General features: G+C 42.8%; 1 protein-coding gene across 1 annotated transcript; it reads left to right on the plus strand.

The window, feature by feature from the left end:
- Window positions 1–35787: 35787 nt before the first annotated feature.
- On the plus strand, window positions 35788–483080 carry ITGA9 (integrin subunit alpha 9). Its single transcript, XM_040433941.1, has 27 exons — window positions 35788–36184; window positions 69905–70032; window positions 73357–73463; window positions 103381–103504; window positions 109913–109980; window positions 125301–125430; window positions 128667–128752; window positions 132761–132829; window positions 145715–145852; window positions 150898–151003; window positions 152771–152865; window positions 154406–154496; window positions 159022–159067; window positions 166246–166400; window positions 184110–184270; window positions 266747–266896; window positions 289618–289694; window positions 313922–314072; window positions 380036–380122; window positions 398141–398220; window positions 406334–406423; window positions 410055–410163; window positions 413021–413128; window positions 431626–431751; window positions 451464–451583; window positions 462326–462427; window positions 482883–483080. Exons 1-27 carry the CDS (start codon window positions 36006–36008, stop codon window positions 483078–483080), a joined length of 3081 nt encoding a protein of 1026 aa, XP_040289875.1. The 5' UTR covers window positions 35788–36005.
- The last annotated feature ends 11426 nt before the right edge of the window (window positions 483081–494506 follow it).

Genomic DNA, 494506 nt, shown 5'->3' on the forward strand with positions numbered 1-494506 from the left:
CAAGACCCATAACTTTTTTATTTTTCTTTCTATGGAGTTGTGTGAGGGCTTGATTTTTGCATGACGATTTGTTCTTTTCATTGGTATCATTTTGGAGTAATCGTTGGTATCTTTTTGATTGCTTGTTAAGTTTTTTCGGTGGCAACTAAGAATATATTAGCAACTCTGTCTTTTTTCTAGCCAGAATCTGAATACTTTAGTAATTTTATTTCATTAAAAATTTTGTATAGCTACTGAGTTATTCATTAAAATGTATCTGTATAGCGCCACCTGCTGTTTCTTCTCTTCCTCATCTCTCTGTCCACCAGCTGGATCCACCAATTTTTATATTAACTATGGGATAAGCACTTTAACTTGTCATTAATCAGTCCTAGATCATAAACTAATTAAGAAGATCTTGTAACTGCAAAAGGCAGCACAGTCTACAAGCAGCATGTTATAGAGCAGAAGCTGAGCAGTTTTGTGAGAAAAAATCCAATAAAACTTTTCATTTTACACATTTGAAGGGGTTTTCCTTTTGGTAAATTTAAGGCATATCGCTAGAATAAATGTCCACCTCTGGGACCCACTCATATCCAGAATGCCATGAAGTGAAGGGAGACCAAGCCATGCATGTGTGACCACTCTCCATTTCCCGCTATGGGACTTCCGAATATAGCCGTTTTGCAGTCCATTTGATGGATTTCTGAAAATAGTCAAGTACACTTGCTCAGCGATTTTTTTGAAGTCCCACAGCAGTGAATCGACAAGACGCAACACTTAAGCTGTGTGCTCTTTGTTCACTTTGTGGTCCCATTTTTGAGATAGAAGTTTGATCCAGAGGGGATATATGCCATAAATGTCCCAGATGGGAAACCCCCCTTTAAATCTCTGTTCTTTCTTAGTTCAGTATCCAAGTGGGCAGTCTTAGCAGTGACTGACACCTAGGTGTAGACATTTTTACAGGGTAGTCGTTGGTAAAGCCGCTCACTCGGCTAATGAGCTCAGAAAGATATAAGTGTATAAATCACAAGTTTTACAGAGTATTTTCCCACAAAACTATATATCAGTCTGCTCAGCTCCTCCTGCTCTATTACATGCTGTCTACAGATTGTACTGCATTTTTATGGTGGCAGGTTCTCTTTAAAGTTGGAAAAAAACAATAATGTCAATACAGAAGAATAAAATTCCGATGTGTCACTGGGTCACATGACAAATATGGCATATTTGTAGCTAGTCATTGGCTGCAGCAACCATGTGACCCACGTCAAACAGGATATTGACATATGGAAACTGGAGCAGCTCTGAAGGAACCGAAATCCAACAGTGCAGAGCAGATATGTATGCTTTCTTTCGCAGGTCCAGCCAAGTTGGAGGGGACACCATGTCTGGCAGAAAGGCTCCCCTGAAGAAGATGAACAATCACTCTAAGCACATAAACATGCAAGTTCCAACATTATCAATGGAATGGATTTTACTTAAAAGTATCAACACCAGAAACCAGAAGTGTTGTGGAACAATGAGGAACGGTAGCTGTTCAGCTGGGAGGTGTTAGACCACACAAGGTCACAAACCAGCGCCACCTATTGTAGTAGCACAAGTCATCTATACCCTACTGCACACTTAGCAACTTCATCCCAAAAGCATGAAGGATTAGATTTCCATGCTGAGCAGCTGCACACAAGCCTGAAATCATGATGCACAATGCCAAGCGTTGGCTGGAGTGGTGTACAGCACATGGTGATGGGGCTCTGGAGCAGTTGAAACACATTCCCTAGACTGATGAATCTCACACTTCACACTTTATAATCCAGCAGTCTGATGGACAAATCTAGGTTTTGCCAGATTGTAAGAGAATGAATTAGTAGCAGCGTCTACTATTCTGGGAAGTGTTTCCACACTTTTAAACATGACTGAAGACATACAGTATAAGGTTATTGAGCCATAAGCACATTGGGGAGGTCTGGCACTGATTTAGGCAAGAAGACTTGACTTGTAGTATGCATTTCAATTAAAAAATGTGTTTTATAATATTGAGGTCAGGGCACTGTGCACGCCAATCAAGTTCTTCAGATCAATTTTTATGGGCCTCACTTGGTGCATAGGGACCTTTTTTATGTTAAATATGAAAAGGCCCTTCTTCAAACTTTTGACAAAGTTTAAACAAGATTTGCGAGAAGCCTGGCCCAAACCATAAGGCTAGGGCTACACATGTACCGCTGAAAACCTGTGTGGCAATTTTTATAAGGATAGTCAATGGTGTCTCACTGCGACTGCAACAAAACAGTCACAAAAAACATTAACATTAAAAACATTATAAAAAAATACCTATTCTTTAGGATGACAAAAATGTAAAAAAAAAGTATAAGAAAGGAATGCAATATATCCTCCATCACTGGGCCACTTATTGTCATGGTTTCTTTCGTTCTGCAAGAAAAATACAAGCCACATGGCTACAGACTAGGGGCTTTTATAGGTGTTGTTCACATCACAGGAATTTTACGACTCAGCACCCAATCGTTTCTTATCAAATAATATATGAATTGCAATACCTTGAATGTTGTTTATATGATCCTTTGCAGTAAAGGGGGGAGACAACTAAAGAGTTCAAGGTCATGGGCACTGAAAAAATAAAAAGACCATTCAGAGGAGGCAATGTACATGATACATTTCTCACAAATGAGAAACTTAATGGATATTTCAATGTAACACTATTGCACCTGCTAGTCTAAATATCAAAAAACAAGTTATGTTACATTATTTATATGTAACACATGCCGATTATTGTCCTTTTTCCAGCACAGCTTGGGTATAACGGGGTTCCGAAGGTGCACTCGGTCCCCCATTGCCCGCAGAACTGTTGCTTAGCTTTGGGAATGAGGATCTGTGTTTGACCTCATTCCCAGGGCGGCTTTACTGCTCGGTGACTCCCTGCTCCTAAGTCTGCCTTGAGCGCCGAGCTGATCACTCGGTGCTCAACTGGTTGGTCTGTCGGTCATGTGACGCTGGCCACATCACATGACCATCACTCCCCACTATAAATACAGGCAGCCTGCTAGCCACAGGTTGCCTGTTAATTTCTAGGTTCCTGGCTATTTGTTGGACTACTGAATACTCACCTGATTCCGTTCCCTGACGATCCTTTTGCCTGCTCCTCCTGTACTGCGCATCCGTCCTGGTATTGTGACCTCGGCTCCCACCTGACTACTCTCTTAGGACTCCTCTTGTACTTCTCTACTCTCCTGGTATTTGACCCCGGCTTCTCCTGACCATTCTTTGCTTAACCCTTTGTACTGCGTAGCTCTCTTGGTTCTGACCCGGTCCGTTCATGTTCCGTATTTTGTCTTGTCTGTCTTCCCTGCACGTATCCTAAGTTAGGGACTGTCGTCCAGTTGTACCCTGTCATCAGGACTCGTGAGGCAAGTAAGCAGGGCCAGGGGTGAGGGTGGAGCGCAGTGGTCACTATCCTTCCCCCTGTGTGTGTGTGTGGACGTGACCGTTACATTGGGTATATGCTTATTTAATATTTCTCCCGTTTGTATAGATTTATTCCATCCCACCCAGAGATTTCATCTTTTAGATGTTCTATTGTTTAGTCCTAAATGGATCTTATCCCAAGCTGAGCGGGAACAAGCTTGTTCAGCCTGGGATGTGAGATCAAGTGTGAACAGGAGCATATCCTGTTGGAGTCGATGACAAACAATGCTCATATAGCCTTTGTTAAAGGGTTTCTGTCACCCCGCAAAACTCATTATTTTTTTTTTGGATAGTTAGATTCCTCATAGTGCGATATAGGAGAATATAATGCTCTTACTTACTTTCATGCGGCCGATTCTTTATAAAACGAACTTTTATAATATGTAAATGAGGGCTCTACCAGCAAGTAGGGCGTCTACTTGCTGGTAGCTGCTGCAGAAATCCGCCCCCTCGCCGTGTTGATTGACAGGGCCAGCCGTGATCTCCTCCTCCGGCTGGCCCTGTCAGTAATTCAAAAATCGCGCGCCTCGCGTCATTCGGCGCAGGCGCTCTGAGATGAGGAGGCTCGTATCCTCAGCACTCCCTCAGTGCGCCTGCGCCGATGACATCACCGAAAGAGAAGACGTCATCGGCGCAGGCGCACTGAGGGAGTGCTGAGGAGACGAGCCTCCTCATCTCAGAGCGCCTGCGCCGAATGACGCGAGGCGCGCGATTTTTGAATTACTACACACCTGGCGTCCTCATGCATCATACATGCCATGATTAAGATCATTCTGATCAAAACACGGTGGTCTTGAATGTACACTGGATTTGTGGAGATGGATTTTTTATCATTTTTCCAATAAAGCATCAAAATTGTATTTTCCTGTGCTGGACATTTACCTTTTGTATCTGGGATCTATTACTTGTGGCATGTTCGTATGGATGCGGACAGCACACGGATGATGCATTCCGTTTCCGTATTTCCGTTTTTCCGTTCAAAGATAGAACATGTCCTATTATTGCCCGCAAATCACGTTCCATGGCTCCATTCAAGTCAATGGGGCTGTAAAAAAACGAAACTGATACAGAATGCATCCGTATGTCTTCCGTATCCATTCCATTTTTGCGGAACCATCTATTGAAAATGTTATGCCCAGCCCAATTTTTCTATGTAATTACTGTATACTGTATATGCCATGCTTCCGTTTCCGTTTGCGATCCGCAAAAAACGGAAACCAAACGGAATGGAATGGAATCACTACTGAAACAAAAAGCTGAAAAACAGATCCGTTTAAAATGGACCGCAAACCACTAAAAAAAGCCATACGGTCGTGTGCAAGAGGCCTAATGCAGTGGGTCCATGTCATAGGAGCAGCATTCATCACTGGAAATACCTTCACACGAAAAGTATTTCTCGCACTAAATACATTAGTGTGAAATTGACCCATTAGGTGATTGTCTCCCAAACCCGGCAATTTTGTTGAGACAGATCATCCATCTAATATGTATGGGGATCTCCCAAGTCTTCTCTGACGGCAGATGTTGAAGGGCGGAACTATTGGGCATTTTGGATTTCAATGCTTGATCCTTTGGACAGCTTATTCCCCTTTCTTCACTGAGAATATATGCTCAGTGTATGGACTCCTTTACACCATTAGGTTTCCTCCAAACTTTACAGTTGTCACTACTATTTCAGTAGGAAATGTTCTTTCATAATCCAGAAAACCCAGATCAGTCATTAGCACAGCCTGATGCTGAGGAGTGATTCATTATTCCAGGAAACTGCTTTTCAATGAGTGTGTGCTTTACGCTGGGTTCACACATGAGCGTACCTTGTTGTGCTCTGTATGCGCGAGTCTCACATACGCGGCTCTGGAAGTAATCAAACGCCCATTGTCGCGCGTTCCCGGAAGTCTATGTACGGGAACGCGCGACCATACGCCCCAAAGAAGCTCCTGTACTTCTTGGAGCGTAGGGCGTTTTACATCGCGTTCGTACGCGCTGTAGAACGCTCAGGTGAGAACCATTCCCATAGGGAATAATTGGTTCTTGCCTGTTGAGCGTTTTACAGCGCGTAGGAACGTGCTGTAAACCGCTCAGGTGTGAACCAAGCCTTAGGCTTCTTGCACACGAACGTTGTGTGCCCGTGGCCGTATCACAGATGCGGACCCATTCACTTGAATGGGTCCACAATCACGGAGATGTGGAACGGAAGCACGGATCGGAACCCCACAGAAGCACTATGGAGTGCTTCCGTGGTGTTTATGTCCATGCCTCCGCACCGCAAAAAAAAAGAACTTGTTCTATTTTTTTGCGGTGCAGACGGATCACGGACCCATTCAAGTTGAATGGGTCTCGATCCGTCCCAGCCGCCGCACGGGCGTTGCCCGTGCATTGAGGACCGCATATTGCGGTCCCTAATGCACAGAACGGATGCACAGCGTTCGTGTGAAAGAGGCCTAACACTGCTCCAGTCAATGGTTTAAAGAGCACCTGTCAGCAGGTCAGCAGCGCTATAAAAGCAGGCATGCCGCCTAGTGGGGTTAATCCTGCTGATTAAACTGATACCTGTCTTGTACAAATCTGTTACATTGTTCCCGAGAAGTGAACTTTTATTATTTATGAAAATGACGTCTTCAGTGGACTGAAAGGTTTAACCAGCAGTGGAAAACTGAGGAGCCAAGGTACACCAAGGTGCAGTTAGGTCCGTATATATTTGGACAGAGACAACATTTTTCTAATTTTTGTTCTGTACCACAATGGATTTTGAACAGAACAATTCAGATGCAGTTGAAGTTCAGACTTTCAGCTTTAATTCAGTGATTGCATAAAAATGTGAGAAACTAAAGCATTTTTTAAACTCAATTCCTTCATCTTGGGGGATCAAAATAATTGGACAAATTAAAGAATTGTAAATAAAATGTTAAATTCTAATACTTGGTTGAAAACCCTTTGTTGGCAATGTCTTGAACTCATGGACATCACCAGACGCTGTGTTTCCTCCTTTTTAATGCTCTCCCAGGCCTTTACTTCAGCGGTTTTCAGTTGCTGTTTGTTTGTGGGCCTTTCTGTCTGAAGTTTAGTCTTTAACAAGTAAAATGCTCTAATGGGATCAGATCAGGTGTCTGACTCGGCCATTCAAGAATATTCCACTGGGTTTGCTTTGGTTTTATGTTTTGAGTCATTGTCCATCTGTATTATTAAACGCTGACCAATCAGTTTGGCTCCATTTGGCTGGATTTGAGCACACAGTTTGTCTCTGAAAACCCCAGAATTCTCTTGGCTGCTTCTGTCCTCTGTCACATCATCAGTAAACACTAGGGACCCAGTGCCACTGGCAGCCATGAATGCCCAAGCCCTCACACTGACTCCGCCGTGTTTTACAGATGATGTGGTATGCTTTGGATCATGAGCTGTACCATGCCTTCGCTATACTTTTTTCTTTACATCATTCTGGTAGAGGTTGATCTTGGTTTCATTTGTCCAAAGAATATTCTTCCAGAAGTGTGCTGTTTTTTTAAGATTTTTTTTTAGCAAAGTCCAATCTAGCCTTCTTATTCTTGAGGCTTATGAGTGGCTTGCATCGTGCAGTGAACCCTTTGTATTTAATTTCATGTAGTCTTCTCTTTATGGTAGATTTGGATATTGATACGCCTACATCCTGGAGAGTGTTCTTCACTTGGTTGGCTGTTGTGAAGGGTTTTCTCTACCATGGTAATTATTCTGCCATCATCCACCACTGTTGTCTTCCGTGGGCATCCAGGTCTTTTTGCATTGTTGAGGTCACCAGTGCTTTCTTTCTTTCTCAGGATGTACCTGTCACGGCCTATGGTGTACGCTGTGACGGCCTGCTGGGTGATTGCCGTGACATGGTTGCCACGCATGCTGTTGCCGGTGGTTACGTGTTTGGTATGCTTGTGTGTGCACTTCCCCTTTAAGTTGTAGCCTCCCTCTGTCTGGTGCTGTAAGGGTTAACTCCCTGACTGGGTGTGGTCACTAGGGTTTTATCCCCTGTGTCTCCCTGGCTGGAGTCAGTTGTACTTCAGCTGTTGTTGGTGCTGGAGCTCTGCTCCAGTCCAGGGTGTTCCATCTGTCCAGTGAGGGCCACCCTTGTGGTTATCAATGTTATCCCGGCGCTTCCTTCCCCTCCTGGTGTGTCATTTATGGTGTGGGTTTGAGGTGGAGATTTGTTGTACGTCTTGTTTGTGGTTGCATGTCTGGGATGTTGTTGGTGTTTGTCCCTGCATAAGTGCAAGACGTCTCCCTTTTGTGTGTTACCTCCGAAAGGGGGTCCCATTGGTTTCCCGGAGGGGTAAACCTAAAGACATTAGCAGGCTTGCCTGGAGCCACCTTGCTTCGGTGTCCACATGGGGGTCCAGGTTGTTTTGGTGTGGTTATTCCATCTTTGCTGTGGCAGGTAAGTGTTTGATGTTCCGTTGTTACATTGTGTTCTTACCTGCCCTGCAGTTGCTGCATTGTCTTTCTCCCTGTCAGCTACTGGGCCGCTGGAGACGCCTTTCATCCGTGGTGGTGGATAAACAGGAGGTCTCTGCCCTGTCACGATTTTGAGGGCGATGCAGGGATTCCTAGACTTCTAGGTTCGTGGGTATGAGCCCCCTTACCATTGAAGGCGGCTCATACAGCCAGGAGACTAGGGCTATTTTAGGGAAGCTTTAGGAGGTGACCAGCTCCCTTTTCCCTGCCTATGGCTTAGTACATGGTGACATTGTACGGTGGGGAGTTTCCCCCACCCCCACCGTGACAGTACCAAACTGTAGATTTTGCCACTCCTAATCGTGTAGCAATTTCTCGGATGGGTTTTTTCTGTTTTTGCAGATGAAGGATGGCTTGTTTCACCTGCATGGAGAGCTCCTTTGACTGCATGTTTACTTCTCAGCAAAATCTTCAAAATGCACCACACCTCAAATCAACTCCAGGCCTGTTATGTGCTTAATTAAGAATGAAATCATGAAGGAATTGCCCACACCTGCCCATGAAACAGCTTTTGGTCTCTTTAAAGACAGGGTGCCACATGTAAAGGAGCTGAAACTCCTAAACCCTTCATCCACATTTAATGTGGATACCCTCAAATGAAAGCTAAAAGTCTGGACTTTATGTCCATGTCCATTATATAACTATAACTTGAATATGTTTTAGTAAACAGGTAAAAAAAATAAAAATTGTGCCAGTGTCCAAATATATTTTCACCTTACTGTGCTTGGCTTTGGCCCATGGTACACCAAAACTCAAATTTACATAAGGAATGAATAAAATAAATTCTTGTGAAAACCACAACCTATTTTCACAAGGCAGTTATCATTTTAATCAGCCGGATAAACCCTAATCAACAGTATGTTTGGTGTAATAGGATTGATCCTGCTGATCAGCTCTTGGAGAAGGCACCAGCGCTTGCAGTAGGGCCGCAGCTTTCTCTCTGCTCACTAAGCACAGTGCTCTACATTGGATAGCGGCTGTGCTTGGTATCGCAGTTCAGCTCCATTCTCTTCAATGGGGTTGAGCTGTGCTTTGGCCATGTGACAATGAACGTGCCATCACTGGCCTAGACAAAGCTGGAGAAGTCAGTAGCACTACTGCGAGCTTTGGTGCCTTCTCAAACAGCTGATTCGCGGGGGTCTTGTGTTTTGGACCACCACCCCAAGTGTAAAAAACGTTTGGAAAACGTCTTTACCATCACAATATCAACACTAAGGCGATGGCATAATAGGGAAGCAGAGTAATGTCACTCAAACACTCTTCTAAAGTACATGTAACTTCTCCACCGCCAAAATACAAAACCACAAACAAAAATCATATGCTAATCTCCTGCTGATTTTTCTGCTGCAGATTTTGCCATGTGAACGGGGGCTTAGGATTTACTAGTTCAGCTGTAGCAGGGCAGTCATTTTACAAATTAGCTTGCTGAAAAGGTGGCATCTCATGTTAAAAGTCACACATTTTTATTACATCACTCTCTACTATTGCCTGCCTGAATGTTTGAATTATAGCAATGACTGTGACTAAAATTGCCGAATCCACTACTTAGATGGGTGCCCACATACAATTGGCCGTGAGCATTATAATACAAGTGAATATATTAGCATATTTCTTACAAAATAACTATGCAGTCATGTAGTCTAGTCAATGCCTGACTAGGAATATACATGCGGGTATTAGCCAGCACCAAGAAGCATAAGGACCATAAAGGTGATGTATAACGTGATGAACCTTACCTGATCAGTTCTGTCCCTAAACACATTTCAGACTCCATTCAGATAAATTGGATTGGAAAGCTTTCAGTCTGATGATTCGTTTTGTGCTGGAAATCGTATTAGATGTTACGCTTGACAACATTGTGTTTCAGCATCACTGTATTTAACTCCATGGTGCCAGGTTTTTTGTGGATGATAAAAAAAAATGCATGGATTTTTAAAATACTGTAGGTATTTTATAGACCAAACTGCATAATAAATGATGATAAGGTGTATGAATTGCACATGACATTCATTATCTGTTAGGGTCTTCTTTACAGAGACTCTCCAGGAGTAAAGATTAAGGGGGTCATTTATCAAACTGGTGTAAAGAAGAACTGGCTTAGTTGCCCATAACAACCAATCAGATTTGTTCTTTCATTTTGGACAGCTCCTTTGGAAAATGAAAGGAGGAATCTTAATGGTTGCTATGGGCAACTAAGCCAGATCTACTTTACACCAGTTTGATAAATGACTTCCTAAATGTCCAAAAATGTCTGCCATAGGCACTACTAAGAAACCATGGCTCTGGGGAAGAAAGGGGATTTGTCGTCCTATTTATCACCAGTAGATGCCACTAAATGTGCAAGAACAAGTAAAACTTCCCCCTTCCTATCTCTAGACATCAGAGCATTGAGTCTTACCTACATGGGTGGATGTGCCTATGGTTGGCCCTAAAGTGATGAGTGCCTTCTCCTCAGGGATGCATTATAATTCTTGCAGTAGAATTTTAGCTCTGTTTGTAGATATTACTATAACAGTTATTTGATAATATAAATTAATTTTACATTAATCAAATTTCATAAGGGTCAGTGTTTTGGGAGGGAAGGGTTGGATGGTGGAAAACATTATAAAATGACAGGCTCCTGAGATGGAAATACAGTACTGCTTTTGCTCCAGTAGAAAGTGCAGTTTTTCTTTTGTCACTACATCCTTGTGATAACATTTTTTACTTCCGTTTCTGCATTTTTTATTTCCGTTTTCCGAAAAACAGCCTGAGTCAAGTATTAGGTAGCACTGCTGTAGACCCATTGAGATAAAGTACATGTGCCTACTTTCCTGGGAAGCTCTTGGGAAAAGGGAAGGCCAGGAACAGAGGGGATGACATTAATATAGAAGCTCCTGTGGCTGATACTAATAAAGTGGGCACTGTGGTTGTCACTATTTTAAGGGCACATTGGCTGTCACTCTAAGGCCCATTTCACACGGGCGAGTATTCCATGCGGATGCGATGCGGGAGTTGAACGCATTGCACCCGCACTGAATACTGACCCATTCATTTCTATGGGGCTGTTCACATGAGCGGTGATTTTCACGCATCACTTGTGCATTGCGTGAAAATTGCAGCATGCTCTATATTCTGCGTTTTTCACGCATGGTTGCTAGGAGACGATCGGGATGGAGACCCGATCATTATTATTTTCCCTTGACACTCCGGTCATCACATGGTCCATCACATGATCTTTTACCATGGTGATGGATCATGTGATGACGGAGTGACGTCACCACAGGTCCTGTTCAGCAAAGGAGACAGAAGGAGATGCCGGGCTGCACGAGCAAGTGGACTAAGGTGAGTTAAATTAGAATTTTTATTTTATTTTATTTGTATTCAGAATGCTATTATTTTCCCTTTATAACCATGTTATAAGGGGAAATAATACAATCTACACAACCCCGATCCCAAGCCGAACTTCTGTGAAGAAGTTCAGGTTTGCGTACCAAACATGCGCGATTTTTCTCACGCGCGTGCAAAACGCATTACAATCTTTTGCACTCGCGCGGAAAAATCGCGGGTGTTCCCGTAACGCACCCGCACCTTTTCCCGCAATGCCTGTCTGAAAGAGGCCTAAGGTCTTTTTCACACAGGCGAGTTTTCCGCTCGGGTGCAATGCGTGAGGTGAACGCATTGCACCCGCACTGAATCCGGACCCATTCATTTCTATGGGGCTGTGCACATGAGCGGTGATTTTCACGCATCACTTGTGCGTGTGAAAATCGCAGCATGCTCTATATTGTGTGTTTTCCACGCAACGCAGGCCCCATGAAAGTGAATGGGGCTGCGTGAAAATCGGAAATAATAGCATTCTTTAATACAGAATGCTTAGTAGGTCAATTGAGGGTTAAATAAAAAAAATTAACTCACCTCCTCCTCTTGATCGCGTAGTTGCCGATCTCTTCTTACTACTTTAACCACCTCCGGACCGCTGTACGCACAGACGCGTCCTGGAGGTGGTTGATTCATTCCGAGTGGACGCGCCGGCGCGTCCTCTCGCGAGACGCGAGATTTCCTGTGAACGCGCGCACACAGGCGCGCGCGCTCACAGGAACGGAAGGTAAGAGAGTTGATCTCCAGCCTGCCAGCGGCGATCGTTCGCTGGCAGGCTGGAGATGTGTTTTTTTTAACCCCTAACAGGTATATTAGACGCTGTTTTGATAACAGCGTCTAATATACCTGCTACCTGGTCCTCTGGTGGTCCCCTTTGTTTGGATCGACCACCAGAGGACACAGGTAGCTCAGTAAAGTAGCACCAAGCACCACTACACTACACTACACCCCCCCCCCCCGTCACTTATTAACCCCTTATTAGCCCCTGATCACCCCATATAGACTCCCTGATCACCCCCCTGTCATTGATTACCCCCCTGTCATTGATCAACCCCCTGTAAAGCTCCATTCAGACGTCCGCATGATTTTTACGGATCCACTGATAGATGGATCGGATCCGCAAAACTCATCCGGACGTCTGAATGAAGCCTTACAGGGGCGTGATCAATGACTGTGGTGATCACCCCATATAGACTCCCTGATCATTGATTACCCCCCTGTAAAGCTCCATTCAGACGTCCGCATGATTTTTACGGATCCACTGATAGATGGATCGGATCCGCAAAACGCATCCGGACGTCTGAATGAAGCCTTACAGGGGCATGATCAATGACTGTGGTGATCACCCCATATAGACTCCCTGATCACCCCCCTGTCATTGATTACCCCCCTGTAAAGCTCCATTCAGATGTCCGCATGATTTTTACGGATGCACTGATAGATGGATCGGATCCGCAAAACGCATCCGGACGTCTGAATGAAGCCTTACAGGGGCATGATCAATGACTGTGGTTATCACCCCATATAGACTCCCTGATCACCCCCCTGTCATTGATTACCCCCCTGTAAAGCTCCATTCAGATGTCCGCATGATTTTTACGGATGCACTGATAGATGGATCGGATCCGCAAAACGCATACGGACGTCTGAATGAAGCCTTACACGGGCGTGATCAATGACTGTGGTTATCACTCCATATAGACTCCCTGATCACCCCCCTGTCATTGATCACCCCCCTGTCATTGATCACCCCCCTGTCATTTATCACCCCCCTGTCATTGATCACACCCCTGTCATTGATCACCCCCCTGTCATTGATCACCCCTCTGTAAGGCTCCATTCAGACATTTTTTTGGCCCAAGTTAGCGGAATTATTTTTTTCTTTTCTTACAAAGTCTCATATTCCACTAACTTGTGTCAAAAAATAAAATCTCACATGAACTCACCATACCCCTCACGGAATCCAAATGCGTAAAATTTTTTAGACATTTATATTCCAGACTTCTTCTCACGCTTTAGGGCCCCTAGAATGCCAGGGCAGTATAAATACCCCACATGTGACCCCATTTCGGAAAGAAGACACCCCCAGGTATTCCGTGAGGGGCATATTGAGTCCATGAAAGATTGAAATTTTTGTCCCAAGTTAGCGGAACGGGAGACTTTGTGAGAAAAAAATTAAAAATATCAATTTCCGCTAACTTGTGCCAAAAAAAAAAAAATTTCTATGAACTCGCCATGCCCCTCATTGAATACCTTGGGGTGTCTTCTTTCCAAAATGGGGTCACATGTGGGGTATTTATACTGCCCTGGCATTCTAGGGGCCCCAAAGCGTGAGAAGAAGTCTGGTATCCAAATGTCTAAAAATGCCCTCCTAAAAGGAATTTGGGCACCTTTGCGCATCTAGGCTGCAAAAAAGTGTCACACATCTGGTATCGCCGTACTCAGGAGAAGTTGGGGAATGTGTTTTGGGGTGTCATTTTACATATACCCATGCTGGGTGAGAGAAATATCTTGGTCAAATGCCAACTTTCTATAAAAAAATTGGAAAAGTTGTCTTTTGTCAAGATATTTCTCTCACCCAGCAAGGGTATATGTAAAATGACACCCCAAAACACATTCCCCAACTTCTCCTGAATACGGCGATACCACATGTGTGACACTTTTTTGCAGCCTAGGTGGGCAAAGGGGCCCATATTCCAAAGAGCACCTTTAGGATTTCACAGGTCATTTACCTACTTACCACACATTAGGGCCCCTGGAAAATGCCAGGGCAGTATAACTACCCCACAAGTGACCCCATTTTGGAAAGAAGACACCCCAAGGTATTCCGTGAGGGGCATGGCGAGTTCCTAGAATTTTTTATTTTTTGTCACAAGTTAGTGGAAAATGCTGATTTTTTTTTTTTTTTTTTTCATACAAAGTCTCATATTCCACTAACTTGTGACAAAAAATAAAAACTTCCATGAACTCACTATGCCCATCAGCGAATACCTTGGGGTCTCTTCTTTCCAAAATGGGGTCACTTGTGGGGTAGTTATACTGCCCTGGCATTCTAGGGGCCCAAATGTGTGGTAAGGAGTTTGAAATCAAATTCTGTAAAAAATGACCTGTGAAATCCGAAAGGTGCTCTTTGGAATATGGGCCCCTTTGCCCACCTAGGCTGCAAAAAAGTGTCACACATCTGGTATCTCCGTACTCAGCAGAAGTTGGGGAATGTGTTTTGGGGTGTCATTTTACATATACCCATGCTGGGTGAGAGAAATATCTTGGCAAAAGACAACTTTCCCATTTTTTTTATACAAAGTTGGCATTTGACCAAGATATTTATCTCACCCAGCATGGGTATATGTAAAAAGACACCCCAAAACACATTCCTAAACTTCTCCTGAATACAGAGATACCAGATGTGTGACACTTTTTTGCAGCCTAGGTGGGCAAAGGGGCCCATATTCCAAAGAGCACCTTTCGGATTTCACAGGTCATTTTTTACAGAATTTGATTTCAAACTCCTTACCACACATTTGGGCCCCTAGAATGCCAGGGCAGTAGAACCACCCCACAAGTGACCCCATTTTGGAAAGAAGAGACCCCAAGGTATTTCGTGATGGGCATAGTGAGTTCATAGAAGTTTTTATTTTTTGTCACAAGTTAGTGGAATATGAGACTTTGTAAGAAAAAAAAAAAAGAAAAAAAAATCATCATTTTCCGCTAACTTGTGACAAAAAATAAAAAGTTCTATGAACTCACTATGCCCATCAGCGAATACCTTAGGGTGTGTACTTTCCGAAATGGGGTCATTTGTGGGGTGTTTGTACTGTCTGGGCATTGTAGAACCTCAGGAAACATGACAGGTGCTCAGAAAGTCAGAGCTGCTTCAAAAAGCGGAAATTCACATTTTTGTACCATAGTTTGTAAACGCTATAACTTTTACCCAAACCATTTTTTTTTTAGCCAAACATTTTTTTTTTATCAAAGACATGTAGAACAATAAATTTAGAGCAAAATTTATATATGGATGTCGTTTTTTTTGCCAAATTTTACAACTGAAAGTGAAAAATGTCATTTTTTTGCAAAAAAATCGTTAAATTTCGATTAATAACAAAAAAAGTAAAAATGTCAGCAGCAATGAAATACCACCAAATGAAAGCTCTATTAGTGAGAAGAAAAGGGGGTAAAATTCATTTGGGTGGTAAGTTGCATGACCGAGCAATAAACGGTGAAAGTAGTGTAGGTCAGAAGTGTAAAAAGTGGCCTGGTCTTTCAGGGTGTTTAAGCACTGGGGGCTGAGGTGGTTAATCATGAGCTGCCGGCTAAAGGACCTGTGGTGACATCACATCACATGGTCCATATGGTGATGGACCATGTGATTGGACCATGTGGTGAGCTCAGTGATGTCACCACAGGTCCTTTGACAGGTCCTGAAGAAATAACAGGAGACCGGCATCTACGCAATCAATTGGAGGAGGTGAGTTAATTTATATATATTTTTTTAACAACCCTCAATTGACCTTGTACTTAGCATTCTGTATTAAAGAATGCTATTATTTTCCCTTATAACCAGGTTATAAGGGAAAATAATTACATCTACACAACACCGAGCCCAAACCTGAACGTCAGTGAAGAAGTTCGGGTCTGTGTACCACATTTAGTTTTTTCACACGTGGGCAAAACACATTGCACCCTCGCGATAAAAACTGAACAGAACGCAATCGCGGTCAAAACTGACCGCAATTGCGTACCTACTCGCGCGGGTTTGCCGCAATGCACCCGGGACGCATCCGGACCTAATCTGGACACGCTCGTCTGCAAGGGGCCTCATCGTCACACGGGCGAGATTTCCGCGTGGGTGCAATGCGTGAGGTGAACGCATTGCACCCACACTGAATCCGGACCCATTCATTTCTATGGGGCTGTGCAGATGAGCAGTGATTTTCACGCATTACTTGTGCATTGCATGAAAATCGCAGCATGCTCCTCTTTGTACGTTTTCCATGCAACGCAGGCCCCATAGAAGTGAATGGGGCTGCATGAAAATCGCAAGCATCCGCAAGCAAGTGCGGATGCGGTGCGATTTTCACGCACGGTTGCTAGGAGACGATCGGGATGGAGACCCGATCATTATTATTTTCCCTTATAACATGGTTATAAGGGAAAATAATAGCATTCTTAATACAGAATGCATAGTACAATAGGGCTGGAGGGGTTAAAAAAAAATATAATAATTTAACTCGCCTTAATCCACTTGTTCGCGCAGCCCGGCTTCTCTTCTGTCTTCATCTTTGCTGTGGACAGGAAAAGGACCTGTGGTGACATCACTACGCTCAATACATGGTTCGTCACATGATCCATCACCATGGTAAAAGATCATGTGATGGACCATGTGAAGAGCGCAGTGACGTCACCACAGGTCCTTTACCCAGGTCCTGAAGAAAGAAGACAGAAGAGAAGCTGGGCTGCGCGAACAAGTGGATTAAGGTGAGTTAAATTATTTTTTTTTAACCCCTCCAGCCCTATTGTACTATGCATTCTGTATTAAGAATCCTATTATTTTCCCTTATAACCATGTTATAAGGGAAAATAATACAATCTACAGAACACCTAACCCAAACCCGAACTTCTGTGAAGAAGTTCGGGTTTGGGTACCAAACATGCCGATTTTTCTCACTTGCGTGCAAAACGCATTACAATGTTTTGCACTCACGCGGAAAAATTGCGCATTTTCCTGCGACGCACCCGCATCTTATCCGGGCCAAAAACATGACACCCGTGTGAAAGAGGCCTAATGGGGGCACTGTGGCTGGCTGGCTTCTAGGGGTCAGGAGTAATGTTCACCATTCATTGGGGCGTTATGGCCTATATATTATGGAAAGGAGCATATGCACTTACATTGTTTCTCTAAAGGATGAAAATATTAAAGTTGTGTCAATCAGGAGGACACATAAGTACCCCTTGGACTTGCAATTAGATGGGTTCTGCAGCAGTATTCTGCATAGTCTGCATCATAAGCACATGTTCTGAGCACCCAGAGAACAAACTGCTGAAATTAAGGTAAAGAAAAACACCTTGGAGGGAATAGATCACACCCTGCACTCCAGAAGTCTGGCTTCAAAAATCTCAAAGTAATGCCTCATTCACACATCAGTGTTTGGTCAGTGATTTCCATCAGTGATTGTGAGCCAAAACCAGGTGCGGCTCTAAACACAGAACAGGTGCAGATCGTTCCCTTAAACCTTATGTCTGTGGAGGCTCCAATCCTGGTTTTGGTTCACAATCACTGATGGAAATCACTGACTTAAACACTGATGTGTGAATGAAGCTTAAGGCTTCGTGATGTTTTGGGATTAGGCCTGTTTCACATTGCCATTAGGAGTTCCAGCAGAGAAAAGTCTGTGAGAGCTCTCTGGATCCGGCATTGCCGGATGTGACCGGAATGCCTGCCGGCCCTATTGACTATAATAGTGTGCAGCTGAGATCCAGCCACTACCCAGCAAATATATTATAGTCAATGGGGCCGGAAGACATTCCGGTAACATCCGGCAATGATGGATCCATATAGCACAGGCAGGCTGTTCTCTGCCTTACTTGTACAAAAGATTTACGACTTTTTGCATTGTTACCCCACTTACTCCAGTTTTGAAAAGTAGGCTGAAAAATGGTTGTGGTTAGGTATGTTTAGAAGTTTCACTCTAGATTTATCACTGGAATTTTTTTTTTAAAGTCACAAAAAAGTCACAAATTCACTCCAGTACATGAGTGGCATAACAAAACTGGAGTGCCATTTCTAGACAAAAATGTTAGGTTTAGCAACAACATCACATCTTCTAGAGACAGGCAGCCATTTTAAATCACATAGAGACACACCGCCATGAAAATACACACAGTGATGTAGTTACTGTAATGACCCGAATAACATTAACTATTACAACACTACTCCAATTTACTTATCACTTGAATGTGTACTGTGTGCAGACCCAGTTTGTCAAGCAACTCTGCTGCTTACTGAATGTCAAGGATTATATGATATAACGAGTGTCAAATGACTGATGCCATGTTTCAGATAGGTCATGGATATATTACAAAGAACTGATATGTCGGCTATAAGCATTCTACCACATATAAGGGTCAACTGCCTGATATAAGAATGGTATGTATGGCGAATTTTATATACATGTATTTTAGAAAAAATTATGATTTTCTATTATATGAACATGTAAGTTAAAGAAAATAAATCAAAATTAGAATATCCCATTAACAAACAACGTACGACAGTCTATAAATTTGACAGAAAGTACACCAACGCAGGGTCAAGTAAAACTGACTTCAAATATTCCCCTTATGATAAATTTTCCCCTTGTCTTCTATACCCTTCAACTGACACTCAGGGGAGGGGGTAGCTACGGGAATAAGACTTGATACTCCACAGGAAAGTTTCTTTAATTTAGTTTCAGTTAATACTGGAGCACTTTTTGGTACGGCCACATGGATTTGCATTTACATTAACAATCCTCAGAATAGGTCATTAGATCGGCACTGCCTTCTCTGCTCTGTTTACCTGCTGGTCTCAGCAATTGCAGTGGTGAGCAGGTGTAATTACAAGTATGGGGTCCCCATTCATTTCTATGGGACGGCTCTGTAGTATTCACTTGAATAGATGGAGCAGTTCCATAGAAGTGAATGGGGATGTCATAGTTGTAATTACACCTGCTCACCACTGCAATTGCTGCAGTGAGCAGGAAAACAGCAGCTCTCATATGGGTGCAGCTGATCGGCGGTGGTGCTGGGGGTCAGCCCCCACAGATCTGATATTGATGACCTATAGTAAAAAGAGGACAACCCCTTTAATAGTAGGACTGGAGGGAAGGGGTTAGGTGGAGAATTTGGCATCGGAGGGTGGCGTTTCAATTTTACCTCAGGCAGCAGAAAGGCTAGGTGCACCACTGCCCCTTTCCACAAAGCACTGAGGGAAGGGTGGCCAAGCTGAACTCTTGCACCAGGGTCCATGAGTCTTTAACTACGCCCCTGGTCGATCACTATTACTAAGTGAGGGGCCCCACCTTTATGAGATGCTGCACTGCCACACGGCTCCAGGAGAGGGCGCAGGACAACACACAGCTTTTGGCATCCCTATCTCCATGGTAACAGAGCAGGCAACAGCAGCTGCAGCTCTGAATGGACGAGCCATGATGTCAGGGTGGGTGTCGTGAGGAAAGTGGGAAATATGTGGGAGGTGGCTCAACCGGGACTGCATGCGGAATGTGGGAGTCTACGAGAAAGTGGAGGCCAGCCTGAGCCGGTAGGAGAGCTTCCTGTCAATCGGGGACCTGCTGATGTCTCAGGAGAAGCTGCTGGTCTGGCTTGAGAACTGCTTCCCGCCCCTGGGCTTCCTGGAGAATGGGGGAGACAGTGACCACATCCCTGAGGTGACCCCCCCACTGGTCGAGGGGTGGAGCCTGGGAGGGGCCACAGGGGAGTCCCACAAAACTTGCCTGTATGGTGCCCTTAAATTCCTGATAGCAGCCCTGTCTCATTTACACACTGCAGACCTTGAGATGCACGACATTTTATGCATTTCTGCCACAGATTTCACAGTTTGCAATGCAGAATGTGAATCTTGTGGCAATCCCACAGCATTTTTCCAACAAAATCCGTACCATTTGGTGTGGATTTTGCTACTGCAGAATTCTGGCAGATCTGCTGTGGATTTTCTACTGTTACAAATTCACAGCAAATGTACCACATGTGGTTGTACTGTCACGTTCCCACACCAGCAGACGCACTTCTCTACAATGGATGCTAGGGAGAAAGGCTGGGTTGGATAGGCGCGTTGACATCACTGGTGACACTGGGAACGTCATGTGACCCAGTAAGCGTGGCCTATTTAAGTTGGCCACAGGTTGCCTGTGAATGGTGTTATCTCCTGTTATAACTTGAGGTCTCTGACCCCTGGATCGGACCTTGACTCTGCTTCTGCCTGACGATTTTGACCCCGACGTGACTTCTTGGTATTGACCCGGCTTGGTATCATATTTCCCGAGTCTGCTGATTTTGGCTCTGATTGTCTCTCCTGGTTTTGACCCTGTTTATTTGTTACGGTTTTGCTCAACGCTTCTGGTATGTTTTTCCTTGCGCCTGTCACTACACTTGTTATTTTTGTCCTTTATTTTCTCCATGCTTAATTAAGTAGGGACTGCCGCCCAGTTGTGGGCCGTTGTTTAGAACGGATCGTGCAAGTAGGTAGGGACAGTGGTGCGGGTGGAGTTCAGGGCTTCACTGTGCCCTATCGTGAAATGTACCTTTTAAACATTTTAATATAATCTGATTAACATAGCAGCCAAGCAGTAGTGGTGTGGTCTTTACTGGTCAGCTAAATATTTGGTTTCATTGATAATCTTATTATCTTATCATAATCCAGACTGCTGTAAACAGGGACTATATTCTGCTAATGGCACCTACATAGAAACATAGAATGTGTCGGCAGATAAGAACCATTTGGCCCATCTAGTCTGCCCAATATACCTACAAAGCTAGATCACAGGGAACAGTTCTGATAATATCATTACATAAGAGAATTCCTGATAATACAATCCCTAATATGAAAATGAAAGGGAATCTGTGGCCAGGAAATTCACTGATAAAGGCCTTATGCACACGACCGTTGTGTGTTTTGCGGTCGTGTGCGGTCGTTTGCGGAACGGCACGGACAGCTATTAATATAACTGCCTATTCCGAAAAACGGACAAGAATAGGACAGGTTATATTTTTTTTTGCGGACCACGGAACAAAGCAATGGATGCGGAAAGCACACGTAGTTCTGTCCACATCTTTTGCAGCCCCATTGAAGTGAATGGGTCCGCATCCAAGCCGCAAAAACTGCGGCTCAGATGCGGACCAAAACAACGTTCGTGTGCATGAGGCCAAACTGTGTACATTGCTTTGTAGAGCTAGCTCAGCTGAATATAATGATACCTTTCACTTACTGATATGTTGCATCATTCTGGAGAAAAAGTATCTAATCCACATGTAACAGAGCAGTTAAAGAGGACCTTTCACCGATTATTACACTATGAACTAACTATACAGACATGTAGAGCGGCGCCCGGGGAACTCACTGCACTTACTATTATCCCCGGGCGCCGCTCCGTTCTCCCGTTATGCCCTCCGGTATCTCCGCTCACTAAGTTATAGTAGGCGGAGATTTCAGTCCCTAAGTTATGGTAGGCGGAGTCTGCCCTTGTTCTGCTCTAGTGCTGGCCAATCGCAGCGCAGAGCTCACAGCCTGGGAGGTTATTTTGGCCAGCACTACAGAAGAACAAGGGCAGACTCCGCCTACCATAACTTAGTGAACGGAGATACCGGAGGGCATAGCAGGAGAACGGAGCGGCGCCCAGGGATAATAGTAAGTGCAGTGAGATCCCCGGGCGCCGCTCTACATATCTGTATAGTTAGTTCATAGGGTAAGAATCGGTGAAAGGTCCTCTTTAAGTGCACTGATGGCAGACACTAGTCCCTCCTCCCTCTGCCAGCCCCTCCATCTCCTTGAAGTTACTGCATAGTCATCTCGCCTGGTCTAGTCCATCAAGAAGGAAAAGGACCGGCCAGCAGAGGAGTCAGAACGGCAGTGTACCACTGCTACAGCAGTGGTCCCCAGCCAATGGGTTTTATGTGCATTTCCTGCATGTACAGTGCTGCCCATAATTATTCATACCCCTGTCAAATTTTGACTTAAAGTTACTTTTATTTAACCAGCAAGTAATTTTTTGACGGGAAATGACATAGGTGTCTCCCAAAAGATAATAAGACGATGTATAAGAGGCATTGTTGTGGAAAAAAAAAACATTTCTCAGCTTTTTTTACATTTGAGCTAAAATTGTCCAGTCCAAAATTATTCATACCCTTCTCAATAATCAATAGAAAAGCCTTTATTGGCTATTACAGCAATCAAACGCTTCCTACAATTGCAGACCAGCTTTTTGCAGGTCTCCACAGGTATTTTTGCCCATTCATCTTTAGCAATGAGCTCCAAATCTTTCAGGTTGGAGGGTCTTCTTGCCATCACCCTGATCTTTAGCTCCCTCCACAGATTCTCAATTGGATTCAAGTCTGGACTCTGGCTGGGCCACTCCAAAACGTTAATGTTGTTGTCTGCTAACCATTTCTTCACCAGTTTTGCTGTGTGTTTTGGGTCATTGACATGCTGAAATGTCCACTAGTGCCCAAGACCAAGTTTCTCTGCAGACTGCCTGATGTTGTCGTTGAGAATCCTCATGTGTTGCTCTTTTTTCATGATGCCGTTTACTCTGATTAGGTTCCCTGGTCCATTGGCTGAAAAACACCCCCAAAGCATTAGGTTCCCACCACCATGTTTGACAGTGGGGATGGTGTTCTTTGGATTGAAGGCTTCTTCTTTTTTATGCCAAATGAAGGGAATTTCATTGTCACCAAACAATTCAATTTTTGTTTCATCTGACCATAACACAGAAGACCAGAAGTCGTCTTTGTCCAGATGAGCTTTTGCAAAGGCCAAGCGAGCTTTTGTGTGCCTTATCTGGAGAAGTGGCGTCCTCCTTGGTCTGTATCCATGGAACCCAGCAGTGTGCAGTGTCCGTTGGATTGTCTGCCTTGAGACATTGCCACCAGCAGAGCCCAGATTCACCAGGATGGCCTTGATGGTGATCCTTAGATTCTTTTTCACCTCTCTAACTATCCTCCTTGCCAGCACAGGTGTCACTTTTGGCTTCTGACCACGTCCTCTGAGATTTTCCACAGTGTGGAACATCTTGTATTTTTTGCTCAAATGTAATAATAATAGCTGAGAAATGTTTTTTTTTCCACAATAATGCCTCTTGTACATTGTCTTATTATCTTTTAGGAGACACCTATGTCATTTCCCGTCAAAAAAATACTTGCTGGTTGAATAAAAGTAACTTTAAGTCAAAATTTGCCAGGGGTATGAATAATTATGGGCAGCACTGTATTCTACAAAAGGGTTTTCTATGTAATGAGCAGTAACAGTTAACTGGTCATATCAACCAGTTGCTTGGTGGGGCTATGCTACCCTCCCCATAGGGAGGAACAGTTAGATCACAATGATTGGTGTCAGCCTATCGCTGGACAGTGGATGTCTACGCAGTGAACTTATAGAACAGGAGTGAAGACACAGCCTGGAAAGTAAACCAGCCAAAGAAAAGTGGAGAAATAGACTCCATAGCCAAGTTGTCTTGGAGAATAGAAACTTCAGGAGCATGGCCATGTATTAGAGACATGAGAGTCTGCATCCCACAGAGGAAAGTGCGGATTCATCCATGAGTACAAAATCCTACAAAAGCTGCTGAACTTGATTCGTCAGTAAAGAATCAGTAAAGACACACTGCACCAACACCATCAGCAACCAGCGTCTACCAGGGACCCTGCCTTGCACCCCTTAATTAACCCTTTGAGGACCATAAGATTACCGTCATCAATATAAAAATAATTATATTTTTTTCCCTTTAAGAATGTATTTGAACAATAAATAAAGCTAGATCCATTTGTTGATTAGAACTAATATTTTGACCAAAAAAAAAAGTATTTTAAAGTTCTTAATCAGATGATACAGGCAATTAAAAACATGGGACAAATACGTCCCTTGGTCGGTCCTCAAAGGGTTAACACCAAGGGCACCCAAAAACACTAACAGGCAAGAGAACTTGAACACCAGAGTGTGCGCTGAAGCGAAGAAGAGGTGTACCCTTCCCTTTACTGCATTGCCAGGAAGTGTCCATACCATGAGTACAACTACTCCCATCATCCACACTGCCCCTGCGGCTCGTTGCAGTGAAAAGCATCAGAATTCCATCCAGATGAGATAACCCTACAGAGCATTGTCCCTGGTTTACAACTAGATTTCCTGCTGACAGATTCCCTTTAACCACCTCAGCCCCCAGTGCTTAAACACCCTGAAAGACCAGGCCACTTTTTACACTTCTGACCTACACTACTTTCACCGTTTATTGCTCGGTCATGCAACTTACCACCCAAATGAATTTTACCTCCTTTTCTTCTCACTAATAGAGCTTTCATTTGGTGGTATTTCATTGCTGCTGACATTTTTACTTTTTTTGTTATTAATCGAAATTTAACGATTTTTTTGCAAAAAAATGACATTTTTCACTTTCAGTTGTAAAATTTTGCAAAAAAAACGACATCCATATAGAAATTTTGCTCTAAATTTATAGTTCTACATGTCTTTGATAAAAAAAAAATGTTTGGGTAAAAAAAAAATGGTTTGGGTAAAAGTTATAGCGTTTACAAACTATGGTACAAAAATGTGAATTTCCGCTTTTTGAAGCAGCTCTGACTTTCTGAGCACCTGTCATGTTTCCTGAGGTTCTACAATGCCCAGACAGTACAAACACCCCACAAATGACCCCATTTCTGAAAGTACACACCCTAAGGTATTCGCTGATGGGCATAGTGAGTTCATAGAACTTTTTATTTTTTGTCACAAGTTAGCGGAAAATGATGATTTTTTTTTTTTTTTTTTTTTTTCTTACAAAGTCTCATATTCCACTAACTTGTGACAAAAAATAAAAAGTTCTATGAACTCACTATGCCCATCAGCGAATACCTTGGGGTCTCTTCTTTCCAAAATGGGGTCACTTGTGGGGTAGTTATACTGCCCTGGCATTCTAGGGGCCCAAATGTGTGGTAAAGAGTTTGAAATCAAATTCAGTAAAAAATGACGAGTGAAATCCGAAAGGTGCTCTTTGGAATATGGGCCCCTTTGCCCACCTAGGCTGCAAAAAAGTGTCACACATCTGGTATCCCCGTACTCAGGAGAAGTTGAGGAATGTGTTTTGGGGTGTCTTTTTACATATACCCATGCTGGGTGAGATAAATATCTTGGTCAAATGACAACTTTGTATAAAAAAATGGGAAAAGTTGTCTTTTGCCAAGATATTTCTCTCACCCAGCATGGGTATATATAAAATGACACCCCAAAACACATTCCCCACCTTCTCCTGAGTACGGAGATACCAGATGTGTGACACTTTTTTGCAGCCTAGGTGGGCAAAGGGGCCCATATTCCAAAGAGCACCTTTCGGATTTCACTCATCATTTTTTACAGAATTTGATTTCTAACTCCTTACCACACATTTGGGCCCCTAGAATGCCAGGGCAGTATAACTACCCCACAAGTGACCCCATTTTGGAAAGAAGAGACCCCAAGGTATTCGCTGATGGGCATAGTGAGTTCATGGAAAATTTTTTTTTTTGTCACAAGTTAGTGGAATAGGAGACTTTGTATGAAAAAAAAAAAAAAAAAAAAAAAATCATCATTTTCCACTAACTTGTGACAAAAAATAAAAAATTCTAGGAACTTGCCATGCCCCTCACGGAATACCTTGGGGTGTCTTCTTTCCAAAATGGGGTCACTTGTGGGGCAGTTATACTGCCCTGGCATTTTCCAGGGGCCCTAATGTCTGGTAAGTAGGTAAATGACCTGTGAAATCTGAAAGGTGCTCTTTGGAATGTGGGCCCCTTTGCCCAGCTAGGCTGCAAAAAAGTGTCACACATCTGGTATCTCCGTACTCAGAAGAAGGTAAGGAATGTGTTTTGGGGTGTCATTTTACATATACCCATGCTGGGTGAGAGAAATATCTTGGCAAAAGACAACTTTTCCCATTTTTTTTATACAAAGTTGGCATTTGACCAAGATATTTATCTCACCCAGCATGGGTATATGTAAAATGACACCCCAAAACATATTCCCCAACTTCTGCTGAATACGGAGATACCACATGTGTGACACTTTTTTGCAGCCTAGGTGGGCAAAGGGGCCCAAATTCCTTTTAGGAGGGCATTTTTAGATATTTGGATACCAGACTTCTTCTCACGCTTTGGGGCCCCTAAAATGCCAGGGCAGTATAAATACCCCACATGTGACCCCATTTTGGAAAGAAGACACCCCAAGGTATTCAATGAGGGGCATGGCGAGTTCATTGAAAAAAAAAAATTTTGGCACAAGTTAGCGGAAATTGATTTTTTGGATTTTGTTCTCACAAAGTCTCCCTTTCCGCTAACTTGGGACAAAAATTTCAATCTTTCATGGACTCAATATGCCCCTCAGCAAATACCTTGGGGTGTCTTCTTTCCAAAATGGTGTTATTTGTGGGGTGTTTGTACTGCCCTGGCATTTGAGGGTCTCCGCAATCATTACATGTATGCCCAGCATTAGGAGTTTCTGCTATTCTCCTTATATTGAGCATACGGGTAATGAGATTTTTTTTTTCCGTTCAGCCTCTGGGCTGAAAGAAAAAAATGAACGGCACAGATTTCTTCATTCGCATCGATCAATGTGGATGAAAAAATCTCTGCCAAAAAAAGAAAAAGGAGGGGAAAGGCGTCTGCCAGGACATAGGAGCTCCGCCCAACATCCATACCCACTTCAGCTCGTATGCCCTGGCAAACCAGATTTCTCCATTCACATCAATCGATGTGGATGAATAAATCATTGCCGGGATTTTTTTTTTATATATACAAAGTGTTTGCCAAAGTATATGAACACCGCCACCTCCTCAGCTCATATGCCTCGGCAAACATATCTTTTACTGCAGAGGAGAAATCTCGTCTTGCAGCGCCGCATACACCGACTTGCGTGTAATCTGACAGCAGCACAATGCTTCTGTCCGAATGCACATCAGTGCTGCAGCTGGTCGATCGGTTGGTCCACCTGGAAGGTAAAAAAAACAAAACAAAAAAGAAAAAACCAGGCCGCAAAGCAATAACTTTATTAACTTTAGAACAGAACATATTAACTTTTTTTAACTTTTTTACTTACCGGTAATTTTTTTTTTGTTTAGTTTTTTTTACCTTTATAGAACAAACCTCTCCTTCCCCATGGGACAATGTGCAAAGCGCAAATCGCCCAAAGATGTGGCGAAGTACGTTATGCACTTTATCCCAGGTGAAAGGAGAGGTTTGCAGCAGCTGAGAGTAAAAGGGCCCTAATAGCCCTGTGTGCCTGTCCTGTGAGATGCAATCCCTATGCTAGGTGTACCTGTGTGTGGTACTTCCGGAAACACTCTCCATAGCATAGGGCAGGGTGGTCAGCACAGTCAGGACAGAAATAGCGGGTGTCACGCCTTATTCCACTCCTGCTACAGACACGACATCTTTTTCGGGGTGACGGTTGGGTTGAGGTACCAGGAACGACACTGGGGAAATGTCGCTCGTGTAGACGGCTAACTACACTGGGGGATGGGGCCACGGAACCTCCTGGGTAAAGGAGGTTCTCGATGATCTCTTCCTGGAATTTGAGGAAAGATCGTGTTCTCCCAGCCTTACTGTAGAGAACAAAACTATTGTACAGCGCCAATTGAATTAAATATACAGACACCTTCTTATACCAGCGTCTGGTTCTGCGGGAAACTAAATACGGAGACAACATCTGGTCATTGAAGTCCACCCCTCCCATGAGCGCATTATAGTCGTGGACACAGAGGGGCTTTTCAATGACACGGGTTGCTCGCTCAATTTGGATTGTCGTGTCTGCGTGAATGGAGGAGAGCATGTAAACGTCACGCTTGTCTCTCCATTTCACCGCGAGCAGTTCTTCGTTACACAAGGCAGCCCTCTGCCCCCTTGCAAGACGGGTGGTTACAAGCCGTTGGGGGAAGCCCACGCGACTAGTTCGCGCGGTGCCACAGGCGCAAATCCGTTCTAGAAACAAATGCCTAAAGAGGGCCACACTTGTGTAAAAATTGTCCACATAAAGATGGTACCCCTTGCCGAATAAGGGTGACACCAAGTCCCAGACTGTCTTCCCACTGCTCCCCAGGTAGTCAGGGCAACCGACCGGCTCCAGGGTCTGATCTTTTCCCTCATAGACACGAAATTTGTGGGTATAGCCTGTGGCCCTTTCACAGAGCTTATACAATTTGACCCCATACCGGGCACGCTTGCTTGGGATGTACTGTTTGAAGCCAAGGCGCCCGGTAAAATGTATTAGGGACTCGTCTACGCAGATGTTTTGCTCGGGGGTATACAAATCTGCAAATTTCTGGTTGAAATGGTCTATGAGGGGCCGAATTTTGTGGAGCCGGTCAAAAGCTGGGTGGCCTCTGGGACGGGAGGTGGTGTTGTCGCTAAAATGCAGGAAACGGAGGATGGCCTCAAATCGTGCCCTGGACATAGCAGCAGAGAACATGGGCATGTGATGAATCGGGTGCGTTGACCAATATGACCGCAATTCATGCTTTTTTGTCAGGCCCATGTTGAGGAGAAGGCCCAAAAAAATTTTAATTTCGGAAACTTGGACTGGTTTCCACCGGAAAGGCTGGGCATAAAAGCTTCCCGGGTTGGCGGATATAAATTGTGTGGCATACTGGTTGGTCTCTGCCACGACTAAGTCCAAGAGCTCCGCAGTCAAGAACAGCTCAAAAAATCCCAGGGCCGAACCGATTTGAGCCGTCTCAACCCGAACTCCAGACTGGGCGGTGAAAGGGGGAACTACAGGTGCGGCTGAAGTTGGTGACTGCCAATCAGGGTTTGCCAGCACCTCAGGGATTCTAGGGGCTCTACGGGCCTGTCTTTGCGGTGGCTGCGACGGGGTAACTAGTGCACGTGCCACCGTACCAGCTTCAACTGCCCTTCTGGTGCTCGCCACGTCACCATGTTGTACGGCAGTGCTGGTACTAGGTCCAGGGAGGGCTGCGCTGCTGGTGTATGCCTCACCACGTGATCCGGCAGCGACAGCCCCACTCTGCTGCTCTTGAAGCGGATCCTGCATAACCTGTGGTCTAGCGACATGGGGCCGGGTACGCCTGGTGCTGCCAGGGACCTCCACCTCCTCGTCCGAACTTTGGGTCAGAGAGCCACTGCTTTCCACAGGTTCATATTCTGACCCGCTAGATTCATCAGATGAGGGTTCCCACTCCTCATCCGACTGGGTCAGAATCCTGTAGGCCTCTTCAGAAGAATACCCCCTGTTTGACATTTTGGACTACTAAATTTAGGGGTATTCCCTGAGACTACCCAAGAAAAAAAGCAAACCTGTCTTACAAAGGGGAGGCTAGCGAAGTACCGGAGGCCGCTGCGGTTGATAAAAAATATCAAAACTGATTTTTTTATCGCCGCAGTGCGTGTAAAATGAATGTGCAGTGATCAAAAAATATATATTTTTTGTCACTGCGGTGGGGCGGGCGTGGGTGAACGCACGTGTGGGCGACCGATCAGGCCTGATCGGGCAAACACTGCGTTTTGGGTGGAGGGCGAACTAAAGTGACACTAATACTATTATAGATCTGACCGTGATCAGTTTTGATCACTTACAGATACTATAAAAGTACAAATGCTGATTAGCGATACGCTATTCAGCGAATAAAAGTGACTGCGGTGCGGTGGGGTGGGCGCTAACTGACGCTAACTACCTAACCAAGGGGCCTAAACTATCCCTAAAACCTAACAGCCAATACTAGTGAAAAAAAAAAAGTGACAGTTTACACTGATCACTTTTTTTCCTTTCACTGGTGATTGACAGGGGCGATCAAAGGGGTGATCAAAGGGTTAATTGGGGTGCAGGGGGGTGATCTGGGGCTAAGGTGTAGTGTTGGTGCTACTCACTGTGAAGTCTGCTCCTGTGCTGGATCCAACCGACGAAAAGGACCAGCACAGGAGCAGACAAGCCATATAACAGATCATATTTACTAATATGATCTGTTATATGGCTTGTGATTGGATTTTTTAAAAATCGCCAGCCTGCCAGCCAATGATCGTTGCTGGCAGGCTGGTGACTAACTTGTTCTTTAACTTTTGCCGGCCCGCGATGCGCATGCGCGGGCCGGCTTGGAGCGAAATCTCGCGTCTCGCGAGATGACGCGTATATGCGTGACTGTGCGCAGCGCTGCCACCTCCGGAACGCGAATCTGCGTTAGGCGGTCCGGAGGTGGTTAAAGTGGTTTCATACTTTCATTTTCTCCATTGTGCTCGAGAAAGGAGAGCTTATATTATTTGTTGCTATGGAAAGTATTTGCTTTTTTGTAAATGGATGTCCTTGATGAAATTGGAATCAGTATGTCAGTTTATGCTGATTGAGAGTCTTCCACAGCATTTGCGGTCAGGGTCATGATGTGACACCGGGTATATTTATAGTCTGATTCAAATTTTATTTTTTGGCCCAAACTATGTAGTAAAGTTTACACCTAAATCCTAGCTGTGTACGGGGGGCTGATTTATCTCTTCTTGCTCGTGTCCTTGGCAGCCACTTCATTTGCCTGCACTCTTTTATTTAGCTGTAGAGGGACACTTAGAAATGTAGCCAAGCTAGCCAGTATCAGCTTCATGTGAAACATCTGCCAACATCTAATTTACATGGCATTCATAATCTGTTATGGTTAAAAAAGTAGATTTTTTAAAAATATATAAACCATGGAACTGTCCCTGAGTGGCCCAATGAGTGCTCTATGACAGGCGCTGTATAATGTAACAGATTGCTTAATACTCAGAAGAACGAGTTCAAGAATCTACATCATGAAAACTGCCAAAGGGACACTGACGTCAAGAAGCGCAGTGTACTGAACTTGGATGTTCTGGCACAACAATCCTTAGGCTCCTCGTTGCCTAAAACTCTTTGGTTCCCAGCTGCAGGAGTCATTAGTCGTTCTGACTTTGACCCACTATTGAAAGGTACATGCACAGTGTGGCTCTCAATGAAAGACACTCTGGCACCCTTTCCATCTCCATTACTCCCCTCAAGCTTAATACCAATAGCCATTGCTAAAATTGACACTCCATACTCAGACTTTTGGGAGAAGTTCAAATCCATCACTATAGATGACCTCTTCCATCTAGACAAAGTACCATCACAAGAAGTACTATAAGAGCTACTACGTTCTGCACAAATCAACCCACTTCACCTTGCACATTTTCAAAGAGTGGCGGAGAAATTCGTACAGGCTTTTTCCTTTAAAAGACAACTCACCCCATTTGAAGTTGCTTTGTCAACAAATTTACCATTACCCAGGATGGTGGGAAGACTCTATTCTATACACCTTGCTCCCCAGACCCCCTCTAGACCCACTTTTATTTCTTACTGGGAAAGGGAGCTGAACATATCCCTTAGAGATGAAGAGGTTCAGGCAATCCAACGCACATTCCATGGCTTCTCCTCATGTGTAAGACTACAGGAGAATCATTACAAGCTATTAACCCGGTGGTACAAGACTCTGGAGTTTCTCTACACTCATAAACTCTCTCAATCTCAAAACTGCTGGAGATGTGGGACACATGTCGGCTCCCTTCCCATATATGGTATGAATGCCCCCTTATTACTACTTACTGGAAACAAGTAGAAGATACCATACAGAAAATCTGCTCCACCTCTTTTACTTTTCGGGCTGACCAAATCTTTTTAGCAAGAGCTAGCTCGAATTACACACCGTCCAGGAAAAATCTAATCACACATCTGCTGGCAGCAGCCAGAGCTCTAATTCCTCTGCATTGGCTTAGTCAATCCCCACCATCCTTTCAGGAATGGGTGTCAAAGGTGAACCAAATAGGCCAATTTGAGGAGCTAGCAGGACTAGAGACTCTTACTTGAAACTGTGGTCCCCCTGGCCAAGATACCAGCCACAAAGGGTTGAGGATACGTCGCGTACCTCCCATACTCTCATTACAAGTCCTGTATAACGCTGAATATTGAAAGGACCAGTTACCCACTTGGCAGTTCATCTTGCCTTACCCCCCCCAACCCCCTAGTCACCCCCCATTCCCCTTTACTTTAATTGCTTATATTTGCCTTGATGTTCTCCACAATACATGCTTCACTTGAACATACTTTGTAACTGATATAACTGTTTAATAGCAATAATATTATATTCATGTGAAAAAAACAAGAAAATATGATGTCTGTCATGGTGCATTGTTTAACTTTGTAAATAAAGAATTACAAAGAAAAAAAGAAGCGCAGTGTAAGCTTTTTCTTTTCAACATCTCATTGAAAAGAAATGCCATCTGACTGGTATTATGTGCACATTTTATAGAGGATTATGATGGGACTTGAGTAGTGGGCAGTGTGACATCAGAGGTGGGCAGATGATGACTAGATACACCAGATCCCTGCTTAGATACAAGAACAAGGATGAGGTGACCCTACAAGAATGAGATGAAGAGGAGGTGGAATATTTGTGGAGGCTTAAGAAGGTTCAAATGAAGTTACCTTCATACGTATCAGTCTGCATCCTGCATATTGACTTACACTTCACAGCATCACAGACAAGTTGGCACTTATTTCGATACTTATAAGGGTATAAATTCCTACAGACTTTCCCTCCAAAGATAGCATTATCATTTATTTCTGTTGCTTCCTTAGGTCCACCATATTCTTCCATGCTGTTCATAGATTGTCACCGTTCACACCAGTCTCTGTTGACAACAGAGCTCACAATCGAATTTCCCCCATATCAGACAAACACTGAGGCCTGTTTTACAGGAATCTAATTAACCTGTCAATTTGTTTTTGAAACACCTCAGGGAGAACATGCAGACTAAAATAATAATGCGCGAGATCTGTAATATGATGGTCCTCACAGACCCGCCAGGTCCTTTTAACATACAATAGTGTCCACCAGGTTCCACCACACTATTGACCATGAGAAGAATAATGTTGAATGCTGCCCTTTTCTTCTCATCCAGTATATGATAGAATATTTCATAACAGAAGTGTGAACAATGCCTTACACCAGCCAACTTCTGGTCAGGTCCATGCACAGGGCCACTAGCAGGACAGTATAAGTTGTACTGCTTGGGTCCATCAAGGACCAAGTAAGTAAATAAATAAAAAGTTCCCAACCCCACATGTCAGCTCTCACTTCTCACCTAGTAGTCATCCCAGAAGATCTGCTTAATGGACCTGTTATTATAAGGCCCATTAATTTCACTGCACAAGCCTCAATCTTCTACATACCTCCCTCTTCTACACACCTACCAACTTTTAAAAGCCTAAGGATGGACAAGATCACCAAACAGAAAACTTTTCTGACACTAATCCACACCTCTAACTCTGCCCAATGCCAATCTATACATGGCGAATCCTACCCATTCCCCACACAGCAGTTATGCCTCTTTGGTGCTCCCACACAGTAGGTATGCCTCCTTAGTGTCCCCACACAGTAAGTATGCCCACTTAGTGCTCCTAGACAGTAGGTTTGTCCTCTTAGTTCTCCCACACAGTTATTATGTCCCCTTAGTGCCTCCACACAGTAGTTAAGTACCCTCAGTGCCACCACACATTATTCAGACTCGTGCCCCATAAGTAGTGCTGTCCACTGTCCCCTTAATTCCCACCTTACAATAGTATAGCTCCCTTAGCTCCCACCTTAATAGTGAAGACTATATTGTAAATAAAATAAAAAAAGATAACAATCACCTAGCCCCGTCCCCCGGTGAATGTAGCTCATCCTGTTCTTTCCAGCAAAAGGCACGATGCAGTGATGGAATTGCACCTATTGGGCTGAACACAAGAGGACACAGGGTGGGGATTGATCATAATCCCCCTGCCTCCCCCTGTCCCCCTCAACTGTATCAAGATGCAGAGACAATTGAAAGCAGGACATATCTCAGCCCTCAGGACACAGAGACAGTTGAAAGTGGGAAATATCTCAGGACCACGGGAAAGCCGTCCTAATCCGGGACTATCCTGCCAGATCCAGGATGGCTGGGGTAGAAAGCCTAAAGGCCCTGACCATTCATGGGTATGGGGTCCACATATTAGTGATGGCTGCCCTGCCTGTTTGTGTCCTTTTGTTAAAACAGCGTAAAAGAAAAAAGTTTACACTACTGTCAATCAATAAAACTCACAAGTAAACTCTTACCTTGACATACACTATACTTATTGTATTCTCCAAGTCAACCCCCCCTTCAACAAAGCTAACCAAAAGCACTGCTATCTATATTATGCATGCAGCACCCCTCCCCCCCCCTTATCAAAATCAAGGGGATGTCTTTAGTGTTTGACCATTGGATGCTAGCTGTCTAAAATATTGTTCATTATAAATCCTCATATAAATCTGGAGTGAGGATTTTCTTTTATACTATACTGGTATAGAAGTGGGTATAAATACTGTGTAAAACACTGGCATATTAGTAAGGCAGGATCATGGGAGGACTGGCCATAGACCCTACAGGGAAATTTACCAGTAGGCAGATCACCAGAGGTTTGCCCAAGCCCGCCTCACGGCTGCCAGCCAGGTACATAAAGATCTGATGCTCTCAGCATTAATGTAGGATCATCAGGCACTTTTGCACCTGGCCAATGGCCGCAGATGCCCTCCTGAATTCAACTGTATCGACGTCCTCAGGACAATGATACAGTTAAATACTAGTTAAATACTGTAGGTGGGAGTATTTTGTGCTGCACTGTAGTATTTGGTTCTGCTGAGCCAGTATTTAGTGCTGCACTGCATACCTTCTAACTTTTTGGATAGTCAAAGAGGAACACTTATGGTTCACTGTGAAAGATCCATTATTCCTGCATATCTATACACCTCAATAGTTTTCTTTTACACAATAGCACAAAAAGTTTTCTGAAAAAGTCTAAAAATCCAAATTGCATCAAATAATGAAATAATATACAAGGCAGACTCTAATATAGAGATAGGAACCAGACAACGCACTTCCTGGGTCAATATTGTAAATGTTGTAATGCAAATCTATACCTCATATGAAAAAGAGGGACATTTAAGGAGCAAAGAGGGACAGAGGGTCTTGGGTCAAAAGTAGAGGCTGTCCCTCCAAAAGAGGGACACTTGGGATGTCTGGCACTGTGGAATCTGGTTCTGTTGGGGAAGTACATTGTGCTGCACTGTGGTCCCTGGTTCTGACAAGGCAGTATTTAGTGCTGCATTGTGGTATCTAGTTCTTCTGGTTCAGTATATTGTGCTACATTGTGGTATCTGGTTCTGCTGGGGCAGTATATTGTGCTGCACTGTGGTATCTGGTTCTGCTGGGGCAGTATATTGTGCTGCACTGTGGTATCTGGTTCTGCTGGGGTAGTATATTGTGCTGCACTGTGATATCTGGTTCTGCTGGGGCAGTATATTGTGCCGCACTGTGGTATCTGGTTCTGCTGGGGCAGTATATTGTGCCGCACAGTGGTATTTGGGTCTGCTGGGGTAGTATATTGTGCCGCACAGTGGTATTTGGGTCTGCTGGGGCAGTATATTGTGCCGCACAGTGGTATTTGGGTCTGCTGGGGCAGTATATTGTGCCGCACAGTGGTATTTGGGTCTGCTGGGGCAGTATATTGTGCTGCACTATGGTATTTGGTTCTGCCGTATTTTTGATCTGTTATCCCATCTTATGTCATTTTGGACCCGCCTACAACATGGGGCCACTTTAAGTTGTCAGATTCCCCCCTGGGCAGCATTGTCATAGAAATGTTCTTGCAGGGTCCCTGAGCCTCCGACCATGACTTATATCGGACTTTCCAATCTATCCATAAACAGAGGGCAGAAATATGCTGGTCCTGGTCCCTCCTGCACTACACCACACGGTACGGTAGAGGGCGCCCGCGCCGCAGCAGTGCCCGCTGAAGTGTTCTGGAGTTCTTCAGTCCTCCACTCCCTCACAGTGCCCTGCAGAACTGGTGAGAGGAGCCCGCGGAGAAGTCGCCCACTCCCACCACTTCACTTCACCCCTGGAGACTTTTCATAGCTGGCATCCCTGCCCTGGACCTGATGATGGCTGCAGGACCGCGGGTTCGCACGGGCGCCTGTGAAGTGCTGCTGGCGCTGCTGTCCCTCCGCCTGGCCGGGGCTTACAATATAGACCTGGATCACCCCGTGCTCTTCCGAGGTCCCACCGGCTCGTTCTTTGGCTATGCGGTTCTGGAGCATCACCATGATGACACGAGATGGTAAGAGGGTGGCACTGGGTCACTCTGGACACTTCCCATACTTCTGTAGTGCTGTGTGCCAGGTGACCCCCAGTCTGCCCAACCATGTGGCATTACCTGTCATACCCCTGCCTATGGTGACATTGAGAAATGTGGCGCACTTTATGGAATGACCCCCTATGGCTCTGCTCACCTGGCATGGCTGTTGTAGTGAATGCTTGTATCCCCCCTAAGTTACCAATGCTGGAGCATCCCTTCTGGGGCCAATTCATCTAGGATGCCGGCTGGAAAGCAAGACCGCATGGCAGTACCTAGAGGCGTTTTGTCCGGCAGAAGGACAGAATCCATAGCGGGAACCCAATGGACCCCCCATTATCGTCAGTGGGCTCCGTCATCTACTGGGCCAGCGCTTCCCTTTTCCATTTCTATGTTCTTATACCAAAATAGAAAACCAGAAAATGCTGTGACTATGTGAGACTGGCCTTGTAACGGCATGATGCAGGTCCTCTGTTATTCCTGCTAGAAATGGATGAACACATTGATCAGTTCCATCGCTGCTGACAGATCTGTGTTAGGGTGCAGCCTCGCGGCCAGGTTTCTGCATGCAGGTTCTGAAGCCGAAATGAAGAGTGGATCATAAAAGGAGAGAAAGTATAAAGGACGGATATCAATTCTCTCTTTTTTGGCTTCAAAAACTGCATACCGAAACATGACCGTGCGGCCGTACCTTTAGGGTCACTCCTTTGACAAGGGGAAGGGTAACACCCAATTGCCAGTTTATACATTTCTAGGAGGATTAACAGAAGAATGGTACAATGCAGAGTTCAGAAAGATGCTCCAGAATTGCAATTAGCTATTTGCTAAAAGCAGACATGTAAGGCTACTTTGGTGCGGATCCGTTCAGATAATACAACCGCATGCATCCGCTCAGAACGGATCCGTTTGTATTATCTTTAACATAGCCAAGATGGATCCGTTTTCTATTGTGCCAGATTGTGTCATAGAAAACTGATCCGTCCCCATTGACTTACATTGTGTGTCAGGACGGATCCGTTTGGCTCAGTTTCGTCAGACGGACACCAAAACGCTGCAAGCATCGTTTTAGTGTCTGCCTCCAGAGCGGAATGGAGACGGAACGGAGGCAAACTGATGCATTCTGAGCGGAACCTTTTCCATTCAGAATGCATTAGGGCAAAACTGATCCGTTTTGGACCGCTTCTGAGATCCCTGAACGGATCTCACAAACGGAAAGCCAAAACGCCAGTGTGAAAGTAGCCTTAGGAGAGCTGACAGGTTCTGTGTACATGAGGACTGTCCATTTCATATGGACATCGCCGATATTTATTCTTACTCCAGGACTGGATACTCAAATACTCCTCTTTAGTGATGGCCAGCGAACACATGCTGGCTGCCATCTTTAGTAAGGTAGACTCACCCATCTGGCAATGAACAGGTAAGCCCTTACCTGTGCCGGGAGCCGGTGTGAAATCAAATGCAGTTCCGAGAACAGCCCGATGAAGGCCCCCGGCTGCTGTTCTTGGAACTGCCTGCTCCCAGTGACTGCATTTGATTTCAGACCGGCTCCCGGCACAGGTAAGGGCTTACCTGTGCATCGCCGGACGGGTGAGTCTACCTTACTAAAGATGGCAGCCTGCATGTGTTCGCTGGCCATCACTGCTCCTCTTGTCAAGCTGAATTATCACATGCCAGGCTTGTCAATATTTTGGTATATTGTCAAAGGGATTTTATAAATAAAGTTAATTGAAATGAGCACCTGGTCCGCAGAGCCCCTTTAGGCTAAATGTACACAATCAGGATTGCGTGCAGATTTTCGGCACGGTAGGTCATGCACATTGTATTCTCTGATAATTTGAAATTCTCATGCACACGATGCAGATTTTGACCTGCGGTGCGGACTGTAGAATCCACAGCATGTCTATTTTATTTTTCCTGACCGGATTTTCTCCTTTCACAGCAGAGAGAGTCAAATCCGTATGCAGAAAATCTGCACCTAATCCGCATGTAAATCCGCACCTATTGATGCGAATTGTCCTTACGGATTTCCCTGCGTATTTCAGTGCAGATACTCCGCACATAAATCCTGAGCGCGTGCATTTACCCTTATGGTACGTGCATACAGTAGTGTCCTTTACGCGGATTTTCGTGTGAATTTCTGCACCAAATCCCGCATGTGTTACAAGGGGTGAAATCTGTGTGGAAAACCCGCACAAACAATTGACAGATTTCTAACGCCGCGCTGCGGGGGAATTCACATAGACAATCTCATCTGGCCAGCTTGCACTGAATTACGCTGCACAAAAATCCGCTTGGAAAATCGGCACGTCATACCGGTCACCCTGAGCATGTGGCCTTACAGAAGGTCTCGTGGACGTGTACACCATGATGGATTATAGACACTGGCATCCGCACCATCTGTGTGAAGCATTCGTGCTGCCCCATCTTGTGAGCACATGAGACTGAGGATGATAGGAGTTCATGTCCTTCCTCTGCCCGGAGGAGCTGTGGGAGTTTTACGCTTCCAGTTGGTCCTTGTCTCAGGGCTGAGATGGTTTCTGCAGAACGTTCTTTATCAGCGCTGGGTGTGAAAACCCATCTCATCTCCTACCAGTGTGCCATAGGCGCTGTATCAGTGCAGGGGCACATAGGTGAGGGGCTAACAACTCCCTCCTTTCACAGTTATAGTCAGGGATGCACCACTACCCAATTATTATCAATGCAGCCTATGGCAGCAGGGGGTGGCATCTCTATGCTGCCTGTGACTTCTGACTGGCAGAGGGAGACGCCAGTTATACTGCAAACCACATAGCCCAGAATCCCATAACTGGTAAAATTGCTGTATACAACCCCCTACCCATGAACGGTGCCAGCTGCCCTCCGACCTGACTTTACAGTAGCTCTCTGCTGTAGCATTGTACCTGTGAGAGCCGTGCATTATAGACCTCACACCAGCTAAGTACGCCATCATGTACCGCCACTGTATTACAGGTCAATTTCTGATCTGCCCTAATATAGCACCCATAGAAGTCTGGGGCCCAGACTGTACCTCCGCGTGGTCCTTGCAGATATACCCCCTACAGACATTGCTTTGAATGGTTTGGCCCATTTATCACCTACCTACAGTATAGCTGATGGTTCCCAGCCCCCTGTGTGAACAGAGTGAGACCACCGCTCCATTTACTACTATGGGAGCGCACTGTACGCAGGACTACCACAGAAGTGAATGGAGCAGTGGGCACATGTGCACTGTACGCAGGACTACCACAGAAGTGAATGGAGCAGTGGGCACATGTGCACAGTCTGCAGGACTACCACAGAAGTGAATGGAGCAGTGGGCACATGTGCACTGTACGCAGGACTACCACAGAAGTGAATGGAGCAGTGGGCACATGTGCACTGTACGCAGGACTACCACAGAAGTGAATGGAGCAGTGGGCACATGTGCACTGTTGCTCAGTTCACCCAGGTCCCCTGTTCTCATGATTGCTGGGACCCCAGTAATCTCACATTGGATAGGTGATCCATATTGTTTGAGCACCAACCCCTTTAAAGGAGTTCTACGGGAATGAAATATTGGAGAGGCCATCAATATCTGATTGGAGGGATCTGACTTCCGTCACGCCTGCCGATTGGCTGGTTAGAGGGGCCTGTGCGGTATACTAAGTACAGTGCTATACATCATGCAGTGGGTGTGCTTGGTATTGCAGCTCAATGCCATTCACCTGAATACGACTGAGCTGCACAAAGGCCCTGTCACCAATGGATCCGCCAAGTGCCGCAGCCCCTTCTAACAGCCGATTGGCGCTGAGTCAGACCCAGCAATCAGACATTGAATGCCTCTGTTAGAAGGCACCATATGTTCGGTACCACATTGTCTCTGCCATCACTGCTCAGTGCACCCAGTTTCTCTAAGTGCACCTAACCACAGCTATCATCTTATCTGACATCGGTAGCCTTTCCTATGTTTGCATTGGTTGCATTTACTGAGCAGGCAATTATCAGGAACGAATCGTTTGTCCCCGATAATTGCCTGCTGGTCAGAGGAGGTGAAAACTCCATCTGCAGTAGGACAAGCAATGGCTACTGCTGTCACTCGTCCCCATCGTTGTTCTGGGCAGCAGGTCGGTGTGGGTGAGAGTTGTGGCCACATCAACAGGCTTTATGCCGGGTGAAGTATAGGACATGTATTATCTTTTGTGGCGCGGGAGCCCTTCTAAGCGCTTCCACGTCCGTGCAGCTGCCCCACGAAAGATCTATGTCCTATATATCACACTGGGCAGATGTGATTTCTAACCAATTCCATGTGAATGGCATTGGCATGTCCATGGATTTCTGCAACAAATCTGCCACATGTGAACTTACCTTGTGGAGCTGCAGTTAACCCCTTCATGTCACACACAGGACACTGAGTGTCTCCTTCACAGCGGGCGATCTCCGTGTAAGAGCTTATAGATTATACTTCTGGTATTGTGGCATCTTGCCAGAGGAAAGCTGCAGTCATTGTGTGATGGAGAACCTGCATTCCCCCATCTAACGTGTCCCCATCATGACTGCAATTCAATCTGGACTGGTACGTGTTCACAGCTATATCACATGAATTAGTCATGTCTTGACTGCTTGCTTTGGACGCGGTTACTGAGCGGCAGAATGGCCAAAATTCATATATAAACGGCCTTGCCCTCCCTGAAATATAACATGGGCTGGCTGGACTTAGCGGCATGTAACAGGTCTCTATGGGATGTTCATTGCTTTACACTTTACACTTTCCATCCCTGAGGACTATAGGGGCATGGCCGTGTGTATGGTGAAATGCAGAATGTGGCACAGGCAGGCAGCGGGTAGAGCTTGGGTGTGCTTTTCATATGGCATATGTCAACCTCCCCCAAATCCTTGCATTGGCATTTCCTATGCCAGACTATGCACTGTGACAGCAGGTCCTGAAGGCTGTGCCGATGGCATGGTGTAGCCCGCTTGCAGCACTCCTGTACCCGGGATGACTGTCCTGGCTGCCAGTACCCCTCGCTGAACCCCTAGAGGTATTTTTACTGATGGGGCCTCCGTACTCACAGGTACATTGAGGAGAGTTGTGCCAGTGCTGCTGCCTGACTATTGCACGGCACAAGAAGCCTGGATTTAGTCTCGCCAAGCTTTTCCCTGACTTGTTTATATGGAGACAGTTCATGGCTTGGCAGGGCAACCCCAGTGTGGTTTATGAAAGCTTTGGGGTATGGCCCAGTTTCTTAGCCATTGGTTCAGAAGCTGAGAAAATCTAATGTTATAATTCTTACCTAAAAGACGGAGATGATGATAAAAATGGTGATAGTAGAATGAGGCAGTAATGTGGCATCTGATATCTGGTCAGATCCTGCCATCATTTCCATATAAAGGCGAGGCTGACCCTTTTTAGGGGGGTGGGGAAGGGGTGGGAATCAATGTCTCAGCAGTATCCAATTGATAAGAAGTGACCTCATGCTGTAGCTTTAGGGTCCATTCACACGTCCGTATGTGTCTTGATCCGCAATACACGGACATCGGCAATGTGCGTTCCGCATTTTGCGGACCGCAAATCGCTGGCACTCTCATAGAAAATGCCTTTTCTTGTCCGCAATTTCATACAAGAATAGGACATGTTCTATTTTTTTGCGGATTTGGCATTTCTGGGGCCACTGGCAGCTTTATGTCTGGGAGCACCTATTCCACTACTAAGCTTCCCATGGCACACTTTCGGGGGGGGGGGATTTGGAACATCCCCAGGGCACACCTGAGAAGGTAAGCATACTTAACTGCTTCCTGGCTCCTGCGCTTTCCGGCCTCTACTGCTCCACTCAGATCCCAAGATGTAAAATTTTGGTTTGACGCTGCTGCAGCCAATCACTGGCTACAGCGGTGACCTGCTTTCCTTGCATCATGTGACCATTTTTTTTATGACACAAGCGGGCAAATCACTGCTACAGCCAGTGACTGGCTGCAACGCTGTCAAAATGGAAGTTTACACACAGGGACCTGAGTGGAGCAGCGGAGGCCGGAAAGCGCAGTAGCTGGGAGCCAGCGTTGGAGAGCAGGTAAGTATGCTTCCCTTCGCGCCCATATACTTACCTTTTTTTAATTCTGCTCCATATTAGTATATACAGCAGGTAAGTGCTGCTACTAGTGACTGGCTGCGTGGTTATGTGCCTATTTACAGTTATATACTCTGCAGGAACGTATATAGAAATTGTGCTCTATAGATGAATGAGGGTGACTAAGACAGGGAGGCAACGCTATCTATAATGTGGGGTTTCGCTCTGGTAGATAGGATTAGCGGACGCAGTATAGAGGCAACAACAAGTTCTTTGGATCGAACAGTTCAGTGCTTTAGGCCTCATGCACATGACCGTTGTTTCATTCCGTGTCCGTTGTTCCGTTTTTCGTGATTTTCTGCGGACTCATTGACTTTAGATGGGTCCGTTGAAAACTCGGCTAATGCACCGTTTGTCATCCTCGTCCGTGATCCGTGGTTCCAGTCCGTCAAAAAAATATAACCTGTCCTATTTTTTTCACGGAAAACAGTTTGCGGACCCATTCAAGTCAATGGGACCGTGAAAAAACGCGGAGGCACACAAGATTGTCATCCGCGTCTGTTTTTTTCCTATCATTTGCATAGGACTTTTTTTTACTTTCCTTCATGTCTGGTGATCCTCCAAAAATAAAGGAAGACACACTGAATCAAAAATGGAAACGGATCACGGAACAACGGAACCCCATTTTGCGGACCGGAACACAACAACGGTCGTGTGCATGAGGCCTCATTCACACTTTAGGCAAGTGACAAAACAAGCAGTCATAAACAAGCAAAAAGTCACATTGCGGTGTTGGTGGTAATTCACACCATGCGGCAATTCTGCCTCAAAGAGTCCTTGAGCATTGCAGCACCAACCTGTTTTCATGCCAAACAGGTAGCAAGCCTTTATCCAGACACAAGGCTCCCAGATCCTAACACAGAGATCTCGCTTCTGAGCCCAGCTGCCTATTTCAGGACAGCCAGGTGCTGCCAAAACCCGGACCGGCACTTAAAATCCGATCCGGTATTTGACCTCACCTGGCTGTAAATCAGCCCGGCAGCACATATTGGGAGGAAAATACCTGTTTTCCCAGACCAAACCTCTCACTGTGTCACAATACCTATATAAAATGTATACAGTGCAGACAAAGTGACCTGCAGGAGAAACCTATTGAGGCTGTTTGGTAGTGCAGTCAGGAACATGGCATTGGTAATACCGGTAGGACTATTATTGTTCCCCTCCACTCCAATTATGGCTTGTGATTGTACCAGTTTACATGGCCAGATGACTTGCTGCTTCAATATCCAAGTCAGCCCCTTCTCTGCCATGGCCAAGGATGAGACAGAGATAGGGGCTGGCTTAGACTTTGATTTTGAAGTGGAGGTGCCAGGACCAGAGACCTTCACCTCTGATAATTGAAGTATATTAGTAAATTATATATGTATAATAATGGCGGAATTCTGTAGGCTTATATTTCAAATGCAATCAGATAAAATGAATACAAATAATATACAGTACAATACAAAATCAATAATGGCAACAAAAAAACATGCTGTGCACAATGGGTTAATACCAGTCCACACATTTGCTGCGGGGCCAGCAGCTAATATAAATAAGGATTAACAATTTAAGGCTCCATTCACACGTCCGCAATTTCGTTCTGCATTTTGCGGAATGGAATTGTGGACCCATTCATTCCTATGGGGCAGCCCGGACACGGAATTGCGGATCCGTACTTCCGGGTCCGCACTTCCGTTCCGCAAAAAAATAGAACATGTCCTATTCTTGTCCGCAATTGCGGACAAGAACAGGCATATTCTATTAGTGCCGGCAATGTGCGGTCCGCAAAATGCGAAACGCACATTGCCGCTTTCCGTGTTTTGCGGATCCGCGGCTCCGTGTATCCGCAAAACACATTGCGGACGTGTGAATGGAGCCTAAGGCCTCTTTCACACGAGCGTTATGGATTCTCTCAGGATCTGTTCAGGAAAAAACTGATGATTTTACACGCAAGTTCGGTCAGTTTTTTCCGCGTGGGTGCTATCAGTTTTGATGCGTTTTTCACGCATGTGAAAAAAAAACCTGAAGACTTACAAACAACATCCAGCAACCATCAGTGAAAAACGCATCGCATCCCGACTGCATCCAGGTGCAATTAGTTTTAGGCCGAATGCACACGGCGTGTTCCGCGGCTGAGAGCGGTCCGTGGTATGCCGGGCTGAATTCCTGTTCAGAGCAGGAGCGCATGGCGTCATTGGTTGCTATGACGCCGTGCGCTTCATGCTGCCGCTGCTGTACAGTAATACACTCGTATAGATCATACCAGTGTATTACTATAGTGCAGCGGCGGCATGAAGCGCACGGCGTCATAGCAACCAATGACGCCATGCGCTCCTGCTCTGAACAGGAATCCAGCCCGGCATACCACAGACCGCTCTCGGCCGCGAAACACGCCGTGTGCATTCGGCCTTACACTGACGTCCCATTCACTTGGGAGCAGGGCTACGTGAAAAACGCAGAATATAGAACGTGCTGCGATTATCACGCAGAACTGATGCGTAAAAAAAAAACGCTCATGTACACAGACCCATTTAAATGACTGGGTCAGGATTCAGTGCGGGTGGTATGCGTTCACGTCACACATTGCACCCGCGCGGAAAAATCGCTTGTGTGAAAGGGGCCTAAGGACCCATTTACACGTCCAAAATTTCGTTCCGCATTTTGAGGAACGGAATTGCGGACCCATTCATTTCTATGGGGCTGCACGACGTGCGGCCCTGCTCCGGAAATGCGGACCCGCACTTCCGGGTCCGCATTTCCGTTCCCGAAAAAAATAGAACATGTCCTATTCTTGTCCGCAATTACAGACAAGAATAGGCATATTCTATTAGTGCTGGCGATGTGCAATCTGCAAAATGCGGAACGCACATTGCCGGTGTCCGTGTTTTGCAGATCCGTGGATCTGCAAAACACTTTGTGGATGTGTGAATGGGGCCTAAGAGTGGCAAAAATCCGCCAGAAAAGATGACTGGGACCGTAGTAGAATCCTCCAAAAAGAAACAGAGTGGATATACAGGTTCCGGTCTAAATGAGAGACTTACCTTTTCCTGTTATATCTGAGGGTTTGCCCCTTCTCTGTGCATAATTAGCTTCACCTCCTTTACCAGACGGAAATAATTATTGACGCATGAAGCGTCATCCTTGTAATTATTTAAAAACAGTCCTTTATCTGACGGCTATTGCAGTACCATACTTGATATAATATTGTAGTCATGCGTTTTGTCAGGGGAGTGGTCTTTGCATATTCTATATTGCTCCTTTTTATTTTTCCTTTATTTATTTTTATTATCCAGTATCTTGTTATGTTTAGGGTTCATTCACACGTCCGCAAATGGGTCCGCATCCGTTCCTCAATATTGGGAATGGGTGCGGACCCATTAATTTTCTATGGGGCCGGAAGAGATGCGGAGAGCACACTATGTGCTCTCCGCATCCACATTTCCAGAGCGCGGCCCTGAACTTCCAGGCTTCGGCTCCGAACTTCCGGGCCGCGGCTCTGCAAAAAAATAGAACATGTCCTATTGTTGTCCGCAATTGCGGACAAGAATAGGCAGTTCTATGGGGGGTGCCGGCCGGGTGTATTGCGGATCCGCAATACACTACGGACGTGTGTATTTTTGTTACCCCCTGGTTTGTCCTAAGCAGAGTATTAACAAACAGCATATAATAAAAGTGGTGTCACTCCCCCCTATTTTACCCTGCGGCTCCACACATGTACTTGTGCAGTATATCACATGCTCCGAAACTAAGGGTACTTTCACACTAGCGTTTTTGTTTTCCGGTATTGAGTTCTGTCACAGGAGCTCAATACCGGAAAAAAACAGATCAGTTTTATCCTAATGCATTCTTAATGGAGAGCATTACGTTCAGGATGCATCAGTTCAGTCCCTCTTAAGTTTTTTGGACGGAGAAAATACCGCAGCATGCTGCAATTTTCTCTCCGGCCAAAAATACTGATCACTTGCCGGAATGCCAGATCCGGCATTAATTTACATTGAAGTGTATTAGTTCCTGATCCGACATTAAGGCCCACACAGGCGAGTTTTCCGTGCTGGTGCAATGCGTGAGGTGAACGCATTGCACCCGCACTGAATTCGGACCCATTCATTTTTATGGGGCTGTGCCCATGAGCGGTGATTTTCACGCATCACTTGTACGTTGCGTGAAAATCTCAGCATGCTCTATTTTGTGCATTTTTCACGCAACGCAGGTCCCATAGAAGTGAATGGGGCTGCGTGAAAATCGCAAGCAAGTGCGGATGCGGAGCGATTTTCACGCATGGTTTCTAGGTGATGATCTGGATGGGGACCCGATCATTATTATTTTCCCTTATAACATGGTTATAAGGGAAAATAATAGCATTCTTAATACAGAATGCTAAGTAAATTTCGGATGGAAGGGTTAAAAAATATAAAAAAATTATTAAACTCACCTCATCCACTTGTTCGCGCTTCCCGGCTCGTCTTCTTTCTTCTTCTTTGATGACCTGGGAGGAAAAGGACCTTTGGTGAAGTCACTGCGCTCATCACATGGTCCGTCACATGATCCATCACCATGGTCATCAAAGAAGAAGAAGAAAGAAGACGAGCCGGGCAGCGCGAACAAGTGGATGAGGTGAGTTAAATTTTTTATTTAATTTTTTTAACCCCTCCATCTGTAATTTACTTATTAAGAATGCTATTATTTTCCCTTATAACCATGTTATAAGGGAAAATATTAAAATCTACAGAACACCTAACCCAAACCCGAACTTCAGTGAAGAAGTCCGGGTTTGGGTCTGGTTACCACATTCAGTTTTTTCTCACGCGCGTGCAAAATGAATTGCACTCGCGTGGAAAAAACTGAAGAACGGCAAAATGGATCCGGATTTCCGTTCTGTGCATGCGCAGACCTTTAAAAATGCTAAAAAAAAATCTATACCGAGTCCGTTTTTCCCGATGAAACCAGAGAAACGGATCCGGTATTTCAATGCATTTGTCAGATGGATCCGCGTACAAATAGATATACCAAAAGAAACATTAGGGGGACATTTATTAAGACCAGCATTTTAGACATCGGTCTTAATAAAGGCCCTGCGCTAGTGAAGGATCTGCCAAAGTTATGAAGAAGCGCCGGCCTCTACGTAACTTTGGCACATCCAGCGCCAGTTCTAAATATAAGACAGCTTCCTTCTGTCTTACATTTAGACCTTGTTCTACGCCGCTGGACTAACCGTTGCTGCCTTAAATATGCCTAATATAGGCGTTTTTCAGTATAATAAATGACCCTCCACGTATATAAAGGAAAACAACATTGTCGCATAAAAGAACATCTATGGTTGAAACAAATACCATTTGCCCAGGAGGTCTAAGGGCTCATGCACACAAATATGTTTCTGTTACGCATCCAAGCTGCATTTTTTGCTGCTCGGATGCGGACCCATTCGCTTAAATGGGGCCGCAAAAGATGCAGACAGCACTCCATGTGCTGTCCCCATCCATTGCTCAGTTCCGGGGGCTGCAGAAAAAGTATAGCAAATTATGGAACGCACACTGGCAGCATCCGTGTTTTGCGGATCCGCAATTTGCCTATCATAGAGCTACATGTGCAGAGGACTGGAGTATGTCAGTGGACCACTCTGCAGACGTTGCCATAGTACAAGAGGAAAGAAATCTTCATGAACCCTGTTTCTGTCCTGGTTCTTTGCCCTTTACCCCATGCTATCAGAATTGAGAATGAGAAGAATAAAGCAATATTGGAAATTTCTAAACTCATCATTTCTGGCCAGTTCAGTTACGAAGCAAGTATGAAGTATCATACGTTATTCACAGTCCGTAGGGTACACTGGAATTTCACAGATATACAATCTTTAATGCAGCTTCTCTCATTACAATTTGTGTTACCCCCAAGAAGCCTGTCATGTCCATATGAAAATGATTTCTGTCCTCAGGGGTTCTGCGGAGCACGGCGGGGGGCTGGCCTGCCAGCATGCGCTACAAGTCTCCAGTCTGGAAGTCAAGACTGGGTTATGTGAGATGTACAGGGGATCATATCCAGTACCTGGGGTGTCTGATAATGGTAGACTGCTGTGTTGCTGCTCTGTGTATTCGATTTCCCGGCCAGATGAGGACAGGAATTCCTCTAATGCCCTCTCATTTAGAGTTCCTCGTATATTTGCTCGCTCTATGGCTGCATTGTTTGCCTTTTACGTCTGTCCATAAAAGGACTTTAGCATTTCAATGACCTTTTAGAACATTGCTGTATTCAGTGCTTCATTTGTTGATAACTTCAAGGATAAAGTTAGTCTGACCTTGATTGTAAACTCGCAACTGGACTTTAAAATTTATAAAAAAAAACGCTGGAAAAATTCACTGTTATATGCTCCCCACTTAAAGAAATCCAGTCAGCGCTGCCACGTGAACGAAAGTCATATATATGGAGTATCAGCGTAGACTTGCTGGCGCTGAGCCCAAACAGTCCATTAAAAACTGTGTCCATATTAAAAAGTAGCGGAACTCACCAATCTTAAAATATGCGGCACTTGGACATAAAGATGAACAGGTCGTAGAAGCAGGAGGAAGATAATGGTGTAGTAAAAAAAAATGATATAGTGACCGTAGGAATATTCATGGGTGGTCTGAAGTCCACTTTTAACCCTCACTTGCTGGCTGGGAGCAATCTTGACTTGTTTTACAAACAGATTTGAGTGTAGGTAAAAGAAGTCTAGGAATAAGTTAAAATATTGTAAAACCTGAAGCTGAAAGACAGGGGTCACATATGAGGTGTTACCATCTGATTCAACATTTAAACATCAGAGACAACTTCAGTCGTTGTTATGGAAATATGTGGAAAATGGTTTTCTGTCAAAAAAATTGGCGGAAAAAATGTATCTTATGTATCTTGTTAAGCCCAGTTGGTATTTTTTACCCTCCAGGAGACCCAATCATTACATGTATAGGTCCCATCATGGACTGGCTATTACGTCCTACACTTAGGGGCATTCTGTTTTATTGGAAAGACACTAATGAGATTTTGATGGCTCTTAATGAGTTTTATTAGTAGGAAGGGTACAAGTTGGCATCTGTAGGTGTAGATAGTCTTTATACCAGTATAACTCACTCATGGATTAGGGATCCAGTCAGTCCACCAGGATTTACAGAACATCGATAAGTGGTTGATATGAAAACAGGAACTGCTATGGGGACACCAGTTTCATGTACATTTACCAATTTATACCTGGCGGTTTTTGAAGATGAATATGTGTTTTCGGTAAATAATCCTTATGTGAGTTACATCAAACTGTTTCTGTATTTTCTAGTGTTGTCAGGTACAGAACTACATTTCCAAGAATTTGTGGAGTATTTGAATGACCAGAATTGAGGTCATATAAGACAGATGGAGGTTTTAGATGTGTCGGTGAAGGTAGAAGATGGAGTTTGGATTATGACTGGATTTAGGAAACCCAAGGCTACTAATTCTTTATCACGTTTCAGTACTTTCCACCCTAATCATGTAAAAGCAGCGGTCCCGTATGGGTAATTTGTAAGTGGGGACAGTAAGCATTGAAAAAGAGTCTTTTGGATAGGGTATTCCAATCATTTGTTGGATAAAGCCATGACTTACAATAGGAAGGATTGTTTAAAAAAGGAACAGGATATAAATAAAGGGGGAGTGATAATAATTTGTTACAGCCATAGCCATATGGAAGAGTAGATTCAGCTAATTCTTTGTCGCACTCTGTTAGGAGGGTTCCAACCCCGTCTTCAGTAAAGAATAAAACGACAGCTTATTCGGTTTGCAATTAGGTTGACTCAGGTTTTTATTTGACTTGCGGCAATATTCATATCGTATAACGTTTTGGCACGCAGGCCATCTTCAGATACTATGCCGCAGGATAAGAGGAGGTAGAATAGGTAGCAGGAAGACAGACGCAGCTGGAGACCATGTGTCTAGACCACACTGAAGTGAATGAATAAGGTGTCTCTCATATGTCATGGCTAAAATGTGGACAGGGCTCCATGTATATTTATGGCAATCAGTTCCCATGTATCTGGACAAGTGACAGCGTGCGAAAATGGAGAGTACATCTGTTTTTTGAAGATGTTCTGGAATGCAGATTTTGAAATCTGCGACAGATCTTCATGTACCCATATCTCATCCTAAGACTCCACAGCACACAGACCGTCCACAGATCCAACTCAACTCATACACTGCCCACAACTCCTGCACCGGTATCACCCACGTGTTCCTCTCTGTTGCTCATATGTCCTACCACAATACACAGTGTGCGCAATGGCTAGCGCTGCGAACGTGAGCAATTGTGGACATTACGAGAACAGGGGGATTGTCTCAGACTACCCAAGCACAATGTGCAGGTAGATAGAGAATGCAAATATTGTGGCTGTGTTTTACATGTAATTAAGTGATCTTATAGAAAATCGAATGCTGTTAATGACAGTTCAACACTCATTACTAATTTGCAAATAGTAAGGAAATAGTTAATGCAAGTGCAACAACAGGCAACACTATTTTCACTTATAGTAAGCCATTTTATAGACAACAAAACAGTTTTATCCGCGCACCGTTGTAGTAACATTTCCATGTGAATGGGTTTCAATGAGTAATGATGCTGTGGATCGTTAGCGTTTGGGTCATGTAAATAGTTGCCAATTGGCTGCCAAAGAGGTTTGGGCATCACGCCAGTCGCATGCATATTGAGAGCCAGTGGGGCAGATTTCCTAATATTTAGGCAATGTAGACAGTCTAAGATGCTGCAAATTTATTACAGCGCCTTCTGTTGGATGATAATTGTGGTGCATCTTTAGAAACTTTTGAGTAAGTTTATATCACCTATTGGTCTGGTTACTTTGTACACAATTATGCAATAAAATTTTGGCACAATTCTGAAACACGTCGGCACATCATAATCCATGCCCTTTCTTCATAATCTACACCTCTTACTAGGTCACCCTCCTTGTTGAGAGAGGCACAAAATGCATAATAAATGTGGTGCAAATCATGTATGCAATTTTTTTGGTGTAAATTAAACGGTTTCTATCACTTCGTATGACATAATTAGCTCTCAGACACTAGCGATCCGCTAGTGTCTGCTCTGGCCAACCATCCTAATATAACAGCTTTTGGGGCAGCCGTTTTGCTAAAAAAATAACTTTTATAAATATGCTAATGAGCCTCTAGGTGCTATGTGGGCGTCATTAGCACCTAGAGGCTCCGTCTACCTTCATACACAGCCACCGCCCTGCGCGTCCCTCCAGCCCGCCCATCTCCTGCTGAATGCGATCCTCCGTGTGACGCAGCGGACGAATTCTCGCGCATGCGCCGTGCGCGGCTGTATTCGGCGCATGCGCAGTGAATGTCTGACCGCTTCCCTGCTCAGACATCTCCACTGCGCCTGTTCCTTGGAGCACTATGACGTCATCGGCGCAGGCGCAGTGGAGATGTCTGAGCAGGGAAGCGGTCAGACATTCACTGCGCATGCGCCGAATACAGCCGCGCACGGCGCATGCGCGAGAATTCGTCCGTTGCGTCACACGGAGGATCGCATTCAGCAGGAGATGGGCGGGCTGGAGGGACGCGCTGGGCGGTGGCTGTGTATGAAGGTAGACGGAGCCTCTAGGTGCTAATGACGCCCACATAGCACCTAGAGGCTCATTAGCATATTTATAAAAGTTATTTTTTTAGCAAAACGGCTGCCCCAAAAGCTGTTATATTAGGATGGTTGGCCAAAGCAGACACTAGCGGATCGCTAGTGTCTGAGAGCTAATTATGTCATACGAAGTGATAGAAACCCTTTAAGACACAATTCTCGCAAATTTTGCTTACTAAGTCTCCCCCCAACGGGTAAATAGCAATCTTAGCAATTTATATACAGCTGGAAAAAGCTGTTTCCTGTTATGGCGCACTCCGTGCCTGACACCCCCCGATCTGACCTCTGCTTGATTACCGTATTGACTCTTTGCTCTTTGCCATGACCTCGGTCTGGCCCTGACTATGATTCTGCCTGACTTCGTGGTGCCACACACCAGTGTCTCTGACCCATGTGAGTCAGCTGTCAACCACACAAGGACTACTCCAGAAGGTAGCAGCCTGGCGGCTCCCCTGCAGCGAAGACCAGATACCTGTATAAGGGTTAAAGGGTGAAAATCAGGGACTGCCAAGATAGCGCCCTTAGGATTTGCTCAAAGTCAAATCTGTTGGTTGGTGTAGTGCAGGGATGGCCAACCTGAGGCTCTCCAGATGTTGCAAAACTACAACTCCCAGCATGCCCGGACTGCCAACAGCTATCAGCCTACAGCAGGGCATGGTGAGAATTGTAGTTTTACAACAGCTGGAGAGACACAGGTTGGCCATGCCTGGTGTAGTGGTTCCACACCCACTGCTCATAACATTTTCTGTTATTTTACACATATTGAGACTGGCTACAAATGCCCAGATTCGGAAGTTCATATTCCAGTGGTGTGTCCAGGACCAACTGCGGATTTAGTTACCGGAGCTCCCTACATAGATTCCTATGATGTAGTGAGTTCATGTAAACCTGCAGTCCTGTGAAGCCGACGTCTGGGTGTATTTACAGAAAACTAGTTTGTACTACCTAGGAATCATGGGCATAACTATAGCTATAGCAACCATTGTACTTATAGGGCCCAGAAGTTTGGGGGCCCAGTCAGGTGCCAGAATATTGTACCTTTTTGTGGGGCTCTATGAACTATAGTTACGCCCCTGCTAGGAATCTTTCATTGTTGTACAGTGGTGTCATGTAGAACATTGTACTGGCAAAATAGCGCGCTTCTAATCCTGATTAATAGGGTGTTACCCTATTAGCTGCCTTACTGTTTGTAAAGTGAATATTTAGGGCACTGTGGAGCAGCGGAGCATGCCTTACAGAGAAGGTCATCCCAGGATAGGATGCGAGTGATATGTGATCAAAGCAAGTCTCACTGCAGGCAAACCTAGCAATAAATAATTGTGTAGCTACAGGTTTATTAACCCCATAGGTTTTTCCATGATCACTCACAAACCTATAGATACAGTTGGTGAAGAAACTTTTTCTATGATTGTAATAAAATCTTAATCTTGTCATTTGTTGTCACTCCATTGTTAGACATTAAAAGAAAAGATTGAAGACCTTGCTCCATTTATGATGATCGCCTGCAGAATTTGTACACAGTTTTGTGTAACCGCACTGGGTTCAGTTTGTCTTTGATTTTGCGCAAATTGTAGAAATGGCAGATGTAATAGCAGTCCAAGTGATTGATTTATGACGTGTACAGTTGTGGTTTGTTGTGATGATGTAACTCAGTGAAAATGGGCAATATTTGGGTAGCGCCACATGGGGTGGCACTGATGTGGCTGAGATGAAGGTGGAACCACGGCAAATGCAGCTACTGTGGCTTTTAAATTGATAGTTATATGGCCGGATGATTTTACCCACAAAACTGCATGGTTAAATGTAATGGCACAGCTCTGCGTGGTCCTACTCTTACCCTCTAAATAGTGAAGAAATATCCGGCTTTGTCATGAGGAAGGACCGACATATCTAAGAGGTCTGAAACGCGTCGATTTACACTTGTATACGGATTTTATAACGCTGGAATAAAGTTACAATACTTCACCTGAACTGAGCCGGATATTTCTTCACTATTTTCTGGATTTTACCGCATCCAGGTGCGGCATCCGTGCACAACAGGTGATCTAACCACCGCAGGTGAGAGCTGCCTTACAATTCTACTACTCTTACCCTCTGTGTACACCTCTTTTATGAAGATGTTCGCGGTGTGTTAAGTTATGAAAAAGCTTTTGATGTGTCAGTGACATATCAAAGGCTTTGATCAGTGAGGGTCTGAGTGTGGAGACCCAGGCCAATTGCTACAAAGAGTAGAAAGAAGCACAAAAGCGCACATAACTCTTTTCTTGCTGCTGAAGACTGACCAGAGACAGGCTCATAGACAGAGAGTCTGTCTTCAGCAGCAAGGAGCTTCTTTCTCCTCGTTCTCGCCATCGGTTAGGGTCTCAGAACTTGGACCCCACAGATCAAAACTTTTAATGTGTGGCTATGGGTCCGTAGCTGTTTAGAATTGAGTTGGGGTAAGTTTTCACAGTGGAGGATGAAAAATTTAATGCAGCTCATTGAGAGGCCAAGAAAAGTAGGAAAAGGCTTAGGACACCATGTGGAAATCAAAATGATCATAAGCTTTACATGTTCTGACCTTGCATCCTGCAGAATGTAGCACAACTCAGTGGGCCGCATGGTTATTTAATATGCATCTGCAAGTGAGAAAAAGGTGAAAGCTGGACGGACGTGCACATAACAAGGGAAGCAATAACCTGGCCATATTACACCTATAAAATAGCATATGACCAATGTATAAAGTGGTTTAGAGATGATGACCTGTGGCACAGTCTATGTACAGTACCTGATGACACAGTAATAGTGGCGTTTATTAGTTGAGGCATTGTTTGAATATAATGCGACTGAAGGATCATGTTGGAGTCACGTCCACGACTGCATCCTGTGTATTTAAGCCCACATGAAAGTAATGCAGGATATCACAAGTAGAGAGACGAGCGGCAATAATAATGTCAGCTCACAAGTGATCCAGATAACGTCCAGCCGTGGATGTGTAGTAATAAGTACAATTCTCTGCATATCATTCACACCATCTGTAGCACTCATCACTTCATTGCAGACCCCTGGCGGTGCTTTTGAAGCTGGTTTTACTTAGATGACTTTTTTCACTGGGCCTGCGTTCACAGTGAAGTAGTTTCTATAATAGAACGGTCGTAGTGAAGCAATGTCAATGGAAATAGCACAGCTTGGCGTAGAAATAGAACGGTGTAAACTATATTTAATTGACCTGCCCCAATGTACACTTTGATAGCATATGTGGCCTGTCAGTTAATATATATATATATATTATTTTTTATTTATTATTCTATTATCCTCTTCACCTTTGACTCATGAGATCTTTTAAATAAATATATATATATATATAAATATATAGAGAGAGAGAGAGAGAGAGAGAGAGAGAAAAGAAAAAAGTGGCAGCACCGTCTAATGAAAAAACAGGAGGGTGCAACTGGCCCAATGGGGATAAGCAAACCCAGTATATAGAAATAGAAAAACGGGCAGCACTCCATGGAGTAAAAAATGCAAAAAAAGTTTATTCACCCATACAGGCAATGCGACGTTTCGCTCCAGTAGTGAGCCGAAACGTCGCCTTGTACACTGATGTTGAATAAGAGGGCTTGGCTGGCTCTAGTTCGTCATGAAGATGTTCAATTTGGTTGAGGTCAGGGCTTTGTGTGGGCCACTCAAGTTTTTCCACACCAAACTCATCCAGCCATGCCTTTATGGAACTTGCTTTGTGCACTGGGGTAAAGTCATGCTGGAACCTAAAAGGTACTTCCCCAAACTGTTCCCAAAATTTGGAGGCATATGATTGTCCAAAATATCTTGCTGAAGTATTAAGACTTCCCTTCACTGGAGGCCCAGGCCAGCCCCTTAAAAATGACCTCATAGCATTAGCTCTCCTCCACCAAACTTTTCAGTGCAGGCAGGCAAGTAACTTTCTCCTGACATTTGCCAAACTCATCCATGAGACTGCCAGATAGAGAAGTGGGATTTGTCACTTGTCAGAACATGTTTCCACTGTTCCAGAGTCCAATGGCTCCATCCAATGCTTGGCATTGTGTTTAGTGATGTAAGGCTTGCATGCAGATGCTCGGCCATGGAAACAGATGGCATGGAGCTTCTGGATCCAGTTTTTGTGCTGATGTTAATGTCAGAGATTTGAAGACCTATAGTAATTAAGTCAGCAATATGGGGGGAGGAGGTCATTTATCAAATTTGCTACGCCATCTTTATTGCATTTAAAAAACGCAAGTGATGCCTGCTTGTGACATTTGGTGCACACTTTCACGATATTTGGTTAGCCTCGCCACTTTTGGAGTGAAAGCGAGGTCAGGATTTCAGATTAGAGCACTTTTAAAGCGTTATTAAGCTTTCAACAAACTTTGCATTAATCAATAGTACAGTGTATGTGCATAAGGAATGACACTATCTCTGGCCATTATATGACTTGTATCTGTCATTTTTCTTTACATTTTTCCTCTAGTGATTGTCTAGTTTGCAGTTCTCTCAGACATGGTAGGTAGAGACTAGCTCCTATCCACTGCACACACAGTAAATAATGAAGAATCTCTTACACTTAAAAGCAGCCCCAGGATAATGGAGGACATTTCAGAGAAGTACTGACCTGTGTGCTTATGAATGAAGCACTGAGCTATAACGGACCTATGTAGCTGTACAGTCGACTTCTGTGTGTGTCTGTATCTCCTCAGATCCTGCTCAGTCCTCCTCCCTCCCCTCTCCATAAACATGTGTAATATGATCCTCCTGCAGAGTTGATCCGTCCTGGATGGGGAAAAGGCATTAGCAGGGGGAGGGGGAGCTGGTAATCAGCTGATAATAGGAACAAGACACTGAAATTTATTTTGTTTATTTTAGACTACTTTCACACTACCGTTCAGAGCGGATCCGTCTGGGGTCTGCCCAGACGGATCCGCTCATATAATGCAGACTTGGGATCTGTTCAGAACGGATCCGTCTGCATTATATTGTAGAAAAAATTCTAAGTCTGAAAGTAGCTTCAGACGAATCCGTCCAGACTTTACATTGAAAGTCAATGGGGGACGGATCCGTTTGAAAATTGAGCCATATAGTGTCAAATTCAATCGGATCTGTCCCCATTGACTTACATTGTAAGTCTGGACGGATCCGCTTGCCTCCGCACGGCCAGGCGGACACCCGAACGCTGCAAGCAGCTGCCAGACTGATGCATTCTGAGCGGATCCGCATCCACTCAGAATGCATTGGGGCAGTACGGATGCGTTCGGGGCCGCTTGTGAGAGCCTTCAAACGGAGCTCACAAGCGGAGCCCCGAACGCTAGTGTGAAAGTAGCCTAACTCACTTATATAGTGCTGACATATTCGGCAGTGCTTTACAGACATTATTGTCGCTTGCTGTCCCAAGGTGGGTTAACAATCTAAGTTCCCTATTAGTATGTCTTTGGAGTGTGGGATTAAACCAGAGGAAACCCACACAAACACAGGGAAAACATAAAAACTCCGTGCAGATGTTTTCCTTGGTCAGATTTTAACCTTTTTACAAATTCGCTAAAAAGTTGCACCTCTACACCAGGCACCCAATGGTTTACTTTTACATAGATAAGCATGTTGCAGTGGTGGCATCCTATTATAGTACCATACTCAAATTCAGTGAGCTCTTTAGAGTGATCCATTCTTTCGCAAATGTTTGTAAAGGTAGACTGCATTGCTAGATGCTGGATTTTATACACCTGTGGCAATGGGCCTGAATTAAACACCTGAATTCAATGATTAAAACGTGTGTCTCCATATGTTCTCTATATAGTGTGTATATACACTACTCAAAAAAATAAAGGGAACACTTAAACAACACAATGTAACTCCAAGTCAATCACACTTCTGTGAAATCAAACTGTCCACTTAGGAAGCAACACTGAGTGACAATCAATTTCACATGCTGTTGTGCAAATGGGATAGACAACAGGTGGAAATTATAGGCAATTAGCAAGACACCCCCAATAAAGGAGTGGTTCTGGAGGTGGTGACCACAGAACACTTCTCAGTTCCTATGCTTCCTGGCTGATGTTTTGGTCACTTTTGAATGCTGCCAGTGCTTTCACTCTAGTGGTAGCATGAGACGGAGTCTACAACCCACACAAGTGGCTCAGGTAGTGCAGCTTATCCAGGATGGCACATCAATGCGAGCTGTGGCAAGAAGGTTTGCTGTGTCTGTCAGCGTAGTGTCCAGAGCATGGAGGCGCTACCAAGAGACAGGCCAGTACATCAGGAGACGTGGAGGAGGCCGTAGGAGGGCAACAACCCAGCAGCAGGACCGCTACCTCCGCCTTTGTGCAAGGAGGAACAGGAGGGGCACTGCCAGAGCCCTGCAAAATGACCTCCAGCAGGCCACAAATGTGCATGTGTCTGCTCAAACGGTCAGAAACAGACTCCATGAAGGTGATATGAGGGCCCGATGTCCACAGGTGGGGGTTGTGCTTACAGCCCAACACCGTGCAGGACATTAGGCATTTGCCAGAGAACACCAAGATTGGCAAATTCGCCACTGGCACCCTGTGCTCTTCACAGAGGAAAGCAGGTTCACACTGAGCACATGTGACAGACTCGGGACACTCCGTGGAGAATGTTCTGCTGCCTGCAACATCCTCCAGCATGACCGGTTTGGCATTGGGTCAGTAATGGTGTGGGGTGGCATTTCTTTGGAGGGCCGCACAGCCCTCCATGTGCTCGCCAGAGGTAGCCTGACTGCCATTAGGTACCGAGATGAGATCCTCAGACCCCTTGTGAGACCATATGCTGGTGCGGTTAGCCCTGGGTTCCTCCTAATGCAAGACAATGCTAGACCTCATGTGGCTGGAGTGTGTCAGCAGTTCCTGCAAGACGAAGGCATTGATGCTATGGACTGGCCCGCCCGTTCCCCAGACCTGAATCCAATTGAGCACATCTGGGACATCATGTCTCGCTCTATCCACCAACGTCACGTTGCACCACAGACTGTCCAGGAGTTGGCAGATGCTTTAGTCCAGGTCTGGGAGGAGATCCCTCAGGAGACCGTCTGCCACCTCATCAGGAGCATGCACAGGCGTTGTAGGGAGGTCATACAGGCACGTGGAGGCCACACACACTACTGAGCCTCATTTTGACTTGTTTTAAGGACATTACATCAAAGTTGGATCAGCCTGTAGTGTGTTTTTCCACTTTAATTTTGAGTGTGACCCCAAATCCAGACCTCCATGGGTTGAAAAATTTGATTTCCATTTATTAATTTTTGTGTGATTTTGTTGTCAGCACATTCAACTATGTAAAGAACAAAGTATTTCAGAAGAATATTTAATTAACTCAGATCTGTGTTCCCTTTATTTTTTTGAGCAGTGTACTATGCCTACACTTGAAGCTGTAAAAGACAGCTATGCTGCTTCTGTTCACATTCATTTCGTTTCACTTTTTGTGATGGAGGCTCGTGGAGAAATGCAAATGTGACAGCAAAGCATGGACAGTGAATTTATACCTGCCGCTGCACAGTCGAGTGTCAATGAGCGTGGGGGAGATGGGCATTGATTGAAGCTAGACATAGTCCTCCTCATCAGCATTTTAGGTAGTTGTAATGTAAAGGAGCTGTGCCACCATTATGGTGCATGGTCCATGTAGTACTTAGCAGATGGGACTTTTATCATATGACAATTTCTATGTAGTCAGATTCAGGTCAGCCACTGTACAATGAACATGAACCGTTTTACAGTCAGTAACTCAATATAGGCCCAAACATACTTATCAGAGTTGGTTATCACAGTGTGTTTCAGACTATAAGGCGCACACAGGTTTTAGGAAAACACGATATTGTATGAAACACCTTCAGTGATCAGTTATATAGGCTGCATAGTTGGCAGTGCCAATAAAACAGACTTTTATCCTTTGATCCCTACCCGCCCTGCACTTATATGCGTGCTGTGCACCAGGTGGGCTACGTATTCTGAGCGACTTCCAGTTACTCTGTTCATTTTGTCACTGCTTGGTTGTGTGGTGAGGAGAGACAGACATTCGTTACAGCACTTGGCTTTTCTTGCATGGTGTGAAGGGAGCCGAACACTGTAATAAGTGCTTGCTGACCACATAGCTTACTAGAGGCTGATCAGGGAAGTGGAAATATTAGTAAGTGTCAAGCCACATTACTGCAAACCTCTGCCTCTTTCCCTGCTCAATACTGCTAGACTCTGGTGTCAAGAGTAGTGCGGCGCCATTCTTGACTGCAGTCCCCATTTAATCTAGGACTGACAGAGCAGAAACAAAGTATGTTACCTCCTCAGCTCACATGGTGGTGCCCTCTCGGGCATTGTGGTCTTTCTTGCTGCCCCATGGGTAGCATTGCACATACTTTACATAAAGCTTTCCAGGCCTTACATCATAAAAAAAACGGACACTAGCCTGTGGTTTGCTGGCAAGTTGGTGTGCCCTGATTTTTTTTCTGCCAGCCACATGCCTAACCATCCAAAATAACAGTCCCTTTCACCCATGTAGAATACTCATCTTCTTCAAGTTTCAATCTCTTTTTGAGCGGGAGGCACACAGATGCTGTATACGTATACATTGTTTTTGTGTGTAAACCTGTCCGTTGTTAGGGGTTTGAGGTGAAAATACTTGTTTGGATAAATTTATTAAATAATTCCTGTTTGTCACAAAGTTACATGAAGGTGGACATGGTTATCAGCTGCAATCATCCGGTTGCTTGCTTCAGGAAATAGAGAGGCTTTAGGGCCGCATTTACTTTTCATGGACTGTAATCTCAGTATTTTATAGGTTGGTACTTTTTTAAAATTTTCATCTAATTACTTTCACTCTTTCGTTCGGAGCGGATCCGTCTGGTGTCTGCACAGACGGATCCGCTCCTATAATGCAAACGATGGGATCCGTTTAGAACGGATCCGTCTGCATTATCTTTCAGAGACTTTGCATTGGAAGTCAATGGGGGACGGATCCGTTTGAAATTGCACCATATTGTGTCAACTTCCAACGGATCCGTCCCCATTGACTTACATTGTTAGGCTACTTTCACACTAGCGTTCGGAGCGGATCCGTCTGATGTTTCATCAGACGGATCCGCTCCGATAATGCAGACGTTCGCATCCGTTCAGAACGGATCCGTCTGCATTAAAACTTAGAAAATTTTCTAAGTGTGAAAGTAGCCTGAGCGGATCCGTTCAAACTTTACATTGAAAGTCAATGGGGAACGGATCCGCTTGAAGATTGAGCCACATTGTGTCATCTTCAAGCGGATCCGTCCCCATTGACTTACATTGTAAGTGTGGACGGATCCGCTCGCCTCCGCACGGCCAGGCGGACACCCGAACGCTGCAAGCAGCGTTCAGCTGTCCGCCTGGCCGTGCGGAGGCGAGCGGAGGCTGAACGCCGCCAGACTGATGCAGTCTGAGCGGATCCGCATCCATTCAGACTGCATCAGGGCTGGACGGAAGCGTTCTGCTCCGCTCGTGAGCCCCTTCAAACGGAGCTCACGAGCGGACAGCAGAACGCTAGTGTGAAAGTAGCCTAAGTCTGGACGGATCCGTTTGGCTCTGCACGGCCAGGCGGACACCAGAACGCTGCAAGCTGCGTTCGGGTTTCCGCCTGCTGAGCGGAACGGAGGTCAAATGGTGCCAGACTGATGCATTCTGAGCGGATCCGCATCCACTCAGAATGCATTGGGGCTGTACGGATCCGTTCGGGGCCGCTTGTGAGAGCCTTCAAACGGAACTCACAAGTGGAACCCCGAACGCTAGTGTGAAAGTAGCTAAAAACATATTTTTGGTCTTTTCAATTCTGGTGATTTTATGAAGATATGTGCATGTAGCTTTAAGCCTAAGTGGTTATATATGTTGAACTTTTATTGTTAGGATGTGTGGTCTATAAAGCTTTCTGCTTGGGTTACACAGTTACCCACTAATATCATCCTTTCTGTCATTTTTATAAAAAATTATATTTTTGATAAAATGCTGAGTGGCATGGATATGGAAGGGGGGTAGTATTATCTTTAATTTAGTAATATAGGTTTTATTCGTACGTATTAAAACTGCGGACATTATCCAAACAGCTCTGGAAGTGAAAGGGTTTAATCTTACCAAGGTAAGCCCTTTTAAAGAATAAGCTGGCTTCTCTATCATCTGGTACTGCTGTGGCCAGCCTTGTCTTGCTGCACATTGCGCCTACTACAGGATAAATGTAGAATGACATGCCAACCATTCAAATGAATAATTGTCTATGTAATGCATGGAGAAGCCGAGTCTTACAGAACAGCTTTTCATTGTGGCTGGGAGCAGGGTCCCTATAGGACTTACTGTATGGACGCAGTATGTTGTAGTGAGAACACCTTTAAGTCACCAGTGAAATAGAATAATACTTGTATTTCTTTATTGTAACAGACAAATTCTGGTTGTAATGTGCAAAGAATTGACTATTTGGGCCTAATAATTCTGACTTGCATGTAAATCATGAAGTAGCTTGTTGGGATGAGCGAATCGACCTTTTACCGAACTCTGGTTCGGTTTCAAGGTACCACTTGGAACCCAAACCGAGTTTGGTAAAAGGTTTTTAACAGTAGAAATTAATTTCAGAAGTTATTACCTGAAGTCCCGCGAGACTTCGCGAAGTAATAACTTCGGCTCATAGGAGCCAATACATTCTAATATGGAGCTCCCGCTCTGTACAGTATTCTAACAAGGTTTTATGCGAATCGACTTCGGATGTTTCATCCAAAGTCGATTCGCTCATCCCTAGTAGCTTGTATCATGTTCCATGTCCTGACTGAGCTTTGCAGTAAATGTAGCAGAACAGTTAATAGGGCACGTGAATTTAATGGAAGGCCCTCGGACATTAATGGCAGGCGGGTGGACTTTAACTACTGCAGAATAATGATTAGGTTTGTAAACTAAAACCAGTAATAAATTGCTGAGTTATAGGAAATGAATCTTTAAGTAAGAAATGAAAAGCTGATGGCTGCATTGATTTGTGAGAGTGGAGGAGTCTGCATTTCCATTCTGCCATAGATGGATCACTATTAGAAGCTTATCATGATGACAAGACATGTCAGCAATGCTTTGCCATCTGTAAATCGCTTTTGGGAACTGTATTGGCCGTCAGCAGTGAAATCTCCATATTGGTTCTCTGGGTCCGTACACGCTTTTTGCTTAGGTTTTCCTATTTTTGGGAAGGTCGGAAGGCCTCCTTGATGTATGCCTGGCTCATTTCCATTGTATGCTTTGTTTTACATTCCAAATGCATTAAGACTGTTACAGGAATCCCCTCCAGCACAGACCTTGAAGATGTGTTTTTCCTTTTTCCTAAAAAAGCTGTTGTGAACGATCTTCTGTCTAAAGCGAGTTTACGATTTGTAATTCAAGGGTGTCTGACATTATTCCACCACTGCAGTCGTTCTCATTACTATTATTCTCACCTCTCCTGACATGTCTGTCTCAGTAAATACTTGTATTCCTCATGAAATATCAGTTTTGGAGCATCTTTTATTAGAGCTCTGCATTGTGCCATGGAGAAGAGTCCGGGCTCAACGTGAAGAGTCCTCTGCTATGTGCATATAGGTCAATCAAGCCACATAGGGTGGAGAGAAGCTGTGCAGCGGACTCTTCTCCCAGTGCCCGGACTTTTCTTCCTGTGACCGGCTCATTTTTAAAATGATGTGTTCTCTGAAATCCTGCTCTGTGTTTCAGAGTCAAACAGCTCGCGGGGATGAGGGATCCTGTGTAGGGTTGCCATGCTTCCCAGCCAAAAATGCTGGCCAAGTTTACGTGGGTAAAAAGGGGGTTGTGCTTTGTGGTGTGGCTTAACAGCAGGTGTTATTTGACACCAATGGCTTGATCATATTTTGAGTTTTGCTGCATTTCATTTCAATTAAACAAACTTTGTTCCTGTCGTTTTTTATTTAAAATGCTGCCAAAATCATGCAAATACCCCCTGTGTGAACAGGTATAATTGAATGAGCGTTTATGGAGAAGCAAATAACCACAAAGCCAGGAAAAATCTATCCCCTGCACCTGTTTCACTGCTGCCCCTGAACCGTGCAGCCCTGTGCAGGAGCCCAGTTTGCCCTGGTTTATCTAAAACTATCATTTGTGGAATGCAAACCTTTTCTATCTGTCAGAAATATGTTAGCTATTCCTTCTCTAGTCATAGTCATTATTTGTAATACTGTAGCATGTAACAGGTATCGGTTGAGAAGTAGTCTGCATGTTTTGCACTAAAGATCCAGCATAAACAGGAGGGACAGAATGAGATGAAGCTTTACTGATGTTTGTGGTGCAGCTACGCTACTAGAAAATGAGAAAGAACGCCTGAAAACTTGGTGTGATTGGGCTGAGATTGACAAAGTCTGAGGTGCTAGTGATGCCTGGTTATTAATCACACAACCAAGGAGGAGCACCATTATTTTGGGCTCTGCAGCAGGGTATATGTTGAGGTAGGATCTCATGAACACTGGGTGGCATCTCCCCTTGCTGTAATACAGGCTGCCACTCTGACTTGGTACCAGTCATACAGATGCTGGATATCCTCCTGTGCTATGTCATTCCAAGCTCTTTCAACTTGGACCAAAGTGATTGTTGAGTTCTCGAGGGGGGAGAGATCTGGCAATCAAGTTGCCCAGGGGAGCTGCGGAATACCCCAAAGAGAATGTTGTGTAGAGTAAGCAGTGTTATCTTGTTGGAATGTCTGACTAAGGCAAAAAATGCACTAGGAATGCATCCACAGGATTGTTTGGTCAGTGATCATTCAACCAAGGCTGGGCACCCTATAAATTGAGTTCTGCGGCAGGGTATATGTTAAAGGGGTTATCCAATTTCTCAAACCCCTCCCCCCCCCACACACATGTGCCGGGCCGCTCATAGGTAATATACTCTCCCTGCTCCCGGCGCCGCTCGTGGTCCCTGCACCACCGCCGCCGCTTCTCCCTGTACACAAAACATCCGGTGTCGAGCGAGAGCAGCCAATTCCAGGCGGGGATGGGGACGAGCCTCCCTAGCATCGCGGGTGACGCTAGGGAGGCTCGTCCCTGTCTCCGCCTGCCATTGGCTGCTCCCTCCCCGACACCGGATGTTTTCATCCGTGTACAGGGAGAAGTGGTGGAAGTACTGGGACCAGGAGCGGGGTAAGTATATTACCTGTGAGGGGCCTGGCACATGTGTTTTTTTTTTTAAATTGGATAACCCCTTTAAGGCATTAATGCTGGGTGGCATCTCTAGGTGTGATACAGGCTGCCACTCTGGCATGGTAAGTGTCATACAGATGGTGTATATCCTCCAGTAGTATGTCCACGATGTCCTGGCCGTGACACCTGATGTTGGTCCTGTGTGTCTTTGCACTATGCTCGGTGGCAGTAGGTGCTCCCCAGTCCACCTTCAAACTCTGATGCAGCCATGAATGGCACAGAGTAGTGTTCAGTGATGAAAGCAGGATCTGCCTGGTCGTATCAGAGTTTGCAGGAGGGCTGCAGAGCACCTACTGCCATCGTGCATAATGGGCTCATTGATGCAGGCAATTGGTCTGTTCATGTTGCGTGCTGTGTTTTTAGGCGGGTCATATGGCTATTAGATTTTTTGTCACGTCGTTTGGAAACTAGTAATACTACATTTACATAAGTTGGATCCATCCGGCAGGCATTTTTTTAAGCAAGAGGGAGCTGATCCCCTTCCTTATAAATGTTAATTTATCACACAACCCGTCTATTTCACTGAAGGGATCCTCTCCTGTTTGGATGTGGATGCTACATAGCCTGACAATGCACCCATGTGAATAATCTGCCCTTATAGACAAGCATTTACTTTAATCTAGTAGACTGCTAAAACAGCACTAATGACACACTGATAGTGAGAGCACAGTGAAAACTATGGCTACATTCACACAATAGTAAAAAAAACGGCAGTTAAAAACAGTAAAATGGTCCGTTTTAATGGGCGTTTTTTCACTGATCACTTTTTGATAAACGCCATTAAATTGGACATGTCCTATTTTTTGGACGGCTGTTATTCACGGGCTGTAAAAAAAAACTGCTGTGCGAATAACCCCATACGCTGCCATTGTTACTGTACCATCGTGTGACGGCAGTGTGAATGTAGCCCACAACCTGTAGCGTAGAATTGAATATTAGTATACTATATGTTGTCGCCATGTTACAATAAGACTAGACATGAATACAGCTTATGTATGATCTGTGGGAATCACATATTAAAATGTACTACTATCTACTATGCGATATTTAAATGGGAAACGTCAAATTTACATTATGTATAACTGCCTACTTTTCCATAGTTGGAATTATGGAAGTATCTGAAGATCTACGGAGGAAAGCTGTAGTATAAACAGATACATACGTCTTCTCTCCTGGATCAGCTAACACTAGGGACTGATCTGCCTATTACATTGAGATTACAATACAGGAAGGAATGATAGGAGGGAAATGTCATATTAAGTGGGGCTGTTTTTCTTGTCTCCTCTGAAAAGTGGAATTGATAGCACAGATTAAGGCCTCATTCCTATGTCCTTTTGCCTGTGGAGCATCCCCCGGTGTTTTGTCTCTATAACAGGGTCCAGGGTTTGGAGGAACATCTCCAAATTTTCCTTAAGTCTTTGGAATTTCTGGATTTCTTTGAAGTCACTTTCTAGCGGGACAGGTATAACATTGCAAAACTTTGACACTTAGGATTTATAGAGATTTGACGTGGTCATTGTATCGAATGGTTTGTTCCAAGACAGAAATGGTTAAGAATATCCAACCTAATCTATTTTTGGCGAGATATAATCTGGTAACAAACTGGTATTCTTCTAATCTTTTACAATGATATTCTGCAGTACTCGGGTTTTCAGCATTTAATATCCAGTATGAGTTGAACCGCAAGTCCATAAAGGAGTAATTAGATGTAAATGGTCTGCAGGCTCCATAAGCTATGTAATACTATTAAACTAAAGGTTCGAATTAAGTTTGTATGTTCTCCACGTGCCCATTGTGGACAGTGTGATGCTAATGTCTGTAAAGTGCTGCGGAATATAGTAGTGCTATATAAGTACATACAATATACAAAGTAGCACCCCGACTGTCCTCAACATGCCGGATCCTTTGTTCCCACAAGAAGTAAGCCACTGCCCGCTGTTTATTTCCTTTGTTCCTTTGAAAGTCAGGAGAAATAGCTGTCAACCAAAGGAACATTCAGCTGAGAATTATTTCATAACCAGATCAACACCACCTCATTGCAGGACAATTAATTATTGAGAACCATAAAAAGGGTTTTCCGAGACTTTAGAACAGATGACCTACCCTCTGGATAGGTCATCAGTATCTGATTGGTGGGGGGGTCTGACACCCGGGACCCCCGCTGATCAGCTGTTTGAGAAGGTAGCGGTAATCACAGTAGTGCCAATGGCTTCTCACAGTTTCCCTAGGCCAGTGACGTCACGTTCATCCGCTATAAAATGTATGGCACTGTGCTTGGTGAGCACGGAGAAGGCCGCAACGCTCTCAGGAGCACCAGTGCCTTCTGAAACATCTGATCGGCAGGGATCCCCTGTGTCAGACCCCCACCAATCAGAGGATAGGTCATCAGTTCTAAAGCCTTGGAGAATCCTTTTAAATAAAGGTACTGTAAATCTGGCATGTGATAATTCAGAGATTTGGACAGTCCAGCATGTAGAACAGTGGAGAGAATCACTTGTTGGATTCTGCTGATAAAAAGTAATAGTTCCAGGTTTTTAGTAGCCTTTCATTGTGGGCTGCCTTTATTTGGCCTCTCTAGTAACAATTAAATGCTCTATACTTTTCTATAATCTCCAGTTATGTAGACTAGCTGATGAATTGTTAGTTCCAACATGAAGAGTTTAGTGCAGTTTTATGTGCAAGATGCAGAATTATTAGTCTTTCCTTTATGGTTTGCCTTCTTTTTGTTCTAATACCTTTATATCTGCACCAAAAACTGTATGTGCGACTTCTGCCTAAAACAGTTAAGGGGATACCACACATGGCACGCCAGGTGCAGATGAGGTTGAAGACCTCTGCTGTAAAAAACGCCAGGGATGGGCAGTTTTTTCTGTTGGCTTTACTGCCCAGATTGTGTGCCAGTGTTAAAAGCCACGGGTAAAATGTGTAGCATAAATTGACGCTGCGGATTGAAAACCTGTAGCACAAGTCAGTTTATGCTGCAGGTTTTCTCCGCAACAAGTGGTTGAGATTTCTTAAAATCTCATCTAATTTGCTGCTCCCGTACAATGCTAACCACTGAGGCCACTAGTTGGGGATAATTTTCTCCCTGGAAAACCCCTTTAAACTAAACTGTATACCGGTAATCATATTGTTATTGCAGTTTATTAATATACAACTTTGTTTGGCTTCACCTTAAAGGGAACCTGTCACCAGGATTTTGTGTATGGAGCTGAGGACATGGGTTGCTAGATGGCCGCTAGCACATCCGCAATACCCAGTCGCCATAGCTCTGTGTGCTTTTATTGTGTAAAAAAAACGATTTGATACATATGCAAATTAACCTAAGATGAGTCCTGTCCCTGAGAGAAGTCCAGCGTGAAGGAGCCCAGCACCGCGCATCCTCCGAATCTCCTCCTTGCTCCCCGACGTCAGAAACCTAGAGCACTGTAATCTCGCGATGCACGAGCCATCGCATGCGCAGTTCCTTCCCTGAGGCTGATGCCAGCACAGGGAAGGAACACTATGACGACACTGCACATGCGCTAGCTCGCGCATCGCGAGATTACGGCGCTCTAGCTTTCTGACGTCGGGGAGCAAGGAGGAGATTCGGAGGATGCGGGCGGTGCTGGGCTCCTTCACGCTGGACTTCTCTCAGGGACAGGACTCATCTCAGGTTAATTTGCATATGTATCAAATCGTTTTTTTTACACAATAAAAGCACACAGAGCTATGGGGACTGGGTATTGCGGATGTTCTAGCAGCCATCTAGCAACCCATGTCCTCAGCTCTATACCCAAAATCCAGGTGACAGGTTTCCTTTAAATCCTCTTTTATGTATTAGCTCTATGTTTCCCTCATATTAAGGCCTCATGCACACGGCCGTTGTGCGGCCGTTCCGTGCATTGGGGACCGCAATATAAAGTGAATAACTCCGCATCCATGATGAGGGGTGCACACGGCCGGTGGCCGTGGATTGCCGACACGCCGTTTGCGGGCCACACAACGGATGTTCATACACATGCATGTTTCTCTTCTGTAAAGGCTAATACTACTGGAAAGTTATGCATCATGTCCATAGGGCCATATAAAATGACCAGCAATGTAGTATCTGTACACATGTGCCCTATCAAGTAGAACATGTGCTCCAGACCAAGGAACGACAGACCTGTTTGGGACTGACTCCACCAGACTCACCACAGTCAAATGTGCAGCAGAGTCCAAGACATCAGAGCTTTATTTCAGGGCACAGATAAAACATCAGAGTTTCATCGCACAGGCCCCCATCCAGTCACTTCCATGCTTCAGACAAGACTTCATGTTGATGTTTCACAAATGCAAAAATTTAAGGGGTTGTCAGAGATCTTGATATTGATGACCTCTTTTTAGGATAGGTCATCAATATCAGATCGGTCCAACTCCTGGCACCCTGGCGATCAGCTCTTTGAAGAGAACGCAGAGCTCCAGTGAGTGCTATGGCCTCTTCTTGAGCCAGTGATGTTTCATTCATCAGTCACGTGGACTAGGTGCACCTCAGTCACATTCAAGTAAATGGGGTTGAGCTGTAATACCAACCACTACCACTATACAATGTACGGTGCTGCACTCGCTAAGCTGCACCGAATAGCCTTGGCCTCCTCAAACAGCTGATCGGCGAGGTTTTCGGGTGTTGGACCTGATATTGAGGACCTATCCTGATGAGAAGTCATTAACATCAGAATCTCGGAAAACCCTTTAAGTAATGAAGGAAATTTGATTTTTATATTTCTTTTAACCAAATCTGTATATTTACTTTTTTTTGCTTTCATTTTTAGGATACTTGTTGGAGCCCCAAAAGCAGATTCTAAATTTAGTTCAGTGTTAAAAGCTCCTGGTGCAGTTTTTAAATGTAGAGTTCACAGCAATCCAGACAAGACGTGTACAGAGCTGAATCTGGGAAGAGGTGAGTTACATGAAAGAACTTGCAGGTATTTTCACGTTGTCGGAGTGATTGTAGATTTTACATTTTCTTTTGAATGGATTCTGAATATAAAGGGGTTGTCCCATCTGGAACCTTCTCCTTAGATCGAAGCCACCCCAAGAATCAGTTGACTAGCCCTGCAGGGGACCTTCAGCTATGATGTTCATCTGTCCTAACATGACATATTAAAAAGGGATTTTCAAATGGGACAATCATGTTAAATGGATGGATAGATGGAAGTATACAGTAAATTGATATTTCAGAAATAGACATGTACAGTCATATACACAAAAGTAAGGGCACCATGTAAAGTATTTTATTTGGATACATTGATATTTGATTTTTCTTTCTATAATATATGTTAGCAGTAATGCAGCGAACAAACACATTCCTCATTCAGATCTATGGAAAAGATTTGCAACTATTCTCCACACTATCATTTCCATCATGGATACTGCAAAATCAGAAGCTGTGAACACAGCCTGTGCTTTGAATGGCACATGGTTCCATTTGTAAATGTCAAGGTTTTTAAAGGGAGTCTGTCAGATGATTTATTCCTACCAGACGCCTCCCAGCACTTGGTAGGGCCCAGTCTCACACCAGACGCCTCCCAGCACTTGGTAGGGCCCAGTCTCACACCAGACGCCTCCCAGCACTTGGTAGGGGCCAGTCTCACACCAGATGCCTCCCAGCACTTGGTAGGGCCCAGTCTCACACCAGACGCCTCCCAGCACTTGGTAGGGCCCAGTCTCACACCAGACGCCTCCCAGCATTTGGTAGGGCCCAGTCTCACACCAGACGCCTCCCAGCACCTGGTAGGGCCCAGTCTCACACCAGACGCCTCCCAGCACTTGGTAGGGCCCAGTCTCACACCAGACGCCTCCCAGCACTTGGTAGGGCCCAGTCTCACACCAGACGCCTCCCAGCACTTGGTAGGGCCCAGTCTCACACCAGACGCCTCCCAGCACTTGGTAGGGCCCAGTCTCACACCAGACGTCTCCCAGCACTTGGTAGGGCCCAGTCTCACACCAGACGCCTCCCAGCACTTGGTAGGGCCCAGTCTCACACCAGACGCCTCCCAGCACTTGGTAGGGCCCAGTCTCACACCAGACGCCTCCCAGCACTTGGTAGGGCCCAGTCTCACACCAGACGCCTCCCAGCACTTGGTAGGGCCCAGTCTCACACCAGACGCCTCCCAGCACTTGGTAGGGCCCAGTCTCACACCAGACGCCTCCCAGCACTTGGTAGGGCCCAGTCTCACACCAGACGCCTCCCAGCACTTGGTAGGGCCCAGTCTCACACCAGACGCCTCCCAGCACTTGGTAGGGCCCAGTCTCACACCAGACGCCTCCCAGCACTTGGTAGGGCCCAGTCTCACACCAGACGCCTCCCAGCACTTGGTAGGGCCCAGTCTCACACCAGACGCCTCCCAGCACTTGGTAGGGCCCAGTCTCACACCAGACGCCTCCCAGCACTTGGTAGGGCCCAGTCTCACACCAGACGCCTCCCAGCACTTGGTAGGGCCCAGTCTCACACCAGACGCCTCCCAGCACTTGGTAGGGCCCAGTCTCACACCAGACGCCTCCCAGCACTTGGTAGGGCCCAGTCTCACACCAGACGCCTCCCAGCACTTGGTAGGGCCCAGTCTCACACCAGACGCCTCCCAGCACTTGGTAGGGCCCAGTCTCACACCAGACGCCTCCCAGCACTTGGTAGGGCCCAGTCTCACACCAGACGCCTCCCAGCACTTGGTAGGGCCCAGTCTCACACCAGACGCCTCCCAGCACTTGGTAGGGCCCAGTCTCACACCAGACGCCTCCCAGCACTTGGTAGGGCCCAGTCTCACACCAGACGCCTCCCAGCACTTGGTAGGGCCCAGTCTCACACCAGACGCCTCCCAGCACTTGGTAGGGCCCAGTCTCACACCAGACGCCTCCCAGCACTTGGTAGGGCCCAGTCTCACACCAGACGCCTCCCAGCACTTGGTAGGGCCCAGTCTCACACCAGACGCCTCCCAGCACTTGGTAGGGCCCAGTCTCACACCAGACGCCTCCCAGCACTTGGTAGGGCCCAGTCTCACACCAGACGCCTCCCAGCACTTGGTAGGGCCCAGTCTCACACCAGACGCCTCCCAGCACTTGGTAGGGCCCAGTCTCACACCAGACGCCTCCCAGCACTTGGTAGGGCCCAGTCTCACACCAGACGCCTCCCAGCACTTGGTAGGGCCCAGTCTCACACCAGACGCCTCCCAGCACTTGGTAGGGCCCAGTCTCACACCAGACGCCTCCCAGCACTTGGTAGGGCCCAGTCTCACACCAGACGCCTCCCAGCACTTGGTAGGGCCCAGTCTCACACCAGACGCCTCCCAGCACTTGGTAGGGCCCAGTCTCACACCAGACGCCTCCCAGCACTTGGTAGGGCCCAGTCTCACACCAGACGCCTCCCAGCACTTGGTAGGGCCCAGTCTCACACCAGACGCCTCCCAGCACTTGGTAGGGCCCAGTCTCACACCAGACGCCTCCCAGCACTTGGTAGGGCCCAGTCTCACACCAGACGCCTCCCAGCACTTGGTAGGGCCCAGTCTCACACCAGACGCCTCCCAGCACTTGGTAGTGCCCAGTCTCACACCAGACTCCTCCCAGCACTTGGTAGGGCCCAGTCTCACACCAGACGCCTCCCAGCACTTGGTAGGGCCCAGTCTCACACCAGACGCCTCCCAGCACTTGGTAGGGCCCAGTCTCACACCAGACGCCTCCCAGCACTTGGTAGGGCCCAGTCTCACACCAGACGCCTCCCAGCACTTGGTAGGGCCCAGTCTCACACCAGACGCCTCCCAGCACTTAGTAAAGCCCAGTGTCACCATCATTTTTATTGAAATCTTACATATGCAACATTCATGCGTGCACTAGGCAGAAAACAAGCTGCACATATGCAGGATTTCAGTGAAGGCTACAATGACATTGGAAATACAACCACTGTCAATCGGGGGAGGTGATAGGCTTGAACTGAAATTGAGACCCGGAGCACTTGAGGGGAATAGAACCGGCCTCATGGCACTTCCAACTTAATTTGCCTAATGGATAAAAGTTGATTTTGTCGCAAATGCTATGAATGGCAAAAAATTTCCATATCCATGATGCTAAATTCCCTGCCAAGCACTAGGAGGTTTTAACATGAGGGGAGGACACTTGAAGTTACTCCTAAAAGCAAATCCTTAACACAAAGGTCGTCTTTGAAGATTTGGTTTTAGGGACCATGCTGTACCTTCCAGAGAGTGGATTCATCTCTCTCACCTTCTCCTTTCAGGAAACAGTCGAGGGATTTACTGTGGAAAGACATGTAAAGAGGACAGAGATGAAGAGTGGATGGGAGTTACATTGGCAAGGCAATCAAAGCCTGATGGCAGTGTTCTGGTAAATTCTCTCTCTCTATATATATATATATATATATATATATATATATATATCTATCTATATATATGACTATACATTGCAGTCTATGTGGTGTTGTTCATACTTCATGCCTTACTTCTTGTACTGAAGTAAATGATCATGGCATCTTGCATTGTGGGGGCAGCATGATGATGCTACACAGTGAGGTGCCACAGAGGTCAGGAGCACCATATTATAACTCTGCCTAGGGCCATGTGTTTTTTTCAGCCTGACCAGACCAGATCTTCAGTTACCTACATTTCACATGATAAAAAATAATCATGTCCGCATTTTCTTTAGGAAATGGAATGCGATTTGGTGAATGGCCTCTTTGTTACTGAATAGGAATATTGTGGCCCTGTTGGGTCATTGCAAAGTACAGACAGAAAAAGGTCTCAAGATGAACAAACTATTTTGTTGGATGGTAATTATAGGTCATCAAAGAAGAAAACTCTGGGTTAATAATTCATCTTTAAAGTAGACCTCGTATTTTAGCTCTCTTATAAAATCATAGAACTATGTCAACATTAATAAGGGGTCTGTGGGTGATTGCTAGAAGGAAGCCCCCCTCTTCCCCAATACCATGCCTATTTGGCTCTTAGCTTAGTACTGGATCTTTGAGTTAAGGTTGATGGTGCAGTAGGGATGCATGGGACTGTAATGTTAATGTGCTGCAAATCTACCTTTTTAAGATATAGTCCACTTTACTTCCATTTGGGTTAGAAACAGGAGGCTCTGCAACATCTCTTCACCCAGCAGCTGTCATTCGATATTGCCTGGTACAATTTCATCAGCATCTGCTATCAATCCACTTCCTGTGGAGGCTGCTAGATCCTTTGTTTTTCTCCTCCTTCCTTCCCCAGATAAGACATGCTAAAATTTTCTTACAGCTACAGTATGATTTTGTGAGTTTGGGTCAGTTAAACTCTGTCAGGCTGTGATACATGCCAGTAATATGGACATTGAAATGTCCAGAGTAGGCTCATGTAAATAGCCTGTTAGTTTTATGTGTACTATTATAGCAAAGTCTTTTATCCTCTTAAAGGGGTGATCCCTTGATTAATGTAAAAAATGAAATTCAGACATCAAATAGTAAATGACAACCACTTTCTTACAAAGTTTGATCCAGAGATTTTCCCATTCATTGCTACAGCTGGTGGCATTTAAAGGATGGAGCCGACCACGTGCGACCACCCCAGCAAGGTGGACAGAGAGATAAGCAAAAGAACAAACAGCAAGTGGCGCTATACAGATACATTTTATTGAATAACTAAGTGGCTACAATATATGTTTAATTTATTACATGCAGTTACAAAAACATTTCAGATCCAGGTGCTGATTTTAATTTTTTTTAAATATTTTTCATGGGAAAATCCCTTTAAATAACATTTTCAGATTAGTACTGCAGTTCAGATATTGAGGATGTTTTTCCACAATGAACGGACAAAGGGATTTTGAAAATAGATTTATACCATGCAGTGTGGTGCATTTAATAATTTTTCACATTTAGCATGTGTGCCAGAGAAGCTCCTGACGTACATGTTAAGCATGCCGAGAGTTCCCCATGCACCTGATGTATGTCAAATCAGTGTCTTTTTGGCATATGCTAGGCTGATATGTGCTGGATGGCAAAGGATACTCTACTAGCATTCCTTAGTATACATTCTTAAATAGGAGTCAATGAGCAACGTTTGCCACTGTATACCTGTATTAAACTATATTCCACCAGAGGTAACAAAGTAACATAGTTTAAAAGGCTGAAAAAAGACATCTTTCCATCCAGTTCAGCCTGTTATCCTGCAAGGTATTGTCGGAGAATATGGTACTCTCATCGAAAAGTTGGACGTGATTTATGAAAATGTCTCGATAACACTCTGTCCAATGGGATTGTATGTACCTACTTCTTTATCCTTTGATGGGGTCTTTTTTTTATTTCTGTATATTGAAAAATTGTTAATAAAAACTATCTGATTAAAAAAAAATTAGAATATGGTACTCTCAAAGTATACCTCCAATGTAGCCATGAAACGGATGTGTGAGAGGTTGCTTTTTTACAGCAAAAATAGTGCTGCAGATGACCCTAAAATACTGGAAAACCAGGAAGCAGACTGTTAGGCCTCTTTCACACGGGCGTCGCGTGTGAGTGCCGGATAAGATGCGGGTGCGTCGCAGGAAAATGCGTGTTTTTTCCACGCGAGTGCAAAGCGTTTTAATAATAAATGTCCAGCTGAGTCAATAAACAATTTATAGAGAGGTCATAAAGTGTAAAGAGTTCCAGCAGAGTTGACCCTTTAAAACATAACTTTTACAAAATTAGGCCTCTTTCACACGACCGTTGTGTGCACCCGTGGCCTTTGTGCCGTTTTCCGTTTTTTTTCGCGGACCCCATGACTTTCAATGGGTCCGTGGAAAAAACGGAAAATGCACCGTTTTGCAGCCGCATCCGAGATCCGTGTTTCCTGGCCGTGAAAAAAATATGACCTGTCCTATTTTTTTCACGGCCAACGGTTCACGGACCCATTCAAGTCAATGGGTCCGTGAAAGAACACGGATGCACACAAGATTGGCATCCGTGTCCGTGATCCGTGGCCGTAGGTTACTTTTTATACAGACGGATCCGAAGATCCGTCTGCATAAAAGCTTTTTCATAGCTGAGTTTTCACTTCGTGAAAACTCAGAACCGACAGTATATTCTAACACAGAAGCGTTCCCATGGTGATGGGGACGCTTCTAGTTAGAATACACTACAAACTGTGTACAAGACTGCCCCCTGCTGCCCCGTGCGGCACCTGAATGGGTTAATTGTACTATCATATCCCCCTGTAAGAGATCAGGGCTGCCAGGCAGCAGGGGGCAGACCCTCCCCCCCTCCCCAGTTTGAATATCATTGGTGGCCAGTGCGGCCCCCCCCCTCCCTCTATTGTAATTATTCGTTGGTGGCACAGTGTGCGCCCCCCCTCCCTCCCTCTATTGTAATAATTCGTTGGTGGCACAGTGTGCGCCCCCCATCGGCCCCCCCTCCCTCTATATCATTAACAACATTGTTGGCCAGTGTGCGGCCTCCCATCTCCCCCCCCCCCCATCATTGGTGGCAGCGGAGTTCCGATCGGAGTCCCAGTTTAATCGCTGGGGCTCCAATCGGTAACCATGGCAACCAGGACGCTACTACAGTCCTGGTTGCCATGGTTACTTAGCAATAGTACAATAGTAGAAGATTCATACTTACCTGCTGCTGGCTGCTGCTGCGATGTTCGTGTCCGGCCGGGAGCTCAACCTACTGGTAAGTGACAGGGTCTGTGCCGCGCATTGCTAAAGTAGGAGGAGCTCCCGGCCGGACACGAACATCGCAGCTCCCAGGTAAGTATGAATCTTTTACTATTGTACTATTGCTAGTAACCCGCTGCCACCAATGATCGGGGGGGGGGGGGGGGGGATGGGAGGCCGCACACTGGCCACCAATGTTGTTAATGCTATAGAGGGAGGGGGGGCCGATGGGGGGCGCACACTGTGCCACCGACGATTTATTACAATAGAGGGAGGAAGGGGGGGGGGCCGCACTGGCCACCAATGATATTCAAACTGGGGAGGGGGGGGGGGTCTGCCCCCTGCTGCCTGGCAGCCCTGATCTCTTACAGGGGGATATGATAGTACAGTTAACCCCTTCAGGTGCGGCACCTGAGGGGTTAATTGTGCTGATCACGGCCCCCTGTAAGAGATCGGATACTGCTAGGCAGCAGGGGGCAGTCATGTACACAGTTTGTAGTATATTCTAACTAGAAGCGTCCCCATCACCATGGGAACGCCTCTGTGTTAGAATATACTGTCGGAAATGAGGTTTCACGATCTAACTCATATCCGAGAGTATATTCTAACATAGAGGCGTTCCCATGGTGATGGGGACGCTTCAAGTTAAAATATACCATCGGATTGGAGAAAACTCCGATCCGATGGTATAAAAGGGACTCCAGACTTTACATTGAAAGTCAATGGGGACGGATCCGTTTGAAATGGCACCATATTGTGTCAACGTCAAACGGATCCGTCCCCATTGACTTGCATTGTAATTCAGGACAGATCCGTTTGGCTCCGCACGGCCAGGCGGACACCATAACGACTTTTTTTTCATGTCCGAGGATCCTCCAAAAATCAAGGAAGACCGACGGACGAAAAAACGGTCACGGATCACGGAAAAACGGGACCCCGTTTTGCGGACCGTGAAAATATACTGTCGTGTGCAATAAGCCTTATTCTGATAAAATTACACCACCTTCGTGATTCACCAGTGAACAAATTGTGAAACAAATAATATAGAATGCTAAAAACTGTTTACACGGGATAACTAACCAATGATATGGCTATAGAGGTTTGGTGTACACAGGGCAGTATTCGGGGGAGTGCTTAAAAATCTAGCCTGTCCCTGCACTCGCCCTGAATCAATTCTCAGCCCATCTGGAGGCATAGGAGGTTACCGGAACGCCAGAGAAATCCTTTTGGATACAGTATCTGCCTTTATCTAAATGGGCTTCTGACCAATTTGATTGTCCAGGACTTTAAGTGGGATATATCTAATGGTCCGCTTGGTCCCATTCACATATCAGCATCTGCGTGTCCGGTCCTATGTCCTCCATATGTATCATAAGTATATCTAAATTATCTCTTTATGTAACGGTTTACCCATGACTGTCTTCTGACCCCCTGATGAACCTAGTAGTAGGGGAAACGCGTCGGGGTATTGATGAGAATTAGCCTGGGAACGTATTGCCATCATGACGTTTCTTCTGGGCTTCTCGTAATGGTGTTGTAGGATTTATCCTTTCCTCTGCACCTATATATTTGTTTCAGTTTTCTATGGGCTGTGGTTTATACAGGTATCAATTAACTGTAACATAGTAACATAGTAACAAAGTACATAAGGCCGAAAAAAGACATTTGTCCATCCAGTTCGGCCTGTTATCCAGCAAGTTGATCCAGGGGAAGGCAAAAACCCTGTGAGGTAGAAGCCAATTTTCTCCACTTTAGGGGAATAAAAAATTCCTTCCCGACTCCAATCAGGCAATCAGAATAACTCCCTGGATCAACGACCCCTCTCTAGTAGCTATAGCCTGTAATATTATTACGCTCCAGAAATACATCCAGGCCCCTCTTGAATTCCTTTATTGTACTCACCATCACCACCTCCTCAGGCAGAGAGTTCCATAGTCTCACTGCTCTTACCGTAAAGAATCCTTTTCTATGTTTGTGTACAAACCTTCTTTCCTCCAGATGCAGAGGATGTCCCCTCGTCACAGTCACAGTCCTGGGGATAAATAGCTGATGGGATAGATCTCTGTACTGACCCCTGATATATTTATACATATTAATTAGATCTCCCCTCAGTCGTCTTTTTTCTAAAGTGAATAACCCTAATTTTGATAATCTTTCAAGGTACTGTAGTTGCCCCATTCCAGTTATTACTTTAGTTGCCCTCCTCTGGACCTTCTCCAGCTCTGCTATGTCTGCCTTGTTTACAGGAGCCCAGAACTGTACACAGTACTGCATGTGTGGTCTGACTAGCGATTTGTAAAGTGGTAGGACTATGTTCATATCACGGGCATCTATGCCCCTTCTGATGCAACCCATTATCTTGTTGGCCTTGGCAGCAGCTGCCTGACACTGGTTTTTGCTGCTTAGTTTGCTGTTTATTAAAATTCCTAGATCCTTTTCCATGTCAGTGTTACCGAGTGTTTTACCATTTAGTATGTACGGGTGACTTGCATTTTTCCTTCCCATGTGCATAACTTTACATTTATCAGTGTTAAACCTCATCTGCCACTTATCTGCCCAAGCCTCCAATCTATCCAGATCCCTCTGTAGTAGTATACTGTCCTCTTCTGTGTAAATTACGTTACACAGTTTAGTGTCATCTGCGAAAATTGATACTTTACTATGCAAGCCTTCTACAAGATCATTAATAAATATATTGAAGAGAATAGGGCCCAATACTGACCCCTGAGGTACTCCACTAGTGACAGTGACCCAATCTGAGTGTGTACCGTTAATAACCACCCTCTGTTTTCTATCACTCAGCCAGTTACTTACCCACATACAGACGTTTTCTCCCAGTCCGAGCATTCTCATTTTATATACTAACCTTTTATGTGGTACAGTGTCAAATGCTTTGGAGAAGTCCAGATATACGACATCCATTGATTCACCGCTGTCAAGTCTAGAACTTACCTCCTCATAGAAACTGATTAAATTAGTCTGACGTGACCGATCCCTTACGAAGCCATGCTCATATGGCGTTATTTGCTTATTTCCGTTGAGATGCTCTAATATAGCATCTCTCAGAAAACCTTCAAACAGTTTACCCACAACAGATGTTAAACTTACCGGCCTATAGTTTCCAGGCTCTGTTTTTGGCCCCTTTTTGAATATTGGCACCACATTGGCACTGTGACACAGTAAACATCCGTTGTTTATACGGGGCACCCAGGTATTGCTTACTGAGAGGAGGGTATACGTAGGGCAGTCAGTCCAGGAACGAGGACAGGGAGTCTCCACCATCAGGGGACGTCCCTGGGCTGAGGATTGATTCAGGGCGAGTGCAGGGACAGGCTAGATTTTTAAAGGGTTTCTGTCACCCCATTAAACCGTTTTTTTTTTTTCTTTACTAATAATCCCTATAGTGCGATCTCATGATACATAAGCAAATTAATCATTTTGGTTCAGTAGAATTTGCTAAAAATCGATTTTTAAAATATGCTAATTACCTTGCTACCAGCAAGTAGGGCGGCTACTTGCTGGTAGCAGCCGCATCCTCCGATGGTAATGACGCCCCCTCGGCATGCTGATTGACAGGGCCAGGGAAGGGAATCGTTCTCTGCTGGCGCTGTTAGAATTTGAAATCTCGCGCCTGCGCCGTACCTGTCTTCAATCGGCGCAGGCGCACTGAGAGGCGGCCGCTCTCTCGACCGCTCCATCCTCAATGCGCCTGCGTCGATGACGTCATCAAGTACACCCGGAAGAGATTTATTATTAATAATCGTTGGTGGTATAGTGTTAATAACTGTCATTTTAATAAAATTATTTATTCCCATTTCGTTGGTAGTTTTTGTGGCAGCATGCTTATTATGTACATACTTACCTGATTCGAGCATCCAGCGACGTCACCAGACTCTCCGCCTCCTTCCAGCGATGCCGGCGTCTTCTCTTCCGGGTGTACTTGATGACGTCATCGACGCAGGCGCATTGAGGATGGAGCGGTCGAGCGAGCGGCCGCCTCTCAGTGCGCCTGCGCCGATTGAAGACAGGTACGGCGCAGGCGCGAGATTTCAAATTCTAACAGCGCCAGCAGAGAACGATTCCCTTCCCTGGCCCTGTCAATCAGCATGCCGAGGGGGCGTCATTACCATCGGAGGATGCGGCTGCTACCAGCAAGTAGCCGCCCTACTTGCTGGTAGCAAGGTAATTAGCATATTTTAAAAATCGATTTTTAGCAAATTCTACTGAACCAAAATGATTAATTTGCTTATGTATCATGAGATCGCACTATAGGGATTATTAGTAAAGAAAAAAAAAAAAAACGGTTTAATGTGGTGACAGAAACCCTTTAAGCACTCCCCCGAATACTGCCCTGTGTACACCAAACCTCTGTAGCCTTATCATTGGTTAGTTATCCCGTGTAAACAGTTTTTATCGTTCTATATTATTTGTTTCAGAATTTGTTCACTGGTGAATCACGAACGTGGTGTAATTTTATCAGAATAATTTAGTAAAAGTTATGTTTTAAAGTGTCAACTCTGCTGGAACTCCCCAAAGCGTTTTAATGCGTTTTGTAGGCGCGTGAGAAAAATCGGCATGTTTGGTACCCAGACCCGAACCCGGACTTCTTCACAGAAGTTCGGGTTTGGGTTAGGTGTTGTGTAGATTTTATTATTTTCCCTTATAGCATGCTTATAAGGGAAAATAATAGCATTCTTAATACAGAATGCTTAGTAAAATAGGGATGGTGGAGTTAAAAAAAAAATTAAAATAATTTAACTCACCTCATCCACTTATTCGCGCACATGGATCATGTGACGGACCATGTGATGAGCACAGTGACGTCACCACAGGTCCTTTTCCTCCTGGTCATCAAAGAAGAAGACAGAAGAGAAGCTGGGCTGCGCGAACAAGTGGATGAGGTGAGTTTTATTATTATTATTATTTTTTTAACTCCTCCATCCCTATTGTACTATGCATTCTGTATTAAGAATGCTATTATTTTCCCTTATAACCATGTTATAAGGGAAAATAATAATCATCGGGTCCCCATCCCGATCATCTCCTAGCAACCATGCGTGAAAATCGCATCGCATCCGCACTTGCTTGCGGATGCTATGCGATTTTCACGCAGCCCTATTCACTTCTAAGGGGCCTGCGTTGCGTGAAAAACCCACAATATAGAGCATGCTGCGATTTTCACCTCACGCAAATCTAAATCTGCCACAACTGTCATGTTATGAATGGAGGTCGTGATGCCAGTGTTAAAATCGTTTGATTAATTATGAGTACTAAGTATATGATCTGGATAGCACATTTAAATTGTGTTTGCCAGTTGGATATTTAAAGAGCCTCTGTCAGCGTGATCAACCCTATTAGGCCAGGCATATTGCCTGGTAGGGTTGATCATGCTGATTATAGTGACACCTTATTTATCTTTGTAGGTTGCAGTGCTGTGGAGATATGAGGATTTTTATCTTTATGCAAATCAGGCAGTTAGAGCACCAAGAGTGAGGCTGTAGCACTTTGAGCACTGCTACAGCTATGCCCCTAGTGCTCATTTCATTCCCCCCTGCCTTTTGATTGACGGTGACTTCAGTCCACACAGAAGTGCTGTAGACCGTCCCTTGGTGTTCCAATTGCTTGAGTTGCATAAAGATAAAAATCCTCATATTCTTACAATGCTACAACCTACCAGGCAATATTCTTGGTTTAACAGGGTTGATTATGCTGACAGAGGCTCATTAACACAATAAATTGTGTTGACATGTTTTATGTTGCTAGTCTCTTCAGTTGCTGTTTTGCAACGGCAAGGAATATTTTTTACTTGCTCAACCTCAATACTTTTTACTATATTTGGGATCTGTACTCGCAGTGGGGTCGGCAATGACAGATTTTTACAGAGACATCGGGTTTCAAAGTTCAAACTGTGCTTTATTTGGTCACTTCAGCATAACAGATTAACATCTAAGTTATGGCGTCACTTGGTGAGGTGAAGTTATAACAACAGCATAACATAACAAAGAAAAAATAAATGCCTGTCTGGACTCTATCTAACACACAGGCGATTCCTGTCTCACCTATCGAGTCTTGTTCACACCAGGGGGGGGATCAGGCTTCACTCAGCCTCAGTCAGCCAGTCTCCAGGCTCTGACCACACAGTTCAGCTCTCCATGCTTCATTCCCCTCTTTTGGTCTAACAGCCCTCCTGGCTGTGACCACACAAAGCCTCTCAGGCTTCCTTCTCCCCCACACTGACATTCTGAGGCCTGCATTATTCCCCAGTGATGATCCCAGCAGGCCTCACCTGAGATCATCTCGGGCTAGCGGAAAAACCTTTGCTGGAAAAGTGTGGACTGGCAAATCTCTCTGCCAATCCTATCTTCCAGTCCAAAGAAATCCAGCCCATACAAACTTAAACAAAGAGCTCCAGTAGACTATGCTCTGCTGAAGCAAATGTATCTTTCTGGATTTTAGCTACCTCACCCAGCTGAGGAACCTGGGTGAGATATACACTCCCTCCACTACTTTACCATACATATCATCACACTATTTTAGCAGAGTGCGGTTTTTTGGTATCATCACTCAGCTTAAAAGTGTTCCATAGAAAAGGAATTATCTGTAAAGTATTCTAAATATTTGACTAATACACAGAACTTGTTTGTAGTGATAGAATAACATTTATAAGACTAGGTCACCAAGGCCCATGTATGAAGTGCCTTCAGAAAGTGAGAGATTTGCTAATGTCACATTGAATTCTACAATGCTTACAAATTATTATTTTATTACTTCATGAACTCCCAGATGACACCGTTACTTAAAGAGGACCTTTCACCCATTATGACAATGTGAACTAAGTATACATATATGGAGAGCGGCGCCCGGGGATCTTACTGCACTTACTATTATCCATGGGGGCCGCTCCTTTCTCCCGCTATGCCCTACGGTATCTTCGTTCACAAAGTTATGGTAGGCGGAGTCTGCCCTTGTTCTGCTGTAGCGCTGGCCAATTGCATTGCAGAGCTCACAGCCTGGGAGAAAAGAACCTCCCAGGCTGTGAGCTCTGCGCTGCGATTGGCCAGCGCTACAGTAGAACAAGGGCAGACTCCGCCTACCATAATTTAGTGACTGAAATCTCCGCCTACCATAACTTAGTGAGCGAAGATACCGGAGGGCATAACGGGAGAACAGAGCGGCGCCCGGGGATAATAGTAAGTGCAGTGAGATCCCCGGGCGCCGTTCTCCATGTCTGTATACTTAGTTCACATTGTCATAATGGGTGAAAGGTCCGCTTTAACAATGAAGGTTAAGTGAGGGTAAAAGGAGCCCTTCTAATTCCCCTTCCTATCACTTCCTAGGTACTTTTAATCCCCCCCCACAAAAAAAAAAAGCTTTGCTGTCCTCTCCTCAAATACATATATAAGAGATATTACTGTGTAATCAGTTGCCAGGTGCAATAATATGATTAGATAAGGGACAGAATGGTGTAAAAAATAAAGAGCATTACCCACCTTACTTCATATTCCAACACCTACTGGGTCCGTGCTGGTCTCAGCTGCCTGGTCCCGGCTTGACACGTAGGAGTATGCAGGAGAATCTCACTCAGCCAACTGGCTTAGGCAGGTCATGCTGTGAACTGTGATTGACTGCTATTCCCTGTGTGTTGAGCTTGGGCCAGGAATTGGACACCAGTGAGGACCTGTTAAGCGACAGAACAGCATCTACAAGGGTTCAGTAAGGTGAGTAATGCTTCTTTTATTTTGTACACCATTCTTCCTATTATCTAAAAAAAATATTCTGGGGGTCATTTATCAAACTGGTGTAAAGTAGAACTGGCTTAGTTGCCCATAGCAACCAATCAGATTCCTCATTTCCTTTTCCAAAGGAGCTGTCCAAAATGAAAGATAGAATCTGATTGGTTTCTATGGGCAACTAAGCCAGTTCTACTTTACACCAGTTTGATAAATGACCCCGTCTGTCTCTGTCAGACAGCCCCTTTAAGGGCAGCCACACACAAATTTAGTACTATATGACATCCATCTATCCGTTAGGATTCTGCTGTGGTTAAGGCTCCATGCACATGACCATATTTTCGGTCCGCATCTTATCCGCAATTTTTGCAGATCGAATGTGGACCCATTTGTTTCAAAAGATACGGACAGCACACCATGAACGGTTGGTATCCGTTTGTTCGTTCCGTTGGCCTTCTAAAAAGATAGAGCATCTCTTATTCTTGTCCGTTTTGTGGACAAGAATAGGACATTTCTACAAGGTTATAAAGAAAGGTGACACATGCACATGGCCGGGATCCTTGTTTTGCGGAACAGTGATTTGAGGACCACAAAATGGATACGGTCGTCTGCATAGGGCCTTATGAAAAGATAAGCTCCTCTTGAATGTCTTTATCCCCTAATCATAACAATTTTTTATTTTTTTTTGTAAAAAGGTTATTATTATCATTATTTCAGAACAGGTACACTACCATGTAAGATGGTGGAGGAGTGGTAGGCCTTGATATGTTGATACAGTGCATGCAAGTAGGAGACTGCTATTAATTTCCTCTGTGTTTTATTAAAAGCTGGATGCCATTTTCTAAACACTGCTTTAGGTCCCAGCTGACATCCATGCTCGTCTCCCATCTGCCTTGTGATTGCAGAAGGCAAGTCAATTAGAAAGTTCTCTTATGTGTTCTTCAATCATTTGTTTGTAGTAAAAAAACACAAATAGTAAAAATACTTTTAAGAAATAGCAATAAATAAAAATCTAGAATCTTCTAGGATTGAATGCATATGTCTTTTCAGCTCCTATCTGTCCCGGTTTTACTTTTTGTGAAATAATTCCACCTCTCTTTTGGATCCTGACTGAAGATCATGGGTCAACAACCTCCTCGACTCCAGCTGTTGTGAAACTATAATTCTCAGCTTGCACACTTTCATGGCTGTTCTAAAAACTCCCTCAAAAGTGAATGGTGCATGCTGGGACTTGTAGTTTGACAACAGCTGAAGTTCCGGAGGTTTCTGACCCCTTGCTGTAGATCCATGTTAAATCAGTCAAATGCTTATGTGTTTCATTAGGGTTAGGAGCTCACCTTTTATTTTAAGACGCCGTTTAACATCTACAGCATTGCACAGGTCATCCTTTTAGTCACAACATGCAGCCACTCCTGAGTAAAGTGTTGGGTGGCATTTTGAAAATGTACCAGGTGTGTAGTGTCAGAAAATATGAGGGTGTAACATGAATTTAGGCTAAGGGTACTTTCACACTAGCGACAGGACGGATCCGATAGGCTGTTCACCCTGTCGGATCCGTCCTGCCGCTCTATCACCGTGCCGCCGGACTATAGTCAATGGGGATGGAGCGGCAGTCCGGCGGCACGGTGAAATAGCGGCAGGACGGGCCAACAGGTTGACCAGCCTATCGGATCCATCCTGCCGCTAGTGTGAAAGTACCCTTAGTGTCCCACTAGCCTAAATTCATGTTACACCCTCATATATTTTCTGACACTAGACTCCTGGTACATTTTCAAAATGCCACCCAACACTTTACTCAGGAGTGGCTGCATGTTGTGACTAAAAGGATGACCTGTGCAATGCTGTAGATGTTAAACGGCTCCTTAAAATAAAAGGTGGGCAAGTTGTGTGAAGTTATTCCCTATCCAGAGGATAGGGGATAACTATTAGATCAGTGGGGTCCTACTGCTGAAAACCCCACCAATCATGAAAATGGGGACCACCTACCCCAGAATGGATGGAGCGCCTGTTCGGGAATGCGCATTGCCACTACATCCATTTCTAGAATAGCTGAGCGATATAAGGAAAAAATAACGGAAAACAATGCACTAACACAATAGATGCAAACATTATATATGGACTAAGCCGTCACTCTAATATGATAAAATCGGAGACTCTCAGCCAATATATTTTGATACTCCGCCTGCCTGCCTACCTGCGCCAAGGTGGTCTCAGTCAGGCAAATCCTTCGCTAAACCTGGGGGGGGCGCGAGGCTCCGTAAAGGGGGGCTCGTTTGACCTCGGCAAACACTGTCATATTGGATGTCCAGATCGGATTATCCGACTCACTCGCAAGCGGCGTCCCACACGGCGTGGGTTGCCTAGCAACTCTACGGCTGGAGAGAGGGAGCAGCGCGGCGCGATCACTGGAGATTGTCCCAGCGCAGCCCCACGCGGAGGACCACGTGACCGCCAACGCACGTGACACATGCAGAGGACCCGTGGAGACATACAGGAATCAATACGCCGGTTCCTAGTGCCACTCACAGAGGAGAAAGAGCAGGACGCCGGCATGTCATCAAGGCAGAGTCGCAAAGATACATCCGCAGCATCACCAGGTGGGAAAACAAGAGCTGAAGCACAGAAAGAACATAAAGAGCAGGGGTCAAGGAGAGGAGGTAGGACAAACACAAAATCTGATAATAAAACTGAAAAGGGGAAAAGAAATAGTAACCAGGGGATGGAGGAGGAAAAAGTATACGAACTAGAAGGCAGTACCCTGGATGATGCTCTATCCTGATTGGCCAAACCCGCCCGTGTGACTTTTAGACCCGGAAATCGGTCCTCTGTACAGAAAACGCCTGAAAGAAAGGAGTTGAACACACATAAAAGGGGACACCGCCGATTCAGCCAAAAAAGGTCAGTGTTCTGATGAAAAGGCTTTTATTATGCTTTGAAATGCGTCAACGCGACCTGTAGGGGGCATTCATCCATCTATGCCTTATTGCCATTGCTCCACAACTGGTGTAAGTGTGGCTCATTTTTATGCTTTTAATCTTTGTATTTTACAAACTTCTTTTTTTATTCTCTTATACGTTAATAAGGATACAGTGTTATGCAGAGGTGTACTTTTTACAATTTTATAGACAAATGATACTATTTACAGTCGCGCGGGGGGCGCAAAATGTTTTCTTCTTCCTAGGGGGGGCATGACAGAAAATAATTGAGAAGCACTGAATTAAGGTAACCTGGGGGATAGGTGGGGCAAAAGTGAACAAGAATGCTACTCCCCAGATTCTAGGAGCACATTCACACTTGAAGGTGCCACTCTTTCAAGCACATTAATTTATCAAAAATCAGAGCGAGTTGCAGCACACATGCCTCATTAGCCACTGTTCATTTCGGGTGGCATAATGGGGTAGGGGGTCGCCATTCTCATTATTGGTGGGGGTCCTAGCGGTAGGACCCTCACCAATCTAATAGTTACCCTCTATATTCTGGATAGGGGATAACTTCACATGCCTGGAATACCCATTTAAATCTTGCTATAGATTCTGAAAATCACCCAAACTGAAAAGACTAAAAATCTGGTTTTAAAGGGAGCCTGTCACCTGTACTATGCTACCCTCACTGAGCGTTTCTAAATGTTCATTGTGTTACCCTAAACATATAAATTACACTTTTAATTTTGTTTGCAGACGAATTCAATAAGTATTATGCATTTTTGTACTGCCTGCCTTTTATGCAAATTAACATAAAAGAGTCATATCTTACTTGTGTGAGCAGAGAAGAGTCATATTTTCAAGCTCTGACTCCTCTCAGGTTAATTTGCATAGGTATCAAATCGTTTTTTTTTTACACAATAAAAGCACACAGAGCTATGGGGACTGGGTATTGCGGATGTGCTAGCGGCCATCTAGCAACCTATGTCCTCAGCTCTATACCCAAAATCCCGATGACAGGTTCCCTTTAAGTGACAAATTAAAATGCTATCCTGTGATTGGACACCAAATTGATTTAGTTCGGAACTTGTCCCCATGAAAATGCAGTTCAATCTTCAGGCAGCATATAACAGAGCAGGGGGAGCTGAGCAGATTGGTATATGGTTTTGCAGAAAAATATTCAATGAAACTTGTAATTTACTCATTTAAATATCTTTTATTTCTATATTAGGAGTCATTTGGGATGGTCATACTACTGACAGCTATCTTTGTATACACAGTCATAGAAGGAAGATTGTCAATCACTCATAGGACTGCCCACGTGACTCCTTAGTCCAGAAAGAGCTGAGAATTAAATGAATAAATTACAAAAGTAACTTTTTTATATTTAGAATTGTCATATGATAGTCCTGAACTCGTGTATATTAACCCTCATACTGTGGTATATACAGTACACTGCCTGTCCCAAAAAAAAGGTCACACACTCTAATATTTCGTTGGATCGCCTTTAGCTTTGATTACGGCACGCATTCGCTGTGGCATTGTTTCGATAAGCTTCCGCAATGTCACAAGATTTATTTCCATCCAGTGTTGCATTAATTTTTCACCAACATCTTGCACTGATGATTGTAGAGTCTGACTGCTGCACAAAGCCTTCTCCAGCACATCCCAAAGATTCTCAATGGGGTTAAGGTCTGGACACTGTGGTGGCCAATCCATGTGTGAAAATGATGTCTCATGCTCCCTGAACCACTCTTTCACAATTTGAGCCCGATGAATCCTGGCATTGTCATCTTGGAATATTCCCGTGCCATCAGGGAAGAAAAAAACCATTGATGGAATAACCTGGTCATTCAGTATGTTCAGGTAGTCAGCTGACCTCATTCTTGGAGCACATACTGTTGCTGAACCTAGACCTGACCAACTGCAGCAACCCCAGATCATAGCACTGCCCCCACAGGCTTGTACAGTAGGCACTAGGCATGATGGGTGCATCACTTCATCTGCCTCTCTTCTTACCCTGATGCGCCCATCACTCTGGAACAGGGTAAATCTGGACTCGTCAGACCACATGACCTTCTTCCATTGCTCCAGAGTCCAATCTTTATGCTTCCTAGCAAATGAAAGCCTCTTTTTCTGGTTTGCCTCACTGATTAGTGGTTTTCTTACGGCTACACAGCTGTTCAGTCCCAATCCCTTGAGTTCCCTTCGCATTGTGCGTGTGGAAATGCTCTTACTTTCACTATTACACATAGCCCTGAGTTCTACTGTTGTTTTTCTTCGATTTGATTTCACGATCATTCAGGATTTTTTCCCGCCACATATCTTCCTCGAATACGATGGGTCCCTACTATCCTTCCAGTTTTTAATAATGCGTTGGATAGTTCTTAACCCAATTTTAGTAGTTTCTGCAATCTCCTTAGATGTTTTCTTTGCTTTATGCATGCCAATGATTTGACCCTTCTCAAACAGACTAACATCTTTTCCACGACCACGAGATGTGTCTTTGACATGGTTGTTTAAGAAATGAGAAGCAACTTATTGCACCAGTTGGGGTTAAATAACTTATTGCCAGCTGAAAGATAATCGCCCATGCAGTAATTATTGAATAGGAGGCTCATAACTATTTGCTTAGTTAAATCCAGGTGGCGACTTTTTTTTTTGGAGATAGTGGTAGTAGGTTGAGACTTAGGCAATAAAGTCTGAAACTAGTGCAGACACTGTCATGGGGATGTCACAGCCCTTAGGTAATTCAGAATGTCCCTGCATGTATATTTTATATACTGTATATCTTGATAATTCAGTTGAGATTTACTAAATTACGTGTAAATACAATAATTCAGTTGTACCCTATTTGGTTCAGTAAGTAGAAGACACTCCATGTCCCTCTTTACATTAGACAGTCCTGGGCGCTGACATTCCCGGGCACTCGCCTCTGTCCATGTATGTAAAGTAAACAATGATTTCAGCAGAAGAGGTCAACTGGTCCAGATGGGGTTGACCTTTTAAGTAATTGTGATCACATGAAGAGTAAGATGTCATCCATATGTAACCCTTTCTTAAGGTCACTGACAACCATTCCTATCCTCCCAGGATTTGCTGCACTTTTCCTTGAAGTCTGGTTAACACCTTCTTGGCCCCTGTAATGAGAACAGACTACGATATAAAATGTAACACATACCATCTCGCATAATTCAGGATGTTATTGTACAATGAGATGAAATGTTCAAGAGCAACTGACAAGAAAACAGAGCTGCATGCTAATGTGTGGCTGGAATGACGTGTGTGTCATGAATGTTCACCTTTTCTCAATGCAACAATTTGCCATGTGTTGTATGTGACCATCTTTCCTGGTCTGTTCTTAAAGGGATTGTGCCAAGTTTAAAAGTTGTTCCCTATCCACGGGATGGGGGATGAATATCTGAGTGCTTGGGGTCCCACCGCTGAGGCCTACACCAATCCTGATAACAGTATTCAGTACTAATTGACAGTACCATAGAGAATAAATGGAGCAGCATCTTTTATACTTGAACTACCACTCCAGACAGGGGAACGAGATCCCTGTACTTGGGATAGGTGTGGGTCCCACTGATCACTTAGTCTTCCTCTAGCCAGTGAAAAGGGAATGCCAATACAAAGCCTTAGGCTATTTTCACATCTGTGCTTTCCCTCGCTGCTATTGAGATCTGCCATAGGATCTCAATAGCAGGGGAGAACGCTTCTGTTTTGTCCCCATTCATTGTCAATGGGGACAAAACTGAACTGAAGGGAACAGAGTGCTCCCGAAAATGCATTCCGTTCTGTTTGGTTGCGTTCCCATCGCTGACAGATCCGTTTTCTCGGACACAATAAAAAATGGATCTGTCCCCCATTGACTTTCAGTGGTGTTCATGACGGACATATTCAACAATGTGGCACACTGCCTCTATTGGTCCTGGTGATCACATGACCCTGTTGTTAGCTCTAAATCAAGGGTTCACAACCTGCTGCAGTGGCTTACCCACCATGGAGTCAGATGACTGCTATGGTGGGGGAGTGAGGCCCGGGGCTGAACTCCCTCTTCTGATCCTGACATAAACCACAGTATTTTCCTGCAGTCACCACTAGGGGGAGCTCATAGAATTAGATTTTTACATGTGTCATTCAGTTCAATTGTAACTGTAAAAATTCTTTTGAAATGAGCTCCCCCTAGCAGTGGCTGCAAGCAGCCAGGTTCATCCTGTCCTGAAATGGATGTAGGAGATTTAGAGCTGTATGGAGGAAATGTATCAATGTATGTATATCAGTCCTGTGGTGTAAATATAAAGAAATATGGTCTTTAGAAAGAGCAGTATATTTGTGAAGCACATTTGCACTTTTTCCTAGATTGGTGAAGTAGGTGAGACGGAGTACATCTTTTTTATTATTAAAAACTTGCCATACAATTCTTTGGAGGTGGGGGCTCATACTATGTTTTGGGGCCCTATGAGATCTATGTAGGTTGTTGACCTGTGGTCTGAGAGGGTCATTCTGTGTAACCCGTAAGCCTGTATTAGACTGGCCTATTCTCAGCCAGTTCATAGTTAACTAGTGTTCGCAGGAACACTTGTTGGGGATGATCCTGCAGTCTAATACTGCAGCTAATTACCTGAACGATTTGCTCATTCATCGGGCAATTGTGATTTTTAAGTATGCTTAAAAATCATTGTTGGCTGGCTGTACACTGTGCTGTCTAATCATGATCCGCTGCCGGCAAACAACTAGGCAGCATGTGGATGAGTGATGGCACAACAATCGCTCCTCCCCATGTGGAGGAGATTGCAGCATGTAATAGCAGCAGTCTCCTCCGCTAACGAGCAAGCGATTGCTGGAAAGGACTGCTTCCTTCCCAACAATCAACTGCAGCATCGGGCTGTCTAATACATCCCTTAGCAATCTTTACACACTCATATTTGAGACTCCTGTCTCTGTAGTATCCCACTTACACTACTGTTCCTTGTTTGAACGCACTTAGCTACATAATTATTACGGTTGAAAAAAAAAAAGTCCATCAAGTTCAACCAAGGGATAGGTTGGGAATGTGAATTTTAGCAAAGGGGAGTGAGACCCAGGCTTCTACACATTTTCATGAGCATCAATGTAATTTACTTCTAAGCCCTTTTTAAAACTGTCCACTGTTCCTGCTGTGACCACGTCCTGTGGAAGTCTATTCCACAGATTCACAGTTTTTACAGTAAAGAAGCTTTGACGCTTCTGGAGACTGAACTTTTTCTTCTCCAGTCAGAGGCTTTGGAGGCTTGTCTTTTTAGGGGATTTTACATTGAACAGCTTTTAACCATATTTTTCATGTCCCCCTTTAGACGTCTCTTCTCAAGACTAAATAAATATAATTCTTTTACTCTTTGCTCATAACTAAGACCCCCCCGTGCCCCTTATCAGTTTAGCTGCTCTCCTTTGTACTTCTTCCAGCTCCATGGCATCCTTTCTATAGATGGGTGGCTAAAACTTGATGGACATACAGTATGTCTTTTTTTTTTGCTCTACTTTCTAACTGTATAGGAAGAGATGAGGTAGAGTGGTTCCCACAATCTACAGTAAAGATAGCTATTCTTATGCATAGCCATTTACGTGAACTTCCTCTGGAGAAACAAACAGGGGACCACCATTTTCCTGATAACTGGAAGTCCAAGAAGTAGAAGCCACACCTCTCAGATATTTATGGCATATACTATTGATCTGTCTCAGATGAGAATACTGTACTTCTTGGCTTTATTGCACTCCTTGGGAATGGTACAAGGAAAAGAGGTTACATAAATGGATAAGGCATGGTGTACCGGAGAAGTATAAGTGTCAATCCACTGCTTGTAGTCTCAGCATCAAGCTCAGTGTACATACGATGCAGATTACATGTAATATGTACACTGAACAAAAGTATAAACGCAACACTTTCGGTTTTGCTCCCATTCTGCATGAGCTGATCTCAAAGATCTGAAACATTTTCTACACACAAAAGACCCATTACTCTCAAATATTGTTCACAAATCTGTCTAAATCTGTGTTAGTGAGCACTTCTCCTTTGCCGAGATAATCCATCCCACCTCACAGGTGTGGCATATCAAGCAAAGGAGAAGTGCTCACAGATTTAGATGGATTTGTGAACAATATTTGAGAGTAATGGGTCTTTTGTGTATGTAGAAAATGTTTCAGATCTTTGAGTTCAGCTCATGCCAAATGGGAGCAAAACCGAAAGTGTTGTGTTTATATTTTTGTTCAGTGTATATATAAATATAGTTAGTAGTTATTATATTAGTAGCAGTATTAGGTTCACCTCGAGTCTGAGGCACCTGCTGAAAAGATTAATTTTATATTAAATACACTATACAAGTGGTCTGAGGAAGTGCCTGAATCACAAGATCATTGTTCCATTATTCCCTACTGAATGAAATAAACCTATGAGAATGACAATACCAGCAATATAGTGTAAGGTTACACAAACACCTACAGTATGTGTTTCTCAGACCAGGGAGCAGATGAGGACACCGCCTCTCCCTTAATTACAAGCTGGGTTTACTATTAGATTACTTGTAGTCTCTGCACAGTTACACATCTGTCTTCAGGAAGAAAGACAGTCCCTAAGTGTCACAAATGGGTCATCAATGTCAATGATAACTGAAGTCCATTCAGTCTTTTCACCACATTCTAGTTAACATACTGTACAACTGGAAAATTAGAGAAGTAGATATACAGATGTAGCGGAGTCAAGTTTCTCAGTGGTGTGGGGCTGAGTTCACAATGACGTTATGATATCATGAAGTGTTGTCCATTGGACTCATATTTCTTAATATACCTGCAAGTGCAGGATGATTTCCTTTATTGGTTTGACTTAGCTCACCTTTGGAGAATAGATGTATATCATAGGATTACATTTTAGAGGGACAACTAATGGATTTATTTTGAGGAAATATATATGTCATCATGAGAAATACATACTATAGTCACGGCGAACAGCTCACCCAAACCTCAGGTAATGCTGCTGTGCACTGGTTATATCCTGCCACCCTTAGGAAAAAAGCGAAATATGCCACAATGTGCCGAATCACCAGCTCTCTATGCATAAAGTAATACAGGGGTCAATTATGAACTGTAAATGTTTTGCTTCTAAATAAAACATAAAGCAATAATTATATACCACATAGGTAGATTAGAAGGACAAAGGTCAGTGAAAAAAACAAATCTGAAAATATCAAATAAATGTAGGTAATTAAAAATAAACTCTGCTTGGCCTTAGCCTCGTGAAATTCTATTTTACATACTAGCTGTTGATGAATCAGTAATCCATGCAGATTATTACATGTTGTATCAGTAACAACTGGGATGGACAATGTTGTCAGTATGTGCATGTGTAGCTGCACGCTCCTAATCTGGAGTATAGATTGTATCTTTAGAAATAGTTCATGGTACGACCACTGGGTCACGTTTCTGAATGCAGTTTTGGAAGCCAGATTCAGTAGTGGATCATAAAAGGAGAGAAAGTATAGAGGACGGATATCCTCTTTTTTGAATTCACTCCTGGTTTTGGTTTCCAAATCTGCATGCAGAAACCTTACCATGTGGCCGTACCCTAACTATTTGTAACTTCTGTTGTGTAACTAGTAACTTTTTAGCAACTTTTTTTGTCCTGTTAGCGCTAAGAAACAATACAATATTCAGTCACTGTAACATGTTGGATCACATAAAGTGCTAGCACCCTAAGGCTAGTGACTACAATGGGATCTGATGGGAATTGGGCTGTTCCCCTGCATAAATGCTGGGATTTGGCCACAAAAAAAGGAGTGCAGTCATTCTGGCTACCGTTAGGGGTTGTCATACTTCTTCACCCACATAAGGCTGAAAAAATAAAAGGGTTTATTCCCAGGTAATTTATTTATTCCAAGCCAATTGAGTAGAGCCCTACAAAACAACCACTATCACTTTCTGTATACCTAGTAGGTTATAGCATTTGTGGTTCTTTAAATAATAGCCCATTTATATCCCGACTTACTGACATAACTTTTTGGTAATCGTGCCACATATTAGTCAAAGTATATGCATAGAGTCCTAACTGAACTGGTTGGGCCTGGTCATTTATGAGACTAAAAGGAAGAAAAGTAGTTCTTTACTTCAGGTGTAGACAACTAGCCATCATATATCAGTTATCTGTAATTAAAGTGTGTATGTTAATCATTTTTTGGATGTAATCGGAATCACTTTCTGCTATAGTCCTTTGCAGACATGCAAGCCAAAGTAAGGTTTACTTTCAAACAAATGAGTCTGAAGGATTGGCTTGTGCCAGAAGTCTAAAGGCTGGAGCTTCCATGAGGGCTTTGATGCATGGCATAACTGTATGGATTACATATGAACAGAATATAATAGTACTCAATGACACGGTTAATGTATTTCTGCCGTATAACCTGACATATGCATTGTTCCTTTTCCTTTTATGGCTTGACCCTTCTGTTGCTCTACATGTACAATATTATCTTTGTTTCTAAAAATGCTTCCTTCCTGGTCAGTCTATATAACACATTTCCTCCCTGGAAAGTCTGTTTTTTATGTCCAATGTATACATTATACTTACAGTATATACAAAGCAGCATGAAATGTGTCCTGTAGGAACGCCAATGGCTTTACTTTCCACCTAAACATAAAAGTCAAAATACAGTGTAAGAAAATCAGATTTTCTGTCTGTAAAAAGTCAGAGAAAAGGAAACTGTGCTTGCTGTGGTGGTTATATGGTGATAAGGACAAATAGTGTGATGCCGTAGGCCTCATGCACACTACTGAATTCAAGAGTCGTACATACAGTTTCACTAAAATTCGATAGGCTCTTCTGTACCTCGCCAGGTTTAGGATTTTCTCACAAATCTGAAAGAATAGAGTGCGTTAAGAAGGTGCATGGAGGCGTTATATAGCGGCACATAGACTGCAATACATGTCCATACTGTGGAAATCATGTTTTCAACTCAACATTTGGAACATCTTTAGATGAACATTAGAAAGCATCAGAAGTCAGCATGTGTCCAGTCGGTATTAAAAGGCGTGACATTTGTACTTAGTAATTATGGCTCAGATATTATTTCACTCACTTAGTCCTATTTTCAGGACCATTCTTGTTTTTGTAATCACTAAGCTCCGTCTTCCTGTCATGTGCCTGGAAGGGTGGGCTTGACCTAACTCGTAATTGCTACAAGGGTTTACAATAGTCCTAGTGTTACAGTCATCTAAAGATGTTCCAAAAGTTGAGTGAAAAACACGTTTTCTGCAGCTCAGTTAATTTTTTAAACATGTGGATGACTGTGCATGTGGGATGTTCTGTGGTGGAGACTTGATCCAGGAGAACACATATTTTCTTTTATTACAAGTCATGTATGGTTCATGAATTCTCGTGCCCCCAGTGTCAGCAGGGAGTCTACAACAAGCTCTCATTTAAACTCATTAAGAATGGAAGTGTTGTGTAGTCTGGTTATTTCACCGTAATGTATGCATTTGTAGGCTCCTAACTTACAACAGGAAATCCACTCGTTTTACATGGCAGCTTTCCTAAACAATTTTATTATTTACGAATTCCCCATAGATTGGGCAAGTGACTGTCTCCGAGGGCAGCTAAATGTTTTTTTAACTCCTAGATCACTGGAGTCCATTATGGTATCAGACAGGATCCTGTGGTATTCTGGTTATTAGCCAGTCCGACCCTGGGTGTAAGGCAGGTGATATATGTCACACAGCATAGATGTCACGGCTGTATGTGAGCAACAATAGTATACACAGTAAAAGGGCTACTGACCGGACCCAAACTAGGGAGGATAAAGGGTGACCCCTGTCAGACCCTCAAAGCTCTCCCTATTCTGCACATGCCCGGATCCAAATGGCGGAACGAGGCATGCCCACGTACCTAAGACTGATGACCACTGTAACCCCTACAATAGTGGAAGGGGCACGGCCACCGGTGCCCTACTCAGTATATGGAGGGAACCGTGGCCACCTCAGATCCAGTCAGAAAATAATCAGGTACACAACAATGTCTGTACACTTAGCTGAAGGTGTTGCAGCCGCAGAGAAGACGGATCCAAGGACAGCTGGCAATATCCGGAGTGCTTGCTGCAGCAGAACACAGGTCCAGTGAACTGATAGCTACAAGTGAAGATACTAAAGCAAGAGCTACAACTGAAATGAGAACTATAATCCACGCCCTACAATAGGAGGAGGGGTGATATAAAGAGAGGGAAATCAAACGCATGAGGAACAGCTGGGAGGAAGGAAACCAAAAGTAAACAGAGCAGTGAGAACTCCTCCCAGCTCTAGTAGTGACATCATCACAGGGGTGGAGAAACAGAGCTGTGAGAACGTCCCAAAGCTCTGGTAGTGACAGTACCCCCCCCTCTACGGGTGGACTCCGGACACCCAGGACCCACCTTCTCAGGATGAGCCCTATGAAATGCCCTGATGAGGCGAGTGGCTTTAATGTCCGACACCGGAACCCACATCCTCTCCTCAGGACCATAACCCTTCCAATGAACGAGGTACTAATGAGAACCGCGGACAATGCGAGAGTCCACAATTCTGGAAACCTCAAACTCCAGATTGCCATCAACCAAAATCGGAGGAGGAGGCAAAGAGGAGGGTACCGTGGGCTGGACATATGGTTTTAGGAGAGATCTGTGAAATACATTATGTATCTTCCAAACCCGTGGAAGATCAAGACGGAAGGCAACAGGATTGATGACTGACAAGATTTTATAAGGCCCAATAAACTTGGGACCCAATTTCCAGGAGGGAACCTTCAGTTTAATATTTCTTGTAGACAACCACACCAGATCACCCACATTCAGGTCCGGACCAGGCACACGTCTCTTATCAGCCACACGCCTATACCTCTCACTCATCTTTTTAAGATTACTCTGAATCTTTTGCCAAATGGTAGACAAAGACGAGGAAAATCTCTCCTCCTCAGGTAAACCAGAAAGAGCCCCTCCCGAGAATGTCCCAAACTGCGGATGGAACCCATATGCACCAAAGAATGGTGACTTATCAGAAGATTCCTGACGACGGTTGTTCAGAGCAAACTACGCAAGAGGGAGAAATGAACACCAATCCTCCTGGTTCTCTGCCACAAAACAGGGCAAATATGTCTCCAGATTCTGATTGAGGCGCTCAGTCTGACCATTTGACTGCGGGTGAAAAGCAGAAGAGAAGGACAGCCGAACCCCCAGGCGAGAACAGAAAGCCTTCCAGAACCTGGACACAAACTGCGTGCCTCTATCGGAAACAATATCAGAGGGAATGCCGTGCAATTTAACAATATGGTCGACAAAAGCTTGCGCCAACGTTTTAGCATTGGGTAAACCAGGGAAAGGTACGAAATGAGCCATCTTGCTAAAACGGTCCACCACCACCAGGATCACCGACTTCCCCGAGGAACGAGGAAGATCCGTGATAAAGTCCATGGACAGGTGTGTCCAAGGACGGGAAGGTATGGGTAACGGGAGAAGGGAACCTGAAGGCCGTGAACGAGGGACCTTAGCGCGAGCGCACGTCTCACAAGCAGCCACAAAACCCTCCACCGACTTACGAAGAGCCGGCCACCAAAATCTCCGAGCAATGAGATCTACCGTGGCTCTACTCCCGGGGTGACCAGCAAGAACCGTATCATGATGCTCCTTAAAGAGTTTGTGACGTAGCTCAGGAGGCACGAACAACTTCCCAGAAGGACAACGGGCAGGTGCCTCAGTCTGGGCAGCCTGGACCTCGACCTCCAAATCGGAATATAGAGCAGAAACAACTACCCCCTCCGCCAAAATGGGACCCGGGTCCTCGGAGTTTCCTCCTCCCGGAAAACAGCGAGAGAGAGCATCAGCCTTCACATTTTTTATCCCAGGTCGGAATGTAACAACAAAATTGAATCTGGAGAAGAACAGAGACCATCTGGCCTGTCTCGGATTCATACGCCTGGCCGACTCCAAGTATGCCAGATTCTTATGGTCGGTAAAAACGGTGATAGGGTGCCTGGCCCCCTCCAACCAATGGCGCCATTCCTCGAAAGCCAACTTGATGGCCAACAACTCCCTATCTCCCACATCATAGTTTCTCTCTGCCGGGGAGAGTTTTTTAGAGAAAAAGGCACAGGGTCGCCATTTGGCAGGAGAAGGGCCCTGGGACAAAACCGCACCCACACCCACCTCGGAAGCATCAACCTCAACAATAAAAGGTAAGGAAACATCGGGATGCACCAAGACGGGAGCAGACGCAAAACTCTCTTTAATCTTAGAAAAGGCTGCAAGCGCCTCCTCCGACCAAGAGGAAAAATCCGCCCCCTTTTTTGTCATGTCAGTAAGGGGTTTGACAACAGAGGAATAATTCAAAATGAACTTTCTGTAATAGTTCGCAAAACCCAGAAAGCGCATCAATGCCTTCTGATTCTCAGGAAGCTCCCACTCAAGTACAGCACGGACCTTCTCCGGATCCATGCGAAAACCAGAAGCAGAGAGGAGAAAACCCAGAAATTGAATCTCCGATACCATAAAAAGACATTTCTCCAGCTTGGCGTACAATTTATTTTCCCGCAGAATCTGCAGAACCTGAAAAAGATGATCCTGATGGGTCTGAACATCAGGGGAAAAAATCAAAATATCATCAAGATACACCAATACAAATTTCCCCATTAAATGGTAGAAAATACTATTAACAAAATGCTGAAAGACGGCCGGAGCATTCATCAGGCCGAAAGGCATAACGAGATTCTCGAAATGCCCGTTAGGGGTATTAAAGGCCGTTTTCCATTCATCCCCCTCTCTGACCCTGACCAGGTTGTACGCGCCTCTCAAATCCAATTTGGAAAACACCTTGGCCCCAACAATTTGGTTGAAGAGGTCCGGGATCAGAGGAAGGGGATAGGGATCGCGAATCGTGATACGGTTCAGCTCCCTAAAATCTAGGCAAGGTCTCAGAGAGCCATCTTTTTTTTTAACAAAAAAAAACCCCGCGGCCACAGGTGACTTTGAGGGACGAATATGCCCCTTCTCGAGACTCTCGGAGATATAGGTTCGCATTGCGATTCTTTCTGGTTGTGAGAGATTGTAGAGGCGTGCTTTTGGCAGCTTGGCGCCGGGAATGAGGTTAATGGGACAGTCAAACTCCCGGTGAGGAGGTAGCTCCTGAACACCGCTCTCGGAAAACACGTCCGAGAAATCAGAGAGAAATGATGGCACCGTTTTAGTAGACACCTCTGCAAAAGTCGCTGTGAGACAATTCTCTCTACAAAAGTCACTCCACTCATTTATTTGCCTTCCTTGCCAATCAATAGTGGGGTTATGTCTAGTGAGCCAGGGTAACCCCAAAACTAGAGGAGAAGGCAATCCGTTAAGGACAAAACAAGATATATCCTCCACATGAGTGTCACCTACAGCTAGCCGGATATTGTGAACAATGCCCTTCAGAGATCTCTGTGAGAGTGGAGCAGAGTCAATAGCAAAAACAGGTATATCCTTTTCTAATGTGCAAACCTGAAAACCATGCATGGCTACAAATTGAGTGTCAATAAGATTGACGGCCGCTCCACTATCGACAAAAATCTCACAAGAAATGACTTTGCTCTCTAGCGCCACCCTGGCAGACAGGAGAAAACGGGAACTGCAGGTCAGAGGAAAAGCATCAATTCCTACATCAACTTTGCCCAAAGTAGCAGATGAAGCAGAATTTGATGATTTACCTTTTGAGGTTTTTCTCTTATTATCGCTCTTAGTACAGTTCAAGAATCTCCTAGACGGACAAACATTTGCCAAATGACCTATGCCCCCACAACAAAAACACACCATACTCTGAGGACTAAATCCTCTTTTATCAGGGGCAAGTCGACCTAGCTGCATGGGCTCCTCCTCAGAGGGGAGCGAGACAGGATGAGGCCCCTGCACACTGAATGAGTCCGCACCACTGCCCCTAGACTGACAATGGCTGGACAGAGAGGTCTTGTTTCTTTCTCTTAGACGCTTGTCAAGGCGTACCGCCAATGACATGGAAGACTCTAAGGACGTTGGTCTCTCATGGAAAGCAAACGCATCTTTCAATCTCTCTGAGAGACCATGACAGAACTGACTCCGGAGTGCAGCATCATTCCAACCCGAATCAGCTGCCCATCTCCGAAATTCAGAACAATAAAGCTCCGCAGACAGTTTGTTCTGGCATAAAACACGTAAGTTAGATTCGGCCAGAGCAACACGATCCGGGTCATCATAAATCTGCCCCAGGGCCACAAAAAATCTTTCCACGGATCGAAGGGAGGGATCCCCTGATGGCAGCGAAAAAGCCCAAGTCTGAGCATTACCCCTGAGCAGGGAGATGACAATCCTCACCCTCTGCTCCTCCTTACCAGAGGAGTGGTGACACAAGCAAAAATGGAGTTTGCATGCCTCTCTGAAGCGAACAAAATTCTCACTGCCCCCGGAGAACGTTTCCGGAAGTGAGACCTTTGGCTCGCAACAGACTCCATGAGCCGGAGCAGAGTCCAATGCTTGAAGCTGAGTCATAGATTGACGGAGATCCGCTACTTCCAAAGAAAGACCCTGCATGCGGTCAACCAGGCCAGAAAGCGGATCCATGTCAAAAAAGGACGGTTTTGGTGGATTATAATGTCACGGCTGTATGTGAGCAACAATAGTATACACAGTAAAAGGGCTACTGACCGGACCCAAACTAGGGAGAATAAAGGGTGACCCCTGTCAGACCCTCAAAGCTCTCCCTATTCTGCTAAAGCACATGCCCGGATCCAAATGGCGGAACGAGGCATGCCCACGTACCTAAGACTGATGACCACTGTAACCCCTACAATAGTGGAAGGGGCACGGCCACCGGTGCCCTACTCAGTATATGGAGGGAACCGTGGCCACCTCAGATCCAGTCAGAAAATAATCAGGTACACAACAATGTCTGTACACTTAGCTGAAGGTGTTGCAGCCGCAGAGAAGACGGATCCAAGGACAGCTGGCAATATCCGGAGTGCTTGCTGCAGCAGAACACAGGTCCAGTTAACTGATAGCTACAAGTGAAGATACTAAAGCAAGAGCTACAACTGAAATGAGAACTATAATCCACGCCCTACAATAGGAGGAGGGGTGATATAAAGAGAGGGAAATCAAACGCATGAGGAACAGCTGGGAGGAAGGAAACCAAAAGTAAACAGAGCAGTGAGAACTCCTCCCAGCTCTAGTAGTGACATCATCACAGGGGTGGAGAAACAGAGCTGTGAGAACGTCCCAAAGCTCTGGTAGTGACAATAGCATATCTATATCCCATTCTATTAACCAATGAATCTTGTTTTAGAGAAGGGATAATTGTGAGGATGTGATGCCCTCCAGGGACTGTTGTTCAAGGATAAGAAAAATGAGTTATGCAGTATACATTTCAATGAAAGCAGATCTGTTAGCGGACTATGCTGCCCCATGTAAGGACATTATTGCATGAGAGTATGTCTGCTTTCTTATTAACCAAAATGGCATAAAAAAAAATTGCCTTTGCATAAGGCTCTTTTCATATTGCATTCTTCATTGTCCATTGGAGTTGTACATAGGGAGGACACAGTGCCCATTGCCTATAGGCTTCCAGTGTAAAAAAAATAAAATAAAGTATACCGCACATGATGCGCTATTCTATGTAGCAAAAAAAAGGTATAATGCTATATATCAGCCCAACAAAAGCCCAAACTGAGGTGTTCCCATAAAATGCAACCTTGATGGAGGTTGTGTCAGTCCTCGCATGACAGATGCAGCCCCCTAGAATAATAGTCCCTGGTAAGTAGCAGAATATTACAGTACTGTAATGACAGAAGCTAAAGCTAGCATGACAGCTGTTCTTAGTTTATATTCATCGGTATTCAGATCTGCAAGCTCCCTACTGGCAGCGTAGATAGAACCATGTTTGTTTTCACTAGGGATTAGCTCCTCGTCTTTATTAACTATATCCATGATATCTATTTAGGCATGTGCTCATCGCTGGAAGAATATCTACTATGAAAGTGAGGTTATACTTCCGTATGGTTCCTGCATCATTCTCCCACCAAATCTGCAGGCCAGTGGGAAGAAGCTATTGCCTTGCTACGAGGGTAAGTGTTAAATCCAAAGAGATTTTTCTAAATGTGATCAATGTTATAGTTTGTCAGGCACAAAGCTGTTGTATGCTTTTCTTCTTTTTTTGGGGGGGATGTGGAGGCATTTAGTAATAGTTCTTTATCTTTTTTACTGTATGGGGAAAAAAAAGCACATATATGCGGCTGACCTGTTGCAATGAAATCTGCTTTGTTTGATAACAACAAATATAGATTGATGAAAAAATGTAATCGCTTTCCTGTGGAGGCAGGGGCGGACTGGCAATAGACCCTACTGGCTAGATTCCTGGTGGGCTGATGCGCAGGAGGCTGCCCGAGCCCTCCTTATGGCTTCTGGCTCTGTTCATAAAGATCTAATGCTCCCATTAGCACTCGGGAATGGAACAGGAAAACAGCTCTGTTTAGTGGAGGACATTTATCAAGACTGGCGTACCCATCCCTGCACTGGCTTAAGACGCGCTTAATTTATGAAGAGGCAGATGCCTATTAATAAATTAGATGCATCTCTGGCCCTCCATGCGCCAGCCAGAGGATGGAGTAGACTCCAGCTATGACTTTTGCCAGTTTATGGCATAATCTATAGTAAATCAGTTGTACCTTACAAGTCCCGGCCATTCTGCTAAGCCCCACCCCTTTCTCACAACTTTTCTAAAGTGATGAGAAGATAAAAAAAATTACACAAATGGTGCTGCACATATGGCATGCGCTATAATATGCAACATTTTTATGACACAATTGGCGTAAACACATTGATAAATACCCCTCAGTGTGTAGTGGCCATGCCGGGTTACAGTAGCTAAGGTCCTATTGAAGTGAATGGGAGCTGAAGTGCAGTAACCCGACATGGCCCCTACACTTTGCATGGAGCTGTGTTTCCTGCTTCACTCAAATTTCTAGCTCCAGCGCCAGAAGCTGCAGGGAACAGTTGATTGGCTGGTGAAAGTTCCATTCTGAATTCAGATGTATAACTGTCCTCAGAAGTTGTCATGGTAATATTTTGAGCAACACTTAGATATTGCTAGCCATGCTTACTTGTGTTTACCCCACCTACAACGTGGGGTTAATTTTAGTTTTATTTCCAGGCCCATTTTCAGTTCCCAGTCTGCCTTTTGTGGAGGTACACTGATGAGCAAAAGGGTAACAATGTTGTAAACTTTTGACTTTCAGGCTCCTTATCTTACCATCCACTACAGCTTTGTGAGACTACCTTAATTTTATAGACAATCATCTTGGCTCTCTCATACATAAACTGGACTTGCAATTATTTAGCATATGATTAGTTATTCAGATTCTTCTCATGTAACTCCATTGTTACTGTTCTGCTCCTGGTGGTGGAACAATCTTTTTCTTCTTGTATACTACAAATTACAACCTGTTCTCATATTCCCTAATAGCTCAGTATATTATTAGGTTGATTCCCAAGCGAAGGGTCACTGGTTCGAATCCAGGAGAAGCCATGAAAAAGATTTCCCAAAAAAAGAGAAACAGCATCATCCAGCTCATCAATAGCGGTATCTCAACCAAGAAAATTGCCAAACTGCATCATGTGAGTACCATGACAGTTTGAAGAATATGAAATGAAGTCCGTCCATCCATACCAAAGCAAAGAGGTAGACGTCTAAAATATCGAGTCGAGAAGTCGGTTCATCACTAGGGCCATCATTTCTGGCGCGGCAAACACGGCAGTGGAGGTGGCTTGTATGCTTCGTAATAGTGAGATCACAGACGTCCGTGCATGGATCGAGAAATTGAAGGAACTGTCAAGTTTGGTGGAGGAAGCCTGATAATATGGGGTTGTTTCACAGCCATAGGCATTGGATACTTGACCAGGAGCAATGATGGTCTCAATGCTGAGCTATATGTGAGTATCCTACAAGACAAGTTACTTTGTACACTTGAGTACTATGGATATCAAAAGGACGAAATAGTGTTCCAGCAGGACAACGACCCAAAGAATATGGTTTTATGACAATGATGTAAAGGTGCTGGATTGGCCCTTATAGTCCCTAGACCTCAACCCAAATGAACACTTGAGGGTAGAGTTGAAGATAAAGCTGTATTTGTACCCAAGTGAGTCCACCAGTATGCACCAACAGTGGGAGCGTGTAGAAGAGACATGGGAGCAGATTTCAGTTGAGACATGCTTGAATCTGATCGAGAGCATGCCCAGAAGGATTCAGGCAGCGTTGAAAACCAAAGGTGGATTTACAAAATGTTAAAAATTTTAATTTAGAATTTTAGGAGCAAAACAGTTACAATGCAGCTACCTGACAAGAATCTGCATAACTAATCATATGCTAAATAGTTGCAGGTCCAGTTTATGTATGAGAGAGCCAAGATGATTGTCTATAAAATGATGCTAGTCTCATGTTCAAAGCTGTAGTGGATGGTGAGATATGGAGCCTGAAAGTCAAAAGTTCAAAACATTGTTACCCTTTTGTTCGTCAGTGTAAGGCTACTTTCAAACTCACGTTCAAGGCTCTCAGAAGCGGTCCAAAACGGATCAGTTTTGCCCTAATGCATTCTGAATGGAAAAAAATCAGCTCAGAATGCATCAGTTTGCCTCCGTTCCGTCTCCATTCCGCTTTGGAGGCGGACACCTAAACGCTGCTTGCAGCGTTTTGGTGTCCGTCTGCCGAAACTGAGCCAAACGGATCTGTTCTGACACACAATGTAAGTCAATGGGGACGGATCCGTTTTCTATGACACAATAGAAAACGGATCTGTCCTCCATTGACTTTCAATGGTGTTCATGACGGATTTGTCTTGGCTATGTTAAAGATAATACAAACGGATCCGTTCTGAACGGATGCAGATGTTTGTATTATCTGAATGGATCAGTCTGTGCCGATCCATGACAGATCCGCACCAAATGCGAGTGTGAAAGTAGCCTTAGTGTACTGTCCCCACAAGCCAGGAGACCTCTGTGGGCTGTGCCATTCTTTGCAGCAGTGGTTCTGCTTGCAATGCCTGGTTTTATTACATGGAAGATGTGCTTGTGGAAGAAATCAATTTAATGCAATCTTTCCTCCTTATGGAAAAAAAACGGATCTGCAAAATATACGGATGACATCTGTGTGTATTCCGTATTTTACGGAACGGAACAGCTGGCCCCTAATAGAACAGTCCTATCCTTGTCCGTAATGCAGACAATAATAGGACATGTTCTATTTTTTTACGGAACGGAAATATGGACATACGGAAAAGGAATGCACATGGTGTAACTTCCTTTTTTTTGCGAAGCCATTGAAATGAATGGTTCCATATGCGTTCCGCAAAAAAACCCGGAACGGAAATGGATAGAAAATACGTTTGTGTGCTTGAGGCCTTACTGTGCCCCTCATTTTATATTGCGTAATGTTATGGACCACACACTAACATCTATAGCAATTCTAGTTGTAATCCACCTTCAAGATTCGTAGCAGAGAAACGATCACTCCTGGCACTTGTGACCAGGCTCTTTTTAGAGTTTTCGCTGGTTACATTGTAAAGAATAGTTACCGGCAGAAGTGTAACTTGAAGCTCCAGTACAGGGTCCACCTCCTGCCATGTGACATTTTTAATACTGCTGTCTTCCCATTGAATGAGGGGCCTTTGGGTCCCCTCTGGCACCAGGGTCTGGGGGCGACAGCTGCTTCTGCACCACCTATAGTTATGCCAATTAGGTTAAGAAACAGTGTGTCAGTGCAAAAATACTGTGTGCAAGCATTCTGTATCATTATACGGTATATTCACCTCTGGATTAAACATTAAAAAAACAATTCAGGCGTAAAGCTGTATTCCAAGTATATACCGTATTTCATAATTGGGATATATTATACATAGAAAAATACTACAGAAACACATCAGAAATATTCCTATAATATGATGTTATATAGATTTCTAGGATATGCCATAATATTCTGATCAGTGGTGGTCTGACAAGAGAATGGGCCAGTGTTGTAGATTCCTGCGCATGAGATAGCTACGGTGAACATTATTACTGGGGGGCACTTTGGGGGACATTATCACTGCTGGGGGCCACTTTGGGGGACATGAATACTGGGGGGCACCCATGGGGGACATTAATACTGGGGGGCACTTTGGGGGACATTATTACTGCTGGGGGCCACTATGGGAGAAATTATTACTGGGGGGCACTTTGGGGGACATTATTACTGCTGGGGGCCACTATGGAGGACATTATTACTGCTGGGGGCCACTTTGGGGGACATTAATACTGGGGGGCACTTTGTGGGACATTATTACTGCTGGCCACTATGGGGGACATTAATACTGGGGGGCACTTTGGGGGACATTATTACTGCTGGGGGCCACTATGGTAAACATTAATACGGGGGGGGGGCACTTTGGGGGACATTATTACTGCTGGGGGCCACTATGGGAGACATTATTACTGGGGGGCACTTTGGGGGACATTATCACTGCTGGGGGCCACTATGGGAGACATTATTACTGGGGGGCACTTTGGGGGACATTATCACTGCTGGGGGCCACTATGGGAGACATTATTACTGGGGGGCACTATCACTGCTGGGGGCCACTATGGGGGACATTAATACTTGGGGGCACTTTGGGGGACATTATTACTGCTGGGGACCACTATGGGGGACATTAATACTGGGGGGGCACTTTGGGGGACATTATTACTGCTGGGGGCCACTATGGGAGAAATTATTACTGGGGGGCACTTTGGGGGACATTATTACTGCTGGGGACCACTATGGGGGACATTAATACTGGGGGGGCACTGTGTGGGACATTATTACTGCTGGGGTCCACTATGGGGGACATTAATACTGGGGGTGGCACTTTGGGGGACATTATTACTGCTGGGGGCCACTATGGGAGACATTATTACTGGGGGGCACTTTGGGGAGACATTATTACTGCTGGAGGCCACTGTGGGGAAAATGGATGCAAAAGTAATAAAAAAAAATGGCCATGAAAAATGGACTGTGTATCAGTTTTTCATGGCCATTTTTTTCAGTGTTGTGTGAACATAGCCGAACTCTAGTACAACCTTTGTAATTATTCATTAAGAAGTATTTGCGCCTAAATGCATTAAAGGGGTTGTCTCACTTCAGCAAATAGCATTTATCGTGTAGGGGAAGTTAATACAAGCCACTTACTAATGTATTGTTATTATCCATATTGCTTCCTTGGCTGGCTTGATTCATTTTTCTATTGCATTATACACTGCTCGTTTCCATGGGTACGACCACCCTACAATCCATCAGCAGTGGCCATGCTTGCACACTGTAGGAAAAAGCGCCATCCTCTCTGGTGGCCGAGACAGTAGGAGCTCACATAGGCCGGTGCTTTTTCCTACAGTGTGCAAGCATGGCCACTGCTGATGGATTGCAGGGTGGTCGTAACCCGTGGATAAAGTGATGGAAGCAAAGGAGGAAATATGGACCATCACAATACATTAATAAGTGCCTTGTACTAACTTTCTCTACATAATAAATGCCATTTGCTGAAGTGAGACAACCCCTTTAAAATGGCTTCCTGGCAACAGGCTCCAAATCTATCTGACTCTTTTTTTTGCTACACAAATAATAGGTGAGAGGATAGATTGCAGGACGGAAGGCAGAGATGAAGCAGATAAAAGGGAGTATGACTGCAGGATAGACTCCATAGTCCTGCATAGGAACTGTGGAAACAGAACAGTAGGGGATTTGTAGTCAAGACCTGTTGCAAAGTTGCTTTATTTTTCATTTTAGATGCATTGAAACTAGAAAAGACAATTAATTTGAATGTTTATGTAGCTTTTAAATGTTTTTATTTTTAATCTGGAGCAAATCACTTTTCCTGAATACAGCTTCTATAGCCTCTGTCTTTTAAAACGTATTAAGGTTGTTTGCCCATCTGACGTATAAATCCTATTACATACTGTAATGCTTTTCTCCACAGAAATATTATTTGCTATTTGTATGATTTCTTAGAATAATGCATTCCTTAGTAATTCCTCTTCAGAGAATCACAGGAGTTTATAGTAAGTACAACTTGTAGAAGTGTGAAGCATTACTGCCCGTCTGAATAATAACATGTAAATCTATGGCGGTCCATCTTCAGCTTATTTAACATATCCCTTCCAGCTAGAGTTAGCTTTAGATTCTCCAGTCCCTTAAGTTCCTACGCTATAAATGTGATAATACTTCCCCAAATCTCCCAACTTAGAAGACAGTGTGTCTCTGAGACATAGAGCTGAGGTGGAATGCAGTCGTTTTCAGGCCTACATACTTGTGGCTCAGTCATTTCCCAAACTGGCGGAGGTTTAGGCTTTTGTGGTTGGGTGGTACATGTGGTAAGATATACTGTGTGTAACAATGTTAGGCCCCACGCAGCCAAAGTTAACTGTACAGACTGCTATAACCACGCTGTATTTTATATGCTTTCCAGAATACAAGAAGAAATATGGAGAGGAACACGGCTCATGCCAAGCGGGGATTGCAGGATCCTTCATGGAGGTCGGTGACGTTCTTTCCATGAAACGTTTCATTGTTAATATTGTTAATTGGTCTTTTTTAGGAGAAGTATAAAAAGGTGTTTAAGGGTTGTCCAAATATTTATTTAAATTAGTTTTAGAAGGAGCAGAAAATCACAAAAAAGTGGTTTTTAGACTAAAAATAGTTCCTGTTACTCAACTGTTACAGAATCCGAGTCCGATAACCCCATTACCTTTCCTGTAATTATCCTTTGGCAATGGAAATCTAGTGTTTATCATTCTCTAAAGTCGCTGGTGTGTCTTCTCAGTTTAATGAAACCCAGGCCTAAGAAGGAGGCCTGCACGTTCCTTCCATGCCTACAGCTGCTCTTTTAGTAGGTATAGTATTTCTACTAATATAGCCGTAGTGAAATCTGCACCCCTTTAATCCCACGTTTCACTCCTCACCCTCTTGTGTTTGGTAAGAATGTCCCGAAGAAAAATCAAAAGTAGCTGACATATTTTTGGATCTTCTATTCTGGCTGATTATCATTATTCTAAATGAGGGTTATTATATACTGAACTCCTTGTGCAGATTTAGCTGGATGTCATTTTGAAGGTGTTGTCCCGTGAAGCAGAAGTTTCACTAAAGTGCTCAGTGGCATGGCATCAGTGAGGGGGAGAATATATTTTTTTCTTTTACACAGTTCTAAGCACCTCTTTAAAGGTGGATTTTCACAGTGCAAAATTTGGGCACATTATTGGGAATGGGCATTCCTGCGAACACTCGTTCCCAATAATCTGCCCGTCTAATTGTGCCACCAATCTCCCTATGAACGACCAAAATGCTCATTCATCAGGTGATCCTGTCTAAAGAGCGATCTCCTGCCCAGAAACAATGCAGCTGTATGAGGATGAGCGATTGAATTAGCAGTCCCTCGTTCTCATACTGTGGAGGTGATCATGCAGTGCTTCACTTCCACTTAATAAGCGGCCGACTGACAAAACAAAGCAACGCACCAGTGGATTCTGGCAGGCAGTTCTGTCGCCGGAACTGCCTGCCGGATCTGGCAATCCGGACGCAACCGGATCCGTCTGACAAATGCATTGAAATACCAGATCTGTCTCTCCGGTGTCATCTAGAAAAACAGATCCGGTATTTTATTTTTTTCCCCACAGATTTAAAGGTCTGCGCATGCGCAGACCGGAAGAACGGATCCGTCAATGTGGCAATTTTAATGCCGGATCTGGCACTAATACATTTCAATGGAAATTAATGCCGGATCCGGCATTCCGGCTAGTGTTCAGGATTTTTGGCCGGAGAGAAAACTGCAGCATGCTGCAGTATTTTCTCCAGCCAAAAAAACGTAAGAGGGACTGAACTGAAGACATCCTGATGCATACTGAACGTAATGCTCTCCATGTAGAATGCATTAGGATAAAACGCTAGTGTGAAAGTACCCTTAACAGGACAGAAGTAAAATAATGGTGGCCAGACCTGTTATCATTAGGGATGAGCGAATTGAGTTTGGATGCTTTATCCGAGGTCGATTCGCTCATCCCTAGTTATCATATAATGTGTGAATCTTTGAACATACATGATGCTGGTTAGCTCGCCTATACAGCCAATGCTGATTTTGAGGAACACTAATAGCAGGGCTGCTGAATCCTGAAGATTTCCTTATAACCAATGTGTGTATCCTCAGCTACCATGAAAAACACAGGTGGACCTCACCAGTAAAGGCATGTGTGTCCTCTATGCCCAAAATGAGTACAATAGTGTATCACCTTAGCCAGTGTGTGCAATGTGTGCACTCAAAGTTAGAAAACAATCACCCCAGCAACATTTTCATTTGGAAAAAAATAGTTGTTTGTATTTTCAAGTGTACGTTCCCTATGGAATGTTATTGTGACACTAAAGGTGATGGTGGACTACACCAGCAGCATGCACCCCCAAAAAATGTAATGGATTCACACTGGTTAACCTCACAAGTCACATTCAAAATGGGTCTACTCTTTCTTTTGATAAATTGGCTCTTCACCCGAGTAACGGATGCGCACAGACCATGCAAACGGAATGCTGCATGTGAGTAATATACACGAGACATAAGAGCCATACACAGTGACATTCACAGTATGGACACACTGGTTGTAGAGAAATACTCTAGTTCTATATGTATACAACACAGGACAGCACGGTGGCTCAGTGGTTAGCACAGGTGCCTTGCAGCGCTGGGGTCCTAGATTTGAATCCGACCAAGGTCTCTATCTGCATGGAGTTTGTATGTTCGGGGAGATAGAGACCTTGGTCGGATTCAAATCTAGGACCCCAGCGCTGCACGGGGAGTGTTTGCATGAGTTTCCTCCCACACTCCACAGACATACTGATAGCTAACTTAGATGGTGACTCCTATTGGGGACAACGTGATGCTAATGTCTGTAAAGAGCTATATAAGTGAGTAAAATAAAAAAAATAAAAAAATGTAGTGTTAAAGTGCTGAAATAATATGCTGGTGAATTATCCTAGCAACCTGTTATAATATATTATATGTGCACACAACGTGAGAGGTATACACTGGCGAATCACCCCAGCATTTTGGAAGGACATCTGCAGTACGCACTGCTCGCAAGCATCTGTATAGTTAACAGGAATGGTTTAACACCTCATTAAAACCAACACAGCTTCCCTCACTCGGAGTCTTCAGGGGTATAGCACCACTAGCCCCTTGATCTTTTAGGGAAAACTCTTTCATTGATGGTCTTTCTGGAATGAAAAATCTTTTGTCCAGCTGTTGAAAAAAAAATTCAAACATGGCCGACTTCCTTTCAGATGATGACGGCCTGTTATTAGTAGGCTAAAACAATCATTTGTTGTTGAAACTTCACCAATCAATCAAGTTGGTTGAAATCATGTGTTGTCATCAACCTTAGACTAATGTGTATGGTCACCTTTAATTTAGTAAGTTTCAGGTCAGGATTTGCCAGGTAATTATCGTCTGTAGGAGGGGCCCGGGCATTGTAGGGGGTACTTGTACTATTGGATAACCCCTTTTAAGTAATGTATCCCTTGTAATTGTTTTGGAAACATATATGCCTTCCAGACAATATACAATCTGCATTTCCCTATAGTAGTGTATCAGCTTTACAGAGGCAGGGACTTCCTTCCTAGATTTTCTGTGACTTGCACTTTTATTGTTATCTTCTGTGTGGTGTTGAGTGCTGTGACGTGACATTAATACTGAAAAATACACAAGAAAAAGACATCAACATATTTTCCCAAGACAGGCTGTCTGGATGTACAAGCGGATATAACTGCGTCAGTATAATACATTGCCACACTATTGTAGAACGTCTGGTGACTAAATGAACTTATATCTGATAATAATGTTTTTTATCACTTACATTTTTTTAACATGATTGCCTTTGTCTGTTCCATACTTACGATGTATACGATGTACTATGAGGGCTTCCATGGTGTGCCCAGTTGCACTTAGTAATATGTTCCCTTCTCAGGTAAAGGCCGGTTGCATCATAGATGTGATGCGGTTTAGTGCAAACTTCCTATGGTATGTTTAGTGCAATTGTGCTCCTAATTCAATAATGCCATCACTTTTATCCATGGTGATCATTTCTTGCTTCCTGCCCTGCATGCATTCAGCGTCCAGATGTTTTCACCTGAATGCATAGACCAAAGCTGTCATTGACAGGTTGAAGCTCCATCTTATGGCCTATTGCACACGACCGTATGGCTTTTTCAGTGTTTTGCGATCCGTTTTAAACGGATCCGTTGTTCCGTTTTTTGTTTCCGTTGTGTTTCCGTTTCCGTTCCGTTTTTCCGTTCCGTTTTTCCGTATGGCAAATACAGTATACAGTTATTTCATAGAAAAAATTGGGCTGGGCATAACATTTTCAATAGATGGATCCGCAAAAAACGGAACGGATACGGAAGACATACGGATGCACTTCCGTATGCATTCCGTTTTTTTGCGGACCCATAGACTTTAATGGAGCCACGGAACGTGATTTGCGCCCAAATATAGGACATGTTCTATGTTAAAACGGAACGGAAAAACGGAAACGGAATGCATACGGAGTACATTCCGTTTTTTTTGCGGACCCATTGAAATCAATGGCTCCGTATACGGACCGTATACGGACCGCAAAAAACGGCCAGTAAACGGGGAAAAAAAAACGGCCATGTGAAAGAGGCCTATAGGTGGTTATTGATCACCCAGAACAAGAGGCTCACGTAGCCACATAAACCAGGCATATTTAGCTCCGGGCCAGTAGAGGGCACATCTAGAGGTATACTAGAAAATGAGAAAGTACCACTGTGATTACATGGGATGATAGGCACATGACCTTAAGGTGTCTTAGGAATGCGTAATTGCTGTCTTTTAAAGAGGACCTGTCACTTCTTCTGACATATCTGTTTTAGCGACTACTTCCGTCCCCCTTGTAATACAATTTCTAGACCATCTATTCTTATGTCATGCCATTCCTTTATTATTCCTGCTAGAAGTATAAACTAAATGAATGATTTGACAAGAAGTCTATAATGAAGGTCCAGCTAGGTGTTACCAGTTGGGGTGTGTCCCTGCACAGTCTGACACTATCCAATCAGTGCTGCCAGTGTCAATCTGTGCAGGGACACACCCCCAACTAGTAACACCCAGCACGGCTTTCTTTACAAACTTCTAGCAACTCATTCATAACTTCTAGCAGGAATAATAAAGGAATGGTACAACATAAGAATACATGCTCCAGAATTATTACATGGGGAATGCAAGTAGTCACTAAGACTAAGGAGAAGTTACAGATCCTCTTTAAGTTTTAAGAGCTGGCTGCTAAACCTAAGTGCTCCTCCTACGTGTTCCCAGTTTTGTGCCTTATGTTCCGTTTACGATTTTGATCGTACTTCAAGGGACAGTCCCTGTACTGTCTTAAAAGTCTGACAAAGTAGATAGAGTTCTACAAGGTATATTTAGATGGGGAACAGAAACCTTTACCATGATGATCATTACAGGAGTTCTCTGGGGCTTTGTTTTATCCTCATGTTAATAGACCATCATCTGGTGAACACACCACATTATCTGGGGTCAGATGCAGCCCTTGATTCCCTCTGGTGGCTGTACAACACAATTATTGCCCTGTGTACCCATTTTTCAGAGAGAAGTAGCCACATAGGCATGGTCACCCTTCAGTTAGGTCTGTGGTAGATGCAGAAACTGCTGTGACTGGGGATGACCACAGTCACCTCTCAGCTGCAAATGGGGGACACCGGACCCTGCTTTTGGGATTGGTAGACATCTTAGTACTTGGACTTACATTAATGAAACATAATAGATCCTGTCAATATTCCATAAATATGTTGATAAAACCCATTTAATAATACTAATAATACCCCCACAGCACTCACATACACACAGCACTGCTAGGTGGAAGCCTCTGCCTAGCAGTGTGAAAATATAAACAAACAAGCTCTTGCCCTGCGCGGTTCAGCGTAAGGGAGAGCATGAAATGCTCCAATGCTCATATTTGGGTCCATTCACACGTCCGCAATTGTTTTGCTGTCTGCAAATTGCAGATCCGCAAAACACGGACACCGGCCATGCGCGATCCACATTTTGCGGACCACACATGGCCGGCACTATAATAGAAATGCCTTTCTTGTCCGTGTCTGTGGACAAGAATAGGACATGTTCTATTTTTTGGCTGGGCCACGGAACAGAAGTGCGGATGCGGACAGCACACTGTGTGTTGTCCGCATCTTTTGCGGCCCCGGTAAAAATGAATGGGTCCGCACCCGTTGCACAAAATTGTGGAACGGATGCGGACCCATTTTGCGGACGTGTAAATGGACCCTTAGAGGGGCTGGAGGGATGAAAATGGGGATATGTCTGGGGTCACCTCTGAACCCGGACAACCCCTTTAAATCTAATATGTTGTCTCCTCCAAATCAAAGTCCAAAATAATCTTTGTATCTTAAAAAAGATCCTCTGCGGTATCCACACTGTGGAGTTGTGTGGGACATATCATTTTAAGAGAATGATAAATGTTACTACATGGAGATATACACTGTATAGCGGTGTGAGAGTTAGCAGCCACCATAGGCCTCCCTCTGACCCCCGGGCTTCCATTCACCATCATAGATTCTATGTAGAACATACAGGTCTCCATAGGGGTCAGACCTATGATGTTACCTGAGTTTAGATGGATAGTGCATTGGAATAAATAACCCTAGTTTGCAAATGTGACAACCCTTTTAAAATTGGTAATGTCATAGGCATAACTATAGCCATAGCACTTGCTATGGGCACAAGAGATTAGGGGGGGCCCAGTCAGGTGCAAGACCATTACACCCTTTTGTGGGGAATAACAGCTTGGTGGCTTCTTGCTGTAATGTGGCTTTTCTGGTATTTGGTGCTTTTATATATATCTTTAGATATTGCTTCTTATGCTGCTGTTTTAATTTTCTTAACACTAGGTGGTGGGATCCCTGACTTTTTTTTTTTTTTTTTTTTTTTTTACTATGGGGCCCTATGAATTATAGTCACACCTAGGGCAATGTCTAGTTAAAGGGTATTCCTATTTGAGAATCTTTGACATATGCAGCACCTTCATTAAAGTGAAGTCAACAGTGAAGAATTATAACTAGTGCTGCGGCCCTTCAGTCAAAGCTTTGGATAGTCCCCCCGGATGAAAAGGGTTACCCTTTTGATAATATTGGATGTTAGTCTTCTCAAATCTCTTTTAAACCATTTATCTTCTGAACTCCTTTTCATCCATTAGTTTCTACATGGCGGCACTAGTTTTCATCTCTCCAGTACATTCAGCATTTCAGGACAGGAAAGGAAACAGGTGTCAGAATGGAGAATAGTCCATGAGCAGAAATCACTCATGTGTCTGATAACAGTTACAGCTCTATCAGCTGCAGATGCTTCCTGGTGTGTCTGTGAACTGCATCCAGCAAACCTCCCTCACCACCCATGCTGAACCCATGCCTTCTTCTCATGTCCAATGGCACATTTACTGCCGATTGTATGGAAAGCTTCTATAAATACAGCATTTGGGTGTCAGCGGCAGCATGTAATGTTCTATATGTGTAGTATGTGAGAGAAATGTGTTTTCTCAGGGCGTTTCACCAGTATGATACATTGGGTTCCTTACAGAATGAAAGAGAATTTCCAGATACTACTGAAATGAATCATATGGTCAAACGTTATTTTATTCTAAGCGATCTCTGATGATGTCACCCTTTTTTATCTATAGGATTACTTGTGTTTAATAGTATATGAGTAGAATTTTAGTACTGAAACAAATACATATAGGGGGTTATTTACTATCCAGAAATACAAAGGTCATTGCTCAGCAATCTACAACTTTTCCCCGCTCACGCCAGGTCTAAAAAAGTGGGCGGGAAAGGGACGCGCGCAGAAAATGGTCTAAATGTAAGCCAGCAAGGAAGTTGTCTTACTTTTAGACCGGCGATGGATACGCTGAAGTTATGTAGAGGCCGGTGCCTCTTTATAACTTTGGAGGATCCACTGCCAGTTATAGGGGTTATCAAGACCAGCGTCTAATTAGATGACCCCCATAGCCTTTCCTCAAGTTACAATATTAATCTGTTCCGGGGTGACCATTGTAACTTATGACCATAACTGTATGGAAAACTGGTACTTAGTTCAGAAGTCCCAAAATGCCACCCCAAAAATTGATAGAAAAGTAAGCAGATAACAAACGCAGATAAAGCAAGTGCTAGATCTGTGCTAGGTAAACTTCATCTGACGCTGGTTTTGGATCTCCACTGGCTTATGCTTTCTCTCCACTTTTATTGAACTCAACCCTTAGATTCTGCTGACCTGTGTTCTTTTATATCTTTAGGTTTTCAATATGGTTGAATTCCGGTATGTTTATCAATGACTTGTTTTCACACAGATGCCATTCATGACATTGGTAGCAAGTTCACATATGTTGGCCTGCATTTTGCAGATTCTGGATTCATGTTACATTTTCGGAGAAGTGTTATATGTCAAAAGTCCAAAAGGTTACATCTTCGGTATCTCCCTTAGGAAGCCAGCTCCATATAGCTCATAGTTCAGTATGTGTAGTGTTCAGTTGTGTGTTGTTAGGGAAAATACTGATGTGTGAGCTTCAACATTCATGAGCACAGTCCATTACACAAATCTAATACACGGTAGGAATCTTTTTTTTACATTACCTGGCACAGAGATGCACATACGGTTCTAAGCAATGGACTAGCATTCTAATTGGTTTTTGTAATTGTTTTTACCAACTACTGTACATTGTAGATGCATCTGAGATCAGAGTTTGACTAAAGGGCCTACTCAGATTAGATGGTAGAGCAATGATGTATCAAGTACTAAATGAGCTTTACTGAACACACCATATTTAAAAGCAATTAAAAACACAAAAAAACAACAACCCCGGGGGTCTCTACTAAAATAGAAGACAGACCAACTACACATAGCAGTGCCCATAATGAGGCTGTCATACGATCACACTAGGAGCAAAATTGCAGCAGCATCCAACTGAATACAAGATAAATCCCAAGGAATGAATGCAAGGCTAACATGTTATAGATAGTGTCAAAACAGATATTCAAAAGTGACACTATAGGCCCCTTTACACGGGACAATTTAGCAGGTGATTGTCGGGAAGGAAGCGTTCCTTCCCGGGAACCACCTGCTCATCAGTGAAGGAGTCTGATTACATGCAGAGATCTCCTCCACAGTATGAGAAGGAGCAATCACTAATGCCGTTACTCATCCCTATACAGAAACATTGTTTGCCGGCAGCAGAGGCTGTTTAGATGGGACGATGATTTAGTTGATATTAAAGACGCGATTACCCAATGAACGAGTGTTTCGCTGGTTCATCGGGTAATTGGCGGCACGTTTACACCGCCAGATAATCGCTAATGAGCTTTCCTATGAATGCTTTTGATTATCTGGCCGTGAATCTGCCAGTTTAAAGGGGCCTTAAGGCCCAAGAAAATGAGCTATAGTACTTCAGTGCTTCAAAAATGTACTTGGTATCGCAGCTCAGCCCCATTCACTTGAATGGGACTGAGCGGTGCCTCGGCCATGTGACCAATGAATGGGATCTCACTGGCCTAGGGTAAACTGTGAGGAGACTGCAGCACTCACAGGTTCCTATTAGTGGAAGGTGGGGTCAGCAGTAGGGCTTTTATATCAGGAGTATCACTTATGCCTCATTCACACATCAGTGTTTGGTCAGTGATTTCCATCAGTGATTTTGAGCCAAAACCAGGTGCGACTCTAACCACAGAACAGGTGCAGATCTTTCCCTTATACCTTATGTCTGTGGAGGCTTCACTCCTGGTTTTGACTCAGTCACCGATGGGAAATCACTGACCAAAACGCTGACGTGTGAATAAGGCTTTAGGGCTCATGCACACTAACATATTTTCTTTCCATGTCCGTTCTGTTTTTTTTGCGAACCGTATGCGGAACCATTCATTTCAATGGGTCCGCAAAAAAACGGAAGGTACTCCGTGTGCATTCCGTTTTCGTATGTCCATTTTTCCATTCCGCAAAAAAATAGAACATGTCCTATTATTCTAGGACTTCTATTAGGGGCCAGCTGTTCTATTCCGCAAAATACGGAATGCACACAGATGTCGCCCATATGTTTTGCGGAATGCAAAATACATACGGTCGTGTACACGTGCCCTTGTCAGGAGTTTGTGCTGTGTAACTAGCGAGTAGAGCTATAACAATTTTTTTTTTCATCTTTTTTCACCACTTCTCTAACTTATGCTGTTTTTAAATGATTTTATTCTTGTTGGTGTTTGTTACATATATTAGATGTTCCAATAAAATTATTATTTCTATTTATTGACATTTGAGTTGTGCTCTACTGCTTCATGTGTAACTCTTCATGTGTAGCACCCAGATTCTACATTCTATTCTGTGGTGGCCACTTTGCATGTCATTTCAAATTTAGTTTAGTCACTCAGTTATTCAAATAAAATCTATTTGTGTAGTGCCACCTGCTGTTTATTTTCCTTCTTTTGTTCTCTGAGGTGGACACGCATGCTCAGTTCCATCCAGTTATGACAGGGAGAGAACTACAGTAGAAAGGACACACCTCCTGGGAAAAGACATGACCCTTGAGCTTCCAGCTTTTAAAAAACCGAGCAAAGCAATTGGAACAATGTATGAAGGGAGCTCTGGATCCATGTGAGGCACAGGGCTGGTTCTAGCTCCGTTAGGGAGAGTTCACTTCACCATTATTTTTCCGTCTTCTGATCAGTCAGAAGAATAGAAAAATAAAGAAGAAAAATGGGTCCTGTGCATCAGTTATTCATATTCACATTTGGGATGATCTGTTTGAGACATTTCTGTCCGAGATCCGTTATTTTAGATGGAAAAAGAGTACCTCATACAGGACTTTTTTCCTGTCTGAAATAACGGATCTCTGACGGATGCCAAATGTGCATAACTGATGCTCAGGATAAATTTTTTAGAGGATCCTTTTTTTTCTTTATTTTTCTGTTCTTCTGATGAATCAGTAGAACTGGAAAATAATTGTGATGTGAAAGACAATGCCATGAAGTATATGATTTCTTATTTTCAATTTTTACAATAATCATAGGATAACCCCTTTAATTTTCCCTTAAAAGCATTAAAGAATTTCCACCAAGTGATAGTTCCCATGAAAACTGTTTTATTCTCCCTGCTAACAGAATAATGATCTTTGGCTTTTACTATGCTGTCAGATATCTGTTTGACATTTCTGAATAGATCATTTTAGATCCAAAACAGATGTCCTAAACTTAATTTTATACAGACAAGGTGACCATGGAATGCCATAAAGATGTCATCAGATTCCAAATAATAAAGAGAGGAATGCAGGAATAACAGCACTTTTTATAGATCATATATTTTCTGTCATTGTGTCCATCATATTCTGTCCTTTGCTGCTAGTGCCTCCAAATAAAACATTAACCTGGTCAAACAGTATCACCTGATAAGCACTGGTTTTCCATGGAAAACTTGTCCTAAAATGAGGTAGAGCATAAACTTTGTTTTATGGGGGGCAGATTTGGCCCTTTGAGTCCTAATCCTTGCTGTATATACGTGTCCTATATCATAATAACAATATCATTTTGTTACAGTCATGTATTTATTTCGAGTTACTTATATAGCACCAACATATTCTGCAGTATTATCACATCAGTTTGTTGGGGGTCAGTAACAATTGTCCATGTCTCCTACATACACACAGGCAACATTTTTAGTAAAGTACCCTAAATGAGGCAATACTTACCCTTAAAGATCCCCTTCTGGTCAACGTTGATTTCCACTTCCTGGTCTGGGCTCAACATACAGGAAATTGCAGAGGAGCTGAGTGTGGACACCAGTGGGCACCCAGTAAACAGCAGGGTATCAGTGAGGGCGAGTATCAAATTATTTTATTTTTTACGCCATTCTGAGGACTTTGCTAAAGCTTTGCCCCTCTTGATGATCCCTTTAACCAATCAGTATGTTTGAGGAGTGTGATAGGAAAATGGAATTTTGAAACAATATACGCTAAATGCTTTTTAAAATGTTAAACATTCATACGTATTTTTCAACCATTAAATAAATTGAATGTTAGTATAGTGGGACCGCGCTGCTCCTTATTCACACACAAAGCGTTTTTCCAGGAAATTCAGGTATTCACTTTCTCTGACTCAAGACAGACAGCCTTCAGCTCAATCGCCTTGTGCCTCAACGCAGATTGAAAATCAGCAAATCTATGCTGGATCTTCGTAGGCTCCTCTGTAAGATGTCATAAACCGCACAATAGTGAGAGTAGCTCCGACACAGTTAAAAGATTCTGCTTTATTATACTCACAGAAATAAAATGGTTTTTCAGCATATCAGTATAGCAATGTAGCAATATTCTTTCTGCACAGCCAGACCCGGGTTTCACATATAGCTTCGTCAGGGGCGAGAATCTCGAAAGAATATTGCTACATTGCTATACTGATATGCTGAAAAACCATTTTATTTCTGTGAGTATAATAAAGCAGAATTTTTTAACTGTGTCGGAGCTACTCTCACTATTGTGCGGTTTCTGACATCTTACAGAGGAGCCTACGACGATCCAGCATAGATTTGCTGATTTTCAATCTGCGTTGAGGCACAAGGCGATTGAGCTGAAGGTTGTCTTGAGTCAGAGAAAGTGAATACCTGAATTTCCTGGAAAAACGCTTTGTGTGTGAATAAGGAGCAGCGCGGTCCCACTTTACTAACATTGTTCATTTGTGAAGAACCCACTTCATTTCGGGAGACCAGCAGCGCAAGTACCATTAAAACCTAGTGACTCATTTTATTTTTATTTTTATTTTATTTATTTTTTTATTTTATTGCATTAAATAAATTCAGAATAACTGTTAGTTTTTGTGGTTTTCCTGATCACTCTACCCTTTACATCTAAATCTGACATGTTTTAGTTAGTTTTAGGTTATAGATCACATTACATCACATGTTATATACAGTCGCGGCCAAAAGTTTTGAGACTGACACAAATTTTGGTTTTCACAAAGTTTGTTGCTTCAGTGTTTTTAGATCTTTTTGTCAGATGTTTCTATGGAATACTGAAGTACAATTATAAGCAATTCCTAAGTTTTTTTTTTCCTTTTATGACAAATATATCACATTTATGCAAAAACTTAATATTTCCATTGTGGACCCTTCTTTTTCAATTCCTCCTGACATGCTGGATATCAGCTTCTGGGCCAAATCTTGACTGATGGCAACCAATTCTTGCCTAATCAGTGCTTGGAGTTAATCACAATTTCTGTGTTTTTGTTTGTCTGCTTGCTTCTTGAGGATTGAGATCTTGGGAGTTTCCTGGCCATGCACCCAAAATGTCAATGGTTTTTCACCAAGCCACTTAGATATCACCTTTGCCATGTGACATGGCTCTCCATCATGGTGGAAAAAAACATTGTTGATCACCAAATCACTCCTGAATCTTTGGGAGAGGTTGCTCTTGAAGGATGTTTTGATATCTTTATTCATGGCAGTGTTCTTAGAGAAATTGTGAGTGAGCCCACACATGAATGATCTCAGGATGCTTTACTGTTGGCATGACACAGGACCCTTTGTAGCGCTTACCTTTTCTTCTCCAGACAATCATTTTTCCATATGTCCAAGCAGTCTGAATGGAATGTCATCAGTCATCAGAGAAAATAACTTTACCCCAATCCTCTTCAGTCCAATCCCTGTACTTCCTGCAGAATGTCAGTCTGTCCTTGATGTTTTTCTTGGAGAGAAGTGTCTTTGCTTCCCTTCTTCACACAAGGCCATTCCCTTCTTGACACCAGGCCACTCACAACTGCCTGCTGCCGTTCCTCAGCAAGCTCTGCACTAGTGTGGACCTGATCCCGTAGCTGAATCCTTATTAGGAGATAGACCTGGCACTTTCTGAACTTTCTTGGGCAAACTGAAGCCTTCTTCACAACATTTGAACCTCTATCCTTGAAATTCTTGATAATTAGACAAATGTTTGATTTAGGTGCTGTTATGGCAGTGGGTGTAGAACCACTGTGTTAATCAACCGTTTTTTTTTTTTGGGATGAACCTAAGGGGTTATCCTGACAGTCCCCTGGTATTTACCTGGTATTAACCCTTTAACCCCGGTATAGGAATCTGGGCTTAGCTGCAGGGAAGCCACCAGGCCACTGCCTCTTGGAGTAGTCCCTGTGTGTTTGATAGCTGACTCATGGGGGTCAGAGACATAGGTGCAGAGCACTGAAGGATCAGGAAAACTTGTAGTCATTAACAGGCTGAGGGCAGGCTGAGTTCATGCTATGTGGAACAGGTCCAAAGTCAGGGATGGGAGCAGCGGATCACTACATTAAACAGGCACAGTCAGTTCAGGCAGTGGAGGGTCAGAATGCAGAAAACAAGCAGAGGTTGGTACATGGGTAGACAACAGAGAACAACACCTCAGCAAGGAACTAGCAAGCTGGGAACCTAATTGTCGAGACAAGGAATGTGAGAAACAGAACAACATATATAGCATATATTAACCCTTGCAGTACTGCAGAAGGAGGTGAGGTTCAGCGAAGAGACACATTGTGAATGAAGTGGCACCCATGCCTGCCCAAAATGGCTTGGCAATGGTGGGAATGAGCTGCCAACATAAAAAGAGCAATGTTCTTGCCTGTAAGCCCTTTTGATGTAAAGCAATGATGACTGCACTTGTTTCCTTAGAGTTAACCAAGGTTAAAAGAAGACGACAATGATTTCAAGCACCACCCCCTTTTAAAGCAACTAGTCTGCTCTTCTAATGGTCCCTTTACATGGGACAACGACCTAGCAGATTTTTGGGAAGGAAGCTACAATCTGCTGAGGAGGAGAATGGTGCATGTACATGCAGCGATCTCCTCCAGCTCCTTCAGAGTATGGGTAGGAGCGATCACTAATGCCATCGCTCTACCCCATACTGTCTTGTTATTTCCCGGGAGCAGATTGTGTTTACACAGCACAGCCTGCCACTGGGAAATGATGGTCTTTTGTGCTGCACAAAAGATAGTTACCGGGTAATCGTGGTGCATTTACACCGTCAGATCATCGCTAACCGGCGTTACTAGTAATGCCGGTTAGCGATGGTCCTTTCAATTGTTGGCCCATGTAAAGGGCCGATAATTCAATCAGCATGACAGTGATATCAGCTGCCTTGTCCTTGTTAACACATTCTCCTGAACTAACGAGAGGATCACAGCAATTATGTTAGCAGTTCATTTTGTGGCAGAAATGGGGTTGATGGCAAGGAAAGACTTTGCAATGAAATGCAATTCATCTGATCATTCTTCATAAAAATCTAGAGTTAATGCAAATTGCCACCATCTAAACTAATGCAGCAAACTTTTAGCCACGGCTGTACCAATGAACCCGGCTTCCTGCCTGAACTTTCTTCACCAGTACCAAGTCAAAAAGTAGAGAATTAAGAGCATCAGCTTTGTTTTCTCGAAATCGAAAAAATATGTAGTGCATATCTATAGAATATAGCATAAAATATGATCTTATTCTTCAGGGCGTAAGTGATGTGGTTTTGCAACAGAACAACACAGGATTTCATTCTAATGGGAGTTTATAAACAATTATCATGGTTATCATTATAATAAAAGTAAGAATAACAGTGAATAATAATTATTTAGTTGAAATTTAAGAAGCAGGACATTACGAGAGAGTTGCCACAAAGAACATTTTCCCCTCACTTGACTCCCCAGCTACAAATGTGAAAGCCATTATTCTACATTGTCACTTTTGTTGCCATAAATACTGAAGTATATTTACGCTCTCATTTTTTCTTTCATAGGAGCTGGTTGTGATGGGAGCCCCAGGATCATATTACTGGACTGGCACAGTGAAAGTATTGAATCTTACTGACAACACATACTTCAAGCTGAGTAATGAAGCTGTCATTGCCAAAGGTTACACCTATTTAGGCAAGTGCCCCCTTCTTGGTTAAAGTGGATCTGTCAGCCCCTCATGAACAGTACTGGTATCTTGTCATGGTGTCGCTATAGAAACATAGTATTTCCTAAGTCATTTTTATTTATTACAGTCGCATATGAAAGGAACTGTTCACCTTGGGTGGGCCGTTCGGGCAGACTCCCCTCCTCCTGCCAATGGACCTACATACATAGGGAAGCATACCTACAGTGGGTCACTGGGTCACCTTATGCATGGGGGCACCTCTCTGCTGCAACCAGTCATTGGCTCTAAATGAAATAAGGGTTAAACTTTTATAAATAGACATTAAAATCTCATATATTTGCCAAAAGTTTTGACATGGGGTTCACATGCTTTAAAAATATAACAGAGCTTACACTCACCTCACAAGTTCCCTAATGCTGTCATTTAGACTGTGTACAGGGCTCCTTTTCTTTAGGGACCTGGGCACTGTTGGAATGGCAGCAGTGGGGTGTTGGTCAGTTAAATAGATCTGTTATTTTTTTTAAGCATTTGCAGTCCATAGCAAAAAGTTTTTCATTCCACTGGATAACCCCTTTAAAAGCACATTTAAGGAGGACCCACCCTATTAAACAACCATACTGGCCGATCTTGCTGATTAAAATATTGCATGTCTGGTGAAAACTCTCATTAGACTAAAGAATATGGGACTCATTTATTAAGACCAGTGTTTTAGACACAGGTCTTAATAAAGCCCCATAGCAAGATTTAAAATGGAAAAAATAAAACTAACAACCTAAACTAAAAAGTTCACCACTGCGTTTCCTGATGTTCAATCTGCTTCGCTGACCTCCGTGTGATGCAGGTAAAATCACAATAAACCAGTCTTTGTAAAAAAGGTGGTCGCGCTGCCAGGTATACGTCCCAGTTCACAAGCTCTAGAGAAGCGGCAATCTTCTTTGACACAACCAGCACACCTAGGTCCCGTGGGTAGTAGCCTTTCCTCAAAGCAACCTTCCTACGGAATCAAAGTTTCGGGTACATAGTGAAGGGCCGTACAGTTGAGTAAATGGAACTTTTTTTTATTATACTCACAATAAAATCGTGATAAAAATGCCTTATAAAATTATTATACAATCAGGTCCATCAAATCCAATGCCCGACCTAGGTTTCGCCAACAAGGCTTCCTCAGGGGCGATCGTGCCATCTTTCTCTAAACACTGCTTTTATATAGGGTTAATTTTCCTCCCCCTCCTCTTCCTTTGCAGGCGACACCCATCTTATACAAATACATTCTTTAAAACTTTAGCACATAATACATATTCTTCCTTAGGACCAATAGTTATAAAACATACATCAATAAATAAATAAACAACATCAGAACAGATCATATCCAATATCCCTTCTATATTCTTATAACTTCATTCATGACCGTTTCCCTAGTCACATGTTGTCTTTCCACCAATAGCTAACCACTATCGACTACACCCACTACACACCTCCTTTCTATTCAGCCCATAGGCAGGAATCCCTTACTATTCCACCAGGCAGGGCTTCAAATCAAAATCAATGTTAAAACCACAAGGTTGTAACGTCTTCATTCTGAATATCCATTCCACCTCTCGTCGATCTATCTGTCTCACGGGGTCACCTCCTCTCCAATCCAGCTTCACCTTTTCCACTGCTGCAAACCACAAACCTCTCGGGTCTTTACCATGCATTAAATGCATGGATACGCTGTGACTTTCCAGCCCTTTATTTATATTATTGAACCTTGCGCAAACTTAAGACGAGGATACAGGAGCACATATCAATAATATAAAGAAAGGGCTGGAAAGTCACAGCGTATCGATGCATTTAATGCATGGTAAAGACCCGAGAGGTTTGTGGTTTGCAGCAGTGGAAAAGGTGAAGCTGGATTGGAGAGGAGGTGACCCCGTGAGACAGATGGATCGACGAGAGGTGGAATGGATATTCAGAATGAAGACGTTACAACCTTGTGGTTTTAACATTGATTTTGATTTGAAGCCCTGCCTGGTGGAATAGTAAGGGATTCCTGCCTATGGGCTGAATAGAAAGGAGGTGTGTAGTGGGTGTAGTCGATAGTGGTTAGCTATTGGTGGAAAGACAACATGTGACTAGGGAAACGGTCATGAATGAAGTTATAAGAATATAGAAGGGATATTGGATATGATCTGTTCTGATGTTGTTTATTTATTTATTGATGTATGTTTTATAACTATTGGTCCTAAGGAAGAATATGTATTATGTGCTAAAGTTTTAAAGAATGTATTTGTATAAGAAGGGTGTCGCCTGCAAAGGAAGAGGAGGGGGATGAAAATTAACCCTATATAAAGCAGTGTTTAGAGAAAGATGGCACGATCGCCCCTAAGGAAGCCTTGTCGGCGAAACCTAGGTCGGGCATTGGATTTGATGGACCTGATTGTATAATAATTTTATAAGGCGTTTTTATCACGATTTTATTGTGAGTATAATAAAAAAAAAGTTCCATTTACTCAACTGTGCGGCCCTTCACTATGTACCCGAAACTTTGATTCCGTAGGAAGGTTGATTTGAGGAAAGGCTACTACCCACGGGACCTAGGTGTGCTGGTTGTGTCAAAGAAGATTGCCGCTTCTCTAGAGCTTGTGAACTGGGACGTATACCTGGCAGCGCGACCACCTTTTTTACAAAGATTAATAAAGCCCCATAGCTGGCAGTGGATCTGCTGGAATTATGAAGAGGCGTAGGTCTCTCCATAACTTCGGCGCATCCAGCGCCAGTTCTAAATGGAAGACAGCTTCCAAGCTGTCTTACATTTAAACCCTTTTATATGCCTTAAACAGGAGCCCACTCCACACCCACAATTTTAGAACTGGTGCTAGTGGGTCGAAGTCACAGATAGTGGCGCAACTAACCGTTCTAGCGCCATCAGTATCTGAAATACGCCTAATTTATGCATATTTTAGCTTAGTAAATGACTCCCTATGTCTTTTTTTTATTTCTCGGAAATGCCACAACTGGTTTTCACAAGACAGGTATACATTTTGCCAGCAGGATCAACCCCACCGGGTCATAAGTCTGGTTTAACGGTTGATCTTGCTGACAGGTGCTCTTTAATCATTTATTTAACAAAGCAAAGTATTTCAAGTGCTCTTAGCCTGATAGTGAAAGTAGGGTGTAGCGGTGGAGCAGCTCATTGTTTCAGACAGTTCTGCTTCATAATCTAATGTTCTCCATTAAATGTTCCCTGTTTTCTATTCTGCAGGATATGCGGTCACTGCTGGTCACTTTTCACAACCTACCACCATGGACATAGTTGGTGGAGCTCCCCGAGATAGTGGCATCGGAAAGGTGAGGCTTCCGTCACTACGCAACATGCATGTGACACACTTGTAACCTCCTGTCTCACTTCCACAAAAGCGATGAACTTTAGTTTCCGTCATAACTGCTGAGTTATAATTAGCACATTGTTTGGGAGGTATGGTGAATCTGGACTTCAGCGATTTTCTACAGAAGTGAACATGTAATTACCTAAATCTGCTAATTTTGCCATTTGGTTAAAATGACATGTTATTGTACTAACATCTTTTATTATTTTTATTGATATTTACACTCGTATAGTAGAACAAGCAGGTTACGGAGGATAGCAGTCAGTATACTTAACGGTGTCCTCCATGTTAATGAATACTTTCACAGGAGAAGTAAATTGACAAAACAATAAAGTTACTCACCTGGCTGCAGGGGTGACGTCCCATACACACCATGTCACCGCTGCAGACAATCACAGGCCTCAGCAGTCAGAGGAGAAAAGTGGTATAATATTGTCTGTGGTTTTTTTTTTTTTTTATATTATCAAATTTATTGCTTCTGGGAAAGGATTATTTTAACCAGACGTTCCCTTAAACCTTGAGAAACAGTTCTACCAAAACACGGGTCAGGCCCCTTAAAGAATGAAAGAATTAATTAGCAATTCTGAGCACAATATTCTGTGGACTCGGCAGAAATCTAGTAGAGCATGAGTTAAACATAGAAACACGATTACTGTTACCTCCTATCAGCATGGCATTTCTTCCTCTGAGCGGCATACTGGTGGGGCTGGGAGGGGGACAGGAGCATCACTGTATGATAACATGATGTCCTATCAGCCAGCTATGTGCAAGAACAATGGGGGTCATTTACTAATCTGAAATTGCCTAATACACCTATCTGCGACTTTTCCCCACTCATCCCAGGTCTAAAATTCTGGGCATAGCGTGGATGACGAAGGGAAAGGGTCAGCAGGCCCGTCTTATTCACCATTTTACGCCTGTTTTAGACATAGAAAATGGTCTGAATGTAAGGCAGCTAGGAAGCTGTTTTAAACTGACGCTGGATGTGCCGAAGTTATGGAGAGGCTGGCGCCTCTACATAACTTCGGCAGATCCACTGCTGGCTATGGGGCTTTATTAAAGACGCTGGTCTTGGTCTCAATAAATGTGCCCCATTGTACCTTTTTGTGGGGAATAACAGTATGGTGGCTTTTTGCTTAAATATGGGTTTTCTGATATGTGGTGCTATTATACATACCTTTAAATATTGCTACTTATGGTGCTATTTTAGGTGGTGGGGGCCCCCAAATTTTTGCTATGGTGCCCTAGGAATTTTAGCTACACCCCTGGAAATTACATAGATTGTATGGAAATGAGAGGAGCATAAACCTGCAGTGTGTATGATAAATGTTGTGAATGTGAACCTTGCTCAAAATGCAATATCGGGAGCTGTGCCAGAAATTTTGGAAAAACTGATTGATCCAGTCCACATCATTCACTGCTCTTCCTTAAACCTAACAAACCATATCCCATAAAAATAAAGCTTGGGAATACATACTGAGCACTGCAGACAAAGCAGTTGGTCCTGGATTGTTAAATGCTTGATTTATGATCATGTAATTGAAAATAATACTACAGGCTATATCATTTTAAGGATGTAGTCCATGTGTTCCTTATGAGATCAGGTGTAAGCGTGACCAGCTTCAGTACAATACAATGCAGTACATTGGCTGTGGTCTGGTCACAGTGCTCTGTGGAAATACGGACAGTCGTCTATACATAATAAAAAAAAAAAAAATAGCAGTATAAAGATGAACAAATTTCCCAAAATTCATTTTGGGTTCAATTCAGTCAAATCGGCTTTCAGTGGCAGATGCCTTCTTCTCTCTGTCTTCTGATCTGTAAAATGGTGGCCACCATTTTGAGTGATTCTAGCGGGACAAATCACAAAAGACATGGATTCATAACAAATTTGATTAATTTAGGATGAATTCGTTCATCTCATATTGGCAGCATTTTTTACACCATGTCGATGCATCTATACTTTTAGAGGCTCTGCTCTCTCTGCAACAGCCATGCTCTCTCCATTTTGATTGACTTGACCTGGCAGTGTAAACGTGATCACACCTGGTCCTGATCTCTCCTAAAGTCAATCAAAGTGCAGAGGGCACATCAGTTGCAAAGAGAGCAGAGTCTGTAGGTGTAATGGCAATGCCCCCACTGCTCCTAGAGGCACATTTGCATATATTAAAACTTCATTTTCCTCAGCAATGCGGGCACATATGAACATGGGACCAACACAGATGCCTTCAGCTGCCAAGCGCACATGTGACAGGTTAGCCAGTTTCATAGGGACAAATCTGCTGACAGATGCCTTTTAATGTGAGTTTCAAAAACCACTAAAAACATCATTGTCGATTTTTGTGCTTGCTGTAGATTTTGAAATCCGCATCCTGCTCTACTTGCTATTACAGTGGGTGAAATATATGTCAACTGAGACCTTCCTTTTTTGTATAAAGCCTTCTCTGCTGTGCCATATTCACTCTCCATGCATGTAGACTGAAAATGAAGTATATTATTGACTGCTGATGATAAAGGTTTGATCACTGGGTTTCTGACTGTTGGACCCTCTCATGGTCATGAGAATGGTTGTCTCTAAGTCTGTGTTGTTAATTGAGCATTATTGCACATGCTTAAAGGGGTTCTATGGGAATTGAGAAAATGAAAATACTTAAATATTACTTTATTATAAATATATTCCCAAATACCTTTCATTATCTATAGTGGCTCGTTTTGTCTAGGGAGCAATCATTAGGAGAAATAAAATAAAAACACAAAACCTGTCCTAATCGCACAGGACAAGTTACTTCACAACACTGAGCTAAAGAGCTGCCTCATCCTCCGCTCTACTCTGCTTGTCAGGGATTATGATCCGGAATACAGCTCATAAGAACTTCAGCTGAATCTCTGTAGGAATGTAGTTCACGGGGAGACATGAAGTACAGAGGACGGACAGGACATACAGTGGTTATGTGGGGCAGTGGTAATGAAGACCACATACAAGTGCTGCTACTCATTATCCACACAGTCCTCTCTGTACTTCATGTCTCCTCGTGATCTCCATTCCTACAGAGATTCAGTGGAAGATCTTATCAGCTGTATTCAGGATAATAATCCCTGACAAGCAGAGCAGAGAGGAGGATGAGGAAGCTCTTTAGCTCAGTGCTCTGAAGTAACTTGTCCTCCTGTGTGAGTAGGACAGGTTTTGTGTGTACTAATAGGATGGCGGCCATTTTATTTCTCCTAGTGATTGCTCCCTAGACAAAACAAACCATTATAACTAATGAAAAGTATTTGGGAATATATTTCTAATAAAATAATTAAGTATTTTCATTTTCTTAATTCCCAGAGAACCCCTTTAAGTCCAGATCCATTCACTGCTTATGGGACTGCTGAGCACAATGTTCAGATATCTCCATAGAAGTGAATGGAACAGTGGTCACACATGCACCCTAATACCCCATTCACACAGGGAGGCTTGAAAATCCATTCATGTGATCATGGGAGGGACCCAATGATGAGACCCTCGGCATTTATGTTGTTAGGTTATACATGTTGTTAGTGGGCCAACTTGAATAAAATTTGTCTATTTGTTTAGTAATAAGAGTCATATAATAAATGCCAGCATTCTGAAACGGGTTCTCCGGGCTTTTACTATTGATGAACTATCATCCTAGTCGCCATAGACACAGCAGCAGCAAGCAGGAAGAGAGAAGGGAGATGGCACTGCGCTCACCTTCCCTTCATACCGCTGATCGGCAAGGTTCCGGGTGTTGGACTCCCGCCAACTGATATTGATGACCTATAGGTCATCAATATTAAAAGCCTGGATAACCCTTTTAATAATGAGGCACACATCTGCAACATTGGACATGCTGCCCACAAAAATTAAAATGTTGGCGAAGGGTAGACAAGGGAAAAAAGAATGCATCCAAATGTTACATAGATATACTGTAGTATGAGTGTGCTTGACGTCATTTTTCTTTTTCAGGTCTATATCTTCAGATCAGACAAGGCATCTGGATCACTTGTTAGGATTTTTCAAGCTTTGGGAAAAAAGGTGAGTTTTCTTTGCGGTTGACTTCTGTGTTTCTTCTACAATCACTTATCTTCATTATATTTTCACTTTGATACCTGAATTATATTTCTGTGTGTGATACATCTAACCTGGACTGGATTTCTACAATAAATCTGGCCGTACACTTTAAATTGTAATATTCAGGGTTGGCCAATGATCTCAGTAGTCACCCACACAATGTTCTGCAGCTGCGTCTGCTCTGCTGGCTGACTGCATGACTCAGGAGTGGGAGCTTTTTGATGCATACTGATGCTCTCCAGAGTCCAGCCTCCAGGGACTCTCCAGGTCACTGTGGTGTTCTGTTCAGGATGTCAGAGTCAATGTGGCACTATTGGCGAATATGAAGGGCCCTCTTTCTCACAGTGCTTAGTCTCATTCTGTAATGGCGCTGGACTGAGTCACACGGGCAAGGCAGGGGAAGTTAGGCTACTTTAACACTAGCGTTTTTTGCGGAACTGTCATGGATCTGCAAAAACGCTTCCGTTACAATAATACAACCGCATGCATCCGTCATGAACGGATCCAGTTGTATTATGTCTTCTATAGCCATGACGGATCCGTCTTGAACTCCATTGAAAGTCAATGTGGGACGGATCCGTTTTCTATTGTGCCAGATTGTGTCAGAGAAAACTGATCCGTCCCCATTGACTTACATTGTGTGCCAGGACGTGACTTTCTGGAGGCAGAGTTTTGGTGTCTGCCTCCAGAGCGGAATGGTGACTGAACGGAGGCAAACTAATGCATTCTGAGCCATTCCTTTTCCATTCAGACCACTTTTGAGAGCCCTGAACGGATCTCACAAACGGAAAGGCAAAACGCTAGTGTGAAAGTAGCCTTAGGTGGAGGTGCCTAAAATTCCCATTCAACCTGGCCAGCCCCCCCCCCCAACCTCAAGGGCCCTACGGAATCAAGCACCCAGAATGTATGCCCTGTGAGTCCCCTCTACTTTCTGAAATTTCAGTCTAGTTTCTAAAACACCCAAGACAGACCAGATTCCTTGAATTGAATGAGTTATCCCAAGAGGCTTATATACAAAAGTATTGTTCTCTGATTACTATAGTTGCTGAATTACATTTTGTTATATGCACATGTGAGCCACACAAGCTACATCTATGTGTCTAATATTTATCTATCTGTCTATTTATCTATCTATCGTGGGGTTTCGCTCTGGTAGACAGAATTAGCGGACACAGTATAGAGGCAACAACAAGTTCTTTGGATCAAACAGTTCAGTGTTTTACTCACACTTTAGGCAAGTGACAAAACAAGCAGTCATAATCAAGGAAAAAGTCACCTTACGGTGTTGGTGGTAATGCACACCATGCAGCAATTCTGCCTCAAAGAGACCTTGATGATAGCAGCACCAACCTGTTTTCACGCCAAGCAGGTAGCAACCCTTCATCTAGACACAAGGATCCCAGATCCCAACACAGAGACATGGATTTTGAGCCCAGCTGCCTATTTAAGGACAGCCAGGTGCTGCCAAAACTCGGACCGGCACTTAAAATCCGTTATTTGACCTCACCTGGCTGTAAATCAGCCCAGCAGCACATGCTGGGAGGAAAATACCTGTTTTCCCAGACCAAACCCCTAACTGTGTTACATACCCCCCCTTTGTTCAACCCTGAGGTGGTGAACACACGCCAGACAGTGTACCCGGGACAGGCCATCCGCGTTTCCCTGTAACCGGCCTGCCCTGTGTTCCACCGAAAACTTTAGTTTTGTAGGGAGAGAAACCATCGGGTGACCCGGGCATTTCTGTTCTTGGCCTTGCTTATCCACTTGAGAGGGGATTGGTCAGTCACCAGGTGGAATTTTCTCTCCAATAAATAATAGCGGAGAGATTCTAGTGCCCACTTGATAGCCAGGCACTCTCTCTCCACTACGTTGACTTCCTGAGACAGTACAGCACCAAGGACTACTTCGGAGGCATTGGTCTGTACTATAAACTCCCTTTTGAAGTCGGGCGTCACCAAAACTGGGGTTCCGCACAGGGCCGACTTCAAAGTGGAGAAAGCCTCTTCTGCCCGATCATCCCAGCAAACCATTGTTGACTTGTGTCCCTTCAAGAGCCCTGTCAAGGGCGCGGCTAGAGTAGCAAAGTGGGGAATAAACCTCATGTAATAGCCCACCATTCCCAGGAATGAATTTATTTGCCTAGTGGTGACTGGCCGGGGCCAATTCCGTATCGCCTCTATTTTGTTAACTTGGGGTTTGATGACTCTGCGCCCAATGACATACCTCAATTACTTAGTCTCTTCTAACCCTATCGCACATTTTTTTGGGTTAGTGGTTAGGCCAGCTTCCCGAAGGGAGTCCACTACAGCCTGCACTTTGGGTAGGTGACTTTCCCAATCGGTACTGTGAATGACAATATCGTCCAGGTAAGCTGAAGCATACCGACTATGTGGACGAAGCACAATGTTCATTAGTCGCTGAAAAGTGGTGGGGGCGTCATGCAGGCCAAAGGGTAAGACCATATATTGATACAGCCCCTCAGGCGTGATGAAGGCAGTTTTCTCTTTGGCAGCCTCCATTAAGCGCGCCTGCCAGTACCCTTTCGTGAGGTCCAAAACAGAAAAATACCGGGCTTGTCCTGACCTCTCGATTTGCTCATCCACCCGAGGCATGGGATACGCATCGAATTTGGAAAGCTCGTTAAGTTTTCGAAAGTTGTTACAAAACTGCAACGTCCCATCCGGCTTGGGTATCAATACTATAGGACTGGCCCACTCACTTTTTGACTCCTCAATGACGTCTAGCTGCAACATTAGCTGCACCTCCTCCGATATGGCTTGTCACCAAGCCTCGGGTACCCGGTATGGTTTTAATCTGACTTTTGCCTGAGGCTCAGTGACAATGTCATGCTGGATTATGGAAGTGCGTCCAGGGAGGTCCGAGAACACATCTGTGTTCCGACTAACGAACTCCCTGGCCTCCTAAGTCAGGGAGAGGCTGTCAGCTATTTTTACTGTGGCAGCCGCCTGTCTTGCATCAGACAGAGGGGCCGGTACCTCTTTTCCTAGAAAACACGACCGCGGGCTGTCTTCTGTACGGGTTTCCCTATCTTTCCACGGTTTGAGTAAATTCACATGGTAAACCTGCTCTGACTTTCGCCTCCCTGGCTGGTGTACCTTGTAGTTTACATCTCCAATTTTCTTGTGTACCTCGTAGGGCCCCTGCCACCTAGCCAGGAACTTACTGTCCATGGTCGACACCAGAACCAAAACCGGATCACCCAGGTTAAAGATCCGGACCCAAGGCTGTCAATTATAGACCCGACTCTGGGCTCGCTGAGCTGCCTCCATATGCTCCCTAACAAGAGGCAACTCTGTCTCTATTTGATCTTGCATCTGGGTAACGTACTGAATGACTTTTTTATGTGGATTGGGTTGTTGTTTCCACGCCTCTTTGGCCATGTCCAGGAGACTGCGAGGGTGTCTCCATATAGCAGTTCGAAGAGCGAGAACCCAGTAGAGGCCTGGGGTACCTCTCGCACTGCGAACATCAGATAGGGCAGAAGGAGGTCCTAGTCCTTCCCATCTTTAGCCACCACTCTTTTCAACATATTTTTTAAAGTTTGATTAAACCTTTCTACCAGACCGTCCGTTTGCGGATGGTAAACGGACGTCCGTAGCTGTTTTATGTGCAACAACTTACAGAGTTCCCTCATCACCTTGGACATAAAAGGGGTCCCTTGGTCGGTTAGAACCTCTTTAGGTAGTTCTACTCGGGAAAACATCTACATTAACTCCTTAGCTATGAGTTTGGCCGAGGTATGTCGCAGTGGCACCGCCTTCGGGTTCCGAGTGGCGTAGTCTAGAATGACTAAGATGTGTTGATGCCCTCTGACAGACTTCGGTACTGGGCCTATGAGGTCCATAGCTATTCGGTCGAACTGTACTTCGATAATCGGGAGAGGTACTAGGGGACTACAGAAATGTGGCTAGGGGCTAGTTATCTGGCAGGTCGGGCAAGACTTACAAAACTCTTCCACTTCTTTGAATATACTGGGCCAGTAAAACCGCTGTAGAATACGATCCTGAGTTTTCTGCAGCCCAAGGTGACCCCCAAAAACGTGATGGTGGCCTAAATCTAACACAAGATTGTGATAAGCCTTAGGGACCACCAACTGTTCAATAGGCTCACCCCGTAGTTGGTTTACCCGATACAACATATCCTGGTGAACCACAAAACGGGGAAATACTGACTCTGCCCCAGGTTGTTGAGGTTCACCATCTACTATTAACACATTTTCCCAGGCGTGGGATAGGGTTGGGTCCCGATGTTGGGCGGTACCAAAATTATACCCGGAGACATTAAGGTCTGCCAATTCAGGACCCGGTGGCAAGTCCTCCACATCTCCCACCATCACACTTAGCGGGGTTATCTCCCCCTCTTCCACCGAAGTGGCGGTCACCCCTACCGCTGGCCCTTCGGTCTCAGGTTCCCAGGGTTCTGGTCTCCCCCCTGAGCTGGGCCACTCTGCTAGGGTTACCCCTGTCTCATGGGTACCAGTCACTCTCATAGCAGGCCACAGTGCCGGGAAGCACAGGAAGTTTCTCCCTATTATGAGTTCATAATGTAGATTTGTGGCGCCACCTCGTGGGTCCATCTACCAGCCACCGTAGTTAGAGACACCAGCGCGGTGGGGTAGTCTTTTAAATCTCTGTGGATGCACATCACCCAACTTTCCGGCCAGTATACTTAGTGGACCGCACCAGGGTAGCCCTTACTAGGGCCCTTAGAATCCCTGAGTCCAGCAGAGCCTCCGCTGGAGTGTCTCCTACTTCCACCTGGCACAAGTGATCTAGAGACTCTGGGGTACCTGTTGCACAAAGCCTCCTGGCATATAGCGACTGACGGTAGCCATAGTTAGTGTGCATGGGCTCAGCCCGATGGGGACAGTCAGCAGACTATCAGAGCCATGTCCGCCGTGGGTACATCCCGGGCGGGTTTTATCGGCTTAAATCTCCATTCCTGGGGTGGAGATTTCCGGGGTTTGCCGACCCCCCTCCCAACAGAACCCTCCTTTAGATTCCTGGTAGCTTCATAGCGGTCCACCAGGTCCACCATCTCAAGGGCATTGCCAGGAGACACCTGACCGATCCAGTGCTGGAGAGGGTATGGCAAAGCCCTCCAGAACATATCGGCTAACAGACTATCTAGCTTAGCAGTGGGACACAGCACGTCAGGCTGTAGCCATTTTTGCAAGAGGTGAAGTAGTGGGGTCTTGCAGGCTCACTTGGGTTGAACCCCCACTGATGCACCCGCTGGGCCCCGATCAACATTCACCCCCATTCTTGCCAGAATCTCACCCTTGACTTTCTGGTAGTCGGCCGCTTGATCGTCTGGCAAGTCGAAATACACCCACTAGAAATTGGATGCCAGGAACGGAGCAACGACTTCAGGGCACTGGTCACGGGGAACCTTTCCCTGATGGCCACTTTCTCGTACATCGCCAAGTAGGTTTCAATCTCTTCTGCGGGGGTCATCTTAGGAATCGCTGCACGGACTGCTTTCCGGGCATCGTGGACGCTCGGGGTTGCTCCTGCTGCCTGCAAAGCCATTACATGTTGTAGCAGCAACTGGTTAGTCTCCTGCTGCTTATTAGCCTCGCGTTGCTGCAGGTTTGTCTCTCGCTGCTGCAGATTAGCCTCCATGAGGGCCTTCACAACAGCCACCTCCACCAATTGTGGGGTTTCGCTCTGGTAGTCAGGATTAGCAGACGCAGTATAGAGGCAACAACAAGTTCTTTGGATCAAACAGTTCAGTGTTTTATTCACACTTTAGGCAAGTGACAAAACAAGCAGTCATAATCAAGCAAAAAAAAGCCACCTTGCGGTGTTGGTGGTAATTGACATCATGCGGCAATTTTACCTCAAAGAGTCCTTGATGATAGCAGCACCAACCTATTTTCACCCCAAATAGGTAGCAACCCTTTATTCAGACACAAGGTTTCCAGATCCCAACACAGAGTCATGGCTTCTGAGCCCAGCTGCCTATTTAAGAAAAGCCAAGTGCTGCCAAAACCTGGACCGGCACTTAAAATCCGATCCAGTATTTGACCTCACCTGGCCGTAACTCAGCCCGGCGAGGGCACATGCTGGGAGGAAAATACCTGTTTTCCCAGAGCAAACCCCTAACTGTGTGACACTATCTATCTGTCTATCTAAATCTACAGTCGTGGCCAAAAGTTTTGAGAATTACATAAATATTGGAAATTGGAAAAGTTGCTGCTTAAGTTTTTATAATAGCAATTTGCATATACTCCAGAATGTTATGAAGAGTGATCAGATGAATTGCATAGTCCTTCTTTGCCATGAAAATTAACAAAATCACAAAAAAACCTTTCCACTGCATTTCATTGCTGAGATCATTTCAGTAATCGTCTTGTTAACTCAGGTGAGAATGTTGACGAGCACAAGGCTGGAGATCATTATGTCAGGCTGATTGGGTTAAAATGTCAGACTTCACATGTTAAAAGGAGGGTGATGCTTGAAATCATTGTTGTTCCATTGTTAACCATGGTGACCTGCAAAGAAATGCGTGCAGCCATGTTTATGCAATGTTGCATAAAAATGGCTTCACAGGCAAGGATATTGTGGCTACTAAGATTGCACCTCAATCAACAATTTATAGGATCATCAAGAACTTCAAGGAAAGAGGTTCAATTCTTGTTAAGAAGGCTTCAGGGCATCCAAGAAAGTCCAGCAAGCGCCAGGATCGTCTCCTAAAGAGGATTCAGCTGCGGGATCGGAGTGCCACCAGTGCAGAGCTTTCTCAGGAATGGCAGCAGGCAGGTGTGAGCGCATCTGCACGCACAGTGAGGCGAAGACTTTTGGAAGATGGCCTGGTGTTAAGAAGGGCAGCAAACAAGCCACTTCTCTCCAAAAAAAACATCAGGGACAGATTGATCTTCTGCAGAAAGTATGGTGAATGGACTGCTGAGGTCTGGGGCAAAGTCATATTCTCAGATGAAGCCTCTTTCCGATTGTTTGGGGCATCTGGAAAAAGGCTTGTCCGGAGAAGAAAAGGTGAGCGCTACCATCAGTCCTGTGTCATGCCAACAGTAAAGCATCCTGAGACCATTCATGTGTGGGGTTGCTTCTCATCCAAGGGAGTGGGCTCACTCACAATTTTGCCCCAAAACACAGCCATGAATAAAGAATGGTACCAAAACACCCTCCAACAGCAACTTCTTCCAACAATCCAACAACAGTTTGGTGAATAACAATGCATTTTTCAGCACGATGGAGCACCGTGCCATAATGCAAAAGTGATAACTAAGTGGCTCGAGGACCAAAACGTTGACATTTTGGGTCCATGGCCTGGAAACTCCCCAGATCTTAATCCCATTGAGAACTTGTGGTCAATCCTCAAGAGGCGGGTGGACAAACAAAAACCCACTAATTCTGACAAACTCCAAGAAGTGATTATGAAAGAATGGGTTGCTGTCAGTCAGGAATTGGCCTAGAAGTTGATTGAGAGCATGCCCAGTCGAATTGCAGAGGTCCTGAAAAAGAAGGGCCAACACTGCAAATACTGACTCTTTGCATAAATGTCATGTAATTGCCGATAAAAGCCTTTGAAACGTATGAAGTGCGTGTAATTATATTTCACTACATCACAGAAACAACTGAAACAAAGATCTAAAAGCAGTTTAGCAGCAAACTTTGTGAAAACTAATATTTGTGTCATTCTCAAAACTTTTGGCCACGACTGTATGTGTCTAATATCTATCTACCTGTCTGTCTAATTTTTACCTGCAGAAGTAGATTATTTCAAACCTATACATCCAAATGTTACAGTGGCTTTAAATGCCTTATTTGTATTCCGCAAAAAAAAAAAAAAATAGCGTACATACTGTGTCTCACATTTATTATTTTTAGAAACTTTTTAGAAACTTTTTGTGTCTTGGTTGGCAAGATGTGTTGGCTTGCAGGTAAGGGTATTGCTTAGCTAAAAGGGGGTTTAGCTTGAGTTGCACCAAAAAGCTCCAAAATGAAAGAAAACCTTTTATTATGAAACACAGTGCAATCATGCAGCATGATAAAACGCAGAATGAAGTGAGCAGATTGCTATGTGTTGTTCTTTGTGACTTCAGTTGTAAAGGGGGCGATCTTTTCAGTGATGGATAGAATTCCCTGTATGTGTATACATAGTCACTGATAAGACAGCACCCATATACAACTGATGTTAGACAGAGCAGAGATTTAAAGGGACACTAAACCTGAAAAACAAGAAAAAAAGCATCAACTGCTGAGGAAAGTTTGTCTTTACCTCTTTCTTTTTAGGTATCTTCAGAAAGCAGTTTTAGCAGATTTCCTGCAGTTAGACAAGTCCGTCATTCCTACCTGCCTTACCATCTTCGGTTGGAGACAGGCTGTTATTAGTATATGTGCACTAATATGACCTCACAGTCACACAGGACGTTCAAGGGGTGGCGCTTAACTATAATACACTTCAATAGCCAGAGGACTGTGGAAGCACTGGAAACATCAGTTTTTTACAAGACCTCCTGTTTATGCAGTGATACTAGACAGTACCAGTGCACTGACACTACAAAAAGTGCTACCAGGTGCTATCAAGTTTGCCTATATAGGCAGGAGGATTTCTTACTTTCTGTCTAGGCAAATCTGACATTCATCATTCTGGGAAAGCTTGATTTTCAAGTGTTTTTGATCTGCACACATTATCTAGATAAGATTACCCTTACATTATGCAAGTAACCCAGCTTCCTCAGGATCCTGAAAGGCAAATCTGCCGAGCTATGGCAGTATTTAGGAGTGAGGGGAATATTTGTTTTGGTAGATTTAGTATTCTGCATTCTCTATCACAGTTCCACATGGATAGTATCCCAGCTTTCCCACGGCCCTGAAAAGTTGTGGCACTATTTAGGAATGGGATCAAGATTTATCTTAGTGATTTTAGTATTTAGTGGTCTATTTCAGTTCCACATGGTGGTAACCCAGCTTCCCCGGACCTTGAAAAGCGAATCTGCCTAGCTATGGCACCACTTAGGAATGGGGTGGGAATTATCTTGGTAGATTTGGTATTCTGCAGTCTATTTTCCATTCCATATAGTGATAACCCACCTTTCCTGTGACCCTGAAAGGCAAGTGTGCCAAGATATGGCACGGTACAAAATAGGAATGAGGAGGGGGATTTGTCTTGGCAGATTTAGTATTCTGCAGTTCCTATTGCTGTTCTACATGGTGGTAACCTAGCTTTCCAAGGATCCTGAAAAGCAAATTTACCCAGCTATGGCACTATTTAGGGGTGAGGAGGGGGGATTTGTCTTGGTAAATTTAGTACTCTGTGGTCTATTACAGTTCCACATAGTGGTACCCCAACTTTCCCAGGCTATGGCATGATTTAGGAATAGGGAGTAGGATTTATCTTGGTAGATTTTTCATTCTGCAGTCTATTACAGTTCCATATGGGGGAAATTCAGCTTTCCCAGGGCCCTGAAAAGCAAATCTGCCTAGCTATGGCACTATTTAGAAATGAGGAGGGCGATTTAATTAGGTAGACTTAGTATTTAACAGTCCCTATTACAGCTCCACATAATATGTTAGCCAGTTTTCCTAGTGCCCTGTATGACAAATCTGCTAGATATGCCTCAGTACAGAGAATTTGTCATTCAGATTCTTATTCAGCTTTTTCAGGCCCCTGGCTACCAATTCAGCTAGGTATTCTACAATACTGGGAATTTACTAATTCGTAAATAGGCTGATTTGGAATTCTGCAGTCTGGGAAAGCTGGTTAACAGCGTCTGCAGGACGGTGATGAGAGCATATTGGTCATGTAAAATACACAAAATGCTGCCCTGATACACTTTGTGAATATTTCATATGGTACCAGGGCAGCATACTCTGTTGTTACCAATGAAGCTCTACAGTCTTGTCACCCAGGCTTTCCAGGACGCTGAAGGGCAAGTTGTTCTAACTTTATTAAAGGATGTATTACTACATGACTAGGCAACTTTGTAACTCAGCAATATGTGAAAGCTGGGTATAATCTCTGCAGAGATGTAATGTATGGTAGGCAACAATTTGTACATACATTCTGTATACACTATATCCAAAAATATAATATCAGGACAACTGTGAGTATGTGCTGTACATGTAGTTTGGTCTCCAGCCTACCTCCACATGCTACCCAGCTTTCTAAAGCTGCTGAAAGGCAAATCTGCACAATTTTGCAGTGAACACAGGTCTATGCAAGTTAGCTATTGGTACTATGGCTGGTGCTGTTACTAAATCTATTTTCTACTATTGGTAACTAGATTATTTTCAATGAAATGGCCACACTCACTGTGTAGACAAAAATTATTCAGACTAAACACAGGGGGAGAAGACATGGCTGCAGCCTGTAGAAGCAGTGCACTGCTTTTCGAGTCTATTTTTCATAGTCTGACAAAACAAGAACAAAAAAACATAAGGACATTATATTTTGTTGTTCTTTCTTTGTTTGGATTCTGAGTTTGGTAGCCTATCAAATGTATAAAATACAAGTTTTACTAAATCCTTTCCCAAAAAATGATTTATCAATCTGCTGAGCTTCTTCCATTCTATAACATGCTGCCGGCAGATTTCTCTGCATTTTCTGGTGACAGATTTCCTTAAATTTTTACAACAAGGGCTGTACATGTACTGTACAGCGGAAGGTGAGTTCCCACATTACTCCTTACATATACGGCACAACAAAAGCCACTCACTGCGTGTAATCTGGGCTTATTCCTCCCCCCTGCTGCCCCGATCACTGCGATTGGCCGATGTAGTTTAGCAAATGTCACTTTTGGGGGGTTTACATTGTAGGTGTACCTCAGGGTCTTTTTAAATGCAATTTACTGCTCAAAAAACATTCCAGAAAAATCTGCCCTCCAAAGTGGTGCAAAAGGTCACAAAATGTTTGGGCAAGTGAGGTCAAAAAGTCACAAAAGCCTAATTTTGCGACTTTTTCAAGCCAGAATTCTGGAGTAAAGACATGATTAATCAGAGCCTAAATTTACCACTAACTTGAAGTATGACAACATTCTCAGAATTGCTTGGATAAGTAAAAGCATTCCAAAGTTATTACCACATGACAAATTTGCAAAAATAGGCTCAGTCAAGAAGGTAAAACTGGCTCTTTCTTGAAGGTGTTAATTGCCCCTTTAGGCTGCTTGATCGTGAGGCATATTATTGCTAACGAATGTTAAAAGGATGCTCATTAGCGATAATCTGCCTGTGTAAAGGTGACGCAGATTACCTGATCATCAGGTAATAGATTGTTGGTGCGGTCACCTAAATTGTTGTTTGCCAGCAGCAGATCGTGCCATCTAAACAGCCTGTGCTGCTGGCAAACAAGCCTGGCATTAGCAATTACTCCTCCCCATACATGTACATACAGCAGTCTCCTCCACTGACAAGCTAGCGATTGTCGAGAAGGAAGTGTTCTTTCCGACAATTGCTGCATTGGGCCATTATCATCCAGCATGAGCCACTTTGAAAAACTTGGCACAACTTTAGACTGCCTATCTGAATTTACACTGCCCAAATAAATTAGATTAAAATGGTAAATGTTCCCCATTATGTTATACTTTGCAATTATATCTTATATTTTTTATGGTTAATTATTGTTATCCAAAATTCTCATATTAAATGATGCGATAGATTTTGGCAATACATGTCTGAATATTTAATAGTATGCACAGTTCATCCATATGTATTTGCATTTAAATACATTTAATTCTACAGCTTTGCCCTGTGTTATCCATTTTAATACAGTCTGTTACACTTAACCTCTAGACCGTCAGGTTCTTGAATCGTGTTACAAGATCAATGTCACTAATACGTAATTGTGCTCATTGATCACTGTCAAGTGGACATTAACATGACTATGGACAGTTATTGAATATGCTAAAGCAACCATTAAATAGATTAGTGACGTGTTCTTGTGTAATTACTGAAGAATTTCTCTGGCGCGGACTGAATGGGACTTTTACGTACTGCTGGAATAAATCCTATAGTTGTTAATTGGTAATTTTACAAAATGCTGTCCCTTAGCTCACAAGCCAAATTGTAGCTGCCAAGTTTGGAACACTACATGTTTTATTCATATGGAAATAGTTATAAAAAAAAAAATGCATGTGACTCAATAAAGATTTCAGGACTATATACTGTACATGATGGCACTGGAAGGTAATTTTTTATTTCCCAATTGTTGCTGTTTTCAGAGTGGAGTTGGTAGAAGCAAGGGAAGAAGAAGAAAATAAGTCCTAGTGTAGGTAGCTCCTTTATATTACCTGTTTTGCAAGGCACCGGCCAGATGACTATATCAGGGATTCCGGTCTGTCTCCATTTACAGCACAGTTATATAAAGTAAGGTCCAAGGCTAAATAATACCTCCAACTCGGAGGTAAGTGGGAGCAGTAACCTCAGTTTTCCAAACTAGTCTAGCGTGCACCATTTTATTTAGTTAATATGATTTTCAAATTGGACAAGGACTCTATTTTTTTAGAAACCTTAAAGAATTTCCTGAGTTTGGGTAAAAGCATCAGGGAATTGGGGTGATTGCATTGATTAAACTCTTCCATTGCTTCTCGTGCCTTACCTCCAGTTACCCACTTCCAAATTAGTTGCACCTCTGTACTAAACTTAGTCACCTCTCTAACTATGTGAAAGCAGTGATCCAGCCATATATAATACAATTAAGACATGAAGAAAAGCAGCATAATAAATCTAATCTATAAGGTAAAAATAAATTTAAAAAAAGAAAGAAACAACCATGTTCTCTCCTTTCTGTTATCAGAACTTAATGCAGAAGTCTTTATGTGGGCAGAAATACTGAATGCTTTGTTATGACTCAACTTGGTTACAGATGGGCTCTTACTTTGGCTCCTCCTTATGTGCAGTTGATCTGAACGCTGACGGCCTATCAGACCTCTTGGTAGGGGCTCCCATGTACTCCGAGGTTAGAGATGAAGGACAAGTTACTGTGTACATCAACAGAGGAAATGTAAGTAATTGTTTTTATGCTAAAACATTGGGATGTTAAAGGGAATTTGTTTCTACAATTACACTGGAAAAAGCATCACCACGTACAGTTTGCATTTCCGTCTGTGAATGCTAAGAGGAAAGCAAAAAAATGTCTGTGTTAAATTTGTATGAATAGAAGATTTTTAAATGTTAGAGGAAATATACACAAAGGGGGAGATTTATCATGAGGAGAATTTTTAAAGTCATTTTTTTGCTGAAGTCTGCATTACTGTAATTTGCACCAAATTTATCAAATGTTACACATTGTTTGATAAATTTGGTGCATCTTTAAGTTTAACACTGCTATCTTGAGATGTTGCGCTTTTAACAGCATCCAAAGGTGGATTGGCCATAGACGGGGAGATTTCCCAGTGGGCCACCCTAGCTACCAGCCGGGTACATAGCAATCTGATCCTCTCAGCATTAGTTAATGCTAGGACCATCAGATATTTGAGCACCTGGCGTGCGGCAGCAGGGTGGTGATACAGTTGAATACTGTGGCAGGTTTTCTGTATTTTGTGCTGCACTGTAGTATTTGGTTCTGCTGGGGAGGAATTTTGTGCTGCACTAGGGTATTGCTGCCCCTGTCTACTTGTGTTGTCCCTGCTGCTTGTGTTAGTCCTGCCTACAGCATGGGGCCACTTTTATTTTATTTTTTTCCAGAGGCTTTTTTAAGTGCTCAGTCCTCCCCTGACAGTATCCATTTACTGAAGAAAGATTTGGACAATTTTCATAACTTTTTTTTTTTTAAAAATTTAGCTCAACAGGCTAACCACATCTAATTTATCACCCACTTTTCAAAATTGAAGTGAATGGTATAAAATGCAAATGTCACAAAATTAGTTTCTCCAAAAAGCTCAAAAAGACACAAAAGCCCTATTTTGCGACCTTTTGAAGTCTTCTGAATTTTGGAGTGCAGCACGTGATAAATTCCCCCCAAAGTGTTTTTAAACTCGATCATTTCTCCTCCAGCTACATCCTACTTTTAAAAAGGAAACGACAGGAAAAATTCATCAATACTGCTCTGTGCGAATAATGTCTTAAATGTTTGTTCAAGGCATAGAGATACGTTAGCAGTGTACTGCATGGTGCAATTCATTTATGGTTATAGACAAGAAACTGTTACATAGTTACATAGTTAATACGGTTGAAAAAAGACATAAGTCCATCAAGTTCAACCAAGGGATAGGTGGGGACGTGAATCGCAGAAGGAAGTGAGACTCAGATTTCTACACATTTTCATAAGCATTAATGTCATTTACTTTTAAGAATTCATCTAAACCCTTTTTAAAACTGTCCACTGTCCCTGCTGTGACCACGTCCTGAGGAAGTCTATTCCACAGATTCACAGTTCTTTCAGTAAAGAAGTTTTGATGCTGTTGTATTCTTAATGGGAAATGTCTTCATGGCTTTACTGTCACTTTAAAAGTTCACTACTGTACTTTCTTTGGGATTATATTAAGGGGAGCACAGATGCTTCTCTAGGGCCTCCGCTTTGTGATTTCCCTTAGACATCAATCTATTTTACTTGCAGACGTATAGTCATTTCCTAGAATTTACAGACTTTGTAACCCAACATTACATTTGGCAGCGTTTCAACAACTGTGGGTCTTTCCTTCTTCTGAGTGTTTCTTACAACATGAAAAGACAAATCATGGATGTACAGCTTTGCCAGCTGGAAATGGAAGATATTCAGTTTACTGCCTCTCTAGTAAGCCCATTACGTTAATCAGGTTTCTATTGTCTCTGACCTAAAATTGGTTTGGTTATTGCTTGATGTTGTTTCAGCTCCCTCGAGCTCACAGACTTCATTAGTCCGGATTTTATTTCCCCTTTAATAGAAATGTATTGCTGTGCCTTCCAGTATTTGGAATTTTTTAAACTTTTTTTCCCGATAGTTTTATATTTTTTAATCAAATATTTTTTGAATTGCTGAAAAAATTGTATTGTTACCATGTCTGCTGGGATTGTGTTTCAGAATGGTTGTATGTGAAATTACCATAGTATTTCTAACGTCTCTCCACTCTACTCTCCAGATCACATCTCACCACCTGTGCACTTGACCCAATCCCATCCCACCTCATCCCTAACCTCACCACAGTGTTTATCCCAACCCTAACTAATTTCTTCAACCTATCACTAACCTGTGGTGTCTTCCACTCTGGTTTTAAACATGCTACCATTACACCCATCCTCAAAAAGCCTTCACTTGACCCATCTTCTTTATCCAGTTATCGCCCCATATCACTTCTTCTGTATGCCTCAAAGCTACTTGAGCAACATGTCCATTCTGAACTGTCCTCTCGCCTCTCCTTCTGCTCCCTCTTTGACCAGCTACAATCTGGCTTCCAACCCCACCACTCGACTGAGACTGTCCTTACCAAAGTCACCAATGACCTACTAACAGCCAAAACCAAAAAAACATTACTCTGTCCTCCTTCTCCTTGACCTGTTCTCTGCCTTTGACACTGTCGACCACTCCCTTCTGTTGCAAACTCTCTCATCTCTAGGCATCACTGACCTGGCCCTCTCCTGGATCACATCATACCTCACAGACCGGACGTTTAGCGTCTCCCACTCTCACACCACCTCCCCGTCTCATTCCCTCTCTGTTGGTGCCCCACAAGGCTCTGTCCTAGGACCCCTGCTCTTCTTTATCTACACTTTTGGCCTTGGACATCTCATAGAGTCCCATGGCTTTCGGTATCACTTTTATGCTGACGACACACAAATCTACCTCTCTGGTCCAGACATCACCACCTTATTATCCAGAATCCCACAATGCTTATCTTCCATATCATCCTTCTCCTCTCGCTTTCTAAAACTTAACATGGGTAAAACAGAATTCATTATCTTTCCTCCATCTTGCTCAACCCCCCAAACAGACCTATCTTTCACGATCAATAGCTGCACACTCTCCCCGATCAACCAAGTCCGCTGCCTTGGAGTGACCTTGGATTCTGCCCTCTCCTTGTGACCGCACATCTAAACCCTTTCCACCGCCTGCCGGCTTCAACTCCAAAAATCTCCCGCATCCACGCTTTACTCAACTTTAAATCTGCGAAAATGCATGTACATGCCCTCATCATCTCCCGTCTAGACTACTGCAACATTCTCCTTTGTGGCCTTCCATCTAGCACTCTCGCATCCCTCCAATATATCCTCCACTCTGCTGCCTGACTAATCCACCTCTCACCCTGTTACTCCTCTGCCTCTCCCCTATGCCAATCCCTTCACTGGCTCCCCATTGCCCGGCGACTTCAGTTCAAAATACTAACAAATACATACAAGGCCGTCCTTAACCTGTCACCTCCTTACATCTTTGAGCTACTTTCCCGATACATCCCCACACGCAATCTCCGATCCTCACAAGATCTCCTTCTCTCCTCTTATAACCTCTTTCCACAGTCGCTTCCAAGATTTCTCCCGTGCTTCCCCCACACTCTGGAACTCGCTACCCCAACATATCAGACTCTCACCTACAGTGGAATCCTTCAAAAGAAACCTAAAAACCCACCTCTTCAGACAAGCCTGCAACCAGTAACCCTGCTGCCTCTATACCGCCATGACCAGCTTCACCCTCACCTACTGTGTCCTTCTCCTATACCATGTAGATTGTAAGCCCTCACAGGCAGGCCCCTCTCTCCTTCTGTACCAGTCTGTATCTCGTCTTGTTCATGCTTCGTGCAATTGTCTGTATTATGTATCTATACCCCTTTTCATTTGTACAGCGCTATGGAATGAATGGCGCTTTAATAATAAATAATAATAATAACGTCTGGTACAGACACATACACCACTTGTGTGCTCCATGTTTTTCAATATAGCACGTGCCTTTTGGCTAATATGAAAACTAGCTAGCAACACCAGATTATACCTAGCATTGTTCATTAACATAGTATGGTGGAAAACGTGAGTAAATCAACATAGAAAGGGATTCTTTACGGTAAGAGCAGTGACACTATGGAACTCTCTGCCTGAGGAGGTGGTGATGGTGAACTCAGTAACAGTTGAGGAGCTTGGATTTATTTTTTGGAGTGTAATAATATAACATTATAGCTACGAGATTTTTAGAGATGGGTCATTGGGTCTAGGGAAATATTGTGATGGCCAGATTTGGATTTTTTTTTTCCTAAGAAAATTGGCCTTTACCTCATGGGAATTTTTGCCTTCCTCTGGATCTACTTTTCAAGATAATAGTATGAACTGGATGGACATATCCCTACTATTTTACAAAATAATTTGCACTCCCTTCCATTCTGATTGTCTTTAGTGTCAGAATATGCATTGGTGACTTAGACATGAGTAAATCAATTTGTCACAAATCTAATTCATTAAGAATTTCCCCCAAATATTCGTATATACAGATAGATTTCTGTGAATAGCTCAGTGGCTATACTACAGTTTTAATTACTTACAATTACACAAGTATTCAGATCCCGTTGCTGGTTTGAAAAACGTAGAATATTTTTAGTTGGAAAAACCCCTTCAACACTGGCTACCATCCGTTTACCCATAGCCATATATGTTGCTGTCTCTTTGAAATTACTGTCTTGATGTTAAAGATCTTCAAAGAGGTTGGGCCCTTTCGATTCAGATTGAATTTATTTATACCAAATCAAATCTGCTGATTTATTCGTTCAGATTAGACCCGAAACATTTTGGAGGGAAATTCACTCATCTCTATTGGTAACCATACTTTCTTCTAACATAATTGGGTCTGTAAATAGACCCTTTTTGAAAAATCTCTTCCACTTTGGTGCCACTCTATTTGCTGTGAATTCTCAGCACACCATTCCCTAGGAAGCATTTCTTTTGTGCAGTTTACTGTTAACACTGTCTAGTTTTTACTTACTGTTTATTGTTTGTTTTTGCAGTTTATAGAAATCATACTCCTCAATGTTATTTAGAAAGCTAATTCGCCTCTCAGGTGCTTCCTGTCTGTGAAAAAAGCTACTGTCCATTGGGATAGGATTCTGTTAATGTGTAGTTTTCATGATCCCTCTTTTGTTTCCTGTTTGCTAGGGAGTAATGGATGAACAAACTTCATTGAATGGAGACAATGCATATAATGCACAGTTTGGGGAAAGCATGGCTAACCTGGGCGATATTGATGATGATGGGTATCCAGGTCAGTATTCACTAATGCCAATGAACAATTTGAAAGCTTATACATATTTCATGTTATCTTTTTCATCAAGGCTGGTGTTCCCATACTGCAGTCTTGATCCCACTGCATTGGAATGAGATGCGCCTAATATAAAATCCAATGCAAATGCCTCTCAATACATTAGTCTCATCTTTAGCCCTCTGTGCTCCAGGAACTCAAGTCTACAGCAGCCAGAAGCTGGCATAAACTTGAGCTATTAACTTATGCCAGTTTCTGGCGCCAGTTTTAGTAAATCTGTCAGGCAGCGGGAAGCACCATCCCTAGCACTAAACCTGTGTGGCAGGTGGTCAGCAGCCTGCACAGGGCAGTGATCAGTAATGAGCGTTGTTTGGTCCTGATCATCAGCCTGTGTAAAATGGCCTAGTTTTAGTGATACAATCATGGCATAACCACATTATGTATAGACATTTAAAAATTGCAGGTTTCACTGAATCTTTTCCCTCAAAACGAGTTATCTATCTGCTCAGATCCTTCTCCTATAACCTGCAGATGGCACTGAATTTTGTGGTGACATGTTTTTATTAAAGGGGTTATCCCATGATTAATATAAAAAGTGAAAATCAATCAAATACAATCTCTATCTACCAAAGCTAGAACCAGTGTTTTACCTCTCCCCATTCGTTCCAATACTCTTCTAGATTTATTTCAAGCTGGCAGTTTAGGGGTGTCCTTCCTGCTCTCTCCCTGTAATTGTTATAGTTTCTTATAGTAGATATGTCTGGTAGCATTTGAAGGATGGAACTGAGCATGTGCGTCCCCCTTAGTGATGTTATTGTGGAGAAATAAGTAAAAGAACAAATAGAAAGTTGGTGCTGTACAGATAGATTTTATTAAGTAACTCAGTGGTTATACTGAATATTTAAATACAGCAGTATTCTGATCCAGGTGCTAGAAACATGGAGAAGATTTTTTGTGGCCTTTCATTTTGCATCTTAAGATCTACATGAAATAAAATCAAAGCTCACTCTGGTATCATTTCCTAATAGCATCTAAGTAGATGTTCAGCACAAAGGCTCCAAGGCCTTGCTTATCAGTGTTTTTGGCTGCTTTCATGGCTATATGTAACGGTTTCACATGCAGATATCATTGTGTCAAGAGAGTGATGATGTCTTTATCTTAGCACAACATACATTTAGACTTTTCAGCCATGTTTTATGCTGCATTTCTTACACGCTGTGTATAATCTGCTGAATGAAATCACATTTTTAGCGTATTGCCTGCATTAGTTTGTTGCATTCACTGGTAAAATATGGATTTATGATCGAAATGTAGATTAAAGCTCTACTTTTGGGGATGCTATAAAGAGCTTTTGCAGGTATTTCTACAAATATATTCAGTAGTACGGCATTAAGATATATAGACATTATCTCAAGCCTACTAAGCCACCTTTACACTCCTTCCCTCTCGGCCACTTCACACAGACAGTACTTGATCATGTTTGTGGTTTTGGCTTACAGAAGCTGAAGAAAAACACTGACCACACACTGAAGATGTGAAAGTGGCCTAAGTTTAGCGACAATTCTGAAGTGACCTGAGACAGATTGGTTGCTAGGGGGCATTTTGCGTAACAACCCCATTGAAAATGCTGTGGTTGTTCAGCAATGTATCCATATAAACCGGACTGTGAGACGTGATGTCCAGCAGAAAGCTGTAAGATCTGTAAGCATTGTTCCCATCAGTCGGCATTATCTAGCATTGATTTGTTCATTTATTATCTCTTTTAAACAGATGTTGCAATTGGAGCTCCAAAAGAAGATGATTATTTAGGAGCTGTCTACATATATCATGGTGATGCAGATGGCATTGTTCCTCAGTACTCAATGGTTGGTATATCGTTGAAAGATATGATGCAGGGAAGCTCTTGAGTCTTATCTGTGCATATCTAATATTCATTTTCACTATTATGCAGTAGAGATTATATATTGTGTTTACTGCACACATAACCGCATAAATGCACATAAAACCGCGTTAATCTGTCTAGATGTTTTTTGTTTTTTTTAAACTCATGATGTTCCCTGTTTTTTAGTTAAGTAGAATTAATAGTCTATATTCGGAATATTCTTAGTTAAATCGAATGTCCAGCATGGACTATGCATTTTCAGCTGTGTTGTCATGTTATTTACTGTATATGGATCAGCCTGAGAATTGTATCCTGAAATGAATAGGCTTGGAGTGTTGTATGGCAAATAAAAACTTCTTTGCTTGTTTTGCAGAAGTTAAAACTATTTATAAAAGTGTCAGAATGTTAAAAGACCTTACTGATCCTTTGCTGCTCTTGTTGTGGTGCTTTCTGGTCCACCGATGGTCTCCACGTGCCTTTCGATGTTTGACTGCTCTGCCAATCACTGGCAGAGGCGGGTCACTGCTGTGTCCAGTGATTGGCTTAGTGGTCATTTCCTGTGTGTTGAGTGGCACCAGGAAGCAGAGAGCGGCTGGGGATCAGGACATGACTGTTTGTTTTGTTTTTTTGTTTTTTTTACAGCATTCTGAGCCTTTCCTAAATAATTTTTGGGCTGGACAACCACTTTAATAATCTGAGTGATGCTATAATTCTAATAACTGCACAGATAACCCAATTTTAGACCCCCTCTCTTGGTTCCGGAAGTGTAGCTTCTGCTGTCATTTCTGCACAGGTGGAGAGCTTCTTCCTTATCCCTGTTGGTGATATAAATGTGGCTTGCTGTCTGGCTTAGAACATTAGCTAAGCCATTTCCCTTTTCCAGTACAGCTAATTCAAAAACTCTGAAGGGGTGCCTTGGCTAATAAACTGAGCCACACAGTTAGCCCCCTTCCAGCACCTCTGTGACAGAGGGGGAGGAAGAGTTTGCCTGTTTTGGAGAGATTTGTGAGAACATGTGAGTGGGTCTGTAGTTGGGCCATTAGTGCAGTATTCAGAATGAAAGCTTATATCACATTTGGAAAACAAGCAAAGAATTTTTTTTATGTTGCAGGACAATCCCTTTAATGCTCATACTGTACAGTATGAAAGTTAAAGTACTGTAATTTCTCCTGACATGTCTACATGCATTCCCTATAAAATTTTGGATCCTCTTTTCTTAGAATGGAAATGTATGAAAACATTGACAAGTGGGCATTACCATTCTTCTTGTTAGTAGTGTGCTTCCCAATACAATCTGATGGTTAGCTACGATTGGTTGGCAATGGCAACACCCAGTTATCAATTTACTCACACATTTCCAAGAGAATTATTAAAGGAATGGGACAGTTACCAAACTGTCCTCCAGTATTGCTAGTGTATGGGGACTGCACGTGTCTTTGTAAAATAGACATGTCAGCATAGCTGATGGGTCCATAATTCAATTTTATCATTACTTTTACTCTTACTCTAATATTTTCATTTAGCGGATTTCTGGAAGAAAAATTAACCCAGCTCTAAGGATGTTTGGCCAGTCAATTTCTGGAGGTATTGATATGGATAAGAATGGCTATGTAGGTAAGTTAAAAAAACAGCAGTTTTTATTTAGACATGGGTTATTTATGATGCTAAAGTTTTATGAAACAGTCCAAAGCCACATTATAAAAATCATCTACACAAAGTGTTGTCATAAGCCACTGCTATGCAAAGGATGGACAATTCACATTGTCTATTGTGTGTTCTTTCCTTTAGCTTAGGTATGGTTTTCGGAGCACAGTTCAGCTAATAGATGAATATGCTGAATTCCTAGCTGACATGCTCTTTGTCTTTCATTTAAAAGCATTTTTCCTTTGACAGTCTTAAAACACCCATCAGTTTAATCACTGCATTTACAGGCAGTTAACCTTTTAACGTCTGAGTGTACTTAGTGTACCAGTTTTCAGTTGATTCTGGGGTAAACACAGAGCTTTTGCCATTTTATCTCTATTTATGGTGTTAATAGCTGCCCTATAACTGGATAGTTATACAATTGTTTCTACGTTTCTGTAGAAGTAAGGATTAATTTTGGACATTAGATGACAGGGAGCATGTTTTCCAGTAGTTCCTCATACCATGATCACTTTATGGAGCGACTTTTCATCCATCGTTGCTGTGCAGCTGCTTAACGTTCCATTAGTTTGACCTGGGGTGATGTACCATATACACATGTCACAAAGGTATCCATACTCAGCTATTAGAAGAGCCTGGAAACTTTCCATTGCTCCTTGTTATTTATAAGCTGTGCCATGCAAGAATTTTTCTGCTAACATAATGAAGACAATGGATTACTCAGCAGCAAGAATATAAGCTGAGATAATTTAAAAGGAGTCTCCACTGCATGTGCAGTGAGTGCTTGAAGCTGAAACATATACACCACCGCTCACTGTGCATGTCCGTAACGCGGCAGTGCATGGAAGTCTTCTGCATCGGCGAGAGATTTGCCCTGCCAGCGCTGATGTCAGGAAACACAGGGGCAGTGTGGGAGAGACACAGGGGAACGAGATGGGAGTGAGAACGGGGAGATGAGTCGTGACTCCCCTCAGTCAGAACAGCCACTCAGTGACTCCATGAGGTACCTTCTCATGACGTCTGAGACATTTTCAAAGTTGTTTTTTACTTAAATAGAATACTTTTCAGTATAAACACAGAAGACAGTTCAGGAATGCTTGGAGGATGCACAGGTTCCCTATAACTGGATCAGCGTAAAAGTTGAGTCAAAGTAAACATTTTATAAAATTCCACAGTTGAAGTCTACAATAGATGATGAGCATTTTTATAACTCTTTTTCTTTATGTGCTATAGTACTGTATATAATGGAGGAGATTTGTTTATACCACTAAAAATGTGGCTCTCTGTCTTAATGCCATATTTATAATTTTACTATGGCACTTTTTTTTACTTTGACATTAATATAGTGGACAGGACTTGATTTTCACAGTTAGAGCAACCGATTTACTAATGATCATCCCATATTTATTAGAGAAGTGTCTTGATGTCTGGTGATTTCTGCACAGAGGAGGAATGTGTTTTGGGTGCTCACATGGTTGATAGCTGACCTGTCTAACAAGGGAGACAACTAATGGATATCTATTCTTTATGAATGGAGAAAACACTATTAAGTAGCGCATAAACTGTATAAAGTGTACGTTTTTACAGAATTGCTCATTATTTTCTGTTGATGTGAACTATAGCGTATTGTTAAAAGGAGAATTATGCTTTAAGAGAACGAAATGCCCCCTGAACTACAGTCGTGGCCAAAAGTTTTGAGAATGACACAAATATTAGTTTTAACAAAGTTTGCTGCTAAACTACTTTTAGATCTTTGTTTCAGTTGTTTCTGTGATGTAGTGAAATATAATTACACGCACTTCATACGTTTCAAAGGCTTTTATCGACAATTACATGACATTTATGCAAAGAGTCAGTATTTGCAGTGTTGGCCCTTCTTTCTCAGGACCTCTGCAATTCGACTGGGCATGCTCTCAATCAACTTCTGGGCCAATTCCTGACTGATAGCAACCCATTCTTTCATAATCACTTCTTGTAGTTTGTCAGAATTAGTGGGTTTTTGTTTGTCCACCCGCCTCTTGAGGATTGACCACAAGTTCTCAATGGGATTAAGATCTGGGGAGTTTCCAGGCCATGGACCCAAAATGTCAATGTTTTGGTCCCCGAGCCACTTAGCTATCACTTTTGCATTATGGCACGGTGCTCCATCGTGCTGGAAAATGCATTGTTCTTCACCAAACTGTTGTTGGATTGTTGGAAGAAGTTGCTGTTGGAGGGTGTTTTGGTACCATTCTTTATTCATGGCTGTGTTTTTGGGCAAAATTGTGAGTGAGCCCACTCACTTGTATGAGAAGCAACCCCACACATGAATGGTCTCAGGATGCTTTACTGTTGGCATGACACAGGATTGATAGTAGCGCTCACCTTTTCTTCTCCGGACAAGCCTTTTTCCAGATGCCCCAAACAATCGGAAAGAGGCTTCATCGGAGAATATGACTTTGCCCCAGTCCTCAGCAGTCCATTCACCATATTTTCTGCAGAAGATCAATCTGTCCCTGATGTTTTTTTTGGAGAGAAGTGGCTTCTTTGCTGCCCTTCTTGACACCAGGCCATCTTCCAAAAGTCTTCGCCTCACTGTGCGTGCAGATGCGCTCACAGCTGCCCGCTGCCATTCCTCAGCAAGCTCTGCACTGGTGGCACTCCGATCCCGCAGCTGAATCCTCTTTAGGAGACGATCCTGGCGCTTGCTGGACTTTCTTGGACGCCCTGAAGCCTTCTTAACAAGAATTTAACCTCTTTCCTTGAAGTTCTTGATGATCCTATAAATTGTTGATTGAGGTGCAATCTTAGTAGCCACAATATCCTTGCCTGTGAAGCCATTTTTATGCAACGCAATGATGGCTGCACGCGTTTCTTTGCAGGTCACCATGGTTAACAATGGAAGAACAATGATTTCAAGCATCACCCTCCTTTTAACATGTCAAGTCTGCCATTTTAACCCAATCAGCCTGACATAATGATCTCCAGCCTTGTGCTCGTCAACATTCGCACCTGAAATGATCTCAGCAGGTCCTTTAATTACAGCAATGAAATGCAGTGGAAAGGTTTTTTTGGGATTAAGTTAATTTTCATAGCAAAGAAGGTCTATGCAATTCATCTGATCACTCTTTATAACATTCTGGAGTATATGCAAATTGCTATTATAAAAACTTAAGCAGCAACTTTTCCGATTTCCAATATTTATGTAATTCTTAAAACTTTTGGCCACGACTGTACAGTAAGGTGTGTAGAGATGAAAGCACACTGTATATTCCATTGATTTGTGCTCACTTGCATTATGCCCACAAACACTATGTGCTGTGTATGTTAATGCTTCTTTCAGACCCACGGTATAGTTCCGGCAAAGAACAGCCTGCTGGAGCTCTCTGGATCCAGCATTGCTGCAATGTCACATTAACTATAACGGGGTCTGGCAGAAATCCGTCCACTGCCCGGCAAATATACCAGGATTCGGTTGGACAAAAATCGCTGCATGCTGTGCTGTACGATGAGGAATATAGGTAAAAATTTGATTGTACTCGTAGAATTTATTATGAAGCCTACTAAACAACCAATGGGTATGTTAGGGCAATGCTCTTTAGTTATGTGTAGAAAAAACTGTAGCCATTTAACACTGTGTGCACAATTGTTAGGCAAATGAGTATTTTGACCATATCATAATTTTTATGCAAATTTTCCAACTCCAAGCTGTATAAACTTGAATGCTTATTGGATTTTGTTGCAAATAATCCACATGGTCTTAAAAAACATTTTAAGAAAAAAAGATGCAAATTAACTGCCAAAGATTTGAGAAGAATAAAACATGAAGCGACCAGGAACCCATTATCCTCCAGTACTGTCAAACTTCATCTTCCCTGGAGTGCCCAGGAGTACAGACTCCGGGCAGGCTTATGACTTATTGAAAATTTGGGGGACCTATATTGGTCACTGATTTTTTGGGGTAAAGTCAGAAACGTTTATTTGTAAATGTTAAGTTTGTTTATTATTCTCACTTTAACAGATGGAAATAAATAAGTGAGATGGGAACAGTTTCCTTTTTCATTTAGTTACATAATAATTCTGCATACTAATAGTTGTCCAATAATTATGCACACATAGACATTCTTCTAAAGAAGCCAAAACTTCACTTTTATTTTCTTAAATATTCAGGTTTGAGGCTTATTAATCTTTCGAATTGACTGACAGCACCGTAGTTCTTCAATAATAAAATTAATCTTCAATACTACAACTTGCCTAATAATTGTGCACACAGTCTATTGTGCACACATGTCTATGACTTTACTGTCTTATGCTTACTGTATAACACCATTTAGATTAGCACAGATTGTGGAGGCGACTAGTGAGCTACTTAGCATCAGCTTTTGAACTGGGCGCTGATAACAAGCTGTTTGTACCCTCTCCTCTTGAGTCCGTAGTCAAAGAATTTGAAATTTAAGTGACTTTAATCTCCTTACACTGCCCATTATTTATAAGGGATCATTTCTTTTTTTTTCAGATGTGACCATTGGGGCTTTTATGTCGGATAGAGTGGTTCTACTAAGGTGAGAAGCAATTTTTTATACAAAGACATGCAGACTTGCATTCATGAGACAGGGATGTCCTGCATTTAGCTCATGCACATTAAATTGCATTATCAGATATGCAATTTAAACCTCAATTTTGATAAATTGACTAACTGTATTGAAATGAATGGTCAATATGGTTACATATCAAACATAGCTAAGGGAGACTAGTCCATATGATTCAGGGGCGTAGCTAAAGGCTCATGGGCCCTGGTGCAAGAGTTCAGCTTGCCCCCCCCCCCTCCCCTTTCACTCAGAGCTGGTGCACCTAGCTTTTCTGCTGCCAAAGGCAAATATTGAAATGCCCCCCCCCCCCCTTCCCTCCAGTCCTACTGTTAAAGGGGTTGTCCTCTTTTTACTACTTATGACCTTTCCTTAGGATAGATCATCAATATTAGATTAGCCGTGGTCCTCCGGCACCCCCGACTATTAGCTATTTGAAGAGAGGGCAGCATTCATATGAGAGCTGCTTTCTCTGTTCTGTTCACCTGCTCGCCGTAGCATTTGCAGTGATGAGCAGGTAAACAGAGCAGAGAAGGCAGCGCTCATACACAAAACAAAAAAGCGGACAACCCCTTTAAAGACTTACTTGGAAAACATTACATATAGCGCTACAGAACATACAGGGTAATACAGCACCACATACCTCTTACATCCAGTGAGTTCTCTTCTCTGATGTAGATATTCTCTTTCCTCTTCTTCTCCTGTCAGACCAGACCGCCATGGTGACTTCTTTCAGCCGCATCTCGTCTTCGCAGAGTTTAACAAACAGACATCTTACTTTCCTATTTTTCCATTCTCCTCTTCACCTTCTCAACTCCCCATCCTGCCACCCCCAATACTGTGCCCACTGTGCTCCCAAATACTTTCCTGCAGAAACAGTCCCCCTGAAAATACTGGTACCACACAGATAGTGCATCAGTACAAAAACACCCCTTTATATTGTGCGCTAGTACAAAAAAATCCCCCCTTTCTTTTCAGATCAGACCCCCATATAAAACCCTAAATGAGATCCCCCCCATCTCAGACCAAACCCCCTTTGAACCTCTATGTCAGACCACATATAAGACCCCAGTTTTAGACCTCAGCTCAGACCCCCATTAGACCTCCATGTAAGACCCCGACCCAATATCAGACCTCAGATAAGACCCCCATTAGACCTCCAGTCTATAGTCCGGCCCTCTAACAGTCTGAGGGACAGTGAACTGGCCAGTTCAGCACCCAGACTCTTATTCTGTGATGCATGCTGTTGTGATGGATGCAGTTTGTGGTTTAGCATTGTCTTGTTGAAATTTTCAAGACCTTCCCTGAATGAGATGCTGCCTGGAAGGGATCTTATATTGTCCTAAAGTCTCTGTATACTGGTCAGCATTGATAGTGCCTTTCCAGATGTGTAAGCTGCCCATGGCTTTTGCACTTATTTAAGCCCATACCATCAGAGATGCAGGCTTTTTAACTGTGCACTGATTACAAGCTGGTCCCTCTCTTGAGTCCGCAGAACACGGCATCTGTGGCTTTCTAAAAGAATTTTGATTCATCTGATCACAGAACAGTTTTCCATTTTGCCTCGGTCCATTTTAAATGAGCTTTGTCCCAGAGAAGATGGCAGTGTTTCTGGATTGTGTTGAGATATGGATTCTTCTTTGAATGATACAGCTTTAACTTGCATTTTCAGAGTTCACAGTGTTCAGACAGTGTTTTCTGAAAGCGTTTTTGAGCCTTTGCAGGAATTTCCAGTACAAAACCATGCCTCTTTTTAATGCAGTGCCATCTAAGGGCCCATAGATAACGAGTTTTCAATATTGACCATCAGCCTTATCCCTTGTGCACATGGATTTCTCCAGATTCTCAGAATCTTTTGATGATATTATGTACTGTGATGGTGGGATATTCAAAGTCTTCGCAATTTTACGTTGAGGAACATGTTTCTGAAATTGTTCCACAATTTGTAGACACAGTTCTTTGCAGATTGGTGAACCTCTGTCCATCGTTGCGTCTGGGAGATTCTGCCTCGCTAACATGCTCTATTTATATATACCCAGTGATGTTGTCCCAACTTTTTTTAAATGCATTGCTGTCATCAAGTTCTAAATGAGTTAAGTTTTAAATCATGAAATGGTACATTGTCTCACTTTCAACATGGGATATGTGTTCTATGTTCTATTGTGAATAAAATACTCTCTATGAGATTTTCAAATCATTGCATTCAGTTTTTATTTCCATTTATCTACATTTTACACAGTAATTGAGTGGAATGGGCTTGTCTTTTACATCTATTGTTTTATTGTAGTTCTTGTAGTTTTTTTCTCCAGTGCCATTGCCTGTGGTCTACATCATTCAGAGAGCAACAAGTCCATGTAGACAAGGTTTCCGATCCATGGGTATATACACTACTCACAAAAAGGGATATTTGGCTTTTAGGTGAAGTTTATGGAAAATATAAAAAGTTCACACCACAGTGATATTATATAATGAAAATAGAGCATTTACTGTAAGTAGAAGCATGCAGTGGTGATTTCCTCATCTCAAGCAATTGAAACAAAAGCCAACAACAGTGGTGGATATACCCCCACAAAAAATTTCAATGTCTCAATAACTTGTCATGTGGCCTTGAGCATCAATTACAGCTTGACGACGACATCTCATGCTGTTCACAAGTTGACTTATTGCTTGCTGAGGCATGGCATCCCACACTTCTTGAATGGCGGCCCACAGGTCATTGAGGTTCTGGGCTACAGAGTCACGAGCCTCTACACAGCGACTCAGCTGATCCCATAGGTTTTCAATGGCATTCAGGTCTGGATAAAGTGCAGGAAACTCCATTTGAGCCACCCCAGTCTCCAGCAGCCATTCCCTCATGATGCGACCTTGATGAAGATGAAATTAGGCCTGTGTTGTTCATGAAGAGGCAAAATGACTGGATTTATAATGTTATTCAAGTAGTATAGACTTGCCAATGTACCATTCACAAAGTGTAGGGAAGTTCTGTATTGACTAGACACACCTGCCCACACTGTAACACCACCACCAAAGGCAAACAGTTGCTGATCCATAGTGCCCTCCTTGACATCTCCAACATCGTTGGCGGCCATCTTTTCTGCTCATCGTGAATCGACATTCATCAGTGAACAGCACTGGTCATTCGTCTAACGTAGATGCTCCCTAGCCCATGCAAGACGAGGACGCCTGTAGTCAGGTACCCTTGCATTTCATCTAGCACGCAGAGCACGCTGATGTAAACAGTTTCCAATGATCTGACCTCTCTTAAAGGGGTATTATCAACACGCCGTTTCATACTTACCTGCTCCTGGCGCGCTGTCCACTTCCTGGTTTCGGCACTCGGCAGAGGGCGGGCTCTATCTTTATTGAAGTCTTCTCCCGGCCGGGCCATGCGCTGGACTGAACGCGCACGCCGAGGCCGCGCATGCGCCCTGGTGACTTCTTCCTGGCAATTATACTATACTGGCCAGGAAGAAATTACCATAGCGCATGCGCAACCTCGGCGTGTGTTTTCGGGACTGCGCGCGGCCGGCCGGGAGAAGAGAAGAAGTCATCTGCGCAAGCGCGGCCACCGCGATTCCTGAGAAGAGCGGTGGCCGTAACCAGGGGAGACGGAAGACAACAGTCAGGTAAGTATATGTTTATTTTCTTCTAAGGGGTGGGAATTAGTTAATTAAATATATTTAGAAAAATGATCACTGTTAAATCATTAACAGATTTAACAGTGCTCATTAAGATGAGAATACCCCTTTAAATGTGCCTGGAGTTGTGTGGCATTCATCACCCGTTTCTTCAGGGCATTGTTCATAATGAAGCGGTCATCAGTGGGGGATGTGGCCAAAGGACATCCACTTCTATGCCTTTCTGTGACTCTTCAAATCTCTCTGTATCTCTGTTGAAACCTGCTGATGACACTCTGTGACACTCTCTAAGCTTAGTGGCCACTTCCGTCTGAGAACATCCTGCTTGAAGCCTCACAGTGGCGAGGTACTGTTGATTAATTGTTAGGTGTCGTCTTGGTCTCAAAATGTCAAATCAGCAGCATGATGATGAGGACTGTTTAAATACCAATTCTAATTGAACGAGGAAATTTATTGGGCGATTCATGGATTAAACACCTGTTGTAAATTTTGCCGTTAAGCTTCTTGTTAGAGAACAGCAAGTTGTGCAAAAAGTACTCAGACATTGAACAGTTGGACATGTGCATTCAAAAGTTTAGAGAAGGTCCAGGAAGAGCACTTTTATTCTGATGGAAACAGCTCCCAAGTGCCCAACTGGGCAGGGTTTGCTTTGCTTTGGGCACTTGGATCAGCAAGCACTTTTCCTGGACCTTGAATAAAGATACAAGGTACACATAGGTATGTCTAGAATGGGTTTACAGTCTTCTGCAGGGCAATGTGTTAGTTATATTGGTAAAAATGACGTGACAGACTCCCTTTAAAGTCCGGATCCCTTGTGCTGAAACCTGAATGTCTCAGATTGCCATTTACTACTTCTTTGAACTATCCTTTGAGCTTTGGCTGTCAGGCATGCTGAATTTGATTTTCCTTCCTCCAAAGGAGTAAAATGTTTGTAGAGAATCCATGAATTGCATTAGCCCCACTCTTGAGATTACTGTACAGAATCTGACTTTTGTAATTTGTGCAGCTTTCCTGCCTGGTTCATACAAGCAAACAATTACGTAAATTGAGTTTCATTAAGCAGCTTTATCCTCTTGGGGTGAGAACACTTGGATAGCCGCCAAGTTCTTTGTCATTCAATGCTGACCTTTCCCCTTCCTGGTGATATGGATGATGCACGATGATGTTGACAACAATATTTGATGGGAAATTTAACTAAAAGTGGGGATGTTGGAAACCTTCCTGTAGTGACTTATTTATTATAATGTACTAGATTCCATTTAGTAATGCATTCTCCTTTACTGCATATAATTTTTTGCATAGTCATTACAGTCTTTTTTCAAAAATCCCAAACATCACTTTTTTTTCAGTTGTGCTACTATTTCTTGCTCATTTTGTCATTTCATTTGGCTGTGAGATGTGCTTGATGTAACGGTCGCGTACACACACACACAGGTGGGAGGGAAGTGACCACTGCGCTCCACCCTTACCCCTGGCCCTGCCTACTTGCCTCGCGAGTCCTAATGACAGGGGACAACTGGACGGCAATCCCTAACTTGGAATAAGTGCAGGGATGACAGAGAGACAAACAACAGGACGTGAACGGACTGAGTCAATACCAGGAAAGCTACAAAGTACAAATGGAGCAAGCAGAGAATTGTCAGGAGAAGCCGGGGTCATAAATACCAGGAGAGACGTGAAGTACCAAAGGAGTCAGCAGAGGATCGTCAGGAGGAGGCTGGGGTCAGAATACCAGGAGAGCAGCAAAGTACACAAGGAGCAGGCAGAGGATCGTCAGGAATTCAGCAGGAGGCAAGTACGCCAGGAAAGACCAAATCACAGGTGGAACCTAAATTAACAGGCAACCTGTGGCCAGCAGGCTGCCTGTATTTATAGTGGGGAGTGAGGGTCATGTGACGTGGCCAGTGTCACATGACCAACAAACCAACCAGTCGAGCACCGAGTGATCAGCTCGGCGCTCAAGGCAGACTTAGGAGCAGGGAGCCACCCAGCTAGTAAAGCCGCCCTGGGAACGAGGTAAAACACAGATCCTAAGCAGCTGGTCTGCGGCTAATGGGGGACCGAGTGTACCTTCGGAACCCTGTTACACTTGATGTGCTTAGTTATGGTAGTACATCAGCAGGGACTAAAAAGCTCAAGATTTTGAAATGCAATCTTCACTAGTAAATTATGCCAGTACTCCCACACTAGTGTTGACACATCAGTGTGCTCTGACTTGATTGCATGTTTCTCATGTTATTTTCCTAGAATAAATTAAATAAGGTAGCTGACTTTATGTAAACTTTTATATTATTATATAGTAGATTATAATATATGATGTACATCTGTAGCATTGTGAAATGTAGGATTTTATTTTAGCACGTCAGCGTTGTGAGACACCACATCTATGGACTTTAGGGTTAGGGTTGGAGTCTGGTAGATTTAGCCCATCACACTCTTCTTGACAGGACACCACTACAAAATCATGGCAGCATTGACAAATTATAAGATATGGACAATATAACATCTATATCAACATAACATGTAGATGTCCTGGCAGGAGTGATCTCCTATACCTATTTAAGTTTCTCCTATCAGGAAGAGGATTTACCATGTGAACGATCTCTTATTTACCTTGATAACCACAAGATGGTTTTCAGATTTGGATGAAATTTTCCTTTAAAGGGGTTTTTCAGTTACACAAAAAAAAATATATAAATAACACCAGCATTGATCCTTACTGCATCAAATAAGTCAGTTGATGAAGTTCTGAATACATTTTGACTCCTCCAGTATAATTGCGATCTGTACACCCCGGCATAAGGCTTATGGGCAGTGTCTGTAGCATCAGGTCTCTTCTTCTCTTTCCCCTCCCAGCTCGAACATCACAGATCCAAGCCTGCTTGAAGCCCTTCTAGAAAACCCTGCCCTAAGACACATCGTCATTGCTGACATCACATCTGCAGGGCATGGTCCTGGAGAATGTGAACACTGCCTTTAGAGGCAAGGTCACTGATGATGTTGTGTCTACAGGGCGGAATTTTAAAAGCTTTACCACACCTCAGATGTAGACGTGATGTCATCGGGATAGGGAGCCAAAACAGCAGAAGATCTCATGTGATTGAATGCAGGAAAACGGGACATTACTGATAAACAATCACTATTAGGGTCCATTCACACGTCCGTTGTTTCTTTCCTGATCTGTTCCGTTTTTTGCGGAACAGATCTGGACCAGTTCTGTACCCATTCATTTTCAATGGGTCCTGAAAAAAAATCTGACATTGAGCTGTCCGATTTTTTTCAGGACCCATTGAAAATGAATGGGTACAGAACTGGTCCAGATCTGTTCCGCAAAAAAGGGAACAGATCAGGAAAGAAACAACGGACGTGTGAATGGACCCTTAGTAAGTGATAGTTTCCTGTAAAATGATGCTGAAAATTGCAAAATCGAAATACCCCTTTAAGTTTTGTTGGTATGTGATATTATTAATGAGGTTCTTAAATATAGACACATACCTGTTTATTTTCTTTTATCAGAACAAGACCAGTTATTACTGTGGATGCTTTAATAATCCTGCCAACTGCCATTAACATCACTGCTCCTCAGTGCCACGATGGGACGCAAAATGTGAACTGTGTCAATGTCACCGTCTGTTTCCGGTTTAGTGGCAAACAAGTTCCTGGTGAAATAGGTAAGTAATGTTTTTATTCAGTGTTGATATTGTTTCTTCTAAGCAGTAAGAAAAAAAGTAGCGCTTTTCTATTAGGTTTCTTAAAGTGACTCTGACATGGAAAGCTGTCAATCACTGTGTGTGGGCGGGGTGATCAGGACTCTTGCTGTCTCTTCTAAGAGTCCTGTCAGGATTTACTCTGCCTTTTACTTCTGCTCCAAATCATATAAAACTATATATCACAGAGCTCAGCTTGTATCCTGGTGTCTCAACCTGCACTCACATAGGGCAACATGAAACCCCTGACTGATTGGATTTCAGATCCATAAATTTATTGCACATGGTATCGGTGACATGAATTGTATATTGCACACAGTAAGACATTTCTAATGAAGTATTAAACAAATTGGGACATTTTATTAGGTTCATTTGCATCAGATTATGTCAGATTTTGAACAGATTGCAATAAAATCATCTTTACTGGCTTTACACAATATTTTTTTCTGATTAATGCAGACAGATCATCTGTATTTGTATCCTTAGTTTGGATACAGTAAGTGATTCTAGCTGAAAGCCCTCAATATACATGAACCAGGCAATATCATAAATGGATTGATATTGTATGTAAGGCATTTTATGTGCCACCTTACATAGTTGAAGATGGAAGAGGATAATAAGATTTTGTTTTGTAAATGAAAGTGTAACTGTTGCTTAAAATTATTTATTTTTTTTGGTGTAGAGCGTGATTTAAATAGTTTGATATTCTTTATTAGGGAGATGTATTTATTTTTGTCTCCTTAGGAACCCTCTACAAGAAGCCTGGTTCTTTTCTCTGAAGCCCAGCCCCTGCCTCTCTCCATAAGTGTAAATGTGTCCCTGCCTATCTGGCTGATCGCTGGCAGCCTTGCTAATTACTATTCCTACGTTTCTATCCTGTTTCTGAAGGGTCCCTGACTAACTGACTCTGTAAATTTTACTCTTCCCCGTGCTTCTCTAATAGTTAGTAATCAAAAAGAAAGAAGAACGGGACTGATGCGATCAGCACTGACAGTAGGTGTACTTTGTCCACATACATTTACTGTCAGAGCTGATCGCATCAGTCTCGTTTTTCTCTCTCTTTCCCGCGCTCACTAACAGAGAAGCACAGGGAAGAGATAAATGTGCAGAGCGGCCAGTGATCGGCGCTGGCAGCAAGTCAGTCATTTAGGGACACTTCAGAAATAGGGTAGAAGTGCAGGAATAGTAATTAGCATAGCTGCCAGTGATCACTGCTGGCAGCAATTCAATAAGGTAGAGACATCTTACATATACTGTATGTACAGAGAAAGAGGCTGGGATTGGAGAAAAGAGGCAAAGCTAAAAGGCTGCCTCAGTATTTACACATAGCCGTCTCCTGCATTCAGTAGACACTGAACACGGGCTCTCCTTAGCTACACTTAGGGGGAGATTTATCCAAACTGGTGTAAAGGAAATGGCCCAGAGTAACCAATTATATACCACCTTTCATTTTTCAGAGCTCCTTTGGAAATGAAAGGTCAATATGGTTGCCATAGTTTTTATTGACACTTTCCACCAGTTCCAATAAGGCCTTATGCACACAACCATATCTGTTTTGCGATCCCCATATCATGGATCCGCAAAATATTAATGCAACCTGTCTGATGCCCGCATTTTATTTGCGGACCCATTGTTTTCAATAGATCCTTGGTTTGCATTCTGCAGACGTATTCTATCTTTTTTTGCAAAAAAATAAAACCATGCCGTATACTTGTCTGCAAAATGTGGACAGCTGACCCATTATAGTCTGCATTTTGCTGATCTGTTGTTTTTGGACTGAGAAACATACGGTCGATGAGGCCTCAATGTCCAACTTATTGTGTTGCTAAGGAGACACTTTACATGCAGTTTTCAAGTAAAAATAAACACATTTCCCTAATGACATTTGTCACAAAGATAAATACAATCACTGTCCCTACATACCGGTAATATAAAAAAAAAATTAAAAAAAATTAAGCTTTGAAGCGGCACTGTACTTTAAACAAACTTTTGATAAGTTTAAGCTTTTAAGCTCACCATATCTTACTCCCCTGAATATTTATTCAGGTAAAATAATATTTATATGGTTCTTTTTTTATTATTCTCCCTCTGCTTACTTAATACACAGTGTGACTGTTTTACCTGCAGTTTTCTTTGTTGTATGGTTTTCTTTTAGTTATCTGAGGCTGACTGAATGTTTCTGTTTTTGAGTGTATTCAGGTTACCAGAAAGGGTCAGATTTCAATGTAAATATTTTGTCCGAAGTCAAAGTTTATGAACTGTTTATCTTGGAGGCTTACATTACCATAGCCTGACTGTGACCTTTAAAAGCATTTTTATTGATTGGAACTGTCCAGCTAATGGTAGAGGTGCTGGTGCTGGGCTTTTTCTGGAGTATGTGTTCATCATATAATTGTTGAAAAACTAAAAGGTATGCATTTAGGATATGAAAAAAGGAAAATAGAATGAAAAAATTGTGCAAAGTGATGACCACATATTTCCATGGATGGGCACCATTTTTTCAGAAATTTGCTTACCTAACAGCAGTCACCATTTTTGCACTAATTGTTTTCCAATAAGGCTTCATATGTTGAAACATAGAATATACTGTTTTAGCCTAGTAAACTTGTTTCTAGGTAAGCACTTTTTGGAAAAACAAAACAGATTTTGTGTTAGTTTTATGCAATTTTTGAGCCAAAGCCAGGAGTGGAGTCAAAGGCAATAGAACTATAAAGGAAGAAGTAAGCTTTCCTTCCTGCTGCATCCACTTCTGGCGTGGGCTCAAAACGCAGCATAAAACACTGCAGTGGTGAATTTCCAAAAGGTGCTGTGTTTGAAACTACCCTAAGGCTATTCATTACTTAAGCAAAAAAAAAAACACCTAAGGAGGCATCGGAAAAATTCAAATATAAAGAGTTCAATAACCAAAGGCTATAGGGTTCCTGTTTATGGCCAATTTAAGAAAACATATCCTTTATTAATATAATCTTAAAATAATGTTTGGCCAGTTTTAAAAACTAGTTGTGTATACCTCTGTATTCTATCTCTTATTATTTCACCCTTTAATTCATTTCAGAGTGCCTGGTAAGGAAGACCTATGGGGATATTGTCTTCCTATCCCCCAATAGGTTAAGTAGCTTTCTTTATTTCCTTATAACATTCTACAGGTGAAACTCGAAAAATTAGAATATCGTGCAAAAGTCCATTTATTTCAGTAATGCAAATTAAAAGGAATTGCATTAATGCAGCTTAAAATTAGAATTTTGTGAAAAGGTTCAATATTCTAGGCTCAAAGTGTCACACTCTAGTCAGCTAATTAATCCATATACCCTGAGCAAAGGGTACCTTAAAATTGGGACTTTGGGGTTTCATAAGCAGTAAGCCATAATCATCCAAATTATACCAAATAAAGGCTTGAAATATCTCGCTTTGCATGTAATGAGTCTATCTCATATGTTAGCTTCACCTTTTTAGTTGCATTACTGAAATAAATGAACTTTGCACGATATTCTAATTTTTCGAGTTTCACCTGTAGATGTCAGTATGTTATTTAGTTGCCACTTGTAATCTTGGTAGGAGATACACCTATCACAGCTGGCTGATTAAATATACACTCTCGCTGTGTACCATTTATTGTATCATTCATTCACAGCTATTTCGCTTTCTATCATTCAGAACGCCACCTGGTATATCTCCTATAAATTTCTAACTCCCTTACTAAGGTCTTATCTCTTTTTAAATCATTACCACTGAGTGCCTGCAGGTCACCCTGCTAACAGAACTAACTAGAACGGCTATTTTATCTAAAAGCTAATTGCAGCTGACCCATTTCGCCGCAGAGCAGCATCCTCAGGGGTTAAGGAGCTACTGTCAACACAAGCGATTGATCAGTCGATGATTTAACTAGGTAAGGCGGGTTCCCTTACAATTCTAACTTATACCATTTATCGCTTGTGTGATTGATAGGTGGGACTCACATTCTCCTCCCTCCTCCCATTGTATGTGTGACTTCATGCTGGAGGTAACCTGGGACCTATATCTGCTTCCCTCCTCCCATTGAATGTGTGATTTCATGCTGGAGGTAACTAGGAGTCAATTGCTGTGTGTCGGACCTTATGCTCCTGCAATAGCCCATACGGCCCCTGTATTTGCCCATACGGCGCAGGTAGGTTAGTGTTAGGTCCGTGCCACTATGAGATACTTTGATGAGGTGCGCGGGTTCCGGTATGTTTTTGATATAAGAATATATTGGTGAACTAGCTAAGGCGGGTTCCCTTACATTTCTAACATATACCATTTATCGCTCGTGTGATTGATAGGAGGAGACACCCATTAAACTGTTACCTGGATAGATGTCAAAATTTGATTGTGGGATCGCAATTGGTCATTGCAAACAGATCTTCTACACTTGCGCATTAACTTCTCTTTTACTTCGTCCCATTGGGATCAGAGCGCATGTCAAGGGACTTAGTGAGATTTTGATCCTTCCTCAGAAGGTCTGCACTTGTCTGTGGACTTAGATATCTGTATAGATTCTCTCTGGATCCATGATAGACTAGACTGATCTTATTTGTTGTTATTATAGATTACATACAAAGAACTCACTACTTCTTAGTAACCTAGACTGTTCTTATTTATATCTTGACCATAAATTGAGTCACCACTTTATGAGCCTTTGTGACGGCAACCTACACTACACACAGGGGGGAGGATAGTGATCACTGCGCTCCACCCTCACCCCTGGCCCTGCCTACTTGCCTCGCAAGTCCTAATGACAGGGGACAACTAGACGGCAGTCCCTAACTTAGGATACGTGCTGGGAAGACAGACAAGACAAATAACGGAACGTGAACGGACCGGGTCAATACCCAGAGAGCTACGCAGTACTAAGGAATGAGCAGAGAATCGTCAGGTGGAAGCCGGGGTCAGGATACCAGGAGAGATGCGCAGTACAGGAGGAGCAGGCAGAGAATCGTCAGGGAACACAGGATCAGGAACAAAACAATCACCAGATACCTAAAATTAACAGGCAACCTGTGGCCAGCAGGCTGCCCGTATTTATAGTGGGGAGTGAGGGTCATGTGACGTGGCCAGCATCACATGACCGACAGACTGACCAGTCGAGCACCGAGTGATCAGCTCGGCGCTCCAGGCAGACCTAGGAGCAGGGAGCCTCCCAGCTAGCAAAGCTGCCCTGGAAACAAGGTCAAACACAGATCCTTGCTCTCGAAGCTAAGCAGCAGGTCTGCGGCTGATGGGAGACCGAGTGCATCTTCGGCACCCCGTTACAGTACCCCTCCTTTTACGAGGGGCCACCGGACTCAAGACTTCAGGCGATGGCCTTTCAGGGTGTTCTAAATGAAATTTTCGAACAAGTCTAGGAGCATGAACCTCCCTGGCAGGTACCCAAGATCTCTTTTCAGGTCCATACCCCTTCCAGTGAATCAGGTACTGCAAGGAATTACGCACCTTCCTGACATCCACTATTTTAGACACCACCTACTTAACAGCATCATTAACAAGAACTGGCAGAGGCGAGGCTTTTAATGGTACTACTGGTTCAACATATCTTTTAAGTAGAGATTTATGGAACACATTATGAATGTGCAATGACTCGGGCAGCTCCAACCTAAATGATACTGGGTTAATCACCTCCATGATCTTATATGGTCCAATAAAACGAGGAGCAAATTTTTTTGAATCTACCTTGAGAGAGAGAGATTCTTGGAGGATAACCACACCTTATCCCCAACCAGAAAATACGCGCCCCTTGAACGTTTCCTATTGGCTTTGAGTCTTTGAGAACTTTGAGCCTTTTCTAGGTTCATTTGAACCTGGGCCCAAACTGTGCACAGTTCAGAAGAGAGCCTATCCGCCTCAGGGTTAGAGGAGGAGACGGATGACCCAGAATGAAAACGGGGATGAAAACCATGGTTGCAAAAGACAGCAGAAGAATTAACACGATTATTCAAAGCAAATTCAGCCAACGGAAGGTATTTAACCCATAATTGCTGGTCATCAGCAACATACGACCTCAGGAATTGTTCCACAGACTGATTAAGGCGTTCAGTCTGCCCATTACTCTCAGGGTGGTAGGCGGAGGAAAAAGACAACGAAATCTGACATCTTTGACATAAAGCCCTCCAAAATTTGGACACAAACTGCACACCCCTGTCAGATACAATATTTTCCGGTATACCATGTAACCGTACAATTTCTTTCACAAAAATAGATGCCAGGGTCTTGGCATTCGGGAGTTTAGACAGAGGAATGAAATGAACCATCTTGCTAAACCTATCGACCACTACCCAAACCACAGTCTTACCCTCCGCCGGCGGCAGGTCAGTAATAAAGTCCATTGAGATATGGGACCAGGGTCTACTGGGAATGGGTAGGGGTCGTAGGTTACCAGCAGGGCGAGTCCTAGGTGTCTTAGACCTAGCACAAACCTCACAGGCTGACACGTACAGTACAGACCAAAAGTTTGGACACACCTTCTCATTCAAAGAGTTTTCTTTATTTTCATGACTATGAAAATTGTAGATTCACACTGAAGGCATCAAAACTATGAATTAACACATGTGGAATTATATACATAACAAACAAGTGAAAATATGTAATATTCTAGGTTCTTCAAAGTAGCCACCTTTTGCTTTGATTACTGCTTTGCACACTCTTGGCATTCTCTTGATGAGCTTCAAGAGGTAGTCCCCTGAAATGGTTTTCACTTCACAGGTGTGCCCTGTCAGGTTTAATAAGTGGGATTTCTTGCCTTATAAATGGGGTTGGGACCATCAGTTGCGTTGAGGAGAAGTCAGGTGGATAGACAGCTGATAGTCCTACTGAATAGACTGTTAGAATTTGTATTATGGCAAGAAAAAAGCAGCTAAATAAAGAAAAACGAGTGGCCATCATTACTTTAAGAAATGAAGGTCAGTCAGTCAGCCAAAAAATTGGGAAAACTTTGAAAGTAAGGGCTATTTGACCATGAAGGAGAGTGATGGGGTGCTGCGCCAGATGACCTGGCCTCCACAGTCACCGGACCTGAACCCAATCGAGATGGTTTGGGGTGAGCTGGACCGCAGAGTGAAGGCAAAAGGGCCAACAAGTGCTAAGCATCTCTGGGAACTCCTTCAAGACTGTTGGAAGACCATTTCAGGTGACTACCTCTTGAAGCTCATCAAGAGAATGCCAAAAGTGTGCAAAGCAGTAATCAAAACAAAAGGTGGCTACTTTGAAGAACCTAGAATATGACATATTTTCAGTTGTTTCACACTTGTTTGTTATGTATATAATTCCACATGTGTTAATTCATAGTTTTGATGCCTTCATAGTCATGAAAATAAAGAAAACTCTATGAATGAGAAGGTGTGTCCAAACTTTTGGTCTGTACTGTAGGACTTGACATCCCTAAATAAAGTGGGCCACCAATAGGATCTAGAAACCAGCTCTCTAGTGCCCTCAAAACCAGGATGTCCACAAAAGGCAGAATCATGACACTCACCCAACAGCTGGAGACGAAATTGTATGGGAACAAACAACTTATCTGTTGGGGTGGTTGCCGGTGCCAGATGTTGTTCAGCCTTAATGAGAGCCGAGATATCTTGGATTAAGGCTGCTACGAAAATATTTGCTGGTAGGATGGATTCAGGCGGTGCCTCTGTAGGCTGAAAAGCATGGAAGCTCCGAGATAATGCATCAGCCTTCACGTTTTTACTTCCAGGCCTGAAAGTAATGGAGAATTCAAAACGAGTAAAAAACAGTGCCCATCTAGCCTGACGGAGATTTAACCTCTTAGCAGATTCGAGAAACATAAGGTTCTTATGGTCAGTGACAACAGTTACACAATGCCTTGCCCCCTCCAGAAAATGCCTCCACTCCTCAAATGCCCACTTAATGGCCAGCAACTCCCGATTCCCTATTCCCTTCGTAGTTTCTCTCGGTTGAAGAAAATTTTCTGGAAAAGAATGCACACGTTCTTAGGTTAGTTAGACTAGCAGGACCTTGTGAGAGGACTGCTCCTGCGCCGTCCTCAGACGCATCCACCTCCACAATAAAAGGTCTCTCCTGATCTGGCTGTATCAGAATGGGAGCGCTACTGAATGCCTTTTTTAGTGTTTCAAACGAAGTAATGGCCTCAGTAGACCAGTTCTCCAAATTCTCCCTCAACACCTATAATACTTGTCTAACATGAGACACATGAGATTTGAAATCAGGAGAAAATATCAAAATGTCATCAAGATAGACAATGACAAATTTACTCCCTAAGAATATCATTCATAAAGTTTTGGAACACAGCTGAGGCATTGCTGAGTCCAAAAGGCATAACCTGATATTCAAAGTGCCCTGCCGGAGTATTGAACGCCGTCTTCCATTTGTCTCCCTCCTTGATTCGGATTAGATTATATGCCCCTTTCAGGTCAATCTTAGAAAACCAAGTTGCCCCCAGAACCTGGTTAAATAAATCCGGAATCAATGGGGGAGAGTATCTATTCTGGATAGTGATCTTATTCAATTTCCGGTAATCTATACAAGGCCTAAGACCACCATCCTTCTTCTTAACGAAGAAAAACCCTGCTCCCATAGGAGAGACAGAAGGTCTAATGTGCCCCTTACCAAGGCTTTCCTTAATATAATCCTCCATGGCCTTGCGTTCGGGCTAAGAGAGATTATAAATATGCCCCTTAGGAATTCTGGCACCTTCTACTAACTCTATGGCGCAATCATAAGGTCTATGGGGTGGTAGAACCTCCGGGGTAGGTGATGAGAACACATCAGAATATTCCCTAATGACCGTGGGTAATATATCAGATTCTACTGAGACCCCAGCTTGTACCACAGACAAGCACGAGTCACACTTAGGTCCCCATTTCACCAACTCCCCCCTGGACCAATCAATAGTGGGGTTGTATAATCGGAGCCAAGGCAACCCTAGTACCACCTCGACCGGTAAGTTCTCCAGGACTAAGAGGGAACATTTCTCAGAGTGGCACACCTCCACGGTTAAAGAAATCTCTGAGGTACATGACCTCACCATACCACCTACCAGGGGAGTGGCGTCAATAGCCATGACATGGATAGGTGTAGGAAGAGAAAAAATTGGATGGCGTACTCAGAGTCAATAAAGCTGGCCGCTGAACCAGAGTCAATAAAGGCCTTACCCGGCCATTTATTAACCCCCAGAGATATTGTTATAGGTACCAAAAGTTTACATTTCGTAATATCAGGGTGTACCTGGTCTTTAGGTTGCCTTGCCTTAACGGACAAGGCCTTCTTTGGACACTGGTTGATCCAATGGTCAGGATCTCCGCAGTAAAAACAAACTCCACGTCTGCGGCGCAGATTCCCTTGAGTCATGCCAACCTGCATGGGTTCTTCGGTAGACACCTCAGGGTTGTTTCTGGGATAGACCTCAGGCTGGACCACCATCTGAGAAGAGAACTGTCGTTCCTGTCGTCTTTCTCTAACCCGTCGGTCAAGTCGGACTACAAGGGTCATCATCTCCTCTAGAGTCTCTGAAAGCTGATAACTCACAAGAAGATCCTTTAAGTTATCGGACAGACCTGACCTGAACTGACTCTTAAGTGCTGGTTCATTCCATCCTGAGGGAACACACCACCTTCTGAATTGGGTGCAATGCTCCTCTGCAGGTTGATCGCCCTGAACCAGAACTTTTAGAGTAGTCTCGGCTACCAGTGTCCTGTCTGGGTTCATCATACAGGGTACCCAGGGCCTGAAAAAACCCCTCCACTGATGTTAAACAACTGGCGTCAGCAGGTAAAGAAAATGCCCAGTCCTGGGGATTACCCTGTAACCGGGAAATGACAATGCCCACGCGTTGACTCTCGGGGCCAGAGGATACGGGGCGCAAACGGAAAAAAAGTTTACAATTTTCTTTAAAGGAAAGAAACTTTTTACGATCTCCAGAAAAGGGCTCAGGAAGCTTAATCTGGGGCTCTAAATGTGGACTGGAGGCCTGAGGGATGGAAGTACCTTGTCCTAGCTCAAAAGAACAGAGTTTCTTCCTTAGCTCCTGCACCATCTGCGTCAGGTTAGGGACATGGTCAGTCAGGGTCACCAGAGGATTCATGATACAGTGGTTAGGTTACGGCCTGTTAATCTGTGACGGTAACGTACACTACACACAGGGTGGAGGATAGTAATCACTGCGCTCCACCCTCACCCCTGGCCCTGCCTACTTGCCTCGCAAGTCCTAATGACAGGAGACAACTAGACGGCAGTCCCTAACTTAGGATACGTGCTGGGAAGACAGACAAGACAAATAACGGAAGTGAACGGACCGGGTCAATACCTAGAGAGCTACGCAGTACTAAGGAATGAGCAGAGAATAGTCAGGAAAAGCCGAGGTCAAATACCAGGAGAGAAATGAAGTACAACAGGAGTCCGCAAAGAATCGTCAGGTGGAAGCCGGGGTCAGGATACCAGGAGAGATGCGCAGTACAGGAGGAGCAGGCAGAGAATCGTCAGGGAACACAGGATCAGGTAAGTATGCAGGAACAAAACAATCACCAGATACCTAAAATTAACAAGCAACCTGTGGCCAGTAGGCTGCCTGTATTTATAGTGGGGAGTGAGGGTCATGTGACGTGGCCAGCATCACATGACCGACAGACTGACCAGTCGAGCACCGAGTGATCAGCTCGGCGCTCAAGGCAGACCTAGGAGCAGACCCTGGGAACAAGGTCAAACACAGATCCTCGCTCTCGAAGCTAAGCAGCAGGTCTGCGGCTGATGGGAGACTGAGTGTGCCTTCGGCACCCCGTTACAGCATTCAATCGAGATTATACTCAAAATCCATGTATATAGAATAACAACAAACCATCAAATGATAATCACCATAGCCAATACTACAATTAATAATGACATCCTGTGTTGGCCAATATAACAGTTAATATTACAGTTAATAATAGCCTCTATCCCAGACGATGATCTTCCTAACTTATGTCTCTAAAATATGAAATTGCACAAGTCTATTAAATATGCCTATTTACAATATTGACTACAAAACATTATATGTACCTTCTGTTTTTCTTATGTTGGTTATTGGTAGGTGTTATTTGATCATACCTTTAATACTCATATTACACAACTATTGTGGACAATATTGTCAAAATATATAAATATTCTAGTCAGGTCATATTTTCCCCTCTAAAAATAACAAGACTACCTTCTTACCCATTTTGAAAATACCACTTAATAAAACCTGATTTTACAAGCTAACCCATTTATTATCCCACTGTATTAATATCATGAGAAGAAGAAAAGAGGGGAATACACAGAGATCCTTCTATAACTTTCAATGAAATGAAATTCTAGATCTCCAAAATTATAATCTTTCATCCACCAAGTATATCCAAATGTAAGGTTCCTCAATTAAAAAGGAGGGATACAGAATATCCTATTATTTTTATCCAAATATTCAGAAAACAAAAACAGAGGAATCATCATTTTACCTTCCATTCGTTAAATGAACGCAGAAAAAGAGAAGCCCTCATTAAAGGGATTCTGTCAGCCAGATTTTAGCTACAGAGCTTTTCATATCATCATATCAGTCTCTTTGATCTAGATAAAAATATACTAGTCTTACACCCAAATGTATTTTCATTTTGCTAAAAATCGCTTTAATTCATATTCTAATTACCTTCAGAAGGAGCCCAAGGGGCTGTCCCTCCGGCCGTTGGAGCCCAGCACTCAATAAATTGATATTCTTATCGTGAATTCCAATAGTGACAGAACTAAATCATTGTGCTGTTGAAAACTTGTACTTTTTGTGCTCAGAAAAAAGAGAAGAACTTATGCAGTGGTTGTCCCAGGCAAAGCAGAATAATATTATTAGCAAGGGTGAATTTTTGTATTTGTTCAACAAGAACCCAACAATTCCAACGTTTTATGCCATTCCCAAGGTGCATAAAAATAAAATACCGATCCCAGGGAGACCCATAGTATCTGGAAATGACAGCTTAACACAGGGGATTAGTAGGTATGTAGACCAAATACTACGACCTTTCGTTACATCCCTGCCCTCATATATAAAGGATACAAAGGATCTCCTTAAGATCAATGATATGATTTTGACACCAAAAACGATATTGCCAAGCTAGGATGGTAAATCATTGTATAGTAATATCCAACACACATTGGGTCTCCAAGCAGTTAAATATTTTCTGAGCACAAAAAGTACAAGTTTTCAACAGCACAATGATTTAGTTCTGTCACTGTTGGAATTCATAATGGAGCACAATTTTTTAATTTTCCAAGGACACTTTTATAAACAAATAAATAGGGCCGCAATGGGGACGGTCTGTGCCCCGACTTATGCTAACCTTTTTCTTGGATGGTGGGAGAATCACCTGGTGTTTATGGATGAGATGTTGTCATATACCTGCCACATCCTTTTTTGGGGTAGGTATATAGACGACATTCTCGTCCTTTGGTATGTTTGAATAATAACAATATTGGAATTAAATATACCTTTGAAATACAAGAAAAGGAGATCTTTTTCCTAGATTTAAAAATAATCAAATCTGAGGACGGCTACCTAGATGCTGAGGTATATAGAAAGCCTACATCTACTAACAGTTATTTACACTGGACCAGTTGGCATCACTCCCCTTTGAAGAGGGGGATACTCACTGGTCAATATTTAAGGGCGCAACGTAATTGCTCTAGCGATACATCATTTTTTAAAGAAAGTGAAGAACTATTTAAAAGATTTCGAGTCATGGGGCTATCCCACACGTCCCCTTAAAAAAGCCTTTAATAGGGCTAAAACTGTGAAAAGAGAAGATCTACTGAAAATACCTTCTGAAAAAGATAACTTAATTAGATTTATTGGCACTTTTGACAGTTACAATAAAGAGATCTATCAGATTCTTAAAAAGCATTGGCATATTATACAGTCAGATAGAGAATTGAAATCTGTTCTCCCTTCGAACCCAAGTATTACTTACCGAAGGGGTCCTAATCTGAAGGATCATCTGGTCCAGTTTCTTTCAAGATACTCAAACTGGTGATACGGGAGATATGGAGAGATACAGAGGTTCAGCACCTTGTGGAGACTGTTTCTTCTGTAAATATGTTCCAAGGATACAAGATTTCACCAATCCTAATGATGGAAAGAAATATGAGAGCAGACAATTGATCACCTGTAAAACTCTAAAGGGGTGATATAAGTAGCAGCATGTCCATGCGGCAATTTTTATGTCAGAAAAACTACGCAGGAATTGAGACGTCGGATTTCTGGACATGTAAGTGCAATAAGGATACATCGATCTCAAGACATATGAAGTATGTCCACGATAAGAATATAAATTTATTGCGTTTCTGGTGAATTGAAAGGATAAAATTAGCACTTAGAGGGAGTAATCTCGACAAAAAACTACTGCAAAATGAGGCTAGATGGATCTATAGATTGAACACCATGAGCCCAGTAGGCCTTAATGAGGGCTTCTCTATTTCTGCGTTTATTTGACAAATGGAAGGTAAAATGATGATTCCTCAGTTTTTTTTTCTGAATATTTGGATAAAAATAATAGGATATTCTATAGCCCTCCTTTTTAATTGAGAAACCTTACTTATATTTGGATATACTTGGTGGATGAAATATTATAATTTTGGAGATAGAGAATTTAATTTCATTGAAAGCTATAGAAGGATCTCTGTGTATTCCCCTCTTTTGTTCTTCTCATGATATTAATACAGTGGGATAATAAATGGGTTAGCTTGTAAAATCAGGTTTTATTAAGTGGTATTTTCAAAATGGGTAAGAAGGTACGGTAGGTAGTCTTGTTATTTTTAGAGGGAAAAATATGACCTGACTAGAATATTTACCGTATATATTTTGACAATATTGTCTACAATAGTTGTGTAATATGAGTATTAAAGGTATGATCAAATAACACCTACCAATAACCAACATAAGAAAAACAGAAGGTACATATCATGTTTTGAAGTCCATGTTTAAAATAGTCATATTTAATAGGCTTGTGCAATTTCATATTTTAGAGACATAAGTTAGGAAGATCATCGTCTGGGATAGAGGCTATTATTAACTGTAATATTAACTGTTATATTGGCCAACACAGGATGTCATTATTAATTGTAGTATTGGCTATGGTGATTATCATTGGATGGTTGGTTGTTATTCTATATACTGTACATGAATTTTGAGTATAATCTCGATCGAAGGCACATAAAGTGGTGACTCAATTTATGGTCAAGATATAAATAAGAACAGTCTAGGTTACTAAGAAGTAGTGAGTTCTTTGTATGTAATCTATAATAACAAGAAATAAGATCAGTCTAGTCTATCATGGATCCAGAGAGAATCTATACAGATATCTAAGTCCACAGACATGCGCAGAACTTCTGAGGAATGATCTAAAATCTCATTAATCCCTTGACATGCGCTCTGATCGCAATGGGACGAATTAAAAGAGAAGTTAATGTGCAAGTGTAGAAGATCTGTTTGCAGTGACCAATTGCGATCCTACAATCAAACTTTGACATCTATCCAGGTAACAGTTTAATGGGTGTCGTCTCCTATCAATCACAAAACACTGCAAAAATTTGGCGCACTACAATGGTAAATGCAATTGACAATATACGCTGCGTGCAGAATTATTAGGCAAATGAGTATTTTGACCACATCATCCTCTTTATGCATGTTGTCTTACTCCAAGCTGTATAGGCTCGAAAGCCTACTACCAATTAAGCATATTAGGTGATGTGCATCTCTGTAATGAGAAGGGGTGTGGTCTAATGACATCAACACCCTATATTAGGTGTGCATAATTATTAGGCAACTTCCTTTCCTTTGGCAAAATGGGTCAAAAGAAGGACTTGACAGGCTAAGAAAAGTAAAAAATAGTGAGATATCTTGCAGAGGGATGCAGCACTCTTAAAATTGCAAAGCTTCTGAAGCGTGATCATCGAACAATCAAGCGTTTCATTCAAAATAGTCAACAGGGTCGCAAGAAGCGTGTGGAAAAACCAAGGCGCAAAATAACTGCCCATGAACTGAGAAAAGTCAAGCGTGCAGCTGCCAAGATGCCACTTGCCACCAGTTTGGCCATATTTCAGAGCTGCAACATCACTGGAGTGCCCAAAAGCACAAGGTGTGCAATACTCAGAGACATGGCCAAGGTAAGAAAGGCTGAAAGACGACCACCACTGAACAAGACACACAAGCTGAAACGTCAAGACTGGGCCAAAAAATATCTCAAGACTGATTTTTCTAATGTTTTATGGAGTGATGAAATGAGAGTGAGTCTTGATGGGCCAGATGGATGGGCCCGTGGCTGGATTGGTAAAGGGCAGAGAGCTCCAGTCCGACTCAGACGCCAGCAAGGTGGAGGTGGAGTACTGGTTTGGGCTGGTATCATCAAAGATGAGCTTGTGGGGCCCCTTTTCGGGTTGAGGATGGAGTCAAGCTCAACTCCCAGTCCTACTGCCAGTTTCTGGAAGACACCTTCTTCAAGTAGTGGTACAGGAAGAAGTCTGCATCCTTCAAGAAAAACATGATTTTCATGCAGGACAATGCTCCATCACACGCGTCCAAGTACTCCACAGCGTGGCTGGCAAGAAAGGGTATAAAAGAAGAAAATCTAATGACATGGCCTCCTTGTTCACCTGATCTGAACCCCATTGAGAACCTGTGGTCCATCATCAAATGTGAGATTTACAAGGAGGGAAAACAGTACACCTCTCTGAACAGTGTCTGGGAGGCTGTGGTTGCTGCTGCACGCAATGTTGATGGTGAACAGATCAAAACACTGACAGAATCCATGGATGGCAGGCTTTTGAGTGTCCTTGCAAAGAAAGGTGGCTATATTGGTCACTGATTTGTTTTTGTTTTGTTTTTGAATGTCAGAAATGTATATTTGTGAATGTTGAGATGTTATATTGGTTTCACTGGTAAAAATAAATAATTGAAATGGGTATATATTAGTTTTTTGTTAAGTTGCCTAATAATTATGCACAGTAATAGTCACCTGCACACACAGATATCCCCCTAAAATAGCTAAAACTAAAAACAAACTAAAAACTACTTCCAAAAATATTCAGCTTTGATATTAATGAGTTTTTTGGGTTAATTGAGAACATGGTTGTTGTTCAATAATAAAATTAATCCTCAAAAATACAACTTGCCTAATAATTCTGCACTCCCTGTATGGTTAACCCTCACTCTGATATTAAAAATGAGACTTTCACCAATAAATTCTTATATCAAAAACATACCGGAACCCGCGCACCTCATCAAAGTATCTCATAGTGGCACGGACCTAATGCTAACCTACCTGCGCCGTATGGGCAAATACAGGGGCCGTATGGGCTATTGCAGGAGCATAAGGTCCGACACACAGCAATTGACTCCTAGTTACCTCCAGCGTGAAATCACACATTCAATGGGAGGAGGGAAGCAGATATAGGTCCCAGGTTACCTCCAGCATGAAGTCACACATACAATGGGAGGAGGGAGGAGAATGTGAGTCCCACCTATCAATCACACAAGCGATAAATGGTATAGGTTAGAATTGTAAGGGAACCCGCCTTACCTAGTTAAATCAACGACTGATCAATCGCTTGTGTTGACAGTAGCTCCTTAACCCCTGAGGATGCTGCTCTGCGGCAAAATGGGTCAGCTGCAATTAGCTTTTAGATAAAATAGCCGTTCAAGTTAGTTCTGTTAGCAGGGTGACCTGCAGGCACTCCGTGGTAATGATTTAAAGAGAGATAAGACCTTAATAAGGGAGTTAGAAATTTATAGGAGATATACCAGGTGGCGTTCTGAATGATAGCAAGCGAAATAGCTGTGAATGAATGATACAATAAATGGTACACAGCGAGAGTGTATATGTAATCAGCCAGCTGTGATAGGTGTATCTCCTACCAAGATTACAAGTGGCAACTAAATAACATACCAACATCTAGGATTTTATAAGGGAATAAACAAAGCTACTTAAAGAGGACCATTCATAGTTTTGTATTAATAGAGATAAATACCTTTACTTGCAGTGTAGCTGATGCTGCCACCCTGCCTGATTTTTTTAAATATCGCTCCTGTGCCCCGCTGTGCCCCCCCGCATTTTTTGTGCTCAGTATGCTAATTGGTACAGGGAGGAGGAGACGCCAGGGTTTCTCAATGGGCGTCTCCTTCTCCCTGGCTGTGCCGTGATCCATTCACAGCGGAGAGCGTCACAGCCAGGGAGAAAAAAAATGTTTTATTAAATTGGCCATAAACAGGAACCCTATAGCCTTTAGTTATTGAACTCTTTATACCCTAAGGCTAGTTTCAGACCAGCATGATCACTCCGTGTAGGAGCTGTATTTCCCGTTATGGTGTTTATCTGAAGTGGATTTGCAGCATCATAATGATTTATTATGTTGTGAATTCCAGTCTACTGAACTGTAGTCACAGCATTACGTGACTACAGTTCAGTAGAGTCATGGTTATGAGGCTATGAATCCATTTCAGATGAGCAGTGTTCATAACATGAAATACAGCTCCCACACTGAGCATGTTTCCTGAAGTGGACACGCTCCTCTGAAAGTAGCCTAGGTGTTCTATCTGGAAAATGGACCGAACCTGCGGTTATTTTAGACTTGTAGGCTACAAACACATGGATTTTTTTACAAAAACTGACAAATTCTGCAATTGACTGTATCTTACAGAATTATTGTACAATTTAACTGCTGATATTGTGAAAAGGGAAAGTGGTCATCAGCCCAGGGTGTTCTTGGTGTCATCTGGGGAAACTGTTGCTCATGTGAGTGAGAAACTCCAGCTTACCCATATGAAAGAGAAGTGTGACCAGTATCTTGCTCATGTAAAGGTATGTCATTGTTACATTTACTAGCCTAACATTTAGTTTTTTTATTACCTTCCACTAAATATGAAATACACATTTGGCTACTTGCATTGTGTACAGCAAAATGAATCAAGAAGCTTTTGCTTGGTCATTGTCTGCCCCTTGATCCTGATAATAAGACTATACAATAAGTGATTGACTGCCATGCATTTATATATTCTTATTGCATAGCTGCACACATCAGGATAATGGTGGCCAGTGTGGAAATTTGCTTTTGTTTTATAACATTTTGGGTTATTTCTATTGATGTTTATGTAATTTCTTATGGTTTATTAATTGAATAAGACAAATTGTCTCCAGGAGTGGCCTGGCTGTACAGAATGTTCCCCATCACTGTATTATTGTTGTTGTGCTTCTAACCACAATTTATTGATATTTTTGTGAAACTTTTTTGGCAATTTCTTATTATACAGTGTCAGGATTTGTCCTAGAGGGCAGGGTCAGCAGTGACACAAAACACAGACATCAATGGTTAAAAGTCCATAAGGTCTATTTGCTTCATTAACACCAAAGGGCATCTAAGTTTAATATTCACTAGGGTGAATCCACTGCACAAAATAATACATAACCAAAGTACCTTCCCGTCTGGGCGCTAACTAAGCAGAAGGTTACCTTACCCATGTACTTCAGATCAAAAAAGACGATCAGGCTTTTCACAGTCACCACTGGTCGTGTAGTCTTCAAGGCCCCAGAGCTAACTATGCTGCCCTATAGCGAGAAATATTGATGCTTTGAATTGCAAATTTGTATGTGAACGAATAATGGGGCACATTTATTAAGACCGAGGTTTTACACGCCAGTTTTAATAAACCCCTAAACTGGCACTGGATCCTCTGCCAGTACTAAATATAAGACAGCTCTCAAGCTGTCCTACATTTAGACCTTTTTCTATGCCTAAAACAGGCGTAGTAAGTGGTAAAAGAGACGGACCTGCCGGCCTATCCCCCTCCCTGCCTACGCCCACAATTTTAGACCTGGCATGAGCGTATTTCAGAGTTAGCTTCCTATACACATTTGATATAAGTCAGTCAGAATTTTGTCTATTTCATGGGACAATAATGTCTGAATGATAGTCTGCATTGTAATTTGTATGGCATTGTCTGCTGAGCTCATCCAGTAAATGGTTAGTTTGCATACACATACAATTTGTTTTTCCAGTATGTCCCGGTTCTACAGATGTAGTTGTCAGTGTATTCTGGTATGTTTTTGGCCAGATCATCCATACAGTCCAGTAGACCTTGTGCTGTCCGCTTTTTATCTGATGAATATAGCAAACTTTTGTGTTTTTCCTCTAAATTTCTTTCAAGATTGTTGCAATGTGTGTATATACCTACAAGGTAGTGATATGAATACAGAGAGAACAGACCCTCACATTTCATACAGGCCATTAACAAGTTTACTACGTGATGCAACTGTTATGCCTCTGTACACTACTCTATCATTAGAGAGCAGTGCCTTTTGTCTTTTTTAATGATTTTGATGAAATTAAGGTTCATAATTCTAGACACTTGCTAGAGTTGAGCAAATGGTAAAGGGTTTGTCTGGCAGATTTTTTAAATAAGGGGCATAATGGGTTAAAAAAATTTAAAGAAGCATTACTCGCCAGTCCCCCTGCATCATTGCTGTTCTGATGCTTACTGGGTCCCTGCTGGTGTGCACTTCCTGGTCCCCCCTCCGAGTCACTTATCACAATGGTGACCTCCCTCTGCCTTTGATTGGTTGAGTGAGAATCTGCTTCCTTTTACTCTGTCTTTCCTGAAGAGCTATGACTTGGAAACGGACACCAGCGGACCCCTTGTGTCGGGAAATCGTTGAAGTGAGTAACGGCTCTTTCACACCAGTGTGTCCCTTGCGGGAGTTACGCTTCGTGTGAGAGAGAGATTGTGCGGTCTAGATTACAGAAGCACACGGCATTATCATGATTGATCATGCTATGTATTCCGCTGCCTGACCTTTCTGTTACAGAATCATGGAGTGTGATTCCCGCAAGGGACACACTGGTGTGAAAGAGCCATTTACGTCGAGCAAATACTGATTGGTGCTCAGTGGCAACTCCTCTGTTTCTCCCTAGCACTGGGTTAGATTGATTTCCCAGTATGTTCCCTCTTTCATTCTGACAAATGGCATGATGTTTCTCCCAGCCTTGGAGAGATTTCAGCTATTAAAATCAAGCCAGTAAAGCATTCATTTACACATTCACCCTCAAAATATCTTTTTTCTGTTGTAGTATTTTGTGCAAAATTTCCGCTATGGGCTCCAGAATCACCTCTTTATATTGAGAAAGTTACTTTTCACATTCTTTTATCCACAATGGGGAAACTGCACTGAGACTTACATTTCTTGTAGTTTAGTTTGACACATAGTTGGCAAAGTTTTATATATATTTATATATATATACACTGCTCAAAAAATAAAGGGAACACAAAAATAACACATCCTAGATCTGAGTTAATTAAATATTCTTCTGAAATACTTTGTTCTTTACATAGTTGAATGTGCTGACAACAAAATCACACAAAAATTAAAAAATGGAAATCAAATTTTTCAACCCATGGAGGTCTGGATTTGGAGTCACACTCAAAATTAAAGTGCAAAAACACACTACAGGCTGATCCAACTTTGATGTAATGTCCTTAAAACAAGTCAAAATGAGGCTCAGTAGTGTGTGTGGCCTCCACGTGCCTGTATGACCTCCCTACAATGCCTGTGCATGCTCCTGATGAGGTGGCGGACGGTCTCCTGAGGGATCTCCTCCCAGACCTGGACTAAAGCATCTGCCAACTCCTGGACAGACTGTGGTGCAACGTGACGTTGGTGGATAGAGCGAGACATGATGTCCCAGATGTGCTCAATTGGATTCAGGTCTGGGGAACGGACGGGCCAGTCCATAGCATCAATGCCTTCGTCTTGCAGGAACTGCTGACACACTCCAGCCACATGAGGTCTAGCATTGTCTTGCATTAGGAGGAACCCAGGGCCAACCGCACCAGCATATGGTCTCACAAGGGGTCTGAGGATCTCATCTCGGTACCTAATGGCAGTCAGGCTACCTCTGGCGAGCCCATGGAGGGCTGTGCGGCCCTCCAAAGAAATGCCACCCCACACCATTACTGTTCCAATGCCAAACCGGTCATGCTGGAGGATGTTGCAGGCAGCAGAACGTTCTCCACGGCGTCTCTAGACTCTGTCACGTCTGTCACATGTGCTCAGTGTGAACCTGCTTTCATCTGTAAAGAGCACAGGGCGCCAGTGGCGAATTTGCCAATCTTGGTGTTCTCTGGCAAATGCCAAACATCCTGCACGGTATTGGGCTGTAAGCACAACCCCCACCTGTGGACGTCGGGCCCTCATATCACCCTCATGGAGTCTGTTTATGACCGTTTGAGCAGACACATGCACATTTGTGGCCTGCTGGAGGTCATTTTGCAGGGCTCTGGCAGTGCTCCTCCTGTTCCTCCTTGCACAAAGGCGGAGGTAGCGGTCCTGCTGCTGGGTTGTTGCCCTCCTACGGCCTCCTCCACGTCTCCTGATGTACTGGCCTGTCTCCTGGTAGCGCCTCCATGCTCTGGACACTACGCTGACAGACACAGCAAACCTACTTGCCACAGCTCGCATTGATGTGCCATCCTGTATAAGCTGCACTACCTGAGCCACTTGTGTGGGTTGTAGACTCCGTCTCATGCTACCACTAGAGTGAAAGCACCGCCAGCATTCAAAAGTGACCAAAACATCAGCCAGGAAGCAGAGGAACTGAGAAGTGGTCTGTGGTCACCACCTGCAGAACCACTCCTTTATTGGGGGTGTCTTGCTAATTGCCTATAATTTCCACCTGTTGTCTATCCTATTTGCACAACAGCATGTGAAATTGATTGTCACTCAGTGTTGCTTCCTAAGTGGACAGTTTGATTTCACAGAAGTGTGATTGACTTGGAGTTACATTGTGTTGTTTAAGTGTTCCCTTTATTTTTTTGAGCAGTGTATATATACTGTATATATAAACCATATATTTAAAGAAGCTTTCATTCTATTCAATAACAATACTCACCAATACATTCAGGGGTGTACAAAGAAATCACTGGGCCCCATAGCAAGAATCTAAATTGGGCCCCATGCCCCATTCATAGCCCCTCCTACTACCTGTTCCTGCCCAGTATATACAGCACTGTACTAATATGTGTGGTATGAGGAAAAATGGCTAAAAATCATATTTAGCATGGCTGGATTTTAACAAGGTTCCAAGTAGAGCTTCAACATGCAACAAGAAGAAATGGGAGTGAGACAAAACATTTTTTGAGCATTCAATTTAATGAAAACAACGAATAAACTGAAACAAGCTATTTTTCAGTTGATCAAAAGTTTAGGACCACACCTCCAAAAAAAACTAAACCCCCCCAAAACAGAAATCCAACTTCCAAACATGAACTCAGTATTGAGTAGCTCCGCTGTTATTGTTTATCACTTCAAAAATTAGTTTCGGCATGCTTGATGCAAGCGTTTCCATGAGGTGAGTGGGAACATTTCTCCAAGTGGTGAAGACGGCCGCACGAAGGCCATTTACTGTCTGAAACTGTTGTTCATTTTTGTAAACTTCCCTTGCCATCCATCCCCAAAGGTTCTCAATTGGATTTAGATCAGGAGAACACGCAGGAAAGGCCAAAAGAGTGATGTTATTCTCCTGGAAGAAGTCCCTTGTCCTGCGGGCATTGTGTATTGTAGCTTTGTCCTGTTGAAAAACCCAGTCGTTACCACACAGACGAGGGCCCTCAGTCATGAGGAATGCTCTCTGCAACATCTGGACATAGCCAGCGGCCGTTTGACGCCCCTGTACTTCCTGAAGCTCCATTGATCCACTGAAGGAAAAAGCACCCCAGACCATTATGGCGCCCCCTCCACTGTGGAGCGTAGAAAACATCTCAGGTGGGATCTGCTTGTCATGCCAGTAACGTTGGAAACCATAAGGACCATCAAGGTTACATTTTTTTCTCATCAGAGAATAAAACTTTCTTCCACCTTTGAATGTCCCATGTTTGGTGCTCTCCTGCAAAGTTCAAACGAGCAGTTCTGTGGCATTCAAGGAGACAAGGTCTTTGAAGACGTTTTTTGTTTTTGAAGGCCTTCAGTCTCAGATGCCGTCTGATGGTTATGAAGCTGCAGTCAGCACCAGTAAGCGCATTACCAAACATGTAAAAACCACCTTCCTTGTCCTCCCTCCCTGCCTCCCATACCCTAAACATGTGCCACCTATACCCTGAACATGTTTTTGTTATGTTATTCCTCATATTCACATTCACATATGCACATCTGCTCCGCACTTAGATACGCCGCACGGAGATCTCGCACATGCGCAGGAGCGAGATGCGAGCGGCCGTGAGGATCCCGTGTATCCACGCTCGCCGCATGAAATCTCGCACTTGCGTAGGAGCGAGATGCGAGCGGCCGGGAGGATGGCGGTACAAGGAGCATACAAGGTACAGAGCAGGGGAGAGGCATACAAGGTACAGAGCAGGGGGCGGTATACAAGGTACAGCGCAGGGGGGGCATATGCCGTGGGTTACATCGCAGCTCTCAGCTGCTGGGGATACAAGGCAATAGCCCGGGCTCTCTCTGTTGATAATTCGGGCCAGGGCCGGCCTTCGGTGTTCAGGCGCCCTGTGCGAGCTAACCTTGTGGCGCCCCCCCCCCCCCCCCAAAAAAACCCAAAAAAAACACTGCTTGTTGCTGGCATCATGGCATAGGCTGGCTGACTATCCAACCAAGTAGTTACCAACCCACACACCCCAAAGGCCGGTGTAATGTTATACTTCCCTACTTCGTGAGATTTCCCTACCCTCGTCACTTCCGGTCGCACCGGACATGACGTGAGGAGGTGTGCACAACGCCAGGTTACGGAAATTTCACAGCAGAGTGCGCATGCGCCAGGAGCCTCGCCGGCGGTTAGGGTAGGGAAAAACTATGGGCCAATGCGCAGGCGCAGTGATCGGATGGATGTTCTCAGCTGAACACCGGCCGACACTGCGCATGCACCGGGAGCCTCACCAGCGGTTAGGGAAGGGAAAAATTACGTATGGGCCAGTGCTTTTTCCCTACCCTAACCGCTGGTGAGGCTCCCAACGCATGCGCAGTGTCGGCCGGTGTCCAGCTGAGAAAATTAGTTTCCAATGTAGTATTAATAACTAAACAATTAAATGATAAACATATTGCATTGTCTACTTACCACCAGGACAATAAGATGATCTGGACTCTGGCTGCAGTCTGGCTCTGGGGACTCCATTGTCACTCTCTTCTCCCCCCCCCCCTCCCTCCCTTGTCACTCTCTCCCCCCCCCCTTCCCTTGTCACTCTCATGATTTCCCCCCCCTCTCCCTTGTCACTCTCATTATTCCCCCCCTCTCCCTTGTCACTCTCATTATTCCCCCCTCCCTTGTCACTCTCATTATTCCCCCCCCTCTCCCTTGCCACTCTCATTATTCCACCCCCCCCTCCCTTGTCACTCTCATTATTCCCCCCCCCGTCCCTTGTCACTCTCATTATTCCCCCCCCCCCCCGTCCCTTGTCACTCTCATTATTCCACCCCCCGTCCCTTGTCACTCTCATTATTCAACCCCCCCTCCCTTGTCACTCTCATTATTTCCCCTCCCTCCCCCCTTGTCACTCTCATTATTTCCTCCCCCCCTCCCCCCTTTTCACTCTCATTATTTCCTCCCCCCTCCCCCCTTGTCACTCTCATTCTACTCCCACCTCTAGTGTAGCGTTGCCGAGCTCTGTTCGATCCGCGGTACAGGAGCATTTGTTTCCTGTACCCGGCCGGACTGACAGGAAGTGCACACTAAGTGAGCACTTCCATTCAGTCCGGCCGGGTACAGGAAACAAAAGCTCCTGTACCGCGGATCGAACAGAGCTCGGCCACGCTACATTAACAGCACACAGCAGGCGCAGGCAGGATTCTTTAGAGCGGCAAGCGCTCAGCCTCAGCCGCTCAGGCGGCGCAGCATGAGGGGCGCCGCCAGCCGCCCGAACTTATATACGGTAAGCAACTTTTTTTTTTTAAACCGCAACGGGCGCCTGGCGCCCCCTGCTAATTACAGGGGAGGGGGAGATGGAGGGGGCGGGGGGCCCGCCCCGAGGGAGAACACAAGTGCCGCCTCGCCTGCCGCAAATTACATTGCGAGCTGTCGGCCGCACAGCCCGCACACCCCAAAGGCCGGCCCTGATTCGGGCATCCTGGCACTGCAGCGCCCGCCATATCCGGCGTATAAAACGACCCCCCACTCTAGAAAATATTTTCTAGGGCTCAAAAGTCGTCTTATACGCCGGTATATACGGTAATTTGGGTCGAGGATCGTCCAGTGTCTTGACGGACAGCCAATTGTATCCTCCAGCTCAGTGCTGATGACATTTTTTTAGGTCTTCCACTTGACTTTTTTGTTCCATAACCCTCAGGATCATTTAAGAAATTCCAAATGACTGTCTTACTGCATCCCACCTCAGCAGCGATGGCGCGCTGTGAGAGACCCTGCTTATGCAGTTCAACAACCCGACCACGTTCAAAAAGGGAGAGTTTTTTTGCCTTTGCCATCACAACGTGTTACTACCTGACAGAAAATGACAATGAATCCACATCTTTGCACAGATTTGGCCTTTTAAAAGCATGTGGTCCTAAAATTTGGATCAGCTGAAAAACAGCCTGTTTCAGTTTATTCGTTATTTTCAATTAATTGAATGCTCAAAAAATGTTTTGTCTCACTCTCATTTCTTCTTGTTGCATGTTGAAGCTCTACTTGGAACCTTGTTAAATATCCAGCAATGTAAAATATTTTTTGCCATTTTTCAAGTGGTCTTAAACTTTTGATCAGGACTGTATCAGTACACTGCCGTATATGCTATATATTCACAGGCTAGTTAAAACTGCCTGTGTGAATAGAACCATTGACTGCAATGGTATTGAAAATGGTATTTGAATGTAGCCTAAGTGGTGTGGGGAAATGGACTCCTCCATAACTAGTACACGTAATAAATTGCATAAAATTGAGTACAGGATAACCTTATTATATATCAGTACACTTTAGTAAGGTTAGAAAGGGTCGTCTGTCTCATTTATATCTTTTCACAAAAATATAAATGATATGAATTTCTGGGGAGAAGCAGAACATGCAAACACCTTTCCTTCTTTTAGGATGTCATTACAGACAGCAATGTTGCTCAGTGGTTAGCAGTGGTTAGGCACACTGGTCCGACCATGGACAACATCTGCGTGGAGTTTGTATGTTCTTCCCGTTTTTGTGTGAGTTTCCTTCCTAGTCTGGTTTCCTCCCACATACTGATAGGGAACTTAGATTGTGAGCCCCATTGAGGACAGCTTGATGCTAATGACTGTAAAGTGCTGCAGAATATATGTGTCTAAAATAAATAAATAAATAAATAATGTCTAAATGACTGGACATGAGAACAACCCCTTCCAACTCGTGTCAATTTAGCCTTAAAGGGGTTATCCCATGACTATTATAAAAAATGAAAAGCAGACATTATATTGTGCATGAAAATCTTTTTTCTATTAAAGCTAGAACCAGCCTGCTCCCCTCACATGGATCCAGAGATCTCCCCATTCATTGTTCTGATAGATTTATATCAAGCTGATAGCTCAAGGGGAGTGTCTTTTCTACTGCAGCTAAGGGGGCGTGTCCATGTTCTCCCAATCACAGCTCAGGAGGCAGTTGAAGGATGAAACTGAGCATGTGCTGCCCTCTCAGTATGCAGGTCAAAGAAATAAGACAAATAACAAAAAGCAGTTGGCGCCATACAGATACATTATATTGAATAACTCGGTGGCCACTGTAAATTTCTAATTACATGCAATTACAAAAGTATTCAGATCCAGTTGCTGGTTTGAAAACTGTCGAATATTTTTCGTGGGACAACCCCTTTAAGGTGAGTTTAGACGCTCCGTTCCAACAGTCGATTGTTAGGAAGGAAGCATTCTTTCCTGACAGTCTGCTGCTCATTCAGTGAAGGAGACCGCCGCATTTACATGCAGTGACGTCGTTCACAGTATGAGAACCAGGGATTGCTATTGTGATCACATATCCTCATAAAGCTGCATTGTTTCTGGGCAGCAGATCAATGTTTAGACAGAACAATTAGCTGGCAAGAAACGATAATTAGTGTGTCTGCATGAAAGACAGGATCACCTGATGAATGAGCGTTTCTATATAAAGTAGAGTACATATATAGCATAGTACGTATATATAGCATGGGTATATATATAGCCAGGGTCGGCCTTTGGGGTGTGCGGGCTGTGCGGCCGCACAGGGTGCCATAACAAAAGGGGCGCCGGGCGGCCGACAGCTCGCAATGTAATATGCGGCAGGCGAGGCGGCACTTGTGTTCTCCCTCGGGGCGGGGCCCCCGCCCCCTCCATCTCCCCCTCCCCTGTCTGACCTGATTCCTCCTCCCCTGTGTCTGACCTGTCACCTGATGATCCTCCGTGCCGTGCGTCTGGCACGTCTGCACCATTTCACAGTTCACACTGGCCAATCAGCTTTTCGCAGCGCAAAGATCCTGCTGCTGATTGGCCAGTGTGTAGGACTGGAGCAGCAGGCGCTCCGCTCGCATCCCACTTGTTCCTGTGTCACTTTCCGCATCAAGGTCTGCCGACTACAGCCCGCCCCAGCCCAGACAGACTGAAGGACTGCTCCGGAGACTGTCGAACCGGACTATAAGGTAAGTTACCTTAAAGTAATTTACATGCACTAGAAAACTGATCCATACCCTGCCCAATTTAGCAAAGTGGCAAGATTGAGCAAAAAGTCACAATTGTTTGAGCAAAACAAAGCTTGTGCAAAAATGTGTGGCTTCTTAGTGCCACAATTCTGGTGCAGGGGGAATGATAAATCTTCCCATTGTGTTTTCTAGCACCTTCTGAACTATGTTATAGGCACAGGTGCTAACATTGTTGTGCCCATGGAGGGAAAAGTAGGGTAAATTAATGATGGCACACCAGGGCCGGTGTAACGTTATACTTCCCTACTTCGTGAGATTTCCCTACTCTCGTCACTTCTGGTCGCACCAGACATGACGTGAGGAGGTGTTCAGCACCGCACAGGCGCACAACGACAGGTTAGGGAAATTTCACAGCAGAGTGCGCATGCGCTGGCAGCCTCGTCGGCGGTTAGGGTAGGGAAAAATTATGGGCCAGTGCACAGGTGCGGTGATCGGATGGATGTTCTCAGCTGGACACCGGCCGACACTGCGCATGCGCTGGGAGCCTCACCAGCAGTTAGGGTAGGGAAAAAGCACTGGCCCGTACCTAATTTTTCCCTTCCCTAACCGCTGGTGAGGCTCCCGGTGCATGCGCAGTGTCGGCCGGTGTCCAGCTGAGAACATCCATCCGATCACTGCGCCTGCGCACTGGCCCATAGTTTTTCCCTACCCTAACCGCCGGCGAGGCTCCTGGCGCATGCGCACTCTGCTGTGAAGTTTCCCTAACCTGTCGTTGTGCGCCTGCGCGGCGCTGCACACCTCCTCACTTCATGTCCGGTGCGACCGGAAGTAACGAGGGTAGGGAAATCTCACGAAGTAGGGAAGTATAACATTACACGGGCCTTTGGGGTGTGCGGGCTGGTAACTACTTGGTTGGATAGTCAGCCAGCCTATGCCATGATGCCAGCAACCAGCAGTGTTTTTTTTTTGTTTTGTTTTTTTGGGGGGGGGGGGGGGGGGCGCCACAAGGTTAGCTCGCACAGAGCGCCTGAACACCTAAGGCCGGCCCTGTATATAGCACCTATTGCTACCCTAACACCTATTTTGCAGTGTTAACTGTTAACAATTTGACCATATGATCAAATTGGTCATTTTTTCCTTGGCCAGCATATAAAAGAAAATATTGCATATTTATACCACTTTGATCTGCATTCTGCACTTTTTATTTGCATTTTTCAACGCTCAAGATAGGAAAAATTATTTAAATTCTGAGAAGGTCATTATTTTGACTAATACAATCTGCTGTTTTTGACCAACAGAGTAAGATTATGTGAGTACCTTACCTACCACCCTTCATATTACCTCCTGTCTCTCTACATGATAGTAGGGCAAATATTAATGTTCTGCTCATACATCTAGAGATTATTAAAAAATCCTATATAATTGAAGCTGTCAGACAGACAACAGCACTTTGAGGGCTTATAGTTTCCATACATTATTGATTAGGATATGAGGTAACGCTGAGGACCGAACCACTTGCTGGAGCCTAATTGAATGCAATCAGGATGGTACGAGCTAGAGAATCATTTAATCAAGTCCAACCAGCTACAGTGAAGTCAGCCAATATGTCAGACGGATCAATTCAGTTTAGATGGCTTCATGAATAAATATGATTTGGTTTTCTTTTCATCATGGTCTCGGCATTTCCTGTATTATAAACAGAAAATTGAAAAGAGCAGTGGACTGCTGACAACTATTCACAGAGCAATTCAATCATTATTATATAATAACCTTCAATTGTGTTCTAAGACTACTAAAATTAATTTTTCTAAAAATTAAATTTTTATTGGTGAAACCGAATAGTAATAGAAGACATGAGATTATCATTTATTACCCCTCATTTATATAGAACCTACCTATTACACAGCATTGTACAGAGAATACACCGACTGACACCAGCTCCCGTCACCAGTGTGACTCATAGCTTATTTTCCAGCATCTATACAGACACATATTTCATGGGAAACCAATTAAATTTTAAATATTTTTGAGGGGAAGCGAGTATGAATGCCCCTCCTGCCAACCATTTAGTCTACTTATCTTTTCCAGAGGGATGTCCACTACCTCAGTATTGTACATGGATAAATCAGCTTTTTGTAACCATGATTCTTTGTGGTGAGGTTCAGCTGTCTCATTTTAACTAGGGATCGATTTTGATTTTTTACCGATAATCTATGAACTTTCAGGCCGATAGCCGATAATTTATACCGATATTCTGTGAATTTTCATTTTTGAAAAAAATTTAAATTCCTACACAAATCTGCTTAATATATATATTTTTTAAATACAAGAGGAGGGGAGGGGCTGTAGCCACTGCGCCACCTATCAAGATACCTCTCTCATTAATTCATATACAGGAGGCGGGAGCTGGCTGCAGAATCGCATAGCCAGCTCCCGACCTCTATGAGCGTTAGCTGCGATTCGCGGCAGTTAACCCCTCAGGTGCGGCACCTGAGGGGTTAACTACCGCAGATCGCAGCTACTTGTCATATTGGTTGGGAGCCGGCTATATGATTCTGCAGCCAGCTCCCGCCTCCTGTATATGAATTAATGAGAGAGGTATCTTGATAGGTGGCGCAGTGGCTACAGCCCCTCCCCTCCTCTTGTCCTCTCTCCTCTCATTGGTGGCAGCGCAGCAGCAGCACAGGGGGGAGGGACACACTGCTTCCTTCTCCCCTGTGCTGCTGAGGGAACACAGAGAGCGCTGACAGCAGCGCGATACTTGTTCCCTATACGTTATCGGTATATCGGCAAAATAGATGCTGATACCGAAACGTTCAAAATCCTGAATATCGGCCGATAATATCGGTAAAACCGATAATCGGTTGATCCCTAATTTTAAGCCCAGTTAAGAAGCCTGGAACAAATCATAAATGGAAATCAAGTATAAAGGAACGTCTTCTACTTCTTTTGAATCCACTCCTAGTTTTGGTTTCAAAAACTGCACAAAAAAAAAACCTGAGTGTGGAAACCCAGCCTTATAGGGCCAAGGGTTCATCTTCCATCTGGTTAAAAAATTAATTACGTTTGTAAATTTGAAACACTCTTTTAATGTGCACATAATCCATTTTATAGGCAATTTGTTATTACAAATGTAATGTTTATGCCATAGAATATGGGTAGAAATGTGTAAAAAAAACACCACAAATGAACAGTTATGAGCTTTAATATGTGAATTATTTTTCCAAGGTTGGGTTCACACGAGAATTTATTTTAATATTAAAATATAGTATATCCGTTCCGCAGCTCTGCAAAAAAATTAGAGCATGTCCTATTCTTGTCCATTTGCAGACAAGAATAGTCATTTCTAACATAAAGCGGAACGTGCAGAAGGGGAAAATGCGGAATGCACATGGCCGGTATCCGTGTTTTGTGAATCCTCGATTTGCGGACTGCAAAAACAGATATATTATGTGCATGAGACCTAAGCATGAGAATTTTTAATTTTTTTTTTGTATTTTTGCAAATAAGATCTTCTGTGCATCATGGGTGCTGTGTGGTGCACCATCTCTCTGCCAGGAACTCTGTCCAGTGCCTCCATCTTTTTAATTAACAGTACCTGAGAGTTTAGAGCCAGTAACGATGACACAGGGGAAGCCAGGTGCCCTATCCCGGGCGAACGGAGCTGCGCCCAGACATGCTAGTAAGTGCAGGGGGACCCCTGGGCGCCGCTCTGCCCACTGATACAGTTAGTTTTTAGTTTGTACAGTAATGAAAGGTCCTCTTTAAAGAGGACCTGTGGCCACAAAATGCAATCTGCAGGTATCATATTATAAAGCAGGAGAAGCCGAGCAGATTCTTATATGCGATAGTTTTGTGGGAACAAATTTTTTAAAAACTTGAAATTTACACATTTATATCTCTGCTTTTTCTAAGCTCTCAGTGACTGACAGTTCCCTGTATACACATAAACTTACACGTATGCGCCTCAACATTGAAATTGCAACACCAAGAAGGAAAGGTCAAGGTATTATGGAAATCAAATAATTGATAGACATGTTAATGATATGCAACTCATAAAAATGGAAACTACGCAGTGAAAACATTTCAATTTATTCAGCACTAAGTATGAGTGCAACGCACAGAAATACACATGCTTTGCATGCTATTACTCAGGTTATTAATGGTTGTCGGAGGAATGTTCTGAGTGCACTTGGACATGCACATCATCAAGATCCACTGCTTGCAGCTCCCTTTGCGGTTGCTGACCAATAACGTCCCAGATGTGCTTAACTGGAGACAAATCTGGAGATGCTGCAGGCTGTGGTAGCATGCTTAGGCCATGTAGGCTGCTCACAGTAGTATGAGCAACAAGCTGTCCTGTTGAGAAATGGCTTCTGGAACATTTTTGGGAAATATCCATACTACTGGTTCCCTGACCAAATCAATGTACTGCTGATCTGTTAGTGTACCTGAAATAAAGACTAGTGGATTCCAGCTACTGTACATTATGCCACCCCACACCATAATCCCAATAATAGGACTGGTGTGACTTTCCCATGAAAGTCTCATTATTCTAATCAGATGCTCCATCTATGCAGAGGTTCACCTCTGTGCAACTCTTGCTGTCATTTAGTTCATCGTTCTTCTCCCAATCTCTGGGACATGCAGTGTTAAACAGTTCTGACATCTCGTCCTAGGTGATAATTGGCTACCATTGGGATAAACCAGGGTCTCTTAATTCAAGAATTCTCACAGTTTTTGACAAAGTGGTGATAACCGGCATGTCGACAAACAGGACTTGATCCAATTTTTGAGGTTTCAGGAGGGTGAAAAACTTTGCTTTCTGGTTTTTATGTCCCTCCTGCTTCCACAAATTGAAGCTAGGTGCTTGAAATTTGATTATCTGGAGATCTTGGCAACACCTGCTACTTCCTCAATTTGCATAATCTTATGGATTGCCCTTCTTGTTGTAGTTTCAATTTTTGTAGTTTCAATTATGCGGAGTGTAGAATACAATCAATCATAATAAGACCTTTTCATGTATAATTGAAGTCAGAAAAAAAGAGGTTTAAATGTATAAACTGCAGGTTTTACTGAATCTCTCCCACAAAACTACATATCAGTCGTCCCAGATGTGCTTAACTGGAGACAAATCTGGAGATGCTGCAGGCTCCGGTAGCATGCTTAGGCCATGTAGGCTGCTCACAGTAGTATGAGCAACAAGCTGTCCTGTTGAGAAATGGCTTCTGGAACATTTTTGGGTAATATCCATACTACTGGTTCCCTGACCAAATCAATGTACTGCTGATCTGTTAGTGTACCGAAATAAAGACTAGTGGATTCCAGCTACTGTACATTATGCCACCCCACACCATAATCTCAATAATAGGACTGGTGTGACTTTCCCATGAAATGCCTTTTCATGATGTTGCCCATGTGGTCTCCAGACCATTCTCCAGCTATCCTTGCATCTGAGACAAAAGCAGGACTCATTGCTGAAGAGGATAAACCTACATTCCAGCTGCCATTGCTGTCTTGCTGGGCATCATGATAGCCTTTGAAAGCGGTGGTATGAAGTCAATGGAATGCCTGTAGCTGGACATCTGGCACATAGCCCAATGTCGTGCAAACGCCTTTTGATGGTTTGTTTAGACACTGTTTGCCGCCCTAGGCTTGGGACGTGACATCAAATTTAACTTGCAGTATAGAATGGATCACTATGCCTCATTATTCTAATCAGATGCTCCATCTATGCAGAGGTTCACCTCTGTGCAACTCTTGCTGTCATTTAGTTCATCGTTCTTCTCCCAATCTCTGGGACATGCAGTGTTAAACAGTTCTGACATCTCGTCCTAGGTGATAATTGGCTACCATTGGGATAAACCAGGGTCTCTTAATTCAAGAATTCTCACAGTTTTTGACAAAGTGGTGATAACCGGCATGTCGACAAACAGGATTTGATCCAATTTTTGAGGTTTCAGGAGGGTGAAAAACTTTGCTTTCTGGTTTTTATGTCCCTCCTGCTTCCACAAATTGAAGCTAGGTGCTTGAAATTTGATTATCTGGAGATCTTGGCAACACCTGCTACTTCCTCAATTTGCATAATCTTATGGATTGCCCTTCTTGTTGTAGTTTCAATTTTTGTAGTTTCAATTATGTGGAGTGTAGAATACAATCAATCATAATAAGACCTTTTCATGTATAATTGAAGTAAAAAAAAAAGAGGTTTAAATGTATAAACTGCAGGTTTTACTGAATCTCTCCCACAAAACTACATATCAGTCTGTTCAGCTCCTCTTGCTCTATAATCTGCTGCCTGCAGCTTGCACTATATCTTGTGGTGCAATTTTTATTTATTCCAGTGCCATAAAATACATGCTTAGAGCACATTTTACATGTTTGTAGAGTTGCTGAGACTTCATGTTCAAAAGCAGATCAGTCTGGGTTTTTAAAGCCAAAATCATAATGAGAAAAAACCCACAAGGAAAGAAGCAATCTTCTAGCATGGAGTCCTATCATCTGTTTTTGGTCCATTTATTAAAAACCATTATGAAAAGAAAAGATGCCAGTGTACATCGTGCTTATCCTTGACTGGTGCATATGGAAAAGACTTCTTTTGAAAGAAACGTAAGCTTTCCAGATGAGGATCAAGAAGATATTTCATTTAGAATCGTGTTTTATTTTAATTTAGATTTTCTTTTAAAGAGAGAACCACTAAGCTTCATCTAATACTTGGATTTGAACAGACAAACCACAGCCCACACCTCTAACCCTCAATTCTCCAGCAGGCATGAATGTGGAAACCACTAAATAAGCCAAACATGATAGTTATTTCTGTGGTTGGACTGGAGGGCATCAGGGATGAATCTCTGCTGTATTTCTAAAGGCAAAAAATCTTTGGAGAATAGGTTTATTTTAGTACGCACAATAAAAGAATGAAAACATTTTGGCCCTAAGACCACAGTGCAGAAACTTTAGGCTGAGGGATGCTATGGACACCTTAATATGGTGCTTCTATTTTGCTTGGCTCCCTGTGTTTATTACCCTTTGGCCTGTCATATTGATGTTATTTCATTACAGCGACATATTAACTATAACCAAGTTATAGATGTTAAGCAGGGCGGAAAGATACCCAGTCTTACATCTCTAAGATATTGAATAAAGACCCCCTTGTGTTTAAAGTGCTTTATAATGGACATTAAGTAAATAATACATGATCTTTATGATAAGCTAATGGGAGATATACTACTGTTAAAAGAGCAGTACTATATTTTAATTGAAGAACACACCAAGGCCTAATCCATCGGTCTATTCTTTATTGATAAGTCATGGTTAAAATATTGTCCTCAGTATATTAATGAACTTGATTTATCTATGTCTACAGTTTATGTTGATAGTATTTTGTGGTAGTAATAGCAGTAGTAATAAAACAACTTTATTTTTTATATATAATATACCTACGGTAACTGTATGATAAAAAATACTTTTATAATATCTCTGCACTGCATTTACAAATGTATGTGGGCCATGAATTTTACATCCAGATCTGCAAAATGAAAGGCCCAATGGTAATGTGTCCTAAATGGCATATCACTGCTAGGTCGCCTGCCGCATGGGAACATATCATTGCTGAGGTCAGTCATCGACTGCAGCAGTGCATGTTACCCTGTCCGTTTGGAAATTGACAGATGGGGACTGAAACACCAGTGAAGAGAGCCAGGGAGCAAGAACGGATTATCAGGGAATCAGGTGAGTATGGATTTTTCCACAATTACAGCTGGCTGGGGTACAAATTAAAAAAAAAGCTGGAGGGTTGTTCTGGTTCCTGAATTAATTTTAGACACTGGTCTTTTGTATGATTAATTTTAGGGGTGTAGTCTGGGGTCTGAATTCATTTTTAGGTTCTATTTTGGGGTGTGAATTAAATGTATGGGTCTGCTTTGAATTAGGCCTCTTTCACACGAACATGCAGCGGACCGCAAATTGCGGTCCGCAATGCAGGGGCACCGACCGTGGGGAAGCTGCATGCGGATTGCAGACCCATTCACTTGAATGAGGTCCTTGATCCGTCCGTTCCGCAAAAAGATAGAACAAGTTCTATCCTTTTGTGGAACGGAAGCACGGAACAGAACACCACAGAAGCACTCCATGATGCGGAATCCACACGGCTGGTGACCCGTGTATTGTGGAACCGCCGTATGCGGTCCCCAGCACGGGCACAGAGCCCTTACGTTTGTGTGAAAGAGGCCTTATTGAGGGATCTGGTTTGGCATCTGAATTAGTTCAGGGGTGTAATCTGGGATGTGTCATGAATCATATATGTTGTGCCTGGAACACAGTTAACAGCGTCTCTAGGGGATACTTCACTTTTTACTTCTCACAGTATAGTTATTAAGTGAGTAGATGAGCTAAAAACAAAAGTGTAGGTTTTTGAAACACATTCTAAAGCTTTTAGGCCTTATGCACTTGACCGTATTTTGCATCCGTATCTGATCTGCATTTTTGTGAATTGCACGCGGGCCCGTTCATTTATATGGTCGTCAAAATATCCATGTCTGTTTTGCAGACAAGAATGGGCATTTCTATAATGAAATTGCAGCATGCCCATAGATCGTGTCCTTATTTTGCGCATATGTGGTTTTCAGATTCTTGCCAAATGATTGAAGACCAGTGAATTTATTTATGCAAGTTATTAAAGGGTCTTTCCAGTACCCTTGTTCTTGAGGATCATTAGTGAGCCCAGTATTTGTAATTTTTTTATGCTGTGTCCAGTTGATATGCCACAAAAGTTTGAAAATTTAAAAACCATTTAAGATCATCAAATGGACGTGTAAAATGCAAAGAAAAGGATTAACTTTACTGTGGGTAAATTCATTAACTTATTGTTTGTTCTTCTTTGTGGTTGAAGGCTCTCCTGTTCTGCTGATGTGTAAACGTCTATAATTACAAATTGATATGCAAGTCTGCAGTGTGTTTTTGAAATATACTGTAGATAGATATATAACTAAAAACTCATACATTAAAGGGGTTGTGTCATCTCAGAAATTGGTGGCATACTGCTAGGATCCACTCCTATCTCCAGAAAGGGCCCCCCAGAGCGAAGGAGAGCGCATTACATATGCATGCCCTTTTTTCACTTCTGTGGGAGTTCCGATAATAGCTGAGGTGGCAATTTTAGAAACTTCCATAGAAATTAATTAGGAGCACACCACACATGCATGACCATCTCTCCATTCACCTCTGTGGGACTGGCTGAAATAGCCTAGCCAGCACCCGGCTATTTTCAGAACTCCCATAGAAGTGAATTGAGGGTGGCTGCGCTTGCGCAATGTGCTCTCCTTCACTTTGGGAGGCCTGTTCTGGAAATAGGAGCTGGTCCCAGAGGTGGGACCTGCACCTATCTGACATTGTTGGCGTATTCTAGTGCTATGCCATCAATGTCTGTGATGAGACAACCCCTCTAATCTTATTTGCATTGGCAGCTAAAGAATTATAGTGCAAAGAATATTAATCATGATGCAATCACATGTACTGTACGTCAATTAGAATAAAGACAACAATATCAATTTAACTAAAGTTCCTTCATTTTACGAAAGCTGCATTGTTATGTTCTAAAAAAACATCCAAACCACTATGTTCTCATAAAAATTGTAACGTCTTTGTGAAATGCACAGTAAAATATTTCTTGTTTGCTTATGCCAGGACTAAGGCTTCTATGCAAGGAAAAATACAACTTGTACATACTAAATAGTAACACACTGGGTAAAACTGGCATGAAAAAAAGGAATTAGTAATTTTAGTTGACAATAAAGCCAATTGTAGTAATCAGTGTCAGGCAGCTGTTGCCAAGGCCAATAAGATGATGGGGTGTGTTAAAAGGGGCATAGATGCCCGTGATGAGAACATTGTCCTACCACTTAACAACTCACTAGTCAGACCACACATGGAGTACTGTGTACTGTTCTGGGCTCCAGTGAACAAGGCAGATATAGCAGAGCTGGAGAGGGTTCAGAGGAGGGCAACTAAAGTAATAACTGGAATGGGGCAACTACAGTACCCTGAAAGATTATCAAATGTATTCACTTTAGAAAAAAGACTACTAAGGGGAGATCTAATTACTATGTATAAATATATCAGGGGTCCGTACAGAGATCTCTCTCATCTCCCATTATCCCCAGGACCGTGACGAGGGGACATCTTCTGCGTCTAGAGGAAAGAAGGTTTCTACAGAAACATAGACGAGGATTCTTTTTGGTAAGAGCAGTGAGAATATGGAACTCTCTGCCTGAGGAGGTGGTTATGAAGAATAGCATTGTTCATTTACAAATCATTTATTAAACATGTTATATTGGTTGACAAAATACCCAAATCCAGAGGCCATTTCATCTCTATGGGAGCTAGGATCAAGAAAGCTAGAAGAACTCAGATTGATACCCTGTTAGCCAAGATTCATAAACAGTCCCTGTTAGAGTCCCACTTCATTGAACTATCTGAATCACGTGAAGCCTTAAAAAAGATTTTAAATAATGCCTCAGCCAAATATTATCTCCAAGCGCAGTTTAAATACTATGCCCATGGTGACAGGGCTTCTAAATTTATGATGCAACGCATCAAACAGAGGAAAGCCCAAAACTTCATCCACCATATTAAAACTTCGGACGGTAGATTGGCCTTTACTACCTCAGCCATTGCTGCCCAATTTAGAGAATTCTATCACTCTCTAATATAACCTAAAGGATTCTGAACTAAATTGCCAACACCCCTCCCCTCCACATGAGCCCATGACAACTTTCCTGCGCTCCTTGTCCGTCCCTGCAGTTTTTAAACAGGCACAATTATTGCAAACCCCTTTCATGATAGATGAATTAGAAACCACTATTAAACAACTTCCTAGAGGGAAATGCCCAGGCCCCGACGGTCTCCCAGCCTCATACTATCGCTCACTTTCCAAAATATTAGGCCCCTACCTACTTGATGTATGTAATAGCTCCCTATCAGGTACCCCAATGTCAGAAGATATGAACAAAGCCCATATCTCCCTGATCCATAAAGAGGGGAAAGATATCTCAAATTGTGCGAACTATCGTCCGATCTCCCTGCTAAACTTAGACTTAAAGATACTAGCAAAGATGTTAGCTACACGCCTCTCTGTGTTACTCCCTACATTGATTCAGAAAGACCAGGTAGGCTTTGTGAGAGGCAGGGAGGGCAAGGATAATACCTCCAGAGTCCTAAATTTCATATTTCATGCAAAAAGACACAAACGTCCTCTGATCCTTCTCAGCACTGATGCTGAGAAGGCATTTGACAGGGTGAATTGGGACTTTATGAGCAAAGTGTTATCCACGTTTGGGATCCCAGAACAATTCATTAATGCAGTATTCTCCTTATACACCAATGCATCAGCTTCTGTTATTGTTAATAACTCACTGTCCTCGCCCCTTGCTATTCGCAATGGGACTAGGCAGAGTTGCCCCCTCTCTCCCCTGCTATTTGTACTGGTGATGGAATCTTTACTACAGGCTATTAGGAGAGAGAGGGGAATCTAAGGTGTCCGGATAGGAGGATTTGAACATAAGGTTGAAGCTTTTGCTGACGATCTACTCATTATGGTCACAAACCCGTCATCAGCTCTCCCCCATATCTATCACATTATTGAACAATTCGGCCTCTTCTCAAACTTTAAAATTAACATGAATAAGTCCCACATTCTTAATATTGGCTTTCCCACTTCAACCATAAAGGAACTCAAACCTAGCTCCCCCTTTAACTGGGACACTCCACACATCACTTACTTACTGTAGGAATCAAAATAGGTCCCGACCCTGGTTCTTTATTCCGTCTAAATTATATCCCACTACTAAACTCAATTAAAGATAAACTTTCCTCACTTAATAACTTTATGCTGTCCTGGTTTGGTAGGAAGAACATAGTAACTTCCCTAATAATACCCAGATTGACTTACCTTCAGCAGGTTCTACCAATCCCAGTACCAAAGTCATTTTACAAAACAGTGAACCAAATGATCAGGCCATTTATTTGGGCAGGGAAGAGAGCACGTATAGCGTTTACTACCTTAAACAAACCTAAACCCTTTGGTGGGATAGGGATGCCCAACCCTGAGTTATACAATAACGCAGTTCTTTCTAGCTACATTGGTGGGCTGGATTAAAGGTACACTGAAAGAGCCTTGTGTTGACCTTGAACAATCGCATTTTTGCCACCCTTTCAGAGGACTTGTATTCCCACGAATACGGTCAAATCCTTTAATCCCATAATCAAATCTACCCTGGGAGCTTGGGAATGGTTTCAATCCTCTCAATACGCCTTTCCGTTGCCTTCCCCTCTACTCCAAGTCAGAGATATTTTAGCATTTGCACCCAACGCATTATTAAGTAGCCTACCTACATCCTTTAAGATACTCAACATATCCAGTAGTGTCTCTTTTTGATGACTGTGGGAAGTTATTGGAACCGTTACATATATCTCGACTCTTTCCAGAATGCAAATTTTCACCCCCTTTAATTTCCTTTTTACGTTCCTTTATCTCCAAACATATAACAAAAAGTTCCTTATTACGCCCGTTTACTTGGTTTGAGAGCCTGTTATCAAGGTCTGACCCACAACCTAAACTGATCTCTCTGATATACAAAAACTTATGTACCCCTATTCTCATGCCAAAACCTGCTTTTATTGGTCTAAGGGAGAAAGATCTTGAGACCTCATTTACCCAAACAGTAACTTCAAAAATCCTTTTGACGCCTCATAAAGCGCCAAGATGTGTCCGAATACAGGAAAATGCCTACAAGATTTTAACAAGATGGTATAAAACCCCAGACATAACTTGTAGATATAACATAGATAGTTCAGATAAGTGTTGGAGGTGCGGTAAAGACAAAGGTTCATACTTTCATATCTGGTGGACCTGCCCTCGAATCAAAGCATGGTGGTCAGAAATATTTGAAAAATGTAAGGAGATATGTCACTCAACTATCCAAATGTCACCACAACTAGCTCTTCTAAAGATTTACATTCCCAATACAACGGAGGCTATCCCACCACTGTTTAACCACCTTCTAGACGCAGCTCGTCTCTTGATTCCCCGCTATTGGTTAACCGAAGATACACCACCCATACCCCAATGGTTATTTAGAATAGACCAACTCTACAGGTTTGAGGAAATAGCTTCATGGGAAAACAATAGAATAATCACATTTAGGAGGTGTTGGCTACCATGGTCTTCTTTTAGGAACTACTAATGGTGTAATAATTATACTCAGAACCCTTCTTTAAGCAGATCACCTTTGTAATAGATCAACGGTTTGCCCTGATTATCTTAAGCCAGTCCTTACTCCATGATTTGTAACATCATCTTGCAGTGTACCTGATAAGTTGTTTTGATAATGTCTATTGTCTCTTAACAGAATTTTCTGTAATATCACAATTTTCTTCAATAAAGAATGAAAATAAAAAAATAAAATAAAAAAAGGATAGATTCTGTTATATCTAAAAAAAAAAAAATTAATAAAATAAAATACCCAAATCCATCAATGCCAACCTTTTCTCAGACTTTTAAATGAGACAAAGGAAAAAATAAAAACCTCCTTGGCAGTTGTGAACACAGTTTGGATTAGCATCCCCACAAAACGTTATGATGGTGACCATGTCACTGCTTTTTGGCTTCATGCACCAAAGCTATTACAGAGCCTAGAAATCACAAACCACATTATTACACAGTAATGTATACGGTATGTTGCTATGTTATTGCTGTGGTCCAGTCTAATTATAACATGCAATATTCAGTATATTGCCTGTTACCTGACCACATCATTTCTCCATGCGCTTAAAGAAGAACTTTGACCACAGACATAGCTCCAGTAGAATATGTTTGGTTTTAAAGTATGTTGCATACTGTAACTTACTGTACTTTGGTGCATTTTCTCTCGCCTCTAAATGCCTGTATCTACAGTATGACATTAATAAAGGGGTTCTTCAGGATTTTGATATTGGTGGCCATCAATGTCTGATTGGCAAAGGTCCGAAACACCACACTCCCATTGATAATCTGTTTTGGGGTAGCTTAGTTGCTGTAAGTCCGTGTTGGAACTACAGAGCTCCTTCCATTGTATAGTGGATAGAGCTGATAACTACAGCACTGCTCTCATTCACTTCAATTGGAGCAGTGCAGCAGTTAGCAGCTCCAACAACTACTCAATGGATAGAACTGTGTAGTTTTGGAACCTACTTCTGGTGCTATAATGAAACAGCTGATCAGCTGGTATATGGGGTGTCGGAATCCTGTTGACCTGATATTGATGGCCTTTGAGAATAGGTCATCAATATAAAAATCCTTGACAACACCTTTAATGTATCTCCTTCAATGGAAAGGCTATGGTGAGGTCAAGCAGTAATATCTATGAGAAAAATTCAAAACTTGAACTGACCACTCTAATATATTCATGTTACAAGGACTTAAAGATTTATTTTGTTACAGCTTTATGTTTTATTAGGCATAGCTTTTTCTTGGCTTCTTGTGGGTGAGATTTTTCTTCTTGAAATAAACTTTCATAGAAATGAAAGCTCAGTCCAAGGCAACTAATCTAGTGTAAATAATAACTTATTAAACCAAAAAGTAGACACCACATTTGTGATCCATGAGACTATACAGATATTAAAACAATGCATAGGAAACATTTCAGCAGACAACACCACCTGTTCTCTGTCTAGATTGGTTTGTATACTTCTAAGCATGATTCCTTGAGGTGTCTGCACATTCTCAGACTTTCAGGCATTGACACATATTTAGATATTTGAAAGTAGCATGTCAGTGGATGATCCATTTCCATGGCCTTATTCTCAAGAAGCAACCTGGAAATAGTAAAGCTGGCTGTAGCGATGCTGGGTTATTTTTTTTACTTACGGATCCTGTAGATTTAACCAATCCAGACAGTCTACTGTCTGTGACTACTATTTAAAGGTTCTGATGTACCTTGTAAATAGGTTTCTGACTGGTCAGATTCAAAACTTTTTAGCCACACATTTGGTTGACAAATATCTCATGTCTTTTAGCAGCATACAACATAATTAAAAAATATAGCTTAATCATTTTGAGACCATGGTGACCAGTCAGTGCTGATGTGTTCCTGGACTCTGCAACAAGTTCAGCACGATGATCCCCCTCACTTATGCTTGTTAGCCAATATACTATTCACGGACAATTGATAAAGAAGAGGTGTAACGTCTCTCTGATGAGAAAAATCACGGATTGGGAATGGAGACGCTAAAAGTACAACTTTAATAGGTATGCACTAATAAAAGGGGGGATGAGGGAAAATCAAAACCCTATTAAAAAGCCCCCTATTAGAGGCAGTGATAACAAAGACTGTACTCAGAGGACTTTTATCGATAGGTCTTGAGCACCCGGGGTAGACACAGTATGGTATTTATAAATCACTGCCCGCCTGTTACTGCAGCATAGGGGGTTTGTGTAAATATTAACCTGGTTATTGATTTTTAGCACTGAGCCTAGGGTGCATAGTGTGAATAAGACACCCCACACAGGATCCCAGTGATAAAAAACAGACAACAGCCAGGTGAACAGACCAGCTTCACTGCAGCCAGCCCATGTACACCCCTGTGTATCAGGGAAAAGAAAAGGAAAGGTGTGTAAATAATTACAAACACCTGAGGCTGGACTGGCGTAGTGAGCACCCGAGGCAATAGTAGAACTCCACCAGGGTCCCCAACATAAACTAGGGGATTTAGAAAATTACCCTGTACGTGGAATAGAAGGAGAGAACCCAAAACATCTGTATAATGATTAATTTGTGAGACAGATGACGGGAAAATTCTCCTCACTACTATTAGCACTCAAGAGCTGCATCAATAGCACAGCTTCAGTAGCATCCAGCAGGGCACATAAGCTCAGCATCCAGCTGTCACGGCGGGGAGTGGGGGAAACCCCCCACCGTGCGGTATCAAAGGGATAAAGGGTAGCTGCTAGGCCAGGACGCCAGGATCAGGGAGCAGGTCACCTCCTATTGCATCCCTAATCCTCTCCCTAGCTCCTAACCGTATGAGCCAACCCAGATGGTAGGAGGGCTCATACTCCGTAACCTCAGGGCCCTACTAACCCTCATGAAATCCCTGGACTAGGAGCAGGGTAAAGACGACCTGTTCCTCCACAACACGGAGGAACAGGAGTCTCTAAAGGCCTAGCTGCAAGGAGAGGGGAACACATACAGCATATGGAGATGGCAGGTAAGCGACACCCATAACACACTAACCTGCCACAGACACACTGACTGGAACCCGTGCACAAGTGCTGATGTCCACACCAACATAAAAGGACACAGCACACACCAAAAACCACACAGGAACCCAGGACACCATAGCTGCAATAATGTGAGACACCACAAGAACATCTATGACCACAATGGTGGCCCTCACTGGACAGATGGAATATGAAGACCAGGAGGAGAGCTCCAGCATACACCATGGCTGGAGTACCCCACAGCTTCAGGCATCCAGCAGAAGCTAAATAGCCCAAGCAGCCACACCCACACACACATAAACCTAGTGTTAACAAAACACTAGGAAGGGAGTTAACCCCTCCAACACCAGACAGAGGAAGGAAGCCACTAAAAGGGGAAGTGCACACACAAGCATACCAATCCACATGTTACCACCGGCAACAGCATGCGTGGCAACCATGTCCCGGCAATCACCCAGAAGGCCGAGACACTGCCACCGCATGCACACACAGCAACACGTTGCCGCGGGCAACCGCAAGTGTAGCAACAGTGTCACAGCGCACCCCATAGGCCGTGACACCAGCAGGGCATATAAGCTCAGCATCCAGCAGGGCATATAAGCTCAACGCGTTTCTTCTGACTAGACTCATCAGGAGATAATATATCTGCCTATCAATACATTGTTTTCCTGAGCTTCAACTGTCCCACCAGCATGGTGACAGCCTCCGGCGCTAGTTCGCCGTGAAGCGGCAGTCGAACATGCTTCATTATAAGTAGAAAGTCCCTCCCTCTGAGTGACGTGGAGATTAGCAGGCGGACGAATCGCTGGCCAGGGGGCGTCAACCCTGCCTGTCAGCGCGATCGTCCGCACTGGATAAAGAATTACAACGTCAGGTAATGAATAAACGGCATGATGAAAGGCAGGGAGCAGAACTCGATAGCTGGGGAAAACAGACGGGAAGCTCCCAGTAGCAACAAAATTTTTATTATATAAGTCTTATGACGTACATAGGTATGATAGTAAAATAGAATAACCATGGTTAAATAGATCAAATGACTAGTGATGTGAGGTGGTGATAACGGAAGGGGGAATATACTGCGGAAGACATACATCATGAATAAGCCCGGAGGACCATAGAAAATATGTGTTATATAAACTGTGTCCAGGAACACATCATCACATACAATTACATGTGAATGAACCATTTCTTCTAACCGGCCTATGCCATGTAGAAGGAGGCACTGATGGCCCATTACTTATATGCCCTGCTGGATGCTACTGAAGCTGTGCTATTGATGCAGCTCTAGAGTGCTAATAGTAGTGAGGAGCATTTTCCCGTCATCTGTCTCACAAATGAATCATTATACAGATGTTTTGGGTTCTCTCCTTCTATTCCACTTACAGGGTAATTTTCTACATAATAAAGTTGTACTTTTAGCTTCTCCATTCCCAATCTTTGCTAGCCAATATACCGTATTCTTCGCTTTATAAGATGCACTTTTACCACCCCAAAGTGCCGCCTGCATGCATGTAACGCTGATTAGTGGTGTTTGCTGGTGGGAACTACTGCTCCTCCACCAATCAGCTTACTCCCTCCCATTGCTACGAGCGCCGCTGTTACTGTGAGAGAGAAAACAACAGAGTTTTACTGGCCATCTGTTGCCCTGTGCTATTCCCTGGCCTGTCACCTAAAGTCTTGGGTGAGTGACAGCTCAGGGGCCGGGCTAAAAATGAAATGTGTGTTAAATATGACTATAACTCCCCTCATCTATAGAAATGCACCAATGTTGTGTACTGCAGTACATGGGTGCTTTCCAATGTATGAGGGAGGTTATAGTCATATTTAATATAAACACAGGCAATAATGGTACAGTCCCTGGACAGTGTTTATATTTAATATGACTATAAACCCCTCATCCCTAACATTACACCAATGTACTGCAGTACATGTGTGAATTCTTTAGGTTGATGGGGGTTATAGTCACATAAAAGTGCATCATCCACAGATTCCCCCATAACAATACGTCATCCACAGATCCCCCATAAGAGTGTGTCATCCACAGATCCCCCATAAAAGTGTGTCATCCACAGATCCCCCATAACAATGTCATCCACAGATCCCTCATAACAGTGTCATCCACAGATCCCCCATAATAGTGTGTCATCCACAGATGCTCCATAACAGTGCGTCATCCACAGATCCCCCATAACAGTGTCATCCACAGACCCCCATTAGTTCAAAACCCACCAAAAGCACACCATTTGGTTGAAACTATTGTTTTCTTATCTTCCTCCTCAAAAAGTTAGGTGGGTCTTATCAACAGGTGCGTCTTTCTTTTTTTTCTTTTGAATTTCTTTTTTTTTTATTATTTTATTATTTAAAGCGAAAAATACAATAGGTTACTGAAGAAAAGGGCATCCATAAATTTCTCGTTAGAGACTTTTACAGATGTAATGAAAGGGTTTATCCTGTTGTCAGATCACCATTACCTACTGGACGTAAATTGAGTATTACAAAAATCAAGTTCCGCACAATGTCCCATTATTGAATATTGTATGTGTGATAATATACACTTATGTCATAATGTCAAATGGCTTAGTTTCAAAACAAGGTAATGTATTTACTCCTAAACAGTAACGTACTGTTCTCTAAACCACTGAAACCACTAAAGATTGATTACCTTGGCATGGGAATAGTTAGATTTCCGCTAGGACTTCTTAGCATTTAATGTTATGCCCACCTGCAGCTCGTCGTGGTAAAACTGCTTTCTTAGATTGGAAATCACTACATATTTTCTCAGAGTTGATTTTGGAAAGGAAAGCTACCCTGACCCAGAGCAGACGACAAAGGATGTAAAGCTGGGGTGTGGCCCCGGAGGACAAGAGAAGTAGTGTTAAACTAGGTAAATGACCGACATTGCTCGTTGCTGCAGAGATTCAGGCTGTAGGCAATTTGGAGTAATATGGAAAATGTATGTAAACACAACACAAGGGTCTTTTCATAGCCAAACGAACAGGATTAGATAGCAAGTAAATTAGTTTGACAACGTACTTTATTGTGATGAAATGTTCATCGCCTTTCAGCTAATGGCAACAAATATATATCTTTCAAATAAAATATTATTCTCCTATTTGCATATATTAAAATTATTTTTTTGTATAACAGCCAACATAGTCTTATGAATTGTTCATACATTACTACAACAATATGCAAAATGTAAATGATATCCAAAACCCCTCATACTCTACAAAAGAGTTATACCATCACTTTTTGATCGTGGAGGTGACCTCTGAGACCCCCCATGATCTTGAGGTTGAAGGAGACTCTGTGCTGGTGTTTCTTCCCCTGTAAATCCAGATGGTCAAGAGCACCGCTTTGAAGATCTTGCCTTGGTGAACAGGACATAGTGCTAAATTAACACTGTCTCCTCTTCATTCTCAGGATTGTGGGGGTCTCAGAGGTTGATCCTTTAGCATATCCTAGGGCAGTGGTGGCAAACCTACTGCATGGGTGCCAGAAGAAGCACTCAGAGCCCTCTTTGTGGGCACCCACACCCTGGAAAAAGTATATGGTGTACCAGTATGCCTTACACTTTTCCTGCCATTCATCAGTGTAGGGCGCACTATGAACAGGACATACAGTATCTTTTCATGGGACAACACTGAAGATATGACACTTTGATATAATGTATAGTAGTTGGTGTACAGCTTGTATAATTTGATGTGCCCTCAAAATAACTAACAGCCATTAATGTCTAAAGGACTGGAAACAAATTGAGTACACTCCTATGTAAAAATGGCGAAATTGTGCCCAATTACTCATTTTCCCTCCCCTGTGTCATGTGACTTGTTAGTGTTACAAGGTCTCATGTGTGAATAGGGAGCAGGTGTGTTAAATTTGGTGTTATTGCTCTTACACTTTCTCATACTGGTCACTGAAAGTTCAACATGGCACCTCATGGCAAAGAACTGAGGATCTGAAAAAAAGAATTGTTGCTCTACATAAAGATGGCCTAGGCTATAAGAAGATTGCCAACATCTTGAAACTGAGCTGCAGCACGGTGGCCAAGACCATACAGCCGTTTAACAAGACAGGTTCCAAGACAGGCCTCGCTATGGTTGACCAAAGAAGTTGAGTGCACGTGCTCAGCGTCATATACAGAGGTTGTCTTTTCAAAATAGACGTATAAGTGCTGCCAGCATTGCTGCAGAGGTTAAAGGGTTGGCTGGTCAGCCTGTCATTGCTCAGACCATACGCCGCACACTGCATCAAATTGGTTTGCATGGCTGTCGTCCCAGAAGTAAGCCTCCGATAAAGATGATGCACAAGAAAGCCCACAGACAGTTTGCTGAAGACAAGCAGACTAAGGACATGGATTACAGGAACCATGTCCGATGGTCTGATGAGACCAAGATAAACTTATTTGGTTCAGATGGTGTCAAGCGTGTGTGGCGGCAACCAGGTGAGGAGTACAAAGACAAATGTGTCTTGCCTACCGTCAAGCATGGTGGTGGGACTGTTTGGGGTTGCATGAGTGCTGCTGGCTGTGAGGAGCTACAATTCATTAAGGGGACCATGAATGCCAACATGTACTGTGACATACTGAAGGAGAGTATGATCCTCTCTTCTCAGAAACTAGGCCGCAGTGCAGTATTCCAACATGATAACGACCCCAAACACACCTCTATGCGACCACTGCCTTGCTAAAGAAACTGAGGGTGAAGGTGCTGGAATAGCCAATCATGTCTTCAGACTTAAACCCTATTGAGCATCCTCAAACAAAAGGTGGAGGAGCGCAAGGTCTCTAACATCCACCAGCTCTGTGATGTCGTCATGGAGGAGTGGAAGAGGATTCCAGTGGCAACCGGTGAAGCTCTAGTGAACTCCATGCCCAAGAGAGTTAAGGCAGTGCTGGAAAATAATGGTGGCCACACAAAATATTCACACTTTGGGCACAATTTGGATATTTTCACTTAGGGTTGTATTCACTTTTGTTGCCAGCTGTTTAGACATTAATGGCTGTGTGTTGAGTGATTTTGAGGGCACACCAAATTTACACTGTTATACAAGCTCTACACTGACTACTTGACATTGTATCAAAGTGTCATATCTTCGGTGTTGTCACATGAAAAGATATAATAAATATTTACAAAAATGTGAGGGGTGTACTCACTTTTGTGAGATGTATGTTTGCACGTCATTTGTGCCTAAGGTGTTTTCAGGTTCATTCTTAAAAACCATAAGGAAAGTTAGAGGAGTATATGCTTTTTATGTATGTTTGATTTCATTCTAAATCTTTGACTATAGATTTGTGTATATAGTTAGACAGTTTTTGAATGACCCGTGCTTCCACCAGATTTTGTGATAAAATGCAAACTACATTCGAGCTGTTCTGCCATATTAAATGTAATCTTTTTTTTTGGTGTGAAATGTGGACACCAGAGAGTAAGACAGGGTGATTAAAATGGACTGGCACATCTGGCAGCCTGTCCACATCTGGTCGGCCTGGACATAAACACAGCTGCACTCTGTATCTGCAGTCCCGTCTGAAAGGTTGTCCTTTCTCTGACACTGGCTGTCTGGGCCAAAACCAAGCAGAGAAAATCTCATTACAGAGGACTCAAAGGAAAAAAGTCCTCTCTGATGATGTAGTCATAAATAGCTGGAGAAGACTGCTGTATGCCATTTGTCTCTTTTAAGGCATTGAGGAACTGCCAGAGCTTATTTTTAAACCTTTATGTAACCAGCCTAAATATTTTTGATGGCCTGCTGGATTTCTCTTGAGAGTGTTTGCCTTTCTTGAAGATATCTTTTCCTGTATTTCTGTGATTTAGGCTAGACACGTTCACCCTTCAGCCACCATGTGGCTGTTTTACATGTTTAAAATGCCAGTGTCTTTCTTAACATATTGGTCTGTGAAATTTTGCCATAAACAGAAACTCAGAGAGGACTCATGGGGCCAAATGCATAATGCAGTATGTGGTTCAGACATGGTTAGACGTGATTTAATGTTACATAAATCACATTGGTGATCAGTCTTGCAGAAAAACAGATGCTTTCTGCACGGCATGAATGTCATTTTCTAGAAAGAGAACAAGTACCTTCCTGTACATCTTCACTTTGGGAGAGGTTTATCAATGTGTTCCAGCTGTTAAAATGGCACCTGAAGGTCCTGGAAACTGTTACAGGTGTCGTGGGCTTCATATTAATGGTAATGGCCTTTCAAAGGAGTACCGTAATTACATAGCAATGGCAGGGGCATTACTTGTTGATTGCACCATGTGGTATACTCCACAGAAGTAAATGTGTCATCAGAATATTACAGATCTTTTGTTTAAATCTTTATTTAAAAAAATGTTTATAATCCTGCAATTTTCTCACTGGCCACTAGGCCTAATAATAGGTGATGATTTCCTGTTTTATACAGGTAACTTTTTCAGTAGCCATTATCACCACAGGTAGAATTACAATGACAAGTATCACCTATCACTGCTTATCAGCTCCTTCCTGACCTCTGCACAGGTCACAGAGCATGTCTAGGAAACTCTCTCATGAAGTCAGTGAGGATCCCTCCATTACATTGTGTCTATAGCCCATGTGGCTGATTTCAAAAGATAGGAAGTCTTAACCACCTCAGCCCCCATAGCTTAAACACCCTGAAAGACCAGGCCACTTTTTACACTTCTGACCTACACTACTTTCACCGTTTATTGCTCGGTCATGCAACTTACCACCCAAATGAATTTTACCTCCTTTTCTTCTCACTAATAGAGCTTTCATTTGGTGGTATTTCATTGCTGCTGACATTTTTACTTTTTTTGTTATTAATCGAAATTTAACGATTTTTTTTGCAAAAAAATGACATTTTTCACTTTCAGTTGTAAAATTTTGCAAAAAAAACGACATCCATATATAAATTTTGCTCTAAATTTATTGTTCTACATGTCTTTGATAAAAAAAAAATGTTTGGGTAAAAAAAAAATGGTTTGGGTAAAAGTTATAGCGTTTACAAACTATGGTACAAAAATGTGAATTTCCGCTTTTTGAAGCAGCTCTGACTTTCTGAGCACCTGTCATGTTTCCTGAGGTTCTACAATGCCCAGACAGTACAAACACCCCACAAATGACCCCATTTCGGAAAGTAGACACCCTAAGGTATTCGCTGATGGGCATAGTGAGTTCATCGAACTTTTTATTTTTTGTCACAAGTTAGCGGAAAATTATGATTTTTTTTTTTTTTTTTTTTACAAAGTCTCATATTCCATTAACTTGTGACAAAAAATAAAAACTTCCATGAACTCACTATGCCCATCAGCGAATACCTTGGGATGTCTTCTTTCCAAAATGGGGTCACTTGTGGGGTAGCTATACTGCCCTGGCATTCTAGGGGCCCAAATGTGTGGTAAGGGGTTTGAAATCAAATTCTGTAAAAAATGGCTGGTGAAATCCGAAAGGTGCTCTTTGGAATGTGGGCCCCTTTGCCCACCTAGGCTGCAAAAAAGTGTCACACATGTGGTATCTCCGTATTCAGGAGAAGTTGGGGAATGTGTTTTGGGGTGTCTTTTTACATATACTCATGCTGGGTGAGAGAAATATCTTGGCAAAAGACAACTTTGTATAAAAAAATGGTAAAAGTTGTCTTTTGCCAAGATATTTCTCTCACCCAGCATGGGTATATGTAAAATGACACCCCAAAACACATTCCCCAACTTCTCCTGAATACGGAGATACCACATGTGTGACACTTTTTTGCAGCCTAGGTGGGCAAAGGGGCCCATATTCCAAAGAGCACCTTTCGGATTTCACAGGTCATTTTTTACAGAATTTGATTTCAAACTCCTTACCACACATTTGGGCCCCTAGAATGTCAGGGCAGTATAACTACCCCACAAGTGACCCCATTTTGGAAAGAAGACACCCCAAGGTATTTCGTGATGGGCATAGTGAGTTCATGGAAGTTTTTATTTTTTGTCACAAGTTAGTGGAATATGAGACTTTGTAAGAAAAAAATAAAATAAAATCATCATTTTCCGCTAACTTGTGACAAAAAATATAAAATTCTAGGAACTCGCCATGCCCCTCACGGAATACCTTGGGGGTGTCTTCTTTCCAAAATGGGGTCACTTGTGGGGTAGTTATACTGCCCTGGCATTTTCCAAGGGCCCTAATGTGTGGTAAGTAGGTAAATGACCTGTGAAATCCTAAAGGTGCTCTTTGGAATGTGGGCCCCTTTGCCCACCTAGGCTGCAAAAAAGTGTCACACACGTGGTATCGGCGTATTCAGGAGAAGTTGGGGAATGTGTTTTGGGGTGTCATTTTACATATACTCATGCTGGGTGAGAGAAATATCTCGGCAAAAGACAACTTTTCCCATTTTTTTATACAAAGTTGGCATTTGACCAAGATATTTATCTCACCCAGCATGGGTATATGTAAAATGACACCCCAAAACACATTGCCCAACTTCTCTTGAGTACGGCGATACCACATGTGTGACACTTTTTTGCAGCCTAGATGCGCAAAGGGGCCCACATTCATTTTATGAGGGCATTTTTAGACATTTGGATCCCAGACTTCTTCTCACGCTTTAGGGCCCCTAGAATGCCAGGGCAGTATAAATACCCCACATGTGACCCCATTTTGGAAAGAAGACACCCCAAGGTATTCAATGAGGAGCATGGCGAGTTCATAGAATTTTTTTTTTTTTGGCACAAGTTAGCAGAAATTTATTATTTATTTATTTTTCTCACAAAGTCTCCCTTTCCGCTAACTTGGGACAAAAATTTCAATCTTTCATGGACTCAATATGCCCCTCACGGAATACCTGGGGGTGTTTTATTTCCGAAATGGGGTCACATGTGGGGTATTTATACTGCCCTGGCATTCTAGGGGCCCTAAAGCGTGAGAAGAAGTCTGGAATATAAATGTCTAAAAAATTTTACGCATTTGGATTCCGTGAGGGGTATGGTGACTTCATGTGAGATTTTATTTTTTGACACAAGTTAGTGGAATATGAGACTTTGTAAGAAAAAAAAATAATAATTTCCGCTAACTTGGGCCAAAAAAAATTCTGAATGGAGCCTTACAGGGGGGTGATCAAAGACAGGGGGGTGATCAATGACAGGGGGGTGATCAGAGAGTCTATATGGGGTGATCACCACACAGTCATTGATCACGCCCCTGTTAGGCTCCATTCAGACGTCCGTATGCGTTTTGCGGATCCGATCCATCTATCAGTGTATCCGTAAAAATCATGCGGACGTCTGAATGGAGCTTTACAGGGGTGTGATCAATGACAGGGGGGTAATCAATGACAGGGGGGTGATCAGGGAGTCTATATGGGGTGATCACCACAGTCATTGATCACGCCCCTGTAAGGCTCCATTCAGACGTCCGTGTGCGTTTTGCGGATCCGATCCATCTATCAGTGGATCCGTAAAAATCATGCGGACGTCTGAATGGAGCTTTACAGGGGTGTGATCAATGACAGGGGGGTGATCAATGACAGGGGGGTGATCAGGGAGTCTATATGGGGTGATCACCACAGTCATTGATCACGCCCCTGTAAGGCTCCATTCAGACGTCCGTACGCGTTTTGCGGATCCGATCCATCTATCAGTGGATCCGTAAAAATCATGCGGACGTCTGAATGGAGCTTTACAGGGGGGTAATCAATGACAGGGGGGTGATCAGGGAGTCTATATGGGGTGATCACCACAGTCATTGATCACGCCCCTGTAAGGCTCCATTCAGACGTCCGTGTGCGTTTGGCGGATCCGATCCATCTATCAGTGGATCCGTAAAAATCATGCGGACGTCTGAATGGAGCTTTACAGGGGTGTGATCAATGACAGGGGGGTAATCAATGACAGGGGGGTGATCAGGGTGTCTATATGGGGTGATCACCACAGTCATTGTTCACGCCCCTGTAAGGCTCCATTCAGACGTCCGTGTGCGTTTTGCGGATCCGATCCATCTATCAGTGGATCCGTAAAAATCATGCGGACGTCTGAATGGAGCTTGACAGGGGGGTGATCAGGGAGTCTATATGGGGTGATCACCACAGTCATTGATCACGCCCCTGTAAGGCTCCATTCAGACGTCCGTGTGCGTTTTGCGGATCCGATCCATCTATCAGTGGATCCGTAAAAATCATGCGGACGTCTGAATGGAGCTTTACAGGGGTGTGATCAATGACAGGGGGGTGATCAGGGAGTCTATATGGGGTGATCACCACAGTCATTGATCACGCCCCTGTAAGGCTCCATTCAGACGTCCGTGTGCGTTTTGCGGATCCGATCCATCTATCAGTGGATCCGTAAAAATCATGCGGACGTCTAAATGGAGCTTTACAGGGGGGTGATCAATGACAGGGGGGTAATCAATGACAGGGGGTGATCAGGGAGTCTATATGGGGTGATCAGGGGTGATCAAGGGTGAATAAGGGGTTAATAAGTGACGGGGGGGGGGGGGGTGTAGTGTAGTGTGGTGCTTGGTGCAACATATTACTGAGCTACCTGTGTCCTCTGGTGGTCGATCCAAACAAAGGGGACCACCAGAGGATCAGGTAGCAGGTATATTAGACGCTGTTATCAAAACAGCGTCTAATATACCTGTTAGGGGTTAAAAAAATCACATCTCCAGCCTGCCAGCGAACGATCGCCGCTGGCAGGCTGATGATCCACTTTCTTACCTTCCGTTCCTGTGAGCGCACGCGCCTGTGTGCGCGCGTTCACAGGAAATCTCGGCCATCGCGAGAGGACGCGCCGGCGCGTCCACTCGGAATGAATCAACCACCTCCAGGACGCGTCTGTGCGTACAGCGGTCCGGAGGTGGTTAAAGGGGTTGTCCAGGTTCAGAGCTGAACCCGGACATATCCCCATTTTCACCCAGGCAGCCCCCCTGATCGCACAGGGCAAAGGCATTTTTAGGAGTTCTGGTGACGAACTAGGCTCTCCATGGGGCTGCCAGGAAGCCTGTTGACATCACCGGCACTGATGGGCGGGCTTTAGAGCTGCCCTACCCAGTAAAACAACAGTGTGTTATTGTAAACAAAAGAGCCCATGCCCTGCGCAATTTAGTGTAGGGCAAGGGAGTGCATCGGAGCATGAGATTCTCTGATGCTAACATTAGGTGGGCTACCTGGCTTAAAAATATGGGTATGTCCAGGTTCAGCTCTGAATCCGGACAACCTCTTTTTTTTTTTTTACTGATGACCTATCCTCTTATACTGTGATACCAAGCACAGCCACTATACAATGTACGGCGATGTTCTTGGTAAGCTGCGAGAAGGAAGCGGTGTTCACAGGAGCGCTGCTGCCTTCTCAAATTAGCTGATCGTCCCGGGTGTTGGGCCCCCACCAATCAGATACTAATGATCTATCCAGAAGAAAGGGCATCAGTAAAAAAAATCTTGGAAAACCCTTTTATCTTATTTTAGGCCTGGTGGCCAATGTCAAAATTGTAAGTTTAAATAAAATTTTTTTGTAAATATAGATATAGACATGGAAAAATTCACAAAATAACTCATCAAAAATTAAAAAAAAATATATACATAAAAACTTGATTTAAACAATGCCATTTTCTGATGACACATTAGTTTTAAGCGCTTTTACCTGTTCCAGGACATTAGTTCTAGAGTAGAATTTGTCTAATAGTGTTTAATGAGTATCTCACTTGCACTACTTTCTTACTATCTATAACATTTTTACCATATACAGGCTATTGTTTTCTCTTGTAATATATATGATAATAATAATATATGATAATTACCAGTATCTATATAAACATACCAGGCTTCCCTTTTTATACACCATTACAGGGATGTGATTGGCAGAATAGGCACAGGGTAAGGACTGTTCAGTTTCAATCTAATTGTATGCTTCTTACTTGGCTGCACTATTCACCTGATTTCCTGGATGCAATGTTGGATAATGAGACGACACTTATAAGTACAATTGAAAAGGTTGTCTGCTTTTTACAGTCCATTTTTGGATAAAGTTTGTCCCCTTGCTGGGAACTGTAGAGTTCACCTGTAATCTGCAGAGGAATATGCCAGTAGGTGTTCAGGATTCCTACAGCACCAGCACAGGGAAAAGGTAGCATTATGTGAGGCACAATGGTATCCATGGCCCTTATTTAAAGCACTGGCAGGATAGGTCTCTTTGTTTAGAGACCTTTTTTATATCCACATAGAAACCTCTGCCTAAGGCCCCTTGCAGACGAGCGTGTCCGGATAAGGTCCGCATGCGTTGCGGCAAACCCGCGCAAGTAGGTACCCAATTGCAGTCAGTTTTGACTGCGATTGCGTTCCGTTGTTCAGTTTTTATTGCGCGGGTGCAATGTGTTTTGCACGCGCATGATAAAAAACTGAATGTGGTACCCAGACCCGAACTTCTTCACAGAAGTTCAGGTTTGGGTTCGGTGTTGTGTAGATTGTATTATTTCCCCTTATACCCATGTTATAAGGGAAAATAATAGCATTCTGAATACAGAATGCATAGTACAATAGGGCTGGAGGGGTTAAAAAAATTAATAAAATTTTTAACTCACCTTAATCCACTTGTTCGCGCAGCCCGCATCTCTTCTGTCTTCTTCTTTGATGAATAGGACCTTTGATAAAGTCACTGCACTCATCACATGGTCCATCACATGATCTTTTACCATAGTGATGGATCATGTGACGGACCATGTGATGAGCGCAGTGACGTCATCAAAGGTCCTTTTCCTGTGCACAGCAAAGAAGAAGACAGAAGAGAAGCCGGGCTGCTTGATCAAGTGGTATAAGGTGAGTTATATTATTATTTATTTATTTTTAACCCCTCTAGCCCTATTGTACTATGCATTCTGTATTAAGAATGTTATTATTTTCCCTTATAACCATGTTATAAGGGAAAATAATAATGATCGGGTCCCCATCCCGATCGTCTCCTAGCAACCGTGCGTGAAATTCGCACCGCATCCGCACTTGCTTGCGGATGCTTGCGATTTTCACGCAGCCCCATTCACTTCTATGGGGCCTGCGTTGCGTGAAAAACGCAGAATATAGAACATGCTGCAATTTTCACACAACGCTCAAGTGATGCGTGAAAATCATTGCTCGTGTGCACAGCCCCATAGAAATGAATGGGTCCGGATTCAGTGCGGGTGCAATGCGTTCACGTCACGCATTGCACCCGCGCGAAAAACCTTCTCGCGTGAAAGGGGCCTAAAGGTTAAAAATGTTACGGCCTATTTTAGTCCTGTAAAATGCATCCATAGAAGAGCTGGATAGTACTAAACATGGCCTCAGTCATCATGTGACCTTCACAAGTATCATGTGACCTGACTTTCAGTTAACTGCCCAGGTGTCTAAGGGTCCATTCACACGTCCGTAACTGTTTTGCGGATCAGCAAATTGCGGATCCGCAAAGCACGGACACCTACAATGTGCAATCCGGAATTTGTGGATCCCCACTTCACAGACACTATAATAGAAAATGCCTTTTCTGGTCCGCAATTGCGGACAAGAATAGGACATGTTCTATTTTTTCCAGGAACGAGATTGCGGATCCCGAAAAAACGGATCCCGAAAAAACTGATGCAGATCCAGGAAATTAGGATTTGCATCCGTTCCAGCCCCATTGAAAGTGAATGGGTCTGCAAATTGCGGAACGAATGCGGACCCAAATTACGGACGTGTGAATGGACCCTAACAGGTGAATAGTAGTGTACTAGGGAGCAGAATATATACAGTATTTATGGTATTACTGCCTGCAGCAGTATCGCATGTCTGTCAGAGTCTATGTAGAAGCAGATATGTGTGTGTTGTTTTTTTTTTTTTTACCCTAAACTTTATTAACAACATGCCACCATTACCTAGGTGATGTGATGATGTGTAGGGTGATTGATGCCATTTTTCAATTATGCCATGGATACAGTACACATAACTGATACATTGATTATACCATTCTACTGCATATAGGGGTCAGCTGCCTAACATAGTAACATAGTTTATAAGGCCGAAAAAAAACATTTGTCCATCCAGTTTGGCCTGTTATCCTGCAAGTTGATCCAGAGGAAGGCAAAAAAAAAAAAAACTGTGAGGTAGAAGTCAATTTTCCCCACTTAGGGGGAATCAGAATAACTCTCTGGATCAACGACCCCTCTCTAGTAGCTATAACCTGTAATATTATTACACTAGAGAAATACAGGCCACTCTTGAATTCCTTTATTGTACTCACCATCACCACCTCCTCAGGCAGAGAGTTCCATAGTCTCACTGCTCTTACAGTAAAGAATCCTCTTCTATGTTTGTGTACAAACCTTCTTTCCTCCAGACGCAGAGTATGTCCTCTCGTCACAGTCACAGTCCTGGGGATAAATAGCTGATGGGAGAGATCTCTGTACTGACCCATGATATATTTATACATAGTTATTAGATCTCCCCTCAGTCATCTTTTTTCTAAAGTGAATAACCCTAATGTTGATAATCTTTTAGGGTACTGTAGTCCCCCCATTTCAGTTATTACTTTACTTGCCCTCCTCTGTACCCTCTCCAGCTCTGCTATGTCTGCCTTGTTCACAAGAGCCCATAATTGTACTCCATGTGTGGTCTGACCAGTGATTTGTAAAGTGGTAGGACTATGTTCTCATCACGGGCATCTATTCCCCTTTTGATGCAACCCATTATCTTATTGGCCTTGGCAGCAGCTGCCTGACACTGGTTTCTACAGCTTAGGGCATATGCACACGACCGTATGCCCTCCGAGACATATGGTCCGTGATCGGGCCATATGTCCCGGAGCGGCATACATTGTGCGCACTGGAGCGCACAGCATCATAGGTTACTATGATGCTGTGCGTATCGGGCCGCCCGTGGGACTATTGTCCCGCACTCATATGATATTATGAGTGCGGGACAATAGCCCCGCGGGCAGCCCGATGCGCACAGTATCATAGTAACCTATGATGCTGTGCGCTCCCGTGCGCACGATGTATGCCGCTCCGGGACATATGGCCCACTCACAGATCGTATGTCTCGGAGGGCATACGGTCATGTGCATAAGCCCTTAGTTTCCTGTTCACTAAAATTCCTAGGTCCTTTTCCATGTCAGTGTTACCCGGTGTTTTACCATTTAGTATGTACGGGTGACTTGCATTATTCCTTCACATGTGCATAACCTTACATGTGTTAAATCTACCACTTCTCTGCCCAAGCCTCCAATCTATCCAGATCCATCTCTAGCAGTATACTGTCCTCTTCCATCATATGAGAAAGGTATGTATGCAGAATTTTAAATATAAATATATATATATATATATATATATATATATACACTCACCTAAAGAATTATTAGGAACACCTGTTCTATTTCTCATTAATGAAATTATCTAGTCAACCAATCACATGGCAGTTGCTTCAATGCATTTAGGGGGGTGGTCCTGGTCAAGACAATCTCCTGAACTCCAAACTGAATGTCAGAATGGGAAAGAAAGGTGATTTAAGCAATTTTGAGCGTGGCATGGTTGTTGGTGCCAGACGGGCCGGTCTGAGTATTTCACAATCTGCTCAGTTACTGGGATTTTCACGCACAACCATTTCTAGGGTTTACAAAGAATGGTGTGAAAAGGGAAAAACATCCAGTATGCGGCAGTCCTGTGGGCAAAAATGCCTTGTGGATGCTAGAGGTCAGAGGAGAATGGGCCGACTGATTCAAGCTGATAGAAGAGCAACGTTGACTGAAATAACCACTCGTTACAACCGAGGTATGCAGCAAAGCATTTGTGAAGCCACAACACGCACAACCTTGAGGCGGATGGGCTACAACAGCAGAAGACCCCACCGGGTACCACTCATCTCCACTACAGATAGGAAAAAGAGGCTACAATTTGCACGAGCTCACCAAAATTGGACTGTTGAAGACTGGAAAAATGTTGCCTGGTCTGATGAGTCTCGATTTCTGTTGAGACATTCAAATGGTAGAGTCCGAATTTGGCGTAAACAGAATGAGAACATGTATCCATCCTCTGATGGCTACTTCCAGCAGGATAATGCACCATGTCACAAAACTTGAATCATTTCAAATTGGTTTCTTGAACATGACAATGAGTTCACTGTACTAAAATGGCCCCCACAGTCACCAGATCTCAACCCAATAGAGCATCTTTGGGATGTGGTGGAACGGGAGCTTCGTGCCCTGGATGTGCATCCCTCAAATCTCCAACAACTGCAAGATGTTATCCTATCAATATGGGCCAACATTTCTAAAGAATGCTATCAGCACCTTGTTGAATCAATGCCACGTAGAATTAAGGCAGTTCTGAAGGCAAAAGGGGTCCAACACCGTATTAGTATGGTGTTCCTAATAATTCTTTAGGTGAGTGTATATATATGAGATTTATCAAGACCAGCATTTCCTACATTAGTCTTGATATCCCCTGCACTGCGGTAGAATGCACTAAATTTATAATTATGCCAACGCCTCATAGCTGGCATAGATTTATGTGAGAAAACTGTCACAAATGATGATAGATCTGATGGGGCCACTGACCCTGTCCTCTCCCCTCCCACACCACTTTGAGCTGCTTTTGAAAATGAAAGGATCAATCTGATTGGAGCAAATAATCCAGTTTTCCTTTGCACCAGCTTTAATAAATCTCCCCCCAAATTCTAAGAACTAAGGCCCTGGTTTATCAGCAGGGGACAATTTGAATTTAGTTTTGTGTAAATTTTGTGCCAAATTTATGAAAGTGGCACAGGGAACCTGGAGTGGAGTGCAGCTGAGACAATTTTCAGAGACTTTTTCCTATGATAAATAAGGCCACAAACCAATATACTTCATAGGAATGCCCACAAACAGCTGGATTTCCGAAACTGACTTAGCAAGAGTGAAAAATTTGGCCTGTTGCAGACTATTGATAAATGTGTCTTACAAGTAAAATGACAGAAAAGTCACAATTTACTACAAAATAAAGATGAAACCAGTTTAATAAATCAGGGCCTACGGCTACTTTCACACTTGCGTTCGGAGCGGATCCGTCTGGTATCTGCACAGACGGATCCACTCCTATAATGCAAACAATGGTATCCGTTCAGAACGGATCAGTCTGCATTATATTTCAGAAAAAAATCTTAGTCTAATCGTTAGACGGATCTGTCCTGAATTTGCATTGAAAGTCAATGGGGGAAGGATCCGTTTGAAATTGCACCATATTGTGTCAACGTCAAACGGATCCGTCCCCATTGACTTACATTGTAAGTCTGGACGGATCCGTTTGGCTCCGCACGGCCAGGCGGACACGAAAACGCTGCACGCAGTGTTCGGGTGTCCACCTGCTGAGCGGAACGGAGGCTAAATGGAGCCATACTGATGCATTCTGAACGGATCCTTATCCACTCAGAATGCATTGGGGCTGTATGGATCCGTTCGGGGCCGCTTGTGAGAGCCTTCAAACGGAGCTCACAAGCGGAGCCCCGAACACTAGTGTGAAAGTAGCCTAACTAATCGGATTCTACTTGTCAGCTTTGCAATAAAAAAATATATGAAAGAAGTGGTCTAATTAGTTGTTATTTTTTATCTGTAATATTAAACTTTATTTTGTTCTGTATGTGTGTAATAAGAAGTCTGGGTACAGATTATCCTTAAAATGATACCACCTCCGTGCATCGTAATGGAAATTAGATTGTAAAGGATACATTTATATTGGCATTCTAATAATGAAAGTATCTTCACATTTTTAAAGGGGTTTTGCGGGGGATAGGTCATCAATATCGAATCAGTGAGGGTCCGACTCCCGGCACCCACACTGAATAGGTGTTTGAGGAGGCCACAGGTCTTACCAGAAGATAGGTCACCAGTATCTCAGACAACCCATTAAATAAAGAGAACATTTTCAAAACTAATTACAGCAAATTAGATCTATAGCTAAATACTTGAATAGTTTTCTGCATGTCAGAATTACTAATATAATGCCAATAAGGCAGTTTTTCATTATTTTTTGCATTTTCCAGAACATAAGTACGGTAATAGGTATTTCATTAAGTGACAACTTCATTTCTCCTGCAGAACCACCATAGTGCAAAAGAATCAGTACATTCTGCCCATTGAAACACTAATTGTGGCTGCTTTCCTCTTTGGATAACTGAGGTCTTAAATGTACCATTCTCTATTAACTCAGAATGCCTTAATTATTTCAAAATCAGTTTTCTAGACCAGACACCCCCTTTAAAGGGAACCTGTTACCATGAGAATGTGAAGTAATCTGCAGGCAGTAAGTTATAGAGCAGGAGGAGTGGAGCAGATAGATATATAGTTTTATGGGAAAAGATTCAGTAAAACTTGTAATTTATACATTTATATTCCTGCTTATTCTGGGCTCTGAAGTCAGGGAGGCGGTCCTATCAGTGATTGACAGCTATCTCTATATACACAGTCATAGAGGGAAGGCTGTCAATCACTGATAGGACCGCCTCCCTGACTTCAGAGCCCGGAATAAGCAGGAATATAAATGAATAAACTACAGGTTATACGGAATCTTTCCCCATAAACTATATATCAATCTGGTCAGCTCCTCCTGCTCTACAACATGTTGCCTGCAACTCAGATACCATGTTCAACGTAACAGGTTCCCTTTAAAGAGAGCCTGTTACCAGGAAATTAACCCAGGCACAATAGAGTGATGGTGGTCCCAAGCCACTCTGTGCACCCTTCCTTCCTCTGTCAGCACCTCCCTCTATTTCTTCTTTGACCAGGCCAAGCGAGATGACTATGCAGGGATCTGGCAGTGTCAATCAAGAGAAGTGCAGATTTTGTACAGACATTGCCATGTTCCCAAGCTGCTGTCACATGAAGGGAAGTATGTGCCCAATGTACTTAACCCAATATAGTTACGAGGCAGCTTTTGTCCATGACTTGTCGTAACTATATACTATGTACTTAACCCAATGTACTTAACCCAATAAAGTTACCCAATCATATCAAGGTATGTGCTTTCTCCACTGAACATTTCTCCACATTCATATGAATTAAAACAATTAGAGATAAATTATTTCCCATTCTTTTGATACAGTTAGCATGTAGCAGAGTGAGAGTAATAGGATATAAGAGTAAAGAAATGTACTACATGAAAAATCTGGGCCGGTTTCCGGGAATTTGCTGGTTGTGATTTACAACATTCTGATGATATTCTATATGTATGAAAGTGTTTTATTCTGGTGGCGAAGTCCCATTCTCAGTTCATTGACAATACTTACACCTCAGTAAATCCAGAGCCATAGACGCCCCTTAGTACCAGGCAAGATTTAAGAAGACTATTTTATTTTCCATGAAAGATTGAAAACTGCTGTTTTTTTAACATTTCCAGACTCACTAAGCTCTGTGCATTTGAAGTTGCTATCACTTTACAGTTCTTATTCACTTTGTAGCAGAAATTACCACCTCTAAAAAGACAGGGACCATTAAATACTGTGACTTAAGCATCTGTCCACTTTGGTCCTTCCGGGAGCAATTTAGATAGTGAAATGCATTATAGGAAAAATGTGAAGTGATAAGGGCAGAGTGCTGACAAATATATGTGTTAGGGTGAGCTGCATAGCAATATTTTATGAAGTGACTCTGAGTATTTAGTAATGAAGCATGTTCTTGTAGTTCCTTGTGTAGTATAGTACTCTTCAGTTATAATAATGTATATTTCTAGAATAATTTACTAACATTATAATAATGACATAACAGCTATGGTGTACAGGTATAGGAATCATTATTTAGGTAGGGGTTATTGTTAAATCAGCAGTATTAGATAGTACTGCTCTGTTTACATTGTGTTTCAGTCCTACGTTTGCTGTATTAGCTTTATCGGCAAAATAGTGTACTTTTAGGCTGGTACACATCAGTGTACCTTTTTTTTTAACTGTACAGAAAAGTGCTGTTGATTATAGTTTCCTGTGCAAAGGCATCCTGCAACAAAGTACCTTGGGGGTCATTTATTAAGACCGTCGTTTTAGACGCTGGTCTTAATAACCCATATAGCTGGTGGTGGATCCTCTGAAGTTATGAAGAGGCGCCAGCCTCTACATAACTTCGACCTATCCAGCACCAGTCTACATTTAGACTATTCTCTACGCCTAAAACCGGCATAGAAAACGATGAATGAGACTGGCCTGCCTGCCCGTAACCCTTCCCCCCCACACCACGTCCACTTTTTTATACCTGCATGAGCAGGGAAAAATCGTAGATTGTGCCGCAGATAACCTTTGTGCTGCAATCTGTGCCAGAAATACGCCTATATAGTAGAAAATGATAGTAAATGACCCCCCTTATTTTTAGTATAAGTGGGAGATGTATGCCACCACTGGATGCCTATGCAGTAGTATACATCGGAAACTTCTTCCAAGGTATTTATTGTGCAGTACTCCAGATGAATACTTTTGAGAGAAAGCTCAAGACATGAAATGAAGAGAGTGTTTTATCGTTTGGACATTTTAAAATTTCTTTAACCACCAGCTCCAAGTAAAAACTACCCTTGAACCAAATAGACCAATTTGCAATTTGGAATTTCAAGATTAAGCACAAGCCACAACCAAGCCATTTCCCTGTGCTGCAGTATATGAAATATAATATAAAATAATATAAAAATAGATTTCATACCCCTCATTAATTTGGTTGCCCTTCTCTGAACTATATGTGGCTGTTTCATAACCTTTTTTTTTTTAACTTGTGCTGGACTGAATATTTAAAGAGGTTATTCCAAAAAGGTATTACTATGCAATGAATAGGGCATTTCAAATGGAGTATTATTGCAGTATACATGCAGTATTATTATTATTATTATTTATTATTAAAGTGCCATTCATTCCATGGCACTGTACATAAACAAACAAGAAATGTTACAGACTGGTACAGAAGGAGAGAGGGCCCTGCTCGTGAGGGCTTACAATCTACATGGTATAGGAGAAGGACACAGTAGGTGACGGTGAAGCTGGTCATGGCGGTATGGGGCAGCAGGGTCACTGGTTGTAGGCTTGTCTGAAGAGGTGGGTTTTGGATTCCACTGTAGGTGAGAGTCTGATTTGTTGGGGTAGCGAGTTCTATAGTGTGGGGAATGCACTGGAAAAATCTTGGAGGCGATTGTGGGAAGAGGTGATAAGAGGAGAGGTCTTGTGAGGATCGGAGATTGCACGTGGGGATGTATCGGGAAAGTAGCTCAGAGATGTAGGGAGGGAACAGGTTGTGGACAGCCTTGTATGTATTTGTTAGTAATTTGAACTGAATTCGCTGGGCAATGGGGAGCCAGTGAAGGGATTGGCAGAGGGGAGAGGAGTAACAGGGTGAGAGGTGGATTAGTCGGGCAGCAGAGTTGAGGATAGATTGGAGGGGTGCGAGAGTGCTAGATGGAAGGCCACAGAGGAGAATGTTGCAGTAGTCTAGGCGGGAGATGATTAGGGCATGTACAAGCATTTTTGCAAATTCAAAGTTGAGGAAAGCGCGGATGCGGGAGATGTTTTTAAGTTGCAGGTGGCAGGTGGTAGAAAGGGCTTGGATGTGCGGTCGGAAGGAGAGGGTAGAATCCAAGGTCACTCCAAGGCAGCAGACTTGGTTGACTGGGGAGAGTGTGCAGCCATTGATCGTGATAGATAGGTCTGTTGGGAGGGTTGAGCAAGGTGGGGGAAAGATGATGAATTCTGTTTTATCCATGTTGAGTTTTAGAAAGCGAGAGGAGAAGAAGGATGATATGGAAAATAGACATTGTGGGTAAATATATTGCTCTCTTTTTTTGTACATTACAGTTTTCTCTTTAGTAGCAACCCCTGCTGTTTATCCTTCTGGTCTACCTTTTGCATTCAGTGGTGGACTAACATGTTCTATTGCCTTTCTGCTCCCTTCCCCTCCTCAGTGCTGGTGTAGTGATCTCATAGAGAAGCAGGTGAAGTGGTCCAGACACCTGTTATTCCTTTATTCCCACTTTTACATTTATTGACGTTTATATCTATATTTCTTTCTCTAGACAGCGGAGAAGGAAATTGTGGAGACATTACATACCATATGTATCTATGGGGCTATATATGAGGTACTATGCAGGGGAGCAAAGGTTTAATGAGCTAATTGCAATGCATCCTGCGAGATGCAAGTGTTTGATGAGCTGCTGCCCACCCACAGAAAGGGAAGAAAGTGCTTCAGATATGTGAGTAAAAAGTTTTAAATTCATGGGATAACCCCTTTGCCAAACTTTTATAGTATAATAGTAATACAGTATCTCCCTTCTCTAGACCACATGCCTTTTCTAATACAAAACAGTATTGTGTTAGCTAAAGGTACAGCAGATTGGCGTTGAGTAATACAATTTAGTTTATTTTTAGTTAGTTAACTATTATTAATAATTACACCTTAATCCATTCAAATTTCAAAGTATAAATGACATGTATGATGTATAACTTTACAATTATCAACATACAGTATCTACCATTTTGCAACCCACAATGTAACATAGTAAAGTCATATAAGAAAATGTCTAACTGCAGAATAATAGCTTAGAACAATGGGAGAGATTTATCAAGACTGGAATTCCCATACACCAGTTTTGATCTCCCTGCACTGTCGTGAGATGCACCTAATTAAGAGGCAGATGTCTCTTAGTAATCTCTGCCCTGCGCCAGTTTCTAGCAAAAGTTATAGTAAATCTGGCAGACCGTGTGAAGCCCCACCCCCTCCCATTAATCCACTCCCCCTGAGGAGCCTAAAAGTTGCTAATTATGGAGCACATATGGCATGCCCCATAATGTGTTACTTTTTAACGCAACAGTTGTGGTGTAATCTCTTTATTAAATGTCCCTCATTATGTTTTATAAAAGATTTAGATCAGGGGTGCACAACGTGCGGCCCATGGGCCACATGAGGCCCTTGATATCATTATGTGCGGCCCCCATACATCTGGTAACAGACATCTATGTCTATGTCTTGTGGCTGTTCTCATACATTTTTCATATATTTTCCCATTAGATGGTAATCCTGGAGGTGTAATCAGACATTTATATTATATACTGTATGTACAATACACCATAAATACAGTATTTCAGTTGGTAATACCCCTTTAACTTTAATTTTCGGCCCTTGGGATCCCAGGTGGCCTCTAAACAGAAAAGGTTGTGCACCCCTGATTTAGATGAACTACAATACTGTTAAAAGTTGTAGGCAGGTGTGGAAAAATACTACAAAGTAAGAATGCTTTAAAAATAGACATGTTAGTTTATTTTTATCATTTAATAAAATGCAAAGTGAATAAACAAAAAAATAAATCTAAATGTAATCAGAACACCCTCTGCCTTCAAAACAGCATCAATTCTAATGGGTACACTTGCACACAGTTTTTAAAGTAACTCAGCAGGTAGGTTGTTTCTAACATCTTGGACAACTAACCACAGATAGTGATGGACGAACATCGACCAGGACGGTTCGCGAACGCGATCAAATGTTCCCGGCGGGCTCCATTCACTTTAATGGCAGGCGAACCTGAAAAACCTTCAGCTCATATTTGCAGCCACCAAATACTTAGTAGAAGTGCACAAATAGTCCAACAACATGGACAGTGACATACTAGAGGGGGATCAATGACAAAAATTCCAACAAAAAATATGTGTCTTAATCAGGGGACATTTTTATGCATCTTAAAGTGAAATTCTCTTAAATGTGCCCTGTTGCGCTACCTAAATGCACTATATAGAAATTATATAATTGGTATATAACACCCCTGCTTCAATCACTTTTTTGGGGGGGGGCAACTGGTATATCACACTAGTAGAAATTATTTGTTCCAATAACGTTTGTCCCTCTATATACCTGCAGTATTGCAGCAGAACTGCACACAACTGCCGCACAATACAAATGCACTATAATATACTTTCTATGTTAGAAAGTATATTATAACATTGTACAAGGAAGGCAATCCATTAGAATATACATGAAGATAAAACGTAACCTTTAATAATGTTACTATTAAGGGCTCATTCAGACGGCCGTAAGCTATCTGCAAAAATGTGTATCCGTTTTTTTGCGGGTTAGATGTTGACCCATTCACTTCTATGGGGCCCTTTCCTATTCCACGGTTCCGCAAAAGAAATTAAACATGTCCTATACTTGTCCGTGAAAATCAGGACATGGCCCCATTGAAGTCTATGGGTCCGCAAAAATACTGAATGCTATAAAAAAAAATTACGGACATGCTGAACTGTCCGCAAAAAAACGGATCCGCATTTTTGCGGGCAGCATACGGCCGTCTGAATGAGGCCTAAGGGTCCATTTACATGTCCGTAAGTGTTCTGCGGACCGCACATCGCCGGCACTATAATAGAAAATGCCTAATCTTGTCTGCAATTGCGGACAAGAATAGGACATGTTCTATTTTTTTTCGGAAACGGAAGCACTGATGCGGAAGTGTGGATCCGCAAATGCGGATGCAGAAAGCACATTCCGGCCCCATTGAAAATTAATGGGTCTGCACCCGTTCCGCAAAATTGCGGAACAGATACGGACCCATTTTGCGGACATGTGAATGAACCCTAAAAGATATCCCTCAAAATGAAAATAAATGAAATTATTAAAGTTAAGCAAAAAGCATAGATGTGGTAGGCAATAACAAGTGCTCGGCGGCACTAAATCAGGTGCTCGCTGGCACCAAATCAGAAACCATATGTCCTACCACAATCCGGGGGGTTCCAGTGCACATCCATGAATCCAGGAGGAAAAGCAAAAAACATCCATCCCTGATGATGTGGTATTGAAGGACAGGGTGGGCAAAGAACTGTCCCTGATATTGCCCTACAGGGGGGTGCTATTCTGGAACTGATAGCCTAACCACAGACCACCCGCCCTGATAAGAGCGAACCCGTCCGGAACCTTACCCTATATAAAAATGGTCCTAGTAAGCCCCTAGCCCCTAGGCCCCTGACTTCCAGGTGATCACTATATAGATCTATCTATGTGTTTATGACTCATTATAAAAGTATATTATAAGTATATCGCACCCCTCCGTGTATCACACATATCGATAGCACACCTATACTAGTGCTTAAAATGACTTTTGTGGCTCTATCAGCTAGCGTTTGGTGTCCCTAACAGCCTGTCCCTGCTCCACACAGCAACCTCTCCCTACACTGGCAAAACACTGAATGTAAAATGGCGGCCAGATCAGGTTTATTTATAAGGTAGGGGGTATGTCCATGTGCTGAAATGTCTCAATTGGCTGTCCTGTACCACCTGATGGATGTGTCATGGGTCAAAGTTCTTCACAATGTAAAAGAATATGGCGGGCGCGAATATCGTCATATGTTCGCATGTTCAGCGAATTGCGAACACGCAAAACGACCGCCGGGTGAACCACAAGGCCATCTCTAACCACAGATCTTCTGTGGAGTCTCTTTATGTAATCCCAGACATATTCTTTGATGTTGAGATCAGGGCTCTGTGGGGGCCACATTATAACTTTTAGGACTCCTTGTTCTTCTTTACATTGAAGTTAATTCTTAATGACATTTGGGGGGGGGGGGGGGGGGGGATATTGATTCTTCTGTTACCTAGAGAATTCTCTTGTATCATCTCCCTGGCAGTCAACAAACAAAACAGAACACAACTCATAGATATCAATATAGTTGGCAGTATGGGACATAACAATATGTATCATTCATAAGAATACACTTGGTCACTTGTCTTGCTAGAATGCATATGCCATAAAATTGGGTAAATGTTACCGGAAGACATTTCCTTCCCAGAATGCAGCAATATTTCTTTATTCACAGTGCATATCTAGGCTACTTTCACACTAGCGTTTTTGCTGGATCCGTCAGGGTTCAGCAAAAACGCTTTTGTTACTGATAATACAACCATCTGCATCCGTTATGAACGGATCCGGTTGTATTATCTCTAACATACCCAAGACGGATCTGTCATGAACTCCATTGAAAGTCAATGGAGGACGGATCCGTTATCTATTGTGTCAGATAGTGTCAGAGAATGCGGAGCATTCCATGATGAAAAGAAAACTGCAGCATGCTGCTGTTAACTCTTCGGTATTAGAACGGAACCAAACGGAACGGAATGCATTTTGGAGCATTCCATTTTGTTCAGTTACGTTTTGTCCCCATTGACAGTGAATGGGGACAAAATGGAAGCACTTTTTTCCGGTATTGAGATCCTCGGCCAGATCTTAGAACTCAGTCCCTTATAGCAAGACAGGGTTGGAACTTTTTCTTTCCACCCAAGCTTTCTGGTGTGAAGTGGCCTCAAATGCACCAGCTCATTCCAACTCTTCTTCTTGAAAAATTTGCCATTTAAAAACAAAAAAACAATGCCCTTAAAGAAATCTGGTGTAATCAAGATTTATTGTTTGACAGAAAAAGAACATTCATCAAAATATATGTGATACTTTCTTCAATCAGATAAGGATGTTACTGTCCTCCTGGACCTAGGTCAGTAGTTTCCAAATCAAGTGAAATGAATGTGTATCAGTCAGCAGATGCTATGGTATGTTAGATAATCTTGTCTCCAAATATTAGTAGTCTGGGCTTTCATAGTTGGAAAATGTTATTATATCATCTGGTAACTATAGGGAGCTACATATTTGACTCTAATGAGTATTATAGGAAGGTGTGCACTGAGTTACATAAGAATTTCTGCTGGTTTTCTCAGTCTTAGGCCTCTTTCACACGACAGTATGGCTTTTTCAGTGTTTTGCGGTCCGTTTTAAACGGATCCGTTGTTCCGTTTTTTGTTTCCGTTGTGTTTCCGTTTCTGTTCCGTTTTTCCGTTCCATTTTTCCGTATGGCAAATACAGTATACAGTAATTTCATAGAAAAAATTGGGCTGGGCATAACATTTTCAATAGATGGTTCCGCAAAAAACGGAACGGATACGGAAGACATACGGATGCATTTCCGTATGCATTCCGTTTTTTGCGGACCCATAGACTTTAATGGAGCCACGGAACGTGATTTGCGGCCAAATATAGGACATGCTCTATCTTTCAACGGAACGGAAAAACGGAAATACGGAAACGGAATGCATACGGAGTACATTCTGTTTTTTTTGCGGAACCATTGAAATGAATGGTTCCGTATACGGAACGCAAAAAACGGTCCGCAAAACGGAAAAAAAAAACGGTCGTGTGAAAGAGGCCTTAGAGACAGGATATTTAATTCTAGACTAATCTTGAATACTGCACAGCATAGATTGTATTTCTTATTGCGGTGGTGTGATATTTCATGTAGGTCTTATGAACGACTACAGGATATACACAAAAAATCTCTTGATGATCTAACAAAGACCATGTCCATGCATCTTAAAGATTTGGAAAAACAGCTGGTTTTAACAGTGGTATTTTTATGTATCCAGTCTGAAGACATTAATCCCTCAAAAGAACCTGAGTGGTAAAGTTCCCATTTATTTCTTGTATGGAAACAAGAGAAACTTGAATGCACAGAGCATGGGCTGAGGACCTGGGCTTTGGTTAGTGTTTTCCTGTTAATGTTAATGTAAAGAAATTATGTAGGTTGTTTTTTTCCCCCACAATATGTTATACCATGTAACTTTTTAGTTAGAATAATTTTTATGTAACTTTTATTCCAGATTACTTAATGTAGAAAATAATGTATAGCTTACATATGTCCCACTTGGATGTGAGCCAGACTTGTAATCAGTAACAGCAGGTGGTAGCGCGTTTTTCTATACCCTAGGTTTCTCTCCCTTTTTCACAGCCGTCAAGTGAATGCATATAATGCATACCTTCTCCTTTTATGGCTGCAGCATTGTTTCACAGGTAGAGGTCCTCTCCGATTCTAAATCTTTACATTCAAGAATTCTTCCTGCTCTGTTGGGAACATAGTGTCATACTGTCATCTCTTGATATATGCCTAATGACCAACAGACGTATACATTCTTCTGCAGTTGAAAAACTTGTGTTGATACCAATCATTGCATTTCCATTCTTCTGGTTCACAGCCACTAGCAGCATTTGGGAATCTTAGTTGTTAGAGTGGTTCAAATAAATGAAGTACATAAAAGGAAACAGTAACGTTAAAGGGGTTGTCTGCAATTGTGATAAAATAATAAAATAATTTATGTACACCCATTTCATCTCTTGCCACGTTCAACACTGCTGCTCCTGTCCTGAGATGATGTTGTCACAGCTGCAGCAGCTAGGAGGATAGGAGCAGTAGTGCTGGACACTGCTGCAGCCAATCACTGGCCTCGGCATTCATGTGCAGTATACTGCTGAGGCCAGCGATTGGCTGCAGTGATCACATAGGGTATATTGGCATCTCATTGCTTCTGCCAAACAAAGGGAGTCCACCAGGGAGGATTGGAGTGGCAGTGCTGAAATCAGTGGGGAATGAAATAGGTGACAACCCTGCTGCTGGGAAAATGTATTTAATGTTGAACAACCCCTTTGATTTACAGTAAATACTGCACCATATTCATCAATATGGCATAGTTTTATATTTTACCCATAATATGAAACTGACTATTGCCCTATTTTTGAAAAGCTTGTGCTTCTTTAATTTTATTCTGCTGCATAAAGATTTGCAAGAGATTTAAAATGTATTTTTGGCAGTATGACGGCCGTAATCTATTTTATCTATTGATATATTGTGGGGATTCGCTCTGGTAAACAGGATAAGCGGACGCAGTATAGAGGCATCAACCAGTTTGTAAACCAAAAGTTCAGTGTTTATTCACACGTTAGAAAGTTCACAGAACCAAAAAAAAAAAACACTTTCGAGCAAAAAAAGTGACCTTGCAGTACTGGTGTCAGTTCACACCATGTGGCCTGTTCTGCCAACAAGAGTCCATCAGCAGGCTTTAGTCGGCCTGCTTCCCCTCACATGGGTCTCAGCCCTCCACCCTGGCACAAGCTTCAGATCCCAATACAGGGATCCCCTCTGCATGAACCCAGCTGTCTTTTAAAGGTAGCTAGGTGTTAACAAAAACCCGGACCGGCACCTGCGATCCAGTCCTGTGTTTGACCTTACCTGCCTGCTAATTAGTCCAGCAGCACACACTGGGAGGAAAATACCTGCCTCCACATACAATTCCCTTTACTGTGTCACAATATATAAAGAAGGATGTATATATCTGTGTATGTATGTATGTTCCGCGATCACTCAAAAACACAACCGTCGATTTCAACGAAATTTGGTATACACATTCCTTGCTACCTGGAAAGAAATCTTGTGAGGGTCACAAGGACGTACTGTTCCTGAGATATTCCCCAAAAATGACCTGCATTAGCCAATACAAGCCTGCAAGTCTTTCACTCATATCCCAACTGCCATACACACGATCACATGACCCTTATCAGCCAATAGAAGCTCGCAGGCCCTTAGTCTCCACATACACACAGTTTTACTCTAGGTTTCCATAACAACCCAGCCATTTTTCTTCACTGCTGTAGGTCAACTTTAGGCTAGGGCTACATAACACATAGGGCACAACTACACTGCTACATGTGTCGCACAACATTGATGTTGCACAATGTTTTTATAATAATAGTCCATCTTGGATGGATTTTTTTCGTGTCGCAGCATGTCACATGTCGCAGTGCGACATCATAGCCTATCATTATAAAAATTGTTGAGACAAAATGTCGCGCGACCCTACCATTAAAGGGGCAGGGCGCTGTGGAGATTGCTGTTAAAGGGGCGGGCACTGTGGAGGTCACTGTTAAAGAGGCGTTAACTGTGGATGTTACTGTTAAGGGGTCAGGTCGCTGTTAAGGGGGCCAGGGGCCACTGTTATAGGGGCAACTGCTGTGGAGGTCACTGTTAAGGCAGCAGGGTATTGTGGAGGTCACTGTTAAGGGGGCGGGCCTCTGAGGAGGTCGCTGTCAAGGGAGTGGAGTGCTGTGAAACTCACTGTTAAAGGGGCAGGCTGCTGCAGAGGTCCCATTTTAAAGTGGCGGGGCACTGTGGGGGGGGGGGGGGGGGGGTGATTCAGTGTTAAGGGGCGGGGTGCTGTTGAGGTCACTGTTATGGGGGATACTGTCGATATCTTTTAACTACACACACAAACATTAAATGAAATAGATGAAATATACCCGTGCAAAGCTGGGTCATTCTGCTAGTGTTAAATAAGATAGTGAAATGTAGAAACAAGAGTTGTTTGCAGCATCTGCAGAGCATTGAGAGATGCAGTGTATTTCAGTAGTTAATCGTTCAGTATATGTATGACCAGTGAAGACATATGATTATCAGCAGATCTCAGTCTACAGATAAATGTCTATGGCTCATCTTTAGAGAATTACGCCTTATGTAGAGCACACAGACTTCATCATTCACTTGCTGCGCATCTAAAGATGGTCATACACATTAGAAGAACTCCAACCATACTCTCAGATTTTACCAGGATCCGCTAACATGTAATGTGAATGGGGGTGTCCTTACTCTCCCCAACTCCAGCTTTCGGGTGAAAGACAGGTAGTGCTTGTTGGATTTCAGCATGCCTGATCCTTTGTTCTCACAGGAGATATGTTATCACTAGAGATGGCCTTGCGGTTCACCGCGGCGAACTTTGCTAGTTTGCGGTTAGCTGAACGGGGCGAACATGTGGCGATGTCCGACGGCACCGTATTCTTTAACATTGTGAAGAACTTTGACCCATGACACATCCATAAGGTGGTACAGGACAGCCAATTGAGACATTTCAGCACATGGACATACCCCCTACCTTATAAATAAACCTGATCTGGCCGCCATTTTACATTCAGTCTTTTGCCAGTGTAGGGAGAGGTTCCTGTGTGGAGCAGGGACAGACTGTTAGGGACACCAAACGCCAGCTAATAGGGCACAAAAGTCCTATTAAGGACTAGTATAGGTGTGCTATCAATAGGTGTGACTTACTGAGGGGTGTAATATACTTATAATATACTTAAATTCTAACATAGAAAGTATATTACAGTGCATTTGTATTGTGCAGCAGTTGTGTGCGGTTCTGCTGCGATACCGCAGCTGCACAGAGGAACAAACACTATTGGAACAAATAATTTCTACTGGTGTGATATACCAGTTTCCCCCCAAAAAAACTGTTTAAAGCAGGGGTGTGATATACCAATTATATACTTTCTATATAGTTCAGTTGGGTAGTGCAGCATTTGTTTGCGGCTTTGCTGCCTTACCGCATCTACAGATAGTGACAAACGCTATTGGAACAAATAATTTCTACTGGTGTGAAATACCAGTTGCCCCCCAAAAAAATCTCATTGAAGCAGGGGTGTGATGTACCAATTATATACTTTGTATATAGTGCATTTGGGTAGTGCAGAATTTGTTTGCGGTTTAGCTGCATTACCTCAGCTACACAGAGTGACAAATGACATAGGAACAAATGATTTCTACTGGTGTGAAATACCAGTTGCCCCCCAAATAAATTGATTGAAGCAGGGGTGTTATATACAAATAATATACTTTCTATATTTTGCAGTTGGGTAGTGAAGCATTTGTTTGCGGTTTTGCTGCGTTACCTCAGCTACACAGAGTGACAATCGCCATTGGAACAAATCATTTCTACTGGTGTGATTTACCAGTTGCCCCCCGAAAAAACTGATTGAAGCAGGGGTGTTATATACCAATAATATACTTTCTATATAGTTCAGTTAGGTAGTGCAGCATTTGTTTTTGGCTTTGCTGCGTTACCTCAGCTACAGATAGTAACAAACGCCATTGAAACAAATCATTTCTACTGGTGTGATATACCAGTTGCCCCCCAAAAAAACTGATTGAAGCAGGGGTGTTATATACCAATAATATACTTTCTATATAGTGCATTTGGGTAGTGCAGCATTTGTTTGCAGTTTTGCTGCGTTACCTCAGCTACAGATAGTGGAAAACGCTATTGGGACAAATAATTTCTACTGGTGTGATATACCAGTTTCCCCCCAAAAAACTGATTGAAGAAGGGGCTGTTATATACCAATAATATACTTTCTATATAGTTCAGTTAGGTAGTGCAGCATTTGTTTTTGGCTTTGCTGCATTACCGCAGGTACAGATAGTGACAAACGCTATTGAAACAAATCATTTCTACTGGTGTGATATACCAGTTTCCCCCCAAAAAACTGATTGAAGAAGGGGCTGTTATATACCAATAATATACTTTCTATATAGTTCAGTTAGGTAGTGCAGCATTTGTTTTTGGCTTTGCTGCATTACCGCAGGTACAGATAGTGACAAACGCTATTGAAACAAATAATTTGTACTCGTGTGATATACCAGTTGCCCCCAAAAAATTCTGATTGAAGCAGGGGTGTTATATACCATTAATATACTTTCTATATAGTGCATTTAGGTAGTGCAGCATATGTTTGCGGTTTTGCTGCGTTACCTCAGCTACTCAGATTGACAAACGACATTGGAACAAATAATTTCTACTGGTGTGATATACCAGTTGCCCCCCAAAAAACTGATTGAAGCAGTGGTGTTATATACCAATAATATACTTTCTATATTTTGCAGTTAGGTAGTGCAGCATTTGTTTGCGGTGTAGCTGCGTTACCGCATCTACAGATAGTAACAAACGCCATTGGAACAAATAATTTTTACTGGTGTGATTTACCAGTTGCCCCCCAAAAAATCTGATTGAAGCAGGGGTGTTATATGCAAATTATATACTTTCTGTATAGTGCATTTGGGTAGTGCAGCATTTGTTTGCAGTTTTGCTGCGTTACCTCTGCTATACAGAGTGACAAACGCTATTGGAACAAATAATTTCTACTGGTGTGATTTACCAGTTGCCCCCCCCAAAAACTGATTGAAGTAGAGGTGTAATATACCAATTATATACTTTCTATATAGTGCATTTGGGTAGTGCAGCATTTGTTTGCGGTTTAGCTGCGTTACCTCAGCTACACAGAGTGACAAACGGCATAGGAACAAATAATTTCTACTGGTGTGATATACCTGTTGTCCCCCAAAAAAAGTGAAAAAAAAAAAAGTGGGCTACAGTAAAATTGTTATTCAGTGACTAGTGTTGAGCGAACTTCTGTTTTAAGTTCGGCGTCTAAAGTTCGGCTTCCGGTTAGCGGAGAATCCCGATATGGATTCCGAATTCCGTTGTGGTTCGTGGTAGTGGAATCAATAATGGCCGATTATTGATTCCGCTACCACGGACCACAACGGAATTCGGAATCCATATCGGGATTCTCCGCTAACCGTAAGCCGAACTTTAGACGCCGAACTTAAAACAGAAGTTCGCTCAACACTATCAGTGACCGCATAATGTACCTCGAGCCACATAATCACAATTTCTTTTATGTCAGGTAAATGCCTAATTTTTAAGGCCTGTACTCCTCTGGCCTAAAATAAACATTTTCTAGGCTCCAACAGGGCACATTTCAAAGAATTTCCCTTTAAGACGCATAAAAATGTTCCCTGATAAAGATACATATTTTTTGTTGAAATTTTTTTTATTGATCCCCCTCTAGTATGTTAATGTCCATGTTGTGCATTTGTACACTTCTACTAAGTTTTTGGTGGCTGCAAATATGAGCTGAAGGTTTTTCAGGTTCGCCTGCCATTAAAGTGAATGGGGCCCGCCGCAAACTTGCGGTTCGCGAATATTTGATCGCGTTCGCGTGAACCGTCCCGGCCGATGTTCGTCCATCACTAGTCACCACAAGCTCATTCCATTGAGAATGCATACACGTTTGGCGAGTCAAGTGTGAATGTGTATAGGGAAATCAAGAGGAATAGCTGTTGGCCAAATGGTCAGACTTGAAGCCAAATACAGATGATCACTTCATCTAAACAAGAGTGTTTCCACTGATTTATATAGGGATAAGAGCTCTGCGTTTGCTTCCGGTTTTACCATACACAGTGTCAAGTTGATCTGTGCGTTGTATGTGCTATTTAATTTTAGTCCTGCATTATCCAGAACAGCTTACGGATACAAAAAGGGGTACTGTATCAGGAAAAACGCAACAGACGTAGCAAAGTAACCCCTACATTCTCCCGATCACATATGGATCTCAGCAATGTGCTATAAATAAGTATTAGTACAGAACCCCTTTAATTAAGAGAATTCTGTCACAGGGTTCCGAAGGTGCACTCGGTCCCCCATTGCCCGCAGAACTGTTGCTTAGCTTTTGGAATGAGGTTCTGTGTTTGACCTCATTCCCAGGGCGGCTTTACTAGCTGGGTGGCTCCTTGCTCCTAAGTCTGCCTTGAGCGCCGAGCTGATCACTCGGTGCTCGACTGGTTGGTCTGTCGGTCATGTGACGCTGGCCACGTCACATGACCCTCACTCCCCACTATAAATACAGGCAGCCTGCTGGCTACAGGTTGCCTGTTAATTTCTAGGTTCCTGGTATTTGTTGGACTGCTGAATACTTACCTGATCCTGTTCCTTGACCATCCTTTTGCCTGATCCTCCTGTACTGCGCATCCGTCCTGGTATTGTGACCTCGGCTCCCACCTGACTACTCTCTTAGGACTCCTCTTGTACTTCTCTGCTCTCCTGGTATTTATGACCCCGGCTTCTCCTGACAATTCTCTGCTTGCTCCATTTGTACTTTGCAGCTTTCCTGGTATTGACTCGGTCCGTTCACGTCCTGTTGTTTGTCTGTCTGTCATCCCTGCACTTACTCCAAGTTAGGGATTGCCGTCCAGTTGTCCCCTGTCATTAGGACTCGCGAGGCAAGTAGGCAGGGCCAGGGGTAAGGGTGGAGCGCAGTGGTCACTTCCCTTCCCCCTGTGTGTGTGTACGCGACCGTTACAGATTAACAGGCCCAATAACCACTGTATTATGAATCCTCTGGTGACCCTGACTGAGTTTGTCTCTAATCTGACGCAGATGGTGCAGGAGTTAGGGGAAAAACTCAGCTCTTTTGAGTGAGGGCAAGGCTCTTCCACTCCTCAGGCCTCCAGTCCGCATTTTGAGCCCCAGATTAAGCTCCCAGAACCCTTTTCTGGAGGGGGCAAGGCATTGTGTAACTGTTGTCACTGACCATAAAAACCTTATGTTTCTCGAGTCTGCTAAGAGGTTGCATCCCCGTCAAGCCAGATGGGCTCTGTTTTTTACTCGTTTTGATTTTTCCATCACGTTCAGGCCGGGAAGTAAAAATGTGAAGGCGGACGCATTATCTCGGAGCTTCCAGGCTTTTCAACCTACTGAGGTACCACCTGAATCCATCCTACCAGCAAAAATCTTCTTAGCAGCTCTTACCCAGGATATCTCGGCTCGCATTAGGTCGGAACAACATCTGGCACCGGTATCCACCCCAACAGATAAGTTGTTTGTTCCCGTACAATTTCGTCTCCAGCTGTTGGGTGAGTGTCACGATTCTGCCTTTTGTGGACATCCGGGTGTTGAGGGCACTAAGGATCTGGTTTCTAGATCTTATTGGTGGCCCACTCTAACTAGGGATGTCAAGTCCTATGTGTCAGCCTGTGAGGTTTGTGCCAGGTCCAAGACACCTAGGACTCGCCCTGCTGGTAACCTACGACCCCTACCCATTCCCAGTAGACCCTGGTCCCATATCTCGATGGACTTTATAACTGACCTACCGCTGGCGGAGGGTAAGACTGTAGTGTGGGTAGTGGTGGATAGGTTTAGCAAGATGGTCCATTTCATTCCCCTGTCTAAACTCCCGAATGCCAAAACCCTGGCGTCTATTTTTGTGAAAGAAATTGTTCGATTGCATGGTATCCCGGAAAATATTGTTTCGGACAGGGGTGTGCAGTTTGTGTCCAAATTCTGGAGAGCCTTCTGTCAAAGATGTAAAATTTCGTTGTCTTTTTCTTCCGCCTACCATCCTGAGAGTAATGGGCAGACTGAACACCTTAATCAGTCTGTGGAACAATTCCTGAGGTTGTATGTTGCTGATGACCAGCAATTATGGGTCAAATTCCTTCCATTGGCTGAATTTGCTCTGAATAACCATGTCAATTCTTCTGCTGGGGTCTCCCCTTTCTTTTGTAACCATGGTTTTCATCTCCGTTTTCATTCTGGGTCGTCCGTCTCCTCCTCTAACCCTGAAGCTGATAAACTCTCCTCCGAACTGTGCACAGTTTGGGCCCGGGTTCAATCGAACCTAGAAAAGGCTCAATGTTCTCAAAAACTCAAGGCCGATAGGAGACGTTCAAGGGGGGTAAACTTTCAGGTTGGGGATAAAGTATGGTTGTCCTCCAAGAATCTATCTCTCAAGGTAACTTCTAAAAAATTTGCTCCTCGTTTTATTGGACCATATAAGATCACGGAAGTGATTAACCCGGTATCTTTTAGGTTGGAGCTGCCTGAGTCATTCCACATTCATAATGTGTTCCATAAATCTCTGCTTAAAAAATATTTTGAACCGGTAGTACCATCAAAAGCCTCGCCTCCGCCAGTTCTTGTTAATGATGCTGTCGAGTATGTGGTGTCTAAAATAGTGGATGTCAGGAAGGTGCGTAATTCCTTGCAGTACCTGATTCACTGGAAGGGGTATGGACCTGAAGAGAGATCTTGGGTTCCTGCCAGGGAGGTTCATGCTCCTAGACTTGTTTGTAAATTTCATTTAGAACACCCTGAAAAGCCATCGCCTGAAGTCTTGGGTCCGGTGGCCCCTCATAAAAGGGGGGGTACTGTCACGGGGTTCCGAAGGTGCACTCGGTCCCCCATTGCCCGCAGAACTGTTGCTTAGCTTTTGAAATGAGGTTCTGTGTTTGACCTCATTCCCAGGGCGGCTTTACTAGCTGGGTGGCTCCTTGCTCCTAAGTCTGCCTTGAGCGCCGAGCTGATCACTCGGTGCTCGACTGGTTGGTCTGTCGGTCATGTGACGCTGGCCACGTCACATGACCCTCACTCCCCACTATAAATACAGGCAGCCTGCTGGCTACAGGTTGCCTGTTAATTTCTAGGTTCCTGGTATTTGTTGGACTGCTGAATACTTACCTGATCCTGTTCCTTGACCATCCTTTTGCCTGATCCTCCTGTACTGCGCATCCGTCCTGGTATTGTGACCTCGGCTCCCACCTGACTACTCTCTTAGGACTCCTCTTGTACTTCTCTGCTCTCCTGGTATTTATGACCCCGGCTTCTCCTGACAATTCTCTGCTTGCTCCATTTGTACTTTGCAGCTTTCCTGGTATTGACTCGGTCCGTTCACGTCCTGTTGTTTGTCTGTCTGTCATCCCTGCACTTACTCCAAGTTAGGGATTGCCGTCCAGTTGTCCCCTGTCATTAGGACTCGCGAGGCAAGTAGGCAGGGCCAGGGGTAAGGGTGGAGCGCAGTGGTCACTTCCCTTCCCCCTGTGTGTGTGTGTACGCGACCGTTACAAATTCATTAGATTTACCAACATTACAGTCCTATGTAAAACTAATGATGGAAGATGCCATATTTATGTATATTTGGATACAAGAATATGCTTTAAAATCAGCATAGATGTTTGAGGCCTCTGTGAATTTTATAGGTTTTACATGTCAGGTTGGGTACTGCACCGGGATGTAAAATATTTTCCTTCTAAACTCTATATGAGCTTCCTCTTCTCTAGAGTGACAGGGAAAAATTTGTGTTCATATAGTTAACTATTACTGTGATGATGTATTTATTTGATATCAGCCATATTTCAGTGATTTACAGTACGTTATACTAAAATACCATATGTGGTTCTCATTATCACATCTGATTCATATCTTATTCATATTTCACTAGGACCATTCTTCAGCCATAGTGGGGACTATTGTATGCAGCAGTAAGAGATGACTGCTTTCCCATGCGTGGCTGTAGCCTTAGACATCTTTATTTCATGATCTGTCTGTAATAGTATCTTTTAGATATGCATATTAACACTTCATTTTTCATTACATTGTATAGTAAAGTTCATATTTCTGCAACCCTTTATTAAAAGCAAGTAATACAAAATCTTCTGCTATAGAGAAGCATAATAGAAATATTGAGTGTGTTAAAGAAGTTCGACATATTGAAGGGTGTAATTTATACTCTTTCTACCCCAAGCAGAGCTAATGGGCACATTTCTGTCTTGTGGGTAACCACATAGATTACACATTTAGTCTCAGTAATATCCATGGCATATAAAATGAATATGCAGTGCCAGGAGAAGAACAGGAGATTACTTGTAAGTCTCTATTGGAGCAATGTTCCTCACATTTGTATAGCTTTACAATAATGACGTGCAAGTAAATCTTATGAAGTAGTTACAATGCTGATGTGTGCCAATAAGGCAATTCTGTCCTTGAGAAAGTCCTTTATTTGGTCCCATTCACATAGCAGAGACCTGTCCAGCATAGGGCCTATATAGCAGAATACAGTCCAATGCAGTGTTTCCTTTCTCTTATATTTGAATGAAATCTGGCAGAAAGAAACTCTTTCAAATTAGAGTCATATGAGGTACACAAGCAAAAATAGTATATTCAGCATATTAAAAAATCCCTATTTCTTTATTGATGCAATGTTAATAGCAAAGTGGATATAGGATTTTTTAAGACAGTGGATGTACCATTTATGTTTGTTTGGTGAGGCCCTCCACGGTGGAAGTTTGGTTCCACCGGTCATTTAAGGATAAAGCTGCCGCACCAGCAATAAGTGATATTGATAAGGTTTATTCTGCTACATTGTGCATATGAGGTACAGTAGGGGGCTCTTGCTCCTCTGTGGCTTCCCTATTATGACTGTACAAATCACTGTGTGGTAGTGTGCATGAACCCTTATTCAGAATCTAATGATTTGAAACCCACATCACTCAAATTTACATTCCCAGTGGGGAAAAGCCATTAGGGCAGTCTGATTGTCTGTCACGGCTGAGGATGGGGAAAACCCTCAGCCGTGCGATGCCAGAAGATGTTAGTGGCTGCTCGGCCAGGACGACAGAAATAGGGAGCAGGTCAGCTCCTATCAATCCCTAATTCTGACCCTGTCTCCTAGCCGTATGAGCCGACCCTGATGGTGGGAGGGTTCATACTCCGGAACCTTGAAGTCCCTTCTAGCCCTCAGGGTGGCCCTAAACTAGGAGCAGGGTAAGACGACCTGTTCCTGCTAGATGCGGAGGAACAAGAGTCTCACTGGCCAAGCTACAAAGAAAGGGGAACATGAACAGCTTATGGCAATGGCAGGTAAATGCAACAACACAACACCTACCTGCCACAGACACAGAGCCTGGAACCTATGTATAAGTGCTGCTGTCCACAAGAACTCAAACAGACACAGCACACACCACACCTCACTCAGGACCATAAGCTGCAAAAACAAGGAGACCAAACACACACCTTCATAACACCATGTAACATAACCTATGACCACAAGGGTGGCCCTCACTGGCAGATGGAATATAAACCAGGAGGAAGACTCCAGCTAACCATGGCTGAAGTACCCCTCAGACTTCTGCTCTCAACTGAGGCTAAATAGCCTATGTAGCCACACCCACACAGACACACCCAGTGCACACACACTAGGAAGGGAATTAACCCTTCCCACACCAGGGAAGGGAAGACAGCCACTTAAAGGGGATGTGCACACATACAAAAACCTTGTGCACAACAAACAAACACAAGGCACACCTAATAGACAGGTGTCCAGGTGCAACCGCATGCAATGACAGCGAGCAGCCTAGCAACCAGCTCCAGCTGCTCGACTGCCACATACCTAATGTTGCCAGCGGCAAACACAGGTGAGGCAACATACTTCAGCCCTCACCTGTGATTGACAACAACCCCAGACCACAGGCAACTGCATGCGGTTCAGGAGTCACGGCCATACCATGGTCGTGACATTGTCACGGCAAGTGGGGATAAGAGGAACACCAAGTAAACAAACAGTAACAGGTAAACAGACTAGGCCCCAAAGCTAGGGAGGAGGGAATGGTAATGTCACGGCGGGGAGTGGGGGAAACCCCCCACCATGCAGTGTCAGTGGGTAACGGGTAGCTGCTAGGCCAGGACGCCGGGATCAGGGAGCAGGTCACCTCCTAATGCGTCCCTAATTCTGACCCTGACTCCTAACCGTATGAGCCAACCCAGATGGTAGGAGGGCTCATACTCCGGAACCTCGGGGCCCTACTAACCCTCAGGAAGTCCCTGGACTAGGAGCAGGGTAAGACGACCTGTTCCTCCACAACACGGATGAACAGGAGTCTCCACCGGCCAAGCTGCAAGGAGGGGGGAACACATACAGCATATGGATATGGCAGGTAAGTGAAACCCACTACACACTTACCTGCCACAGACACACTGACCGGAACCCGTGCACAAGTGCTGGTGTCCACACCAACATAAGAGGACACAGCACACACCACAACCACACAGGGACCCAGGACATCCATAGCTTCAATAAACATGATAGGGGAATGTCTAGTAAACATGCACCCAACACCACCAGACATGTAACACCAACTAGACATACAAACACCCTGAACATAACCCACTCCATACACATAGGGACAGGAAGGGACACCGGGATGACATAGAACATCTTCTATCTTCTATGACCACAAGGGTGGCCCTCACTGGAAAGATGGCATATGAAGACCAGGAGGATAACTCCAGCAGCATACACCATGGCTGGAGTACCCCCCCAGCTTCAGGCATCCAGCAGAGGCTAAATAGCCCAAGCAGCCACACCCACACACACATAAACCCAGTGTTAAAACACTAGGAAGGGAGTTAACCTGTCACTACCAGAGCTTTGGGACGTTCTCACAGCTCTGTTTCTCCACCCCTGTGATGATGTCACTACTAGAGCTTGGAGGAGTTCTCACTGCTCTGTTTCTCCGCCCCTGTGATGAAGTCTTTACTTTCTGTTTCCTTCCTCCCAGCTGTTCCTCCTGCGTTTGATTTCCCTGCCTTTAAATCACCCCTCCTCCTATTGTAGGGCGTGGATTATATTTCTCATTTCAGTTGTAGCTCTTGCTTGAGTATCTTCACTTGTAGCTATCAGTTCACTGGACCTGTGTTCTGCTGCAGCAAGCACTCCGGATATTGCCAGCTGTCCTTGGATCCGTCTTCTCTGCGGCTGCAGCTCCTTCAGCTAAGTGTGCAGACATTGTTGTGTACCTGGTTATTTTCTGACTGGATCTGAGGTGGCCACGGTTCCCTCCATATATTGAGCAGGGCACCGGTGGCCGTGCCCCTTCCACTATTGTAGGGGTTACAGTGGTCATCAGTCTTAGGTACGCGGGCATGCCTCGTTCCGCCATTTGGATCCGGGCATGTGCTTTAGCAGCATAGGGAGAGCTTTGAGGGTCTGACAGGGGTCACCCTTTATCCTCCCTAGTTTGGGTCCGGTCAGTAGCTCTTTTACTGTGTATACTCTTGTTGCTCACATACAGCCGTGACATTATAATCCACCAAAACCGTCCTTTTTTTGACATGGATCCGCTTTCTGGCCTGGTTGACCGCATGCAGGGTCTTTCTTTGGAAGTAGCGGATCTCCGTCAATCTATGACTCAGCTTCAAGCATTGGGCTCTGCTCCGGCTCATGGAGTCTGTTGCGAGCCAAAGGTCTCACTTCCGGAAACGTTCTCCGGGGGCAGTGAGAATTTTGTTCGCTTCAGAGAGGCATGCAAACTCCATTTTTGCTTGTGTCCCCACTCCTCTGGTAAGGAGGAGCAGAGGGTGAGGATTGTCATCTCCCTGCTCAGGGGTAATGCTCAGACTTGGGCTTTTTCGCTGCCATCAGGGGATCCCTCCCTTCGATCCGTGGAAAGATTTTTTGTGGCCCTGGGGCAGATATATGATGACCCGGATCGTGTTGCTCTGGCCGAATCTAACTTACATGTTTTATGCCAGAACAAACTGTCTGCGGAGCTTTATTGTTCTGAATTTCGGAGATGGGCAGCTGATTCAGGTTGGAATGATGCTGCACTCCGGAGTCAGTTCTGTCATGGTCTCTCAGAGAGATTGAAAGATGCGTTTGCTTTCCATGAGAGACCAACGTCCTTAGAGTCTGCCATGTCATTGGCGGTACGCCTTGACAGGCGTCTAAGAGAAAGAAACAAGACCTCTCTGTCCAGCCATTGTCAGTCTATGGGCAATGGTGCGGACTCATTCAGTGTGCAGGGGCCTCATCCTGTCTCGCTCCCCTCTGAGGAGGAGCCCATGCAGCTAGGTCGACTTGCCCCTGATAAAAGAGGATTTTGTCCTCAGAGTATGGTGTGTTTTTGTTGTGGGGGCATAGGTCATTTGGCAAATGTTTGTCCGTCTAGGAGATTCTTGAACTGTACTAAGAGCGATAATAAGAGAAAAACCTCAAAAGGTAAATCATCAAATTCTGCTTCATCTGCTACTTTGGGCAAAGTTGATGTAGAAATTGATGCTTTTCCTCTGACCTGCAGTTCCCGTTTTCTCCTGTCTGCCAGGGTGGCGCTAGAGAGCAAAGTCATTTCTTGTGAGATTTTTGTCGATAGTGGAGCGGCCGTCAATCTTATTGACACTCAATTTGTAGCCATGCATGGTTTTCAGGTTTGCACATTAGAAAAGGATATACCTGTTTTTGCTATTGACTCTGCTCCACTCTCACAGAGATCTCTGAAGGGCATTGTTCACAATATCCGGCTAGCTGTAGGTGACACTAATGTGGAGGATATATCTTGTTTTGTCCTTAACGGATTGCCTTCTCCTCTAGTTTTGGGGTTACCCTGGCTCACTAGACATAACCCCACTATTGATTGGCAAGGAAGGCAAATAAATGAGTGGAGTGACTTTTGTAGAGAGAATTGTCTCACAGCGACTTTTGCAGAGGTGTCTACTAAAACTGTGCCATCATTTCTCTCTGATTTCTCGGACGTGTTTTCCGAGAGCGGTGTTCAGGAGCTACCTCCTCACCGGGAGTTTGACTGTCCCATTAACCTCATTCCCGGCGCCAAGCTGCCAAAAGCACGCCTCTACAATCTCTCACAACCGGAAAGAATCGCAATGCGAACTTATATCTCCGAGAGTCTTGATAAGGGGCATTTTCGTCCCTCAAAGTCACCTGTGGCCGCGGGTTTTTTTTTTGTTAAAAAAAAAAGATGGCTCTCTGAGACCTTGCCTAGATTTTAGGGAGCTGAACCGTATCACGATTCGCGATCCCTATCCCCTTCCTCTGATCCCGGACCTCTTCAACCAAATTGTTGGGGCCAAGGTGTTTTCCAAATTGGATTTGAGAGGCGCGTACAACCTGGTCAGGGTCAGAGAGGGGGATGAATGGAAAACGGCCTTTAATACCCCTAACGGGCATTTCGAGAATCTCGTTATGCCTTTCGGCCTGATGAATGCTCCGGCCGTCTTTCAGCATTTTGTTAATAGTATTTTCTACCATTTAATGGGAAAATTTGTATTAGTGTATCTTGATGATATTTTGATTTTTTTCCCCTGATGTTCAGACCCATCAGGATCATCTTTTTCAGGTTCTGCAGATTCTGCGGGAAAATAAATTGTACGCCAAGCTGGAGAAATGTCTTTTTATGGTATCGGAGATTCAATTTCTGGGCTTTCTCCTCTCTGCTTCTGGTTTTCGCATGGATCCGGAGAAGGTCCGTGCTGTACTTGAGTGGGAGCTTCCTGAGAATCAGAAGGCATTGATGCGCTTTCTGGGTTTTGCGAACTATTACAGAAAGTTCATTTTGAATTATTCCTCTGTTGTCAAACCCCTTACTGACATGACAAAAAAGGGGGCGGATTTTTCCTCTTGGTCGGAGGAGGCGCTTGCAGCCTTTTCTAAGATTAAAGAGAGTTTTGCGTCTGCTCCCGTCTTGGTGCATCCCGATGTTTCCTTACCTTTTATTGTTGAGGTTGATGCTTCCGAGGTGGGTGTGGGTGCAGTTTTGTCCCAGGGCCCTTCTCCTGCCAAATGGCGACCCTGTGCCTTTTTCTCTAAAAAACTCTCCCCGGCAGAGAGAAACTATGATGTGGGAGATAGGGAGTTGTTGGCTTTCGAGGAATGGCGCCATTGGTTGGAGGGGGCCAGGCACCCTATCACCGTTTTTACCGACCATAAGAATCTGGCATACTTGGAGTCGGCCAGGCGTATGAATCCGAGACAGGCCAGATGGTCTCTGTTCTTCTCCAGATTCAATTTTGTCGTTACATTCCGACCTGGGATCAAAAATGTGAAGGCTGATGCTCTCTCTCGCTGTTTTCCGGGAGGAGGAAACTCTGAGGACCCGGGTCCCATTTTGGCGGAGGGGGTAGTTGTTTCTGCTCTATATTCCGATTTGGAGGCCGAGGTCCAGGCTGCCCAGACTGAAGCACCTGCCCGTTGTCCTTCTGGGAAGTTGTTCGTGCCTCCTGAGCTAAGTCACAAACTCTTCAAGGAGCATCATGATACGGTTCTTGCTGGTCACCCCGGGAGTAGAGCCACGGTAGATCTCATTGCTCGGAGATTTTGGTGGCCGGCTCTTCGTAAGTCGGTGGAGGGTTTTGTGGCTGCTTGTGAGACGTGCGCTCGCGCTAAGGTCCCTCGTTCACGGCCTTCAGGTTCCCTTCTCCCGTTACCCATACCTTCCCATCCTTGGACACACCTGTCCATGGACTTTATCACGGATCTTCCTCGTTCCTCGGGGAAGTCAGTGATCCTGGTGGTGGTGGACTGTTTTAGCAAGATGGCTCATTTCGTACCTTTCCCTGGTTTACCCAATGCTAAAACGTTGGCGCAAGCTTTTGTCGACCATATTGTTAAATTGCACGGCATTCCCTCTGATATTGTTTCCGATAGAGGCACGCAGTTTGTGTCCAGGTTCTGGAAGGCTTTCTGTTCTCGCCTGGGGGTTCGGCTGTCCTTCTCTTCTGCTTTTCACCCGCAGTCGAATGGTTAGACTGAGCGCCTCAATCAGAATCTGGAGACATATTTGCGCTGTTTTGTGGCAGAGAACCAGGAGGATTGGTGTTCATTTCTCCCTCTTGCTGAGTTTGCTCTGAACAACCGTCGTCAGGAATCTTCTGATAAGTCACCATTCTTTGGTGCATATGGGTTCCATCCGCAGTTTGGGACATTCTCGGGAGAGGCTTTTTCTGGTTTACCTGAGGAGGAGAGATTTTCCTCGTCTTTGTCTACCATTTGGCAAAAGATTCAGAGTAATCTTAAAAAGATGAGTGAGAATTATAAGCGTGTGGCTGATAAGAGACGTGTGCCTGGTCCGGACCTGAATGTGGGTGATCTGGTGTGGTTGTCTACAAGAAATATTAAACTGAAGGTTCCCTCCTGGAAATTGGGTCCCAAGTTTATTGGGCCTTATAAAATCTTGTCAGTCATCAATCCTGTGGCTTTCCGTCTTGATCTTCCACGGGTTTGGAAGATACATAATGTATTTCACAGATCTCTCTTAAAACCATATGTCCAGCCCACGGTACCCTCCTCTTTGCCTCCTCCTCCGATTTTGGTTGATGGCAATCTGGAGTTTGAGGTTTCCAGAATTGTGGACTCTCGCATTGTCCGCGGTTCTCTTCAGTACCTCGTTCATTGGAAGGGTTATGGTCCTGAGGAGAGGATGTGGGTTCCGGTGTCGGACATTAAAGCCACTCGCCTCATCAGGGCATTTCATAGGGCTCATCCTGAGAAGGTGGGTCCTGGGTGTCCGGAGTCCACCCGTAGAGGGGGGGGGGGTACTGTCACTACCAGAGCTTTGGGACGTTCTCACAGCTCTGTTTCTCCACCCCTGTGATTATGTCACTACTAGAGCTTGGAGGAGTTCTCACTGCTCTGTTTCTCCGCCCCTGTGTTGAAGTCTTTACTTTCTGTTTCCTTCCTCCCATCTGTTCCTCCTGCGTTTGATTTCCCTGCCTTTAAATCACCCCTCCTCCTATTGTAGGGCGTGGATTATATTTCTCATTTCAGTTGTAGCTCTTGCTTGAGTATCTTCACTTGTAGCTATCAGTTCACTGGACCTGTGTTCTGCTGCAGCAAGCACTCCGGATATTGCCAGCTGTCCTTGGATCCGTCTTCTCTGCGGCTGCAGCTCCTTCAGCTAAGTGTGCAGACATTGTGTACCTGGTTATTTTCTGACTGGATCTGAGGTGGCCACGGTTCCCTCCATATACTGAGCAGGGCACCGGTGGCCGTGCCCCTTCCACTATTGTAAGGGTTACAGTGGTCATCAGTCTTAGGTACGCGGGCATGCCTCGTTCCGCGATTTGGATCTGGGCATGTGCTTTAGCAGCATAGGGAGAGCTTTGAGGGTCTGACAGGGGTCACCCTTTATCCTCCCTAGTTTGGGTCCGGTCAGTAGCTCTTTTACTGTGTATTCTCTTGTTGCTCACATACAGCCGTGACATAACCCTTCCAACACCAGACAAGGGGAGGACACCACTTAAAGGGGAAGTATGGAACACAAGCATGGAAAGCTACACGTTGCCGCAGGCAACTGCAAGTGTAGCAACAGTGTCATAGCGCACACCATAGGCCGTGACAGGTAAACTCCTAACTATCCCTGAGCCTCTCCCTGACTGCTGACAGTATAAGCAAGTCCTGATGGTGAACGAACTCATACGCTGGAACATAAGCTTTGCTGACTCTGTAGCAAACCCTAACTTAGGGAGAGGGGAATGATACAGCCGGTACCTTCCACCGTGAAGGGACCAGCGTCTCCCTGAGACCTAGCAGCAAAACACGCACAAAGGAGAAAACAGAAGGACTTAGCTTGAGACAAGTGGGAAGTAAAAGATCCACAGACTACCAGTATAGAACTCCAGAGGGAAAATAGGAACCGCAAAGTCAGCAGTAAGAGTCGGACTTGAGTAGAGCCTCTTAAACAGCTAACGAGCAGAACCTGTGGAGAGGTGGGATCCTGCCCACCACAACAAACAGGAAATAAAGAAAGACCTGTCAGATAGACTCGCGTGCTGCAGGTCTATCCGATCTTCTCAGATCTCTCACAGGGCAGGCAGTGACACTGATACTAGACCATGCTCCCTGCTGATCCTCCAAATGGGCATGGAATAACATACGTCATACAATTGCCTAACATAATCTTGAAGTGGCACAAGATCACAGGTTTTGGAAAAAGAAGTTCAAATAAAGAGTCACTTTTCATTGACTGAATAAATCATCACTTATGAAATCTAGCTGATGAGAAGTCCATGATAACTGCAATATGTACAGTAGTACTGTCTGTATTACAGTCAAGCATTGAGTGGAAAGTATTCCCAAGCATCTTATGCAGTTTTAAAAAAATGTTTTCCTAAGAAACCCACTTGTAGACTGTTACATTCCCAGCAATCTTGACTCTTAAAATTCCCACTGCTTTTCTTTTGTGTAAATCAAACCATCTGGCAATGTGCATGTGACTTCTGTATTACTAATCGTCATCCTGTTTGTTTTTCCCCCTTTTTTTCTGCTATTTCAGTGCTGTTTGCTTCATAAGTTCAGATCTCCGACTACCGGGTTATCAGCAGGCTGTCTCTCAAGAGTCTGTTTAATCTATTTGTTAATATGTTTATTTAAGAGTATTAAGAAATAATGGTGCAATGAAAATTAAATAACAAGACTGTCCTTGAAAATGAAAATAATAAATAATTGTCTGCATTTTTTAAACTGAACACTTGACATTCTGAGAGCCTAAAACATCACAAATTGATCCTCATGACTCGAAAGATTGTGCTAGTGATGGGTCTGGACACATACTAAAATACAACTATAAATCTCATATTAATTTTTTTTTATTTATCATATATAGTATATAATTATTCAACTCTCTTGGCTCTCACATCCACCCTGTCGTTGCCATTGGAGGCCATTAGTGCAGCTGATAGAAGATGTTATTGCAGCACATTAATTCTTAGGGTATGTTCAGACTGACTGTGAAGTCGTGTACAAACAAATCATGTTCCCCCTTGGATTTCTGCCACAGATTTGCAATATGAAAGGCAATGCAGATCTCATTTGCAACCAGATGGGGATTTCACATGGGTTTCAGTGCAGAGTATATTCCAAAATCAGTACAGAAATACTGCCATGTGAACATACCCTTAAAGCTACTGAGATTTTGATATTAATCCAGTCCATTGGTTGAAAATCTCACTACAAGTGATGGCATTGCTTCTGTGTGGTGACACAATTCCTCACCCAGGTTCCAGAGACCTTTCAATTGCCCCTGTTCTGAAGTCATGCCAAAGCCATGTGTTTTTTTCTTATTGTATTGGCAAACTCAAAAATCACTCCTTGTAAAATAAATTGAAAAAGTCGTTAATAATTTCCTGGTAATTGAAAGGACAAAAATAATTGAATGTAAATGACAAATAAAAAAAATTACAAATAAATAGTCCATAATTTTGTAAAAGCTCCAAAATATCTAACACAAAAACAGAAGTTATCCTTATTGCCCTATTGCTTGATGTGTATGCATAAAACATGCTGCACTCCATTATACCATGCATCATATTTTAGGTTTGTGTTCCACTTCTTTAAAAATGAGTTGATCTGAAAATCGGTTTGTGGGACTTGGATTAGAGGACATATGTTGGACGGGGTTCAGATAAAGTACAGACCATTCCTGGCCATAAACAGAGACATCCAAAGATATTAGAAAACAGGAAGTGAGACTTCATCTGAACTAAATGAACACACTGTGTAAAAACCATAAATCTGAGCGTGAAACTGTGCGATCATATTTTATTTCCGGTGTAAAATGAGTGAGGATTATATCACCGTGAAGGAGCTTATAGGAAGCCAAGAATAAATATATCCAGATTAATCCTAAAGGAACAGGATACCGAGACAACTGCCATGTGGAATATTGCATTGTTATTATTTTTAAATGGCTTGGAAAGACCCGAAAGCTTCAACATAGTGTTGTAAGGGCTTGTTCACATATGGGTTGGAGGCTCTGTTACAGGCCTCCATTGCAGATTGCATAAAAAATATGGGACTTTCTAACGTAAACCTATTTGACCCTATTAGAGGGAATGGGTCCATCCAGTTCTGTCAGTTTCAGTAATGTACCAAATCTTTCACCAAATCAGTTATTTTTGTTGCTCTGGTCCTATTACAAAGCATAACAATGAAGACAATACTAATGTGAACCCGACCTAACTGATGGACTGGCAAACCCAATGATTTGATATCCAACCAGTAAAGACCAATATATGGTGTACCCAGTAGTCTAGTATACTAGACGTTCTGCTAATATGGCTATGATACTGGATAAGATGATAGTGTCATATAGCTTCTTGGACTTTGAACATAGAAGAGCACCAAATTTTTCCTTTTTTTTCTGTAGGTTTTGATGTAAGATACTGACCTAATACTGACCTAAATACTAAAAATGGGCTGTGGTGTTCTCTCTCACTATGGGCAGCTCAGCCCTTAGGTTCAAACTGTCACACAGTTAGCATATTCTAGTTAATTGGAAGTTGTGCTGGTCATGGTGTATTTATATCTTGTGAATGAATTACAGTTTTTGCCAGGACATTTCACAAAGTTGCTGAAGAAACTGCATAGATTTGTTAAGCAGTTTTTTGCCGTGTGAATGCACCCTCACACGTTAAAAAAAATAAAATAAATTGAAACATACTTTTTATTAATTTTCCATAAAATTATCAGTAATACATAGCTTGCATAAGATTACATATATTCATGTGATCAAGACAATCGTGTAGTACAGATCATTCAGGTATACAACACAAACCCCTACCCTTCCCCCTTCCCTAACTGCTGAAGCTTACAGTATACAGTAGTAACCCAATTGAGTTAGTAGAATAGAATCCTCAAAACCTAAACTCATGTTTCATGCTATTACCATCTCTTCAGTTAGTTTATTTTGCGAACATAACCATTGTACGACCCTAACCTCTATGTCTTGTTCATATCAAATCCCTAGTGTCATCTCCGGAAAAGGATGTAAGTATAAACGTAAGCCATTTTGCCTGGTATCTTTTTGTGGCCTTCTGTCCCTCCCTGTCCGCCGCCCATTTATCTGCCAGTATACAGTTCTTTGTATGCTTTGTTATTTCATCAATTGACGGAATCGTTGGTTGCAGCCAATGTGTTAGAATGCATCTTTTTGTGGCTAGCAGAACTACCTGTATTGCCAAGGGAACCCGAGGGCCTGTAGCTTGGAACAGCAATTCTTTCGGATCCATAGATAGGTTTGTTTTTAACTTATTATTTAGTTCTCTGGTTATCTTTTGCCACAATTCCCCAATTTCCCTGCATTCCCAAATGCAATGATACATGTTCGCATCTGGAAGCAAGCATTTAGGGCAGGCGTTCAGCCTTTCACTAGCGTCAATAATAGTGTTACCTTTGATATCGAAGCCATATATCGCTCTATGCATCAATTTAAAGTGAGTCTCCCTCCATATTTCACTAGATACTGCTTTACGTACATTTTCCCATCCCCTCAATATATCTTCGGCTTCTACTTTAATGTTCGGTCCCCCTGTCCACTTCTTAAAGAGAGTATCCACTATGTCAGAGGAGAGTGTTTTCCTCACCCTTTGATAATAATTTTTAATGATATGAGCTACAACTTTATATAAGAAAACGGGTCTGCTACCAGTTTATCATAGCCGGTGAGACAGTTTTTTTGTTTGTTTTTTTCCAATGATTTGTTGCGGTTTTGACAAAATGTTCCAGTTTTATACAATTACAAAAATATGGGCAAAAAGTGATAAATACATAAAAGAAGCATCTAATGTACTATTAAATACACCCTAGTAAGGCTCAAGGAAGGGTAACTTGAAACAGACTGATAATCTGGTACTCAGTTTTCATCTTCAATATTTCTTATTTTAAATGCAGTGTTACAGTTTTGATAAGAAACTTTTACTGCATGAACATTTTGAGTGAATGTATGCAGAGTGTTTATTTGCTTTGTGTCTGTCTAGTTTACTGAGAATTGTCTCTGTTTGTTATTCTATGCGTAAGTCGTTCCAAGGGTTATGTAACTGCGGGAAATTGTTTGTGGCTGTTTGTTATCTCGCAAATAGATGACAGTGGTTAAGGTGTGAGTTCGGTTGTATAGAATAACACATTACCTTTTGTTCTGCAAAGTGTTAAAAAAAAGTAATCCAACATTCACTATCCCTATCGGACCATTAATAATTATTACTAAATAATCCAGCCTGATGCAAACAATTACACTATTTGTCATTAGGTATTTGTCATATAGCAGTGTGGTTACATGACTTGTCAAAAACCTGTAACTACTTTAGATATACAGATACAGTATTACAAGTTCTGTATGCACATTTGTTTTTTTTTTTTAGCAAATCTTGTTATTTTCTATAGTATTAGACCTTTACAGATTCCAAAGCAATGCAATAGGAGCACAGGATATTAAACTGCTAATGTATAAGTTTTTCACACTTGTGTTACTATCTTTCAGTCAGGTTCATTTGCTTCTGATGTCTGACAGTAAACTGATGGGTAATTGTTATTCAATGGGGTAAAAATAAACTTTTCAGAAAAAAACTGTGGATCATCGAGGAAACAGTCCCTCACATTTATCATGGAGCCTGTAAAAACAGAAGTCATGTACACCTCTAGTATGAACAAAGACCAACATCAATTAACATAGTCAGTCATTTCACTTTTAAACAATAAGGATAGGACAACACGTGACGTGAAGACCGGACATTAAGACATTGCATTTAATAACTATGTAGCTATATGGTCACGCTGCAACTTGCAACCTTCCTCATCATGACTGTCCCAAAAAATCTAAATCAGTTGAATTTTTGTTTACAGATTGCAAATCACACGTGAGTTTGCTGCCGTAGACCAAAATGCAAGTCGTGTGCAATTGTTACTTGCCTGACCTGACTGCAGTTTGGCTGTTTTTGTATAGCAAAACAGCAGCTCTAAACCAGCGGTACATCAGGCAGACAAGTTGGAGAAACGTGTTTAGTCATGCAGCTCGTCTGAGAATTGCCAAAGTTGTCGAGTAGTCGTACCCTAATGATATTTAATTGCAAAAATAACTATACAAACAAGATTAAACCGTGAGGCCAGCAGCTGCATCATGGCCATGAATTTGGCCATACTCTAATCCATTCTAGATAATAAAATCAATTATACAAAGTAAAATCACCTTAGCTTGCCTACGTCATTAGGGTGCTAACTCATATAGTGTGCAACGGTCGCGTACACACACACACAGGGGGGAGGGAAGTGACCACTGCGCTCCACCCTTACCCCTGGCCCTGCCTACTTGCCTCGCGAGTCCTAATGACAGGGGACAACTGGACGGCAATCCCTAACTTGGAGTAAGTGCCGGGATGACAGACAGACAAACAACAGGACGTGAACGGACCGAGTCAATACCAGGAAAGCTGCAAAGTACAAATGGAGCAAGCAGAGAATTGTCAGGAGAAGACGGGGTCATAAATACCAGGAGAGCAGAGAAGTACAAGAGGAGTCCTAAGAGAGTAGTCAGGTGGGAGCCGAGGTCACAATACCAGGACGGATGCGCAGTACAGGAGGATCAGGCAAAAGGATGGTCAAGGAACAGGATCAGGTAAGTATTCAGCAGTCCAACAAATAGCCAGGAACCTAGAAATTAACAGGCAACCTGTAGCCAGCAGGCTGCCTGTATTTATAGTGGGGAGTGAGGGTCATGTGACGTGGCCAGCATCACATGACCGACAGACCAACCAGTCGAGCACCGAGTGATCAGCTCGGCGCTCAAGGCAGACTTAGGAGCAGGGAGCCACCCAGCTAGTAAAGCCGCCCTGGGAATGAGGTCAAACACAGATCCTCATTCCCAAAGCTAAGCAACAGGTCTGCGGGCTATGGGGGACCGAGTGCACCTTCGGAACCCCGTGACATAGTGGCTGTTACTTGTCCGAGCGCAGCCGGTTTAATGAAATAAAGTGCTGAGTGGTTGCAGATCAACAGTACTGTACAGCTGGGCTTTTCCCAGTTTAAAGTATAGTGTAGAACTGGTTTACGGCAGCCATGATGGGAGCACCAGCTATCCAGACATTGAATATTACCTTAGGAATATATTTAATTTAAGAAGTCGAATGGCCTAAACTCCTGTCATGTTTATGTCCTAATGAATTCTAGTTGAAGGTAGAGTTTGCATACTTAGTATCACCCTGACCTATTGATACTGATTGTATTCAGTGGTTCATTCTTTGATCACAGGTGTAAGGTATTTTAAGGGGGTTTTCCAGGTATACAGAATTGATGACCTATCCTCAAGATAGGTCATCAGTATCAGATCGGTGGGGGGCCAACTCACAGCACCTCTGCCAATCAGCTGCTGCGTCCTCACAACATACCGAGCACAGCGCCATACTTTGTATAGTGTGCTTGTTATTGCTGTTCAGGCTTAAATGGGACTGAGCTACACATACCATATTACCAACAAAAACAACATCACTGACTTAGTAAGAGGCCACGGTGCTCAACGGAGCACCACAGCCCTTTTAAACAGTTGATCGGTGAGGATGGTAAAAGTATTGTTTAAGTATTTTTTGTCATTTTATGTACTTAATTCCTGGAGAACCCCTTTAAGCAGTTTTGAATTTCTGTTTCTCGACCACAGTTCATGATTAATCGCTGGAGACGTGTTGTGGACAGCGAAGGCAGATGGAATGTTTCTTAGGGTGGCATTCTGTCAAGGAATGTTCCTACATTTAAACAAAGTGGGAACAAGTATGTTTGGGTTATTTGATGTATGTTTACAGGCTGCATAAATTGTTATATCCCTCATCCCCACCTCTTGCCTTTTATTTTTCCTGTGAAACACTCTTAGATGATCATGTACCGCACAAAGGTCCTAAAGGAAAAGGCTTCTTCGCACACAGATTATTTTCAAAATGTTTAAATGCCTGTAAAAAAAAAAAAAGCCACAGACTTTAAGCATTTTTATATTGAAGCCTAAAACGCCAGAAAATAGTGCCATGCACAGGACTATGCTGTTTTCGAAAAGTGCCACTAACCCCAAAATCCCCACAATGCCAAAGTGTTTTGTATGTAGTGTGTTTTGTATTTCACTGTAGATTTTATTGTAACATCTGGCTGAAGTATTTTTGTAAAAGAAAAAGAAAAAAGCACATAAAATTGGTATGAAAAACAATATTTTTCAGTAGAAGAATAAAAGCAAAAGGGAACACTAGAGTTCATGAACTTTTACTTCTTTGTCACCTGCAGACCTCTACCTAAGTAGTGTAACCAGTTGGGGAATTAGTTTGGGTAAAGAGACACTTGCAGACCAGGGTTTGGTTTCACAGCAAGTCTCAGCAACTTTATTTTCATAAAGTCCTGGAGTCCAACAAACAAAATCTAGGTTTGCTTCAGCATAAACAGACCTTTAATGTTCAGAGGCTTTCTGTCCAGCAGATGAAAATCCAAGAAATTAAAGTACAGTTCTCCTATCAAAGTAAGGGTTCATGCACATGACCATAAGTTTTTTGCGCATATCGCAGACCCGCAAAACACTGATCCTGGCTGAGTGCATGCCATGTTCTATTTTTTCACTTCTGTAAAACAAAGTCCTATCCTTGTCCGCAAAATGGACAAGACTAGGACATGTTCTATTTTTTTTTTCAGTTCTGCGGAATGGACATACAGATGCGGACAGCTCATGGTGTGCTATCTGCATCTTTTGCTGCCCTATTGAAATGAATGGGTCCACATCCGATCCGCAAAAATTACAGATCGGATGTGGACTTAAACTACGGATGTGTGCATGAGCCCTAAGTCTCAATTCAGAAAGTCACAGAGTTAGCTTTCAACCAGCAGTATACACAGTTCAGACCTGGAATACACATCATTAGATTATACGATTCGGATCCTCTCCTCATTGATGCACAACAATCACTATGACTGAAAAAATGTTAATGGAGCTAGGTCCTTCTATTATACCAAACGGCAGTATTTCTGATATCATGATATTGATGTATTATTGATGAACACTCAGTAAGCAGTGTCAGACTGGGCTTCCTTGGGCCCACAAACAAAAAGTATTCTCGAGACCCAACCCATATATCATCAATTACAGTAAGTTTAAAGGGTTTCTGTCACCCCAATTTTCGCTATTAAACAGGCACATAGATGTGAAAATGTCACCTGAATTTAACTCTGCATTTCTTTTATTTGAGTATGCCCCCGTTTTCGTGTAATTTTAACTTTTATTATATGAAAATGAGCCTCTAGGAGCAGGGGGGGGGGGCGTTGCACCTGCTCCTAAAGGCTCCGTTTGCCCACCTCATTTCGAATACTGAACGGGACGGCCCAGGTGCGAGATTTACACAACAGACGGGGCCAGCAGGAGAACCAATGCTGGCCTGGCCCTGTCAATCAAGATAGAAGGAAATAAGGTGGGCAAATGGAGCCTCTAGGAGCAGGTGCAACACCCCGCCCTGCTCCTCGAGGCTCATTTGCATATAATAAAAGTTAAAATTACATACAAGAAAACGGGGGCATACTTAAATAAAAAGAAATGCAGAGTTAAATTCATGGGATATTTTCACATCTATAATGTCAGCCTGTTTAATAGCGAAAATTGGGATGACAGAAACCCTTTAATAGTTTATGAATCAAAGATCTTTGGGGCCCATTATGGTATCAGAGCTAAAGTCGACCGGCTGATCCTCTGGTACTTTGGTGGTCCAGTCTGACCCTGTCAGTAAGTATTAATTTCTCTGCATTGCCACCACAGGGGAAATAAAGTATTGTACTGTTCCTTATTAAATCAGTGGTTAGTCTATGTAGAGTAGGGAAACAAGGGTCCTGGCTGAAGTCTCCAGTCTCTATGTCACCAGTTTTTATTTTTTTGTCCTGAATGTGTGCAGTCACCAACTTTGAGTAATATTTCACCCAATTACTCAATCAATCAACTCACCCAACTGGTTATTTTGCTTTCTGTGAACCTAAATGTTGGCATTTTGCCTTGGACGTTACAGACATGCTTCCAACATGATTACTGGTAATGCATGTACATATATTGCTGCTTATAAAATAATTTTGCAGTTAAATATGCTGTATCCCATAGTTCTTAATTGTTCTCTAAACTAAAAATAGAAGCAAGCTTACACACAGTAACTACCACTGAGAAATGTGTACAAAAACTTACCAGAACTGACATAGTTCTGGGAAATATGGTAGCTAGACAGTTTTTATTTTTGTAATGACTAAAGCTGTGTTCACAATTTCAGATTAGGATTAGTTCCCTTAGCCTTTAAAGGGCACAGTACGTCTCTCTGTCAGGAAAAAGTTACTTCTAGGTGAAGTCACTCAAAATGGTTCCAGTAAAACAAATGCAGTTTCCCATCAACAACGTTAGTAATGGTGTATAGGTATTAATTAGGTCTAACAAAAAATATTCATTATCCTGGTTAATAATATCGGTGAGAATGTGCATCCCAGGATTTCAGATATCACTGACATTTTGGGGTGAGGGGAATGATGATTTGTTACATACTGTGTCTTTATCGTGAAGGTCTATGATTGGGATACATTTCTTTCATAGTTATGACTTCACCATCTACTGTATATGAACAAGACTGAAGTTTGTGTCTACTGACCACTTTACAATGTTTAGTTTCATGTTAGATTAATGTCAGGTTTTCCGTGTTAGTACATATTAAATGTTTGGTGTGATTTTATGTTTTCTTGCAGCGTAGAGTGAAAGATGTAATTTCACCCATCGTTTTTGAAACATCTTATAGTCTTGGAGAGCATGTGATTGGGAAAGAGGAGAGGGACTTGCCTGCTCTGAAGCCTATTCTTCGCTGGAAAAAGGGACAGAAGATTGCACAGAGAAATCAGGTAAAATTGTTAGCTTAGTATTGATGTAATACTGGGTCCCTAAATTCTAGAAGTCTTCTTCCTTGTAACTTAAAGGGGTTTTCCGGATTGCACAAACTTTCTTTAAAATAATCATTTATGAAGCTCCATGTCCATACAGCTCTTTCTTATTTACTATGATGTTATGTCCATGGACATTTTAAAGCAGCAGCAAGGGCGGTAATAGCAGGGTGTCTATCAAACTAGCTCGGTGGAAGTGGTTATAAACCAGCTGGGCGTTGTTAGGGGCGGTGCTGGAGGTGTAGTGCAGTGCATCATGGGTTTGGTTGGATACAGGAACAGGAAGTGCTACATGCAGGATGGACCCAAACCAGAAAGATTTGTTTACATCGTGAAAACGTACCAGGAGAGTCCAAATTGAAAGAAAAAGCATGATGAAGATGTACATGAGGGAAGCAACTACATGACCATATCTGTTAGGTAACAAGGTAATCACAGAAATCATCTTTAAGCATATTTGATGAATATTCCCATGATATTATCTTTACAATGCTGACCATACATTCAGTTTAGAAGACATTTCTTTACACTTAACATAAGAGGTGGTTCATTATCCAATTGTCCATAGGTTGAGTAATGATTAGGGAACTTACTTTCCTTGACTGCCACCAGTAGTGGCACAAATTAATGGGTTTCAGTGATGTTATTTGCAACATGTGTGTGTGGATGGATGTACTGTATTTAGCAACTCCCATTCACTTAAATACAAGCATCAGCTGCAGTACACAAGAACAGCCACTACACTGTGTACAGAGCTATTCTGTTTCAGACCTATGTTTTCTTCTAGAACCTGCAGCTGCCACTAACAGCTGCAGGTGCTGGAGCCCCAGCAATCTAATAATGATGACCTATTCAATGGATGTTTCTTCAATATGTTGGTTCTGGAAAACGTAAGAATTACCCTAGAAGGTGTTAATGCTACTGAAATATTCCTGATATTAATACTGCAATTTCATTACTGCTTTACTACAATACTTCTTAAAGAGGTTCTTTAGGATTTTCAATTGATAACCTATTAGGTTTAATCCTGTGATAGTGATTGGAGCTGATTTGTAGGAAGAACTACACTCATATATATTCCAGTTTGTCTCATTAAAATGTTCTCATCTAAGGATAGACCTTCAATTGAAAATCCTATATAACCACTTAAAGAGGACCTTTCACCGATTATTACACTATGAACTAAATATACATACATGGAGAGCGGCACCCGGGGATCTCACTGCACTTACTATTATCCCTGGGCGCCGCTTCGTTCTCCTGCTATGCCCTCCGGTATCTCCGTTCACTAAGTTATGGTAGGCGGAGTCTGCCCTTGTTCTTCTGTAGTGCTGGCCAATCGCATTGCTGAGCTCACAGCCTGGGAGAAAATAACCTCCCAGGCTGTGAGCTCTGCGCTGCGATTGGCCAGCACTAGAGCAGAACAAGGGCAGACTCCGCCTACCATAACTTAGGGACTGAAATCTCCGCCTACTATAACTTAGTGAGCAGAGATACCGGAGGGCATAGCGGGAGAACGGAGCGGCGCCCGGGGATAATAGTAAGTGCAGTGAGATCCCCGGGCGCCGCTCTACATGTATGTATACTTAGTTCATAGTGTAATAATCGGTGAAAGGTCCTCTTTAAACAACTATATGGTATAATGGGTTTTCCATCTTCCAAACCAATCCAGGTGTCATTTAACAAATCAAACAGAGCATAACAAAGCAAAATATACAGACATCTTTCTTACCCTATTTCAATGTGTTTGGTAACACCAAAACAGCATTAACATCTCTTAAATACACAGTAATGTGCAGCTAAACACAAAACCAACTCACGGTAGAGTCGGTGAAACCAAAACATTGCAGAGGTAGAATACAATATATAACAGAATATTAAATCTAAGTGGTGTACCAGATACAGAAAATATAAGCAGACCACAGTTCGTGTTATGGGCTTTAAGTGGTGATAACCTGCTGCTATATTTAATTGATATATTTCACAAGATTATTTCACTGGGATAAGAATGGGTCTGTAAACCACCATAGATGTCCTCAACAAAGAATTCTCCATCAGAGCACTGGCTGGGTCCCAGGCCAGAGACTCAAGAGATGTAATTTTCTATGATATGTTAAAAGATTTGGAATAGTAGATTATATTTACTATACACTATTTTTCATCATTATGACACTTATATAGAACAGTAGCTTGATGTTTGAAAGTAATTAATTACGAAATGTAATATGCTCAAAGATGATTAACACTATTGAGAACACAAGGTGAAAAGATTTTTTAGTACACACGCTAAAAGGTTCATGTCCTTCTAATTAGATTTGGGTCACACTTTACTGATGTATAAGTGCTGTAGACAGAAACATGCAGTCAGATCTGCAGACTTAAAGGAAACGGAAACAAATATCTAAATGACTTGTAGTTTATACTAAAATTGATGATGAGTGAAGTAGTTATTTTATCTGACAATGTACATTATTAGCTTAGAAGAATTACAGATCACCTACTCATAGGGATTCAGCTGGGTTAGTTTTTGAGATATTATAGACATCGACTTTTTATATATTTTTTATTATATAGTATTTTAATAATTTTACACATATAGTTTTAATCTACGTAGTTTTCTGTCAAATTGCATTTCTCATCTGTACTGAGTTATAGCCAGCATTATAACCCTTTTAAACTGTATAGGATTTCAAGTTGAACTCTCCGTGCATTATCTGCTTGGTTAGAGCTTGTGATTCTTGGAGGTCTAGATTTATACTGAGTGCTGTGCAATAAATAGATGCAGGAAAATCATCTTCTAGAATGCATTGCAGTAAAAAAAGAAACAAATTCATTGGGGGAGATTTATCAAGACTGCCATTTCCAGTGCAGTGGAGTGAGATGGGCCAAAACTATTAAGAGGTGCACGCCACTTAATACTTCTGGCACAACTCAGCTGGTCCATATGCCAGAATCTGAAAGCTCAAGAATAACTTGCGGCGGAACACTGGTGTAAGTAATGGTCAAAGTTTCAGCTAGCTTAGTTTAAGAAAAGTGGCAAATGTGGCAAAAAGCACAAGGGGTATGAAAAATCTCCATCATTGTAATAAAAAAGTTGAGCCGAACTGTTAGAATGTGCCTGTCACTAAACTACTGACTGGTTCTGCTACCAGTCTACAAAATTGTGACTTTACAATGACTCAGGACTTGCATCGGCTGTGTATGCAGTTCACTTTAATTGATACATTAACTATGTATTATCTGAACTGTTAAATTAGAAAATAGAATGCTGGTATCATATCTACCCAAAATATAATTTGCTTTTCATAGTTTCAGGAATTATGCAATTTCAGGCCATTATTAGAAAATAGCATACCAACCAGTTTCTTACATTACTGTGAAGAAGTAATACTGTAATAGGATTTACAGCTGGGAATTTTCCATAAAGGTGTTTCTATGTAGATAACAGCATGCTGACATACTAATACTGGCACAGCTGAAACCAGGCACAGATGTTACCAAGGTCTTTTCAGAACCTGTCCTAAAAGCCCAGTTAATGATAATCAAATGCCTTTAGGGTGCTCCACCCTACCTATTTTTCCTGATGTCTTTTTTGTATTGTAAAAAAGCTAAGAAATCTTGCAGTTTTCCAACCCTTTATAGTCATACCATTTTTTGCAAGTTTTTTTCCTAGTAGAATTCTATAGGCAAAGATCTGAAAGAGAATCACAGCACCCAAAGTATGCTGTAATTTAAAAAAAGACACCAACCGAGGAAAAAAATGCAAGGTAAATGTCTTAAAATGCTATTACAAAACACAATAACAGGATTTGTAGGTTATGATGTAATTTACTATTGGGCAGTATGTAACATCTGGCCACAGCGTTTTTTTCTGCATAAATAAAAAAAAGGGGGACATTTATCATTGTTTCTATGCCACAATTGTGGCGTAACAAAGTCGCAAATTAAGGGCCACAGCATCTGTGCACCATAATTTGCTAATTTTTGTGGTTCTCTGCACTTTTCTGAAGTGCAGGGGAAAGGGGTGTGGCTTAGCTGAAGGGGTGTGGCTTTGCACTGCCCATCACATTTACTATAATTTTCACCAGAAAGTGGTGGAAGTTATAGCTGAAGTCTATGTCAGCCTGTGGAGGACGTATACTTCACTTTCTGTCGCACAGCAGGGCAGAGGTGTGCCTGATTTATTAAAAGGCTTCTGCCTCTTAACAAATTAGTCGCATCTCACCCCAGTGCAGGGAGATCAAGACTGGTGGATGGATCTGCCAGCCTTGATACAGTATATCTCCCCAATAGTGTGAAATGTAACTATTGTCGGCTACAGCTGATAAAGAATCTTCATTTCTAAGTGGCAGAAACCTTTTCATTGGATAAGTTGGAACATACACTACTCACAAAAAGTTAGGAATACTTGGCTTTCGGGGGAAATTTATAGAAAACATAAAAAGTTCACGCTACAGTGATATTATATCATGACAGTAAGGCATTTAAGTAGAAGCATGCAATGGTGATTTCCTCATCTCAAGCCATTTATTGAAACAAAAGCTAGCAACAGTGGTGGAAATACCTCCACAAAAAATATTAATGTCTCAAAAACTTGACGACAACAACGTCTCATGCTGTTCACAAGTCGACTTATTGTCTGTTGAGGCATGGCACCTCACTCTTCTTGAAGGGCAGCCCTTAGGTCATTGAGGTTCTGTTGTACAGAGTTACGAGCCTCTACATGGCGACTCAGCTGATCCCATAGGTCTGGAGAAAGGGCAGGCCACTCCATTTTAGGTACTCCAGTCTCCAAAAGCATTTTCCTAATGATGCGACCTCGATGAGCTGGCGCATTGTCGTCCATGAAGATTAAATTAGGCCTGTGTCGTTCATGCAGAGGCACAATGACTGGATTAATGATGTTATTCAAGTAGTATGGGCTTGTCACAAAGTGTAGGACTAGACATACCTGCCCACACTGTAACATCACCTCCACCAAAGGCTTGTCTGGTGACAACAGTGGCTGATGTATAGCACTCTCCTTGACGTCTCCAACATCATTGGCGGCCATCATTTCTGCTCAGCGTGAATCGACTTTCATCAGTGAACAGCACTGAAGCCCACTGGTCCCTTGTCCAGCGTAGATTGTCCGTGGCCCATGCAAGACCATGACGCCTGTGGTCAGGTGATGGATCATGTGATGAACATGTGATGAGCGCAGTGACGTCACCACGGGTCCTTTTCCTCACAGATCATCAAAGAAGAAGACAGAAGAGAAGCCGGGCTGCGTGAAACTACAAACCGGATTCCAAAAAAGTTGGGACACTAAACAAATTGTGAATAAAAACTGAATGCAATGATGTGGAGATGGCAAATGTCAATATTTTATTTGTAATAGAACGTAGATGACAGATCAAACGTTTAATCCGAGTAAATGTATCATTTTAAAGGAAAAATACGTTGATTCCAATTTTCACGGTGTCAACAAATCCCAAAAAAGTTGGGACAAGTAGCAATAAGAGGCTGGAAAGAGTAAATTTAAGCATAACGAAGAGCTGGAAGACCAATTAACACTAATTAGGTCAATTGGCAACATGATTGGGTATAAAAAGAGCTTCTCAGAGTGGTAGTGTCTCTCAGAAGCCAAGATGGGTAGAGGATCACCAATTCCCACAATGTTGCGCAGAAAGATAGTGGAGCAATATCAGAAAGGTGTTACCCAGCGAAAAATTGCAAAGACTTTGCATCTATCATCATCAACTGTGCATAACATCATCCGAAGATTCAGAGAATCTGGAACAATCTCTGTGCGTAAGGGTCAAGGCCGTAAAACCATACTGGATGCCCGTGATCTCCGGGCCCTTAAACGACACTGCACCACAAACAGGAATGCTACTGTAAAGGAAATCACAGAATGGGCTCAGGAATACTTCCAGAAACCATTGTCAGTGAACACAATCCACCGTGCCATCCGCCGTTGCCAGCTGAAACTCTACAGTGCAAAGAAGAAGCCATTTCTAAGCAAGATCCACAAGCTCAGACGATTTCACTGGGTCAGGGATCATTTAAAATGGAGTGTGGCAAAATGGAAGACTGTTCTGTGCTCAGACGAGTCACGATTCGAAGTTCTTTTTGGAAATCTGGGACGCCATGTCATCCGGACCAAAGAGGACAAGGACAACCCAAGTTGTTATCAACGCTCAGTTCAGAAGCCTGCATCTCTGATGGTATGGGGTTGCATGAGTGTGTGTGGCATGGGCAGCTTGCATGTCTGGAAAGGCACCATCAATGCAGAAAAATATATTCAGGTTCTAGAACAACATATGCTCCCATCCAGACGTCATCTCTTTCAGGGAAGACCCTGCATTTTTCAACAAGATAATGCCAGACCACATTCTGCATCAATCACAACATCATGGCTGCATAGGAGAAGGATCCGGGTACTGAAATGGCCAGTCTGCAGTCCAGATCTTTCACCTATAGAGAACATTTGGCGCATCATAAAGAGGAAGGTGCAACAAAGAAGGCCCAAGACGATTGAACAGTTAGAGGCCTGTATTAGACAAGAATGGGAGAGAATTCCTATTTCTAAACTTGAGAAACTGGTCTCCTCGGTCCCCAGACGTCTGTTGAGTGTTGTAAGAAGAAGGGGAGATGCCACACAGTGGTGAAAATGGCCTTGTCCCAACTTTTTTGGGATTTGTTGACACCATGAAATTCTGATTCAACATATTTTTTCCTTAAAATGGTACATTTTCTCAGTTTAAACTTTTGTTCCATGATTTATGTTCTATTCTGAATAAAATATTAGAAGTTGGCACCTCCACATAGAAACATAGAATGTGTCGGCAGATAAGAACCATTTGGCCCATCTAGTCTGCCCAATATACTGAATACTATGGATAGCCCCCGGCCCTATCTTATATGAAGGATGGCCTTATGCCTATCCCATGCATGCTTAAACCCCTTCACTGTATTTGCAGCTACCACTTCTGCAGGAAGGCTATTCCATGCATCCACTACTCTCTCAGTAAAGTAATACTTCCTTATATTACTTTTAAACCTTTGCCCCTCTAATTTAAAACTGTGTCCTCTTGTGGTAGTTTTTCTTCTTTTAAATATGCTCTCTACCTTTACCGAGTTGATTCCCTTTATGTATTTAAAAGTTTCTATTATATCCCCTCTGTCTCTTCTTTCTTCCAAGCTATACATATTAAGGTCCTTTAACCTTTCCTGGTAAGTTTTATCCTGCAATCCATGTACTAGTTTAGTAGCTCTTCTCTGAACTCTCTCTAGAGTATCTATATCCTTCTGGAGATATGGCCTCCAGTACTGCGCACAATACTCCAAGTGAGGTCTCACCAGTGTTCTGTACAGCGGCATAAGCACTTCACTCTTTCTACTGCTTATACCTCTCCCTATACATCCAAGCATTCTGCTGGCATTTCGTGCTGCTCTATTACATTGTCTTCCCACCTTTAAGTCTTCTGAAATAATTACTCCTAAATCCCTTTCCTCAGATACTGAGGTCAGGACTGTGTCAAATATTCTATATTCTGCCCTTGGGTTTTTACGCCCCAGGTGCATTATCTTGCACTTATCCACATTAAATTTCAGTTTCCAGAGTTCTGACCATTCTTCTAGTTTTCCTAAATCCTTTTCCATTTGGCGTTTCCCTCCAGGAACATCAACCCTGTTACATATCTTTGTGTCATCAGCAAAAAGACAAACCTTACCAGCGAGGCCTTTTGCAATATCACTTATGAAGATATTAAACAAAATCGGTCCCAGTACAGATCCCTGTGGAACCCCACTGGTAACATTACCTTGTTTTGAATGTTCTCCATTGACTACAACCCTCTGTTGTCTGTCACTCAGCCACTGCCTAATCCACTCAACAATATGGGAGTCCATGCTCAATGACTGCAGTTTATTGATAAGTCTTCTATGTGGGACAGTGTCAAAAGCCTTACTAAAATCTAGATATGCGATGTCTACTGCACCTCCATCGTCTATTATTTTATTCACCCAGTCAAAAAAATCTATAAGATTTGTTTGACATGATCTCCCTGAAGTAAACCCATGTTGTTTTTCATCTTGCAATCCATGGGATTTTAGATGTTCCACAATCCTATCCTTTAATAGGGTTTCCATTAATTTGCCTACTATTGATGTCAGACTCACTGGTCTATAGTTGCTCGATTCCTCCCTACTACCTTTCTTGTGAATGGGCACGACATTTGCCAATTTCCAATCTTCCGGGACGACTCCTGTTACTAATGATTGGTTAAATAAATCTGTTAACGGTTTTGCCAGCTCACCACTAAGCTCTTTTAATAATTTTGGGTGTATCTCATCAGGCCCCTGTGACTTATCTGTCTTCACCTTAGACAGCAAACTTAGAACATCTTCCTCTGTAAAGATACATGCATCAAACGATTTAATAGTCATTCTTTCTAGTGGAGGTCCTTCTCCTTTTTCTTTTGTAAAAACTGAACAGAAGTATTCATTAAGGCAGTCGGCTAGCCCTTTATTCTCTTCTACATACCTTCCGTCCTTTGTTTTTAATTTAGTTATTCCTTGTTTTAATTTCCTTTTTTCATTTATATATCTGAAGAATGTCTTATCCCCTTTTTTCATAGACTGAGCTAGTTTTTCTTCTGCCTGCGCTTTAGAAGTTCTTATAACTTGCTTGGCCTCTCTCTGCCTAATCTTGTAGATTTCCTTATCTTCATTGCTCTGGGTTTTTTTATAATTACAAAATGCTAGCTTTTTATTTTTAATGATTTGGGCCACTTCTGCTGAGTACCACATTGGTCTCCTCCTTTTTTTGCTTTTACTGACGAGTCTAATGCAATTTTCTGTTGCCTTCAATAATGCACCTTTTAAGTAGTCCCATTTCTCCTGGACTCCATGTAATCCGTTCCAGTCTGATAAGGACTCATTTATGACTAATTTCATTTTTGAAAAGTCTGTTTTTCTAAAATCTAAAACTTTTGTTTTTGTGTGGTGGGACTTTTTCACAGTTCTTATATTAAACCACACTGACTGGTGATCACTAGATCCCAAGGTTTCGCCTACAATGACATCATATACCGAATCCCCGTTTGTGAATACCAAATCCATAATGGCCTCCCTCCGGGTTGGCTCCTCAACCACTTGTTGTAGAGATAACCCCAGTAGGGAATTTAGAATATCTGTACTCCTGGTAGAACTTGCTATTTTGGTTTTCCAGTTTATATCTGGAAGATTGAAATCTCCCATAATGATAACTTCTCCTTTCATTGTCATTTTAGCTATTTCTTCAACTAGTAGATCATCTAGTTCTTTAACTTGACCAGGTGGTCTATATATCACACCTACACGAGTTACTGCATGGTTAGCAAACTGCAACGTAACCCAAACTGACTCTATGTTGGCCTCACCAACTTGTATTAGGTTAGATTTAATGCTATCTTTCACATACAGGGCCACTCCTCCTCCTTTCTTGCCTTCTCTGTCTCTTCTGTATAAAGAGTACCCTGGTATGGTTATGTCCCAGTCATTTCTTTCATTAAACCATGTCTCCGTAACAGCCACTAAATCTACATTCTCAGATGCCATTATTGACCCAAGTTCATTGATTTTTTTACCTAAACTGCGAGCATTTGTAGACAGGACTCTGAGCTTATCATTTCTTAACCTCAGTGCTTCTGGCCTGTTCTGGCATTGTTTCGGGGGGCAATTGGACTCTTTTATTTTCACTCTTTTGCCCCCCCTTCCTAGTTTAAATACTCTTTCGCAAATTCTTGGAGTTGTTCACTAAGTACATTTGTTCCTTTGAGAGAAAGATGCAAACCATCTTTTTTGTACAGTTCCTTTCTATTCCAAGTAGAGCTATCATGAGAAACAAAGCCAAATCCTTGCTCTTGACACCATTTACCAAGCCATATGTTGAACTCCTTTATGCGCCTCTGCCTATCATTCTGAACATTATGCACAGGCAGAACTTCAGAAAATGAAATGGTGGATGCAAAATCCTGTACGTCATTACCAAGTGTGATAAAAGATTTTTTCACCTCTGACACTTCATTGCAAGCCAGGTCATTTGTCCCTAGATGGACAAGAACATCCACGTCCCCTTCCTGCTTTGCTTGCTTAACAATATTAATAATACGTCTTCTATCTCTTCTAGCAGTAGCCCCAGGGAGACATCTCACAAAACCATTTTCTTTAAGCTCCACACTTCTTATGATTGAATCACCCAGCAACAGCTGCATCCTTTGAGACTTCACTTTATCTTTTTTGTTGCATACATTAGACATAGGAGTCGATGGTTTCTCACCCTCTGTGCTTGAGTCCATATCCATGTTGTCCTTACATTCTGAGAGTGCTGCAAATGAATTATGGAGAACCACCGACTGTGGGACATGTCTTCTATCCACCACTCTAAGACTTCCAGAACCTACATTAACCCATCTGCCATTTCTGGGGGTCCTCTGTGGCAGTGGCATTGCAGCAGTCCTAGCTGGAGTTTGTTTAACAGATAATTTAAATATTTCAGCTTTCAAAAATGCAATTTCCTGCTGCAGTAAGGAGAACTGTCTACAGATCTGACAGCATCCGAATCTCCAAAGAGTGGAACATGAAATAAATGCACAACAATTCCTGCACTGAACCAAGTCTGCCATTTTAAAGAGGAGAAAAAAATTAAAAAATAAATTTGTAACTTTAAATCAAACAAATCTTACCTTTTTTTTTTTTTTGTATTGTTTCCACCTTCCAGCCTACCGCCTGACTATCTCCTGCAATATCTCTTTACTAGTACTTAATGTAGTACTTGAAGCTAGTACTTTCAGCTAATGAATTAGGCCAGCTAATGAGTCTGTCTCTATATATACACACACTCCTTCCCAAACTCCTCCCCCAGCAACAAATGTAACACCTTAGTGAGCTAGGCTCATTAGCAAACGCACAATAGCAAACAGCTGACCGAATTCCTTACCTCTTCTCAATCAATGATCAGCAAAAACAACACAGATGAGCCAGTTGGAGACTCTAAGCCAATCTCTTGCAGTATCTCTTGAATCTCTTTAGTCTGCTGCAATATCTCTTTACTAGTACTTAATGTAGTACTTGAAGCTAGTATTTTCAGCTAATGAATTAGGCCAGCTAATGAGTCTGTCTCTATATATACACACACTCCTTCCCAAACTCCTCCCCCAGCAACAAATGTAACACCTTAGTGAGCTAGGCTCATTAGCAAACGCACAATAGCAAACAGCTGACCGAATTCCTTACCTCTTCTCAATCAATGATCAGCAAAAACAACACAGATGAGCCAGTTGGAGACTCTAAGCCAATCTCTTGCAGTATCTCTTGAATCTCTTCAGTCTGCTGCAATATCTCTTTACTAGTACTTAATGTAGTACTTGAAGCTAGTACTTTCAGCTAATGAAATTCGCATCATTGCATTCGGTTATTATTCACGATTTGTATAGTGTCCCAACTTTTTTGGAATCCGGTTTGTAGTTAAATTATTATTATTTTTTTTAACCCCTCCATCCCTATTTTGCTATGCATTCTGTATTAAGAATGCTATTATTTTCCCTTATAATCATGTTATAAGGGAAAATAATAAAGATCGGGTCCCCATCCCGATCGTCTCCTAGCAACCGTGCATGAAAATCGCACTGCATCCGCACTTGCTTGCAGATGCTTGCGATTTTCACGCAGCCCCATTCACTTCTATGGGGCCTGCGTTGCGTGAAAAACGCACAATATAGAGCTTGCTGCAAAATTCATGCAATGCACAAGTGATGCATGAAAATCACCGCTCATGTGCACAGCCCCATAGAAGTGAATGGGTCCGGATTCAGTGCTGGTGCAATGCTTTCAACTCACGCATTGCACCCGCGCGGAAAACTCGCCCGTGTGAAAGGCCTTACAGTCTCTCTATATCTCTGTTGCAACTTGCTGATAACATCCTGCTTGAAGCCTCGCAATGGTGAGGTACTGTTGATCAATTGTTAGGTGTCGTCTTGGTCTCATGATGTCAAAATGTGAACAGCATGATGAGGAAGACTGTTTATATACCAATTCTAATTGAACCAGGACATTTATTGGGCGATTCATGGATCAAACACCTGTTGTGAATTTTGCCGTTAAGCTCCTTGTTAGAAAACAGCAAGTTGTGCAAAAAGTACTGAAACATTGAACAGTTGGACATGTGCATTCAAAAGTTTAGGTAAGGTCACATTAAGTTCACCTGTTAAGGTTTGAGTGCATTTTAGGTTCATCCTGAAGTTTCACCGACAAGCTAAATATTTCTAACTTATCAGTCATTACTATTTAGGTTTCTTATAGGGAAGCTATCGTCAGCTTTTGTAAAAAAAAATGTAAACAATTTTAACAATACCCACCTCACAGATTCCTCACTGCTGCTGTACCAGTGCTGCTTGGTACCCTGCCGCTCTCTGATTCCTGGTCCAGCAATTAGGTTCCAAAACAGGGGCATGTGACCTCTGCAATCACCAGCTGTAGCAGGCATTCACTACAGCAGCCATTTGTCCCTGTATCAGAATATCACAGTAAAACACAAACTTAAAAGATAAAAATATATATCTTGCTCATATATGGTGCATGACCTGGAGCACTGAGAAAATGCAACCCAGCACTTTGTGCTCATTGGTGCCTTCATGCAATTTTGCATTAAACAAAAAAAAAATGCCTAAAAACTCCAAATGCCAAAATTCTGAATGGTGATTCACAGGATCTCCTGAAAATAAAACATGAAAATGAACAGTCCATACAGTACATGTCTTTTTTGCCTTTGTCTACATGCACATATGCCTTTACATATTAGATATAAGTAGGTTGACAGTTGAACAGCCATTGAAAGAACAGTCATCTATTGATGATTTGTTTGACGGACACAGCCATACACATTTTTGTCCATATACACTTACCTTGTCCATGTCCTTACAGTAGATAAAGGTGTTGTCCAATTATTTTTTATTGATGACACTCTCGCCCCGCCGACGCTGTATGTCTTCCAGGGCCTCGTGCCAGATGCCTTTCCGGACTGCATCCCTCCAGACCAGGTCCCTCCTCCTCATAGTGGAATGCTGTTCGGGAACAAACTGGTTCCATACTGCTGTAGCCAGGGGCGCTGTATGGGGACAAGCGTTGCCCTCAATTTTGTAAATCCATGAACGGTGTCTCCGAGATGCTTCTCCTCTCACTAGGACGCAATCCCACTGCTTGCCACCAGTGTAACGGATCTCCTGGCACCCCAACTGGGTACCTCCGTTGATGGATGCTCCTAGTGCTTCCCGAGGGCTCCAAGCACTCCGCTCGACACCGTAACCACCACAGGAACAAGGAACAGGAACAGCTCTTACAAGAGCTAGTGGTTATAGCCAGGGGAGTATACAGCATATAGCAATCCCCACACACATGAGACGAGGCTCTATGTTGAAGGCCAAAACAGGGACTCCCTTTATTAAAGATCAACTCAGTATATATACAGTTCAAGAAGTCTAACAACATAAATCAATCAACCATGAACAACATGCAAACAGACATCTTCCCCCCCTCCATAATAAATGAATAGGGAGAGAGGAGACACATGTGATGGGATTATCTCCTGAGTGTATCATAGGGTGATCTACTCATCTAGGAGTCGGCTGCTCCTAGAGTCAGCTATCTTAATACCATCACTAACACAATCAGTGGGAGTCTCAGTGCAGAGTTAACCCCAAAAGGTCTGAGGGGGTCTCCATAGTTCTGGGTCCATAGTCCGTAGGAAGAAGGCTGGCCCTCAAGCTTCTCCAGCAGCCCCAGTGACAATTCAGTCTGTCACAATAACCTATCCTCAGATCGGCGGGGGTCCGACACCTAGCCACCCCTCCGATCAGCTGATTGAAGAGAAGGCGTGCACCTCCCCAACACAGTCTTCTCTACGTTGTTAACCTGCTCATCGTCGCAACAGCATCTGTGATCAGGTGTAATTACAAGAAGCCGTCTCATTCACTTCTATGGGACAGCTCATTCCTATTCACTTGAATAGGAACAAGCCATCCCATAGAAGTGAATAGGACGGCTTCTTGTAGTTACACCTTCTCACCGCTGCTGTTGCGACAGTGAGCAGGTAAACAAAGGAAGGCTGCGCTGGCATGGCGTATGCCTTTTTTTCAACCATCTGATTGGTGTGGGTGCCGGGTATTGGACCTGAGGATATGTCATCAATAAAAATAAATTGGAAAAACCCCTTTAAAACTAAGCATACATGTTCTATAAAACACGCAAGGGACAAAAAATCTTTCAAGTTTTCTTTCAATATAAGATCTTTTATCAGGATGAAAATTGCAGAAATGTCTGACTTCTTTCCAGATGACAATGTCTTTGGTCGGCTAAGACAATCACATTTTGTTAACTTTTGCTTCATGAACGATCACTTTAGTTAAAAAAGTCTGTTTTGATGAACTTTTAGGTGAATGTGTCTGTCCATCTTTTATAGCAATTCACTGAAGTTCGCCATTTCTATAAATAAAAGATAATAAGAGGTCTAGATAAATATAGCCTTGTATTCACTTTTGTATGGCACGTGATGACAAGGCTCAGGAAAGGAATATAGAACAGGTAGTGACCTTATACTTTTCTTTTCCAAACGGGAACACATCTTTCATCTTGAAAAAAAGCAATGTTGTGTTTCAGTCATTATAATGGAAAGGTTACTGACTCTTCATTTATGTGTAGGTTTGAGGAAGAATGATGTTTCCTAATAGAATAAGCACAGTAATAGTATATTATTAGTAAAAGAGTTGAATCTCAGTAGTTTAATCACAGGCTTGAGTCATGGGAATTATTTTCTTTGAGCTGTTCCCATACATCTCATACATTTCTATGAGGAGGTTGCCATGCATTCATGCAGCTCTCTCCATTGTACGTAGATTATGTCAGCTGCAGAAACAGCAGTACTCCTATAAACAGTGATAAAGATAGCTGCAGTCCTGGGTGGCCACCTCTCTACCTCATCTACTTCTTTCTCGAGTGCCACACAGAGATCAGGACTCCATTCTGTCAATGCCAATATATGGGGTCCCAGAGATGGGCACACAGTGCAACATTAGTACTTACCAGTCTCTGGGCTGCACTCTTCTTCTCTATGTCTATGACCACACACTGAGCACTCCAGTATAAATATGTATAGTGCTGTGGACATCGGGGTGCCGTCGCCCTACTTAACACCTTGTAGATATATTCCATGCACTCAGAATGCAAAGTTTGTGGTTTATTTAAACATTGAAGACACAAAAAGAACACAATGAAGAGTCAGTGGTTATCTATTTGCATATTGTCATTCTCATACGGCAACACATCATTTTAGATGTTTCGGTCCGATCTGGACCTTTCTCAAGTGTCTCTGTGGATAAATGTAAGAATGAGTAAATGTCAAAATAATATAATAGCATATCTGGTCACTATTAACCTGAAAACATAACATGAGATAACTAAGGCATAACTAATGATATTGCAATAGTCTAGTAGCAGTAGATAAAGATCCAAATATATAAAACAACCCAGATGTAAGTATTATACTCTAGTAGAACCACAAAGAGTAGGCATCCTTTCACTGAGGATAATATCAAAAGAATGTGTACATATACAGTACAGTTAGTGCATAGGGGTCAAGGTAACTTTTATTATACTAATCACCACCAGCATTATATATTCAGATATGCACTGTCACAGGTAGTATACCATAAACTATATATATATATATATATATATATTAAATACAGGCACCCACGGGCCATGGAGAACAGATAAGAAAGGGGAGGGAGAGGAATAAAAGGGGCAAAAAAGGGCTGTATAGAACAGCAATGTGAGTTTACAGGGTGGAAATGTAGTATATTGTAGTAACTGGCGCCGATCTGAATGCAGGTAGAGAATGTGGAGAAGGAGGCGTAGTGTATTGTAGGTATTATGGTGCCAGACCGTGAGAGCATCTTGAAGTGGGAGCAGTTTAGGAGCGCTGGCAGTAGCCATGCACGGAATCCATGCAAGCCCTGTGTAGCACTTTCGGTGCATAGTGAGACTGCAGTATAGTCATCATAGGGTTACCAAGGTGATCAGGACGCTAATCTTGTGTAGTGAGTATGTAAAATGAGACAAAAATAAGAGCACGGCAAGGGCAAAAAAACGAGAGAGGAAAATGATAAATGGTGAATATAAGGTGAAAAAGAGAATTAAGGAGAAAAGAAAGGGAAAAAAGAAAAGTGGGGAAGGAGGATAGGGAGAGGGAAGAGAAAGAAAGAAGAAGGATGAAGATGGAAAGTAAGAATAAGAGAATAAAGTTGTACAAACAAGAAAAGGGGAAGGAGAACAGAAAAGACCAGGAAAGAGGGGGAAAGGAGAAAAGAAGGATAAGGGTAGAAAAGGAGAAGGACAAGGAGGAATGAAACAATGGGCCAGGAAGGGAAGGGGGTGAAAAGTAACAGAGGAGGAAAGAGAGGAGAAATAAAGGAGATGCTCGGCACTGTATACCACCTGTCCACCCTGTAGATGAGTGTCTCTGAACGAGTCTGGAAGAGAGATAGTAATAAGATAGTTGGAAGCTGCATGTAATCGGGGCTGCACCCCTGCAGATAGACTCCATACATCGTGAATAGTGGACTTGTAGTTTCTGTGTTCCTCGAATGGTCACCATGTAAATTGGCCTGAACCCCAGATATCATCCTACCGGTAATTGATTTGTACTTGTGACAGGCATGTAAAGGTCATGGAATTCCCTGAAAACATATGAAATGTAAGATTCTTTAGTTAATTAGTTGGAAATGTATTTGCTTATATGATTTTAGATGTGTTAACAATGGCGACCATGTGGAACATGTTTTGTGAGTAAACTGGGTACGAGCACAAGACAAAATGGATCATTTCAGCTTTGGGGCTGCATTCTAAAGGACATTTCAGAATAAAGTTTGATAGTAAAACCTAGACATTACATTTTGCACTGAAAGCAGGTACACATCAATTGAGCTCAGCACAGGTACTGTGGTAGTAATTTGTTATAGTGTGTAAGCCCGGCCAAAATGACTGAGGTATAGGGACTTAAAGAAATTGGCATGAGCATAGCATTACAAGTCTATGAAAGATTTGTAAAAATGCATTTCAAAATAGCACAGTATATATCGCTTCCCACTGCTCTTTATAATGTATTGTTCGGCTCCATTTTATCAAGCAGAATTGAGTCATTTCCATTGGTATGTTACTAAAATAGGTGTTGTTCCTTTAGCTATAGAATTCACATTGTTTCATATATTGTTGATCAAGCAGATGGTACATCCATTAGGCCAAGGTAAAGATGAGAGTTACAAAATAGGTTTAGTCATATGGTATTATACTTGGCCTTTAAATTCAACCACTAATAATGATAGCATTTTCCTTCTGGAGAAGAAAGCAAGGAAATGGCGAGGTATACTAAACTGAGAACTTGTGTCTGCTTCCAGTAAAAGGAAGGAATTGTACTGGAAGGTATGTGTCTGGTTCCAGCCATAAAAGGGTTACAAAAAGGTGAGAAATCTTTAGCATTGAAAGCATATTTATGCTCAGTTCAGTGTCCTGCAGCAGGAAGTTGCAATACAGTACGAAGTGAACCTGTTTCACGCAGATTTTTCCATTTGTCAGATATGAAAAAAAGTCTGTCTGTTGCTATTCAGTAATATACGGTACGTCTTAAATGTATGGTTTATGATAGAGTTTGCTTTAGCTCTTCTAAGATCTCGATGGCTTAGAAAACTAATACACAGAATTAGTTTACACTATTATTTCGTTTGTTAGTCAAGTTCCATTGACGTAACCCGTTCCAGCTCTATGACGTACTATTTCGTTCACATACTACTTAACGCTCTGTACCGTAATAGTATGTCAGCCATCACTTGCGGCTGTATTATACCGCAGCCATCTCGCTCTTACTGTATTATATAGCAGGCACCTGGCTCTAACTCCGATCCAGGCAGTTTAACCTCTCAGATGCTGCTGTCAATAGCAGGCACAGCATCTGAATAGTTAGTAAGAGGGAGTCCCTCTGTCCTCCAATTGGGATCCCATAAACATTTAAAAAATTATACAATTCAAATAATGTACCCTAAAATTGTGCCATTAAAAAAATACAACTTGCCCCACATAAAACAAGAATTCATAAGGCTATGTCAACAGAAAAATAACAAAAATTATGACTTTTAATATGCGGAGATCAATAGATGAAAAAAAAAAAACGCAGTCTTGGGTACCAAATTAGACTTTGTCGTTAAGGGGTTAAAGAAGATGTCCAGGATTTTGATATTGATGGCCTTTCAATATCAGATTGATGGGGGTCTGACACTCTGCACTCTCAATGAACTGTTACCTTTTAGTAGACACAGCTGGTAATTGCAGTCCTGATCCCATTGAAGTGAACCACTTTTAGTGATCTGAAGGTTCTGTAGTTAGAGGTGCATTTACACTTTAATTTTAGTTATTCAGGAAATATCAAAACAGCTTGGATCCTATCTCAGGAAATGCGGACGACTGGAGGATCTGTAAAACATAACTGTTGAAATCCTGATTGTTTTTTTTCTTCCCTACAAACCAGAATCTCTTTATCTTTAAGGGCTGGAGTACTGTCATACTAGCTTCCTGTATTTTTCCTATGACCTTTGGAATCACAGGGAGGCATGTAGGCCAAATCCAACTTCTTCAACAATTCTAACATATCTGTTGTCTCAGCTCTTTATTTTCAATAGTTGAAACAGTTTCAGAAGTTTTGGCAGGTGTTTGAAGATTTTCTTCTGTTTATCCAGAGCACAGATAGACTGTCCTTATCCAAACTTTATCGTTATGTTAACTGGCTTAGAAAAAAACACCTTAACATATCAAAAACCAAGCAAGTCCTTAGAAATAAATTAAGTCACTAAGAATTTAAAGGGAATCATCAGTTTGCATAGACACATAGGAGTACATTTATTTAGACCGGCGTTTTAGACGCCAGTCTTAATAAGGCTCTGTGCTGGCGCCAGCCTCTACACAACTTCAGTGTATCCGCCGCTGATTCTAAATGTAAGACAGCTTCCTTGCTGTCTTACATTTAGACCATTTTCTATGCCTAAAAGGGGCATAGAAAATTATGAATCAAACGGGCCTAACGGCCGTCCCCTTTCCTTGCCCACACCACACCCTCATTTTTTTAGACCTGGCGTGAGTGGGGAAGAAGTCGCAGATACTCCAGAATCTGTGCCAGTTATATGCTACAAAAGTGTCATATATCTGTTTGTAAAAGGCTGTGTTCCTGAGTTATGATACTTTTTATTAATCATAACATTATTGTTATTATTGTGTAATGTGTTTAGCTATTCATAATGTTAAACATGAAGGGAGATCTGAAATGTGTAATGTAAGTAAAAAGGTATAAAGTTTGCATGTAAATATCTATGTACAGTAGATTAGATGTGCTTGTGATAATTTGTGATATTGCCCAAAATGTCAGAAAATGAGTAATTCTACCATAAAGAAGGGAACATGATAGGTAAAAAACAATAGATTACAATTTATGATTAGTCCTAATACTTCTAGACAGATGCTTTGGCATGCAGTTCAGAGTAGAGCATCACGCATGGAAATAGGCCAATCTGATGTTTGAAAATTCTGGCAGCTTGACAACCATATGTCTGAGTGCAGCGAATCAGCACATTCTTTAAAACTGCTAAATTAGCTTTACTCAGCAAAACCATCTGCCAGCTAGATAGAGATGGATAAGTACATTGATTTGAATCGATGGAATGAAAATCACCTAGCATAAATTGAGAAGTAAAAAGTAAGCTAATAAAAATGGGTTCAAATGGGATCTGGCATTATATACAAACTTATTTAAAAATTTTAATAAGGAATCCCTGTATGGACCTTTGTTTATTAATAGCAGTTTACCTCTACTTGACAGTATATACATGTACTGTATATATATAGTACTGTGCAAAAGTTTTTGGCAGATGTGGACAAAATGATGCAAAATAGGAATGCTTTAAAAATACTTTCACACTTGTGGCAGAGTGATCCGGCAAGCAGTTCCGTCGATGGAACTGCCTGCCGGATCTGGCAAAACATATGCCAACTGATGGCATTTGTAAGACTGATCAGGATCATGATCAGTCAGAAAAATGCATTGGAATGCCGGATCCGTCATTCTGGTGTCATCCAGCTAAACGGATCCGTCATTTTTTTCCCACCTTTTTTTCGGGCCTACGCATGAGCAGACCTGGAGGACGGATCCGGCATTCCGGTATTTTGAATGGCGGATCCGGGCACTAATACATTCCTATGGAAAAAAATGCCATCGCATTCAGGCAAGTCAGTTTTTTTGTCCGGAAATAATACCTTAGCATGCTGCGGTTTTATCTTTTACCTGATCAGTCAAAATGACTGAACTGAAGACATCCTGATGCATCCTGAATGGATTACTCTCCATTCAGAATGCATGGGGATATACCTGATCAGTTATTTTCCGGCATTGAGCCCTTTTGATGGAACTCAGTGCCGGAAAAAAAAAACACTAGTGTGAAAGTACCCTAAATAGTTTTTTTTTTTTTTATCAGTTAACAAAATGCAAAGTGAATAAACAAAAATAAATCTAAATCCATTCAATATTTGGTGAGACCACCCTTTGCCTTCAAAACAGCATCAATTCTTCTAGGTAAACTTGCACACAGTTTTTGAAGGAACTCGTCAGGGAGGTTGTTCCAAGCATCTTGGAGAACTAACCATGGATCTTCTTTGGGTGTAGGCTTCCTCGAATCCTTCTGTTTTTTCATGTTATTCCTGACAGACTTGATGATGTTGAGATCAGTGCTCTGTGGGGGCCATATCATCACTTCCAGGACTTGTTCTTCTTCTTTGTACATCCCTCCTGCCTTTGGCATACAAACTGCTTTCTGTTATAGCAAAGTATTTCAAATTTTGACTTTTATGTCCTGAGTACTGTTTCTATGTTGTTATTCATAGTTGAGTTGCTTGGCCATGTTTCCACATCAAAGGCATGGCTTTTTGGCCACAATTATTCCATTAAGGCCACCTCTGCCCAGACATCTTCAAACATTAGATGGGAGTACCTGAATCCCATGGGTTTCTGCTAGTTTTGAGCTGGTGGCACTGCTGGACAACTTCCAATTTTGAAGGGAAGTAAGCATAATGTGTCTCTCATCTGCTTCACTAAGTTTCCTTGGCTGACCACTGTTTATGGTCCTCAATTAGGGCAGGATTAATGGTGTCTTCAATGCTTAGAAATACAGGAAGCTAGTTATCCATCATGTACTGTAATACCTTCAGGCAAGCATCTCAAAATTTATCCTGCAGCAGGACAGCAACCCCAAACATACAGCCACTGTCATTAAGAACCATCTACAATGTAAATAAGATTAAGTAGTCCTGGAAGTGATAATATGACCCCAGCAAAACACCGATTTCAACATCATTGAGTCTGTCTGGGATTACTTGAAGAGACAGAAGAATTTGAGCAAGCCTACCTGCACAGAAGATCAGTGGTTAGTTCTCCTGGATGTTTGTGACACTATCCCTACTCAGTTCCTTCACAAATTGTGTATAAGTGTACCTGATGCTGTTTTTGAGGCTAAGGTTGTTCACACCAAATACTCATTTGATTTACATTTCTCTTTTATGAATGATTGATTAATATGATAAATATGAACTATTAACAGTTCTATTTTTGAAAGCATTCTTACTTTGCAGGATTTTTTCACATGCCTAAAACATTTGCACAGTACTGTAAATACTGTGAATATAGCTGATGCACCTTAAATTAGGCAATACAGAATAAGTAGTAAAAATGTGTAAATATGTCATTTCTTTCATTAGCCATTGTCCTGTACCAACCACAGAGAAGGGAAACAGGGTTCCCATCAATATCTCATCAGCGTCCAACATCCTAACCCCTGCTGATCTGCTGTTCTGAAGTAGCTGCAATAGCTCCACTGCCAGAAGTCAGCTTTGGAACTATTCAGCTATGCCCATTTCTATAGTGGACGGAGCTGGTTACTGTCATTCAGGGAGTAGTGCTGCAATGACCCTTACCTTAATATTTTCACACATGACAGCTTATTTATGCTGTATTAGTTGAATGTTCAGTATCATATCTGCATAAACTGTGAATGGGGAACACATCTAGCAGATGTTCATACAAATAAGGTTAATGTCTCAGATATCAATGATATCTAATCCCTTACTCATTCTAAGAGACAGTCTTACTTTACTTTATAGATAGTGCAGTGTAGCTGCTGTGGGTTGTCTGGTATCATTTATTTCATTACAGAGATAAGTGCACTCCTTCAGAAACTGTCATCATGACACTTAGAAGTGATGTCTGTTATCTCTAGACCAGTGGTCTACAATCCTGTGGCTCTCCAGGAGTTGTTAAAGCTGCAGACTGTCATCACTCCTGAGGCTTGTAGTTGCACAACAACTGGAGCATCACATGTTGTTCTAGACTGGACTGACTGTCCATGACTCTCCACCAGCATTTTAACTTAGGTCTTAATTCATGACATCTGCTCCTTTCCCAGGGTCTTTAGTTCCATTTATCTATATATTACAGTAGGACAAGCATTGTGATGTGGTTCCACGTACATCAGAATAGAGGAGACTTTAAAAAATTCAATCTCATTCTTTTGCAGACTTTATTTGAAAGAAATTGTCGCTCTGATGATTGTCCTGCTGATCTACAACTGAAAGGAAAGTTACTGCTGTCAAGGTGAGCTCCCTCCAGTTTTCTGATTTTATCTCAACTAAAGATCTTGAAGGGAATTTATCATCCCATTTGCACCAGAATTCTGGTAGAAGAAAAGAGCAAATTCATTTTTTCTCAAAAAATTTTGAATTATTATAATTTTATGCTGCTCTTAAAACATTTGAAAAGTGGGTGGAAATGTATGTGGTTAGCTAGGCTAATTTTGCTTTACCTCAACCCTGAACGGTTTCTCTGCCCCAGCCACTGAAAAACACCCCACAGCATAATACTGCCACCACCATGCTTCACTGTAGGGATGGTATTGGGCATTTGATGAACAGGGCCTGGTTTCCTCCTGACATGACACTTAGAATCAAAGCCAAAAGGACTGAGTCCTTTAGATGCTCTTTTTGCAAAGTCCAGGTAGGCTTTCATGCGTCATTTACTGAGCAGAGGCTTCTTTCTGGCCACTGTGACATAAAGCCCAGATTGACCTTCTAAATGTATCTCCCATCTGCCAACAGAATCTTTGGAGCTTAGCCAGAGTGGGCATTGGGTTCTTGGTCACCTCTCTTACCAAGGCTTTCTCTCCTAATTACTTACTTTCATGGGTCATCCAGCTCTAGGAAGAGTCCTGTTTGTTCCAAACTTCTTCCATTTAAGAATTATGGAGAACACTGAGCTCTTGGGAATTTTTATTGCAGCAGAATTTTTTGTACCCTACACCAGATCTGTCACTCCACACAATCTTGTATTTGGGCTCTAAAGGCAATTATTTTCTCCTCATGGCTTGGTTCGTGATCTGATATGCATTGTCAGCTGTGTCTTTCCAAATCATGTCCAATCAAATGATGATCAAGATAAATGGGAGGGCCTCAGAACTAAATTTCAAGTGTCATAGCAAAGGATTTGAATACTTACCTGCCAGGGCGCGGTGTGGGAGGATAACTCCACACCGACCACAAGAGGGAAGGGAAAAGGTACTAGGCCTAGAAACTAGGGAAAGGTGGAAAGGTCACCACCTAGTGAATCCCTAACCCAAGCCCTGACTACTAGAAGTATGAACAACCTTGATGGTAGGAATGTTCATATCCTGGAACCTAGGGCCCTATCTGACCCTAAAGGGCCCTGGAAATAGGGTCAGGACAAGAGATGACCTGTTCCTTCCCAGCTGAAGGAACAGGAGACTACCTCAGACCTAATACCAAAAGGTAGGGGAAAACCACAAACAAGAAATAGGGAAAATACACTTAACTCCAAAATATGCAGATGAGCAGGAACTCAGAGGGGAACCAGACACCAGCTCTTCACAACCAACAGGAGCTATAAACTGCATAGCCTGATGGGTGAGGTCAGACTAAATAGAGGAGTAGGAATTACCACTTAAGCTACACCTGAGACCAGAGGTGAGGTCAAACCCAGCAGCAACACAGAAGATTGAAACCAGAGAGGCTGTCAGATCACATCACGTGCATCCAGTCTCCTAGATCTTCTGACCCCTGTCACAGGAGAGCCTGTGACATTACCTTATGTCGATGCAAAATTTATTTCAAGATTTTTTTTTATTTCAGCACAATGCCGCAACATAACAAGGCAGCAGCAACTTTAAATACAAGTGGTGATGGATACTCGTCTTTCCAACAAATATACAATGGAATATTCAGTTAAAACAAGAACAAAGCTCCCCAACCCTTTTATGTAGTTTTATCGTCAAAATTTGAACGCCATCATTCCATATGAAGCCCAATCATTAGATAAATAGTTCTATAATAAGACAACACCATAACTACTGTATATGTAGAGCCCTATATTGATATATAGAGTACTAATATTACACATTCAACCCTTTAGTAGTACATAGCACCTTATGTATAGCTATCGAAATGCATTGGCACTTTCTGACTAATAAAGTATATTAGTATTCATTTTTTGCTGTAAAAGTGGCCATGCACGCACATGAGATAATGGTTGGCTGGCAGCTATTTCTGACGACTCCATCCACAGCTAAAAAAAAAGAACAGAATGGGTCACTATCCAGTACATTAAAACTTCGGACTTTCAAGTTGTAAATAATTTTCACATTTCTTTTCACCGTCATATATAGCAAATAAGAGACTGTTATGTTGGCTAATAACTCCATGATATATTTTTTCTTAATATTATAGTATGTGTTTTTGGATGTAAAGTGAGAATTTCAAAATACTACATTTCACTACAAAATCATGTAATTTATGCATTTATATAATATTATGAAGTAGCTTGAAGTATAACATACTATGAACTGCCTGCTGAATATTTGTTTCTTGTGAATGAGAAAGAGTTTCAAAGATGGAAGATTGCCCCCTAATGGTAGTTCAGGGCAAATAGCCAGCAATGTGGATATATCTTGCAATGAGAAATAATACACAATTAAACAAATAATTACATCTGGTAGACAGCACAAAGTGCTTAATACTGTAGGCAGAAATTATGACCACAGGAAAAAGCAGCCCCCAGAGTTGAAAACCAAAAAACTTTTGGTACCTCTTGAGATAAGATTGGAGTATAGTTATTAGGCCAGTCAATTTTGTAATGTGCTCATAAATTTTGGAAAGCTTAGCGTATCACCAGTGAGAGATGTGTTGCAGAAATTCTTGTGGCTACCCAATTTTTCTGAATGGGGTTTGTGAAAATCCAGGCACTGCCAATATTCTATACAGAAATCTCATTGTGTTCTATATGTAAAATATGAGCAAGCATAAGAGGTAAAAAAAAAACGTCTGTTTTGCCTAGGCCACTGTTGCCTTCTCAAACAGCAGAATGTAGGGGTCCTAGATGTGCCCCTCTTCACAATCAGATTCTATTGACCTATCCAGATAAGTCATCAGTATAAAAAAGTTGGAAAACCCCTTTAAGGAAGTCTGTCAGCAGATTAGACCATTCAAAACTGATGACAATTGTAGATAGGTAAGGGGTAAAACTGTTTAAACGTATGTCAGTGATTGCTCTGGGGAGAGAGACTTTAATGCCTTTAGTGCTGCTATTGGTAGTGCCATGGAGGTAAAGCTGAAACTAGGTATTTCGGTGCCCTAGTAGGATCACGCAAATTGCATCCTACAACCCACCCCCTCCAAATCAATGTAAAGTAATATTACTTTCTAAGAAAAATATTAAACACATTTTAAAAGAAGCAGTCAGGGGCAGATCCAGTGACTTACAGGTGGCTTCTCCATAGATTTGAGTTGTTCACTTTCCTTTTCCTCTCCATTTGGTCCAGACCATCACATGCAGATGTCTTTAGCCAGCGGTGTGCAGCCCCCTCTGCCACATAGGAAAACACCAGTATTACCATATGGCATATATATATATATATATATATATATTAGGGATCGACCGATATTGATTTTTTAGGGCCGATACCGATACCGATAATTTGTGAAATTCCTACACAAATCTGCTGAAAATGAATATGTTTATTGTTAATGTGTATTTTTTTTGTTTATTGTTAATGTGTATTTTTTTTTTATAAATCTTTTTCATTTATACTTAATATTTTTGTGTTTTTTTTTTTACTAACTTTTAACCCCCTTAGGGACTAGAACCTTTGTCCTATTCACCCTGATAGATCTCTATCAGGGTGAATAGGATCTCACACTGTCCCTGCTGCTCTGTGCATAGTGCACACAGCAGCATGGAGCTGAACATGGCAGCCAGGGCTTCAATAGCGTCCTGGCTGCCATGGTAACCGATCGGAGCCCCAGGCTTACACAGCTGGGGCTCCGATCGGAGGAGCAGGGGAGAGGGGATCCTGTGGCCACTGCCACCAATGATTAATACTGGGTGGGGGGGGGGGGGCGCACTGCGCCACCAATGTTTTTACTATTGGCCGGCATTGGGATGGGGGTGGGGGGCGCACTGCGCCACCAATGATTAATACTGGGGGGCTTGGGGGGGCGCACTGCGCCACCAATGAAGATAAGTCTATCGATCATTCATATACAGGAGGCGGGAGCTGGCTGCAGAATCACACAGCCGGCTCCCGACCTCTATCAGCGGTAGCTGCGATCCGCGGCACCTGAGGAGTTAACTACCGCGGACCGCAGCTATTGCTCATAGAGGTCGGGAGCCGGCTATGTGATTCTGCAGCCAGCTCCCGCCTCCTGTATATATGAATGAATGAAAGGCTTATCTTCATTGGTGGCGCAGCGGCCACAGCCCCTCCCCTCCTCTTATGTTCTATCCCCTCATTGGCGGCAGCGGCAGCAGCAGCACAGGGGGAGGAGACACTGCTTCCTTCTCCCCTGTGCTGCGGAGGGAACACAGAAAGCGCTGTCAGCAGCGCGTTCTGTGTTCCCCATACGTTATCGGTATATTGGCAAAATTGATGCCGATACCGATAACGTTCAAAATCCTCAATATCGGCCGATAATATCGGCCAAACCGATAATCGGTCGATCCCTAATATATATATATAAAATAGTCCTCCCATAGTTTCAGTATAATGCTCTTCCGTCCCCCCCATACTGCCAGTCTGTATATACAGTATGCCCACTGTAGTGCCAGTATATATATGATTCCCCCCATAGTTCCAGTATATAATGCTCCTCCGACCCCCTCCCCTTGTGCCAGTATAGATATTCCCTCTGTAGTGCCAATATACTGTATATAATGCCTCCACTGTAGTGCAGGCATATAATGCTCCCCTAGTAGTGCCAGTAGATAATGCACCCCTGTAGTGCCAGTATATAATGGTCCTCCATGCCCCCTGTAGTGCCAGTATATATAAAATACACCCCCATGTAGTGCCAGTATATTTATTTATATATATATATATATATATATATATATATACACACACACACACACACACACACACACACACACACACACACACACAGTGGATATAAAAAGTCCATACACTCCTGTTAAAATGTCAGGTTTCTGTGCTGTAAAAAAAATTATCATAAATCATTTCAGAACTTTTTCCACCTTTAATGTGACCTATAAACTGTACAACTCAATTGAAAAACAAACTGAAATCTTTTAGGTAGAGGGAAGAAAAAATATAAAAATAAAATTAAACCCTTAAACTAATACTTTGTTGAAGCACCTTTTGAGTTTATTACAGCACTCAGTCTTTTTGGGTATGAGTCTATCAGCATGGCACATTTTGACTTGGCAAGATTTGCCCATTCTCTTTGCAAAAACACTCAAAATCTGTCAGATAGCAAGGGCATCTCCTGTGTACAGCCCTCTTCAGATCACCCCACATATTTTCAATTGGATTCAGGTCTGGGCTCTGGCTGGGCCATTCCAAAACTTTAATCTTCTTCTGGTGAAGCCATTCCTTTGTCGATTTGTATTTATGCATTGGGTCGTTGTCGTGCTGAAAGATGAAGTTCCTCTTCATGTTCAGCTTTCTAGCAGAAGCCTGAAGGTTTTGTGCCAATATTGACTGATATTTGGAACTGTTCATAATTCCCTCTAGCTTAACTAAGGCCCCAGTTCCAGCTGAAGAAAAACAGCCCCAAAGCATGATGCTGCCACCACCATGCTTCACTGTGGGTATGGTGTTCTTTTGGTTATGTGCAGTGTTGTTTTTGCGCCAAACATATTTATGATTTATCTTTGTTTAATTTTTTTACATCACAGAAACCTGACATTTTAGCAGTGGTGTGTAGACTTTTTATATCCACTGTGTATATATATATATATATATATATATATATACACTCACCTAAAGAATTATTAGGAACACCTGTTCTATTTCTCATTAATGCAATTATCTAGTCAACCAATCACATGACAGTTTCTTCAATGCATTTAGGGGTGTGGTCCTGGTCAAGACAATCTCCTGAACTCCAAACTGAATGTCAGAATGGGAAAGAAAGGTGATTTAAGCAATTTTGAGCGTGGCATGGTTGTTGGTGCCAGACGGGCCGGTCTGAGTATTTCACAATCTGCTCAGTTACTGGGATTTTCACGCACAACTATTTCTAGGGTTTACAAAGAATGGTGTGAAAAGGGAAAAACATCCAGTATGCGGCAGTCCTGTGGGCAAAAATGCCTTGTGGATGCTAGAGGTCAGAGGAGAATGGGCCGACTGATTCAAGCTGATAGAAGAGCAACGTTGACTGAAATAACCACTCGTTACAACCGAGGTATGCAGCAAAGCATTTGTGAAGCCACAACACGCACAACCTTGAGGCGGATGGGCTACAACAGCAGAAGACCCCACCGGGTACCACTCATCTCCACTACAAATAGGAAAAAGAGGCTACAATTTGCACGAGCTCACCAAAATTGGACTGTTGAAGACTGGAAAAATGTTGCCTGGTCTGATGAGTCTCGATTTCTGTTGAGACATTCAAATGGTAGAGTCCGAATTTGGCGTAAACAGAATGAGAACATGTATCCATCCTCAGATGGATACTTCCAGCAGGATAATGCACCATGTCACAAAGCTCGAATCATTTCAAATTGGTTTCTTGAACATGACAATGAGTTCACTGTACTAAAATGGCCCCCACAGTCACCAGATCTCAACCCAATAGAGCATCTTTGGGATGTGGTGGAACGGGAGCTTCGTGCCCTGGATGTGCATCCCTCAAATCTCCATCAACTGCAAGATGCTATCCTATCAATATGGGCCAACATTTCTAAAGAATGCTATCAGCACCTTGTTGAATCAATGCTACGTAGAATTAAGGCAGTTCTGAAGGCAAAAGGGGTCCAACACAGTATTAGTATGGTGTTCCTAATAATTCTTTAGGTGAGTGTATATACACAGTCAGTTCCATAAATATTGGGACATTGACACAATTCTAACATTTTTGGCTCTATACACCACCACAATGCATTTGAAATGAAACGAACAAGATGTGCTTTAACTGCAGACTGTCAGCTTTAATTTGAGGGTATTTACATCCAAATCAGGTGAGCGGTGTAGGAATTACAACAGTTTGCATATGTGCCCCCCACTTGTTAAGGGACCAAACGTAATGGGACAATTGGCTTCTCATCTGTTCCATGGCCAGGTGTGTGTTATTCCCTCCTTATCCCAACTACAATGAGCAGATAAAAGGTCCAGAGTTCATTTCAAGTGTGCTATTTGCATTTGGAATCTGTTGCTGTCAACTCTCAAGATGAGATTCAAAGAGCTGTCACGATCAGTGAAGCAAGCCATCATTAGGCTGAAAAAACAAAACAAACCCATTAGAGAGATAGCAAAAACGTTAGGTGTGGCCAAAACAACTGTTTGGAACATTCTTAAAAAGAAGGAACGCACCGATGAGCTCAGCAACACCAAAAGACCCGGAAGACCACGGAAAAAAACTGTGGTGCATGACCGAAGAATTCTTTCCCTGGTGAAGAAAACACCCTTCACAACAGTTGGCAGATCAAGAACACTCTCCAAGAGGTAGGTGTATGTGTGTCAAAGTCAACAATCAAGAGAAGACGTCACCAGAGTGAATACAGAGGTTTCACCACAAGATGTAAACCATTGGTGAGCCTCTAAAACAGGAAGGCCAGATTAGGGTTTGCCAAAAAACATCTAAAAAAGCCTTCACAGTTCTGGAACAGCATCCTATGGACAGATGAGACCAAGATCAACTTGTACCAGAGTGATGGGTAGAGAAGAGTATGGAGAAGAAAAGGAACTGCTCATGATCCTAAGCATACCACCTCATCAGTGAAGCATGGTGGTGGTAGTGTCATGGCGTGGGCATGTATGGCTGCCAATGGAACTGGTTCTCTTGTATTTATTGATGATGTGACTGCTGACAAAAGCAGCAGGATGAATTCTGAAGTGTTTCGGGCAATATTATCGGCTCATATTCAGCCAAATGCTTCAGAACTCATTGGACGGCGCTTCACAGCGCAAATGGACAATGACCCAAAGCATATTACTGCAAAAGCAACCAAAGAATTTTTTAAGGGAAAGAAGTGGAATGTTATGCAATGGCCAAGTCAATCACCTAACCTGAATCCGATTGAGCATGCATTTCATTTGCTGAAGACAAAACTGAAGGGAAAATGCCACAAGAACACTGAAGACAGTTGCAGTAGAGGCCTGGCAGAGCATCACCAGGGATGAAACCCAGCGTCTGGTGATGTCTATGCGTTCCAGACTTCAGGCTGTAATTGACTGCAAAGGATTTGCAACCAAGTACTAAAAAGTAAAAGTTTGATTTATGATTATTATTATGTCCCATTACTTTTGGTCCCTTAACAAGTGGGAGGCACATATGCAAACTGTTGTAATTCCTACACTGTTCACCTGATTTGGATGTAAATACCCTCAAATTAAAGCTGACAGTCTGCAGTTAAAGCACATCTTGTTCGTTTCATTTCAAATCCATTGTGGTGGTGTATAGAGCCAAAAATGTTAGAATTGGGTCGATGTCCCAATATTTATGGACCTGACTGTATATCCCTGTAGTGTCAATAGATAATGCTCTCCTTGTAGTGCCAGTAGATAATGCCCCCCACCCTGAAGTGCGAACCCTAGTACCAATATATAATGCCCCCCTCTGTAATGCCAGGTAAATGTAATGTCCCTCTCCTTATTTGGTGGACCCAGTAGTGCTAAATTGCCAACATTTAGTCTGGCCTAAGTCTGAACTGGCCTGAGTTGCTGCATGGATATGTGAGACCTGGCTCAGGAGGTCATGGTGATATGATCGCGACCTCTCACGCCTGGGGCCTATGAGGCTGAATGGCTGCAGATGCGGCCTATATTGCGCCCCCTGACCCCCCTTCTCCTTATGGATAGCACACTCAATGTCCTGACCCTGCATGGATCTGTTCCATTGCAGTACTGTCTGCTCTCAGTGACAGTGGTCTCCTAGATGCATGCTTGCACCAATAACCAGAGCAGAGGGAAGGGGTTGAGAAGCCTTCCATGCAGAGAGCCTCAGACACTGCAAATGAAGTGACTGTCATCATGACACTTACAATCATTACAACTTCTCCCCCATGATCATGCAAGAAGCATGAACACCCACCAAGGTATGTTTAACCCCTTAAGTACCGGGCCCATTTTCGTTTTTGCATTTTTGTTTTTCCTCCGCACGTTCCAATAGCCATAACATTTTAACTTTTCAATTCATATAGCCATATAAGAGCTAATTTTTGCGGGATAAGTTGTATTAATATTAATTTAATTTACCATGTCTTGTATTGGAAAAAGGGAAAAAAATTCTTTGAGGTTAAATTTTTAAAAAAAAGACTTGTTTTTTTAGATCTTGATATTACGGTGTTCACTGTGCGCTAAAGATGACATGACGTCCTTATTCTGCGGCACAATACGATTACGGCCATACTAAATCTATATAGGAGAAAAGAGAAAATAAAAAGAATTCTTTGCCTCACCATGTTTGGACAGCCATAACAGCCTATATTTCCATCCACAAAGCTGCGGGACAAACTGTATATTGGTACATTTTTGGGGTGCATACAACTTTGTGACCACTGTTTTTGGGGAGGAGAAGGTGACCAAAAAATGTCAAATTCTGTGCTTTTATTTTTTTCCGTTACAACGTACATCACGCAAGAAAAATATTAATATTTTTTATTGTTCAGACATTCTCGGATGTGGCAATACCTGTTATATATTTTTTTTTATATATATAAAATTGGGAAATGGGGGGGAGGGTGATTTAAACTTTTAATATTTGTTTTAACTTTTACTCCATTAGAGAGCTGGAACCTGGGATCTATTGATCCCTTATCCCATTCACCATAACAGAAAACTTTTATGATGAATAGGATTCTGCCACTCTACCTGCTGAGCTGTGCCTCATGTGCAGCTCTGAAGGCATGCTACCATGACAGGCCTGGGAAGCTTCAACAAGACACAGCCTGTCATACAACCTATAGGAGACCAGCAATGGCTCCAATCAGAAGGCAGAGTGAGCCACATACCTCTGGCTAATCTCACAGATGCCGAGATCACTATTGAATGCAGTATCTTAGAGGTTAAATGACTAGTTTCTGCGTCATTGCCAATGCCGGTCATTTTGTCCGAGTGCCTGCTTTATTATTTTACAGACATCTACAGACATCTACTGTGTATAGAGCAGGCTTAGTGCAGCATCCCACTCCATACAAGCCCTCAGCCACTGTGACGTACAGGTACATTGCGGTGGCTGCAGGTGTTAAACAGCTTTATCCATTTACAGTATATATAATGGCACTAGTCTCTGAACCATCCACCATGGCAACAATTGTCATGGCACAAAAAAATTGACATTCATATGGCCTATTATGGAGAAAGAACATTTATTTATTTTATGCACTTATATAACGCTACTATATTCCGCAGCGCTTTACAGACATTAACATTGGACTGTCCCCAATGGGGCTCACAATCTGTTCCCTATCACTATGTCTTTGGAGTGTGGGAGGAAACCGGAGTACCCAGAGGAAATCCAAACAAACATGTGGAGAACATACAAACTCAATGCAGATGTTGTCCTTGGTCAGAACCCAGGACCCCAAGGCTGCAAAGCAACAGTACTAATCACTGAGCCACCATGCTGCAATATGTCACCATATACTGTTTGTTTGGGCTTACTGAGTGGCAGACTGGTACAGAGGAAAATTATCCTGCCCATGAGGGATTACAAGATATGAAGGAAAGGTGTAATGACTATAGGTAGAGACAGACAGGGACAGTGAACCCTAAGGCTTGTACCCAGCCTGCTTTCACTACCTACTTGCAGTACAATTCCAAGATAGCTAGACCGCAACTGGTCGATGGTCCCTACGCTATATAAGTGCAGAAACGGACTCACAAACTAAGAGAGAAAAACTTAATGCAGATTAGTATGTAAATGGCTGGGCTAAGCAGTAGAAAATGAGAGACAAAGTGTGGTTAGAATACAAGCCAAAATCAGAACCAGACAGACTACGCAGTACCAAACGAGAGACAGAGAGTGGTCAGATGACAAGCCAGGGTCACAAGCACGAGCAATCCAAATAAGCAGAGCAACAAGAACCAGGAACACGGCTAATGAGTCTATCACTAGCACTGGTGTATGACCAGAAAGGGAATTAAATAGAGCACTGAGTCCCTGGATCAGAACCTTTTAGATTGAAGACTCTGCACTCGATTAGTTAGAAACACTAGCACATAGTAATAGGGCAGCTGTGCAATCAGACCACTGCTATTCTCTCCTAGCACATGCCCTGTGGGGAGAAACAGCATTGCATCCTGTTGCTAAGGATGCGGTCGCGTCATCAGGGAGCATGGCTCAGCAGAGGATCTCTCCTGGCACAACGGTGCCAAGGCTGAGGATTGTGTCGCTGGAGCCCGGACAGGTACGTTTGTTACATATGAGAAAAGAAACAGAAGATGAGGGTAAAAGCTGCTTATACTTTTGTGTGGACACTGGTTTTTTTATTGTAGGGTCTAAGCCTTTCTTAGGTCCTCAGTTTGCTTTTGAAAGTTCAGACGGTGGAAGAGAGTTTAGTGTGTTGGAATAGGGATTTAATGATGAATGGGAGAAATCTTGGAGACGATAGGAAGAGCAGACCAGATAAGACCGGAGAAGGTCCTGAGAGACAACCAGGGAGATTACTTGCATGGATGCAGATTAGGACAGACGTGTATGGAGGAGAAAGAAGTGTCTTGCATGTAATGGTCAGATTTGGAAGTGCATTCACTTTGTGATGAGTAACAGAACAGAATGGCAGAGAGCATTGTTATGGTATGGGGGTTGAATGGGATTGGGAGAGATAATGAGTTTGGGTTTATCTTTGTTGAGTTTGAAGTCAAAGCAAGATAGCCTGGATTATTGAGATAACTAAGGGTCCATTCACACGTCCGCAACTGTCCGCAAATTGCGGATCCATAAAACACGGACACTGGCCATGTGCGTTCTGCATTTTGCAGACCGCACATGGCCGGCACTATGATAGGACAAAAAAAGGGCATTCTCTATCTTTTTTGCGGGACCACGGAACGGAAGTGCGGATGCAGACATCTTTTGTGTCCTCATTTGTGGAACGGATGTGGACCCATTTATGTGGACATGTGAATGGACCCTAAATGTGTTCTTGTTTTAGCTGCATGTAGTTTTTCTGTGATAATGCTTGTCTTTATAACACATCAGTGTGGCTAGATAAATATGTGAAAGAGTAGTAGTAGTAGTAGTAGTTTCAGCTTACCCGCTCGTATAGGATCTTCGGCAAAGGGACTGTGAGGATTCAAGTTGCATTTTATGTTTCAAAAGGTATTTATTAGAGTTTTGAGACAGTTTATCCCAAAATAAAGCATAATAAGAAAATAAATAAAAAGAGAAGTGAATCGGTAACAACCCAATAGGTGTACATGCATGAGTACATAACAAAATACTAGAGTCTTATATCAGTTTGGATTTTAACTATATTTAATTAAGGATCGTTTTTATCTCCAGACCTGGTGCTGGACTTAAAGGGAGCCTGTCACCGGGATATAGAGCTGAGGACATGGGTTGCTAGATGGCCGCTAGCACATCCGCAATACCCAGTCCCCAAAGCTCTGTGTGCTTTTATTGTGTAAAAAAAACGATTTGATACATATGCGAATTAACCTGAGATGAGTCCTGTCCCTGACTCATCTCAGGGACAGGACTCATCTCAGGTTAATTTGCATATGTATCAAATCGTTTTTTTACACAATAAAAGCACACAGAGCTATGGGGACTGGCTATTGCGGAAGTGCTAGCGGCCATCTAGCAACCCATGTCCTCAGCTCTATACACAAAATCCCGGTGACAGGTTTCCTTTAAAGCAGTTGATTTCAGCAAATAGCATTTACTATGTAGAGAAAGTTAATATATTTATTAATGATCTTGTAGAAGGCTTGCATAGTAAAATATAAATTTTCGCATATGACACTAAGGCTACTTTCACACTAGCGTTCGGAGCGGATCCGTCTGATGTTTCATCAGACGGATCCGCTCCGATAATGCAGACGTTTGCATCCGTTCAGAACGTATCCGTCTGCATTATTACTTAGAAAATTTTCTAAGTCAGAAAGTAGCCTGAGCGGATCCGTTCAGACTTTACATTGAAAGTCAATGGGGAACGGATCCGCTTGAAGATTGAGCCATATAGTGTCATATTCAAGCGGATCCGTCCCCATTGACTTCCATTATAAGTCTGGACGGATCCGCTCGCCTCCGCACGGCCAGGCGGACACCCGAACGCTGCAAGCAGCGTTCAGGTGTCCGCTCACTGAGCGGAGCGGAGGCTGAACGCTGGCAGGCGGATGCATTCTCAGTGGATCCGCCTCCACTGAGAATGCATTAGGGCCAGACGGATGCATTCGGGGCCGCTCGTGAGCCCCTTCAAACGGTGCGCACGAGCGGACACCCGAACGCTAGTGTGAAAGTAGCCTAAACTGTGTAAAGTAATTAACACTGAAGTGGACAGTATACTACTACAGAGGGATCTAGATAGATTGGAGGCTTGGGCAGATAAGTGGCAGATGAGGTTTAACACTGACAAATGTAAAGTTATGCACATGGGAAGGAATAATGCAAGTCACCCGTACATACTAAATGATAAAACACTCGGTAACAATGACATGGAAAAGGATCTAGGAATTTTAATAAACAGCAAACTAAGCTGCAAAAACCAGTGTCAGGCAGCTGCTGCCAAGGCCAATAAGATAATGGGTTGCATCAGAAGGGGCATAGATGCCCGTGATAAGAACATAGTCCTGCCACTTTACAAATCGCTAGTCAGACCACACATGCAGTACTGTGTACAGTTCTGGGCTCCTGTAAACAAGGCAGACATAGCAGAGCTGGAGAGGGTCCAGAGGAGGGCAACTAAAGTAATAACTGGAATGGGGCAACTACAGTACCCTGAAAGATTGTCAAAATTAGGGTTATTCACTTTAGAAAAAAAACGACTGAGGGGAGATCTAATTAATATGTATAAATATATCAGGGGTCAGTACAGAGATCTATCCCATCATCTATTTATCCCTAGAACTGTGACGAGGGGACATACTCTGCGTCTGCAGGAAAGAAGGTTTGTACACAAACATATTATTTTAAAAAGCATAGGTATAGACACCCATTGATAACTGGATATCCAAAGCAAATAATAGGACAAGATGTTGTCCAGCTATCACCGTGAATTGGTGCAAAAAACAAGAGATAATTTAGACAGATAAGCAAAAAATTCCCATGGCATTAATGACCTTTTAGGCTTGGGATCTGGGAGAAAGTGGGGCACCTCTGCCTAGGGCACATGGATATGGGTATTCGGGATGGTTCTTTCCCTGTACCATCCCGAATACCCATATCCATGTGCCCTAGGCAGAGGTGCCCCACTTTCTCCCAGATCCCAAGCCTAAAAGGTCATTAATGCCATGGGAATTTTTTGCTTATCTGTCTAAATTATCTCTTGTTTTTTGCACCAATTCACGGTGATAGCTGGACAACATCTTGTCCTATTATTTGCTTTGGATATCCAGTTATCAATGGGTGTCTATACCTATGCTTTTTAAAATAAAATGAATAAAAGCGAATTTTAAAAGTGTCCACTCCAGGTTAAGTACTCACGTATATGGACACTTACAATATATGTAATTCTTTAATATATTATTTGTACACAAACATAGAAGATGATTCTTTACGGTAAGAGCAGTGAGACTATGGAACTCTCTGCCTGAGGAGGTGGTGATGGTGAGTACAATAAAGGAATTCAAGAGGGGCCTGGATGTATTTCTGGAGTGTAATAATATTACAGGCTATAGCTACTAGAGAGGGGTCGTTGATCCAGGGAGTTATTCTGATTGCCTGATTGGAGTCAGGAAGGAACTTTTTATTCCCCTAAAGTGGGGAAAATTGGCTTCTACCTCACAGGGTTTTTTTTTTTGCCTTCCTCTGGATCAACTTGCAGGATAACAGGCCGAACTGGATGGACAAATGTCTTTTTTCGGCCTTATGTACTATGTTACTATGTATTGTTATTATCAATATTGCTTCTTTGGCTGGCTGGATTCATTTTCCATCATTTTGTACACAGCTCGTTTTTATGGTTACGACCACCCTGCAATCCATAAGTGGTGGTCATGCTTTCACACTATAGGAAAGAGCACCAACCTTTCTGGTGGCCCGGGACAGTGGGTGCTCACATAGGCTAGTGCTTTTATAGTGTGCAAGCACGGCCACCGCTGCTGGATTGCAGGGTGGTCGTAACAATGGAAACTAGCAGTGTATAATGTGATGGGAAAATGCCAGCAAAGGAAGCAGTATGGACAATCACAATACATTAGTAAGTACCTTGTACTAACTTTCTATACGGGATAAATGCCTCTACCTGAAGTGAGACAACCCCTTTAACTTTCTTCTTCTAGATAAACATGTCTCATCTTTCTAAAGAAGTGTGGTGGATATGCCATAAATTTCTAAAGTAGGAAACCTTTTTGAATGTGGCCTATTACTTCTTTCTACAACACAGCAGTGTATATGCTAAATCAGCAGCTCATAACTGGAAGCTTTATGTAAACTTGGGATTTATTCTATTAGCAATGTGTTCTGGCTCCTTCATGTGATAACCTGATGCACAGTGCCAATTGCAGGCTATTAGCCCACAAACAAGTGTTTATGTAGCTGGTATTATACACACTTAGTACGTTTTATAAAGGGCTTTTTTCATTCAGCAGAGACTACTTAATGACTTAGCAGCTAGTATGGAAGATGTATAGCAGATGCTGGGGCTGGCTATGTATTCATTGTAAGAGCTATACATATAGAGGCTTGTGCTCCTCAGCTTCAGAGATGGAGAGGGATATGAGCATGTTTCCTAGCAGAGTTCTTTCTTTCTCATTGTATAGATGAGTGATTGCTTCCATGTGTAGTTTCTCAGACTGCTCTTTTCCATACGTGAGTAAGAATTGTCCACGTTGTAGTCTGCCACCATTATCACAATATTAAGCCACATTAATATTTTATTATACTTAATCACATCCACATATCTTTTTATCTATCATTTGATAGGTATTTTACGGGTTATTTCCCATACATTGTTCTGTGTCTGGAATATGTTACAAGCCCGCTCTTCTCATAAATGTCACCAGCATTTCAGAGATACCAAATCACATTTGTTCCATCACAATTCCATTCATGCTGTTCCAGATCCTGCCAAGGGGTAACACCTAGATGGTATCCACAGTGCAGGAAGAAATACTTTTCCTCTATTACCATGAAAATATTTTTTTCGCCCCAAAATTATGCAAGATAACACTACATGATTAAATATGTTTACGGAAACATCCAAGTGTGCTGTGCTACATTATGTCCATAACTCCTGTAGAAGTGAATGGAAGCTACAGAATCAATGTAGCACAAGCCTTTTAGCGGTTTTTATAATACTGGCCCCCCTGGACGTTAGGACATGTATTCTAATTTCCGCTTTGAACAGGTACACATAACAGTATCTATCTGCAAAGTCTATAGTTATATCATGTAAAATGTATTAAAGGGGTAGTCCCACAAAAAATATTCAGCAGTTTTCAAACCAGCTCCTGGATCTGAATACTTTTGTAATTGCATGTAATTAAACATTTTGTATATCCAGTGAGTTATTCACTGAAATCTTTCTGTATATCACCACCTGCTCTTTGTTCTTTTTCTTATTTCTTTGTCCTGCTCACTGAGATGCCGCACATGCTCAGTTTCATCCGTCAACTGCCTCCTGAGCTGTGATAGGGAGAGAGCTGCAGCAGAATAGACACGCCTCCTGAGCTGAGATAGGGAGAACATGGACACGCCTCCTGAGCTGCAGCAGAAAAGACACTCCCCTTGAGCTGTCAGCTTGATATAAATCTAGCAGAGCAATGAACGGGGAGATCTCTGGACCCATGTGAGGGGAGCAGGCTGGTTCTAGCTTTGTTAGAAAGAGACTGTCATGTACTATATGATGGCTGATTTTCATTTTTTACATTAATCATGGGATAACCACTTTAAAGTGGAATAAGGTCAAAGGCAGCCACCTTAGTTAAATGGAACTTGTCACCATGGAGTGCATTACAATCTACAGGTAGCATGTTATAGAGCAGGAGGAGCTGAGCAGATTGATTTTTGTGGAAAAATATCTCTGCTTTTTCTTATGCATAATAGTCATGTGGGCAGTCTTATCAATGCCTGACAGCTAACTCTGCATGATGAAGCATATAAGGAAAACTGTCAGTCGCTAAGTAGGACCGCCCACATGACTCCTAGGCATAAAACAGCAGAGATATAAATGCATAAATTACAAGTATATAAATTACAACTATATACCAATCTGTTCCACTCCTCCTGCTCTATAACATGATCACTGCGGATTGTGCTGCATTTCGTGGTAATAGTTTCCATTTAAGTCATTCCTAAATAGAATTACATGAACAAGACTATATCAATTACACAAAGCCAGTGACAGCAAGAAATGTGTCATCAGAAAATGACCTATAATGTAAATCACACTTTTATGTTTAACATATTTTTAAAGAATTTTTGGTGAGGTTATTTTTAATGTTCCATGTCAATATCTATATTTTAGCAAAACCATAAAATTCTGCAGTTTTCGCACTGACCACTAAGCCTAATAATTGGCGCCACTTCTTGGTCTGTACAGATCACTTTACTACAGATATTTGCTTATCTGTCATCCTAATTCTGCCTGTAATGATATCACCTCTGTGTATAGATCCACCATTCACAATAGGTGATTGTCAAAGCTTATCTATTCTTTCATTGTACAATGACCTCTGCACAGGTCATGGAGCATGCCTAGAAAACTGTCCTATAGAAGTCAATGGGGTCCCCTCCTGACTATTGTGTCTATGGACAATGGGGTTGCCGTATTATTACAAAGTGCAAGTGTTTAGGAACCACAGCAACTCATCCATGAAATGGAAGACCACTTGAAGTTACAGAGCAGGGTCGCTGAGTGCTGAGGCACATAGTTCATAAAAGTCACCAATGCTCTGCCAATGACTGCAGAGTTCCAAACCTCCTCTGGCATTAACATCAGTACAAAAACTGTCTGTTGGGAGCTTTATGGCATGGGTTTCCTTGGCCGAGCAGCCACATGCAATGGAGTAGTGGACTGGAACAGCGGAAACACATTCTGTAAAGGGAAATCACGCTTCTCTATCTGACAGTCTGAGGGCCTCTGGGTTTGGAGTTTGGGTTTGGCAGATTCCAGGTTACTTGCCTGACTTCATTGTGCAAACTGTACCGTTTGATGGAGGAGAGATAATGCTATGGTCTTGTTTTTCCAGGGGTTTAATGGGAACTTTAGTTCTAGTGAAGGGAAATCTTAAATGTTTCAGAATACCAAGACATTTTATTTGGATATATATTTGGACAGCGACAACATTTTTCTAATTTTTGTTCTGTACCACAATGGATTTTGAACAAAACAATTCAGATGCAGTTGATGATCAGACTTTCAGCTTTAATTCAGTGGGTTGAACAAAATTATTGCATAAAAATGTGAGGAACTAAAGCATTTTTAAACTCAATCCCTTCATTTCAAGGGCTTAAAAGTAATTGGACAAATTAAAGAAATGTAAATAAAATGTTAATTTCTAATACTTGGTTGAAAACCCTTTGTTGGCAATGACTGCCTGAAGTCTTGAACTCATGGACATCACCAGACGCTGTGTTTCCTCCTTTTTAATGCTCTCCCAGGCCTTTACTGCAGCGGTTTTCATTTGCTGTTTGTTTGTGGGCCTTTCTGTCTGAAGTTTAGTCTTTAACAAGTGAAATGCATGCTCTATTGGGTTAGGATCAGGTGACTGACTCGGCCATTCAAGAATATTCCACTTCTTTGCTTTAATAAACTCCTGGGTTGCTTTGGCTTTATGTTTTGGGTCATTGTCCATCTCTATTATGAAACGCTGACCAATCAGTTTGGCTGCATTTGACTGGATTTGAGCACACAGTATGTCTCTGAAAACCCCAGAATTCATCCGGCTGCTACTGTCCTCTGTCACATCATCAGTAAACACTAGGGACCCAGTGCCACTGGCAGCCATGTATGCCCAAGCCCTCACACTGACTCCGCCGTGTTTTACAGATGATGTGGTATGCTTTGGATCATGAGCTGTACCATGCCTTCGCCCTACTTTTTTCTTTACATCATTCTGGTAGAGGTTGATCTTGGTTTCATCTGTCCAAAGAATGTTCTTCCAGAAGTATGATGTTTTTTTAAGATGTTTTTTTTTTTTGAAAAGTCCAATCTAGCCTTCTTATTCTTGAGGCTTATGAGTGGCTTGCACCGTGCAGTGAACCCTCTGTATTTACATTCATGCAGTCTTCTCTTTATGGTAGATTTGGATATTGATACGCCTATTTTCTGGAGAGTGTTCTTCACTTGGTTGGCTGTTGTGAAGGGGTTTTTCTTCACCATGGTAATTATTCTGCGATCATCCATCACTGTTGTCTTTCGTTGGTGTCCAGGTCTTTTTGCATTGTTGGTCACCAGTGCTTTCTTTTTTTCTCAGGATGTACCAAACTGTAGATTTTGCCACTCCTAATAGTGTACCAATTTCTCGGATGGGTTTTTTCTGTTTTCCCAGATGAAGGATGGCTTGTTTCACCTGCATGGAGAGCTCCTTTGACTGCATGTTTACTTCTCAGCAAAATCTTCAAAATGCACCACACCTCAAATCAACTTCAGGCCTTTTATGTGCTTAATTGAGAATGAAATAATGAAGGGATAGCTCAAACCTGCCCATGAAACAGCCTTTGAGTCAATTGTCCGATTACTTTTGGTCCCTTTAAAGACAGGGTGCCACATGTAAAGGAGCTGAAACTCCTAAACCCGTAATCCAATTTTAATGTGGATACCCTCAAATGAAAGCTAAAAGTCTGGACTTTATGCCCATGTCCATTATATAACTATAACTTGAATATGTTTTAGTAAACAGGTTAAAGCAACTAAGTTTGTTTCAGTGTCCAAATATATATGGACCTAACTGTATCCTTTCAACTTTGTGGGGACAGTTTGGGGAAGGTCCTTTTCTGTTCCAGCGGGAGTGAGTTAGGTGTGGACAACCTTGACTGGCCACACAGAGCCCTGACCTCAACCCCATAGAACATCTTTGGGATGAACTGCAATGTAGATTGTGAGCTGGGCCCTCGTGTTTAAAATCATTGTCTGAAATCACAAATGCTGTTCTGGATGAATGGGAAAAAATCCCACAGACCCACTCTGTAAAAGCCATCTAAAAAGAGTGGAAGCTGTTTTAGCTGCAAGGGGGAAGGAACACTCAATATGAACGGCTAAGGACTTAAAATGGGATGTCATAAAGCTTCTGTAGCTGTAATGTGTAAGTACCCCAGTACTTTTGCCCATATATTGTATATCTGCTATTTACTAAACTGATAGCAGAGACATTTTTCCACGTGTCATACTGCTGGCTGAGCTATATGGAAATCACTGACAACTACTACTCCTTTTCCCACATATTCTTGGATATAATCTTTTGTACATGACACATATCAAACATTTAAAGTGTATTTTAAAGAGAGACTTCACATTGGTAGCTTGTGTGAGGAATATGGATTATCTTTTACTGGCAGCCCTGATTGTCATTTGATTCACCTTTCACAGTCAGTGTACATGCAAAATATGTTTTCACCCCCCAGCCATCTGCTGTCAGCTAGCGAGGGAGGAAGCCCCAGGGGTCCAGGCTTCAAGGAGGCACCAGGTGGATAAAGTCACACCTCAACCAGCCAGTTTGGAGGCAAGCTAATCCTGCAGGAAACCCCCCAGCAGGAGGTCTCAGCCCTTGCCCAGGATCAATGATACCTGCCAGACATGTTGGCACCTACATTTCATAAGGAATTATGAATCGTCCGTCCATCCCAGGCATAATTTGGTTATCTTTTTGCGATCCTGGGGCAAAGCCAAACATCCACGTGGTCCTGGCTTCATGCTAGGATGCCCGAGAGGGGATATATACATATCTACCCACAGAAACCACATAGCTGCACCATGTTTGGACTCTAGTTGTTGCCGGAACCCAGGCGGATCAATTGGGCCCGGAACCATCTTCCTGCGACATTCTGGTCTGGGGCTATGAGCCCTAAGGTGTTTTATGAGTCATTTTCTGCCAGCACCAGAGAAGGAGGAGTAGAACCTACCCATAGGTGGGGAGGGGAGTGGCCGGCTACAGGTCATAAGTCCATGCAAGCCAGCAGGCGGGGTCTTTTCTGAAGGGGGTCACATCGTGCCAATGTGTTTGGAGAGACCGGGAACCAGCTGACCTCACTGCCCCCACGTGACTGCAGCCAAGGACTATTCCACCCTCATAACCCATAGGAACTTTCATCTACCCAGTATCTGACTTTTCCTCTGCTTAACCCTATTGTACATATATCACCTGTATCTGTAACCTCAGACCACTGTATATATTCTCTGTGTATATTGTGTCATCTAGTGTGCCCTTAAGGCGATTAAATATATAATTTAATCTTGTGCTATCTTGTATCTCGATCTCGAAACTCGTCCGTGTTTCGGCCTAGTTATAAGCTACCGCGGGTTGGTTTCTCACCCTACAAGTCTTTGTATTCCCTTCATTGTAGTAGCTAGTACAAAAGCAGTAAGAATAAATATGAAATTGGTTCAGACAAAAGTGGTCACAGGTAACTTTAAGTAATTTAATTTTCAAGGGAATCTGTATTTAGCGAGTCCTAGCATCTGCCGGTTACAACTTCCCCTGGTGGTAGACTTTATGATATTGAGTATAAGGCCTCATGCTCAAAAATGTGTCCATTTTTTGGTCCGCAAATCACAGATCTGCGAAATACAGATACCTTCTACGTGCAACTGTGTTTTACTCACTCGCATCAATACACTGCGTGCAGAATTATTAGGCAAATGAGTATTTTGACCACATCATCCTCTTTATGCATGTTGTCTTACTCCAAGCTGTATAGGCTCGAAAGCCTACTACCAATTAAGCATATTAGGTGATGTGCATCTCTGTAATGAGAAGGGGTGTGGTCTAATGACATCAACACCCTATATTAGGTGTGCAGAATTATTAGGCAACTTCCTTTCCTTTGGCAAAATGGGTCAAAAGAAGGACTTGACAGGCTCAGAAAAGTCAAAAATAGTGAGATATCTTGCAGAGGGATGCAGCACTCTTAAAATTGCCAAGCTTCTGAAGCGTGATCATCGAACAATCAAGCGTTTCATTCAAAATAGTCAACAGGGTCGCAAGAAGCGTGTGGAAAAACCAAGGCGCAAAATAACTGCCCATGAACTGAGAAAAGTCATGCGTGCAGCTGCCAAGATGCCACTTGCCACCAGTTTGGCCATATTTCAGAGCTGCAACATCACTGGAGTGCCCAAAAGCACAAGGTGTGCAATACTCAGAGACATGGCCAAGGTAAGAAAGGCTGAAAGACGACCACCACTGAACAAGACACACAAGCTTAAACGTCAAGACTGGGCCAAGAAATATCTCAAGACTGATTTTTCTAAGGTTTTATGGACTGATGAAATGAAAATGAGTCTTGATGGGCCAGATGGATGGGCCCGTGGCTGGATTGGTAAAGGGCAGAGAGCTCCAGTCCGACTCAGACGCCAGCAAGGTGGAGGTGGAGTACTGGTTTGGGCTGGTATCATCAAAGATGAGCTTGTGGGGCCTTTTCGGGTTGAGGATGGAGTCAAGCTCAACTCCCAGTCCTACTGCCAGTTTCTGGAAGACACCTTCTTCAAGCAGTGGTACAGGAAGAAGTCTGCATCCTTCAAGAAAAACATGATTTTCATGCAGGACAATGCTCCATCACACGCGTCCAAGTACTCCACAGCGTGGCTGGCAAGAAAGGGTATAAAAGAAGAAAATCTAATGACATGGCCTCCTTGTTCACCTGATCTGAACCCCATTGAGAACCTGTGGTCCATCATCAAATGTGAGATTTACAAGGAGGGAAAACAGTACACCTCTCTGAACAGTGTCTGGGAGGCTGTGGTTGCTGCTGCACGCAATGTTGATGGTGAACAGATCAAAATACTGACAGAATCCATGGATGGCAGGCTTTTGAGTGTCCTTGCAAAGAAAGGTGGCTATATTGGTCACTGATTTGTTTTTGAATGTCAGAAATGTATATTTGTGAATGTTGAGATGTTATATTGGTTTCACTGGTAAAAATAAATAATTGAAATGGGTATATATTAGTTTTTTGTTAAGTTGCCTAATAATTATGCACAGTAATAGTCACCTGCACACACAGATATCCCCCTAAAATAGCTAAAACTAAAAACAAACTAAAAACTACTTCCAAAAATATTCAGCTTTGATATTAATGAGTTTTTTGGGTTAATTGAGAACATGGTTGTTGTTCAATAATAAAATTAATCCTCAAAAATACAACTTGCCTAATAATTCTGCACTCCCTGTAGAAGTGACCGTTCTTTTCTTGCGGGCCAGAATATGACATGTTCAAGAATTTGCAGAACATTTAAGATGTGTGCTTGACTCCAGAGAAATAAATGGGTCAGTGTACTACCTGCAAAAAAAGTCGATAGCACACTGATAAAAAATACGGTCATGTGCATGGGGCCTACACTTAAAGGGGTGGGCAGCAGTTTCTATTGATGACCTGTCCTCAGGATAGGTCATTGATATCTGATTGGTGGGATTCCGACACCTGGAAACCCCACCAATCAGCAATGCTTCCTGGTCTTTACGCTATGCGTCATGCGTCGTCTCCTGTGGAGCAGCGGTGTAGTGTAGTTACAAGCACTTGCTCCATTCAAGTGAATGGAGCGGATACTTGTATTACACTGCACTTCCGAGACGATGCGGCACTCACATGAAGCGCCGCTTCCTCAGCAAACAGCTGATTGCTGGGCTTCCTGAGTGTCAGAATCCGCAGCAAAATCTGCAAAAGTAAAAAACTGAATATGGAAAATTAAAATTCATTCTTCAACTAAATGTTGGTCTTGGGCTAGATGACAATTCACGTAACTAAGAATGTATTAAGCTGAACTTTATGAGTGACTTTGTGGAGCGGCCACCTAGAGATGTATAAAAGTTGCAAGTTGAATACAAGTTTGCCAAGTTTTTCACTGGCTTTTCTATTTGAGCAGGACTGAAGCAGGGAAAATTTGTATGACTTAAATTATGTGACAATTGCTTCATGTGATTCGAGTCCCATGTCCCATCTTTGACTGGTATAACACAACTGAGTTTGTAGTATAGTGGCTGCGTTATCAAAGTCATCTGAAAATGAATAATATATCTGTTACTTTTGTATCTGCAGTTATGACTCTAAATCAGAATACTTGGCGTTGGGAGCCGTAAAGAACATTTCACTTAACATCTCTATCTCTAACAAAGGGGATGATGCATATGACACCAATGTCTTCTTCAACTTTTCAAGGGAACTATACTTTATTAAAATGTGGCAAGAGGTAAGATGCTTGAGTATAATAGAAAGCTTTGAATGTCTGCTAATAATTCATGCCAACATTAGTTACCGTATGTAGATCATTCTACTGGGTGGTCCAAAATCATGGAGACAACACCTCTAACACAGAACCTGTTTGGTGAAATTTGCCAAGCAATTCAACTGTGCCATGATGCATGTGTGGTCTGTTAGAGTGGCGAGTGTTAAAATCTGCTGCAGTGACTCAGATACTGCATGCCGCGGAGATCAGCACAATCTATACTCTCCTTGCATGTTCATTTCACAGCCATATGTGTATCAGATTTGGATTCCTTGTTAAATTATCTTATCTATCTTATCTTCGGCTCCTATTAATAAGGAAACACAATTTGCAGTATGGCACACTTCTTTGAAGCCAAGGAAGTTTGCAGAGCTATCGCAAGCTCATTCAGTTTATGTTTAAAGGCATATTTAAAACTTCTAGCATTTACTTGCACTTTATGTTTCAACTTGAAAGGATGATTTTTGACCAAGGTGCTGTTGGCTTTTTCAGTGATATTGGTTTCATATAGCACTGCCTGACTGAAGGAGAGATGCATTGTAACCCTTTCTTGAAACCCTAAGAATGTGTTGTTGTGAGGTGCTGTATTATGAATGTTACACAATGTCCTTGGATCAGCCTTTGAGAAAGACAAGAAAATGCATTTTAATACTATTCTGACCACAGTTCCCTTCACTGTTCAAACAAAGAGTAGCTTACTTGGACCTACTTATGTCTACAAATAATATTTTTGCAGTTTTTTTTCCATTGAAGTATTAATTTCCAAATTGTGCCCTCCGATTAACTGTGAACAGGAAATTAGTGTGGCTTTCTCCAAGAACTTATATATAATTTTTTTTTTTCAGTTATGTCATGATGTAATACACTATTATAAATATGAAATGTAATTTTATATATTTTTTAAGTGTTATACTTTGGTTACTTTCTTCTGATTATTTTAGTAAAAAGGTCTGAAAGTAGAATCTGTATGCTTTATAACTGTACACTCTGTAGACTACCCCTTAGTGGATCAGACCCACCTCTGTCTATTCTGCCCATATTGTGGGGACTGTGCAACATAGACGTAGAACAGCTAAACTTTGGTTGTCAGCAAATGCCCCATTCTGGTTTTGCAATGGGTCCCTTCAACCTTTGTGTTTATCTCTGTATGGGCTGTTTAAAGAGGATCTTTCACCGATTATTACACTATGAACTAACTATACAGACATGGAGAGCGGCGCCCAAGGGATCTCACTGCACTTACTATTATCCCCGGGCGCCGCTCCGTTCTCCTGCTATGTCCTCCGGTATCTCCCTTCACTAAGTTATGGTAGGCGGAGTCTGCCCTTGTTCTTCTGTTGCGGTGGCCAATCGCATTGCAGAACTCACAGCCTGGGAGAAAATAACCTCCCAGGCTGTGAGCTCTGCGCTGCGATTGGCCAGCGCTAGAGCAGAACAAGGGCAGACTCCGCCTACCATAACTTAGTGACTGGAATCTTTGCCTACTATAACTTAGTGAGCGGAGATACCGGAGGGCATAGCAGGTGAACGGAGCGGCGCCCGGGGATAATAGTAAGTGCAGTGAGATCCCCGGGCGCCGCTCTACATGTCTGTATAGTTAGTTCATAGTGTAATAATCGGTGAAAGGTCCTCTTTAAAGGGTAACTATCATTTATTTTTATTTTTTATGTAATTGGCTTGGTCTCACTAAGTTAACCTTAGTTCCCTAGTCAATACTTTTCAATAGGTATTGAATTACCTAGTAATTGCAGCTTGCTCTTTGCTCCCCCAGACATTTCAGTGGTGCATCTATAACAGAGTTGCTAGGTGTCCTACGTCTCCTATTTTATATATTCAGAAGACGGATGACTTAGTACTGGGGAGTCCTGAACGCTGCGTGCGCGCTCCCGTCGGACGGCGGAAGTGAAATTTTTCTAGAGCAATGTAATTCCCATTCTAGGGACTAATAAAGCGCCAAGCTACAACAGCCTCTAGTTAACATGGCCTTTTCTATTAGACCAGATAGCCAGACACAAGTCAAAATTAATGAAATAGAAATAAATATTAACCCCTGCACTGCTGTTTTAGTTAAGTAAATGAAATAACCCCCACAAACTGCCAGTACATAATGCACAGGATAATATGTATGCGCTCTCAGGAGGAAGAGGGCGTGTTTAACTGTGGAGAAAGCCGATTGGTTGGGGTGAGGCTGCCCGTTCCCGAGATGAGCCTAAGTAATTCTAGGAAGTTAGGGCTGGTGGTCTTAGCCTTAGGGTAAGGGCATCGGCGGCCATCTTGAGAAGATTGTCAGAAAGAAGTCTTTTGAGGAGCGGTTGCTATGGACGGAATCTTATTAAACAAGTGGTATGTGAAAACAATATTTTGTGATTATGAATTATCACCACAGCAGCAACAACATATATGAAAATAGAATTTTGATTGAAAATATGACAGTTACACTTTAAGTAAAACCTCCAAAAAATCTCATTAACGGTGCTGTCTGCAATTTTGATATTGAAGACCTATCCTTAGTATAGGTCATCAATATCTGATCCGTGGGGGTCAGACTCCTGTCACCCCCTTTGATCAGCAGTTTAAAGAGGTCGCTGTGTTCCAGTGTACTTGGGAAGCTATGAGAGAAGATCGCAGCATTCATTGGAGCGCACAGCTGATTGACGGGGGTGCTGGGAATCAGACCACTCCAGTCAGATCTTGATGACCTATCCTGAGGATAAGCCATCAATTTCATAATCCCGGAAAACTCCTTTAATTTATGTTAGGGTTTAGATTGCAAAAAAATACAGCAGAATAAATTACAACTTTGATGGCTTCCTTTATTTGCATTGACATCTCTTTGGACTCCATATTGCGAGTTCTCATGAGCAGCTACTGAATGCAAGTACAGAACCTAGAATCAACTCCAGACCTGTTATCTCCTTAATTGGTCATGACATGGCAAGGGAACAGATTATACATGGCCATGAAAAGCTTTTCAGGCAGCAAGCCTTTGAAAACGGAGGGATTATGTAAAAATGTATTCAGCTCCCAAATGGTTAATGGCATATTTTTATAGATAGAACCCCTTGAAATACACCTGAATGTCTACCTGTAGGCAAGGTAATTATCTTGAGCTCTTTATAATGTTCCTCAAACCACGGTGCATGATGGAGGTGGAGAAGATGCGGCATGAACATTGTGATCTTTCTGTGGCTACCTAGACTCATACATAGCCACATAGCAAATGAACATTTTCTCCAATACGTGCCAGGCTGGCTATCCTTCACTCCCCATGCACATCAAGATTTGAGCACTCATAACCCTCTTACCTGTTTACCGATTGTCCTCTATTGCCTTTATTGAATAGTGTTTAGTAAGTATTAGCCACTGCATACTGGGAACACCCCACCTGCTTTTTTGCACATGCTCTAAATCTGTTATTTAACAAGATAATTTTTCACTTTACCTATGTATCTACACTGCTTAAAAAAATAAAGGGAACACAAAAATAACACATCCTAGATCTGAATTAATTAAATATTCTTCTGAAATACTTTGTTCTTTACATAGTTGAATGTGCTGACAACAAAATCACACAAAAATAATAAAATGGAAATCAAATTTTTCAACCCATGGAGGTCTGGATTTGGAGTCACTCTCAAAATTAAAGTGGAAAAACACAACTACAGGCTGATCCAACTTTGATGTAATGTCCTTAAAACAAGTCAAAATGAGGCTCAGTAGTGTGTGTGGCCTCCACGTGCCTGTATGACCTCCCTACAACGCCTGTGCATGCTCCTGATGAGGTGGCGGACGGTCTCCTGAGGGATCTCCTCCCAGACCTGGACTAAAGCATCTGCCAACTCCTGGACAGTCTGTGGTGCAACGTGACGTTGGTGGATAGAGCGAGACATGATGTCCCAGATGTGCTCAATTGGATTCAGGTCTGGGGAACGGGCGGGACAGTCCATAGCATCAATGCCTTCGTCTTGCAGGAACTGCTGACACACTCCAGCCACATGAGGTCTAGCATTGTCTTGCATTAGGAGGAACCCAGGGCCAACAGCACCAGCATATGGTCTCACAAGGGGTCTGAGGATCTCATCTCGGTACCTATGGCAGTCAGGCTACCTCTGGCGAGCACATGGAGGGCTGTGCGGCCCTCCAAAGAAATGCCACCCCACACCATTACTGACCCAATGCCAAACCGGTCATGCTGGAGGATGTTGCAGGCAGCAGAACGTTCTCCACGGCGTCTCAAGACTCTGTCACATCTGTCACATGTGCTCAGTGTGAACCTGCTTTCATCTGTGAAGAGCACAGGGCGCCAGTGGCGAATTTGCCAATCTTCGTGTTCTCTGGCAAATGCCAAACGTCCTGCACGGTGTTGGGCTGTAAGCACAACCCCCACCTGTGGACGTCGGGCCCTCATATCACCCTCATGGAGTCTGTTTCTGACCGTTTGAGCAGACACATGCACATTTGTGGCCTGCTGAAGGTCATTTTGCAGGGCTCTGGCAGTGCTCCTCCTGTTCCTCCTTGCACAAAGGCGGAGGTAGCGGTCCTGCTGCTGGGTTGTTGCCCTCCTACGGCCTCCTCCATGTCTCCCGATGTACTGGCCTGTCTCCTGGTAGTGCCTTCATGCTCTGGACACTACGCTGACAGACACAGCAAACCTTCTTGCCACAGCTCGCATTGATGTGCCATCCTGGATAAGCTGCACTACCTGAGCCACTTGTGTAGGTTGTAGACTCCGTCTCATGCTACCACTAGAGTGAAAGCACCGCCAGCATTCAAAAGTGACCAAAACATCAGCCAGGAAGCATAGGAACTGAGAAGTGGTCTGTGATCACCACCTGCAGAACCACTCCTTTGTTGGGGGTGTCTTGCTAATTGCCTATAATTTCCACCTGTTGTCTATCCCATTTGCACAACAGCATGTGAAATTGATTGTCACTCAGTGTTGCTTCCTAAGTGGACAGTTTGATTTCACAGAAGTGTGATTGACTTGGAGTTACATTGTGTTGTTTAAGTGTTCCCTTTATTTTTTTGAGCAGTGTGTGTATATATATATATATATATATATATATATACACTCACCTAAAGAATTATTAGGAACACCTGTTCTATTTCTCATGAATGCAATTATCTAGTCAACCAATGACATGGCAGTTTCTTCAATGCATTTAGGGGTGTGGTCCTGGTCAAGACAATCTTCTGAACTCCAAACTGAATGTCAGAGTGGGAAAGAAAGGTGATTAAAGCAATTTTGAGCGTGGCATGGTTGTTGGTGCCAGACGGGCCGGTCTGAGTATTTCACAATCTGCTCAGTTACTGGGATTTTCACGCACAACCATTTCTAGGGTTTACAAAGAATGGTGTGAAAAGGGAAAAACATCCAGTATGTGGCAGTCCTGTGGGCAAAAATGCCTTGTGGATGCTAGAGGTCAGAGGAGAATGGGCCGACTGATTCAAGCTGATAGAAGAGCAACGTTGACCGAAATAACCACTCGTTACAACCGAGGTATGCAGCAAAGCATTTGTGAAGCCACAACACGCACAACCTTGAGGCGGATGGGCTACAACAGCAGAAGACCCCACCGGGTACCACTCATCTCCACTACAGATAGGAAAAAGAGGCTACAATTTGCACAAGCTCACCAAAATTGGACTGTTGAAGACTGTATAAATGTTGCCTGGTCTGATGAGTCTCGATTTCTGTTGAGACATTCAAATGGTAGAGTCCGAATTTGGCGTAAACAGAATGAGAACATGTAACCATCCTCTGATGGCTACTTCCAGCAGGATAATGCACCATGTCACAAAACTTGAATCATTTCAAATTGGTTTCTTGAACATGACAATGAGTTCACTGTACTAAAATGGCCCCCACAGTCACCAGATCTCAACCCAATAGAGCATCTTTGGGATGTGGTGGAACGGGAGCTTCGTGCCCTGGATGTGCATCCCTCAAATCTCCATCAACTGCAAGATGCTATCCTATCAATATGGGCCAACATTTCTAAAGAATGCTATCAGCACCTTGTTGAATCAATGCCACGTAGAATTAAGGCAGTTCTGAAGGCAAAAGGGGGTCCAACACTGTATTAGTATGGTGTTCCTAATAATTCTTTAGGTGAGTGTATATGTATATGTGTGTGTATATATATATATATATATATATATATATATATATATAAAATTCTGCTTTAGTTTGAATTTTCAGTTTTAAGATTCAACTTCTCAATGCACTTTTCCATTGCCTGCACAGGTCATTAAGAAGCAAGCCGTCAGTGCCAACTCTGAATAGCTTATTCTTTACGATGCAAGCCACTGGCCAAAGAATTTGTCTAGTTACCTGAATCAATAAGTTTGTTCCATTGCTTAAACATTTACATTATACTTTACTCTATGAAGAATTGTAGTGAGCAATTGAGATGCTGCGGCCTGTTTTTTTTAAAACTTTTTTTCTTACGCTTTTCACAATTTTTCAAACAAAACATGACTCAGAGAAACCCTTTTAAAGGCACACTTTAATGAGAAAGTAGACTCTGTCCAAACTGACAATTGGGGTAAAAAGTAAAAAAGATTCCCCAACATTCTATTGTGGACAAAAATTTTGGGGAAAAGAGTAGAGCTTAGGCAGCTTTGTCTATAACTGTAGGTAAAAAAAAAGCTCCCCCTCACTACTTTCTCTACAAGTGACATTAGTGGATAAAACTTGGCCTTTTCCAACAAGAGGAGAAAACTGAAGTATGAAAGACTTCAATTTTTTCCCCTGCTAGATTGCAAAACTGTTTGTTTTAGCCGTTTTGGCTGTAGTCTCAGTCCTGGCCATCCATTGTGGTTTCCCTGTCGCATGGAACAGAATAACCAGAGGAAAAATGATGCCAAAACTGATAGTTTTCTAATGCAATAATTCTGGCAACTGGCATATCAATTTTTCACTTTTCTATAAAATTCTGAAGCCACTTTGAGGTCCTTACATAATAGAAACCACCCATAAATTACCACACTTTAAAAACTACACCCCTCAAATTACTTAAAACTGGTTTTACAAACTATGTTAACCCTTTAGGTGTCCCACAAGAATTAAAGGAAAATGGAGGTGAAATTTAAAATTTTCTGTTTTTGTGCAGATTTTTTATTTTAATCCAATTTTTTCTGTAACACAGCAAGGGTTAACAGCAAAACGAACCTCAATATTTATTAACCTGATTCTGCAGTTTACAGAAACACCCCATTTATGTTTGTAAACAGCTGTAAGGGCGCACGGCAGGGTTCGGAAGGAAAGGAGCAACATGGTTTTTGGAGAGCAGATTTTGCTGGAATGGTTTTTGGGTGTCGTGTCATATTTGAAGGCACAATAAGGCACCCCTACAGTAGAAACCCTCCAAAAGTAACTCCATTTTGGAAACTACACACGTCAAATAACTCATTGAGTGCTTTACTGACCATTTTACTTTAGAGGCGTTTCATAATATTTAGAAACACATGGCTGTGAAAATGAAAAATTATATTTTTTTTACAAGAAAAAGTAATCAAAAAGCCCAAATTTAAGGGCCATCAATTTTCTAAGTTCACTTACTATTATTCCTCGGCGCCGCTCCATTCGCCCGATATTTTCAACATTCAGAGCAAGGAGGAGGAGACGCCAGTGTCTCTGCTTCTCCCTGACAGCAGCGCTGTCCAATCGCAGCTCAGAGCCAGGTAGTTTTTTTTTCTCCCTGGCTCTGAGCTCTGCGCTGCGATTGGACAGCGCTGCTGTCAGGGAGAGGGAAAGACACTGGCGTCTCCTCCTGCTTGCTTTGAATGTTGAGAATACCGGGGGCCACAGCGGGCGAACGGAGCGGCGCCCAGGAATAAATAATAGTTAGTGCACTTAGATCCCTGAGCACTGCTCTATGTAGCCTGCTACTTAGTTCATAGTGTTTGGACCCATTAAAGGTCCTCTTTAATTACCTTCATTGGTGGTGCAGTGCCCCTTCCAAAGCCCTTCCGCCCCCCCATTATTAGTATCATTGTTGGCACAGTGGCCACAGGCCCCACCCCCCTCATTGTTATATGGTGACCACAGGGGCCCCTCCTTTCCATTGGTGGCAGTGGCAGATTACATTGCTGAGGCTCCGATCGGTTACCATGGCAGCCAGGACGCTACTGAAGCCCTGGCTGCCATGGTAATCTCCCTGCGGCTGTGTGTACCTAATACAGCTCTATCGGGGTGAATAGGATAAGGGATGAAAAGATCCAAGTTATAGCCCCTAAGGGGGGGAAATGGTTTTTAAATAAAAAGTTTTAAAAAAAAGCTAAAAAAACACCAAAATACTAAGTTTAAATCGCCCCCTTTCCCAATTTTACATATAAAATTTGCAAACAATAAAAAATAAACATATTAAATATCACCACATCCGAAAAAGTGTGAGCTATTAAAATATTTAAAAATATTTCCGCTCTGGTGAAGGCCGAAAAAAATCAAAACCGCACAATTCACCATTTTTTGGCACCTTGTCCCCCAAAAGATGTCACTAGATGTGAGAGGTATGTGGTGCTGTATTCTCCTATAGTAGTGCTGGCTCACTACTGTGACCTGCGTCTCATCTTCTCCGTCAAGTCTTTTTTAATTATATGCATTTACAATTTTTTAGTTTAGGAGCCAATGGCTCCTGGTTATTTTTTTTTGTCTGGAGCACTGGACTTACATATGACTTGCATATGATCACTTTTTATTAAATATTTTTGGGAAGTGGAGCAAAAAAACAGGAATTCAACCATTGTTTATTCTTATTTTTTTACAGCGTTCACCAGGCGGGATTGGTACCGTGATCATTTTATAGATCAGGTCATTACAGACGCGGCGATACCAATTATGTGTATGTGGGAAAAGGCAATTTCTTTTATTTTTTATTTACTTTTTAAATTTTTTTTACATTTGTTTTTTTTTCACACTTTTCTTGAAGATCCAGTTGGGCTGATGGCTGTACTATACTTTGCTATGCTCTTGCATTGCAAAGTATAATACTATTAGTTTTACACAGATTGCAACACTGGACGCCTTCGCAAGGTGTCCGTTTGCCATGGCAACCATCGGCCCACTGCCTTCGCAGCCCGGCAGCCCCTTCCCTCTGTTATACCCTTGGATGCCACTGAAAGTGGCATCTAAGGGGTTACAGCAGAGTGTCAGCATACAGCTGACACGCGCTGATGGTGGCGGCTCAGGAATAGAGCCAACGCCATCAGATACAGCAGGGGCACTGCACAAGGGGGCACAAATGAGGGATGGGGAGGGGACACAGATGTCTGGGGACATGGATGGGGGCAGGCGGGCACAGTTGCCGACACATTCACAGTGCACGGCTGGCAAAGTTGGAGGCATGGCGCACAGAAGGGGCACAGATCGGGGCAGGGAGCTCACATATTGGGGGCACAGATTAGGGGCACGGAGCATATGGTACCTGATTTCAGGCTCTGATCTGGAGAGTGCAGATCAGAGCCTTAAACCGGCACTTTTACACTGCGGCGATCCGATTGGTTAGTCTGTGTCGGCATTACTGGACTCTACACTGTCCATAACATCGGCAGTGCAGGGGCAGAAGCTTTAATCCAAGCGCTTTGCAGCACTTGGATTAAAGAGGTGCCATAACGTTTATATACGTGCTATCTGTACGGGGTATGTACAGATAGCACGTATATAACCGTATGGCAGTCGGGAAGGGATTAATCTGTATACTTTACTCTATGTAAAAGCTGATAATTGATGACTGAAATAGCTATTAGAACAATGAATGTAATTGTTAAGAGCAAAAAGAAATGCAGTAATTTGTCATAGGTTTTGCTGAATGTAATGCAGATCTTACTATTCTTATTGTTTCCTTTTAAGGGAACCTGTCACCATGAAAATGCTAATTCATGTGCACGCAGCATGTTAAAGGGCAGGAGGAGCTGAGCTGATTGATATATGGTTTATGGGGAAAGATTCAGTATAACTTGTATTTCATTCATTTAAATTCCTGCTTATTCCGGGCTCTGAAGTCAGGGAGGCGGTCCTATCAGTGATTGACAGCCTTCCCTCTATGACTGTGTATACAGAGACAGCTGTCAATCACTGATAGGACCGCCTCCTTGACTTCAAAGCCCAGAATGAGCAGGAATATAAATGTATAAATTACAAGTTATACAGAATCTTTCTCCATAAACTATATATCAATCTGCTCAGCTCCTTCTACTCTATAACATGCTGCCTGAAGCTCAGATATCATGTTCAATGTGATGGGTTCCCTTTAAGACCTTTGCCATTCTGTAATGATTAGACAATGTCATAGGTCTTGTCCACTTCTGAGTCAGTGAATCCATTAGAAGTCGCCAAGACAGATTCCGTTAAATAGTAGGACAAAATAGTGCAGCATGCCAGTGGGGTCCACAAGGGCTGTTGGTGTCCATCATATGACACATCTGGCGCTGCTGTTTTATTCAGTTTTTCTATCCACAAAACAGAAAAGAAAAACTGAACAAACTATGCAGATGTGAACATAGCTTTAGGCTGCTTTGTCTCTGGTTGGAAGACAGTTTGCTGCACTAGCAACCCACTTCCCAATAATATGTCTGTAATTGTCTAATGATAATAGAAAAGACTAGAAGGATAACTATCATGGGTTTCTTTGATATATGAAAAATCAGACTGTAGAAAAAGCTTGAGTGGCACTACGTGAATGTCATAACAGTCTTCTACTGATAGCGTCACAAATGCAAACCAAAGCATATATAATAAAACATCCGGTGGTGCTCTGCATTGACAGGCAATATCTTCAAGAATCCAGTGCACAAGAAAAAGGTAATTGCGGCACCCACCTTCAGATGTAAAAAACTTTCTTTATTCTTCCATTATAAAAAGCTGGGTCAGTGGGACAGACAAGATAGAATGCAAATGTGAAAAATTGGCAACAGCTGTTTCGCTCTTGTATGCGCTTCCTCTGGCCTCAATCTGTATGTGTGTGCAATGCAAGTCTTAATACCACACCTGGTGCTCAACCCGCCCACAGGTGAGGTCGTCACTCCCTATACTGGGAGATTACTAGCAGTAAAGACCAGAGTGCACCACATATATCCACAAGAACACCAACCTGATATCCAAAACCAACACAGAAAGACAATCTTCAAAAACACTGCCATGTCCAATTTTTCATTAAGTCCCAGGGGTCCCGTCGCTCCAGAACGGAGTATCCACCTTCCTTCTCTCCTCAGTAGTTCCTACTCTCTGTCGCCCCCCCTGTGGTGGAGGTGGGCCTACCTCCACTCCTGCAAACCTCAGAACTCTACGATCTCCACTGTGGGCCTCATTCACACGTTGTATAAGACGGGGGACCCCTCTGCCAGTATTTAAGGTATTTAGATGTTCACGGAACCTCTCAAACATACTGCGGATGGTTTTCCCAATATAGAATCTCCCGCATATACAAGATATTACATACACCACAAACTTTGTTCGGCAAGTAATCAATGTGTTCACCCTGTGCCTCAAACCCCCAAAAGACAACACGTCCCACTGGGGGTTAAAGGCACAGAATGAACAGTTTCCACAGCGTCTATTGCCCTTAGGCTGAAAGCTGTCTAGCCACGTAGTCGTCCCACGTACCGTGAAGCGACTACAAACCAACCTGTCCTTCAGAGTATGACATTTTCAAAACGCAATTAACGGGCGAATATCCCTTATACTCTCCAAGCTCTCGTCCTGCTTCAGCGACTCCCAGTGGGTCCTCACTACTTTTTTTTAAAAGAGTAACCATCGGACTGAACTTAAATGAGAAAACAAAAGGTTTTGAAGTAATACGCCCTTCTTTTTTAACTTGTCGTCTTTCTGCGGATTTTTCTGAACTCACATCAGTAACCCTAGAAAGGGCCTCATTCAATAGGGCCGAGGGATAGCCCTTAGCAGACAGGTGGCCCCTTAGGTCCAAAGCCTGTCTCCTGAAACCCTCCTCGGTCGCATTGATGCGCCGCAGTCTGACAAACTGACCATAAGGGACAGCCTTTTTTATGTGAATCGGGTGGTAGCTAGAAAAATGTAACAGAGTTAGTTGCCATGGGCTTGCGGTAGCCCTCGGCAACCAACTCTCCCCCCTGTGTGGATATGAGGACATCCAGAAACTCTAACCTGTCACCTCCATTTTTGTATGTGAATTTCATGTTCATGGCATTTACGGTGTTGAGATGTTTAACGAAATCCATAAAAAGGACCTCCGTCCCTGACCATGCCATGAACACGTCATCCACATACCTCAGGTATAACTTAATATAAGGGAGGAAAGGGTTGGTTGTGGAGTAGATGTAACGATCCTCGAACCTTGCCAAAAATAAATTGGCGAAGGTACATGCGACAGGAGTCCCCATCGCCGTACTAGACTTTTAAGTATACCAGGAATCCCCGAAGACGAAGGCATTATTTTTCAAAACCAGGCCTAAGCCTTCTCTGATAAAATACAGGTAGGCTTCACTTTTATCCGTATTTTTTTAAATCGCGACTACGGCTTCTATGCCTTCGTCTTGGGGGATCCGAGGAAATAGGCTTTCCACATCTAGGGACACCAACCGGTACTCCCACTGGCACACAAAGGATTTCAGTGTCTGGAGGAGATGAGCGGTGTCCCTGAGGTATGAAGGGGCCCGACTGACCATAGGCCTTAGCAACCAATCAACACTGCTATATGTGTCATCCGCAGATCCCCCCATAACAGTCCCATCCACAGATCCCCCCCATCATAATGCCATCCACAGACCTCCCCCCCATCATTATCCCATTCACAGATTCCTAGGGAGGGGCTGTAGTAGGCGAGGAGAGCGGCGTGCCGTACAGGCACTGTACTCTGGCCCTGCAGCTCAGTATGTACTGTATTAAACGTAGTTTTAATCATCAGATCTAAACTAGATAATGATGCGCTCCCCATGTGTACCGTACTTACCGGTACACATGTCACGCTCCTGTAGTAAGCACTAGCAGGTAGCAGGCCGGGCGGCCGTAACTCACTGAGGTGACTTGCCTGCTCCGCCTGCTTCATTCATAAAGTAGGCGGAGCAGGCACGTGACCTCCGTGAGTTACGGCCGTCCGGCCTGCCTGCTAGCTGCTAGTGCTTACTACAGGAGCGTGACATGTGTAATGGTAAGCACATGGGGAGCGCATCATTAATCAGTTTAGATATGCTGATTAACACTACGTATAATACAGTGCATACTGAGCTGCGGGGCCAGAGTACAGTGCCTGCACTGCCCCGCTGCTCTCCCCACCTACTACAGTCCCTCCTCCCTCCTCACTAATACATCGCAGTCTGCAATGCTGCTGCGATGTAAATTGCCAGCATTCGCCCCATAAGACGCAGGGCCCTTTCCCCCCACTTTTGGGGGGGGGAAAAGTGCGTCTTATAAGGCGAAAAATACGGTAAGTTACAACAATAGACAATCACAGTCTGCTTAAACTAATAACACACAAAGAATTAAATGTTACCATGTTTTTATTGAACACACCATGTAAACATTCACAGTGCAGGTGGAAAAAGTATGTGAACCCTTGAATTTAATAACTGGTTGAACCTCCTTTGGCAGCAATATCTCCAACCAAACGTTTCCTGTAGTTGCAGATCAGACGTGCACAACGGTCAAGAGTAATTCTTGACCATTCCTCTATACAGAACTGTTTCAGTTCAGCAATAATCTTGGGATGTCTGGTGTGAATCGCTTTCTTGAGGTCATGCCACAGCATCTCAATCAGGTTGAGGTCAGGACTCTGACTGGGCCACTCCAGAAGGCGTATTTTCTTCTGTTTAAGCCATTCTGTTGTTGATTTACTTCTATGCTTTGGGTCGTTGTCCTGTTGCAACACCCATCTTCTGTTGATCTTCAGCTGGTGGACAGATGGCCTTAAAGGGAACCTGTCACCAGTTTTATGGTGTCCTAACTAAGGGCAAAATAAATAAGTGACTGATTCTCTTAGCAAAATGCTGGGTCACTTTCTTTAATTGATCCAGTCAATCTGCCAACATCTTGTATTGAAAAGCTCCAGCTGATAATGATGAGTCATGAATATTTATGAGCTCCTGACACTCCCCACCTACCTGCTGCTGAATGTACAGTTATTTTCCATATGAATCAGCAGCAGGTGGCTGTAGCTCTGAATTAAAAATACGATGGACTCACTGACATCACGCTGGACTCAAATCAGCTCATTAGCATACCTCATGTGGCATCTTTGTGTGTATATTATGAGATAACCATCTGTCACACCAGTAAGTGAATACAGCTAAGGGCTCTTTCACACTTGCGTTGTCCGGATCCGGCATGTACTCCTCTTGCCGGAATTACACTCCGGATCCGGAAAAACGCAAGTGTACTGAAAGCATTTGAAGACGGAACCGTCTTCAAAATGCTTTCAGTGTTACTATGGCACCCAGGACGCTATTAAAGTCCTGGTTGCCATAGTAGGAGCGGGGAGCGGGGGAGCGGTATACTTACAGTCCGTGCGGCTCCCAGGGCGCTCCAGAATGACGTCAGGGCGCCCCATGCGCATGGATGACGTGTCCAATGCGATCACATGATCCATGCGCTTGGGGCGCCCTGACGTCACTCTGGAGCGCCCCGGGAGCCACACGGACGGTAAGTATGCTGCTCCCCGCTACACTTTACCATGGCTGCCAGGACTTTAGCGTCCCGGCAGCCATGGTAACCATTCAGAAAAAGCTAAATGTCGGCTCCGGCAATGCGCCGAAACGACGTTTAGCTTAAGGCCGGATCCGGATCAATGCCTTTCAATGGGCATTAATTCCGGATCCGGCATTGCGGCAAGTGTTCCGGATTTTTGGCCGGAGCAAAAAGCGCAGCATGCTGCGGTATTTTCTCCGGCCAAAAAACGTTCCGGTCCGGAACTGAAGACATCCTGATGCATCCTGAACGGATTTCACTCCATTCAGAATGCATGGGGATAATCCTGATCAGGATTCTTCCGGCATAGAGCCCCGACGACGGAACTCTATGCCGGAAGAAAATAATGCAGGTGTGAAAGAGCCCTAAGGTACTTTTTAGTAGTTAATGATTGTATATAATTAGTTAGATTATAATCAAATATCCACATGACAGGTTCCCTTTAAGTTCTCCTGCAAAATATCTTGATAAACTTGGGAATTCATTTTTCCTTCAAAGATAGCAGCAAAGCAGCCCCAAACCATGATGCCCCCACCACCATACTTCACAGTTGGGATAAGTTTTTGATGTTGGTGTGCTGTGCTGTGTTGTGTGTTTCTTCCAAACAACTCAACTTTGGTTTTATCTGTCCACAGAATATTTTGCCAGTACTGCTGTGGAACATCCAGGTGCTCTTGTGCAAACTGTAAACATGCAGCAATGTTTTTTTTGGACAGCAGTGGCTTCCTCTGTGGTATCCTCCCATGAAATCCATTCTTGTTTAGTGTTTTACGTATAGTAGATTCGCTAACAGGGATGTTAGCATATGCCAGAGACTTTTGTAAGTCTTTAGCTGACACTCTAGGATTCTTCTTCACCTCATTGAGCAGTCTGCGCTGTGCTCTTGCAGTCATCTTTACAGGACGGCCACTCCTAGGGAGAGTAGCAGCAGTGCTGAACTTTCTCCATTTATAGACAATTTGTCTTACCGTGGACTGATGAACAGCAAGGCTTTTGGAGATACTTTTATAACCCTTTCCAGCTTTATGCAAGTCAACAATTCTTAATTGTAGGTCTTCTGAGAGCTCTTTTATGTGAGGCATCATTCACATCAGGCAATGCTTCTTGTGAAAAGAAAACCCAGAACTGGTGTGTGTTTTTTATAGGGCAGGGCAGCTGTAACCAACACCTCCAATCTCATCTCATTGATTGGACTCCAGTTGGCTAACACCTCACTCCAATTATCTCTTGAAGATGTCATTAGTCTAGGGGTTTACATACTTTTTCCACCTACACTGTGAATGTTTACATGGTGTGTTCAATAAAAACATGGTAACATTTAATTCTTTGTGTGTTATTAGTTTAAACAGACTGTGATTGTCTATTGTTGTGACTTAGAAGAAGATCAGATCACACTTAATGACTAATTTGTTCAAAAATCCATATTATTCCAAAGGGTTCACATACTTTTTCTTGCAACTGTATACCTCCCACAACCTGTCTGTGCAGAAAAACGAGTAGTGTGTTCTGGATCTTAATGGTCTGATCTGACTTCAATTTTACGTAGACGCTCGTGTCTTTGAGTTGCCTTCTTGCCTCTGTAACGTAATACTCTTTTGAGAGCAAAACTACGTTACCCCCCCTTGTCTGCCGGTTTTACAACAATGTCTTCAAAAATTTTCAACCATCTGAGTGCTTTCTCCTCTTTCTCGGTTATGTTTTTACCTGTGCGGGGATATACCAGTGCTTTAACATCTTCTAACACCCTTTTTTGGAAGACTTCAATGCTGCCCCCCGGCAGACAAGGGGGGATTAAACGTGGTCTTAAGGCCACTAGTGAAAAACTCCCCAGGAACTTCACAAGATCTGCCTCCTAGATCCAACTCTGTTAACCATTCCAGTAAAGCTGTCTCATCTGCACTAAACCTGGTATCAATGCTAAAGCCCAAAGGGCCAATGACAACAGGTTGTTCACCCTCATGAGAAGACTGACTTGTTGGGGGGTATTTTTTAATATTTTCCTCAGATTAAGTTTCCTCACCGCTTGTAAAAGATCAATCTTGAACGCGACCGGGTCGAACTGCTCCACCAGGCTGTAATTCAGCCCTCGGTTGAGGACTTCTTCACACCCCGGGGGCAGCTCGATACCGGTCAAGTTCACCACCACATTCTCTTCAAACCCCTCCATTTCTTCCTCATTTATCGTCTCCAAGAGACCTGTTTGCGCTTCTGACTCTGTCTGATGACCATACATTCTCCTCCCCTTCCTCTTTTGTAGATTGTCTTTCTGTGTTGGTTTTGGATATCAGGTTGGCGTCCTTTTGTGTAAAGGGTCTGTGGATATATGTGGTGCACTCTGGTCTTTACTGCTAGTAACCTCCCAGTATAGGGAGTGACGACCTCACCTGTGGGCGGGTTGAGCCCCAGGTGTGGTATTAAGACCTGCATTGCACACACATACAGACTGAGGCCAGAGGAAGCGCATACAAGCGCGAAACGGCTGTTGCCAATTTTTTACATTTGCATTCTATGTTGTCTGTCCCGCTGAGCCAGCTTTTTATAATGGAAGAATAAAGAAAGTTTTTTCCATCCGAAGGTGAGTGCCGCAATTTCCTTTTTCTTGTGCACTGGTTTCTTTGATATATATGTTGTGTCTTTTTTTACATTTTGCAGCACCCTAGAGAAGGTTACTTTGGATTATGAACATTTGTTGACATTTGCCCTTATTGCTACTATGAAAAGCCATTAACTTCCTACTTTATTGCACTTTGGAGGGTTAATTTGCACTGTGATTTATACTGTTGTGTGCACTTATACTGTTTCTTGTTGAACTGTTTTTATATATTTATTGTAATTAATTATGTTTAGTTACAGTGTTATTACACTATAGCTGCACTGCACTGTGGAAGGGTTAATGCACAGCCAGCTAATATTGAGTGACCTTATCACTTTCTACCTAGGCAAAGTTTTGGAGGGAAAAAGACACATTGACCTTCTGAGTGTCTTCTTGAGCTCTGTTGTTTATGTCTGAAGACTTGTTTATGTCTGGTAAAACTGCTTAGTCATTCCCAAGTACATGCAGTGAAGCTCTATACAAACCCATGATAGATTTTGATAGACAGAAATTGTAACGTTGTTTCTGTTTAGGCTGTGCGTCTCCACTCCACCCCTACCACTAGAAGGTTCAAGTTCAGCTAGAAACTGTATATAAGGATAGCAGTCAGAACCCCTAATTCTCTGCATATAGGGTAGAATTCTTAGTAGAAGAGACTCTGCCAGTTTGCAGATAGGGACCGGTGCTTAGTAGGAGAGACTGTGCCAGGCTGCATGAGTGACCTGAAGAAAATGCTGATATGGGGATGCTGAGCCACAGACCCCGTGCCACCAGCCTTAGGCCAGGAAACCAGCCTTCTGAGAGAGACAAAGGGGCAGCTAGCTTAGGCCTTTCCTCAGCATAAAACCTTCTTCTGCCCGGGAGGAGACCGGAGAAGCCAGCTCAGTGCCTTGCCTCTATTTTGCACAGGAGTTTCTCCAGAAGTGCACTGGTTTACAGCAGACCCTGACTGTCTAGAATAATTTCCCATTGGGTACACCACATCTTACTATTTCTTCCGGAGCACATCAACACCTGGTGACACCTTGATGGTTTCTGTGGGACCCAGCATAGCATTGGGGCCACCCCAAACTCGGATACTGCAATTGTATGTCAAACCTTTGATTATTTTACCAGAAATATATGACGGACTCTGCTAATTTTGTGTTACTCTTCTGTATAGTAAGTTTATTTACACTTTTGTTGTGTTTTGCATACTGGATTAGGAAACTGTTTAAATAGCAGTTACATAACATTAGCTATTATTGGATGCTCTTTAGCTGCAAGAGCAGTCCTAAAATATTGTCCCGTCATAAATTAAGCAGGTGCAGGGGATATCAAGAATGACGTTAAAAACATCAGCCTTGCCCTTTTGCACCTTGCTTAACAGGGAATGTGACTTTGCGGGAAAGGGGACTTCACCAGAAAGAGGCACAGCAGCCCCATTATCTCATGCACCACATAAAAGATAGAAAGTAACCCTAACCCTACATATTTAGATCACCCCCACAACTAAAACAATTACAGTGTAACTTCATATTAGAAATGGTTGGGAATGTGCTAGTTTTTGCAGTTACAGATGTACAAGCTAAGGCTACTTTCACACTAGCGTTGTTTAAATCCGGCGTTCAATTCCGACACCGGAACTGCCCGCCGGATCCGGAAAAATGTGTGAAAACTGATTACATTTGAATCCTGATCAGGATTTTGATCACAATGAAAAAATGCATTGGAAAACACAGATCCGCCATTTATGGACTTTAACTTTTTTTTCACATTTTTCGGGTTTAACATGCAAAAGCCGCATCCGGTTTGACTGAACACACTGCGCCGGATCCAGGGTTTATGCAAGTCAATGGGAAAAAGACCAGATCCGGCGTTCAGTCAAAGTGTTCAGGATTTTTGGCCGGGGGTAAAAGTACAGCATGCTACGGTTTTCTGAAAAGCCTGATCAGTCAAAAAGACTGAACTGAAGACCTCCTGATGAATCCTGAACGGATTAGGGTACTTTCACACTAGCATTTTTCTTTTCCGGCGATGAGTTCCGTCCTAGGGGCTCAAATCCAGAAAAGAACTGATCAGTTTTATCCTAATGCATTCTGAATGGAGAGTTACCGTTCAGGATGTCTTCAGTTCAGTCTTTTTGACTGATCAGGCTTTTCAGAAAACCGTAGCATGTTGTATTTTTACCTCCGGCCAAAAATCCTGAACACTTTGACCGAACGCCGGATCCGGTCTTTTTCCCATTGACTTGCATTAACGCCGGATCCGGCGCCGTGTGTTCAGTCAAACCGGATCCGGCTTTTGCATGTTAAACCCGAAAAATGTGAAAAAAAAGTTAAAGTCCATAAATGGCGGATCCGTTTTTTCCAATGTATTTTTTCATTGTGATCAAAATCCTGATCAGGATTCAAATGTAATCCGTTTTCACACGTTTTTCCGGATCCGGCGGGCAGTTCCGGTGTCGGAATTGAACGCCGGATTTAAACAACGCTAGTGTAAAAGTAGCCTTACTCTCCATTCAGAATGCATTAGGATAAAACTGATCAGTTCTTTTCCGGATTTGAGCCCCTAGGACGGAACTCAGCGCCGGAAAAGAAAAACGCTAGTGTGAAAGTACCCTAACTCATTGCACTTGTTGTCCTCTGAGTTTGCCATGTCATAGGTTTTGTCATTTCACCCTCCAGAATGTATATATTTCACAGTGTATTATTTTGTTACCCTGACATTCTGCCATTCCTCACAAGAGAGGATTTATGTGTGTTTATGATCTCTTCGCTTGCAGCAACACCTTCAGAGAAGCTTTATGTTTCCCTTTATAAGCACAAATAAATGTTCTGATTAAACTGTGTGCCTCTGTCCATAGGTCAACAACAGCTCCAGGAACCATGTTAGTTTTGGACACAGCTCTTGAGGTTTTGCTTATATGTCTAGAAATCCAGTTACTTTCTTGTCATTTGGGGCCTTCTTGGTATGTGCTGTATATCTGAGTTAGTTCAGTGTGCTGCTTAATATATCTCCTACTCTGAGTACCATTTGGTACAAATACCCATTTTACAGTAAATGAGTCCTTCTGTATGCTTCACAGCCTGGACTAGACTAGAACTAGAGAAATGATATATGAATGGAGTCAGGAGTGGATTACAGAGAGGGTACACTAACACCACCTTGGAAACCCAAGGGGCCACCACCCACATTCTTTGCCTAGGCCAATTAAAATCGCAACCAGATGAGTAAGACTGCATCTCCCAATATACTCTTACTAGTTTCTAATCATTGTCCATTTATTTTCTATATAAGTGTTTTCCCTGACTTGGTAACTGCTCTGAGGACGGATGGCTTTCAAAAGTATACTGCGGGGCCCAGCATTGTATAGTTATACCCCTGACAGTCACTATTAATAAGGTTTAGGGTATAGCTCATACTGAGATATTTTTGGCTTTATATGAAAGTAACTCTAGTGAATGCATATGATATATGGGAAAGTTAGATTGTGAGGTCCTCCAGTGTCGTAGTTTTATTCCGGCCGCCTCTCGGCATGGTTGCCGTGCTGCGGCCGGCCTTCCGGCCTTCACCCATTATAGTGAATGGGGCCGGAGCGGACTTCCGGCGGCACAGTGCATAAGCGGCAGCACGGATCCGGTGGGCTGTTCCCCTGCTGGAACAGCCTGCCGAAGGAGGCTGCCGCTAGTATGAAAGTAGCCTTAAAAGCTGAATTAAAAAATTGCTTGTACAAAAAGTTCATTGAGTAAAAAAAACAACACAAAAAATATGTGTGAAGGACTGGTTAACCATCAAGTAGGCAAAACGGAGAAGGCAGTGATGGATGCTCACTTAACTACTACTCCATGCCAATTCTCTCACCTCACAAAACCTTACTGCTTATGTTCAGCATAACAGTGAGATATCTTTCTAGAAATAGCAGTATTCAACAAGCCATTTTAAGCTCAGCCTTGTCTACAGAAACTAAACTAATTGCCTGATTTATAATATCCTACTGATAAACGTCCATAGCAGGATATTGCTTTATATGGCAAGTGTTACCACAGACTGTATCTGTGAATAAACAATGCAGCAGACATTGCTTATGTAATCATATTAGACTCTGCACACATTCACTTTGTTTTTTTTTGTTTTTCAGGAAAAATAGCTAGTTTTCCAATGAAAATGACATACATCTTGGCAGAACCCGACAGACCTAATTTCAAAGGGTTTTCCAGGATTTTGATATTTAGGGTCTATTCTAAGGTTAGGTTGTCAATATTTGATTGGTGGAGTCCGACTCCGGGTAACCCTTTCCCCCTTCCCCTTGCTGTTTAAATAGGCCTCAGTGCTCTGGTGAGCCAAGCACAGCGCTGTACATTATATAGTAGCTGTGTTTGGTATTGCAGCTCATGCCCGTTCACTTGCATGGGACTGAGCTGCACCTAGGCCATATGTCTAATGAAAGTAATGTCACTGGCCTAAGAAGAGGCTGCGGTGCTCACTGGAGTGCTGCCTCCTCTTCAATCAGCTGATCGGTGCAGTTGCCAGGCGTCGGACTCCCATTGATCAGATATTGATGACCTATCCTGAAGAAACTCCCAGAAAACTCCTTGAAGTAAAATGGGGTTTGTCAGGCTTGTGGGACAGACCTGCGACAGAGGTGTGGCTTCAGAGTTTGTGGTTTACACATTACAATATGAGATCTTAAACATTAACATTTTAGGGACAAATCTTAGTGTTTGCATATGCGACTATGTTTTTATCGATTTTTAGTCCTTTCTTTCTAAAGCTGGCTATACAAATTCAATAGCTGTTGGCCAAACGATCATTAGGCTGACAGCTATTTCTCCTGACTTAGTAACATAGTACATAAGGCCGAAAAAAGACATTTGTCCATCCAGTTCGGCCTGTTATCCTGCAAGTTGATCCAGAGGAAGGCAAAAAACCCTGTGAGGTAGAAGCCAATTTTCTCCACTTTAGGGGAATAAAAAATTCCTTCCCGACTCCAATCATGCAATCAGAATAACTCCCTGGATCAACGACCCCTCTCTAGTAGCTATAGCCTGTAATATTATTAAGCTCCAGAAATACGTCCAGGCCCCTCTTGAATTCCTTTATTGTACTCACCATCACCACCTCCTCAGGCAGAGAGTTCCATAGTCTCACTGCTCTTACCGTAAAGAATCCTCTTCTATGTTTGTGTACAAACCTTCTTTCCTCCAGACGCAGAGGATGTCCCCTCGTCACAGTCACAGTCCTGGGGATAAATAGCTGATGGGATAGATCTCTGTACTGACCCCTGATATATTTATACATATTAATTAGATCTTCTGACATAAACTTACAAATTCGTTTCAGCTGAGCATTTATGTGTTGTCAATGGAAACAGAGGAGAAAGCCCCTGCCAGACACTTCTGGTGGCAACTTATCTCCTGGGAGAACAAAAGGATCAGGTGAACATATTCAGTTCTTCCTGAACATATTCAGTTCTTCCGATCCTTCTCTCCTCTCATCTGTTGGGGGAGAGTCCAGAGCACTCCATACACATTAGATTCTCAGCTATGCTTATCATTGTCAGCAGGTTCAGCCAACAATAAACTAATGTGTATGGGAGCCTTAACCTCTTGGCGACACATGACGCCTTAACCTCTTGGCGACTCATGATGTCCTGGTACTTAAGGACACATGATGTACCGGTACGTCATGTGTATTTCCGATTACCGCCGAAATCAATCAGCAGGCACCCTGGGACAATGCCGAGGAGGGGTCCTGTTACCCCCTCGTATCGGAGATCGGAGACCTGCGGTTTCGGAAGTTTCTGATCCCCGCGGTCACGTGACCTAAAATATCACATGACCTAACCCGTCAGGTGAATACTGTAAAAAAAAACGGTGTGAAATAAGCCATTTTTTGTCACCTTACATCACAAAAAGTGTAATAGCAAGCGATCAAAAAGTCATACGCACCCCAAAATAGTGCCAATCAAACCGTCATCTCATCCCGCAAAAATCATACTCTACCCAAGATAATCACCCAAAAACTAAAAAACTATGGCTTTCGAACTATGGAGACACTAAAACATTATTTTTTTTGTTTCAAAAATGAAATAATTGTGTAAAACTTACATAAATAAGAAAAAGCAGACATATTAGGTATTCCCGCTTCCGTAATAACCTGCTCTATAAAAATATTACAACCGTAATAAAAATAAAAATGGTGTAAAAAAATCAATTTTTTGTCACCTTACATCACAAAAAGTGTAATAGCAAGCAATCAAAAAGTCATACGCACCCCAAAATAGTGCCATCAAACCGTCATCTCATCCCGCAAAAATCATACCCCACCCAAGATAATCGCCCAAAAACTGAAAAAAACGATGGCTCTTGGACTATGGAGACACTAAAACATGTTTTAAATTTTTTTCAAAAATGAAATAATTGTGTAAAACTTACATAAATAAAAAAAAGCAGACATATTAGGTAAAAAAAAACAAATGTGTGAAAAAAGCCATTTTTGACAACTTACATCACAAAAAGTGCAATAGCAAGCGATCAAAAAGTCATACGCACCCCAAAATAGTGCCAATCAAACTGTCATCTCATCCCGCAAAAATCATACCCTACCCAAGATAATCGCCCAAAAACTGAAAAAACTATGGCTTTTGGACTATGGAGACACTAAAACATGATTTTTTTTTTGTTTCAAAAATGAAATTGTGTAAAACTTACATAAATAAAAATAAAAAAGCAGACATATTAGGTATCGTCGCGTCTGTAATAACCTGCTCTATAAAAATATCACATGACCTAACCTTCAGGTGAATACCGTAAAAAAACGGTGTAAAAAAAAAGCCATTTTTTGTCACTTTACATAACAAAAAGTGTAATAGCAAGCGATCAAAAAGTCATACGCACCCCAAAATAGTGCAAATCAAACCGTCATCTCATCCCGAAAAAAATGAGCCCCTACACAAGAAAGTCACCCCAAAAATAAATAAAACTATGGCTTTCAGAATGTGGAGACACTAAAGAATCTTTTTTTTTTTTAAATGCTTTGTTATGTAAAACTGAAACAAACAACCCAAAAAAGTAGTCATATTTGGTATTGTCGCGTCCGTGACAACCTGCTCTATAAAAATACCACATGATCTAACCTGTCAGATGAATGTTGTAAATAACAAAAAATAAAAACGGTGCCAAAACAGCTATTTCGTTTTACCTTGCCTCACTGTCATGCCTTCAGCAAGTTTATTGTTAATTTATGCATAACTTTCATACATAGTTAATATGTTTTCTGTATAATTCTCTGTATATTGTGTAACAGCACCATCTAGTGGCCGTTTTACATACAATTGCAGCTATTCATACTACAAGTTTGGTCTACTTCAGCTTCCTTATCTTAGTGACATCATCATCCCTGCACATAGCAGCCATTTTCTTCATTCACAGTCATCACTGCCTGAGGATAGCACATGGCTTGGAAGCCTCTTGAGACATCCTCTACATCTAAGCTCACAGTAGCATCGCTGGTATGTCACATAGCCACATTACAGCCTGTTTGCATCTGTTTTCTTATGTATTTTCATATCTTTCTCCTTTCCTTTATAGCAGCTTATAGTTAGCTGCTAGGGACCATGCTTGTTATGCAGATAGAAAACATGCTCTGGTTAGATATGCACCTGTGTTTGTATATGCATTACTGTATGTCAGACCCCATTAGTAAGCGCATTATTGTTTCTGTTCCCCAGTTTTACCGCGCATTTGCATCCTTGCAATAAAGATAAAGTTGGACGTTACTCCATTGTCAATTTATTGCCGGCATAAGGTTTAGCTGTCTACCTTCGCACATAAGGAGGACAGAACATTGACAAAAAGTGTAATATAGAGCAACCAAAAATCATATGTACCCTAAAATAGTACCAAGAAAACTGCCTCCCTATCCCGTAGTTTCCAAAATGGGGTCACTTTTTTGGAGTTTCTACTCTAGGAATGCATCAGGGGGGCTTCAAAAATTTGCCTTCCAAAAACCATATTGCATTCCTTTCCTTCTGCTTCCTGCCTTGTGCCCATACAGCAGTTTACGACCACATATGGGGTGTTTCTGTAAACTACAGAATCAGGGCCATAAATATTGAGTTTTGTTTGGCTGTTAACCCTTGCTTTGTAACTGGAAAAAATGGATTCACATGGAAAATCTGCCAAAAAAGTGAAATTTAGAAATGTTATCTCTGTTTTCCATAAATTCTTGTGGAACACCTAAAGGGTTAACAAAGTTTGTAAAATCAGTTTTGAATACCTTGAGGGGTGTAGTTTGTAAAATTGGGTAATTTTTGGGTGGTTTCTATTATGTAAGCCTCACAAAGTGACTTCAGACCTGAACTGGTCCTGAAAAAGTGGGTTTTAGAAATTTTCTTAAAAATTTCAAGATTTGCTTCTAAACTTCTAAGCCTTCTAACGTCCCCAAAAAATAAAATGGCATTCACAAAATGATCCAAACATGAAGTAGACATATGGGGAATGTAAATTAATAACTATTTTTGGAGGTATTACTATGTATTATAGAAGTAGAGAAATCGAAATTCGGAAATTAGCTAATTTTTCCAAATTTTTTGTAAATTTTGAATCTTTTTACACTGGTAACATTGGTCAGATTTGCAAAAAATGGCCTGGTCCCTAAGGCGAAAATGAGCCCGGTCCATAAGGGGTTAAAGACTATGTACACCTTTGGGAGCAATTTTTATTTATTATTGAATTGTACTTATTTTGAGCAAAAAATATATTTTTTCTATTGGTCTTTTTTTGTGTTTATAGCCGAGATGCTGTAGTAGCAGCCTGTGATTTTCTGTCTTTTCCGTCATTTGAGGAGCTGACTGGCTCCTTATCTCTGATCTCTGACATAATAAACACTTATTATAGCTCAGTTCTTATCTTACCGATAAGAATGTGGCTTAAATAAGTGTTTATGACCTCTTAGCAGTTTAGAGATAAGTTTTATTAGAAGACCAGCACAAAGTGAAAGTACCAGTCACACAGTTAGAAAAATTGTTAACCCTTTGTGACAGAATGGCTCAATATTTTTCAATAAAGGCGAATTCAAAATATGATTTTTAGCCAAAATTGAGTCAAATGGAATCATAAGCAAAAATTGCCTCCGAAGGTGTACATAGCCTTTAAGGGTTGAGAGACTGACTGGTCATTGTAAAATTTCAGGACTACTAACATGTGGCCGCAGTGGTTTCCTTTGGCATTGCATTTGCTTGTGGCAGTCCTCCAATGTTTCTATGACATAATTGTATTATAAACACTGTTATTCACTTGTCAAATACTTTTATTTTAATAAAAGTAGATGATCATTTTGAACAGCAGTGTATTTCAGTGGTTACAACTGATGGATGGCAGCACTGGGGATATAGGTTTGAATGAAACCAAGAACCCCCACCAAGGAAGCCCTTTAATATAACCTTACCAGTAGTATTGCATGATAAAGTTATTTGAGTGAGGTTCCTGTAGGTGTACCAACAGATTAGCCACATTCTCTATTAGTGTAGTTGTGACTAAGGGCAACATATCAGTGAATGTTCCAGTGTGTTGACTCTTGTTTACAGTACATTACAGTGCAGCTTTTTTCTCAGTAATTTCCAGCATAATTTTTTTCTGAAATGTTAACTGTTCCTAGAAAGGCTTTGTAAATCAAGTCTTTTTTAGTTTGAGCTGGGTCCCTGTGCCATTTTCTTGTTGATAATAGTTCATGTTTCTTAGCAATTAATTGAATGTTACAGTAAGCAAAGGAAGCAAACTTCCTCACTCAAAGTAACTGCTGGGACATTGGCATACATTTTCTCACATTTATACATTTATCCCATGAAGTTATTATGCTATTATTACCAATTCAGTTTTGTGTTCTCACTGAATGGGAAAAAAAGACCCAAAGAATGAGTAAGAGATTCTAGAAGATTAACCGTCTGGCACATATTACAGAAAGTGATGTGATCTACATGCCATTCACTAATGCACAGGTTGGCTGGGTGTGCTGTGGTTGTAACTACATGTAGCAGTTCTAGTTACAGATAAGGAATGTGAAGTGGAGAAAAGGCTGGATGTGAAGCCCCTCAGTGACATAACCCAAACGTTCTATGATTTGTTTCTGTCCTGTTATGAGATACTGACACCAAAGACTCATGATCATTGACACAAAAATAAGATGGGTCAGCTCTCCATATGTAGTCTGAGGTATCCATTCTGCTTTTTCAGAATCTGGTTTCTGCCTTAATTTACTATTGCCAGTATGGCACCATGTCTTACTTGTTTTTTTGTTGTCCCCCCACCCCCACCCACTTTCTTGAGGGTTAAAGGGCTTCTGTCACCCCACTAAACAGTTGTTTTTTTTTTTGGTTACTTATAATCCCTATACTGCGATTTATGCATACATACTGTATTTAATCATTTTGGTTCAGCAGATTCTGTTTAAAATATGCAAATTACCTTGCTACCAGCAAGTAGGGCGGCTACTTGCTGGTAGCAGCCGCATCCTCCTATCCTAAAGACGTTCGCTCCACATGTTGATTGACAGGGCCAGCGGACGGGATCTTTCTCTGCTGGCCCTGTTTGCATTCAAAATCTGGCGCCTGCGCCGTACCTGTCTTCAGTCGGCGCAGGCGCACTGAGAGGAGGACGCTCGCTCGGCCGCTCCTTCCTCAATGCCTGCGCCGGGTGTAGATGTGACGTCATCGGCGCAGGCGCATTGAGGATGGAGCGGCCGAATGAGCGTCCGCCTCTCATTGCGCCTGCGCCGACTGAAGACAGGTACGGCGCAGGCGCCAGATTTTGAATGCAAACAGGGCCAGCCAGAGGAAGATCCCGTCCGCTGGCCCTGTCAATCAACATGTGGAGGGGGCGTCTTTAGGATAGGAGGATGCGGCTGCTACCAGCAAGTAGCCGCCCTACTTGCTGGTAGCAAGGTAATTTGCATATTTTAAAAGTACGTTTTTAACAGAATCTGCTGAACCAAAATGATTATTTACAGTATGTATGCATAAATCGCAGTATAGGGATTATAAGTAACAAAAAAAAAAAAAAACTTTAGTGGGGTGACAGAAGCCCTTTAAGTCATACAACATAAGGGAGGCAGAAGAACAAGCAAAAAGGCATATAGTGTAACATAACCTCCACCCTGGACAGGCTTTAGATGTTTAGAAATTTTCATGTGTTTTTCGCATAAATCATAAATTTACCCCATTTTTCTTCGTTTTTGGCATGCGTCCACCCATTCCATTATCATTGAAAATGTAAAAGTACTTATAAACTGTGCAGTTTATTGAAGGGACTTCTATACGGGGCTGCCAGGTCCTGTCCACTTGAGTGTAGGGAAGTCAGTTCTACATTCAGATTTGTACATTCAGTATGGTGAGCAGTTGTGCAGGGCAACAGTGTTGCAGCTCCTGTCTTGGGGGTTTCTCATGGTGAAGAGGCCATTAAGGGGGCAATGTCTGCTTGCAAAGGATTGGGGCACATGTTTGCAGCAGGTAGGTGCAGGCTTGGAGAAACATGATGTCCATGATGTGTGAACTAAGCTGTACACAGAGTTATATCCAGCTCTTCTAGTGTCATGCAGTTCAGTGGTCTGCACCTGTTTTGTATTCAACAGGGGCTGCTATGCTCTGTAATGAGAGCTTCCTACATTATACTAAACCAGTGGTGGGCAAACTTTTTTGTCAACTGAGCCAAATATCGCCAAAACCACGATTGAAATCTCTTTTGAGAGCCACATTTTTAAAACCTAAAATATTGCGTCAACAGTACCAGTGAGGTCTATTAGGGCCGTGTGCAGCCCGCATCATGGACCCATTCACTTTAGCATGCGCTACTTTTTTGTGGTGCGTGCAGTCGGATGCTGATCGCGAACCCCATTCAAGTGAATGGGTCCGCGATCCTCATGCAGCTGCCCCATGGTCTGTGTCCGTGCATTGCGGACCGCTATTTGCTACTTTTATATGTACTTTCTTTTATTCGGATCTTGATTATTATTTCATTTTATCTTTATCATTTTTTACTTTTATTAAACTTGTCTGCAGATGTGGATGTAATGTGGATGACGCACTTATGGGGGATATCTGTGGATGACGCACTTATGGGGGATATCTGTGGATGACGCACTTATGGGGGATATCTGTGGATGACGCACTTATGGGGGATATCTGTGGATGACGCACTTATGGGGGATATCTGTGGATGACGCACTTATGGTGGATATCTCTGGATGACGCACTTATGGGGGATATCTGTGGATGACGCACTTATGGGGGATATCTGTGGATGACGCACTTATGGTGGATATCTGTGGATGACGCACTTATGGGGGATATCTGTGGAGGGCACATATATAGCATAAGATGCTATATATGTGTCATCCACAGATATCCCCCATAAGTGCCCTCCACAGATATCCCCCATAAGTGCCCTCCACAGATATCCCCCATAAGTGCCCTCCACAGATATCCCCCATAAGTGCCCTCCACAGATATCCCCCATAAGTGCCCTCCAGTAAGTAAAGTAATGTATTAGTGGGGGGAAGGGAGGAGGCAGGGACACTTGCGGCTGGGCCGGTGCAGTGCCCGGCGCTGTGCACACACCGGGGGCAGCTCCTACCTTTCTGCTGCAGGACATTTCGCTCCTCCTGAGCGGCGGCCTCTTCACCACTCCTCACATGGCCGGTGTTCTGCCGAAAGTCCGCCGCTGCCCGCCCTTCTGCTGCTTTGCGCAGCGTGACATCTCGCCCTCCGTCATGCGCCTCCTGCCCCGCCTGCCTGCTTCATTCATAAAGTGGAAGGAGCAGACAGACTGGGCAGGAGGCACATGACGGACATTTTGCAAGCAGCTTGAGCGGCGCGATATGGCTGCGCGGCCGCCCACCCGCCAGCCCGAACCAAAGAGCTGCATTGAAGGATCTAAAGACCCGCTTGTGGCTCGCGAGCCGCACTTTGCCGACCACTGTACTAAACTAATAAATTTCTCTCTAGCGTGCTATCAGTGCACACAGAGAGGATGTTAAAGGCAGTGATGGTCAGTTCGCAATGTTCGCCAGCAAATACATGCTGGCTGCCATATTTAGTAAGGTAGACTCACCCGTCCGGCGATGAACAGGTAAGCCCTTACCTGTGCCTGTGCCAGGAGCCGGTCTGAAATCAAATGCAGTTACTGGGAGCAGGCAGTTCCGAGAACAGCCCGATGAAGGCCCCCGGCTGCTGTTCTCGGAACTGGCTGCTCCCGGTGACTGCATTTGATTTCAGACCGGCTCCCGACACAGGCACAGGTAAGGGCTTACCTGTGCATCGCCGGACGGGTGAGTCTACCTTACTAAAGATGGCAGCCCGCATGTGTTCGCTGGCGAACACTGCGAACTGACCATCACTGGTTAAAGGTACAAGACAGGAAGTAGTTTACATGGAGAGAATTTAAAAAAATTATATCACGAAAATGAGCCATCCATAAATATAATCTTTATAGTCTGCCTGATAATTTGTAATAAAGAATATGCTAGAAGTGGCCCTTTAATTCTCGCAGTGGTACTGTGCAGAATTATAAAAATATACATAGTGCTTGCAGAAAAAGAAGTTAATTTTTAACATCGTAAAGTGTCCCACTATAGTTTATGTAAAAAACACATTTCTAGCTCCCACTTTAGGTTATAGCAGTTTGGTGTGTCGAAAAGCAGTTTTCAGTACGAGGATGATAAGGTTGAGCACATACAGGATATCCATTGTGTCATGCTCACTTCCTCCCTTTCATACACCTACTATATAACCGACAGCTGTGTTATACCATAGGAAGAGCGTGGTTATAATTGAGTCAGGGTGTAGTCGGTCTGTCTAGAGGGAGAAAGAAGGGCTGCATTATATGTAGAGAAGGATCAGCCCGGAATTAACTTGTGCATTGCAAAGCAGCAGTAATTGCTGAGAATTGTGCTACAAATAACATGAGTTTTAGGGCAGGATTCTAATAGATTTTTCTGATATTGTGATGCTGATATATAAACTTGCCCCTTTTACGTCAATGAATGTGTGGAGTTTCAGATCCATAAATAGCTATGCTTCTAGTAATATGTCAAGCTCTGTAGTTTAAAGTGTTTAGAAAGTATCACAGCGTCTGGTGAAAACAGGGTGTGTATGTTACATTTCTAATGAGATCATGGAATATGACAGGAAAAGTCTGCCTCAAGCCAAAGAAAACGTCATGTGGCTAATTTGCTTTCTTCCAGCGCTGTTGGAGATATCCGAACTATTCTCATAGTAGAAACAGGAAAGCCATCATTTTTCATAATTGTTTATATCGTTATTAAATAATTATTCAAACATAATCAGAGTTTTATAGCTCCCTAGTACGGAGACATGTGGCCTCCATGTGCGGCCATTTAAGCTCCATAGGGTGCCATATGTATAAAAGCTATCATCCTATACAATCATCACCCATAACATGGCCCCAATATTTTTATACTGCTCCTAAATCACTGAATATGACCCACACGTAACCCCTTCAATAACTCATGATTCAGACCTCAAAAATGTATTTGTATTCCAGAAATCTGTATACTGCTGGAACTTTAGTTCTTGTTTTTTTAAGCACATATGTATATAGCGTACTGCACTCTTCTTGCGATCTGGAAGACATGGCCCCGCAAAATACGGATGCGTCGGTGTGACGTCCATGTTGAATCTGTTTTTTTACAGCCCCATTTACCTCAATCTGTGGTCTGCATTTTGTAGCCAAGTATAGGACATGTTCTACTAATGTGGAAAGCACATAGATGCGGACCATGAACCCATTAAAGTGAATGGGTCTCCCCTAAAAAACGGATGCAACATAGATGTCACACAGACGTCATTTCTATTTTGAGGATCTGTGTTTTGCGGACCACAAATTGGATACGGTCGTGTGCATAAGGCCTGTGCAGTATACAGAATCAGGATTAGTTTTTGCCCATTTTTTTTTCTGCCTCCAACACATACATTTCAAAAACTGATCGTTCACTTGCTACATACTGTATTCCATTGTAACATGATATCAATGGAGAATCTTCTGGAGCATGGACCCCAAGCTACTGGAACTTTTTTTAATGTCTAGATTGCCGTCTGACGAGGCAGAGTGGAGTAAGAAACATGATGTCAACCAGCCCAGCATGAGTGTATTCTATGTACTTTTAGCTACTGGCCTTCCTGGAGGAGGATTAGGGAGCTGAAGCTGCACAGAGGCGCCGCACGGTAGAAAAAGTGGTTGCTGTGGATGCGCAGAAGAAAGAAGATTAGGTAGGGACTTTTATGCCAGACTTCCTGAACAGCGGCAAACATAGAGCTTTTTTTTTTTTACTTTTGGCGACCCCTACAATGTTTTAACCCCTAGAGAGCTACAGCCTGTAGATTTACATTCTACTAATGTCTTGTGTAGCCAAAGCACAAAAAAGGATCTGCTTTAATGGCAGATCCCACACTATAGCATTCTTGCATTAAAGAGGTGTCAGTCTGATCATGAGGTGACAGGGATCTGAAGTGACTCTCCAGCTATACACTCAATCAATAGTGTCGACCTCAGAAATGCAAACAGTCACTCAACACCCTTATTAATACAGAAGGGAAAGTGATTTTTTAGTATGGCGGTCCATGCACTTCTTAAGACGTTATATTCAGTGAGCCTTGATCTTTATACCAGAGATGGAATATATTCCTCTGAATTCCCAGAATAATTAAATAGAAGAAAATAGTGCAGAAAGCCTCTACTGTTTAGATAAATACATACGTGCTTTGATATTGCATAAAAACACAAGGCACATTTACAGATACAACATACTGTACCAGCTAAAGGCGCTAGGAGCTAGAAAAAAATAAAGGCTATTGTCTATTTAGTTTTCCTTTACATTTTTAGTTGACTGTATTTTCCCCTTAAATTCACTGAAGATGAATATATTCTGGCCACAGATGTGATTGCTATTCAGCTTCTTTAGAATTACACAGTGTAGTTCTCTGTTTTTGCATACTCCCTCCAATGGCAAATCCTACTAGTCCTGGATCTCAAGTGCTTTTTCCTGGACCATGTGCTGTCTCTCCATAAACTAAAGTAAACATCTGGCGCTGTGTGCTCTTTGCTGGGGGTAGTTTTTTTTTTACATTTTTTTTTTGTGGATGTTCCCCTAATGGAATACCTTAACTACAAGACAATCAAGTCATAATAAAATGGCATCATTTATGAGAAAGAAGCATAAGCATTACTATGATGTCATATATGATCCTCGAGAGAAAACTGCCTCTTGAAATACATTCCATGTGTTCATGCAGCGCTGCAGGCCAGATTTTTTTTCTTTATTCTGACATGATTCTGCTGTTTGTCCATTCCGTGGGCTGCGTAATTCATTTAACTCAGTAATAGCTGGTTATATCTGATATTTTCTTTAAATTCCCTAGCTTGGGTGATGCAGTGTACAACATGAGGGATAGTTGAAGCAAGCATGTATTTACAACTCGTGAAGCCCTAGGTACATAAGCCTAACTTAGAAATTAAATGAATGTAATGGACGGCACACATTTATCCGGCGTTGTATAGGAATATAGATACTATTAATGGAGGATGATCAAAATAAACGATTTATTATTAAACATATATCCAAATACACAGTGATATGGTATGTGGCGCCTAGCAAATCGCCCAGATCCTTGGGACTTAAAAGAAGACAGAACCGCGCCTGAAATCCAATTGCATATGAATACAATGTATAAAATGAAAAAATGCAATAAAAAATACAATAAAAATTACTAAAAAATACGGTGAATAGGTCCGTATTAGTCCGATGAAATATGAGGCATATACTAATAATGATTGATGATTTTGCTGGGTCCACCTTAGCCCTTATATTGCATCAGACGACTACTAACATACCATACATTGGACTGTATAAAAGGGGTATGATTCACTAAAACATATTTGTTTTACACCTTGAAACCTGTTAGTGCGCTAAATAAATTATGAATTATAACATCATATTTAGATGCGTGGCCACGGCTTAAAATGTCCAGAAAAATTCTTAGATGTCCTTAAAATATTCTTGAAACATCATTCATATGAATCTCATAATCCTCCTTAAAACAGCAGACTGCTTAATGTTAATGGTATCCCCTTCGTATAGACAAAAAATAGGGTATATAGTATGTAGTCAGCTTTTGCTGTGTCGTGTATATAGTCCCGTTTTAATGCCGGTATTAGTAGGGCACTTGTAAAAAGTTTAGAACTGATGCCGGTATTAGTGAAGTACTAATAAGAAGTTCATAACTGGTAATATAAAAGAGAGATGTTGGTTACTTTTCCACTCTTGTATCCACAGGGGTTTTAAGGAGGATTATGAGATTTATATGAATGATGTTTCAAGAACATCTAAGAATTTTTCTGGACACACTTTTCCCCTTTATTCAGTGGCCTAGACAGCATGCTGAGAGCAGAGCTGTGTCCTAGCATATCTACATATCATATACACCACTTACTGTAGCCTTACCACATTGAGATATGCTTAGAAAGCAGATATACATACAGTCGCAAGAAAAAGTATGTGAACCCTTTGGAATGATATGGGTTTCTGCACAAATTGGTCATAAAATGTGATCTGATCTTCATCTAAGTCACAACAATAGACAATCACAGTCTGCTTAAACTAATAACACACAAAGAATTAAATGTTACCATGTTTTTATCGATCACCCTATGTAAACATTCACAGTGCAGGTGGAAAAAGTATGTGAACCCCTAGATTAATGACATCTCCAAGAGCTAATTGGGGTGAGGTGTCATCCAACTGGAGTCCAATCAATGAGATGAGATTGGAGGTGTTAGTTACAGCTGCCCTGCCCTATAAAAAAAAAACACACCAGTTCTGGGTTTGCTTTTCACAAGAAGCATTGCCTGATGTGAATGATGCCTCGCACAAAAGAGCTCTCAGAACACCTACGATTAAGAATTGTTGACTTGCATAAAGTTGGAAAGGGTTATAAAAGTATCTCCAAAAGCCTTGTTGTTCATCAGTCCAAGGTAAGACAAATTGTCTATAAATGGAGAAAGTTCAGCACTGCTGCTACTCTCCCTAGGAGTGGGCGTCCTGTAAAGATGACTGCAAGAGCACAGCGCAGACTGCTCAATGAGGTGAAGAAGAATCCTAGAGTGTCAGCTAAAGACTTATAAAAGTCTCTGGCATATGCTAACAACCCTGTTAGCGAATCTACGATACGTAAAACTCTAAACAAGAATGGATTTCATGGGAGGATGAAAATGAATTCCCAAGTTTATCAAGACATTTTGCAGGAGAACTTAAGGCCATCTGGCCACCAGCTGAAGCTCAACAGAAGATGGGTGTTGCAACAGGACAACAACCCAAAGCATAGAAGTAAATCAACAACAGAATGGCTTAAACAGAAGAAAATACGCCTTCTGGAGTGGCCCATTCAGAGTCCTGACCTCAACCCGATTGAGATGCTGTGGCATGACCTCAAGAAAGCGATTCACACCAGACATCCCAATAATATTGCTAAACTGAAACAGTTCTGTAAAGAGGAATGGTCAAGAATTACTCCTGACCGTTGTGCACGTCTGATCTGCAACTACAGGAAACGTTTGGTTGAAGTTATTGCTGCAAAAGGAGGTTCAACCAGTTATTAAATCCAAGGGTTCACATACTTTTTCCACCTGCACTGTGAATGGTGTGTTCAATAAAAACATGGTAACATTTGATTCTTTGTGTGTTATTAGTTTAAGCAGACTGTGATTGTCTATTGTTGTGACTTAGATGAAGATCACATTTTATGACAAATTTTTGCAGAAATCCATATCATTCCAAAGGGTTCACATACTTTTTCTTGCAACTGTATTTCTGCTTTATTCACAAGCATAGTATATGATTATAAAACCAGTAATATGTGTTGGTGTCTAAGAATCGAATAACTACTCTTCTCTATGTGGAAAGGCTTAGTAATAAGTGTTCAGTCTTAGTACAGTATATTGAGGATCGTGTTTTTTTGTTTTTTTTTGTTCTAAACCTAAAACCTATTACTGGTTTGTTCACAGGCACACTAAACATATTTAAAAAAAACATCAGAAAATCTCTCTTAAGATTCAAATCTAGCTTTTTCACATAGAAAAGAATGGTTTCATTAAAATCATATATTGTGTCTGTGAATAAAGCATTAATATGTATATTAACTTTCTAAACATATCTCAATGTGGTAAGGCTACAGTTAGTGGTATATATGATATGTAGATGCAGCATGCCCTCAGCATGCTGATGTCTAGCTCTGTAGATTAAGGCCTCATGCACACGACCGTATTTTTTCACGGTCCGCAAAACGGGGTTCCATTGGTCCGTGATTCGTGACCGTTTTTTCGTCCGTGGGTCTTCCTTGATTTTTGGAGGATCCACGGACATGAAAAAAATGTCATTTTGATGTCCGCCTGGCCGTGCGGAGCCAAACGGATCCGTCCTGAATTACAATGCAAGTCAATGGGGACGGATCCATTTGACGTTGACACAATATGGTGCAATTTCAAACGGATCCGTCCCCCATTGACTTTCAATGTAAAGTCAGGAGTCCCTATTATACCATCGGATCGGAGTTTTCTCCAATCCGATGGTATCTTTTAACTTGAAGCGTCCCCATCACCATGGGAACCCCTCTATGTTAGAATATACTGTTGGATATGAGTTAGATCGTGAAACTCATATCCGACAGTATATTTTAACACAGAGGCGTTCCCATAGTGATGGGGACGCTTCTAGTTAGAATATACTACGAACTGTGTACATGACTGCTGCCTGGCAGCACCCGATCTCTTACAGGGGGCTGTGATCCGCACAATTAACCCCTCAGGTGCTGAACCTGAGGGGTTAATTGTGCATATCATAGCCCCCTCTAAGAGATCAGGGGCTGCAAGGCAGCAGGGGGCAGACCCCCCTCCCTCCCCAGTTTGAATATTATTGGTGGCCAGTGTGCGGCCACCCCTCCCTCCCTCTATTGTATTATCATTGGTGGCCAGTGTGCGGCCCCCCCCTCCCTCTATTGTATTATCATTGGTGGCCAGTGTGCGGCCCCCCCTCCCTCCCTCTATTGTAATATCATTGGTGGCCAGTGTGCGGCCTCCCCTATCCCCCTTCCGATCATTGGTGGCAGCGGAGAGTTCCGATCGGAGTCCCAGTTTAATCGCTGGGGCTCCGATTGGTAACCATGGCAACCAGGACGCTACTGCAGGCCTGGTTTCCATGGTTACTTAGCAATATTACAATATTAGAAGCATCATACTTACCTGCTGCGCTATCTGTGACCGGCCGGGAGCTCCTCCTACTGGTAAGTGACAGGTCTGTGCGGCGCATTGCTTAATGATCTGTCACTTACCAGTAGGAGGAGCTCCTGGCCGGTCACAGACAGCCAGCAGGTAAGTATGATGCTTCTAATATTGCTAAGTAACCATGGCAACCAGGCCTGCAGTAGCGTCCTGGTTGCCATGGTTACCGATCGGAGCCCCAGAGCGATTAAACTGGGACTCCGATCGGAACTCTCCGCTGCCACCAATTATATTAATACAATAGAGAGGGGGCCGGGGGGGACCGCACACTGGCCACCAATGATAATACAATAGAGGGAGGGAGGGGGGGCCGGGGGAGGCCGCACACTTGCCACCAATGATAATAAAATAGAAGGAGGGAGGGGGGCCCGGGGGAGGCCGCACACTGGCCACCAATGATAATACAATAGAGTGAGGGAGGGGGTGCCGGGGGAGGCCGCACGCTGGCCACCAATGATAATACAATAGATGGAGGGAGGGGAGGCCGCACGCTGGCCACCAATGATAATACAATAGATGGAGGGAGGGGAGGCCGCACACTGGCCACCAATGATAATACAATAGAGGGAGGGAGGGGGGCCAGGGGAGGCCGCACACTGGCCACCAATGATAATACAATAGAGGGAGGGAGGGGGGGGCCGCACACTGGCCACCAATGATAATACAATAGAGGGGGGGCCGCACACTGGCCACCAATGATAATACAATAAAGGGAGGGAGGGGGGGCCGGGGGAGGCCGCACACGGGCCACCAATGATATTACAATAGAGGGAGGGGGGCCCGCACTGGCCATTAATGAAATTAAAACTGGGGAGGGAGGGGGGTCTGCCCCCTGCTGCCTGGCAGCCCCTGATCTCTTATAGGGGGCTATGATATGCACAATTAACCCCTCAGGTGCTGCCAGGCAGCAGGGGGCAGTCATGTACACAGTTCGTAGTATATTCTAACTAGAAGCGTCCCCATCACTATGGGAACGCCTCTGTGTTAGAATATACTATCGGATATGAGTTTTCACGAAGTGAAAACTCATCTCTGAAAAAGCTTTTATGCAGACGGATCTTCGGATCCGTCTGTATGAAAGTAACCTACGGCCACGGACGCGGATGCCAATCTTATGTGCATCCGTGTTCTTTCACGGACCCATTAACTTGAATGGGTCCGTGAACCGTTGTCCGTCCAAAAAATAGGACAGGTCATATTTTTTGGACGGACAGGAAACATGCGGCTGCAAAACGGTGCATTTTCCGATTTTTCCACGGACCCATTGAAAGTCAATGGGTCCGCGAAAAAAACCCGGAAAACGGCACAACGGCCAAGGATGCACACAACGGTCGTGTGCATGAGGCCTAAGGGGAAGGGGAGTGTGCAGAGCACAGGGGTCTCCAACTTGCTCATTTGCATATGCATTAATAGGGTTGATCAAGCTGATAGAGCTTCTTTAAGCCTAAAGCTGATGTCTCATAGATGTTTTTGTATAAATAGAAATGCATTCAATAAATGTCTGAATTTCTGCCATCCCAGTTCTAAGGAGGTTTATCAGATTTTCTGGATTATTTGGATTATGAAAATAAATATTGAATAGTCAAACTAATTAGGGAAACAATTACTAAGTGGGCATTTAAATTGGGGTTGCCTGAAATGTGCAGATGTGTCCTTCCTTGCCTCAACATGTCCCGAGATTGGTGGATTGGTGGCGTGTGATGACCAGCTTTTTTTTTTTTTAACAAAAAGAAAACTCACAAACAACATGATTTTGCCACCCAACGGTTGCATTGTGAAGTGCTCTCTGTCAAAGATTTTGCTAGCATGTCGCGAAATTGCATTGTATTTGTCTTATGAGAAATCTTGAGTCCTTAACCTTAGTTCAACCTGTAAAAATGTTTACTAAATCAAGCATTCCGGTATTTAGTTTATTTATCAGTCTTAAAACAGTGAGTTCAGATACAGGACAGTGTTCCTTGGATATATGACAGCATACACTAATAAGTCATAAAGTACCTTCTGTGTAAACAGTGATGTTCCAACTACCAGCTTGGCAAAATATGTGTGTGTATTTTATTTTGTTGCTGAGATTTCCTTCAAGCTTTAAGATATTGAAGAGCTACTTTTCTGAGGTGTTTCTGGCTAGAGCTTTACCAAAATATGTTTTTATAGCTGTTGGAAGCTCTTATAAAAAGCCTATTTGAAACAATAATTTTTTGTTGAGGGCCCTAATCCACATTTAAATTAGAATGCATTGCGGGCATGCTGCAACAATGCCACATTCATAAATTGTTTTCAAAGACACTAAATGCCTTTATGTCCTCCTTTATTAATCTGTTAATTATCTCAATAATGCAGTAATTGTGCAGTATTTTTTTAGTTCTGCATGGATGATATATGAGATTACTATTGTCCAAACACTTTTTGACCGACAGCTATATGTAGTGAATGGGAATGGGGAGAAAGCCGCTGCCAGACTTCTCTGGCATCAGCGTATCTCCTCACTAATAAAAGAGTTTGAAATACAACATGCCCCATCCTTATCTCCCCGAACGTCGGTCATCTGAGGCAAGCCACCATACACATTAGACGGTTGGCCGAACTCATACATTCATGGCCTATCTGTGATGATCAATGTTCTTAAAGTGGTTTCAAGGGACTTTTATACTGGTGACCTATCCTTAGGATAGTATAAAAAACAAGGTGAAAGCAGCACCAACGTACCATCCAGACTCCCCTAGGAATTCATCAGCAACCATGGATCCATTGCGGTCACTCCATAGATAGTCCAAACACAATCGACGGCAGCATATCCTTAAAGGGTTCTTTATTTAAATCTGGTCCATAAAAATGTACTCAAAGTACCATGTTACACTATCTTTGGCACTTTGTGTACATTTTTATGGACCCGATTTAAATAAAGAATCCTTTAAAGATATGCTGCCGTCTATTGTGTTTGGACTATCCTTAGGATAGGTCATCAGTATCAGATCGACAGGGATTTAATTCCTGACACCAGGCCAATCAGCTGAATGCCAAGCATTCTGCATACTGGAATCAGGCACACCTCCATCCACTGTGTAGTTACCGTCACTGGTTACCGCAACTTTTTCCCCTTTTTGTTGTAGGGGACTGAGCTGCAGTAACCAGGCACGGCTTCTAAACCGTGTACAGTGCTGGGCCTGCTTCTGATGCATTGTGTGCACTGCAATCAGATGATCCCTGGGTGGTGCCAGGAGTCAGACCCTGCCAATCTGATATTATAGATATATATAGATATGTTAAGTCCAGAGAACCCCCTTTTAATTGGAAAACTTCTTTACATAGCTTTACAGAATATTTCTGATTTGAGTAAAACTAAAGATTGTCTCAGGGTAAAATAACACTAAACACAATAATGAAAACTTTAGAAGCTATACAATTCATTTGGATGAAGGCTCTATTCTGACAAATACCTGATGGAGTAATTAAAATTTGGTTACCAATCCCAGATTGTGCTTCCCAGTTTATAGACATATATTGTAGACAATAAATCATGGCCGTCTGGGTGGGAAATACACCGTATGAGAATTAATATGGCTGACCGTGTTTGTCAAACAAACACTTTATTTGCCCAAAAACCAAAAAATGGATGAAAAAGCTGTGCAACCCATTCAATCCTATGCTGTTCCTGTTGCACATCTTCAAGTTCACATAACATATATGCAACTAAAGTCGTAGTGTAGCCATAGCTGTCCAAGTATTAGGTACATTTGGTTTAACCCCTTAAGGACTCAGCCCTATTTCACCTTAAAGAGGACCTTTCACCAGAATAAAACATCTAAACTAACTATACAGACATGTAGAGCGGCGCCCAGGGATCCCCCTGCACTTACTGTTATACCTGGGCGCCGCTCCGTTCGCCCGGTATAGCCTCCGGTATCTTCATAGTTAGGCTCCACCCAGGGGAACCTGACGGCGTCTCTTTCTCCTATGCTGTAGCGCTGGCCAATCGCAGCGCTCAGCTCATAGCCTGAGAGGTTTTTTTTTCACTCAGGCTATGAGCTGAGCGCTGCGATTGGCCAGCGCTACAGCATGGAAGAATGAGACGCCGTCAGGTTCCCCTGGGTGGAGCCTAACTATAAAGATGCCGGAGCCTATACTGGGCGAACGCAGCGGCGCCCAGGTATAACAGTAAGTGCAGGGGGATCCCTGGGCGCCGCTTTACATGTCTGTATAGTTAGTTTAGATGTTTTATTCTGGTGAAAGGTCCTCTTTAAGGACTTGGCCATTTTTTGCAAATCTGACCAGTGTCACTTTAAGTGCTGATAACTTTAAAACGCTTTGACTTACCCAGGCCGTTCTGAGATAGTTTTTTCGTCACATATTGTACTTCATGACACTGCTAAAATTGGGTCAAAAAAGTAAATTTTTTTGCATAAAAAAATACCAAATTTACCAAAAATTTTGAAAAATTAGCAAATTTCAAAGTTTCGGTTTCTCTACTTCTTTAATACATAGTAATACCGCCAAAAATTGTGATGACTTAACATTCCCCATATGTCTACTTCATGTTTGTAGCATTTTGGGAATGATATTTTATTTTTTGGGGATGTTACATAGCTTTGAAGTTTAGAAGCAAATTTTGAAATTTTTCAGAAATTTTCCAAATCCCACTTTTTATGGACCAGTTCAGGTTTGAAGTCACTTTGTGAGGCTTGCATAATAGAAAGCATCCAATTGACAATTGTCAATCAAAATATGACGTATATATACCTCCAGTTGGATAGGGTTACTCATTGCTGCCCAATCCCCTGAAGAAGCCAGTAATCTGGTGAAACATGTCGGGGGCAGACTTTGTTTTTAAGTCAGTTAATCACTCCACTGCAAGTTAGTTAGTAGTAGTCCGACTGGACTACTTATCATTGTTAGAAACTTTTAGCAGCTAGACACGGTATCAAAACCGTGACTGGTCCGTCTACAGTGGTCACTGTCAATAGGATACATACTGGTATGATAGCACATGGTACGCTTAGTGTGCTGCGTTCGTAGTGGGTTGACGGCTCCGCGCTCCCACGACTCAGTTAAAGTTGATAGTGGCACTGGAAGCGGGCTAATGGCAGCATATTGCCAGTAAAGTGACAGAGGTGCGAGATAGTGCACTGGTCTCCCTCTGGATCCATTGACCAAACTTTGACATCATAGTGGAGTGGTGACTGTATTTTTAACTCTTTTTGATTTTGGTTCAATAAGTAAAGTCAAAATATAGGTACCAAGTACACGTTCAGATTTTTAATTAAAGTGACAATAAAAGTGAAGTATTAATTTTTTCCTGGGGCAAGATAGGTTCAACACCTGTATAGGCATTTGTAAATAAACTATTTAATAAACCTTACCCAGGATATGTTCCAATTATAAATAGTATTTTATATTTTTAACGCTGTTCATCCGAGGGGTTTGGTCAAATGTTATTTTTATAGGGCAGATGCTTACGGACGCGGCGATACCTAATATGTCTACATTTTAAAATTTATTTAGATTTTACACTATATTATCATTTTAGGAACCCAAAATAATATTTTACTATCTCCATAGCCTGGGAGCTACAGTTTTTTTTTTTTTGTTGGGCGACTATCTAATGTAGGGGCTCATTTTTTGCGGGATGAGTTGACGGTTTTATAGGCACTAATTGGGGGTGCATATCACATTTTCATCGCTCGCTATTACACTTTTTCTGATGTTAGGTGACAAAAAAATGGCTTTTTTTACACTTTTTTTTTTAGGGGGGTTGCGTTAAATGTTATTTTTATAGAGACGATTTTTATGAAAGCGACGATGCCCAATATGTATGGCTCTCAGACTTTGGAGACACTAAGCAGGCATCCTAAAACTGCGGCCCTCCAGATGTTGTAAAACTACAATTCCCACCATGCCCTGCTGATGGCTGTAGGTTGTCTGGGCATGCTGGGAGTTATAATTTTACAACATCTGGAGGGCCGCAGTTTGAGGATGCCTGCACTAAAACTAATATTTTTTGGGAATTTTTTTTTTTTCCCGTGTCTCCAAAGTCTGAGAGCCATAGTTTATTTATGTTCTCTAGGGGACTGTTGGGGATTATAAAAATGTAGTACTCCATAGAAGTGTGATACTCCCTGAAGCAATCGATAACACAGAGGCCCGGATGATTGGGGCAAGTGTCACACTGAGTGGTGGTGTCCTTCTGTATTCCCCTCTTGTGACACACTCTGCATCTTTTTTGGGTTCGTCCCTTCTTTCCAGTATGTGGGACCACACCTGGAAAATGTTGGCCAGGGACGATCCGGGCGCCTCCAGTTCCGGAGGTACTCCAGCCTGCTCTTTCCCGGTCCGAAAAGATCAGGTCTTTGAGGACTGCCTCATAGAATTGGAGGAATGTCCCTGTGCTGCCAGCGCTTCGGGATAGTACAAAAGAGTTGTACAAGGCAACCTGTACCAAGTAGACCGCAACTTTTTTGTACCATGCCCGGGTTTTGCGCAGTTTGCGTGGTAAGGGCGCGGGTCTCACCCCTGGGGATAGGTACCTGGAGGGGGTGGGCAGGGAGGCCGCGTTGGTGGTGAGGGGGGCGGGGATGGTGGTGGGGTGGTTGGGGGGGGCAAGTGGCGGGGAGGTCTAGGGTCTGAAAGCTGAAACAAAAAAGTTTAGATAAAAAAAAATTTTTTTTTCCGAACTAACTTTACCCTTCTATCCCTGCCTAACGGTGCCTCTCCCTCACTGACCCTAACCTACCTGGAGGGCGATGGGTGCAGGAGGGTGATGGATGACGATTAGGGGGACTCAGGAGCTGGTGCTGGACGGTGCTGCAGGGTGCTCGTGCAGAACAGGAAGAGGAGGGGAGAGAGGAGCACAGGGCGTTTGAATCTCGCGCCTCTCTCCCCTGCACCAATCAGAACCCTGGACAGCAGCATTCAGCACCAGGGCCAGCACCGCCTCTTCAAATCTTCATACTGCGATTGGTGGTGTATAATCACGCCAACGATCGCAGTCTTTTTCCGGTTCATCGACCGGAAACACAGCAAACCGCAGGTCTGAATTGACCTGTGGTTTTCTGCGATCGCCGATACGGGGGGGTCAAATGACCCCCCCCGGCGTTGTTACAGGATGCCGGCTGAATGATTTCAGCCGGCATCCTGTTCCGATTAAACCCCGCGGTGCCGAAATCGCGATTTATAGCCATGACGTACCGGTACGTCATGGGTCCTTAAGGACTCGGGAAACATGCCGTACCGGTACGTCTTGCGTCCCTAAGGGGTTAAGGTGAAAAAATGAAAATTTAATTGTTCGCTGTTACAACTGAATTGTAAAAGTGGACTACGTATTCACAAGACTGGAAATAATTTTCTGCTCATAGCAGGCAATGTCAATCAATATAATATTTCCTGCTGACTCTTTGATTGCTATGTAAAGTAAACCTGTCATTGTTGCTCAAAACTATAAAGCCTGATGTTAACTACAGAGTAAGGCTACATGCACACAACCGTATGTGTTTTGCGGTCCGCAAATTGCGTATCCGCAAAAAAAATGGAATGGACACGGAAACAAACAACGTTCGTGTGCATGTAGCCTCAAGGGTCCATTCAGATGTCTGTAGTGCATTGTGGATCTGCAATACACCCTGCCGGCACCCCCATAGAACTGCCTATTCCGTCCCCATAGAGAATGAATGGGTCCGGACCCGTTCCGCAATTTGTGGAACGGATGCGGACCCATTATACAAACGTGTGAATGGAGCCTAACATGCAAAAATACATGGAGAATGCAAAAGAGTTAATTACCCTTTCAGATGACAGGACTTGTAACGGTGAATGTAGTAATGCCCACATTCTGTAACCATTTTGAACACTAAAATGCGGAGTCAATAAACAGATCTGGAGGTGCAGATGTGTCAGTGACAACTAGGCCCAGGTGCCCAAAGTAACCAAATGACCCCTCTGCCACATCAGCATTATACATGGCACATGCAAGGTGGGAGAGCATCTAATAAATTTTGCATTGTGGCTTAAAGGGGTTATCCAACCCCTATAATGCCCCCCAAAATGCCTGGGCACCATGTACAGGTTATACTTACCCTGCTCCCCAGCACTCACTCCTGATGCCTGCACGACCGCCGCTGCATTTCCCTGTCGTGCGGATCAAAACATCCGGCGAAGGGTCGATGAGCCAACAGCAGGCCACGATGGGAACGAGCCTCCCTAGAGTCGCCTGCGATACTAGGGAGGCTCGTCCCCATCGTGGCGTGCTACAGGTTACTGGTAGCCATTTTAAATAATTCCTGCAGAACCCCTTTAATTAATCTAAAGATATGTTCACACATGGTGGATACACTGAATTCTCTGGATGGATTTGGGTCAGTAGATACACAGCATATTGTGGTCACAGCAAAGAAAGTGATGTGGTGCAGATATCAGCATGTGACTCCTTTCTGCAGATTTATGTCCTTGATTTCACCCCTTTAATTGTTGATGCAGTTGACAATGAGAGCATGGGGTGGAATGTACCTATGCACAGTCTTGCTTTCTCCTGTTGCCACTAGGGACAGTTCTACACAAATTGTAATTCTTTTGTAAGGACTCTAATGTCCATATATTGTCCTAGGGTCAGTGCTGATGGGAGAATATTTATTTAGAAACACTAGACTTTTTGCCTTCCTCTGGTTCAACTTGCAGGATAACAGGCCGAACTGGATGGACAAATGTCTTTTTTAGGCCTTATGTACTATGTTACTATGTTACTATGTTACTAGATTATCCACCTTCCTATAAAAGTAATAATTAAACAAGCTCACACTTGTAACTGTGCAACATTATGACTCTATAATGATTTTATATTCCTCTGAGGTCAGCATTGATGTAGAAACACTTATTTATTAGAAACACTGCATGAAAGAGTAAGGCTGAGTTCACATCAGCCTTCAGCCTTTCCGTTCGCCTGTTCCGTTATAGGTGCACGGAAAGGATGGATTCGGCATATAACTGAGCCGAACAGAGTCTACGGACCCAATAGACTATAATGGGGTCAGTTAGCTTTCCGCTCAGAAGATGATTTTGGAGCGGAGATAAAAGTTCTGTGCGCACAACTTTTGTCTCCGCTTCAAAATCATCTTCTGAGCGGAAACCTAACGGACCCCATTATAGTCTATTGGGTCCGTAGGCTCCGTTCGGCTCAGTTATGTGCCGAATCCCTCCTTTCCGTTCTCCTGCTCTTATAACGGAGCAGGAGAACGGAAAGGCTGAACGCTGATGTGAACTCAGCCAAACTATCATAATTTTTTTTTCCACATAAATCAATAGTACAAGTGAAGAAACTTTGTAACATTAAAAAAGTGCCTATTTCTCCAATTATCAGACTCCACCTCCTCCACTGATAATTCACTTTCATTTCCCTGCTGAAATCTGTCTTTAGTGAAAACAGGTTAGCAGTAGTGATGGACGAACATCAACTGTGACGAGTTCGCGTTCATGATCAAATGTTCGCGAACCGCACGTTCGCGGTGGGCCCCATACACTTTGATGGCAGGCGAACCTGAAAAACCTTCAGGTCATATTTGCAGCCAGCAAATACTTACTAGAAGTACACAAATAGTCCCACAACATGGACAGTGATATGCCAGAGGGAGATCATTGGCAAAAATTCCCACAAAAAATGTGTATTTTAATCAGGGGCTATTTTTATGCGTCTTAAATGGAAATTCACAAAAATGTGCCCTGCTGGAGCCTAGAAAGATTTTATTTCCTATCGGTGTGATGAATGCAAATGTACAGCACTCCACGTTTTTGTGTGCTGCAGAGTCTATTAAAAAATTGCACACGTTAACGTAATTTTTTTTCTACCATGAAACTGTATGGTGTACAGACGCCACTGTACGGCATCAGTCTGAGGCATCTGTTAACGCATACATTTTTGGTATGCATTAAATGGATGATAAAAATAGGATGTGAACCCAGCTTTATAAGCACCAGTACACAGCGGAGCAGCATGGCAGAGAGGGGAGGCCGCCATGTACTGACAGAGCGCTAACTGGTCCTGGTGGTCAGGGATGAGGACTGTGTTTCCCAAGGATCATTTTCTACTGGGAAATACAGCGCACAGTATAATACACTATAATCTATATAATATAAAGATATTAGCCCTACCCCCGAATAATAATACAATTAGGTGGTCATTTATTATCTAGAAATACATCTATGTTAGGCGTATTTCTGACACAGATTGTGGCACAAAGGTCCTTAGCACCACAATCTGCATATTTTTTACGCTCATGCCGGGTCTAAAAAAGGATGGCGTAGGCAGGAAAAGGTATACAGTTATGGCCATCCAGTTATTGGATACCACCGCCATACATTGACCGGATAACACCTCTGTACAGTGACCGTATAACACCGCCATACCGTGATCAGATAAAAGGGTATAAGAGGGCACAGTACAGGGAATGACTAGGGGCACTGCACAGGGTGTGGTAAGAGGGCACAATGCAGAGTATAAGAGGGCACAGTACAGGGTGAGGGGCACAGTACGGGGTGGGGGGCATAGTAAGATGACCCTGTGACATTACAAGGTCCTTATGGTAAATGCAGTATATACGCCACCATAATGAGAGGCAGAGGAGTGAGAAAAGGGTGTGATTATGTGGGTAGAGATGAAAAAAATTTTTTTATGCCAGTACAGGCCCCAAAAATTTGGCAATAGACATTCGCCTGACAGCAAAGAACTTTGGATTCTGTGGCTGGCGGTGCATTAGGTGGTCACAGGATAAAAATTTAACTGTTGGCCAGTGCAGGCCCCATAAATTAGGCATTTACCTGACATAAAGGCCTCTTATGCCGCTGTATATACATAAGGCAAGGACCATTTTTTTGTTCTGGGTGGTGGTGGATATGTGTGGGCTGGCATGAGGAAATTCAATTACACGTGGTCATTACAGGTGTTGAATTCCTCCGAGATCCATGCCTCATTCATTTTTAAAAATGTGTGGTAGTCCACACTGTCGTGAGCTAGGCGAGTGCCCTTATCGGTCACGATCCCCCCTGCTGCACTGAACGTCCTTTCGGACAGGACACTCGACGAGGGGCAAGCCAAGAGTTCCATGGCAAATTGTGCCAGCTCTGGCCACAGGTCAAGCCTGCACACCCAGTAGTCGAGGGGTTCCTTGCTTCTCAGAGCGTGCACATCGGCCGTTAACCCGATGTAGTCGGACACCTGTCGGTCTAGGCATTCCCTGAGGCTGGAACCAGGGGGCGGCTGTCAATGGGTTGGCTGCAAGAATGATCTAATTTCCAAAGTGACCAACACCTCTTCAAACTGCCCTCTTTTTGCAGGCGCGGTAGGATTGGTACCCACACCTATTTCGCTGGTGGGTGGAAATTCCTCTGCCAGTGCCTGCAACAGCAAAATGCAGCATCTTTTGCAGCAAGGCCTGAAAATGCTGCATTCTGACAGCCCTCTTTGATGCTGGTAACATGTCCGCCATTTTGTGTTTGTACCGGGGGTCTAAGTACGTTGCCACCCAGTACAGGTCCTTGACCTTTATGCTTTTCATACAGGGGTCTCTCTTCAAACACTGGAGCATGAAGGCCCCTATTTGCACTAAATTGGAAGAGGTAGAGCACCCTGGCTTCTGCTCATCGCCCAGGAGAATGTCATCCTCGGTCTCCTCCCCCCAGCCACAGACAACACCGGGGATTCCCTTCTTGCTCCTCCTCCTCCCCCCAGCCACCATCGTCCTCTGACTCCTCTTTAGACTCCTGCTGACTTGTCTCAGATGGATTAGCCCCCCCCGGGAATTCATTCAGCATTGCGACTTCCTCATCTTCCAGCTCCTGCTCCTCGACGGCTTGATCAATGACACGACGCAATGCACGCTCTAGAAAGAAGGCGTAAGGTACAATCTCACTGATGGCGCCCTGGCTGCGACTGAGTAGTTTGGTGTTCTCATCAAATGGCTGCAGAAGTCTGCACGCGTCGCGCATGAGCAGCCACTGGCGCGGCGAAAAAAAAAACAAGCTCGTCCTGCCGCAGAGTTCGTACAGGAAGTCGTTTCTGCTGGAGCAGCCTATCAAGCATATACAAAGTGGAGTTCCAGCGCGTCGGGCAGTCACAAATCAGATGTCTGACGGGCAAGTGGTGATGCCTCTGAATGTCAGCAAGGCGAGCCATGGCCGTGTAAGATCTTCTAAAATGGCCAGAGATTTTCCTGGCCTGCCACAAGATGTCCTGGTCCCAGGGGTATTTGGCAACGAATTACTGCACGACTAAGTTCAGGACGTGTACTATGCACGGCACGTGTTTTCATTTTGCCCTGTTTCAGCATGCTCAGCAGATTGGCACCATTGTCACACACCACTTTGCCAACTGTCAAATTGAGCAGGGTTAGCCACTGATCGGCCTGTGACCGCAGAGCTGAAAGCAGTGCAGGACCGGTGTGGCTCTTGGCTTCCAGGCACAACAGCCACAGCACAGCATGGCAATGTCTCACCTGGCACGTCGAATAGGTTCTGGGGAGCTTGGGGGAGGGGGTGCAGCGGAAGAGGCGGTAGCAGTGGAAAAGGAGGAGTCAGCCGAGGAGGAGATAGAGGATAGAGTAGGAGGAGGAGAAGAAGAGTCCGGGCTGCATGCATTCCGTGGCAGTAACACCAAATCCACACGGGTGCCACGGGTTACATGCTTGATGGCCGTCAGAAGGTTTACCCAGTGGGCAGTAAAAGTTACGTACCTTCCCTGCCCGTGTTTGCTAGACCACGTGTCTGTGGTCAGATGTCTCTTGGACCGACACTGTGTGCCAGAGATATAGTAACTTGCTGCTGAACGTGGCCATATAGTTCAGGGATGCCTTACTGGGAGAAATATTTCCTTCCGGGGACCTTCCATTGCGGTGTGCCAATGGCCACGAATTTTCTAAAGGCCTCCAAGTCCACCAATTTATATGGCAGTAGTTGGCGGGCTAGAAGTTCCGACAAGCCAGCAGTCAGCCGACGGGCAAAAGGATTAGCCGGCGTCATCATTTTTTTACGCTCGAACATTTGGGCCATAGACGCCTGCTTTGTGCCAGATGAACGCGACGATGGCACGGTGGAAGGTGCAGTGGAGGACAAATGGGAGGAGAAGGAGAATAGGCAGGACGTGGAGCGCCGGGAGTGTGGCTTTGTGGGTTCTGACGGCGTTGCTCCCACTGGGCTCGGTGATGGGAGGCCAGGTGCCTTCTTAAGGAGGTCGTCCCTAGGTGTTGGACTTACCGCGACTTATGCGTTGACAGCAGAGGCTGCAGATGGCAACACTATTGTCAGCAGCTGACACGTTAAAAAAAAGGCCACACTGCGGAGCCATGTGCCAGCGTCCTGGGAGCTCAAGATGTGACCGTGCATGGTGGATGGCTTACTCCAGATACATTTTCTGTTTGCTTTTTGCCTCCTGTGCACTGCGAGTTCTGCCTGCTTCTCCTCCCTATCTGCTGCTCTGTCTCTCCCTCTGAACTCCCCTCCTCTTCCTCTCTTGTCGGCACCCACATGACGTCCATCGACATGTCATCATTGTCACCTTCACCACCACTGACATTAGAGATCTTGGAGTAGGCAGCAACAGCGGGGACCACCCTCCGATCTGGGTACTGTCGCCAGACCGCTGGGTGGAGGCCGTTGCTACCTCCTCTTCCTCATCTGATGCCAAGAATGGATGCACATCGGTAAGGTCTGGGAATGGATCGGAAAATAATTCCTCTGACGAGTGGAGGGACTATGGTGGTGGTGGTGGTGTCTTTGGGGGTGCACACAGCAGAGAGTGAGGAGGGTGCAGATATAGAGGATGAGAAGGGTGCAGAAGCAGAAGGCTGAGTGAGCCACTCAACCAACTCTGGAGCGTCCTTTGACATAATCGCACGCACCTTCTCCAACTTCCCCCTTAGGCTCCTGACTGGTGCACCTGCCCGACCCCTACCACCCCTGCGGAACGGCCTGTCTCTTCCTCGGCCTGTCATTTTCAAAATTACCCTGTGCCAAAGTCCCTAGAGAAGAGCAGTATTTGTGGAAGCTGATATTTGGCAGGCCTCAATCAGTTGTTAGTTGAAGCTGGTATATCACCCTCAAGCAGTAATTTTGTGGACGCAGGTATATGGAAAACCTCAATCACTATTTTGTGGAAGATGATAGATGGCAGCCCTCAATCAGTATTTTCTGGAAGCATACAAATGCACTATAATATACTTTCTATGTTAGAAAGTATATTATAAGCATAACACACCCCTCTGTGTATCACACCTATCGATAGCACAACGTTACCAGTCCTTAAAAGGACTTTTGTGGCCCTATTAGATAGCGTTTGGTGTCCCTAAGTTCCTAACAGCCTGTCCCTGCTCCAAAATGCAACCTCTCCCTACACTGGCAAAACACATAATGTAAAATGGCTGTCAGATCGGGTTCTGTTATAGGTTTGGGGGGGGTGTCCACGTGCTGAAACGTCTCAATTGGCTGTCCTGTCCCACCTGATGGATGTGTCATGGTATATGGAAAACCGCTATCACTATTTTGTGGAAGCTGATATATGGCAGGCCTCAATCAATTATTTATTTGAAGCTGGTATTTCATCCTCAAGAAGTAATTTTGTGTACGCGGGTATATGGAAAGCCTCTTTTGCTATTTTGTGGGTCAAAGTTCGGCGCAATGCAAAAGAATATGGCGCGCACGGACATAGCCATATGTTCGCATGTTCGGCAGATCGCTAACGCGCAAAGTTCAGCGCAAACCGACTGCCGGGCAAACCGCAAGGCCATCACTAGTTAGCAGCTCAAAGCTGACAGCAGCCCATAAAGGTTTATAGAGAGGGTAGGGTAGGAGGAAGCTGAAGGTGCTGGAGGGAGACAGAGGACCATGCACACAGAGAGATGCTGTTACAGTATACTAGTAACATTTTTATCTCACCCCAATGCTTGATTCACAGCTACTCTGATCAGTACCATATAATAGCACAGTAGTGAGCCACTGAGAAAGGGGAGAGACGTCCCCGAAACACGTCTGGCGTAGTTCACCCCCATAAAGAACGATCCGAAGTCATCAGGAAAGTTTGCAAACTTCTTAAATATTGGAGCGCTCCATTTGAATATCAACCTGAAATCGCCTCAAGGAAAGATAAGATTGAACGCACTAACAGGCAAATCCCGCGAGACAACCATCACGTGGTACGGAAGTCTCGAACGAGGACGTCAAACAGTGAGAGAGGACGGCTACACAGCGTGGTAAGTGGCGGTCAGAGAGAGGAATTCTCCATCCACCGGCCTCGACTTAGAAGGGTAAGAAAAACCGTTGTACCTTACCACCTTACTCCCCACCTGCAGTTTTACATCAATATTGCTCTGTGTCAATATCCACCGGAATTATATACTCTTTTTTTGGAACTATTATATGGCCACAGTGCCGATTCTGGACCATTGAATGTCCCTAATAGGGAACATATTCTAAGGAGGACACAGCCATATGATACAAAGTGATTCTTTTCAGAAAGTTTCTTTGTAGACTTAATTGAGAGATATATTTATCTTAAGGGACATCTCCAACGTTTCCCTAAATAATAGAGACGGTATCGGTAGCCTGCATTTATTCTGCGGTCATTTGCACCTTATTTGTATTGCATCTTATTTCTATTGCATTTTATTTCCATTACAAGTGATTGTATTTTATTATAAACTTATGTCGGTTTTAATTATACATCTTAATAAATAGCCATCCTTCGATTGAACCACATATTTGAGTGCCAGCCTTTTACTCCTTTATTCCAGTACCATATAATGTCCTCGCTGCTGCTGCTTCTAATAGTGCACTACAGAAAGATAGGGGACCAAGATCATAGATATCATAGCAGCGAGGATTTGTCCACTCTGCAGCAAAACTTATAATTACAGAGACTCCAAGGGAACGGGGGAACCACTGAAAATGTCTTAAGGTGGATTTACACCAGCCATTACATTTTCTCGGCAGATTATCGGAAACGACCGTTCCTGTGAACGCTCGTTCCTGACAATCTGCTCGTGTAAATGTGCCGGCGATCAAACAATGAACGAGCAAAACGCTTATTCATCGTGTGATCCTGTCGTTCGTGCAGGCACAACTGATCATTGTTTCTGGGCAGCAGATCGTGCTGTCTAAACAGCAATCTGCCACCCAGGAACAAGCGGTATGATACATGTAATTAGATATTGATTTCTTGGCTTGTAGAAAGTCCTACATGTTGTATTTTAATGAGCTTTGTATATTAATATCAAACTACCATTAAAATGTTTATACAGTATAAATATTACATGCCTCCATAAACCTGTAATATAGTAAGATCTGACTTAAATGAGGCCTCTTCTTACTGCCATTTTGTGGAAAATAAACTGTGTTAGCTATTAAATTAGATGTCACAGAATTCAGTCTTTGCACATTTCACTAAGCAAGAAAAAAAATTAGGATTTTATACAATTCTAAACTTGGTTTAAAATAATATACATGCCTGCCAAGGGTTGAAAGCCTTTTGTATAAATAGTTGATTGAAACAGTCCTACAGTTTCCAAGCTGTACAGTATTTGCAATGCATAGAGAGCTTTTTATATAAATACGCAACAATGCATCAGATAAGTTGTAGACATCGTGGGGAACAATAAAGTTTCTCTTGGGATTCCACAACTGCTGGCCAAGTGTTACTTGTGATTAGTTATTTAGATAACTCCGGCCTGTGCTGAACACATCTAGCTTGTCGTATATTTTTTATTCATTTTTTCACCAGTCATTTATTTTATGTCTGTGTGCTGTCAAACACTATTATACAATACATGGTGTGGCTTGTAACAGTGCAGAGTTCAAATGTAGGTGCTGTATTCATGTTTTAGCTACGGTATATCTACTTTCACTCATCACCATGTGGCAATAAATGGGCATTATGGTAAGGTCAAATCGGGCAGCACTGGCACAGCTGTTATGAGGTGGAAAACCACAGCACCATGCTGCAGTTTTCAGTTTGGTTGTTCAATTATTTAAAATAATTGTTCAGATTGATTATTACAAGACTGCGTGATTTTTTCATGAGACAGCTATTTCACCCACAAAACCACATAGCTGATAGTAATGGCTATGGTTTTTGGCTGCTCTGTGTCATTGCCCCCATGGCTTTACCCTTCAGTAACCATGCCTGAGAGTGGTCACATTAGCTGGATCTCAGTGAAAATGGAAGAAGAGATTTCACCACAAAATAAGAGATTACTAGAAAGATTAAGGGTGTCATTTATTAAGACCAGCCTTTTAGACGAGGGTCTTAATAACCCCTATAGCTGGCCTTAAATACCCCTATAGCTGGTGGATCGAGGAGCCGGCCTCTACATAACTTTGGCGGATCCACCTCGTCTTCTAAATGTAAGACAACTTCCTAGCTGTCTTACATTTAGACCATTTTCTACACCTAATCCAGGCGTAGAAAATGGTAAATGAGATGGGAATGCCGGTCCATCCTCTTCCACACCACATCCACTTTTTTAGACTTGGAGTGAGCGGGGAAAAGTCGCAGATAGTGGTACAAAGGCTTTGCTCCACAATTTACACCAGAAATATGCCTAATATAGGCATATTTCTGGTTAGGAAATGACCCCCTAAGATTGTACATCTACTGTACAACATCTCTAAAGTGCTAAAACAATGTACATGTAACTATCTAAGAACCTTTTACATTTATGAATGCCCATCGACCATATAGCAAGTCGTTCTGCACTTGTTTGATGACCTTTTACATGTACAGATAATTGAAAGAGATACAACTTCTAACCCCAACCAAATGCAGTGATGTCCACAGCCATGATACATGCTTTACTTTTAGTAACTTTTTGTTATTTGAAATAGCCACTAAACCTTCTGCTAGGTTCGAGTCTTTTGTACCTCAGGGGCTGGCACATGTAACAATCACTTTTCTCGCTGCTCTTGTCTGCTGCTTCTCCTTCCAACTCACACTCACTCTCTGCAGCCATAGCTCCCAGCCAAAGGGGTGGGACCAGCCCACACCCAGCAACTGTCTCTAAGGGGCTGGAAAACTAACCCCCTTCCCCCCATGCACCAGATACTGAAGTCTAAGCAAGCTACAGGCTGGCATAGACTTTAGCGACAACTTTCACCACTTTCTCAAAAGTTATATTTAAATGTCTGCGCTGCTTTTTCAAGAGATTGGATGTCCTTTTCCACTGATGTTCCTGGAAATTACCCAAAGACCTTCAGAACAATGCAGGTTCCTGATATCCTTCTACACTGGTCAGAGTTACCTGTGGAAAGGGATCCCCCTCCAGATCTTCCTACCTTTCTTTCTCGAAAGAAGGAAACAAGCAAACATCTGAATAATGAAGCACCACCACTTCATATATTGCACAAATGCAATTATAAAAACACAATGCACGGATCACATTAACACAGTCTTTTTAGACAGACTCACCAAACCCAGGGTTTCATCTCTGCTTAATCAGAGTACCTATTTAGAAGCAATTCAGCAGCACTTTGTACGGTAGAGACTAAGATTAAGATTTTTTTGTTTGACTTTTATTATTGTGGTAAAAGTTATAGTAAATCTGGTGAGCAGAGTGAAGCCCCAACCAACTGAACTGCACCCCTTTTCTCAACCCTACCTCTTTTCTCAACACTTCTAAAAAGTGCTGAAAAGCTTAAAAAGCCGCAATTTAAAGCACAAATAGGCATGTGCTATAATTTGCAACTTTTTTGTGCCACAGTAGTATCGAAAACCTTTAGTATATGTCCCCCATTTACTCTCTTTAGCAGTGAACCACCTGGTCACTGCATATACATATTACATATATGTTAAACAGATGCCTGACTGATGGGATACAGTGCCATACATTACTATAGGGTTCCATTGTAACATAAAAGCATCATTCAGGCATGTAGTCTAAGTTACACACAGCAGTTTTTATCTGGCCGAGTCCCAGCATTTGTATATTTGCTAGGTAGTGGACGGCACTCCGCCAGACACCATTATAGTCAGTGGGGTCAGTGCGTTATCATCTGGCAATGCCGATCCAGAGAACTCATATAGTTAGTGTGAATCAAATAGAACCTGTCTGACAATGTAATGCATGCTAGAAGGCATCGAAAAGCACATGATGCCACATTCTAATGGAATTCAAACACAAATGTAAAAAAAAATCATTGAAATCTGCTACTCTAGAAAGGGTTAGAATGTTATTTGTAGAGCTCTTGGACTCCAGAAAGCCACAGTGAGGGTCATTATTCACAAATAGAGAAAAGTTGGTAAAAACTTAGTGGTAAAACTTCCCACGAGTGACTGGCCTACCAAATTTTCACCAAGAGCGCAACAACAACTCATCTAGGAGGTTGCAAAACAACGCACTTGCTTCAGTTAAGGTAATGTATGTGAATCTCCCATAAGAAAGACACTGGGTAGAAATGGCCTTCCTGGGAGAGTTTCAAGGAGCAAACCACTTCTGACCAAAAAGAACACAAAGGATTTTCTCGCATTTGCCAAAAAACATTTACTTTGTTCCCCAAGACTTTTGGGCTAATATTCTTTGGAACTTTTTAGAAGGCATGGGTCCCATTATTTTTGGCATGAACGTAACACAGCATTCCACCACAGGAAGTTCATACCAACTGTCAAACATGCTGGTGGTAGTGTGATAGTTTGGGGATGATTTGCTTTTCCAGAACCTGAATTTTTTTTCATAATTGATGGAACCATGAATTTTACTCTGTATTAGAATATCCTGAAGGAGCATGTCGCTTAAAGTGCATGTCAGAGTGGTGCATTGGCAAGACCTTAAATGGGCAGTTCATGCTTGAAATGTAGCCGAATTAGAGAAATTCCACATTGTAGAATATTACTACCAATTTATGGATGTTGTGACTACTAAGGCTGGCACAACCAATTGTTAGCTTTAGGGGGAAATTACTTTTTCACATGGGGGATATAGGTTTTGCATACATCTTTATTTTCAATAAACAAAATGACCCTTCATCTTCTACCTGACGATATCCCAGTTCCATATTACCATATTATTTGTTTGTTATTGGGGTGGATCCAAAGCAGCGCTGTTAATAGATTGTGTTTTTGTCTATTTATCTCTAGTCGGTCATATTGTAAGGCAGTGTACACTGCAGCAGGTATTATTTTTAGTTGAATTAGTGTAATCTATGCTACTGAGCATGTGACTAATGTTTGCATACCGTGTCCTTTGTCTGTATTAGTCAGTTAGAGGAAAGAAAATAACTGACCAAATCACTCCGGCCTTGGTAAGTATTGCCTAAATAATAGCTCACGATATGCCGAATGAAAGAATAGGACTTTTTCACTAGAAGTTATCTCTTTCCTCCCAGGAGGCTTCCCTTTTCTTTTCGTTCTATCAGATGAAAGGCCGCGTAAATCATGCACACCCTCACAGACAAATCAAAGAAGACACAGATACCACTTCCATCAATGCTTTTTCTAGGTGATCGTTGGGACTGACCAAAACTAGTGGGCTATATAACACTGAATAATGTGCTCATAGTGGATGGGATGCTAGAACAGTACACAACTTCAATCAATATGCAGGCACATTCAGAATTTAGAAGGAAAATATGCTTCAATATGCATGTAAATGCAATGATGTCAGATGAGATGGATTTAGGCTTGTATTAGATGAGAAGATATCTTGCAGATAAAGATTATAGATTGAAGATTTTGCGACTCGTTAGCGACCAAAAATATGCTTATTACATAGAGTGATGTTTGTTAGTACTTTCTCTCGTTAATCGTTCTCTACAAAGTACCTTGTTGTACCACGCCTCTATGTGATCTGTAAGCGAGTAGATGACTCCATATTATATGAACGGATCTGGGACTGAGGAACAATAATTTTTTAGCAGGATGAACGATCACGATTGGTGAGAAACGAGGAACTCCTCACTTGTTTAATCGCTCATATTTATCACGTCTTACGAGGCTCGCTCAATTTCGTTCACATTAACGACCTTCGGTAAGATAGTCGCTCCGTACTATATGATCACGAGTTTACTGCTGTGTATTTTACAATGTACAGTTCAGTGAAAAAGTTTTTGGTCGCTATGAAAAATGATGCAGAGTAAGAATGCTTTAAAAACGTTCCGGTCCTGAACTGAAGACATCCTGATGCATCCTGAACGGATTTCTCTCCATTCAGAATGCATGGGGATAATCCTGATCAGGATTCTTTCGACATAGAGCCCCGAGGACGGAACTCTATGCCGGAACAGAACAACGCAAGTGTGAAAGAGCCCTTAAAAGATATAAGTGTTAATAGTTTATTTTTATCAATTAATAAGATGCAAAATGAATGAACAAAAAAATAATCCTAAATCAAATCAATAATGTTTGAGCCACCCGTTGCCTTCAAAACATCATCAATTCTTTTAGGTACACTTGCACACAGGTTTTGAAGGAAATCGACAGGGAGGTTATTCCAAACATCTTGGAGAACTGACCACAAATGTTCTGTGGATGTAGGCTTGCTCAGATCCTTCTATCTCTTCATGTAATCCCAGACAGACTTCAGGATGTTGAGATCAGGGCTCAGTGGAGGACATACCATCACTTCCAGGACTCCTTGTTCTTAAATGCTTAAGATAGTTCTTAATTACATCAACTGTATATTTTGGGTTGTTGTCCTGCTGCAGAATAAATTTGAATTAGAATTATTATTGCTTCTATTTTTAAAAGCATTCTTAGTTTAAGCATTTTTCCACACCTGCCTAAAACTATTATACTGTATGCCATTTAGCATGCAATAAAAGGGTCATTACATTTGTAAACTAGCAGAAAATGCATTAGGACGCCTGTACAGTAACATTTTACATGGCAGACCTTGTAATGTACCTGGAAAAAGAGAGTAGATTTGGGGCAGATTTACTAATCCTGTCACAATTGTAGACAGTGTAACCCTAGACAGGCAAAAGGTGTGCCAGATTTATCACAGTAGCTCAGGCTAGTTAATACATTTGGTGCATGGCTAGACACTTTGGTCTAACATTACAGCAACTACTGGTTTGCTTACTTCATGCCAAAGTTTTGTGCAAATTTTTGACAAAAGTTTTGCTTATATTTTCGCATTTTAACAATCCATTTCCACTAAGCTCTACCCGCTCATAAAGCGAGGCACAGAGGATTATTCTTTTTGCTGCAGCTGTTTCATAATTATGTGCCAAATATATGCTAAATACTAGGCATAATCACATTAGTAACTGTGCTGTTATGCACATGGCATCCAGTTGAATGATAGTTTTCACAGTGAATGTGATGCTGACATGCAAATTCTGGTGACACTGGCTGTTTACATACTGCATGTATGAATGAATGTACTGTACACATGGATTGATTTTTTTCTTCACTTTTTTAAAGTAGTCATATGTTAATGAGCGTGAGTGCAATGGCTGAGCGTTTAGCGCAATTTCTTAAGAGTTGATATAGTATCTATAAATGTGAATGGTAAATGCAACATGGGACCAGTCAAGCAGGTGGATGGTAATATCAGTTTTGGTGAGAAGTAAGAACATAGCCATAGTAAATACAGCCACATAGTTCTAAACATACCACAATTCAGGGACATATTTTGATATGATATCATATTTTGACATGAATGTTTTGTGGGGGGTTTTCCACAGATTTTTTCCATTGATGGAGGGCCACTTTTAACATCTAATTGTTTGATACATCTTTGCCAATTCATGTGAATTATACAAGACTTGGTCTGACATCTTTAACCAGTTATGTGGACTACTTTAATTCCTCTGAGTACCACAATGAAGATGAACTGGTAATGGTGATGTTGACGTCAATTGTGCTCTTGTGCTAGGAATAGCTGTTGAACTGTTTGCACACATGGTAACAAGAAGTGTGATTTCCTCTTCTTGTTTTTACATGGGAAAGTACATTTCTAGGCACATTTATTCCTATGCTTTTATAGCATAAAAAAGATAAACCTGAAAGAAACCACTTTAAAGTGGTTGTCCAACTTTTTTTTAACTTTTTTAAAACTTTAATCCCAGCCTTCTGGACTTGTGGAAAAACCATATTAACCTACCCCATGCTGCTCCATTCCAGCTCCCTGCACTGGCCTTCCAGTACATGTCTGTAAACTTCTGAATGGACAGCCTCAGTAGTGACATATTCCTAAGTTACTGCACATATGACCTTATTTGGAAGTTTAGATGCCTAGTCCGGAAAGAGCACTAAATGGAGGCTGTGTGCAGGAGTGGAGCAATGGTAAACAGGGGAGTGGATTTTTTCATTTTTGTGGTTCACTTTGCAGGGCATATTGAAAATGGGGTTAGATGGTAGAAACCCACTTTAAAATGACATATCAGTAGTAATAATTCAGAGCAACTGGACTATGTATTTTCTCTTGAAGACATGTTGAATCTGAATGGCTTTCTCAATTAGAATGTCCTCTATTGGAATTCTCTGCCTTTAAATACTGGTGACTCATGTTTCAGTCAGCTAATTGTTTCATAATCACACATGGTTAAATGGATTGTTTCACTTCAGTAAGTGGCCTTTATCATGTAGAAAAAGTTAATACAAGCCACTTACTAATGTATTCTTATTATCCATATTACTTTCTTTGCTGGCTGTATTCATTTTTCCATCACATTATACATGGCTCGTTTCCATGGTTACAGACCACCTTGCAATCCAGCATCGGTGGCTGTGCTTGCACAATATAGGAAAAAGAACTAGCCTATGTGCACTCCCATGGTCCCGGCCACTAGAGAGGCTGACGCTTTTTCCTATAGTGTGCAAGCACGACCACCACTGATGGATTTGAGGGTCTGTAACCATGGAAATGAGCAGTGTATAATGTGATGGAAAAATGAATCCAGCCAGCAAAGGAAGCAATATGGAAAATAACAATACATTAGTAAGTGGCTTGTATTAAATTTTTCTACATTATAAAGGCCACTTATTGAAGTGAGACAACCCCTTTAAGGACCTCATGGAGCTAAGATGTTGATTGCAATTTGCATGACTGAAGCTATTAGGTGTGATTAAACTGCCTTGGAAGTGGTGTGAGAACAGCATTGTAAGTGGCAGAAAATACAGTCAGGTCCATAAATATTGGGACATCAACACAATTCTAACATTTTTGGCTCTATACACCACCACAATGGATTTGAAATGAAATAAACAAGATGTGCTTTAACTGCAGACTGTCAGCTAATTTGACGGTATTTACATCCAAATCAGGTGAACAGTGTAGGAATTACAACAGTTTGCATATGTGACTCCTACTTGGTAAGGGACCAAAAGTAATGGGACAATTGGCTTCTCAGCTGTTCCATGGGCAGGTGTGTGTGTTATTCCCTCATTATCCCAATTACAATGAGCAGAGGAAAGCTCTAGAGTTCATTTCAAGTGTGCTATTTGCATTTGGAATCTGTTGCTGTCAACTCTCAAGATGAGATCCAAAGAGCTATCACTATCAGTGAAGCAAGCCATCATTAGGCTGAAATTAAACATTAGGCTAAAACGAAATAAACCCATCAGAGAGATAGAAAAAACATTAGGCTTGGCCAAAACAACTGTTTGGAACATTCTTAAAAAGAAGGAACACACCGGTGAGCTCGGCAACACCAAAAAGACCCGGAAGACCACGGAAAACAACTGTAGTGGATGACCGCATAATTCTTTCCCTGGTGAAGCAAACACCCTTCACAACAGTTGGCCAGATCAAGAACACTCTCCAGGAGGTAGGTGTATGTGTGTCAAAGTAAACAATCAAGAGAAGACTTCACCAGAGTGAATACAGAGGGTTCACCACAAGATGTAAACCATTGGTGAGCCTCAAAAACAGGAAGGCCAGATTAGAGTTTGCCAAACAACATCTAAAAAAGCCTTCACAGTTCTGGAACAACATCCTATGGACAGATGAGACCAAGATCAACTTGTACCAGAGTGATGGGAAGAGAAGAGTATGGAGAAGGAAAGGAACTGCTCATGATCCTAAGCATACCACCTCATCAGTGAAGCATGGTGGTGGTAGTGTCATGGCATGGGCATGTATGGCTGCCAATGGAACTGGTTCTCTTGTATTTATTGATGATGTGACTGCTGACAAAAGCAGCAGGATGAATTTTGCAGTGTTTCGGGCAATATCAGTTCAGATGGACAATGACCCAAAGCATACTGCAAAAGCAACCAAAGAGTTTTTTAAGGGAAAGAAGTGGAATGTTATCCAATGGCCAAATCAATCACCTGACCTGAATCCAATGGAGCATGCATTTCACTTGCTGAAGACAAAACTGAAGGGAAAATGCCCCAAGAACAAGCAGGAACTGAAGACAGTTGCAGTAGAGTCCTGGCAGAACATCTCAAGGGATGAAACGCAGCGTCTGGTGATTTCTATGCGTTCCAGACTTCAGGCTGTAATTGACTGCAAAGGATTTGCACCCAAGTATTAAAAAGTGAAAGTTTGATTATGATTATTATTATGTCCCATTACTTTTGGTTCCTTAACAAGTGGGAGGCACATATGCAAACTGTTGTAATTCCTACACCGTTCACCTGATTTGGATGTAAATACCCTCAAATTAAAGCTGTCAGTCTGCAGTTAAAGCACATCTTGTTCGTATCATTTCAAATCCATTGTGGTGGTGTATAGAGCCAAAAATGTTAGAATTGCGTTGATGTCCCAATATTTATGGATCTGGCTGTAGATGCCACATCCCTCCATCTCTATTCAAGCTTGGTTTCTCTAATTTGACATAAATAGCTTGTTTCACACCTTTTTTGAATCAGGTCATCTCTGTATCTAAGATGCAAGTCCTGACCACAGGTGTTTGCCCTTCAGTGCTGGGCCATACATTTGTGTAGCTGCAGTTTTTTCCCCCCAATGTACAGTTCTTGACACTGTTCACTGCACTGGACTGCATATACAGTATTGCTCTTCTTGTGTTTCTTGTGTTGAGCAATATTGTGTATGCAGTCCAGTGCAGAGAGCAGTGCCAAGACTGATATAGCATGACCTAGTTGATTAAGAACCTTCACAGACCTTTAAAACTATGTTTTTACAAGTGTGTGTGGAGTTTTAAAGCCTTCTCAATTTAGTTGTTTGTTTCAGCATGATGATGAAAGAAACTGAGTTTAATCCATTAATGATTCTAGACTCATGATGTGACATGTTATTTGCAATTCAATGTTGCCATCGTTGTTTGCTTTCCTTTCAAAAGGCAGCATTGGCAGTTGTTCCTAGAGTAGATAAAATACTTCTAGATGTGCCCAAAAAGATCCCTCCAACGACCACCTTGGAATAAAATGTTATTTATGTTTCTTATTAGAACTAAGATTCATTAGTAATTGATGAAGAACGATGTGCCATCAATGGATGTCCAAATGGATTTAACTCATTTGTACTGCATATCAGTGTTGCGCGGCTTGCTATATACAGATATTTACCGCTTCCATTGACCCTTGTAATTATTGTTTAAATCCATATGCAGTTAGATGCCCTAGTGTTTGTAGGGTTTTATCATAAAAAGCAACTTTCTCGTCATGGCTGCAAAAATGCTATGTAAGTCAGTAACTATAGATGACAATTACTTGCTATTTATTTTCATCAGAGCATTTTCATAGGCTTCACGTTTGATGTGATCTGTGACTACATTTTAGCTGCAATGTGTACAGGGAGTCTGAAAAGTTTGAGGCACTCCTCATCTTACCATTGGTTCACACTGCTGCTCTCTCCTTCCCCTACATCTCTGCCTCTTCCGATTAGCTTTTGTGTATAAACATACATCAGTCATGGGCTCGTCAGGAGTCAGTGCATGAAGAGCTGAGTTCCAGTATAGCAAAGACAAATGAATATAAAGTACCAATACTAAACTTCTGAGAACAAGATGAGGTGTTAGGCCTCTTTCACATGGTCAGTATTTGGTCAGTATTTTTCATCAGCATTTGTAAGCCAAAACCAGGAGTGGGTCCAGAACACTGAAGAGGAACAAATCTTTCAATTGAAGTTTTTCTCTGTAGGTTCCATTTCTTGTTTGGGTTTACAAATACTGATCAAATACTGATGCTAAATACTGATCAGATACTGAAGTAAGTGGCCTTAGTAAGTGGGAGCGTGGAGGGTTGTTTTAACTCTATAACAGGAAAGCAGTAAATTTTCTGTCTGAAAAAGTCAGTGATGATTTCTCTAATAATGCAAGAAGTTATGGTGGCCTCACTCACATGTCCATCTTTGTTTTGTTGATGCAAATACTTGGACCATGTTGCAGCAGTGTTTTGCATCCACAAAGTTCCGAGTTCAGGAGATGCCTCCATGTTTTTTTCTATATATATCCCCCCTCTCCCCCCCCAAAAAAAAGTAAGCCTTTTTTCAAACTTTTTCTTAATTATCTAGCGAATGGATCAGTAAAAAAAACGGCCAGATTGTGTATGCCATCCATGCTCCATCTGTGATTTTTGTGATTTTCACTGACTCATAGACGTCTCTGGGTGTGTTTGGTCTGCAAAACAGACCAAAGTAGTGTATGTCTCCATGGGTCAGTGGTAAAACAGTGATGTGTGAATAAACTCTAAAATCAACTGATATGTAGAACTGTCTCTAAATTTTGATATAGTGCCGTATACAATCCTGATATCACACAAATTCAAATGGGTCATTCATATACAGGTGAAACAGAAAAAATTATAATATCGTGCAAAAATACATTTATTTCAGTAATGCAAATTAAAAGGAATTGCATTAATGCAGCTTAAAATTAGAGTTTTGTGAAAAGGTTCAATATTCTAGGCTCAAAGTGTCACACTCTAGTCAGCTAATTAATCCATACCCCCTGAGCAAAGGGTACCTCAAAATTGTGACTTTGGGGTTTTATAAGCAGTAAGCCATAATCATCCAAATTATAACAAATAAAGGTTTGAAATATATCGCTTTGCATGTAATGAGTCTATCTCATATTCACCTTTTAAGTTGCATTACTGAAATAAATTAAATTTGCACGATATTCAAATTTTTCGAGTTTCACCTGTATATGCTGATGTCATTAATGGGCATGGCAGAGTCGCAGTTCAGTACTAGTAATCACTGTTACCTTACAGTAGTTATGTCCTTGGAAAACATCTGATAAGTTGCAACCTCTGTATAAAGCTCCAATGGTTGGGTTCCTATGACTTTGAGCCCAACAATAAAGATATCATCAACCTTAGTCTTCGTGCTGCAGTGTTAAATGTGATGGCACTTTCTACATATCAGGAATAAAAAATAATATTGTTTAGAATTATGAAGTCTTGTGTGCCAATGTCACTAATGCATTACATTTGAAAGCAGAAACTTGACTTATTTGTTAAGACATTGTTTTCCTCCTTTTGTAGGAAGAACAAGGAATTTCCTGTGAATTATTGGAAGATGACTACCTTAAATGTAGTGTGGGATTTCCATTCATGAGATCACGGTCTAAGGTAAGTGGCTTAAAATTCTGCATTGGTTAGAATATGTAAACTGTATTTTGTAGGCAGGTGCAAAGAATCACATCACACTTTTATATATTGTACTTTCCTGTAGCTATCACTAATTCACTAATCTATATATATAAAGAATGACGTGTATATATATATATATATATATATATATATATATATATATATATAATTCATACCCCTGAATTCTGTATTGCTCTTTTTTCATGGTGCCGTTTACTGTGATTAGGTTCCCTGGTCTATTGGCTGAAAAACACCCCCAAAGCATTAGGTTCCCACCACCATGTTTGACAGTGGGGGCAGCAATACCCCATAATACCCCATAATTATTCAAACCCCTGACAAATTTTACTTTTATTCAACCAACCAAGTAATTTTTTGACGGGAAATGACATAGGTGTCTCCCATAAGACGATGTACAAGACGCATTATTGTGGGGGAAAAAAACATTTCTCAGCTTTTGTTTACATTTGAGCAAAAAGTGTCCAGTCCAAAATTATTCATACCCTTCACAAACTGTCACAGTCTGTGGGAAAATCAAAAGTTCTATACCATTCCAAATAGTCCAAGCTGTTCTAAAGCATCCTAATTACCCTGATTAATTGGGAGCAGCTGTTTTAATCAACTCAACATGTGAAAAACAGCAGCTCTCTGCAGTTGGTTTGTGGACAGTCATGGCTAAGACAAAGGAGCTCAGTGAGGACCTGCGGCTCCGCATTGTGGCTGCTCAAAAGTCAGGAAAGGGCTACAAGGCGATTTCTAAATGTTTTCAAGTTCCATTGGCTACAGTGCAAAATATTAATAAAAAATACAAGCTGTTTCGCACTGTGGAAAATCTCAGAGGACGTAGTCGGAAGCCAAAAGTGACACCTGTGCTGGCCAGGAGGATAGTTAGGTGAAAAAGAATCTAAGGATAACCATCAAGGCCATCCTGGTGAATCTGGGCTCTGCTGGTGGCAATGTCTCAAGGCAGACAATCCAACGGACACTGCACACTGCTGGGTTCCACGGATGCAGACCAAGGAGGACACCACTTCTCCAGATAAGGCTCATCTGGACAAAGCTTGCGCTTGGCCTTTGTAAAAGCTCATCTGGACAAAGAAGAAGACTTATGGTCTTCTGTGTTATGGTCAGATGAAACAAAAATTGAATTGAATGATGTTTCCTTCATTTGGCGTAAAAAAAGAGAAGCCTTCAACCCAAAGAACACCATCCCCACTGTCAAACATGGTGGTGGGAACCTAATGCTTTGGGCGTGTTTTTCAGCCAATGGACCAGGGAACCTAATCACAGTAAACGGCACCATGAAAAAAGAGCAATACATGAGGATTCTCAACGACATCAGGCAGTCTGCAGAGAAACTTGGCCTTGGGCACCAGTGGACATTTCAGCATGACAATGACCCAAAACACACAGCAAAAGTGGTGAAGAAATGGTTAGCAGACAACAACATTAACGTTTTGGAGTGGCCCAGCCAGAGTCCAGACTTGAATCCAATTGAGAATCTGTGGAGGGAGCTAAAGATCAGGGTGATGGCAAGAAGACCCTCCAACCTGAAAGATTTGGAGCTCATTGCTAAAGATGAATGGGCAAAAATACCTGTGGAGACATGCAAAAAGCTGGTCTGCAGTTATAGGAAGCGTTTGCTGTACTAGCCAATAAAGGCTTTTCTATTGATTATTGAGAAGGGTATGAATAATTTTGGACTGGACACTTTTTGCTCAAGTGTAAATAAAAGCTGAGAAATGTTTTTTTTTTCCCACAATAATGCCTCTTGTACATCGTCTTATTATCTTTTGGGAGACACCTATGTCATTTCCCGTCAAAAAATTACTTGCTGGTTGAATAAACATAACTTTTAGTCAAAATTTGCCAGGGGTATGAATAATTATGGGCAGCACTGTATATGTATGTATGTATGTTCACTCAAAATCGCAACCATCGATTTCAACGAAACTTGGTATACACATCCCTTGCTACCTGGAAATAAATCTTGTGTGGGGTCACAGCTCTCTAGTACGTACCATTCCTGAGATATTCCCAAAAAATGCAAATATGGCACATCACATGACCTAGACTAGTCAATAGAAGCCTGCAGATCTTTCTCTTCATATCCCAACTGCCATACACACATGTCCCTAATCGGACAATAGAAGCTCACAGGTCCTTAGTCTCCACATACACACAGTTTTACACCAGGTTTCCATAAAAACCCAGCCATTTTTCTTCAATGCTGCATGTCAGCTTTAAAGGGGCAGGGCGCTGTGGATGACACTGTTAAGAAAGCGGAGTGCTGTGGAGGTGACAGTTCATGGGGCAGGTAGGGTGGACATTCAGGCCACCCTCAAAAGACAGACTTAAAAACCCCACCCCCAGGACCCGCTAAGCTATTCCCCAATCCGGTTAGGCCATGCCTCTCCCACTCCACAGCCAACAGGGATAGAAAAAATCAAGGTAAAAATCAACTACTGTCAGCTTCAGGGGTGGGAGGGACAGTGAATTTCTCCCTGCAGCTCATGCTCAGACAGCACAGTGCTGCTGTCTGAGAGTGTGCTGTTCAAAAGAACATCCCCGCGTGAGATATTCCCAAAAAGAATGCATTAGCCAATAGAAGCCTGGTCACATGTCCCTTATCAGCCAATAGAAGCTCGCAGGCCCTTAGTCTCCACATACACACAGTTTTACACCAGGTTTCCATAACAACCCAGCCATTTTTCTTCACAGCTGTAGGTCAGCTTTAAAGGGGCAGGGCGCTGTGGATGACACTGTTAAGGGAGCGGAGTGCTGTGGAGGTGACAGTTCCGTCTCAAAAGACAGACTTAAAAAAACGCCCCCAGGACCTGCCAAGCCACCCCCCCACCTGGTTAGGCCACACCTCCTCCCACTCCACAGCCGACAGGGATTGAAAAAATCAAGGTAAAAATCAACTTCTGTCAGCTTTTGGTTGTGGGAGGGACGGTGACTTTCTCCCTGCAGCTCATGCTCAAACAGCACAGTGCTGCTGTCTGAGAGTGAGCTGTTCAAAAGGACATCCCTGCGTGAAATATTCCCAAAAATGCATTAGCCAATAGAAGCCTGGTCACATGACCCTTATCAGCCAATAGAAGCTAACAGGCCCTTAGTCTCCACATACACACAGTTTTACACCAGGTTTCCATAACAACGCAGCCATTTTTCTTCACTGCTGTAGGTCAGCTTTAAAGGGACGGGGTACTGTAGATGTCACTGTTATAGTGGATACTGTCAATATCTTTTAATAACACACACAAACATAAAATAAAATAGATGAAACATACCCGTGCGAAGCCGGGTCCTTCTGCTAGTGCCTATATAATAGATTATATTAGTAATGTCTTAGTAATGAAAGACTGCTTTTTTAACTCTTTTGACTGTGTGCAAGAGAACAGAAAATTTGGAGTTTTATGCCCCTGCTTACATCACAACATGTTTTCAAAGCTTGTATGTTATTTAGGAACCATGCCAAGACTACCAGTAGCCACATTTCACTTTCACTTTCTGGCCCTGGTTTGACACACAGGAAATGGCTTGGAATGACCTCTCAGCCAATCACTGGCTGATGCACTGCTGGCGCCACTGATTGGCTGAATCAGCATTCCACACCATTTCTTGTGTATGAAGTTTGCAGAGCTAGGACCAAGAATCGAAGGGCAGTAGGGATCTTTCTGTAAAATATATTTAAATGGTGCAATAATTGTATTACATTTATAGATACAACTATCTGTTTCCAAGGCTGTGCAACTGTTCCTTTTACTTTACACATAGGACAAAGTGTCCTGCTCAAGGCTGCCATCAGGGCTCCAAATGGGTCCCAGCATCTAACTGGCTTTTTTTTGCCATCCCGTAGTTTATTACTGCCAAACAGGGCAAATACATTGGTGGATGTTTGTGATGTGTTCCTTATGGTACTTGCCTCCTTGTACTTACCGATTTATATAATTATTATCTGTCTATGCAGTGTAGCCTTGCTACTTTCCTAAAGGGGGTGGGGCCAGTAGGCCTGCCACATTTATTTTCATGTACGCCAGTTTTCTGGCACCTCCAAGATTACGTAGATTGCTGTTTAGGTGCACAGATTGCTGCACCTCATTATAAATTAAGGCACATCCTCTGGTACTGCAAGGGATATCATAGACCAGCATGAAATGGTGGTCAATGATAAATTCCCCATTTGTCTATTTATGGCTTTTTCCAGGGTTTTGAGTATTCTGCTTGATTCCTGCTATGTTTTTCCTGTTTTGATGAACATCTTGAATGTCCCCTGTTTATCGCACCAATAGTTTTCACCTTATTGTTTTGACTATAATAAAATTGGTTATTTGTTTATAAGAAAAGTCATTGGTCTAGCACTTTATTACGTCTGTATGTGTGTAGTTTTGGTGTGTTTCTAACTACTTTACAATTCTGTTTAGGGACTATTAATAAATAACATGATAACTTTATTCTTTGGGTCAGTGCGATTACAGTGATACCAAATATATAGTCAAATGTTTTACCACGTTTGCACAGTAAAATCCTTAAAAAAATATATATATATTTTTGCATCGTCGTATGTATCTAGGGATGAGCGAATCGACTTCGGATGAAAGTTAATTCTAAGTTACTCATTTGCAAAATGTTTGCCAAGAAAAACCCTTTTAACTAAAAATAGTAGCACATAAAATAGTGATGCGAGACATTATGATTATTTCTGTTTTCACGTGTTTCAAAATCTAGAGCTGGACCTCGCAGCTGTTTACAGTGGTGACGGGCGATTAATCAAACACATGGAAAATGATGGTCTTCGCTCATAATTTGCCTGTGTGGGAGGAGGTTATAGCAGCTGCAGAAGTCATTGTTTGTGAAGTCTTTACTTGCACTTTAATTAATATCTTGGGTTTATTGATTCACAATGAATATTTTCTAGTATTTTGTGTTAACTATGACTTTTCCAGTATGCGGTGGGAATCACACATCTGGATAATGTGAGAAACCAATGTAATCGGTTGCAGAACTATAAGGCCCCTTTCACACGGGCGAGAATTCCGCTCGGATGCGATGTGTGAGTTGAACGAATTGCACCCGCACTGAATACCGACCCATTCATTTCTATGGGGCTGTTCACATGAGCAGTGATTTTCACGCATCACTTGCTCTATTCATGCTCTATATTCTGCGTTTTTCACGCAACGCAGGCCCCATAGAAGTGAATGGGGTTGCGTGAGAGACGATCGGGATGGAGACCCGATCATTATTATTTCCCCTTATAACATGGTTATAAAGGAAAATAATAGCATTCTGAATACAGAATGCATAGTAAAATAGCGCTGGAGGGGTTAAAAAAATAATAATAATAATTTAACTCACCTAAGGGCTCTTTCACACTTGCGTTGTTCTGTTCCGGCATAGAGTTCCGTCATCGGGGCTCTATGCCGGAAGAATCCTGATCAGGATTATCCCCATGCATTCTGAATGGAGAGAAATCCGTTCAGGATGCATCAGGATGTCTTCAGTTCCGGAACGGAACGTTTTTTGGCCGGAGAAAATACCGCAGCATGCTGCGCTTTTTGCTTCGGTCAAAAATCCTGAACACTTGCCGCAAGGCCGGATCCGGAATTAATGCCCATCCGGATACGGCCTTAAGCTAAACGTCGTTTCGGCGCATATCCGACGTTTAGCTTTTTCTGAATGGTTACCATGGCTGCCAGGACACTAAAGTCCTGTTTGCCATGGTAAAGCGTAGTGGGGAGCGGGGGAGCAGTATACTTACCATCCGTGCAGCTCCCGGGGCGCTTCAGAGTGACGTCAGGGCGCCCCACGCGCATGGATGACGTGATCTCATGGATCACGTCATCCATGCGCATGGGGCGCCCTGACGTCATTCTGGAGCGCCCCGGGAGCCGCACGGACGGTAAGTATACTGCTCGCCTGCTCCCCACTACTACTATGGCAACCAGGACTTTAATAGTGTCCTGGGTGCCATAGTAACACTGAACGCATTTTGAAGACGGATCCGTCTTCAAATGCTTTCAGTTCACTTGCGGTGTTACGGATCTGGCGGGCACTTCCGGCAAATGGAGTACACGACGGATCCGGACAACGCAAGTGTGAAAGAGGCCTTAGTCCACTTGCTCGCGCAGCCCGGCATCTCCTTCTGTCTCCTTTGCTGAACAGGACCTGTGGTGACGGCACTCCGGTCATCACATGATCTTTTACCATGGTGATGGATCATGTGATGGATCATGTGATGACCGGAGTGACGTCACCACAGGTCCTGTTCAGCAAAGGAGACAGAAGGAGATGCCGGGCTGCGCAAGCAAGTGGACTAAGGTGAGTTAAATAATTTTATTTCTTTTTTTAACCCCTCCAGCGCTATTTTACTATACATTCTGTATTCAGAATGCTATTATTTTCCCTTATAACCATGTTATAAGGGAAAATAATACAATTTACACAACCCCGATCCCAAGCCCGAAGTTCTGTGAAGAAGTTCGGGTTTGGGTACCAAACATGCACGATTTTTCTCACGTGAGTGCAAAACGCATTACAATCTTTTGCACTCGCGCGGAAAAATCGCAGGTGTTCCCGTAACGCACCCGCACCTTTTCCCGCAACACCCGTCTGAAAGAGGCCTAAAAGTCAAATAGGCATAAAACCTTTCCTCTGCTCTGTTCACACATGTGTTAGTTACAGTATTTTGTGCAGCGATATTTGTCCTGTCACCTCTCAGAATATTTGCTGTGCTGCTGCCAGATCTTCGCCGGTCCACATTATAACGAATGAGACGGACAGACTTTGGGCAGCGCATAGCTGCACATGGGTGTTGCAGATCCAGCAGGTTGTTCCCCTGCCTGAACAGCCTGCTGGGAACCTTAACGCCAGTGTGAAACAGGCCTTAGGCTGGGGCAAATTGCTGTAAAATCGCAGGAATACATGACTGCAGCGCAGCCTAAAAGTTCCCCTGTGGAAGACAATGTCATGGACAACCTTCAGCTATTGCAAAAAGTCCAACGGCATTGCCAAGTATTATGCCTCATGCAGACTTCCGTGTCAGTTTTGGATCAGTGGTAACAAGGATCCGTGTTTTCTCCCGTGACAGATCCGTGTTGGGTTCGTGGGTCCATTTTTTGCTGTCCGTGTTTCATCCGTGTTTCACTAACACTCAACAGCTGAAAAATAATTTTCAAAGAATCTCTTGTTAATGATCCGTGAAACACGGATGCAACACAGATGGCATCTGTGGTTTTCACGGACCCATAGACTATAATAGGGGAGGGGGCACAGTTCCGGCGGAGGCACGGCAGTGCACAGCGAGAGGCTGCCGGAATAAAACTACGACATGTCTGACATTTATTCCGCCAACCTCTCGCCGTGCTTCTCCCGGAACTCTGCCCCTGACCCTATTATAGTCAATGGGGACAGAGCGGCAGTCCGGGGGCACACGTTCACTAGCGGCAGGACGGATCCGACAGGCTGTTCACCCGACAGAACAGCCGCTAGTGTAAAAGTAGCCTTACAAGGCTCTATTGCTTTTTATATAAAATATTACTTTGTTGACTTACTAATTTACAGCCCAAATCCTGAGACTGTTGTTCTGATCCCATGACATTTCTCGATATCATCCACAAACTTATTTAGGCAAAAGCATCAATAAGATATAGTCATAAAAGCAGATTTTGGGCCCATACAATGGGCTCCATAAAAAAAGCAATGAAAGCTCTGCATTTTACAAGGGCCTACTGAACAATTATCAGGAAGAGTGGAGAGCTGTATTTAAATGCAGCATTCATCCACTCTGTATGGGAACGTGTGATCCCTCCTGTGATCCCTTGCCCTCATACATATTTGTGTTGTGTGGGCAGCAGATCCCTGTATTCTCAGAAATTATGATTTTTGGTGCCTAAGGGTACAGCCACACGGTCAAGTCTCCTGATGCAGTTTTCAAAGCCAAAATCAGGAGTGGATCATAAAATGAGAAAAACTGTAGAGGACAGATACTATTTTTCCTCTTTTTTGAATTCACTCCTGATCTTGGCTTCCAAAGCTGCATCAGGAAACCTGAGTGTGGCCATAACTAAAGATACGATCACCCAACAAATGAGTTTACAAAATGCAATTATGTGTAACAGGTGTCCTTTACGATAATTGCACCTTTTTTTGGCCCATTTAAAACAGCATGAAAGTGTACTGTAACTGTCTGCTCAGGTCTCCTTAGTAAGCTGAGCCCAGCATGAATGGTTTCATAGTAGGTCTGTACAACTCGAGCTTCTACTCTGCTGGGTAAGCCAAACAGAACCATTCACAGCTAAAAGGTCAGAGTGCTTAGCTAAGGGATTCTGACCCCTAATTTCAGCAGTCATTTGGGGACTTAACATCAAGGGGGTCACTGATCAGAGTTTTTAAATATGCTTATGTGTCTAGCTATAACTGCCTCATAACATTTTTTGTCTATATAGTTGGCACCCTGGGTGTGAACTGTTGGTGCACTCTGGTATGGTAGCACTTCTGCATACAGTATCTAGTATAGAAAACTACGACACTCTAAAGCTGTTTGATAAACAAAGGTATGTTTTATTGGCATTTTCATCAACGGATCAAGAGATATACTCCACAAGATACATAATTAGCTAATGTTTCAGTCCTTCCTGGACCTTGATAATGGCCTGAGGCACAGTCCCTTTAAATAAATAAAAAAAACTAAACTTTACAGTTGTAAGCCATATGTTCAAGCCGTAGAGGATATAGCTTGATTAAAAAAGTGTAGACTTTTTTTCTTTTTTTTTTAATGGGCTGTGTTCCAGGCCATGTTCAAGGTCCAGGGACCAAAATGTTCTTCACTCATTTATCTAGTGGAGTATATCTCTTGACACTTTGCTGAAAATACAAAAAGAAAACTATCTTTGTTTAGCAAGCAACTTCATAGCTCTATGGCTTTCCATACTTATAGTACTCTCTTGACTTCCTCTCAGAATGTTCACCTAATGGGTCCAATGCTAAGGATCACACTCAGTTTGTAGCTCAACTAGTTTGTTTGGATTCTCTTGTACAGTGGTGGCAAAGTGAATTCTGACATTGTGCAGGCCAGTCTATAAAAACTGGTGCCTTAGAAGTGGCTTCTTCTGACCAGAACTAAGCATGTTAGCTGTAAGTTCTGAGAGGTAATGAAAAGGACACCAGGGGTGCTATAATAAGTATGTAACAGTAATATCCTGACACAGGAGCATTTAAAAAATCATTCCAATTAATTAAAACAGATATGTTTTGCATAACTTAACAGGTGAATTCAATATTTAATCATGTAATGATAATTCAATATTTAATCATGACAACCCCTTTAAGCCTCTTAAAGTAGGTATACTTTACTTACAGGTGTGGGATGAAGTCTTCTTGAGCTGTACTAGAACTACAGTTGTGTTCCAAATTATTCAACCCCCAATGCTGTTGTCACGGCCACGGTTTTGGCCGTGACTCCTTGGGAGCCGCATACTGTTGCCCGCGGTTTTGGGTTGTAGTGTCAACCGCAGCTTGAGGCATAAGGTTGTTGGCCTCAAGTGCGGTTGCCGCGGACAACAGCTATGTGTGCGGTTCCCTCGGAGTTGTGTGCGCGTTTGTAGCACTTTTGTATGTCTGTGTGCACTTTGTTTTTGTTTGGTGTGCACTGACATTTTCCCTGCACTGTGGCTGTCCGTGGCAACGTTTGGTGGTATGATGTACATGTGGTGGCAGTGTCCCGGCCTTTGGGCTGACTCCCAGGACACGCGTGCCGCCCAGGTCGTTGCCTGCGGCAACAGCCACAGTGTGTTTGTTGTTTGGACACTTCCCCTTTAAGTTATGTTTTCCCTTCTGTGGTTTTGGAAGGGTTAACTCCCTTTCAGTGTGTGCTGAGTCCTGCTGTCTGTGGGCAGTACATCCACATGGGTTCCAGGCTTGGTTGTCTGTGGTAGGTCTCTGCTATGTTTGTGGCAAGTACCTGCCATTGCCATAGGTTGCATTTTTTTCCCCTTGCTTGCAGCTTGTCCAGTGAGACTCCTGTTCCTCCGTATCCAGAAGGAACAGGATGTCTTACTCTGACTCCTAGCCCAGGGACCGGTCGGAGGGTAAGTTAGGGCTCCGAGGTTCCTGCGCATGGGTCCTCCTACCTTCAAGGTCGGCCCATGCAGGTAGGAGTTAGGGTCAGGTTAGGGACGCTGTAGGAGGTGACCTGCTCCCTAATCCTGTTTGTCCTGGTCAAGCAGCGACCATCATCCTTCGGCACACGGCTGAGGGTTTCCCCCATCCTCAGCCGTGACAGCTGTAAAGGGTTTTAGGGAATTTAGTGTACATTTGTAATTGTGTTCAGAATGAAATCTTACAAGGACTTTTTAAAGAACCAAATGCAACACAAATGACATCAATTGTTTTTGTAATACACAATTATTCAACCCCTTAAAGACTACCACTCTTAAGAACAGAGGTTCATTCAAGTGTTTTCGATCAGGTATTGAAAACACCTGTGGATGTCAAGGAGCAGCAATCAAGCATAATAAGCACCAATTAGGCAGATTTAAAAGGACTGTGATACTCAGCTCCTTCTAGACATTTACTGGTGTGTTTACCAACATGGTGAAGTCAAGAGAATGGTCCAGGAAGACAAGAGAAGAGGTGATTTCTCTTCACAGGAAGGGCAATGGCTATAAGAAGATTGCAAAGATGTTAAACATATCAAGAGACACCATAGGAAGCATCATTCGCAAATTCAAGGCAAAGGGCACTGTTGAAACGCTACCTGGTCGTAGCAGAAAGAAGATGCTGACTTCGACTGCTGTGCGCTACCTGAAGCGCAAAGTGGAGAAAAGTCCCCGTGTGACTGCTGAGGAACTGAAAAAAGATTTGTCAGATGTGGGTACTGAAGTTTCAGCTCAGACAATAAGGTGCACACTGCGTAATGAAGGCCTGCATGCCAGAACTCACAGGCGCACCCCTTTGCTGTCTCCAAAGAATAAGAAGAGTCGACTGCAGTATGCCAAAAGTCATGTGGACAAACCACAAAAGTTTTGGGATAGTGTTCTGTGGACTGATGAAACAAAATTAGAACAGTTTGGGCCCATGGATCAACGCTATGTTTGGAGGAGGAAGAACAAGGCCTATGAAGAAAAGAACACCTTGCCTACTGTGAAGCATTGGGGGGGGGGGGGGGCAATCATGCTTTGGGGCTGTTTTGCTTCTACAGGTACAGGGAAGCTTCAGCGTGTGCAAGGTACCATGAGAAGACTTAAATCCGATTGAGAACCTCTGGTGGGACTTAAAGAAAGCAGTTGCAGCGCGCAAGCCTAAGAATGTGACTGAACTGGAGGCTTTTGCCCATGAAGAATGGGCGAAGATACCCGTATATCGCTGCAAGACACTTGTGTCAAGCTATGCTTCACGTTTAAAAGCTGTTATAACTGGAAAAGGATGTTGTACTAAGATTGAATGTCACTTGGGGGTTGAATAAAACTGATAATGATGTGAGCACAGAAAAGACATTTGTGGTTATTTCATTATAAATGTTATGTTATATTTGTCTGACTTACAAGTGCCTCTTTGATTTAATTGTAAACAAGATGACTGAAATGATCAAATTCAATGTCAAACTGGCCAAAACACTCAATTTCAGTGGGGGTTGAATCATTTTGAAAACAACTGTATAGACAAAGGATTGTTTGGTTCAACAATTGGAAAACTGGTTCCCACTACCAACTAATGAAGAAAATGTCATTTAGAACCAAAATGTTAATAAAATATGTTTCTGCCATAGGAGCAATTTTATACAATCCTAGGCACAGTGTTTCATTATTTTAGCCCCTTAAATGGGTTCTCCGGGTATGATTTAAAATAGCTGCTAGCAACCTGTCCTAGAATATGGGTAGGACTGGTTGCTACCACTTTAAGAGCTTCCTAGGGGTGAGGGGGCGGACCCTCACTACACACTACAGTGGTCCCTCAAGATACAATGGCCTCAGGATACAATGTTTTCAACATACAGTGGTCTTTTCTGACCCCATCGTAAGTTGAAACTAGACTCAACATACAATGTCTCAGACTTGGATCCAACCAATCAAGGCCACTTCTCTGGTAAAATAGCTTTATTAGGCTGAGTTCACATCAGCATTCAGCCTTTCCGTTCTCCTGCTCCTATAAAAGAGCAGGAGAATGGAAAGAATGAGCACTGATGTGAACTCAGCCTTGGTTGCTAGTTAGCAGTTGTTCCTGACTGTTATATGTAAGGACTTGTTTATCTGTCTTAGTTATCTGCTTATCTTTATTAAATCTTCATTTTCTCTTATCTTGGATGACATGTTAGGGCTTTGGAACTGATTAAGGCTACTTTCACACTTGCGTTCAGAGCGGATCCGTCTGGTGTCTGCACAGATGGATCCGCTCCTATAATGCAAATGTTGGGATCTGTTCAGAACTGATCCGTCTGCATTATAGTTCAGAAAAAATTCTAAGTGTGAAAGTTAGTCAGACGGATCCGTCCAGACTTTACATTGAAAGTCAATGGGGGACGGATCCGTTTCAAATTGCACCATATTGTGTCAACTTCAAACGGATCCGTCCCCATTGACTTACATTGTAAGTCTGGACGGATCCGTTTGGCTCCGCACGGCCAGGCGAACACCCGAACGCTGCACGCTGCATTCTGAGCGGATCCGCATCCACTCAGAATGCATTGGGGCTGTACGGATCCGTTCTGGGCCGCTTGTGAGAGCCTTGAAACGGAGATCACAAGCGGAACCCCGAACGCTAGTGTGAAAGTAGCCTTATGAAGTTACAATGGTTTCAACATACAATGGACGTTCTGGAACTAATTAATATTGAAACTTGAGGGACCATTTTATACTCTGGCACTTTCAGACTGCATGGTGGCGGCATCATGGGCAGGGGCGGGCTGGGACGGGGGCCCCCCCAGGCCTCCCTAAAGCATCTTAAAAACGGCCTCTGGGCCGTCTTTAACGAATTATTTTTATTATTTTTTATTTTATTCCTCAGGGCCGCACTGCCGATCACTACAGGTGGGGGGGGGGGGCAGTAGGAGAAGCGCTCATCTCCATATTCATCTGTATCGCCGTCCTCAGATGCCTGTGCTGCGGCAGGGAAGGGAGAGGCGTCTCCCTTCCCTGTTCTTCTGATAGGCTGCAGGCACTAACGCCTGCGGCCTATCAGAGGCCGGCTCAGGCGACGCGATGACGTCATTATCATCGCGCCACCTGAACCGGTCAGCACACAGCAGGGACACAGGCCGGAAGAGGCCTGCATCGCATCACTGCTGATGACGGTAAGTATTAGTGTTTTGTTTTCTTTGCGGGGGGAGCCTGCACTATGGGGGCATTTGGCATTTCTTACAGCCCCATTTTTTTGGGGTGGCACTCTGGGAGAATTTATTTCTTACCCATTTTGGGGGGGGGGGCACTATGGGGGCATTTCTTACTGGCAGATTATGGGGGGGCACCATGGGGGAGAGAAGCACTATGGGGCATCTGGGAGCTCTAAAGGGGATTTTTTTATTGGCACACTATATGGGGGTCACTATAGTGGAGAGCGGCACTGTGGGGCATCTGTTTGCACTATAGGGGCATTATTTGGGGGCACTATGGGCTTTCCCTTCTACCCTGAACTGGTCATACAGAGGGAGGGGAGGGAAAAGCAGCTACTCGGGTCTCTCAATGATTAGACAGAGAGCTTTATGAGATCTGATACTACTGGGCCTTCCCTGACTACAGACTAGAATATGACCTGTGTGAAGTTGGCACCCCATGTTCGCAAAAGATTAAAATAAATACACCATTCGTTTGTGCTGCGTTTGTGCCGGTTCGGTTCCTGAGATATTGCGCGTTAGATTTTTTAGAAGCCCCGCCCACTTTCAACTCCATGTTCTTAAATTTCAAAAAGAAATACACCATTCATTTGTGCTGGTTTGTGCTGCAAAAATCAACGTTTGCGCTGCTTTGGTTTCCGAGATATTGTGCGCTTGATTTGCTAAAACCTCGCCCACTTTCCACCCCATGTTCTTAAATTTCAAAAAGAAATATACCATTCATTTGTGCTGGTTTGTGCTGCAAAAATCAACGTTTGCGCTGCTTTGGTTTCCTGAGATATTGTGCGCTTGATTTGCTGAAACCCCACCTACTTTCCACCCCATGTTCTTAAATTTCAAAAGGAAATACACCATTCGCTTGTGCTGCGTTTGTGCTGCAAAAATGAATATTTGCGCCGCTTTTGTTTCCGAGATATTGTGCGATAGATTTGCTGAAACCTCGCCCACTTTCCACCCCATATTCTTAAATTTCAAAAAGAAATACACCATTCGTTTGTGCTGCGTTTTTGCTGGTTTGTGCCGCAAAAATGAGCGTTTGTTCCGGTTCGGTTCCTGAGATATTGCTTGTTAGATTTTCAATATCCCGCTGTAGTCCCAGCGGTGGGTGTATGCGGCAGTAGTATGCGGCAGAGATTTGAAGGGCCACAGTGATCTCCAAACTGTGGCCCTCCAGATGTTGCAAAATGCCCAGACCACCAATGGCTGTTTGGGCATGCTGGGAGTTGTAGTTTTGCAACATCTCACAGAAGACTATACAGCACTTTCACCCCATACTGTAAACAGATACTACTACCTGTGTGTAACAATCCTTGTAGACAGCTAAAAACACAGCATATGACTGAAGTAAAGTTTCTTTGCTCAGGTAATAGTGTTACAGATATCTACCAAGACAGTTTAGCACATTATTAGTTACAGGGGTCAAGTCTTGGGGGGGGGGGGGAAGTGTGGGAACTCACCCAAGATCCACTAACACCCTGACACCCTTCCCCCCCCCAAAAAAATAAAATATATATATATATATATATATGTATATGTTATTTTAACCCCCAGAAGTTGTGCCCTTAATTACATATGGTTTGTGATTCTTTTTGCCACCCTTTAGTGACTTTGTTTTTAACCCCTTAAGGACTGAGCCAAATGTACACGTTGTGATCAAAACAAAATGTAAACAAAAACTGGAATTTGCGCTATATGTCTGTTCAGGCGTAATTCGTCTTTTTCATATTATAAGCTCCCCTTATATATAATTTACTTACAGTTCTGAAGACTCAGGGGTGCTGGCTGGCTTGGCCTCACGGGTGCTGGCTGGCTTGGCCAGGCAGAAGGAGTGTGGGAGACTGTGAGGCCTTTTTTCTCCAAGCTGCTTCGGGGGGAAAAGTTTTTTATTACACCTCAGGTCAGACCACCAATCAGACCCCCAATGTTAATCAGACCTCAGCTTACAGCCCCAATAAGATCCCCAATGTTAATAAGACCCCAATAAAACCTCAGATCACACCTCAGCTCAGACCCCAATATTAATGACCCCCAATCAGACCTCAGATATGAGCCCCATGCCTCATAGCAGCCCTTAATAGCCTTATAGCAGCCCCCAGTAGCCTCATAGAAGCCCCCAGTAGCCTCTCCATCTTCCCCCAGTGCCTTTCCATCAGCCCCCAGTGCCTCTCACCAGCCCCCAGTGCCTCTCCATCAGCCCCCAGTGCCTCTCCATCAGCCCCCAGTGCCTCTCACCAGCCCCCAGTGCCTCTCACCAGCCCCCAATGCCTCTCCATCAGCCCCCAGTGCCTCTCCATCAGCACCCAGTGCCTCTCACCAGCCCCCAGTTCCTCTCACCAGCCCCCAGTTCCTCTACATCAGCCCCCAGTGCCTCTCCATCAACCCCCAGTGCCTCTCCATCAGCCCCCAGTGTCTCTCCATCAGCCCCCAGTGCCTCTCACCAGCCCCCAGTTCCTCTCACCAGCCCCCAGTTCCTCTCACCCGCCCCCAGTGCCTCTCCATCAGCCCCCAGTGCCTCTCCATCAGCCCCCAGTGCCTCTCCATCAGCCCCCGGTGCCTCTCACCAGCCCCCAGTGCCTCTCCAACAGCCCAATAATGCACAATATCTCAGGAACAGAACCGGCACAAACGCAAATTTTTACAGCACAAACGCAGCACAAACGAATGGTGTATTTCTTTTTGAAATTTAAGAACATGGGGTGGAAAGTGGGCGGGGTTTCAGCAAATCAAGTGCACAATATCTCGGAAACCAAAGCGCCGCAAACGTTAATTTTTGCAGCACACACCAGCACAAACGCAGCACAAACGAATGGTGTATTTCTTTTCAACTTTTGCAAACATGGGGTGCCAACTTCACACAGGTTAGAAGATGCAAGGAGATTATGGCAAGATATTTTCTTGCTAAAATGTATCTTATAGACTGAAAAATACAGTTTTAATTCAACTGTTTGAGGCGTTTTTGTACTCTTTTTCTAGCACTTTGCACACTGTCATGTCTAGTTAATCCCTTCTGTGAAGTCACTCTGCATATATTTGATAATTTATATCAGTCTAATTTGGTAGTTAAAAATGTGATTGTAGCTGTAAAGGCCTACTTCCTTATTATCAAGTGGATCTAGCATAGCAGATTACAGTATCAGTAGTTGGGTGAGCTTAGTTTCTCTGAAACTGAGCATACTTTACTAATACAGTCTGCTCAATGGCTTCTATTTGAATTCTGTATAGTAACAGAAATGTATCAGTTTCGCTTGGAATCACACAAAAACCCTGGAGTCTTGATACATTTTATTGCTTTTGTTGCGGGATCGGTCTGTTTTTTTATTTTTTTTATGCTGTAATGAATAAGCATGCATGTGTCAGCAGATGTATGCATTGCACATTAGTTCCTTTTAATGGCTTATTGCTGTATGGCAGCATTCCTAGTTCAGTAAAAGAATGTAAATGCTTGTGTGAAATACTCGTAAAAGTAACAGCAAAGGATATTTCAGCCCATTTTAAAGGTGATAATGGCATTAGGAGTCTAGAAATGTCAGTAAATTCTACATATATTGTGTGTATGTTGTATGTTAATTTAAATATGTGTATGTTGATTTGTGTATGTTAATTTAAATATTAAAAATATTAAATATTAAAAATTGCTAAAGTACCTAATAGTACTCCTTGTTCCTTTGTTCCTTCGTAAAAATTCTTCTCAGCCATTCTTAGTTACCATATATCTGTTATATCTGTTACTGGGAAAGATGTGGCCCTGTTACTGTACCCAAGGAGTTCTCAGCCACTTTGCCTACAGTTTTGAACTTCAAATCTACCTAGTCATACAACACTCAGATATCTGGGATTATGGGGGTCATTTATTAAGACTGGCGGTCTTAATCCCTATATCTGGGCAAAGTTATAAAGAGATGCAGGCCTCTACATAACTTCGGCGCATCCATCGCCAGTCTAAATTTAAGCCAGATTCCTAGCTGTCTTACATTTAGGCCATTTTCTATGCCTAAAACAGGAGTAGAAAATGATGAATGAGACGGCCTGCCTGCCCCACCCCACGCCCACTTTTTTAGACCTGGTGTGAGTGGGGAAAAGTCACAGATTGTGGCACAACTAACCGTTGTACCGCAATCTGTGCCAGAAATAACTTTTCCGTATTCCTGTTCTGTGACATCACATTGTGAATTATTCTTGTATTGTGATGCTGTGTTTATTATCATCAATGTGGCCCTTAGCCAGTAGCTGTGGTATTGCTGCATTTCTCACCCCAGTGTGTCATGTGTCGTATTATTGTGTGTGTATTCTCATACTGCAACATCACTGTAGTCCTTGGCCATTAGCTGTGACATCACTATTTTTTCCATCCTCGTTCTGTGATTTCATCACTGGTTATATTAGCACTACTTTATGACCTCAGAGTGTTTACTATCCATGCACTGTGACATCATTTTGTTTTTATTGCTTTGTGCATTATTGCAATCAATTTGACATCTGGTTCTGGGAAATTTCTGCATGCATGTGGATGCCTCAGTTTGGTCACATTTGTTTTTACCTGTTATTAGAAACAGAAGCGTCATTTATATTCGCAGGGGATTTTTATTTTGAATAAATTTGAACCAGTAGCCATCTGAAATTCAGGTTTGATGTAACTGAATATTGACATTTATTCTCTCTACCAATAGTATGACTTCAGTGTGATCTTTGATACCAGTCACTTATCTGGTGAAGATGATATTCTTCAGTTCCTGGTCACCACCCAAAGGTAAATTAATATTTACTGTGACTCAAAATATCCAGTTTATCATGATGTTTGTACACTAAAATAATGGCTGCCACTGCTACTTTATTCATATCTTCTGTATTGGTTGTAAATGTATTTGCCTAGCTTTGTTGACAAGCACTGAGATCAGATCATTTTATAGAAAAAATTGTAGAATGCAGTCACAGTATTTATGTGAAGAATCCAAGGTCCCTTCTTTAATGCTGTACTTCTGGGCAACATGCTCTTTCAGCTTTTTGCTTGGAGATCTCCACATTTCAGAATATCCTAAAACTAATTGTGGACTTTGGTACATTGGTAGGGATGCCAAACACGTAGTATAAATTATCCATATTATAATTCTCTATTAAATTAACTAAATGCATAATTATTAAAATGGTCTTCTATTCACACAACTTTGCATAAATGAATAATACATGTGACTAAGGCCTATTGCACACGACCATATGGCTTTTTTAGTGTTTTGCGGTCCGTTTTTCACGGATCCGTTGTTCCGTTTTTTGTTTCCGTTGTGTTTCCATTTTTGTTCCGTTTTTCCGTTCTGTTTTTCCGTATGGCATATACAGTATACAGTAATTACATAGATAAAATTGGGCTGGGCATAACATTTTCAATAGATGGTTCTGCAAAAAACGGAACGGAAACGGAAGACATACGGATGCATTTCCGTATGTGTTCAGTTTTTTTTGCGGACCCATTGACTTGAATGGACCAACGGAACGTGATTTGCAGGCAATAATAGGACATGTTCTATCTTTAACCGCCTCCGGACCGCCTAACGCAGAGTCACGCATATATGCGTCATCTCGCGAGACGCAAGATTTCCTGTGAACGCGCGCACACAGGCGCGCGCGCTCACAGGATCGGAAGGTAAGCGAGTGGATCTCCAGCCTGCCAGCGGCGATCGTTCGCTGGCAGGCTGGAGATGTGATTTTTTTAACCCCTAACAGGTATATTAGACGCTGTTTTGATAACAGCGTCTAATATACCTGCTACCTGGTCCTCTGGTGGTCCCCTTTGTTTGGATCGACCACCAGAGGACACAGGTAGCTCAGTAAAGTCGAACCAAACACCACTACACTACACTACACCCCCCCTGTCACTTATTAACCCCTTATGAACCCCTGATCACCCCATATAGACTCCCTGATCACCCCCCTGTCATTGATCACCCCCCTGTAAGGCTCTATTCAGATGTCCGTATGATTTTTACGGATCCACTGATAGATGGATCGGATCTGCAAAACGCATACGGACGTCTGAATGGAGCCTTACAGGGGGGTGATCAATGACGGGGGTGATCACCCCATATATACTCCCTGATCACCCCCCTGTCATTGTTCATTCCCCTGTCATTGATCACCCCCCTGTAAGGCTGCATTCAGATGTCCGTATGATTTTTACGGATCCACTGATACATGGATCGGATCCGCAAAACACATACGGACATCTGAATGGAGCCTTACAGGGGGGTGATCACCCCATATAGACCCCCTGATCACCCCCCTGTCATTGATCACCCCCCTGTCATTGATCACCCACCTGTAAGGCTGCATTCAGATGTCCGTATGATTTTTGCGGATCCACTGATACATGGATCGGATCCGCAAAACACATACGGACATCTGAATGGAGCCTTACAGGGAGGTGATCACCCCATATAGACTCCCTGATCACCCCCCTGTCATTGATCACCCCCCTGTCATTGATCACCCCCCTGTCAGGCTGCATTCAGATGTCCGTATGATTTTTACGGATCCACTGATACATGGATCGGATCCGCAAAACACATACGGACATCTGAATGGAGCCTTACAGGGGGGTGATCACCCCATATAGACTCCCTGATCACCCCCCTGTCATTGATCACCCCCCTGTCAGGCTGCATTCAGATGTCCATATGATTTTTACGGATCCACTGATACATGGATCGGATCCGCAAAACACATACGGACATCTGAATGGAGCCTTATAGGGGGGTGATCAATGACTGGGGGGTGATCACCCCATATAGACTCCCTGATCACCCCCCTGTCATTGATCACCCCCCTGTCATTGATCACCCCCCTGTAAGGCTCCATTCAGACATTTTTTTGGCCCAAGTTAGCGGAAATTATTATTTTTTTTCTTACAAAGTCTCATATTCCACTAACTTGTGTCAAAAAAAAAAAATCTCACATGAACTCACCATACCCCTCACGGAATCCAAATGCGTAAAAATTTTTTGACATTTATATTGCAGACTTCTTCTCACGCTTTAGGGCCCCTAGAATGCCAGGGCAGTATAAATACCCCACATGTGACCCCATTTCGGAAAGAAGACACCCCAAGGTATTCCGTGAGTCCATGAAAGATTGAAATTTTTGTCCCAAGTTAGCGGAAAGGGAGACTTTGTGAGAAAAAAAAAAATATATCAATTTCTTTGTGCCAAAAAAAAAAATTTTCTATGAACTCGCCATGCCCCTCATTGAATACCTTGGGGTGTCTTATTTCCAAAATGGGGTCACATGTGGGGTATTTATACTGCCCTGGCATTCTAGGGGCCCTAAAGCGTGAGAAGAAGTCTGGGATCCAAATGTCTAAAAATGCCCTCATAAAATGAATGTGGGCCCCTTTGCGCATCTAGGCTGCAAAAAAGTGTCACACATGTGGTATCGCCGTATTCAGGAGAAGTTGGGCAATGTGTTTTGGGGTGTTTTTACATATACTCATGCTGGGTGAGATAAATATCTTGGTCAAATGCCAACTTTGTATAAAAAATGGGAAAAGTTGTCTTTTGCCGAGATATTTCTCTCACCCAGCATGAGTATATGTAAAAAGACACCCCAAAACACATTGCCCAACTTCTCCTGAATACGGCGATACCACATGTGTGACACTTTTTTGCAGCCTAGGTGGGCAAAGGGGCTCACATTCCAAAGAGCACCTTTAGGTGGGTAAAGGGGCCCACATTCCAAAGAGCACCTTTCGGATTTCACAGGTCATTTACCTACTTACCACACATTAGGGCCCCTGGAAAATGCCAGGGCAGTATAACTACCCCACAAGTGACCCCATTTTGGAAAGAAGACACCCCAAAGTATTCCGTGAGGGGCATGGCGAGTTCCTAGAATTTTATATTTTTTGTCACAAGTTAGCGGAAAATTATGATTTTTCTTTTCTTTTTTTTTTCCTTACAAAGTCTCATATTCCACTAACTTGTGACAAAAAATAAAAACTTCCATGAACTCACTATGCCCAGCACGAAATACTTTGGGGTGTCTTCTTTCCAAAATGGGGTCACTTGTGGGGTAGTTATACTGCCCTGGCATTTTAGGGGCAGAAAAGTGTGGTATCGCTGTGGTATCGCTGTACTCAGGAGAAGTTGGGCAATGTGTTTTGGGGTGTCATTTTACATATACCCATGCTGGGTGAGAGAAATATCTTGGCAAAAGACAACTTTTCCCATTTTTTTATACAAAGTTGGCATTTGACCAAGATATTTATCTCACCCAGCATGGGTATATGTAAAATGACACCCCAAAACACATTGCCCAACTTCTCCTGAGTACGGAGATACCACATGTGTGACACTTTTTTGCAGCCTAGGTGGGTAAAGGGGCCCACATTCCAAAGAGCACCTTTCGGATTTCACAGGTCATTTACCTACTTACCACACATTAGGGCCCCTGGAAAATGCCAGGGCAGTATAACTACGCCACAAGTGACCCCATTTTGGAAAGAAGACACCCCAAGGTATTCCATGAGGGGCATGGCGAGTTCCTAGAATTTTATATTTTTTGTCACAAGTTAGCGGAAAATTATGATTTTTCTTTTCTTTTTTTTTTCCTTACAAAGTCTCATATTCCACTAACTTGTGACAAAAAATAAAAACTTCCATGAACTCACTATGCCCATCACGAAATACTTTGGGGTGTCTTCTTTCCAAAATGGGGTCACTTGTGGGGTAGTCATACTGCCCTGGCATTTTAGGGGCCCAAATGTGTGGTAAGAAGTATGAAATCAAAATGTGTAAAAAATGACCGGTGAAATCCGAAAGGTGCTCTTTGGAATATGGGCCCCTTTGCCCACCTAGGCTGCAAAAAAGTGTCACACATGTGGTATCTCCGTACTCAGGAGAAGTTGGGGAATGTGTTTTGGGGTGTCATTTTACATATACCCATGCTGGGTGAGAGAAATATCTTGGCAAAAGACAACTTTTCCCATTTTTTTATACAAAGTTGGCATTTGACCAAGATATTTCTCTCACCCAGCATGGGTATATGTAAAATAACACCCCAAAACACATTCCCCAACTTCTCCTGAGTACGGTGATACCACATGTGTGGCACTTTTTTGCAGCCTAGGTGGGCAAAGGGGCCCACATTCCAAAGAGCACCTTTCGGATTTCACCGGTCATTTTTTACACATTTTGATTTCAAACTACTTACCACACATTTGGGCCCCTAGAATGCCAGGGCAGTATAACTACCCCACAAGTGACCCCATTTTGGAAAGAAGACACCCCAAGGTATTCGCTGATGGGCATAGTGAGTTCATAGAAGTTTTTATTTTTTGTCACAAGTTAGTGGAATATGAGACTTTGTAAGAAAAAAAAAAAATCATCATTTTCCACTAACTTGTGACAAAAAATAAAAAGTTCTATGAACTCACTATGCCCATCAGCGAATACCTTAGGGTGTCTACTTTCCGAAATGGGGTCATTTGTGGGGTGTTTGTACTGTCTGGGCATTGTAGGACCTCAGGAAACATGACAGGTGCTCAGAAAGTCAGAGCTGCTTCAAAAAGCGGAAATTCACATTTTTGTACCATAGTTTGTAAACGCTATAACTTTTACCCAAACCATTTTTTTTTTACCCAAACATTTTTTTTTATCAAAGACATGTAGAACAATAAATTTAGAGCAAAATTTATATATGGATGTCGTTTTTTTTGCAAAATTTTACAACTGAAAGTGAAAAATGTCTTTTTTTTGCAAAAAAAATCGTTAAATTTCGATTAATAACAAAAAAAGTAAAAATGTCAGCAGCAATGAAATACCACCAAATGAAAGCTCTATTAGTGAGAAGAAAAGGAGGTAAAATTCATTTGGGTGGTAAGTTGCATGACCGAGCAATAAACGGTGAAAGTAGGGTAGGTCAGAAGTGTAAAAAGTGGCCTGGTCTTTAAGGGTGTTTAAGCTATAGGGGCTGTGGTGGTTAAACGGAACGGAAAAACGGAAATACGGAAATGGAATGCATACGGAGTACATTCAGGTTTTTTTGCGGAACCATTGAAATGAATGGTTCCGTGTACGGAACGCAAAAAACGGCCAGTAAACGGGGGGAAAAAACGGTTGTGTGCAGGGGGCCTAAGGCCTCCTGCACACGACCGTTTTTTTCCCTGTTTTCTGGCCGTTTTTGGCGTTCCGTATACGGAAACATTCATTTCAATGATTCCGTTTCTGTATTTCCGTTTTTTCCGTTCCGTTTAAAGATAGAACATGTCCTATTATTGCCCGCAAATCACGTTCCGTGGCTCCATTCAAGTCAATGGGTCAGCAAAAAAACAGAAATGCATCTGTATGTCCTCCGTTTCTGTTCCGTTTTTTGCGGAACCATCTATTGAAAAATTTTATGCCCAGCCCAATTTTATCTATGTAATTACTGTATACTGTATATGCCATACGGAAAAACAGAACGGAAAAACGGAACAGAAACGGAAACACAACGGAAACAAAAAACGAAAAAACGGATCCATGAAAAACGGACCGCAAAACACTGAAAAAGCCATACGGAGGCCTAAGAAAAATACTCAGAATGGAACGACCTGTGGTGCTGATTTTAAGTCTGCAGATTATCAGTTTAGGCCTCATGCACACAACTATATCCATTTTGCGGTCCGCAAACCCTGAATCTGCATATCTGCAATACAGCTGCTGGCCATGTGCATTTCACAATTTTCTCACTCTCATTAGTAAAAATGCCTATTCTTTTCTGCAAAATCAACAATAGGACATGTTTAATAGACACGGATGCAGACAGCATAAGGGCTCATGCACACAAACTTATTTTATTTCCGTGTCCATTCCGTTTTTTTTGCGGACTGTATACGGAACCATTCATTTCAAAAAAAGTTATTCCGTGTGCATTCCGTTTCCGTATGTCCGTATTTCCGTTCAACAAAAAAATAGAACATGTCCTATTATTGTCCATATTATGGACAAGGATAGTACTGTTCTATTAGGGGCCAGCTGTTCCGCTCTGCAAAATACGGAATGCACACGGACGTCATCCGTGTTTTTTGTGGATCAGTTTTTTGTGGACCGCAAAATACATACAGTCATGTGCATGAGCCCTAAGGATGACATTCGTGTGTTGTCTGCATTTTTTGCTGACCTATAGAAATGGGACTGCGTGCAATCTGCAAAAAATTCAGATCAGTCTTGGACCAAAACTATGGTTGTGTACATAAGGCTATGCTGAGTATTTCCACCTCAAATGTTACCCCTTGCAAAGAAAATGCTGAAAACCGCAGCAAACCCACTGAAAAAGCTACTGAAAATCCACAGCAGAATGTCTTTAGCAGATCACTGCAAAATCTGCAGTGGGGAGGGATAAAAATGTGGGAAATAAATGTAACTTTCCTCTGTTATTCTGCACTCAATACCCAATGATGAAAAATGAAAACAGAATGTTCAAAATCTTTGCTCATTTATTGAAGCAGAAAAACTAAAATGTTGCATTGACATAAGTATTAAGGCCCTTTACTTAGTATTTAGTTGAAAATACCTTTGGCAGCGATTACGGCCTCCAGTCTTCTTGGCTATGATGCCCAAGGTATGCACACCTTGATTTGGGGATTTTCTGCAATTATTCTCTGTAGATCATCTTAAGCTATGTGAAGTTGGATAGGGCTTGTTGGTGGGCAGCCCTTTTCAGGTCTATCCAGAGAAGTTTAATTACAGTAGGTTCAAGTCAGGGCTTTGGCTGGACCGCTTAAGGACATTCACATAGTTATCCCTAAGCCACTCCTGTGTTGTCCGTGTGCTTAGACTCATTGGCTTGTTGGAAAGTGAACCTTCAGCACAGTTTGGGGTCCAGAGCACTCTGGATCAGGTTTTCATTAAGAATATCTCTGTACTTTGGTCCATTCAGCTTTCCCTCAACCCTGACCAGTCTCTGTGTCCCAGCCACTGAAAAACACCCACACAGCATGGTTCTGCCACCACCATGCTTCACTGTAGGGATGGTTTTGGGCAGGTGATGAGCAGTGCCTCATTTTCTCCAGATGTGACGCTTAGAATTGAGGCCCAAAAGTTCAGTCTTGGTTTCATCAGACCATGGGATGTATTTTTTACTGAGAGTCTTCTTTCTGGCTACTCTGCCATAAAGCCCAGATTAGTGGAGTTCTACAGTGATGGTTGACCTTCTGGAAGTTTCTCTCATCTGCACACAGTATCTTTGGAGCTCAGCCAGTGTGACATTGGGTTCTTGATCATTCTATCTTACCAAGGCCCTTCTGCCCAGATTACTTAGTTTGGCGGGGTGGCCAGCTGTAGGAAGAGTTCCAGTCTATTTCCATTTAAGAGTTATGGAGGCCACTGTGCTATTGGGAGCTTTCAGTGCAGCAGAATTGTACCCTTCTGCAGATCTGTGCCTCCACACAATCCTTTCTCTGAGCTCTACAGGCAGTTCTCACCTCCTCATGGCTTTATTTATTTTTTTATCTGACATGCATTGTTAGCTGTGAGACCTTATATAGACAGGACTGTGTCTGTCCAAATCATGTCCAATCAAGGTGTAGAAATCTCTCAAAGATGATCAAGAGAAATAGGAGGCTCCCAGAGCAAAATTTCAAGTGGCATGGCGAAGGGCCTGAATCCTTACAGCCATGTGAAATTTTTGTTTTCCCTTTTAAATAAATTAGCAAAAACATCTTATAATTCTGTTTTCACTTTCTCGTAATGGGATATTGAGTGCAGATTGAAGGGGACAAATTGACTTTTATTTGTTTTAGGACAAGATAGCAAAATGTGAAGTGAAGACTTTCCGAATGTATTGTATATATGGGACATTAAATATTTTTTTCATTCTATATGTACATTCTCTTTCAGTGGAAATAATGAACGAGCTGAGTCTTTACATGACAACACCCTCATTCTGGCAGTGCCCCTAAAGCATGAAGTGGACTCATCAGTAACAGGGTAAGGGACAACCTGGCATCTTACTCTAATAAAAGGAAGTGTACCATTTTCATCCCTGTGGAAAATCACATTCTTTTCATGTTTATAATTTAAACTTTCCAGCACCAGCTTTCATCCATCCTCAGTTCTCAGGCTGTAAAAACAGGATATATTACAGTTATCTTTGATGCCAAGTTCACAACTATTTCCTCTAAGAATAAAATACATCTATTTATTTAGCTAGTGTTAATGTGAATGGTTAACAGTTAGGTTGATGCACAGTATTTTATCACAAAATAGTAACATCAGGAAAACGATAAGATCAAAAGTTTCTAACTTCTCATGTATGTTGCAGTGGGATTGTAAAGCAATATCATTCAACCTTTTCCATACTATTGTAAAGACCAAAGTCATTGACAAAAAAATAAAAAATGATAAAATATAAAATAAAATATTAGAACATAAATATATTTTTTCAATATACATCAGTATTTTTTGTAAGTGTGTTTTTTAGTTTCTGTGCAATTTTTGCTGATGTTACAAGGCTTTTTTTAATATGGTGACATGTTGTATGTGTCTTTCCTGGTGTTGTCCAGGTGCTATAGAAAAGTCTATATGAAAAACAATGGAAAATGCCATAGACATTTTAAAGTAAAGCACAGGCTATGACCTAAACACACCACAAACCAAAATGCATTGTGTATAGTGTTTTATACCGGTATTTCATTCCAGACTTTAAGGTGACATTTGGCTGCAGTGTCTTTGACAAGTGACATGAAAATGTGACAAAACTGTGTTGTTTTCACACAAAAAAATTTGCTGTATGTGATAATCCTGACCTTTTTTTTGCCCTAATGTTTTTCACTGGACTTTCCATCTGCATAGTTGTAGAATATAACTCTGCATATAACTTTATAATTTATAAATCCTTTGTGCACCATGTAGGCTTGTTGAGAACTACTAATTTCCACTGCAGAGTACAAACAATATGTATAACATGTAGACTCTTGTACTTTGCTCAATATAATGTTATTTATTTTTTCCTACATTAGCTAGATACACTCTTGGTTGCAGTCTTATAAGGGAACACAGGGTTGTCCCACAAAAAATATTCTACATATTTCAAACCAGCACCTGGATCTAAATACTTTTGTAATTACACATAATTATAAATTTAGTATAGCCGCCACATTATTCAATTAACTTTATCTGCATCGCACTAGCTGCATTTTTTTTTTTTTTTTATTTGCCTGTCCACCTTTCTGAGGTGGATGCACATGCTGAGTGCCATCCTTCAACTTCCTGCAGCTACAGCAGAATGGACGCATCCCTTAAAGGGGTTGTCCGGGTTCAGAGCTGAACCTGGACATATCCCCATTTTCACCCAGGCAGCCCCACTGACTTGAGCATCTGAGCATTTCATGCTCCGATGCTCTTCTTTGCCCTGCACTAAATCTCGCAGGGCAAAGGCATTTTTAGGACTTCCGTTGACGAACCGGGCTCTCCATGGGGCTGCCAGGAAGCCCGGTGACGTCACTAGCACTGATGGGCGGGCTTTAGCGCTGCCCTAGCCAGTAAAATTGCTAGGGCAGCGCTAAAGCCCGCCCATCAGAGCCGGTGACGTCACTGAACACACTGCCGGGCGGAAGCCTCTGCCCAGCAGCGTGTTATGATAAACAAAAGAGCCCGTGCCCTAAGGGTTGCTGCTTGGTTGAAAGTAAGGGTCTGTCCCAATCCCCCCCACCCCAAGGGGCTGCTAGCTTAAAGTACATCTAGCAGAGCAATTTGAACAATGAATGGAGATATCTGGATCCATGTGAGGTACAGGACTGGTTCTAGCTTTGTTACATAGCTATGTCATATTTTGCAAATTAATTTTAACTGATTATATACACAACAGGTTGGATCTTTCATGCCCTGTATACATACCCCTTAAAGGGGTTCTGCACTTTGTTTAAACTGATGAACTATCCTCTGGATAGATCATCAGCTTCTGATCGGCGGGGGTCCAACACCCGGGACCCCCGCCGATCAGCTGTTTGAGAAAGCAGCGGCGCTCCAGCAGCGCCGCGGCCTTCTCACTCTTTACCGCAGGCCCAGTGACATCACGAATAGTATCAACTGGCCTGGGCGGGGCTAAGCTCCATTCAAGTGAACAGAGCTTAGCCCGTCAGGGCCAGTTGATGCTAGTAGTGACGTCACTAGATCTGCGGTAAAAAGTGAGAAGGCCGCGGCGCTGCTGGAGCGCCGCTGCCTTCTCAAACAGCTGATCAGCGGGGGTCCCGGGTGTCGGGCCCCCGCCGATCAGAAGCTGATGATCTATACAGAGGATAGATCATCAGTTTAAACAAAGTGCAGAACCCCATTAAAAGGCTTTTGTAAAATATGATAATTAGGCATTTAAAGTCAAGATGAAGCACATTAAAATGGTATGATGATTTCTTTAGAAATACGCACCTCTCTGTGTCTGGCCCTCAGAATCTGCTGCTGATTTGTGGTTTATTATGTTGCAGAACTAACTGTAGATTATCCCAATTCAATAAGGTTAATCTACATGTGGCTACCCGCACATAGTTTCATGTCCACCATGTCCCTTCTTGATCACATATGCACAGAAAAACTAGTGATAAAAACAACTATGCAGATTCCTATTGGAAACAATGTGATGTGGATTGGCCCGGCTTTTCATGCACTGAATCAGGGTGAACTTTAAAGGGGTTCTTTAAGAATAATTTTTTTTAGTTTTAGCAAATAGAAGATTCATACTTACCCGCTCCCTGCCTCTCTAGTCCTCCATGCTGCCTCCACTGTGTCCATGTTCCGGTCCCTGCAGTATTGACACCCAGTGCAGCATAGGCATGGTCAGATGCTGCACTGCTGACCATGACTGGCTTCAGCTGTGATGTGGCCACAAGCAGCATGTCACCACTGAAGCCAATCATTGGCTGCAGGGGAGCATGTGATCATTCCCATACTGTGCCAGGTGTTAACACTGCAGGAACCAAAACATAGACACAGCAGAGGCAGGGTGGAGGACTGGTGAGGCTGGGACAAGTTATGAATCTACCGTTTAGAGAGGCAGGTTGTAGGTACTGATAATTCCCCAAGAATCCCTTTAAACCTTGTGAACATACCCTAACTGTGACCTCTGTGTTCCTGAACATGTTTATTTCTATGTGCACATTTAAATGCCAGTGAAACTGATATATTTCCAATTTTGCAGGTAAATATGTTCAATGCTTAAACCATAGCATAAATTCAACATATTTTTTAAATATGTGGTCTACAGATGTGTCCACCCTTAACCTTCCGCAAATTTTGTTTAGAATTCCAGTTTCTCATAACATAATTCAGTGCAATATGTTAGCAAAACCTTTAACAGGCTGCAATGCACATCACAACCACTGGGTGGCCACACATAAACATCTCCTGACAGAGTATCACAAAATCAGGTTTCCCAAAGCTGGTGATCGTGCTCCACAAGGGCAAAGAGGAAAGGTAAGGAAGGACACATCTGTAGGCTGTGCAGGTACAGCATGCACCACTGGTGAGTGTAATATAAATGTACTCATTTAATGTTATTCATGTAGTGGTATTTCATGACTGCAGTGCACAGCAGATATTCATTGGAGTCTTTTGTTCTTTCATTCAGGACTGTGTCCCCATCCTCTTTTGTGTATGGTGATACAGTGGAGGCTTCGAACTTCATTCTCCTCCAGGATCAGGAATGTCATTTTCAGCCACTTAATTTCACATTTCAGGTCTGCTTTATTTTGTGATTTAATAATATTTGTGACAAATACTGTGAAATACATTTCTTTTTAGTTTAGCTGCACATACTGTGTCTGTGGATAAATTTGCTGCTGCCGTTCATCCTGACATCTACACACCACCTTGTCATTGGCAAAGATGTCATCTGATGTAAATGTGCACTGGGGGACTGTATAGTTAGGGCAGGTTCTCATCAACATTATGTATTCCGTAATTGCTTTCTGTTATAACGGAAAATAACAGAATTCAAAACGGAAACCTTTAGAGGCATTCTGTTTTGATCCGTCATAGTAGAGGTCTATGGTCAAGCATAACGGATCCGTCTGTTTTCCGTTATGCATGTCAACAGGACTTTCTTTTCCATCCTGCATAACAGAGACCAGGCCTGAGCCACCACATTTGCTAAGGAAAGTAGCAGACACTACTTTAGGTGTAAATTCACATCTGAACACTTTTCAGACATTTGGTAAGGAATGCCGAATTGTCAGTACAGCACTGTAAATATACAGTAAAAAGTTATTGAGCAAATCCCTATACTTAGATTCCATAAGGGCAAGCGCTAACAATAAACTAATTGCATGAATGAGGCACTAGCCTTGGTAAAAGGAACTCTGCTACACTCAGACACCATTTGTCTGAATGTGAAGTGGTATTTTGCAATGAAATAAACCCTTTGCATATAGGTATACAATGGCACACAAAAAAATCCATACGGAAAACAACTATTATTTCAGAATCAATTGAGGCTGGGGAACAGGCAAGGGAACGTGTCCAATGTTTAAGCTCTGTTACCAAACAGTAGTGACCACAGGAATTTTTTCCCAGCACTGGAAGAACTTGAAGAAATTGTAGCATATGTTCACTTTTAAAATTATAGAAAACAACTGCTACAAAAAAAGCATAGCAGAAAGATATAAAAACAAGAATGTGAAGCTAATACAAAGAAGAGAGCCAGATACCGTGTGTTTGTGTAACAAGACTATTCTTATATTAATATTCTCATTCAAACAGTCCAGATTTATCTTAGTGGCTGACCCTGGACGATAAATGTGTTGCATTTTAGACTGTATAGTCTAAATTTGCACCATCCAATAGTTGCTTTACATTACAGCAGAACCATGCGCCAACATTTTTGCTGTATGTTTCAGCACAGTGAGTTCGTCCCGTGAAGCCACATTCCTTTGTTGGAAGAGTCACAAAAGGTGTCTAAAAGTGTCTAAAAACTTAGTAAATGTACAAATTTGCACTAAAAGTGGTAGTAATTGTGTGTGCCAAATTCCTGATGTGTTTTAGATACTTTGGCACCTTTCACAACAGTGTGTAGATAAAGGGCGTGAACAAGAGGAGTTGTAAAATATACAACTAAATAATGATAACAAATAAAGATATACACCCTTTTTGGTATAAAAAATAGTTGTAAATCTGACAGCAATGAGGTGGCATAAATAAAAGTGCATAACTTGTTTAGCAGGTTGCATGAAATTAAATGTGCCCCATTCTGATAAATGTGGTTTCCACCTGGCTAGTCTAGCTTGATTCTGGGAGAGGATTAGTAAATGTGCCCAATTGTGTGGGTTGTAGATACTGTACTTATCTGTGTACTGTTATTAACCTTGTCAGTTTAACGCTTGCAGGATCATAGCTGTTGGGTCAGACATTCATTTCCATACCACTTTTCTAAACTAGCCTCTAAACATATTTTTATTGCTACATAGTAAACAGGGGGTTGGATGAATTACTAGCAATTTCATTACAATTGACCACAATCTGGGGTGTTAGATTAGGCAGGAATGCCAAGCATTTGAATATGTTTTTCATCACCTATGGTCAAAACCATATGTGCTGGAAACCCCCTTCTGTGTATTACATACGAATACAATTCAATTGATTGTTTTTGAGAAGTCATGAAACATCTGGCTCCTTCCTTGTAGAAGGGAAAGAATAAGAGTTTCTGTTCCCAAAATGATAGAATCTTTTAGATGGTAAGCTTGATTGGCTAGTATTCTACATGTATTGTATCATACTGTATATGTTCATTTTATACTTGTGGTTGTGTGTTTATCTTTACTTGCGTAATTCATGTTAGCAGAAAGGAATTTAGCTTAAAGTAGACAGACAGACATTGCTGTTAAATCACTTTCTCTCAAATACCACCATTTCTCAAAACTGACTTATTTTAAGTTATTAGCAGGGGCATAACTACCATAGCGGCAGACCATGCGACTGCTATTGGGCCCAGGGCAAGAGGGGGCCCAGTCTTAGTTGGGATTATCTCCTCTTCTACTGGAGGTAAAAACTTGGTCAGGACTCTACCCTCTAAATGAACAACTTTTAGCAAACGAGGCAGTGGAAAAATGGCCCAAGGGTCATTGAAAAGGGTTCAGGCAGAAACCCGTCTGTCCTGTGTGGGGGGCCTGGTTTGATCCTTGCTATGGGACCCTTACTTTTGTATGTACGCCACTTGTTATTAGCGTACCATTGCACCCTTTGGCAAATCTGTTTTGATATTCAGTTGCTGTAGGTTACATTTGCATTGGAGCCTTGTAATGTAGGACGTAGGAAGTGTCATTGGTGAGAACAAGGGGCATAGTGTCACATGATCTTTTGATGTCAGGACACATTTCACTGCCCTAAGGCATGATGGGACAGTAGACACATGACAAACTAGAAAGCAGAATTCAAGCATGGTGGATAAGAGAAAACTGCAAATTAGATAAATTGAAAAATAAACAAAAACTATGGAAGGAGTAAGTGATGAAAGCTTTACAGTGAAAAGTGGTTTATGGCACAACCCCTTTTATGCAGTTCTTGAATGTTAGCATTAAAAAATGTGATCAATTATTTCAGGTTTACAATGCTGGACCTAGCACTTTGCCTGGATCATCCATCACAATTTTGTTTCCTAATCATCTGTCTGCTTCTGGAGCCGAGATGTTCCTTATCCAAGATGTTATAGTAAGTATAGTGTTTTAATGTAATTATATGTTAAAGTGGTTGTCTGAGATAATAAAAATTCTTGGACAACAGCTAAAATCTGTTAAAATCACATACTCATGCATCACTCCAGCCCCATTTTCTTGTGCACTCCTCCAGTACTCCTGCTGCTGTTTTCAAAAGCAGCAGTGACATGCCTGAATATGGCACATGACGATGTCCTTACCTGTCTACAGCAGTTATATTCTATTACCATATCAGCGAAACAGTATCACATACAACAACCTAATGATGGGACAAACAATGTTTCAGCACTTTATAAGCCTCAGTCATTGATCTTGAAACTCGATGGACCCCTTATGGACCCCCACTTATGAAATGGCCCTGCGCTTCTATTATGTTTGTTGTCTTGTTCTTCCAATAGCAGAACAATGGAAATATGTAGTGTAGATGTTAACAATCCCTACAACAGCAAGTCCAGTAGTGTGGTAGGCACATATAGGCCAAACTAATTACTACAACACATGGTCCAGTTCTATCAGCTTAAAGGAGTTTTCTAGGTGTTCAGTATTCATGTTTACTTCAAATGAATGGGCCTGGGCTGCTATAACAAGCGCAGCCACTATACAGTGTACAGTGCTATGCTTGGCATGCTGTGAGGAGTGCCGCAGCCTCTTCAAACAGCTGATCGGTGAGGGTGCTATCAATATTGAACTCCTGGAAACCCTCTTAATATGCTGCCCTTTATAAGACAGTCTGTCAGTCACTGCTGTGAGTGGTGTAGTGAGGGAAACCCTCTCCTCACGAATACATCAGACTCATAAACAATATGTCTGCTGTATTTTTTCAACGTTCTTTGTAGCCAAATGGGTGAACATTTATATTATATTCGTGTATGACAGATTGAAGGCCCAGTAATTCAGGTACTTGGTACAAATGCAGACATAGACAGCCGTATTGCAGAGTTATGGTAGGCCACAATGGAGAACTCTGTGTCAGAACTTCAGCGGAGCATCAAAACTAGTCCAGGCCATTCTCAATTGAGTTGTCCAAAATTTAGGTTGTGTTTAGACTTTCAAAGAAGTCTAAGGTGCCCCTTAACTTTAGCCATAATTTCAAGTTATGATCCTTCAATAAGAAATGTAAGAAAACATTTGCAACCAGTTAATAGTGGAGTAACCTTTCTATCAGTGACTGTCCTCTTAATAAGTTCCACTTAAAAGCCATGTTAGTACAAAATAGGATTATTATCTCACATATGCAATATTCTTTGTGAAACTAATCTGCACTCATGCAAATATAAGTTATACCACACTGTGTTCAGACCATATTGTAAACAGATGGTGCTTCATCCACAGTAATATATCGTGATATGGGTTATTAATGTTCATTATTAAAACTTCATGTGCCCTGTGAGAGATGTTTTTCAGCACTCTCATCCGTCTGTATGCAATTTACCTGCTGTTTCTTTTTGTTTTGCTGTGGAGTTTGACAACTGGGTTTGAAATGAAGCAAATGTAAAAGCATAACTATAGTAAAAAAAAAATACTCTAGGCTGGAAGCAGGAATAGCTCTGATGTCCATCAGTGGTCTCTTTTTAGGCAGTATAAGGTCTCTTGGAAAATCTCTTAACAAGGGATTAGTTATTGGATAGAAGCCAAAGTCTTAGATGTCTGAAAGGAATCTGAGTGTATCTGTATTGATTAAAACAGCTTGAATTGTTTAGAAGAAGACAGTTAAGCAGACATATCTCCATTTAACCCACTAGTAGGTTTAAGCTGAGACACTAGGGAAAGTGCAGTAGGATTATAGTTTTGCTGTACACATGGACTGTGAGTTTCTGGATTAGATTAGTACCAATTGTATCTGAAGCTGTGACCACAACCTACGAGATGGGGGTCCACAAGTTCTCAACTATGGTTTTGTAGGTGTGGGTGAAGAGGAACAGTCATCTTTATAACATTTTCTTGCCAAGCTAGCAGCAGAGTACTTAGGCACATGGGATGTAGGATTATCTGCGTGGTAGAATTGAAAAAAAGCACAATTCTACCAAGGTTTTGGGGGTTTTGACATCATGGTGTTCACTGTGCGCTAAAAATGACCTGACCTCCTTATTCTGTGGCTCAATATAATTGTGGCGATACCAAACATGTATAGTTTCTATTTTGTTTAATTACTTAAAAAAAAATAGAGCTGTAGGAGGGCTTGTTTTTTGTGTAACTGTAGATTTTATTGGTACAATTTTTGCGCTGTGTAAGACTTATTCAATTATTAATTATTATTCAATTATTTCATTGACAAAATGACAAAAAAATGGCAAAACGCGTGTTTTTAAAAAAAAAAAAATCCGTTATAGCACAGGAATTTTTTTAAATATATTTTAATAGTTCAGACATTTTCGGATGCAGCGATACCTAATGTGTTTATTTTGTTTATTGTTTATATATATTTTTATATGTAAAATTGGGATGATTTAAACTTTTGATAGTTTTGGTGTTTGTTTTTTACCTTTTGTTTATTAACTATTAGAACCTGGGACCTTTTGAATCCTTGTCCTATTCAACCTAATAAAGATCTATTAGGGTGAATAGGATTTCCACATGCTCTCTGCTGCAATGTGTCTCGTGCACACAGCAGCAAGAAGCTTACCATGGAAGGCAGAGTCCAGGCTGCCATGGTAAACTATCAGAGCTCCACAGATGCCACGATCAGCGTTGATTGATTCATCTGAAGGGTTAAAGAGGACCTTTCATCGGTCCAAACATTGTGAACTAAGTATCATGACATATACAGCAGTGCCCAGGGATCTCACTGCACTTACTATTATCCCTGGGCGCTGCTTCGTTCTCCCGTTATGCCCTCCGGTACGTTCGGGGACTTGGTTATAGTAGGAGGAGACTGCCCTTGTTCTCCTGGGCGTCTTCTTCTCCTAGGCTGTAGCGCTGGCCAATCGCAGCGCAGAGCTCACAGCCTGGGAGGTTTTATCTCCCAGGCTGTGAGCTCTGCGCTGCGATTGGCCAGCGCTACAGCCTAGGAGAAGGAGACTCCCAGGAGAACAAGGGCAGACTCCGCCTACTATAACGAAGAGTCCTAAGTTTCCGCCTACTATAACCAAGTCCCCGAACATACTGGAGGACATAACGGGAGATCCCTGGGCGCCGCTGTATATGTCATGATACTTAGTTCACAATGTTTGGACTGATGAAAGGTCCTCTTTAAATGACTGGGTTCAGCAGAATTGCTGTTCCCCATCATTGTGGCTGGGTGCCGGCTGTATGATACAGCTGGCACACGCCGCGTATGAAGTGGACTCACTGCGGCATCCCGCTCCATACAAATGCGGGCGCATAATGCCGTACATGTATGGCATTATGCATTAAGGGGTTAATGTTGATAATTATGGCTTACAGCTAATGAAAACCCGAGTCAGTATCTCAGTAAATTTAAATATTGTTAAAAATTCAATATTGTATACTCATGGTGTCACAATCTGTCACGTTCCGGGGGCCCAGAAAGACCTCCGGAACGTCTTTCAACAGGACACAGGCAGAAACAGACCAGGAAACCAACAGAATACTTTAGTACACATGTAATAAATTGACATTCAGTAACAGCAGCAAGGGTATAGTGGTAGCACTACCACTGAACCAATTGCAACCAGTATACCAGAGGAAAACCCCAGAGGGCAAGGAGCCAGTGAGCCCAGTTCTTCACAGAGCCCCTGGTGGTGGGGTTGAACTTGGCCAAGGGCTCACTGGTCGCACCTCCAGGATGATCCTGGTACACTTGACCGCCACCTGCAAAGAACCATGCTGGTGCAAGCACCAGAGGAAACAGACAACAGAACTACTGGAACCCATGCAAACACAGGACATGGATCAGAGAAACAAACAGAAACCAGTACACAAGCAGATGCCTGGACCTCATTAGGAACGGAAGCATGGCGGCCACAGGCAGACCTGTACACAGACTAGATATCCTCCCTCCAGAAACTTAGGAGCCCTCTCACAAAGGCAAGACATACACAGGACAGGAACAGAAGCAGTAAGGCACTGCAGGCAAGACATGGAACAGACTAGATCAGAAGCAGTAAGGCACTGTCAGGCTAGACAAGGAACAGATATGATCAGAAGCAGTTAAGTACTTCCAAGCTATACATGGAACAGACAGGATCAGAAGCAGTTGAGCACTGCCAAGCTATACATGGAACAGACATGATACAACATCAATGACACAGAACAGGTACAGAAGATCAGGCAAGGCAAATGGGGAGACACACACAGGCAACAGTTCACACACAACGCCACAGCCAGCACACAGCCCAAGCAACCAGCAAACACAGGTGTCATCCTGCAGCCAGTACATGAGAGAGCATGCAGCCAAACTACATGGCACCACAATTTTCACAGTGAACCACACCGTGACACACTCTAATCAGCTAATCAACACAAAATATTTGCAAATGTTTCCTAAGCCTTTAAATGGTCCCTCATTCTAGTTCAGTAGGATACACAACCATGGGGAAGACTGCTGACTTGACAGTTGTCCAGAAGACGGTCATTGACACCATGCACAAGGAGATTAAGCCACAAAAAGTAATTGCTAAAGAAGCTGGCTGTTCCCATAGTGCTGTATCCAAGTTTATTAATGGAAATTGAGTAGAAAAAGGTGCACAAGCTACAGGGATAACTGCAGCTTTAAAAGGATTTTCAAGAAAAGGTCATTCAAGAATTTGTGGGAGATTCACAAGGAATAGACTGTAGCCGGAGTCAGTGCTTCAAGAGTCACACAGATTTATCCAGGACATGGGCTACAACAGTCACATTCCCTGTATAATGCCACAAATTACTTAGAGACAACATCAGAAGTTTCTTACCAAGGAGAAAAATAACTGGACTGTTGCTCAGTGGTCCAAAGCCCTGTTTTCAGATGAAAGTAAATTTTGCATTTCATTTGGAAATCAAGGTCCCAGAGTACAGGAATAGTGGAGGGCACACAATCCAAGTTGCTTCAGGTCCAACTCCACAGTCAATGATGGTTTGTGGAACCATGGCATCTGCTGGTGTCTTTTGTATAATCTGCTGGTGTTGGTCCACTGTGTTATGTCAAGTCCAAAGTCAGTGCAGCCATCAGGAAATTTTAAAGCACTTCATGCTTCCCTCTGCTGCTTCCCTCTTCAAGTTAATTTCATTTTCCGCCTGCCCACATTGCCAAAATTACCAATACCTGGGTTAATACCCATGGTATCACTGTGCTTGATTGGCCAACAAACTCGCCTGACCTAAACCCCATAGAGAATCTATGGGGGTATTGTCAAGAGGAAGATGAAAGACACCAGACCCAACAATGCAGACAAGCTGAAGGACACTATCAAAGCAACCTGGGCTTTCATAACACCTCAGCAAATAATAGGCAATTGCAAAAACTTGATTAAACAAGAACAATCAAATTTTAAAGCTGTTACACCAGGGCTTCTGTAAAGTGCTGTTAGTACAGCATCAATTTAAAGGTGTTTTTCGGGACTCCGCAAACAAACCAACTATAATTACTGTATTTTCCTGCGTATAAGACTACTTTTTAACACATGAAAATCTTCTCAAAAGTCGGGGGTCGTCTTATATGCCGGTATACGGCGTGCTGAAACAGGGAGGGCTAGGCAGGCAGGGAGAGCTGACCCACCCAATCCAAGCAGGCTTTGTATGCAGTGTGCACAGAAAATACCGGTACATTGCTTGCCGTGATTGGCTTGTTGTTGTATACTGGGTTGGATTGGCGATTCTGAGGGAAGGCAGGGGGAAGCAGGAGCATCTGCACTTCAGCCAATTCTAATGTTGGAACGGCAGATCTCTAATGAAGTTTAGTGTGCATCTTATCTGTGGTGAAAAAACAGAGTCTATCTATCTACAACGCCTGTGCATGCTCCTGATGAGGTGGCGGATGGTCTCCTGAGGGATCTCCTCCCAGACCTGGACTAAAGCATCTGCCAACTCCTGGACAGTCTGTGGTGCAACGTGACGTTGGTGGATAGAGCGAGACATGATGTCCCAGATGTTCTCAATTGGATTCAGGTCTGGGGAACGGGCGGGCCAGTCCATAGCATCAATGCCTTCGTCTTGCAGGAACTGCTGACACACTCCAGCCACATGAGGTCTAGCATTGTCTTGCATTAGGAGGAACCCAGGGCCAACCGCACCAGCATATGGTCTCACAAGGGGTCTGAGGATCTCATCTCGGTACGTAATGGCAGTCAGGCTACCTCTGGCGAGCACATGGAGGGCTGTGCAGCCCTCCAAAGAAATGCCACCCCACACCATTACTGACCCAATGCCAAACCGGTCATGCTGGAGGATGTTGCAGGCAGCAGAACGTTCTCCACGACGTCTCCAGACTCTGTCACGTCTGTCACGTGCTCAGTGTAAACCTGCTTTCATCTGTGAAGAGCACAGGGCGCCAGTGGCGAATTTGCCAATCTTGGTGTTCTCTGGCAAATGCCAAACGTCCTGCACGGTGTTGGGCTGTAAGCACAACCCCCACCTGTGGACGTCGGGCCCTCATATCACCCTCATGGAGTCTGTTTCTGACCGTTTGAGCAGACACATGCACATTTGTGGCCTGCTGGAGGTCATTTTGCAGGGCTCTGGCAGTGCTCCTCCTGTTCCTCCTTGCACAAAGGCGGAGGTAGCGGTCCTGCTGCTGGGTTGTTGCCCTCCTACGCCTCCTCCACGTCTCCTGATGTACTGGCCTGTCTCCTGGTAGCGCCTCCATGCTCTGGACACTACGCTGACAGACATAACAAACCTTCTTGCCACAGCTCGCATTGATGTGCCATCCTGGATAAGCTGCACTACCTGAGCCACTTGTGTGGGTTGTAGACTCCGTATCATGCTACCACTAGAGTGAAAGCACCGCCAGCATTCAAAAGTGACCAAAACATCAGCCTGGAAGCATAGGAACTGAGAACTGGTCTGGGGTCACCACATGCAGAACCACTCCTTTATTGGGGGTGTCTTGCTAATTGCCTATAATTTCCACCTGTTGTCTATCCCATTTGCACAACAGCATGTGAAATTGATTGTCACTCAGTGTTGGTTCCTAAGTGGACAGTTTGATTTCACAGAAGTGTGATTGACTTGGAGTTACATTGTGTTGTTTAAGTGTTCCCTTTATTTTTTTGAGCAGTGTATTATCATATATGGGATAGTTGTCAAAAAGTGTATAAAATGTAGTTGTAGATTCAGTTTAGCAAACAACATTAAAAATAAAATGCAGGGAAATTTGACATTTACTGCCAGAATTCCCCTTAGAGAAGAAGACTTCACAAGACAGCACAAGAAGACTTTGTGAACAACTTATTGTCAAGGGATGGTCTATAACAGAGCATCCTTTCTAAGGAGTCTTTTTGGTCTTTAGATTTTTGTCTTTTGTGGATCTTGATTATTTTACATTTCTATCATGGAAACTGGGGCTAGATTACCAGAATTCCAACAATATCAGATTCTGGACTAAAATAATTTTACTGTGTAGTTTTTGTAGTTTCTGTTTCTATTCTTTCTGCAATGCAAAATGTATTCATTTGTGTGTTACTCATTTTATTCCAATTGAAGTAGGTGTGCGTGCTGGTATGCACAATATACACAAATCATTTTTGAAATGTTACAAGCTACTGTGTATTGTCAGATGTATTCAATTTCTCTGCTCTTAAAGGACCAACCATAAAGTAGTACAAAGGGCATGTTTTCCCTTTCTGTTTCTCCATGCAGCCACAAGCAACACCAACATACTTTACCCCTTAAGGACTCTTGACGTACATGGACGTCACTTAAGGACCAGAAAAAGGGTGACCGACGCATACAGAGGGTTTGCGGAGGGTACTGGTGCCCTCCGCTTACCCATCTGGTCCCCGCGCTGCAGTGGCGGGGACCCGATGGCAGAGAAGGAAAACCCGATGCCTTCCATAGGCATCAGAGCTTGCCTTCTACCGAAGCCTGTGAGATCCAGCCCTTAGGCTGGGTCTCACAGGCAGGCTGTCAGAATAAATGCTGACAGCCAATGCATTACAATACAGGTTGTATTGTAATGCATCGCAGAGGGGATCAGACTCCAGAAGTTGAAGTCCCAGAGTGGGACACAAATAAAACATTTTAAAAAAGTTTAAAAAAAAAGTGTTTTTCCTAATAAAAATAAAAATAAAGTTTCAAGTAAAAAAATATAAAAATTCCAAAAATAAAACACATAAAATTGTAAAAAAAAAATAGAAAAAAAAGAAAACCAGACATATTGGGTATTGCCGGGTCCGTAACGACCGGCTCTGCAAAAATATCACATGATCCACCGCCTCACCCGAACGCCGTAGAAAAAATTTAATAAAAACTGTGCTAAAACAATAATTTTTTTGTCTCCTTACATCACACAAAGTGCAACACCAATCAATCAAAAAGGCGTATGCCCCCAAAATAGTATTAATAAAACCATCACCTTATCCCGCAAAAAATGAGCCCCTACATAAAACAATAAGCAAAAAAAATAAAAAACTGTGTAAAAAAAAAGCTATTTTTGGTGACCTTACATCACAAAACGTGTATTACAAAAGTGTAAGCGATCAAAAAGTCATACTCACCCCAAAATCATACCAATCAAGCAGTCATCTCATTCCACAAAAAATGAGACCCTATCTAAGACAACCGCCCAAAAAATAAAAAACTATGGCTCTCAGAATATGGAGACACTAAAACATGATTTATTTTTTTGTTAAAAAAATGTTGTTATTGTGTAAAACTTAAATAAATAAAAAGAAGTATACATATTAAGTATTGCTGCTTCCGTAAGAATCTGCTGTATTAAAATATGACATAAACTAACCCCTCAGGTGAACACTGTAAAAAAAAAAAAAGAACGGTGTAGAAAAAGCTATTTTTTGTCACCTTACTTCACAAAGTGTAATACCAAGCGATCGAAAAGTTATACGCACGCCAAAATTGTACCAATCAAACCGTCATCTCATCCTGCAAAAATCAGACCCTACCTAAGACAATCGCCCAAAAAAAAAAAAAACTATGGGTCTCAGAATATGGAGAACTAAAACATGATTTTTTTTGTTGTTTAAAAAATGCTGTTATTGTGTAAAACTTAAATAAATTAAAAAAAAGTATACATATTAGGTATCGTCGCATCCGTAAGAACCTGCTGTATAAAAATATCACGTGACCTAACCCCTCAGATGAACACCGTAAAAAAAGATAAAATAAAAACGGTGTCAAAAAAGCTATTTTTTGTCACCTTATATCACAAAAAGTGTAATACCAAGTGATCAAAAAGTCATATGCACCCTAAAATAATACCAATCAAACCGTCATCTCGTACCGTAAAAAAATGAGCCCCTACAAAGGACAGTCGCCCCAAAAAAAACAAAAAAACTATGGCTTTCAGAATATGGAGACACTAAAAAATTTTTGTTTTCAAAAATGCTTTATTATGTAAAACTGAAACAAACAATAAAAAAAGTCATATTTGGTATTGTCGCATACGTAACAACCTGCTCTATAAAAATACCACATAATCTAACCTGTCTGATGAACGGTGCCAAAACAGCTATTTTTTGTTACATTGCCTCACAAAAAGTGTAATATAGAGCAGCCAAAAATCATATGTACCCTAAAATGGTACGAACAAAACTGCCACCTTATCCTGTATTTTCTAAAATGGCGTCCTTTTTTTGGAGTTTCTACTCTAGGGGTGCATCAGGGGGTCTTCAAATGTGACATGGCAACTTAATTATCCCAATGAAATCTGCCTTCCCAAATCCATATGGTGTTCCTTTCCTTCTGCACCCTGCCGTGTGCCCGCACAGCACTTTACGACCACATATGAAGTGTTTCTGTAAACTACAGAATCAGTGTAAAAAATATTGAGTTTTGTTTGGCTGTTAACCCTTGCTTTGTTAGCGGGAAAAAATGGATTAAAATGGAAAATCTGACAAAAAAGTGAAATTCTGAAATTTCATCTCCATTTTCCTTTAATTCTTGTGGAACACCTAAAGGGTTAACAAAGTTTGTAAAATCAGTTTTGAATACCTTGAGGGGTGTAGTTTCTAAAATGGGGCCATTTATGTGTGTTTTCTTTTATGTAAGCCCCACAAAGTGACTTCAGCCCTGAACTGGTCCTTAAAAAGTGGGTTTTTGGAAATTTTCTTAAAAAGTTTAAGATTTGCTTCTAAACTTCTAAGGCTACTTTCACACTTGCGTTCGGGGTTCCGCTTGTGAGTTCCGTTTGAAGGCTCTCACAAGCGGCCCCGAACGCATCCGTCCAGCCCCAATCTATTCTGAGTGGATGCGGATCCGCTCAGAATGCATCAGTCTGGCAGTGTTCAGCCTCCGTTCCGCTCAGCAGGCAGACACACCCGAACGCAGCTTGCAGCGTTCGGGTGTCCGTCTGGCTGTGCGGAGGCAAACGGATCCGTCCAGACTTACAATGTAAGTCAATGGGGACGGATCCGTTTGAAGTTGACACAATATGGTGCAATTTTCAAACGGATCCGTCCCCCATTGACTTTCAATGCAAAGTCTGGACGGATCCGTCTGACTAACTTTCACACTTAGATTTTTTTGTGAAATATAATGCAGACGGATCCGTTCTGAACGGCTACCATCATTTGCATTATAGGAGCGGATCCGTCTGTGCAGACACCAGACGGATCCGCTCGGAACGCAATTGTGAAAGTAGCCTTAGCCTTCTAACGTCCCAAAAAAAAGAAAATGTCATTTACAAAATGATCCAAACATGAAGTAGACATATGGGAAATGTAAAGTAATAACTATTTTAGGAGGTATTACTATCTGTTTTAATAGCAGAGAAATTGAAATTTTGAAAATTTTGAATTTTTCAAAATTTTTGGTAAATTTGGTATTTTTTTCATAAATAAAAATGAAATATTTTGACTCAAATTTACCAGTGTGATGAAGTACAATATGTGACGAGAAAACAATCTCAGAATGGCCTGGATAAGTAAAAGAGTTTTAAAGTTAACACCACATGAGTTTTAAAGTTAACACCAAAGTGACACATGTCAGATTTTCAAAAAATGGCCTGGTCCTTATAGTGAAAAATGGCAGGGTCCTGAAGGGGTTAAAGGTGGTGTTAAATAGTTTTGAAGTCAGTAGTTATATTACGTTTATATACAGTATTTTGTAACAGCTTCTAATTGGTTTATTTAGTGGACTGCTAAATTATTACATTGGTTAAAGCTAACCATACACATTAAAGGGAACCCTTATTGAACATGCAGTCCTGACTGCAGGCAACATGTTATAGAGCAGAAGGAACTGAGCAGATTTATATATAGTTTTGTTTGAAAATATTTAGTATAACTTTTAATCGATTGAAATTCCTAAAATCTCAGTGGGCAGTCTTGATCAGTGATTGAAAGACATCTTTGTATCATTAATACCTAGTCAGAACCTGCCTTCATCACTGAATACTACTGTTTGCTATTAATGGCTACTAGTGTTGGGCGAGCATGCTCTGCCGAACACTAATTTTACTCGAGCATCGCGATGCTCGGCACATCGCGGTGTTCGGCCGAACACCGCATGTGCTCGAGCGTGATGCTCGAGTCTCCTCCCTGCACGTTTGTTGGCTGCTATGCAGCCAATAAACGTGCAGGTAGGTGCTGCCATTCACTGTAATGCCGTAGCCATGTTGGCTACTGACATTACAGGTATTGGCTGGCCGGAAAGTGTCATCGGGTGCTATATAGCACCCAATGACACGTGTTTGACTCAGTCTTAGGCCTCATGCAAACCACCGTTGTGTGTTTTGCGGTCCGCAAATTGCGGATCCGCAAAACACGGCGTCCATGTGCGTTCCGCAATTTGCGGAACGGCGCGGACATCCATTAATATAACTGCCTATTCTTGTCGGCAAAACGGACAAAAATAGGACAGGTTATCTTTTTTGAAGAGAATGGGTCCGAGAATGGGTCCGCATCCGAGCCGCAAAAACTGCGGCTCGGATGCGGACTAAAACAACTTTCGTGTGCATGAGGCTTTAGTCAGGGAGAGCTGTGCTGAAAAAGGGACAGAGAGTATAGGGAATGAATTAGTAATATTTTATTTAAAAAACTTGTTAGAGACCCAAAAGTCCTTTTAAAGGGATTCTGTCACCTCTCATAACACAAATTCAGATTTTAAACCAGTCATGCTCCACAGCTTACCTTGAATCGGCTGTGCTGTTCTATATTGTAATCCGTCCAGTAGTTTTGCAGAAAAACGACTTTTATAATTATGCAAATTAACCCTGAAGGTGCCCAGAGGTGCGTTATGTTCCCCTTTGTGTGCCCAGTAACGCCCCTCTTACAGTGCCCAAAACGCCTTCCTCCAGAATCCCTAACCGCCCACAGCGTCTCATCCCTCTCCTCCCCCTCCCTGACGGCCGAGCGAAGTCTCGCGCAGACGCAGTACCCACTGAGGGCTGCGCCAGTGCGATTTGCTGGAGACTGAGGGCAGGAGCTTCATCGTCGTCACTGGGCATGCGCCGAGCTCAGTGACGTCCGATGCTCGCTCTTCCCTCAGTCTCCAGCAAATCGCACTGGCGCAGCCCTCAGTGGGTACTGCGTCTGCGCGAGACTTCGCTCGGCCGTCAGGGAGGGGGAGGAGAGGGATGAGACGCTGTGGGCGGTTAGGGATTCTGGAGGAAGGCGTTTTGGGCACTGTAAGAGGGGCGTTACTGGGCACACATAGGGGAACATAACGCCCCTCTGGGCACCTTCAGGGTTAATTTGCATAATTATAAAAGTCGTTTTTCTGCAAAACTACTGGACGGATTACAATATAGAACAGCACAGCCGATTCAAGGTAAGCTGTGGAGCATGACTGGTTTAAAATCTGAATTTGTGTTATGAGAGGTGACAGAATCCCTTTAAGGACTATTGTTGTATCTGGCAGCAATATAATTATTAGCGCAACCTGTGCTAAATTGCGTGGAATTGTTAGAGAGACCCAAAAGTCCTTTTAAGGACTACTGTTGTATCTGGCAGCAATATAATTATTAGCGCAACCTGCGCTAAATTGCTTGGAATTGTTAGAGAGACCCCAAAATCCTTTTAAGGACTATTGTATCTGGCAGCAATATATATTTTTAGAGCAACCTGCGCTAAATAGCTTGCAATTGTTTGGCCCCTGCAGACAGCGACATTATCTGCGCTACATCTCCTGTGTACCGTGTGCGCAGCCTAAAAATATCTTTGACATCCAGTGTACTTTTTCCGTAGACGGTGTCCGCTGCGAACAGTTACATTACCTGCCCTACATCTCCTGTATAACATTTGCATATCCGAAATATCAGTGACATTCAGTCAAATTTTTTTGCTGCTGGTGACAGCGACATTACCTGCGCTACATCTCCTGTATAACGTTTGCACATCCTAAAAATATCTGTGACATTCTGTGTACTTTATTTGCGCATACACTTACAAAACCTGCGCTACTGTACGTGTGACATACTTTCAAGCATATATAACATTGAATATGCGCAAGGCGAGCAGTGATGGATGGGGAAGTGGCCGTGCTGCTGAGGCCGTGGCCCTGGGCGCAGTGAAACTATGCCTCCTGCCAGAGCACAAGAAACACACTCATCCATGATACCTAGCTTCATGTCCCAGTTTGCAGGGCGGCGCAGGACACCACTCTCAAAGTCAAACCAGTGCGACCAGGTGGTCAGTTGGATTGAAGAGGGACATGAGGATATATTGTGCCCTGTTTCCCAAACTATTGATAATCCACAGTCACAAGAACATGACAGTGGGGAACAGCAATTAGTGTTTCACGAGGTGGATGATGATGATAAGACACAGTTGCCAATAAGTCAACCGCAATTAACTAAGGTTGTTGCTAGGTCAACAAGTCAGGAGGATAACCAGAGTGAGGGAGTGGAAGAGGAGGTGGTGGACGATTACGTCACTGACCCAACCTAGGAACGTGGCAAGCCGAACGAGGACAGCATTACAGAGGGGGAGGGATCCGCAACAGGCTGGAAGAGGCAGTGGGGTAGCAAAAGGGAAAAGATGGGCCACACCAACCAGGCCCGCAACTGTTCCCCGGAGCATCCCCTTGCGGCAATCTCCCTTGCCAAGGGGTAGGTCTTCCGCAGTCTGGCCCATCAAAGCACCCTAATAGGTGGGCCGAACGCCTGGGTCCACAATCAGTGTCTGCGGGTCACACCACTGCCTCCTCTTCTGTTATGTGCTGGCCAATCCCCTGTCCAAGACACAGGCCCGGATGCCTCCCGCCATACACCTGGACCTTTGCAAGCACCATCAGCTAGCACATCCACTTCTCTGTCCCAGCGCAGCGTACAGATTTCTATACCCCAAGCCTTTGAACGAAAGCGCAAATACCCAGCCACCCAGCCACCCACCCACAGCCCATAGCACTAAATGTGCACCTTTCGAAATTGTTGGCCCTGGGAAATGTTGCTATTTAGGCTTGTGGACACTGAGGCTTTCCGCAGCCTGATGGCGGTGGCTGTCCCGCATTACTGTGTCCCCAGCCGCCAATTTTTTTCACAGTGTGCAGTCCCAGCCTTACACCAGCATGTGTCCCGTAACATCACCTGTGCCCTGACCAATGCATTTATTGGGAAGGTCCACTTAACAACTGACACATGTACAAGTGTTTTTGGCCAGGGACGCTACATTTCTCTGACGGCACACTGGGTGAACGTTGTGGAGGCCGGGAGCGAGTTGTACCCTGGGATGACACAGGTTCTACAGACACCAAGGATTGTGGGCTTTGCTTCCATCAGGGTTTCCGCCAGCACCTAAGTTAGTGGTTGCAACCCCCCTTCTCTTCCGTCTCCTCCTCCAATTCCACCTCTGAATTATTATCTTGCAGCACCAGTCAGACATCAGTCAGTAGCTGGAAGCAGTGTAGCACTGCAGTGGGGAAGCGGCAACAGGCTGTGATTAAACTTATCTGCTTAGATGACAAACAGCACACCGCTGCAGAGCTATGGCAGGGGATAAGGGACCAGACTCTCGCCACTCAACCTACAACCAGGCATGGTTGTGTTTGATAATGGCCGTAACTTGGTGGCGGCAAGCTCGGCAAGCGCACGTGTTCAACCTAGTGGTTCAGTGGTTTCTTAAAACCTACCCTAATTTGCCTGAGCTACTGGTGAAGGTGCACCGCGTGTGTGCCCATTTCCGCAAGTCATCGACAGCTTCCGCCGGTCTGGCAACGCTGCAGCAGCGCTTTCAATTGCCAGCTCACAGACTATTGTGCAATGTGAGCACGCGCTGGAACTCCACGTTCCACATGTTGGCCAGGCTTTGTGAGCAGCAGAGGGCAGTAGTGGAATACCAGCTACAACATGGTCGTCACCTTTCCAGTCAGCTTCCGCTCCTCACAAGCGACGAGTGGGGATTGATGTCTGACCTCTGTGAGGTTTTACCCAACTTTGAGGAATCAACACAGATGGTGAGCAGCGATAACACTATTATCAGCGTAACCATCCCACTTCTGTGTCTACTCAAACGCTCGTTGCTCACAATTAAGGCGGACGCTTTGCATGTGGAAGAGGTGGAAATGGCGGAAGACAGTACATAGGGTGATAGCCAGACCACCCTCAGTTTGTCTTCTCAGCGCAAATTGGATGATGAGTAGGAGGAGCAGGAGATGGTTGCCTCCGCTACAGAGGGTAGTACCCATGAAAATTTTATTCCATCTGTTCAGCGTGGATGGGTGGAAGAGGAGGAAGAGGATGAGGAGATTGAGAGTCATCCTCCTGATGAGGACAGCGAAGTCTTGTCTGTTGGGACTCCGGCACACATTACTAACTTTATGTTAGGCTGCCTTTCCCGTGACCCTCGCATTGTGCGCATTTTGGTCAACACTGATTACTGGTTGTTCACCCTTCTCGACCCCCGCTACAAAGAGAACTTCTCATATCTCATCCCTGTGGTGGAGAGGACGAGCAAAATGGTGCAATACCAGAAGGTCCTTGTGGAAAAATTGCTCCAAAGATTTCCAGCCGACAACGCTGGCTGCAGAGTACGTAGTTCCTTGGCCAACCGAGGAGGGGAGACAAGGGGAACACACAGCAGTTCCAACAGAGGCAGGGCAACACTCTCCAAGGCCTAGGACAGTTTTATGACACCCCGCCAGCACCCTCAACCTGATGCGCGGCCTAGTGTCTCAAGGAAGAAAACATTTTGGAAGATGGTGAAGGAGTACAGAGCAGACCGTGTCAGCATCCTCAGTGATCCCTCTGTGCCTTACAACTATTGTGTGTCCAAGCTGGACACGTGGCACGAACTGGCGCTCTACGCCTTGGAGGTGCTGGCCTGCCCTGCCTCCAGCATTTTGTCAGAGCGTGTATTTAGTGCTGCTGGGGGCATAATAACTGATAAGCGCATCCGCCTGTCAACTGAAAATGCTGACTGGTTGACTCTTATAAAAATAAACAAGGCCTGGATTGCCCCTGACTTCTCTACTCCACCAGAGGAAAGTGGCTGAACATAAAGGCACGCTAAATGTGGCTTTTATGGTGTATTGAATACACTGTATTCCCATGTACCCCTTCCACCACTAAAAAGGGTATATGGTTCAATCTCCCTTTTCTCGTCCTCCTCCTTCATCATATCAACATGCTTATTAGGCTGCCCTCGCTCCTAATGTTTTAGAGGGTCAGCTCAGCAGCAGGCCCTCGCCTATAATGTTTTTGAGGGTCACCAGTAGGCCCTCGCCCCTAATGTTTTTGAGGGTCACCAGCAGGCCCTTGTTCTTAATGTTTTAGAGGGTCACCAGCAGGCCCTCGCCCATAATTTTTTAGAGGGTCTCCAGCAGGCCCACACCCATAATGTTTTAGAGGGTCACCAGCAGGCCCTCGCCCATAATATTTTTGAGGGTCACCAGCAGGCCCTCTCCCATAATGTTTTAGAGGGTCACCAGCAGGCCCTTGTTCATAATGTTTTTGAGGGTCACCAGCAGGCCCTCGCCCCTAATGTTTTAGATGGTCATATCAGCAGCAGACCCTCACCCCTAATGTTTTAGATAGTCAGATCAGCAGCAGACCCTCACCCCTAATGTTTTAGATAGTCAGATCAGCAGCAGGCCCTCGCCCCTAATGTTTTAGATAGTCAGATCAGCAGCAGGCCCTCGCCCCTAATGTTTTAGATTGTCAGATCAGCAGCCGGCACTCGCCCCTAATGTTTTAGAGGGTCAGCTCAGCAGCAGGCCCTCGACCCTAATGTTTTAGAAGGTCAGATCACCAGCAGGCACTCGCCCCTAATGTTTTAGAGGGTCAGATCAGCAGCAGGCACTCGCCCCTAATGTTTTAGATGGTCAGATCAGCAGGCCCTTGCCCCAATAGTTTTTGAGGGTCACCAGCAGGCCATCAATCATCATTTTTCAAGGGTGTGTATGATGCCCTCCTTTATGTGTAATAAAGGGTGTACTGTAGTGCCGTTCCCTTGTAATTTTTGGCAGCACTTTCACTTAGTGCATAGGCTTTATGAGTGTAGGAGTCCCACTACCTGAAAAAATTGTACCACTATGTGAATGAGGCCCTCCTTTATGTGATATACAGGTTGTATCAGAGTGCCTCTTCCTTGTAATTTTTGGCAGCACTTGCACTTTATATACACGTAAATATACAGGAAAGAATTTTTCCTAACAATTTTTCCTCTAAAATCAATTTTATCTTTGGTTTTGTGCGTATTATTGTCAGTCTGTAAAAGTGGCGTACTACTCGGACAACATCGTTCCCAGCAGCGACCTGGGAGTCCAAGATGCATCCAGAGATCCTCCCCATGCTGTTCCCGAATGATTTCAGTGGTGTTTCCACCAATTTCTGACCTTTTCCTGTGAACCAGACACCCTCCCCTCTTCAGAGTAGGGGGTGCTTGGTTTAATGCTCTGGTTCTCCCATTGACTTTAATTGTGCTCGGATGCTCGGTAGAACACCTGAGCATCCCGAGGTGTTCTACTTAAGCACCCGAGCACTTTGGTGCTCGACCAACATTAATGGCTACATCACAGTTCGCAGGAGGACTGGGGAGCACCTACTGACATTATACAAATTGTCAATGTACATTTCTAAATGCACAGTATGTCTTGTTAAAGGCCACAGTATTTCTACAATATATTCTAAAGGAAGTCAATGGAGCCTGTAAAAAATGCATCATCTATATTTTCCTTTTCTATTAAGCATGTTTTTGATCCATGTTTAAAACATAGACTAAATACACATTACAAAATTGATTAAAAAACGCAAACTTCATTAAAAAGTTAATACGGAGTTTACTGCAATAAAATCAAACCAAAAAAATACCAATAACTGTGCGTATTTCAGTATGCTTCTATGAATATGACATATAGTATTATAACTGATCATGCTATAAAAACTCTGGTGGAATAATTTTGAATATGTTGAGTTTTATTCCTTCTTATTCCGGTCATAGTAAAGTTTCACCCCATCACTCTAGAACAGAAACTGAACCTTGCAATGTATTTGTCTTTCTTTAGATTTCTCAAGAGAAAGCACAATGTGCGTTCCACAAAAACCCTGCACCATGTGTGATCCCACAGGAAAAGGAGAACATCTTCCACACAATATTTTCATTCTTTAAAAAATCAGGACGAAAGGTGTTGGTAAGTACATTACTTTCTTAGAGAGCATTTGCTATGGTTCCTGGGTGGCAGAATAATGCTGTAATATATAGGTTACTTGCACCAAAAAACCTTTTCACACTTTCACACTACAGCTAGTACAGAAGAATGTGCCTTATATGGAAATTGTGAGTGGAGAATTTGTTTTAGAAAGTCTATTAACTTATCAACATTAATTGTGGGAGCAAATCAGAGTACCTAGAGGAAGCCCACGTAAACTCTGGGATATAATACAGACTCCATTCAAATGTGGTCCTTTTTCATTGCCGGTCTTGATTTTCCCTGCAGAACCAAAGGATGTGCCAAATTTATGAAGAGGCACAGGCCTCTCGTAAATTTGGTGCATCCTTGCTCAGGCCATGTAACGGACTAAAATCTACAGCAGCCTCCTAGCTGCCGAGGCTGGTGTGAATGCAAATATGTGTGCCCGGCCTTCTAGCCCCACCCCCTCCTGCTCTCACCACGCCCCTTTTCAGAAGAAAAGGCGGAAAAGTCATACATTTTGCTGCAATGGTATGGTGTGCGCCAAAATGTGTGAATTTTTTACGCCATTGTAGTAGCGTAAATACCATAATAAATGTCCCCCTTAGGGCTTATATTGAGTGTCATAATTCAAAGAAGTCTTTGGGATTGTCTATGACCTGTTAGCAAGCTCAAAGAGATTTTCCCTCAAGGTACATTTATCATATATCCAAGCTGGGGGCTTCAACACTGGGACCCCCACTCATCACTACAAGAGTCCTGAGTCTCACATAACTTGAGTAGGCTTTGAATGGAGTGGTGAGCAAGCTGGTTTCTGCTCCATTCAAAGCCTATATTTTTCTGCTGAAGTTTACTTTTAAATCATTTTTTAAATGTTTATTGGCCCCAAAAGATAACTCCAACCTACGCGTCCGTCAATAAATGTCTAACCTGGATTTTTTAGGATTTCCAAAATTTGTTAAAGTGTAACCTTAAAAGCCTTTTTTTTTTTCCCACTTGAATGTTGACATAAAGCCTTGGCTCCCATGTATTTAGCCATGTTGTTGGCATATGTGATCATGTACAGACTGCAACTTTCGTGTGGCCTGAATGTGGAACTTTATTACAACCATTTGTCCTGTAGCCCACTCATGTAAAGGGAAGAAAAAGCAACTCTCTTATCTCTCTGCTGAGCAGTAATAGACTATTTCTCATCTCACCGCGAGGTAACCTTGCTCAGCAGGAATATAATAAATGTGTACTTGAGCAATATCTGTGTAATATGAGGTCAGTCTGTTCATCGAGCTTATCTTCCTGTAGATTTACAATACTATAATTGGCTATATTCATTGAAATAATTGTGTGCTGAGTGCAGTATAAAGCCATCACACTTCTTTCTTCCATGCTTTCTTATTGCTGAGATAATTTTAAGGAGATCCCAAATAGCTGGGTTTAAAATATGTTCTTTCAGTGAGCTGTGTGCGCTCCACTGTGATCTAAATATATGGCTTTTCTTTTTACTCTACTCTTTATTGATGAATGAATGAACATCAGATTGGTTTGTGAGCATCAGCTTCTCTGTTTCATGGTGGAGAACATCTTCTGCTTTATGTCACATAGACTCAGGAATAAAAACAGTCTATAAACAGTGTGTGAAGTATCACAATACCTGCAGCTTTATTGTCTGTTGAAGATATAAAAGCAGCCATGCACTCAGCTGCTCCGTATCTTCCACAAGCTATAAGGGTGACTTTACACACTTCAGTAATTCCAGTGATGTGTGTATCAACATGTAGTGAATGCTCGATGCTGTAAAGCAGGTATAGTCATTGGCGCATGGTACAGAGGCTGGGCAACAAAGTCTAGATAAGGGATGCCTAACCTGCAACCCTCCAGCTGTGGTAAAACTACAACTTCCAGTATGCCCGGAGAGCCTACAGCAGGGCATGGTGGGAGTTGTAGTTTTACAACAAATGGAGGGCCGCAGGTTGGGTATCCCTGGTCTAGATGGATGGTTTAAGTTACACACATACCTGCAGATCTACTCTTCGACCATGTAAATTTTAGTAGTCATGTTCAAATATTTACATGTTAACACAGTCGCAAGTATCAGTGGAAATTATCCGAATCACACACATTATCTAAGTGTGTAAAGCAACCTTTAGAGGAACAGTCCATTAAGTACCAAAATTAAACAGGGTGTACAATAAAATCAATGTATTTGCTTGTTAGAAAATCTTGTATGTAGGGCTACTTTCAGACTAGCGTTTTGGCTTTCCGTTTGTGAGATCCGTCATGGGCTCTCACAAGCGATCCAAAACGGATCAGTTTTGCGCTAATGCATTCTGAATGGAAAAAAATAGTTTGCCTCCGATCAGTCACCATTCCTCTCTGGAGGCGGACACCAAAACTCTGCCTGCAGCGTTTTGCTCTCCGTTTGACAATGTAAGTCAATGGGGACGGATCTGTTTTCTCTGACATAATCTGGCACAATAGAAAACTTTGACTTTCAATGGAGTTTATGACGGATCCGTCTTGGCCATGTTACAGATAATACAAACTGATCCGTTCATGATGGATGCATGCGGTTGTATTATTGTAACGGATCTGTTTTTGCAGATCCATGACGGATCCACCCAAAACGCGAGTGTGAAAAAAGCCTTACCCTTTTTTCTTGCAGTTGGTTCCCAGGCTGATTTTTACTAAGCCCCCATGGGGAAGCTGGTTAGTCCCCTCTTTTGACTAGGCTATTTCAGCATTCCTGGTGTTTCAATTTGCTAAATAAAACCTGAAACAGTGTAGCTTGTGGCATGTGTCTGCACTCAATGAGGTGATAGGTTTTCTTGCTGTAAATGATTTTACGGGAAAGCTAGAAGAGGGGAAGATCCTCCAGGAGGTAGAAAAATAAGCCTTATGATAGCTTATATGACTGACAGGAAGTAACTGTCAGCTATCTTCATGAGAGTTCATATGGCTGACAGGAAGTAACAGTCATCTACCTTTATTATAGCCTATATGGCTGACAGAAAGTAACAGTCATCTACCTTTATTATAGCCTATGTGGCTGACAGGAAGTAACAGTCATCTACCTTTATTATAGCCTATATGGCTGACAGGAAGTAACAGTCAGCTACCTTTTTGGTAGTCTATATGGCTGACAGGATGTAACAGTCAGCTACCTTTATGATAGCTTATATGGCTGACAGGAAGTAACTGTCAGCTATCTTCATGAGAGTTCATATGGCTGACAGGAAGTAACAGTCATCTACCTTTATTATAGCCTATATGGCTGACAGGAAGTAACAGTCAGCTACCTTTTTGGTAGTCTATATGGCTGACAGGATGTAACAGTCAGCTACCTTTATGATAGCTTATATGGCTGACAGGAAGTAACAGTCATCTACCTTTATGATAGCCTATATGGCTGACAGGAAGTAGCTGTCAGCTACCTTTATGATAGCTCATATGGGTAACAGGACGTAATTGTCAGATATTTCCTGTCATTGGAATATGGTATATTTCTAGAACACAATGGGCTGCTGTTGTGAAAGACTGCATACAGGTACAACTCATAGGGAGTTGGGTCATTTTTGTCTGGAGATATACTTTATGTACTGTTTAAGGAATAATTATTATGAGCTGTGTGGATCTTATAAACCTCTGAGGTTAGAGCAGTAGAATAACAGAGTACTAGGAAAGTCATATTTTTCTAGAGATTCTTTTTAAATGGGAATAATGATCATTAGAAAAAGTCAACATTTCTGTAAATTCATAAGACAATTTGTGTGCTCGTTAGCCCAAGAACTCATATTTTTACCTTCCAGACTGTTTCATATGGTTATTTGCCATTATTAACAAGTAATATTTAGACTGCAATAGATAGACACAGTGGAGAATTTGTTCTTCACTCTCATGAGTAGTCTGAAATAATACAATATGTCAGGCCTGCTAGCTATTCTCAGCTGTAGTCCTTAATTGTTTTTCTTCCTGTTCCTACTTTTTTCTGAGATTTTAAGAAGTAAAATGTGTATATTTTTACAACATCAGTTATCCTCATGTCAAAATATTTCTTATATTAGGTAGTAGAGGCATAGTGTTAGAAGGACATAGTGTGAGATGTTATCATTGCAATTGGAAACCACAGCTTTACAATTGTATGCGTGCCCTATAGCAGAGGGCATGAGCTACGTGGTTTCCCCAGATGTTAACACTGGCTTGCCTTGTACACGTAATAAAGCTAACCATTTTTTAGATAGTTACTTATTTTCATCATTTTAATTCACTGTGTAAGTCACAAAGGCAGTAGAGATAAAAACTTGCAAATAGTAAATTGTATATATTTGACAATCCAGGTGGTATTTCAATATTCTTTTCATACATTTTTGTGTCTGTAAAATATATAACATGTCTAGTAGTTTATCTGAATGTACATAGCTGATAAACAACTAATGGTGATAATGGTTGACAATGCTAGTAGTAATGAGCAGATTGATTCTAAGGAATCGATAAATCTCATTACCCTGAGTTCTTCACCTGGCACTGAAGCTCAAATTAGACAGTAATGACTCACTGTACACTTCCAGGTAGCAGTGCCAGCACAGTTCATGATCCTGAAGCCGAATTTGATCTTCATTGCCTCTGTCACTACTCGAAACAATGGTCCAAATTGCCAGGGACAGGCTAGATGTCTGGTCCTGTCAATCAACAGGTAGGTGGATGCTCCTTCACCTGTGGGGACAGCTCCTTACAGGTGAAGAACTAAGGCTAATGAGATGAATTGATTTGTTAGAATCGATTCTCCCATCCCTAAATGCTACTAAATATTTCAGGTAGAAAATGATCACATGGTTCTAGATTAAGGGAAGAATTTATCATGAGAGTAATATTTTAGGTCAGTTTTGCTTGAGTCTGTGTTGGAGTGCTTTGTGCCCCATGTATCAAATGTCACATGTTGTTTGATAAATTTGTCTTGTCCTTAAACCTAACACTTTTGTCTATAAAAGCTTCTCCAGTTTTGCTACTCCAGACTTCTACTGGAGTGAGATTGCTACTTTAAAAAAAATCTGGTGTGAAACTCATTAACATAGCTAACCACACCCTTTTTTACACACACATTATAAAACGTGGGTAAGTGGTAAAAAAATTCAAAAAGTCGCATAATTTTGCACAAGCGAGTGCAAAAAAATCGCAAAAGCCCTATTTTGCGTCTTTTTGAAGCCAGATTTCTGGGGTGAAGGCATGATAAATCAGGACCTATGTTCTTAATTACATTTTTTTTACTTTAAGGGGTTATTTGGGACTCAGGATAGGTCATCAATACCAGATTGTCTGACACCCAACATTCCCACTTATTAGCTATTTTGGGCATCCGCTACTTCCTAAAAGTATACGTAAGTCTCCATCTACTGTGTAGTTTCCGGTACCTCGGCTTAACTTCATTTAAATAGGACTTGAGCTGCAATACTCCAGCACAGCTACCATGGCTTGACATCCAGTTCGGTCCACTGTAAAGTTTTCAGAGCTGGCAGCTGTCCTAAACAGGATAGGCCATCAATATCCTAGTACCGGAAAACATCTTTAAGGTTTTAGTCACACTAACGTCATGCTTCCTTTTTTTTTAACAACTCAAAAGTTAAAGTATAGTGGATACTTTCCCTTAGGAATAATTGTTTTATTGACTATAAATGGCAAATCTAGTGTATGTTTAACCCCTTCATGCCCAGCGCCGTATGGGTCTTTAAAGATGGCGCGCGCTCGCAAGCGCGGTGCGCACCATAGTCCATGACTGCCTCCTGTTTGTTTTATCAGCAGACACCTGGGACTAATCAATCACATACATTTAACCCCTCGGATGCCGTGTTATAACATCTGGGAGAGTAAAAATCCGGAAGTGCATGCTTCTGGGTGTGCACCAGCTCCCCCTAGTGGGGATTGGGGGAGCAGCATGGTGAGTGCGGCAGCCTTTGTGCTCCTGAATGATCTGAGGCTGGCACACATGAGCTCCTGTGGCAGGGCTCCATAAGAACATAATGTAATCCTCATGGACTCCAATGCTAATGTATTAGTGTCTGTAACAGAAGCAATCTGATGATTGCTTATTATAGTATTTGATATTTCACCACAACATCTGAGGGGTTAAAATTCCATGATTGGCATTACCGCCAATCGCAGACATTAACCATGGGTGAGGTTGCTGATAAAGCGGGTATCACAGATGTCTATAGTGATGTCTTAATGATACCCAGGGGGCGCCACAGAGTCTCCAGTATTTGCAATAAAATTCTACAGTTATAGTGGAATACACTATGAAAAAGTTACATTTACTTCACCGGGGAGGAGGATATAGGATGAAGCTCAAGACACCTATATCTCAACCTCCCCCGCCGAGGTCGCTTCAAATGATGTAATGATAGCTTCCTGGTCCCCAAAAGGATGACACTGGGGCTCCAATGTGATTAGGAAGTCTTTTATTGGTTAAGCTCGACGCGTTTCGGGAATATATCCCTTTTTCAAGAGCATATGCTCGAGGAGAATTGCATCAGCAACCTGCCAGCCAATGATCGTCGCTGGCAGGTTGCTGAGGCATACACCAGCAGTGCAGCCCTTCCTGGACCTAGTACCAGCACTGCCGTACAACATGGTGAAGTAGCGAGCACCAGAAGGGCAGTTGAAGCTGGTACGGTGGCACGTGCAGTAGTTACCCCGTCGCAGCCACCGCACAGACAGGCCCGTAGAGCCCCTAGAGTCCCTGAGGTGCTGGCAAACCCTGATTGGCAGTCACCAACTTCAGCCGCACCAGTAGTTCCCCCTTTCACCGCCCAGTCTGGAGTTCGGGTTGAGACGGCTCATATCGGTTTGGCCCTGGGATTTTTTGAGCTGTTCTTGACTGCGGAGCTCTTAGACTTAGTTGTGGCAGAAACAAATCGGTATGCCACACAATTTATAACCGCAAACCCGGGAAGCTATTATGCCCAGCCTTTCCGGTGGAAACCAGTCCAAGTTTCCGAACTTAAAATTTTTCTGGGCCTTCTCCTCAACATGGGTCTAACTAAAAAGCATGAATTGCGGTCATATTGGTCCACGAACCCAATTCATCACATGCCCATGTTCTCTGCTGCTATGTCCAGGAAACGATTTGAGGCCATCCTGCGTTTTCTGCATTTTAGCGACAACACCACCTCCCGTCCCAGAGGCCACCCAGCTTTTGACCGGCTCCACAAAATTCGGCCCCTCATAGACCATTTCAACCAGAAATTTGCAGATTTGTATACCCCTGAGCAAAACATCTGCGTAGACGAGTCCCTAATACATTTTACCGGGCGCCTTGGCTTCAAACAATACATCCCAAGCAAGCGTGCCCGGTATGGGGTCAAATTGTATAAGCTCTGTGAAAGGGCCACAGGCTATACCCACAAATTTCGGATTTATGAGGGAAAAGATCAGACCCTGGAGCCGGTCGGTTGCCCTGACTACCTGGGGAGCAGTGGGAAGACAGTCTGGGACTTGGTGTCACCCTTATTCGGCAAGGGGTACCATCTTTATGTGGACAATTTTTACCCAAGTGTGGCCCTCTTTAGGCATTTGTTTCTAGAACGGATTTGCGCCTGTGGCACCGCGCGAACTAGTCGCGTGGGCTTCCCCCAACGGCTCGTTACCACCCGTCTTGCAAGGGGGGAGAGGGCTGCCTTGTGTAACGAAGAACTGCTCGCGGTGAAATGGAGAGACAAGCGTGACGTTTACATGCTCTCCTCCATTCACGCAGACACGACAATCCAAATTGAAAGGGCAACCCGTGTCATTGAAAAGCCCCTCTCAGTCCACGACTATAATGCACTCATGGGAGGGGTGGACTTCAATGACCAGATGTTGGCTCCCTATTTAGTTTCCCGACGCACCAGACGCTGGTATAAGAAGGTGTCTGTATATTTGATTCAATTGGCTCTGTATAATAGTTTTGTTCTCTACAGTAAGGCTGGGAGAACACGATCCTTCCTCAAATTCCAGGAAGAGATCATCGAGAACCTCCTGTATCCAGAAGGTTCCGTGGCCCCATCCACCAGTGTAGTTAGCCGTCTACACGAGCGACATTTCCCCAGTGTCGTTGCTGGTACCTCAACCCAACCGTCACCCCGAAAAAAATGTTGTGTCTGTAGCAGGAGTGGAATAAGGCGTGACACCCGCTATTTCTGTCCTGACTGTCCTGACCACCCTGCCCTATGCTTAGGAGAGTGTTTCCGGAAGTACCACACACAGGTACACCTAGCATAGGGATTGCATCTCACAGGACAGGCACACAGGGCTATTAGGGCCCTTTTACTCACAGCTGCTGCAAACCTCTCCTTTCACCTGGGATAAAGTGCATAACGTACTTCGCCACATCTTTGGGCGATTTGAGCTTTGCACATTGTCCCATGGGGAAGGAGAGGTTTGTTCTATAAAGGTAAAAAAAACTAAACAAAAAAAAAATTACCGGTAAGTAAAAAAGTTAACGTTCAGATAAAAAAGTTAATATGTTCTGTTCAAAAGTTAATAAATTTATTGCGTTGCGGCCTGGTTTTTTCTTTTTTTTTTTTTTTTTTTTTGACCTTCCAGGTGGACCAACCGATCGACTAGCTGCAGCACTGATGTGCATTCTGACAGAAGCATTGCGCTGCTGTCAGATTACACGCAAGTCGGTGTATACGGCGCTGCAAGACGAGATTTCTCCTCTGCAGTAAAAGATACGTTTGCCAAGGCATATGAGCTGAGGAGGTGGCGGTGTTCATATACTTTGGCAAACACTTTGTATATATAAAAAAAAAATCCCGGCAATGATTTATTCATCCACATCGATTGATGTGAATGGAGAAATCTGGTTTGCCAGGGCATACGAGCTAAGTGGGTATGGATGTTGGGCGGAGCTCCTATGTCCTGGCAGACGCCTTTCCCCTCCTTTTTCTTTTTTTGGCAGAGATTTTTTCATCCACATTGATCGATGCGAATGAAGAAATCTGTGCCGTTCATTTTTTTCTTTCAGCCCAGAGGCTGAACAGAAAAAAAAAATCTCATTACCCGTATGCTCAATATAAGGAGAATAGCAGAAACTCCTAATGCTGGGCATACATGTAATGATTGCGGAGACCCTCAAATGCCCGGGCAGTACAAACACCCCACAAATAACACCATTTTGGAAAGAAGACACCCCAAGGTATTCGCTGAGGGGCATATTGAGTCCATGAAAGATTGAAATTTTTGTCCCAAGTTAGCGGAAAGGGAGACTTTGTGAGAAAAAAATCAATTTCCGCTAACTTGTGCCAAATTTTATTTTTTTTCTATGAACTCGCCATGCCCCTCATTGAATACCTTGGGGTGTCTTCTTTCCAAAATGGGGTCACATGTGGGGTATTTATACTGCCCTGGCATTTTAGGGGCCCCAAAGCGTGAGAAGAAGTCTGGTATCCAAATGTCTAAAAATGCCCTCCTAAAAGGAATTTGGGCACCTTTGCCCACCTAGGCTGCAAAAAAGTGTCACACATGTGGTATCTCCGTATTCAGGATAAGTTGGGGAATGTGTTTTGGGGTGTCATTTTACATATACCCATGCTGGGTGAGATAAATATCTTGGTCAAATGCCAACTTTGTATAAAAAAATGGGAAAAGTTGTCTTTTGCCAAGATATTTCTCTCACCCAGCATGGGTATATGTAAAATGACACCCCAAAACACATTCCCCAACTTCTCCTGAATACGGAGATACCACATGTGTGACACTTTTTTGCAGCCTAGGTGGGCAAAGGGGCCCACATTCCAAAGAGCACCTTTCGGATTTCACAGGTCATTTACCTACTTACCACACATTTGGGCCCCTAGAATGCCAGGGCAGTATAACTACCCCACAAGTGACCCCATTTTGGAAAGAAGACACCCCAAGGTATTCCGTGAGGGGCATGGCGAGTTCCTAGAATTTTTTATTTTTTGTCACAAGTTAGTGGAAAATGATGATTATTATTTTTTTCTTACAAAGTCTCATATTCCACTAGTGACAAAAAATAAAAACTTCCATGAACTCACTATGCCCATCAGCGAATACCTTGGGGTGTCTTCTTTCCAAAATGGGGTCACTTGTGGGGTAGTTATACTGCCCTGGCATTCTAGGGGCCCAAATGTGTGGTAAGGAGTTTAAAATCAAATTCTGTAAAAAATGACCGGTGAAATCCGAAAGATGCTCTTTGGAATATGGGCCCCTTTGCCCACCTAGGCTGCAAAAAAGTGTCACACATGTGGTATCTCCGTATTCAGGAGAAGTTGGGGAATGTGTTTTGGGGTGTCATTTTACATATACCCATGCTGGGTGAGAGAAATATCTTGGCAAAAGACAACTTTTCCCATTTTTTTTTATACAAAGTTGGCATTTGACCAAGATATTTATCTCACCCAGCATGGGTATATGTAAAAAGACACCCCAAAACACATTCCCCAACTTCTCCTGAATACGGAGATACCACATATGTGACACTTTTTTGCAGCCTAGGTGGGCAAAGGGGCCCACATTCCAAAGAGCACCTTTCGGATTTCACTGGCCATTTTTTACAGAATTTGATTTCAAACTCCTTACCACACATTTTGGCCCCTAGAATGCCAGGGCAGTATAACTACCCCACAAGTGACCCCATTGTGGAATGAAGACACCCCAAGGTATTCCGTGAGGGGCATGGTGAGTTCCTAGAATTTTTTATTTTTTGTCACAAGTTAGTGGAAAATGATGATTTTTTTTTTTTCTTTTCTTACAAAGTCTCATATTCCACTAACTTGTGACAAAAAATAAAAACTTCCATGAACTCACTATGCCCATCAGCGAATACCTTGGGGTGTCTTCTTTCCAAAATGGGGTCACTTGTGGGGTAGTTATACTGCTCTGGCATTCTAGGGGCCCAAATGTGTGGTAAGGAGTTTGAAATCAAATTCTGTAAAAAATGACCGGTGAAATCCGAAAGGTGCTCTTTGGAATATGGGCCCCTTTGCCCACCTAGGCTGCAAAAAAGTGTCACACATGTGGTATCTCCGTATTCAGGAGAAGTTGGGGAATGTGTTTTGGGGTGTCATTTTACATATACCCATGCTGGGTGAGAGAAATATCTTGGCAAAAGACAACTTTTCCCATTTTTTTATACAAAGTTGGCATTTGACCAAGATATTTATCTCACCCAGCATGGGTATATGTAAAATGACACCCCAAAACACATTCCCCAACTTCTCCTGAATACGGAGATACCACATGTGTGACACTTTTTTGCAGCCTAGGTGGGCAAAGGGGCCCACATTCCAAAGAGCACCTTTCGGATTTCACCGGCCATTTATTACAGAATTTGATTTCAAACTCCTTACCACACATTTGGGCCCCTAGAATGCCAGGGCAGTATAACTACCCCACAAGTGACCCCATTTTGGAAAGAAGACACCCAAAGGTATTCGCTGATGGGCATAGTGAGTTCATAGAACTTTTTATTTTTTGTCACAAGTTAGTGGAATATGAGACTTTGTAAGAAAAAAAAAAGAAAAAAATCATCATTTTCCGCTAACTTGTGACAAAAAATAAAAAGTTCTATGAACTCACTATGCCCATCAGCGAATACCTTAGGGTGTCTACTTTCCGAAATGGGGTCATTTGTGGGGTGTTTGTACTGTCTGGCCATTGTAGAACCTAAGGAAACATGACAGGTGCTCAGAAAGTCAGAGCTGCTTCAAAAAGCGGAAATTCACATTTTTGTACCATAGTTTGTAAACGCTATAACTTTTACCCAAACCATTTTTTTTTTATCAAAGACATGTAGAACAATAAATTTAGAGCAAAATTTATATATGGATCTCGTTTTTTTTGCAAAATTGTACAACTGAAAGTGAAAAATGACATTTTTTTTGCAAAAAAATCGTTAATTTTCGATTAATAACAAAAAAAGTAAAAATGTCAGCAGCAATGAAATACCACCAAATGAAAGCTCTATTAGTGAAAAGAAAAGGAGGTAAAATTCATTTGGGTGGTAAGTTGCATGACCAAGCAATAAACGGTGAAAGTAGTGTAGGTCAGAAGTGTAAAAAGTGGCCTGGTCTTTCAGGGTGTTTAAGCTATAGGGGCTGAGGTGGTTAAAGGGTAGGTGTTTTTTGAGCAGTGACATAAAAATTTATATCCTATCATGTTGTGTTGGAATTTGAGCAGTGAATTTTTTTATACCGTTGTTGATGCTTTTATTGGCAGCAGCCCTTGAATAAGAATTTTTTTAAACCAGCAGGTGCAACTCACACAAATGCCCCCAAGGCAGTCTTTCATGCTGAAGTGTTCTCTGCATTGAGCTGCCTCACAACTCCTCCCCTGTGCTCTGATTGACAGCTGTAGCATCCAACCTGAACACTGCTGTAGCCATCACTCAGAGCAGAGGAGTGTGGTTGTGGAGCTGCTCATTGTAGAGGGACCACCTTTAGGTACCACCTTTAGGCTACCTGCAGAAGTGGCTATTGCCAGATTAAAAGTTTGTTTTCATAGTACTGCTGATAATAAAAGTAAAAACAAAGAAATTGTTAAACAACTCTCTGCAGCATCGACCTAGTGTTACCATTCTAAACCTGCTGTCATACTCCCTTCAACAAAGAACTGTATTTGCAAATGGGTTAAATGAAGAAGACAACCTCGTTAGCTTGAATCTGAAAGCAGTGTTCTAGTTTCAGCCTGGCAATACAGTGAAAGCTTTTTGAAATGACTACCGAAAATTGCATTGAAAAGTGATTTTTTTTTTTTGGTGGATGCTCTTCTCTAAGAGGATTTCCAGTATGCATCATATATGGTGAAACTGAAAATGTATCACAGAAGATGTGGATGTGATCTTCTCAAAGAGGAGGTCTTTTGAGAAGTTTCACTGTATATTCTTTTTCCATTCTGAAAATATCTACATAGGTTAATGATTCCTAATTTGTATAGTTTATTATACACCGCGCTGGGGTACAGATATACAGTACTGGGGGAGTTTTATCATGAGGGAAATGTTAAAGTCCGTTTTGCAGGAGACTGAGTTGCAGTAATTTGAACCAAATTTATGTTGCATGATGTTTGATACATTCAGGCATCTATCAGACCCATAACTTTTGTCCATACATTTATACAGTATAAGTAATTTTTTCACCTTTTTCGGCGATTCATTTTTTGATTTTATGTAATTAAAGCTTTTTGTTTAGATTTTCAATACCTGGAGAAATGTTAAACAGGGGAAAAATAGTGTTTTCACATTTTTTTTAATAGCAAAGAGTGCAACTTAAATGCATTTTTCAAATTATGTACCCTTCACTTAACGGTCAATTTGATGAGGTGATTTAGTTTATGGCCACTGAGGCCAGAGCTAGAAGCTGCGGTTGTGTGTGCGCGTGGTTGCTTTTTTTAAATTATTTTTTTATTTTGTGTTTGTTCTTTTATTATACACTTACAAGACCTTTGGGGGTCATTTAACCATAACTATTTTTCTATTATATATTGCTGATTTCTCATGTAACTGTGGATGACATATTAGCCAAATTAGGTGAATACAGCCCCAGAAAGGTTGACCAAGGAGCTGATCTGGGTCTGCTAAGACACAGCAGTTATTACAGATACTCAGCCACTAGCTATCATGTGATTGCTAGAACTGGAGCAGGGAGTGGTATTTCCTAATTGAGCACTGGATACAGTACTGGAGAGGGCTGGGACAGTATAAAACCATCCCTGTTTCTGTAGGGGAGCCTGGCTGTTACTGATAACTGGCTCCTGCAGCTGGTAAGGGTGGATTCGCACTAGCATTATGCCATTCCGTTATAGGTTCCGTTTATAATGGAATATAACGGAATAGCCAGACAGAAAGCAAAACGGAAGCCTTTAAGAGGCAAGCATAACGGACCCGCCTGGTTTCCGTTATGCCGGATGGAAACAAAGTCCTGTCGACAGTATAAACGTAGGGACAAGAATAGGCCTTTCTATCACACGGCCGGTATCCGTGTTTTGCGGGTCTGCAATTTGTGGACTGCAAAACACATACGGTCATCCGAATGTAGCTTGGATAGTAATACTATTCTCTGCATTATTAGAAACATGTATGTCAGACAACATTTGAATTAATATGTTGCAGACATCAATAAAATAATGAAAGTTCTTACTGTACATAGTATAGGAACTTGTATCCGAAACACTATTGATAAAATTGTCCCAATGTATCCTGGGAAAGTCAGTAGCTCCAGTTTCTTTCTTAGTTCTCCACAATTTTCTCTTCCAATAAAGATAAAACAATAAAGGGGTTTTTGGCTGAAAAAACATTCGGGAGATTTATCAAAACTGGTGTGAAGGAAAACTGGCTTAGTTGTCCATAGCAACCAATCAGATTCCACCTTTCATTTTTCCTTTAATGAAGTGGGTGGAGTGCTACTGACTGTTGACGTGAAACTGCCGGCCTGCCCGCTTCTTTGAATACTGCTACAGGTTAGTGATTAGTTTAGCAAAGCAGCACCACTGCTAGGGTCTGAATTGATCAGACTTTACATGTAATGGCCACGTGATGGACTGTGACAGATAAGGATGTGAGATGAAACAAGTGACTGTGACACACAGGACATAAAGGGACACCGATGACACTAATACCTCCATAAGGTACCATAGGTGTGTCACCCACAGATTCCTCATAACAGTGTGTTTTCCACAGATCCCCCCATAACAGTGCGTCATCCACAGAGTCTCCCATAACAGTGCATCATCCACAGATCCCCCCATAACAGAGTGTCATCCACAGATCCCCCCATAACATTGTGTCATCCACAGATCCCCCCATAACAGTGCATCATCCAAAGATCCCCCCATAACAGAGTGTCATCCACAGATCCCCCCATAACATTGTGTCATCCACAGATCCCCCATAACAGTGTGTAATCCACAGATCCCCCCATAACAGTGCATCATCCACAGAGCCCACATAACAGTACGTCATCTACAGATCCCCCCATAACAGTGTGTCAATCACAGATCCCCCATAACAGCGTGTCATTGACAGATTCCCCATTGGTTCAAAACCCACCAAAAGCACACAATTTGGTTAAAAAAAAATGTTTTTCTTATTTTTCCCCTATAAAACCTAGGTGCGTCTTATCATCATGTGCGTCTTATACTGTAAAACATATGGTATATTATAAACACTAGCACTATTAGTAGTGTGATTGTCCTGTTAAAAATTACGTGTGTAGCCTAGGACTAAGGAAAAAGTGAAAAAGGATGTTGTTTGCAGTCTGTGGGAATATTTACACAGCCGTCTTTTTAATGGCACATCCTATTTTTGGTCATTTTGACAGCCAGACAGAGTGCACCTGTGTAAGGGCCATTCGAAATGGGTACACTATGTAAAAAAAATATTCTCACCTCACTGTAGATACTTGCTGTAATATTTTCTCCACAGTAGATGCAGCAGGACCTGATGCTCCCAGCATGATCATGTGATGTCACAGCAGTGGGAACTTCAGGTCCAGCTGCCTCCAGTGCAGAACAAGTAACCGACTGTGTTAAAGTGAGTATTTTTTTTTTATTTGCGTCGGATGGGTTGCAGCACATATATACTGAGGACAGCATTTTACCTACAGTGGGCACTGTATGGGGGCATTGTTTAGACCAGCGATGGCCAACCTGCGGCTCTCCAGCTGTTGCAAAACTACAACTCCCAGCATGCCCAGGCTACCTACAGCTATCAGCCTACAGCAGGGCATGGTGGGAGTTGTTGTTTTACAACAGCTGGAGAGCCTCAGGTTGGCCATGCCTGGTTTAGACTGTTAGCACTGTATGGGGGCATTGTTTAGACTGTGGGCGCTGTATGAGGGTATTATTTAGACTGGGGCACAATGGGGGCCATTATATGTTCTGGGGGCAGTGTGGTGGGCATTAATATATACTGAGGACACTGAAGTAACCTGCATATTTGATTGCAGAATTTTGATTGCAGAATCCACACCAGAATTCCGCAACAAAGTACACCATAATCTTAGTGAATAAAGTTTAAATAACCCCATTCACTTACAGCTTAAAATTTTTACATGAGTCTATATAGACATCCTGCAAAAGCTCATGGCCTGCATGTTGCAGAAATGCCACACATTTTTACTTAATTGTGAATGTATATAGATTTTGGTGCAGATTTTTTGAATGATTTAAAAGCATAATATTTACAGATGCATCTCAATAAATTAGAATATCATTGAAAAGATCATTTATTTTAATAATTTAATTTGAAGTGAAACTCATATATTCTATAGATTCATTACACACAGAGTGATCTATTTCTTTTAATGTTGATGATTATGACTTCCAGCTAATGAAAACCAAAAAGTCAGTATCTCAGAAAATTTGAATATTATAGAAGACCAATTAAAAAAAAAAATTTAATACATAAATGTTGGCCTACTGAAATGTATATACAGTATATGCTCTCAGTACTTGGTCAGGGCTACTGCATCAATGTGGCGTGGCATGGAAGCGATCAGCCTATGGCTTTGCAGATGTGTCATGGAAGCCCAGGTTGCTTTGATAGCAGCCTTCAGCTCATCTGCATTGTTGGGTCAGGTGTCTCTCATCTTCCTTTTGACAATACTCCATAGATTCTTTATGGGGTTTAGATCAGGCGAGTATGCTGGGCCATCAAGCACAGTGATACCATGGTTGTCAAACCAGGTATTGGTACTTTTGGCAGTGTGGGCAGGTACCAAGTCCTGCTGGAAAATGAAATTAGCATCTTCATAAAGCTTGTCAGCAGAGGGAAGCGTGAAATGCTACAAAATTTCCTCACTGTGGACTTTTGGACTTGATATAACACAATGGACCAAAACCAGCATATAACATAGATCCCTAAACCTTTAATGACTGTGGAAACCTTGCACTGGTACTAAAGCAACTTGGATTGTGTGCCTCAATACTCTTTCTCCAGAATCTGGGAACTTGATTTTCAATTGAAATGCAAAAAATTTTTTCATCTGAAAATAGGACTTTGGCCCACTGATCATCAGTACAGTCCCTTTTTTTCCTTAGCCCAGTTAAGACACCTCTGATGTTGTCTCTAGGTCATGAGTGGCTTGACACAATGAATGTGACAGTTGTAGCCCATGTCTGGGATATGTCTGTGTGCAGTGGCTCTTGAAGGACTGAGTCCAGCCGCAGTCCACTCCTTGTGAATCTCCCCCAAATTCTTGAATGGCCTTTTCTTGAAAATCCATTCAAGGCTGTGGTTATCCCTGTTGCTTGTGCACCTTTTTTTTACCACACGTTTTCCTTGGATACATCACTCTATGAACAGCCAGCTTCTTTAGTAGTGGCCTTTTGTGGCTTGAGGGTGTCAATGAACAACTGTCAAGTCAGCAGTCTTCCCCATGACCTTTGCAGGTGTTTTGTGTTGATTAGCCGAATAGAGTGTAACACCATGAGTCTATAATATTGACTCATTTCGCTATAAGCCATAATCATCAACATTAAAAGAAATAAATGCTTGAAATAGATCACCCTGGATGTAATGCATCTATATGGTATATCAGTTTCACTTTTTGAATTAAATAACTGAAATAAATGAACTTTTCGATGCTATGATGTACCTGTACGTTTAAATCTGCAGCATGTCAAATTATGTGGATACCTGCTGCTAACTTCACTGCTGAAATACACTGCTAAATTTATAGCTGAAATACACTTGGTTATTTCTAAGTGAAGTGTTTCCCACAGAAGTTTATTTTCCCATTTTTTATGTTATGTACGTGCATATATAGATCTGTTCTGGATTTTTATCACTTTAAGATAAAGGAAACATAAACAGAGGTAAAAATGAAATGTGCATTTTATTTTTAGAATCATTTCAACAGAAAAGGAGGGAACATAGCACACATGATGATAGAACATGACATTACCCACTATTAGCACATGAGAGAATGACAGATTAGTGGAAAAAGATAAAAGTTATTATAAATAAACTGCTTATCTAAAAATAAACCTACAAACCGGATTCCAAAAAAGTTGGGACACTAAACAAATTGTGAATAAAAACTGAATGCAATGATGTGGAGATGGCAAATGTCAATATTTTATTTGTAATAGAACGTAGATGACAGATCAAACGTTTAATCCGAGTAAATGTATCATTTTAAAGGAAAAATACGTTGATTCCAATTTTCACGGTGTCAACAAATCCCCAAAAAGTTGGGACAAGTAGCAATAAGAGGCTGGAAAAAGTAAATTTGAGCATAACGAAGAGCTGGAAGACCAATTAACACTAATTAGGTCAATTGGCAACATGATTGGGTATAAAAAGAGCTTCTTAGAGTGGCACTGTCTCTCAGAAGCCAAGATGGGTAGAGGATCACCACTTCCCACAATGTTGCACAGAAAGATAGTGGAGCAATATCAGAAAGGTGTTACCCAGCGAAAAATTGCAAAGACTTTGCATCTATCATCATCAACTGTGCATAACATCATCCGAAGATTCAGAGAATCTGGAACAATCTCTGTGCGTAAGGGTCAAGGCCGTAAAACCATACTGGATGCCCGTGATCTCCAGGCCCTTAAACGACACAGCACCACAAACAGGAATGCTACTGTAAAGGAAATCACAGAATGGGCTCAGGAATACTTCCAGAAACCATTGTCAGTGAACACAATCCACCGTGCCATCCGCCGTTGCCAGCTGAAACTCTACAGTGCAAAGAAGAAGCCATTTCTAAGCAAGATCCACAAGCTCAGGCGTTTTCACTGGGCCAGGGATCATTTAAAATGGAGTGTGGCAAAATGGAAGACTGTTCTGTGGTCAGACGAGTCACGATTCAAAGTTCTTTTTGGAAATCTGGGACGCCATGTCATCCGGACCAAAGAGGACAAGGACAACCCAAGTTGTTATCAACGCTCGGTTCAGAAGCCTGCATCTCTGATGGTATGGGGTTGCATGAGTGCGTGTGGCATGGGCAGCTTGCATGTCTGGAAAGGCACCATCAATGCAGAAAAATATATTCAGGTTCTAGAACAACATATGCTCCCATCCAGACGTCATCTCTTTCAGGGAAGACCCTGCATTTTTCAACAAGATAATGCCAGACCACATTCTGCATTAATCACAAAATCATGGCTGCGTAGGAGAAGGATCCGGGTACTGAAATGGCCAGTCTGCAGTCCAGATCTTTCACCTATAGAGAACATTTGGCGCATCATAAAGAGGAAGGTGCAACAAAGAAGGCCCAAGACGATTGAACAGTTAGAGGCCTGTATTAGACAAGAATGGGAGAGCATTCCTATTTCTAAACTTGAGAAACTGGTCTCCTCGGTCCCCAGACGTCTGTTGAGTGTTGTAAGAAGAAGGGGAGATGCCACACAGTGGTGAAAATGGCCTTGTCCCAACTTTTTGGGGATTTGTTGAACCCATGAAATTCTGATTCAACATATTTTTCCCTTAAAATGGTACATTTTCTCAGTTTAAACTTTAGTTCCGTGATTTATGTTCTATTCTGAATAAAATATTAGAAGTTGGCACCTCCACATCATTGCATTCAGTTTTTATTCACGATTTGTATAGTGTCCCAACTTTTTTGGAATCCGGTTTGTAAATAAATACCGGCCATGTTGGATTACTATATGTCGCCTGTATTCATTTCCTTTATACTGTTTTTATACTGTTTTTACTTGCTTGTAATGTATATTATATCTTCATCCTGGTTGAAAACACACTTAATATCTTTTAGGACTGCAACAAGTCAAACTGGCCATGTTTAGAGGTGGAATGTAATTTCACATCATTAGCTAAAGAAGAAACCCAAAATATTGAGGTTCTTACACTGCTTAATACAGAGATATTGAAAAAGGTAAGAAGTCTACAGTTATGCAATGTGTGCATGTCTTTGTAGCGTGTATGTAGTGTTTGTAGATGTACTGCATATAGAGATAAGAAAAATGTTTAAACACATATGGATTTCCAGCATTTTTGCTTCAGTTACCTTCACTTTTCCAAGGATCATTTACATTGCTTATTATCTTTTTTACCTGTACTAGTCTGATGACTTGGTCCTTTAGCTGACATGTTATATGGAATTGCACCATGAGTCGTCACACCCAGGACGTTGCAGCCTTAGGGTCCATTCACACGTCCGTTTTTTCTTTCCTGATCTGTTCCGTTTTTTCTGGATCATGTCCGTTTAAATATAAAACATGTCCTATTCTTTTCCTGAAAAATCGGATCCTGGTACAATACAAAGTCAATGGATCCGCAAAAAACGGAAGACATACGGATGTCATTCCGTATGTCATCCGTTTTATATGGAATCCGTTCCTGGAAATTACATTTTAATTTTATTTATTTTTTTAAAGAAATCCAAACAACTTTATTTGCTTATTGAAATTTATACATGTTTCCGTTTTTTGCGGATCCGCAAAAAACGGATGACATACGGAAACATTTTCAGGAACAACGGATCCGCAAAAAACGGGCAGAAAATCGGATTATAGAAAAATACTGACGTGTGAATGTAGCCTAAATGTGATTCACTATGGTTGTCATCACGGTCAAAATATTTTCAATATTTTTTGCAGCATCATTGCAGGGGTCTAATTATAGCATAGTATTTCCAGTTTTACATTTTCTAGAATTCATAAAGACCTCAACTACAAAGACTCTAGTTCATAGCTGAGTTATAATGTTGGACTATTGCAGTATATCTGCAGTTATTAGCACTTGGTGCTAAACTACTCAGAATAGTAGAGTTTCAGTTTTTGTCACATAAATCAATTCTACAATCAGTTGTAAGAAATTTTTAAATATATCTTATTACAGAAATAATTGTCTTTATCCACTTATCAGACTCCTTTCCTCCTCTCCCATATCGCACACTGATCATGAAACCTACATTTACTGGTAACATCCATCTTCGAAGAGGCAGATGGAGAGAGACAAATACACAGAGGCTCCTGCAGCTACAGTCAGGTCCATAACTATTGGAACATCGACACAATTCTAAAATTTTTGGCTCTATACACCACCACAATGGATTTGAAATGAAACGAACAAGATGTGCTTTAACTGCAGACTGTCAGCTTTGAGGGTATTTACATCCAAATCAGGTGAACGGTGTAGGAATTACAACAGTTTGCATATGGGCCTCCCACTTGTTAAGGGACCAAAAGTAACGGGACAATCGGCTTCTCAGCTGTTCCATGGCCAGGTGTGTGTTATTCCCTCATTATCCCAATTACAATGAGCAGATAAAAGGTCCAGAGTTCACTTCAAGTGTGCTATTTGCATTTGGAATCTGTTGCTGTCAACTCTCAAGATGAGATCCAAAGAGCTGTCACTATCAGTGAAGCAAGCCATCATTAGGCTGAAAAAACAAAACAAACCCATCAGAGAGATAGCAAAAACATTAGGCGTGGCCAAAAGAACTGTTTGGAACATTCTTAGGGCTCTTTCACACTTGCGTTGTCCGGATCCGTCGTGTACTCCATTTGCCAGAGGTGCCCATCCGTCTTCAAAATGCGTTCAGTGTTACTATGGCACCCAGGACGCTATTAAAGTCCTGGTTGCCATAGTAGTAGTGGGGAGTGGGGGAGCAGTATACTTGCCATCCGTGCGGCTCCCGGGGCTCTCCAGAATGACGTCAGAGCGACCCATGCGCATGGATGACGTGATCCATGCGACACGTCATCCATGCGAGTGGGGCGCCCTGACGTCACTCTGAAGCGCCCCGGGAGCCGCACGGACGGTAAGTATACTGCTCCCCCGCTCCCCACTACACTTTACCATGGCAACCAGGACTTTAGCGTCCTGGAAGCCATGGTAACCATTCAGAAAAAGCTAAACGTCGGATCCGGTAATGCGCTGAAACGACATTTAGCTTAAGGCCGGATCCGGATTAATGCCTTTCAATGGGCATTAATTCCGGATCCGGCCTTGTGGCAAGTGTTCAGGATTTTTGGCCGGAGCAAAAAGCTCAGCATGCTGCGGTATTTTCTCCGGCCAAAAAACGTTCCGTTCCGGAACTGAAGGCATCCTGATGCATCCTGAACGGATTTCTCTCCATTCAGAATGCATGGGGATAATCCTGATCAGGATTCTTCTGGCATAGAGGCCCGACGACGGAACTCTATGCCGGAACCCAACAACGCAAGTGTGAAAGAGCCCTTAAAAAGAAGGAACGCATCGGTGAGCTCAGCAACACCAGAAGACCCGGAAGACCACGGAAAACCACTGTGGTGGATGACCGAAGAATTCTTTCCCTGGTAAAGAAAACACCCTTCACAACAGTTGGCCAGATCAAGAACACTTTCCAGGAGGTAGGTGTATGTGTGTCAAAGTCAACAATCAAGAGAAGACTTCACCAGAGTGAATACACAGGGTTCACCACAAGATGTAAACCATTGGTGAGCCTCAAAAACAGGAAGGCCAGATTAGAGTTTGCCAAATGACATCTAAAAAAGCCTTCACAGTTCTGGAACAACATCCTATGGACAGATGAGACCAAGATCAACTTGTACCAGAGTAATGGGAAGAGAAGAGTATGGAGAAGGAAATGAACTGCTCATGATCCTGAGCATACTACCTCATCAGTGAAGCATGGTGGTGGCAGTCATGGCGTGGGCATGTATGGCTACCAATGGAACTGGTTCTCTTGTATTTATTGATAATGTGACTGCTGACAAAAGCAGAAGGATTAATTGTGAAGTGTTTCGGGCAATATTATCTGCTCATATTCAGCCAAATGCTTCAGAACTCATTGGACGGCGCTTCACAGTGCAGATGGACAATGACCTAAAGCATACTGCAAAAGCAACCAAAGAGTTTTAATGGAAAGAAGTAGAATTTTATGCAATGACCAAGTCAATCACCTGAACTGAATCTGATTGAGCATGCATTTCACTTGCTGAAGACAAAACTGAAGGGAAAATGCCCCAAGAACAAGCAGGAACTGAAGACAGTTGCAGTAGAGGCCTGGCAGAGCATCACCAGGGATGAAACCCAGCATCTGGTGATGTTTATGCGTTCCAGACTTCATGCTGTAATTGACTGCAAAGGATTTGCAACCAAGTATTAAAAAGTGAAAGTTTGATTTATGATTATTTTTCTGTCCCATTACTTTTGGCCCCCTAACAAGTGGGAGGCACATATGCAAACTGTTGTAATTCCTACATTGTTCATCTGATTTGGATGTAAATACCCTCAAATTAAAGCTGACAGTCTGCAATTAAAGCACTTTGTTTCATTTCAAATCCATTGTGGTAGTGTATAGAGCCAAAAATGTTAGAATTGTGTCGATGTCCCAATATTTATGGACCTGGCTGTATGTATACTATTTTACTAATATACTAGTGCTGGATTCACAGCTACACAGAGATATAGCAGCTGCAGAGATATTTGTGTTTTTATCCATATGCAAACAAGCACATTGGAGCGCCAGGGGGCAGAACTAAAGCACTGCTTTTGAAACACCCCTGTGCTCTGCACATTCCCTTTTCCCCTTGATTGACAGGGCTAGACATCAGCATGGTGAGGGCAGAGCTATCTCCTAGAGCTGTGTTCTAACATGTACATATTATATACACTATGTACTATAGCCTTACTATGTTGAGAATAGAGATTTTCTATGATAAGAAAGCAAATACATATTACTAGCTTATTCACAGGCACAATATATGATTATAAAGACACCAGTAATAATGTGTTAGTTTTCTAATTATAGGAAATCACTATTTTTCAATGTGATAAGGCTTTATCATACTGAGGAGTTTTCTTTTCTTAGAAAGCTAATACATATTACATTTTTTTTATAATCATATATTGGGCCACTGAATAAACCAGCAATATGTATTTGCTTTCTAAAATTGCAATATGGTAAGGTTATAGTAAGTAGTGTATATGATATGCACATTCAAGGACACAGCTTTGCCCCCAAAATGCTGATGTCTAACGCTGTCAATCAAGGGCAGGGCAGAGTGTGCAGAGCACATGGGTGTTAAAAAGCAGTGCTTTAAGGGTTCAGCCCATTTAATTAGCATGATCAACCCTACCAGGCAGTATGCCTGGTTTAATAAGGTTGATCATGCTAACAGTGGCTCTTTAAATATGCAGTCATAATGGTCAAATATACAGTTTTTCCTCTTGTACACCGACACACACATAATAGCTTGTTCTGAAAATTCACCTGAAATTGTAGTTACAATTTAACCATTAAATAAGTCCAATATAGAAATTCTTCGACATATGTTTTTGGCTATTTTACTGAATAATTGTAAATATCAAACTGTCATATGCAGTTATATATTCTGATATGAAATAAAATATTTTGCATACATGTTAATGGTACAAGCTGGCTAATTCATTAGAAAAATACCGTTTTTGTTCTGTATATCTACAGCTGTACACATACAGTGGATATAAAAAGTCTACTGTTAAAATGTCAGGTTTCTCTGATGTAAAAAAATGAGACAAAGATAAATCATTTTAGAACTTTTTCCACCTTTAATGTGACCTATAAACTGTACCACTCAACTGAAAAACAAACTAAAATCTTTTAGGTAGAGGGAAGAAAAAATATAAAAATAAAATAATATGGTTGCATAAGTGTGCACACCCTTGAACTAATACTTTGTTGAAGCACCTTTTGATTTTATTACAGCACTCAGTCTTTTTGGGTATGAGTCTTTCAGCATGGCACATTTTGACTTGGCAAGATTTGCCCACTCTTCTTTGCAAAAACACTCCAAATCTGTCAGATTGCGAGGGCATCTCCTGTGCACAGCCCTCTTCAGATCACCCCACAGATTTTCAATCTGATTCAGGTCTGGGCTCTGGCTGGGCCATTCCAAAACTTCAATCTTCTTCTGGTGAAGCCATTCCTTTGTTTATTTGGATGTATGCTTTGGGTCGTTGTCATGCTGAAAGATGTTCCTCTTCATGTTTAGCTTTCTAGCAGAAGCCTGAAGGTTTTGTGCCAATATTGACTGGTATTTGGAACTGTTCATAATTCCCTCTAGCTTAACTAAGGCCCCAGTTCCAGCTGAAGAAAAACAGCCCCAATGCATGATGCTGCCACCACCATGCTTCACTGTGGGTATGGTGTTCTTTTGGTGATGTGCAGTGTTGTTTTTGCGCCAAATATATCTTTTGGAATTATGGCCAAAAAGTTCAACCTTGGTTTCATCAGACCATAACACCTTTTCCCACATGCTTTTGGGAGACTTCAGATGTGTTTTTGCAAAATGTAGCATGGCTTGGATATTTTTCTTTGGAAGAAAAGGCTTTCATCTTGCCACTCTACCCCAGACATATGAAGAATACGGGAGATTGTTGTCACATGTACCACACAGCCAGTACTTGCCAGATATTCCTGCAGCTCCTTTAATGTTGCTGTAGGCCTCTTGGTACCTTCCCAGACCAGTTTTCTTCTCGTCTTTTTATCAATTTTGGTGGGACGTCCAGTTCTTGGTAATGTCACTGTTGTGCCATATTTTCTCCACTTGATGATGACTGTCTTCACTGTGTTCCATGGTATATGTAATGCCTTGGAAATTCTTTTGTACCCTTCTCATGACTGATACCTTTTAACAATGAGATCCCTCTGATGCTTTGGAAACTCTCTGTGGACCATGGCTTTTGATGTGGGATGCGACTAAGAAAATTTCAGGAAGGACCAACTAGAGCAGCAGAACTTTATTTGGGGTTAATCAGAGGCACTTTAAATGATGGCAGGTGTATGCTGACTCCTATTTAACATGATTTTGAATGTGATTGCTTAATTCTGAACACAGCTACATCCCCAGTTATAAGAGGGTGTGCACACTTATGCAACCACATTATTTTAGTTTTTTTTGTTTTCTTCCCTCCACCTAAAAGATTTCAGTTTGTTTTTCAATTGAGTGGTACAGTTTATAGGTCACATTAAAGGTGGAAAACGTTCTGAAATGATTTATCTTTGTCTCATTTTTTTACAGGGGTGTGTAGACTTTTTATATCCACTGTACCTAAAGTAACAAAGTTATATTTTCTGCCTTAGAATAAATATGAACAGTAGACTGGCAGACAGACAGTCTTGGAGAGATCATGTTTGGAACAGAGATAACTTGCAGAATAATAACAATTTGCTTTTTATTACACTGTTGCCTCTTAAACAAAATGCAAACATTATTTTCTAATTTGACGTATTTGTAAATAAAACATACTTTTAACCACTTAAGGACCACAGGTTTATACCCCCCTAAAGACCAGGCCCTTTTTTACAAATCGGCACTCCACAACTTTAGCGGTTTATTGCTCGGTCATGCAACTTACCACCCAAATGAATTTTACCTCCTTTTCTTCTCACTAATAGAGCTTTCATTTGGTGGTATTTCATTGCTGCTGACATTTTTACTTTTTTTGTTATTAATCGAAATTTAACGATTTTTTTGCAAGAAAATGACATTTTTCACTTTCAGTTGCAAAATTTTGCAAAAAAACGACATCCATATATAAATTTTTCTCTAAATTTATTGTTCTACATGTCTTTGATAAAAAAAAATGTTTGGGTAAAAAAAAAATGGTTTGGGTAAAAGTTATAGCGTTTACAAACTATGGTACAAAAATGTGAATTTCCGCTTTTTGAAGCAGCTCTGACTTTCTGAGCACCTGTCATGTTTCCTGAGGTTCTACAATGGCCAGACAGTACAAACACCCCACAAATGACCCCATTTCGGAAAGTAGACACCCTAATGTATTCGCTAATGGGCATAGTGAGTTCATAGAACTTTTTTTTTTTTGTCACAAGTTAGCGGAAAATGATGATTTTTTTTTTTTTTCTTACAAAGTCTCATATTTCACTAACTTGTGACAAAAAATAAAAACTTCCATGAACTCACTATGCCCATCAGCGAATACCTTGGGGTGTCTTCTTTCCAAAATGGGGTCACTTGTTGGGTAGTTATACTGCCCTGGCATTTTCCAGGGGCCCTAATGTGTGGTAAGTAGGTAAATGACCTGTGAAATCCTAAAGGTGCTCTTTGGAATGTGGGCCCCTTTTCCCACCTAGGCTGCAAAAAAGTGTCACACATCTGGTACCGCCGTATTCAGGAGAAGTTGGGGAATGTGTTTTGGGGTGTCTTTTTACATATACTCATGCTGGGTGAGAGAAATATCTCAGCAAAAGACAACTTTTCCCATTTTTTTATACAAAGTTGGCATTTGACCAAGATATTTATCTCACCCAGCATGGGTATATGTTAAATGACACCCCAAAACACATTGCCCAACTTCTCCTGAGTACGGCGATACCAGATGTGTGACACTTTTTTGCAGCCTAGATGCGCAAAGGGGCCCACATTCCTTTTATGAGGGCATTTTTAGACATTTGGATCCCAGACTTCTTCTCACGCTTTAGGGCCCCTAGAATGCCAGGGCAGTATAAATACCCCACATGTGACCCCATTTTGGAAAGAAGACACCCCAAGGTATTCAATGAGGGGCATGGCGAGTTCATAGAATTTTTTTTTTTTGGCACAAGTTAGCGGAAATTGATTTTATTTATTTTTTTCTCACAAAGTCTCCCTTTCCGCTAACTTGGGACAAAAATTTCAATCGTTCATGGACTCAATATGCCCCTCACGGAATACCTTGGGGTGTCTTCTTTCCGAAATGGGGTCACATGTGGGGTATTTATACTGCCCTGGCATTCTAGGGGCCCTAAAGCGTGAGAAGAAGTCTGGAATATAAATCTCTAAAAAATTTTACGCATTTGGATTCCGTGAGGGGTATGGTGAGTTCATGTGAGATTTTATTTTTTGACACAAGTTAGTGGAATATGAGACTTTGTAAGAAAAAAAAAAAAAATTCCGCTAACTTGGGCCAAAAAAATGTCTGAATGGAGCCTTACAGGGGGGTGATCAATGACAGGGGGGTGATCAATGACAGGGGGGTGATCAGGGAGTCTATATGGGGTGATCACCCCCCTGTCATTGATCACCCCCCTATAAGGCTCCATTCAGATGTCCGTATGTGTTTTGCGGATCCGATCCATGTATCCGTGGATCCGTAAAAATCATACGGACATCTGAATGCAGCCTGACAGGGGGGGTGATCAATGACAGGGGGGGGTGATCAATGACAGGGGGGGTGATCAATGACAGGGGGGGTGATCAATGACAGGGGGGGTGATCAATGACAGGGGGGTGATCAGGGAGTCTATATGGGGTGATCACCCCCCCTGGAAGGCTCCAGGGAGACGCCTGTATGTGTTTTGCGGATCCGATCCATCTATCAGTGGATCCGTAAAAATCATGCGGACATCTGAATGGAGCTTTACAGGGGGGTAATCAATGACAGGGGGGTGATCAGGGAGTCTATATGTGGTGATCACCACAGTCATTGATCACGCCCCTGTAAGGCTCCATTCAGACGTCCATATGCGTTTTGCGGATCCGATCCATGTATCAGTGGATCCGTAAAAATCATGCCGACGTCTGAATGGAGCTTTACAGGGGGGTGATCAATGACAGGGGGGTAATCAATGACAGGGGGGTGATCAGGGAGTCTATATGGGGTGATCACCACAGTCATTGATCACGCCCCTGTAAGGCTTCATTCAGACGTCCGTATGCGTTTTGCGGATCCGATCCTTCTATCAGTGGATCCGTAAAAATCATGCGGACGTCTGAATGGAGCTTTACAGGGGGGTAATCAATGACAGGGGGGTGATCAGGGAGTCTATATGGGGTGATCACCACAGTCATTGATCACGCCCCTGTAAGGCTCCATTCAGACGTCCGTATGCGTTTTGCGGATCCGATCCATCTATCAGTGGATCCGTAAAAATCATGCGGACATCTGAATGGAGCTTTACAGGGGGGTAATCAATGACAGGGGGGTGATCAGGGAGTCTATATGGGGTGATCACCACAGTCATTGATCACGCCCCTGTAAGGCTCCATTCAGACGTCCGTATGCGTTTTGCGGATCCGATCCATCTATCAGTGGATCCGTAAAAATCATGCGGACGTCTGAATAGAGCTTTACAGAGGGGTAATCAATGACAGGGGGGTAATCAATGACAGGGGGGTGATCAGGGAGTCTATATGGGGTGATCAGGGGTGATCAAGGGTGAATAAGGGGTCAATAAGTGACAGGGGGGGGGGGTGTAGTGTAGTGGTGCTTGGTGCAACATATTACTGAGCTACCTGTGTCCTCTGGTGGTCGATCCAAACAAAGGGGACCACCAGAGGACCAGGTAGCAGGTATATTAGACGCTGTTATCAAAACAGCGTCTGATATACCTTTCAGGGGTTAAAAAAATCACATCTCCAGCCTGCCAGCGAACGATCGCCGCTGGCAGGCTGGAGATCCACTCTCTTACCTTCCGTTCCTGTGAGCGCGCGCGCCTGTGTGCGCGCGTTCACAGGAAATCTCGGCTCACGCGAGATGACGCCAATCGGCGTTAGCGTAGCCTGGGGGAGCCGCCGCGAGGACGACCTTTCGGCGTTACAGTTGCGGCAAGTGGTTAAAGAAGCTGACAATGGTGTTCAAAAATAAAAAAAACATACCCAACTCACTAGTCCCCTACTGCAGTAAATGCCTGCCCGACCAATAACTGGTCACAACAGTGGTTGGCTGAGCATGGATTTCTGGGGGACCGGAAGCCAGAGGGCAGTGTAGGAACCTGGGCTGCATCTCATCGGAAGCAATGGGGGATGTGTGTGTGAATGCATTTTTTGTACATTATTATGAGCCTGTTTAAAAGTAATCATTTATTTGCAAGACAATCTCTGTGAAAGTCAATCTGTGCATAATATTTTGTGTAAAATGTCGCTTTTAACAAAATGTTGTGGCCCAGATTTACTAATCCTGTAGATGGCATAACTTAGACAGACTGTCTAGACCTGCACCAGATTTATCACAGGTGCTCAGGCTGGATGATAAATCTGGTGCATGGACAGACACTTTTCTCTGACTCTGTACCAACTGTTGGTTGACTTACTTTGAGATTGATTTTTGGATGCAAAATGGCGCATCTTAGGCCTAAACCTTTCCCGCTAAGCCCTTCCTTTTCCTTTAAGACCCCCTTGTTAAGCATGTCAGAAAAAGTGTAGAAACCCCGGGTGTGCCAAATTTTGCAAATTTTATGCCACGTTTTAGACAGATTTTTGGTGCAGATCTATTACTAAATCTGGGCCTGTATGTGCAAGTAATACATTTCTTGGGGTAGTTTAAGAAACTGCTGTCATGGACCAATTGTCCCCTGTTTTCCACAAGGGAGATACATAATATGGGATTCTTCAGCCAATGGGCCCTCAGGTCCTGTCCAATTACTGTATCATGCACGTTACTCTTGAGCACAGGTGTCAGTTTTATTCCCTATATGAGAATATTTCTGTAATTTACTTCTCAAAGTCATGTTAATTAAATGGATTCCATGACTGAAGCATAGCAACTCATACCATTTAAGCAGATCTCAACAAAAGTGTGGTTATTTAATAAATGTTTGCCATATGTCTGTTTCCCTAGAAGACAATATGTCATGGTGCCCACATGTTGCTTGTGTAACATTATGTAAACTGATATGATTCTTTAACTATAATATGTTATTCTCCACAGGATAGTTCTTCAGTAATTCAGTTTGTGACCCGGGCTCATTTATCTATAGATTTAAAATTACGGGCAGTAGAAGTGCCGCATGGAAACTCACAGGATGCAACAGTAAGTATAAATGATTCCTCCTACTTAGATCCATATGTGTACTGTATATGAAATAACATCCACGTTATATTTTTTTACAAGACAGTATTGTAATGCTCTGATATTATACTCTCTTTGTTTTGTGTTGGGAATATATACAATCAGGTTTCCAGTTCTTTACAATTGATGACTTATCCTTAGGATCTTATCAGATCATTGGGGGTTCAACTGTTTAACCTCCTAAAGTCTCTCTGCTCCCAATGTCAGATTGGGTGTAATAGAAAGGCGCTGGACAACCCCTATTAAAGGGGCTTTTTTTTTTACTGTGTCTTGGGGTAGCATTCTTCTGCTTGTCCTCCTTACATTGGTTGGGTGCTTTACATATAATCTCTTGACAAATGTGCTAGAAACCTGAATATCGTCAATTTAGTAATACATCTTTATTTTAAGCTCTGTGCTGTTTTGACTCATCCTGAATCCATCCCAAAGTCTCATGTTCCAACCTCTCACATCCTAGCTTTCATGTGCGTTTGAATGAGAGGTGGCAATGGATGGGTCGTGTCACATGGCTCTCCATCAGCAGCACAGAACTTGTAGTAAAGTTATATGTTTCTAACAAATTTGACATGATTATATAGTGACCAACCTTTTTAAACATGCAGTGACCTAAAGGGTTAATGCCATACTGTAATGTGGTTCACTACAAAAGGGTTAATGTGACTGTATATTGTGTCTCACAGGCTGTGTATGGGAGAAATAGTAAATTTTTCTTGCCCTGGACTCTTGCTAGGAGTGGGCTGGTCCCACCCCTACGAACCAGAAGCTGTAGTGTAGAGATTGTACAGCTAGCAGCCAGAGAGTGAGCAGCTAGTTTTGTGTAGCTGGTGCCAGAGAAAAGCAGCAGAGTTACACCAGACCTGCAATCTAAGAGATACCAGAAAAAGTGACTGGAGACCAGTGCCCACCTCTGAAAAAAAAGCAGCATTGAATTTTTCAGAAGGTTGAGGACCATTACAAAAGGGCCAGAATTGGGCAAGAAAACCAGTGAAAGGTAACTCACATTTACGGCTGTAGACTTCACTGCACATGGTCTGGAGAATAGCCATCTGTTTGAAGACTGCACCCTGCAGTTGGGCATTGCAGAAATATAGAGAAAGAAATTGCCCCTTGGCAGATTTGGAAAGTTATTTGGATTAATTAGGAAGAGACTGTGCATGTAACCTGAACTTAATTTTGCAAGTGCCTGTATGTAATATAGTCTGTCACTTCCTTCTCGCTATGAAGTGAACCCTCAGTTATGCTGAGGATTTATTAGTCACAGCAGTTTCCCACCAACCAGGCTAAGATAGCCTTCCTGGTTTCACTCCTGACAGGAGAAGCTCTTGCCTGGGCTACCCCACTCTGAGAGAGACGTGATCCTCTGACCCACAAGGTGCAGGAATTTCTGACCACCTTCCATAGGGTCTTTGAGGAACCTGGCCAAACTACATCTTCCACTTCTTCCTTTCTACATCTGCACCACGGCAAACTTAAATTTGGTCATTACTCCATACAGTTCCACACACTGGCTTCTGAACTGGCCTGGAACGATGAGGCACTTATAGTGGCTTTTTGGCAAGGTCTCTCTGGGCGAATTAAAGATGACCTGGTGGTTCATGATATACCTTCAACTCTGGACTACATAATTTCTCTTGTTACCCATACTGACCTCCTATTAAAGGAGCGTGCCAAGGAGCTAGCATGTGAGAGGAGTGCTCAAAGACTGGCCCAATCTTTCAAGAGACCCTTAACTCCTCCACATCTGGCTCCAGTTTAGGAACCCTTGCAGTTAGACTAGGTAAGCTGTTTGAAGAGGAGTGTCAGCACAGCACACTAACGACCTGTGTATGTATTTGGGGATCCAAGGGACACTACATGCATACCTGTCCTCTCAAGGCAGGAAAACTCTAGAGCCTAGGGTAGAAGAGACAACCTTGGGTGAAGATCAGCTCTCTTCAAAATTGACTCTATCCATGTTGCAATCCTGCTGTGAGACTCAGTTTACCATTCAGGCCTTCCTGGACTCTGGTTTGGCAGGAAACTTCCTGTATCAGGCATTGGTGAACCAATACCGCATGCCTAACCAGCACCTAGAAAAGTCCTTGGTGGTTACATATGTCAATTGGATTGCCCTTCCTGAATGCATCCAGTACACCACCACGCCCTTGGATCTTCAAGTGGGTGAACTCCACACAGAGAAGATTTCATTCTATGTCCTGCCTGTGTGTACCAGTCCCCTTTTTCTGGAACTGCTTTAGCTTTGTCTGCAATGGCATGTACTGTCATAGACCTAGGTGAAGATACTACATTGGGGATCTGCATACCACTCCGGCTGCTTGGCATCTGTATAACCATTCCAAGATCCTTGTTAAAAAGAAGGACACCTCTTTGCAGCCGTGCATTGACTACCATGGCCTGAATAACATAACTCAAGAATCAAGAATAACTATTTCCTACCGTTGATCTCTGAGCTGTTTGAAAGTATACATGGAGCCAAGATCTTCACAAATTTGGACCTCCGGAGGGAGGACAACCTCATCCGGGAGGGATTTTAATGAAAGAGGGCGTTTAACATCCACACTGGCCACTACGTATATCTTGTTATGCCCTTTGACCTATGTAATGCGTCCACTGTCTTCCAGAATGCGTTTGTGAGGTGGTCTACCGAGATGACATTCTGGTCTTCTTCCCCAATCAGGCTATGCATCACAGACATGTCTGCAGAGTGCTCCAGTGTCTGTGTGAGAATCAGCTATATGCCAAATTTGAAAAATATACAATTTGAGAAGACATTCTTACCCTTTCTAGGATATATTGTTTTGGATAAGGTCATTTCTATGGATCCCGCGAAGTTGTCAGCAGTTTTGGAATGGCCCCATCCTAATTGCGAGCTATTCAGCGATTTCTCAAGTTTGACAACTATTACAGACAATTTATACTGTACCACATTTCTCCTCCCTGACCACTCCAATCACTTTTCTCACCTGAAAGGGGGTGGATGCTAAGAAGTGGACTCCTGGGCAGTGGCAGCTTTCCAGTCCCTAAAGCAAGCTTTCACCTGTATTCTTTATCGGCCAGGTGTCACCAAACAGTTCTTCCGGGATGCCTCCTTGGTGGGTACGTGAGCTGTCCTCACCCACAAGTTTTCTTCCAGTAAAATGATCACCTGTGGCTTATTTTCAAAGGCCTTCTCCTCAGCTGAACGCAACTATTCCATTGGTGACAGGGAACTAACATTCAGTCTGGTCAGCGGCTCAACCAATGTCAAGCTCGATGGTCATTGGTCTTTGTCTGGTTTGACATCCTACATTTCCATCCCGTCGACAAGAATATCAAGGCGGATGCCATCTCTTGTTTATTTGATGTCATGCAACGGGTAGAAGAGCCACAGCACATTATCAACCCCACCCGCAGTGTTTCTATTGCCCCGGTACTGATTAAGCATATCCCTCTAGGGAAGAAATATGTTCCTCTGGCCAGGCGAAGATGTGTTCTCACTTGGGGACATGCGTATGTCTAAAGTGTCTGGTCATTCAGAAGTTCCTAAAAACAATTAAGCTCATCTGCAGGAGTTATTAGCGGCCTACTCTCCATCAGGATGTCCAGGACTTTGTTGCTGTCCAGGCTAGCTGGGCTACTTCTCTCTTTACCAATACCTGATGCTCCATGCCAACACATTGGGATAGACTTCATAACCGATTCTCCTTCTTCCTCTGGATGCACAGTGATTTTGGTGGTTGTGGACTGTTTCTTGAGGATGGCGCATTTCGTACCCCTTCAGCCATACAACTGGCCCATTTGTTTAACAAGCACATCTTTCATTCACACGGTCTTTCTTACCATATTGTTTTGGACAGGGAGGGGCAGTTCACCTTAAGGTTCTGGAGATCACTTTGTAGGTGGTTGGAGGTTAGCCTGTACTTCTGCTCTGTCTACCATCCACAATGTGTCCCAGCTCAGACCTCTTGTGCTGAACTACTACTCCTCCGTATCCACACATCTGTTCCCACCAGTACTGAGGATGAATTCGATGTCAGAAGTATACTAGATATGAAGAAAGCAAAGTCCAGATCCCTTTATAGGGGTTAAAGGGTGAATTCCAGGGCACTGACAGGATAATGCCCATAGGTTTTGCCCAAAGTTAAACAGGTTGGTCAACAACGTGATACTACATACACTGATCATTATAGTTCCTTTATTATCTGCAGCTGTGTGAAATGAACTTTTATTCTGCCAGGTGCAACTCCCACAAGTTCCAAGGTAGTGGCGACTCACTGTGAAGTGCTCTCTACATTCTGCATTGAACTACCCACTTCCCACCCCCCTCTGCTTTGAGTGTCAGCTGTAGCAGCCAACCAGGAGACGACTACAGCTGTCACTCAGAGCAGTTACTATACTATATTTTTGTTATTTTTGTTCTATATATAAGCCAAATATCAGTAATGTCAGGTTTTTATAGTGGAAACATGTTTTAGTTTTTTCAACTTATTAGCCTGTTACTTCCAAACATGAGGTATACGTCTTTCATATACAGTAGTGCAAAAAGTCCTTTATGATAATAGTACATTATATTAAAAGATGATAGATACAGGAGTTCATTCCAGAGCACACAATTTCAATGCAGGTTACTGAATGCAACCACAAGCTCCAGATTGCCTTTTCATTTGGCAGAGGATCTAGTGGTTGAACTGCAGTAATGGCTCCATTCTACTTACCACCCCCATAGCAATGAGAAACTAAAATATGTTTTTGTAAGGAAAGGTCAACAATATTATACGTTTTCCCCTGACACTGCTGTTTGGCATAGTCATTCTAAACTTTTGGCTCAGGTACACAGAACCAGCACACAAAACAGCTACTTTACTGTACTGAGCCTTCTTTTCACTCACAATTCAAATCTGCAAAGCTTAGGAAACATGCCGCTCATTGTTTTATCAACTGCGTAGAGAGGATTGTTTTAAAAAGTCAATCCATTTCTGAGAACTTCCCTAATATAGTTACAGCAGCTGATGTTACTCTTCTTTGACTTTTCACTGTTGCCATGTAAAATGTTTTTACTAAAAAGAAAAATGTGAACAGGATTCGAAAAAGATTAGCTGTAAGCTTTAATATGAAATGTGACGGAAAAGTCAGCCCATGTTTGTAGTTCTCAAAAAATAAAATTTTAAACCCCTTAAGGGTCCATTCACACGTCCGTTGTTTCTTTCCTGATCTGTTCCGTTTTTTGCTGAACAGATCTGGACCAGATCTGGACCCATTCATTTTCAATAGGTCCTGAAAAAAAACAGACAGCTCAATGTCTGATTTTTTTTCAGGACCCATTGAAAATGAATGGGTCCAGATCTGTTCAGCAAAAAACGGAACAGATCAGGAAAGAAACAACGGACGTGTGAATGGACCCTTAAGGGGGTGTGCAGCCTGTTTATATTGACGACCTGTCCTCAGGATAGGATAGGTCATCAATATCTGATCGGTGGGCATCCGACTCCCAGCACCCACCCCGTTTGAAGAGGAGATGTCACTCCTTGCGAGTGCTGCCTCCTCTTTATTACACTACGCATTATCTCCCCTCTAGCGGTGGCATAGTGTAATTACAAGTACTCGCTCCATTCAAACGTTTCCTCCTGTTCAAAAAGCTGATTGGCGGGAATGCCGGGTTATGGACCCCAGAAGATCAGATATACAGTCTGCACAACCCCTTTAAGGACCCAACACTTTTGTTTCTACGTCTCCCCTTCAAAAACTCATACAATTTTTCCAACAACATAGCCATATGAGGGCTTGATTTTTGTGGCATCAATTGTACTTTTTATTGGAAAAAATTTCCCAACATATGACTTACTAGTATGTCATAGCGGGAAGTGACTTCATGCAATTTGGCGTACTAGTATGTCTTGATGATCGGGCGGGCACCGTAACAGTACATCTCCGATCAATGCAGGGACCTAGAAGTCACTGACAGCCGGGTCCCTGCTGTTTGTACTAGCATCGCTGTAAAAGGTGATTTTGGCGGATTAACACCTTGTCTGCCGCAGTCAAAGCTGAGTGCAGCATACAGGGGGTTTGCGGGGGTCTGAGGGTCCATTGAGATCCCCTTTGGGTCCCCGTGCTGCAATGACTGGGAGTCGATGGCTGAGAAGGCAGTCAGAGGACTTGCACAAGCATCAGGGCTTGCCTTCTATGGAAGCCTAGGAGATCCAGCCCCTTAGGCTGGGTTTCCTAGGCAACTGTCAGTGTAATGCTGACAGACAATGCATTGTAAAGCTTTGTAGAGAGGATGAAACCCCCAAAAGTTGAAGTCCCACAGTGGGACAAAAAAAAAGAAGTTTTGAAAAATATAAAAAAACAGAGACTTATTAGGTATTGCCATGTCCATAACGACCGCTTCTATAAAAATATCACATAATCCACTCAGGTGAACACTGTAAAAAATAAATAAACAATAACTGTGCCAAAATAGAAATTTTTTGTCACCTTACATCACAAAAAGTGTAATACCAAGCGATCAAAAAGTCATATGTACCCCAAAATAGTACCAATCAAACCATCACCTCATCCCACAAAAAAGAGCTCCTAAATAAGACAATCGCCCCAAAAAAATATATATATATGGCTTTAAGAAAATGGAGACACCAAAACGTTATTTTTTTCAAAAATGCTTTCATTGTGTAAAACTTAAATAAATAAAAAAAAAGCAGACATATTAGGTATCGCCACATCTGTAACGACCTGCTCTATAAAAATATCACACAATCTACCCCCTAGGGTGAATGCAGTAAAATAAAAACTGTTCCAAAACAAACAATTTTTGTCACTTTGCCCCCAAAATGGTACCAATCAAAACATCAACTCTTTCCGCAAAAAAACAAGCCCCTACACAAGAAAAATAAAAAAATATGGAGACTTGATTTAAAAAAAATAAACGCTTTATTATGTAAAACTGAAACAAAGAAAAGAAAAGTAGACATATTTGAAATTGTCGTGTCCGTAACAACTTGTTCTATAAAAACAGCAGATGATCATTGTAAAAAGCAAAAAATAAAAACTGCCAGAACAGCCATATTTTGGTTACCTTGCCTCACAAAAATGGTAAGCTATCAAAAATCATATGTACCCCAAAACAGTACCAACAAAACTGTCACCTTATCCTGTATTTTCCAAAATGGGGTCACTTTTTGGGAGTTGCTATTGTAGGGTTGCATCAGGAGGTCTTCAGGTGTGACATGGTGTCTAAAAACCAGCCCAGCAAAATCTGCCCTCTAAAAACCAATACGGCACTTCTTTTCTTCTGGGCCCTGCTGTGTGCTCTTACAGCAGTTTACGACCACATATAGGGAGTTTCTGTAAACTGCTGAATCAGGGTAATAGATTTTGAGTTTTGTTTGGCTGTTAACCTTTGCTGTGTTACAGAAAAAAAATGGATTAAAATGGAGTCCGACAAAAAAGTGAAATTTTTAAATTTCATCTCCCTTTTTCTTTGATTCTTGTGGAACACCTAAAGGGTTAAAAAAAAAGTTAGTAAAATCAGTTTGAATAACTTGGGGGGTGTATTTTCTAACATGGGGCCATTTATGGGTGGTTTCTATTATATAAGCCCCACAAAGTAACTTCAGAACTGGACTGGTCCTTAAAAAGTGGGTTTTGGAAATTTTCTTAAAAATTTTAAGAATTATATAAAATTCTAGAGCCTTCTATTGTCCCTAAAAAAATGACATTTTAAAAATAATGCAAAATAAAAGTAGATATATGGGAAATGTAAAGTAATAACTATTATATGAGGTATCACTATCTGTTTTTAACCACTTCCGATCTGGGCCCTTTGCCCCCTTCCTGACCAGGCCAAATTTTGCAAAACTGACATATCTCACTTTATATGGTAATAACTTTGGAACGCCTTTATTTATCCAAGTCATTCAGAGATTGTTTTCTCGTGACACATTGTACTTCATGATAGTCATAAATTTGAGTCAAAATATTTCACCTTTATTTATGAAAAAATCCCAAATTTACCCAAAAATGTGAAAAATTCGCAATTTTCTAAATTTAAATTTCTCTGCTTTTAAACAGAAAGTGATACCTCATAAAATATTTATTATTTAACATTCCCCATATGTCTACTTTATGTTCGCATCATTTTGGAAATGTCATTTTATTTTTTTAGGACGTTAGAAGGCTTTTCTTCAAATTTTTAAGAAAATTGCCAAAACCCACTTTATAAGGACCAGTTCAGGTCTGAAGTCACTTTGTGGGGCCTACATAGTGGATACCCCCATAAATGACCCCATTGTAGAAACTACACCCCTCAAGGTATTCAAAACCGATTTTACAAACTTTGTTAACCCTTTAGGCGTTCCACAAGAATTAAAGGAAAATGGAGATCAAATTTTTAAATTTCACTTTTTTGGCAGATTTTCCATTTTATTCAATTTTTTTCTTTAACACATCGATGGTTAACAGCCAAACAAAACTCAATATTTATTACCCAGATTCTGCGGTTTACAGAAACACCCCACATGTGGTCGTAAACTGCTGTATGGGCACACGGCAGGGCGCAGAAGATAAGGAACTCCACATGGTTTTTAGATGCCATGTCCCATTTGAAGCCCCCTGATGCACCCTTACAGTAGAAACTCCCAAGAAGTGACCCCATTTTGGAAACTAGGGGATAAGGTGCCAGTTTTATTAGTACTATTTTTGGGTACATATGATTTTTTGATCATTCATTATAACACTTTATGGGGCAAGGTGACCAAAAAATTGGTTGTTTTAGCACAGTTTCTATTTATTTATTTTTACAGCGTTCACCTGAGGGGTTCAGTCAAGTGACATTTTTATAGAGCAGATTGTTACGGACGTGGCGATACCTAATATGTATACTTTTTCTCATTTATTAACCACTTAAGGACCACAGGTTTATACCCCCCTAAAGACCAGGCCCTTTTTTACAAATCGGCACTACACTACTTTCACCGTTTATTGCTCGGTCATGCAACTTACCACCCAAATGAATTTTACCTCCTTTTCTTCTCACTAATAGAGCTTTCATTTGGTGGTATTTCATTGCTGCTGACATTTTTACTTTTTTTGTTATTAATCGAAATTTAACGATTTTTTTGCAAAAAAAAGACATTTTTCACTTTCAGTTGTAAAATTTTGCAAAAAAAACGAGATCCATATAGAAATTTTGCTCTAAATTTATAGTTCTACATGTCTTTGATAAAAAAAAAATGTTTGGGTAAAAAAAAAATGGTTTGGGTAAAAGTTATAGCGTTTACAAACTATGGTACAAAAATGTGAATTTCCGCTTTTTGAAGCAGCTCTGACTTTCTGAGCACCTGTCATGTTTCCTGAGGTTCTACAATGGCCAGACAGTACAAACACCCCACAAATGACCCCATTTCGGAAAGTACACACCCTAAGGTATTCGCTGATGGGCATAGTGAGTTCATAGAACTTTTTATTTTTTGTCACAAGTTAGCGGAAAATGATGATTTTTTTTTTTTATTTTTTTTTCTTACAAAGTCTCATATTCCACTAACTTGTGACAAAAAATAAAAACTTCTATGAACTCACTATGCCCATCACGAAATACCTTGGGGTCTCTTCTTTCCAAAATGGGGTCACTTGTGGGGTAGTTATACTGCCCTGGCATTCTAGGGGCCCAAATGTGTGGTAAGGAGTTTGAAATCAAATTCTGTAAAAAATGACCTGTGAAATCCGAAAGGTGCTCTTTGGAATATGGGCCCCTTTGCCCACCTAGGCTGCAAAAAAGTGTCACACATCTGGTATCTCTGTATTCAGGAGAAGTTGAGGAATGTGTTTTGGGGTGTCTTTTTACATATACCCATGCTGGGTGGGATAAATATCTTGGTCAAATGCCAACTTTGTATAAAAAAAATGGGAAAAGTTGTCTTTTGCCAAGATATTTCTCTCACCCAGCATGGGTATATGTAAAATGACACCCCAAAACACATTCCCCACCTTCTCCTGAGTACGGCAATACCAGATGTGTGACACTTTTTTGCAGCCTAGGTGGGCAAAGGGGCCCATATTCCAAAGAGCACCTTTCGGATTTCACAGGTCATTTGTTACAGAATTTGATTTCAAACTCCTTACCACACATTCGGGCCCCTAGAATGCCAGGGCAGTATAACTACCCCACAAGTGACCCCATTTTGGAAAGAAGACACCCCAAGGTATTCCGTGAGGGGCATGGCAAGTTCCTAGAATTTTTTATTTTTTGTCACAAGTTAGTGGAAAATGATGATTTTTTTTTTTTGATTTTTTTTCATACAAAGTCTCATATTCCACTAACTTGTGACAAAAAATAAAAACTTCCATGAACTCACTATGCCCATCAGCGAATACCTTGGGGTCTCTTCTTTCCAAAATGGGGTCACTTGTGGGGTAGTTATACTGCCCTGGCATTCTAGGGGCCCGAATGTGTGGTAAGGAGTTTGAAATCAAATTCTGCAAAAAATGACCAGTGAAATCCGAAAGGTGCTCTTTGGAATATGGGCCCCTTTGCCCACCTAGGCTGCAAAAACGTGTCACACATCTGGTATCTCTGCATTCAGGAGAAGTTGAGGAATGTGTTTTGGGGTGTCTTTTTACATATACCCATGCTGGGTGAGATAAATATCTTGGTCAAATGCCAACTTTGTATAAAAAAAAATGGGAAAAGTTGTCTTTTGCCAAGATATTTCTCTCACCCAGCATGGGTATATGTAAAATGACACCCCAAAACACATTCCCCACCTTCTCCTGAGTACGGGGATACCAGATGTGTGACACGTTTTTGCAGCCTAGGTGGGCAAAGGGGCCCATATTCCAAAGAGCACCTTTCGGATTTCACAGGTCATTTTTTACAGAATTTGATTTCAAACTCCTTACCACACATTTGGGCCCCTAGAATGCCAGGGCAGTATAACTACCCCACAAGTGACCCCATTTTGGAAAGAAGAGACCCCAAGGTATTCGCTGATGGGCATAGTGAGTTCATGGAAGTTTTTATTTTTTGTCACAAGTTAGTGGAATATGAGACTTTGTATGAAAAAAATAAATAAAAAAAAAATCATCATTTTCCACTAACTTGTGACAAAAAATAAAAAATTCTAGGAACTCGCCATGCCCCTCACGGAATACCTTGGGGTGTCTTCTTTCCAAAATGGGGTCACTTGTTGGGTAGTTATACTGCCCTGGCTTTTTCCAGGGGCCCTAATGTGTGGTAAGTAGGTAAATGACCTGTGAAATCCTAAAGGTGCTCTTTGGAATGTGGGCCCCTTTGCCCACCTAGGCTGCAAAAAAGTGTCACACATGTGGTATCGCCGTATTCAGGAGAAGTTGGGGAATGTGTTTTGGGGTGTCATTTTACATATACCCATGCTGGGTGAGAGAAATATCTTGGCAAAAGACAACTTTTCCCATTTTTTTATACAAAGTTGGCATTTGACCAAGATATTTCTCTCACCCAGCATGGGTATATGTAAAATGACACCCCAAAACACATTCCCCAACTTCTCCTGAGTACGGCGATACCAGATGTGTGACACTTTTTTGCAGCCTAGATGCGCAAAGGTGCCCAAATTCCTTTTAGGAGGGCATTTTTAGACATTTGGATACCAGACTTCTTCTCACGCTTTGGGGCCCCTAGAATGCCAGGGCAGTATAAATACCCCACATGTGACCCCATTTTGGAAAGAAGACACCCCAAGGTATTCAATGAGGGGCATGGCGAGTTCATAGAAATTTTTTTTTTTTGGCACAAGTTAGCGGAAATTGATATTTTTAATTTTTTTCTCACAAAGTCTCCCGTTCCGCTAACTTGGGACAAAAATTTCAATCTTTCATGGACTCAATATGCCCCTCACGGAATACCTGGGGGTGTCTTCTTTCCGAAATGGGGTCACATGTGGGGTATTTATACTGCCCTGGCATTCTAGGGGCCCTAAAGCGTGAGAAGAAGTCTGGAATATAAATGTCTAAAAAATTTTACGCATTTGGTTTCCGTGAGGGGTATGGTGAGTTCATGTGAGATTTTATTTTTTGACACAAGTTAGTGGAATATGAGACTTTGTAAGAAAAAAAAAAAATAATTCCGCTAACTTGGGCCAAAAAAATGTCTGAATGGAGCCTTACAGGGGGGTGATCAATGACAGGGGGGTGATCAATGACAGGGGGGGTGATCAATGACAGGGGGGTGATCAGGGAGTCTATATGGGGTGATCACCACAGTCATTGATCACGCCCCTGTAAGGCTTCATTCAGACGTCCGGATGCGTTTTGCGGATCCGATCCATCTATCAGTGCATCCGTAAAAATCATGCGGACATCTGAATGGAGCTTTACAGGGGGGTAATCAATGACAGGGGGGTGATCAGGGAGTCTATATGGTGTGATCACCACAGTCATTGATCATGCCCCTGTAAGGCTTCATTCAGACGTCCGGATGCGTTTTGCGGATCCGATCCATCTATCAGTGGATCCGTAAAAATCATGCGGACGTCTGAATGGAGCTTTACAGGGGGGTAATCAATGACAGGGGGGTAATCAATGACAGGGGGGTGATCAGGGAGTCTATATGGGGTGATCACCACAGTCATTGATCACGCCCCTGTAAGGCTTCATTCAGACGTCCGGATGCGTTTTGCGGATCCGATCCATCTATCAGTGCATCCGTAAAAATCATGCGGACATGTGAATGGAGCTTTACAGGGGGGTAATCACCACAGTCATTGATCATGCCCCTGTAAGGCTTCATTCAGACGTCCGGATGCGTTTTGCGGATCCGATCCATCTATCAGTGCATCCGTAAAAATCATGCGGACATCTGAATGGAGCTTTACAGGGGGGTGATCAGGGAGTCTATATGGGGTGATCACCACAGTCATTGATCATGCCCCTGTAAGGCTTCATTCAGACGTCCGGATGCGTTTTGCGGATCGGATCCATCTATCAGTGCATCCGTAAAAATCATGCGGACATCTGAATGGAGCTTTACAGGGGGGTAATCAATGACAGGGGGGTGATCAGGGAGTCTATATGGGGTGATCACCACAGTCATTGATCATGCCCCTGTAAGGCTTCATTCAGACGTCCGGATGCGTTTTGCGGATCGGATCCATCTATCAGTGCATCCGTAAAAATCATGCGGACGTCTGAATGGAGCTTTACAGGGGGGTGATCAATGACAGGGGTGTAATCAATGACAGGGGGGTGATCAGGGAGTCTATATGGGGTGATCACCACAGTCATTGATCACGCCCCTGTAAGGCTTCATTCAGACGTCCGGATGCGTTTTGCGGATCCGATCCATCTATCAGTGGATCCGTAAAAATCATGCGGACGTCTGAATGGAGCTTTACAGGGGGGTAATCAATGACAGGGGGGTAATCAATGACAGGGGGGTAATCAGGGAGTCTATATGGGGTGATCAGGGGCTAATAAGGGGTTAATAAGTGACGGGGGGGGGGTGTAGTGTAGTGTAGTGGTGCTTGGTGCTACTTTACTGAGCTACCTGTGTCCTCTGGTGGTCGATCCAAACAAAGGGGACCACCAGAGGACCAGGTAGCAGGTATATTAGACGCTGTTATCAAAACAGCGTCTAATATACCTGTTAGGGGTTAAAAAAAACACATCTCCAGCCTGCCAGCGAACGATCGCCGCTGGCAGGCTGGAGATCAACTCTCTTACCTTCCGTTCCTGTGAGCGCGCGCGCCTGTGTGCGCGCGTTCACAGGAAATCTCGGCTCACGCGAGATGACGCCTATTGGCGTTAGTGTGACCTGGGAGCGCCGCAGAAATGACGCCTTTCGGCGTTAGCGTGGCGGGAAGTGGTTAAAGTTTTACACAATAATAGCATTTTTGAAACCAAAAAATTATGTTTTAATGTGTCCATGTTCTGAGAGCTATATTTTTTTTATTTTTTGAGAGATTTTCTTATGTAGGGGCTCATTTTTTGCGGGATGAGGTGACTGTTTTATTGGTACTATTTTGTGGGACATACGCGTTTTTGATCACTTGGTGTTGCACCTTTTGTGATGCAAGGTGACAAAAATTGCTTGTTTTGACACAGTTTTTTTTTTTTTTTTTTTTACGGTGTTCACCCGAGGGGTTAGGTCATGTGATATTTTTATAGAGCTGGTTTTTACGGACGCGGCAATACTAAATATGTCTATTTTATTTTATTTTTTCTATTTTTAATTTTTTTTTTTTATTCCTTACTTGGGATTTTTTTTTTTTTTTACATGTGAAACTTTTTTTTATTTTATTTTTTCAACCCTTTATTTTATTTTTATTTTATTTTACACTTTTCGTCCCCCATAAGGTCATACAAGACCTCTGGGGGAGATTTACTTCACTTTTTTTTTTTTTTTACACTGTTGATTTCTCCTGTAACTGGGGCTGACATAGTAGCCCCAGTTACAGGACAAATGCACCCCTAGAGAGGCTGTACAGCAGCAATCCTGCGCTGTACAGCCTCAGAGCAGGGCTGATCGAGGTCTCTGAGAGACCTCACACAGCCCCTGCACTCTCCGGTCCCAGCGATCACATGACCGCCGGGCCGGAACAGGAAGCGCACAGCGCTTCCTGCTCTGCAGACACAGCGCTCGGTGAGCGCTGTGTCTGCAGCGATCGTGAAGGCAGGGACACCTGGGCACTGTCCCTGCCTTGTCTTAGGGTTGCCCTGCTGTCACTGACAGCGGGCAACCCGATCAGCAGCTGCACGATTAGCGTGCAGCTGCTATTTATGACAGGACGTTTTAAAACGTGCTGTCAGAAATAGACGTCCACCCATAGGACGTTTATATCCTATGGGCGGACGTGAGGCGGTTAAAGCAGAGAAATAGAAAATTAGAAAATTGCAAATTTTTGGTCAGATTTTTGATAGAATTTTTTTTTTAAGGTGTAATATATCACCTCAAATTTACCACTGTCATAAAGTACAATCTGTCACGAGAAAACAATATCAGAATGGCTTGGATAAGTAAAAAGCGTTCCAAAGTTATTACCACACAAACTGAAACTTCAGATTTGCAAAAATTGGCCAGGAAGGTGAAAAAGTATGTCTTAAATGGGTTAAATTCATTAATGTAATGCATTGAGAAACTGGAAAAAAATATTTTTGGGTTGGAAATGGCAAAAAAACGCAGTTGGTTTTTGGATGTTTTTTTAAAATTAAAAACCTTTTTCCGAAAAAAAAAAAAAATTTGCTTTGGGTCATATTACCATACCATAACTTTGTTATTATTTTACTGATTGATCAGTGTGAGGGCTCTTTTTATGTGGAGAGAGCTGTCGTTTTTATTGATTGTTGTGCAAGCCATCAATCTATCCATGAGACAGATAACAGCCAGCATACCTTACAATGGCAGCCTTGTGCACTATGAGATATTCCAAACCAGCTCTCATCTGACTGAGAACCAGTAAACCTCAAAGTTATTTTGCATCTGTTGGATGGCTTGGGTGGACCTGCACACCTAGATCAATATCATTAGGCCAACAAAAAGTTTTCTGATTGTGCTAACATAATATTTAATAACCTTTCTATACAGATTTGTCATGTAAAAACGAATTTGCATAAGCATGGGCATATGGGAAAGACATGCAAATGAGCAGAATCTGCTTTGTTTTTCAGCTGTCATAACACTATGAAAACCAATAGATGGTGCTATTGAGTTATAAACCGCACCATCTATTGGTTTCACAGTCTTATGACAAGAGTAGACTAATAGTTTTGTCAGAAGACTATGAAACCAATAGATGGCGCTGTTCATAACTCAATAGCGCCATCTATTAGTTTCATAGTCTTCTGACAAGAATATTAGACTATGAGTCTTATGACAAGCTTATTAGTGTAGACTTTTGCATGGAAAATTCACAATAAAAATCCGCGATTAGAATATTCGCGATCTACACTAGGATGATATCTGACACTGGGAAAGCTGGGTTATAACTCAGTGATAAAATCTATCTACCTATTCGCTTTCACCAGAAATAACTGCAGAAGTGCAGTGCTTATATATTTTTCTTGTTGAACTGAAATACGCCCCTATAGGCTTTCAACAGAAATAACTGCAGAAGTGAACTGAGAATATATTTTTCTTGCACTGAACTACACCCCTATATGCTTTTACCAGAAATAACTGCAACAGTGCAGTGCGTATATATTTTTCTTCTTGGACTGAAACAGGCCACTATACAGTTTGACCAGAGTGAAGTGCGTATATAGTTTTCTTGTAGTTCAGAAATACACCCCTATACGCTTTAACCAGAAATAACTGCAACAGTGCAGTGTGTATATATTTTTTTTTACTGAAATACGCCTCTATACGCTTTCACCAGAAATAACTGCAACAGTGCAGTGCGTATAAATTTTTCTTGTTGTACTGAAATACACACCTATACGCTTTCAACAGAAAAAATTGCAACAGTGCAGTGCGTATATATTTTTCTTGTTGTATTGAAATACGCCCCTATACGCTTTTAACAGAAATAACTGCAGAAGTGAACTGCGTATATATTTTTCTTTTTTTACTGTAATACGCCCCTATACGCTTTTACCAGAAATAACTGCAACAGTGCAGTGCGTATATATTTTTCTTGTTGTATTGAAATGCGCCCCTATACGCTTTCAACAGAAATAACTGCAGAAGTGAACTGCGAATATATTTTTCTTGTTGTACTGAACTACGCCCCTATACACTTTCACCAGAAATAACTGCAACAGTGCAGTGCGTATATATTTTTCTTGTTGTATTGAAATACGCCCCTATACACTTTCACCAGAAATAACTGCAACAGTGCAGTGCGTATATATTTTTCTTGTTGTATTGAAATACGCCCCTATACGCTTTCAACAGAAATAACTGCAGAAGTGAACTGAGAATATATTTTTCTTGTTGAACTGAACTACGCCCCTATACACTTTCACCAGAAATAACGGCAACAGTGAAATGCGTATATATATTTTTTTGTCGTACTGAATAAGATACTAAGATATAAGCCACTAAAGGTTTTTCAACATAATACTTGCAGCCCAATAACAAAAAGCTAGAATGACAGAGCTGTCTAATGACTATTTGAATTCCCAAATAATTATTCCCTGAACTTGTAAATCACTTTCCTATCAATGTCGCTAGCTCCTTCTGACGTCTCTCCCTGCACTAAGATGCTTTAAACTGATTCCTATCCTTTCCCTGCACTTATAAATCATAGAATTTTTTTTTCTCCACAATCATTTTTCCACTTGCTGTCCCTAGCGCCTTCACACATCTGTCCCTGCACTCTGAATGCTGGAAAATGACAGAATCTAAAATGGCTGCCGTTTATATAGGGCTGTGACATCACAGCTGGCTGGCTGCTGATTGGCTGCATGCAGGCATGTCAATCTTGGTGATCCTGCCTTCCCAGAGTTCCTTGCCCCATGTCCTGAGTCTTCACACGTGTAGCTGCCATTTTAAGAAGATTGTGATTCGTTACCACGAAGCGCGAGGAAATTCACATTCATTGCGAATCAAATTTTTCCAGAAATTCGGATCGAATTCCACTTCGTCAGCTTCGATTCGCTCATCTTTAGTACTTATACCTCCTTAGTGCCCCTCACAGTAGTTATGCTTCCTTAAAGGGTTTCTGTCATCTGAAAAATGGGTATTAAGCTGGCTGACATTAGCGATGTGCTAATGTCAGCTGAATATAACTATATTAGTGCCATCTCACTGCCTAAAGCCTTTATTGATAAAAACGAACTTTTATAATATGCTAATTAGCCTCTAGGAGCAGGGGAGGCGTTGCACCTGCTCCTAGAGGCTCCGTTTGCCCACCTCTTTTCATGCCCTTCTTCTCTTGATTGGCAGGGCCAGGGCCCTGCTCTCCTCCCGCCGGCCGTGTCTGCAGTGTAAATCTCGCGCCGTTCAGTATTCGGCGGCTGCTGGCTTCCTCACTGTGTCATGACGCGTAACTGAACTTATCCTGTATTTAGAAGATTTTAGAAACCGCTAATAAAGCTATGATTGGAGCTGGATTTTTCTTCATTTTTCTTGTTAAAAATTATCAGTAGTGGATTAAGTGGCCCAAAAGCCCAGGGCTATTCCTCAAGCTTGGGCCCCACTCATTGTTTACTGTTGCCCTGTCATGTTGGTTCTGATGTATGTGCTCTCAATAAATACTATACATACAATCAACTATATCAATAGTCCTCCATTGACCTAATGAAGGCCAATAGAGGGTCCTGTTTGCATCTCCTGGGCCTGTTTTCTTTGTCTTATTATTTTATATTAAATGGAATAGAACTGTATGGTTTACTATTTAATACAGAGGCATTGAGCAAAAAAAAGTAGACTGCAAAGTATACTCCCCTCAACCCTAGTGCTAAAAGCATATTTAGATGGACATTACATTTAGTGCTATCAAACATACAGGAAAATACAGCACTACATCCCTATTACATCTAGTGATGTCTCCCCTAATTATACATATTCTCTTTCTTCATCATCTCCATTTGAACCACACTGCCATGTCTTTCAGCCATGTCGTGTCTCTACAGGTAGTTTGCCACACAGACATTTTAGATTCCTCACTTTTCCATTATCCTACCTCCAATCTGGCACCCCAAGTGTTATTCTGCTGCTACTCTCAATACTGTGCCCATTGTGCTCCCCAGTGCCCCCAAATACTATACTGCAGAAATAATAGTAATAGAGCTTGCAAAAATCTCACCTATAGTTAAAATTCTCTCCCAGAGTACCCTCATCAGTAATAGTGCCCCCCCCCACAGTTCCCCAGTAGAGATAATGCTCCCTGAAAGTGCCCCGTTAGTAGTAGTGCCCTCTATATTGTACCCAATAATAATAATGCCCCCAGTAAAAAAAAAAACACCTTCATAGTGCTCCCAGAAGTAATTAGACCTCCTATATAGCCTAGTAGTTATAAAGCCCCTCTGTAGTGTACCTAATTGTATTAAAGCCTCTACTAGTAAGGCTCCTCTATAGTGGCCACAGTACTAATAAGATCCTCTATAGTGCATATAGCAGTTATAATGTAATGTTCCTCATAATGCCACCAATAGTTACAGTGCCCCCTATAGTGCCCTAGTAGTTATAATGTACCCCCTCTATTAGTGACCAAGAATAAAATTAAAATACTCTCACCTGACTCCTGATCCATGCCACAATCTGTGATGAAGGCCACTGGCCAGCGCAGAAGGTTGTGATAATGTAATTGTGCTGCCTGCATCCTTTGCAGGCATTCATGATCACATCATGGCACCGCCTGAGACCCAGGTAGGCGCAATGATGTAATCGCTTTGCAACCTCATGTGCTGCTTTACTGCCTCATAGGCTTCAGGCCTACAGGCCTGTGGCTGATGAAAGTGAGCTCCTGTAGCGCACAGCAGTATACAACTGTTTTGCCATTCTGAGGATGGCATTACAGTTCCATATGCAGTGACCACTAGATCCCTGGGCAAAACATCTGGGGCTTGTTTGGCCTAGCAATCCTCCTTCTGCAGGAGGATACTGATGGGCAAACATAGAAATAGTAGAACATATGTGGTTGTATTTGTTGCTTGCATTAGCTATTTGGAAACAAGGACAGTGAGTAAAAGTTTCCTATGGAATAAGAAAGGTATGAGTTATATGCAAAGTTAAACAATACCTGTTCCCCATAAAGCACAAAGTCTAAACAGTAATTTAAGTAGTAGCATAGGTATGAAAGTCACATATGGTATAACTGTGTATGTGTACACTTGCAAAATACATTTCCATTCAGTCTAGGATTTATAGGAATGTCAATAAAACTATACAGTGCTTTCACTAAGCTCAGATTATATGGCTGGAAATGTTTTAACACATTGATAAGTGAATTTCAGTAGCCTGCAGGAGCTATAAAAACCAGTATAGATACTGGCGTACTGTGAATATAATGTTTTGGGCTTTTTTCAGAATCAAAAGTGAATAATATTCTGACACTTGCATACCTTGAAATGAAGTTGATGCAGTTCCAGTCATTGTCCTCTTCAGAAAGCTGCACTTTCATTATTGTTTTAACATATGTACTTGAATTTGGTTAAAATTGTATTCTTTACTCACTGCTTGAAATGTTCACTCTTGGAATGTAGTGTAAAGTTTATAAGGCACAACTATCCATAAATTGCTGCTCTCCTTTCTCTGCCTCACTGTATCATTGAAAATTTAGAATTAGATGATGATACTACAGTATTTAAAAGGAAACAGTATCATTATTCAATAATTAATAAAAAAAAATGTTTTTCAAATTTTTCTGACATGTATGCTGGTAGTAAAGTCTTCAGTGTAGCTGAGCTGCAATACCAGACACAACCGATGGACAGGTGTGGTACTGTTTTTGGAATAAATCAGACATGATTTTGTAATCCTGGACAACCCCTTTAATTATATAAACCTCATTCCTATTCTCTACAGGTGGTCTTTGAGGCCTTACACAATCAAGAACCACGTGGTTATGTGGTGGGTTGGATCATTGCCATCAGCTTACTAGTTGGGATCCTCATATTTCTGTTGCTTGCTGTATTGCTGTGGAAGGTAAGCTACAAAAAAATTGTAACTATAATTACCCGTCCTGGACAATTGTTCAGTATTAAAAAGTTGTCATTAAAGTGAACATGTCACGTTGAACATGGTGTCTGAGCTGAAGGCCATATGTTATAGAGGAGGAGATGCTGAGCAGATTGATATATAGTTTTGTGGGAAAAGATTCAGTAGAACTTGTAATTTATACATTTATATTCCTGCTTATTCTGGGATCTGAAGTCAAGGAGGTGGTCCTATCAGTGATTGACAGCCTTCCCTCTATGACTGTGTATATAGAGATAGCTGTCAATCACTGATAGGACCGCCTCCCTTACTTCAGAGCAGAGTATGAGCATGCAAACAAATAGAAACATTAAAAATTGTACTAAATCTTGTACAAAATTTTCCCCAAAAACTATACATCAATCTGCTCAGCTTCTCCTGCTCTATAACATGTAGCCTGCAGATTAATTAGCATTTTCATTGTGACAGGTTCCCTTTAAGGATAGGCTGGCATGCATTGTAGAAGTTGGATTTCTGTAAAGTGGTTTTCCTCTCTTGATGGAATTTATGTTTGAGATGGATTATTATGTGGTTATTTTATGATGTTAGGATTATATTCTCAGGCTTTGTAGGTTTAACTTTTATCAAGTGATGGGCTGACCAGGTCATTTTTGATAGACTCTAAGTTTAAAGGGACTTTGTCACCAGTTTTATGGTACTCTCACATTTTAAATCCTAACAGCTCCAGCGCATGCCAATGAGTTCCCAAATTCATGAAATTACGTCTCTTCCCGCCTCCCGCCTCCTGCCTCTGATTGACAGGTTTTTTTTCCAACTAAATAAGCAGCAGGTGGCCAGGAGCTCATGAATATTCAGGACTCATCATTATGCACTGGAGCTGTTCAATACAAGATTTTGGCGGATTAATTAAAGAAAGTGATCCAGCATTTTGTTAAAGGGGTTGTCCGGGATCAAGATTTTTTTTTTCTAAAACCAGTTAAATCACTATTAATAGCGGTTTGAAGGTCCCCCCAGATGTTTTTAGGTATCTTTACACTTCAGCAGGGCTCCTACAGTCCCCCACTGATTGTTTACCTTTCTGTTTGTGTGCGGTAACTTCCTGCCTCAATGCTTTCTGGGCAGTGGCGTAGCGTGGGTAACCAGCACCCGGGGCAAGTCAAGTATTGCGCCCCCCCCCCAACCTGTGACCACGCCCCTTTTTTAAAACAAATAATGTAATAGATGTCACCTGCAGTCCTATGTAACACCACAGATAACACAGTGATAACTCTGAGTACAGATAATGTAGTAGATGTCTCCTGCAGTCCTATGTAACACCTCAGATAACACAGTGATAACGCTCTGAGTACAGATGTAGTAGATGTCTCCTGCAGTCCTATGTAACACCACAGATAACACAATGATAACTCTCTGAGTACAGATAATGTAGTAGATGTCACCTGCAGTCCTATGTAACACCACAGATAACACAGTGATAACTCTGAGTACAGATAATGTAGTAGATGTCTCCTGCAGTCCTATGTAACACCTCAGATAACACAGTGATAACGCTCTGAGTACAGATGTAGTAGATGTCTCCTGCAGTCCTATGTAACACCACAGATAACACAATGATAACTCTCTGAGTACAGATAATGTAGTAGATGTCACCTGCAGTCCTATGTAACACCACAGATAACACAGTGATAACTCTGAGTACAGATAATGTAGTAGATGTCTCCTGCAGTCCTATGTAACACCTCAGATAACACAGTGATAATGCTCTGAGTACAGATGTAGTAGATGTCTCCTGCAGTCCTATGTAACACCACAGATAACACAATGATAACTCTCTGAGTACAGATAATGTAGTAGATGTCTCCTGCAGTCCTATGTAACACCACAGATAACACAGTGATAACTCTCTGAGTACAGATAATGTAGTAGATGAGGCCCCAGAATTCAGAACACACACAGTGTGACCTCAAGTCTGGGGCCAGGCTGAGGCAGTGTGGGACAAATTCTATATACCCCCTCCCCCCTACCGTGAAACAGATATTTGGATGGACATTACATACATTGCTATGAAATATACAGGAGAATACAGCACCATACCTGTTACATCCAGTGACATCTCTTGTGATGTAGACTTTCCTCAACGTCCTCATTCGGAGATAGGACCATCATGACACCTTCTTTCAGCCACGTCTCGTCTCTGCAAAGTTTTGCAGAAAATGTTTTAGATTCCTCACTTTACTATCATCCTCAGATAACAGACGTCCCCTTCCCCCGTAGTGCCCATAAGTATAATGCTCTCTGTATAATTATAATATATAATGGCCCCCTCTGTATTATTATTATAATGACCACCTCTGTAGTATTATAGTAATAATTATGGCCCCCTTCAGCCCCTCCAGCATACCGTCCTGTGTAAGATACAACACTCCCCCTGCCTTTAGTCCTTCTTGCAAATAGTCCCATGTAAAATACATCACTCTCCCTTCAGCTCCTCCAGCATACAGTCCCATGTAAGATACAACCCCGAGAGGATGCCATCTGCCCATCTCTCCTGTCCATATACCAGGCCTACCAGTATTACCCCTTCATATACCGCCTAGTCACCCCACACCTAACAGTCTGAGTCACTTGTCTCCCTGAGTGTTAGGTGGGGTGACCAGGCGGGCAGGTGGTATATCAAGGGCTAATGCTGGTAGACCTGGTATATGGACAGCAGAGATGGGCAGATGGCATCCTCTGGGCAGTACTGTCTCTCTGGTCTTCCTTCACCAGCACCCTGACTGCCACGGTCCTGCTTGGCCTGGCTCTCATGGCACTTCACTGCCTGGTGCTCGGCTATCAGCACTGAGTGACAGTCAGTGTCGCAGTGTGACTGAGTCACTCAGCGCTGATAGCCGAGCACGAGGCAGTGAAGTGCCATGAGAGCCAGGCCAAGCAGGACCGTGGCAGTCAGGGTGCTGGTGAAGGATGACCAGAGAGACAGTACTGCCCAGAGGATGCCATCTGCCCATCTCTGCTGTCCATATACCAGGGTAGGCCTGGTATATGGACAGCAGAGATGGGCAGATGGCATCCCAGAGAGGCAGTACTGTCTCAGTGTCCCTGGTCATCCTTCACCAGCACTCTGACTGCAGTGCCATGGTGCCATCTGCTTGGCAGCCTTGGCCTGGCTCTCATGACACTTACTGGCACTTAACTCATATTATCATATATTACCCCTAAAGCCTGCCTGCCCTCAGCCCATGCCAACAAAGTAAACTACTGACCTAATTACACACTCAGGGTGGGACTTTGGGACTCTGGGACAGTGACACTGACTGTCACTCACTCTGTCTCAGGGTCGCTTGAATCCAGGGCCCGGCGCCACCTATAAGCAGAGTAGGCCACCGTGTAGAGCGCACTCTGCGAGGGCATGCGTTTGATCAGTCACTTAGTATTACTTAGTGGGGGCACTGGGGGGAAAATTACGTAATGGGCACTGCCTATTAAGCAATTTGCCCCCCAGTGCCCCAACAAAGTAATACTGCCCCCACAGACAGTGCACAACTCACTGCACACTGACCATTACATAATTTTCCCCCCAGTGCCCCCACTAAGTAATTCTAACTGCCCCCACAGACAGTGCACAATGCCCTCCATTATGTTATTTGCCCCCCAGTGGCCCACTAAGTAATACTGCCACAACTGTGCACTGTCTGTGGGGCACTATTACTTAGTGGGGGCACTGGGGGGCAAATTACGTAATGGGCAGTGTGCAGTGAGTTGTGCACTGTCTGTGGGGGCACTGGGGGGCAAATTACGTAATGGGCAGTGTTCAGTGGGGGCAGTTAGTATTACTTAGTGGGGGCACTGGGGGGCAAATTACATAATGGGCACTGCCCATTACGTAATTTGCCCCCCAGGGCCCCAACAAAGTAATACTGCCCCCACAGACAGTGCACAATGCCCCCACTAAGTAATTCAAGTTGAATCACTGTTTCTAGGCTCATGGCTGGACTACAGTCTCCTACTGATTCAGCTGCAGCCATGATCTTCTGCTTCTTCTTGCTGCCTCCGGCTCCTGGCTCTGCAGTCTGCACTGTCTTTCCCGCCTGGAAGGTGGGCGGAGCCTATCGGGAACTGCCGTGCATGCCCCGCCCCCTCTCGCCTCCTCACTCTGCTCTGCAGCCGGACCCTGTGTGAAGGAAAAAAAAACACAGCGTCGGCGATTTAACTTGTGCCAGCCCCGCAGACGGCGCCCCCTGCAGAGTGGCGCCCGGGGCAACGGCCCCCCCTGCCCCCCCCCACGCTACGCCCCTGTTTCTGGGTCCCAGCGCAGCATCGCGTTGTTTCGAGTGTGTGCCTGCTCCTCCGTGCAGCCACCACCCCTAATTCATATGCCACCTCCTGCCGCAACTGTTCCTCCACCTTAGTCACGCCCCTAAACGCCTCCTTCCTTGCTAAGAATGCGCCCTGCTCGGCGAGGGGCGTGGCTTAGCGCGGTGATGGGCATGGCTTAGCGTGATGAGGGGCGTGGCTTAGCACGGTCTGTTGCCGCATAGTTACTGCCCCTCCATGCGCTTGGAAATATTAGAGGCTGACTGTGACGTCACCGGGCTCCTTGCAAAGCGGAAGAAGAGGCTTCGCTATGCAGAAAGGGACCCGGTACATCACTGACGGTGATAGAAACTGCAATTCCGGCTGAAAATTTGTGAAGTGAAAAAGGGCCATCAAAAATGTCTGGTAAGGGAAGGACAGGCATGAATGTAATATTTAGGGGACCATTGTACATGTACACCCATGTCCCCAATCCCGGACAACCCCTTTAAGGGGATCAGTCACTAGGTTATTTTTTTGCCCTTAGGTTTTTTTTTCTCTCAGGCTATGAGCTGAGCGCTGCGATTGGCCAGCGCTACAGCATAGGAGAAAGAGACGCTGGCAGGTTCCCCTGGGTGGAGCCTAACTATGAAGATACCGGAGGCTATACCGGGCGAACGGAGCGGCGCCCGGGGATAACAGTAAGTGCAGGGGAATCCCTGGGCGCCGCTCTACACGTCTGTATAGTTAGTTTAGATGCTTTATTCTGGTGAAAGGTCCTCTTTAAAAGCCAAAGTACTATGTATACAATAAATTATTATACAATAAATTTTATAGTATACAATACATTTTTGTATTTTATAAATTTGTAATACAACTGCTATTGCTTCCAATAGGCAGATTGTCTTACTTCAGCAAATGGCATTTATTATGTAGAGGAAGTTAATACAAGGCACTTACTAATGTATTTATGATTGTCCATATTACATCTTTTGCTGGCTATATTCATTTTTTTGTCGCATTATACAATGCTTAAATCCATGGGTTTTGTCCACCCTGTAATCCAGCAATGGTGGCCATGCTTACACACTGTACAAAAAAGCTATACGCACTTCCACGGTCCCAGCCACCAGAGAGGCTGGCATCTTTTCATATAGTGTGCAAGCACGGCCATCACTGTTGGATTGCAGGGTGGTCGTAACAATGGATAGGAGCAGTGTATAATGCAACTGAAAAATTAATCCAGCTAGCAGGAGGCAATATGGACAATCACAATACATTAGTAAGTGCCTTGTATTAACTTTCTCTACATGATAAATGCCATTTGCTGAAGTTAGACAACCCCTTAAATCCATTTTCCCTTATGTCAGCCATAATACTGGCATCATGTTGGCTACTTCTAGACACTAATACCTTGAGGATCCAGTGTAAAAATTTGAGACTCCTGACACTAATGAGCGGTACATGTACAGATGTGGTAACCCCACAGAGGCCATTTTTGTATGCAGAATTATCAGAAGGGCAACCATCTAGACTCACTTTCAGTGTTGACATGCAGGGAGAACTCCATGTTTGTTGCAGTCACCATTTTTCGAATAAGTAGTCTGCCTGGGCCTCACATGTTGTCTTTGGACACTGGCCGCAGTGGTGGCACTTGGAAGTGAGGAGGAACAAGATGAGTTAAGTAAATAATTATTAATCCAGTAGTTTACAACATTTTTTTGAGGACATTACTTGGAAAAAATATTTCCATAATTGCCTTTAAAAAGAGGGACTGTCCCAGCAATCTCAGGATTATTGGCAACTATGTTATATACTATTGACTTATTTATACTGACTAGGAATATCTGTATTCTGCAGGTTTACATGCTGAATATATATATAAGGCTACTTTCACACCAGCGTTTTCCCTTTCCGCTATTGAGATCCGTTCCGTTTCATTGTGTTCACATGACGCACACAAAAGCACAGCAAGCAGCGTTTTTGAGTGCGTCCTGGGAAGCGGAGCAAGATGGATCTGTCATGACTCACAATGTAAGTCAATGGAGATGTATCCGTTTTCTCTGACACAAAAGAAAATGGATCCATCCCCCATTGACTTACAATGGTTTTAGAGACAGATCCGTCCTTGCTATGTTAAAGATAATACAACCGGATCCGTTCATAACGGATTACCTAGATCAGGAATGCTCAACTTGCGGCCCTCCAGCTGTTGCAAAACTACAACTCCCAGCATGCCTGGACACCTATTAGGGCATGCTGGGATTTGTAGTTTTGCAACAGCTGGAGGGCCGCAGGTTGAGCATCCCTGATCTAGATGGAAGCGTTTTTGCTGATCTTTGACAGATCCAGCAAAAACGCTGGTGTGAAAGTAGCCTAATCTGGGCATACACACTGATTTGGCCATCAGCTATCTCTCCCCATCCTTCCATACATGTGCATGCTCAGCTCAGCTGAATAGGGAGAGCAGAGAAAGTCTCTACCAGACACTTTTGGCACTGGATTATCTCCTGAAAAAACTCTAGAACTATTTTTCTATAAGAAAAATAGTTCTCAAGTGGCCCATTTTGTGCTCCCTGTCTTCTGTTTACTTAACTGTGGAGACACGCTCCTCACTGACTGCTGCTGTCCTTACTGCCTCTCTCCACATACAGGGGGGGGGGGCAGAAATCCAGTCAGTATCTGGTGTGGCCACCATTTGCCTCAAGCAGTGCAATGTATCTCCGTCGCATTGTTGATTGTGGCCTGTGAAATGTTGGTCCACTCCTCTTCAATAGCTGTACGAAGTTGCATAATATTGGCAGTAACTGGAACACGCTGTCATATACGCCGATCCAGAGCATCCCAAACATGCTCAATGGGTGACATGTCCGGTGAGTATGCTGGCTATGCAAAAACTGGGATGTTTTCAGCTTCCAGGAATTGTGTACAGATCCTTGCAATATGGGGCCATGCATTATCATGCTGCAACATGAGGTGATGGTTGTGGATGAATGGCACAACAATGGGCCTCAGGATCTCGTCACAGTATCTCTGTGCATTCAAAATGCCATCAATAAAATGCACCTGTGTTCGTTGTCCATAACATACGCCTGCCCATATTATAACCCCACCGCCACCATGGGCCACTCAGTCCACAACATTGACGTCAGCAACCCGCTAACCCACACGATGCCACGCACGCTTTCTGCCATCTGCCCTGAACAGTGAAAACCGGGACTTATCCATGAACAGAACACCTCTCCAACATGCCAGACGCCATCGAATGTGAGCATTTGCCCTCTCAAGTCAGTTTCGACAACGAACTGCAGTCAGGTCCAGACCCCGATGAGGACGACGAGCATACAGATGAGCTTCCCTGAGATGGTTTCTGACAGTTTGTGCAGAAATTCTTTGGTTATGCAAACCGATTGTTGCTGCAGCTTTCCGGGTGGCTGGTCTCAGACGATCATGGAGGTGAACATGCTGGATGTGGAGGTCCTGGGCTGGTGTGGTTACACGTGGTCTGTGGTTGTGAAGCCGGTTGGATGTACTGCCAAATTCTCTGAAAAACCTTTGGAAACGGCTTATGGTAGAGAAATAAACATTCATTGCACGGGCAACAGCTCTGGTAGACATTCCTGCAGTTTAGCATGCCAATTGCATGCTCCCTCAAACATTGCGACATCTGTGGCATTGGCCTGTGGGATCAAACTGCACATTTCAGAGTGGCCTTTTATTGTGGGCAGTCTAAGGCACACCTGTGCAATATTCATGCTGTCTAATCAGCACCTTGATATGCCACACCTGTGAGGTGGGATGGATTATCTCGGCAAAGGAGAAGTGCTCACTAAGGGTCCATTCACATGTCCGTATGTGTTTTGAAGATCCGCAAATTGTGGATCCGCAAAACACGGACAGCGGCAATGTGCGTTCCGCATTTTGCGGACCACACATCGCCAGCACTCTCATAGAAAATGTGTCACGGCGGAGAGTGGGGGAAACCCCCCGCCGTGCGATGTTAAGGGAAAGGGAAGCCGCTAGGCCAGGACAACAGAATCAGGGAGCTGGTCACCTCCTAAAGCGTCCCTAACTCTGACCCTGACTCCTAACCATATGAGGCAACCCAGATGGTAGGAGGGCTCATACTCAAGAACTTCGGGTCCCTACTAGCCCTCAGGAAATCCCTGGACTAGGAGCAGGATAAGATGACCTGTTCCTCCTAGACACGGACGAACAGGAGTCTAAACTGGCCAAGCTGCGAGGAAAGGGAAACATACAGCATATGGATATGGCAGGTGAGTGACACCACTTCCACACCTACCTGACACAGACACACAGACTGGAACCCGTGCTCAAATGCTGAAGTCCACACCAAACACAAAGGGAGACAGCACACAAACATTAAACACACAGGAACCAGATCCATAGCTGCAATAAGGTAAAACACCACAAACATAAGGTTAACATCAGTACACGTTTTTATGACCACAAGGGTGGCCCTCACTGGACAGATGGTATAAGACCAGGAGGATGACTCCAGCATACGGCATGGCTGGAGTACCCCTCAGCTACAGGGATGCCGCAGAGGCTAAATAGCCCAAGTAGCCACACCCACACAAACTAGGAAAGGAGTTAACTCTTCCAACACCAGACAAGGTAAGTGTCACTTAAAGGGGAAATGCACACATAACATAAATCCTGTGCACACCAAACATAGAAAGTGAACACATACATACATATGTTGCCAGATGCAACCGCATGCCTTGACAGCGAGCCGCCTAGCAACCAGCTCAGGCAGCTACACTGCCAAACCTAATTATGTTGCCAGCGGCAACCACACATGAGACAAACATACAAACTGTCCTCACCTGCGATAGACAACAAGCAGACCGCTGGCAACTGCATGCGACACAAACAGTCACGACCATAGGCCGTGACACTCCCACCCCTCAAAGCCCCCCCACCAAAGAAAAAAACGGGGAAACTAGTGAGGGACCCAAAAACAGGGATAGGAGAAGGGGAAAAGTAGTAGAAACAGTGTAAGTGCCAGCGAGTCTCCCCAGGACTGCTGCCAGCCCCTGGAGCAACACACAGGAACCAGGGTGCCGACTACCAGCCCCTGGAGCAACACACAGGAACCAGGGCGCCAGCAAACAAACAGCCCGGAGAGACCGCACTGAACACTGCGTCCACTCTCAGCCACGGTTCCCACCAAGTCTCTGCCAGCATGCATCCTCCACCAGCATACACCTAAGCCAGTCCAACAAGGACTGCAGCCAGCCACACCGACACAAGCGAGAGAACCACTGAGACGTGGACGAGGGGAGACCCAAACACAAGTGCCAGTTCACACACACTGTAACCACTGCTACAGAGAACTGCACTGTAACAGGGTTCCCCTTTCACCCTCCCTCGGAGGATAAGCATGTGTGCCAGAAAACGGAAGGCGACACATGCTGCGCCCTCTTCCGAAGGCTGTGACCCTCCCACCCCTCAAAGCCCCCCCCAACCACAAAAGGGGAAAGTTGGTGGGGCACAACAAACAATGGGATGGGGGGAGGGGAATGACAAAGTAAGGGGGCACCAATACAGACAACGGTGAGAATCGAATGGCGGGGAAAAGCCACTCACCGCGCCGTTAACGGGGAAACCCCTAAAACTCTCTCCCTCCGGAGAACGCGCATGCACCCCATCAACAGATGGCGATACATGCTGCACCCTCTTTCAAAGGTATCCACGCAAGGAGTCTTTGTGGTCATACTGTCACAGCGGAGAGTGGGGGAAACCCCCCGCATGGCGATGTTAAGGGAAAGGGAAGCCGCTAGGCCAGGACAACAGAATCAGGGAGCTGGTCACCTCCTAAAGCGTCCCTAACTCTGACCCTGACTCCTAACCATATGAGCCAACCCAGATGGTAGGAGGGCTCATACTCAGGAACCTCGGGTCCCTACTAGCCCTCAGGAAATCCCTGGACTAGGAGCAGGGTAAGACTACCTGTTCCTCCTAGACACGGACGAACAGGAGTCTAAACTGGCCAAGTTGCAAGGAAAGGGAAACATATACAGCATATGGATATGGCAGGTGAGTAAAACCACTTCCACACCTACCTGCCACAGACACACAGCATAAGCATGGGAAACTGCCCGTGCTACGCTGTGTCAAAGAACTCTGTGTCAATTTGGTTTTTGGGCCTATGTCAGCATAGACCAGTTGATCTCGCAGATTCCTAGATCTGTGATATGAGAAGAGTGGTGGTGACATAAATTCAGGTATCCTGCCTAAGCAACCACGTAAAGAACCCCAATGTCATATAATAATACGCTGGAGTGCTAAACTGTGCTCGGAATATGTGGAAATAAAGGGAATTCTTCTTTGCGCATTTTTTGGTGCATTCCTTATCAAGGTAGTTCTCCTGTCCATTGCGCGGACCTTATTACTCTGTGATTGTAATAGGCCCCGTGGATAACCTCTTTGTAAAAATTTGTTAGTCATGATGTCTAGAGTGCCATCTAGAGCCAAAGGGTCAGAGACAGTACGTTTAGCCCTTAGGAACTGGAAACAGGGGAGATGTTTTACCATTTTCCTGGGATGATTGCTTTCATACCGTAAAAAGGTATTTTTATTCGTGGGTTTGGTATACAAAGAGGTGTCCAACTTGCCATCTACTATTCGAAGCATAGTATCCAGGAAATGTATCTCTGTGTCAGAGTATAACAAAGTGAATTGTAGATCCTTATCTCCACCACTGCAGTACATGTCTGTAGTGGTGGGACACATAGACGACATCCTCCTCAAAGCCTCTCATAAAGATGTTGGCGTAGGTGGGCGCTACATTCGAGCTTATCACCACGCCCTGTTTTTGTGCATAAAAAGTATCCTGAAACAGAAAATAGTTCTGTCTCAGGATAATGTCAAGCAAAGTGATAATAAAATCGCAAGCAGCCGCTGATAAAGAAGACATGTCCAGCATCCTTCTAATGGCAAATATACCAATTCATGGTCAATGGAAGTATATAGGGATACTACATCAAATGATGCTAAACATATCATGTGAGTGCCTCCAGCTTGCATAAAAAAATCAGTCGTATCAATCGGGTTGAGGTCAGGACTCTGACTGGGCCACTCCAGAAGGCGTATTTTCTTCTGTTTAAGCCATTCTGTTGTTGATTTACTTCTATGCTTTGGGTCGTTGTCCTGTTGCAACACCCATCTTCTGT

This window comes from Bufo bufo, chromosome 5 (assembly GCF_905171765.1).
Source record: "Bufo bufo chromosome 5, aBufBuf1.1, whole genome shotgun sequence".
Taxonomy (NCBI): Eukaryota; Metazoa; Chordata; class Amphibia; order Anura; family Bufonidae; genus Bufo; species Bufo bufo.

What these genes read in the sequence shown, in the direction of transcription:
- ITGA9 (XM_040433941.1), top strand. Translation starts at nt 36,006, where the DNA reads ATGATGGCTGCAGGACCGCGGGTTCGCACGGGCGCCTGTGAAGTGCTG. An exon ending in AGATTGCACAGAGAAATCAG is followed by an intron (nt 266,897 to 289,617) that starts GTAAAATTGTTA and finishes ATTCTTTTGCAG; the next exon opens with ACTTTATTTGAAAGAAATTG. An exon ending in CACTTAATTTCACATTTCAG is followed by an intron (nt 410,164 to 413,020) that starts GTCTGCTTTATT and finishes CAATTATTTCAG; the next exon opens with GTTTACAATGCTGGACCTAG.